Genomic DNA, 576,716 nt, shown 5'->3' on the forward strand with positions numbered 1-576,716 from the left:
TTAATATCTCACACTAACACACATCCAACCTAGAATCTGCCATCTTCGTGCATCCCCTTTCAGTAATACATGTACTGGGCCTTAGACGCCCTTGTTTATCTGCATGTCTTGCAGCCTTGTCGGGGTCCAGCTTCCATCTCTTCAGTCTTCCCTCTGCCTTCCATTGTTCATCCTCTTCATCCACCTCGTTGCCCTGCCTGCCATCGTGAGCCCTTGCCCTTCCTGCACCCCACTCCTTGCATAGCCCTCCTTGCACATTGTTCCCCTTGTCCTTGTCGGCCCACCCCCAGCCTCATCTACCAACCCACCCCCGATCAAACTTTGACCTTTGCTGCGGTGGCTGCATGAGACCCGGAGTACAGTGCTGTCCGGATGGGCCCTGGTGTGTGGAACCGGGAGGAAGAAGACCCCTGTACTCCCCAGCCCCAGGCGCAGTACTGATCTAAGATGGTGACACAGAACAGCCCGTGGGTCCCGCAGCAAGGTGCTGTCCATGAAGACTGACTCGGCATGGAGATGGAGGGCAGGAATTGGTGTGCCTTGGTAGGCTGGAATACAGCACATCAGGAGCAGCACAGCACAATGACAGGTAACCTTTGCATGTTGCATTCACCTTGACGTCTCTGGTGAACTGAGAGCTGCTTTGAGCAGCCTTTATCAATTACTAATAATACTGATAATAATCATTACTAGTGTCACAAGTAGACTTACAGTAACACTGCAACAACATTACTGTGAATTTGACAGTGACGTGATTTGAAAAATGAAATGAAAATCGCTTATTGTCACAAGTAGGCTTCAAATGAAGTTACCGTGAAAAGCCCCTAGTCGCCACATTCCGGCGCCTGTTCGGGGAGGCTGGTACGGGCTGATTTCTCGCTGGCATGACGCAAGATTGGAAAGCCTGATGGAATTCCGGTGGCCAGTTGTTTTAATGATCATTCATGAGATGCAAATGAATGCAAAAGGTATTTGCCCCACCTGCCAGTGGGAAGAGCGACCCACCATTAACCCGCCACTGGGAGAATTGCAATGGGATTTTACCATGTGGGTTTCCAACCTTTCTTTATGCCAGATTCACTGTCCTCAACTACCCACCACCAAACCCACCATCGGTGGCTTATGAGAATTCCACCCTATGATTCTAAATCACCTGCCTAACACAGGAGAAGGGGCAGGAGTTTCTCCCACAGGCCCACAGGTTGCAATTGGCCAGAGTTGGGCTCCACACCAGAGAAGTTTGTTCCTATCAACCATGAGTTTCCTGCTTTGGAATTATTATTTCGCCTATATACCATAAGGGGCGCGATCTACCCGAATGGGAACAGAGTTGCATAGCACAGGCCGAGAACAACCACGCTATCGAACGGCCATTCGGGTAGATCGGGGACCTCAGCGGGGAACGCGCGGCCGAGGCTGTACTTAGTCCCGTTTTCTGCACTGAGAAGCTTCGCTCTCTTTGCACCTTGAAGAGAGTCCTTAAAATCTACCTCTCTGACAAAGCTGCTGGACATCTGTCCTAATGTCACCTTTTGTAACTCGGCACCATGTTTTTCCTTTACCGTTCCTGTGAAGTGCGCAGGAACATCGATTATAGTAAAGATACTATATAAATACAAGTTGTTGTTATTGTTCCCCAGTCTCTTTCTATGTCCCCGTCTCTCTCGGCACACTGTTATAAATACATTTTTTTTTGGAGTACCCAATTTTTTTTTTTACAATTTGAGCAATCATTTTGTGGTGCAGTCTGCTTGTCTGCAATTTTAACACTCATGTTCAGCTTCTTATTCTAAAGATGGATGATTAATATCTACTGCCTAGTACTTTCCAGCTGACTGCATCTGTTCAGATTAAAATGGACTGATGCATTGACTGAAGTCCATTTTCCAGTATTTCAGGTCTCTTGAGGAGAGCTCAGTGCATTAATAAAATTAAACAACACAAGGTGAATGAAATCGCCCATAAATCTTTTTCTTTTACACCCCCCTGCCAATATTCTTTAAATAATCTATTTTTTATTTCAGGACGATCTCCTTGGCATTCTTTTGTTAAACGATCCATGAATGGGCTTGTTAGTCTAGATAGCTGCGGTTGATTTTGGTAATGTGGTCCATGGGTAACCAGTAACTGGGGGCAGTAGTGTGGAGGCCTGGCTGATTAAAAGGCTGGGCTTCATGTCACTCATTGAATCTCACCCAAAATGGAGACCCATTTTCACAAAAAGGATGTTGGGGATCTGGAACTTGCTCCCCATAAAAGTCTGTGAATGCTGGGCGTCAATTTGTTTGATAGATTTATTTTGTGTAAGACATCAAAATATATGAAAAAAAGGCAGGTAAATGAAGATGGGAACGGTAGCACAGTGGTTAGCACAGTTGCTTCACACCTCCAGGGTCCCAGGTTCAATTCCTGCTTGGGTCACTGTCTGTGCGGAGTCTGCACGTTCTCCCCGTGTCTGCGTGGCTTTCCTCCGGGTGCTCCGGTTTCCTCCCACAAGTTCCGAAAAACATGCTGTCAGCTGAATTTGACATTCTGAATTCTCCTTCTGTGTACCTGAACAGGCGCCGGAATGTGGCGACTAGGAGCTTTTCACAGTAACTTCATTGCAGTGTTAATGTAAGCCTACTTATGATAATAAAGATTATTATTGTTAAAGATCGGTTATGATCTGAGTGAACGATGGAAAAGGCTTGATAGGAGGTGAGGAGGGTGTTGCTGTCAGTGAAAGGGGCAGGGGAGCAATGTGGCCTGCTGGTATGGAATTGTCCTGGGTGATGGCCACCTGATTGTTGTGACGTTTCGGTGTTTCCTTCCTCACAGCCTTGCAGGGGCACTTTAAAAGACCGATCATGTGATGTCACAGCATTTGCGCGAGCAAACGGGCAGTCTAACATCGTGCCTATAGTGTCAACATCTTCAAATAAAGCTCTTTGTTTGTTTGAAACTCTGGGCCTGCAGACTTAATTTTAAAACAACTACATAAAAAACTGGCGATGAGGTGGGTGAACAGCATTTGTAGGCACCTGAAAAAAAAAGTCGAACAACGTTTGTAAGCACCCAAAAAGAAAAATAAATCATTAAAATTGTTGTTACATGAAAGCTGGTCAAGGGGGAGCCAAGCAACTTTGGAAAGAAGCTTGCCATGTGCTCTGCCCAAAATGAACCATAACAGTATTGGAAGCATCGTGATGAGCAAGTAACCTGCAACAACAAATTTAGAGCTGGCGGTCTTGTAAAGCACAAAAGGAACAGGCTGGGCTCAGATTTGCCTTGTTTTGGGGAAGATGGAAGCAAGGCAGTGCTGAAGATTCATGGCACATCATGCAGACACAGGTAATTCCATTGTGAAAAAAGGCACCATTGGACTGTTTGACGAGAATACAGAGCAACAGGGTTCATATACAGAGGGATTTGACTATTTTGTTCAACCGAACAAGATAGCTGCAGATAAAAATGTCTCAACTTTCCTGCGCATAATAGGAGGGAAAACATTTAACCTCCAGAGAAGTCTGGTATAGCCGGAAAAGTCAGGCATGAAAATCTACGATGAAATAGGGGAAATATTGCAGGGCCACTATTCACCAAAACCGTTAGTCATCGCAGAAAGGTTTAGGTTTCTTAAGCATGACCAAGAAGAAGGTGAATCAATCCACAGTTTGTAGCTTCTCTGAAAAGATTGGCTGAACACTGCAAGTTTGGGATGTGTTGAAAGACACCATCAGTGATCAATTAGTCTGTGGTTTAAGGAGAAAAGCTATTCAAAAGCAGTTCTTAACCAAAGGCAACCTGATCTTAAAGAAAGCTTTTGAAGTTGCTTTATTCATGGAATTAGCAGCCAAAGAATATCAACAATTGAGTCGGAGCACAAAATTCACAAGATGTTGGCTGAAACTTGCACTTGCCATCAATGTGCAAAAACTGGGCACTCAGCAGCAAAGACATCATGTCCAGGAAGTGTAGAAGAAGGGACCACATTGAGCGTGCTTGTTGGAAAAAGAAACTAGCTTCAGGCAGAAGTTGCAAAATGCAAGAGTCAAATAAATCAAATGGGAAACTGAAAAAAGGAAAAAGTGTCCAAGTAGTACAAAAAGGACGTGAGAAGAAACTCAATTCACACTCCGAAGATTAACAGTACTAGCTATTGCTGGTGAAACAAACAGTTACTGGGTCACTCCATTACTGGACGGTCAGCTGGTGAAGATGGAGATGGACACTGAGGCAGCCATCTCGTTGGTGCCAGAAACTGTTTATCAAGAAAAGCTCTGACATATTTCTCCAAAACCCTCAAGGCTAGTGTTAAAAATCTATACTGGGAGAAGTAGTTCCGTTGAGGGGCCATTGATGTATCAGTGTAATTAAATGGACAGATGGCAGATTTGTCTTTGCACATGGTCAAAGGAAATTATCAGGCACTAATGGGAAGAACTTGGCTGGAAAAGATTAGGTTAAACTGGGTTGGGCCCCTCTCAATGCCCACCATGGAGATTGGACTCGACGTTGTTGACAGACTAAGGATTTTGCAAGCGCATATCCTCTGCCATTGGGGAGTACATTAACAAGAATGAGTCTATCACACCTTCTATGCTGTGGGAGCCCCTTAAGGCAGTCATTAAAAAGGAGATAATTTGCTACAAGTCCACAAGGAAAGGATTGGGAGGGTGGAGCGGCAGAGGCTGGTGGATTCCATCCTTGAAGTGGACCACCAGAACCTGCCCGCCCATGCACCAGAGTTGCTGGCAAGTAGGCAAAAGGTATTGACGCAATTTGAGCTACTCTCAATGGGTAAGGTGGTAAGCCCATGTGACTCTCCAGGGGGACAGTCTATGAACAGTGGGAGAAAGCCTTTTAGTGCACTAGCTGAGGCAGCAGGCTGTCTCCCGGGCGATTGTGCAGATAAGGGACTTAGTGGCAGGTTGATTTCCACCCCATCGAAGGTTAGATTAGAATTAGATTTATTGTCATGTGTACCGAGGTACACTGGAAAGTATTGTTCTGCGTACAGTCCAGAAGCATTGTTCCATACATGAAAAACATAGGACATATGATAAATACACAATGTTAATACATAGACATCGACATCAATGAAGTGTTTGAAGCTTTTTTTCGAAGTCTTTATTGATCAGAGTCCCCAGAGGAGAGTTCTCCCATGATGCATTTTTGGGGAGTTGACCTTCCTGGTGGGAGAGGGAGAGAGGGGAGGAGTTGGAACGCACTTTGGACCCCGAGGAGATTATGAAATGTATTGGTTTAATGCAGTTGGGGAAAGCTCCAGGCCAGGATGGATTCCCCATCGAGTTCTATAAGAAATTTGTGGGGCAGTTGATCCCATTGATATTGGACATGTTTAATGATTCCTTGTCTAGGGGGGTATTGCCAGTTCCATTGACACAGGCCACTATTTAACTGATTTTGAAGAAGGGTAAGGCCCTACAGAATGTGGGTTGTATCGGCCTATTGCATTGTTGAACGCTGATGCTAAATTGCTGGCTCAAATGCTTACCTCTCTCCGTCGCCTGAGCAGAGGTGATTATCTCAATGGACGCCAAAAAAGCGTTTGATAGGGTCAAGTGGGGTTATCTATTTGAGATTCTTGGGAGGTTTGGTTTCAGGCCAAAGTTTCTTGGATTCATATTTTGTACACGGCTCCCAACGTAAGTGTTCGTACAAACGCCTTGCACTCGGGTTGTTTTCAGTTGAATAGGGATACGATGCAGGGTTGTCCATTGTCTCCGCTTGGATGAGGAAGTAGGAGGGTGAGCTGGGTCCGTATTTTAATGCGGAGGTGTGAAGTGAGGCTCTTCACAGGGTCAACTCAAACTCCTCCTGTGCTAGGCTCAGTTTGATTCAGATCAAGGTGATGCACTGGGTGCATCTGTCCAAGGCGAGGATGAGTGTTTTTTCTCGGGGGTGGAGGATGGGTGCTCGGCGGCTGGTGAATCAGACCCATATGTTAGGGTCGTGTCCCAAACTTGCATGCCAGGGAATCTTGATATCGAGCTGGAGCCTTGTCCAGTGTTGGCCATTTTCAACGTTTTGGACTCACCGGTGCTGCAGAGAGGGGAGAAGGAAGATGAGCTCACTTTTTTTTATTTTAAAGCACCCATATTGATTTTCTTTAAAAATTAAGGGGCAATTTAGCGTGGCCAATCCACTTACTCTGCACATCTTTGGGTTGTGGGGGGCGAAACCAACAAGGGGAGAATGTGCAAACTCCACACGGACAGTGACTCGGAGTCGGAATCTAACCCAGGTCGGCGGCGGCGTGAGGCAGCAGTGCTAAGCAGTGTAGCACTGTGCCGCCCCTGATGTCCTCACCTTTGCCTCGGAGGCGAGTTCTGCAGGGGTGGCAATCTTCTACTCCAGGCATTGTCAAACTTGGGCGCGCGACCCGTGGGTGGGTCGCGGGCGGGTGTCGAGAGGGTCGCGGAGCCGTCCGTCGTGGCGCTCCCGATCACGCAAATCTGCCGCAACAGCCACAGCAGCCGGCTGTTAATAACGGCGGCTGCAAGCGGCCTTCAAAATGGCTGCGAACATGTAAAAAAGTGCGGCCGCGCTGCGTATGCGTGCCAGATCATCGGCGCGCATGTGCAGTGCTGCCGCTTATTTTTTAAATGGTCGTAGCTTTTTGTTTTACAAGTTCGGGGGGGTTTTATTCATTTATTTTATTCATTTAACTTTTATTTTTTTCATTTATTTTATTCATTTTATTTTTATTTGTTTTTACAAGTTTGGGGGGGTTTATTTGATAAAACTTTACAGGAAAAAAATGCAGAACTTTGGACAGATGGAGACTCCGTACTTTCCGACACCGGATGGCTTCACCTTCATCCAACAGGTTCCATTGGAGGAGCGTGTACGAGGGCCAAAGGGATCCAAAACCATTTCCTCCATTTTTGTCAGCAGCAAACAAGGTAAGAGAAAATGGTGGGTTGCGCAGGTCGGCCGGCGTGGGTCGCGAAACTCGACCGGGTTGGGTCCCGAAGTTTGGCCGGTTTGTAAAAATGGGTCCCCGGAAAAAAAGTTTGAGGAACACTGTTCTACTCTGCCCATTGCTTATGCCTGGTTGGGTGACCTCATGGACTTCCTATATCTTGAGAAGGTCACGTACACCATTAGAAGGTCGGTAGAAGGGTTCTACTGGACATGGCAGCCATTCATTTCCTTTTTCAGAGAGTTAGTCACCGTTAGCAGTTTGGGGGGTTTATTTTTTTAGTTTCATGTTGAAGGGTTGGATTTAGTGGGATTGTTAATTATTGTTTGTGCTATTCATGCATTGTACCTTTAGGTATTTATTGTTTAGTGTGGATGTACGTTGTTACAATAAAGTATTTCTTCAATAAAAATGTTTTAAATTAGATTAAATTGGGCCATGGTAAATCTCGTGACAGATTCCAAATTAGGCCTTCCCAAAGTCTAGAAGAAACATGCAATTGTCCTTAATGGTGAGCTGGGAAGCATGAAGGATATCTGTACACGTTTGTGGCGATTTTAAAGTGGCCATTAATGCTGTATTGTGTGTAGAGCCGTACCCTCTGCCCTTGATTGATGACTTATTTGCTGGGTTTGCTGGAGGCCAACACTTCAGTACAATTGATCTCAATCAAGCATATCTTCAAATGAATGTGGCTCCAGATTCACAGCAGCTCTTGACAATTGTGACACACACAGGGCTATTTCAATATAAAAGACTACCATTTGGCATCAAATCCGCAGCAGCGGTGTTTCCACGAGCTATGGACCACGTTTTAAGCAGATTAGACAGAGTCCTATGCTACATAGATGACGGGTGAGATCCAATGGCCTCATTGTTTCATAGAATTTCATAGAATTTCCAGTGCAGAAGGAGGCCATTCGGCCCATCAAGTCTGCACCGGCGTTGGAAAGAGCACCTACCTAAGCCTCCACCCTATCCCCGTAGCCCAGTAACCCCCACTAATCTTTTTGGACACTAAGGGCAATTTACCATGGCCAATCCACCTAACCTGCCCATCTTTGGCCTGTGGGAGGAAACCGGAGCACCCGGAGGAAACCCGCGCAGACACAGGGAGAATGTGCAAACTCCACACAGATAGTGATCCAAGCCGGGAATCGAACCTGGGACCCTGGAGCTGTGAAGCAGCAGTGCTAACCACTGTGTTACCGTACCGCCGAACTTGGTGTCGGGACGAGACCGTCATTTTCACGACGCTCGAAACGTCTCGCGGGATTTAGCAGAGTCTCACGAGACTTTGCGAGCTGGACCATTCACTCACTGGGTGAGATCCAGATATGCCTATTTAAATTAGACATTAAGCTCATTTAAATATGCATTCGCCGGATTCACCGGATTCTCCCAGGGCCCAGGATTCACCGGCAGCGCCTGAGAGACCTTGCCAGCGTTCCGTTTAATACTGGTCCACACAAAAGTGGGCCAGCCGTACTGGCACCTGGATGGGTCACCCAGGCCTTCGAAGCCCCCCAGCTGATGAGGCATTGGGCAGGATGCTACCCTGCACTCTCACTGGCACCTGTGCACCTTTGCACTACGATGGTTTTAAAGTTAAATCGCCAGGACTCAGAGGTTCAAGCAAACCATAAGCTTTATTAGAAGATGTTAACACTGCCCAGGCTGGCAGTGCCAAGGTGCCCGGGTGCCAGGTTGCCCATGCCAGGGGTCAGGACTGGGGGTGCCTTGCTCATAAGAGATGTGGGTAAGGAGAGCCTTGAGGACCCTGGAAGAGGTAAGCTGGGTGCAGTAGGGGCTCCAGAGGCCGGGGTGGGGTAACTGAGGGGGGGGGGGGTTGAATTATCCACACCGATCCACAAATAGTCTTGATGTAATGGCACAGAGCATTCCTCACTGAGGCCAAAAAAAACAGCAGAGTGCAGTTGGATAACGTCTCTGGGGGGGGGGGGGGGCGTTGGTGTTGATTCACTCATGCTGCCCAGTGTAGAGGCCCGAATAAGGGAAAAAAGAACCTTCTTTTGTTCTTTAGTTTTAGCTGAAAGCTACAGCAGTTTGTAGATAAGAGGGCCAGAGAGGGAGCCGCTCCCACAGCTCTGCTAAAATCAGTGGTTTTAGTAAACTTTACTATAAGAAATAACATATAATGGAGTAATGGTTATCTAAAGAGTAGCTAGTTAAGGAAACTAGAAAAATGAAAAGAAGTTTCCAGGTGATCTGAGGTTAAAAGTACGAGATCAGAGGATCTTTTTCCGTCACTGGAGGCCAGTCCTCCTGGTCACACTCTTGGTGCTCGTAGCCGTCGCCACCTCTCCCTGGGCAGCACTGGCTGCCCTATGACTGACCCTCTGGGATCTTGGGGGGAACAGGTCATCCCTCCTGCCCTTACTGTGTCTTGAACCTGGCCAGATCTGCATCCCTGAATCTTGGGGCTGGTTTCCTGGGCACCATTGCTGCGAGCTGGCTGGAGTTGTCTGTGCAGGAGCTATTAAATGCGGCTCAACCTTGTTAGCGGGGGGCTGGCGAGCGAGGTGCCAGCGAATCGGCTGGCGAGCCTTTATTTGCGGCGAGAAGCCCATGGAGCTCATTAAGTGGACCAATTAACGTTGAGTAGCATTGCCGGCCTCGCTGGGCTGAGTGTCAGCAAGCTCGCAGCAGTTCCCATTCTCTGACCACACTTAGAAGCCTTTCCAGAGAATCCTGCCCCAAGTTACTGTCTCTGGAGTTCTTCCTCAGATTCCGCCCAGATGGTTGTCACATGAGGGTTTCCAAACTCCACTCGCAACAAAACATGCTTTAAAACCTTCTCTCGTAATAAGGCTTTCCATCAGCAAGTTGCATTCCAAAATCCACTCCATGTTTTCCAAATGACTCTTTTGAACAAGACTGCTCCACTTCCACAGTGAATCCACTCCCAGTTTTACACCAACCCCTTTTAGAATTTATTTGTCTTGACTGCTTTTACACATCTGGGGCGGGATTCTCCGTCGGCGCGATGCTCCGTGCTGCTGGCGCCCGGAGGGTTCCCGACAGCGTGGGTCTGCCCCACAGTGGGAAACCCCATTGACCGGCCGGGGTAGCGGAGAATCCCGCCGGCGGGTCGAGGCAGAAATGGCGGGGCAGAGGTCTAGCCATCAATTCCCACAGATATTTCAATTCACGTTCCACAGGCTGTAGTAAGATCTCACAAACCTGAAAATCACTTCAGATGTCTTTCTGGCATCTCATCCTTCCTCTGAGCTTGGTCTGTCTTTACTGAACAGTCCTCTGATCTCGTACTTTTAACCTCAGATCACCTGGAAACTTCTTTTCATTTTTTTAGTTTCCTTAACTAGCTACTCTTTAGATAACCATTACTCCATTATATGTTTTTTCTTATAGCAAAGTTTACTAAAACCACTGCTTTTAGCAGAGCTGTGGGAGTGGCTCCCTCTCTGGCCCTCTTATCTACAAACTGCTGTAGCTTTCAGCTAAAACTAAAGAACAAAATAAAGTTATTTTTTCCCTTACTCGGGCCTCTAGTTGCCAAGCAACAATATTTACTCTTCACGCCATTGCTCCCTCTATCACAAAAGAGTTCCAGTTGAAACCCAACCCCACATACACAAACTACCTTTGTCCAGCAGGGATCTAACTATCGGTCTCTTTCAGGCACAGAAACATGAAATTAAATCACCTAACACTATACCTTATTTCTAATGTTTATCAATACAAATATAAATCCCTTAAAACTACCTTTGGTTTCCTGACGCAGAAAAGTGCAGAATCTGTTGCCATTATTCCCATTACACCTGTACACCAGATGAGGCCTGGCGATGGATATATGTTGATTATGCCAGACCGTTTGAAGGGTGTATGTTTCTCATTCTAGTCGATGCTCACTCGAAATGACCTGAAGTTCGCAACATGAAGCTAAGGTCATCGGAGAAAACAGTTGAGAGATTGGGTGAAATCTTCAGCAGATTTGGTTACGCTGAGCAACTCATGAGTGCTAATGGATCGCAGTTCACTGTGCGAGAATTCGAACACCACTTTAAGGAGAACAGAATTCAACCCATCCAATCACTCCTTATCACCCTGCCACAAATAGGCTGGCAGAACTTTTTTTTTTACAGACAATGAAACATTCGTTGAAGGTAACCAGAGAACAGGGTTCATTGTCTAAACGCTTGAGCCAATTCCTGCTCCTATACAGGAATACTGCACACTAAACAATCAACGTTTCTCTAGCTTTGCTAATAGTTATACATCAACAGCATTCAATTTGCTAAAACCACCCAAGACAAAAGAAATTGTTGAGAAAAAGCCGCAGAATCAGGTCATGCAGCAAGAGAACAAAGTGAAACATCATGGAGTTCAGGCAAGGAATAATACCACAAGTGAAAAGTTGATATCTGTCACCATTTTAGTACAGACAGGACAGGTCTCCTACACCAGACAAACAGGAGACAATATCATATTGAGGTGACATGCGGATCAACCTTTGGGGGCAAGAACCAATCTGCCAGAGACAGAACCAGCAGAGAGTCCAAATCAAACTGTGCCAAGAGACAACCAATTAGGGAAAGCAGTACCTCAGTTGAGAACCAGACACTGTGTTTGCTCACTAGCAGCCTTGAAGTGGAACAGGGCACTTTAAGAGATCGATCACGTGACATAATCGGACGGCCAATGGTGGGAGAAGATGGGCAGTGTAACATAGGGCAGCCTGTAGTGTTAACGTCTTCTAATTAAAGCTCTTTGTTTGTTTGAACCTCTGAGTCCTGCAGATTTCATTTGAAAACTATCGCATTGACCTTGATGGTTTACTATCTCCACAAAATAACAAATGACCAAAGTACTCGTTTGGGTTCATAAGATGGAGCAGGAGACTTTGCCTTCCGATACTGATTCTGTTGACTTTAATTTTAAGTCCTTTCCAAGCCCAACACAAAATTGTTGGTCCTTTTCTGCCCAAGTCTTCCCTCCCTCTCTCCCTGGCAAAATAAATCTAATCATCAGTCTTGAAAATCTCCATCAGTCCAGCATCAACGGCATTTTGAGGGAGCTCGTTCCAAATCTCCACTATCCTTCGTAAGAGACTGATTTTCCTTATTTTACCACCAAATGACCTGTTTCTAATTCGAGGATTATGTCCTTTTGCTCTGGATTCACCCGCCAGAGGTAATAACTTCTTTCTATCTACCCCACCAAATCGTTTGACAATTTAAACCACTTCTTAGACCACCCAGATAGCTTCTAAACTCTGGGAGATACAAGCCAGGTTTATGCAACTCGTCCTCATAATTCAACCCTTTCAGCCCCAGTTGGCATGATTTTGATGAATCTGGAGATAGGTCAAATATTTTTGGAGAACATAGGGCTGGATTCTCCGATTGCCGACGCCGAAATCGCATTCGTCGATTGGCTGGAGAATCCGTTATGACGGTGAAATCGGGGGCGGTGCCCCGCCCCCTCTAAAATGACATCATCGGTGAGTACGCCGCACACCGTTGGGAGAGCCTCAGGGCGTCACCTGGAGGTCTCCCCCGATGCTCCACCCCCGATGGGCCGACTTCCCGACGGCGTGCGGCGCGTGTGCTCTGAGGTTTGCTCGACCGCGCGTGGCAGCTGTGGACTGTGTCCAGTGCCACTACAGTGAGGGGGGGGGGGGGCTATTCCACTGGCCGGGGGGACTTCAGCGGGGGCTGGGGGGCTGGTGGGGGGTGTCCCGGGGTGGCGAGGGGGTCTTACAGAGGGGCGCTATCCGGCAGGCCGGGTCCGCACGCGGCCGGTGCCATGTTGCCGCAGACCTGGCAATTCTCCGTCCGTATCTGCAGGCAAAGCTAGGGGCCTTTACGTGGCGCGGCTACTAGCCCCCCACTGGGCGGAGCATTGGTGCGGGGGCGCCACTGACTTTTTGGTCGTAAGACTAGACACATGCTCCGGCCATAGCCTCAAAATCGGAGAATCCAGCCTATAATTTTTTATTTTTGTCGTGGAATCTCAATCCCGCAGGCTTTCCAGGCCAGAATTTGCACTTGTGTTGACAACAGTTTAGAATTTTCCTTTGTGTTTAAGACTGCCTTTACTATTTAAAAACAAAACAAATACAATATTTCCCCAGTTCATTAGGCACACTAGCTCAAGTGTGTCAGGAATGGGCCATCAGGAATACTTAAACATTGACAATGCAGCACTGCACCTATATGTGACAATGTGCTATTTGTTTTTGCGAATTAAAATCTGAATGCATTGAAACTTGAACTTTGGGAGTGCCAGACTAGGAGGAGGAAGGAAGATTCATGTTGGAGGAGTTAGTAAACAGTAATATCTCACATCCAAGATTATGGATGGAAACTTTGGTCTTGGCAATGCTTAGTTTTGGCTATGCCTCTGAGTGGATACAAGTGTACATTCATTTCCTCTGGATTCTGAACTTGTTCGTACTGCTGGGAGATTGGGAAATGGAAATGGAAATAACAATGGAATAGGGAGGAGTTTTCATTTTACTGATGTTGCACTTGAGTTCTCCTATCAAGATAATTTACGGATAGCTCTACATTGTATCTATCCCACGGGTTTGGGTTACCCACTAGTGCTTTCATAGTGTGAAAAATGTTTGATTATTTCCATATTGGACATTCCTCACCTTGATGAATAAAATACTGTGCACAAAGATACACTGATGTGCATACCCACAAATAGGCCGCACTGATATACATTCCCACAAATACAACGATATTGACGTACATATCCATAAACACATCCGTGCTGATATTCACACCCTACCAGCACTGTGGGAGTACCTACACCACAAGGACCACAGTGGGTCAAGAAGATGACTCACCACCACCTCCTCAAGGGCAATTAAGGATTAGCAATAAATGTCAGCATTTCTAGGGCTGCCTACATCGCGTGGATGAATAAAAGAAAAACAAAGGTTTCCACACTGATTTAGGTGGCAGAAAATACACCAAGTTGATATATATGCCCAGGAATACATTCAAACCGATTCCCGCTGACCTCCTGGCCTTTTTAGTCAGGACACCAGCAAGAGGGCAGGGTGGTGATGTCCAACAATTAAAATCTGCCAAGCTTCATTTCTGCTCCCACGGCAGGCCGACTGTCCACTGTCCTGTTGTCCATCAGATATAAACAACCTCGATGTTTGGAATGGGACTCTTCATTTAACTTTTTCAGTTGTTATGTTGTTGTATCTGATAAATATTTCAATTGAAAAGGAAAATTCTGGGACTTCCGGGTGCGGCGATGACCAGCTGAGTCGCACGTTTCGGCAGCTCCCGGTGTAACGGACCTTTGGGCTCTTAATAAGAGCCCCAACGGCAATTTTAACGGCTAAAAGTACTGTGCGGTGAACCAGAAGGGAATCCCCCCTGGATACGGATGGAAAAAGGAGAGGAAGGTGGCCGGATTGCGGTGGATCCTTTAGAACAGCGGCAAGGAAGGCAAGCACAAACCAAGATGGCGTCGGAAGGTGGCAGTTTAATATGGGGCCCTGAACAACACGAGTTTTTGAAACACTGCATGGAAGAACTCGAAAAGGAAATGAAGAAGGAGCTGTTGGCCCCGATATTACAGGCGATCGAAGGGCTAAAGGAGGAGCAAAAGACCCAGGAGCGGGAGCTTCGGGTCGTGAAGGCAAAGACTGCCGAGAATGAGGACGACATACAGGGCCTGGTGGTGAAGACGGAGATGCATGAGGCACACCATAAACGATGTGTGGAAAGGCTGGAGGCGCTGGAGAACAACGCGAGGAGGGACAACCTAAGGATTCTTGGCCTTCCTGAAGGTGCGGAGGGAGCGGACGTCGGGGCATGTGTGAGCACGATGCTGCACTCGTTAATGGGAGCGGAGGCCCCGGCGGGTCCGCTGGAGGTGGAGGGAGCATACCGAGTGATGGCGCGAGGACCGAGAGCAGGAGAAATTCCTAGAGCCATAGTGGTGAGATTCCTCCGTTTTAAGGACAGAGAGATGGTCCTTAGATGGGCAAAGAAAACTCAGAGCAGTAAGTGGGAGAACGCGGTGATCCGCGTATACCAAGACTGGAGTGCGGAGGTGGCGAGAAGGAGGGCGAGCTTTAATCGGGCCAAGGCGGTGCTTCACAAAAAGAAGATAAAATTCGGAATGCTGCAACCGGCAAGACTGTGGGTCACATATCAAGGGAGGCACCACTACTTTGCTGACTTCTGGGAGCAACATGGGGGGTGTAACTACGCTAGTGGGGGATCTAGCGGGGGGGGTGAAAGGGAGGAATTATTGGGCTGCTGCTGCTGGGGAGAGGGGGGAGCTGGTATGGGGTGGGATGGGCGGGGGGGCACCGCATGGGGGGGACACAGCTGCGTGGGAACCGGGTGAGGAGCTGGAAAAAGGGGATGGCTAATCGACAAGGGGGGGCTGTAAAAAGCCCCCCAACCCGGCTGATCACGTGGAACGTGAGAGGGCTGAACGGGCCGATAAAGAGGGCACGGGTACTCGCACACCTTAAGAAACTTAAGGCAGACGTGGTTATGTTACAGGAAACGCACTTGAAACTGATAGACCAGGTGAGACTATGCAAAGGTTGGGTGGGGCAGGTGTTCCATTCGGGGCTAGATGCGAAAAACAGGGGGGTGGCTATATTAGTGGGGAAGCGGGTAATGTTTGAGGCAAAGACTATAGTGGCGGATAGCGGGGGCAGATACGTGATGGTGAGTGGCAAACTACAGGGGGAGACGGTGGTTTTGGTAAACGTATATGCCCCGAACTGGGATGGTGCCAATTTTATGAGGCGTATGCTAGGACGCATCCCGGACCTAGAGGTGGGAAAGTTGGTAATGGGGGAGATTTCAATACGGTGTTGGAACAAGGGCTGGACAGGTCGAGGTCCAGGACTGGAAGGAGGCCGGCAGCAGCCAAGGTGCTTAAAGATTTTATGGAGCAGATGGGAGGAGTAGACCCGTGGAGATTTAGCAGACCTAGGAGTAAGGAGTTTTCGTTTTTCTCCTATGTCCACAAAGTCTATTCGCGAATAGACTTTTTTGTTTTGGGAAGGGCGTTGATCCCGAAGGTGAGGGGAACGGAGTATACGGCTATAGCCATTTCGGATCACGCTCCACATTGGGTGGACTTAGAGATAGGGGAGGAAACAGAAGGGCGCCCACCCTGGAGAATGGACATGGGACTAATGGCAGATGAGGGGGGGTGTCTAAGGGTGAGGGGGTGCATTGAAAAGTACTTGGAACTCAATGACAATGGGGAGCTCCAGGTGGGAGTGGTCTGGGAGGCGCTGAAGGCAGTGGTTAGAGGGGAGCTGATATCAATAAGGGCACATAAAGGAAAGCAGGAGAGTAGGGAACGGGAGCGGTTGCTGCAAGAACTTCTGAGGGTGGACAGGCAATATGCGGAGGCACCGGAGGAAGGACTGTACAGGGAAAGGCAAAGGCTACACGGAGAATTTGACTTGCTGACAACGGGTACTGCAGAGGCACAGTGGAGGAAGGCACAGGGTGTACAGTACGAATATGGGGAGAAGGCGAGCAGGTTGCTGGCCCACCAATTGAGGAAAAGGGGAGCAGCGAGGGAAATAGGGGGAGTGAGGGATGAGGAAGGAGAGATGGAGCGGGGAGCGGAGAGAGTGAATGGAGTGTTCAAGGCATTTTATAAAAAATTATACGAAGCTCAACCCCCGGATGGGAGGGAGAGAATGATGGGCTTTCTGGAACGGCTGGAATTTCCCAAGGTGGAGGAGCAGGAAAGGGTGGGACTGGGAGCACAGATTGAAATAGAGGAAGTAGTGAAAGGAATTAGGAGCATGCAGGCGGGGAAGGCTCCGGGACCGGATGGATTCCCAGTTGAATTTTACAGGAAATATGTGGACTTGCTCGCCCCGCTACTGATGAGGACCTTTAATGAGGCAAAGGAAAGGGGACAGCTGCCCCCGACTATGTCTGAGGCAACGATATCGCTTCTCCTAAAGAAGGAAAAGGACCCGCTGCAATGCGGGTCCTATAGACCTATTTCCCTCCTAAATGTAGACGCTAAGATTCTGGCCAAGGTAATGGCAATGAGGATAGAGGAATGTGTCCCGGGGGTGGTCCATGAGGACCAAACTGGGTTTGTGAAGGGGAGACAGCTGAATACGAATATACGGAGGCTGCTAGGGGTAATGATGATGCCCCCACCAGAGGGGGAAGCGGAGATAGTGGTGGCGATGGATGCCGAGAAAGCATTTGATAGAGTGGAGTGGGATTATCTGTGGGAGGTGTTGAGGAGATTTGGTTTTGGAGAGGGGTATGTTAGATGGGTGCAGCTATTGTATAGGGCCCCAGTGGCGAGTGTGGTCACGAATGGACGGGGATCTGCATACTTTCGGCTCCATAGAGGGACATGGCAGGGATGCCCTCTGTCCCCATTACTGTTTGCACTGGCGATTGAGCCCCTGGCAATAGCATTGAGGGGTGCCAAGAAGTGGAGGGGAGTACTTAGAGGAGGAGCAGAACACCGGGTATCTCTGTATGCGGATGATTTGTTGTTATATGTAGCGGACCCGGCGGAGGGGATGCCAGAGATAATGCGGACACTTCGGGAGTTTGGCGAATTCTCAGGATATAAACTGAACATGGGGGAAAAGTGAGTTGTTTGTGGTGCATCCAGGGGAGCAGAGCAGAGAAATAGAGGACTTTCCACTGAGGAAGGTAACAAGGGACTTTCGTTCCTTGGGGATCCAGATAGCCAAGAATTGGGGTACATTGCATAGGTTAAATTTAACGCGATTGGTGGAACAAATGGAGGAGGACTTCAAGAGATGGGACATGGTATCCCTGTCACTGGCAGGGAGGGTGCAGGCAGTTAAAATGGTAGTGCTCCCGAGATTCCTCTTTGTGTTTCAGTGCCTCCCGGTGGTGATCACAAAGGCTTTTTTCAAAAGGATCGAAAAGAGTATCATGAGTTTTGTGTGGGCCGGGAAGACCCCGAGAGTGAGGAAGGGATTCTTACAGCGTAGTAGGGATAGGGGGGGCTGGCACTACCGAGCCTAAGTGAGTACTACTGGGCCGCCAATATCTCAATGGTGAGTAAGTGGATGGGGGAAGAGGAGGGAGCGGCGTGGAAGAGATTGGAGAGGGCGTCCTGTAGGGGGACTAGCCTACAAGCTATGGTGACGGCCCCATTGCCGTTCTCACCGAAGAAATACACCACAAGCCCGGTGGTGGTGGCGACTTTGAAAATTTGGGGACAGTGGAGACGGCATAGGGGAAAGACGGGAGCCTTGGTGGGGTCCCCGATAAGAAACAACCATAGGTTTGCCCCGGGGAGAATGGATGGGGGATTTGGAATATGGCAAAGAGCAGGAGTAACGCAACTGAAAGATCTGTTTGTGGATGGGAAGTTCGCAAGTCTGGGAGCGCTGACCGAGAAATATGGGTTGCCCCAAGGGAATACATTCCGGTATATGCAACTGAGGGCTTTTGCGAGGCAGCAGGTGAGGGAATTCCCGCAGCTCCCGACGCATGAGGTGCAGGACAGAGTAATCTCAAAGACATGGGTGGGGGACGGTAAGGTGTCAGATATATATAGGGAAATGAGGGACGAGGGGGAGATTATGGTCGATGAGCTGAAAGGGAAATGGGAAGAAGAGCTGGGGGAGGAGATTGAGGAGGGGCTGTGGGCGGATGCCCTAAGTAGGGTAAACTCATCGTCCTCGTGTGCCAGGCTAAGCCTGATTCAATTTAAGGTGTTACACAGGGCGCATATGACTGGAGCACGGCTCAGTAAATTTTTTGGGGTAGAGGATAGGTGTGCGAGATGCTCGAGAAGCCCAGCGAATCACACCCACATGTTCTGGTCATGTCCGGCACTACAGGGGTTCTGGGTGGGGGTGACAAAGGTGCTTTCGAAAGTAGTGGGGGTCCAGGTCGAACCAAGCTGGGGGTTGGCTATATTTGGGGTTGCACAAGAGCCGGGAGTGCAGGAGGCGAGAGAGGCCGATGTTTTGGCCTTTGCGTCCCTCGTAGCCCGGCGCAGGATACTGTTGATGTGGAAGGAAGCCAAGCCCCCGGGGGTGGAGACCTGGATAAATGACATGGCAGGGTTTATAAAGCTGGAACGGATTAAGTTCGTCCTAAGGGGATCGGCTCAAGGGTTCACCAGGCGGTGGCAACCGTTCGTCGAATACCTCACAGAAAGATAGAGGGAATGGAAAAGAAGAAGGCAGCAGCAGCAGCCCAGGGGGGAGGGGGGGGGAGGAACCAGAAGGAGTCTCAGGGTTATTAATATATATGTATAATATGTATAGGTCGTTGCTATAAATAATTGTATATTGGATTGTTAAACCATATTTTTGGAGAGTGTTTATCTGAGACAAGGCAGTTGCCATTTAGTTTTAGTTATCGTTTTTGTTATATATTATTTATTCTTTGTTTATAAAACAGGTCATTGTTATTTATACTGTTATATTATTGTGTAAAGGATACACAATGTACTGTGATGGTTGACCAAAAATTTTCAATAAAATATTCTTAAAAAAAAAGAAAAGGAAAATACTGTAAGCTAAGGAAACAGATTGAAAGGCTGACTGCAATGTTCCACCTGAGGCACCGCATAAAATACTTTCTGAACAGCTTGCTTTGCAGACACTTGAGTTCACATCATTGAAGTAGCTGGAAATATATGGCCCAGAGGGTCGATCAGCTGTCATTCTCTTAGATCTTGGTTCTGCTTGTTCTCTCGCTCCCTTTAACTCTTTCCCTTTATTCTCTGTCATTCTCACTCTGCCCGACTCTTCTGTTTATCAGTCCTCTCTCCCTTTGGCCCACGCCCTCTTCGTTCTCCCCTTCTTTTTCTCTCTCATTTGCCCTGTCCTCTCTCTCTCTCACACCCTTTATTTGCCATTCATTTTTTTCCATTAGCATTCTCTTTCTTCTTTCTACCTTTCCGTCTGCGTATTCATTTCCTTTTCCCTCTCGTTCCTTCCATTCGTCTGTTTATTTCTCTCCTAGCCAAGCTACTACTTCTGAGTGTGGATATGGGTAAGTGAGTGTGTCTTGGATATTTATTCATTATCTTTCTCCCTCTGACACTTTACCCCATTTACGCAATTGAATGTAATAGACAAAATGGAAAAGGTAGGCCCAAAGAAAATTACATGAGGCCAGATTATGAGATTATGAAAAAGGGGTGCAAGTTCAAACAAGTAAAATATAAATTTAGAACTGATGCTGGGAAGGTTTTTTTCAGAAAGACTGCTTGGACATTCAATGGTGGTGCAAAATAGTAACAACAGCTTGCATTTATATAGCATCTTTATCATCATGAAACATTCTTAAGTGCTTAACAGGAGTGTTATCGGGCAGGATTTGATATTGAACCACACAATCATGTTTTAGGACAGGTGACCAAACGTTTGTTTAAAGAGGTATGTTTAAAGGTGCTCCTTGAATGTGGAAAAAGAGATGAAGAGCTTTAGGGAGGAAATGCCAGAGTTTAGGTCTTCTGCACCCATATAAAGTGATGGGGTACATTTCCTAAAGGGGTGCAGCAGCAGAGGGACCTGGGTGCATAGATCACCAAAGTTGGAAGAACAGGTGGAGAGAGCAGTTAATAAAGCCTATAGTATTCTGGACTTTATTAATAGGGGCATAGAGCCCAAGAGCAAAGAGGTTATGCTGAACTTACACAAGACCCAGATCTCAGCTGGAATATTGTGAACAGTTTTGGCAGCCACACTTTAGGAAGGATGTGAACACATTGGAGAGAGGGCAGAAGAGGTTTACAAGAATGAGAAACTTCAGTTCTGAGGATAGATTGGAGAGGTTGGGGCTGTTCTCCTTGGAGAGAAGAAGGCTGAGAGGAGATTTGGTAGTGATGTTCAAAATCATGGAGGGGCTGGACAGAGTAGATGGGGAGAAACTGTTCCCGCTCGTAAAAGGATCGAGAATGAGAGGGCACAGATTTGCAAAAGAAGCAAATGTGATGTGAGAAAAAAAACTTTTTCACATAATGAATGGTTCGGGGTCTGGAATGCACTGCCTTAAAGTGTGGTGGGGGCAGGTTCAATCGAGGCATTCAAGAGGGCATCAGGTGATTATTGGAATAGAAACAATGTGCAGGGGTACGGGGAATAGGCAGGAGAATGGCACTAAGTCATGATGCTCGTCTAGAGAGCCAGTACAGCCACAACGGGCCAAATGGCCTCCTGCACCGTAACAATTCTGTCATTCGGTGGACTCAAAACACTGCCAAGAGGCAATGGTAATTAGGGATGCACAAGAATGGTAATTAGCAATAGACAATGGAGGAATACAAATATCTCAGAGTGTTAGGCTGGAGAAGATTACAGAGATGGGCAAGGGCAAGGCCATGCTAGGATTTGAACACAATGATCAGAACTTTCAATCTGAAACATTGCTGGACTGGGAGCTATTGTCGGTCAGTGAGTACAGGGGTGATGGCTGAATACGACTATGTATGAGTCAGGTTACAGGGCAACAGAAGTTTGGTTGAGCTCAAGTTTATGGTGGGCGAAAGGTAGGAGACCAATAGAAGGGTTTCAGCAGCAGCAAGACGGAGATGGTATGGGGGGTTGCTGTTGCGTGCAAACAACTGAAAGCTCAGGGTCATGCTTGAAAATTCTCCAGTGTAGTAAAGACCACAGGGGCGATTCTCCGAGCCCCGCGCCGGGCCGGAGAATCGTCGCTACTGCACCACGACGCCCCAACGAAGGCACGCGATTCTCTGAGGTGCGGAGAATCGGCGCCATTTGCGCCGGCGCGTTTGGCGTGGCGGCCGCCGCTGGAATCGGCGGGGCCGCCAATTCTCCGGCCCGAATGGGCCAAGCGGCCCGAATGGGCCGAGCGGCCGCGTCGACACGACAGAGCCCCGCCGGCGCCGTTTACCCCTGGTCGCTGCCAGCGGGAACTCTGCGGGAATGATCGGGGGGCCTGTGGAGGGGAGGGAGGGGGTCTCCTTCACCGGGGGTACTTCCGATGGGGTCTTGCCCGCGATTGGGGCCCACCGATCGGCGAGCTGGCCTCTCCCCCCCCCGGGCCTACTTTCTGGCACGCCGGCCCAGGCATGACTCCTTAATATGTCTCCCTTGTCCATTTATTCAGCAAAGCTGAGTTCATGTGCATGGGTGGAAAATTACTAGTGCACAATGGATTGACTAGAGACAGGAAACCCGCACAAAATCCCTGCGAGGTTGCATTCAATTCAGGTCATCCTTATACACAATGAATGCAATCTCTTCAGGGCATCTAGAATGAATGGAAATATTTGTTCCTCTTTTAGTCTCTTTTCCTGTCTCTTTGTTTCATTTTAAACTCTGAGTACTAAAGCAGCATTTTTATTACCAGCAGCACATCTTACACTTAAAATATGTTCATCTCATCTCCTTTGTCTCGAAGGAGCAGGAAAAAAGCACAATGGGAACCCTTTGACAATGACAGTTTTTTGTGCTTAAGGGTCTTAGATCATAAAACTTCCTTAACACAAAAGCTTCACTGCTGGAGCAGAAATTAATACTTAGAAATTGGACATTCCAGATGAACATCTACTGAGTTTATCAATATGAAATGACAGACTAAACTGTGGCAAGTTTTCCATCATGGGACCAGTTTCTTTAAATTAGAGAATGCAGGCTCAAATGTGCTTGGGCATGGATGCCACTGGTGACCGTTGGATAATGTGCAATCCCTAACCTCCGGACAGTCTATACCTGAAGCCATAAGACCATAAGATATGGGAATAGAATTAGGCCATTCAGCCCATCGAGTCTGCTCCGCCATTCAATCATGGCTGATATGTTTCTCATCCCCATTCTCCTGCCTTCTCCACTAACACCTGATCCCCTTATTAATCAAGAACCTATCTATCTCTGTGTTAAAGACACTCAGTGACTTGGCCTCCACAGCCTCAGCTCAGTCCTAATTGTACTCATTTGTGGTTTGTACAGTTCATGGCCATCTCCCGTAGAGTGATTAAACTCGAAGATGTGCAAGAGGCCAGAATTGGAGGGTCGCAGAGATCTTTAAGCGTTGTAGGGCTGGAGAAGGTTACAGGTATAGGGAGGGCCAAATCCATATGGAGGGATTTGAAAACAAAGATGAGAATTTTGTCAGACCAGTAGCCAGGAGAGATGGGTGAATGATATTGGTGACCAATTTGGACAAATCCTGGTGGGTGTACTAAGAAGATGTCTACTTTTCCTTTTTAGACTGGGAAACTAAAGTTGTGCTACAGCATGGCAATTGTTTCATGGGAAAGCCCCTTAAACTTAAATATTAAATATTGAACCTTATGAACGTGCTCTAGTACCCTCCACGTTGGCCACTCTCACTGGAATGTGTTGGCACCTGAGGCACCTGGCAGGAATCAGTTTTTCCTGCAGGGTTGTTCAGGGGATGGGTGCCAATCCCACTCAATGATTTGGGAAAACTCCCTCCAACAGTCCCTTGTTGTCGCAGTTCAAATGTACAGAGCAATTTTGAACAAGGTATCGGTGGGCTGCTGGTTCCTATGAAATGAATCCTGAGCACAACAAAGCAAGAAGGAAGGAAATAGGCGGAAATTTGCAATAGAGTTTATCCTGGCATGGCTGACCATTTCGCTACCCGCAGGATTAGTTTTTCCAATTGTTATGGTTTGTCTGAGGCCCAAATATTTTCGGTTGTTTCATCAATGACCTCCCCCTCCATGAGCATGGGGACAAGGCCCGCCCCTTCTGGCATCCAGTTGAGGAAACAGGTGGCCGCACGAGAGGTAGCGCAATGTGGTTGACCCTTAAATGCCCTCATGACCAGCAGCTGGGAGAAGGGGGTAGATGGGGGAGGGGGGAAGCCTGGGGAGGGGGAGAGAGACTGGGGTAGGTGCTGGGGGCAGCAGTCACACTACCAAAAGATAATAGTGTTTCACTACAACTGTTGCACCGATGCTCATGAGCTGTTTCACTGTTATGTTGTTCTGCAACTTGTTCAATATAAATATATATATATTTTTTTAAATCAATGACCTCCCTTCCATCAAGATCAGAAATGGGATGCTCATTGATGACTGCACAATGTTCAGCACCATCTGTGACTCCACAGGTAATGAAGAAGCCCATGCCCAAATGCAGCAAGACCTGGACAACATCTAGACTTGTGCTTACAAGTTGCAAGTAACATTTAAACTACACAAGTGCCAAGCAATGACCATCTCCAATAAGGGAGGATCTAATCATTGCCCCTTGACATTCAGTGGCATTACCATCGCAGATTCACTACTACAAAATCCTAGGGGTTATCATTGTCCAGAAACTTAACTGGACTAGCCGTACAACTACTGTGGCTACCAGAGGAGGTCAGAGGCTGGGAATTCTGCGGTGAGTAACTCACCTCCTGACTCGCCAAAGCCTGACCTACACCTACAAGGCACAAATCAGGAGTGTGATGGAATACTCTTCACTTGCCTAGGTCAGTGCAGCTCCAACAGCACTCAAGAAGCTTGACACGACCCAGGATAAAGCAGCCTATTGATTGGTACCCCATCCACAAGCATTCACTCCCTCCACCACCGACGAACAGTATCAGCCGTGTGTACCATCTACAAGATGCACTGCAGGAACTCACCAAGGCTCCTTAGACGGCACCTTCCAAACCCATCACCACTGCCATCAAGAAGGACAAGAGCAGCAGATACCTGGGAATACCATCACCTGGAGGTTCCCCTCCAAGTCACTCACCATCCTAACTTGCAAATATATCACCATTCTTTCACTGTGGCTCGGGAAAAATCCTGGAACTCCCTCCCTAACAACACTGTGGATTCACCTACCCCTCAGGGACTGCAGCGGTTCAAGAAGGCAGCTCACCATCACTTTCTCAAGGGCAACTAGGGATGGCAATAAATGCTGGACTAGCCAGCGACACCACATCCCGTAAATGAATTGTTAAAAAACCATTCAGGTCTGATCACTAAGTTTGCACAGTCCCAATGACCTGCCTCCGCTTCCTCTTGTCACCTCATCACAAGACCAGCTCATTCAGCAAAGACTATGGGTGGGATTTTCCTCCACCCGGGCGTGATTTCAGGCAGCAGCAGCAGCTCGCTATTGGCTGCTGATGGAACCTTCTGGTCCTGCCGATGTAATAATAATAATAATGTATACGGCATTTTGAGTGGCTCACCCATCGTATCACCAGTGAGCTTGCCACAGGGAGTCGCCTTTGGAGGAATTGGTAGATCCCATCAGTGGGAAGGGTGGGAAAATCCCACCCTATGGATTGTAATTGAAACCATCCTGGTTATGAAATACATTGCACAGATGAGATACATGTTACATTCAGGGAGTTCTAGCTTCTTCCTCCCTCAGGCACCAAGCCCCAAGGTGGCATTGGTGATCATAGACTTCCATTGGATTGGCCCAAGATTATGTATGGCAAAGTACTGCAGTGTGGCTGAACAGGAAATTCTTCCACACCTACCATCAGGCATTATGTAATGATTTACAGGCTGATAACCAAACTGTTTGGTCACATTATGCACACACCTTCATGGCCATCAGGGGCTTGAACCCAGAGATTCTGGCCCAGAGGAACGGACGCTGCCACAAGATATCCCTTTCAATCCTAGCTTAGATTTTATTTTATGGATCGAGGGTGAGAAGAGCTAAATCAGCTGGGATTGTTCACACCATGATTGTACCATGTTTGACCTTTCAGCTAACTCAAATTGATTGGATCAATAGCTGCAGTAACGAGAATGTCATTCGCAGAAGGTGCACCTCTGTGCAACATTTGAACAAATAAGTAAAAGAACATTGCTGAAGAATACAAAATCATTCCAGTAGGAGGGTCGGTGACCAGATTTTTTTTATATGCCAGGAGTTGTATGATCTGACTGTCCTGTCTGTCAGTGTGGTGGAGGCAGTTTCCACTGTAACATTCATGCCAGATCATCGACATGGGTACCACCATTACACGTGAGAACACCACCCACCAGGTACTTGGTACATACTCGGCCAACATTGTCTACCTCATACGCTGCAGGAAAGGATGTCCCGAAGCGTGGTACATTGGCGAGACCACGCAGACGCTGCGACAACGGATGAACGGACATCACACGACAACCGCCAGGCAGGAATGTTCCCTTCCAGTCGAGGAACACTTCAGCAGTCATGGGAATTCAGCCTCTGATCTTCGGGTAAGCGTTCTCCAAGGTGGCCTTCAGGACGCGCGACAACACAAAATTGCCAAGCAGAAACTTATAGCTAAGTTCCGCACACATGAGTACGGCCTCAACCAGGACCTTGGATTCAAGTCGCATTACATTCACCCCCCACCATCTGACCTGGGCTTGCGAAATCCTATCAACTGTCCTGGCTTGAGATAATTCACACCTCTTTAACCTGTGATTATCCCTCTCTCCAGTCGCACTGTCTGGACCCGGAAAGACTTAATTACCTACAAAGATTTGCATTCAAAGTATGTCTTGCATCATTGACTTTGTCTATAGATATGTTTCTGGAACCCACCCCTTCATTCACCTGTGGAAGGAGCTGTGCTCCGAAAGCTAGTGACTCAAAACAAACCTATTGGACTTTAACCTGGTGTTGTAAGACTTCTTACTGTGCTCACCCCAGTCCAACGCCGGCATCTCCACATCCTGGGCGTGATTCTCCCAGCCCCGCATCGGGCTGGAGAATCGCCGCAATCGCACCACGCGCCCCAACGCCGGCGTGAACCGCTCCAGCACCGTGCTGACCCCCACAATTGGTATTCCCCACGCCCGTTTCGCGCCGTCGTGAAACGCAACCGAGGTACAGTGAAAAGTATTTTTCTGCGAGCAGCTCAACAGATCATCAAGTACATGAGAAGAAAAGGGAATAAAAGAAAATACATAATAGGGCAACACAACATATACATAAGCACTGGCATCGGATGGAGCATACAGGGTGTAGTGTTAATGAAATCAGTCCATAAGAGGGTCATTTAGGAGTCTGGTGACAGTGGGGAAGAAGCTGTTTTTGAGTCTGTTCGTGCGTGTTCTCAGACTTCTGTATCTCCTGCCCGATGGAAGAAGTTGGAAGAGTGAGTAAGCCGGGTGGGAGGGATCTTTGATTATACTGCCCGCTTTCCCCAGGCAGCGGGAGGTGTAGATGGAGTCAATGGATGGGAGGCAGGTTCGTGTGATGGACTGGGCGGTGTTCACGACTCTCTGAAGTTTCTTGTGGTCCTGGGCCGAGCAGTTGCCATACCAGGCTGTGATGCAGCCTGATAGGATGCTTTCTATGGTGATTAAGAAAGGGAAAATACAATATGAAAGTAAGCTAGAGATGAACATAAAAATTGATTGTAAAAGCTTCTATAGGATTTAATAAACTTACTCAATACACTCTCTACTGGGCAGCACAGTGCCACAGTGGTTAGCACTGGGACTACGGCGTTGAGGACCGCAAATTCAGTCAGACTCGGAATAACATCTGAAAAATCGAGACTGTTTGGTTCAGTTACATATTCCTTTACCAGCTGATCTATTGTAGAAGCTTAAGCAACAAAAAGCTGTCAAGGAATTTTTCCGTACTGTCCCTTTAAATATTTCATAGTCTTAGGCTTGGGTTCTGTTTTACAATCTCCTGATGTACCAGTCAACTGCTAATATGATCCAGGGGAATAGTCATTTAAAAGAGATTTTATAGGTTATTAGCTTTGGAAGCTTTATGCTGCGGATTGTAACTTTTATGAACCACAGACAAATTGAGACTCTGCGTGGTCTGAAAGAAAATAGCACAATTATAATTTTAATAATTTCTGTCAGTATTTTGCCAAAAGCAGCATAAGACTTAATATAACTCACTGTCTTGAATATTGTTTCCAACACATTCAACATTGCATGTGCAAGATAATGGGGGCGATTCTCCGAGCCCCGCGCCGGGCCGGAGAATCGGCACAACTGCGCCCCGACGCCGGCACGCGGTTCTCTGAGGTGCGGAGAATTGGCGCCATTTGCACTGGCGTGTTTGGCGCGGTGCCGGCCATGGGCCGCTGGAATCGGCGGGGCCGCCGATTCTTCGGCCCAGATGGGCCGAGCGGCCGCGCAGATACGACAGAGTCCCGCCGGCACCGTTCACCCCTGGTCGCTGGCGGCAGGAACTCTGCGCGAACGGTGGGGGAGGGGGGGGGGGCCTGTGGGGGGGGGGGCCTCCATCCCGGGGGGGGGGGGGCCTCCAATGGGGTCTGGCCCGTAATCGGGGCATACCTATCGGCGCGCCGGCCTCTATCCCCCCAGGTCTACTTTCTGACACGGCTGGCCCCTGAACACTGACGCCATGTTGAGTCGGGGCCGGCGCGCTAAAGAAGTCACCCGCGCATGCGCAGGTTGGCGCGGTGTCCATATGGCGCTGGGAAAGGCGGCTGGAGCGGCGTGAACCGCTCCAGCGCTGTGCTGGCCTCCTGTGGGGGCCAGAATCGGTCGTACCCGGGCCCGGTTTGCGCCGTCGTGAACACTTGGGTTTCATATTGGAGAATCACCCCCAATATGTATTAAAACCCAGATGGTTTTCAAAGAGAGAGAATATTTCGAACAACCACTCCCCCCACACTCCACGCCTCTCCCCCCTCCGCTTCAGCACCCATTATTGTCTGACCTCGCCTCAAGTGAAGCACATTTTGACACTTTTATATGTGAAAGGTGCCACATGTATGCAAGTTGATTGTTGCTTGTTTTCTCATATCTTCTGATCCCCGCAAAATATGCCATTGCTTAGTCAAGAAAGTAGACAAGTAATTGCTCCCAGAGCCTCCTGATCTGAAAAGCACAGTCATATATTGGGTAGTGTACTGGAGATAACCTCACCAGTATGAATCTTGATGAAGCCTCTAAGTGATATGTAACAGAGATTTGTGGTAGCTTGTCCAGTGATATTTTTACTTCGGGGTGAAGTATTGCTCTAAGTCACATTTGATGGGATAGCTGAGGTTCAATTGTACCCTGTGAACTATGTGTCCTTTCTTTCCCCTACTCTACTGCCCTGGAAAAGCATTTTACCCTTAAACTCTGGAACTCTCCTCAAGTTCTTCTGCTTCACTACATCCTCACCATGTTCAAGTGCTGCCTTATAAATGCTTCTTCGATTGTGCCTTCAGACACCTTCCCTCATTCCCCTCTTAGTCCTTATCAGATCTGACTCCTGATGATGAAGCTGCTGAGGATGGTTTGCAATATTAAAAGTGCTATTTAAATAATGTTTATAAAATAATGAGAAGCATAGATAAGGTAGATAGTCGGCAGCTTTTCCCAAAGGTAGAGGAGTCTAGAACTAGAGGGTATAGGTTTAAGGTGAGAGGAGAGAGATACAAAAGAGACCAGAGGGGAAATTTCTTCACACAGAGGGTGGTGAGCATCTGGAACGGGCTGCCAGAGGCAGTGGTAGAGGCGAGTATGATTTTGTCTTTTAAAAAGCAGTTAGACAGTTCCATGGGCAGGGTGGGTATAGAGGGATATGGGCCAAATGCAGGCAAATGGGACTAGCTTAGTGATAGAAACTGGGCGGCATGGACGAGCTGGGACGAAGGGCCTGTTTCCATGCTGTAAACATCTCGGACTCTAAATGTAAGTTGTTATGAGCAGAATGTCAGGTGAAGAGCTTGGGGGCGATTCTCCGAGCCCTGCGATGGGCTGGAGAATCGCCGCAACCGCGCCACAACGCCCCGACACCGGCACGCGATTCTCCGAGGTGCGGAGTATCGGTGGCATTTGTGCCGGCGCGGCGGCAGCCGCTGGCCGCCGATTCTCCAGCCCGGATGAGTCGAGTGGCCGCGCCGATACGACAGAGTCCCGCCGGCGCCGTTCACCCCTGGTCGCTGCCGGCTGGAACTCTGCGTGAACGGTCGGGGGGGCGGCCTGAGGGGGGCTCCTTCACCGGGGGGGGGGGGGGCCTCCGATGGGGTCTGGCCCACGATCGGGGCCCACCGATTGGCGGGCCGGCCTCTCCCCCCCCCCCCCCCCCCCCCCCCGGGCCTACTTTCTGGCGTGGCCGGCCCCTGAACACCGACTCCATCTTGAGTCGGGGCCGTCGCGCTAAAGAAGTCCCCCACGCATGCGCAGGATGGCACGGCCCAACTGCGCATGCGCAGGATTGAGCTGGCCCAACTGCGCATGCGCGGGTTGGCGCCGCGCCCATTTGGCGCCGCGAAAGTAGGCTGGAGCGGTGTGAACCGCTCCAGCACCGTGTTGGCCCCCTGTGGGGGCCAGAATCGTACGTAACCGGGCCCGGTTCGCGCCATCGTGAAACGCGACGGCGCAAACTCTTGGGCCCAATATTGGAGAATCGCCCCCCTTGTGTCCTAGCTACAATGTAGTTAACAGCCTTGAGTGACAAATACGCCACAGCACCATTTCACCCAGCTTTATGATATTTTAATAGACAGAAGTTTCTGAAAGAATCTTTTCCTGTGACAGTTATGACAGGAAGGACTTGATACTTGGGAGAAATGTAACCACATATACAGAATCATTCTGTATAATGCACAGCTCTTGATCTATTTCATTTGCCTCGTTACTTCTCTCTCCGCTGTAAGGTGTTCCTTAAACCGTTCATATCATAGAATCATAGAATCCCAACAGTGCAGATGGAGGCCATTCGGCCCATCAAATCTGAAAGAGCACCCTATCCAGCCCCATTCGTCCGCTCCATCTCAGTAACCCCCTTTAACCTTTGGACAGCGCAATTTAGCATGGCCAATCCACCTAACCTGCACATCTTGGACTGTGGGAGGAAACCGGAGTACCCGTAGGAAACCCACGCGGACACGGGGAGAATGTGCAGATTACACGGGGACAATGTGATAATATATATAATATATGCGTTTGTGTATAATTATATATATACACACACATATATTTAATATACATATATATAATTTATTACATATATATTATATATATATGTGTGTGTGTATATATTATATATATATATATACTTGGTTTAGTTGGCAGGATTCACGTGTCTTGAATCAGTAGGTTATGAGTTCCACTTCTACTACAGAATTTTATCATAAAATCTAGAATGGAACCCAGTGTAGTACTGGGAATGCTATACATTGTTGGATGAAATGTTAAACAAAGGCCCTGCCTACCTATCCTGATAATTCTTCTTTTTTCAATAATATTTTATTAAGGTATTTGAAACATTTTATAACACTAACATAAACAATGACATCAACATGGTAAAATAAACATTTCCCCCCCCCCCCCATCTCAATCTTCACCCACCCCAACCATATAACAACAAACCCCCCCCCCCCAACTTTGGAATACTGTATCTGCTGACATTTTAATTTTCCCCGACAAAGTTGACACCTCCGGGTGAACCCGACCATTGACTCTCTCCAGGCGAACTTTATTTTCGAGACTGAGAAACCCAGCCATGTCACTAACCCAGGTCTCTACACTCGAGGGCTTCGAGTCCCTCCACATTAACAAGATCCGTCTCCGGGCTACCAGGGAGGCAAAGGCCAAGACGCCAGACTCTTTCGCCCCCTGAACTCCCGGCTCTTCCGACACTCCAAAGATCGCTACCTCGACACCACCCGTGTTTTTAGTACCGTGGACATTGCCTTAGCAAAACCCTACCAAAACCCTCTAAGCTTTGGGCATGCCCAAAACATCTGGACATGATTTGCTGGGCTTCCCGTGCACCTCGCACACCTATCCTCAACCCCGAAGAACTTACTCATCCTAGTCGCTGTCATGTGTGCCAGGTGGACTACCTTAAATCAGGCTAAGCCTGGCGCACGATGAGGAGGTATGAACCCTGCTTAGGGCATCCGCCCATTGCCCCGCCTCTGTCTCTCCTCCGAGGCCGTCCTCCCACTTGCCCTTAAGCTCCTCCACCGGAGTTTTCTCCGCCTCCGAAAGCTCCTGGTAAATATCCGATACCTTCCCCTCTCCCACCCAGGTACTGGAAACTACTGTACCCTGTATCCCCCGTGGCGGCAGCAGCAGAAAGGACGGTTTTCTCAGGAAGTATCGCACCTGCAAATACCTAAAACCATTCCCTGCTGGCAATTTAAATTTATCCTCCAAAGCTTTCAAGCTGGGAAAGCTCCCATCTATAAATAGTTCCCCTATCCTTCCAATTCCTGCCCTCTGCCAACTCCGGAACCCGCCACCTAGCCTACCCGGTACAAACCTGTGGTTATTATAAATCGGGGTCCAAATCGATGCTCCCTCCACTCTCTTATATCTCCTCCATTGCCCCCAGATCCTCAGAACCGCCACTACCAGTGGACTTGTGGAGTATCTGACCAGCGAAAATGGCAGAGGTGCCGTTATCAATGCTCCCAGACTGGTGTCTTTACATGACGCCGCCTCCATCCACTCCTATGCCGACCCCTCCCCCACTACCCACTTCCTGATCATGGCTATATTAGCCGACTAGTAGTAATTGCAGAAGTTCGGCAGCGCCAACCCACCCTCCCCCCGACTGCGCTCCAGCAACACTTTCTTCACTCGCGGGGTTTTACCCGCCCACACAAAGCCCAAAATAATCTTATTCACCCGCTTGAAAAAGGCCTTAGGGATGAAGATGGGGAGGCACTGAAAGACAAACAGAAATGTGGGGAGGGCCGTCATTTTCATGGTCTGTACCCTCCCCGGCAGTGATAGCGGGAGCATGTCCCATCTCTTAAAGTCCCCTTCCATTTGTTCTACCAATCGGGATAGGTTTAACTTGTGTAGTACCTCCCATTTCCGGGCCACCTGGATTCCCTGAAATCGAAAGCTCTTCCCTACCATTCTAAGCGGCAGCTCTCCCAGTCTCTTCTCCTGTCCTCTTGCCTGGATCGCAACCATCTCGCTTTTCCCCATGTTCAACTTATACCCTGAAAAATTGCCAAATTCCCCCAAGTTTCGCATTACTTTCCCCATCCCCTCCAATGGGTCCGAAATGTGCAAGAGCAGGTCATCTGCTTAGAGCGAGACCTGGTGCCCCCCCCCCAACCTCCACACCGCCCCCCCCCCCCACCCCCACCCCCCCTCGAACCAGCCCTTTCCAGTTCCTAGAGGCTCTTAACGCCATGGCCAATGGCTCTATGGCCAGAGCAAACAGTAACGGGGAGAGGGGGCACCCTTGCCTCATCCCTCGGTGTAGTTCAAAATACCCCAACCTCAGCCGGTTTGTACGCACACTCGCTACTGGTGCCTGATAGAGCAACCGTACCCAGTCAATAAACCCTCACCAAACCCAAACCTTCCCAGCGCCTCCCACAGGTAATTCCACTCCACCCGATCAAAAGCCTTCTCCGCATCCATCGCTACCACCACCTCTGCCTCCTCTCCTTCTGAGGGCATCATAATAACATTTAGAAGCCTTTGAACATTGGCCTTGAGTTGCCTGCCCTTAACAAATCCCGTCTGGTCTTCCCCCATCACCCCCGGGACACAGTCCTCTCTCCTTGTGGCCAGTATCTTAGCCAGCAGTTTGGCATCCACATTTAGTAGAGAAGTCGGCCTGTATGACCCGCATTGCTCCGGATCCTTCTCCTGTTTCAGGATCAATGAAATCGAGGCCTGCGACATTGTTGGGGGGAGGACTCCCTTCTCTCTAGCTTCGTTAAATGTCCTCACCAGCAGTGGGGTCAATATCTCGGAAAACTTCTTATAGGATTCCACCGGGTAGCCGTCAGGCCCCGGAGCCTTGCCAGACTGCATGCCCTCCAGCCCCTTGATTATTTCCTCAATCTCAATTGGGGCTCCCAGCCCCTCCACCAGGTCCTCCTCCACCCTCGGAAACCTCAACTGATCCAGAAGTTGCCTCATCCCCTCCACCCCAGCCAGGGGTTCCGACTCATATGATCAGGTTATGTGACTCTAAGTCTGGGATCGTACCGAACGCCCGCCTCATAAATTCCACGTCGTCCCAATTCGGAGCATATATGTTCACAAGTACCACTCGCACTCCCTCCAGCTTCCCACTCACCATTATGTACCTACCCCCCTTGTCTGACACTATTCTCCCTGCCTCGAATGCCACTCGTTTGCTGATCAGGATCGCTACCCCCCTGGTCTTTGAGTCCAGTCCTGAGTGGAACACTTGGCTAACCCACCCCTTCCTCAATCTCGTCTGGTCTGTAACCCTTAGGTGTGTCTCTTGTAGCATTGCCATGTCCGCCTTCAGTTCCCTCAAATGCGCGAACACGCGAACCCTCTTGACCGGCCGATTCAGTCCTCTTACGTTCCATGTGATCAGCCTGGACAGGGGGCTTCCAAACCCCCCACCCTGCTGATTAGCCATCACCCTTTTTAGGCCAGCCTCGAGCACGCGCCCTCCGCTTCCTCGAGTCCCCACTCGGGCTGCCGCCGTTCCCGACCTCCTATTTGTCCCCTGGTAACAGTTCCTCCCCTGTCAGCAAAGCAGCTCTCCCCTCCCTCTCCCCCTAGCAACAGCACTAGAAACCCAATCCCCCAAGTCAAGCTCCAGCTTAACACCTGCTCACCCCCCACAGCGCTTCCAAGAGTCAGCTGACCCATGTTGACTCGATAGCTCCCGCCCCTGGCACCAAGCAGTCTGTCTCCCTATTATACTCTCCTCTCTCCCTCCCCACATGAATAAACATTTTAAAAGCATCACATTCCCTAGTAAACAAACAACAGAAAAAGCAGTGAAGAAACAGTCGCTTTAGAAAAATAGTCACCCAAAAAGCAGAACTAAATTCAAAGCCCATCCTCCCTCTAACAAGGTCTCTGCAAGACAGATCAACCTTTAACCATCCACACAGCCCGTTATTTCACCTAGAGCTACTTAGATTTATACAATCGAGCACCACAAATCGCTGCCACAGTACTTCTCCAAGGCTTAATTCTTTAGTCTTTTAATTCGCTTCCAGTTTCATTTCTTTAATAAAGGGCCATACTTTGTCTGGCGTTTCAAAGTAGAAGTCCCGTTCCTCATGTGTGGCCCACAGACGGGCTGGGTACAGCATCCCGAACTTCACCCCCTTCTTAAAGAGGGTCGTTTTTGCCCGATTGAACCCAGCTCGCCTCTTGGTCAAATCCGCTCCCAGGCCCTGATAGATGAGCAACTCACCGTTCTCCCACTTGCTGCTCTGTTCTTTCTTGGCCCACCGCAAAACGTGTTCCTTGTCCATGAAACGGTGAAAACGTACCACCATGGCCCTCGGCGGCTTGTTCACTCTGGGCTTCCTAGCGAGGGCTCTTTGCGCTCTGTCCAATTCCAGGGGTCGAGGGAGCGCCCCAGCTCCCATCAACTTCTCCAACATGTCCGTCACATAGGCCCTCGCATCCGATCCCCCACTGCCTTCAAGGAGGCCAACAATTCTGAGATTCTGCCTCCTGGACCTATTCTCCAGGTCCTCCAGCTTCTCCTGCATTCTTTTCTGGCCGTCGTTCATCATCCCCATCTTGCTTTCCAGCACGTTTATATACTCCTTGTGCTCGGACAACTTTTGTTCGACCTCCTGGATCGCTCTCTCGTGGGTTTCCTCATTCTGAACCACTTGATCAATCGAAGCCTTAATCGGGTCCAGCATGTCCTCCTTCAGCTTGGCAAAGCAATCCTCGAAAAACTTCACCAGCTGCTCCGTCGACCACTGCACCGTCTCTCCGCGGCCCTTGCTCTCCGCCATGCTTTCCCGCGTTACCGGCTCTGCTCGCGTCTCCCTTATAGGACTTTGTCTTCTCACACGGCCACTTCTGGTCCAATTCTCCATACACCGGAGGGGGATTTCTCCTTACTGTCTCACTCTTCACTGATTTATCCCATAAAATCCAAAAAAAATGGGGGAGAAAGGTCCAAAAGTCCGTTATAGGAGGGAGCTATCAAATGTGCGACCTACTCCTCCATGGCCGCCACCGGAAGTCCTATCCTGATAATTCAACAGGGTGTTAAAGATCCAACAGCAGTGCCTGAAATGCAAGGAATTTTTTCAGTTTCTGCCTTTCCTCCTTTAATAAAAACCATCAAAAAAGTTTAACTAAACAGCTGCAATATTTGTCCACGTAAAGCATTGCGACCTCACCAGGATTGTAGACACATAGGAACAGGAGTACATCATTCAGGCTCTTGGGCCTGCTCTGCCATTCAGTTAGATGAAGGCTGACCTGGGCCTCTTCCTTTTACCCACCATAGCTCTTTTGTTCCCCTTACCAAACAAAAATATATCATTCTCAGTCTTGAAAAGCCCAATTGTCACAGCACCATGGCCTTTTGGGGAGGTTGGCGGTCGTATGACTAACCCTCCAGGAATACATCCATGCAGAGTTGGCAACCCTGCCTATGTAACAACAGTCAAGTTTATTTATTGTGGGGCGCTTTCATGTTTCTGAGACAGGGGCAGCATGGTGGCACAGTGGTTAGCACTGTGGCCTCACGGCGCCGAGGTCCCAGGTTCTGGGTCACTGTCCGTGTTGAGTTTGCACATTCTCCCCGTGTTTGCATGGGTTTCACCCCCACAACCTAAAGATGTGCAGGCTAGGTGGATTGGGCACGCTAAATTGCCCCTTAATTGGAAAAATTGAATTGGGTACTCTAAATTTAAAAGACAGGAGATATGAGATGTTATATAAATGCAAGTTTCTCTTTTATCGCAGCAGACAATCAAATGGGCTTGAGTATCATGTAATGGCACCAGAAACTTGAGAGATCAGAATAACATCATCAATTACAGAAATTAAATTTGAGTAGTTTTTCAACATTGTCTGAAAATCCTTCATGTCGCTGAAACACTGCAGCCTATAGAGCGTACCCACAAATGGAACCTGTGAGCAAGAATTTAACACAGCATCTGTTTCTTTTTTAGTGCAGGGCATTGTGACAGAGAAGATGAAGCAGCAGTTGTCAAAAACTAAATTATGTTGTTTGATCTAAAGTGTTATTGTCCATAAGGTTAGGGCTGATGAGATTTGAAATGAACTATGGCAACATTGGGTTTTAATAGCACCAGCGTTTGCTTATTGATACCACACATGTTTCTGAGTCAGAAGGTTGTGGCTTCAGAAGGCTGTGTGTTCAAACTCCACACCAGGAGTTCAGCACATTATCTAAAATGAGGGGTGGCATGGTGGCACAGTGGTTAGCACTGCTGCCTCACAGCACCAGCGATCTGGTTTCTATTCCGGCCTTTGATGACTGGGAGGAGTTCTCCCCGTGTCTGCATGGGTTTCCTCTGGGTGCTCCGATCTCTCCCCACATTCCAAAGATGTGCAGGTTAGGTGGATTGGCCATGCTAAATTGCTCCTTAGAGTGCAGAGATGTGCAGGTTAGGTGGGGCGGTTGGGTTAGGCAGAGGGGGCTGGGCCTAGTTAGGGTTGTTGCTGCTAACTTTAGCCTTAGTTTAATTGCTCTGTTTTATCACCTTTGCTCTTGAGTCGCCAGGTATCTTTCTGATACCGCCACGTGGTTCAAGTCCGAGTAATGATCAATAATCCAACACATCGCTTAGTAAGAGTTAAATCAACGCACATTTATTATATACAGTAATCAATACTTACGCATAAATTCTACTTCTAAGCTACTTCCTACAACTAACAGGGCAATACTTAACTTTGGAAATGGCCCACCAGGTCAGGGAAACAAATGGCCTTTCATTTGGGTTCTGAGCCTGCGGGATTCGAAGCTGGTATAGTTCGATAGCTAGGAGCGCCTGTCTCGTAGCGAGCGTTGAAGTAAGACTTACGATTTGAGTGGTTGTTGCAGAAGGTCAGCAGAAGGCAGCAGGGGTTGCAGCAGGGTGAAGAAGGGGAAGGGTCGATTTGAACTTGGACTCTATACTTATAGTCCCCAGGGGCTTCCCGCCTTTCGGGGAGGACCCTGTACCTGGTTCCAAGTGATTGGACTTTGTCCCAATCACTTGGTTCAATATTCTCCAATGCTGGAGTGATTCCTTGATCGATGGGCGGTCTTGGGGTGATCGTTCACCTCCCTTTGTGTAGGCTCCTGTTGGCGCTGAAAAGTCTGGGTTGGCTTTGTGTCTAAAATGTTGCACATTGTTCCCGGGGATTGCTCATTAATATTCAGATGGCTGGTGTTTTGTTGTGCTGATGGCTGCAGGTATCGATCTTGTCTGGCCTTCCCAGAGGCAAATACACAGTTTTACCTGCAGCTGCTTGTTTTAGTCCTGTTGGTTGATTTTCCCATCAGCCTTTTCCGTTCGCCATTTTAAATCGGGGTTGGCCATTCTAAATCGGGAGTTAGCCATTTTAACTGGCTACAGGGTGCTCTTTCAGAAGGTTGGTGGAGACTTGCTGGGCCAAATGACCTCATTCTGCACTGCAGGGATTCTACAATTGTATGACATTTAAGTGAGCATTGCATCTCAGACGTACTGTGTTTCAAATGAAATGTTGAATCAAGAGCTTAGCCCAGATTTATGTCCCTGGTTCAGATGCACACAGATGGGAGATATCCCAGCTCTGTGAAGCAACCTTTAAAAATTTACGCCCACAGATTGGATTTTTGTTGTGTGTGTGTGCGGAGGGGAGGGGAGGAGGGTGCTGAAATAGGAATAGGAATGGATGACCCCAAAAGGAGTATGGCAGAGTGGGTGGAAGGCCTGCACCTGTGCTCTTGGGCTGTGTTTAAATAAATACAAAATAATAATAAAACAAAAAACTTCCCTCCAGCCCACACACTCTCTATGTCCCAATCATGCCAACCTATGCCCCCACCCACTCCTTATGAACTCTCATATCCCTTTTGCCAGCCCATGCCTCTCTACCCACATCCACGGCCCTGCACATCCATACCAAACTCGTGCCAATTTACACCAACCCTTTGTCACCACCTCCACGCCAACTCGCTAAAATCTTGGACATTGCTTGACAACTTTGATAGTTCCTTGATAGCTTTGATAAAAGGACAAATCTTTAACAGTTCCATGACAGCTAAACAGTTCTCTAACAGTTCTTTGACAACTGAGGAATTGTTTGACAGCTGGACAGTTCTTTGACAGTTTGACTCCAATGAGTTTGTACTTAATAAGTGCATAATCATGTTCAATTTTAACAATCATAGAGTGGGCATTATGTCTCCTAAAGAGTGCCTTACTGCTCCCAAAAGTGTCCATGGACCCTACCCAAAGAGGTACCCTATCTCTCCAAAGGGTCACTTTGGCTATCAAAATGAATGGACCAAATTCAGATCTCCTGTTACCTGGTGTAATCTCCACACTCTGGGTGTCACACCCATGGCCTTCCAAACCCCACTTCAGCGAAGGCAGCTGGTGATTTAAATGGCCAGTTGCATCTGTGAATCACACACGCATGAACCTGGCCTGATTCCAGTCCTGTCCCGTGAAAATGGAATGTACCGTGTTCAGAACGGAACATAGAATTTTCAGCCATTTTGGGGATTTTCGCCATGATAGAGTGCCTCTTCACCATCGTGAAAATATGTCCCCTGTCTGCCCTTTCACATGTGTGTAAAAGATTCCATGGCACTAGTTGGAGAACAGCAGGGGAGTTTCACTTGTGTCCTGACCAACATTTATCCTTCAATCAACATCACTCAACAAATGGTCTTGTCATTTATCTCATTGTTATTTGTGAGATGTTACTGCTAATTAGCTGCTGTGTTTGTTCTCACTGGAACGAAGGAGGTTGAGGGGCGACCTGATAGAGGTATACAAAATTATGAGGGGCATAGACAGAGTGGATAGTCAGAGGCTTTTCCCCAGGGTAGAGGGGTCAATTACTAGGGGGCATAGGTTTAAGGTGAGAGGGGCAAGGTTTAGAGTAGATGTACGAGGCAAGTTTTTTACGCAGAGGGTAGTGGGTGCCTGGAACTCACTACCGGAGGAGGTAGTGGAAGCAGGGACGATAGGGACATTTAAGGGGCATCTTGACAAATATATGAATAGGATGGGAATAGAAGGATACGGACCCAGGAAGTGTAGAAGATTGTAGTTTAGTCGGGCAGTATGGTCGGCAATGGCTTGGAGGGCCGAAGGGCCTGTTCCTGTGCTGTACATTTCTTTGTTCTTTTGTTCTTTGTTCCCGACATTACTCAGTGACTACACTTAAGAAGTACTTAATTGGCTGTGAAGTGCTTTTGGGAGTCTTGAGGTCATGATAGGTGTTATATAAATGCAATGATGTGGAGATGCCGGTGTTGGACTGGGGTGAGCACAGTAAGAAGTTTTACAACACCAGGTTAAAGTCCAACAGGTTTGTTTTGAATCGCTAGCTTTCGGAGCACAGCTCCTTCCTCAGGTGAATCACTTTAACCTGGTGTTGTAAGACGTCTTAATATAAATGCAAGTTCTTGCTTTCTTAGCATCTATCTATTTGCTAATGGTGTTTATACCAATCTCTTTACCAATGGTTTGCAAAACACGTTTAAAGGACATCCAGGTGACCTCTGTACAATATTCTGCCTCGGAAGCAAGTATAGTACAGAGGGACATTGGGGAAGGTGTAATAAATGACCCAAGGATGGCCAGAAATGCAAGGTTTTTCTTATCAAAAAGGATCACTGTTCTCTTGAAAAGAGAAGGCTGAAGGGTGGCCTAATAGAGGTCTTTAAAGTGTGAAAGGTTTTGATAGTGTGGACACTAAAAATGTGTTCCCAAACAGGAACATAAGAATTAGGAGCAGGAGTAGACTATTCAACCCTTTGAGCCTGCTCCGCCATTCAATTACACCATGGCAAATCCGTGTCTACGCTATCAAAATCTTTCATACGTTAAACACCTCTATTAGGTGACATCAGCCACTTCAATCTTCACCCTAGTTTCTTCTAATGTATCCCTTCTAGCTACCACTCTTTTTGACTTTTTGTGTTCATACTCTAGCCATATTCCAAACTTCCAATTCGGCACTTTACAGCCTCATGGACTTAAATTGGGCGGCGTGTTAGCATAGTAGTTAGCACTGTTGCTTCACAGCACCAGGGTCCCAGGTTCGATTCCCGGCTTGGGTCACTGTCTGAGTGGAGTCTGCACATTCTCCCCGTGACTGCGTGGGTTTCCTCCGGGTGCTCTGGTTTCTTCCCACAAGTCACAAAAGCCGTGCTTGTTCGGTGAATTGGACATTCTGAATTCTCCCTCAGTGTACCCGAACAGGCACCGGAATATGGCGACTAGGGGTTTTTCACAGTAACTTCATTGCAGTGTTAATGGAAGCCTACTTGTGACTCTAATAAAGATTATTATAAATTATATCCTGGATTCTCAAACTAACATTGAGTTCAACAACTTCAGGCCATGTTGGTCCTCCACGTTGATCCCCTTTTAAAATCCCACGTCTTGTCCCAATAACCCCCCCTACACACACACATAGTGCCATCTGTCACTTTTCCTTATGTTTTGCTTTTAAAGAGCACTGCTGATGTTAACATTCTGCTGTCTTACCTTTGTGCCGTTATTAGCACCTTCTTTAGTCTTTAACACTACCATTAACCCCCCCTTTGTCTTGTGCCCATGACATCTTTGTGAAATCTCTCCTACTTTGCTCCCCCTTTGTTAAACAGCATAAAATAAACAGCATGAAACAGAATAGCACATTTCTGCCTCTCTTTAGCTCTGAAGAACTTGAAATGTTAACTCTGTTTCTGCTATGCTACCCGATCTGCTGAGATTTACCAGCATGTTCTGTTTTTATTTCAGAATTCCAGCATCTGCTATATTTTGCTGTTATTCTCAACTTCTGAATTTTACTTGATATTTTGTAGTGGCTGTTCTCATCCTGCAAGTTTATTATGTTCTTGTCTCCAATCTTTTACTCCTCGAAATATAACAAATCTCTCTGATGTCTATTGGGGAAAGCAGAAACACACATTCCCTCCAAGTTGTGTAGCCCTTACAATGTTATCATAATCATGAAGAAATCTGCTTGAAGGCTCCGAACGCATGCGCCAGAGAAATAATTGAAGTCCCGCCTCACCCCTGCTTTGATTTGTCCCTTCGTCACACAGGCAACCGCACGGCCCGAACCTGGATTGGCTAACGCCCGTGTCAATCAATCGGCAGAGGGGGGTGGGGGGGAATCTCTGGGGTCGGTTAGCCCGTGACGTCACGGCCTATGACTCAGCCGAACCCTGAGCCCCGCCTTCCGGCCGCCCGGCGATTGGCCACCGCGCGGTTTGCGATTGGCGGGCCCGCACGTCCATCAGGGCGGGAGGGCGTTGGAAGATTGGCTGATTTTGACTCTTGGTTGGGTCTCGTGCGGGCCTTTAAACCCAAGGGGTAAGTGCACGCGGGGGAAGTGGCGGTTGGCGAGGCGCGAAGAGGGGAAATCGCTGGGGGCCGTTATCGGGCGCGAAGAGCTGCTGTGAAGCGAGGTTTCAGTGACAGGGAGAAAAAAAAAAGGTGGCCATTGACCGAGACGGAGGAGGGGGGTGTGGCACGAAGGACACCCTGGGGGGTTAGTTATTTTTCAATTGGATTATTCCCCTCTTGTGAGAAATGAGGTGTGAAATGGCGGGTGGTGGGCGAAGGAGAGAGGCGCCATTTACAGAGTGGGGAGGGGGTTGGTGGTTTATAATGGCTGCTGGGGTCGTCGCAATTTCGTGACTTGTCATAGCCCAGGCGCTGCTTTCCCCCCGATCCGACTTCAGTGCACTTGTGTGAAGGCAGAGACGGGGCCGAGCTAGGAAGAAATCCGCAGGGCTGCCTTAATGTTTTTTTTTAAGAAAGTGTTATTTGATGCGTTTCTGCAAGGTCCTACATTAATTTAGCTGTAATATCTCAAAACACTTCAATTGGCGCTTATCATCAAAGTGCACTGCAAAGCAGAGGGAGGCACGCACGAAACATGCTTCAACCATGTATTATTAATAGTGGCGTTAAAGCTAGGTGTTAATCAGATAGCGCGGTAAGAAGATTGAACTGTGTGTGTATTTTATTTTTAAAAAATATAATGTATTGGGAACTTGACTGCAGCTAGGAGCTGCTGACAGGAGTAGAAACTTGGTGTTGGTTGAAATTAAGCCTATAAATTAAGTTGAGTTGTAACTCTAACCTGCGTAATTGTGTGATTCAGTTGCAGGTTCCCACTGACTGTATCCTGTCTGCATGATGCTTGCTTAATTCAAAAAAAGGTAAATCACTGACATTTCAATATATTGTGCTTTTAAGGGACACGTCACTAAATGTGTTATGAACTTGACCCACCGCAGATGTTATCTTGTGTGCAATCAGTAAGGAGTTTCCTCTGTCATCTGCAGCAAATTACTTTCTGATAATTTGCCAGATTGAAACGATGGAAGAGTATAATGAACTTCTGTGAACATCCAGGGGCTTTCCACTGAGACTGGGAAAACTGAGCACTGTAATTTAACAAAAAATTGTAAAGCTGCAGAGTTCCCTTGGATGATCATCAATGACTTCCATTTATGTAGCACCTTCTCAATGTAGTAAGTATGATGTCCAAATGTGCTTCCTAGAGTAGCAGTAAAACAGGTTTAATTCTTGATCTGTACTGAATTAGCTTCTTAGTTGGATTCGGTTATTAGCCTCAAGTGATGTGGGCGCTAGGAGAAGGAATAATCAACCACTTTCCTGTTCTGGATTGCAGTGTGTGAATCTTTGTTGGGCATGGGTGTAGCCATTGTGTGTGATGGAAAACTTGCCAACATTGGAACAACAATAATTTGGGTTAGGTACTAATGAGACTGGAGTCTACCTTGATGACTGAGGATAAACAGATATATAAAATTATGACTAAGCTAATCTTGGAGCTCAAATGCTTTTTGGAAACCACAAGAGGTCCATGTAACTGTTTGCTCGATAATATTCAACATCAAACTTCAGCCTTTAATTTGCTCCCTGGTCTGAACATTCTACATTAAAGACACATTTTCCTGTGTACTGGACAGTATGAATGTGCTTGTCGTGGGCCTGTTGTCATTAGCATTTAAAATTTAAAAAAAAAAAAAAAAAAAATTTAGAGTACTCAATTATTTTTTTCCAATTAAGGGGCAATTTAGCATGGCCAATCCACCTAACCTGCACATCTTTGGGGGTGAAACCCACGCAGACATGGGGAGAATGTGCAAACTCCACATGGACTGTGACCCAGGGCCAGAATTCGAACCCGGGTCCTTAGCGCTGTAGGCAGCAATGCTAACCATGGTGCCATGTGTCGCCCTTTTGTTGCCATCAGCATTAATATGCTAGCTAGACATTGATGTCTTTTACTAGAGTGTAGCAGATCTAATTTCTCAATTGAAGTGACTTGAACTGGGGCCTTTGACGTGACGACCTCTCTGCCTGCCGATTCGCCCCGTGTGGTGCATGATCAGACATCACATTCATCGAGTATTCTGCCCCAGCCATTCGTCATCAATGTCTTGTCCATAACAAAAAAAATTAACATAGAATAGCCCTTATGAACATGTGAGAAAAAGAATTCCCTTGCTCCAGGGGTCTCAAAGTGCCATGGATCCACTCCACCCATAAGCTGCATAAACCCCGCCAGCTCCCTAGCCATTGCCGACAACTTTCCAGCTCTAGAGCATGAGTACCTACTCCATGCCTTTTTGAGATTATCTTCACTGGTCTTAACATCAGGATCAGCTTTGATTGCAAGTTCAAAATAACAAACAAAATTACCTTTCTTGTTAAATGCTTGAAGCAACTGAAATTATTTTATAGAGCATATTTTATATAGGCTATAGAGCATTACAATGTTTGATTTTTATTTGTTAAATCATTTTTTAAAAAATTAACAAAGTAGTGCCTACAGCAGAACTTGCTTAAAATCCAATTATGCATTTTAATCATGGTAAATCAGTGTACCTGATATGTTGTCAATTACATCGCTTAGACCTGTTGTACAACATTATGACTTGCTGTGAAAAACACCATGTGTCCGTTTCTTCTGAGTTTTGAAGCATAGTTAGAGTATTCTCTGATTCTGCAACTGATTCTCTCAATTTGTTCAGCTGTGCTCTTTTTTATTTATTTATATATATATATAATTTTTTTTAAAAATAGCTATGACATTCAAAAGTAAATAATATAAACAGAAAATGTTGGAAGTACACGGGTCTGGCGGCATCTGAGGAGAGAAACAATTAATGTTTTGGGTTGTTGACCTTTTCTTCTAGAATTGTCGCGATGAATGAAAGGTCACAGACTTGAAACATTAACTCTCTCCAAAGGTGCTGCCAGTCTTTCAGCATATTTCCAGCATTTTCTGTTTTTATTCCAGATTTCCAGCATCTGCAGTGTATTTCATATCAGTGTTCAAAAATACGTTTCTGTCACTAATATTGCTGAAAGCTTGGCTCCTTGTTCAGCTTTATGGACTGCTAAATTTAAAATATTTATATTAAGCTGAATTTTATACCATTATAGCTAAAGTTTCTTTCAAAAGCTCTATTGTGATTAGCTTTAAAGGCACTAGCCAAGGGAAAACTAGTCATATAAAAATATTTCCATCATTGAGTGCCCTGACTTAGTGACTTTTCTTGTGAATTTAGACTGAATGTTGGTATAGAACATAGAACGATTCAGCGCAGTACAGGCCCTTCGGCCCACGATGTTGCACTGACATGGGAAGTCAAAAAACAAAAGCCATCTAACCTGCACTATGCCATTATCATCCATATGCTTATCCAATAAACTTTTAAATGCCCTCAATGTTGGCGAGTTCACTACTGTTGCAGGTAGGGCATTTCACGGCCTCACCACTCTTTGCGTAAAGAACCTACCTCTGACCTCTGTCCTATATCTATTACCCCTCAGTTTAAGGCTATGTCCCCTCGTGCTAGCCATTTCCATCCGCGTTCCATCCGTATACTATTCAGCTATGGGTAAAATCATTATCTGAATTGCTCATTCTGTTCTCAAATGATGCCCATGTACACTTTCCCAGCAGGAATTGCAAATTACATTTATTCCCCTCTGTCCTTTCATGTAGTGGTAAAAGTGCAATATTTTTAAATTGTGAATTGACTTGGGATGAAGTAGTTTGATGTCTTTCTGTTTTATTTTGCCTTTGTGCAATTAAAGTAGGTAGCCAGTGCAGACTGTCTTTCAATTCCAGTCTTACAGTTCCGAAAGACGTGCTGTTAGGTGAATTGGACATTCTGAATTCTCCCTCTGTGTACCCGAACAGGCGCCGGAGTGTGGCGACTAGGGGCTTTTCACAGTAACTTCATTGTAGTGTTGATGTAAGCCTACTTAAAGATTATTATTATTACATTATTTGAGTGTAAAATTCTTGTATGTAGATGAATTTCAGTAGTTCCTGAGTGAGAATATTAGATGTTGCCTCGTAAGGGAAGAAAAAGCCTAAATCCGACTGAGTCTGATGCTTAAAGTATTGACCAAACTTCACAGCATATAGGCAACAGCCATGATGACTCTGGATCAAGGCCATATAAATTAGGAGTAAATGTTTCATATGGCAATGAATCATACTGACCGCAAACTCTTAAGGGCAGGTGAGTGGGCAGCAGACAACTTGGTTATTTCTTCTTTCTTATCACACCGGCTTGGCTAAGAGTCTCCAACCTTATTGTGGAGTGAAACTGTCTGTTTCTAGTCTTGTCGAGAGACCCCAGGTTTAATGAATTCCATGAATGGCAGGACCTTAGGAATCTGAAGAACAGAGGGATCTTGAGGTGCTTGTCCACAGATCCCTGAAGGCAGCAGGACGGGTTAATTGGGTAGTTAAGGCATACAAGACAATTGCTGTTATCAGTTATGTCATAGATTTATAAAAGTAGGGAGGTTATGTTGGAGCTGTACAAAACCTTGGTTAGGCCGCAGCTGGAGTACTGTGTGCAGTTCTGGCCGCCTTACTGTAGGAAGGATGTGATTGCACTGGAGAGGTTGCAAAGGAGATTCACAAGGAGCATTTCCGTTATGAAGAGAGACTGGATGTGCGCTGCTTGTTTTCTTTTGACCAGAGAAGATTGAGGGGGGACCTGATTTGAGATGCACAAGATTGATGGGTATGGAAAGGGTGGTTAGGAAGCAGCTGTACTCTAAATTGAAGTCCCAATAAGGTGAGGACATAAATCTTAAGGTGGGGGTAGTTGGTTTAGAGGGGATTTGAGGAAAAGCTTTTAAAAAAAATAAATTTAAGAGTACCCAATTCTTTTTTTTTTCCAATTAAGGGGCAATTTAGTGTGACCAATTCACCTACGCTGCACATTTCTTTGGGTTGTGGGGGTGAGACCCATGCAGGCACAGGGAGAATGTGCAAACTCCACACTGACAGTGAACCAGGACCGGGATCGAACCCAGATCGTCAGCACTGTAAGGCAGCAGTGTTAGCCACTGTGCCACCGTGCCACCCAAGGAAAAGCTTTTTAACCCAGAGGGTGGTGGAAGTCTGGAATGCACTGCCTGGTACGGGAGTAGAGGTGGGAAACCTCACCATCTTTTTAAAACAAATACATGGATGAGCACTTGAAATGTCATAACATTCAAGGCTATGGGATTAGTGTCGTTTTGATGGTGCAGGGCCTCATCTGTAACTGACTGACCTCATTTTACTCCTTTTTAAAATGTTCCCTAAAACCTACCTCTTTGACCAGCTTGTGGCACCTGCCGTCTCTTTTTTTTAATCATTTGATTGCAAGATATTGGTTTCACTGACAAGACCAGTGCTTATTGCCCGTTTTTAATTAAGATGGTGATGAACTGACTTGAATCGCTACAGTCCATGTGGTGAGTGCTCCCACAGTGATGATGAAATAGCGGTAATATATTTACAGTACAGGATGGTGTGTGAATTGGGCATGGTGGTGTTTCTGTACGCCTGCAGCCCTTGTCCTTTCAGCTCGTAGAGGTGGGAGGTGCTCCCTAAGAAGGATTGGTAATCTGCTGCAGTAAAGCTCTGCACACCTGCCGCTGCACACCCCAAGCCTGAATGTTGTGTCAGAAGTGGTGCCCTCTACTGTGGCTTAATTTTTAAAAATTTGTTCATGAGATGTGAGAATCCTTGGCTAGGTCAGCATTTTATTGCCCACCCAAAATTGCCCAAGAAGGTGGTGGGGCGCTGCAGTGAACCATTACAGTCCATATGCTGTAGGAACATCCACAGTGCTGTTAGGGAGAATTTTCCAGGTTTTTTAACCAGTGGTAGTGAACTGCCAGCGATACATTGTTCAAAGTCAGGATGCCGGGTAGTCTGTGACAAGGAGGGTAACTTGCAGGTGGCGGCCTCGTGCATTTACTGTTCTTGTTCTTTTAGAGTTGTCAGTGTATTAGCAACTGTGTCCTTTAACAGCTACATTGTTACAACAATATTAAAGACCAGTGATGAGCATTGACTGGACTATAAATGGATACAACCGGAACAGTTTGGTGTGATGAACAGAAAGAGGCTATCGGGTGACAGAATAAATTTACTTAAAGTAAAATGCAAGTTCAGATTTACTCCTTCACCATATACTATTAATGGAGTTAAGAGGTAACAGCTTTGGAAGGTACTGTAAAAGAGACTTGGTGAGCTGCTGCAGTGCATTTTAGAATAGAATAGAATTTACAGTGCAGAAGGAGGCCATTCGGCCCATCGAGTCTGCACCGGCTCTTGGAAAGAGCACCCTACCCAAGGTCAACGCCTACACCGTATCCCCATAACCCAGTAACCCCACCCAACACTAAGGGCAATTTATCATGGCCAATCCACCTAACCCGCACATCTTTGGACTGTAGGAGGAAACCGGAGCACCCGGAGGAAACCCACGCACACACTGGGAGGATGTGCAGACTCCGCACAGACAGTGACCCAAGCCGGAATCGAACCTGGGACCCTGGAGCTGTGAAGCAATTGTGCTATCCACAATGCTACCGTGCTGCCCCTTTTTGTCAATGGTACACACTGCTGGCACTGTGTTAGTGGTAGAGGGAGGGAATGTTTAAGGTGATGGATGGGGTGCCAATCAAGTGGGTTGCTTTGTCCTGGATCGTGTCAAACTTCTTGAGTATTGTTATGTACTCCAGTGGAGAGTATTCCATCACACCCTGACTTGTGCCTAGATAGTGGACAGGCTTTGGAGAGTCTGAGGGGAGTTGCTTGCTGTGTAATTCCCCAAAATGTTCGATCGCAACCAATTCTCGAAAGTGCATAATAAACAATCCCCATGAATTGTAGAACCCTTCCTTCGTCCTCCTCAGCTCAAACTTCACGTTCCCGAGAGTCAGAAATTCAGGTAGATCCCCCCAACAAGCTGAGGCAAAGGGCGGAGAAGCTGATCTCCACCTCAACAGGTCCCGCCTCCGGGCAATCAGCGAGGCGAAGGCTAAAACGTCTGCCCCTGCATCTTCCTGCAGCTTGGCCCGGTCTGACACTCATCTCGGTGTCCAGGTTCCAATTTCATGAGTACTGCTCCCAAGATGACACTGCAAACCTCGTTCCAATACTTCTCAAGCTTTGGACAGGACCAAAACATATGTACAAGTTTTGTGGGGCTCCTCCCACAATGCTCACAAAAGTCCTCCACTCCCTCAGAGTCTGCCCATCCTTACCCTCATGAGATGTGCCCTACACACAACTTTCTGCTATATCAGCCCCAACCTCGCACATGAGGTTGAAGCGTTCACCCTCCTGAGCACCTCACACCAAAGCCATCTTCCATAGCCTCCCCCATCTCTACTTTCCACTTGGCTTTGATCCCCTCCATGTACACCCCATCCTCCCCCCAAAATCCTCCCATAGACCACTGACACCACCCCATCATTCCAGGATGTTGTGACAGCGAAGGAACGGCGATATATTTCCAAGTTAGGGTGGTGAGTGACTTGGTGGGGCACCTCCAGGTGTTGGGTTTCTCAGGCATCTGCTGCTCTTGTCCTTCTAGATGGTAGTGGGTTTGGAAGTGCTGTCTAAGGAACTTTGGTGAGTTACTGCAGTGCATCTTGTTGATGGTACACATGACTGCCACTGTTCATCGGTGGTGGAGGGTTTGAATGTTTGTGGAAGGGGGAGCAATCAAGTGGGCTGCTTTGTCCTGAATGGTGTCGAGCTTGGAGTGTTGTTGGAACTACACTCATCCAGGCAAGTGGTGAATTTTCCACTACAATCCTGACTTGTGCCTTGTTGGACAGGTGTGCGTGCGTGCGTGCGTGCGTGCGTGCGTGCGTGCGTGCGTGCGTGCGTGCGTGCGTGCGTGCGTGCGTGCGTGCGTGCGTGCGTGCGTGCGTGCGTGCGTGCGTGCGTGCGCGGCCTTTGACCTTCCCTGTTAGCCACAGTGTTAATCTGGCTAGTCCAGTTCGGTTTCTAACTCCCAGGACGTTGATTGTGGGGGATTCAACGATGGTAATGCCATTGGATGTGAAGGGACAGTCCTCTCTTGTAGGAGATGCCTCACACTTGTAACTTGCCACTTGTCAGCCCAAGCTTGGGTATTGTCCAGGTCTTCATGCATTTGGACATGGACTGCTTCATTATCTGAGGCGTCACAAATGGTGCTGAACATTGCGCAGTTATCCGCAAACATTTTGACTTCTGATCTTATGATGGAAGGGAGGTCATTGATGAAGCAGCTGAAGATGGTTTGGCCTAGGACATTATCCTAAGGAACTCCTGCAGTCCTGGAGCTGAGATGATTGACATCCAACCACCACAACAATCTTCCTTTGTGCCAAGATGTGATTGGGGGGGGGGGGGGGGGGGCCTGGTCCATCATGTGCATATGTTTTGGTTGTGCTCAAAGCTGGTGGACTGCTGGTAGTCCTACTCGTGCTCAAAGCTGGCAGACTTCGGGAGGTCCTTTTTTGAGACTATAATGGCAATCCGGAACTTTGGGTTGGAGCCTTGCCCGTTGGAGATTTTTGGGGTTTTGGTTGTGCTGGAACTCGGGGCAGATGTCCTGGCCTTTGTCTCACTGGTGGTAAGGAGATGGATCCTCCTGGGCTAGAAGTCGACTACACCGCCAAGCGCCTCAGCGTGGCTGGGTGACATGATGGAGTTTTTACACTTCTAAAGTTAAGATTACCCTGAGAGGGTCAATGGAATGATTTTATATGGTGGCCGTTTATAATGTACTTTAAAGAGTTGTTTGGAAGGGGGGGGGGGGGGGAGAGATGGGGTGGGTGGGGGAGAACGTGGTAACTTAAGCTTTACTGTTGTAAGGGGGAGGGGGTTCTTACTGTTTGTATGTTTTGTATTAAAATTGTAATGAAAATATTACCCAAAAATATATACATTCAGGTGCCAATCTGTCATCCTTTAGCCATGTCTCTGTAATGGCTATCAAATTGTACTTATTTATTTCTACTTGCACTATTAGTTCATCTGTTTTGTTTCAAATGCTACATGCATTAGTTTTGTCCTTTTATTATTTTCGTCCTTTTATTATTTTCGTAACTTCTACACTTATCTGCTGATTTACTCTTGATTTCTACTCTGTCACGGTCTGGTTATCATTTCCCCTATTAGTCCATTTATCTCTATTCTGGTTGGATACATAATTTATAAATGAAGAAAAACTTTGAAATAAATGGATCCTGCTCAGTTGTACACATGTGATTTGGACATCTCCCAATCTGCGCTTGACGCTCTCTTACAGTTTCCTTCATACATGACTTCAGTGAATAACCATCCTAACGTGAGCTTGTAAAGGCCATAGATCACTTGGCAAGCAGAAGTACATCTGGTGAGGATGGAATTCCAACTGAACTGCTCAAACATGGAAAGTTTCATGTGTTGCCACACCTTTTATGACCACCAGCTTCTCTGCTGGAAAGTAGGATCCATTCCACAGCAGATGCGTGATGCAAAAATCATCACACTATACAAAAAAACAAGGTGACGGAGGAGATTGCATCTCATTCAGTGTCACAAGGCAGCTGTTTGCCTGTAATCACTCTGCAGATTTGGTGTCAGCAGATGTACTGAGGACATGGATCTTCTTCATATGCCAGTTACAAGAAGCACCTTATTTTGAGAAGTCTCACTAAGATCAACACCAGAACAGGGTTCTGCAGGTTTTGGAGAAAATTGGTTGTCCTTCAAAGCTACTCTGGTCTCGTCTTTCCATGACCGCATACATTACACTGTAGTTTCATGGCCCCACTTCCAATAGTTTCAGTGAAGAATGGAGTGAAATAGGGCTGTGTCCCAGCCCTCTCGGTTTGGCTTTTTTTTCTCCATGTTGTTTACCTTCCTGCCTATGGAAGGAACTTGCAGTCGGTCAGACAACAAGCTCTATAATCTATCAAGACTGAAAGGGGAGACAAGCACCTTGTACCCTGACCATAGAATTCCTTTACACTGAGTCACCCATATAGAAACTAAGCAACGGATTTGGGAATCTCACCCGTACCTGTCCCTGATTCTCCATGACCATTCGCATCAAGAAAACCATAGGCATTGCATCTCCACCTCTGATCACACAAAACACCCCATTGGAAATGGTTAGCAAATTCTGCTATCTCTAGTCCAATGGATGCCAATCCATCCATTGATGCAGAACTTGATACAAAGGGATCTTTGAATCTCTCAAAAAGCACATGAAAGTGATGGTTCCGAAGACACGTGTTATCAGTATCTTGTTGCATGGCTGTGAAGGTGGATGATTTACAACTACAAGAAAACATGTTCAAAATGTTCATCTTTGCTATATGTGGTGCATTATGGTATTTCCTGTTGAGGCCACACCACAAATGCAGCAGTCCTCTAATAGGCAGAGCTCTTCAAGATTTTTAGCACTCAAACAGAGGTGGCTTTGTTGACTTGGCACATCTGCAGTATGAAAGACAGCCCAATTCCCAAGGATTTTCTGGATGGGGTGGATCTGGAGTGAGATGAATAACTGGACACCCAATGCTCTGCTTCAAGGATGCTTGACAGGAAGGCAGTTACGAGCAATTATCACACCTTGGAGTCACTGCCCGATGGCAGGAAAATGTCAACACCTCCTGTGGGCTATCATGCATCACCACCATGTCTGGCTATAACAGCTTGGCAGCAGATGCCAATGCTGAAAACAGCTTGGAAGCTTCATGGCCTGCCTTTGTGCCAGAATGTACCTGAGGAATGACTTCTTCAGCGATCATCAAAGCAATGCCAGGTGAAGTCACTTCATCTAAAATGGATTGGTTTTCCTGCATGTCCATCTTTTGCTGATGGACGGATGCTGATGATAGAAAACTTGTCATGCCCAATAAATTACTGATACAACTGGTATTTGAGATAGTGGTATGTTGCTAGGCTATAATTAGTTGATGAGCAAACTTCGTGAATATGATTTTTAAAATTAGATGTGTCTTGTGTGTGGTTTTAATGGTTTTAATATGTTATGGTGGAGGGGCTCACGAGATGTTATCACATCTAACTAATACTATCTTGACCTGAGAAATATAGCAGTACTCCTGCAATATCTTGGATGGAATGAGTGCCCATTCTTTAAAAATAAAATTTCTAAAGGGGTGAGGTGGAAACAAAGTGTACACCAAGGAGACTGAGATCCAGAATGGATTTCAGATCGGCCCCTCTGCTTACCAAAGTATGAAATGATCTTCAACTACAAAGCATTTATGTAAAAACTGCATCTTTTGGTACTTGAGCAACCATGTAAAGAGATGGAAATAAAATTCAGGTGGTGCAGCATTTAGAATACATAGAGTGCTAAAGGAGGCCATTTGGCCCATCGAGTCTACACCCACCCTCTGAAAGAGCACCTCGCCTAGGCTCACTTCCCCGACCCATCCCTGTAACCCCATAATCCTACCTAACCTTCTAAGGGACAATTTAGCATGGACAATCCACCTAACCTGCACATATTTGGACTGTCGGAGGAAACTGGAGCATCCGCAGAAAGCCATGCAGACATGGCGAATGTGCAAACCCCACACAGACAGTCATCCAAGGTTGGAACTGAACCCAGGTCCCTGGCGCTGTGGGGCAGCAATGCTAACCACTGTCACAGTGCTGCCCTTATTTCTAACAACTGACCACCAAAAAGCTGCAAAGGGTTTTCTCATTAAAATAGCCTTGCTTTCCTTTAAGAACTACTGAATGAACGCCCTATTCAGATTTCTGTTTATTGTATTAATCCTGTTGATACATCATAATTTTATTTCTGTTTTGACCTGTATATCGATATATCAGTATCTCCCTCTAGTGGTGGAAACCAAGTACTGCATCTCATAATGTGGAGCTGAAAGTCATACTAAAATTCATGTTTGTACCAATGGGATCACGCTTCCTTTATTTCACCTTTTTCTTTGTTTAAAAAGTTGGGTTTCTCCTGTGATTGGGATACATGAACAATGCAGTCTAGAATAAAGCCTGTGCCTCTGACTACCGTCCGGTGGCCCTCGCATCAATCGTAATGAAGTGCTTTGAGAGCTTGATCATGAAGCGCATCAACTCCATACTCCCAGAATGCCTAGATCAATGCAATTCGCGTACCGCCACAACTGGTCCACAGCAGGCGGCATCTCCCTGGCCCTACACTCATCCCTAGAGCATCTCTGCAACAAGGACTCCAAAATCAGGCTTTTATTTATTGACTCCAGCTCCGCCTTCAATACCGGGGCCCCGCAAGGTTGCGTACTTAGCCCCCTACTATACTCCCTGTACACACGACTGCGTGGCAAAATATGGTTCCAACTCCATCTACAAACTTGCTGACCACACGACCATAGTGGGTCGGATCTCGAATAACGACGTGTCAGAATACAGAAGGGCGATAGAGAACCTAATGGAGTGGTGTAACGACAACAATCTATCCCTCAATGCCAGCAAAACTAAAGAGCTGGTCATTGACTTAGGGAAGCAAAGTACTGTACACACCCTTGTCTGCATCAACGGAGACGAGGTTGGAGATGGTTAATAGCTTCAAATTCCTAGGGAGTGCACAACACAAAATCTGTCCTGATCCACCCACGTCGACGCTACCACCAAGAAAGCAGAACAGTGCCTATACTTGCTCAGGAAACTTAAGTAAATTTGGCATGTCCACACTGACTCTTACCAACTTTTACAGATGCACCATAGAAAGCATCCTATCTGGCTGCATCACAGCCTGGTATGGCAACTGCTTGCCCCAAGATCGCAAGAAACTTCGGAGTCGTGAACACAGCCCAGTCCGTCTCACAAACCTGTCTCCCATCCATTGACTCTATCTACACCTCCTGCTGCCTGGGGAAAGCAGGCAGCATAATCAAAGACCCCTCCCGCCCAGCTTACTCACTCTTCAACTTCTTCCATTGGGCAGGAGATACAAAAGTCTGAGAAAACGCACTAACAGATTAAAAAAACAGCTTCTTCCCTGCTGTTACCAGACTCCTAAACGACCCTCTTATGGGCTAACCTGATTAATACTACACTCCTGTATGCTTCACCCGATGCCGGTGACTATGTATTTACATTGTTGCCCGTTTATGTCCTTTTATGTATTTTCTTTTCATTTTCTTTTCTTGTACTAAATGATCTGTTTGAGCTGCTCGCAGAAAAATACTTTTCACTGTACTTCGGTATACGTGACAATAAACAAACAAATCCAATCTGGTGTGACAGCACCATCTGTTGGAAGAAATAGCTTCTTGTTGAAGATTTGACATTTTTTAAAGCAGTAGTTAAGTATATTCTTGAACTATTTTCTCTGCTCCACATTTTGATGATTCACCTATGTTTTTCTTGACAGTAGGATTGTTTGCACAAGAAATTTATATTAATTCTCAATCTGAAGGCAAGGTGTGAATGTTGGACTGCTGAACAGGAAATTGAAGCAACTTGTTCGCTTAAAGTTGTTCTCTTGTACTCCGAATCCTAATTGCTCTTTTCTATTCTTGCAGTCACTGTTGAATCCCCAATTTTATTTCCTATATGGAACAGCTTGCCTTATTTTTGTCCATCCCATTTACGATTCATTATTTTGAAGTGTCAGCAAATGCAACTGCATTAATAAGATCTAAAATAGTAGGTTAGATAAAAGATCAGTCAACTGTTTTGGTGTTGTGAAAGAGCGGGCAATTCCCCATTCTAATAATGCTGCAAGATCTACGTCTGTCAATAAGATATCTTGTTTTTGTTTAATCGACCTACAACCGACTCTTATTCTGTGTTCCAAGTGATGAAGTAATTTTTACTGGGTAAAACAACTAAGTTTAAATCTTCTTTTTTAAAATTCCTGCTTTGAGATTTTATACCAGTAATTATGCATGTTGTCAATGTTGCTCCTTGGTCAATAAAGGAGTTGGGCCATTGCAACTATTGGGCAAAATAGGTAGTCACCGAGTGGCAAAATCTGGGGATATGCCAAAAAACTGAAACTGCTTAGGTAATCAAACGGGCTTCAGCAGTGGGAATGAAAGATCTAGATCTACTGACAAACATATGCTGACATGCATATAGATTTTCATGTATCTACACTGCAGGTTTTCATAATTTCACATTGTATTCCTAATTCTGTAGCTAATTTCTAATAACAAATTTGTACATCTACATGACTATTTCAACATTTATTATCAAATAATTTAATCTAGCCCACTGTATTGTAGTAATTATTGTGTAAATTGCACATAAAATAATTTAGCTGCAGGAACAGTTACATATAAGCTATATTATAGATTATGTATTCCGCATATACAGTACATTCTCATTGCTCTACACTTTTCGCAATCTGTGGCATCCTCTTTCATTTAAATTAAATTTTTAATGCAGAACTTTTATTCCTACTAATAAACAATATTTTTGAGGTAAGGGGGTCGGGTGCAAGAATGAGCTTCCCCAATGAGGGGCACGGAGAAATCATTAGCAGAGTCACCTGCATAAATAGAGCTGGCCAGTGTGGAACCAGCTAGAGAGAGGAGTGTGGAGTACTGCTGCTGTTGTATATATGTAATTGTAAATAAAGTTATTTCTTTGATTCTACAAACTCTTGCTGGATTCTTCGTGGCCCTTGCAAAACTGGCAACGAGGGTTAAAGTGGATAGCTGTCTGTGCTGCTAAAGCCACCTCTCTCGATTTTTGTGGATACAGGTTGGAAATTCTTTTCTTTTGCACCATGCCTCTTTACGGACGTTTGGATGTCTTTGATGCTGTGCTGGAAAGTTGGAACCAGCAGGCGCACTGGATGCGTTACTATTTCCGGGCGAATAACATCACCGAAAACCAGCGCTGGGTGGTCATTTTGCTCACTGCCTGTGGCCCGCATAAGTTTTGGGGTGAATAGAAGCCTTGCGTACCCAGCTGCGACGGACACCAAGACGTTTGATGAACTTGTGACCTTGGTGAGGCAACATTTTAACCCAACCCTGTCCACGATAGTCCAGCATTATCTGTTTAATACCGCAGAGAGGACTCCAGGAGAATCCCTTGCTGAGTTTCTATCCAATCTACGCAGCATTGCAGAGTACTATGACTAACGTGAGACTGTACAAAATGCTGCGCGACCGTTTGGTTTGCGGTATTAATAACGCGGCCACCCAGAGAAAGTTGTTAGCCGAGCCGACATTGACTTTCCAACAGGCCATTCAGATAGCATTGTCCCGAGAGAGTGCAGAACGGGCGGGGAGTGCAGGAGCTACAGGGAGTGGAGGTGCATTCCTTGGGGCACAACCCCTTCATCCAAAAGCGTTTCCCTGCATCCCTGCCGTACCTTGGGCGGGGTGGCGTCTGGATTGGCACCAGTGGCCACCGGATGTTCCTCCCCCATAGGGAGCCTTCTCCAGAACCGATAGGTGAGGAGCCATGTCAGTGTTGGACCTTGTGGGCACCGACCCTGTCGCGGATGCCGGTCCTGGGAGCGTTAGAGGCGCCGTCGTTCCGGCAGAAACTGGGGCCAGCCCAGAGGCCGTACTTAACATTTGGATGAACCTGCGGCGACTGCTCCCGAGGATGTGGAGACGGAGGACGACTGCCTGCAGCTGCATTGTGACAGCTCCCCGTGTGGCCCGCATTAAGGTGACGGTACGGGTCAATGGTCACCTACTTGAGATGGAGTTGGATACTGGAGCAGCGGTCTCTGTGATTGCCCAGAGGACATTCGACCACATCAAGCAGGGTGTACAGGCCCTTACATAAACCGATACATGGGCGAGGTTGGCCACCTGTAGGGGGGAAACCATTGGACATTGCTGGAACTATGATGATCTCTGTTGCTTATGGACGCCAGGAGGGGCATTTCCCGTTTATCGTGGTGCACGGCCACGGGCCCAGCCTGTTGGGTCGGGAATGTTTGCGCCATTTGCGGCTGCAGTGGTAGCACATTCTTCAAACAGGTTCTGGAGGGTTGACAGAGGTACTAGGATGGTACCCAGATGTATTTCAGCCCGGTCCAGGGAAGATAAAAGGGGTCGAAGTCCGTATCCAGGTTGAACCAGGAGCCATGCGCGTTACTTTACGGGCGCGCCCGGTACCTTGCGCCTTGCTGGAGAAGGCATAAACGGAGTTCACTCGTTTGGAATACTTGGGTATTATTGGGCGCGTTTGTTTCGCCGACTGGGCAGCGGCAATTATACCGGTAATGAAGCCAGGTGCCACAGTTTGCTTGTGTGGTGACTTATAAACATAACAGTGAATACGGCTTCCCGGCTCGACTGATATCCAAAGCCCCGCATAGAAGATCTCCACGCGAAGCTTGCAAGCAGACTCGTTCGCAAGATTATATATGAGTCATGCCTACCTGCAGTTGGAGCTGGACCCTGCCTCCCGGCCATGTGTAACTATTAATACACACGGGTCTGTATGAATATGCATGGTTGCCCTTTGGAATATCCTCTGCCTGCGCTATCTTCCAACGCATCATGGAGGGCATCTCGAGAGGTTTACCACGTGTCGTTATTTACTTAGACAACATTTTGATTTACGGGGACATCGGAGCAGGAACATTTGGAAAATTTGGAGGCTGTCCTTGGACGCTTTCCTTTTACGTTGTACAAAGTGTGTCTTTCAGGCGAAGGAGGTGGTCTACCTGTCGGGTGGACCGCGAAGGTTTACACCCCGTCGCAGTGAAGGTTCGCGCAATTCAACAGGCCTCCGCCCCGAATGACACTTCGCATCTTCGTTCTTTTCTCGGCCTTGTAAATTATTACGGGAAGTTCCTCCCCAATCTGGCGACTACGCTGGCCCCGTTGCACCTTCTGTTGAAGGAGAATCACACTTGGGTTTGGGGGTCAGTCGCAAGAAACAGCTTTCCGGCGGGTGAAACAGCAATTGTCGTTGTCTGGGTTACTAACCCACTACGATCCTGAAAAGCCTTTGCTCATCACGTGTGATGCATCCCCATATGGTATTGGAGCCATCCTATCCCACAAGGTGGAGAACGGATCTGAGCAGCCGATAGCTTTCGCCTCCTGCACATTGACTGCAGTGGAAAAAAAGTACGCGCAGATCGAGAAGGAGGGCTTGGCGGTGGTCTTTGCGATGAAACGATTTCACCGTTATATTTAAGGCCGCCACTTAACTATTGTGACTGATCATAAGCCTCTGCTTGGACTTTTCCGAGAGGATAAGCCAATTCCACCCATTGCTTCCACACTGATCCGGTGCTGGGCTTTGTTGCTTGAGAGCAAAAACCAGGGACCCAGATAGTGAAGGCTGATGCACTGAGCTGATTGCCTTTGTTGATTGGACCCATGTCGACCTCCACGACCGGTGAGGTGGTTGCAACCCTAAATTTTATGGATCCTTGCCTGTCATGGCATCGCAGATCCATGAGTGGACCTAGATGGATCCAGTCCTGTCAAAGGTTCGGCACATAATCCTGTATGATGGTAGCATTGATAGCTCCCAGGCGAGTTGTGGGCATTTTCCTCCAAGCTGTCAGAATTTAGCGTTGGAGACGGTATCCTCTTGTGGGGGATGCGTGTGGTCGTCCCGGAAAAAAGACGGGAGCTGATGCGAAAGGACTTGTCTGGTGGCCAGGCCTTGACACCGACATTGAGAAGGTGGCCCAAGGCTGCACCATTTGCCAGGAGCATCAGAAGTTTCCGACTGCCGTGCCCCTACATCACTGGGAATGGCCAGTGTGGCCTTGGGCGCACTTACATGTGGATTTCGCTGGCTCTTTTCAAGGATCCATGTTCCTTTTTATTAATCGTTGCCCAATCTAAATGGCATAAGATGGCAGGCACAACGTCTTGCGCAACGATCAAGAAGATGCGTTTGTCTTTCAGTACGCATGGCCTCCCGAGGTGCTTGTCACGGACAATGGCACTCAAGTGAGGAGTTTGCGAGGCATGAAGATGAACGGCATAAGCCATATCCCCACCGCTCCATACCCACCCGGCTTCTAATGGGTTGGCGGAGCGCACAGTGCAGGCGTTCAAACGGGGCCTAAAGAAACTGCCTTCTGGGTCTATGGACACTGGACTGGCTCATTTTTTGTTTTTGGGACCACTCCACATGCAGTGACTGGGGTAGCTCCCGCGGAACTCCTAATGGGCCGGAGACTTCGAACCCGCCTTAGCATGGTTTTCCCAGACAGTGGCGCAAAAGTATGCTGAACTTAAGAAGGGCAGAGGCATGGCCTTTCTCAGCATCGGCCGATTCGGCAGTTTGCGCATGGTGACCCAGCGTTTGTTTGAAATTTTGCCGGTGGTGCCCAGTGGGTCCCTGGCATTAACTTCCGCCGAACGGGCCCGATCTCTTAACCAGGGTGGTCTCCAGCGCAAGCATTCGGTCCAGAAGGCCGCCTCTTCCAAAGATTCCCCATCCCCGGAGCTCACTTCTACAGCCGCAGAGACCAGACACCGTGGAGGATCATCCCCACGATCTTCCTCCGGCGCCGCATTCCAAGCCTGCACAGGTTGTTGCAGAACCGCGTGGAGATGGGGTTGCCGAGATGACGGAGGCTTTGGACTCCAACTCCGAGATGGAGACACGGGACGCCTCTGAGGGGGGGGGAAGTCCTCGGTCCCAAGGCCCGTGGATGTACAACCGTTAAGCCGTTCATCGCAGAAGCCCCGTTCTCCTTGTCAAACGCTGTCCGATCCAGCGCCTCGTGCAAATGGTGTATCCGGCCTGCAGCAAAACGAGTCCGACGCCCTCCTTCGCCAGGGTCTTCGGTGGATTCCTCTGACTTTGGGGTGGGGGGGGTAGGAATGTTATAACCTTCTGATTACTACTGGCTCGGGACTAATGGAAATCCCACAATCCTTAGTGAGTATGAGCTTCCCCAATGAGGGGGGCGAAGAACCCATTAGCAGAGTGCATACATAGAACATTCAGTGCAGAAGGAGGCCATTCGGCCCATCGAGTCTGCACCGATCCACTTAAACCCATCTCCATATGTGGAGATGGGTTTGATGGTGGCGGTGATATTATGGACTAAATCTAAATTTTCAGCTCTGCCATCAAATGGATCACTGAGGTTGTAAGTAAACTGGTTCAAAGCTGGCCAGTGTGGAACCAGCTAGAGAGCAGTGAGCAGTGGTGGAGTACTGATGCTGTTGTTTTTTTGTAATTGTAAATAAAAGTATTTCCTTTTTTTAATAAACATTTTATTGAGGTATTTTTGGTTTTACAACAACGATAAAATAAACACCATACATAAGTCTATAAACATAGTGCAAAAAGCCTGCTTCCTCCTTCACAGGTCCCAATTTTATTAACCCCTTACTCTAATCTAAACTATGCCACTGTCATGTGAGCCTGGTGAACAACCTTAAACTGTATCAGGCTGAGCCTGGCGCATGTTGTGGATGCGTTGACTCTACTCAACGCCTCCGCCCAGAGACCATCCTCTATCTCTCGTCCTAACCCCTCCTCCCACTTGTGCTTCAGCTCCTCAGTCTGCATGTCCTCTGACCCCATGAGCTCCTTATAGATGTCTGAGACCTTCCCTTCTCCCACCCACACTCTGGAAACTACCCTATCTTGAATCTCCCTAGGTGATAGGAGCGGGAAGGTTGAGTCCTGTCTACGTCGGAAGTCCCGCACCTGCAGGTACCTGAATTTGTTTCCCCTCGCCAATCCAAATTTCTCCTCCAGCTCCCTCAAGCCTGGAAACATATCCCCCATCTTCTCAATTTCTGCCATCTCCGAAACCCCCGTCCATCCTTCCCGGGGGGCAAACTGATGGTTGTTACAGATTGGAGACCAGACCGATGCTCCCTCCGCTCCCACGTGCTTCCTCCATTGCCCCCCAGACTCTCAGGGCTGCCACCACCACGGGGCTGGTGGAGTACCGTGCCGGTGGGAATGGCAGAGGTACCGTTATCAACGCCCCCAAACTGGTGCCCTTACATGATGCCGCCTCCATACGCTCCCATGCCGACCCTCCCCACCACCCACTTGCTGATCATTGCTATATTCGCCACCCAATAATAGTTACTGAAGTTTGGCAGTGCCAGCCTGCCCTCTCCCCGGCTCAGCTCAATCATCCCCTTTTTTACTCGCGGGGTCTTGCCCGCCCATACAAAGCCCGCAATAACTTTGTTAACCCGTTTAAAAAAGGACCGTGGAATAAAGATGGGGAGACACTGGAACACGTGAACAGGAATCTCTGAAGGCCCGTCATCTTCACTGTCTGGACCCTCCCAGCTAGTGACAAGGGGAGCGCGTCCCACCTCTGAAAATCATCCTTCATTTGGTTCACCAGATGGGCCAGATTAAGTTTGTGCAACCGTTCCCACTTCCGCACCACTTGGATGCCGAGATACCTAAAACTTCCCCCTACCACTCTAAACGGCAGTTCCCCCAATCGTCTCTCCTGTCCCCTTGCCTGGATCGCAAACATCTCGCTTTTCCCGGCTCTATAGCCAGCGCGAACAGTGGGGAGAGGGGGCACACCTGTCTCGTCCGCCGGTGTAGCCTAAAATAGTCCAATGTCGTCCTACTCGTCCATACTCTTGCCACAGGAGCCTGATACAGCAACCTGACCCAGTCAATAAAGCCCCTCCCAATACCTCCCACAGATATTCACATTCTACTCGTTCAAAAGTCTTCTCTGCGTCCATTGCGACCACTACCTCCACCTCACTACCTTCTGGGGGCATCATGATCGCATTTAACAACCTTCTTACATTGGACACCAACTGCCTTCCCTTAACGAAGCCTGTCTGGTCCTCCCCAAACACGTCCGGAACACAGTCTTCAATCCTAGAGGACAAAGTTTTGGCCAAAGTTTAGTGTCCACATTGATATCAGCCTGGAGGACCCACACAGCTCCGGATCCTTATCCTGCTTGAGAATCAGCGAGATCGCGACCTGTGACATCGTCGGGGGAAGCACCCCTTTCTCCCTTGCCTTATTGAATGTCCTCATCAACACTATTTGCCCTAGCTATAGAACCGCTAGCTATGGCGCTGAGAGCCTCGAGGAACTGGTGGGGACTGGTTCGGGGGGGGGGGGGGGGGTGGAACATTGGGTGGTTATACGCGGATGATTTGCTGCTGTATATTTCGGATCTTGTGGAGAGGATGGGGGAGGTTCTGTGGGATTTTGGTCGTTTTTTAGGGTACAGACTGAACATGGGAAAGAGCGAGTTGTTGTGATCCAGGCCAAGGGGCAGGAGGAGAGACTGAAAGAGCTGCCGCTCAAGATGGTAGAGAAAAGCTTTCGTTACCTGGGTATACAGGTGCCAGGAAATGGGATGCCCTGCACAGGTTCAACCTGACCCGGTTGGTAGAGCAAATGGAAGGGTGCTTTAAAAGGTGGGACATGCTCCCGCAGTCACTGGCAGGGAGGGTGCAGACCGTGAAAATGACTGTCCTCCCCAGATTTTTGTTTGTCTTTCAGTGCCTCCCCATCTTCACCCCTAAGGCCTTTTTTAAGCGAGTGAGTAGGATCATTTCGGGCTTTGTGTGGGCGAATAAGACCCCGCGAGTAAGGAGATCGCTGTTGGAGCGCAGTCGGGGGGTGGGGTGGGTTGATGCTGCCGAACTTTTGCAATTACTACTGGGAGGCCAATATAGCTGTGATTAGGAAGTGGCCGATTTGGTGGGGGGGGGGGAGCAGCTGGGGGCGGTGTCATGTAAAGGTACTAGTCTGGGAGCTTTGATAACGACTTTGCCGTTCTCGCCGACCCGTTACTCCACAAGTCTGGTGGTGGTGGCGACACTGCAGATCTGGGGACAGTGGAGGAGGTACAAGAAGGTGCAGGGAGCGTCTGTCTGGACCCCGATATGTAACAACCACAGGTTTGTCCCAGGTAGGATGGATGGTGGGTTCCAGAGCTGGCAGAGGGCAGGCATCAGAAGGATGGGAGATTTGTTCATAGACGAAAGCTTTCCCAGTTTGAAGGCGCTAGAGGACAAATTTAATCTGCCGCCAGGAAACGCCTTTAAATATCTGCAAGTACGAGCCTTCCTGAAAAAACAGGTAGTGGCCTTTCTGACACTGCCATCACTGAGGATACAGGACCAGGTGGTCTCCGGCACCTGGGTGGGGGAGGGGAAGGTGTTGGATATCTACCAGGAACTACAGGAGGCAGAGGAAGCCCTGGTGGAGGAGCTTGAGGGCAAGTGGGAGGAGGAGCTAGGTGAGGAGTTGGAAGCGGGTCTGTGGGCAGAGGTCCTTGGCAGGGTTAATTCCTCCTCATGTGCCAGGCTCAGTCTAATTCAATTTAAGGTGGTCCACCGGGCACACATGACGGCAGCGTTTTCTGGGGTAGAAGACAGTTGTATGAGGTGCAAGGGCACCCCTGCAAACCATATCCATATGTTTTGGGCATGCCCGGAGCTTAGAGTTCTGGCAAGGGTTCGCGAGGGCAATGTCCAAGGTGCTTAATACACGGGTGGTGCCGGGTCCAGAGGTAGCGATGTTATAGAACAGTACAGCATAGAACAGGCCCTTCGGCCCTCGATGTTGTGCCGAGCATTGTTCGAAACCAAGATCAAGCTATCCCACTCCCTGTCATTCTGGTGTGCTCCATGTGCCTATCCAATAATGTTGCCTATTAATGAGTGACAACTAACCCTCCAATCAAACTCATTTGATGTTAATCCAAACCAATTAGAATTACATTGGGGTGCAGATAGATGGCTAAAGTCTGATGAGTTGGTATAACCGTGATGGATTTTCGGCCATCTCTCTCTCTTTTTCATGAATCATCTATACTTTGACTCAACTATTCGCTGTCTTTTTGTCTTTCATATTTCATTTTCTGACTTTGACTTTTGAAATTATTGCAAGCTGTTTGCCGTAAGCAAGAAAATTATTTCTATATTGCTTGAAAGTTAAATTGTCTACAAAATTGCTTCTCTAAGTCCTTATGCTAGCTGGACTTAGGGAATAAGATTTAAAATGATTCTCAATTGTAATCAATAGAGACAAATCAAACAGATTCTTATTTGCACCTGCGAAGTTTTAACTCCAATTTCTACTGAGTTTTAGTGATCTCAAAGTGCCGCTAAAACCGCATGGTAGTTCTAACGCGAACCCTGTAGTTTTCCTCTCGTGTATTTACCCAAATTCCTGTCGAATGGTACGATTGAATCTGCTTCCATTGCCCTTTGAGACAGCGCATTCAGATCACATTTCTTTGTGCCAATCTCTATCCATTAAATGCGCAATGATTCGGTTATGTGCCGTTTTATCGAATCCAACTCTACTGCTCCGAATCCCTAAACTCAACCAAATTAGTAAAGCATAACGTGCCCTCTCCGATCCCCCTGACTACTCCTAATCAGATTGATGCGCCCCAAATGTCAGCTCATATTTTGAGGGTTTACAAGCAATGGGAGCAGATCCGGTTTGTAATTTAAATTACAATAAAATCAAAATGCTGAAGATCAGAAAAACAGAAATCTTTGGAGTGTCAGAAGACCCGGGAGTTCAGGGGGCGAAAGAGGCTGACGTTTTGGCCTTTGCCTCCCTAGTAGCCCGGAGACGGATTTTATTAATGTGGAGGGACTCGAAGCCCCCCAGTGTAGAGACTTGGGTTAACGACATGGCTGGGTTTCTCAGCCTCGAGAAAATAAAGTTTGCCTTAAGCGGGTCTACGCTGGGGTTCTCTCTGAGGTGGCAGCCGTTCGTCGACTTTCTCGGGGGAAAATTAAAATGTCGGCAGCAGCAGCAATCCGTGGGGGGTGGGGGGGTGGGGCTGCTTCATTGGGATGGTGTGGGAAGACGGAGTTGCGTGGGGTAATGCCTATTTAAATGTTATTGTATATTCTCTTTTTGCACTACGTTAATGTTCACTCTAAGTTTGTTTTGTTATTATTGTTACTACTGTTTTATTATGAAAAATTCTGCAAAACCTTAATAAAAATACTTTTTATTTTAAAAAAAGAATGTCCTCATCACCAGGGGCCCCACCAATATCCCAGAGAACTTTTTATATAACTCCGCTGGGTACCCATCCGGCCCCGGGGCGTTACCCGACTGCATGGCCTTCAGACCCTCCGCTATCTCTTCCATCCTGATCGGGGCCCCCAGCTCTTCTAACAGCTCCCCGTCCACCTTCGGGAAATTCAGCCTCCCGAGGAAGTACCTCATCCCCTCTGGCCCCGGTGGGGCTTCCGACCCATACAGCCTACTATAAAACTCCTTAAATGCCTTATTCACCCCTGCTGAGTCTCCCACCAGGTTCCCGTCTCCATCCTTTACTTTCCCTAACTCCCTGGCTGCCTCCCTCTTTCTAAGCTGCTGTGCAAGCATTCTGCTGGCCTTCTCTCCATGTTCATAAATCGTCCCCCTCGCCTTTCTCAGCTACTCTACCGTCCTCCCTGTGGTTAACAAGCTGAGCTCCATCTGTAGCCTCCGCCGTTCCCTTAAAAGCCCTGCCTCTGGGGTCTCCGCATACCTCTCATCAATCTGTAATATCTCCTTTACCAGTCAGTCCGTCTCTGCCCTGTCCACCTTCTCCCTATGGGCCCGTATTGACATCAGCTCTCCTCTAACCACCGCCTTCAGTGTTTCCCAGACCACCACTGCCGGAATTTCCCCCGTGTCGTTGACTTCCAGGTAATTCTGAATACGTTTCCCCAACCACCCGCACACCTCGTCCGCTAAAAGCCCCACGTCTAACCTCCAGTGCGACGCTGATTACTGTCTTTACTAACCCATAGGTCAACCCAGTGCGGGACATGGTCTGAGATTGTGATCGCTAAGCACCCCGTGTCCACCACCACCGTCAGTAGAGCCCTCCTCGGCTAAATCGCTGGCTTTGAAAGCAGACAAGGCAGGCGAGCAGCACGGTTCAATTCCTGTAACAGCCTCCCCGAACAGGTGCCGGAATGTGGCGACTAGGGGCTTTTCACAGTAACTTAATTTGAAGCCTACTTGTGACAATAAGCGATTTTCTTTTCATTTAATTTCATAAAGAAATCGATCCGGGAGTACACTTTATGGGGGGGGGCACACTCATGTATCCCCCCCCCCCATCTGCTCCATGAACCCTTTTCGCTCCTCAGCCATTGCTGGCACCCTGCCCCTTTTTGAGCTTGACCGGTCTAAACCAGGGTCAATAACTGTGTTGAAGTCCCCTCCCATGACCAGTTTACGCAAATCCAGGTCCGGTATCTTCCACAGCATCCTCTTTATAAACTCTACATCATCCCAATTTGACGGATACACATTTACTAGTACCACCTGCACTCCCTCCAATTTCCCACTGACCATAATGTACCGGCCTCCCACATCCGAGACTATTCTTCCCGTCTCAAACACCACTCGCTTATTGATCAGGATCGCGACCCCCCCCCCCCCCGGTCTTCGAATCCAGTCCCAAGTGGAAAACCTGTCCGACCCAACCTTTCCTTAACCTAATCTGGTCAGCTACTCTAAGGTGTGTCTCCTGCAGCATTACCATGTCCGCCTTCAGTCCTCTCAAATGCGCGAACACGCGTGCCCTCTTGAATGGCCCATTGAGCCCTCTTCCATTTCAGGTGATCAGTCTAGTTGGGGGGTGGGGGCACCCCCCCCCCCCAAGCCGATCAGCCATCGCCTCTCTTGGGCCAGTCGCCAGCCCGCACCCCATGCCTCCACTGGCCCGCCCCCAGGCAGCCTCTGCCCCCTACCTCCTCACTGTCCCTCAGCAAAAGTCCCTCCCTCGTCAGCAGAACACTCTTTTTCATCCCCCTCGTAACAGCACAAAATAAATCAGCCCCTTTGATAAACCTAACATCTGCTCACCCCCCCACTACGCTTCCATAAGCTAGCCCGCCCAGCTAGCATGGTGGCCCTCGCCCCTGGCTCCAGTCAATCTCCCACCTATTGTTCCCTCCCCACCCTCTTTTTCCCCCCTCCGCTCATACAAACATATTCAAATGAAAACTAATCCCAACACCCGACAGAGATTTAAAAAAAACAAGTTGAACACATAATTTTTTAAAAGGATCAAGTGAAAGATCCAGCATCTGAACAAACACACCTCCATCCCCCAACAGTGCAAATGCAAACTTTACCTTACTCAGCACTGCAGCTGGCCCCAGATCCATGCAGCAGGCATGACAAATAACGTCCGAAGAAACAAGAAACTTTTTATAAAAACGAAACAAAACCCATAAACACGACAGCAAAGTTCTCAGTCCAACACCAGTCCTTTCCTTTTTGCGAAGTCCAGCGGTTCCTCAGGCGACTCAAAATAGAAATGTTACTTCTTGTGTGTGACCCAGAGGCGGGCCGGATACAACAGTCCGAACGTCACCTTTTTCTTGAAAAGGGTCGACCTGATCTGGTTAAACCCCGCTCTTCTCCTGGCCACCTCCGCACTCTGGTCTTGATAGATCCGCAGGATACTGTTGTCCCATTTGCAGCTCTGTGTCTGCTTGGCCCACTGTAAAACGCACTCCTTATCCTGGTATCTGTGAAATCTCACCACCATTGCCCTCGTTGGGGGGGGGGGCATCCTCAAGCTCTGCCGACGGGACCTATTCTTTAGGTCCTCCACCTTTTCCAGGAGCCTTTTCTGCTGGTCTCTTAGCATCTCCACCTCCACCGCTGTTTGATGTTCCTCCTGGTCAGCCAACGCCTTCTCTACTTTCTGGATCGCCCGATCTTGGGCATCCAATCTAAGTTCCAGTCGCGAAATTGCCACTTTAATCGGGTCCAAGCAGTCCTGCTTCTGCTTGGCGAAGCCCTCCTGGATCACTTGCACCAACTGCTCTGTTGACCCCTGGGTCGATAAGCCAGTGGTCCAGTCCTCCACCATGCTTCCTCCCGGTGCTGCTTCAGCCCAAGCCTTCTCTGTCCTTCTGTTTCTGCCTTTGCGAGCACTTGTCGTCCTCCTCTCCATGCACCGGTATGTGGGAATTTAGTTCACAGTTGCCTCTGTCATCAATTTTCCAACTCTAGTCTGGAAACAAATTGGGGGAAAAGGTCCAAAAGTCCGACCCGAGCGGGAGCCACCAAATGTGCGACTTGCTCCTTCATAGCCACCACTGGAAGTCAATAAAAGTTATTTCTTTCGATTCTACAAACTTGTGCTGGATTCTTCGTGGCCCTCACAAAAGTGTCTGAATGATGCATATTGTTGTACAGATCAGCCAGTAGGAAGAAATAAGTGACTTGCGAATCGCCACAAGTTATTGGCCAATATGTGCCACTGTACCATTTAACTTTACCTAAACTGCATCCATGTTTTTTTTTTTTAACGTCCCATTTTTTGACATGTTCTGTTGTTGAATTGCACAGACAAGTAGAGCTCCAGCCAGTGTGACCAACTAGTGCTTTGCCCAATTGTCTCGGAATATGCATTGGTGTGCCCTACCCCCTCGGCAGTTGCAGGGCTGCCGCAGCCCCAGTTGTAAGGTGTGCATGGCTATGCGGAACAGGGTGCATGAGGTGCTGGCAAGCCAGGCAGTGTGGCAGTTCTTCCAGGGCATATGGGGTGTTATAGAAATGCTACTTTACAAGGCTCCAGTAAGATGAGAAATAAATATAATGTGGTCCTGGGCTCATGGTGTCACTTTCAAAATTTTCCTCATTAGTGTAAAGTTGCCATGGATCTCTTTCAAAAACCACTACAAATCCAGCCCTGTGAGTTGCCACTCTTTTAGTCTGCTCAATCATCAGCAACATAATGGAAGGTGTTGTCTACAGTACTATTAAGCTGCGTTACTCACCAATAACTTGCTCAGTTTGGGTTCTACCCAACTAGGGCAAGAGTGGGCTTTAAATTAAATAGTAGGATAGAGGAATCAAGTAATGGGAAATTACAGTAAATTAAAGGGCAAGGACCGGGCAGAAATATGAGGTAGAAATTTGGATAACTCCATCTACAAGTTTGCTGTGACCCTACCGTAGTGGGTCAGATCTCAAACAATGAGTCAGAGTACAGGAGGGAGATAAAGAAGCTCTCCCTCAATGTCAGCAAAGGACTTTGTGGACTTCAGGAAGCAAAATGTCGTACACACCCTTGTCTGCATCAGTGATGCTGTGGTGGAGATGGTTGACAACTTCAGATTCCTAGGTGTAAGCATCACCAACAACTAACAATCTGACATGGTCCACTCACGTCGACGCTACGACTAAGAAAGCACAACAGTACCTATACTTCCTCGGGAAATTAAAATTCAGCAGAAAGCATCCTATTTGATATGGCAGCTGCTTGGTTCAAGACCGTAAGAAATTACTGAGTCGTGAACACAGCCCAGTCCATCATGTAAAACCGCCTCCCATCCATTGACCCTGTCTACACCTTCCGCTGCCTTGGGAAAGTAAGTAGCATTATCAAAGACTCCTTCCACCCATGCTATTTCTCTCTTCCAACCTCTTCCATTGGGCCGAAGATATAAAAGTTTGAGAACTCTGACCAACAGACTCGAAAACAGCTTCTTCCCTGCTGTTACCAGACTCCTGAAAGGCCCTCTTGTATGATCTCTCTATGCATCTTCTCTACAGTTGCAGCACTACATTTTCTGTATGCTTCATCTGATGTCTGTGTATTTATCGTATGTCCTAGGTTTTTCATGTGTGGAACGATCTGCCTGGATTGCACACCGAGACTAAGTAGTTTTAATGATCAATATGCAAAATCAATGTGTAGAGGTAAGAAATAGCAAACATAAAGCTATACTGTAGGATAGCATATACAGGAAGAAATAAAACTGAACCAGTGGCTGTACTGTACTTGGATTTCCAAAGGCATTTGATAAGGTGCCACATCAAAGTTTATTGCGGAAAGAGAAATCTCATGGTTGGGGGGAACATTGGCATGGATAGAAGATTGGCTAGCTCACAGGAAAGAGTAGGCAGAAATTAGTACTTTTGTGATTGGAAGGATGCAAAAGTGGTGTGCCATAACACCTTGCCACCATCTTCAAGAAAGGAGACAAAGCGGATTGTGGAGACTACAGAGGAATCTCTCTACTCTGTCGCCCAAATTCTCCCCAGCTGCCTTCTCCTAGTCTCTGAAGAAATCCTTCCAGAAAGCCAGTGTGGCATCCGACCATAGAGCGGACATGGTTTTCACTGCTCAGCAACTTCAGGAGATGTCAGAAGCAACATCAACCATTCTACATGGCCGTAATCTATCTGACCAAGGCTCTTGACTCCGTCAATCAGGAAGTGCTATGAAAGGCCCTGCCGAAAGCTGGCTGTCCAGAGAAATTCATCAACATCCTCCGACTGCTCCATGACAGGATGCTGGTGACAGTCCTCACGGAGACAGAAACCTTTTGAGGTAAAGACTGTAGTCAAGTAAGGATGTGAAGAAAACTACACTGACATGGCACATGGAGCCTCGATATGTGGATGATATTGCTATCTCCACTCTCGCCGAAGACAATCTCCAAGTCATGCTTGGCATCTTTGCGGAAGGATATCAAAGAATTGGTCTCCGTCTCCACCTTGAAGACTCTAGTCCTTTACCAACCTGCCCTAGGGCAAAGATCCAGTCTCTCCCTCCATCAAGATCAATGAAGAAACTCTCCCAAATGTGGAACATCTCCTATACCAGAGACGCCATCGCTCCTCAATTGACATCGATGCAGAAACCCAACATCATATCCAATCTGTGAGTGCCTCCTTCAGACACCCAAGGGAGAGAGTCTTTGATGAGCAGGTCATCTGTGCTGACACCAAGATCCTAGTGTACAACGCAATCATCCTCCCAACTTGTATGCGATTCCGAAACTTGTACTATGTACAGACATCAACTCAAGACCCTGGAGAGGTACCATCAATGCTGTCTGAGACTGATTCTCCACATCAGCTAAGAGGTCAGGCTTACTAACATTTTCCTTGAAGGAGCCAATCATACCAGCATAGAGGTCATGATCATCCAAAACCAACTCCACTGGGCTGACCATGTGCTTAGGATGCTGTAGTCCAGGCTGCCAAAGTAAATTCTCCTCGCCCAGCTCAAGGAAGGCTCCCGAACAAGAGGAGGACAAAGGAAGCACTTCAAAGACATCCTGACTCTCAACACCTGGGAGACCCTTGCTTACAAGAGACCTACTTGAAGGAATCTCCTGATTGAAGGGGCACAATTCTTCGAGGACACCTGACAAGAGGAGGCCCGGAAAATAATCCTGAGAAAGAGATACCAGTGGCCAGAGTCAAAGGCTCGATTCCCACCCCACAGAACCCATGACCAGTAACATTGAGTTTCTTAGCTGGACAATCATACTCGTTAGCGAAGAAGCCAATAACTCTGTAGAATGGTGTATACAAGCAAGAGGAGGCCCAGAAAATAATCCTGAGAAAGGAATACCAGTGACCTAGAGTCAAAGGCTCGATTCCCACCCCACAGAACCCATGACCAGTAACATTGAGTTTCTTAGACAGGACCTCTAGGGTTGTAATCTCCCTGTGCCAGTGAGGCTAGAAACAGGAAGATAGAGCAGCTAAACACGTGGCTAAACAACTGGTGTAGGAGGAAGGGTTTCCGTTATCTGGACCACTGGGAGCTCTTCCGGGGCAGGTGTGACCTATATAAGAAGGACGGGTTGCATCTAAACCGGAGAGGCATAAATATCCTGGCCGTGAGGTTTGCTAGTGTCACACGGGAGGGTTTAAACTAGAATGGCAGGGGGGTGGGGAGCAATCGGTCAGAAGGTGAAATCATTGAGGGAGAACTAGGGAATAGGGCCAGTATAGCTCTGAGGAAGAGCAGACCAAGAGATGTTGCTGAAAACAGCGGGTCTGGTGGCCTGAAGTGCATATGTTTTAATGCAAGAAGTATTACGGGTAAGACAGATGAACGTAGAGCTTGGATTAGTACTTGGAACTATGATTTGTTGCCATTACAGAGACCTGGTTGAGGGAAGGACAGGATTGGCAGCTAAACGTTCCAGGCTTTAGATGTTTCAGGAGGGATAGAGGGGGATGTAAAAGGGGTGGCGGAGTTGCGCTACTGGTTAGGGAAAATATCACAGCTGTACTACGGGAGAACACCTCCGGGGTCAGCGAGGCTATATGAGTAGAGATCAGGAATAAGAAGGGTGCAGTCACAGTGTTGGGGGTTTACCACAGGCCTCCCAACAGCCAGCGGGAGATAGAGGAGCAGATAGGTAGACAGATTTTGGAAACTAGTAAAAACAACAGGGTTGTTGTGATGGGAGACTTCAACTTCCCCAATATTGACTGGGACTCACTTAGTGCTAGGAGCTTAGGCGGGGCAGAGTTTGTAAGGAGCATCCAGGAGGGCTTCTTAAAACAATATGTAGACAGTCCAACTAGGGAAGGGGCTGTACTAGACCTGGTATTGGGACATGAGCCCAGCCAGGTGGTAGAAGTTTCAGTAGGGGAGCATTTCGGGAACAGTGACCACAATTCAGTAAGTTTTAAAGTGCTGGTGGACAAGGATAAGAGTGGTCCTAGGGTGAATGTGCTAAATTAGGGGAAGGCTAATTATAACAATATTACGCAGGAACTGAAGAACCTGGACTGGGGGAGGATGTTTGAGGGTAAATCAACATCTGACATGTGGGAGGTTTTCAAATGTCAGTTAAAAGGAATTCAGGACCGGCATGTTCCTGTGCGGAAGAAGGATAAATACGGAAAATTTCAGGAACCTTGGATAACGAGAGATATTGTAGGCCTCGTCAAAAAGAAAAAGGAGGCATTTGTCAGGGCTAGAATGCTGGGAACAGACGAAGCCTGTGTGAAATATAAGGAAAGTAGGAAGGAACTTAAGCAAGGAGTCAGGAGGGCTAGAAGAGGTCATGAAAAGTCATTGGCAAATAGGGTTAAGGAAAATCCCAAGGCTTTTTACACGTACATAAAGAGCAGGGAAAGGGTTGGCCCACTGAAGGAGAGGCAAGGGAATCTGTGTGGAGCCAGAGGAAATGGGCGAGGTCCTAAATGAATACTTTGCATCAGTATTTACCAAAGAGAAGGAATTGGTGTATGTTGAGTCTTGAGATCCAAAAAGACGAGGTGTTGGGCGTCTTGAAAAATATTAAGGTAGATAAGTCCCCTGGGCCGGATGGGATCTATCCCAGAATACTGAAGGAGGCTAGAGAGGAAATTGCTGAGGCCTTGACAGATATCTTTGGATCCTCATTGTCTTCAGGGGATGTCCCGGAGGACTGGAGAATAGCCAATGTTGTTCCTCTGTTTAAGAAGGGTAGCAAGGATAATCCAGGAAGCTACAGGCCGGTGAGCCTTACGTCAGTGGTAGGGAAATTACTGGAGAGAATTCTTCGAGACCGGATCTACTCCCGTTTGGAAGCAAATGGACGTATTAGTGAGAGGTAGCGTGGTTTTGTGAAGGGGAGGTTGTGTCTCACTAACTTGATAGAGTTTTTCGAAAGGTCACAAAGATGATTGATTGCAGTTAGGGCAGTGGATGTTGTCTATCTGGACTTCAGTAAGGCCTTTGACAAGGTCCCTCATGGTAGACTGGTACAAAAGGTGAAGTCACATGGGATCAGGGGTGGGCTGGCAACGTGGATACAGAAATGGCTAGGTCATAGAAGGCAGAGAATAGCAATGGAAGGGTGCTTTTCTAATTGGAGGGCTGTGACTCCAGGTGTTCTGCAGGGATCAGTGCTGGGACCTTTGCTGTTCGTAGTATATATAAATGATTTGGAGGAAAATGTAACTGGTCTGGTTAGTAAGTTTGTAGACGACACAAAGGTGGGTGGAATTGCGGATACTGATGAGGACTGTCAGAGGATACAGCAGGATTTAGATCGTTTGGAGACTTGGGCGGAGAGAAGGCAGATGGAGTTTAATCCGGACACATGTGAGGCAATGCATTTTGGAAGTTCTAATGCAGGTAGGGAATATACAGTGAATGGTAGAACCCTCAAGAGTATTGACAGTCAGAGAGATCTAGGTATACAGGTCACAGAAAGGGGCAACACAGGTGGAGAAGGTAGTCAAGAAGGCATACGGCATGCTTGCCTTCATTGGCCGGGGCATTGAGTATAAAAATTGGCAAGTCATGTTGCAGCTGTATAGAACCTTAGTTAGGCAACACTTGGAGTATAGTGTTCAATTCTGGTCGCCACACTACCGGAAGGATGTGGAGGCTTTAGAGAGGGTGCAGAAGAGATTTACCAGGATGTTGCCTGGTATGGAGGGCATTAGCTATGAGGAGCGGTTGAATAAACTCGGTTTGTTCTCACTGGAACGACTAAGTATGAGGGGCGACCTGTTGGGGGTCTACAAAATTATGAGGGGCATAGACCGAGTGGATAGTCAGAGGCTTTTCCCCAGGGTAGAGGGGTCAATTACTAGGAGGCATAGGTTTAAGGGGCAAGGTTTAGATGAGATTTACGAGGCAAGTTTTTTTTTTTTTACACTGAGGGTAGTGGGTGCTTGGAGGAGGAGGTGGTGGAAGCAGAGACGATAGTGACATTTAAGGGGCATCTTGACAAATACATGAATAGGATGGGAATAGAGGGATACGGACCCAGGAAGTGTAGAAGATTTTAGTTTAGACGGGCAGCATGGACGGCACGGGCTTGGAGGGCCGAAGGGCCTGTTCCTGTGCTGTACTTTTCTTTGTTCTTTGTTTAATCATACTCGTTAGCGAAGAAGACAATAACTCTGTAGGATGGCATATACAAGAAGAAATAAAAGGGAGCCAGTGGATGTCTGTACTAAGATTTCCAGAAGGCATTTGATTAGGTGCCACAGCAAAGGTTATTGCAGAAAATAAAGATGAAGAGACTGATGTTTGTTAAATTTGCTGATTACTCAAATATAGGTAGGAAAGTAAGTTGCAGTTACAAAGTGACATAGGTTAAATGAGTGGGCAAAGATGTGGCATATGGAGCATAATGTGGGCAAATGTGAAACTGCCCATTATGGCAGGAAGAATTTTTAAAAAGCAGCATATTATCTAAGTGGTGAGAGATTGCAGAGGGATCTGGGTGTCCTAGTGCAGAAATTGGGGCAGCACGGCAGCATTGTGGATAGCACAATTGCTTCACAGCTCCAGGGTCCCAGGTTCGATTCCGGCTTGGGTCACTGTCTGTGCGGAGTCTACACATCCTCCCTGTGTGTGCGTGGGTTTCCTCCGGGTGCTCCGGTTTCCTCCCACAGTCCAAAGATGTGCAGGTTAGGTGGATTGGCCATGATAAATTGCCCTTAGTGTCCAAAATTGCCCTTAATGTTGGTTGGGGTTACTGGGTTATGGGGATAGGGTGGAGGTGTTGACCTTGGGTAGGGTGCTCTTTCCGGGAGCCGGTGCAGACTCGATGGGCCGAATGGCCTCCTTCTGCACTGTAAATTCTAAATAACAAAAGGCTAGTCTACCTGTACAGCAAGTAATTAGGAAAACTAATAGTATCTTGATCGTGAAGGGTATAGAATACAAAAGTAGGAAGGTTATGTTTCAGCGCAGTGGTGAGACCACACCTGGAGTACTGTGTACAGCATTGGTCTCCTTTTAAGAATGGGTGTAAATGCATTAGCAGTTCAGGGAAGGTTTACCAGACTAATACCTGGAATGGGTGTAGATTTGTGTTAGCTTGGGCCAGCATGTATTGCTCACCCCTACTCCCCTTGGAAAGGTGGTGAGCTCCCTTCTTGAACTTCTGCAGTCCCGACAGTGTAGGTGCACCCACATTGCTGAGAGGGTGTTACATGATTTTGACTCGGCAACAGTGACGGAACAGCAATATGTTTCCAAATCAGGATATGAGCGACTTTGAAGGGAACCTCCGTCGTGGTGTTCCCAGGCATCTTCTGCTCCTGTCCTTCTGGATGGTAGTGGTTGAGGATTTGGAAGGTGTCTAAAGAACCTTGGTGAGTTACTGCAGTGCATCTTGTAAATTGGGCACACGGCTGCCACTGTTTGTTGGTGTGAAGGGATTGAATGTTTGTGGAAGGGATGCTAATCAAGCGAGCTACTTTGTCCTGGATGATACCAAGCTTCTTGAGTGTTGTTGGCACTGCACTCGTCCAGGAAGTGGAGAATATTTCATTACAAGCTGACTTGTGCGAGATAGATAGTGGATAGAGTTTGGGGAATTAGGAAGTGTGTTGCTCGCCATAGGATTTCTAGCCTGTTTTTGCAGCAAACTTATTTATATGGCTAATCCAGTTCAGTTTCTGGCCAATGATAACCCACAGGATGTTGATAGTGGAGGATTCAGTGATGGTAATGCCATATCAAGGAGCGAAGGTTGGATTATCTCTTGTTGGAGAGGTTGTCGATCTCTGGAGTTCAGCTTCCCAGTGCTTTAAAAAAAAACTAAAGTGTGGGCTAAACCAGTGAGAAACTCCCTAAGGTCCAAAAAAGTGACTTCAGTGCCATTGAATAGCGGTGGGAAACCACCTGAAAAACCCGCCACAAATGAACATAGAATTTTGGGGCGAGATTTGTGCCTATTGCATTTTGTTCCCTCATCTAAATAATTTGTGAATAGCTGGGGTCTTAGTGCCAATCCCTGCGGTACCACTCTAGTCACTGCCTGCCAATTTGTTGAGTGTGATTTTGGATCCTGCCACTATTTTCTAAGTGCTCTGCTGTAAAATCTTTGGATTCTATGGATTGTAGGATTCTGCCCACCACCGACATCAGACTTACTGGTCTATAATTCCCAGTTTTCCCTCTACCTCCCTTTTTAAATAGTGGAGTTACGTTAGCTACCCTCTAATCTGCAGGAACTGTTCTAGAGGCTATAGAATCCTGGAAAATGACCACCAATGCATCCACAATTTCAAGAGCCACTTCCTTAAGAACCCTGGGATGTAGATTATCAGGTCTTGGGATTTATCAACCTTCAATCCCATCAATTTCCCCAACATCATTTCTCACGGCGCTGAGGTCCCAGGTTCAATCCCAGCTCTGGGTCACTGTCTGTGTGGAGTCTGCACATTCTCCCCATGTTGCGTGGGTTTCGCCTCCACAACCCAAAGATGTGCAGGCTAGGTGAATTGGCCATGCTAAATTGCTCATGTGAAACCCACGCAGACATGGGGAGAATGTGCAAACTCCACACGGACAGTGACGCAGGACTGGGATTCGAACTCTGGTCCGGGTCCTCGGCGCCGCAGTCCCAGTGCTAACCACTGCACCACATGCCACCCTCTACTTTACTCCATCTTGATGAAAAATGCTTACATATTATGGTCGCTCATCCCCAAGAGGTCTCGCACAACTAGATTGCCAATGATTATTGTCTAGGATGGCCTGTTCTCTAGTTGGGTCCTCAACGTATTGGTCCAGAAATCCATCCCGTGTACCCTCCAGGAATTCCATCTCCACGGTATTGTTAATTTAATTTGCCCAATCTATATGCAGTTCAAAATTACCCGTAATTACAAATACTCCTTTACTGCACGCATCTCTAATTTCCTGTTTAATGCGATTATCAACATCACCACTGCAGTTTGGGGGTCTATATACTCATGTTTTTGCCCCTTGATGTTTCCCAGCTCTTCCCATACAGATTCATCATTGTCAGTGACTGGCACTTCTGTGACCATAAGACTTGGGAGCAAAAGTAGGCAATTAGGCTCATCGAGTCTGCTCCACCATTCAATGAGATCATGACTGATCTTGTATGATAACCCTTAACTCCACTTTCCTGCCTTATTCCCATAACGCTTGATTCTCTTGATTTAATAATATGTCTATCTTGGCCTTGAACATACTTAACCCAGCCCTTTACAGTAAAGAATTCCACAGATTCACTACACATCTGGTGCAAATATTACTTGCCAAGGGTATGAAGACAGAGCTGGTTGGATTGAACTGAGAATTAAAGGGTGTGGTAGTCCAAAGATGTGCAGGTTAGGTGGTTTAGCCATGATTAATGCGTGGTGATAGGGCAGGGAAGCAGACCTAGGTAGTGTGTTCTTTCGGAGGGCCGGTGCAGACCCGGTGAGCCAAATGGCCACCTCCATTGTATGGATTCTATAAAAAAGAGATTTGTTGGAATATTCAGCAAAGATACATTCCAGTGAAAACTCCAGGGAAAGGAGACACCATCCGTGGCTTACTAATGAAGTTAAAGGTGGCATTAAATTGCAAGAAAGTGTACAATTTTGCCAAGATTAGTGGTAGATCAAAGATTGGATGGAATTTAGGGCAGCATGGTGGCGCAGTGGATAGCACTGCTGGCTCACGGCACCGAGGTCCCAGGTTCGATCCCGGCTCTGGGTCACTGTCCGTGTGGAAGTTTGCACATTCTCCCGTGTTGCGTGGGGTTTCGCCCCCACAACCAACCCAAAGATGTGCAGGTTAGGTGGATTGGCCACGCTAAATTGCCCCTTAATTGGAAAAAATGAATTGGGTACTCTAAATTTAAAAAAGAAAAGAGATTGGATGGAATTTAAAAACCAGCAAGGAATAATTACATTTGAGGGAGGAAGTAGTGTACTGTATGAGAGAAAGCGAGTTCAAACTATAAAATAAGATAGCAAGTTTTTACAAGTATTGAGAAAAAGAAAAACTGAAGTGAATGTTGGTCCTCTACAAAGTGATGATGGGGAAAACTCTCCACTGGTTGGAGTTGTATTTAAGGAAGGAAGTTGGTTATAGTTATTGGTAGCCCCAAGATACCACTAGATGTGTTCTTCAGGATAGTGTCCTATGCCCAAGCATCTTCAGCTGCATTAGTGTTGGACCTTGCTGTAATCATAAGATCATAAGTAGGAATGTTTACTGATTAGTATTCTGTTTAATTTGCAGTTGTTTAGATGATGGTCTGTCGCATTTGCATTTCCGGCGTGGGCTGCTAAATGGCAAGTATTAATGTTACACAATTACTGTTACCCAGTTACTATTCCATTAAGAGGGAGTCGAACTACCTCCCATTGACGTTCAACAGCATTATCATTGCTGAATCCTCCAGCAATCCGAATCCCAGGAGTCACTGTTGACCAGAAACTGAACTGGACCAGTCACAAATATTGGTACCCAAGAACCCATCTGCCAACCTCTCAACCCGAGGTCTGCCAAGCTCCTTTTTAGATATCCTCCCTCAGCTTCCACAGTCAAACATCCTCCATCTCATTTCCCCCTTTTTTCCACCTCTCTCAATTCTCCATTTTTGTCAGAGGTTGGATATTCTGCAACAAATCACTCCTGACTTGTGCTTTGTAGGAAGTGAGAGAGGTTTTGGGGAAATCGGGGTGTTGGAATATTGTCTGGATGAGATCCAACCATACTCGAAGTTCATCACCATCCAGGATGAAGCAGCTTGATTGGCACGCCACGGGCCACTGTAAGCATTTACTCTCTCCACCAGTAAGAACTGGCATCTGACGATGGGGGAGAGATCATAAGGCAGAGTTGTTTCAGAGGATTGAGTGAAAGACTGTGCAGGGCTAAGGATGTAGCAGTTAGTAGTGAACAGACAGTAAACTAGAGGTTGTGAAATTAAATTTGTGTGCTGGGGCGTATGGGTGGTTATGGCTAGGAAAGATGGAGGGGATTGAAAATTATTGTACTGTCGTTCAGGGAGATGATTGGGACGTGGAATAGAATAAGTGCTGGATGTCTGGAGTAAACTATCTATTTTGTATAGGTAGGGCTTAGGATGCCAATGGCGTATTAGGGATTATAGCATGAGTGGAAGTGTTGGCAGCAATGAAGCAATGGTTACAGTGCTCTGAAGATAAATAATAGTGTTGGTAACAGATTAGACATGGGGTTAAAAGTACTTTGTCATGGTTTCAAGAAAAGCAGCGTACAGCTATTTACCAGAAATGGGGGTAGAATTAACACTTTTGGAAACATGTTTCTAGTCTAGACAGAATCAGATAGCCTCCATCTTGCTGGTGTTCTAGAGAAAGTTTGGGCTTGTGCAAAAATTGATCTGATAGCTTGAGGTCAAGAATTTTGAGAGAGAAAAGGGCTGTGTTTTATTTCATGGAAGCTGACTGTGTGGTGTCATTGAATGATGTAATGGCAATGAGCATTTTCAACTAGGGATTTAATGGGAATATAGCTGGAAATAAGAGTTGAATTACACTTTGTGAGTGTTCATGGTTTCTTGGAATGTATAGTAATAAAATTTACTGTGCTCATTGATGCCCAAGATATTCTGATCCACTAAATGTTAGGTTCCATTTATACATACCTTGACATTACTACTTCCAATAATCAAACATGCGGAGCAGATATAGCTGATTTTTGTTCTTTTAGTTTGTGTGCACAATGTCCTTGTAATTCATTGCCAAAAAGAAAATTGTTTGCTATCCAACAATGAATGGATCCAAAGGATGAAGCATGTTGGGATTAAATTCTGCAAGAGTTTTATTCTCCAGTTATATACATAGTACTGCAAAACAGCAAATGAATCTGAAGTTAGATGATTCTATATATAAACTACTTTACTTTCATTGCTGCTATGATGCCTCCTGAATTGCTAATTTATTTTGTACCTCCAACCACGGTGTGTTAGATGCTGAATCGTTTTAAGAACTCAATTTATGTAGCTACTGGAAGCTTTATATGTCCTCATAATGAATTGGCAATTTTTGGCAGATTCATAGAAGCTAGTTACAATAATGCAGAATATTCTGTTGTGGTAAATTTAGCTGATAATCCCAGAACTGGGGCTTGTATTTGGACCTTTACTTTACCCAGAAGTACCAGCTATATGAAATTGCAATTTATTGATTAGCCTTGACATTTCCGAGAAGCTGTGGTGCTCAAGTTATTTTTCCTTCACTTCTTACTTTCATTAACTTTGGTTGTAATTGGGTTGTTGCACAAAAGAAGGGGAAGCTTGGTGAATATTTAATTAAAAGAAACATTGTGACCAGAGTTTCTTTAAAATGTATCAAATGCTATTAGAATATTACTGGGTGCAAATTACATTTTTTTAAGCACTGAAGCTTTGCATTCTCCCTTGATTATATACATAGATTTCATACTTTATGCATTTTTCTCTCTCTTAATAGAATACGGTGAAATTGGGGCTTTAAATTTGAAGCTTCCATTTAGCACTTTCCTTTGGGCGGTTCATACGCCAAGAATTACTTTGAATGCAGACTTTTGGGGTAAATAGTGAGAAACTGTTCCCTCTCGAATGCATCAAGAACTAGAGGGCATAGATCCAAAATAATGGGCAAAGGGAGTAAGTGATGAGGAAAACATTTTGCCGCCAAGGAGGTAGTTGGAGTCTGGAACGAATTTCCAGAAAGAATGGTGGAGGCATCTTCAATCGAGGTATACAAAAGAGAATTAGATCGCTATCTAAAAAGAGAATGCAAGATTCTGGGGATAACGTAGGGGAGTGGGACAAGGTAGAATACCCTTTTCCAGAGAACCAGTGCTGAATGGATGGGCTGAATGGCCTCAGTAAAGATTGTGATTCTGTGCTCTGTAGATGCAAATTTGCACACATGATCGACAAACAGCAAGCAAGTTTAATTTTGAGATGCTGCATCCAGGACTATTTAGGGAGAATTTAAGGTTATGGCTCCTTCACTCAAAGAAATAGTTTTCCTGCAATTTAATTTGAAAATGTTTTTATTGGCGGTTTCTATTTTACAGTGTGGTATTTTAAAAACAAATTTAGAGTACCCAATTATTTCTCTCTTTCCAATTAAGGGGCAATTTAGCATGGCCAATCCACCTAACCTGCACATCTTTGGGTTGTGGGGGTGAAACTCACGCAGACACAGGGAAAATGTGTATACTCCACATGGATAATGACTCGGTGCCAGGATTCGAACCCGGGTCCTCAGCGCTGTAGGCAGCAATGTTAACCACTGTGCCACGTGCTGTCCCTACAGTGTGATACTTTTAACAGATTATGTATGTGGTACAATTTCTTGTTACATACATATTTCTTAATATACATTCTTATAGAGTCATAGATGTTTACAGCATGGAAATGGGCCCTTTGGCCCAGCTTGTCCATGCTGCCCAGTTTCTATCACTAATCTCATCCCACTTGCCGATTCTCCTTGCCCCCTCTTTCGTCCTATGTGTCCATCTGCTGAGCTCCTCTCTTTTTTTCTGTGGCTTTTGCTGTTGACCTTGTGTTTGGGGGTGGGGGGCTTCCTGCCTCCTCCCATCCCCCATGTTTCTCTCTGTGGCTCCCTTGGGTTCTCTCCTCATCTACCCCCCCCCCCCCCCCCCCCCCACCCCCTTCCCCTTTGTACCTTCTCATTGCATGTGTTCTTGTCTGCTCTCCCCCTCTTTCCCTAGTCGCTGTTGGCCTTGAACCGGTCGACGAATGCTCCCACACTTTGTGGAAGCCCTCTTCGGACCCTCGGATGGTGTACTTAATCTTCTCCCGGTGGAGACATTTCACCAGGTCTGATAGCCAGTATGCAGCTGTGGGTGGTGCTGCTGATCGCCAGCCGAGCAGGATTCTCCACAGTGCGATTAAAGAAGCAAAATCAAGGGTATCGGTCCTCCTCCCCAGATGTAGATCTGGCTGTTCCGATACCCCGAAGACTGCCACTCTCGAGCAGTCTTCCCTTGCCCCCCACAACCTTGGGCATCACCACAAAGAAGGCTGTCCAGAACCCTCTGAGGCAAGCCCAGAACATGTGGATGTGGTTGGCCGGGCTCCCTGGCACTGTTCACATTTATCCTCCACCTCCAGGACAAATCTGTTCATTCGGATTCTGGTTAGGTGCACTTTGTGCACCACTTTAAACTGCATGAGGCTGAGCCTTGTGCAGGAGGAGGTGCAGTTTGCCCTGTTCAGTGCTTCACTCCAGAGTCTCCAACCCACTCTGTCCCCAGTTCGTCCTCCAATGTTTGTCTGGCTTTGTCCAGTGGTAGTCTTGCCCTTCCCAGTGACTATCCATAGATGTTCCCACAGTTCTCCCCTATCCTGCCGTCTCCTTGCGGAGAAAGTGATTGATTTGGAGGTGTCCGAATTCCTGTCCTGTCGGTAGTTCGCCGAAGGTTGCTAGTCTGTCCCCTATGTAGAAGTCCTTGACTGTTAGCACCCCCCCTGTCATGTCTCCATTTTTAAAGATGGTGGGAATTTGTGGTTTCTGCAGTTAGGGGCCATGGAGTACATCTTGGTTAGACCGAAATGTTGCCCCATCTAGTTCCATGTCTTTAGTGTGGCTACCACCACTGGGCAGGATGTGTATTTTGTCAGGAGGGGATGGAAGCGTTGCTGTGGAGAGGGCCCAGAGGTTTGTTCTCTTATAGGAAGACTCCCCTATCCTTAACCACTCCATATTGGGTTCACGTATCCATCCGCTCACTCTCTCTGCCTCAGCTGCCCAGTCGTAGTATTGTAGATTTGGCAGGGTCAGACCACTCCTATTTTGCCCCCCCCCCCCCCCCCCCCCCCCCAACCCCCACACGCACACACAAAAGCCATGATCATTTTGTCTATGTTGTGGAAGAAGGCCTTGGGGATGAAGATCGGTATGGATTTGAACAGGAAAAGGAATCTCAGCAGTGCATTCATTTTGATCGTCTGCACTCCCTCCGCCAGGGAGAGCGGGAGTTCATCCCATCTCTGTAGGTCCTTTTTGACTTCCTCAGCCAGACTGATCCAGTACATCAAGGAACCGTTTAATCCCTGCGCCCCCGTTGGGGAGCTCGAAGGTGTACAGCCTTTGGTAGAAGGTCTCAAAAAGGTTGACCTCTTCTGGCTCAGCTCCAGTCTGCCTCTGCTTTTAGAAGGTCCCATGTGTCTGGCAGAGTTGGTGTACTGCTTTTCTGGTGGATAGCAGGTTAAAGTCCATTTACAGCTTATTCCTCTCCACCAGAAGCTCTAAGGTTGGGGCCTCTGAGTACTTGCTGTCAATCTCCAGGATGGAATCACAGGATGGAATCAATCAGTTGTTGCCTGGCCACCCTCTCTTCCCTGTCTCTTCAAGCCTTTAGGCTATAATTTCTCTCCTGATCACAGCCTTCAGTGCCTCCCAGAACGTGGAAGGTGAGACTTCCCATTCTGGTTATTAATAATGTACTTGCCTATGACCCGTGATATTTTCTGGCAGAATAGGTCTGTGTACAGCCTCCATGTGGAGTACTCAGCACACCCGTGTCCAACCTCTCATCCATGTGAGCGTGGTCAGAGATGACTCTTGCTAAATATTCCGTGTTTGCTATTCCTGGAAGCACCGATTTCCCCACTGCAACAAAGTTGATCTGGGTGTGCACCGGCTCAAAGAACGAGAATTCCCTCTCGCCCGGGTGTAGAAACCGCCATGGGATCCACCGCCCCCATCTGCTCCATGAATGCTCCCAGTTCCCTAGCCATGGTTGTCTTTTTCCCCATTCTGAGGATTGATCTGTCCGTCAGAGGTTCCTGTACGCAATTGAAGTCCCCTCCCCCCTGCCCATGATCAGTTGGTGTGTGTCAATTTTGAGGATATCCGCCATGGTCTTCTTTATAAAATCTGTGTCGTCCCAGTTGGGCGCATACACATTTACCAGCACCACCGGTGCCCTGTCCAGGACACTTCTGATGATGACGTACCGTCCGCTGGGTTCATAACTGCCCTTGTCTCAGTGAACCTCGTCCTCTTGCGAATCAATATGGCTTCTCCCCTAGCCTTCGTCCCGTAGAATCATTTACACGATCACATCCCTGGCCTTCCGCGATCGCATACCTGGCCTTCTGCAATCACTTCTGGCAAGCAACTCACCAGTCATTTTACCAGAAATTTCGCTAGGACTTTTTACGTCAAGTGTTGGGAGTGCGATAGGTTTGTATGACCCACACTCTGGGTCTTTGTCTTTCTTCGGGATCAGTGAGATCAAGACCTGTGCCAGTGTGGGCGGCAGGGCCCCCTCGACAGCGAATTGTTGAACTTCTCCCACAGGTGCGGGGTCAATACTGATGCAAACCTTTTGTAGAAGTCGCCCGGGAACCCATTAGGCCCTAGGCCTTCCTGGATTGCATGGTGTTTATGCACTCCATGGTCCCCTTGAGGCCCCCTCAACAGTGATTCTAGTCCCTGCCCCTTTTTCTCCACAGTTGGGAAAACCAGCCCGTCTATGTGTTGATTCTCCACTAGACAATCGCGGAAAGAGACATTGAGGTTTACCTGCCAACTGGGGCAAAGACAGCAAAGACAGCAAAGAAGAACAAGAAAAAACGGACCAAAGGATTAAAAATAGCATCCGCAGACGATGTATATACCCCCCAATCATTCATAGAGGTCCATGATTTTGCGCTATCCCGCTCCGTTCTTACCCAGTCCGTTCCTTTGCACAAAAGCATTTGCCTCCTCCGGCGTGTTGAAGAAGTGGTCCTGGTCCTTGTCCTTGTATGTGAATCAGAGTCTCGCCGGGTATAGCATGCCTTGTTTTTGAAAAGTGCTACTTTGGCCCAATTGAACTGCGCTTGACCAAGTCAGCCCCAGTGTCCTGTTGGACACTGACCTGTCCTTCCCGTTTGCAAGACCGCATGTTCCTCGCCCAGCTCTGAATATGTTCTTTTGTAGTCTGACGATTACTGCCTGCGTTCGTTCCCCCAGCCGCGGCTTCTGGCAGAGCAACCTGTGGGCCCGATCTACCTCTGGGGGTTTGGTGAAGCCCTCCTCCCTGACCAGCTTCCCGAGCATCCTTGACATGAACTCATTTGGGCCCTCTGGTCCTCTTGAACCTTCTGTGCCCTCTGGTAGCCCTGGCGATCTGGAGCTTTTGGTGTTGCGATCTGTTCTTCTGGTCATCTATCTTGGTCTTCAGTGTCTTTTGGATCACTGCCAACCTTGTTTTATCGGCCTCAAGCGAGGCGACTATTCATTCATCTTGCTCGGTGACCACCGTCTCCACTTCCAGATCGACGCTGTTGCTCCACTCTGTCCATTGATCCATGTATGGGGGCAGCATGGCCTCTATTGCAGTCTTCATTGCTGCCATTAGGTCCTCCTCTTACTGCCTCCATGTGCTTTTAGAGTTCTATTGAGGTGAACTCCATCAGCCTCTCTTGTCGACGACTGGGATGGTGTTGGCGACTCTACTGGGTCCGCCATGTTCGGATTTGCGTTGCCAAGTGGGAAGGCTCCAATATTTGTTCCCCTTCCGACCTGTTTGGTGGTTTGCCGATATCCCAAACCGGTCGAGTTGTTGATGGGTGTCCGATTAATTTTGGCTTTTTACAATTTTGGTGCCCGTTCCTCAGGTCAAAAAGGTCTAAGAAGTGCGACTGCTCAGCTCATGACCACCACCAGAAGTCGTAGGTTACAGTTGTATGGAGAGGATTCCAAGGTTGGAAGCTCAATTATGGGGCAAAGAATGTGAGTGTTCAGCCCTTGGTCCGGGAAAACAAGACAAATTTAAGTTTGTGACTGAGATAATAATGGCTTGGTATTTCCAATATGCTAACTACATTCTTAGAATAAACCTTGTTTGGATTATGGTGTCCAGGAAGTCTTGATGAATCACACCTGAAGTAAAGGCTTTTGTGCTCATCGTAGCCAAATTCAGCATAAAGGCCATAGGTCAAGTGAACTGGAGTTTCTAAGCCCTGGCCCATAACAAGGGCCATCTGTTCCCTATTCCAAGTTCCAAGCACTTTGAGACACTGCTTGCCTCTGTTCTGCCTTTTCCTTTTATTATAATAATCTTTATTATTGTCACAAGTAGGCTTGCATTATCACTACAATGAAGTTACTGTGAAAATCCCCTAGTCGCCACACTCCGGGTCACGGAGGGAAAATTCAGAATGTCCAATTCACCTAACGGCACGTCTTTCCAGACTTGTGGGAGGAAATCGGAGCACCCAGAGGAAACCCACGCAGACACGGAGAGAATGTGCTGACTCCACACAGACAGTGACCCAAGCCGGGAATCGAATCTGGGACCCTGGCAGTGCTAACCCCACTCTGATCTCTTAATATCAGCACCCTTCTTGGTCACTGTCACCACCATTTACATTCCCTTTGTCTTTTTGCCCATGACGTCTTTGTCAATCTCCACCTATCGCTGGCCCTCTATCCAGACCCACTGCTCCAACAATGTGTATCTCATCCCATTTCCGGTTCTCTATCTTTGACAAAGTTATCCTATAAATAAATAGCTCTGTTCTCTCTCCGCAGATGCTGTCAGACCAGCTGCAGTTGTCCAGCATTTTCTGTTTTTGTTTAAGAAATTATGCATGTGCTTGAACAGAGATATGTGGGAGAGAGAAAATTGTAAGAAAGTGCAAAAGTTGTGTCAGTGAGTGCAATGCATATTCTTGTCTCATGGTGGCGATAAATCTCTTTGCACTACATACCAGATGCAAGTTACAAATGGTTACCTTTGTAAACCCTTCTGACAAAACTGGCAAATTCTACAGTTGCTTGTAAGTCGATTTGTTGATCTAATAAAAAAATAATCTTTTGAAGTTAGATTGGTTAGTGGGTAAAAACAGTCACTTAAGACAGCCTTAGTTTAATTCATTCACTGCTGAATTAGCTGGCCTTTCCGAGGGGAGCATTTTCAGAGATTGCAATTGAATTTGATACTGTTAAATTAGAAATGGAAGTTCCGTGTAATCACTATAGTGCAGAAGGAGGCCATTCAACCCATCATGCACCCTTTCCATGTAACCCCATCTAACCTTTGGACACAAAGCATGGTCAATCCACCTAATTTTGGACTGGGAGGAAATTGGAGGAAACCTACAGACACTGGGAGAATGTGAAAACTATGCAGCCAGCCACCTGGGTCGCTGGCGCTAACCACTGTGCTGCCCCAGGTTATTTGGCTTGGTGTCAATTTTGAATGATTACTTTCTGTGAAGCACTTTGGGATGATTACATAGCATTCATTAAAAAGTATAAATAAATAGAAGTTGTATGATTGCAATTCTGAGAGTCCTGTTGCAAAATTTGTGTATACGGTTGTGAGTTTGACTTAATTATGTGGCATTATTCAATATTACAACTCACAATTGGTGAGTTTATCCCCAAGCGTGTACAATCTCACCTGAGGCAGTAAGGAAGTAGATGATCTGGTATGAATTGCTCATTGGCATTCGGCTTGAGTTCCTGCTCCTGATGACTATATAGTGACTCCTTCACATGGACACCATGCGATCTATGTTTGTGTAAATATGGTGATACAATGAAATGCAACATAATAGCTTTTTATACGTGCACTTAATATGCTTTAAATGTTTTTAAAATAACTATACAGAAATGTTTTATTTTTAATTGTTTTTGCCGTTTCCAGGAAGTGAACGTTTCTGTTGGAAATAGTGTAGAATCACAGTTCCAGTTGGATCAGCTAATAAGGTCAGCATTTTAAGTTATTCGAGCAACAATCTTTTGAAGTGTCTTAAAATTATATTCTTAGTTGTAAGAGAAATTACTAACTGTTGTAGCTGTTGTTCCATTGGGCATGACTAGCAATTCCTATGCTTATTTTACCAGTGATGCCAGCACAGACCAAGGTGGAGCCAGTCCACTTTTCTAGCTACCATTATGTCAATGGAAAACATCCTTCAATAAACATAACTAGAAGATGGTTCACTACATCTGTGAAATTCAGAAATCTTGAATACCGTTGTCTTTCAGATTCTGTTTGAAGGCTGCCTTTTGCATCATATATGAAGTCACCTTGATATCTGAGAGTTGCTGAGCTATTTAGATAAAGGAAGATCCTGGATTCGATCACTTGAGCTGGTTGCTGTATTTATTCGGAATACCACTGCTTAGGGAGAAAATTAACTGGACTTCTGGTTTGATCTTTGTCTAGCAATCCTTAATTATGCATATGTGCAGTGTCAACAGGCTTTGTTGTAATGCATGAAGCATGTGACTGCAAGGGAGGCAGGTAGGGGGATCCTGAGTTGAGGAGTCTCAGCCCTTGACCTTGTCCAACAGGTATGAGGTACTTGCTCCCTGTGTGGATGAGGAAGAGGGCTGTAGGGAGGATGCGTTGACTGACCACTGCACCGTGGTACAGGAAGCCATTCAAGAGGGGGGAGCAAAAAGACAAGTGGTAGTTGTAGGGGATTCTATAATTAGGGGAATTGATGGCATCCTTTGTAAGCCAGATCGAGAGTCCCGCATGGTATGTTGCCTGCCCGGTGCCAGGGTGAGGGACATCTCTGATCGGCTTGAAAGGATTTTGGAGAGGGAGGGGGAGGATCCAGTTGTTGTGGTCCACGTTGGGACTAACAACATAGGTAAGACTAGGAAAGAGGACCTGTTTGGGGATTATCAAACACTAGGGACTAAATTAAAGAACAGGTCCTCCAGGGTTATAATCTCTGGATTACTACCCGAGCCACGTGCCAATTGGCACAGGGTTGAGAAAATTAGGGAAGTTAACACGTGGCTAAAGGAGTGGTGCGGGAAAGAGGGATTCCATTTCATGGGGCATTGGCATCAGTACTGGGGCAGGAGGGACCTGTACCGTTGGGACGGTCTTCACCTGAACCATTCTGGGACCAGTGTTCTAGTGAATAGGATAAATAGGTTGGTCACAAGGACTTTAAACTAGCAAGTTGGGGGGAAGGGAAGGGTAAAGCTATGGACAGTATAATGGTTAATGGAGAGCAAGGCAGCAGGTTACGTGACAGGTTATTATGTAGAGATATGGGTTCAAAAACAAGGAAAATTAGGAGAATGGGTAAGAGGAAAAATAAATTGCGAAAAGTTACTGATCAAGGTGATAGGATTCATTACAAAGACATAAAAAACAGCATAAGTGTACTTTACCTGAATGCTCGTAGTATACGAAATAAGGTAAATGAGTTGATGGCGCAAATCATCGTGAATGACTATGATTTAGTGGCCATTACTGAAACATGGTTAAAAGATGGTCACGACTGGGAGTTAAATATCCAAGGGTATCAGACTATACGAAAGGATAGAATGGACGGTAAGGGCGGTGGTGTAGCTTTGTTGTTTAAGGATGGCATCCGGGTAATAGTAAGGGATGATATTGGTGCTATGGAGGACAAGGTTGAATCAATTTGGGTGGAAATCAGGAATAGTAAGGCGAAAAGGTCACTGATAGGAGTAGTCTATAGGCCACCAAATTCCTCTATTTGGTGGCCTATAGACCATTATTTGGTGGTCTATAGGCCACCAAATAGTAACAAGGTAGGGCAGCACGGTAGCCTTGTGGATAGCACAATTGCTTCACAGCTCCAGGGTCCCAGGTTCAATTCCAGCTTGGGTCACTGTCTGTGCGGAGTCTGCACATCCTCCCCGTGTGTGCGTGGGTTTCCTCCGGGTGCTCCGGTTTCCTCCCACAGTCCAAAGATGTGCAGGTTAGGTGGATTGGCCATGATAAATTGCCCTTAATGTCCAAAATTACCCTTCGTGTTGGGTGGGGCTACTGGGTTCTGGGGATAGGGTGCCGGTGTTGACCTTTGGTAGGGTGCTCTTTCCAAGAGCCGGTGCAGACTCGATGGGCCGAATGGCCTCCTTCTGCACTGTAAATTCTATGATAAAAATCTATGAAGGATGGTAGGGCAGGCAATAAGCAAAGAAATAACGATGCATGTAGAAATGGTACAGCGGTTATCATGGGAGATTTTAATCTGCATATCGATTGGTTTAACCAGGTTGGTAAAGGCAGCCTTGCGGAGGAGTTTATAGAATGTGCCCGGGATAATTTCCTGGAACAGTATGTAATGGAACCTACAAGGAAACAAGCGGTCCTAGATCTGGTCCTGTGTAATGAGGCAGGATTGATTAATGATCTCATAGTTCGGGATCCTCTTGGAAGGAGCGACCACCATATGGTGGAATTTAAAATACAGTTGGAAGATGACAAGGTAAAATCAAACACTAGTGTTTTGTGCTTAAACAAAGGCGATTACAATGGGATGAGAGACGAGCTAGCTAAGGTAGACTGGGAGCAAAGACTTCATGGTGAAGCAGTTGAGGAACAGTGGAGAACCTTCCGAGCGATCTTTCACAGTGTTCAGAAAAGGTTCATACCGACAAAAAAGAAAGACGGTAGAAAGGGGAAAAATCGACCGTGGATATCTAAGGAGGTGAGGGAGAGTATCAAATTGAAGGAAAAAACATACAAAGTGGGAAAAATTAGTGGGAGACTAAAGGACTGGGCAGTCTTTAGGGGACAACAGAAAGCTACTAAAAAAGCCATAAAGAAGAGTAAGGTAGACTATGAAAGTAAACTGGCTCAGAACATAAAAGCAGATAGTAAAAGCTTCTACAAATATATAAGAGAAAAAAGAGTGGCTAAGGTAAATATTGGTCCTTTGGAAGATGAGAAGGGAGATTTAATAATAGGAGACGGGGAAATGGCTGAGGAGCTGAACAGGTTTTTTGGGTCAGTCTTCACAGTGGAGGACACAAATAACATGCCAGTGACTGCTGGAAATAAGGATATGATAGGTGAGGACCTTGAGATGATGATTGTAATCACTAAGGAGGCAGTATTGGGCAAGCTAATGGGGCTAAAGGTAGACAAGTCTCCTGGCCCTGATGCGATGCATCCCAGAGTGTTAAAAGAGATGGCTAGGGAAATTGTAAACGCACTAATGATAATTTATCAAAATTCACTAGATTCTGGGTTGGTCCCAGAGGATTGGAAAGTAGCAAACGTGACACCACTGTTTAAAAAAGGAGGCCGGCAGAAAGCGGGTAATTATAGGCCGGTAAGCTTAACTTCGGTTGTAGGGAAAATGCTGGAATCTATCATTAAGGAGGAAATAGCGGGGCACCTGGAGTGAAATTGTCCCATTGGGCAGACGCAACATGGGTTCACAAAGGGTAGGTCGTGTCTGACTAATTTGGTAGAATTTGTTGAGGCCGTTACCAGTGCAGTAGATAATGGGGAGCCAATGGATGTGGTATATCTGGATTTCCAGAAAGCTTTTGACAAGGTGCCACACAAAAGGTTGCTGCATAAACTAAAGATGCATGGCATTGAGGGTAAAGTGGTAGCATGGGTAGAGGATTGGTTAACTAACAGAAAGCAGAGAGTGGGGATAAATGGGTGTTTCTCTGGTTGGCAACCTGTAACTAGTGGGGTCCCTCAAGATCAGTGTTGGGCCCGCAGTTGTTCACAATTTACATAGACGATTTGGAGTTGGGGACCAAGTGCAATGTGTCAAAGTTTGTAGACAACACTAAGATGAGTGGTAAAGCAAAAAGGGCAGAGGATATTGGAAGTCTGCAGAAGGAATTGGATAGGTTAGGTGAATGGGCTAGGGTCTGGCAGGTGGAATTCAATGTTGCCAAGTGTGAGGCTATCCATTTTGGGAGGAATAACAGCAGAATGGATTATTATTTAAATGGTAAGATGTTAAAACATGCTGCTGTGCAGGGGGACCTGGGTCTGCTGGTGCACGAGTCGCAAAAAGTTGGTGTACAGGTGCAACAGGTGATTAAGAAGGCTAATCGAGTTTTGTCTTTGCTAGAGGGATGGAGTTCAAGACTAGGGAGGATATGCTGCAATTGTATAAGGTGTTGGTGAGGCCACATCTGGAGTATTGTGTTCAGTTTTGGTCTCCTTACCTGAGAAAGGACATATTGGCACTGGAGGGAGTGCAGAGGAGATTCACAAGGTTGATCCCAGAGTTGAGGGGATTAGATTATGACGAGAGGTTGAGTAGACTGGGACTGTACTCATTGGAGTTTAGAAGGATGTGGGGGGATCTTATTGAGACATATAAAATTATGAAGGGAATAGATAGGATAGATGTGGGCAGGTTGTTTCCACTGGTTGGGGAAAGCAGAACTAGGGGGCATAGCCTCAAAATAAGGGGAGGTAAGATTTAGGACGGAGTGTAGGAGGAACTACTTCACCCAAAGGGTTGTGAATCTCTGGAATTCCTTGCCCAGTGAAGCGGTTGAGGCTCCTTCTTTAAACATTTTTAAGAAAAAGATGGATGCCTTTCTAAAGAATAAAGGGATTCGGGGATATGGTGTACGGGCCGGAGAGTGGAGCTGAGTCCACAAAGATCAGCCATGATCTCATTAAATGGCGGAGCAGGCTCGAGGGGCCAGATGGCCTACTCCTGTTCCTAGTTCTTATGTTCTTATAAACTGCTGAAACCTATTATTAAGGTCATGTATGAAGTCCAGCTTCTTGGGCAAAGCACCAAATTATGTAGAACTGTGTTGAGCAAGGAGTTGGTTCTTTCTGAGAGTAGGGAAAAGATAAAATTGACAGGGGCAGGAAAGAAATTACCTTTGTTGCTTCAGATTACTGCCTGCTGAAGAGGAAATCATGAGGACTAATTTGCATCTTTGGCTGTTGTATACTTTCAATCTTGAGGCACTATGCCAAAAGAGGGACACCATTAACTCTTGCTGCCCAAACTACCTGCTTGAAAATGTAAGGCAGGCAATTGAAGCCTGGATTGGATTCAATTGCTCTACCTTGCAGAAGCAAATACTGTCTCACTATCACAACCTATGGACAAATAATAGCCATATGGAAGGGGACTGTACGGAAGCTGGTGTCATGTATTCTAGCCAGAGTTAGTGCCTTAGTGTGAGGAAGAAGTTATTTTAGTTTCACTAAGTTTGTTTATTTTCAATATTTCCGACAACAATGTACGCTTAGATGATGTTGAAATAATTAAATAATTTTGAAACCGTGATCTGCAATCTAGGCACAAGCCAACCAAGAGGTTTCAAACCTCAATAGTCAAGAGCTACTCATGTAACTAGCATATCCAAGTTTCTTATTTTTATGTCTACCTCACCGAACTCACCAAGTCTCCATATTTAAGTCTGGGTATATTCTAATGAGATTGGGAAGTGTGGTGATTGGAAGATTTTAAGAAAGTTGTATTATAAATATTGGGATAAATTTTGAGTTAAAAGCCTGAGGGTACAGTGTGTGGCTGCAGTGATCATGGCTTTAAAAAGGATTTTGTTTTGCTTCTCGGGAATAGCAGGTGAAATTGACAAAGGAATGTGTTTTTCAGTCTAGCCCAGTGGACTGGTTTGACTGGGGAGGTCCCAAGGAAGTTAATGTGCTTTTGCAGCCTGCAGAGATGATTTGTGTTTCTTCTAGCCTGTCCAACACTACCTGGCCCTCTACATGTCTTTATATCATTTGCAAACTTAGCAACAATGCCCTCAGTTCCTCCAGATCGTGAATAGTTGTGACCCCAACACTGATTCCTGCGTACACCAGCTGCCATCCTGAAAAAGACGCCTTTATCCCCGCTCTCTGCCGTCAGCCAATCCTCTATCCATGCTAGTACGTTGCCCATAACACCATGGGCTCTAAATCTTATTTAGCTGCCTGCTGTACGGCAACTTGTCAAAGACCTTCTGTATTGCGGGTTGTGTTCTTATGTTCTTGTTTCTTTTTTCTGTAGGGGGGGGGAGGGTTTGTTGAAAATTTGAATAAAGATATTTAAAAAAAATACCTTCTGTAAATCCAAACAGATCACGTCCACTGGTTCTCTCGTTACGTCCTCAAATAATTCAAACAGATATGCAAGGCATGACCTCCCCTTGACAAAGCTGTGTTGACGTAACCGTATTTTGCAGTGCACTTCTTAGTACTCTGCAATCTCACCCTTGATAATGGACTCATCTTAACAACGACTGAAGCCAAGCTAACTGGCCTATAATTTCCTGTCTGTTGCCTCCCTCCCTCCCTCCTTGAACAGGTGTTACATTTGCCATTTTCCAATCCTCTGGGACCCTCCCTGATACCAGTGATCAACACCTGCCATATCCTTGTTTCCCCATTACTACTTCTCCAATCTCATTTTCCAGTAATAATCTTTATTAGTGTCACAATTAGTCTTACATTAACACTGCAACAAAGTTACTGTGAAAATCCCCTAGTCACCACACTCTGCCACCTGTTCGGGTACACTGAGGGAGAATTCAGAATGTCCAATTCACCTATCAAGCACATCTTTCAGGACTTTTGGGAGGAAACCGGAGCACCCGGAGGAAACCAAGGCAGACACGAGAAGAACGTGCAACCTTCGCACAGACAGTGACCCAAGCCCTGGTCACTGGTGCTGTGAAGCAACAGTGCTAACCACAATTGGTGGTCCAACGTCCATAAACTGACCACAGCACCATGGTACATGGCGTCATTCAAGTTGGGGAGGAGAGAAAAGTAATGTTGTCGTAATTGGGGTAGTATCGTTAGGGGCATATAGACACACTGTGACTGGGGTCGAGGATTCCGAAGGTAGTTTTGCCTACCTGGTGCTCAGGTTCTGGATATCTCATCTGGGCTGCAGAGGAACTTAGTGGGAGCCGAGCAGGGAAGCTGGTGGAACAGCAATGCAAGGAGGGGTTTTGAGGGGGTTATTCGGGAGGCACAACAGAAATTCATCCCGAGGAGGAGAAAACATGCTAAGGTATCCATGGCAGACAAGGGAAGTCGGGGACAGCATAATAGCAAAGGAAAAAGCAGACAATGTAGCGAGGTTTAGGGGGAAGCTAGAGGATTGCATAGCCTTTTAAAAGCAATCAGAGGACAGCTTTTTAATATATTTTAAAAAAAACTCTTGCAATCTTTTATATTACTAGCCAGCTTACACTATTTCATCTTCTCTCCCCTTATGGCTTTTTAGTTGTCCTCTGATTGCTTGTCCCCCCCTGCGCATCTGCCTGTTCTTTTGATAAGACACATCCTTGAATATTTAGTTCCCAGCCCTGATGCCCTTGCAGCCACGCCTGTGATGCCCACAACATCGTACCGCCAATTTCCATGTTTGCTACAAGCTCATTTACCTTGTTTTGTATACTGTGTACATTTAGGTACAACACCCTCAGTCCTGCGTTGACCGCCCCCCCTTCTTATAGTTGTCCCCTTATCTGCTGTGCCTGAGGTTGGATTCCTGCTGCTTTCCATACTCTCTGTTCTGTTACTTATTCTGGAAACTTTACTAACCTCTTTTGAACCATTCACCCCTTTAACTAGTTTAAAGTTCTCATCGTTAATCTGCACTTCTACCTTCTCCTTTAACTTGATTGAGGTGAAGACAGTCCCATTGGGACAGCTCCCTCCTTCTCCAGTACTGTCAATGTCCCACCAATTGAACCTATTTCTCCCACACCAACCTTTTGAACCACATATTTACATCTTTAGCCTTATTGGCCCTGTGCCAATTAGCTCATGGCTCAGGTAGTAATCTGGAATTTCTAACCTTTTTGGTTTTGCCCCTAGTTGCTCCTATTCCTTCAGCAGAACCTCTATCCTTGCTCTACTGATGTAGTTGGTACCTACGTGAATCACAACCCCCCCCACTCGAGTCCCTCTGCAGCCCAGATGAGATATCCCGAACACTCATACACACCTCACCTCACACTCTTACACGCCTCACACACCACATCTCTCTCACACACTCATCTAAATATCACTCGCACTACTCACACTCGTCACACCCTCCTGTCCCTAACCACTGGTCAAATTCAAGGTAGTTAATCTAAGAGGTGTAACTACCTCTTGAAACACGGCGTTCAGATAACTCTTTCCCCCTCCCTCCCTGGTGTGTCACAGCATCTGAAGCTCCGACTTCAGCTCATCATCTCTAAGCCGACGTTCTTCAAGCAATCTATAGGTTGTTTTACTAAAAACCACAGTGGTGTCCACCAGCTCTCATCTCTTGCAGGTACAACACATCACCTGGCCCTGCATCTCTATTTTATTTATTTCATTTTTAATTTGTTTTTTAAAAATTCCAGCTGGTTTTTAGATTTTCTAATCTGTAAAATATTTCTCTTTTTACCTTTAATCTGAAGCAATTTAGAATATAGGTAATGCAAATAATCAATTTCGTACCAGCCAATGAACTTGCAGTTTTCCTATGACGTCTCTCCTAGATTGTTTTTCAAACTTAGCCCATTGTCAAGAGGTGTCCCTCTCGGCTTGAATGTTCTTTTTTTTTTTAGAAAATATTTTATTAAGGGCATTTAGAATTTTAACCATCAGATATCAAAAGGAACAAAACAAAACAACACACAACCCCATAACAAACAGGACCTCCTTTCTCAGGCCCCCTTTCCACTGGTCTTCCTAACCGTACTCAGCCCCCCATACCTCCCCCTTACTGACAGCTTAATTTTTCTCTAAGAAGTCAATGAACAGTTGCCACCCCTGCAGCGATCCCCTCAAGGCGAACTTGATTTTCCCGAGTCTGAGAAACCCTGCCATGTCGTTAACCCATACCCCCGACCTGGGGGGCTCCGAGTCTCTCCGTCCTGGTAGGATCCATCTCCGAGCCACCAGGGAGGCAAAGGCCAGAACATGGGCCTCTCTCACCCCCTGGGCTCCCAGATCTTCCGACATGCCAAAGATCGTTACCTCTGGACCACGCTCACCGTTAATACTTCTGACATGACGTCGGCAAACCCCTGCCAGAAACCCCTCTGCTTCAGACATGCCAAAACATATGGACGTGGTTCGCAGGTCCGCCCACACACCGCCAACACCTATCCTCCACCCCCTATCCTCCATCCCCTCAAAGAACCTGCTCATCCGGGCCACTGTCATATGCGCCCTGTGGACCACCTTGAATTGCATCAGGCTGAGCCTGGCACACGCCGAGGATGCATTGACTCGCCTCAGGCCTCTTCCCAAAATCCGGCCTCCAACTCCCCACCCAGCTCTTCTTCCCACTTTCTTTTCACCTCCCCTATCGATGCTCCCTCCCACTCCATTAGTTCTTTGTAGATCTCTGAAACCTTCCCCATCCCTATTCTTACTCTCTACACCACCTTATCCTGTAGTCCCTGGGGCGGCAGATGCGGGAAGGTCGAACCCTGCTTCTGCACAAAGCCCCTCACCTGCAGATACCAAACCCAATCCCACTTGACAGCTGAAACTCCTCCTCCTAACTCCTCCAAGCTCTGGAAGCCCTCATCAATAAAGAGTTCACCAAATCTTTCGATCCCTGCCCATTGCCACCAAGGAACCTCCCAGCCCCCTCCCCCCGGAGCGAACTGGTGATTATCACATCGGTGCCCACACCGATGCCCCCTCCAGCCCCATGTGCTGCTGCCACTGTCCCCACACCCTCAGGGCTGCCACGACTACTGGGCTTGTGGAATACCTGGCCAGCGAGAATGGCAGAGGTGCTGTAACAGTGCCCCTAAACTTGTACCCCTATATGAGACTGCCCCCACCCGCTCCCATACCGACCCCTCCCCCACTACCCACTTCCTGACCATCACTATATTTGCCACCCAATAATAATTTATAAAGTTCGGAAGGGCCAGCCCCCCCCCCCCCCCCCCCTCCAGCAACAACACAAAGAACAAAGAAATGTACAGCACAGGTTTTGCCCGACTAAACTACAATCTTCTACACTTCCTGGGTCCATATCCTTCTATTCCCATCCTATTCATATATTTGTCAAGATGCCCCTTAAATGTCCCTATCGTCCCTGCTTCCACTACCTCCTCCGGTAGTGAGTTCCAGGCACCCACTACCCTCTGCGTAAAAAACTTGCCTCGTACATCTACTCTAAACCTTGCCCCTCTCACCTTAAACCTATGCCCCCTAGTAATTGACCCCTCTACCCTGGGGAAAAGCCTCTGACTATCCAAGAAAAGCCTCTGACTATCCAGGAAAAGCCTCTGACTATCCAACCTATCTGACACCTTCACCCGCGGGGTTTTACCTGCCCACACAAACCCCGAGATCACCGCATTCACTTTTTTAAAGAACGCCTTGGGGATAGAAATTGGGAGGCTCTGAAAGACGAACAGGAACCTCGGGAGCATCGTCATCTTCACTGTGTGCATCCTCCCCGCCAATGCCAATGAAAGTCCCTCCCTCATCTTTTCTACCAACCAACCCAGATTTAGCTTGTGCAGCTGCACCCACTCCCGCACCACATGGATGCCCAAATACAGAAAGCTTCCCCCGCCCCCCCCCCCCCCCCAATCACCACCACCACCTTGAATGGCATCTCCCCCAATCTCTTCTGCTCCCTCGCCTGAATCGCGAAGACCTTGCTCTTGCCCATATTCAATTATACCTCGAAAACCGACCAAATTCCTCTAATATCCCCATAATCCCTCCAATCACCCCCAGCAGGTCTGAAATATACAGAAGTAGATCATCTGCGTATAGTGAGACCCTGTGCTCCACCCCCTTGCACTATCCCCTGCCGTACCCCTGACGTTCTCAAGTGCCATTGCCAACGGCTCGAGAGCCAGGGCAAACAGCAGTGGGGAAAGTGGGCACCCCAGTCTTGACCCCTGGTGCAGCCTGAAATAGTCTGAACTCGCCCGGTTTGTCCGCACACTCGCCACCGTTGCCTGATATAGTAACCGGACCCAGTCCACAAAGCCCAACCCAAACTGCCCCAGGACCTCGCACAGATACTCCCACTCCACCCAATCAAAGGCCTTCTCTGCATCCATGGCGACCACCACCTGTACCTCTCGTCCCTCTGGAGGCATCATGATCACATTAAGTAACCTCCTGATGTTGGCTGCCAGTGGCTTTAATGTTCTTAAAATAGTCATGTGTTGTCACTGTTGCAGCTAACCAGTAGTCATTATAAAAATAGGTTTATCTGACTTCAATTGTTCATTTCAATAGGCATAAATCAGTTTTTAAATAAGGTGCTGCACTTGGCTGTACGTACTGGTTACTTAGTGAATTTTTTTTACTGAGCTGATGTTTAAAATTGTACTGTAGAGGGCTGCTGTGAATTTAGTGGCATGGCAGCCTTATGAAATATTGTTAATTGATTGGGACATTTTGTAAAGATTTAGTTGATCTTTTGGGCATGTTCCATAATTAGCACAGTATAATATGTCCTGTAATATGTAAACAATGGAATAACCCACTGACACACATTGTCGAACTGCTGCTTTGGAAAGTAGTTTATTTTGTTTGCTATATAGATGAACTTCTACTTGTCCATTGCATTAGTCTTCACTGAGCTTCAAAAACATTTCGAGAAGAGTTGCACCTTCTATACACCTCTGCTGCTCATGGCAGTAGTGGCAGCGGTGTGGAAGAGAGAAAGAGGTTGTAACGGGAGGGGGGATAAATGTTGCTTTCTTGAACCATGTGTTATATTGTATATGAGAATTATTTCACCATTCAAATGGGGCAGCAGGTGCTTGAATGTAATTTTGAAAGTCAATTAGATATCCCTCGGGTATTCATTGCATGAGTGTAGTGTCTTAAAATATTGTCAGTTTGTATGTAGTGTTATGACTACTATCATGATTGCTTTGTGCATCTAACTAATCACTCAGATTTATTGAAATTTGTTGCACTGATGATCAGTTCACACAGTATATTGTATGTTTATGCTGCTTTGATATTATACACAGATTCATGCTAAAGTTGAAAGCGCCTGAGGTTTCTACGCATGCAACAATGAGCGATTCAAAAGTAAACTTTCTTGTCACCATCAGACTATTCTTTAGTTCCTCTAAATTATCCTTGCAGTTACCTTTCATTCATCATAAACTCCAACTTCTCCCAAAACGCTGCTGCTCATATCTTCGGGAATGTGTAAACAGTGAACATCACCTGTCCCTCTTTTCCCAACAAGCCTTGTTCATCTATATTTGGCTCTCCCATTCCATGCCTCTTTGTCTTCTGTTTTCATTCCCCAACGCTTTCAAGTAAAGATGAATTCACTGAGTTAAGGAGGCCAAATACATGAATAGATAGATACCTTGAATGCTGCTGCAAACATTATGGGGTTAATAAAGTGGTTACAGATAATTGTTCCGTATTGAATATAGGTTCTAGTACAGTAACAATGATCTGCCCGAGAGCTGGAAGCACTTATGGGAACCTCTAATCTTCAATTCCAAAGTCAAAATTTGCTGCATCAGTGTCAAATGGTATTGGTCATGTGGCAGGAGGGAAGCTATTGCATCACCAGCGGATCATGCGTTTCTTCCTGGAAATAGAACCTAGAGTGGTTAGACATGCTGGCTGAAATTACAGTAAACCCTGGTCATGAGATTTTGGGTGTTTAAAACATGCCCATTAGTAATTTATTAATTGATAAAAAATATTTTACAATGACTTTAATGGTAGTTAAGAATGCATATTTACACTGGGCATTCACTATGGGAGGGGCTGTTAGAGGAGAAAAAAAGGTGAATTAATTGAATTCCATATGAATAGAACAAAACTCCATGAATACAGAACATATCTATAATGAGCATGTTCTTTACCCTGAATGTGAATACAATAAGATGGTTATGGATATTGTGCATGTTTTAAAAGCTTAAAAATAATTCTACCAGTTGCCAGTTTACTTGGCTGAAATAAAATCTAATTACTTCCTAAGAATAACTGTCATTTTACATTGGAACATTTTAAGCTTGGGTGAAGAGAACCAAGGTCATGATTGCTGACTCATCAAAGTTCTGATGTGTTTTGGGGCATATTAATAATGCGAGTTGACTTTTCTGGATACTTGCTGGAATCTGTGATTTTCATTTTCTAGTGAGCATAAGGAAACCAAAGGCAAGACAAATTGACTTGGACTGTATCATGGTCATACTTTCTCAGTTCCAGTATGCTTGTCTGTTCACTTCAAGATGTTTCCACATAAGTAGCAGCAGCCTGTATGCTCATTTGTTTAAAATTATCCTGTGGTGTCCTCAATTTATTTTCTCAATTGGTGTCTCTGGCTCTAGCATGGCAAACTGAAAGGCTGCTCTTTCCTTTACATTTGGAAACTTCTTAAGAGGGATTGAAGCTTATATCATTCCATTGGTGTAGTACATTTTTCTGTTCTTTGTATGACCAGGCCTTCAATCTTCTATAAATATATTTTGGATTTCCATTCTCTATCTGCTGTAATGGCAAGTGTTCTCCCCATCCAGACGGAATAATTCTTTAAAAATTCTGGTTGCAAAATGGAGGGCAGATGGATTTTGTTGTGATGAACAATTGCATATTTGCATTGGGGTTTTGTCATTTGGTAAATCAAGTATAGATTCAATAATTTATGCAGTTGTGTTCAAGTTGAATTTGAGATAAACAGATTGTGATTGGATGTCTTCTGAGGGGGCCTTTCAATCTTGGCTCTTGGTTTAAAAGATATTTCAATATGGCATTCTCTATCTGATAACTTGTCATAAATGTGTAAAAAAGGGACTTTCGGTAGCGGCCATGTCCGAATAGGTCGCATACATGGCAGCTCCCGCCGGGATTGGGGTTTTGGGCCTTTAAACGGGGTGGCAATGGCACTTGGAAGGTGAATACTGGCGTGGGAAAGGACGCTGGAGAGGTTCCCCCCACAGCTGTATGGAGGGAACCAGGAGCGGGGCCGTTAAACGAGCGATTGCGGGGAAGAGAGCGGAGCAGGTCCGGGAGGACAAAATGGCGGCCGGCGAGGACCAAGAAGCGTGGGCCCAGTGGTCGAGAGAGCAGCAAGACTTTGAGGAGCTGCTTCGCAGAGCTGAAGACTGAGATGCTGGCCCCTATGAAGGCCTCCATGGAAAAGATGGTGGAGGTTCAGAAGGTACAGGAGAAGGCGATCAAAGAGGTGGAGAGGAAGGTATCTGAGAATGAGGACAAGATCCTGGCCTGGCGATCAGGGTGGAGGCGCACGAGGCCCTACACGAGATGGCAGGAGAAACTGACTGACCTCGAATTTAGGTCTCTGAGTCACAACCTGCGGATCCTGGGCCTCCCTGAAGGTGCGGAGGGGGCGGACGCGAGCACGTATGTGACTACAATGCTGGGGATGCTGGTGGGCGCGGGGGCCTTCCCGTTGCCCTTGGAACTGGACGGGGCACATAGAGTCCTCGCCGGGGGGTGGGGGGTCAACCCCCCCATCCAGGCTGATCACGTGGAATGTGAGGGGCCTGAACGGGCCAGTCAAGAGGTCCCGCGTGTTCTCGCATTTAAAGGGGTTGAAGGCGGACGAGGCCATGCTGCAGGAGAAGCACTTGAAACACGCTGACCTAAGGAGGGGATGGGTGGGCCAGATGTTCCACTCGGGGCTAGACTCAAAGACCAGAGGGGTGGCAATTCTGGTTAGTAAACGGTTGGCATTTGAGGCAGGGAGCATCGTGGCAGGTAAGGGGGGGCAGGTACATAATGGTGAGTGGCAAGCACCAACTTCGCAGGAAAGAGGCGGTCGGGGGAGTGAGGGATAAGGAAGGTAATACGATGTTGCGTCCAGAAAGGATCAATGAAGTCTTCAAGGAGTTTTATGGGAAGATGTACGAGTCAGAACCCCCGAGGGGTGGGGAAGTGATGAAGCAATTTATGGATCGATTGAGATTCCCAAGGGTGGATGAGGATCGGGTGGAGGGACTGGGGGCCCCGATGGAGTTGTAGGAGATAGTTAAAGGACTGGCAAGTATGCAGTCGGGCCCGGACGGCTTTCCTGTAGAATTTTATAAGAAGTTCTTGGAGCTACTAAGCCCGCTCCTGCTAAGAACCTTTAACGAAGCAAAGGAGAGAGGGACCCCCCCCCCCCCGCTCATTTTGAAGAGGGAGAAGGATCCGCTTCAATGTGGGTCCTACAGGCCGATTTCCCTCCTGAATGTAGATGCCAAATTGCTGGGAAAATTCTGGCTACCAGAATAGAGGACTGTGTCCTGGGAGTGATCGAGGAGGACCACCAAGGGCAGGCAACTGAACACATGTGAGGAGGCTCCTGAATATTATTATGATGCCCTCGGAGGGAGGGGATGCAGAAGTAGTGGCTGCAATGGATGCAGAGAAGGCCTTTGACAGGGTGGAGTGGGGGTACCTGTGGGAAGTGTTAGGTAGGTTTGGATTTGGGGAGGGATTTATAGAGTGGGTCAAGCTACTGTATCAGGCCCCCGTATACGGCGAGTGTGTTCACGAACCGGCTGAGGTCGGAGTATTTCAGGCTGCACCGAGGGGCGAGGCAGGGGTGCCCCCTATCCCGTTACTATTTGCCCTGGCAATTGAGCCGTTGGCCATAGCGCTGAGGACTTTGAGGAACTGGAGGGGGCTGGTCCGGGGGTGGGAGGAGCACCGGGTTTCCCTCTATGCGGATGACCTGCTATTGTATATTTCGGACCTGCTAGAAGGGATGGGGGAGGTCATGCGGATCCTGGGGGACTTTGGGAGCTTCTCTGGGTACAAGTTGAACGTGGGGAAAAGTGAGCTGTTTGTAATCCACGCGAGGGGTCAGGAGAAGAAACTGGGGGAGCTCCCGCTCAAGATGGTGGAGAGGAGCTTTCGTTATTTAGGTATACAGGTGGCTAGGAACTAGGATGCCCTACACAGGCTCAATTTATCTCTGCTTGTAGAGCAGATGGAGGGAGACTTTAAAAGGTGGGACATGCTCCCGCTTTCCCTGGAGGGAAGCGTGCAGACTGTGAAGATGACGGTTCTTCCCAGATTCCTGTTTGTTTTTCTCTGCCTCCCCATTTTCATCCCCAAATCCTCCTTCAAGCGGGTGAACAGGATTATCACTGGATTTGTGTGGGCAAACAAGACACCGCGAGTCAAAAGACTGCTCTTGGAGCGTAGCCGGGGGGGGGGGGGGGGGGGGGGGGTTGGCACTGCCGAACGTCTGTAGCTACTATTGGGTGGCTAATGTGGCCATGATTAGGAAATGGATAATGGAGGAGGGGTCGGCGTGGAGGCGGCGTCATGCAGAGGCACCAGCCTAGGGGCACTAGTAATGGCACTGCTGCCGTTCTCGCCGGCACGATATACCACAAGCCTGGTGGTGATGGCGGCACTGATGGTCTGGGGTCAGTGGAGGAGGCACAGGAAGGAGGAGGGGGCATCGGTTTTGACCCGGATACGGAACAACCATAGATTTGCTCCGGGCAAGATAGACGGGGGTTTCAAGGCTGGTATAGGGCAGCATTAGAAGGATGGGAGACCTGTTTATAGAGGGGACTTTCCCTAGCTTGAAGGCGCTGGAGAAGTTCGGCCTGCCCTGGGAAATGCTATCAGTTACCTTCAGGTCCGGAACTTTCTCAAAAAACAGGTGGGGACTGTTACCCTCCGCTGCTACCCTCTTGAAGGATACAGGACAGGGTAGTGTCTGGCATCTGGGTAGGAGAGGGGAAGGTGTCGGACATATATCAGGAGCTGCAGGAGGCGGAGGAAGCCTCAATGGAGGAGCTGAAGGAGCTGCAGGGGCGGAGAAAACCTCAGTGGAGGAGCTGAAGGGCAAGTGGGAGGAGGAGCTAGGTGAGGTGTTAGATGAGGGCCTGTGGGCTGATGCCCTGGGCAGGGTGAATTTGTCCGCATCATGTGCCAGGTTCAGTTTAATTCATGATGTGGAGATGCTGGCGTTGGACTGGGGTGAGCACAGTACGAAGTCTTACAACACCAGGTTAAAGTCCAACAGGTTTGTTTCGATGTCACTAGCTTTCGGAGCGCTGCTCCTTCCTCAGGTGAATGAAGAGGCATGTTCCAGAAACACATATATAGACAAATTCAAAGATGCCAGACAATGCTTGGAATGCGAGCATTAGGTGATTAAATCTTTACAGATCCAGAGATTGGGTAACCCCAGGTTAAAGAGGTGTGAATTGTGTCGAGTTTAATTCCGTTTAAGGTGGTGCACCGGGCTCACATGACGACGGCGAGAATGAGCAAGTTCTTTGGGGTGGAGGACAGGTGCGCGAGATGTGCAGGGAGTCCGGCAAACCATGTCCATATGTTTTGGGCATGCCCGGCGCTTAAAGAATTCTGGCAGGGCTTTGCGAGGGCTATGTCCAGGATTTTGGACACGTGGGTGAAGTCGAGTCCAACAATAGTGATATCTGGCGTGTCGGAGGATCCGGGAGTGCAGGAAGCGAAAGAGGCCGAGGTGTTGGCCTTTGCCTCCCTGGTAGCCCGGAGACGGATCTTGTTAATGTGGAGGGACTTGAAACCCCTGAGTGTGGAGACCTGGGTTAGTGATATGGCTGGGTTTCCCAGCCTGGAGCGAATAAAGCTTGCCTTGAGAGGGTCCTTGCTGGGGTTCTCCAGGCGGTGGCAACCTTTCCTTGACTTTCTAAGGGAGCGGGAAAATGTCAGCAGCAGCAACTGGGGTGGGGGGGGGGGGGGGGGGGTTGTCTATTTAATGTATATTTGCGTTTTGTATAATAACAGCCACCTAGTTTTGTTAAATATTTTTCGTTTATTTTTCTGTTAGCTAAAAATTCTGGTTGAAAAAAGCTTTAATTAAAAACAATTTGAAAAATAAATAAAATAAATGTGTAGAAAATGATCGGTATAAAAATGTTCTTCTCTGAATCTTTTTTTAAATCAAATACTAGAAATTGAAACTCTCAATACTGGAAATGCACCAGTGAAATGTCTGAGCTTAAACCACCCCTTTTTTCAGCCTCCATGTCTTTTTGGTTTCCATATTTGTTTAAGATAATCTGGTTTATCTCCATGTTGTGAAATAATAATAATCTTTATTAGTGTCACAAGTAGGCTTACATTTGAAGTTACTCTGAAAATCCTCTAGTCGCCACACTCCAGCGCCTGTTTGGGTACACCAGAGGGAGAATTCAGAATGTCCAATTCACCTAACAAGTGCGTCTTTCGGGACTTGTGGGAGGAAACTGGAGCATACGGAGGAAACCCACGCACACATGGGGAAAACATGCATACTCTGCACAGACAGTAACCAAAGCCAGGAATCGAACCTGGGACCCTGGCGCTGTGAAGCTACCGTGCCGCCCATACCCAATGCATGTGATAACTTAAGCTAAAGGGAGTCTTCTGTACTTGATTAAAATATTTTTTTAATGCATTTTTGAGTATTTGTTCTAAATTCAATAAACTTCCCTTGTGTGTTAATCAATTGCCTGTTAATATCAAGGTGTCAGCTTTGATCCTCCTGATTTTCAAAGCATGCTTCAGTTGGCCTGGGTCCATCTTCGGTTAAATCTACCAAGGTTGCTATTCCTGATTGCTACTTATGATCCTTACTGGGGAAAATGCAAATGTAACTATGTGGTGAAAACAATGAGAAATGGGCTGTTATTCCTTCTGTAGTTCAACAATTTGTCAATGTTATATGGATACAGAATCAAGAACTTGAGGTCAACCGGTGTGTGGCATCTTGCCATGAATGTTTGCATTTTGAGAGGAAGGGGAAAAAACTAACTGGAAAAGATCTGCAGCTGAGGAGTGCTTACTCAGTCTGCATGATTTAAATTTTGCGAGTGTGCCATGTGATTTAGGAAATGGCACTCCAAATATAACATGGCTTTTTCAGGAAATCAAACGAAACAAATTACTTGGCACTAGATGTACATGGCTTGCCAGTTTCAATTTTAATTGAAAGACTGACATTTGAGCAAAACAGCATTAAATGAGGACTTCCACCAAGTGAATTTTCTAATTAAAAATGATGAGTAGAACACTGGAAACGAGGAATAAAAAGTGTAAGAAAATGGGCACTGGTTTTATTTCAGGAGTGGTTAAAAATATACACCCCCTTCCAAAACCACACATCAGATTCTCCTTCAGCAGGGATGACAGAGGTACCATAGGAAATGACTAGGCCGCTCGCACAAAATTACGAATCTGGAGGTATCTGAACAAATCTGTTCCAGAGAGTCTCAACTTTTTCAGCAGATCCTCCAGACTTGCAAATGATCCCTCCACTGATAAATCCCCAAATTTCTCCAGACCCTTCGCCTCCCACAAACTAAAAGTCAAGTCTAAGCTTGACAGCACAAATAGGTGGTTAGCACAGATAGGGGTCAATGACGACATGCTGCCTAAATTGCTTCTGCAACTACTGGGTTCGAAGAATACTTTGCTGGAGAAAATGGCAGGGAGGCTATTACCAGTGAACCTAGCTCCTCAGTAGCTTCATTATTTCATCAAGTAGAGTCTGGATCTGTAATATAAAGCAGCAGATCGTCGGCATATAAAGACACCATATGTGGGTCAGTGACTTGAGTCCATCCGCCCTCCATCATCATGCCAAACATCTGTGAAAAATGGCAGTGGGAGTCGGGCCTACCATAAACCCTCCAGCAACCCCCATGACTGAGGTTCTGCTTCCTGCAGTCCTCAAGATCATTGACTTTGCCCTCAGCAACAGAGCTGGTTTAGCTCAGTGGGCTAGACAGTTGGTTTGCGATACAGAACAAGGCCAGCAGGGGGTTCAATTCCTGTACCAGCTGAGAATTCTGACTTCTCTTTCTGTGTACCGGAACAGGCGCCGGAATGTGGCGACTAGGGCTTTTCACACTAACTTCATTGCAGTGTTAATGTAAGCCTACTTGTGCCAATAAAAAGATTATTATTATTGCCAGCTTCAATGTGACCTCAACCTCCAATGAGTCAATTTAGTCACTGCCTCGTCAAAGTCATCTCCACCCCCTCTGACACCTCGCTGTGCTCCTTCACCGTCTTGAGGTCTTTTCCAATTTCTATCTTTCTGACGCAGGGCCCCTCGATCAACTCCGGGGCCCTCGGACATTGCACTCCACTACTTTTCAGACTGCTTATTGAACTCCGTTGATAGCACACCAGCAAGCATGTCCGCTGTATTGGAGCAACCACAGACACTGGAGCAGCCTCCACAATTTTTTCCACAGAGGAGCCACACAAAGCCTTCTGTCTGCCGGTTTCTTACCCCCCAGCCTTTCTTGGTATCTTTCTGATGCAGGCACCATGTGTCTTCAAGTGGATAGGATTTTTCACCAAAATTATTCCCGAATCTGAGCAGAAAGGGCCAAGTTTCCTAATGGGAGCGACTTTGTGCACAACTACTCCTTGCATGCCGCCACTGGAAGTCCCCTTGGAGTGGTATTGTATTCTACATGAACATTTCTGCCAAGAGGGGATGAGAGAATTTAAACCTCTCCCCATGACATTCAATGGCATTACCATCACTGAATCCCCCAGTATCAACATTCTGGGGGTTGCCAGAATGGGAAGATTGCCCAACACCACCACCTCAAGAATAATTGGGGATGGGCAACAAATGTTAGCCTCGCCACATCGCGTGAACGAATAAAGAGGGTAAATTGCAGATTCATTCCGCTGTAAGATAATTTACTGGTAGGGTGAGATTCCTCGTCGTGGAGATACCTGAACTCAATTCTGCTAAGATTCTGAAACGTCTGCCAAATTAAATATAAATTTAAATTTATACTTCAATAGACATAGCTGTCACCACTGGCAAAGACCATTCCTGCTGAGAACTTCCATTCTGTCTCTTCTGAATAATGTGCCGGAATAGTAAAAGAGCTGACACCTTCCCGACAGCATGCTCATTATCACAGTGCTGATAAATAACCTCCCCCTCTTATGCTCTTCAAGCTGTTTATTACTCTGGATTCCATTGAATTGCTGAGAGCAGTTTTTGAGCTGAATCTCAGCAACAATCTTCTAATGATGTCAGTTAAAGTAATGTGTGCAAACTCCAGCACACTAATTTTGAAGGCACAAACTTGCATAGGGGATGAGATCTATTAGCCTCCCATCCTATTAATGGTGGCTTGCTTGTATATTATGAATAACATTTTTCATTCAATTATTGTTAAGCTCCCTTTAGTTGTAATTCTCAATTTAAATTGATGTTCGCATGTTTACCCTATCTTGTTCATCAGTTCATAAGATAAGTTCATAAGATATAGGAGCAGAATTAGGCCATTCAGTCTGCTCCACCATTCTATCATGGTTGATATGTTCCTCATCTTTTAACTACAATGTTACAGACCAAGAGCTGGATTGGGAAATCAACCAGAGCATCGCCTCCCTAGAACACATGACCTAGGAGCGGGAGTAGTCAATTTAGCCTCCAGAGCCTAACACCCTCCATGTGATAATAGCCTCGACTCTACCGTCCTGCCTGTTCTTCATAACCCTTCAACTCATTACCAATTAAAAATCTGTCTAACTCCTCCTTAAGTTTACTCACTGACCCTGCATCCACAGCAGTCTGGGGTAGTGAATTCCACAGATTCACAAACCTTTGGGAGAAGTGGATTTTCCTCTAATCTGTTTTAAATTTGCTACCTCTTATTCTAAAATTATCCCGTTTCGTTTTTTCCAATTAAGGGGCAATTTAGTGTGTTCAATCCACCTACCCTGCACATCTTTGGGTTGTGGGGGCGCAACCCACGCAAACACTGGGAGAATGTGCAAACTCCACACAGACAGTGACCCAGAGCCGGGATCGACCCTGGGACCTCGGCGCCGTGAGGCAGCAGGGCTAACCCACTGTGCCTCATACGACAAACCCCATATCTCAATAAATCTAGTGAACCTCCTCTGAACTGCCTCCAATGTCACTACATCTTTCCTCAAATAAGGGGACCAAAAGACCAAAACTGCACAATACTCCAGGTGCAGTCATACCAATGCATTGTACAGTTGCAACAACACTTCCGTACCTTTATACTCAATTCATTATGCTAGAAATGCCAACATTCCATTTGCTTTCCTTATTATCTGCTGCACCTGCATGCTCATTTTCTGTGACTCATGCATGAGGGCACCCAAATACCTCTGCATTGGAGCACCCCAAAGTGTCTCCCCATTTAGATAATAAGTTACCTTTCAATTTTTTTCACCAAAATGCATGATCTCACACTTTTATTGCTTTTTAAAAAATTTAGAGCACCCAATTATTTTCTTTTTCAATTAAGGGGCAATTTTAGCATGGCCAATCCACCTAACCTGCACATCTTTGGGTTGTGGGGGTGAAACCCACGCAGACATGGGGAGAATGCAAACTCCACACAGACAGTGACCCAGGGCCGGGATTCGAACCCGGGTCATAAGAACATAAGAAGTAGGAACAGGAGTAGGCCATCTGGCCCCTCGAGCCTGCTCCGCCATTCAATGAGATCATGGCTGATCTTTGTGGACTCAGCTCCACTCTCCGGCCCGTACACCATATCCCCGAATCCCTTTATTCTTTAGAAAGGTATCTATTTTTTTCTTTAAAACGTTTGAAGAAGGAGCCTCAACTGCTTCACTGGGCAAGGAATTCCAGAGATTCACAACCCTTTGGGTGAAGAGGTTCCTCCTAAACTCGGTCCTAAATCTACTTTTTGCGACTCGTGCACCAGCACACCCAGGTCCCTCTGCACAGCAGCATGTTTTAACATCTTACCGTTAAAATAATAATCCATTCTGCTGTTATTCCTCCCAAAATGGATAGCCTCACACTTGACAACATTGAATTCCATCTGCCAGACCCTAGCCCATTCACCTAACCTATCCAAATCCTTCTGCAGACTTCCGGTATCCTCTGCACTTTTTGCTTTACCACTCATCTTAGTGTCGCCTGCAAACTTTGCCACACTGCACTTGGTCCCCAACTCCAAATCATCTATGTAAATTGTGAACAACTGCGGGCCCAACACTGATCCTTGAGGGACCCCACTAGTTACAGGTTGCCAACCAGAGAAACACCCATTTATCCCCACTCTCTGCATTCTGTTAATTAACCAATCCTCTACCCATGCTACCACTTTACCCTCAATGCCATGCATCTTTAGTTTATGCAGCAACCTTTTGTGTGGCACCTTGTCAAAAGCTTTCTGGAAATCCAGATATACCACATTCATTGGCTCCCCGTTATCTACTGCACTGGTAACGTCCTCAACAAATTCTACCAAATTAGTCAGACACGACCTACCCTTTATGGACCCATGCTGCGTCTGCCCAATGGGACAATTTCCCTCCAGGTGCCACGCTATTTCCTCCTTAATGATAGATTCCAGCATTTTCCCTACAACCGAAGTTAAGCTTACCGGCCTATAATTACCCGCTTTCTGCCGACCTCCTTTTTTAAACAGTGGTGCCACGTTTGCTACTTTCCAATCCTCTGGGACCACCCCAGAGTCTAGTGAATTTTGATAAATTATCACTAGTGCGTTTACAATTTCCCTAGCCATCTCTTTTAACACTCTGGAATGCATCGCATCAGTGCCAGGAGACTTGTCTACCTTTAGCCCCATTAGCTTGCCCAATACTGCCTCCTTAGTGAGTACAATCATCTCAAGGTCCTCACCTATCATATCTTTATTTCCATCAGTCACTGGCATGTTATTTGTGTCTTCCACTGTGAAGACTGACCCAAAAAACCTGTTCAGCTCCTCAGCCATTTCCCCGTCTCCTATTATTAAATCTCCCTTCTCATCTTCCAAAGGACCAATATTTACCTTAGCCACTCTTTTTTGTCTTGTATATTTGTAGAAGCTTTTATTGTCTGCTTTTATGTTCTGAGCAAGTTTACTTTCATAGTCTACCTTATTCTTCTTTAGTAGCTTTCTGTTGTCCCCTAAAGACTTCCCAGTCCTCTAGTCTTCCACTAATTTTTGCCACTTTGTATGTTTTTTCCTTCAATTTGATACTCTCCCTCACCTCCTTAGATATCCATGGTCAATTTTTCCCCTTTCTACCGTCTTTTTTGTCGGTATGAACATTTCCTGAACACTGTGAAAGATCGCTCGGAAGGTTCTCCACTGTTCCTCAACTGCTTCACCATGAAATCTTTGCTCCCAGTCTACCTTAGCTAGTTCTTCTCTCATCCCATTGTAATCGCCTTTGTTTAAGCACAAAACACTAGAGTTTGATTTTACCTTGTCATCTTCCAACTGTATTTTAAATTCCACCATATTGTGGTCGCTCCTTCCAAGAGGATCCCGAACTATGAGATCATTAATCAATCCTGCCTCATTACACAGGACCAGATCTAGGACCGCTTGTTCCATAGATTTCATAGAATTTACAGTGCAGAAGGAGGCCATTCGGCCCATCGAGTCTGCACCGGCTCTTGGAAAGAGCACCCTACCCAAGGTCAACACCACCACCCTAGCCCCATAACCCAGTAACCCCACCCAACACTAAGGGCAATTTTGGACACTAAGGGCAATTTATCATGGCCAATCCACCTAACCTTGTAGGTTCCATTAGATACTGTTCCAGGAAATTATCCCAGACACATTCTATAAACTCCTCCTCAAGGCTGCCTTTACCAACCTGGTTAAACCAATCGACATGCAGATTAAAATCTCCCATGATAACCGCTGTACCATTTCTACATGCATCCGTTATTTCTTTGCTTATTGCCTGCCCTACCATCCTGTTACTATTTGGTGGCCTATAGACTACTCCTATCAGTGACCTTTTCGCCTTACTATTCCTGATTTCCACCCAAATTGATTCAACCTTGTCCTCCATAGCACCAATATCATCCCTGACTATTGCCCGGATGCCATCCTTAAACAACAAAGCTACACCACCCCCCTTACCGTCCATTCTATCTTTTCGTATAGTCTGATACCCTTGGATATTTAACTCCCAGTTGTGACCATCTTTTAACCATGTTTCAGTAATGGCCACTAAAACATAGTCATTCACGATGATTTGCTCCGTCAACTCATTCCCCTTATTCCGTATACTACGAGCATTCAGGTAAAGTACACTTATGCTGTTTTTTATGTCTTTGTTATGAATCCTAACACCTTGATCAGTAACTTTTCGCAATTTATTTTTCCTCTTACCCTTTCTCCTAATTTTCCTTGTCTTTGAACCCATATCTTTACATAATAACCTGTCACGTAACCTGCTGCCTTGCTCTCCATTAACCATTATACTGTCCATAGCTTTACCCTTCCCTTCCCCCCCAACTTGCTAGTTTAAAGTCCTTGTGACCAACCTATTTATCCTATTCGCTAGAACACTGGTGCCATAATGGTTCAGGTGAAGACCGTCCCAACGGTACAGGTCCCTCCTGCCCCAGTACTGATGCCAATGCCCCATGAAATGAAATCCCTCTTTCCCGCACCACTCCTTTAGCCACGTGTTAACTTCCCTAATTTTCTCAACCCTATGCCAATTGGCACGTGGCTCGGGTAGTAATCCAGAGATTATAACCCTGAAGGACCTGTTCTTTAATTTAGTCCCTAGTGTTTGATAATCCCCCAACAGGTCCTTTTTCCCAGTCTTACCTATGTTGTTAGTCCCAACGTGGACCACAACAACTGGATCCTCCCCCTCCCTCTCCAAAATCCTTTCAAGCTGATCAGAGATGTCCCTCACCCTGGCACCGGGCAGGCAACATACCATGCGGGACTCTCGATCTGGCTTACAAAGGATGCCATCAATTCCCCTAATTATAGAATCCCCTACAACTACCACTTGTCTTTTTGCTCCCCCCTCTTGAATGGCTTCCTGTACCACGGTGCAGTGGTCAGTCAACGCATCCTCCCTACAGCCCTCTTCCTCATCCACACAGGGAGCAAGTACCTCATACCTGTTGGACAAGGTCAAGGGCTGCGGCTCCTCAACTCCTAAACTCTCCCAGCAACTCCTAAACTCAGGATCCCCTACCTGCCTCCCTTGCAGTCACACCACTCTGTCCCTGACCACTGACCGAATTAACAGTACTTATTCTACCGGGTGTGACTGCCTCCTGAAACAAAGCGTCCAGGTAATTTTCCCCTTCCCTGCGCAGTGTGTGCAGCTCGGTCTCCAGCTCATCAATTCTGAGCCAAAGTTCCTCGAGCAGCCAACACTTGCTGCAGATGTGGTCACTGACGGTCTCAATGGGATCCACCAGTTCCATCATCATACAGCAACAGCACACCACCTGTCCAGCCATATTCAACTAGTTAATTAATTTAAATAATTAAAAAAAAATTTTTTTTTAAATAGAACCTCAAGGATAAACCCGAACACCAACAAAAACACAGCCCTCTCTCGCCATTCACCTAAACTCAGATGCACTCTGTTCCAATCAGCACTTCGTGACTAAGGGCACTCCTGCCACACCTTTTGTACCCTGCCTGATTTCCAATGAGACAATAGGCCTGCCCCAGGAAGTGAAGTCTCCAACTGCCACTCGACCTGCAAACAATCACTTTTAAATATGCACTCACCTCTCCCAGCAACCCTGCAGCCTGTGGCCTGCTCCAGGAACTGAAGTCTCTTTTAAATATGCACTCACCTCTCCCAGCAACCCTGCAGCCTGCGGCCTGTGGCCTGCTCCAGGAACTGAAGTCTCTTTTAAATATGCACTCACCTCTCCCAGCAACCCTGCAGCCTGCGGCCTGTGGCCTGCTCCAGGAACTGAAGTCTCTTTTAAATATGCAATCACCTCTCCCAGCAACCCTGCAGTCCTCAGCGCCGCAGTCCCAGTGCTAACCACTGCACCACATGCCACCCCCTGCATGACCTCACACGTATACATGTTAAACTCCATCTCCTGACCAATCTGTATCCATTTTTTAAGGTTCTTATTTCCTCATTGCAACTTACTGTCCCACCTATTTCTGTGCCATCTGCAAATTTGGCTACAGAACCTTCTCGAACGTCCTCGAACAACCTTTTCACAGTAACTTCATTGTAGTGTTAATGTAAGCCTATGTGTGACGATTATAAAGATTATTATTATTCTATCCCTGTATCCAACTCATTAACATAGATTTAAATTGCTGGGGTCCAAGGACCGAACCCTGTGGTACCCCACTTGTTTCATCTTGCCATCCAGAAAAAGGCCCATTTATCCCAATTCTGTCTCCAGTCCGCCAGCCAGTCTTCTATCCAAGATAATAAGTTACACCTAATCCCATGTGAGCTCACCTTGTGAATCAACCTTCTGTGCAGCACTTTTAAAAAAAATATATATATATTTATTCAAATTTTTCAACAGATTTTCAACAACCCCCCCCCCCCAAACAAAAGGAAAGAAACAAGAACCCAACAATCAAAAATTATACATTGGATTTCCCCCATATACAATAACCCCCCATATGACATTTAAAAACACCAATCGGGAACCCCCCCCGCCCCTGGGCTGCTGCTGACCTCCTAACGCTCCGCGAGATAGCCTAGGAACGGTTGCCACTGCCTGAGGAACCCCTGCACAGACCCTCGCAAGGCAAACTTTATCCTCTCCAGCTTGATGAACCCTGCCATGTCATTAATCCAAGCTTCCACACTAGGGGGCTTTGCATCTTTCCATAATAGCAAAATCCTCCGCTGGGCTACCAGGGACGCAAAGGCCAGAATACCGGCCTCTTTCGCCTCCTGCACTCCCATCTCGTCCGTTACCCCAAATAATGCCAACCCCCAGCTCTGCTTGACCCGGGCTTTCACCACCTTGGACATAGTCCTCGCAATACCCCTCCAAAACCCATCCAGTGGCGGGCACGACCAGAACATATGGACGTGATTTGCCGGGCTTCCCAAGCACCTCACACATCTGTCCTCCACCCCAAAGAACCTACACAAACTCGCCCCAGTCATATATGCTCTGTGAGTAACTTTGAGCTGTATTAGGCTCACCCTGTCGCAAGAGGAGGAATAATTAACCCTACTCAGGGCATCAGCTCACAGACCCTCATCTATCTCCTCCCCCCTCCCCCCCCTTGCCATTTAACTCCTCCACCGAGGCCTCCTCCTCTTCCTTCAGCTCCTGGTAAATCGCCGAAACTTTGCCTTCTCCAACCCATACACCCGAAATCACCCTGTCCTGAATCCCCTGTGCCGAGAGCAGCGGGAATTGCCCTCACTTGCATGTACCTGAAAGCGTTTCCCAGGGTAGCCCAAACTTCTCCTCCAGCGCCCCCAGGCTCGCAAATGTCCCATCAATGAACAGGTCCCCCATTCTTCTAATCCCTGCCCGATGCCAGCTCCGAAACCCCCCATCCATCCTTCCCGGGACGAACCGATGATTCTCCCGAATCGGGGACCAAACCGAGACTCCCACCTCGCCCATGTGTCGTCTCCACTGCCCCCAGATCTTCAGCGTCGCCGCCACCACCGGACTCGTGGTGTACCTTGTCGGCGGGAGCGGCAGCGGTGCCGTCACCAGCGCCCTCAGGCTCGTGCCCACACAGGACGCCATCTCTAGCCTCTTCCACGCCACCCCCTCTCCCTCCATTACCCACTTACGGATCATCGCCACATTGGCTGCCCAATAATAGCCGCACAAATTCGGCAGCGCCAGCCCCCCCCGTCCCTGCTACGCTCCAGAAACACACTCTTCACCCTCGGGGTCTTATTCGCCCACACAAAACCCACGATGCTCCTACTTACCTGTTTGTAAAAGGCCTTGGGGATCATAATGGGAAGGCACTGGAACACAAAGAGAAACCTCGGGAGGACTGTCATTTTGACCAACTGCACCCTACCCGCTAGCGAGAGTGGCAGCATATCCCATCTTTTAAAATCCTCCTCCATCTGCTCCACCAACTGTGTCAAATTGAGTCTGTGCAGAGCCCCCCAACTCCTAGCTACTTGTATCCCTAGATACCGAAAGCTCCTTTCCGCTCTCTTCAGCGGTAGCTCGTCTATCCCCCTTCCCTGGTCTCCTGAATGCACCACAAAGAGCTCACTCTTCCCTACGTTGTGTTTATACCCCGAAAAGTCTCCAAATTCCCTTAGGATCCACATGACCTCCGCCATCCCTCCACTGGGTCTGCCACATACAGCAACAGGTCGTCAGCATACAACAACATCCGGTGTTCCTCTACCCCCCCCCCCCCCCCCCCCCCCCGACCAGTCCCCTCCATTTCCTGGACTCCCTCAGTGCCATGGCCAGAGACTCCATTGCCAGTGCAAACAACAAGGGGGATAGGGGGCACCCCTGCCTCGTCCCCCGGTACAGCCGAAAGTACTCCGACCTCCGCCGATTCGTAGCCACACTCACCACCGGGGCTCTATATAGCAGCCTGACCCAACTGATGAACCCCTCCCCGAACCCAAACCTCCGCAACACTTACCAAAGATACTCCCACTCCACCCGGTCAAAGGCCTTCTCCGTGTCCATAGCTGCCACTACCTCTGCTTCCCCCTCCACCGGGGGCATCATAATCACATTGAGGAGCCTCCGCACATTTGTATTTAATTGCCTACCCTTCACAAATCACATCTGGTCCTCATGAATCACCCCCGGGACACAGTCATCAATTCTCGTAGCCAGCACCTTCGCCAGCAACTGGCATCAACATTGAGGAGCGAGATCGGTCTATACGACCCACATTGCAGTGGATCCTTGTCCCGTTTCAGGATCAAAGAAATTAGCGCCCTAGACATTGTCGGGGGCAAGATCCCCCCCCCCCTCCCTCGCCTTGTTGAAAGTCCTCACTAGCAATGGGCCCAGCAGGTCCACGTATTTCCTGCAGAGTTCAACCGGGAACCCATCTGGCCCCGGGGCCTTCCCCGCCTGCATGCTCCCCAATCCTTTAACCAGCTCCTCCAGCCCAATCGGCCCCCCCAAACCAGCCACCTCCTCCTCCTCCACCCTCTGGAACCTCAGCCGATCGTTGCATCCCCTCCTCCCCCGCTGGGGGCTCAGACCTGTACAGATCCCCATAGAAGTCCCTAAATACCTCGTTTATTCTCACCGCACTCCGCACCGTATTCCCCCCTCTATCCTTAACTCCACCAATCTCCCTCGCTTCCTCCCTCTTACGAAGCTGATGTGCCAGCATCCGACTCGCCTTCTCCCCTTACTCCTACGTCGCCCCCTGCGCTTTCCTCCACTGTGCCTCTGCTTTCCCCGTGGTCAACAGGTCGAACTCCGTCTGGAGGTTCCGTCGCTCCCTGAGTAGCCCCTCCTCGGGGGCCTCTGCATACCTCCTGTCCACCCTTGAAATCTTCCCCACCAACCTCTCCCTCCCCTCTCTCTTCTCCCTGTTGGCCCTAATGGAGATTAGCTCTCCCCTGACCACCGCCTTCAGCGCCTCCCAGGTTACCCCCACCTGCACCTCCCCGTTGTCGTTGGCCTCCAAATATCTTTCAATGCACCCCAGCACACCCCCTCCTTCGCCAATAGTCCTACATCAAGGCGCCACAGCGGGCGCTGGTCCCTCTCCTTCCCCAACTCCAGCTCCACCCAATGCGGGCGTGGTCCGAGATGGCTATGGCCAAATATTCTGTTTCCTCCACTTTAGGGATTAGAGCCCTACTCAAAATGAAAAAATCTATCCGGGAGTAGGCTCCATGGACGTGGGAAAAGAAGGAAAATTCCCTTGCCAGCGGCCTGACAAACCTCCATGGATCCACTCCCCCCATCTGGTCCATAAACCCCCTGAGCACATTGGCCGCAGTCCCCCCCCCCCCATTATACCACCCGCACCCCCTGCAACCTACCACTCACCATCACATATCGACCTCCATTATCCACTACAATATTCAGTGCCTCAAACGACACCCGCTTCCCCACCAGTATTGCAACCCCTCTGTTCTTCGCATTCAGCCCTGAATGAAAGACCTGCCCTACCCATCCCTTTCTCAGCCTAACCTGATCTGCCACCTTCAGATGTGTCTCCTGGAGCATAACCACGTCTGCCTTCAGTCCCTTTAAGTGCGCGAACACCCAGGCCCTCTTGGCCGGCCCGTTCAGGCCCCTCACATTCCAAGTTATCAGCCGGATTGGGGGGGCTACTTCCCCCCCCCCCGGCCGACTAGCCATCCCCCCACCCCACCCCTTGGCAGTCAATGTACGCTCCTCTCCAGCACCCACCCCCCCTGCCCCACCCCCATCCTTCCCTAACGCGGGAAAAAGCCTGCGCTTTCCTGAGCCGGCCCCGACCCTCTGGCGCAGCTCCTTTTTGCGACCTTACCCCAACTCCCCATCCCCGGGCCTCCACTCCCCCTCTTCCTCCGTGGGGCCCTGCCCCTCCAACACCGACGCCCACACTCTCCCACAGCCCCCACATCAAATCCATTCACCCATCCCCACCCAGCACTCAAACCAAGAAAACATTCCCCAAACACAGTAAACATCCCCCCACGACAAACCCTCAATTTGAGTCCAACTTTTCAGTCTGTATAAAGTTCCATATCATCGGGCATTTCAAAATAGTGGTGCCGATCTTGGAGCGTGACCCACAATCGTGCTGGCTGCAGCATCCCGAACTTCACCCCCTTCCGATGGAGCACCGCCTTAGCCCGGTTGAAACCAGCCCTCTTCTTAGCCACCTCCGCACTCCAGTCCTGGTAAATTCCGCTCTCCGTGTTCTCCCACCTGCTGCTCCGCCCTTTTTTGGCCCATCTCAGGACACACTCTATGCCCATAAAGCGGTGGAACCTCACCACTACAGCCCTTGGCGGCTCGTTTGCTTTCGGTCTCCTTGCCAGGACCCGATGAGCCCCATCCAGCTCCAGGGGCCTCGGGAAAGCTCCCTCGCCCATCAGCGAATTGAGCACCGTGCTCATATATGCCCCGGCATCGGGCCCCTCCACTCCTTCAGGGAGACCCAGAATCCGAAGATTCTTCCTCCTTGACCTATTCTCCAGGTCCTCGAATTTATCCGCCCACCTCTTGTGCAGCGCCTCGTGCGCCTCCACCTTCACCGCCAGGCCCAAGATCTCATCCTCGTTCTCCGAGGCTTTTTGCTGCACCTCCCGGATCGCCGCCCCCTTGGGCCTTCTGGGTCTCCACAAGCTTCTCAATCGCCGCCTTCATTGGCGCCAGCATTTCTGTCTTCAGCTCCTCAAAGCAGCGTTTAAGAAACTCCTGCTGCTCCTGCGCCCTCTGCGCCCACGCTGCTTGGTCTCCACCCGCCGCCATCTTGCTTTTCCTCCCTCGCAGTTTTTGCTGCCCCAGGATCACTTTTAACCGCTCCACTCCTGGTCCAATCCATATAATGTCGGGGGGACCTTGCTGTCACCTTCCCACACTGGAAGCTGTCGAACAATTGCCGTTGGGGCCCCTCTGGAGAGCCCAAAAGTCCGTTCCCGGCGGGAGCTGCCGAACGTGCGACCTACCTAGGCATAGCCGCAACCGGAAGTTGTGCAGCACCTTCTCAAACGCCTTCCGGAAGTCCAGATATACTACCATCTATAGGAAATTTGGGTAGAGTTTGATGCCAAAGTTCATTTTTAGCCCCCACCCCTGCATCTTTCTCCCGTCTGTTCTCAAGAGAATGACTGATTGTTGTTGGGGGAAGGTTTTGTAGATGCAGATGGCCTCCTTGCAAGCTGTTGCTCTTCCTGTTTAAACCTAGATGATGCACTTAATGCACAGTTTGTGGGGATGCTAGCCCCATAACTGGTCTCTAATAAAATTACCACAAAAGTGGTTGTACCCTTTTTTTTTCCTTTTCCATCCTCCCAGCATTTCCGAGCATTTCTGCCAATTATCTTCAGTTGCTGATCTGATTCTGGTCAGCTAATTAAGTACCTGCTCACTGGTGCTCAGTTTGGGCTCTGCCCGGCCACTCGGCTCCTGACCCTCATTTTAATCCTGATCCAAACAGGGACAGAAGAGCTGAACTTTAAAAAATATATATATTTTTATTCTCTTTTTTCATATTTTCTCCCAAATTTTCACACACCAACAATAAACAGTAAGCAGTAACGAATATAATGTCAATCCCCATGTCAACAACAATCCCATCCCATCCTCCCACCAACCTGCAAACAACTGCCCGCATGTTAACATAAACAAATAACAAAAAGAAATCAGGAATCACCCATAATCACCATTAACACACACAGTCTCCACCCCCCCCTCCCAATGTTTGATGTTATCCAATTCTTGAAAGTGCATAATGAAAAAATGAAAATGAAAAATGAAAATCGCTTATTGTCACAAGTAGGCTTTAAAATGAAGTTACTGTGAAAAGCCCCTAGTTGCCACATTCCGGCGCCTGTTCGGGGAGGCTGGTACGGGAATTGAACTGCTGCTGGCCTGCCTTGGTCTGCTTTCAAAGCCAGCGATTTAGCCCAGTGCTAAACCATCCCCTGAATAATGAATAACGCCGATAAATTGTAGAACCCCTCCATCCTTCCACTCAGTTCAAACTTTTTTTTTTGAAAATAATTTTTATTAAAGGTTTTCATAAAATATCAATAACAAAATGAGAAAGAAAAAAGAACCCAACAGGGTTAAGTACAAAACACAATCTAAAAAAGCAACCCCCCAAACCCCTCCCCCCCTGTACCTAAATAATAAATTAACATTAACACCCGGACTTAAGACAACAGGTGTATACACCCCCTCAGACCCTTCCAGTGTAAATAACATAAACAAAAATAAAGTAAAACCCCCCCACCCCACCCCCTGAGCTGCTGCTGCCATTGACCAATGTCTATCGTTCTGCCAGAAAGTCTAAGAACGGTTGCCACTGCCTAAAGAACCCTTGTACCGACCCTCTCAAGGCGAATTTCACCCTCTCCAATTTAATGAACCCTGCCATATCGCTGATCCAGGATTCCACGCTTGGGGGGCCTCGTATCTTTCCACTGAAGGAGAATCCTTCACCGGGCTACCAGGGACGCAAAGGCACTCAGTTCAAACTTAACCCTCTCAAGAGTCACGAATTCCAACAGGTCCCCCTGCCATGCCAGGGCACAGGGTGGAGAGGCTGCTCTCCATCCCAACAGTATCCGCCTTCGAGCGATCAACGAGGCGAAGGCTACAACATCTGCCTCCACACCCTTTTCCAACTGCTGGTCTGACACCCCGAATATGGCCTCCCGATGGCCCGGATCCAGTTTCACGTGCACCGCTTTAGAGATTACCCTAAAAACCTCTTCCCAGTAATTCTCCAGCTTTGGACAGGACGAAAACATATGAACGTGATTTGCGGGTCCCCCCCCAAAGTTCACACACATCTTCTGCCCCCTCAAAGAGCTGGCGGAACCACGCCTTTATGAGGTGTGCTCTATATACCACCTACAGCTGTATCAGCCCCAACCTTGCGCACGAGGTGGAGTGAGTGGTTCACTCTCCGGAGCACCTCACACGAGAACCCCTTCTCCATACCCTCTCCCAACTCTTCCTCCCGCTTTGCTTTGATCCCTTCCAGTTGTGCCTTCTCCTCTTCCAAAATAGCCCCGTAAACCGCCGACACTACCCCCAGTCCCCCTGTCATCAGCACCTCCAGCAATGTGGAGGTCGACTCTACCGGGAAGCTCTGTATCTCCTTTCTGGCAAAATCTCAAATCTGCATGTATCTAAACATTTCCCCTTGCTCCAGCCCATACGTCACTCCCAGTTCCTTCAATCTTGCAACCCGATCCCCAAGAAACAAATCTTTTAGTGTCTTAATCCCCATCTCCTCCCATTTCCGAAAATTTCCGTCCCACTTCCCTGGCTCAAATCTGTGGTTCCCCCGAATTCGGCATTTCCCTTCAACCTGCCTCCAACCCGAAGTGTTGGCGAAACTGCCTCCAAATTCTCAATGAAGCTATTATTACCGGACACCCTGAGTATTTCCCCGGGGCCATCGAGAGCGGTGCTGTTGCTGGCGCCTTCAATCTCGGCCCTCTACACAAACTCTCCTCCATTCTGACTCACTGGGAATCAACTTCTCTGACCCAGCTCTGCACCTTCTCCACATTCGCCGCCCAGTAATAATACATCAGGTTCGGAAGACCAGAACCCCCTGCCTGCCTTCCCCTCTGTAGCAGCACCTTTCTAACTCTGACCGTCTTCCCTCCCCATATGGACGAGGTAATCATTCCTTCAATCTCTCTAAAAAATGCCGTTGGCAGGAAAATCAGCAGGCATTGGAAAATAAAGAGAAATCGCGGCAACACGTTCATTTTAACCACCTGTACCCGACCCATCAGTAAACGAGCTGAATTTGAAGGGGAGATGAGTGTTTGCCCTGACATTAAGGTACCATTTAACTGAGTGGACCATCATGGAGCCCTGGCAAAAGTAAGTTGATGGGAATTGAGGGGAAACTCTCCACTGGTTGGAATCATACCTAGCTCAAAGTGGTTGTTTGAGGACAATCATCTGTGTCTCGGGACATCCCTACAGAAGTTCCTCTGGCTTATCTTGGTCAAGTCATCTCATCTGCTTAATCACTAACCTTCCTTTCATCATGTCAGAAGTGGGGATGTTTGCTAATGTTCAGCACCATTTGCGGCGACTCGGGAACTGCAGCAGTCCATGTGCGAATGCAGCAAGACCTGAACAATATCCAGGCCCGGGCTGACAAGTGGCAAGTAATATTTGTGCCACACATATGCCAGGCAATGTCTATCTCCAGCAAGAGAGAATCTAGCCAACCCTGATATTTAATGATACTGATACTGATGGGGGGATAGCCTATCAGGGGGAAACAACAGCAGCCAGAACAGTGACACCATAACTGGCTCTTGCTCAGCAGGGGAGGGCAAAGTGTAGGAGAGCGATAGTGATAGGGGACTCTATAGGAAGGGGCACAGATAGGTGCTTCAGTGGACATGAAAGAGACTCCAGGATGGTATGTTGCCTCCCTGATGCCAGGGTCAAGGATGTCTCTGAACGAACACAGGACATCCTGAAGGGGGAGGTTGAACAGCCGGAGGTCGTAGCGCACATAGGTACTAACGACATAGGCAGGAAGAGCTATGAGGTCCTGCAGAAGGAGTTCAGGGAGTCGGGCAATAAGCTAAAGAGCAGGACCTCTAGGGTTCTAATCTCAGGATTACTCCCTGTACCACATGCCAGTGAGGCTAGACATTGGGAGGATAGTGCAACTAAATATGTGGCTAATCTGGTGGTGTAGGAGGGAGGATTTCAGATTTCTGGACCATCAGGCAGGTGGGATCTGTACAAGAAGGATGGGTAGCTTCGAAACTGGAGGGGCACCAATATCCTGGCTGGGAGGTTTGCCAGAGTCAGTAGGAAGGATTTAAGCTAGTATGGCAGGGGGGTGGAAACCAGAGCATTAGCTTAGAAGGTGTAATAACTGAAGGGGAAATAGAGAACAAAAGTAAGAGAACAACAACATCACCCTGTCTGCTCAAACGCAGTGGTCTGAAGTGCATTTATTTCAACGCCACAAGTATGACAGGTAAGGGAAATGAACTTAAGAGCACTGATTAGTACTTGGAACTATGATGCTGTGGCTACCACAGAAACGTGGTTAAAGGAAGGACAGGATTAGCAGTTGAACGTTAGAGGATATAGATGCTTCAGGACAGATAGAGGGGGATGTAAAGGGGTGGGGGAGTAGCATTACTGGTGAAGGAAAATATTATAGCCGTGCGGGAGGACACCTCGGAGGGCTCATGCAATGAGTTAATCTGGGTAGAGCTCAGGAAGCGGGCAATCATAATGTTGGGCATTTATTCCAGGCCCCCCAATGCTATTGAGAGATAGAGGAGCAGATAGGTAGAGAGATTTTGGATAGGTGCAAAAGTAACAGGGTTGTTGTGGTATGGGATTTTAACTTTCCCTATATTGACTGGGACTCACTTAGTGCTAGGGGCTTGGATGGGGCAGAGTTTGTAAGGTGTATCCAGGAAGGCTTCTTGAGGGACGGGGCAGTACTGGACCTGGTATTGGGGAATGATCCTGGACAGGTGGTTGAGGTTTCAGTAGGGGAACATTTGGGGAGAAGTGACCACAATTCCGTAGGTTTTAAGGTACTTTTGGATAAGGTTAAGGTGCTAAACTGGGGGAAGGCAAATTACGACTACGTTAGACAGGAATTGAAGAATTTGGATTGGGTGCGGCTGTTGGAGGGTAAATCAACATTGGACATGTGGGAGTCTTTCAAGTGACAGTTGATTAGGATTTAGGAAAGTCAGGTTCCTGAGAGAATGAGGGATAAAAATGGGAAGTTTAGGGAGCCTTTGATAACGAGGGATATTGTGAACCTCGTCAAAAAGAAAAAAGAGGCTTTTGTATGGTATAGAAAGGTGGGGACAGTCAAAACTCTTGAGGAGTATAAAGAAAGTACAAAAGTACTTAAGCGGGAAATTAGGAGGGGTCATGAAACGTCCTTGGCAAATAGGATTAAGGTGAATCCCAAAGCTTTTTATTTGTATGTAAAAAACAAGCCAGTGGCCAGGGAAAGGATTGGACCACTTAAGGACAGTGTGGGGAGGGGAAGGTGTTGAGCCAGAGGAAATGGGCAAGGCACTAAATGAGTACTTTGCATCAGTGTTCACCAAAGAAAAAGACTTTGTGGAAGATGATTCTTGGTTAGAGTGTGTGGATAGTCTGGGCATGTTGACATCAAAAAGGAGGAGGTATTGAATGTTTTAAAAGACATTAAGGTAGTTAAGTCTCCTGTACCAGATGGGATTTACCCCAGAATACTGAGGGAAGCAAGAGAGTAAATTGATGGGGCCTGGACTGACATCTTTGTATCCTCACTGGCTACAGGTGATTTCCCAGAGGACTGCAGAATAGCTGATGTGGTACCACTGTTTAAGAAAGGTAGCAGGGATAACCCTGGAAACTATAGGCCAGTGAGCCTCACGCCGGTAGTAGGTAAATTATTGGAGAGAATTGTCAGGGACAGGATTTTTACCCATTTGGAAACAAATGGACTCATCAGTGATGGTTTTGTGAAGAAGAGGTCGTGCCTCACTAACTTGATCAAGTTTTTTGAGGAGGTGAAAAAATGATGAGGGGAGGCGGTGGATGTTGTTTACATGAACTTCAGTAAAACCTTTGACAAGATGTCTCATGGCAGACTGGTACAAAAGGTGAAGTCACACAGGATCAGCGGTGAGGTGGCAAGATGGATACAGAACTGCCTCGGTAACAGTAGAAGGGTGTTTTTCTGAATGGAAGGTTGTGACTAGTGGTGTTCCATAGGGATTGGTGCTAGGGCCTCTGTTGTTTGTAGTATACATAAACCATTTGGAGGAAAATATAGCTGGTCTGATTAGTTCATAGATGGCACTAAGGTTGGTGGAGTGACGGATAGTGTTGAGGATTGTCTGAGGATACAGCAGGACATAGGTTGGAGACTTGGGCAGAAAAATGGCAAATGGAGTTCAATCTGGACAATTGAGGTAATGCATTTTGGTAGGTCTAACATGGAGAGTAAATATACGGTAAATAGCAAAACTCTTAGGAATATAGAAAGTCAGAGATCGGGGCGCACTGGTCCATGATCTTTGAAAGTGGCAACACAAGTGGATAAGGTAGTCAAGAAAGCATATGGAATGCTTGCCTTCATTGGATGGGCATCGAATATAAAAACTGGCAATTCGTGTTACAGTTGTGTAGAACCTTGGTAAGGCCGCACTTGGAATACTGAGTACAATTCTAGTCTCCACATTACCGGAAGGATGTCATGGCTTTAGAGAGGGTGCAGAGGAGGTTTACCAGGATGTTGCCTGGTCTGGAGGGTGTTAGCTATGCGGAGAGGCTGAATACACTCTTGACTGCTTTCATTAGAATGACAGAGGTTATGGGGCGACCTGATAGAGGTCCACAAGATTATGAGGGGCATGGATAGAGTGGATGGGCAGGCACTCTTTCCCAGGATGGAGGGGTCAGTCACTAGGGGGCATAGGGAGCAAAGTTTAGAGGAGAAGTGCGAGGCAGGTTTTTTAGGCAGAGGGTGATGAGAGCTGCCAGGGGAGGTTGTGGAAGGAGATACATTAACGGCGTTCAAAAGGCATCTTGACAAATTCATGGATAGGATGGGTATAGAGGGATACGGTACTAGAAAGTGCTGAGGGTTTTGGCCAAGGGTGGTATCATGACCGGTACAGGTTTGGAGGGCCGAAGGGCCTGTTCCTGTGCTGTATTGTTCTTTGTTCTATTAACATTGCTGGATTCCCCCATTAACAACATATTTGGTGTTGCTGTTGACCAGAAACTGAACTGGACTAGCCATATAGGTGTTTACAAAAGCAGGTCAGAGGCTGGTAATTCTGCAGCGAGTAATCTCCCCCTGACTCCCCAATGCCTTTCCACCATCTACAAGGCGTAAGTCAGGAGTGTGATGAAATATTCTCCACTGGCCTGGATGAGTGCAGCTCCAGCAACACCGGAAACTTGACACCATGCAGGACAAAGTAGCCCACTTGACTAGCACCCCTTATAATTCACACACTCCAACACCGATGCATAGTGGCTGCAATGTGTGCCATCTACAAGATGCACTGCAGCAACTCACCAAAGCTCCTTTGACAGCACCTTCCAAACGTGTGATCTTTACCACCTACAAGGACAAGTGCAGCAAATACATGAGAACATCAGCACCACTGCAAATTCCAAATCCAAGCCACGCACTCTGCTGACTTGGAACTATATTGCTATTCCTTCCCTATGGGAATAAAATCCTGGAGCTCTTTCCAGAAGCATTGTGGCTGTATATCTGTACCAGGTGTACTGCAGAAGGTGGCTGTGGTAGAGGGTAATCTGAGATTGGTGATAAAAATGCTGGCCTTTCCAGTGATGGCACATCCCATGGAAGAATAATATTGAATATGGGCCATCCTGTCTACATATAAAGTTCATTGCTTTCTCATGGTGCACTTCATTACTGAGCTATTGAGTGAACCCCAAGTTGGTACGAAAGTGTTGATTTCTTTAAAACAATATACCATATAAAGTTGTCACTCTTGTTGGTTTATTTTGGCTAGACCTCATTTTAGCCAACTTGCTGAGCTTGAAGTCTTTGATATGTGCTAAACCCAACTATTTCACTCTGGGCAGAGAGTTCTGCTCCAGACAAACTCTGCGTTGTCCCAGTTTGGGGCGTATTATTTACCAGAACAAGAGGGCCGCTTTCAGGGTCCCACTGACAGTCACAAACCGTTCCCTAGGGTTTGTCACCGTTCTTGTTGCTGTGAGCACTACATTTTTGTGAACCAGTTTTGCCACCCCCCTTGACCTGTATCGTAACACGCCTGGTACGTTTGTCCCACGCAGCTTTTCCTTGCCCTCAGTTGGTCCCTCTCTCTCAGGTGCTTCTCTTGTCGGAAGACCACGTTCACCCTCGGTTTTTGAGATGGGCAAATGTGCTGTATCTTTTCACCGGCTCGTTGAGGCCACTCGTGTTCAAGGTGCCGATCCTGACTTGGGGGTCTGTGTGTTCCCTCCCGCCCTTTCCTGTGGGGTCAGCTGTACTCACACTGTGGGCACGGCCCTGCTTGTTCTTGGGTCATTTAAAGTGGCCGCTGTCTCCATACTCTTCCACCGTCTCCACGTGCGACCTGTTGTAACCAGCACTCTACCCATGTGTTTTCCTCCTCCCTTTCCCTCATTCCTCCTTTTCCTCCTTTCCCCTACGCCTATCGCCCCTTGTGCGCCCCCCCCCCCCCCCCCCCCACCCCGGGCCTATCACTCCCTCCCGGGAGGTGCACCGCAGCCTCCCCCTTCATTTTACTTCTCTACACCAGAGCGCAGTGATCCGGTCTCCCTAGTCCATGGCGGATTTTTCTTATTATGGACTCTTGGGCCTCTAGCCTCTGCTCCATTTTGCCCATTTCTTCCTTTATGGGGGCCATCACGGTCTCTACTGCTGACCTCACTGCCGCCAAGCGGTCCTCCTTCGTCGCTACCCTGTGCTTCTGGAGCTCGGTAGTAATTAACTCATCTTTTGCATCGTTACCTGGGTCTGCGCTGGTGATTCTGAGGTCGGCCATGGCCGGTTCCGTGCCACCACGCGGGTTTCCCTGCCTCGAGGTTGTTTCTCAGCCCTTGCTTTTCCTGCCTTTACTCTTGGATTACTGGGTTTATGGCATTTTAGCTGGCACTGCAGTGGGTAGGTGGTTAGCTTGGGAACTTTTCACCCTTTTGATGCCTGTTGTGGGGTTGAAAGGCCTTAATTGAAGTTCCTCGACGAGAGACATGTTTTTGCGACTGCTCAGAACACGGCCGCCGTAAAAAAACTAGTTGCCACTTATAAACCCAAGACTGAGTGCCGTCCATGTCTTGCTGCACATGGACATGGACAGCTTCAGTATCTAAGGAGTTGCGAATGTTGTGTAACATTACAACCAATTAGGGAACATCCCCAGTTTTGACCTTATGATGGAGGGAAGGCCATTGAAGCATTGATGAAGACGATGAGACCTAATAACTCCTCCTCCAGGGATGTCCTAGAACTGAGATGGTTGACCTCCAACAACCGCAACCATCTTCTATTGTGCTAGGCATTTCTCCAACCAGTGGAGAATTTCCCCCTGATTCTCATTGCCTCCAGTTTTGCTTGGGCTCCTTTAAGCCAGACTTCCAAATGCTGCCTTGATGTCAGGGACAGTCACTGTCGGCTTACCTAGAGTTCAGTTCTTTTGTCCATGTTTGGAGCAAGGCTATCAGGAAGTCTGGGGCTATGTGCTTACAGACAAATAACCACTTATGGGCAGCACGGTGGCACAGTGATTAGCACTGCTGCCTCATGGCGCCGATCCTGACCCTGGGTCACTGTCCGTGTGGAATTTGCACATTCTCCCTGTGTCTGCATGGGTCTCACCCCCACAACCCAAAAGATGTGCAGGGTAGGTATTTTTATTAAAACAGTAAAAAATATATACACGGCCAAACGGTACAAACACTAATTTTGTGTTGGAGAAACAGGGTACCCTCCCCTCAGTACCAACGTACGGGGAGGGGGGGGTAGGATACTCTGATTATTAAAACAGTTCACAACACAGTTGTACTAAAAAAAAAAGGTACACACATTAAACTTTGCACTAGATACCCTCACCTCTGTACCAACAGAAGGGAAAGGAAGGGATGGTGGTGGGGAGAAAGGGGAAAGGAGGGTGGTGGGGGGGAGGGATTTGGGGTGTTGGTGGAGGAGTGGGGGGCAACAGGACACTGCCTGAAACATCTACGGAGGCAGAAAAACAAAAAAACCTTCAATTAAAATGTGCCAGATTAAAATTGCCCCTTGGGGAAAAAATAATTGGATACTCTAAATTTTTTAAAAAAGACAAATAACCACTTAACCATTTGTGTTGGGAAGAAATATATCCATCAAGCCACTGAAACACGAGTAGAAGAATTTGTTTTAATCAAATAGTGCCATGGGATCTATTGTGTATTCAGATTATCACTTTACACATCCTGTCCAATACTCGTTTCTTCAGGAAGAGCCAATGGCTTGAAGTGTTGACTGCTGTTTTTCCATAGATTTTGTCTGGCCCAATTTTTGTGTTTCCAGTTTTTTTCCTATACCAATTATCTGCCTTTTTTGTTTCCATTACTTTCTAAATTTTTTGTTTATAAATTTGGAGTACCCAATTCATTTTTTCCAATTTAGTGTGGCCAATCCACCTACCCTGCACATCTTTTGGGTTGTGGGGGTGAAACCCACGCAAACACGGGGAGAATGTGCAAACTCCAGACGGACAGTGATTCAGAGCTGGGGTGGAACCTGGGACCTCAGTGGCATGAGGCAACAGTGCTAACCACTGCGCCAAGTGCTGCCCCAACTTTCTAAATTTTAATGTACTGCGATCCCTCATTTAATTTTCCTAATATGCTCCTAAAAATCAGATACTAAACGAAAATAATTTTCCCATATGAAACAATGTAGATTGCATTCCTGACCTCTAATTTTATTTTTATGTATTAATGTATTTTACAGAGAGCACTTGCACACCATTGCTAGAGGTACGATTTTCACCAAGTAAGTGGAAGCACAATCTTCCACAAAACAATGTTTAGTTGTGTTGTTACAGAATGCCTTTGATCATGCGCAGTGATAACTTACCCTCAACTTTTTTCTTGATGTATGCATGTGCAGTGATCGGGCTAAAGTGAAACTGGAGGTCATGGCTGGCGGTGCTACTTGGGTAATTTCAAAGCTGCTTTAAAATAAAAATGGGTTATTACAACTGAGCAGGGAATATCTGTAACTAAATTAATTATATTTTTTTCCTTTATAACCATTAGAGGGTGCTATTGCTTCATGTTGCAGAGAAAAAAAATTAGAATGTTTAAATCTGAATGAAATTTTGTAAATACTTTCATTTCCATATGCAAAATTAAAACTCTAAAATATATTGGGGTAGATAAATTTAACAGGTCTTGAAAACAACTTAAGGTGCCTACTTATTGTAAGTTTTATTTCAATTGTGGTATCTTTAATGCATTTTGCCAGTTTAGTGTCTCCTACCATGTTCATCGTTTTGTAACTGAGATGCTTGGGGATGCAAGTTTCTCCAATGACTTTTGGCTTCTGTGATTTTGTGTATGCCATCTAGTCCAGCAGCTCTAACTTGGGGCAGAGTGGGGTGGAAATCTAAGCAGCAATCCACTTTTCTACTCCTTCGTGTGCAAACTTAAATAAATTGTGCTAACATTGCCATAACTGGGTTTCACACAATAACTATTAACTAATGGTTTTCAAGCACTTAAGCTAGAACATAGATTATTGCAGTCATTTGTGGTGATTTAAAATTTTTCCTGTTTCGGTAATGTTTTTGGCATGAAATGCACATGAATTTGACACAGTTTTAGCGTAAGATTTTTGAATTTGATGCAATTTTAATATAAAGCTTATTTGAAATTGTAAAGCCAACTAAGCGTAAGTAGGTAAGATCATCAGCCAACCACAACCAATCTCAAAACTATTTTATCAAATGCTTTTCCGATATTGCAATCTTAACACTTTTCTAAAGTGCTACTTTATAAATCAAGAGGATCTTGATGACAGATAAATGCGGGGGTGACCATTGCTGATTCAGTGCGCCCTTTCTCTCCCCCAAGCATATGTACACCCTGGCATAACCTAACCTTTTAACTATGGTTTTATTTGAGTTATTACATGTTTTTTAATAGCGAAGCTGCTAGCAGTGATGTTTTAACATTACATTGGTCCAGTTTTGCCTGAACTGGGGAATTACATATATTTAAATATAACTATTTAATATTAATGTAAAGCGATACTCTTCATTCCCTTTTTGGGCTTTTGAAAATTAACTTGAGCTGATGGGTCAACAGATAAGAGGCTGTGAATTAATTCTCACTCCAGAACTTGAGCATTAAAGTGTAGGCTGTTCACTGCCATGGGGTTGCTGCAATGTCAGAGTGGCCATCTTTTGGATGAGTTGTTAAACCAGTTGTCTGCTCTCAACGAATGTAAAAGATCCCATGGTACTATTTTAAAAAGTAGGAAAGTTATCCCCAATCAAATCACAAAAACAAATGATCTTGTCATTATCATATTGCTGTTTGTGCAAATTGGTGACTGCATTTCCTATCACACTTCAAAAGTACTTCAGTGATTGTAAAGCATTTTTGGATGTCCAGAGGTCATGAAAGACATGTGGCTGGATTCTCCGTTCATGAGATGCCAGAGCAGGATTCCATAACAGCAAAACTGGCGCCGCACCTGAATCCATTCAGCAACTGTCAAGGGGCTAGCACCGACCCAAGTGGAATATAATTAATTCCAATGAGAAACTGTGCCGGATTTGCGATTGACACGCAGGATGCTGACAAACTGCAGCCACATATACACACTTCACTCCCCATACACACTTCACACACACCATCCCAGTCAACATGATGGTAGCAAGATGCGCGGCCCTATGTTTCACGGATGCCGAGCTGGAGACCCTCCTGGATGCAGTGGAAGAGAGGCGGGCCATCCTGTACCCTGGCCTGGAAAGGAGGCCACCGTTTGCCATGCCTGGGTGCAGCTGGCAGAGGCGGCGATTGCTGCCAGTAACACCATCCAAACCGGCCTCCTGGAAAAGTACAGGAAAAAGCTGCATGACCACCTCAGGGCAGCCAGGGTGAGTAGGCAGCCTGTGCTCCTGGCCCCAACTCCCATCTCATATACACCCGTAGACAGCCCCCCCCCCAACCCAACCCACCTACCACCAGAAGAAAGGCTGAATCCCCACTTTGTACCACATACCGGGTAGAGGTAGGCCGCGAGTGAGCAAGTCAGCACCCGCTTAGTTGCGGTTCCCTGTAGCACGTGTCAACCCCCCCCCCACCGCCAACACCGCCCATGCACTTTGTCTTGTGTCTTGCAGGACCTGCTGGTGATGGGGTGGGTACATCTGGTGTCCCCTGCCCACAACCTGAGCCCCCCCCCCCCCAGCTGTGTGCTGACCAGCGACGAGGACACCGTCTCGGAGGGGAGCAATATGCCTGTGACCGAAGGCACCCAGACCTCGAGTCCAGGGATGACACTGGTTTTCTGTCACAGCTGTCTCCAACACCCTCCACAATCCCAGAGACACTCAACTCGGTTGGGCACTTTAGTGAAGAGGCTCCTGGGACATCCTCTGGTGCGCACCATAGAACTGCTCCGGCACATCAGATGGAGGTAGGAACTCCTGAGGGGCGGACAGTTGGAGGATGGGCCAACCCCAGGGACTAGCTGCCATCCAGATTGAGTGCGGCCTCTGTAACGGACAGTCCCATCTATAGTGGAGATGCAGTCACAGAGCTATGGTTTACATGAAGGGTTGTCGACGAGCATCCAGCATCTGCAGGTACAGTTGGAGGAGTCCAACTGCATGCAGGAGCAGGAGGTGGTGCTGACCATGCATGCCACCCAGGCCAACATCCCAGGGGTGACATCCGAGGTGGAGGCCTTGGGGGCATGTCCAAGGCCTGGGGCACTCTGTGCAAGCATTGGCTGAGGCCCAGGATAGGGCTGCCCCCTCACAGGCAGCCATGTTCCAGAGCCACTTGGACATTGCAGCGGGGCTGCTGAACGTGGCCCAGTCACAACGGACCATGGCTGAGAACATCGGCGGCATTGCCCAGGCACTGGCTGACATGGCACAGACACAGAGGGAGGTGGCCCAGTCCCAGACGAAGATGATGCTGTCACTGTCTGATGTGGCACAGACCCAGAAGGTGGTGGAAAAGTCGCAGCGTGATGTGGCGCTGTCCCAGACAGGGATGGTCCATTCCCTGTGCTCCTGGACCGTGAGCTTGAGACCCTGGTCGATACGAAAGCGGGCCTCCAGGACTGGAAGCGGCAAGTGGCGGGGTGCCTCAGGGGATAGTACAGCTTCACCTCCGTCCAATGGAGCATTCCGGGGGCCATCGGGCACCCCAAGGGAGGAGGTGGTGATGGGGCCCGTACCGGTGACTCCATCTGGTGGACAGTGGCTGCAGGACACAGTTTAGCGATAGGGGCTAGGACACGTATATGTATATATTTGTTCACATTAAACACTTGTTCACACTGTTGCAACCTGCCTCGGTGCTCTGTCAGATGGGTGTGAGGGGTGGGCTGGTCTTGGCTGGCCAGACGGTGGGAGAAGGGAAGAGAAAAGGTGGACATTGTGGCTGATCTGCACTCCCCCAAAGGAATCCGACGTTGTTAAATGATGCGGCGCACCAGAGCTCAGACAAGAGTGGATTGTCATCATCCTCCATCCCATGGACCAGACCTGCTGTTCCTGCCAACCCAGGGCCCGCACCCACTTACAGGGTGGGGAGGGGAAATGTAGTGGTCCTGCCCCTCCCCTCTGCTGTGCGATGTTGTGGAGGATGCAGCAGGCCACCACAGTGCGGGCGACTCTCTCAGCCTCATACTGGAGGGCCCCTCCAGTGCGGTCCAGGCACCTGAACCACATCTTCACAGATGATGGCCATCATCTGTTTGCAGGTCTTTGAGTCGGTCTGTGGCCATCGGATAGGCATCACCAGCCACGACCACAGCAGATCGAAAACCCTTGTCACCCAGGAGCCAACCCCCCCCCCCAGCTGGATGCGCAGCTGATAGTCACATATTAACTGTACGTTCATCGAGTGGAACCCTTTTCGATTTATTTAGAGGGGTCTATCATCTGCAGGTGCTCATAATGCGACATGCATCACGTCGATCAGCCCCTGGACCTGGGGCATGGCGGTGAACCCTGCTGCCTAGGCATTCTGATGGCCTCGGTCCACGTTGAAATGGGTGTATTGTGCCAACTGGACATGTAGGGCCTCCGTGAAGGCGTGGGTGCACCTGTGCACCAATCTCTGAGATCCTGGACAGGTCCCCACTCAGCGCCTGGAAGCAACCCATGGCGTAAAAGTTCAGTGCGACCGTCACCTTGACGGACACCTGGAGCCGGGAACCCTCCCCCATTCCCCCGTGGTGCGCCATGATCTGACAGATATGTCACACTGTCCCCTTTCGCAGCTGGTGTCTTTGGTATGCCCGATCTGACAGTCCTTGAATGATGGGTGCTGCCGGTACATGTGAGGCCTCATGCGGCGCCTCCTTTGCATATGGACATGGCAGAATCGTCCCCAAAGATTGGCCTCTTTAGCTGTCAGCAGCTGAGCACCATATGAAGAAACCCCATCTGAAATGGATTATTTGCTGCATTTCCATCTTTTGTGGCTGGATGATTCTATGCTATGGTTGCACAAATGCTGGATGCAGTTTAATATCTCAACCACCCAATTGTGCCTTGTTCCAGCTTGGATGGTGAATCTTGGCAAGCTAATCCATTCCCAAGCTCAATTTAGTCTTCACCTAAATTGAAGACTAGGTGAAGTCTTCAATTTCACCTAGGAGCATCTCTCGCATGGTGAGGGCATCACTAAATAGCCAACAGCAACGGAAATGCATTCTGACTCTTAATCAGATGAAAGTTCACCGACCTAAAACGTTAACACTATTTCTTTCAGATACTCTATTGCCACAGATGCTGTATTTCTAGCATTTGTTTATAGTTCTGATTTCCAACATCTGCAGTATTTTGCTTTTGTCCCAGAAACAGTGCCTCTTTGGTAGTATACCAGGTAGGACGATAGAAAATTGCATGCATACCTTAAAAGCTTTGGATAATTGTTACACAACGTTTCATCACAGGCTGCCTTTACCGTGATTGTTAACATACATCTCAAGATTTATGTAAAGCACAACTTTATTCCATTGTTAATCACTAATCAACAATACACATTATTGCCTAATTAATTGAAAATATTCTTCTAGCTGCAATGGAACAGCCACTGAACATCAGTAAAGCTTGCAATGGTCTGTGAAAAATTTGTAAGTGATCTTGAGCCCCTTTTGAATGTAATAAGCAGTTGTGCTTGCCTGTTAATTTCCTCCTAATTAACAATTTTTGTACAGGTGACCAAGCAGGAAAAAGTTCTTGTGTTGGAGATAACAAGCAACCTAGAATAGCTTTGAACCTGTTGTCTTTAGAAATAAAAATGACAGGGCGGCATGTGGCGCAATGGTTAGCACTGGGACTGCGGCTCTGAGGACCCGGGTTTGAATCCCGGCCCTGGGTCACTGTCCGTGTGGAGTTTGCACATTCTCCCCATGTCTGCATGGGTTTCACCCCCACGACCCAAAGATGTGCAGGTTAGGTGGATTGGCCATGCTCAATTTCCCCTTAGTTATTAATGAGTGATTGCACTCCTCAAAGGAAGATGTAGGTTGTAAAAGTAGAGGAGGCTGGACGACACTGCAGTACTTGCTAACATGTATTTACCTAATTTGTATTTGCTAAAAAGCTGATATTTATCAGAATGAGTGAGTAAGTTGCTGACATTTGCAAGAAGCTTGCTGGAAATGGTGGAGAGTGTGAGGAATGAGTGGATAGGATATTCCAGGTTCTCACTGTTGATGTACGATGATTTTTGAATTGGGGTATTTATCACAGGGCAGAGAAGGAAGGTGGCACATGTGACTCATGGGCTGATTCTTGTAATAAAGGCAGAAACTGGCAAGGCTAGACAAGTTCTGTTTTTACACTTTTTCATGGTTTTGAGATTGTGATCAATTGGGTCCAGTGACCCAAAATTATTTCCATTCTCCGAGATTTGTTCAGACAGGTAGCCCAGACTGTTTGCCAAGTTGCACTAAATTATCAGCTCGTTGCTAAGAGTTAAAAGATTGTACAAAAGCAAAACACTGTGGATGTTGTTCAGTTCAGATGAGAGCGCATCAATCAAAAACATAATTCTGTTTCCCTCTCCACAGATGCTGGCAGATTTGCTGAGTTTTTCTTGCATTTTGTTTTTATTTCATAAGATTGTACTTGATCAGTTTGCAAAAGCAAAACACTCTATGCTGTGAATTCCGATTATTTTTTTGCACAGCTTTGAGTAGTATTGTAGCATTCTATGATTTAAAATCTTTGCATTTATGCAACTCCTTTCACAAATGCGTTCGTTCCAAATTGCTTAATAACCAATGGTTTTGGGATGGGTCATGGTGATGTCACTGGGCGGCACAGTAGCACAATGGTTAGCACAGTTGCTTCACAGCTCCAGGGTCCCAGGTTCGATTCCCGGCTTTGGTCACTGTCTGCACATTCTCCTTGTGTCTGTGTGGGTTTCGTCCAGGTGCTCAGGTTTCCTCCCACAGTCCAAAGTGCAGGTTAGGTGGATTGGCCAGGCGAAATAGCCCATAGTGTCCAAAAAAGGTTAGATGGGGTTACTGGGTTATGGGGATAGGGTTGAGGTGTGAGCTTAATTAGGATGCCCTCTCCAAGGGCCAGTGCAGACTCGATGGGCTGAATGGCCTCCTTCTGCACTGTAAGTTCTATGATTCTATAATTAGAAGTTAATGTTCTAGGATCAAGAGTTCAAATTCCAGTGCAGCTGGTGGAATTTGTAATGTGGGAAACTCAGAAAACCACTTTATACACAAGCTCCTGCAAAGAGCAATATGAGAATGACCAGAATATTTGTTTTGACGCTGATTGAGAGATGAACATTGCCCAGGCAGTGGCATTGAATTCCCTTACTTTCCTTCAAAATTATATCTTTATCATCCACTTGAGAGGACCAATGGAGCTTTGGATAACATCTCCATACAAAGGTAACATTTCTGACAGTGCAGCACTCCCTGCATTAGGAGTGTCAGTCCAGATTTTTGCGCTGAAGTCTCTAGAATGGGTCTTGAACCCACACCTTCTGATTAAGGTGAGTGCTCTACCAATTGAACCATGACTGTCATTTCTCTGTACGATGTCTTACAACACCAGGTTAAAGTCCAACAGGTTTGTTTCGATGTCACTAGCTTTCGGAGCGCTGCTCCTTCCTCAGGTGAATGAAGAGGTATGTTCCAGAAACAAATATATAGACAAATTCAAAGCTGCCAGACAATGCTTGGAATGCGAGCATTAGCAGGTGATTAAATCATGAGCTGGGATCGAACCTGGGACCTCGGTGCCATGAGGCAGCAGTGCTAACCACAGCGCCACTGTGCTGCCCATCGCCATCTTGCAGACTAAATGTTAGCAATACTCACATCCCTAAAATTAATCTTTTAATTTTCAAAATGTAGTCAGTGGTTAAGGGACAGTTACACAGTCAGGCTAGGGAGAAGTGAAAATTGATCCTAATTTCTAATAATCACAATCTAATAGCTTCGGGAAATAACAGGTGCATGTGTAGGCATTGAATGAAGTCAGAAATTGGCTTGGTGGTTTTTATTCACACCACCGTCTATTTTCCCACAGTCCCTGTCTGGGAGCACCTATGAAAATTAGCCCTTGTGTGCCATGCTAAAATGTACCAACCTGATGCCTGTTTTGTGTGGAACAATACTTCAGGAGAAATCAATGTCTTCAAAGGAGGAGTAGGGGAGATGAACAGTTGGAGAAATGCAAATTTTCAACATGTCAAAATATAAGGGATACTTCGTGGCAAGGACTCTGGGAAGTAATTTCTGTTCAAAAAAAATAAGAATTTGCAATTATACAGGGATTTTCACAGCACAAGGGCTTTCCAAAGCATTTTATAAGTATCACCAGTAGGCTTAACACTGCAATGAAGTTACTGTGAAAATCCCCTAGTCACCACACTACGGCGAATTGTTAGATCAATTCGACATTCTGAATTCTCCCTCCATGTACCCGAACAGGCGCCGTGGTGTGGCGACTGGGGGATTTTCACACAATTTAATTGCAGTGTTAATGTAAACCTACTTGTGACACTAATAAAGATTATTATTATATATTGAAGATAAATAAAATCCCATAACTGATGGAACTAGGCTATAAGAGTTGGGAGTAAAACCAGTTAGCTGAGCTTTGGAAATAAATTTGTATTTGTGGTTTGTAGTAACGAGGTCTGTTGTATGCAACATTAAACTAGATTCTTATCTGAGGAAAGCCGGCTGAGCCAGTTGTAACCTTTCTACACAATAAAGCAACTTGGGTAGGCTGCAGTATAGCAGAGTATCTGATGTTTTTGATCTGTGGTTTGTAGGAGGCAGCTTGAGCCAGCTCTCTACAGAATTAAAAACTTTCTCTGACCTTGACCCAGTAACCCAAGAGAGACTCCTCAAAGCAGCATGTGACCTGCTGCAGGTGATATGGAGCCAGGCGATAGAGAAACTGCCACACTGCAGGAAGTGAGTACGGTTATACATTTCCCAACAATAACGCATGGTTATTATTTTGAGCTGTCTGGACTTTAGTGCCCTTTTAATCATATCTACTCCACCTCCTTCCCGCCCTCTACTGCCGCCAACATAACTGCTGAAGTTCTTTTGTCTGCATAAGGTGTATGCACAATTAATTGGAAGAAAACTGTTTTCTACTTTTAATGAAGATTAATGAAACTTGTAACATTTCACTGATTTTTCTTGACTCCATTAAATGGTTGTTATTCATTCGTGGAGGGGCAGGTAGTATGGAGGAGGTGGGGAGGCTGCAGAAAGATTTAGACAGTTTAGGAGAGTGGTCTAAGAAATGGCTGATGAAATTCAACGTGGGCAAGTGCGAGGTCTTGCACTTTGGAAAAAAGAAGAGAGGCGTGGACTATTTTCTAAATGGTGACAAAATTCATAATGCTGAAGTGCAAAGGGACTTGGGAGTCCTAGTCCAGGATTCCCGAAAGGTAAACTTGCAGGTTGATTCCGTAATTAAGAAAGCAAATGCAATGTTGTCATTCATCTCAAGAGACTTGGAATATAAAAGCAGGGATGTACTTCTGAAGCTTTTTAACGCATTAGTTAGGCCCCATTTAGAATACTGTGAGCAATTTTGGGCCCCACACCTCAGGAAGGACATACTGGCACTGGAGCGGGTCCAGCGGAGATTCAGGAATGGTAGGCCTAACATACGATGAACGTCTGAGGATCCTGGGATTATATTCATTGGAGTTTAGGAGGTTGAGGGGAGATCTAATAGAAACTTACAAGATAATGAATGGCTTAGATAGGGTGGATGTAGGGAAGTTGTTTCCATTAGCAGGGGAGACTAGGACCCGGGGGCACAGCCTTAGAATAAAAGGTAGTCACTTTAGAACAGAGATGAGGAGAAATTTCTTCAGCCAGAGCGTGGTGGGTCTGTGGAATTCATTGCCACAGAGGGCGGTGGAGGCCGGGACGTTGAGTGTCTTTAAGACAGAAGTTGATAAATTCTTGATTTCTCAAGGAATTAAGGGCTATGGAGAGAGAGCGGGTAAATGGAGTTGAAATCAGCCATGATTGAATGGTGGAGTGGACTCGATGGGCCGAATAGCCTTACTTCCGCTCCTATGTCTTATGGTCTTATGGTAAACCTTGTAGGCTACTGGATCACAGCTGAACCCAGTCTCGCCCTTTGCAAGTAGCACTACTATTGAAAGCGCCAGAGCAGGACTCCTGAGCAGTTTCCTTCCTAATCCAGAATGTAGAGGTCAATTTAGTGGTTATATTTTATTACAAACTAAGATCAGTTAAAGTAGAGCAGCGTTTGAATCAGAGATCTTGAAAGTCTACTGTATATGATGCCATGCTCTCAAGACATGACAATTTAACCATTGGGTAGTCATGACAATATATTTTGCCAATTTGAATGCCTGCCACAAGCATACGGTTTGAGTTTTTTAGACCAAATTTTCAGGCAAAAAAGTAGGTGCTCGACTTGGACGGCAATACTATTTTGAAGGGGTCATTTTGTTTTAGCATCACAGAAATAAGACCATATGTACTTAACGTTGGGACTTAGTCCATAAGACCAGAAGACATAGGATCAGAATTAGGTCACTCGGCCCATTAAGTCTGCTCCGCCATTCAATCATGGCTGATAATTTTCTCATCTATGTTCTCCTGCCATCTCCCCATAATCGCTGATCCCCTTATTAATCAAGAACCTATCTTTCTCTGTCTAAAAGGCACTAGTGATTTGGCCTCCACAACCTTCTGCGGCAAAGAGTTCCACGGATTCACCTCCCTCTGGCTGAAGAAATTCCTCCTCATCTCTGTTTTAATGAATCGTCCCTTCAGTCTCAGGCTTTGCTCTCTGGTTCTAGTTTTACTTACCTAGTGGAAACATCCTCTCCACGTCCATTCTATCCAGACCTCTCAGTATCCTGTAAGTTTCAATAAGATCCACCCCCCCTCATTCTTCTAACAAGTACAGACCCAGAGTCCTCAGCCGCTCTTCATATGACAAGCTCCGGGATCATTCTTGGGAACCTCCACTGGACATTCTCCAAGGCCAGCACATCCATCCTCAGATATGGGCCCGAAAACTGCTCACAATATTCCAGAATGGGGTCTGACCAGAGCTGTACACAGCCTCAGAAATACATCCCTGCTCTTGTATTCTAGCCCTCTCAAAATGAATGCTGACATTGCATTTGCCTTCCTAACTGCCAACTGAGCCTGCATATTAACCTTGAGAATCTTGAACTAGGACTCCTAGGTCCCTTTGTGCTCTTGATTTCTGAAGCCTTTCCCATTTAGAAAATAGTCTATGCCACCATTTTTTCTTCTAATCTGCATAACGTTGCACTCTTCCACATTGTATTCCATCTGCCACTTCTTTGTCCACTCTGCTAGCATATCCAAGTCCTTCTGCAGCACCCCCCTGCTTCCTTAATATTACCTGTCCCTCTGCATAGCTTTGTATCATCTGCAAACTTAGCGACAGTGCCCTCAGTTCCTTCTTCACTTCCGGTGATGTCATGTGAAAGCAAGTGCATGAAAGGTGACTCGTGGCAGGGTCTTTGTTTTTGATCCCTTTACCTGTTTTTTTCAGGGGAGTTTGGTGTCCAAACCCAGTTAATTGATTTAGAGACCTTTTTCCTGACGGAGGCATGTTGCAAATGTCGACAAAGAAGCTCAATGTGAAGAAAGCCCAGGAGGGTAGCCCGTCGAAAGAACCTGAATGAGGGAGGATGGCTGCTGTGACCATTACATTAGACTTGCCGGCTGTGGTGATGACGCAGGAGTTGGAAAAATTCAGCAAGCAGATGGGCAGACAATTCGAGCATCAGGGCAAGGAGGTAAAGGAATCATTCAAAGCCACCGTCGAGGAGGCACTGGGCCCGATTCTCAAACAGCTAGGAAAGACCTCTAATGTGGTGAAAGTGCAAGATGAGACGTTGAAGGGTGTATCAGGTGCTCCGGCAGAAGCCACGGTTGAATGAACCACCGCGGGCAGTGATTAATCAACAAGATGAAGGCGATGTTTTATAGTAAAGGAGTGCAATTTGGAATGGTGTATCCTGCGTGACTGCGGGTCACAATGGAGTCAAAAGATTATTTCTTCGCCACACCGGAGCTTGCAAAAGCCTTCATCTGAGAGAATAAGCTAGGACCAATATGAGGAGGACTGTTGGGGACTCTGTGTATGAAGGAGGGTGTTTGTTCAGTATATTTATGCTCTTTGTTATGTTTTTGTGTTCTTGGAGGTTGGGGCTGTAAGGACGGTGGGATTGACATGTTGCGTGGAGGAGAGAGAAACTTGCTAACTATGTTGGGGTTTGGGCAGTTTGCTGGGGGGGAGCGGATCAGGAGAAATTGGGTGGTTGTTGTGTTTAGGGGTACAGTAAGAAGTCTTACAACACTAGGTTAAAGTACAACAGATTTGTTTGGAATCACTAGCTTTTGGAGCACAGCTCCTTCATCAGATGATTCATTCATTTAAAAAAATATATTTTTAATTCTCCTTTTTCACATTTTCTCCCAAATTTACACCCACCAACAATAAACAATAATCAGTAACAAATATGTCAATCCCCATCAATAACAACGATCCCATCCTCCCACCAAACCCCAAACATTAGCCCGCATGTTTACATAAACAAATGACAAAAAGGAATCAGGAATCACCCATAGTCACTATCAACACACACAGCCTCCCCCCCCAACCCTCCCACCCACCCCCCCCAATTAATGTTTGATGTTATCCAGTTCTTGAAAGTGTATGGGTCAGGATTTAGAGACCCCAAAGTGTATCATGGAGTTCACCTGACCCACAGCTTTTAATAGATTGTGGTATGGGGAGCACACGGCTCACTCTACAGGTATGGTACAGCAGAAAATGGACCAGTGGTTTTTAAAACAAAACAATGTTTATTCTATAAACTCAAGTTAACCTTTTTAAAACAAACAGTGAATATCTTAGCAACCAGTAAATCAAATACACCCCCCCCCCAAAGACTACAACACTAAGTAATCTGTATACTGACCTTTTAACGTCCAAAAGGCTTTACAAACCTTCAAACAGGAGCACATTAGGGTTTACATTCAAGACTGAAAACATTTGTAATTCTTCTGAATTCACCAAATGATTAAGAGATAGTCCTTCATGGCAGAGATCAACAGTAGTGCAGCTCACTGACACACCCAAGCTTTCTCAAACTGAAACTAAAAAACAGAAGTAGAGCTCAGCTCCACCCACACTCTGACATCACTCCAGTAACATGAGCAGCTCCATTTCTTAAAGGTACATTTCTTAAAGACCCATTTCTTAAAGGGTACTCTCACATGACAAAAGTGCATAATGAATAATGCCCATGAATTGTAGAACCCCTCCATCCTTCCCCTCAGTTCAAATTTAACCTTCTCAAGAGTCGAGAATTCCAACAGGTCCCCCCGCCACGCCAGGGAACCAGGGTGGAGAGGCTGTTCTCCATCCCAAAAGGATTTCCCTTCGGACGATCAACGAGGTGAAGGCTACCATATCTGCCTCCGCACCCGTTTCCAGCCCTGGCTGGTCCGACGCCCCGAATATGGCCTCCCTGGGGCCCAGGTCCAGTTTCACGTGCACCACCTTGGAAATTACCCTAAAAACCTCCTTCCAGTAATCCTCTAGCTTTGGACAGGACCAAAACATATGAACGTGATTAGTGGGTCCCCCCCGACAACGTTCACACACATCTTCTACTCCTTCAAAGAATCGGCTCATCCTCACCCTCGTGAGGTGTGCCCTATACACCACCTTCAGCTGTATCAGCCCCAACCTCGCGAACGAGGTGGAGGCATTTACTCTCCGGAGCACCTCACACCAGAACCCCTCCTCCATAACCTCTCCCAACTCTTCCTCCCACTTTGCTTTGATCCCTTCCAGTGGTGCCTTCTCCTCTTCCAAAATAGCTCCTTAAACCGCTGTCACTACCCCCTTTTCCAGTTCTCCTGTCGTCAGCACCTCCTCCAGCAATGGGGAGGCCAGTTCCACCGGGAAGCTCTGTATCTCCTTTCTGGCAAAATCTCGAACCTGCATGTATCTAAACACTTCCCCCCCGTTCCAGCCCATACTTTGCTTCCAGCTCCTTCAGTCCTGCAAACCGACCCCTAAGAAACAAATCTTTTAGCGTCTTAATCACCTTCTCCTCCCATTTCCTAAAATTTCCATCCCACCTCCCTGGCTCAAAATCAGTGGTTCCCCCGAATCGGCATTTCCCTTGACCCTGCCCCCAACCCGAAGTGTGGTGATTCATTCATGATGAAGGAGCTACGCTCCGAAAGCTAGTGATTCCAACATACCTGTTGGACTTTAACCTGGTGTTGTAAGACTTCTTACTGTGCCCACCCCAGTCCAACACCGTCATCTCCACATCATGGATTTTAGCAGGGGTATTGGAGGGGGACCCTTGGTGGGGGCCACCTCACAAGCAGGAAGGAGAAGGCATGGTCACTGAAAGAAGTGAAGTGGGGGGGAGGCTGCGACTTGTTGCGTCAGGCACAATCTCTCTAGTTCGTTTGGTGGGGGAATGGGGTTGGTTGAGGCAGCAGGTAATCGGTGAGTCTGGAGTGGGAGGGAGGAGACATAGGTGGGGGAATGGACGAAGGAAGAACTAAGTGACATGGGGATTCTCTTTGTCTCAGACTCGAGATGGGGCTGGAAGCCATCTATAGGTAGGCCTGGTACTAAGAAATTTGTGTAGGAGTATTGCACCATGGTGCGGATGGCTGACTCGAGGACCAGGGAGATGAGACCCTCCCGACCAGGTTGGTCACCTGGAACGTGCGGCGCCTGAGGAGGGCGAGAGTTTTCTCCTACTTAAAGGATTTGGAGGCCGATGTGGTGTTCCTACAAGAAACTCCCAACGGGTGCAGGACCACACCAGACTGCAGAAAGCCAGGGTGAGCCAAGTTTTCCATTCAGGGTTTGATGGGGCCTGGGGGTGGCTATTCTGGTCAGCAAAAGGGTCTGTTTTCAGGAGAAGACAGTTCTGATTGATCAGGAGGCTGTTACGTGATAGTTACAGATGCGCTGGAGGGAAAGGCTGTGGTGTTGGTGAACGTATATGCCCCAAATTGGGACGATGTCAAGCTTATGGGACTATTGCTGGCTGGAATACCAGTTAGACACAGTTTTGCGGGAAGATCTTGAAAGCCATAAAAGAATGGATTTGAATGAGAATGAGATGGTCTCGCCCTCTACTTTGTGGAAGGTATTAAAGACGGTGGTGATTTGGAGGGAGATCATCTCCTATTGTCAGGCATACATGGATAGGAAGGCCAGGAAGGAGTGTCAGGAGCGAGTGGACTGGGAGTATGTGAGTGCCCCAACGCTGGAGTTATGGGCATGCAGGAAGAAACTGCAAATGCAGTTCACCACACACCCACACACACACATGTGCGGGAGGAACTGGAAGCACCACTGGGGCTGGAGGAGGTTCGACTAACTTTAGGAAAGATACAGATAGGGAAGGCGCCGGGGCCTGATGTGCTCCCGGTAGAACTTTATAAGAAGTTTGTGGATCAGTTGCCCATTGGTGTTGGGATGTTTAATGATACACTGACGCGGGGTTCTCTCCCAAAGATTTTGGAGCAAGCGCCCATCTCTCTCCTCCTGAAGAAGGATAAGGACCCCATTATTCCGGGTCATACAGCCAATTTTGCTGCTCAATGTAAATGCAAAGCTTTTGGTTAAGGTCTTAGCATTGACTTTTGAGCCCTGCCCCCTGGAGATAGTGGGAGAAGATCAGACAGATTTTGTGAAGGCAGAAAACTTGTTGTTCAACGTGAGGTGGCTACTCAATGTAGTTCTCACCCTAGCGGCAGGGCCAGAGCCGGAGATCATTGTGTCAGTGGATGCAGAACAAGCGTTTGATCGGTTAAGTGGAGCTATCTTTTTGTGGCTCTGGAGTGGTTTGGGCTGGGCCCTGGATTTGTGTCATGGGTGTGGCTGTTGTATGAAGCTCCAAATGCCAGTGTGCATTCTAACACCACAAGCTTGGGGTTGATTTGGCTGCAGAGGGGGACAAGGCAAGGGTGTCTATTGTCTCCTCTCTTGTTTGCATTGGCGATCGAGCCATTGGCTATTGCTCCAAGAACCAAGGGCTTCGAGCAAGTGGAGAGGAATTGTGAAGAGGAGGGTAGAACACTGGGTGTCCTTCTGTCCCTGTATGCGGATGGTGTTTTGCTCGACTTAAGGAATCCGGGGCCAGTTATGCGGGATATCATGGGCATATTGAAGAGGTTTGGCCTCTTCTCGGGATACAAGTTAAATTTTGGGAAGAGCGAGCATTTTGTAGCTAGGGGTAGAGGTCCTACTCCATGAATGTTCAGGTGGTCTGTGATCACCAGATAGAAATCCTGCACATCTGCGCCTGGTACCCGGGCAGTGTACATGACTCGTTTATCCTGGCGCAATCATTCATCCCCGGCATGTTCGAAGGACACCCCCTCCCGGCTGCGGGGCCGGTTGCTGGGCGACAGGGGTTACCCATTGCGGTCTTAGCTGATGACGCCTATACGGAGGCGACAGACCGACGCGGAAAACCGCTACAATGAGGCCAATTTTGTGATCAGGGGTGTGGTCGAGAGGTGCTTTGGGGTGCTGAAGATGCACTTCAGGTGCCTGGACCTCCCTGGAGGAATCCTCCAGTACGACTCAAGGAGGGTCGGCCCCATCATTGTGCTCTCCTGCGTCCTCCACAATATAGCCCAGCAGAGGGGCAATATGCTGGAGGAGGGGGAGGGAGAGGATCATGAGGAAGAGCATCTCTCTCCAGATGTGATAGGGGGGGCAATGTACGGGACATGGGGGCTGGACATGGACGGGAGGCTGCACTACGCCACCGGCAGGGCCAGCGAGCACGGGACAGGTTAATTGCCGGACGTTTCACCAACCTGGGGGAGGTTTGCTCAGCAGGGTCACGGACACCACAGTACGTCACCACCTCACCACCCACAACCCTCACCTCCCACAACACCAATGAGACTCATCACCCCCACCACCGACCAACCTTAGCTCCCACACCACCGCATCAACCGCATGCACACCACCCCTCCATTACACATCCACCTGCGGCACAATGGGCTGGGCTCACACGGTTGCTAGTGAAAGCTGGTCTGGTCCATGCCATGGGTGATGATGACAGCCCGCTCTGCTCTGAGCTCTGAGCTCCACATTGTTAGACAATGTCTGACTCATGGCCACAGTAACACCCTCCACCTGGGTAGACCCTGTATGCGGGCTGGACACTCCATCACATGGCCCTGTCATTTCGCTGGGGGTGGGATGGCGTGGAGGACCGGTGGGGGGAGGGGGGGGGGCACACGTCACACCCACCGGGGCTCAACGTTCCCTCACCCACAGTGGCACTCAGTTCCCACTCCACCCCCGCACGCATCGGACAGATCACAGAGGCAGATTTCATCGGTGGTACAGTGTGTTTAATTACAAACGTTATATATGTGTGCCCCAGCCCCTATAACTAAGCTGTGCCCTGCACCCGTGCCAACTTACTAGATGTCTAACTTTCTGGCCTTCCGGGCCCTATCACAACGTCTCGGTGGTTCCCCAGACGGTACCGCAGAAATGGAGGACTGCTGAGACTCCTGCCCTGTGACTAGCTGCTCCTCGGGCATCCCGGCTGGTGTGGTGCCACTCTGTTCTGCCCGCTGCCCGCCAGATGCACCAGGGACGGTTGTGGGGGAAGTCCGAGGTGCGCAGTGTTCCGTGACTTCCCCTGCAGGAGTCACTGGCAAGGACCCCAGCACCTCCTCCTCCCTCGGGGTGCCCGATGGCCCCGGGGTTCTCCGTGGGACTGGGGTGCGAGCGGAGCCATTCCCCAAGGCACCCCCGACACCTGGCGCTTCCAGTCCTGGAGGCCCGCTCTGGTATCGACCAGGGTCTGTACGTTAGCAGCCATGGAGCTCAGGGATTGGGCCATCCCTGTCTGGGACTGCGCCATCTCCCTCTGGATCTGGGCAATGCCGCCGATTCTAGTTTAGCACAGGGCTAAAGAGCTGGCTTTTAAAGCAGACCAAGGCAGGCCAACAGCACGGTTCAATTCCCGTACCAGCCTCCCCGGACAGGCGCCGGAATGTGGCGACGGGACTTTTCACAGTAACTTCATTTGAAGCCTACTTGTGACAATACGCGATTTTCATTTCATTTCATTTTATTTTTCATTTTATTTCATTTCATTTCTCAGTGATGTCCTGTGAGACTGGGCCACAATGAGGAGCGCCGCTGCGATCAGCAACTGGCTCTGGCTCATGGCTGCCTGTGAGTGGGCAGCCCTGTCCTGAGCAGCAGACGCCGCCTGCGCACAAAGCCCCAGGCCTTGCATAACCTGACCCATGTCCGACACAGTCGCCCCCATTGTCTCCTTAGCGGACGCCACCCGTGCGGTTTCGGCCTGGGTGGCAAGCATGACCGGCACCACTCCCTGCTCCTGCAGGCGGATGCACTCCTCCACCTGCGTCTGCAGGCGCTGGAAGCCGGCCGTCCCGTCATCCTCTTCTCTCGTCCCTGGGTCACTGACTGCATCGGGTCTATGTAGGTGTGGTCATTACAGGAACCCGGGACCTATCTGGGCGGCAGCAGGTTGCTGGGGCCGGGCTGCCCTCTGATCGCCCGCCCCCCTCGGCTTCTCCTACCTCCACCCGCTGTACCGGAACGACTGTGTGGTGCTCACCAGTAGGTGTCCCAGAAGTCTCTGTGATGGTGGAGGGTGTAGGAGATAGCAGTGACGGAAAGTCTATGTCCTCATCAGAGCCAAAGTCCAGGGTCTCCTGTGTCGTTTCGTGTTGTGTTCCTGATCCCTGTGTTCCTGTCCTCTGTGTGTCCGTCCCCTGTGTGTCCGTCCCGTGTGTCCACCCCCTGGCTCGTGTCGGGCTCAGGGTTGCTGAGACGCTGCCCACCCCGTCGGTACTTGCGTCCCTGGGGGCCACCGGCTTTGGTCCTGGCACTGGCTGGGGTCGGACATCGCCGGCTGGTCCTGTAAGACACAAGACAGCATGTATGGTTAGACGGCGGACGGGGGTGAGGGGGTGGGGTGGGGGTTGGGTGAGGGGACCCAGCCAGGCAGGGGGGTCTCACTTGGTGGCGCGCCTCCGATCTGGGCATCGGCAACCTCCCGGTCCTCGGGTCCGCCAGCGAGGTACAGTGCCATCTGCTCGTGCACGGTGAGGGGGTGTAATTCAGGTGCACCCCCTCCGGTGTTCTCCCTCTCCCTGTGGTTATGGCCGTTCTTCGACTGGGGGTGGGCACACAGACATCAACAGTGTTAGGCGGTCTGATGCATGCAGCCCCGCGGTCGGGTCTATGATGGCATAGGTGCACAGGGCACCTGGCCAATGCGGCTGGCATGGGTGGGTGCAGCCATATGGGTCATGGCAAAGGTTGAACCGTCCCCCTGGGTGGGGGTGGTGTCACATGTGTGTGGGGGAGGGGGGGTTGGTGCCAGGGGCACAATGCTGGGTACTCACCCTGGCTGCCCTGAGTAGGTTGTGGAACTTTTTTCGGCACTGCACTCCTGTCCTGGCAACCGGCCCAACGGCGCTGATGGCCTTGCCCACCTCCCTCCACAGACGCCGAACGGTGGTGCCTTGGGTCTTGCAGCCGGGTCTGGACCACCCCTCCTCTGCTCCACGGCGCCAGGAACTTGTCCAAATCGCCATCTCGGAACCTTGGCGCTGCAAGGTGGGCGGCCATCTTCCCTGTGACGGCTGTGTGTGGGGATGCCGATCGCAGGCCACTCCCCCGGGTACATCTCGTGGCGCCCGTGCTGGCATCTTGTGGGCCGCTGAATCGGTGGACGATGGGGCCCGTTGACGCCTTCATAAGCGGTATTTACGACAGTATCAACACTTAGCCCCATTATTGGAGAATCCCACCAGGATGATTTAATCAGTGTCGGAAATAGATAGTTGGAGTCTCGGACAACCATAAAATAAGTTCCTTCTATATAGCTATAGCCTTGTCAGGGGATTGGTGTTTTACAAGCCTCTGTAAGCTGATCTCCCTATTTACACATTTGTGCTTTCCATAAACTGACCAGAAGCGGAGTTCCTGATTCTGGTGGGAATTGACAAGACCCAACAAAAAGGTTATCTGCGCTGTCAATGAACAGCATAAGTCAGATCTATGTTTCCAAACGTGGTCTAGTGTGAGAGGATTTTGTCAGTTGCACTTGTGCTTTGTTAAAATACCTATAGGGACGTTGGAAGCAGATTTGTTGCATTAGGCATGAACCATAGACTCCAGAAAGAAAGAAAAAATGAATCCGCTTTTAGCAATTAAAGTTGATTGAGTTCTGTTATATACTTTCTGCAAGTGCAAAACTCAACTTCATGGTTGCACTATTTCTAACACACTTTTCTATTGAGTTACAGTTATCTCTTCATTTACCTGTCTCCTAGTTTGAAGATTGCTCTCAGGACCATAGCTGCCTGTTGCATCTCCAATGGCAGCAATTTTCCCTTCCCTCAACTAACTCACTGCTAAGGAAATAATGTATACAATCCAAGAACATCTCTGGGACCCAGTTGGGGAAAATAATTTTCTGGAACGTAAAGGGAATTTCATTCTCCATCACTCTAATTGCAAATGCCATCTACCTTTCCCACAGAAAATTCTTGAGCCTTTTTTTGTCAGTATCTCCTTTCAGTTGTTTCTACCATCAAGTCCACCCCTTAGTTCTTGCAACCCTTTTTTTGGCTCTCTCAGAACGCAATCACTATCCTAACATGGTATGCTAGATTCCCTGCCATCGCTGCACACAATTCTTATATCAGTGGCCCTTGTGCATCAACTGACTTACTGTAACCAATCCAGTGCTTCTAATGCAAGATAATACAAAAACAAATGTTGGAATTATTTGGCATGTCTGGCAGCATCTATGAAGAGAGAAATAGTTGATTTCAGACCTAGGCTGACCTTTCATCAGAACTGGGAAAAGTTAGAAATAGGTTTTTAACAAGTGAAAGGGTTGAATGTGAGAAGGATGAAAGGTTTAGGTCTGTGATGGGTTTGAGGGCAGTAGAACACGAGCAGGCCAAGGACAGAATAGCAGAGAATCCAAATGTCAGATTATTGGAAGCTCAGGGTCATTTTCCAGACAAGAGAGATGTTGCACAAAGCGGTCAGTCTTTCCTTCAACCTATCACTGACCTTCCCTTTTTTTGTTCTTCTCACCCTCCATCTTTCACTTGCTTAAAACATATTATATTTATTTTTCTAGTTCGATGAAAGGTCATTGACCTGAAATGTTATCTCTCTTTTTCTCCACTGATGCTGCCCGATCTGAGTGTTTCCAGCATTTTCTGTTTTTATTTCAGATTTCTAGCAAAGCAGTATTTTGCTTGAGTATAGAAAACCAATTTATGCTGGTGGGGGAGGGGGGGTGTCGGCATGGGTGCATATGGAGGTGGCTTCTTGCAAGGGCACAAGTTTGGGGGCACTGGTAACTGCGCCTCTGCCGTTCCTGCCAGCGCGGGACTCCACCAGCCCCGGCCTTGAGAGTCTGGGGGCAATGGAGGAGATATGTGGGAGCAGTGGGAGCATCGGTCTGGTCCCCAATCTGCGATAATCACCGGTTTGCCCTGGGGAGGATGGACGGGGGGTTCCGGATATGGCGGAGAGCGGGGATTGAGAGGATGGGGGACTTGTTTATAGAGGGGAGTTTTCCGAGCTGGAGGAGAAGTTTGCATTGGCGGGGGGAAACAAATTTTGATATCTGCAGGTGTGGGACTTTCTGCGTAGACAGGTATCAACCTTCCCACTCCTGCAGCTAAGGGGGATTCAGGACAGGGTAGTTTCCAGAGGATGGATAGGAGAGGGGAGCATTTCTGACATTTATAAGGAACTTATGGGATCAGAGGAGACGCAGACCGAGGAGCTGAAGCTCAAGTGGGAGGAGGAGCTGGGGGGAGAGATAGACGAGGGCCTTTGGGCGGACACGTTGAGTAGAGTCAACGCGACCGCAACTTGTGCCAGACTTAGCCTGATTCAATTCAAGGTTGTTCACCGGGCCCACATGACAGTGGCCCGGATGAGCAGATTCTTTGGGGTGGAAGACAGGTGTGCAAAGTGTGCGGGAGGGCCAGCGAACCATGTCCACATGTTCTGGACATGTCCAAAGCTGAGGGGATTTTGGCAGGGGTTTGCTGACATCGTGTCCAAGGTATTAAAAACAAGGGTGGCATTGAGTCCAGAGGTGGCAATTTTCGGGGTGTCGCAGGATCCGGGAATGCAGGAGGAGAAAGAGGCAGACGTTCTGGCATTTGCTTCCCTGGTAGCTCGGAGGCGGATATTACTAGCATGGAGGGACTCAAAGCCCCCAAAGTCGGAGACCTGGCTATCGGACATGGCTAGCTTCCTCTGTCTGGAGAAAATTAAGTTTGCCTTGAGAGGGTCACTGTTAGAGTTCGCCCGGAGGTGGCACCCATTCATCGACTTCTTCGCGGAGAATTAATCGTCAGCAGAGGGGGAGGGGTTAGGTTAGCGTAGATTAGGAGGTGAATTAATGGTGGGACCTGTTGGGGAGAGAGGTGGTATTTGCACTATGTTTACATTTTCATGTACATTGTTTATATTGCTGTTGTTACAATGCCCCCAAAAAACCCTCAATAAAACGTTTATTAAAAAAAAAGAAAACCAATTTATTTGCCATCCACTTGAGCTGAATGGTACAATTGTCCATGGAATTTCATAAATCCAATATTTCTCTCAAATGTTTCTGCAGTTTTCAGAGGTACAACAGTCTCCAAATTGCAGACTTTTGCAATGGGCAGTTTGGAGTAAGAAATAGTGTATAACTCGCAAAATGTTTTGGACATTGACTGTTGTAGCACAATACTAGAATTAAATTTTAGATGTTGGAATAACTAAAAAGAACAAGCTGGCATTTGTATATCTGCAGAACACCGAGACGTCAGTGAATTACTTACAAGTATTGACCATTTTGTCTACAAACATAGCAACAAATTACCAACAGCAAATGTGTTGATTAGCTAGATAATTTTTTGCTGTTTGCTGATAAATGTTGTTCATGGCACAGAACATTTTCACCTTTTTTGAATACACAACTATTTTTTTTTTTGCCCTCCTACTCAAACAGATGAATCAGACCTTTTGTTCTATTTATCATCACAAAATATCATTCTCCAAGGGCTGCTGGATTATGTGCTCATACTGGAATCTGATCTTAAATTCAGCCTAATTCAGAGGTCAGAGTGATCCAGGATTGATATGGATATTCATACTGATATTCATTTATTTTCTATATTTTCATGTACTTATTTATCATTGTTTCCTGTTGGGTCACTTTGTGACTTTGTTTCATTCAGCATAGAGAAGGTGCAGGAAGTTTAGTGTGAGATTGTCAGAGTATTACTACTTCTCCCTTCCCTGGTTTTGAATAGCATTCTATTCCACAGTGTTCTATTAGTGGCCCATTTAGTATCCAATAAGAATATACTTTGGTTTCCATATCAGGTTTTTTGTACACTTTCAATATCTGAAATTTTTCAGCGGAAGTTTATCCACGCAGCAGTTTTCAATTATTCGCTGTAGAGGATGGGTCAATATTAGACAATACATCTCAACACAATTAAGATTTGTTATAACTAAACATTCTCCTTAACCCCTCCCATTTTCCACTGTTTCTCCCTTATGTGCATGTGGAGTGATTGTGGTATTGGCCATTTATCACGGCATCGGGACCCGGGTTTGATCCCGGCCCGGGATCGCTGTTCTTGTGGAGTTTGCACATTCTTCCCATGTCTGCATGGGTCTCACCCCCCAACCCAAAAAAATGTGCGGGGTAGGTGGATTGGCCAGCCCCTTAATTGGGTGCTCTAAATTTTAAAAAAAGGTATTGGCCATTTATGAGAAAATTGAATATTTGAAGTTGAGGAAGATACTTGTGTCACTAATAAAGATTGTTATTATTACAGGGCTATGAGTGCAAGACAATGGGAATCATTTTTTGTTGCTTTAGTCACTATTGATGCAGTGGGTTGAATGGCCTCCTTTTTTAACTGTAAATTGCTTGGGTTTATGCCTTTTACAACCAAATTCTAGTTGGATAAATTACTCTTCAAACAATTTATCATTATCCTTTTTTGATTTTTCTCATTTTTGGGGTGAATTAATACTTGGGTTTAACTCGTAAGTTTGAGATCATCTTGCATGTGTTTTATTTTCTCCATTTCTGTTGGTGACTTGTGAAAACCATTTGGATTGGATTGTATTTTGTTTATTGTCACGTGTACCAAGCTACAGTGAAAAGTATTTTTCTGCGAGCAGCGCAACAGATCATTAAGTACGTGAAGAGAAAAGGAAATAAAAGAAAATACATAAAAGGGCAACACAAGGTACACAATGTAACTATATAAGAGGGCCGTTTAGAAGTCTGGTAACAGCGGGAAAGAAGCTGTTTTTGAGTCTGTTCATGTGTGTTCTCAGACCTTTGTACCTCCTGTTTGAGAGAAATGTACGCAGTTACAGAGGGTAACCATAATGTCAGAACCCTTGAAATTACAGTACAATAAATGGTGTGTGCTTCTCCTGGTGGATGCATGAATCATTCACCAACTATTTTTTTATTTAGATAATTTATAGTTTTGAAATGATCAGGTTATAATGGACTGGTGAGGTTTTGACCTCCTGTAAAATAGTTCATAGGAGAGTTGAGGCATATTTTACACAAACAGAAACTCTCAATGTTGCCTTTTCCAAGAAAGGATTCAGAATTAGTTTAACTTGACCATCGAATGCCAGTTGATTGTGAGAGAATAGGAGGGGAAACTAAGACAGTTGGTTTTGAATTAACTCACTGAAGTGATTTCCGTAAGCATTTTTGAATATGTTTGTATAGATGGGAACACGTGAATGTATCAAATCACCCCTCTATGGCACCACACTCCCAGAATGCATGTTTAACCTGATCTGTTCTCATGCCTCTTAAGATTTTCACTAACTTAATAGGAGCTGGTAGGTGGATTGGCCACACTAAATTGCCCCTTAATTGGAAATAAAATTGGGTACTATAAATTATTTTTAAAAACTTAATAGGAGCTATGGGAGCATAAATGCAGACCAGACTTGATTTCCTAAAATTACATCTCAGCTTGTCATTTAGTTTTCCTACTTTAGATTCCCACAGTGGTATTAGGAAATAAATCTTGTAGATTTTGGTTGGCACTTTTATTTTAAAAAAAAGCTTTAGCCTCCTTTTTTGCTCTTCAGTGGATTCCTGAAATTTAGTTAGTGTTTAGTGGCTATGATCCTTTTTCCCTCTTGAGAGGAACTGGTGGTGTTTGAGGCCTCCTGCAAAATTGTCCTCGTGCTTTTCTGTGCTATAAGCAAATTACTGCCCATGCTGGAATTTGAAACAAAAACTGAAAATACTGGACAATCTCAGCAGGTCTGACAGCATCTGTGGAGAAAGAAGGAAGAAGGAACCTAACATTTCAAGTCTGGATGTCCTCTACTGATGCTGCCAGGTTGAGATTGTCCAGTATTTTCTGTCTTTGCTTCTCTATGCTAACTGCGGAGGACGTTTGCTTCTGCATGCTATCTTTTCCTCCCTGTAAACTGAATTATATTCTAACATTACATCAATCAAACCAGATTTCGCAAAACTTTGTTTTTTTAAAAAATCTGTTAACTAGTGCGGGAGTGACCAAGCTTTTTAGTTTCACAGACCACTTGGATTTGATTTGTCATGTGTACCGAGGTACAGTGAAAAGTATTGTTCTGCATACAGTCCAGACAGATTGTTCCATACATGAAAAAAAATAGGACATAAATAAACACACAATGTAAATACTCAGACGCAGGCATCGGGTGAAGCATATGAGTGTAGTACTACTCAATAGAGAGGATGCCTGGAGAGGTCAGTTCAGTCCATACGAGGGTCATTCAGGAGTCTGGTAACAGTGGGGAAGACGCTGTTTTTGAATCTGTTGGTACGTGTTCTCAGATTTTTGTATCTCCTGCCCGATAGAAGAGGTTGGAAGAGAGATAACCCGGGTGGGAGGGGTCTTGGATATGCTGCCTGCTTTTCCAAGTCAGAGGGAGGTGTAGACAGATTCAATGGATGAGAGGCGGTATCGTATGATGGACTGGGCTGTATTCACGACTGGCATGGAGCCTTTTGGCTCGCATTTAATTGTAACTCGATTAAACTCATTTGTAATCTCAAACTGCAGATCTAAACGCATTTAGGTGTTCTAATTTATAATTGAACTATCAATCATTCAATGCTGAGAACTTTCTAAACTTCGAAGCCTACAAAATTTAAAAAGGACAAAATAAGAAATATTACAAAATGAACAGAATTGGCTTGGTTTCTTCGGCTAAATTCTCGGAGTTTGTCTGCTGTGGTATCCATACTTCCTGCAATGATGCAATCTGCATGTGTGCGTGCTTGTTTGCTTTCTACTTTAGCCTTGGTGCTCAAACCTTAACCACTACTCAGAGTTCTCTGCTTTAAAAAATATATATCTTACAGAATCGGCTGTTCTGTCTACTATTCTTCAGCCTTACTTTTTGTGTTGATGCTATCTGCCGTTTTGTGGATGGTCATATTATCAGCATACAGGTGGTGAAATATATATTCTCCTTGACTATGGGAGTGGTGACAGAGAATTTGCAGGATTGCAAATGATATACACCATTAATCAAAAAAAATAAGGAACAGGGATAAATCACATATTAACTGACTTTTAATGACAACTGTTAAGGATAAAATTAATTCTCACTGGGAGAAATAGAAACCATTGTTTTTTTTATTTAAAAATATTTCCAATTGAGGGGCAATTTAGCGTGGCTAATCCACCTAGCCTGCACATCTTTGGGTTGTGGGGATGAGACCCACGCAGACACGGGGAGAATGTCCAAACTCCATGGAGAAAATGACCCGGGGCCGGGATCGAACCGGAAATAAAAACCATTGTTTTTTTTAATAAACATTTTCTTGAGGTATTTTTTGGTATTATAACAACACAATAAACAATGTACATGAAACTATAGACATAGTGCAAAAGCCGTCTCCCTCCCTTACAGGTCCCAACTTTATTAACCCCCTACTCTAAGTTAAACTACCCCCCCCCCCTTCTGCTGATGATTAAAGTTCCGCGAAGAAGTCGACGAACGGTTGCCACCTCCGGGCGAACCCTAACAGTGACCCTTTCAAGTCAAACTTGATTTTCTACAAACAGAGAAAGCTAGCCATGTCCGATAGCCAGGTCTCCGACTTCGGGGGCTTTGAGTTCCTCCAAGCTAATAAAATCTGTCTCCGGACTACCAGGGAACCCAAGGCCAGAACGTCTGCCTCTTTCTCCTCCTAGATTCCCGGGTCTTCCGACACCCCGTAAATCGCCACCTCTGGACTCAGCGCCACCCTTGTTTTTAACACCGTGGACATGACATCTGCAAACCCCTGCCAAAAAACCCTAAGCTTCGGACATGCCCAGAAAATGTGGACATGGTTCACTGGTCCTCCCGCACATTTTGCACACCTGTCTTCTACCCCAAAGAACCTGCTCATCCGGGCCAGTGTCATGTGAGCCCGGTGAACGACCTTAAATTGTATCCGGTTGAGCCTGGCACATATTGCGGACGCGTTGACTCTACTCAACGCGTCCGCCCATAGACCATCCTCTATCTCTCCTCCCAGCTCCTCCTCCCACTTGCGCTTCAGCTCCTCGATCTGCGTCTCCTCTGACCTCATAAGTTACTTGTAAATGTCTGAGACGCTCCCTTCTCCTACCCACCCTCTGGAAACTACCCTGTCCTGAATCCCCCTTAGCGGTAGGAGCGGGAAGGTTGACACCTGTTTACATAGGAAGTCCCGCACCTGAAAATAGCTGAATTTGTTTCCCCTCGCCAACCCAAACTTCTCCTCCAGCGCCCTCATACCCAGAAAGCTCCCCGCTATAAACATATCCCCCATCCTCTCAATCCCTGCTCTCCACCATATCCGGAACCCCCCATCCATACTTCCCGGGGCAAACCGGTGATTATTACAGATTGGGGACCAAACCGATGCTCCCTTTGCTCCCACATGTCTCCTCCATTACCCCCAGACTCTCAGGGCCGCCACCACCACAGGGAACGGCAGAGGCGCAGTTACCAACGCCCCAAACTGGTGCCCTTGCATGAAGCCGCCTCCATACGTTCCCATGCCGACCCCTCCCCCACCACCCACTTCCTGATCATGGCTATATTCGCCGTCCAATAATAGTTACTAAAAGTTGGCAGCGCCAACCCGCCCTCTCCCCGACTCCGCTCAAGCATTATCTTCCTTACCTGCGGGGTCTTGCCTGCCCAAACAAAGCCAGAGATCACTTTGTTGACCCGTTTAAAAAAGGACCGTGGAATAAAGATGGGGAGACATTGAAACACGAACAGGAATCTCGGGAGGACCGTCATCTTTACCGTCTGCACCCCCGGACCAGCCCCTTGACGCTCTCAGAGCAATTGCCAACGGTTCTATAGCTAGCGCGAACAACAGTGGGGAGAGGGGGTATCCCGGTCTCGTCCCCCAGTGCAGTCTAAAATAGTCCGATGTTGTCCTATTCGTCCGTACACTTGCCACAGGAGCCTGATACAGCAACCTGACCCAGTCAATAAAGCCCCGCCCAAATCCGAACCGTGCCAGTACCTCCCACAGATAATCCCATTCTACCCGATCAAAAGCCTTGTCTGCATCCATTGCGATCACTACCTCCCTACCTTCCGGGGGCATCATGATCACATTTAACAACCTTCTTACATTGGCCACCAACTGCCTATCCTTAACAAACCCCGTCTGGTCCGCCCCAATATCGTCCGGAACACAATCCTCAATCCTGGAGGACAAAAGTTTGGCCAGCAGTTTGGCATCCACATTCAACAGGGATATTGGCCTGTAGGACCCACACAGCTCTGGATTCTTGTCCCTCCTCAGAATCAGCGAAATCGTGGCCTAGGACATCGTCGGGGGCAGCACCCCTCTTTCCCTTGCCTCATTGAACATCCTCATCAACACCAGCCCCAATATCCCAGAGAACATTTTTATAAAACTCCACTGGGTACCCGTCCGGCCCCGGGGCTTTACCTGCCTGCATGGCGTTCAGACCCTCCACTATCTCTTCTAACCCGAGCGGGGCCCCCAGCCCTTCTACCAGCTCCCCGTCCACCTTTGGGAAATTCAGCCCACCCAAGAAGTGCCTCATCCCCTCCGGCCCCGTAGGGGGTTCCGACCTATACAGCCTGCTGTAGAAATCCCTAAATGCCTTATTCACCCCTGCTGAATCTGCAACCAGGTTCCCATCTCCGTCATTTACTTTCCCTATCTCACTGGCTGCCTCCCTCTTTCTAAGTTGCTGTGAAGCATTCTGCTGGCCTTCTCTCCATACTCATACATCGCCCCCCCCTCGCATTTCTCAGCTGCTCCACTGCCCTCCCTGTGGTTAACAAGCCGAACTCCGCCTGGAGCCTCCGCCGTTCCCTTAAAAGCCCTGCCTCTGGGGTCTCCACATACCTCCTGTCAACCTGCACTATCTCCTTAACCAGTCGGTCCGTCTCTTTCCTGTCCACCTTCTCCCTATGGATCCGTATCGAGATCAGCTCTCCTCTGACCACTGCCGTCAGTGCTTCCCAGACCATCGCTGCTGAAATTTCCCCTTTGTCGTTGACCTACAGGTAGTTCTGAATACATTTCCTCAGCCGCTCGCACACCCCTTCGTCAGCCAAAAGTCCCACATCTAACCTCCAGTGCGGGCGTTGGTTACTGTCTTTACTAACCTGCAGGTCAACCCAGTGCGGAGCATGGTATGAGATTGTGATCGCCGAGTACCCCGTGTCCACCACCACTGCCAATAAGGCCCTGCTCAAAATGAAGATATCGATCCGTGAGTACACTTTATGCACGTGTGAGTAAAAGGAGAACTCCTTCACCCTCGGCTGCCCAAATCTCCATGGATCCACGCCCCCCATCTGCTCCATGAACCCTTTTAGTTCCTTTGCTATTGCTGGAATCCTGCCCGTTTTTGAGCTTGACCGGTCCAAGCCTGGGTCAATACCTGTGTTGAAGTCCTCTCCCATGACCAACCTGTGCGAGTCCGGGGACGGTATCTTCCCCAGCGTCCTCTTTATAAACTCCACATCATCCCAATTTGGCGCATACACATTTACTAATACCACCTGCACCACCTCCAGTTTCCCACTGACCATAATGTACCGACCTCCCACATCCGAAACTATTCTACCCGCCTCAAACACCACCCGCTTATTGATCAGGATTACAACCCCTCTAGTCTTTGAATCCAGTCCTGAGTGAAAGGCCTGACTGACCCAGCCTTTCCACAATCTAATCTGGTCAGTTCTCTAAGGTGCGTCTCCTGCAACATTACCACGTCCGCCTTCAGTCCCCTGTGATGCGCGAACACACGTGCCCTCTTGACCGGCCCATTTAACCCTCGAACATTCCAGGTGATCAGCCTAGTTGGGGGGCTCGTTGCCCACCCCACCTTTGCCGATCAGCCATCCCCTTTTTGGGCCCGCCTCCAGCCCATGCTCCGCGCCTCCACCGGCCCGCTCCCAGGCAGACTCCGCCCCCAACCTCCTCTCTGTCCCTTGGCCCAAGTTTCTCCCTTGTCAGCAGAACATTTCCCCCCCAGTAACAACTCTCTGTAACCCAACCCCTTTGATAAACCGAACATATGCACCCCCCCCCACTGCGCTTCTGTGAGCTAGCCCGCCCAGCTAGCTTGGTGGCCCCCATCCCTGGTGCCGTATAGTCTCCCACCTATTGTCCCCCCCCCCACCCCACCCCTGCTCATACAAGCATACTCCAACATCAAACAATCCCCACACAACTGCCCGACAGAAAAACACCAAAATCTATACAAACACACCTCCATCCCCCAACAGTGCAAATGAAAACTTTAACTCACTCAGCTCTGCCACTGGTCCCAAATCAATACAGAAGGCATTACAAACCGCTTCCACAAAACGCAAAACAATAAACTTTTTTTAAAAAAAGAACAGAGAAACAAAAAGAAAAAAAAAAAAACGTTACAGCAAAGTTCAAAAGTTCTCAGTCCACCACCAGTCCTTTGCTTTTCACGAAGTCCAGCGCATCCTCAGGCGACTCGAAAAAAAAGTGCTGTTCCTCGTACGTGACCCAGAGATGGGCTCGGATACAACAGTCCGAACTTCACCTTTTTCTTAAAAAGGATCGACCTAATCTGGTTGAAGCCTGCTCTTCTCCTGACCACTTCTACACCCAGGTCTTGGTAGACCTGCAGGATACTATTGTCCCACTTACAGCTCCGTGTCTGCTTGGCCCACTGTAGAATGCGCTCCTTATCTCACCACCATTGCCCTTGGGGGTCTCCCGTTCGTGGCTTCCTCACGAGTGCTCTGTGAGCCCTGTCCACCTCCAAGGGTTGGGAGAATGCCCCATCCCCCAGCAGCTTCTCAAACATGTCTACGATGCATGCCCCAGCGTCCGCTCTTTCGGACCCCTCCGGGAGCCCAACAATCCTCAAGTTCTGCCGGCGGGACCTATTCTCTAGGTCCTCCATCTTCTCCAGGAACTTCTTCTGCTGGTCTCTCAGCATCCCCACCTCCAACTCCACCGCAGTTTGATGTTCCTCCTGCTCAGCCAGCGCCTTCTCCACCTTCTGGATCGCCTGGTCTTGGGCATCCAATCTAAGCTCCAGCCGCTCAATCGACTCTTTTATCGGGTCCAAGCAGTCCCTTTTCTGCTTAGCAAAACGTTCCTGAATAACTTGCATCAACTGCTCCGTTGACCGCTGCGTCGACAAACCAGAGGTCCGGTCCTCCGCCATGCTGTCTCCCGCGGCAGCTTCAGCCCAAACCTTCTCTGTCTTTCTGTTTCTGCCTTTACGAGCACTTCTAGTCCTTCTCTCCATGCACCGATGTGGGAATTCAGTACACAGTTGCCTCTGTCTTCAGTTTCACAGTTCAAGTATGGTAGGAAATCGGGGGAAATGGTCCAAAAGTCCGACCCGAGCGGGAGCCACCAAATGTGCAACTTACTCCTTCATAGCCGCCACCGGAAGTCAATAGAAACCATTGTTGAGCGTAAAATTAATTCTCACTAGGAGAATGCAAATTTATAATGGACGACTTGCACACATTTAATAAAGACAAAAGCAAAATACTGCAGATAAGTGGAAATCTGAAATTATAAGCAGAACGGATGAAAAGTAATTGACCTAAATTGTTAACTGTTTCCATTTCTACAGATATTCCCTGGCCTGCTAGTATCTCCACCATTTTCTGTTCGTAATAAATAAAGACAAATTGACTGATTTAACCTTAACTTTTTTGATGAAATGAATGAAAATCGCTTATTGTCACAAGTAGGCTTCAAATGAAGTTACTGTGAAAAGCCCCTAGTCGCCACATTCTGGCTTCTGTTCGGGGAGGCTGGTACGGGAATTGAACCGTGCTGCTGGCCTGCCTTGGTCTGCTTTAAAAGCCAGCTATTTAGCCCAGTGTACTAAACCAGCCCCTGAAATGGAGAAGTTGATGAGGATAGTGCAGGAAGTGATGCATATATGGACTTGCAATATATATAATATATAAAAATATCTCACAATGGACCTATTCGGAAAATAGAAGCAAATGAGACAGGAGCAGAATTTGGCCATTCAGCCCAATGTGCCTGCTCTGCCATTCAATCATGGCTGATTAGTTTCCCATCCCCATTCTCCTGCCTTCTCCCCATAACCCCTGATCCTCTTATTAAACAAGAACCTATCTATCTCTGTCTTAAAGACACTGTGACTTGCTCTCCACAGCTTTCTGTGGCAATGGGTTCCACAGATTCACCACCGTCTGGCTGAAAAAATTCCTCCTCATCACTGTTTTAAAGGATTTTCCCTTCAGTCTGGTTCTAGTTTCTCCTTCTAGTGGAAACATCCTCTTGACGTTCACTCTTCCTCGGCCTCTCAGTATTCTGTAAGATTCCCCTATGGGATCCCCCCCATATCCTTCAAAACTCCAATGAGTACAGACCCAGAGTCCTCAACTGCTCCTCATAAGTCCTTCATTCTGTGGATCGTTCTTGTGAACCTCTTCTAGACCCTCTCCAAGGCCAGCACATCCTTCCTTAGATATGGGGCCCAAAACTGCTCACAATATTCTTCTCCTGTGCGGCACCTTGTCAAAGGCCTCCTGGAAATCCAAGTAGATCACATCCACTGGTTCTCCTTTGTCTAACTTCCTTGTTGCCTCCTCAAAGAATTCTAACAGATTTTTAAAATAAATTTAAAGTACCCAATTCATTTTTTCCAATTAAGGGGCAATTTAATGTGGCCAATCCACCTACCCTGCACATCTTGTTGGTGAGGGCAAAACCCACGCAAGCACAGGGAGATTGTGCAAACAAGTATTTTTAATTTAAAAAAATAAATTTAGAGTACCCGATACTTTTTCCCAATTAAGGGACAACTTAGCATGGCCAATTCACCTACCCTGCACATCTTTTTTGGTTGTGGGGGTAAGACCCACGTAGACACGGGGAAATGGGATCTTCATTATTTAAGGATATTTATTTACATCTTTTTGAGTAGATTTCAGTCTTTTTCCAGCATTTCAACACCATCTTCCAGCATTTCAACACCAATATTGCATTGTCTGAAGTGCCTTTTACCAGATGTTATTAAACTAAAGTCCATCTGACTAAAGTCCATCTAACTGTCCAAGATTTTCCTCTAACCGACATTAGCAAAAGCTAACCAGCTGATTGTTCATCTTATTTGCTGCTTGTGAGACCATGCTATGCAAAATAGCTCCCATGTTTGCTTAAATGTGTGACTACTACCAAGGTAACATTTAATTCCTGAACCACTTTGAACTCCCAAAAAAATTTAAATCCCTGAAATTATTTCAGTATTTACAGATCCAAGAATAGGACCCAGAGAGATTCCTGCGTGATCACATAGAATCCCTACATTGTAGAAGGCGGGAGGCCATTTGGCCCGTCAAGTCTGCACTGACCCTCTGAAAGAGCACCCTACTCCCCTGCTCTATCTCCATAATCTTTTGGACACTAAGGGAAAATTTAGCATGGTCACTCCGCCTAACCTGCACATATTTGGAAACTTTGAGGACAATCAAGGACTATATAAACAATCACTTTCTGTTTATCTTTTACATATCCATCTCTCTGCACATGCAGTTTGTACTTGCGTCAGATGCCAAAATACTGTTGTCTGTGAAACTGAACTAAAAAAGACCACATCTCAAGTGAGATGTGGAGAAAATTGGGGAAAAGCACGTAACATTTAGAAGCTGCATCTGATCAATTGTCTTTCTCAATGTTGTGGGCGCTTGCACAATGCAGAGGTGTGAAATATGTAGGGGGAGACTGTTGGACATTCTGTTCGGATGAAGTCTGTATGTAAGGCAGTAAGAGTGTAGGTGGTGGAAAGTCCATCACGTAAGCATTTTCAACTGTAACTAAGTGGCTGTTACAACCCTGCTTACTATCAAGAAGGATAGAAACCCTGTAGTTTTTTAAAAAATCACATGATGTTATTTGTGCTGGGATGCCCATCATAACCAAAACCTGCATATGGTTTGCTCTCGGCTTAATGTACCAGATTTTTCTTTCAGAAAGCACAAATGTCAGGTTGATGAAATTGGTTGCATCTCACCACTGAGTCAGAAGGTTGTGAGCTAAAACTTATTTACAATTTGAATCCATATGATCTCGGCTGATAGCCGGTGTAATACTGAAAATGTGTTGGAGCTGATTAGGCATATTCAGCGGAGGCCCCAAATGCTAGTTCAGACAAACTAAATATTCCATAGCTCTGTTTCAGTGGCCTGGCTAGCATTTCTCCATTATTTCTGCATAGCTTTGGACTTCCAGTGGCGGCCGTGAAGTGCGAGGTCTCGCATAAGGTGGCTCTTGCCTGAGGACTTGATATTTGACCCTTTTTGCCTGTTTACTGGGTGTTGTGCAGGTGAAAAAGTGAGATAGTGGAAGAGTTAGGATTCCTCCTCCGGAGTGGGATGTCTAAAGATTATCAAATGAGGGGTGTGTCGAGTAAAGGGCTCTCTTCGGACTCGGAAGATGCCCGAGGGAAAAATATGGTGGAGGGATCTGTGGCACCATTGCTGTAAAGTAGACTACTGAGAAGCTGGTGGAGTTTCTGAGAGAAGAATTTAAGAAGCAGAGGCAGGTGGTCACGGAGGTTCTACCAAAAGTGACAGCCAATCCGGGCAGCTCTGGAGTGGGTGGAACAGCGGCTGTTGATCCAGAAAGTGGAGGACACGGTTGCAGATAATGAGAATCGGATTGCCTCCTTGGAGGCAGCGGTCATGATGGCGGAGGGGCAAAAAAATAAATGTCAAGATCGATGACGTGGAGAATTGCTCCAGATGACATAATCTGAGTACTGTTGCCCAAAGGAATAGAAGGAACGAGGGCCGGAGAGCATGTGGCGAAGATGTTTGGGCAGCTGGTGGGGGAAGGGAGGCTTTTCACCTCCTGCTGAAGTAGACCGGGCCCATTGGTCACTGAGGAAGAAACCCATATCCGGGGAGCCAGCACAGGCGATCATAGTCCGACTCTACAGGTGCCTGGACAAAGAAATGATCCTGAGGTGGGCGAAGGAGATGCATGAGTGCAGATGGGAATTCCACACTGTGAAAATTTACCAGGACTTGGGAGAAGAACTGGTGAAAAGGAGGGCCAGGTTTAATAAGGCCAATCGGCTCTTTCTAGGAGCCAGGTGAAATTTGGCATGGTGTATCCGGCCCACCTGTGGGTCACACATGGGGGTAAAAACATTATCTCAACACGGCGGAGGAGACAACTTTATCAAGGAGCATGGATTGGAGGGCATTTGAATGGACTGGGTGGTTTTACACGTGAAGTTGTGGATGTATATTGTGTTTTTGTTTTACTGGTCTTTCCTGTTATACTTTGTATATTTTTGTAATATATGTTGCCCCTGCTTTGGAGTTTCTGATATTGTTGGGAACGGTCGGGAATGTGGGGTGGGGGTGGGTGGTGGTGTTTTCTTGGTTGGTTGGGACAAAGAGCCTCGAGGGGTTAGGTTTTCTTTGTTTAGGATGGGGGAGGGTTCGGGTGGTGGATTTAGGGGAGGGGTGGGTTGCTGATGGTGAAGGTATCTTTGTTGTGCTACTGGGTGGAGGGAGGTGGCCATCTTGGCTAGGCCTGGAATCTGGGCGAGGCAGGGCCCTGTTGAATTCCCTTACGAGCAGGGTATGGCGATCAGGGTGGGGGAGGGCCTGGAGGCCCCGACCAGACTGGTCATATGGAACGTGAGGGAATTGAGTGGGCCGGTTAAAATATCTCAGGTGTTCGCCCATTTAAAGAGCTTAATGGCGGATGTGGTTTTCTTACGGGTGCACCTGAGGATTAGGGTTCAAATGAAGTTGAGGAAGGGTGGGTTGGGCAAGTGTTCCATTCGCGTTTTGACATGAAGATGAGGGGAACTGTGGTGTTTATCAATAAGAGCGTGGCCTTCTAGGTGGGCACCATATTGGTAGACCCGAAGGGGAAGATACGTGATGGTGAGTGGGAGGTTGGAGGGGACTCCTGTGGTTTTGGTGAATGTGTATGCACCGAATTGGGAGGATACAGAGTTTATCAAGAGAGTGCTGGTGATTGTCCTAGATTTTGTTTCTCATCGGCTGATTGTTTGGGTGGGGGTGGGGGTGAGGATTTTAATTGTGTGGTTGATTCCAGACTGGACAGGACATACCCCAAATCCCTTAAAACACCGGGGTGGGTAAGGGGCTGCTTGGGTTCATGGAGCAGGTGGAATTTAGAACCCAGGGCTGGGATTCGAACCCGGGTCCTCAGCGCCATAGGCAGCAGTGCTAACCACTGTGCCACGTGCCGTCCCATTTGAGATTTTATTTAATAAAGTCTTAGCACGTGGAGAAAAAATGTCAGCTGCCCACAGGTCCAAATTTGAAGAATGGGATGAATACTCGGGGTTCAAAGCTCAACATTTGTGTCCATTCCATCCATTCCCGTACCGGCCTCCCCGAAGAGGTGCCGGAATGTGGCGACTAGGGGCTTTTCACAGTAACTTCATTGAAGCCTACTTGTGACAATAAGCGATTATTAATATTATTATTAATATTATTATGGGATCTACAGGTGCTGGGCTTGCTGAAATGCTGAACCCCCAAAGCCTGAGGATCCAATAGCCCCCAAGGTGGACATCACCGTCCAATTGATCCTGCCCATTAGGGATGTGTGCGAGCATATAGGCCTCAGGGGCCCTCTTGGCCTTGGCGCCCCTCTCTTCCTCAGGCCTGTCTCCCCTCTCTGGCCATGCAGGAGACCAGAGATGTGCAGTGCAGGTACAGAGGCCAGTGGCTGCACCAGTCGTGCAGGAGCAGAAGGGGACAGAGGGTGTACAAGAACGAAGTGTCCTTCATTGAGTTGTCGGTAGGAGACTCCTCCTTACGTGGTCCCTTTGCCACATCCATTTTAAAATAAATTTAGAGTACCCAATTCATTTTTTCCAATTAAAGGGCAATCTAGCATGGCCAATTCACCTACCCTGCACATCTTTTGGGTTGTGGGGGCGAAACCCATGCAAACACGGGGAAAATGTGCAAATTCCACACGGACAGTGACCCAGAGCCGGTATCGAACCTGGGACCTTGCTGCCGTGAGGCAGCAGCACTAACCACTGCACCACCGTGCTACCCTCCTGTGCCACATCCTTGCAGACTTGGCGCCATGTGGCAGCAGAGAACACTCGCTCCCTGTGTCCATGAAGGTCACGACAACCCTCAGTTTGTGCACAAGTGGGTCGTTCCAGTGCTCCACAGGTGGCCTGTGCAGCATCTTTCGGGTATCTGCTGCCAAGTGCATCCATGAGGTAACGGATACACTCTATGCAAGGGCTTTGGACTTTCATTCATTTCGACATGGACCAGGCCCGGCAAGATGTGAGGGCTTACGGGATTCAGCACAATTGCTGGTATGCGACAGGTGCAGTGGATTGTCGACTGCACCCATGTTGCTTTACGCGTCCAGTGGCATCTGGGAGTGCTCTTCATAAACAGGAAGGGGTTCCACTTGTTGCTAACTTTCTCCATGGTTCAATTGCTCTGTTTTATTACCTTTGCTCTCGAGTCGCCAGGTATCTTTATGATACTGCCACGAGGTTCAAGTCCGAGTAATGATCAATAACCCAATACACCGATTAGTAAGATTTAAATCAAAGCACATTTATTATACACCGTAATCGCTACTCATGCACAAATTCTACGTCTAAGCTACTTCTACAACTAACAGGCCTATACTTAACTTCGGACTGGCCCACCAGGTCAGGGGAACAAATGGCCTTTCGTTCGGGTTCTGAGTCTGCGGGATTCGAAGTTGGTACGGATTGGTAGCTAGGAGCGCCTATTTCGTAGCGAGCGTTGAATTAAGACTTACGGGCTTTCGGCGATCACTGCACCGGTCACGGTCAATGTTGGTTCGTGTTGCTGGGTGACCCGGGCAGGAAGAAGAGGTGAAGAGAGAGCGATTTGAACATGGGGCTCAACTCTTAAAGTCCCCAGGGGCTTCCCGCCTTTCGGGGCGGACCCTGTAGCTAGTCCCAAGTGATTGGACTTTGTCCCAATCGCTTGATTCGATTTTCTCCAATACTGGAGTGGTTCCCTGATCGATGGGCGGTCTTGAGGTGCTCGTTCACCTCCTTTGTGTTGGCTCCTGCTGGCGCCGAGGAGTCTGGCTTTGCTTTGTGTGTCCAAAATGTTACTTTTTGTTCCCAGGGATTGCTCATCAGAATGCAGATGGCTGCTACTTTGTTATGCTGATGGCCGCTGGTATCGATGTTCTCTGGCCTTTGCAGAGGTAAATACACAGCAAACCTGCAGCTACTGGTTTCTGTCTATGTTGGCTGACTTTCCCATCAGCCTTTGCCGTTCGCTATTTTAAATCGGGAGTTGGCCAATTTAGGTGGCTACACACTCCATCAACATACAGCTGTTGGATGACCACCATATGTGTATCATCACGTGTGTGCGCATTTTCCAGGGTGTGTGAACAGCAGTTACATCCTTGGACAGTCGCAGATCCCTGACATTTTTGTGATGAGAAGTGCTGGGGGTGGGGTTTTTTTGAGGATACTGGTGCGGTTAGGTACTGGGGCCCTACGAGGTGGCAGCATTTCAGATCGAAGTGACATTTTGGGGGGATGATTGAGGGTGGAGTGCAGAGAGGAGGAAGGAAGCACTTACCCTGGCTGATTGGAACAGGCCGTTCATTTTATTTTCTACATTGCACACCCACACCCATCCTCTTGGTCAGGTTTCTGGCACTAACCAGTGCTGCGACCGTCTCCCAGATGGGATTTGTCACCCTGCTGAAAGGCCTCTTGCCAGATTGTCCTTCGCCTGCCTCTCCTCCAGCAAACAGCTGAGGGTCCTCTCTGGGAATAGATGTGCGGATTTCCTCACTGCCATCCTCCTGGCTTGAATGAGAGCAAGAGCTGATGAACCGTTTGAATGAAGCTCTCCCTTTATTTAATTGCTCAGATGACTTGTGGGGTGGGCGAATCAGATGCTTTGTACCTTAGCGCAATGTTTTTCATGTAGGGGAAGACATTTTTAAAAAAATAAGTGCCTGAAAATTGCAGAGAAGTGCGAATCGCGCTGGCAGGAAACTCACCGAGTATCTCGTCATAAATGGCACTTTGACATTTTTTCGGGACTATTATGGCCATTGCTTTTAAGCCACTTCAAATTGTTCTTGCATAATTCAAACATTATAATCTAATTGTGAGAATATGGGTGGGTGCGCATGTGTGTTATGGAACGGTTGGGAGGAAGGGGATGGCATATGGGTGACATAGGAGGAGTGGGAGCAGATGGCATCGGAGGGGAAGATGAGGTCATTAAATTGGTTAAATATACACATTTGACCACATTTTGCGAGTCTCTGCTAGTTTTTGTAGTTTTATTCTTAACGTGCCAAACAATTCTAATTAAAAAACTAAAACGATCACGCTATGAAACTTTCTATCGAAATTTGTATCAAAAGTTAGTTGTGATGATGGCACCTGGTTTATAGTAGCTGTGTATCAGTTTAAGGTGAATAGGGCCCAGTTTCTGCAGTTAAAAACTGTGCTCTCCCTTGCTAACATTGAATAAATCTATGTATGAGCTTCTGCAATCTCCATGGCTAGAATTTTGATTGTCTTGAGAGAATTCCCTCCCAGGCCCAGAAGCGTGGTGCCACACAAGTGAAAAAAGGCAATTGTGGGCATGGCTTACTATCACAAACAATATAAAGGATGCACCTACTGTTTGAGAAAAAAGGCTGTAAGAAATCTGATTTGGTAGACCTTGATTTTTACAAAAGTAAACGCTCGTATCAGATAAATCGTCCTGTAAGACTTTTAAGTTTCATGTTTGGGGGAAAAAACAATCAATTTTTACTTTCAAAATATCCTTTCTGGGTTGGGCCTCTTCATTAAGTATTCCTCATTAAGTATTCACAAATTGAGAGGAGTCTTGTTATGTCCAGAAACTCAGATCTCAAATTTCAAAGTGTAATTAATTCATAATTAGTTGGCAGCTAGCCCAAATTCATGCTGGCTCCATTGTTTTCTCTCGCTGCAGTGTGAATGTGCATATTGCAGAAGTTGTGCACCCTCTCTGGCATCCTGTTGCACTGAATTCATAATTAGTGGACAATTCGGTCAAATTCATGCTGCTTCCATTGGTTTTGCTCGCTACAGTGTGAATGTGCATACCCCAGAAATTGTGCACTCTCTCTAGCATCCTGTTGCATTGAACGCATTGCCATTACTGACATTGCAAAATCTGGGCTCCTGATTTAGTATCAGGACTGTTTAATCGTGACGCACGTTCACTGTCAATGAACTCAAAAGCAGCTCAGTTAGTACAATGAATGTTTGAAAGCAGTATCATGCACAGTGTTAAACACAGTGATAATGTCAAACTGATGGTTTCCCCCAACGAGCAAGCTTCGGCAATACTCTACCGTGGTTGTTTTCGACCTTTAGCATCTAAAATATCACCAATCTGTGAAAAGTAAAGTTGTTTATGCTTAGTGAAGTAGTAAACTGTGTAGTTCACAACTTTACTTATTTTTGCAACTTAAAAAAAAATGTATTTTGTTGCCAATTTTGCTCCTGTTTCTGTGAATGCCACAGTCCATAACAGAATGTTCAAGAGCTATAGTTCCAGTGAATTCTTCAACAGGGACACTGTTTCAGAAGAGATCAGTTGTAATGAGTACCACGCTTTTTTGATTTCTTTTGCACAAAACAAAGTTGCTCATTTGAAGTCCTGTTGAATATATTTGTGCAATAATTCATCTTGGGAGCGAACTTAAATTAAAATCAAACTTTGCAGATATGCTGTTCTCAGTAGTAGGTAAAAAATAATTGACTAATTGCATCAGTTCCGAGTATCCTGGAAGCTGATAATGTACTCTGTTCATAATTGCACGTGACAATTCAAGGTGCATTGTTTTTAGCACGTGATGGGTGTGTGTGTCTTACAGGCAAACAACTCTATCAGGAATTTCTATTTGCTTTATAATTTTAAAGCCAAATTCCAGAAACTCGATTTTATAGTTGCTTTTTTATTAGCTTTGTTTCCAATTCAAATTCCAGCAGACTTAGTCAGCACCTAGTTTGCACTGCAACATCTGACTCCTCCCAGTGTTAAACGTGTACACCCAGTTTTTGGTCTCGTTACATCAAATTAAAATAGTGCCACTATACATGCAACATATAAGTAAGGCAGAACCTCTTGGGACACAGAATTTCCCCAGTTCACAGTTTGTTGTGTATTGTATATGGTTGCTCACTTCCCACTTAGCCCTCCTGTATTATTATGCACAATACTGATAGTCTATTGTTTCCTGGAGTGTCTCAGCATTTTCACTATTAACCGAGTGCTTTCTGAAATTACTTTTTTCTTTTTTTAAAATAAATTTAGAGTACCCAATTATTTTTTCCCAATTAAGGGGCAATTTAGCGTGGCCAATCTACCTACCCTGCACATCTTTGGGTTGTGGGGGCAAAACCCACACAAACACGGGGAGAATGTGCAAACTCCACACGGACATTTACCCAGAGCCGGGATCGAACCAGGGACCTCGGCACCGTGAGACAGCAATGCTAACCACTGCGCCACTGTGCTGCCCTGCTTTCTGAAATTACAACAAACCTGAAAATAAATGTGTTCACTAACATTCCTGTTTTTAACAAGTTATGAAACAACTGCTGTGGACAGATCAGAAGATAATGAAAGTTTATTCCTCAAAATCCCATCCCCACCATCCAACCCTGAATTTTGTTCTTTTGGAATTGATGCAGTGTTTGGGTGAGGGCATTGCAGATAACCCCAGTCATATTCTTACCCGACAACCTTGCATGCACTTTCCAAATTAAACCCCTAGATATTGTTCCTGCTCCAATTACTTTGTTTCCTCTCCCTAATCCACCAATACTGTGGCAGTTGGAGAACTCTGCTGCTATATCGGCAGAGATAAACCAACTCAATGTGGCAATCAAGCCACGGGACATTATTGCACAATAGCATAAGGTAGCTTTCTGAGTTGGGGTTGGAGAAAGGAATGTAAGTTGTTTATAACTTTTTTGAAATTTTAATATTTTGGCTTAGTGGTTAAATGCATTAATGTCTACTAAACTATAGCACAAAATATCATGTGATACCATTTCCTAAACAAGGAACGAAAACACTACATTAAAGGAACAGCCCTTCGGCCCACCAAGCCTGCGACGATCCAGATTCCTTATTTAGGCATACTACTTATTGCCCAAACAGTCTGTAACCCTCCATTCCCTGCCCGTTGATGTGTCTATCACCATCTTAAACGTTGCTATCGTGCCTGCCTCCACCACCTCAACTGGCAATGTGTTCCAGGCACCCACTACCCTTTGTGAAAAACATTCCCCACACATCTCCGCTAAACCTTTCCCCTCTCACCTTGAACCTGTGCCTCCTTGTAATTTGAGTGTTCCACCTTGGGAAAAAGCTTCTGACTATTCACCCTATCTATACCTCTCATAATTTTGTAGACTTCACACTCTGCAGTTGAATGTGGCGACAGTTAGGGCACTAGTACAAAAATACGAATTAGGAACAGGAGTAGACCACTCGGCCTGTTTGAGCCTGCCCTACCATTTAATAAGATCATGACTGATCTGCTTGGAACCTCAACTCCACGCTCCCAACTACCCTGAGACCTTTCACCCCTTGTTAATCAAGTATTACCTCTGCCTTAAAAATATTCATAGTTTGTTCCCACCACCTTTTGAGGAAGAGAGTTCCAAAGACACTCAAACCATCGAGAAAGGAAATGATCCTCTTCCCTGGCCCTATTTTTCAAGTTATTTTTTCCACTCCTGGGGCGAGATTCTCCGACCCCCCGCCGGGTCGGAGAATCGCCGGGGGCTGGCGTGAATCCCGCCCCCGCTGGTTGCCGAAGTCTCCGGCACCGGAGATTCGGCGGGGGCGGAAATCGCGCCGCGCCGGTTGGCGGGCCCCCCCGCGCGATTCTCCGGCCCGAATGGGCCGACGTCCCGCCGCTAAAATGCCTGTCCCGCCGGCGTAAATTAAACCACCTATCTTACCGGCGGGACAAGGCGGCGCGGGCGGGGTCCTGGGGGGGGGGGGCGCGGGCCGATCTGGCCAGGGGGGGTGCCCCCTCGGTGGCCTGGCCCGCGATCGGGGCCCACCGATCCGCGGGCGGGCCTGTGCCGTGGGGGCACTCTTTCCCTTCCGCCTCCGCCATGGTGGAGACCGTGGTGGAGGTAGAAGAGACTCCCTCCACTGCGCATGCGTGGGAAGCTGTCAGCGGCCGCTAACGCTCCCGCGCATGCGCCGCCCGGAGATGTCATTTCCGCGCCAGCTGGCGGGGAGCCAAAGGCCTTTTCCGCCAGCTGGCAGGGCGGAAATACGTCCGGCGCCGACCTAGCCCCTTAACGTTGGGGCTCGGCCCCCAAAGATGCAGAGCATTCCGCACCTTTGGGGCGGCGCGATGCCCGTCAAATTTGCGCCGTTTTGGGCGCCAGTCGGCGGACATCGCGCCGTTTCTGGAGAATTCCGCCCCTGATACTGACCAGTGATTCTTGCTGGAAAGTGCATATGTTTAGATGGAGATTAAGAATAGAGTTTGGCATACACTTGTGTAAAATAGCTTAGAAACATGCTCCACCAGGTGAAGAAACACTACAGAACTATCATAGATCATAGAAGATCAAAGATCATAGAATTTACAGTGCAGAAGAAGGGCATTTGGCCCATTGGGTCTGCATCGGCTCTTGAAAAGAGCACCCCACTTAAGCCCACAGCTCCACCCTATCTCCGTAAACTAGCAACCCCATCTAACCTAAGGGCAGTTTAACAATCCACCTAACCTGCACATCTGTGGGAGGAAACCGGAGCACCCGGAGGAAACCCACGCAGACACGGGGAGAACAATGTCACACTAGAAACCCGTTCCTTCAAGTGAAGAGAAGAAAGTGAAGAAGGATAGAAAAGGCATTCTGCCACAAGGGCCACTTCTCTTTCTAGCCAGTTGGTTGCAAATAGCAGAAGAATACCGTGAAGTCTTGTTGCCAGTTTTGCTAAGCATGTAAAATAATATTGTCACTTGAAAATATTATTTTATGCTAATGTCATCTCATGCATTGCACTCTGCCTTTTCACAGTTTTTCACATTTCTCTCCCATTTGAAAGCTGTAATCCTTGCTTGTAATGGTCCCAAAGGTGTTGTTGGCTTGCTTTGCCCAAGTGCCAATAATTTATGTAAATGCATGACATTGACTGTTGAGAGAGTTGTATCCATATCCTTGCACATAAGGTTGTAAAATTAGGATTAGATCTCCATTTGATCAAAGCTTTGACTAGTGAGCTTTATATGCTCAATGTAAACAATGTTCCCTCTAACCTCTTTACTGTGTGCAGTTAGCTTGTTGTACCCTTAAGATTGATGCATGACAGCACATGCATGTATCTTAAAGGGAATGTTGGGCAAAATTCTCCCCCAACGGCGCGATGTCCGCCGACTGGCGCCAAATCGGCGCCAATCAGACGGGCATCGCGCCGCCCCAAAGGTGCGGAATGCTCCGCATCTTTGGGGGCCGAGCCCCAACATTGAGGGGCTAGGCCGACGCCGGAGGGATTTCCGCCCCGCCAGCTGGCGGAAATGGCGTTTGTTGCCCCGCCAGCTGGCGCGGGAATGCGGCGCATGCGCGGGAGCGTCAGCGGCTGCTGACAGTTTCCCGGCGCATGCGCGGGAGCGTCAGCGGCCGCTGACAGTTTCCCGCGCATGCGCAGTGGGGAGAGTCACTTCCGCCTCCGCCATGGTGGAGGCCGTGGCGGAGGCGGAAGGGAAAGAGTGCCCCCACGGCACAGGCCCGCCCGCGGATCGGTGGGCCCTGATCGCGGGCCAGGCCACCGTGGGAGCACCCCCCCGGGGTCAGATCGCCCCGCGCCCCCCCCAGGACCCCGGAGCCCGCCCGCGCCGCCTGGTTCCGCCGGTAAATACCAGGTTTAATTTACGCTGGCGGGACAGGCAATTTCTGGGCGGGACTTCGGCCCATCCGGGCCGGAGAATTGAGCGGGGGGTCCCGCCAACCGGCGCGGCCCGATTCCCGCCCCCGCCCAATCTCCGGTACCGGAGACTTCGGCGGGGGCGGGATTCACGGCGGCCAACGGCCATTCTCCGACCCGGCGGGGGGGTCGGAGAATGACGCCCGTTGTCTCTGTGCTGCATGTTGGTTCCCTGTGTGACACGATCTTGACTTTACAAACATCCTCGCAGCTTAGAGACAACATTGGTAAACATCAGTCAAGGACTTTGCCTTGACAGCATCACAGTTCCGTATTGCTAAAAAAGTTGAAAAGTGGAGAATTAACTCACATTTTTGAAACCTCCTCAGTATTTTGCTTTTGCATTAGTGAAATGCAAATAAACAAAATGATTTAACAGAACAGACCATCTGGTGTTCAGTAGCCCATACAATTTTTTTTTAGAAGCTTAGTAATAACATATGTTAGTAATAGTATTGGATAGCCTAACTCTTGTTGGAAAACACATTTACCTGGATGTCGGCTCAATGTCCAGCTTAGATGTGATGCTGTCTATGACGGACGATGTTCACTGTTGAGGCTACAACTTGAAAAATAGCTGCTCGGATAACATACTGGAGGCAGCTGATGACCGTAGAACTGTGGATTTAGTCAGCACTTATGAAACAGGAGGGAAAGTTGAGTGGAAAATTGTGCTCACAAAATTGAAATCTTTTTTTTTAAATGACTACTGGCATAGCAACTTATATTTTATTTCCAGCATTTAAATTGTCAATGGACACATGATGTTTAATTTCAGTTGTTGTAATTCTCCAGTGACTGACTGATCATCAGGCTAAATGTGCAATGGAACTGAAACTATGTGGTTGGAACATGCTGACGTAACCTTGTGGGGATTACCTTGTGGGCAGTGGAGGCGTGGAGTGGGAACCTCTTTGTTTGGGCATGCGTAGTTCATGTTGTGCGTAGTGCATGTTGTGTATGTGTGTGTATTTCCTTTGGTTGAGCTTCGTGTCATAACTTTTCCTCCTTCCACTAAGCTATCAGATATCAATTATAGAACTTGAGTAGAAGGCCAAGTACTGTAATATTCATTTCCCTTTAATGTGTGCACTTTGCTGCTATCACTCGTTAATATGATAGATGGCATTTAATGAGGGATAGTTTAAGATGTGAGCTTTTGTTTTTATAAATTTAAAGTACCCAATTCATTTTTCCAATTAAGGGACAATTTAGCGTGGCCAATCCACCTAGCCTGCACATCTTTGGGTTTTTGGGGCGAAACCCACGCAAACACAGGGAGAATGTGCAAACTCCACACGGACAGTAACCCAGAGCCGGAATCGAACCTGGGACCTCGGCACCGTGAGGCAGCAGGGCTAACCCACTGCGCACCGTGCTCGATGTGAGCTTTTTTAATATTGTCCTTGAGTTGAACGTTAGGATTTCTGCTAAAGTGATACTTTTTTAACGTTTAATTTCCTTGCTTGGGGCACCATTAACAGGGTCTTATTTGGGGTTAATTACTTTCAGTGAACCATATCCTTCTGCTTCCTGCCTCATTTTGATTACCTTTTAATTTGGCTTCTAACCAATTTGTTCTTTTTAAGTTTCGAATAAAGATTGGATTTTGAGTTGAATAATTTATCCTGGTGTTTGGTCAGATCATTACTGACCACAGCAAAATGTGCTTTTAAGGGAAATTGTAGGCAAGTGTCTAATTATGAGGCAGACAAAAGTGAATGCATCCTCAATTGAATTTTTCTTGATGATTTCAGTAAGATTGACGTGTATTAACAAAAGCTGCACTGTACCGTTAGACCTACATTTAGAGGAGCTGACACACATTACATGGACAAAGAGATCCTCCTTGACCCGCCTACTTTTAGTGCTTTATTAGAATGAGTAAATTTGGGCTAAGAAGTGGTTAAAATGCCAATTTGTGATTCATGACATCAGTTTTGATTTTTTTGTTACAATGGAAGGCACATGAACAGCCAGTACTGAGCTGACATTTAGCCAGCAGAGTACAATGTCACTAACCAATTTCAAAAATCAATAGTTTCCTAAATTTTATTTGCAGGTAGTTCAGAATCTAATTTAAATGGTTGGTCTTTGTCTAGTTGCTGAGATAGAAAATGAATGTTTCCAACCCGTTCAAACTTCAAGGTTATTGCTAGATAACGTTTTTACCTGGTGCCAGACTTTCAGAATTTACAGAATGGATCAGGAGTTGAATTACCTGATTTCAGGTCACATGGTTGGGTAGAGACAAAATATCTACTCAGGTATTTTTGATAAATTTACTGTCAATTTAAATCAAATTAACAGCACAGAATATCTTTGCTACTTTGCTACTCCCAGTTTCATATGTAAAATAAAACAACCATGCTTTCCCGTTTTCCAGGAACTGTCGACTGTTCATCTGGAGATCCGCCAAATGAGGTACTGTTTACCTGGTCAAATAGTGTCCATAGAAGAGTGACTCTTGTGTGGTCAAACCACATGTTGTACAGTATTGCCACTATATTACATGTTGTACGATTTTGACTCTGCCCGTGGCTCCTCCCCCTAGGGCCTGGGTATATAAGCTGCCGACCTCTCACACTGCCTCATTCTGGGGCATGGTGCCAGCTCTGTTGTAAGTCAATTAAAGCCATAGTTAATTCACTCTGCGTTTTCCGTCTTAATTGATGGCATATCAATTTAATTGACTTACATTAAATTAAAGAGCTGTTTAACATGGATCAGGATCTCAAACCGGACCTCCTGCAGATAGACCCCCAATCAGCCGATGCCGATGTCATCTTCGCACACTGGCTACGCTGTCGAGAATCTTTCCTCAATTCTGCTGCCGTCGCCGTCACCGAGGAGCACAAACTGCAAGTCTTCATCTCCTGGGTGAGCCCGCAAATTTTTCTCATCTTCCGGGACGCGGCCTCGTTTGATGAAACCATTAATCTCTTGAAAGGACGGTATGTGAAACGGGTTAACGGACTGTTCGCCAGGCACCTCCTTGTCACGCGGCGTCAGCTCCCTGGAGAGTCGCTGGCAGAATTTCTGCCTGTTTTGCGGGTGCTCGGCGGGGTCTGCAACTGCGAGGCGGTGTCGGCTACTAAGCACACCGAACTTCTGATCCGGGACGCCTATGTTGCTGACATTGACTCTCACTGCGTTCGCCAGCACCTGCTAGAGAGGGAGACACTCGACCTCCGGGAAACGGTGCAGCTTGCTGAATCGCTGGAGGTGGCCTTCCATAACATGGGTGCCTATGCCTCTGACCACGCGGCACCCTCGTGGACGTCGGGGACACCGCCATCTTCGGCGCCATTTTTGAAGTCAGCTGCCGCATCTCCAACGCCATTTTTGAAGTCCACCGCCACATCTCCGACTTCATTTTTGAAGTCCACCGCCGCATCTCCGACGCTATTTTTGAAGTCCACCGCCACCTCCCGGAACCCCGGCTCGCCCGTTCGTCAGCTGGCCTCTGCTACTCTCGACCGGCCCGGCAGCATGGTAGCATTGTGGATAGCACAATTGCTTCACAGCTCCAGGGTCCCAGGTTCAATTCCAGCTTGGGTCACTGTCTGTGCGGAGTCTGCACATCCTCCCCGTGTGTGCGTGGGTTTCCTCCGGGTGCTCCGGTTTCCTCCCACAGTCCAAAGATGTGCAGGTTAGGTGGATTGGCCATGATAAATTGCCCTGAGTGTCCAAAATTGCCCTTAGTGTTGGGTGGGGTTACTGGGTTATGGGTATAGGGTGGAGGTGTTGACCTTGGGTAGGGTGCTCTTTCCAAGAGCCGGTGCAGACTCGATGGGCCGAATGGCCTCCTTCTGCTCTGTAAATTCTATATCAAGGCCCGCAACCTGCCTTACTCCATCGACGAGATCAGGACCATGACCAGGGACTGCCAGGTCTGCACGGAGTGCAAACCACACTTCTGTCAGCCAGACAGAGCACGCCTGGTAAAGGCCTCACGCCCCTTTGAACACCTCAGCATTGATTTCAAAGTGCCTCTCCCCGCCATTGACCGTAACGTGTACTTCCTCAACATCCTTGACGAGTTACTCACGTTTCCCTTTTGCCATCCCATGCCGAGACATTACCTCTGCCACAGTCATCAAGGCCCTGAGAAGTGTTTCCACCTTATTCGGTTTCCCCACTTAAGTCCATAGTGATCGGGGTTCCTCCTTCGTGAGTGATGAGCTGCGTCAGTTCCTGCTTAGCAAGGGCATCGCCTCAAGCAGGACTACCAGCTACAATCCCCGGGTGAATGGACAGGTGGAGAGGGAGAATGCGACGGTCTGGAAGGCCGTCCTTCTTGCCCTACGGTCTAAAGGTCTCCCAGTCTCCCGCTGGCAGGAGGTCCTTCCCAATGCGCTCCAATCCATCCGGTCACTTCTCTGCACCGCTACTAATGTGACCCCCCACGAGAGGATGTTTGCCTTCCCCAGAAGGTCCACCTCAGGGGTCTCGCTCCCAACCTTGCTGACAGTTCCAGGGCCCGTCCTCCTCCGACGACATGTGAGGACTCATAAGTCGGATCCTCTGGTAGAGAGGGTCCTTCTCCTCCATGCGAATCCCCAGTACGCCTACGTGGCTCACCATGACGGGCGGGAGGACACTGTCTCCCTTCGGGATTTGGCACCCGCAGGTTCCCCAGCGACTGTCCCCCTAGGGCCTGTGTATATAAGCTGCCGACCTCTCACACTGCCTCCTTCTGGGGCACGCTGCTAGCTCTGTTGTAAGTCAATTAAAGCCATAGTTCATTCACTCCGCATTTTCAGTCTTAATTGATGGCATATCATCTTGTTGCAAGTCTTAGCTTTTATTTCTCCTGTTGGGGTACATAAGTAAAACACAGCACAGAGTATTTAGTGTCAATGTCTAAGAAGCAAATACATTAGAGAGAAATGTCCAGAATGTTGTTATTGGCTAGTGTAGTTGGTACTGGAAGTCCTTGCTTAACATTGTTTAATTGGTTCCTGGAAAATGTGACATTATGAGAAACAATGTAGTACAATACAGCCTGTTGGGGCTCTTAACCCCTCCCAAGATTGCCTGCTCCTTAACTTAACCCGAGACCCAGCTCTGAGGTACACAGCCCAAGCAGGCTGTGACATTGTAAAATAGTTGCAATACCAAGCAAATACATGATTCTATTTGGAGGGAACATTTATTTATTTTTAAAAATAAATTTAGAGTACCCAATTCATTTTTTCCAATTAAGGGGTAATTTAGCGTAGCCAATTCACCTACCTTGCACATCTTTGGGTTGTGGGGGTGAAACCCACGCAAACATGGGGAGAACGTGGAGGGCAACATTTATGTGAAACATTTTGCAGGATGCTGTTAAGCAAGGCGACCACTATTGCAGTTGCCATAGCTGCGATGCTGAGTGAAATTGCAATCAAATTGTTGCTTTATCAACCCGCTTCAAAATTATTTTCCATTTTTAAGAACAACTGGAAGAATTGCATCCTGTATTATGTCCAATGTGGCAGTCAATATATTCCATTTTGAATGGAGGCACAAATCAATCAAAGAACATAAAATGTACCACTAAACAAAAATTATAGCTAGTTCTGTTGTCTTTTGTTTTAATTCTCTTGCAAAGTTGTGCCAACACAGGCTATGCCATATAGACAGTGATTATTGAAAACAATCCTGTCTGACCAGTGCTATTTATTATTTACGAACTGTCTGAATCTACTTCAACAGTGAGACATCAAATCCATGGTAATGTATACATTTGGTTTGCATTTGTGTATATATATCAACAAAATACAGGCTGCTTAAATTTGCCTCGTTATATTGTATGGGAATATTTTCTGCCTGGCTACTTTGTGTGTCCCTGCGTTTGATTTGGAAAGTTTTGTCACTCTTAACATTAAAATCTGTAATAAAACAAATATTTTTGTGTCCAAAATATTTATTGCAACCATCTGAGGGTTAATAATACAGTGCAGTTCCGTGCTTCCTCTATATCATTTGACGTGTATGTGAATCTGCTCTTCTGTAAAGACGTTGTGAAGAATCCCCAGACCTTAACCTTTCTTGTGCAAAGGCTTGATTTTTTTTTTCATTGTGTGATTCACTGCAGTCTTTTCACTTGGGCTGCATTCAAGCCAGCTACTATACACCATGTGCCAGTACAACTAGCGCTTAGATGTACGTTGATTAGCATCTCATTGTGTAGGTGGTGTGAAACTGTGTGGGAGGGATTCCTCTGCTTAAAGGCCGGATCTCTGATGCAGCGACTGCGTCATTTCATTTACATAACGTGCTCGTCATGGGAGGTGGAGTGACGGTGCCTTCACTAATGTCTTGGAAACCTTTTTTTTTTAGAAAGAAGCACCACCCACAGCCACATTTGAAAATACAACATCAATCAGAAAAATGGAGAGTGACAAATGATACGGACATTTTCATTACTGTAGTAAACGTAGCTCAGGCCAAATAGAAGCTAACTGTTGCTGTGATTTCAATATTGTGCACATCAAGAATGTTAGTCTGGTAGCTAGGTAGTATAAATGACAAATATAAATATTGTTTTCCAGTGTTTATCGTTTAATTCTGAACCTATGTTTTTATAACAATTGTTGTAAAAAAATTTTACCGAAGTGGTGAGAAGGCCTGAGAGGGAATAGTGCTATAGCAGGAAGAATTTAAAGAGGCAGGGGGTGAATCTGGGTTCAGAGCACACTGCCTGCATTTTGAAGAAAATGAAAATGTGATGCAACAGGAAGGAAGGTAATTGATTGGTGGCTATATCTTCTCTTTTCCTCTCTCTAAAGAATGATTTTCAGTCAAATTAGAAGCTGGAAGATTAAAAGCATTTGAAACCTAATTAATAAAATGAAACATTAAGAATGGCAGAGTAGGTGATGTGTTGCTGCTGTCGCACATGCGAACATAATATACAAGGAGCAGGAGTAGGGCACTTGGCCTATCTAGCCTGCTCTGCCATTCTTTTTTTTGTTTAATTTCGAGTACCCAATTTATTTTTTCCAATTAAGGGGCGATTTAGCATGGCCAATCCACCTACCCTACACATCTTTGGGGGCGAAAACCACGCAAACACAGGGAGAATGTGCAAACTCTACACGGACAGTGACCCAGAGCCGGGATCGAACCTGGGACCTCGGTGCTGTGAGGCAGCAGTGCTAACCACTGTGCCATCGTGCTATCCTTCTGCTCTGCCATTCAATAAGATAATGGCTGATCTGATTTGTAATCTCAACTCCACATCCCGCCGACCCTGATAACCTTTCTCTGCCTTGCTCATCGATCTCTATCTCTACCTTAAAAATATTTGAAAGACTCTACTTCCAATGCCTCTTAAGGCAGAGTGTTCCAATGACTCATATCCCTCTGAAAATATTTCTTCTTAACTCTGTCTTAAATGGGTATGTGAGCTGGTGACTACTAGTGAGATCTGTGCAACGACATTTGGAATAAGTTTCTTCAACTTGAAGAGCTTAAGCAAGTTGAGCTGGAGTCTGAGCTCAGGGTACTGCAATGCATCAGGGACGGGGAAAGGTATCTGGACGCTTGGCAATCACACCCTTAGACTGTGTTCTTTGGATTTGGTATGTAGTCAGGGACAGATTAGTGTGACTGAGTGAGGCGGTATGGGGGCCGAGAAGGTAGAAGTGGAGGAGTCTCAGCCCTTGCAGTTGTCTAACAGGTTTGAGGTTCTTGGAGCATGTGTGGATGAGAGCAGTGAATGCAAGCAGGGTGAGCGAACTAATTGTGGCACTGTGGTGCAGGGAACTATTCAAGTGGGTGAGGTAAAATGAATGTATTAATAGTTATATAGGACAGTTTGGCTAAAAATATTTTTTAAATTTCGAGTACCCAATTATTTTTTTCCAATTGAGCAATTTAGCATGGCCAATCCACCTAAACTGCACATCTTTGGGTTGTGGGGGTGAAACCCACGCAGACACAGGGAGAATGTGCAAACTCCACACAGACAGTGACCCAGGGCTGAGATCAAACCCTGGTCCTCAGCGCTGTGAGGCAACAGTGCTAACCACTGCGCCACCACGCTGCACACAGTTCGGCTAATATTATAGGTCATTTTTCTGAAGGATCACAGGACAGGCACCAGTACTCGGGGGGGGGGGGGGGGGGGGGGGGCTGTACCATTGGAACAGTCTTCAACAGTCTTGAAACCCCACTGGGACCAGTGTCCTGGCGAATCATGCACTAATTAGAAAGGAAGGTGGACTTCCGGTTGCGGCGATGCACTGCTAAGCCGCACGTTTTGGCAGCTCCCGTTCTAACGGACTTTTGGGCTCTTTTCGGGAACCCCAACGGAAATTTTTTTCAGACCAAACCCAGTGTGGGGTGACGAAGGAAGGTGCCCCCCCAGGTGTGTATGGAAAAGACCAGTGGCAGTGGCCAGATTGCGAAGGATCCTTTGGAGCAGCGGCAGAGAAGAGAAGGAATAAGCAAGATGGCGGCGGGTGGAACCCAGATGACATGGGGCCCGGACCAGCAGGAATTCCTCCGACGGTTTGTGGAGGAACTAAAAATGGAGGTGCTGGCGCCGATGTTATTGGCAATCGATGGGCTGAAGGAAACACAAACGGTCCAGGCGATAGAGCTCCGTGGAGTGAAGGCAAAGGCAGCTGAAAATGAGGATGAGATACAGGGCCTGGTGGTAAAAACGGAGACGCATGAGGCGCTCCATAAGAGATGTATCGAAAGGCTGGAAGCCCTGGAGAACAACTCGAGGAGGAAGAACCTCCGGATTCTAGGTCTTCCCGAAGGAACGGAGGGAGCTGACTTTGGGGCTTATGTGAGCACTATGCTCCATACGCTAATGGGAGCTGAGGCCCCATCGGGCCCCCTGGAGGTGGAAGGGGCTCACCGGTCCTTGTGAGAAGACCAAAGGCGGGAGAACTACCAAGGGCGATAGTGGTGAGATTTCACCGCTTCACGGACAGAGAGGCTGTTTTGAGCTGGGCCAAGAAGGTACGGAGTAGCAGGTGGGAGAATGCGGTGATACGAGTGTATCAGGACTGGAGCGCGGAGGAGGCGAGAAGGAGGGCGAGCTTCAACCGTGCCAAGGCGGTGCTTCACAGGAAGAAAATAAAATTTGGGGTGCTGCAGCCGGCGCAATTGTGGGTCACGCATCAGGGCAAGCACCACTACTTTGAAATGGCGGATGAGGCATGGACCTTCATCCAAGAAGAGAAACTGGACTAGAACTGAGAGACTGATGTTGGGGGGGGAAACAACGAGGTTGTGGTACAGAAGTGTAAATTGGGGAATGGGAGGTTTATAATATTGAAACAATAGATGGGGAATTTCTCTCCTCTAGATGGGGGGGCACGGAGAAATGTGGGCGTCGGTGGAAAAAGGGACTGAGAGGGGGGATGGGGAATGAGGGAGCTGCGCCATAGGGGTGGGGCCGATAGGAAAGCACGGGGTTTTTCCCGCGCTATGGAGATGATGGCGGGAAGATAGGCGCAGGAAGGAAGAGAGTTCCACACGCAGGGGGGTCAAAGAGAACGGGGGAAGCCGGGGTCAGTTAGAGTTAGCTGACTTTCGGAAGCATCATGGGGGGAGTAACCATGCTAGATGGGGATCTAGCGGGGGGGGGGGGGGGCGGGACTAACTGGGTTGCTGCTGCTGAGTGCAAGGGGGAGCTGGCAAGAGAAGAGGTGGTCGGGACGGGAAGGCGCCGCCGGGGGGATGGATGGGTGCGCGGGACCCGGACTGGGGGGCTGGACCAGAATAGGGGATAGCTAGTCGGCGGGGGGGGGGGGGGGGGGCGGGGGGCGGCGGCGGCGGCCCCCCAATCCGGCTGATCACGTGGAATGTGAGAGGCCTGAATGGGCCGATTAAGAGGGCCCGGGTGTTCGCGCACTTAAAAAGACTGAAGGCGGACGTAGTCATGCTTCAGGAGACGCATCTGAAGGTGGCGGATCAGGTTAGGTTAAGGAAAGGATGGGTGGGACAGGTGTTCCACTCAGGGTTGGACGCGAAAAATAGGGCGGTGGCGATACTGGTGGGGAAACGGGTGCCGTTCGAGGCTAAGAATATAGTGGTGGATAACGGGAGTAGATATGTGATGGTGAGTGGTAGATTGCAGGGAAAAGAGGTTGTGCTGGTAAATTGGGTGGGGGGGGGGGGGGGGGGGGGGGAGGAGACGACTTCAATACTGTACTGGATCCAGGGCTAGACCGGTCTAGATTCAGGACCGGAAGAAGGCCGGCAGCGGCCAAGGTGCTTAGGGGGTTTATGGAACAAATGGGGAGAGTGGATCCGTGGAGATTTGCTAGGCCGTTGGCCAAAGAGTTCTCCTTTTTCTCCCATGTCCACAAGGTATACTCCCGAATAGATTTCTTTGTTCTGAGTAGGGCACTGATCTCGAAGGTGGCAGGAACGGAGTACTCGGCCATAGCCGTTTCAGACCATGCCCCGCACTGGGTGGACCTGGAATTAGGAGAGGAGAGGGAGCAGCGCCCACTCTGGCGACTGGATGTGGGACTATTGGCGGATGAGGGGGTCTGTGGAAGGGTGCGGGGATGTATTGAGAGATACCTGGAGGTCAATGACGATGGCGAGGTTCAGGTGGGGGTAGTATGGGAAGCGCTGAAGGCGGTGGTTAGGGGAGACTTGATCTCCATTAGAGCTCACAAGGAGAAACAAGAGGGCAAAGAAAGGGAGTGATTAGTGGGGGAGATTTTGAGGGTAGATAAAAGATACGCGGAGGCCCCGGACGAAGGACTATGTAGAAAGAGGCGAAGACTTCAGACGGAGTTTGACCTGCTGACCACAGGAAAGGCAGAGGAACAGTGGAGGAAGGCACAGGGGATGAGATATGAGTATGGGGAAAAGGCAAGCCGGCTGCTGGCCCACCAACTTCGCAAGAGGATAGCGGCGAGAGAGATTGGGGGAGTTAGGGATGAAACGGGAACTACGGAGCAGAGAGCAGGGAAGGTAAATGAGGTGTTTAAGACCTTCTATGAGAGGCTATATAAGTCCCAACCCCCGGAGGGAATAGAGGGAATGCAACAGTTTCTGGACCAATTAAGGTTCCCGAGGGTGGAGGAGCAGGAGGTGGCAGGACTGGGGGTGCCAATTGAGGTGGATGAGGTGACTAAAGGACTGGGGAACATGCAAGCAGGAAAGGCCCCAGGACCAGACAGGTTCCCAGTGGAATTCTACAGGAAATATGTGGACCTGTTGGCCCCGCTGCAGTCGAGAACCTTTAACGAGGCCAGAGAAGGGGGGATACTACCCCCGACAATGTCGGAGGCGACGATATCACTAATCCTGAAGCGGGATAAAGATCCGCTGCAATGCGGGTCATATAGGCCTATCTCACTCCTAAATGTAGACGCCAAGCTGCTGGCAAAAGTGCTGGCGACGAGGATAAAGGATTGTGTCCCGGGGGTGGCGCATGAAGGCCAGACAGGGTTTGTAAAGGGGAGACAACTGAATGTCAACGTTCGACGGCTGTTGGGGGTGATAATGATGCCCCCAGCGGAGGGTGAGGCAGAGATAGTGGTGGCGATGGATGCGGAGAAGGCATTCGATAGGGTAGAGTGGGAGTATTTATGGGAGGTGTTGAGGAGGTTCGGGGAGGGGTTTGTCAGATGGGTCAGACTCCTATATGGGGCCCCAGTGGCAAGTGTAGTCACAAACCGGCAAAGGTCGGAGTATTTTCGGCTACACGGGAACAAGGCAGGGGTGTCCCCTGTCCCCATTACTGTTCGCGTTGGCAATTGAACCACTGGCCATAGCGTTGAGAGACTCTAAGAAATGGAGGGGGGTGGTCAGAGGGGGAGAGGAACATCGAGTGTCACTCTATGCAGATGACTTACTGCTATATCTTGCGGACCCTGTAGAGGGGATGACAGAGGTTATGCAGATATTGAGGGAGTTTGGAGATTTTTCGGGATACAGGCTAAATATGGGGAAGAGCGAGCTTTTTGTAATACACCCCGGGGACCAGGGAAGAGGAATAGACGCCCTGCTGTTAAGGAGAGTGGAAAGGAGCTTCCGATATTTGGGGATCCAGGTAGCTAGGAGCTGGGGAACTCTACACAGACTTAATCTGATGCGACTGGTGGAACAGATGGAGGAGAATTTCAAGAGATGGGATATGCTGCCGCTCTCATTGGCGGGCAGAGTGCAGGCGGTAAAAATTATGGTTCTCCCAATGTTTCTTTTCGTGTTTCAATGTCTCCCCATTCTGATCACGAAGGCCTTTTTCAAGAAAATAGACAGGAGCGTTATGAGTTGTGTGGGCAGGGAAGACCCCGAGGGGAAGGAGGGTGTTCCTGCAGCGTAGCAGGGACAGAGGGGGACTGGCGTTGCCGAGCCTGGACGACTACTACTGGGCCGCCAATGTGGCAATGGCTTGTAAGTGGATGAGGGAGGGAGAGGGGGCGGCGTGGAAGAGGCTAGAGATGGCGTCCTGTAAAGGAACAAGCCTAAAGGCGCTGGTGACGGCGCCGCTGCCGCTCTCCCCGAAAAGGTATACCACAAACCCAGTGGTGGTGGCAACCTTAAGGATCTGGGGGCAGTGGAGGCGACACAGGGGGGTGACGGGTGCCTCGGTGTGGTCCCCGATCAGGAATAACCACAGGTTTGTCCCAGGAAGGATGGACGGAGGGTTCCAGAGCTGGCAACGAGCAGGAATTAGGAAACTGAGAGATTTGTTTATAGATTGGACGTTTGCGAGCCTGGGAGCGCTGGAGGAAAAGTATGAGTTGTCTCCGGGGAATATCTTTAGATGTATGCAAGTGAGGGCGTTTACGAAGCAACAGGTGAGGGAATTTCCGCTGCTCCCGACACAGGGGATCCAGGATAAAGTGATTTCGGGGGTATGGGTCGGGGCGGGCAAAGTGTCCAAAATATATCAGGAGATGAGAGACGAAGGGAGAGGAGCTGAAGGGAAAATGGGAAGAAGAGCTGGGGGAGGAGATTGAGGAGGGGTTGTGGGCTGATGCCCTAAGTAGGGTAAATTCCTCGTCCTCGTGTGCCAGACTTAGCCTGATACAATTTAAGGTTCTACACAGAGCACATATGACGGGAGCAAGACTGAGCAGGTTCTTCGGAGTGGAGGACAGGTGCGGGAGGTGCTTGGGAAGCCTGGCGAACCACACACACATGTTTTGGTCATGTCCGGCACTGGATGAGTACTGGAGGGGAGTGGCAAAGGTGATCTCAAAGGTCGTGAAGGTCCGGGTCAAGCCAGGCTGGGGGTTAGCGATATTTGGGGTAGCGGAAGAGCCGGGAGTGCAGGAGGCGAAAGAGGCCGATATTCTGGCCTTTGCGTCCCTGATAGCCCGGCGAAGGATCCTACTTATGTGGAAGGAAGCGAAACCCCCCCGGCGTGGAGGCCTGGATAAACGACATGGCAGGTTTCATAAAACTGGAACGAATGAAATTTGCGCTGAGAGGATCGGCTCAGGGGTTCTCCAGGCGGTGGCAACCGTTCCTTGACTATCTCGCGGAACGTTAAGGAAAATAGATCGTCAGCAGCAGCAGCCCGGAGGGGCGGGGGGGGGGGGGGGGGGAGGTGGGGGAGCACTATTTTTTGTTACTCTGTTAGTTCACCATACTATTTAAATAATGTTATTTATCAGTTACTGTACTATTTTTATGTTGATTTGTAAAATGGAAAAATTCTGTTTGAAAACTTTAATAAAATATATTTTTTTTTTAAAAAGAAAGAAAGGTGGGTTGAGAGTGAAGGAGAGATATCACGTGGGCATAAATTTGCTAAGATGAAGAGAAAGAACAAGGAAATAGAGCAGGGTACCAATACAAGCAATGATAACCACAATGTGGCAGGAAGGGACAGAGCGTACGTAGTTAAGAGTGCACCAGCAGATAATGTCAGAATGTGGAAGAACCGTAAAAAGGCATAATTATAAGGCTCTGCAACTGAATGCGTGCTGCTTCCATAACAAAAATGGATGAATTGGTAGCACAAGTAGAAATAAATAAGTATGATCTAATAACCATTGCAGAGATGTGGTTGCAAGACCAAGGTTGGGCCCTGAATATTCAAGGATATTGACATTTCGGAAGGCCAGAAGAAAGGAAAAGGTGATTGAGTTATTAAAGGATAAGATTAGTACAGTTGTGTTAAATAACCTTGGTCCAAAAGAACAAGGGGCACGATCTAATGGCTGGCCACGCTGCGCTGGAAAGCAGCTCGCAGTGGCTCAGCATGGCCGATGAAAGCCGGGACACCCCGCTCCCAGGATCTATCTCGCGAGATGGTGCGACATAAATCCCGCCCACAATGGGCGGGATCACCTTTTGGCAAATCTGCATATTAGAGCGAGACAGTTTGTCTCACTCTAATGTGCAGTTTCCAGAGGCTTTGGAATTCTTTTTTTAATAAATTTAAAATACCCAATTTTTTTTTTTAAATTAAGGGGCAATTTAGTGTGGCCAATCCACCTAACCACGGGCGGGATTCTCCACTCCCGCGCCGAAGTGCCCACGCCGTCGTGAACGCCGTCGAGGTTCACGACGGAGCAAAACGGCCCCTATCCCTACCGATTCAGGCCCCGACAATGGGCTAGGATCGGGGCCGTGTCATCTACACGTGCCAGGCCTTGTCGCCGCGTAAAGGCGGCGCCACATAGATGACGCGGCCGGCACCGCATAACTGGCGTCACCCGCGCATGCGAGGTTGCCTTCCTCTCTGACTCCGCCCCGCAAGAAGATGGCGGACTGATCTTGTGGGGCCGCGGAAGGAAGGAGGTCAGAGATGCACCGATCGCGGGCCATGCCACATTTGAGGTACCCCCCGGTGCAGGATCGACCCCCCCGCAGGCCGCCCCCCCCTCCCCCAGCGTTCCCGCGCTGTTCCCGACGGCAGCGACCAGGTGTGGACGGCACCGGGGGTAGCCCGCCGTTTTGGCCTGGCCGCTCGGCCCCTCCGCGCCTGAGAATAGCGGGCGTGCCGGAGAATCCCCATTTTGGGTGTCTCCGGCGATTCTCCGGGCTGAGACGCGGAACTCGACGGGGCCGTTCCTGCCGCTTGGGAGAATCGCGGGAGGGCGTCGGACCGGGGTCCCGGGAAATTTTGGCGGCCCAGGCGATTCTCCCAACCGGCGCGGGAGTGGAGAATCTCGCCCCACATCTTTGGGTTGTGGGGGTGAAACTCACAAAGGCACGGGGGGAATGTGCAAACTCCACAAAGGCAGTGGGCTGTAACCCGGGTCCTCAGCAGTGCTAACCACTGCACCACCGTGTCGCCCCAAGGCTTTGGGATTCCATCCCATCGCCTCAGAGACCTCGGGTGAGCGCCGTTCAGCACTGGTCCTCACAGGGGCTCCCTGGCTTGGGTGTTTGTGGAGGGTGGTGCTTAGGGAGCTCGGGACCTTCCCATAGTGCTTTCGGACTGGGGGCCTTGGATATGGGGCGCCATTTTTAAATGGCGTCCCAACCTCTAGCTACACTGCGGAGTTCCGGCTAGCGGAGCTCCCCGCTGTACAAAACGGGGCTATGTGCGCCCTCGGACACACGGTCCCCGTTCAAGCCCCTTATACAATGCGAGTCGCGTTGAATTGCCATGTGTTTCTCAACACTGCTCGCCAGGGGACTTTGTTCCCTTTTGGAAGAACTGCAGCCAAGATATAGATTCAGTTTGTGCGGGGATAAGAAAGCGCAAAAGGAAAAAAGGCACTTTAGGAGAGGTTTATAGGTCCCAAACAGTAGCTACACTGTAGGACAGTGTATGCATGAAGAAATTACCGGGGACTTGAGAAAGGTACTGTAATAATCGTGGGTGATTTTAATCTTCACAGATTGGACAAATCGAAAGATAAAATTCAACATCAGAGGATCGGAGGAACATAGAAACAATTTGCCAAACTGTTTCAAGGACCAGTTTGTGACCAATAACCAATAATGGAGGGGGGGGGGAAACGAAACAGACAAAAGATGAAGACAAGGGAGAGGGCGGAAAGGGGGGGGGGGGGTGGGAATCACCACCCTGAGCACATAGGAAGCAGGGTAGTGGAATTGAAGGGGAGGGTGCAATCACAGCAACAACAAGAGGCCGCACCTGGGTGACCTCGAACGAACACCTGCTATGTTTTAATACCATGGGGCTGCATGTAAATCGTGAAACAGCACAGTTGGGATAACTGATTACTGAAGGCCTAATGCCAATAGGCCTAAAATCTGTATATGGCTTTCCTGTATACTTATACCGGATCACTTCATTTCCCAGTTTTATACTGTGTGTTGCTGTTGTATCATTTTTTCTCTTTTTTTTACATTTGAATCTTTACTCAGCAATGTAGTTACAAGTTAAATGCAAAACCCAGAAAAACATACTTAAACAAAAAAAGATTGGACGAATCAAATTGGCAAAGGTAGCCTGGAGGTTCATGGAATGTATTCGGGACAATTTCTCAGAGCAATGTGTTCCAGAAGCAGGCTATTTTAGACCTGGTAACGTGCAATAATGATTCCCTAGTAAAAGAGCCTCGAGGCAACATGGATCATAACATGATACAATTTCACATTCCGTTTGAAGGTGAGAACCGCAGGTCAAAGACTAGTGTCTTAAGCTTAAATAAAGGCAAGACAAGTTGACTAGAAAAATAGGTTAAAAGAAAAATAGGTTAATAGGTAAGATGGTGGAGAAGCAGTGGTAGACATTTTAGCAGATGGTTCCTAACTCTCAGCAAAGATAGATACCATCGAGAAAGACAGTGGCTAACCAAGGAAGTTAAGGATAGTATCTTTTTTTAAAAATTCAGAGTACCCAATTATTTTTTCCAATTAAGGGGCAATTTAGCATGGCCAATCCACCTAACCACATCTTTGGGTTGTGGGGGTGAAACCCACACAGAAATGGGAAGAAAGAAGAGTATCAAATTGAATGAAAACATGTACAATATTGCAAAGATTAATGGTAATTAATTAGGTTCGGCACAACATCGTGGGCCGAAGGGCCTGTTCTGTGCTGTATTTTCTATGTTCTATATGTTCTATGTAAGTCAGAAGATTGGGCAAATTTTGTAAACCAGCAAAGAATTACTTCAAAATTGAGTGAGAAATCAGAGTAAGATGGAAAACTAGCTATTAATATAAAAACCAACATGAGTTTTTACATGTATATAAAAACAGAAGCTCAAGGGAGTCCTGATCCCTTAGCGGGTGGGATTGGGGATTTGATGGGGAAACGAGAAAATGTTGGAAGCATTGGCCAACGAGAGGCGAGGCCATTTTGGATTTGGTACTGGGTAATGAACCAGGACAGGTGTTAGATTTGGAGGTAGGTGAGCACTTTGGTGATAGTGACCACAATTCGATTACGTTTACTTTAGTGATGGAAAGGGATAGGTATATACCGCAGGGCAAGAGTTATATCTGGGGGAAAGGCAATTATGATGCGATGAGGCAAGACTTAGGATGCATCGGATGGAGAGGAAAACTGCAGGGGATGGGCACAATGGAAATGTGGAGCTTTTCAAGGAACAGCTACTGCGTGTCCTTGATAAGTATGTACCTGTCAGGCAGGGAGGAAGTGGTCGAGCAAGGGAACCGTGGTTTACTAAAGCAGTCGAAACACTTGACAAGAGGAAGAAGGAGGCTTATGTAAAGATGAGACATGAAGGTTCAGTTAGGGTGCACAAGAGTTACAAGTTAGCTAGGAAGGACCTAAAGAGAGAGCTAAGAAGAGCCAGGAGGGGACATGAGAAGACTTTGGCAGGTAGGATCAAGGATAACCCTAAAGCTTTCTCTAGAAATGTCAGGAATGAAAGAATGACTAGGGTAAGAGTAGGGCCAGTCAAGGACAGTAGCGGGAAGTTGTGCGTGGAGTCCGAGGAGATAGGAGAGGTGCTAAATGAATATTTTTCGTCAGTATTCACACAGGAAAAAGATAGTGTTGTCGAGGAGAATACTGAGATTCAGGCTACTAGACTAGAAGGGCTTGAGGTTCATAAGGAGGAGGTGTTAGCAATTCTGGAAAGTGTGAAAATAGATAAGTCCCCTGGGCCGGATGGGATTTATCCTAGGATTCTCTGGGAAGCTAGGGAGGAGATTGCTGAGCCTTTGCTTTGATCTTTAAGTCATCTTTGACTACAGGAATAGTGCCAGAAATGTTGCCCCTTGTTCAAGAAGGGAAGTAGAGACAACCCCGGTAACTATAGACCAGTAAGCCTTACTTCTGTTGTGGGCAAAATCTTGGAAAGGTTTATAAGAGATACGATGTATAATCATCTGGAAAGGAATAATTTGATTAGAGATAGTCAACAACGGTTTTGTGAAGGGTAGGTCGTCCCTCACAAACCTTATTGAGTTCTTTGAGAAGGTGACCAAACTGGTGGATGAGGGTAAAGCAGTTGATGTGGTGTATATGGATTTCAGTAAAGCGTTTGATAAGGTTCCCCACTGTAGGCTATTGCAGAAAATACGGAGGCATGGGATTCAGGGTGATTTAGCAGTTTGGATCAGAAATTGGCTAGCTGGAAGAAGACAAAGGGTGGTGGTTGATGGGAAATGTTCAGACTGGAGTCCAGTTACCAGTGGTGCACCACAAGGATCTGTTTTGGGGCCACTGCTGTTTGTCATTTTTATAAATGACCTGGAGGAGGGCGTAGAAGGATGGGTCAGTAAATTTGCAGATTACACTAAAGTCGGTGGAGTTGTGGACAGTGCAGAAGGATGTTACAAATTACAGAGGGACATAGATAAGCTGCAGCGCTGGGCTGAGAGGTGGCAAATGGAGTTTAATGCAGAAAAGTGTGAGGTTTACCAGAATGTTGCCTTGTATGGAGGGAAGATCTTATGAGGAAAGGCTGAGGGACTTGAGGCTGTTTTTGTTAGAGAGAAGAAGGTTAAGAGGTGACTTAATTGAGCCATACAAGATGATCAGAGGATTGGATAGGGTGGACAGTGAGAGCCTTTTTCCTCGGATGGTGATGTCTGGCACGAGGGGACATAGCTTTAAATTGAGGGGAGATAGATATAAGACAGACGTCAGAGGTAGGTTCTTTACTCAGAGAGTAGTAAGGGCGTGGAATGCCCTGCCTGCAACAGTAGTGGACTCGCCAACACTGAGGGCATTCAAATGGTCATTGGATACACATATGGATGATAAGGGAATAGTGTAGATGGGCTTTAGAGTGGTTTCACAGGTCAGCGCAACATCGAGGGCCGAAGGGCCTGTACTGCGCTGTAATGTTCTATGTTCATTACAAGTATTTAGTACCAGACTTCATAATAGAAGATACAGCAGCCCAAGCTGAGTAAAAATTTATGGAAAAGAAAGGGAGAAACCTAAAACAATCGCTGTCACTAGAGAAACAGCAATAGGAAATCTAGTCGGACTAAAGGTTGACTAGCCACTGGACCTGATGGCCTGCATCCTCAGGACTTAAGAAATGGCTGCAGAAATAGTGGGTGCACTGTTTGGAATGGCTGCAGAAAAAGTGGGTGCACTGTTTGGAATTTTAAAAAATTCCTTGGAATCTGGAAAGGTCCCAGCGGATTGCAAAACTGCAAAACGTTACACGACATCTGTCATTGGAAAATGATTGAATCCATTATCATGAGGTAAAGCAGGACATTGAGAAAATGATAGTAGAATAAGGCAGAGTCAACACACTTTTGTGAAAGAGAAATTACGTTTGATGTAATTTATTCAAATTCTTTAAGGAAGTAACATGCAGGGTGGATAATGGGAACCAGTAGATGTAGTGGGTGGGATTCTACTGTCGCTGGCGCCAAAATTGCTTTCGGCGATGGGCCGGAGTAAGCCCGCTTCCGACCAAATCATAACTTTCGCGATGCTCCGGCCCCTCCAAAGCGGCGCCCCCGACCGGCCAAGTTCCTGACGGCGTCAGTCGCGTGTGCGGGAACTCGGCATGCAGCTGTGGACTCAGTCCAACGCCGTCACAGTCGGGGGAGGGCCAATCCACGGGCAGGGGGGACTTTATCAGGGGCTGGGGGCATTGTTGGGGGTGGTCCGGGGCCGGCCAAAGGGGAGGCACTATTTTGCATGCCGGGTCCGTGAGTGGCCGGTGCCATGTTGCACAGCGCCACCGCCATGCACATGCGCAGCCATGGACCCGGCAATTCTCCGGGCCATATCGGCAGAGCCGGGTGCTCTACACTGCTCGGCTACTAGCTACCAGCCAAACGGAAGATCGGTGGCCGTTTTGCGCCGAATATTCGGTCGTAAAATGCCACTTTACCCATGCCTGCGTGGGGACATAGCCTCAGAACTGGAGAATCCAGCCCAATGTTTTTGGATTTCCAAAAGGCATTTGATAAGATGCCACATAAAAGATTACTACACAAGATATAACTCATGGCATTGGGAAATGAACTAGTGATGTGCCACAAGGATGAATGCTGGGGCATCGGCTTAGATGAAAGGATGAAGTGAATGCTAGCTAACTTTGCCTATGGCCCTGGTACACCCACAAGTAGGTGGGGCAGCACTAACGGGACTGCCGTTTAAACAAGCTGGACACAAATTCCACTACCTTGGGATCCGAATAGCCCATGACTGGAAAGGGATCCACAAATGGAACCTCACCAGTCTGACATAGGAAATAAAAAAGGACCTGCAAAGCTGGAACACACTCCCACTCTCCCTCGCTGGGAGAGTCCAGACGATCAAAATGAACGTGCTGCCCAGGTATCTCTTCCTATTCAGATCCACCCCGATCTACATCCCCAAGGCCTTTTTCAAAGCACTGGACAAACTAATCATGGCGTTCGTATGGGGGGGGAGGAATGCTAGGATCCCAAAGAAGGTCTAACAAAAACAAAATCCAGGGGGGGGACTAGCCCTCCCAAACCTACAACTCTATCACTTGCCGAGCGAATAAGGGGATGGATCAAGGAGCCAAAAGCCGAATGGGTGTGCGCGGAGGAGGCCTCCTGCAGGGGGACCTCCCTTCGGGCCCTCGCCACGGCGGCACTCCCATCCCCACCCAAAAAACACTCCAGCAGCCCAGTGGTGATAGCCACCCTCCAGTCCTGGAACCAACTACTGCAGCAATTTGGCCTGACCAAAATGTCGGACAAAGCTCCCATCTGCAACAACCATAGGTTCACACCAGCGCTGACTGACGCCACCTTCAAAAGATTGGAACAGGACGGAGGGACACTGACAGTCAGGGACCTATACACGGACGGCAGGGTCGCAACAGTGGACGAACTGACAGAAGTTCCAGCTAGCCAGGGGGAACGAGCTAAGGTACCTGCAACTCAAAAACTTCCTACGAAAGGAGACAAGGACATACCCACAACCGCCACGACAGACATTACTGGAAGAGTTACTGGACGCAACAAGAATGAAATGGGAGGAGGACCTAGGGATCGAAATAGGGTGGGGACTCTGGAGCGAAGCACTGCATAGGGTCAACTCCACCTCCACGTGCGCAAGGCATAGCCTGACGCAACTGAAAGTGGTACATAGAGCCCACTTAACAAGAATCCGTATGAGTAGGTTCTTCCCGGACGTGGAGGATAGATGTGAACGGTGCCAAGGAGGCCCGGCCACCCATGCCCACATGTTCTGGTCGTGCCCCAGACTTGTGGAGTACTGGACAGCCTTCTTCGAGGCAATGTCCAAAGTGGTAGGTGTTAGGGTGGAGCCATGCCCGAAAGTGGCGGTCTTCGGTGTTTCAGACCAGCCAGATCTATTCCTGGGAAGGAGGGCGGACGCCCTTTCCTTTGCCTCCCTGATCGCCCGCTGTAGAATCCTGTTTGGCTGGCGGTCAGCTGCACCACCCAAAGCTGCAGACTGGCTGTCCGACCTCTCAGAATCTCTCCAAATGGAGAAAATCAAATTCGCCATCCAAGGGTCAGACGATGGCTTTCACAGAACGTGGGAGCCATTCACCCAATTGTTCCGCGACCTGTTTGTGGCCAACAAACAAGCAGAAGACTAGCCAGGTAGCCAAGAACCAGGGGAAAGTAGCCAAAGCATGAAAGGGAGAGATAGACCGGGGGTGGGGGGGGGGGGGGGGGGGTGGAGAGATACTGCTAAATCTAAGAGGAAGGAGACCGGGAGAGGGGGAGGGACTGCGAAATCTAAGAGGAAGGAAAGGCGAACCACAGAGTTGTGGGGGGGGGGAGGAGAGAGGGAAGAGACAGGGAACAATAGAGGAGAGCCAGGGAGACGGGGGGGGGAGGCAGAGAAACTTGGCATCCACATGAACAGAGATAAAGGAGAATCCAGGCGGAAGACGGGAGGGCCGGCTGAAGCGGAAGTGAGCACGAGACGGCAACGGCAGCGAAATCCGTCCGGGAGAAGCAAGGGACAACACCAGCACCAGACTCAGTCGAGTCTTGCCCTCCGTGATTGTCTCTCCGGCACCCAAATGCATATCTGCCCCCCCCCCAACACACAAACAGATGCCTACTTATGTGTGTAAATAATTGATTTTGTATTTCTCTCGTGTTGTTACGTTTTTTTTCTTTTTCTTTTTTTTTCCCTTTGGGATTTGTGTGTGTGTGCCCTTCTCTTCTTCTAAATATATATATACATATATATCATATCCTGTGTACATAACGGCAAATATACTTTGTTCAAAAACCCAATAAAAAACATTTATTTTTAAAAGACTTTGCCTCTGGCACAATGCCCACATCCTGCAAAATCATTCAATATATTCAAGGCTGAGTTTAGACTGATTTTTGATTGAAAAGGGAATCTAGGGTTATGGTTGGCAGGCAGAAAAATGGAATTAAAGCCATAATGAAATCAGCATGATCTCATTGAATGACGGAGTAGGGTTGAGGGCCTGAATGGCCTACACTTGATTCTATTTTGTCTGATCTTAAGGGAGGGAGAAAGTATGCCTTCCTGCATAACATTTGTGATTGTTTTCCTCAAATGTCTTTACTGCTTTCAAAGGTGAGGAATCATGGGATAGGCACTGTCTTAATAGTTCATTAAAATATAAATTGTTCAAGTGTTATTGAGCTCATCAATTATTGGTGCTATCATAGCCCACCCCAATCTTGACCTTGGCTGATGAGCACTTTTCAACAGATATAGGGAATTTGGTCAATTAATTTTTCCTGCTAAATTTGGTACATTACAAGTAGATGCAATGATCCAGTGGCCTCTTCTGAGCTTGTGGTGTGCTGTGATACAGTAGCTAAACATAGTGTTTCAATGGAATGTAAATTTGGTGCAATTTCTCACAATTGGGGGAACTCTCATTATCCATCCCTATTTAATACTTGTGTGTGGCAGCAAACTTGTCGGAATGTGAGGTGTAGAGTAGATCTGATTTGGTACCGCAAAGAGCCCGTCAAATTTTAATCTTATCAGAACTCCAGAGGTGAAAGATTTTATTGAGCTTTCAGGTATCACAGCTGGTGGATTAGGACAGTGTTTGTTTTTCAAACTCTTTTTTCCCCAGATACACATTTGCCAACCGGATAACCTTCGCGACACACGCCATGTTTGCTTACCTTTAATGCGAAATGGGAACCTACTTGGTCTTCATAATCTCAGTCCGACCAGGTTCTCAGGAGAAGACAGCAATGCGCAAATCGGGTGCAGAATTCAGCCAGTTGCTTTGTGCATTATCAGCTTCGTGAGAATGGAAAATACAGTCTCTCATGTAGGTCGTTGTGAAGGGCAAAGCTACAGAAAGAATGCTTGTCTCACTCAGCACTGGATATTCCTGGGAGATGCTACTCTAGAATGCCAACAGCCTAATGGACTTTTGACTTGTTTTTAAGGTTCTGTCACAAGTCAGGTGCAGCAGCGTCATCTTTTAATTTGGAGTCAGATGTAAATGAATAATTGACTCTTGGGTCTCAACCTCAAAAGGAGTTTTTCACCCACTATTTCTCTTTCAAAATTTGAAACTTCTTGCATTTTGCCAGTATTTCCTTTCAGTTAACACACATGGGGCTGGATTCTCCGCCGGCGGGATGCTCCGTTTTGCCAGCAGCCTAGGGGGTTCCCAACGGCGTGGGGCTGTCCCACAATGGGAAACCCCATTGACTAGCTGGCAGGACGGAAAATCCAACCCATGGGCTTTGCATTCTTATTTGCATTGGCACAATTAACAAAATCATATCTAAAGAACTCATGTTTATATTGTTTTGTTCCGGAGTTAAGTTTCTTCTGTGTAGGCTGTTCACCAAAGGCCCTGGAGCACTGCTCTGTCCTGCAAAGGATTCTCCTGATCACTGGCCAGTAGGTACACTGCCTACTAATCTCTCTGGCCGTTTCTTCCTCGTATTATGGGCCAGGGTTTAGAGAACACCAAAGTATATCATGGAGTTCACCTGACCCACAACTTTTAATAGATTTTGGTTATGGGGAGCACAAGAGCCCACTTTACAGATCTGATGCAACAGAGATCTAAAGTATTTTTAAACAAAACAATATTTATTCTATGAATCCAGTTAAAATGTTATAAACACACAGTAAACATCTTATCAACTACTAACACTGATGCCCCCCCACCCCAAATGATACAGTACTCTATAGGTAACCCGTAGTAACTTTCCTAACAACATCCATAAGCCAAAGACCCTTTTTAATAAAGACAGTGGGCGCTATTCTCCCCCCCTCCCCCCACGCCGGGTGGGAGAATCACCGGGGCACCGCGCGAATCGCGCCATGCCGCCCCAACCCCCGCACGCGATTCTCCCACACCCCCGGAAACCAGCGGCGCGCAATTCGCACTGGGCCGCTCGGAGAACCGGCGAGCGGCGATTCTCCGGCCGGATGGGCCGAGCAGCCGCTACAACATGAAAGGTTCCGGCCGCGCCGTCCACCCCGGTCGCTGCCAGCGAGAACTCTGCGGGAAGGTCTGTGGGGGGGCTCCTTCACCGGGATGGGGTATGACCCGCGATCGGGGCCCACCGATCGGTGGCCCGGCCTCTCCCCCCCCGGGCCTACCACCTTCCGCGCGCGGCCCCAGAACACCGGCTCCATGTTGGTGAGGGGCCGGCATGCATAAGACGTTCGCCGCGCATGCGCAGGATGGCGCGGTTCAATTGCGCATGCACAGGATTGGGCTGCCCCAACTGCGCATGCGCGGGTTGCGAGGCGCCCATTTGACGCCGCGTAAGGACGCTGGAGCGGCATGAACCGTGTGGGGGCCAGAATAGGTCGTGTCTGGGCCCTGTTTGCACCGTTGAAACGCTACGGCGTTCACGACGGCCCGAACACTTGGCCTCAATATCGGAGAATCGCCCCCAGTAGGTTTGCATTCCTTACAGAAACAGGTATTACTTTGAAATCATCAAGTGATCTGGAAACATTCTTTAGCATGCAGAGAGAGAGACCAAAATACACCTCCTTGGTTTGAATGCAGCTCTCCAACTGAAAACAAAACTAAAACTCAGCCAAAAACGAAAGTAAAAAGCAGAGCCAGAGCCCAGCTCCACCCACACAATGACATCACTGCAGCAATTTGAGAAGACATTTCTTAAAGTGACATTGCCATGACATTTGTAACAAAATTATCTATCTTATCGGTTCTCTTGCTGTGCTTGCTAGCAGCTAGGGCGGCATGGTAGCACAGTGGTTAGCACTGTTGCTTCACAGCGCCAGGGACCCGTGTTCGATTCCAGACTTAGATCACTGTCTGCGCGGAGTCTGCACGTTCTCCCGTGTCTGCGTGGGTTTCCTTTGGTTGCTCCGGTTTCCTCCCACGAGTCCCGAAGACATGCTTGTTAGGTCAATTGGATATTCTGAACCGGAGCAGAGGCCGGAATGTGGCGACTGGGGGATTTTCACAGTAACTTCATTTCAGTGCTAATGTAAGCCGACTTGTGACGGGCAGCACGGTGACACAGTGGTTAGTACAGCTGCCTCACGGCGCTGGGCAGCACAATGGCACAGTGGTTAGCACAGCTGCCTCATGGCACTGGGGTCCCAGTTTCGATCCCGGCTCTGGGTCACTGTCCGTGTGGAGTTTGCACATTAACCCCGTGTTTGCGTAAGATCTGCAGAGTAGGTGGATTGGCCACGCTAAATTGCCCCTTGGAAAAAATTAATTGGGTACTCTACTTGGGACACTAATATACTCTCCTCTGCGATTTGCCGCCAAAAGCACGTACAGGGCACTTGATGTCATGTATTCGTGCTGGGTGCATGACCCGCTCACTGTTGCTACTTTTGGCTGGAAGACTCTACACAGCTTTGTTTCGTTCTCACTTAAATGCAGCCGTTGGGTACTTCTCCTATGATCAGGACCACCGTGGGAGCGCCTTGACTCTCCCGACACCAGGAAAAACACTGGATATAGGGTACCTTGGGGAAATGTATTCCACAAGTTTGCATTCACAGCCTGTAATCAATCGTCTCATCCCCTCTTCCCCCGTTGGGGGCTGGGATCTGTACAGCTCTTCATAGAAGGCCTTAAATACCTCAGCACGGATTTGTGAGGGGTAGGTCTTGCCTTACAAATCTTATTGAATTCTTTGAGGAGGTGACCAAGCATGTGGATGAAGGTAAAGCAGTGGATGTAGTGTACATGGATTTTAGTAAGGCATTTGATAAAGTTCCCCATGGTAGGCTTATGCAGAAAGTAAGGAGGCATGGGATAGTGGGAAATTTGGCCAGTTGGATAACGAACTGGCTAACCGATAGAAGTCAGAGAGTGGTGGTGGATGGCAAATATTCAGCCTGGATCCCAGTTACCAGTGGCGTACCGCAGGGATCAGTTCTGGGTCCTCTGCTGTTTGTGATTTTCATTAATTACTTGGATGAGGGAGTTGAAGGGTGGGTCAGTAAATTTGCAGACGATACGAAGATTGGTGGAGTGGTGGATAGTAAGGAGGGCTGTTGTCGGCTGCAAAGAGACATAGATTGGATGCAGAGCTGGGCTGAGAAGTGGCAGATGGAGTTTAACCCTGAAAAGTGTGAGGTTGTCCATTTTGGAAGGACAAATATGAATGCGGAATACAGGGTTAACGGTAGAGTTCTTGGCAATGTGGAGGAGCAGAGAGATCTTGGGGTCTATGTTCATACATCTTTGAAAGTTGCCACTCAAGTGGATAGAGCTGTGAAGAAGGCCTATGGTGTGCTCGCGTTCATTAACAGAGGGATTGAATTTAAGAGCGTGAGGTGATGATGCAGCTGTACAAAACTTTGGTAAGGCCACATTTGGAGTACTGTGTACAGTTCTGGTCGCCTCATTTTAGGTAGGATGTGGAAGCTTTGGAAAAGGTGCAAAGAAGATTTACCAGGATGTTGCCTGGAATGGAGAGTAGGTCTTACGAGGAAAGGTTGAGGGTGCTAGGCCTTTTCTCATTAGAACGGAGAAGGATGAGGGGCGACTTGATAGAGGTTTCTCAGATGATCAGGGGAATAGATAGAGTAGACAGTCAGAGACTTTTTCCCCGGGTGGAACAAACCATTACAAGGGGACATAAATTTAAGGTGAAAGGTGGAATATATAGGAGGGATATCAGAGGTAGGTTCTTTACCCAGAGAGTAGTGGGGGCATGGAATGCACTGCCTGTGGAAGTAGTTGAGTCGGAAACATTAGGGACCTTCAAGCAGCTATTGGATCGGTACATGGATTACGGTTAAATGATATAGTGTAGATTTATTTGTTCTCAAGGGCAGCACGGTAGCATTGTGGATAGCACAATTGCTTCACAGCTCCAGGGTCCCAGGTTCGATTCCGGCTTGGGTCACTGACTGTGCGAAGTCTGCACGTCCTCCCCGTGTCTGCGTGGGTTTCCTCCGGGTGCTCCGGTTTCCTCCCACAATCCAAAGATGTGCGGGTTAGGTGAATTGGCCAATGATAAATTGCCCTTAATGTCCAAATTGCCCTTGGTGTTGGGTGAAGGTGTTGAGTTTGGGTAGGGTGCTCTTTCCAAGAGCCGGTGCAGACTCAAAGGGCCGAATGGCCTCCTTCTGCACTGTAAATTCAATGATAATCTATGATTAATCTAGGACAAAGGTTCGGCACAACATCGTGGGCCGAAGGGCCTGTTCTGTGCTGTATTTTCTATGTTCTATGTTCTATATACCTTGTTTATTTTCATCGCACTCCGAACCGTGGCTCCCCTTCCATCTTTGACTCCCCCTATTTCCCTCGCTGCAATCCTCTTACGGAGCTGGTGTGCCAGCATCCGACTAGCCTTTTCCCCATACTCTTAGGTCGCCCTCTGCATCGTCCTCCACTGTGCCTCCGCCTTCCCTGTGGTCAACAGGTCAAACTCCGTCTGGAGCCGTCGTCTTTCCCCAAGTAATCTCTCCTCCGGGGCCTCTACGTATCTCCTGTCCACTCTCAAAATCTCCCCCACTAACGTCTCCCTTTCCATGCCCTCTGTCTTCTCCCTATGAGCCCTGATGGAGATTAACTCTCCCCTGATCACCGCCTTCAACGCCTCCCATACCACCCCCACCCGCACCTCCCCGTTGTCGTTGGCCTCCAAGTACCTTTCGATGCACCCCCTCACCTTCCCTCACACCACCTCATCTGCCAGCAGTCCCACATCCAGCCGCCACAGCGGGCATTGGTCCCTCTCCTCTCCCAGCTCCAGTTCCACCCAGTGCGGGGCGTGATCCGAAATGGCTATGGCTGAATACTCCGTCCCCTCCACCTTCGAGATGAGCGCCCTGCCCAGAACAAAAAAATCTATCCGGGAGTAGGCTTTGTGCACATGGGAGAAAAAAGAAAATTCCCTGGCCTGCGGCCTTGCAAACCTCCATGGGTCCACTCCCCCCATCTGATCCATAAACCCTCTAAGCACCTTGGCCGCCGCCGGCCTCTTTCCAGTCCTTGATGAAATGAAATGAAATGAAATGAAAATCGCTTATTGTCACAAGTAGGCTTCAATGAAGTTACTGTGAAAAGCCCCTAGTCGCCACATCCCGGCGCCTGTTCGGGGAGGCTGTTACGGGAATTGAACCGTGTTGCTGGCCTGCCTTGGTTTGCTTTCAAAGCCAGCGATTTAGCCCTGTGCTAAAGAGCCCCTTGGATCTGGAGCAGTCCAGTGCTGGGTCCAACACTGAATTGAAGTCCCCTCCCATTATCAGGCCTCCTACCTCCAGGTCCGGAATGCGCCCCAACATGCGCTTCATGAATCCAGCATCATCCCAGTTCGGGGCGTATACATTTACCAACACCACCCACGTCCCTTGCAACCTACCGCTCACCATCACATATCGCCCTCCATTATCCACTACGATAGTCTTGGCCTCAAATGACACCCGATTCCCCACCAATATTGCCACCCCTCTATTCTTTGCGTCCAGTCCCGAGTGGAATACTTGTCCTACCCATCCCTTTCTTAACCTGTCCTGGTCCGCCACCTTCAGATGTGTCTCTTGGAGCATGACCATGTCTGCCTTCAGTCCCTTTAAGTGCGCGAACACTCGGGCACTCTTCACCGGCCCATTCAGGCCCCTCACGTTCCACGTTATCAGCCGGATTGGAGGGGCTTTCACCCCCGCCCACCCCTGCCAACTAGCCATCGCCTTTTCTAGGCCAGTCCCGTGTCCGTGCTTCCCTCACCCTCCAGTCCCCCTGGGGGACTCCCGCCCCGACCACCTCTTCTGTGTCCCATTCCCTTTCGGCCAGTGCAGCAGCAACCCTTTTTCCCCCCCTCCCCTCTAGCTTTTTTGCTCCCCCCATATCACTCCCGTAAGTCAGCTGACACCTGCTGACCCCGGCTTCCCCCGCCGTCCCATTGACCTCCCCGTGTGGGAGTGTCCCAATCAGTATGCATTCCTTTGTTCCCCTTCCCGCCTTTCTTCCCGCGTGCGGGAAAAACCCCGCACTTTCCAAAGCCTGCCCTGCCCCCTCTGGCGCAGCTCCTGTCGCGGCCTTGTCTCTCTCCCCCCCAGCCCATGTAACATTTCCTGCGCGTGATTGACCCCCTATATACAGCAACCATCACACATCAAACCTCAAACATCCCCCCCCCCCCCCCCCCCCCCCCCCCTACCCTCACAAACCCTCAGTTAGAGTCCAACTTTTCGGTTTGTATGAAGGTCCACGCCTCTTCAGGCGTTTCAAAATAATAGTGTTGGTCCTTGTATGTGACCCACAGTCGGGCTGGCTGCAGCATTCAGAATTTCACTCCTTTCCGGTGCAACGCCGCTTTGGCCCGGTTGAAACCCGCTCTCCGCTTTGCAACCTCCGTACTCCAGTCCGGGTATATTCGGATCTCTGCATTGTCCCACTTACTGCTCCACTCCTTCTTGGCCCTTTTCAGGACCTCTCTCTGTCCGTGAACCGGTGAAATCTCACCACCATCGCCCTTGGCGGCTCATTTGCCTTGGGCCTCCTCGCCAGCACCCAGTGTGCCTCGTCCAGCTCCAGCGACCTCGAAGGGGCCTCCGCACCCATCATCGCCCCGAGCATCGGGCTCGCGTATGCCCCGGCATCGGCCCCCTCCACTCCTTCAGGGAGACCCAGGATCCGCAGATTCTTTCTCCTCGACCTGTTCTCCAGGTCTTCGAGTCTTCCCGCCCACCTCTTGTGTAGCGCCTCGTGCTGCTCCACTCTCACCGCCAGGCCCAAGAGCTTGTCCTCATTCTCACTGACTCTTTTCTGTACCTCCTGGATCTTTACCTCGTGGGCCTTCTGGGTCATCCCTAGTCCTTCAATTGCCTACAGCATAGGCGCCAGCATCTCCTTCCGCAGCTCCTCGAAGCAGCGCTTGATGAACTCCTGCAGCTCCGGCCCGCACTCCGCTTTGTCCCCGGCCGCCGCCATTTTGTTTTTTCCCTCGCTTCTCCCGCTGCTCCAATGCCGCTTTTTGGCCATTTCACTTCTGGTCCGGTCCATGAAAGTTGGAGTGGGACCTCTCTCTTCCCTTCCCCATGGGTTGTCTGCAAAATAAATTCCGTTGGGCCTCCTCTAACGAGCCCGTAAGTCCGTAATAGCGGGAGCTGCTGAATCGTGCGGCTTAGCTCCGCATAGCCGCAACCGGAAGTCACAGCCTGTAATCAATAACCAGTCTCTGACTTCCAACATTTCTGTTGAAGAATAAAGTTCCTCATTGCCTGATTTATCCTGAACTTTCAGTAGTTTTTTATAATAATCTTTATTATTGTCACAAGTAGGCTTACATTAACACTATAATTAAGTTACTGTGAAAATCTCCTAGTCCACACACTCCGGCTCCTGCTTGGGTACAGAGGGAGAATTCAGAATGTCCAAATTACCTAACATCACGTCTTTCAGGACTTGTGATAAGAAACCGGAGCACCTGGAGGAAACCCACGCAGACACGGCCAGAATGTGCAGACTCCACACAGACAGTGACCCAAGCCAGGAATAGAACCTGGGACCCTGGCCCTGTGAATCAACAGTTTTTTGTGTTGAGCTTTTCTTTAGTACATCGGCCTAGATCTTTTGTTTGATCATATTAACACAAGGAAATTCTAACAATCTAGGTCAAATTGCATATAGACGTTTTTGAGTAAACCACAAATACAATGATGTGGAGATGCCGGCGTTGGACTGGGGTGAACACGATGACGTGTTGAAGGCTGCGAAGAAAATGTAGTTTCTCCGCTCCGGGGAAGTACTGGACGACGAAGGGTACTCTGTCGGGTACTCCCGGAGCGGAGAAACTACAACATCTTCTTTGCAGCCTTCAACACGTCATCGATGAAGAGGAACATCTTGCCAAGGTCATCCCCACACCCCCACTACTGGCCTTCAAACAACCGCGCAACCTCAAACAAACCAGTGTTTGCAGAAAACTACCCAGCCTTCAGAACAGCGACCACAACACCACACAACCCTGCCATGGCAATCTCTGCAAGACGTGTCAGATCATCAACATGGGTACCACCATTACTCATGAAAACACCACCCACCAGGTACGTGGTACATACTCGTACGACTCGGCCAATGTTGTCTACCTCATACGCTGCAAGAAAGGATGTCCTGAAGCGCGGTACATTGGCGAGACCACGCAGACGCTGTGACAACGGATGAACGGACATCCCGTGACAATCGCCAGGCAGGAATGTTCCCTTCCAGTCGGGGAACACTTCAGCAGACAAGGACATTCAGCCTCTGATCTTCGGGTAAGGCGGCCTTCAGGACGCGCGACAACGCAGAATCGCCGAGCAGAAACTTATTGCCAAGTTCTGCACACATGAGTACGGCCTCAACCGGGACCTTGGATTCATGTCGCCTTACATTCACCCCCCACCATCTGGCCTGAGCTTGCGAAATCCTATCAACTGTCCTGGCTTGAGACAATTCACACCTCTTTAACCTGTGATTATCCCCCTCTCCAGTTACACTGTCTGGACCTGGAGATTTAATTACCTGCAAAGATTTGCATTCAAAGTATCGTATTGCATCTTTGACTCTGTCTATATACATATGTTTCTGGAATCCACCTCTTCATTCACCTGAGGAATGAGCAGTGCTCCGGAAGCTAGTGATTCAAAACAAACCTGTTGGACTTAAACCTGGTGTTGTAAGACTTCTAACTGCTCGAATACAATGACATGCAAATTTCTAGATTTATCTATTTGTATTATGTTGCAGCTACAAGGAGAGGCGTAAAACTACCACCTCAAAAGGTACACCAAAAGAGGGCAACAGTGTTTGCGGCAAATGGAGTTTCCACAAGTGGCATACTACCACTTTCTCCTCGTTGGTTTTCCAAAATCGCAGCTTTTCTATTTACGGATCTTCCCTGGTCATTGGGAAGATTTAGAGTCAAGAATGAAGATTGCAGGTAGTTTTAGTCTGCTGTGGAAACCAACAAGCTTTGGGATGCTGCAAAAAAAAAAAAAAATGTTTGGTCCAATTAAGGGGCAGTTTAACATGGCCAATCTACCTAACCTGCACATCTTTGGGTTGTGGGGGTGAAACCCACGCAGACATGGGGAGAATGTGCAAACTCCACATGGACAGTGACCCAGGGCCGGGATTCGAACCCGGGTCCTCAGCGCCACAATCCCAGTGCTAACCACTGCGCCACATGCCGTCCTGGGATGCTGCAAAATTAGAGTTGCTTTTCTTTATTCATTCATGGGAAATGGGCGTCGCTGGCTAAGCCAGCATTTATTACTCATCCCTAATTGCCCTTGAGGAGGCAGTTAAGAGTCAACCACATTGCTGTGGGTCTGGAGTCACATGTAGGCCAGACCAGGTAAAGATGGCAGATTTCCTTCCCTAAAGGACATTAGTGAACCAGATGGGTTTTATATCAGTGTTTTTCCAACTTTTTTCCCCAGGATCCACTTTTGCCCGCCGGCCTGCTTTGTCATTCGATGTTACGTTTCTGCTAAGGACTTCAGCTGACGATTTAAGTTATCACTGCATCCTTTGAACAAAAATCAAGAGGTTCGTCCTCGAACTTGCCATGCTTAGTCTTCAAATGCCTTCAACGTTTTGAGAGTTTTAAACTTTCATTTGCCTGTACTTTCCTGCATATACCACACATGGACTTTGCATCCTGATTTGCATTGGCACAATTAAAGCCAGACCACAAGAAATCATCTTTACACTGCTTTGTTCCAGATTTCAGTTTCTTACTAGGTTGTTCACTAGAGGCCCTGGAGCTCTCTATACAGTCCACACCAGCATTGCTTTGTCCTGCCGTGGACTCTCCTGAGAAGCTCTCCAGCAGATTCAGTTGTGAGATTCTGGCCTTTTTGTGTCTCTGGCCCTCTCTTCCTTATTACAAAATAATCCATCTTCAGTTCTTCACACCATCCTGTTTCTTGCTTGCTGGCAGACACAATATGGAGGAATCTACTCTGTACTTTCTCTCTGATGCCTCTTTCGGCAGGAAGATTGTCATTTATATATATATATTTTTTTTTAAAATAATTTTTATTCAAATTTTCACAATATATCAGCAACAAAATACAGAAAGAAAAGAACAAAACCCCCCCATATACACAAATAATAAATTAACAGCCTTCATCAACACAAAGGCAAAAATACACGCCCAATTTCACCCTCTCCAATTTAATAAACCCCGCCATATCGGTGATCCAGGATTCCACGCTTGGGGGCCTCGCATCCTTCCACTGAAGTATCCTTCGCCGGGCTACCAGGGACGCAAAGGCCAGAATACCAGCCTCTTTCGCCTCCTGCACTCCCGGCTCCTCTGCCACCCCAAATATTGCGAGCCCCCAGCCCGGCTTGATACTGGAACCTACCACCCTCGACACCGTCCTCGCTACACCCTTCCAAAAGTCGTTAATATATTAAAGGCTGGTCGCGGCCGGCATTCTCACTTTAAAAAACGGTCACGGCTGGCATTCTTTTTTTTGTTAATTTGAAACTTTATTTCCAATACCTGAGTCGGGATACTCTGAAAATGTGGCGTTTCCGCCGGCGTCAACGGGCCTCTTGGCTCAGCGATTCTGTTCCCACAGGGGACTAGCATGGCGCTGGAGTGCTCTGCGCTGCTCCAGCTGCCATACGCAGCCATGCACTGCTCACCGCGGGTCCACGCCAGCGCCGCACAACATGGCGGAGCCACACAGCGAGTTGGCGCGGAAGAAGGTATGCCCCCCCAGATCCCGCGCACGCTAATCAGTGGCCCCCGATCGCGGGCCTGGCCGTCGTGGAAACCCCGTGGAGTCTGATCCACCCGCACCCGCACCCGCCCCCCGGCAGGATGTCAATCGCGGCCGTGGATCCAAGCTCCCACCGGGTGGAACCATACGGGAACCGCGGCGGGAACTCGGCTTGTCGACCGCGGGGGCCTCTTTCAACGGCCCCTGACCGGCACCACATTGACCTCGCGCGCGCGGCTGGCGGTGATTCTCCTGTCGCCGGAGAATTGCTTCCCGGCGTCGCAGGCGGTCTCGGTGTCTATGCTGATTCTCTGAGCCGGCGTGGTGTCTATGCTGATTTTTCCAAGTTTATGACTTTTTACTCATGAAAATTAAAGCAATTTTATTTGAACATGCGCATCCTTACATTCACACTTTGTTTTTAATATATTCCCATTTCTTTGGAAATTTAAACAAGTATAGAAAAAAGTAAAATCTTGATTTTACTTTCCAAACTGACTTTAAGCGAGATGAAGTAACTTGTCAAACACACACAATGGGCGGAATTCTCCGGAAAAGGCGCGATGTCCGCCGATGGCGCCCAAAACGGCGCAAATCAGATGGGCATCGCGCCGCCCCAAAGGTGCGGAATGCTCCGCATCTTTGGGGGCCGAGCCCCAACATTGAGGGGCTAGGTCGGCGCCGGAGGAATTTCCGCCCCGCCAGCTGGCGGAAAAGGCCTTTGGTGCCCCGCCAGCTGGCGCGGAAATGACATCACCGGGCGGCGCATGCGCGGTAGCGGCCGCTGAAGGCATTCCCGCGCATGCGCATTGGATGGAGTCTCTTCTGCCTCAGCCATGGTGGAGACCGAGACGGAGGCGGAAGGGAAAGAGTGCCCCCACGGCACAGGCCCGCCCGCGGATCGGTGGTCCCCGATCGCGGGCCAGACCACCGTGGGGGCACCCTCCCGGGGCCAGATCGCCCCGCGCCCCCCCCAGGTCCCCAGAGCCTGCCCGCACCGCCTTGTCCCGCCGGTAAGGTAGGTGGTTCAATTTACGCTGGTGGGACAGGCAATTTATCGGCGGGACTTCGGGCCATCCGGGCCGGAGAATCGAACGGGGGGGCCCGCCAACCGGCGGGGCGCGATTCCCGCCCCCGCCGAATCTCAGGTGCTGGAGACTTCGGCAACCGGCGGGGGCAGGATTCACGCCAGCCCCCAGTGATTCTCCGACCCGGCGGGGGGTCGGAGAATGTCGCCCAATATCGCTTTCTTACTGGTCCTACTGCATTGCACTATCCAAACATTCCAAGGCATCTCCTTCCCCATTCTCACCAAAAGCACTTACTTCCTGGTTTCCAGACTGGTGACACAAAGTGATGACTGTGTTGGTTTCTTCCAGAGTTGTCATGTGTCTGCCGTATTGACTGTCCTCATTTGATCAGTATTCCTCGTTGACAAACCTGGCCTGGCTTACTTCTCTCTGTCCAATAGCTGTTACTGTCTTCAGATGTATCCACCCGAGTCTCTGACTGCTGACCACTTCCCGACCCGTACTTCATGACATGGGAGTGCAAGCGACCATTGTGCAGCTTGACCACGGTGCCACACACCACATATTGCCAATGGCTGGTGGGAGACCAGCCGAGCATCGCGCAGAGGGCGAGCACCACTGGGGCCACCACCGTTAGCATCGCGCACCCACCTGGCCACCCGTTGGTCCGTCTCCCCGCCCCATGCTGGGTGATCAGCACACAGCCTAGCCTACCGCCGCCCCACCCCTCGAACACCGTAGCCAATCAGGGACCGGCCACGGCAGTTGGGCACTTCCCGCAATCATGAATGCTGTGACCAATCGCTCCGCGTACCTCCCAAACACCCGCCAGTGACACATCCCTGAGTTTTAAAAACCCTGGGTTATACCATGTAAAAAGTACTACACTAGCACATTTTTCTCTCGTGCGCTATGCACTTATTTTACATAACATTAATTTTATGAATGTGAAATTAGGCGAAGATTTGATTAAGTGTGGTTTTAAAAAAATGTTTCTGTCAAGTTCATGGGCGAAATTCTCCCCAAACGGCGCGATGTCCGCCGACTGGCACCCAAAACGGCACCAATCAGACGGGCATCATGCCGCCCCAAAGGTGCGGAATGCTCCGCATCTTTGGGGGCCGAGCCCCAACATTGAGGGGCTAGGCCGACGCCGGAGGGATTTCCGTCCCACCAGCTGGCGGAAACGGCCTTTGGTGCCCTGCCAGCTGGCGCGGAAATTACATATCGGGGCGGCGCATGCGCGGGAGCATCAGCGGCCGCTGACAGTTTCCCGCGCATGCGCAGTGGAGGGAGTCTCTTCCGCCTCCGCCATGGTGGAGACCGTGGCGCAGGCGGAAGGGAAAGAGTGCCCCCACGGCACAGGCCCGCCCGCGGATCGGTGGGCGTCGATCGCGGGCCAGGCCACCGTGGGGGCACCCCCCGGGGCCAGATCGCCCCACGCCCCCCCCAGGACCCCGGAGCCCGCCCACGCCGCCTTGTCCCGCCGTTCAAAAGGTGGTTTAATCCACGCCGGCGGGACAGGCAATTTATCGGCGGGACTTCGGCCCATCCGGGCCGGAGAATCCAGCGGGGGGGGGCCCGCCAACCGGCGTGGCCCGATTCCCACCCCCCGCCGAATATCCGGTACCGGAGACTTCGGCAACCAACGGGGGCGAGAATCACGGCAGCCCCCAGCGATTCTCCAACCCGGCGGGGCGTCGGAGAATGACGCCCCATGTTCCAATGTATGATGTAACAGCATAACAACATGGGTCTGTAAAATTTTGAATCTCGTTTTTCATTCTCATTTCCAAGTCTTTTATTTCTAGCATATTGTAAGATGGAAACAATGTGACTTGAAGTTTGGAGGAAGAACTATCTGGAGTTATCAAAAGCTGTAAGAACTGAAAGAAGAGCTCTTGAAGGAAAATATGCATGCAAAAATAGAACAATTGTCTTGGAAGGGTGGGGATGGCAGCAAGGAGGAGTGGGAGAATTGAACAGCTAAACATTGAGTGAGTCACTTAATGGATTTGTTTAAAGAGAATATTCTTGCAAAGTTCCTGCAAGATCCATTTTTAAAATAAAAGTACAGCAAATATGCAAGATGTAGGTAGCATGTTAATTACTGTTTCCACCAATGTGCTAATTTCAATTATGGATCAGCATTGTGAAACAAATTTCTTTCCTTCGTTTTATTCAAGTTATTTTATTGTGATGATTATATGGTTTTATTTTTCCTCATTTGTACTATTTTTAGAAACTTGTGTAAGGATTTCAAAATTAATTATCAGGAGCATTACTTGTGGAATGAACCAAGCTTATTGTAAAGGTTTACAATTTGGTATATCACTAAACAATACAGAAGAAAAGGTTTGAATTGAAATCGCTGCTGAATTTGCGAACAGCAGCTGTGGCAGCAGTTGAGTGCTACAATTTGTCAGGAGAAAAATAAATGTGGGCTTGTTGTTTAATGAGCTATACTGAAAGTATGTGCATGCTTTCTTGATGAAGACATGATGGGGATTAACAGTGATGCCCTCTATTGTCTAGTTGAAACAATGACTTTGAGCAAGGACCCACACTAAGGAACCATACCCAGCGACAATCCATATCACCAAAACCAGAGTGGAGAAATAAAAACTGATTTATTGATGGACAATTTTATACCAATTTACAAACTGATATCAATTAATCAGTTCTACAAATTTGGGGAATTTTAAATTTTAAATTATAAATTATAAATTATAAATTTTATGGCCAACAGTCGTTAAGCAAGGCTCAGTTTCCAGGTGCTGAGTGACAAAATCTCTTGAACTTTCCAACTCCTATATGTGAACAGATTTATCTCTTGATTTCTGTGCAAAAGGCTGGCTATATTAGAAGCAAATTAGCCCAGAAAATGCTATTTCCTAGTATTCAAAAGAGCTACAACAGCAGAAAGTCATTGCACTATAATTGTGTTTGTTTATCGTACGTTGATTTAATTGCAATGATCTATGCACACTGTTCCAAGTTGTGCTTTTAACCTTGCATGGCATTTAAATGAAGAACTATTCCGAAAACACGGACTCAGTTTAAATGTTATGTATCCACTGGACTTGTCAGGTTCCATTTATGGATCCTTGTCCAGTCATGAGATATTTAGACCCTCAGGTAGTGGAATTTGGTCTGAGCCAGTTTAAACGGCCCTCCAGCTCTGCCCCTCGCTCCTCTGGGTTCACCGAGAAGATCTTGTTCTTACTCAGGTTAAGCTCGCAGCTTGAGAAGGCTCCAAACTCCTTTTGGAGTTTAATTATCTCTTCCGTGTTGGTCTTGGGGTTCGAGATGTAGAGAAGCAGATCATCTGCATAGTGAGCCTGTGTGCTCTCTGTCTCCCCTTTGGATACCTCTCCACCCCTTCGCCACTCTGAGGGCGATCACCAGTGGCCCAATTGCCAGAGCAAACAAAAACAGGGACAGTGGGCATCCCTGCCTCTTGCCTCTGTGCAGCCGGCGGTATCTAGATCTGGTGGTGTTTGTTCGTACACTCACCATGGGAGCACGTACATCAGTTTCACCTAGGAGGTAAATCCTGGCCCAAACCCAAACTGTTTCAGTACCCCTAGGTACTTCCATTCGACCCTGTTGAATGCCTTTTCTGCACCCAGGGAGATGATCACTTCTGGCGTTCTTTCCCTGAATGGCATCATTATCATGTTCAGCAGGCGCCTGATGTTAGATACTATCTGCCTGCCCTCGACAAAGCCCGTCTGGTCCTCTGTGACTACCTCTGGCATGCAGCTCTCTAGCCGCCTCACCAGGGCCTTCGCCAGGATCTTTGCATCTGCGTTAAAGAGTGAGTTGGGCCTGTGGGACCCACATTCTGGCGGGTCTTTGATCTTTTTGAGTTCTAGTGGTGCTCCCAGGCCCTGTCTCTTATCTCCTTCTCTCCCCCCCCCCCCCCCCCCCCCCCCCCGGGTTTGGAGGTGTACAGCCCTCTGTAGAAGGTAGTGAAGGGTTTGTTGATCTTTTCTGATGCAGTGACTAGCCTGCAGCTTCTGTCTGGGAACTGAGCTATTTCCCTTGTGGCTGCCTGCTTTCTCAGCTGGTGAGCCATCAGGCGACCGGCTTTGTCTCCATACTCATAAAAGGTCCCCCGTGCCTGGCAGAGCTCGTTGACTGCTTTCCTGGTGGATAGCACGTCAAAGTCCATTTGCAACTTTTTCCACTCCGCCAGCAGTTCCACTGTTGAGGCCATGGAATACTGCCGGTCCACCTCCAGTATGGAGTCGATCACCTGTTGTCTGGTTGCCCTCTCCACCCTGTCTTTACATGCCTTGAATGCGATAATTTCCCCCCCCCCTTATCACTGCCTTCAGCCCCTCCCAGAATGTGGTGGATGAGACCTCCCCATTCTGGTTGTTGGTTACATACCCATCTATGGCCTGTGATATCATTGCAAAAAGGTTTATCGGCAAGGAGGGCCATGTCCAGCTTCCATTCGAGAGGGGGGGGGGGGAGGGGGTGGAACCTGGCCTGTCTCAAATCTCACGTCGCCCATGGTCAGAGATTACGAATGTGGAGTATTCTGCTCCCACTACTACTAATAATAATAATCGCTTATTGTCACAAGAAGGCTTCAATGAAGTTACTGTGAAAAGCCCCTAGTCGCCACATTCCTGCGCCTGTTCGGTGAGGCTGGAACGGGAATTGAACTCTCGCTGCTGGTCTTGTTCTGCATTACAAGCCAGCTGTCTTAGCCCATTGTGCTAAACCAGTCCCTGGAAGCATCGATTTCCCCGCCAAAAAGAAGTCGATCCACGAGTAGACCCTGTGGACCTGGGAGATGAAGAAAAATTCCGTTCTCCTGGGTGCATGAACCTCCATGGTCCACTGTCCCCATCTGCTGCTTGGAGGTGTTCAGCTCCTTTGCCATGTTCATTAATTTCCCCGATTTGGGGCTGGATCGACATGTCATTGGGACCAGTACTCAGTAAAATTGCCCCCCCCCCCCCGGGTCCGTTACCGTTTTTGTCGCCGTGAATGGTGTCCTCCTGTTCAGTAGCATGGCTACCCACCTAGCCCTCATCCCATTACACGATTAGTACGTCTGATCTGACCCATCCAGCTCTTCCTTACCCGCAGTCGGACTTTCTCCTTCAGGTATGTCACCTGGAGGAAAATAACATCAGATCGGTAAAGATTCTGGATTTTCTCACCGGGCTGCTAACTCCCCTGATGTTCCAGGTGACTATTCTGATGGGGGGGGGGTTTGTTCTCTTGCCCCCCCCCCCCCGCGGGATCAATCATACTTACCTTTTGGATGTGCCCCTGCACTTCAGGGGCCATCCAAGATGGCTGTCCTTGCTCGCCCCCTCTCTCGCTTGCTCGCCCCCTCTCTCTTGCTCGTCCGCTCTCTCTCTTGCTCACCACCTCTCTCTCTTGCTCGCACCCTCTCTCTCTTGCTCGCACCCTCTCTCACTTGCTCGCCCCCTCTCTCTCTTGCTTGCCTCCTCTTTCTCTTGCTCGCCTCCTCTCTCTCTTGCTCGTCTCCCCTCTCTTGCTCGTCCATCCCCCCTCTATCTCTCGCCCCTCTCTCTCTCACCCCTCTCTTTCGCCCCCCTCTCTTGCTCACCCCCCTCTCTCTCTCTAACCCCCTCTCTCTCTCGCCCTCTCTCTCTCTCTCTCTTATCTCTCTCTCGCCCCTCTCTCTTTCTTACCTCTTTATATCTCTCTCTCGCTTTCCCCCCCCCCCCCTTGCCAGGAACTACCTTCCTGTAGGGAGCTGTGCTAGTGTGGTGCTACTCCCCCCGGGAGCAATCCCGGTCTTCCCCCACCTGTTGTGTTCTCCGCACACTCTTCCCCCTCTACCTGTTTCTGCATCTCTCCACTTTCACCCCCTCCTTCCTGGTACTTTCAGCGCGACCGGTCGAAAGTGAGGCAGTTCTGCTTCAGGTTTCGGCTGAAGTGAGCTGTGAGCTCTGTTTATCTCCAGGGGTTTGGGGAGTCTCTCCCTTCCAACCAGGTTACCTAGCATCTAGCCCACATATTCTGTGGGGTTTCTGCCCTTGATGTCCTCTAGTAGGCCCACGATATGGAGATTCCGGAAGCGCGACCGGTTCTCCTCGTCCTCTACCTTCCCCTTTAGTCCCCTTGCATTGCCACCGACCTTGCCACTTCTGTTTCCAGGGAAGCGGTTTGTTCACTCTTCAGTTGCCGCTTTTTCTAGGTCGCTGATTGTTGTTTCCTGTGCTTCCAGTCGGCGCACTGTTTGCTCCAACGCCACCTTGAAGGGGGCCAGGGCATCCACGACTGTCGCCATAATTTCCAGCTTGATGGCATATGTGTTCTGGAGCTCCTGAGTAGGGAAGTCCATCCATTCGCTCGGGTGTGGCCGGCTTCGACTCGCTCCTCATGCCTGCCATCGTCCCATTTCTCCTCTCCAGGCTTTGGCTGACTCTGCCAACCCTTCGGGTCCTGGACTTGGGTGGTTGCGGCTGTTTTGTTCAGGGGGGGTGGGGGGGCTTGTCTACATGTTTGATGGGCTATTTTCACGTTAAAAATGCTGTTTTTCTTTAGTCCTGGAGGAAAGCCACCTTCCCCGTGTCCACTCAGCACATCCCCTTCACCGGAAGTCCAGCTCTGTTGTTTCTAAGCCACAGACGATTATCTAACAGCCTCTCTCTTTTGGTTTGAGGAGGAGGGAGGGAGGGAAACACTACAGAAGGACAAGAGCAGCAGATGCCTGGGAACCCCAACACCTGGAGGTGCCCCTCCAAGTCACTCACCACCCTGATTTGGAACTATATCGCCGTTCCTTCACTGTCGTTGGGGCAACATCCTGGAACTCCCTAACAGCACAGTGAGTGTACCTCGAGGACTACCACAGCTCAAGAAGGCGACTCACCACCAACCTCTGAAGGGCAACTAGGAAGGAGCAATGAATGCTGGCCTAACCAGCAACACCCTCATCCTGTAAATGAATTGAAAAAAATCTATCGAACTTGAATGACCCAGCCTGCACTACTTGCTGTGTGAGAGAATTCCAAACATTAAACAATCCTCAGAAATTCCTCCCCATCAACGTCTTGAATGCGAACTCTGAAAATTGGTTTATTTATCTGTACAATATGGAGAGGTGGTGGCATAGTGGTATTGTCACTGGACGAGTGTGGTAATACCAGGTATTGCAGTACACGATAGGTGGATGACCATTGGCTAGACCCAGGAGTCTACCATTGGCTAATGTATATAGCTCCGCCCTGAGAGGTGGAGTATAAGAACCAATGCCGTCCCAGCAGCCTTCACTTTCTGTATCGAAGCTGCTGGGAACAGTTCTAGCTGATTAAAGCCTATTAGTTATGACTCACCTTGTCTCGAGAGTAATTGATTGCGCATCAGCGAGTAACCCAGAGATCCAGGATAATGTTCTGGTGACCCCAGTTCAAATCTCACCATAGCAGATGGGTGAAATTTGAATTCAATAAAAATCTGGAATTAAAAGCCTAATAATGATCACAAAACTATTGTCGATTTATTGTAAAAACCCATGTGGTTATTAATGCCCTTTAGGGAAGAGAACCTGTTGACTTCCGGTTGCGGCGATGCACTGCTAAGCCGCACGTTTCGGCAGCTCCCGTTCTAACGGACTATTGGGCTCTTTTCGGGAGCCCCAACGGAAATTTTTTCAGACCAAACCCAGTGTGGGGTGACGAAGGAAGGTGTCCCCCCGGGTGTGTCTGGAAAGGACCAGTGGCAGTTTCCAGATTGCGAAGGATCCTCTGGAGCAGCAGCAGAGAAGAGAAGGAAGAAGCAAGATGGCGGCGGATGGAGCCCAGACGACATGGGGCCCGGACCAGCAGGAATTCCTCCCGACGGTGTGTGGAGTTAAAAGCCTAATAATGATCACAAAACTATTGTCGATTTATTGTAAAAACCCATGTGGTTACTAATGTCCTTTAGGGAAGAGAACCTGTTGATTTCCGGTTGCGGCGATGCACTGCTAAGCCGCACGTTTCGGCAGCTCCCGTTCTAACGGACTTTTGGGCTCTTTTCGGGAGCCCCAACGGAAATTTTTTCAGACCAAACCCAGTGTGGGGTGACGAAGGAAGGTGTCCCCCCGGGTGTGTATGGAAAAGACCAGTGGCAGTGGCCAGATTGCGAAGGATCCTCTGGAGCAGCGGCAGAGAAGAGAAGGAAGAAGCAAGATGGCGGCGGATGGAGCCCAGACGACATGGGGCCCGGACCAGCAGGAATTCCTCCGACGGTGTGTGGAGGAACTAAAGAAGGAGGTGCTGGCGCCGATGTTATTGGCAATCGATGGGCTGAAAGAAACACAAAAGGCCCAGGCGATAGAGCTCCATGGGGTGAAGGCAAAGGCAGCCGAAAACGAGGATGAGATACAGGGCCTTGTGGTAAAAATGGAGACGCATGAGGCGCTACATAAGAGGTGTATCGAAAGGCTCGAAGCCCTGGAGAACAGCTCGAGGAGGAAGAACCTGCGGATTCTAGGTCTCCCCGAAGGAATGGAGGGAGCTGACGTTGGGGCTTATGTGAGCACGATGCTCCATACGCTAATGGGAGCTGAGGCCCCCTCGGGCCCCCTGGAGGTGGAAGGGGCTCACCGGGTCCTTGTGAGAAGACCAAAGGCTGGAGAACTACCAAGGGCGATAGTGGTGAGATTTCACCGCTTCACGGACAGAGAGGCTGTCTTTCATAGAATTTACAGTGCAGAAGGAGGCCATTCAGCCCATCGAGTCTGCACCGGCTCTTGGAAAGAGCACCCTACCCAAGCCCACACCTCCACCCTATCTCCATAACCCAGTAACCCCACCTAACATTAAGGGCAATTTTGGACACTAAGGGGCAATTTAGCATGGCCAATCCACCTAACCTGCACATCTTTGAACTGTGGGAGGAAACCGGAGCACCCAGAGGAAACCCACGCACACACGGGGAGAACGTGCAGACTCCGCACAGACAGTGACCCAAGCCGGGAATCGAACCTGGGACCCTGGAGCTGTGAAGCAATTGCGCTAACCACTATGCTACCGTGCTGCCCTAAGCTGTCTTGAGCTGGGCCAAGAAGGTACGGAGTAACAGGTGGGAGAATGCGGTGATACGAGTGTATCAGGACTGGAGCGCGGAGGTGGCGAGAAGGAGGGCGAGCTTTAATCGGGCCAAGGCAGTGCTTCACAGGAAGAAAATAAAATTTGGGATGCTGCAGCCGGCGCGATTGTGGGTCACGCACCAGGGCAAGCACTACTACTTCGAAACGGCGGATGAGGCATGGACCTTCACCCAAGAAGAGAAACTGGACTAGAACTGAGAGACTGATGTTGGGGGGGAGACAACGAGGTTGTTGTACAGAAGTGTAAAGTGGGGAATGGGAGGTTCTGCGCCATAGGGGGCGAGGCCGATAGGAAAGCGAGAGGTTTTTCCCGCGCTATGGAGATGATGACGAGAAGATAGGCGCAGGAAGGAAGAGAGTTCCACGCACAGGGGGGTCAAGGAGAGAACGGGGGAAGCCGGGGTCAGTTAGAATTAACTGACTTTCGGAAGCATCATGGGGGGAGTAACCATGCTAGGTGGGGATCTAGCGGGGGGGGGGGGGGATCAACTGGGTTGCTGCTGCTGAGAGCGAGGGGGAGCTGGCAAGAGAAGAGGTGGTCGGGACGGGAAGGCGCTGCCTGGGGGATGGGTGGGTGCGCGGGACCCGGATGGGGGGGGGCTGGCCTAGAACAGGGGATGGCTAGTCGGGGGGGGGGGGGGGGGGGTGGCGGCCCCCCAATCCGGCTGATCACGTGGAATGTGAGAGGCCTGAATGGACGCATCTGAAGGTGGCGGATCAGGTTAGGTTACGGAAAGGATGGGTGGGACAGGTGTTCCACTCAGGGTTGGACGCGAAAAATAGGGGGGTGGCGATATTGGTGGGGAAACGGGTGTCGTCCAAGGCTAGGAATATAGTGGTGGATAACGGGGGTAGATACGTGATGGTGAGTGGTAGATTGCAGGGAAAGGAGGTCATGCTGGTAAATGTATATGCCCCGAACTGGAATGACGCGGGATTTATGAAGCGGATGCTGGGACGTATCCCGGACCTGGAGGTGGGAAGCCTGGTAATGGGGGGGGGGGATTTCAATACTGTGCTGGATCCAGGGCTAGTCCGGTCTAGATCCAGGACCGGAAGAAGGCCGGCAGCGGCCAAGGTGCTTAGGGGGTTCATGGAGCAAATGGGGGGAGTGGATCCGTGGAGATTTGCTAGGCCGTTGGCTAAAGATTTCTCCTTTTTCTCCCATGTCCACAAGGTATACTCCCGGATAGATTTCTTTGTTTTGAGCAGGGCACTGATCTCAAAGGTGGCAGGAACAGAGTACTCGTCCATAGCCGTTTCAGACCATGCCCCGCACTGGGTGGATCTGGAATTAGGAGAGGAGAGGGAGCAGCGCCCACTCTGGCGACTGGATGTGGGACTATTGGCGGATGAGAGGGTCTGTGGAAGGGTGCGGGGATGTATTGAGAGGTACCTGGAGGCCAATGATGATGGTGCGGTCCAGGTGGGGGTAGTATGGGAAGCGCTGAAGGCGGTGGTTAGGGGAGAGTTGATCTCCATTAGAGCTCACAAGGAGAAACAAGAGGGCAAAGAAAGGGAGAGATTAGTGGGGGAGATTTTGAGGGTGGATAAAAGATATGCGGAGGCCCCGGACGAAGGAATATATAGAGAGAGGCGAAGACTTCAGACGGAGTTTGACCTGCTGACCACAGGAAAGGCAGAGGCACAGTGGAGGAAGGCACAGGGGATGAGATACGAATATGGGGAAAAGGCGAGCCGGCTGCTGGCCCACCAACTTCGCAAGAGGATAGCGGCGAGGGAGATTGGGGGAGTTAGGGATGAAACGGGAACTACGGAGCGGAGAGCAGGGAAGGTAAATGAGGTGTTTAAGACCTTTTATGAGAGGCTATATAAGTCCCAACCCCCGGAGGGAAAAGAGGGAATGCAACAGTTTCTGGACCAACTAAGGTTCCCGAGGGTGGAGGAGCAGGAGGTGGCAGGTCTGGGCGCGCCAATTGAGGTGGATGAGGTGACTAAAGGGCTGGGGAATATGCAGGCAGGGAAGGCCCCGGGACCAGACGGGTTCCCGGTGGAATTTTACAGGAAATATGTGGACTTGTTGGCCCCGCTGCTGGAGAGAACCTTTAACGAGTCCAGAGAAGGGGGGACTCTACCCCCGACAATGTCGGAGGTGACAATATCACTAATCCTGAAGCGGGATAAAGATCCGCTGCAATGCGGGTCATATAGGCCTATCTCACTCCTAAATGTAGACGCCAAGCTGCTGGCGACGAGGATTGAGGATTGTGTCCTGGGGGTGGTGCATGAAGACCAGACAGGGTTTGTAAAGGGGAGACAACTGAATGCAACGTTCGACGGCTGTTGGGGGGTGATAATGATGCCCCCAGCGGAGGGGGAGGCAGAGATTGTTGTGGCGATGGATGCAGAGAATGCATTCGATAGGGTAGAGTGGGAGTATTTATGGGAGGTGTTGAGGAGGTTTAGGTTCGGGGAGGGGTTTGTCAGTTGGGTCAGAATCCTATATGGGGCCCCAGTGGAAAGTGTAGTCACAAACCGGCAAAGATCGGAGTATTTTTGATTACATAGGGGAACAAGGCAGGGGTGTCCCCTGTCCCCATTACTGTTCACGTTGGCAATTGAACCACTGGCCATAGCGTTGAGAGACTCTTAAGAAATGGAGGGGGGTGGTTAGAGGGGGAGAGGAACATCGAGTGTCACTCTACGCAGATGACCTACTGCTATATGTGGCGGATCCTGTAGAGGGGATGACAGAGGTTATGCAGATATTGAGGGAGTTTGGAGATTTTTCGGGATACAGGCTAAATATGGGGAAGAGTGAGCTTTTTGTAATACACCCTGGGGACCAGGGATGAGGAATAGACGCCCTGCCGTTAAGGAGAGTGGAAAGGAGCTTCCGATATTTGGGGATTCAGGTAGCTAGGAGCTGGGGAACTCTACACAGACTTAATCTGACGCGGCTGGTGGAGCAGATGGAGGAGGATTTTAAGAGGTGGGATATGCTGCCGCTCTCATTGGCAGGCAGAGTGCAAGCGGTAAAAATGATGGTTCTCCTAAGGTTTCTTTTCGTGTTTCAATGTCTCCCCATTCTGATCACAAAGGCCTTTTTCAAGAAAATAGACAGGAGCGTTATGAGTTTTGTGTGGGCAGGGAAGACCCCGAGGGTAAGGAGGGGATTCCTGCAGCGTAGTAGGGACAGAGGGGGACTGGCGTTGGCGAACCTGGACGACTACTACTGGGCCGCCAATGTGGCGATGGTTTGTAAGTGGATGAGGGAGGGAGAGGGGGCGGCGTGGAAGAGGCTGGAGATGGCGTCATGTAAGGGAACGAGCCTAAAGGCGCTGGTGACGGCACCGCTGCCGCTCTCCCCGAAAAGGTATACCACAAACCCAGTGGTGGTGGCAAACCTAAGGATTTGGGGGCAGTGGAGGCGACACAGGGGGGTGACGGGTGCCTCGGTGTGGTCCCCGATCAGGAACAACCATCGGTTTGTCCCAGGAAAGATGGACAGAGGGTTCCAGAGCTGGCACCGGGCAGGAATTAGGAGATTGAGAGATTTATTTAGTGACGGGTCGTTTGCGAGCCTGGGAGCGCTGGAGGAAAAGTATGAGTTGCCCCCGGGGAATAATTTTAGATACATGCAAGTGAGGGCGTTTACGAGGCAACAAGTGAGGGAATTTCCGCTGCTCCCAACACAGGGGATCCAAGATAGAGTGATTTCCGGGGTATGGGTCGGGGAGGGCAAAGTGTCCGAAATATATCAGGAGATGAGAGACGAGGGGGAGGCGCTGGTAGAGGAGCTGAAGGGAAAATGGGAAGAAGAGCTGGGAGAGGAGATTGAGGAGGGTCTGTGGGCTGATGCCCTAAGTAGGGTAAATTCCTCGTCCTCGTGTGCCAGGCTTAGCCTGATACAATTTAAGGTTCTACACAGAGCACATATGACGGGAGCAAGACTGAGCAGGTTCTTCGGAGTGGAGGACAGGTGCAGGAGGTGCTTGGGAAGCCTGGCGAACCACACACACATGTTCTGGTCGTGTCCGGCACTGGATGGGTACTGGAGGGGAGTGGCAACGGCGATCTCAAAGGTGGTGAAGGTCCGGGTCAAGCCAGGCTGGGGGTTAGCTATATTTGGGGTAGTGGAAGAGCCGGGAGTGCAGGAGGCGAAAGAGGCCGATATTCTGGCCTTTGCGTCCCTGATAGCCCGGCGAAGGATCTTACTCATGTGGAAGGAAGCGAAACCCCCCGGCATGGAGGCCTGGATAAACAATATGGCAGGGTTCATAAAACTAGAACGAATGAAATTTGCGCTGAGAGGATCGGCTCAGGGGTTCTCCAGGCGGTGGCAACCGTTCCTTGACTATCTCGCGGAACGTTAAGGGAAAATGGATCGTCAGCAGCAGCAGCCCAGTGGGGGGGGGCGGGGGGGGGGGGGGGGGGTGGGGGGGGGGTGGCGGGGGGAACGGGGCGGGGGGGGGGGAGCACTATTTTTTGTGACTTTGTTAGTTCACTATTTTATTTAAATAATGTTATTTATCAGTTGTGCTATTTTTATGTTGATTTGTAAATTGGATAAATTCTGTTTGGAAACTTTAATAAAATATATTTTTTTTAAAAGGGAAGAGAACCTGCCTTCCTGGCCTACATAGTCACTGGTTGCAATTTGTTAAATGTGTCTTCAATACAATGGCCTTTCCATATTATGTTTCTTTAGGTAGAACTTACATGGAACGTTCATTGAAACAATGTTAGTATCATGCAGACATGGGGCGAAATTCTCCAGTATCAGCGCGATGTCCGCCGACCGGTGCCAAAAACAGCGCAAATCAGTCGGGCATCGCGTCGCCCCAAAGGTGTGGAATCCTCTGCATCTTGGGGGGCTGAGCCCTAACCTTGAGGGGCTAGGCCCATGCTGGACTGATTTCCGCCCCGCCAGCTGGCGGAAGTGCCCCGTCAGCTGGCACGGAAATGACATTGCCAGGCGGCGCATGCGCGGGAGCGTTAGCGGCCGCTCACGGCATCCCCGCGCATGCGCTGTGGAGGGAGTCTCTTCCGCCTCCGCCATGGTGGAGACTGGCGAAGGCGGAAGGAAAAGAGTGCCCCAATGGCACAGGCCCACCCGCGGATCGGTGGGCCCCGATCGCGGGCCAGGCCACCGTGGGGGCACCCCCTGGGGCCAGATCACCCCCCCCCCAGGACCCCGGAGCCCGCCCGCGCCGCCTTGTCCCGCCGGTAAGGTAGTTGGTTTAATCCACGCCGGCGGGACAGGCATTCTAGCAGCGGGACTTCGGCCCATGCTGGCCGGAGAATCACGGGGCGGGGGGGGGGGCGCCAACCGGCGCGGCGCGATTCCCGCCCCCGCCGAATATCCGGTGCCGGAGAATTCGGCAACCACCGGGGGCGGGATTCACGCCAGCCCCCAGCGATTCTCCGACCCGGCGGAGGGGGGTCGGAGAATCTCGCCCCTGACCTTAAAGTCCGAGAGTTCACGCATTATCTAGAACAGTGATTGTATTTTGTAGACTAGGTAATTTCTCTAAAAATCATTCTATTTCCCATCATATACTCAGTTGATTTCTTGAAGACCCCAACCAATTAATGAATCTACCATTTCCCCCCTTTTTATTATTCTAAACTCAATAGAATAAATCAATTAAAATTAGTAATGATAAAATAATAAAAAAAGAGAAAGAGATATAAGCCTAGAATAAAATGAATTACGATTTAACAAAAATGAGTTAATAGTGGAAAATGCCAAGCTTTAACTTGAAGGAGCAGAACTTCTGAATCAGAATCGGGAGTTAAAAAATAGAATACCAGTGGAACATCTAACCTGGGGGGGGAACGTATTTTTAATAGAACATCTATTTCCATAGTAACAGTAAAGCAAAGAAATGCAACCTGTCTAAAATTTCCACTAAACTGCCAAATGCCTCGCAAACAATGCAGCATTCTTTACATTCCTGAAGTGTTACTTACTGTGAACAATTGTTATCCAGACGGAGTTCAAAGGGCAGCAACAGTTAAACATTATAATGCACCACGCTGTTTGACATTTGAATAGGATAGGAGGTGCAGAGAATTCTTATGCTGCATGTATATTATATGTAGCCCTCGACACAACTGCAAACTAAATAACATTCCAATCCAGATGAAGCAACTGAGGGCAAAGTTTGGCTTAATGAAACTGAATATGTTTCATATTTCAAATATTCAAGTCAATGCCAGCATAACCCCACCACTGCCCCAACAGATGTAAAGAGCTGCTTTAACATCTGATTGTCAGTGCAGTGATTAATTTTTTAAAATAGGCTTTCTGCAATGAGCTGATTATTTATTATAATTGTGAATTATTTTATACAGGCTTCAGGCATGAGTATTAAGTTATGCAGAGTGAAAAATCTCAGTTTTGTAGAATTTTTTTGCTCCAATTTTCCTCAAGGTGTTAACTCATGCAAACTTGATACCAGCTCCCTTTTGGTACCTTGCCTCGTGTTTATTCTTTTGAGGCTAAATTTTGTGTTGGCATGCTGTCTCATGGAGGGTATTCCAGCAGTGGATACTGAGTGAGAACCTAGCTACTTTTTAACTTCTCTGTCTAAAGACGTGCAGGTTATGTGGATTGTCCATGCTAAATTGCCCTTCGTGTCCAAAGGGGTTGGGTGGGGTTGCTGTGTTATGGGTATGGGCCGGAGGTTTGGGCTTAAGTGGGGTGCTCTTTCCAAGGGCCGGTGGAAACTCAATGGGCCGAATGGTCTCCTGTACTGTAAATTCTATGTCTATACCTCGCACTGAGACCAATTGTTCCCCAACTGCAGTTTTGAATTAAATAAAATTATGATGCTGAGCAATAATCAAACCCAGGACATCATGGGCTGTCATGGTTACATACTGTACACTGGACAATGACTAAACTTGTGCAGCCATTGCACATAAACTATGGCTTATGACAAAATGCCTTAATGTGTTGCATTCATGTTACACAATCCCAAATAAGTAACATTAAATATGAGCTACAGTATATTTAAAACTGCTGTTGACAGCTAATTTCACTTGTTTGTCTAGGATTTCCAGAATGTACTGTGTACAGCAAAATTAATCTTTTTTAAAAATACAGCTGTTAGTATTTTTCGTAGAGCTCTTACTTCCATTATATCAAAGGAAATGCAAGGCCCCACTGTCTTATAACCACTTTATTGTGCTGAGTTCATTCGATTTTACACAGCTGTAGCAAACATAAATCAATTCCCGTGCCAGCTGAGAATTCTGAATTCTCCCTCTGTGTACCCGAACAGGCGCGGAATGTGGTGACTAGGGGCTTTTCACAGTAACTTCATTGCAGTGTTAATGTAAGTCTACTTGTGACAAGAAAAAGATTACTATTATAACTTTCTAGTCTATACGATATATAATTTTACATTTTTAAATAGGCAAATATCAACATGAATATAGTCCATTTTAGTCTTCTCACATGTTACAGTCATGATAAAGCATCAGTAATCAGTTTCTCAGGGCACCACGGTGGCGCAGTGGTTAGCACTGCTGCCTCATGGTGCCGAGGACCCGGGTTCGATCCCAGCCCCGGGTCACTATCGATGTGGAGTTTGAGGATTCTCCCTGTGTATACGTGGGTCTCGCCTCACAGCCCAAAAAGATGTGCAGGGTAGGTCAATTGGCCACACTAAATTGTTCCTTATTTTTGAAAAGCAATCACGTTCTCCTTTTTTAAAATTTAGAGTACCCAATTTTTTTTTACCAACCTTGGCGATGGACGGACGGACGGAATGTTATAAATGCATGAAACAGAGCCCTTTAAAGTCATATTTGAAATAGTTATCATCAATTCACATGCTTCAGAAATCGAGATATTCTGGGAAATCAAAAAGTGACGTACTATAAATTGTTGAGGAAGGGGTAGCAGTAATAATGAGAATCTTATTGTTCAAGAAGGAAATTGGCATTGATCGCTAATCCTGAGCCTTTATGTATCTGCTTTGAAGCAGAGGGTGGTTCCGCAGCATTACTGTACGGAGGAGTCACTTGTGTCCTTGTTGTACAGGTTGAAAATCCCTTTTCCAAACTGCTTTGGTGGGGCTGAGTGTATATCAGATTTCGGAAATTTTCAGATTTTGGAATATACTGGGCATGAGTGGCATGTGTTGGGAACTGTGCAAAGCCCGGGAGCCTTGTGGGATTGATTTCCCACTCATGACGTTACGTTGGTGCTTCAAAATAAAGTGCAGATTTTCGAATTGTTCGGTGTTGGAATTTCAGATAACGGATGCTCAACCTGTATATGATTGCAACATAGTCTTAATGTGGAGAAATCCAATATCTGTATACATGTTATCTTCGTTCAACAATTGTGGAACAATAGTCTGAATTTCAATCTGCCAGTGAACACATGCATCATCTGCAGGATTGGAGAGATTTCAGTAAGCGAGCAAATAGGCACAGCAATAGCATCTCATGAATACTCCACTGCTTCTTTGAGATCCAAATTCAAAGATGCAGCTATAGTGACACTTCACTCACAAATGATAATGACAACTGTAAGGGTGAGCCCTCTAATCTCCTGGTGCTCAAGTAGAATGCATTTCGAGGGCAGCACAGTGGTGCAGTGGTTAGCACGGCTGCCTCACTGCGCCGAGGACCCAGGTTCGATCCCGGCCCCGGGTCACTGTCCATGTGAAGTTTGCACATTCTCCCCATGCCTGCGTGGATCTCACCCAACATCCTAAAGATGTACAGGGTAGGTGGATTGATCACACTAAATTGCCCCTTGATTGGAAAAAAAGAATTGGGTACTTAAATTATTTTTTTAAAGTAGAATCCAACAGTGGTGGCATAGAACAGCTGATTATCATTCATATCCACTGTAGATGTAGTTCAGCTTAATGCTTTTCTAGGCACCCACTTTTACCAACCGGCCGACCTTTGCGACACACCATTTTTGCTTATCTTTAATGCAACAGGTGAGCCTGCTTGGTTCTCACGATCTCACTTGCTTTGTCATTCAATGTTACATTTCTGCCGAGGACTTCAGCTGGTTTTAAGATCTTGCTCCATGCATCCTCTGATAACCTTGAACTCGCCATGCTTAATCTTCAAATACCTTTGAAGTTTTGAGGGTTTTGAACTCTCATTTGCCAGTACCTCCCTACATTTAACACATATAATCCTGATTTGCATTGGCACAATTAACAAAGGCATACCTCAATGAAACATCTTTATACTGCATTGTTCCCGATTTCAGTTTTTTCTTTGGCTGTTCACCAGAGACCCTGGAACTCTGTAAAGAGCTCACACTAGCACTGCTCTGCCCACCGTGGGCTGTCCTGAGCAGCTCTCTCCAGATTCAATTGGGAGTTCCAGGCCAGAAGCTGTTTGTGTCTGTTTGTGTCTCTGGTCCTCGCTTCCTTATAACATCTTCAGTTCTTCACAATTCCTTGCCTTGCTCCCTTGCAACTAGAAAATGGAAGAATCTCTCCTCTGTGATTTTGCAGCAAAAGTAAGGACGTACTTCTGGCTGGAAGACTGTATTGTTCCATTTAAAAGCCGGTCTCGGCCGGCATTCTTAATTTAAAAGCCGGTCACGGCCGTTGGATGCTTCTCCCGTGATCAGGAACGGTGCAACCGATTGCTCTGACCCACCTGCAACCTGCACTTTGAAAAACCCTGCTCTACACAAGTGTGTAGTTATTAAAGCAAAGGAAATCAAACCTATTATTAAGGTCATGTATGAAGTCCAGCTTCTTGGGCAAAGCACCAAATTATGTAGAACTGTGTCAAGCAAGGAGTTGGTTCTTTCTGAGAGTAGGGAAAAGATAAAATTAACAGGGGCAGGAAAGAAATTACCTTTGTTGCTTCAGCAATGCTACTGCCTGCTGAAGAGGAAATCATGAGTGACTATATTGCATCTTTGGCTGTTGTATACTTTCAATCTTGAGGCACTATGCCAAAAGAGGGACACCATTAACTCTTGCTGCCCAAACTACCTGCTTGAAAATGTAAGGCAGGCAATTGAAGCCTGGATTGGATTCAATTGCTATACCTTGCAGAAGCAAATACTGTCTCACTATCTCAACCTATGGACAAATAATAGCCATATGGAAGGGGACTGTACGGAAGCTGGTGTCATGTATTCTAGCCACAGTTGGTGCCTTAGTGTGAGGAAGAAGTTATTTTAGTTTCACTAAGTTTGTTTATTTTCAATATTTCCGACAACCTGCTTGAAGGTTCTTTACCCAGAGAGTAGTGGGGGCATGGAATGCACTGCCTGTGGAAGCGAGGACCTTCAAGCAGCTATTGGATAGGTAAATGGATTACGGTAGAATGATATAGTGTAAATTAATTTGTTCATAAGGGCAGCACGGTAACCTTGTGGATAGCACAATTGCTTCACAGCTCCAGGGTCCCTGGTTCGATTCCGGCTTGGGTCACTGTCTGTGCAGAGTCTGCACGTCCTCCCCGTGTGTGCGTGGGTTTCCTCCGGGTGCTCCTGTTTCCTCCCACAGTCCAAAGATGTGCAGATTAGGTGGATTGGCCATGCTAAATTGCCCTTAGTGTCCAAAATTGCCCTTAGTGTTGGGTTGGGTTGTGGGGATAGGGTGGAGGTGTTGACCTTGGGTAGGGTGCTCTTTCCAAGAGCTGGTGCAAACTCAATGGGCCGGGTGGCCTCCTTCTACACTGTAAATTCTATGATAATCTATGATTAATCTAGGACAAAGGTTCGGCACAACATCATGGGCCGAAGGGCCTGTTCTGTGCTGTATTTTTCTATGTTCTAGTGATGCACAAATGGCAGGCCTTCTGGTTCCCCTAAAGGCAGCCATGACCTTCCACTGATACTGATAATATAGTGTAAATAGCTAACTGTAATGGCAAGTTTATATGGGCCAGTTACCATTCCCCACTGATTGCCAGCTCACGTGAACTGTTCCTCCAAGATGTCCAGGAAGCTGATTCTTGCAGTGTGCCACTGCTTACGAGAATATCTTGTTTGTGTCGAAAACCGATGCTGAAGCAGCCCTCCCGTCTCTCCCACCACTTGTGCTGTGAGTTTCTGTCAATAGCTGCAACATAGATAACACAAAGTGCTTCAGCATACTGTTTCCTTTATTACTGCCGTGCTGCTTTCAAATATTCCTGTTCATCAAACTCATTGACTCCAACTGGAAAAAAGCTGCATGTGGTTTTAACAAAGGCTCATGTTAGCCAGCAAGTCGGCTTTTTTTCCCTCTTGCGTTTTGCTGATGTGTGTTAACTTATTTTGGGATAGGTAAGAATATTAAGAGCAATAATATACCCAGATGGATAGATCAGTGTTTTTTTTAAATTTCCTATCTGTCACCTTTTCCTTGCATCTACTTTTTGGTTAAAATACTGGAATGCTGTCCGTCTCATGTCTAAACGCTGAAGAAAGAGTTACTACAACACAAATGATATACATTTCCTTTCCTAATGTCAGAAAATACTGCACGTGATGTGTGGCACAACATGTTTCTATTTATGGGAATGACGTTCAAACAATAATGTCTGTCACTGGTCTTAAGAGTGTTGTAAAGAGTAACTTCAATACAAAGCTTTGAATTACTGTACAGCTGGATTCCAAAAGAATACTTAATTGGCAGAGGCAGACAATGAGGTGAAATCATGTCTATGGTGTGTTTTCTTTCCTTAGATCAGATACTGAAGGGAAGTGTAGGAGTTTTGTGGGACACGGGGACTCACATGCTGATTAGTCATGCCTTTCACAGACAGCAGAGCAATGCTGAGAAACAAATATGAGTTGAGTCACATGAGTTGTAGTGAATTTGCAATGTATTTGCAAATTGAGTTTTGTGGAACAGAGAGAATTTTTTTACCTTTTCAAGTTGGGGAAGGTCAACTTTTTCTCCATGTACAGTAGTATCATCACTGGTTGAAAAGTTACTAACCATGACACTCTACTCTTTTCTCTCTCTTTCTCACTCTCTCTAGCAGTCCTTCCATGATATCTCATTGGGACAAATAGAAGAGGCAGATCCCAAGAACTACCTCAGCCGGTTCAGGGACTGAACCTGTGCCATTGGTATTATTAAGCGCCACACTTTAACCGTTTGAGCTAATCCGCCCTGAAGCTGAACGTTACTGGAAGGTATTAAGATGAAAAGTTACTTTTATTATTGATCATGAGATGTGGGCATCGCAGGCAAGACCTGCCTTTATTGCCCGTTCCTAACTATCTTTAAGATGGTGCTGGTGAGCTGCCACCTTAAACTTGCAGTCCGTGTGGTGAGACTACTCCCCCATTGCTGTTAGAGAGGGAGTAATAGAATTTTGACCCAGCATTGCAAAAGGAATGGCAAAACATTTCCAGGACAGGATGGGGAGCTTGGAGGTGATAGTATTCCCAAACTGACACCTGTTCTTCTATGTGGTAGAGATTGTGGGTTTGGGAACTGTTGTCAAAGAAACTTTGGCAAGTTGCTGCAATGTATCTTGCAGATGGTATTCTGATGGTGGAGGGAGTGAACTCTTAAGGATAGGGTGACAGTCAAGCGGGCTGCTTTGTTTTGGGTAGTATTCAGCTTCGAGTGCAGGGGCTGCACGTATCCAGGCAAATGACGAGTAATCCATCATGCTCCTGATAAATATTGAAAGAAAATTCAGAGGCGGTTACAATCCTTTCTTGTTAGAGATGGTCATTGCCCGACACTCAAGTGGCACAAATGTTACTTACCGATTATCAGCCCAAGCTTGAATGTTGTCCAGGCCTTGCTGCAGAAATGCAACATGCACTACTTCAGTATCTCATTCATCAGCATACATACCCACTTCTGACTTTATGATAACGGGTGAAACAGGAGAAGTTGGTTGTGCCTTGGACACTGCCCTGGGAACTCATTCAGCCATGTTCTGGGCTGACATAATTGACCTCCATTTCCTTTATGCTTGGTATGTCTCCAACCAGTGGAGTTTTCCTCATAATAATCTTTATTAGTGTCACAAGTAGGTTTACATTAATACTGCAACAAAGTTACTATGAAAATCCCAGAGTCGCCACACTCCTGCACCTGTTCGGGTACACAGGGAAAATTCAGAATGTCCAATTCACCTAACAAGCATAGAATCTACCACTGAAGATAGAGCCACCTTGATATGAGTGAGAACCAGTGTCACAGGAGACTGTGACTGACCAGATTACAATAAGGCCATATTCTGGACATTTCGCCACAAAGAGGACCCATTGGAGTTTGCTTTCCCTGCTCTTTCCTTGACTGTCACACCCTTCAAGGGATTTGTGTCCTTCCTGACCCTAGCCCGGTTAAAACTAGCCCTGTTCTTAGCCACCTCCGCACTCCAGTCCTGGTAAATTCAAATCTCCGTGTTCTCCCACCTGCTGCTCCGTTCTTTTTTGGCCCATCTCAGGACACACACTCTGTCCATAAAGCGGTGGAACCTCACCACTACAGCCCTTGGCGGCTCGTTGGCTTTGGGTCTCCTTGCCAGGACCCGATGAGCCGCTTCCAGCTCCAGGGGCCTCGGGAAAGCTCCCGCGTCCATCAGCGAATTGAGCATCGTGCTCATATATGCCCCAGCATCGGGCCCCTCCACTCCTTCAGGGAGACCCAAAATCCGAAGATTCTTCCTCCTCGACCTATTCTCCAGGTCCTCAAATTTTTCCTGCCACCTCTTGTGCAGTGCCTCGTGCGCCTCCACCTTCACCGCCAGGCCTAAGATCTCGTCCTCGTTCTCCGAGGCTTTTTGCCGCACCTCCCGGATCGCCGCCCCTTGGGCCTTCTGGGTCTCCACAAGCTTCTCAGTCGCCGCCTCCATTGGCGCCAGCATTTCTGTCTTCAGCTCCGCAGAGCAGCGTTTAAGGAACTCCTGCTGCTCCTGCGACCACTGCACCCACGTTGCTTGGTCTCCACCCGCCGCCATCTTGCTTTTCCTCCCTAGCACTTTCCGCTGCACTAGGATCACTTTTGAACCGCTCCACACCTGGTCCAGTCCATATAGTGTCAGGGAAACCTTGCTGTCACCTCCCCACACTGGGAGCCGTCGAACAATTACCGTTGGGGCCCCTCTGAAGAGCCCAAAAGTCCGTTCCCGGCGGGAGCTGCCGAACGTGCGACCTACCTAGGCATAGCCGCAACCGGAAGTCGGACATCAGCACTGATGACAGTGACGAGATGATTCCTTGTTAGAGTGAGCTGGGCAGTCATGAGGTGCTCGCTTATCCTGTAGAGGGGAGTGGCTGAGGCGCCATATAAGCTCATTTTTGATAGCAAAGCCAACCCTGTGGAAATATTGTTTTTCTTCTGGAAGGGCTTCAGGGTGTCTGGATTCCTGAGCTATGGTGATAGTGCTACACTCTGTTCTGTCTTCTTGGGATTGTCCATGAGGCTCCTGATATTCCAGGTCCCCAACTTCAATTTGACAAGCGAAGATGCTTGTGTATGATTGCAATGCCACAAGAAAATTTACATCAATGGCCTCAAATATCCCACCCAGGCAACCCTCTGGGTCATTACCTCACTGCCAACGTCTCAATTTCCAGCCACCAGGAGCTACAGTGTGCCTAGGCAACCTAGCACCTGCTAAGAGGGCTTTGGAAATCCAACTACCCGCAAACACCAATGACGTGTGGTTTCTTCAGCACTGTCAAGACAGTCCGTGTCCCAAGCAATCCGCTGAGAGTCGCGCATGAAGGAGAGCTAATCAAGGACAGGGAGATAGTCATTGTTCATTGGAGAGAACATTTTGAAGAATTCCTTAATCAAGACACTGTGCCCGACTTGAATACCCAAGACTTCATTCCTCAATATATTTTCTCAATCCCTTTGATGCCACTCTGGTTCAGAGTGAAGAAAAAAAGGCCATTTGGCAGCTGAAAAGGAACAAAGCCTCAGGACCAGGTAGAATTCCTGTCGAATCTCAGAAACATGGTGAAGATTCACTCTACATTTGTTTGACCTCTGGAAAGCCTCTGTCAAATAAGAAGGCTTATGGAGTATCCTCATTAAATTTGTCTGTCCTTGGAAATTTGTCATCATCCTCACACTACTCCATGATGACACACACAACATGATTACCCCAGTGGGACCACAACAGACCCTATCACAGTGAAGACTTCAGGTCAAGCAAGGCTATGTCATTGCACAAGCCCTTTTCTCCAACTTCCTGGTTGCAGTAGTGCATCTCACCGCCAGGAAACTAATCAGGCATGCAGAAAATTTCCTGAACAGAGGCGAAAGGAATTTCCGTGACCCAAGTTTCCTTAACTCTGTTTCGCTCTCAAGGTGTTGCCAAGCCAACGGGTAGCACGGTAGCGCAGTTGGTTAACCATGCTGCCTTACGGTGCCGAGGTCCCAGGTTCGATCCCGGCTCTGGGTCACTGTCCATGTGGAGTTTGCACATTCTCCCCTTGTTTGCGTGGGTTTCGCCCCCACAACCCAAAGATGTGCAAGGTAGGTGGATTGGCCACACTAAATTGCTCCTTAATTGGAAAAAATAATTGGGCACTCTAAATTTATAAAACAAACCATGTTGCCACACTTGCTGAATATTCCACATGTTTTATACAATCCCTACAGTGCAGAAGGGGGCCATTCAGCCCATCAAGTCTGCACATGCCCTTGGAAAGAGCACCCTATTTAAGTCAATGTCTCCACAACCCAGAAACCATACCTAACCTTTTGGATACTAAGGGGCAATTTAGCATGACCAGTCCACCGAACCTGCACATCTTTGGACTGTGGGAGGAAACCGGAGCACCCGGAGGAAACCCACGCACACACGGGGAGGATGTGCAGACTCCGCAGTGACCCAAGCCGGAATCGAACCTGGGACCCTGGAGCTGTGAAGCAATTGTGCTATCCACAATGCTACCGTGCTGCCCCCATTGACATTTAAGTCAATGTCTCCTCAACCCAGAAACCCTACCTAACCTTTTGAATACTAAGGGGCAATTTATCATGACCAGTCCACCGAACCTGCACATCTTTGGACTGTGGGTGGAAACCGAAGCACCCGGAGAAACCCACGCAGACACTGCGAGAAAGTGCAAACTCCACACAGACGGTCGCCCGAGACTGGAATTGAACCCGGGTCCCCAGAGCTGTGAGGCAGCGGTGCTAACCACAGTGCCGTCCCTAACATGTTCTGTTTTTAATTTTTTTCAGTCTATGCTGCCTTCAATCATGGAAAGTCACTCCTCTCTGCCATTGGGCTTCAGTGTACAAATGATGCTTGTGTGCACTCACTCGGAAACAAGCTCCAGGTTATTGTTGACAGCTCCTCCCAAGCATATGAGAAAATGGGTCTTTCACCAAACACCCAGAAAACTAAGATCCTTTTTCAACCAAGTCCCACAACTCAGCATCTCCCCCATCAATTACGATCAACACTAGATCCTGAAAAATGTGGACCATTGCTATATCTTGGGAGCTTCCTCTCGATGATGGCAGACAAAATTTATAGTTTCCTTCAGCTATCTGCGGAAAAGAGTATTTGAAGACCAGGATCTCAAACCCAAGGTCATGGTGTACTGGGAGCAGTGATGCCTGCAGTCCTACATGCTTCAGAGACTTGGACACTCTACAACAGACCCCTCAAATAACTGGAGAAATACCACCAGCGATGGCTTCACAAGGTCTTTCGAATCCAGTGACAAGAAAGGCAGTCCAGCAGCAGCATTCTCTCTCAAGTCCACATGCCCAACATTGAGCCGGTAATCACGCAATCAGCGCCATTGGATTATCATAGAATTTACAGTGCAGAAGGAGGCCATTCGGCCCATCGAGTCTGCACAGGCTCTTGGAAAGAGCACCCTACCCAAGGTCAACACCGCCACCCTATCCTCATAACCCAGTAACCCCACCCAACACTAAGGGACATTTTGGACACTAAGGGCAATTTATCATGGCCAATCCACCTAACCCGCACACCTTTGGACTGTGGGAGGAAACCGGAGCACCCGGAGGAAACCCACGCACACACGGGGATGATGTGCAGACTCCGCACAGACAGTGATCCAAACCGGAATCGAACCTGGGACCCTGGAGCTGTGAAGCAATTGTGCTATCCACAAGGCATATGCCTGACATGGATAGGACATGTCAGTCATATGCCTGACACCAGAATCTCAAAGCAACTACTCTACCCTGAACTCCCTCACAACAGTAGACTCTTGGGAGGATGGTGGAAATGCTTTTTGTGATGTCCTCAAAAGCAACCTTGAAGTAACCAAATATCCCTGATGATTCATTGTCATCCCTGGCCTATGAATGACCAAAACAGAGAAGGTTCATTTGGAACACGTTGATTGCAACTAGACTTCCAGTAGCGGTCATGAGGTGTGCAGTCGTGCACGGGAATCCCATTTGGAGACTTGGGGCGGGATTCTCCCGAATCCCCCGATGGCCCGACGCCGGCGTATAAAAATGGCGCGAACCACTCCGGCGTCGGGCCAACCGGAAGTTGCGGAATCCTCCGCACTTCCGGGGGCTAGGCCGGTGCGGGAGGGGTTGGCGCCGCACCAACTGGCGCGGAAGGGCCAGCGCGAGTTAGCGCATGCGCAGAACCAACGGCATCCCCGCGCATGCACTGTGGAGGGAGTCTCTTCCGCCTCCGCCATGGTGAGGCCGTGGCGAAGGCGGAAGGAAAAGAGTGCCCCCACGGCACAGGCCCGCCCGCAGATCGATGGGCCCCGATTGCATGCCAGGCCACCGTGGGGGCACCCCCCGGGGCCGGATCCCCCTGCGCCCCACCCGAGGACCGCACCAGCTAGGTCCCGCCGTATGGGACCATGTCCATTTCACGCCGGCGGGACTGGCCAGAAACCGAAACCGCTCGGCATCAGGGCCCGGGGAATTGCTGGGAGGCGCTGCCAACGGCCCCCGACTGGCGTGGCTTGATCCCCGCCCCCGCCTGAAAACCGGCGCCGGAGAATACGGAAGCTGGTGTCGGAGCGGGATTCAGGATTTATGTTTTTGGCCCTATTTACTCTCCCCCCCGCCCCAAATCTTTTATCGTTCGGGTGGACAAGTTAACAAGTTAATTTTGGCCTTTGTGTGGGCGGGTAAAATTCCCAGGATTCAAAGAGCATTCCTGCAGAGGGGACACCGTTTGGGAGGGCTGGCTTTGCCAAATCTAATGTTCTATTACTGGGCGGCAAACATTGAGACAGTGCACGGGTGGTTTGGGGAGCTGGGGTCAGGGTGGGTGCAGTTGGAGGAGGCCTCCTGCGTAGGGTCGTGTCTACGGGCGCTGGTTACTGCCTCTCTTCCGTTTTCTCCAGCCAGTTTCACAATGAGCCCGGTAGTGGTGGCGTCACAATGAGCCCGGTACTGGTGGAAGCAATTCAGGCAGCATTTTAGATTGGGGGGCAAGTCATTATTGCCGCCAGTTTGTGGGAACCATAGGTTTGCACCGTTGGGGATGGATGCAACGTCGGAGAGTGTCGAGAGGTTCTTCGATCTGTGGAAGGTAGATTTGCAGGACTGGAGGAGATGATGGAGGAGCGCGTTTAGGTATCTGCAAGTGCGGGACTTTGTTCGCAAAGAACTCTCTTCGTTCCCTCACTTACTGAGACCTATACTGATAGACAGGATGCTACCTCGTGATGAGTTGGGAGAAAGGAAGATATCTGGAGCGGGATTCTGCAGTCCGCAAGCCGCGTTTTCTGGCATGGCGTGCCCCCACCAGCAGCAAGATTCTCAGTTTCCACAGCCGGCTAATGGGGTTTCCCATTGTGGCCACCTCACGACATTGGGAAACAGGTGGGAGTGGATGTGCTGCCCACGGACCGGAGGATCCCGCTGACGGAGACTTCCGCTGCTGATATATAGGTGGTTGCTGGAGACCGGGAAAGCTCAGTGGGAAGAGGAATTGGGCCTGAGGTTGGAAGGGAGTGGTCTGGAGTGAGATTTTGTATAGGGTGAACTCCACCACCTCTTGTGCCAGACTGAGCCTGATACAATTTAAAGTAGTCCATTGGGTGCACCTGACTAGAGTGCAAGAGTGGGCTTTTCCGCAGTGTAGAGGACAGGTGTGAATGGTATCTAAGGGGGCTGGCGAACCATTCGCACATGTTCTGATCCTGTCCAAAATTGGTCTAGTTCTGGGTCTTATTCTTTGAGACCATGTCGGATTTCATGTGGGGTTAGGCTGGAGCCGTGTCCACTGGGGGCGATTTTCGGGATGTTGGACTTGCCAGAGCTTCTTGAGGGGGAAGAGAGCTGATTCCTTGCCCTTTGCCTCTCTTAGCCCGGTGACTAGTCCTGCTTGGGTGGAGGTCGGCGGTGCCACCTAGGGCCTCAGCATGGTTGGAAGACTTAGCAGATTTTCAAAAATTTGAAAAGATTAAGTATGCCCTCACTGTGTTGGAGGAAGAGTTTCATTCCAGATGGAAATCGTTCATTGCCTTTTTCGAGGACCTTTTTGTGGCCTGCAGCGAGGAGGGGTGGGGAACTAGTTAATTGAAACACTCCAGGACAGAATGGAGTGCAGACATGATGCCTTCCATTATAATGAGCAGGGAATGCATTTGTGGTGTTAAAATGTTTCTCTTTTGATGTGAGATGGAATTTCATTGAGAGGCAGAGTTGAATGTAAATTATTTCTGCTGATCGTGCCCTTAGTGGGAAGGTGAATACTATCTATCTTCTGCACATATGTCAATGTTAGTAAGGGGACTGACTGTAAGCTTTCAAGTCCTGTTTGCATAGTAATATATGGTTACTTTACCCATTTATGTTTCTTCCATTATTGGTAATAATCTGTGTTCTGTGTAATCAGTCTTACAGCACAGAAAGAGGCCCTTTGGCCCATCGTGTCTGTGCCTCTGCATAGTGAGTAAATACACATAGGTTGTTATATATTTTGTGTATATCTATCTCTTTACCTATAAGTAGTTAAAATAAATATTAGGTCATTTGTCACTAGTTGTCAATCATAATTGAACCTATTAATGTCCTTGTGTGACATCCGTACAAGCTCAAAATCAGCACGGTTGCTGTATTATCAGCAACCTTGCCTGCCACCTTCCACCCCTATAACTCCGTCCCGTTCCCTTTAGGACCTGCAGAGTTAGGAGGCAAATTGAACAAAATCTGAAGTGAAAACTGAGAACACAGACAATACATGAAACGTCTATCAGCAACAAGAAAAACAAAGCTCATCCATTGTTTGGGTGGAGATCTGGTGAATGACCTTCAATCTTAACTAATTATTTTCCAAATGCCGATGGCCCTGTTGTATGTTTCCAGCATTTTGTTCCCATTTCTTTCCATATATCCAGTTTCCACAGGTCAGAGCATAACCTGTATTTCTCTAAATAGGATTCTGAATTATCAATGTGAACTGACTAGAGCCTTTCTATCCTCCAAACTGGTCTCAGCACAACATACTTTAAAAGTAGTTTTTATGCTGAGACCAATTTCTTTGATGATCAAATTTAAGATCTGCTGAAATCAGCATGTTTATATGAGAGGATTAACATTTGCTCACTCAAATTAGACAATTTATCGACTTTAATGCTCCAAGTTTAATGCTGTGCCTTGATTGCAACAGCAGGCTTTTGTATAAGGTTTCCTGATCAAGCAGGATCACCCTTTTGGATCACCTTGCCTCTAGTTACTGGAAGTATGTAGGAGCCAGCATTCTAATTTGCCTTTGTTTGGCTCTAATGTAATGCATGCTTAGCAGCATACATGAGAATGCTGCCTGTGTGGGGCAACAGGAAGAATTTTCAAACGCTTTGTGCTGACGTTATTCTTGTGGCATTCTGAATGATGTAATTGCTGTTCACTCAGATTTTAAATGGTACAGTGAGATTAATTGTAAAACAGCAGCTGTTACTCTGTGGCTGGCAATGTCAGTCACACGTTGGCAGTAATCTTCAGATCATTATTGCATTGGTGGGGTGTGGAGGTTCTACATTTTTATAATCGGCAGGATTTATTCACAAGGCTTTTAAACAACACATTTTAACTTGGATTTAGCAGTGTGATATTTTTGAGAGTGTTGGTAGATTGTCAACCAACATAAGAGGAAAAAACATGAAGTAGCTGGCAACACGGTTGCAATGGCTTTTGTGTATTACAGCATTTTAAAGGTTGCTAAGGATTGCACATACTTAGATCATCCCATCACACATCCAAACACTTGACTCCTTTTTTAACTGTTAACATGGAAATTAATAATTACATTTCTGTTGTATAGCTGACTAAAGGAACTGCTATCAAGGTTGCAGGAAAAAAAATTGTACTTTGATAAATTTGTGCACGTTCTGTTCTATATCAACTAATGAAAGCACCTTCCAGCACTTTTTGCCTACCATGCATGTAAAGTCTGTTATTTACACCATGACCATTGTTTATTAGCTTAATTCAGTGGTAACATTTTAACTCTTGGGCCAGCAAGCTTTTTAAAAAAAAATCCGTTCTTAAAGTTACAACGCCAATGCACAGAATGGACAGGGCTTAATCCATCACTTTGCTTGCTCCAAAAAACAATTCAAATTGAATCCAATTCAATTTCCACAAGTCTTCACAAGAGAGACATACAAGATCCAAGCTGACAATAAAAGGCATTGCACCTCATCTTGGGCTTGATCTAACACTTGATCTGAGCCAAAAGGGCAAGTTGTAGGTTCAGAAGACTTAAGAAATACATTGCAGTTCTAATGAAGTGCTGTATTTTTGGATGAGATGCCCGATTCAGGTAAATGTAAATGTCCCCATGGCACGTTTTTTGAAGATATGCAGGGAGTTTTCCAGTGTTTGCCAACATTTATCTTTCAACCAACACTATAAAAATAGATTAATTTGTGCGAAAGCAAACTCCTGCTGTAAATCTGAAGTAAAAATGGAAAATGATAGAAATATTCAACAGGCCTGGCAGCGTTTGTGGAATTGATCATTTAGCCCTTTGCAGTTTGCAGCCTCTTGCTGTGCGAAAATTGGTAGCTAGATTTGCTACATAACGGGGGCCATGCTCAATTCATTGGCCATAAATCATTTGAGTTATTCTGAGAATATGAAAGGAATATTGAAATGCAACTTTTTTTAAAAAATCAAACTTTTTTCTGTTTCTACACTGGTTATTTTCATAGTTTGTAATTCAGCAGTCATATCACAGAATTGTTACTGTGCAGAAGGAGGCCCATCGTGCCTGCACCGGCTGCCGAATGAGCAACTCACCTTGTACCATTCCCTCGCTTTCTCTCTATAAACCTGCACATTCTTCCTTTTTCGATAAAAGTCGAATTCCCTTTTGAATGCTTCAATTGAACCTGATACTCAGGCGGTGCATTCCAAACCCTAACCACACAATGTGTAAAAAGGTTTCTCCTACCACTTTTACTTCTTTTACTGATTGCTTTAAATCTGCGCCCTCGCCTTCTTGATCCTTTCATGAATGGGGAATAGTTTCTCAATATCCTCTCAACCTTCTTTTCTCTAAGGAAAGCAGCCCAAATTTCCCGATCCATTGTCATAACAATTCCTCGTCCCTGGAACCATTCTCATGAATCTTTTCTGCATTCTCTACAATGCCATCACATCCTTCCAAATGTACAATTCCAGATTGAGACGCAATACTCTAGCTGAGGCTGAACTAGTGACTTATACAAATTCAACATAACCTTCATGCTTTTGTACTCTGTGCCCCTATTAATAAAGTCAGGATACTGTATGCTTTATGAACTGCTTCCTCAACCTGTCCTTCCACCTTCAATGATTTATGCACATACACATCCTCTGATCCTGCTCCCCCTTTAAAGTTGTACCCTTTATTTTATATTGTCTCTCCATGTTCTGCCATCTTGTCTGCCCATTCCACCAACTTGTCTATGTCCGTTTTGAAGTTCTACACTATCCTCCCCACAACTCGCAGTGCTTCCAAGTTTTGTTGAAATTATGCCCTATATACCAGGGTATTAATGTATATCAGGAGAAGCAAGGGTCCCAATACTGACCCCTGTGTAACTCCACTACAAACCTTCCTCCACCATGAAAAACGGCCATTACTGTCTGTTTCCTGTTGCTCAGCCAATTCCGTATCCATGTTGCTACTATCCCTTTTATTCCATGAACTATAAGTTTGCTCACAAGTCTGTTGCGTGGCGCTGTAACAAATGCCTTTTGGAAGTCCATGTACACCAACTATATCTGCAACATTGCCCTCATCAACACTCTCAGTTATCTCATTAAAACATTCTAGTTAGTTAATCATGATAGTTCCTTCAGATGCTGGCTTTCCTTAATGAATCTGCATTTCTCCATGTGACTATTAATTTTGTCCCACATTATTGTTTCTAAAAAATTCCCCACCACCAAAATTAAACTGAGTGGCCTATAGTTGCTGGACTTACAACTTGAACAAAGGTGTAAATGTTTGCAATTCTCCTGTCCTCCAGGACCAGCCCAAGTCTAAGGAAGATTTATGTGGCCAGTATCTCTGTAATTTCCACTCTCCCTTCCCTTGGATGCATCTCATCCAGTCCTGGTGCCTCATCATCTTTAAGTATAGATAACCTATCCAATACCACCACCTTGTCAATTTTAAACCATCTAGTGTCTGAATTACCTCCTCTTTACCATGGCCTGATTTGCATGTACTCCCTTTGTGAAAACAGATGCAAGGTATTCATTTAGTACCTCAGCTATACCCTCTACCCCCATTTATAAATCCCCTTTTTGGTCCCAAATTGGCCTTGCTCCTCCTCCTTTTACCACCCCTTTACCTATTTATATGCCTATGGAACAAGCTGAGATTCCCTCTTATGCTAGCTGCCAATCTCTTTAAGTTTTTTAATTAATTTTTTTGGAATGTGGGCTTCACTGGCTAGGTCAACATTTGTTGTCCATCTCTAATTGCCCTTGAGAAGGTGGTGGAGATGCCTTCTTGAACTTCTGCAGTCCTTGAGGTGTAGATATACCCACTGTGCTATTAGGGAGGCAGTTCCAGGATTTTGACCTAGCGACAGTGAAGGAACGGTAAGATATTTCCAAGTCAGGATGGTAAGTGACTTGGAGGGGAATTTCCATGTGGTGGCATTCCCATGTACCTGCTGCTCTTGTCCTTTAGATAGCGGGTTTGAAAGGTGTTGCCCAAGGAGCTGGTGAGTTCCTGCAGTGCATCTTGTACATACAGCTGCTACTGTGCATTTGTGATGGAGGGAGTGAATGTTTGTGGAATGGGTGCCAATCAAGCCGGTTGCTTTGTCCTGGATGGTATCAAGCTTCTTGAGCATTGTTGGATCTGCACTCATCCAGGCATGTAGAAACAATTCCATCACACTCATGACTTGTGCTTTGTAGATGGTGAACAGACTATGGGGAGTCGGGGGTGAATTACTGACTGTAGGATTCCTAGCCCCTGACCTCTTGTAGCCGCAGTATCAGTTCAATTTATGATCAATGGTACCCCCTCTTGACTTCTCTTATTTTGCTTATTCACCTTTCCTATTTTATACCTGATACCTGTCACTAGTACACATTTTCTCCTTTATCTTAATTTTTAACTCCTTTTGTCATCCAGGGAGCTCTGGATTTGTTTGCCCAACCCACTTTCTTTTGAGGAAATATACCTTTACTGTTCCCAAATCACCCATTCTTTGAAGATAGCCCATTGTTCATCTATCATTTTTCATGCCAACCTTTGACTCCAATTTATTCTGCCCAGATCCATTCTTGCCTCATTGAAGTTGGCTATCCCTCAGTTAATTCTTCTTGCTCTGAATTGTTCTTTGTCCATTCGGATTTGATTTAAAATTTTTTTTAGAGTACCCAATTTAAAGGGGCAATTTTAGCGGGGCCAATCCACCTAGCCTGCACATCTTTGGGTTGTGGCGGCAAAACCCACGCAAACACAGGGAGAATGTGCAAACTCCACATGGACAGTGACCCAGAGCCAGGATCGAACCTGGCACCTCAGCGCAGTAAGACAGCAATGCTAACGGGCAGCATGTGGCGCAGTGGTTAGCACTGCTGCCTATGATGCTGAGGACCCGGGTTCGAATCCCGTCCCTGGTCACTGTCCGTATGGAGTTTGCACATTTTCCCCGTGTCTGCGTGGGTTTCTCCCCCACAACTTAAAAGATGTGCAGGTTAGATGGATTGGTCATGCTAAATTGCCCCTTAATTGGGAAAAAAAAATAATTGGGTACTGTAAAAAAATTTTTAAAGCAATGCTAACCACTGCGCCACTGTGTTGCCCACAAGATTTGGATTTGATTTATTGTGATGTGCAGCGAGATACAGTGAAAAGTATTGTTCTCCGTACAGTCTTTTTAAAAAAATATGTTTTTATTAAGACTTTTTCAATAACAATATTTTCTACCTTACAAACAAACCCCCCCCCCACCCCCCGTAACAAAAAAAAAGAAAAAAGAACTCAAGTGGCAAGACATGAACATGGCAAGTCAATAAGTTACAAAACTTTGTACAGTGGATTCTTCCCGTACATATCAGTTTCCGGATCCTACCATGTGTTTTCTTGCTCAAATGCCCCCCAGAACCCCCCCCCCCCACCCCCACCCCCGCCCTCAACCGATTTCCCCCCCCCCCTCCCCCCCCGGGTTGCTGTTGCTGCTGTCCGACCTTCCTCTAACGCTCCGCGAGATGGTCTAGGAACGGTTGCCACCGCCTGTAGAACCCCTGCGCAGACCCTCTCAAGGCAAACTTTATCCTTTCCAACTTGATAAACCCTGCCATATCATTTATCCAGGCCTCCACGCTGGGGGGCTTCGCCCCTTCCACATTAGCAAGATCCTTCGGCGGGCTACTAGGGACGCAAAGGCCAGAATGCCGGCCTCTTTTGCCTCCTGCACTCACGGCTCGTCCACTACTTCAAATAGTGCTAGCCCCCAGCTTGGCTTGACCCGGACTTTCACCACCTTAGATACTGTTCCCGCCACTCCCCTCCAGAACCCCTCCAGTGCCGGGCAAGACCAAAACATATGGACATGGTTCGCCAGACATCCTGAGCACCTCCCACATCTGTCCTCCATCCCAAAGAACCTACTTAGCCTCGCCCCCGTCATATGCGCTCTATGAACCACCTTAAATTGTATCAGGCTAAGCCTGGCACATGAGGAAGAGGAATTAACCCTACTTAGGGCATCAGCCCATAGCCCCTCCTCAATCTCCTCCCCCAACTCCTCCTCCCATTTACCCTTCAGCTCCTCTACCAAAGCCTCCCCCTCTTCTTTCATCTCCTGGTATATCGCTGACACCTTGCCCTCCCCGACCAATACGCCCAAAATCACCCTATCTTGAATCCCCTGTGCCGGGAGTAGCGGAAATTCCCTCTCCTGCCGCCTCACAAACGCCCTCACTTGCATGTACCTGAAATTGTTTCCCGGGTGTAGCCCAAACTTCTCCTCCAGCGCCCCTAAGCTCGCAAACGTCCCGTCAATGAATAGGTTCCCCATTCGTCTAATCCCTACCCGATGCCAGCTCTGAAATCCCCCGTCCATCCTTCCTGGGACAAACCGATGGTTGTCTCTAATCGGGGACCACACCGAGGCCCCCTTCGCACCCCTAGCCGTCTCCACTGACCCCAGATCTTTAGCGTTGCCGCCGCCACCGGGCTCGTGGTATACCTTGTCGGCGAGAGCGGCAGCAGTGCCGTCACCAGCGCCCCCAGGCTTCTTCCTTTGCAGGACGCCATCTCCAACCTCTTCCACGCCGCCACCTCTCCCTCCATCACCCACTTACAGATCATTGCCACGTTGGCTGCCCAATAGTAACCAGCCAAATTCGGCAACGCCAACCCTCCTCTATCTCTGCTACGCTCCAAGAACCCTCCCCCTTACCCTCGGGGTCTTGCTTGCCCAGACAAATCCCGTAATGCTCCTGCTTACCCTCTTAAAAAAGGCCTTAGTGATCACAATTGGGAGGCATTGGAATACAAAAAGAAATCTTGGGAGGACCACCATTTTTACCGACTGTACCCTACCCACCAGCGAGAGTGGCAACACGACCCACCTTTTAAAATCCTCCTCCATCTGTTCCACCAACCGCGACAAATTAAGTTTGTGCAGTGCCCCCCAGCTCCTAGCTACCTGAATCCCCAAGTATCGAAAGCTCCTTTCCGCCCTCCTCAACGGTAGGTCGTCTATCCCTCTTTCCTGGTCCCCCGGATGGATCACAAAGAGCTCACTCTTTCCCACATTGAGCTTATAGCCCAAAAAGTCTCCAAACTCCTGTAGGATCTGCATAACCTCAACCATCCCCTCCACTGGATCCGTCACATACAGCAACAGGTCGTCTGCGTACAGCGACACTCGATGTTCCTCTCCCCCTCGAACCACCCCCTTCCATTTCCCCGACTCCCTTAACGCCATGACCAAAGGTTCAATTGCTAATGCGAACAGCAGAGGGGACAGGGGGCACCCCTGCCTCGTCCCTCGATACAGCCGGAAATACTCCGACCTCCACCGGTTCGTGACCACACTCGCCACCGGGGCTTTATACAGGAGCTTAACCCAACTGATAAACCCTTCCCCGAACCCAAATCTCCTCAACACTTCCCAGAGATACTCCCACTCTACCCGATCGAAGGCCTTCTCCGCGTCCATGGCTGTCACTATCTCCGCTGCTCCCTCCACCGATGGCATCATTATCACATTTAGGAGGCTTCACACATTAGTATTTAACTGCCTACCCTTTACGAATCCCGTCTGGTTCTCATGAATCACCCCCGGGACACAGGCCTCAATCCTCATGGCCAATATTTTTGCCTGCAACTTAGCGTCTACATTAAGGAGCGAGATCGGTCTATACGACCCACATTGAAGTGGGTCCTTATCCCGCTTCAAGATCAAAGAGATCATCGCCTCCGACATTGTCGGGGGCAGGGTCCCCCCCTCCCTTGATTCATTGAAGGTCCTTACCAGCAACGGGGCTAACAGGTCTACATATTTCCTGTAGAACTCCACCGGGAACCCATCTGGCCCCGGGGCCTTCCCTGCCTGCATGCTCCCCAGTCCTTTAACCAGCTCCTCCACCCCAATTGGCGCCCCCAAACCAACCACCTCCTGCACCTCCACCCTTGGGAACCTCAACTGATCCAAGAATCGCCGCATCCCCTCTTTTCCCCCTGGGGGCTGGGACCTATACAGTTCCTCATAAAAGGGCTTAAAAGCCTCATTCACTTTCCCTGCCCTACGCACCGTAGTTCCCCTGTCATCTTGGACTCCACCTATTTCCCTCGCTGCCATCCTCTTACGGAGCTGATGTGCCAGCATCCGGCTCGCCTTCTCCCCATATTCGTATATCACCCCCTGTGCCTTCCTCCACTGTGCCTCTGCCTTCCCTGTGGTCAACAGGTCGAACTCCGTCTGGAGACTTCGTCTCTCCCTGAGTAGTCCCTCATCCGGGGCCTCTGCATAGCTCCTGTCCACCCGTAAAATCTCCCCCACTAACCTCTCCCTTTCCCTGCCCTCTCTCTTCACCCTGTGAGCCCTGATGGAGATAAACTCTCCCCTGACCACCGCCTTCAGCGCCTCCCATACTACTCCCACCTGCACCTCCCCGTTGTCGTTAGCCTCCAGATACCTTTCGATACACCCCCGTACCCTCCCGCACACTTCCTCGTCTGCCAGCAGTCCCACATCCAACCTCCACAACGGGCGTTGGTCCCTCTCCTCCCCCAACTCCAGCTCCACCCCGTGCGGGGCATGGTCTGAAATGGCTATGGCCGAATACTCTGTTCCCCCCACTTTCGGGATCAATGCCCTGCCCAGAACAAAAAAATCTATCCGAGAGTAGGCCTTATGAACGTGGGAGAAAAAAGAAAATTCTCTGGCCAAAGGCCTGGCAAATCTCCACGGATCTACTCCCCCCATCTGATCCATAAACCCCCTAAGCACCTTGGCCGCAGCCGGCCTCTTCCCTGTCCTAGACCTGGAACGATCTAATGCTGGGTCCAGCACCGTGTTAAAATCCCCACCCATTATCAAACTCCCTACTTCCAGGTCCGGAATACGCCCCAACATCCATTTCATGAATCCAGCATCGTCCCAGTTTGGGGCATATACATTCACCAGTACCACCTCCGTCCCCTGCAACCTACCACTCACCATCACGCGTTGACCTCCCTTGTCCGCTACTATGTTCTTGGCCACAAACGACACCCCGTTTCCCACCAGTATTGCCACCCCTCTATTCTTCGCATCCAGCCCCGAATGGAACACCTGTCCCACCCATCCCTTCCTTAACCTGACCTGATCTGCCACCTTCAGATGTGTCTCCTGAAGCATGACCACGTCTGCCTTCAGTCCCTTTAGGTGCGCGAACACTCAGGCCCTCTTAACCGGCCCATTTAGGCCTCTCACATTCCACGTGATCAGTCGGATTGGGGGGTTACCTACCCCCACCCAACCCCCCGGCCGACTAGCCATCTCCTATCTTAGGCCAGTCCCGTGCTCACGCCTCCCGCACCCTCCAGTCCCCCAGGCGGGGGACCCCCGCCCCGACCACCTCTTCCATTTTCAGTTCCCCCTCGGACAGTGCAGCAGCAACCCTAAACTCCCCCCCCCCCCCACCCCCCCCGCTAGATCCACATCTAGCTCTTTTGCTCCCCCCATATTACTTCCGTGAGTCAGCTGACTTCTGCTGACCCCGGCTTCCCCCGCCTTCCCATTGATCTCCCCCGTGTGGGAGTCTCTCCTCCTCCTTACCTTCCTCCATCCCCCCCCCCCTTTTGGCGCGGGAAAAAGCCCGCGCTTTCCTGAGCCAGCCCCGCCCCCTATGGCGCAGCTCCTATTGTGGCCATTATCCCAGTTCCCTCATCCCCGAGTCTCACCTCCCTCCAGCACCGACGCCCACATTCCCCATCATCATCATCTTGTCTACAGAAATGAAAAAAGGAAATTTTAGGAATTTTAACCAGGTCTCTACCCACATCCCCATCCATCATCCCACCCATGCAATATTCTTTACCCATATTTACAACCCCCTGTACAACCACATCTCCTCAGTTCGAGTCCAGTTTTTCCATCTGAATAAAGGTCCAAGCCTCTTCTGGCGTTTCAAAATAATGGTGTCGGTCCTGATAAGTAACCCACAGTCACTCAGGCTACAACATGCCGAACCTGACTCTTTTTTTATGCAGCACCACCTTGGCCCGGTTGAAGCCAGCTCTCCTCTTTGCCACCTCCGTGCTCCAATCCTGGTATGCTCGGATCACCGCGTTCTCCCGTCTACTGCTCCGCACCTTCTTGGCCCATCTCAGCACACCTTCTTTGTCTGCGAAGCGGTGGAACCTTGCCACTATCGCCCTTGGCGGCTCATCTGCCTTGGGTCTCCTCGCCAGGACCCGATGAGCTCCTTCCAGCTCCAGGGGGGTCGGAGAGGCCTCCGCACCCATCAGCGAATGGAGCATCGTACTCACGTACGCCCCGGCATCAGCTCCCTCCACTCCTTCGGGAAGACCCAGAATCCGGAGGTTATTCCTTCTCGACCTGTTCTCCAGGACCTCAATTCTCTCGGTCCACCTCCTGTGCACCGCCTCGTGCGCCTCCATTTTTACCGCCAGGCCCAGGATCTCGTCCTCGTTGGTATTCACTTTCTCATTCACCACACAAAGCTCCACCGCCTGAGTCTTCTGGGTCTCCTTCAGCCCCTCGATCGCCAACAGCATCGGCGCCAGCACCTCCTTTTTCAGCTCCTCCACACATCGCTTGAGGAACTCCTGCTGGTCTGGCCCCCACGCTGCTCGCTCTCCGCCCTCCGCCATCTTGTCTTTTTCCCCTCGTTTTGGTCTCTGCTCCAGGGCCTCTTTCCTCATCGCTCCACCGCTGATCTCTCAAATATATTGTGAGGAGGGACCTCACTGCACCTTCCCACACGGGATTAAATCAAAACAGCTCCGTTGGGGCTCCTGGAGAGCCCGAAAGCCCGTAGTCACGGGAGCTGCCGAAACGCGCGGCTTAGCTCCGCATCGCCGCAACCGGAAGTCTTCTCCGTACAGTTTTTTTTTGAAAATATATTTATTAAAAAATTTTTAACACAATTTTTCTCCCTTACAAACAATAACGCCCCCCCCCCTCGTAACAAAAAAAAACGAGAAATCGCGCAGAGCAAGATATATACATGGCAAAATGATATATTTACACAGCTTTGTACACTGGCCCTCACCCGTACGTGTCAGTTTCCCCAACCCTTCATGTTATCTCTTGCTCATCCACCCTCCCAGGCAGTCCCCCCTTCCCCCCCCCCCCTTCCCAGGACGTTCCCCCCCCCCCTCCTAGGACGTCCCCCCCCCCCCCCCCCAAGGTTGCTGCTGACCGACCTTCCTCTAACGCTCTGTGAGATAGTCTAGGAACGGTTTCCACTGCCTGTAGAACCCCTGCGCAGACCCTCTCAAGGCAAACTTAATCCTCTCCAACTTTAGAACATAGAACATAGAACAATACAGCGCAGTACAGGCCCTTCGGCCCACGATGTTGCACCGAAACAAAAGCCATCTAACCTACACTATGCCATTATCATCCATATGTTTATCCAATAAACTTTTAAATGCCCTCAATGTTGGCGAGTTCACTACTGTAGCAGGTAGGGCATTCCACGGCCTCACTACTCTTTGCGTAAAGAACCTACCTCTGACCTCTGTCCTATATCTATTACCCCTCAGTTTAAAGTTATGTCCCCTCGTGCCAGCCATACCCATCCGCGGGAGAAGGCTCTCACTGTCCACCCTATCCAACCCCCTGATTTAGGAACCCAGCTATATCATTTATCCAGGCCTCCAGGCTGGGGGGCTTCGCTTCCTTGCACATTAGCAAGATCCTTCGCCGGGCTACTAGGGACGCAAAGGCCAGAATGCCGGCCTCTTTCGCCTCCTGCACTCCCGGTTCGTCCACTACTCCAAATATTGCTAGCCCCCAGCTTGGCTTGACCCGGACTTTCACCACCTGAGATATTGCTCCCGCCACTCCTCTCCACAACCCCTCCAGTGCCGGGCATGACCAAAACATATGAACATGGTTTGCCGGGCTCCCTGAGCACCTTCCACATCTGTCCTCTACCCCAAAGAATCTACTCAACCTCGCCCCCATCAAGTGCGCTCTGTGGACCACCTTAAATTGTATCAGGCTGAGCCTGGTACACGAGGAGGAGGAATTAACCCTACCTAGTGCATCAGCCCACAGACCTTCCTCGATCTCCTCCCCCAGCTCCTCCTCCCATTTACCCTTCAACTCTTCTACCAGCGCTTCCCCCTCTTCTTTCAACTCCTGGTGTATTTCCGACACCTTGCCCTCCCCGGCCCATACACCCGAGATCACCCTATCTTGAACTTCTTGTGCCGGGAGCAATGGGAATTCCCTCACCTGTCGCCTCACAAAAGCCCTCACCTGCATATATCTAAAGGCATTTCCCGGGGGTAACTCAAACTTCTCCTCCTGTGCCCCTAGGCTCGCAAACGTCCCGTCAATGAACAGGTCCCCCATTCTTCCAATCCCCGCCCGATGCCAGCTCTGGAACCCCCCCCGCCGTCCATCTTCCACGGGACAAACCGGTGGTTACCCCTGATCGGGGACCACACCGATGCTCCCATTGCACCCCAGTGCGTCTCCACTGGCCCCAGATCCTTAGCGTTGCTGCCACCACCGGGCTCGTGGTATACTTTGTCGGCGAGAGCGGCAGCGGTGCCATCACCAACGCCCCCAGGCTCGTTCCTTTACAGGACGGCATCTCCATCCTCTTCCATGCTGCCCCCTCTCCCTCCATAACCCACTTGCGGATCATCGCCACATTTGCTGCCCAGTAGTAGCTCCCCAGGTTTGGCAGTGCCAACCCTCCTCGGTCCCTACTGCGTTCCAGGAACCCTCTCCTTACTCTCGGGGTCTTATTCGCCCACACAAACCCCATAATACTCCTGCCTACTCTCTTAAGAAAGGCTTTAGTGATCACGATGGGAAGGCACTGAAACACAAACAGAAACCTCGGAAGGACCACCATTTTGACCGACTGCACTCTACCCGCCAGCGAGAGTGGTAACATGTCCCATCTTTTGAAATCCTCCTCCATTTGCTCCACCAACCTCGTCAGATTCAGTTTATGTAGGGTCCCCCAACTCCTGGCTATCTGGATCCCCAGATACCGAAAGCTCCCCTCCACCCTCCTCAGCGGTAGATCCCCTATCCCTCTTTCTTGGTCACCCGCCTGTAATACAAAGAGCTCACTCTTCCCTACATTGAGCTTATAGCCCGAAAACTCCCCTAGAGTCTGCATGACCTCCACCATCCCCTCCATTGGATCCGCCACGTACAGCAACAGGTCATCCGCATATAGCGACACCCGATGCTCTTCTCCCCCTCGGACCACCCCCCTCCATTTATTAGACTCCCTCAATGACATGGCCAATGGTTCGATCGCCAATGCGAACAACAGGGAGGACAGGGGGCACCCCTGCCTCGTCCCTCGGTACAGTTGAAAGTACTCCGACCTCCGCCGGTTCGTCACTACACTCGCCATCGGGGCTCTGTAAAGGAGCTTAACCCAATTGATAAACCCTACCCCGAACCCAAACCTACGCAGCACCTCCCACAGGTACTCCCACTCTACTCGGTCAAAGGCCTTCTCCGCGTCCATAGCTGCCACTATCTCCGCCTCTCCCTCCTCCGATGGCATCATTATCACATTTACGAGCCGCCGCACATTGGTGTTTAGTTGCCTGCCCTTTACAAATCCCGTCTGGTCCTCATGGATTATCCCCGGGACACAGTCCTCGATCCTCGTGGCCAGCACTTTTGCCAGCAACTTTGCATCCACATTGAGGAGTGAGATCGGCCTGTACGATCCACATTGCAGTGGGTCCTTGTCCCGCTTTAGGATCAAAGAAATTGTCGCTTCCGACATTGTCGGGGGCAGGGTCCCCTCCTCTCTTGCCTCATTAAAGGTCCTCACCAGTAGCGGGGCCAACAGGTCTGCGTACTTCCTGTAGAACTCCACCGGGAATCCGTCCGGTCCCGGGGCCTTCCCCGCCTGCATGCTCCCCAAACCCTTGCTCAGCTCCTCCAACCCAATTGGTGCCCCCAAACCAGCCACCTCTTGCTCCTCCACCCTCGGGAATCTCAGCTGATCTAGGAATCGTCTCATCCCCTCTTCCCCCGCTGGGGGCTGGGATCTGTACAGCTCTTCATAAAAGGCCTTGAATACCTTGTTTATTTTCGTCGCACTCCGAACCGTGGCTCCCCTTCCATCTTTGACTCCCCCTATTTCCCTCGCTGCTATCCTCTTACGGAGCTGGTGTGCCAGCATCCGACTAGCCTTTTCCCCATACTCGTAGGTCGCCCCCTGCGCTTTCCTCCACTGTGCCTCCGCCTTCCCTGTGGTCAACAGGTCAAACTCCGTCTGGAGCCGTCGTCTTTCCCCAAGTAATCTTTCCTCCGGGGCCTCTGCATATCTCCTGTCCACTCTCAAAATCTCCCCCACTAACCTCTCCCTTTCCATACCCTCTGTCTTCTCCCTATGAGCCCTAATGGAAATGAGCTCTCCCCTGATCACTGCCTTCAGCGCCTCCCATACCACCCCCACCCGCACCTCCCCGTTGTCGTTGGCCTCCAAGTGCCTTTCGATACACCCCCTCACCTTCCCACACACCACCTCGTCCGCCAGCTGTCCCAGATCCAGCCGCCACAATGGGCGTTGGTCCCTCTCCTCTCCCAGCTCCAGTTCCACCCAGTACGGGGCATGGTCCGAAACGGCTATAGCCGAATACTCCGCCCCCTCGACCCTCGGGATGAGTGCCCTACCCAGAACAAATAAATCTATCCGGGAGTAGGCTTTGTGTACATGGGAGAAGAAAGAAAATTCCCTGGCCTGCGGCCTTGCAAACCGCCATGTGTCCACTCCCCCCATCTGATCCATAAACCCCCTAAGTACCTTGGCCGCCGCCGGCCTCTTTCCAGTCCTTGATTTGGAGCGGTCCAGTGCTGGATCCAACACTGTATTGAAGTCCCCTCCCATTATCAGGCCTCCTATCTCCAGGTCCGGAATGCGCCCCAACATGCGCTTCATGAATCCTGCATCATCCCAGTTCGGGGCGTATACGTTTACCAACACCACCCACGTCCCTTGCAGCCTACCGCTCACCATTACATATCGCCCTCCATTGTCCGCTACAATAGTCTTGGCCTCAAATAACACCCCCTTTCTACCAATATTGCCAACCCTCTATTCTTTACGTCCAGTCCCGAGTGGAATACCTGTCCTACCCATCCCTTTCTTAGCCTGACCAGGTCCGCCACCTTCAGGTGTGTCTCTTGGAGCATGGCCACGTCCGCCTTCAGTCCCTGTAAGTGCGCGAACACTCGAGCCCTCTTCACCGGCCCATTCAGGCCCCTCACATTCCACGTTATCAGCCGGATTGGAGGGGCTCTCACCCCCCCCCCCCCCCCCCCCCGCCCCGCCGACTAGCCACCTCCTTTTCTGAACCAGTCTCGTGTCCACGCCTCCCTCACCCTCCAGTCCCCCAGAGGGGGGACCCCCGTCCCGACCACCTCTTCTGTGTCCCATTCCCTTTCGGCCAGTGCAGCAGCAACCCTCCCCCCCCCCCCCCCCCCCCCCCCCCCCGCTAGACCCCTGTCTAGCTTTTTTGCTCCCCCCATGTCACTCCCGTAAGTCAGCTGACGCCTGCTGACCCCGGCTTCCCCCGCCGTCCCATTGACCTCCCCACGTGGGAGTCTCCCAATCCATATGCATTCCTTCGTTCCCCTTCCCGCCTTTCCAAAGCCCGCTCCGCCCCCTCTGGCGCAGCTCCTGTCGCGGCCTTGTCTCTCTCCACCAGCCCATGTAACATTTCCTGCGCGTGATTGACCCCCTATATACAACAACCATCACACATCAACCCTCAAACATCCCCCCCCCCCCCCCCCCCCCCCCCCCCCCCACCCTCACAAACCCTCAGTTAGAGTCCAACTTTCCGGCTTGTACAAAGGTCCACGCCTCGTCAGGCGTTTCGAAGTAATAGTGTTGGCCCTTGTATGTGACCCACAGTCGCGCTGGCTGCAGCATTCCGAATTTCACTTCTTTCCGGTACAACGCCGCTTTGGCCCGGTTGAAGCCCGCTCTCCGCTTTGCAACCACCGTGCTCCAGTCCGGGTATATTCGGATCTCTGCATTGTCCCACTTACTGCTCCGCTCCTTCTTGGCCCATCTCAGGACCCACTCTCTGTCCGTGAACCGGTGGAACCTCACCACCATCGCCCTTGGCGGCTCATTTGCTTGGGGCTTTCTTCGCCAGCACCCGATGTGCCCCGTCCAACTCCAGCGGCCTCGAAGGGGCCTTCATGCCCATCATCGCCTCGAGCATCGTGCTCGCGTATGCCCCGGCATCAGCCCCCTCCACTCCCTCAGGAAGACCCAGGATTCGCAGATTCTTTCTCCTCGACCTGTTCTCCAGGTCTTCGAGTCTTCCCGCCCACCTCTTGTGTAGCGCCTCGTTCTGCTCCACTCTCACCGCCAGGCCCACGAGCTCGTCCTCGTTCTGACTGACTCTTTTCTGTACCTCCTGGATCTTAGCTTCGTGGGCCTTCTGGCTGATCCCGAGTCCTTCAATTGCCGAAAGCATAGGCCCCAACATCTCCTTGCGCATCTCCTCGCGCTGCTCCTCGAAGCAGCGCTTGTGAACTCCTGAAACTCCCCTTTGTCCCTGGCCGTCGCCATTTTGTTTTCTTCGCCTCGCTTCTCCCGTTGCTCCAGTGCCGCTCCTTTGGCTGTTACACTTCTGGTCCGTTTCATAGATGTTGGAGGGGGACCTCTCTCTTCCCTTCCCCACGGGCTGCGTCAAATAAAAAAAATAATTGAAAAAAGTTCAGTTGGGGCTCCTCTAACGAGCCCAAAAGTCCGTGGCAGTGGGAGCTGCCGAATCGTGCGGCTTAGCTCCGCATAGCCGCAATCGGAAGTCGAGAACGAATCCTTTTGGCAGTGTTCGCTTCACCAGTCTGCCCCAAAAAGTCTATGGAAACTCCTGAAAAAGGTCTGGGAGTCCATTCCAGACGGGAGTTGCCGAATGCGCGACCTACTCCTCCATGGCCGCCACCAGAAGCCCCGTCCCTGCTTCTTCAATGGCCTTGGTAGATCTTTTCACAGTTGTTCCCTCTGCTGCTAGAATTCACCTTTGATAGAGTCAAGTCAGATTGCAGCTTTAAGCTTGCCCTTCCCTCGCCTGCATGCTGGAAGAGGCCCTGTTTATCCTGTTGGAGCCAAATCTTTTACTGTTTCTGCCGGGTCTGGTAGCCAAAAGACATAACATTCCTGGGGGACACTGTCAGGGGGATGCTGCAGTCTTCTTCCCACACCGTGAAATGTCAAACAAATGCCGTGGGGGCCCTGTAAAAGAGCCCAAAAGTCTGTTCCAAGCGGGAGCTACCGAATATGCGACCTAGCTCTGCATAGCCGCACCCGGAAGTCTTCTCCATACAGTCTTGACAAATCGTTCCATACGTGAAAAAACGTAGGACATACGATAAATCCATAATGTCAATACACACAATCGACACAGAGATCGAGTGAAGCATACGGAGTGTAGTACTATTCAGTAGAGAAGATGTGTGGAGAGATCAGTTCAGTCCATAAGGGGGTCATTCAGGAGTCTGGTAATAGCGGGGAGGAAGCTGTTTTTGAACCTGTTAGTGCGTGTTCTCAGACTTTTATATCTCCTGCCCGATGGAACAGGTTGGAAGAGAGAATAACCCGGGTGGGAGGGGGTCTTTGATTATGCTGCCCACTTTCCCAAGGCAATAGGAGGTGTAAACAGAGTCAATGGATGGGAGGTGGTTTCACATGATGGACTGGGCTGTGTTCACGACTTTCTGAAGTTCCTTATGGTCTTGGGCCGAGCAGTTGCCCTACACCAGGCTGTGATGCAGTCAGATAGGATGCTTTCAATGGTGCATCTGTAAAAATTGATCAGAGGCAATGTGGACATGCTGAATTTCCTTAGTTTCCTGAGGAAGTATAGGTGCTGTTGTACTTTTTTAAAATTTAGAGTGTGGTGATATGCCTGGTGATATGCCTATGAGCCACATCATAGTTGGATGGTATGCAACCTCCAACCAGCAGGTGTCGGTACACACACCCCATGTGATCTCAAGACCAAGGTCATGTGACCTGGAACCAGTATATAAAGAGAGGCTCTTCTGGAAATTTGCAGAACATGAGATAGAGGGTGATAAGACGTACATGTAACAGGTCAGCAGAAGTTGTAAATTCCAGAGGAGTAGCAAGACTCAATGATAATGTGCTCTGTATTAGTTTGCCATCCTACCGCACGAGACACAATAAAAGGATCTTGGTTTGGACAGATCTAAGCATTTGGTGAGTTTGTCATAAAATACAAGGGACCAAACACAACATAGAGTACCCAATTACTTTTATTACAGTTAAGAGGTAATTTAGTGTGGCCATTCCACCGACCTGCACATCTTTGGGTTTTGGGGGGCGGGGGAGACCCACGTAGACACTGGGAGAAAACACCACACAGGCAATGACCTGGGGCGGGGATCGAACCTGGGTCCTCAGTGACATGAGGCAGCAATGCTAACCACTGCGCCACCATGCTGCCCTGCTGTTGTGCTTTCTTGGTCGTCGCGTCAACGTGGGTGGACGAGGACAGATTGTTGATGTGCACACCTAGAAATTTGAAGCTGTCAACTATCTTCACCTCGACACCATAATAATAATAATCTTTATTGTCACAAGTAGGCTTACAATTAACACTACAATGAAGTTACTGTGAAAAGCCCCTAGTCGCCACATTCCGGCGCCTGTTCGGATACACAGAGGGAGAATTCAGAATGTCCAAATTACCTAACAGCACATCTTTCGGGACTTGTGGGAGGAAACCGGGGCACCCAGAGGAACCCATGCAGACACTGGGAGAACGTGCAGACTGCACAGACAGTGACCCAAGCCGGGAATCGAACCTGGGACCCTGGTGCTGTGAAACCATAGTGCTAACCATTATGCTATCGTGCTGCCCCATTGATGTAGACGGGTGTGTCCGATACTTCGCTTTCTGAATCGATAACCATCTTAGTTTTGAGGTTCACGATGGCGCGAAACGGCCCCGATCCCGAACGATTCAGGCCCTGACACTGGGCTAGGATCGGGGCCGCGTCATCTACACGCGCCAGGCCTTGTTGCCCGCGAAAAGGCGGCGCCGCATAGATGACGCGGCCGGCGCCGCATTACTGGCATCATCCGCGCATGCGTGGTTGCCGTCCTCTCTAAGTCCGCCCCGCAAGAAGATGGCGGACGGATCTTGCGGGGCCGCGGAAGGAAGGAGGTCCTCCTTCAGAGAGGACGGGCCGACGATCAGTGGGCACCGATCGCGGGCCACCCCACATTTCAGGTACCCCCCGGTGCAGGATCCCCCCTCGCCCCCCCGCAGGCTGCCCCCCCAGCGGTCACGCACCGTTCACGACGGCAGCGACCAGGTGTGGACGGCGCCGGGGAAGGAACCGTTTTGGCCTGACCGCTCAGCCTATCCGGGCCTGAGAATAGCGGGGGTACCGGAGAATCGCCGTTTTGGGTGTCTCCGGCGATTCTCCGGCCTGCAGCCCGCGGAACTCGACCGGGCCGTTCCCACCGCTTGGGAGAATCGTGGGGAGGGCGTTGGACCGGCGTCCCGGGAAATTGTGGCGGCCCAGGCGATTCTCCCAACCGGCGCAGGAGTGGAGAATCTCGCCCCATATAGATGAAAACCTACCTAATCACACACCCTATTTTATTGAACTATGTTAATTTGTTCAAGTAACACATTCATTAATGAAAAACGAACAGAAGTCAGTGAGGTACACAAAAGGACTAAAACCTCAAAAGTCTACTGTTATGGCATGTAGATTTAATTTTACAAATCTAACGGTTAGTTTCAGTAATATGTATTATTTACTCCTTTGCCGTTCTCGCCGACCCATGACTCCACAAGTCCGGTGGTGGTGGCGACACTGCGGATCTGGGGACAGTGGAGGAGGTACAAGAAGGTGGAGGGAGCGTCGGTCTGGATCCCGATATGTAACAACCACAGGTTTGTCCCGGGTAGGATGGATGGTGGGTCCCAGAGCTGGCAGAGGGCAGGCATCAGAAGGATGGGAGATCTGTTCAGAGACAGAAACTTTCCCAGTTTGAAGGCGCTAGAGGACAAATTTAATCTGCCGCCAGGAAGCGCCTTTAAATATCTGCAAGTACGAGCCTTCCTGACAAAACAGGTAGTGGCCTTTCCGACGCTGCCGCCACTGAGGATACAGGACAGGATGGTCTCCGGCAGTTGGGTGGGGGAGGGGAAGGTGTTGGATATCTACCGGGAACTACAGGAGGCGGAGGAAACCCCGGTGGAGGAGCTCAAGGGCAAGTGGGGGGAGGAGCTAGGTGAGGGGTTGGAAGAGGGTCTGTGGGCAGAGGTCCTGGGCAGGGTTAATTCCTCCTCATCATGTGCCAGGCTCAGTCTATTTCAATTTAAGGTGGTCCACCGGGCACACATGACGGCAGCGAGAATGAGCAAGTTTTTTGGGGTAGAAGAAAGTTGTATGAGGTACAAGGACAGCCCTGCAAACCATGTCCACATGTTTTGGGGATGCCTGGAGCTTAGAGAGGTCTGGCAAGGATTTGCGAGGGCAATGTCCAAGGTGCTTAACACACGGGTGGTGCCGAGTCCAGAGATAATGATCTTTGGAGTGTCAGAAGACCCGGGAGTTCAGGGGGCGAAAGAGGCCGACGTCTTGGCCTTTGCCTCCCTAGTAGCCCGGAGATGGATTTTATTAATGTGGAGGGACTCGAAGCCCCCGAGTGTAGAGACTTGGGTTAACGACATGCTGGGTTTCTCAGTCTCGAGAAAATAAAGTTTGCCTTAAGAGGGTCTACGCTGGGGTTCTCTCGGAGGTGGCAGCCGTTCGTCGACTTTCTCGGGGAAAATTAAAATGTCAGCAGCAGCAATCCATGGGGGGCAGGTGGGGGCGGGGGGGTGAGTGCTTCATTGGGATGGTGTGGGAAGACTGAGTCGCGTGGGGTAATGTCTATTTAATTGTTATTGTATATTCTCTTTTTTCACTATGTTAATATTCACTCTAGTTTGTTTTGTTATTGTTACTACTGTTTTATTATGAAATATTCTGCACAACCTTAATAAAAATACTTTTATTTTTTTAAAATATGTATTATTTAGCTTGTGGCATTACCTTAGCAAATTTAGTTTGTGTTAATCATTAGTCAATTAACTTAATATTAGCTATGTAGTTATCAGGATCGTTCCAATAGTTCTGCCTCACTGTTCTGGGTCCTTGGTTTCTTTGCTCTTCTTGGGGACAGAATTAGAAACAATATTTAGAAGGGTGACAAGAAGGAGAACTAAAAGGAGAGATAGAAGTCAAAGACATACAGGGAAGGAGCTGAAAATTATGACGTGGTACACAATTAGAGTGGAGATAATCGTAAGAGGGATACAACATCTTGGTTGAGGTATCATTAGTAATCAAACACTTTGAGAATTTACAGCTTGCAAATTTTATTATGTCCTTACACTTTCTCTCAACATGGTATTTGTTTACATACCAAAAGGATAGATAGGCCTCTGCCAATGACATTCCATGGCTATATAAGACCCTCCTGATTTCCCCTCTATGATGACATTGACCTGTTACTTCATTCTTTGAACACGCCTTCATTGGAAACTCCAACCCAGTTTCTGCCACATCAGGGGCGTCATTCTCCGACCCCCCAGAGGGTCAGAGAATGGCCGTTGGCCGCCGTGAATCCCGCCCCCGCCGGTTGCCGAAGTCTCCGAAGGGAGAAAAGTCGGCGGGGCGTTAATGTCGCCGCTGCCGTCGGAGAATGTCACGGGTCTGCGCAAGGCAGCTGATTTTCGGCCTGCCGATATTCTCCCTTCCGGATGGGCCGAAGTCCCGTCGACGTGATGACCGTTCACGTCGACGTAAATTAAACCTCCTTTTCATCAGCGTGACCCTGTGCTCCAGGTTCACGCCGACCAGTGTGGAGGTGAGTGACGGCCTGGGGGGTTGGCTCTGGGCAGGCGATGGCGTGGCCGCAGTCTGAATGTGTGAGGAGAGGTGTGTCTCGGGTTGTGTGTGTGTGCGGCTGGGGGGGGGGGGGGGGGGTGGTTAGAGTAGGCTGGGCTCCGGGGGAGTGCCGGGAGGGGGTCCGTGCCGGGGTGGAGGTTGGGGGGGGTCCGTGCCGGGGAGGGGGATGGGGGGTCCGTGCCGGGGTGGAGGTTGGGGGGGGTCTGTGCCGGGGTGAAGGTTGGGGGGGGTCCGTGCCGGGGTGGAGGTTGGGGGAGGGTCCGTGCCGGGGTGGAGGTTGGGGGGGGGGTCCGTGCCGGGGTGGAGGTTGGGGGGGGTCCGTGCCGGGTTGGGGGGGGGTCCATGCTGGGGTGGAGGTTGGGGGGGGGTCCGTGCCGGGGAGGGGGATGGGGGGTCCGTGCCGGGGTGGAGGTTGGGGGGGGGTCCGTGCCGGGGTGGAGGTTGGGGGGGGGTCCGTGCCGGGGTGGAGGTTGGGGTGGGGTCCGTGCCGGGGAGGGGGATGCGAGGGCAAGTGAGTTGGTCCACCTGGCCAGGTGCCAGCCTCCAACAGTTGGACCCATGCGGTCCATGCCACCTGGCTGGGGGGAGGAGGGGATATGGGCAATGATGACATGTCGTCGTTCCCCTCCCCCCCCACCAGGCCGTCATGTTTTCCGATCATCCAGCGATGTTGGCCGCCGTGGCGGCAGCCGCTCATGTTGCCCTGGATGAGGAGGAGGAGGAGCGTGCCAGAGAGGCGGCGCAGGCTGCCGCAGAGGGACAGGCGGCAGCCGCCCAGGCTGGAGGGACACCTGACCGACAGGACGAGGAGGGGGAGGAGGACGTCGCGGCCCCACGGCAATGGAGGCACCCGAGGGCGCCCCGTGTGTACCGGCCCCGGCAGTCATACCAGGACCTCACGGACCGGGAATGCAGGAGGAGACACCGGATGAGGCGGGAAACCGTGGCACACATCTGCCACCTGCTGGCACACCTGTCACCGCGTGGCACTGGCGGGGGACACCCTCTCCCCGTGTCCATCAAGGTTACGGTGGCCCTGAACTTTTATGTAACGGGGTCATTCCAGGCACCGAGTGGGGACCTGTCCGGCATATCGCAGACATCGGTGCATCCGGGCAGTGACAGATGCCCTATATGCCATGGCGCACCGCTACATCCGCTTCCCCGTGGACCGGGCCAGCCAAGATGCCCGGGCCGTGGGCTTCTCTGCCGTGGCCGGGTTCCCCATGGTCCAGGGCGCGATCGATGGGATGCACGTCGCCGTGCGGCCACCTGCAGATAACAGGGCCGTGTTCACCAATAGGAAGGGGACCTATTCGATGAACATACAGGTGGTCTGCGACCACCGCATGATGATCCTGCACGTCTGCGCCCGTTACCCAGGCAGTGTACACGACTCATACGTGTTGTCGCGGGCATCCATCCCCGGCATGTACGAGGGACGCCATCCCCGGCTGAGGGGCTGGTTGCTGGGCGACAGGGGCTACCCATTGCGATCGTGGCTGATGACGCCTATACGGAGGCCACGCAATGAGGCGGAGAACCGCTACAATGATGCCCATGTAGCGACAAGGGGAGTGATAGAGAGGAGCTTTGGCGTGCTGAAGATGCGTTTCAGGTGCCTGGACCTCTCTGGGGGCGCCCTCCAGTATCGGTCAGATAGGGTCGGCCGCATCATTGTGGTGTGCTGCGTCCTGCACAACATAGCCCAGCAGAGGGGCGATGTGCCGCAGGCAGAGGAGGGCGGACTGGAGGAGCAGCAGGAAGAGGCGCAGTCCTCCCCAGATGAGGGGGATGGGGGTAATGGTCAGGGCAGACGGGGTAGACACAGGCGGGTGGCTGTCCACCGTTACCGGCTGGCCCAGCGGGCACGGGACAGACTGATAGCCGCCCGCTTCACTGACTAGATGGGCGTGGGAATCGGGTAGTATGGCCACAGACCGCACACCATGGCAACAGCCGACCACCCACCCCCCCCACCCATCCACCCACCCAGCACCCTCACCCCCCTCCCCAACCCCACCCGCATGCACACCACCCCCCCCCCCATTGCCGATCCACCTGCGGCACAACAGGCCGGGCTCACACAGTTGCGGGTGGACGCGTGTCTATTGCAGGCCATGGAGGATGATGACAACCCGCCCTGCGGTGAGCTCCTGGCTCTACATCGTTGGACTATGTCTGACCCATGGCCACAGTACCACCATCCACCCGGACCATCCCTGCATGCGGCTGTGACACTGCAGCGCACGGTCCCGTCCTCTGCCCGGGGGGATGTTGATGGCGGCCCAGGGGGAACGGGGCAGACTCACTTGGGGCTGAGGTAAGACCACCCCTCACACACACACTTGCGCTCAACGTACATGACACCCCCGCACGCTTTGGACAGAGCACAAAGGCAGCTTCTGTAGGTGTAACATTGACTTTAATAACCAAAGGAGTTCATGCACGTGCCCTAGCCCCTAAAACTCATCTGTGCCCTGCACCCGTGCCAACTTACTCAGTGTCTAATTGTTTGGCCTTACGGGCCCTTTGACTACGTCTACGTGGTTCCCCAGACAGTACAGCAGAACTGGAGGTGGACTCCTGTGATTCCTGCCCTCTGACACTGGATCCCTTTGGCGGCCGTTTCCTGGGGCGTCCTGGCCTAGATGGGCCAGGCTGCGGCCCGGGCGACTGGGATGGCGAGCTGCCAGCCTGTCCTGCCCGTTGCCCACCCGATGCACCTGGGACAGAAGGGGGGGAGTCCGAGGTGTCGCGGTGTACCGGGACCTCCCCTACAGGGGGAGCCGGGACGGACCACACCACCTCCTCCTCCCTCGGGGTGCCCGATGGCCCCCAGGCCTCTACATGGGTGGGGGATGCGAACGGACTGGCCATCCGACACCCCCCCGACATCTGGCGCTGCCAGTCCTGGAGGCCCATGCTGGTATCGACAGGGGTCTGCAGGTTTGCAGCCATGGAGCCCAGGGGGTTGGCAAACCCTGTCTGTGACAGTGCGACGCCGGCTCGCACATGGCCACTGGCGCCGATGCCCTCAGCGATGACCTGCAGAGACTGGGCCATGGCCTGCTGAGACTGGGCCATGGCCTGCTGAGACTGGGCCATGGCCTGCAGAGACTGGGCTATGGCGTTGAGCGCCTCTGCCATCTGGCGCTGGCACTGGCTCATGGCCTCCTGTGAGAGGGCAGCCATTTCCTGGGCCACAGACGCCGCCTGCACGGAAAGCCCCAGGCCTCGCAAACCGTTCCCCATGTCTGACACCGTTGCACCCATTGCCTCCACCGCGGACGCCACCCGTGCGGTGTCAGCTTGGGTGGCACGCATGACCGGCACCACTCACAGCTCCTGATGCGGGTGGACTCCTCCACCTGCGACTGCAGCCGCCGCAAGCCGCCCGTCACCCTCTTCGCTCGTCTCCGGGTCGGTGGTTGCATCGGATCTATGTGTGGGTGTGGTAACTCCAGGAACCCGGGATCCATCTGGGCAGCAGATGTTCGCTTGGGCTGGGCTGCCCTCCGACCGCCCGGCCCCTCTGCTGCTCCTACCTCCACCTGCTGTAACGGGACGGCTGTGTTGTGCGCACCAGTGAGTGTACCAGACGCCTCATCACTGATGTGCCCAACCGAGGTGAGTGTTTCTGCGATGGTGGAGGGTGTTGGTGACAGCAGTGGCGTTGTGTCGTGCTCTTCGTCCCACTCTGAGTCCATGGCACTTTGGGGTGGGGTTCGTCTCCACCCATCCACTCTGAGTCACTGTCCGGTATTTCGTCTTCCTGGGTAGTGCTGTCCCGGGTAGGGGTGTCCTGGGCAGTGCTGTCCCGGGTAGTGGTGTCCTGGGTAGTGGTGTCCTGGGTAGTGGTGTCCTGGGTAGTGGTGTCCTGGCTCGGATGTGACGGGGGCCTGTGGCTGCCCCCCTCGTCGCTGGGTGGTCGCTCCCGCACGTGACGGGGGTGTCGTCTCCCTGTTGCTCCAGGTCTCTCCGTCTCCCGTGGCTTCCGAGGGGCATCCTGCGGGCGTCGCATGCTGGAGGGTGCAGGTCTCTCCGTCTCCCGTGGTGTGCAAGGGGCATCCTGCGGGCGTCGCATGCTGGAGGATGCGGGTCTCTCCGTCTCCCGTGGTGTGCGAGGGGCATCCTGCGGGCGTCGCATGCTGGAGGGTGCGGGTCCCTCCGTCTCCCGTGGTGTGCGAGGGGCATCCTGCGGGCGTCGCATGCTGGAGGGTGCGTGTCTCTCCGTCTCCCGGGGTGTGCGAGGGGCATCCTGCGGGCGTCGTATGCTGGAGGGTGCGGGTCCCTCCGTCTCCCGTGGTGTGCGAGGGGCATCCTGCGGGCGTCGCATGCTGGAGGGTGCGTGTCTCTCCGTCTCCCGGGGTGTGCGAGGGGCATCCTGCGGGCGTCGTATGCTGGAGGGTGCGGGTCTCTCTGTCTCCCGTGGCCTCCGAGGGGCATCCTGCGGGCGGTCTGCATCTGCGGGGATGGGTGCCTGGACGTTTGGTCCTGCGATACACAATGAAGCATGCATGGTTAGACATCAGGCAGTGATCAGGTGATATGGGGGAGGGGGGGTATGGGGGAGGGGGGGTATGGGGGAGGGGGGTATGGGGGAGGGGGGATATGGGGGAGGGGGGGATATGGGGGAGGGGGGATATGGGGAGGGGGGGGATATGGGGGAGGGGGGATATGGGGGAAGGGGGGATATGGGGGAGGGGGGATATGGGGAGGCTCACCCTGCCTGCTCTGACGAGGTCGTTCACCTTCTTGTGGCACTGGGTGCCTGTCCGTGGTGTCAAGGCCGCAGCGGTAACGGCCTCTGCCACTTCCCTCCACAGGCGCCGGCTGTGGCGTGGGGCAACTCTGCGGCCGTGCCCGGGATACAGGGCATCCCTCCTCTGCTCCACCGCGTCCAGGAGCGCCTCCACATCCCGTGACTCGAACCTCGGGGCTGAGCGGCGGCCAGCCATCCAGTCGGGTGTTGCGGTCGGGTGTTCCGGTCGGGTGGGGGGAGCAGCGCGGCCTTATGTGCCGTCACGCCGTGCGGCGCGTATGACGCTGCACGGCGTGAACCACTGCGCAAGCGCGGATCCCGTTACGTCGCTGCTAGCCCATTTCGGGCCGGAGACTTTCGACCCATTTTTCCGACGTGACGCAAGTCGGATTTCCGCCGTTTTTTGCGCCGATCGGCGGACTTCCCGCCGATAACGGAGAATTTCGCCCCATATCGCTGAACCGCCAGAAGCCGGTTTATCATTTTTTTATTTACCTGGAGAATTCAACAATTTTGTTTGGTTGCATGCAATCCTCCAGTTCTTCTGTACAATAATCAGTGCTGTAAGCTTGTAGGTTTCTTTTGAAGTTTTGTTCTTAAACTGTTAATGGTTGCCTTTGTGAGCTGCTATTAATGTGGGTATTTGATAGATGTGGTGTGTTGTGGAATCTATTTTTAGCTTTTAAAACCCTTTTCAATCAGGATTATGATTCTATTTCTTCAGTGAATTAGTCACTATTTTTACATGTTGTCAACAAAAAAATGTTTTGCATTTAATGATTCAATATCAACTGTTAAACAGTAAGTAAACTTTTCTTGACATGAATGCAAACATTCTTAGTTCACCAAATATAGATATATACAAAAAAACTGAGTGACCAATGCTGTCATCCTTTACTCGTTCCTGTACAATTCAGTTCAAACTGCTGTGGATGCCAAATTGAATAGTTATCCAGCTATTCAGTAACTTGGGTAGATCTAAAAATGGAGCAAGCTCTTTGCCCTAGGACAGTAAAAAAGCAAGGAAATGGAAGCCATTTATACTCCACATATCTGCAGTAGTTTCGCTCAGCAACTCTTGCCAACAGTTCCCGGGTATAATTGCTGACTGATCAAATGGAATCATGGTAAATGTGGAGAAAAAAAATTGTTTATATGTTTAGGATTTTCAAGAACAATACTTTGGCTGAATACACAATGCTGTGCTTGTGACGTTCTGCTTATAAGAGGTATTTTCTCATCTCTATTGCCGGATCTGACTCTCATTGGTGCCTGCAGCATCTCAACACCACCTCCAGCAGCTTTTTTTCATGTTTGAATCCCAAACATTAAATATTGATAGTCTATTAAATTGTGTACCACACCACTGCTGAGTTTGGTCCTATTTTCACTTAACATCAGCATGCAAACTTCTTTTTAAATCTCGTGTCTCTGTGTAGTATTCAAGAGTGAAAACCTGGCTGATGTTCCTGTGCCCCACAGGACTGTTGAGTCCAATTGCAGTCCAACTGCTGACCTGGCTGACAACTTGGGATCACATTTTGGACTTTCTGGTCCAGATGATTTGATATAAGACCATAATAAGAGTAGATCATTCATCCCCTCAAGCATGTTCCTCCATTCAATTAGACCATGGTTGATTTGTACCTCAACTCCTTTTGCCTTAATTCCCTTACTTATTATAAATCTGTTGCTCTGTCTTGAAAATTTCAATTGATCCATCCGATGCAGCCTTTTGGACAGGCAGAATACCAGGTTTCCACTATCCTTTTTGTGAAAAGTACTTCCTGATGCTGTTCCTGAATGACCCAACTCTAATTTTGAGCTCATGCTCCCCTATCACACCTTTCCTATCCTGGGTTCCAATACCAGAGAAAAATCTTCTCTTGATAGGTACGCTGTGAAATCCTTTTTATTGTTTTAAATACCTCAATTAGATCACTCATCAAATTTCTAACCTTAAGGGAGTTCAAGCCAAATTTATGCAACCTGCCATAATTTAACCTTTTAAATTCACTGTCCATACACCAACTAAACATGGAACATTTTCTTGTGAATTGCACTGCAGTGTGCCAGTAAACCAGTGCCGAAGAATTTTAGTATTGTCCCTTCTTCCTCACTGCACATTTTGCATCCCAGTTGTGCCATCCATGCAGACACAGAGCAGAGAGGCCAGGTGCTTCCTTCCTCACACAAAAAAGAGAACATTCAGGGTTGCTTTAGAGAATGCCCAGCAGCACAATTTGAGCCTGCATTCTCATGGAAATATCAATGACTTTGAAGAAATGTGAAGAAAAAGAAAATTATGTTTTGAATTTCAATAAACATGGGCGGCACAGTGGTGCTGTGGTTAGCACTGCTGCCTCACGGCTCCGAGGACCTGGGTTCGATCCCGGCTCCGGGTCACTGGCCGTGTGGAATTTGCACATACTCCGTGTCTGTATGGGTCTCCCCTCCACAACCCAAAAGATGTGCAGATGGATTGGCCACGCTAAATAGGAAAAAAAAAATTGAGTACTTTAAATTTTAAAATAATTTCAATAAACTGAACATTTTTAATTTGATATAAATTACGACTTCATTGTTGATAATTAAAGCTGTGCTTGACATGCATTTATAACTCTGAAGAATTCTTGAAAATTAGTTGCTCTGCTTTTCTTCCTGTTAATTTTGAACTTTGCTATATTATCTTAAATTGCATTACAATGCAGTAATTTGGCAAAATATCAAAAATTAAGCTTTAAATTAGATGTGAAAAGGCAAGTGCGAACCTTTTGCAGATTTTGCTTCCTATTTTCTGGTTATATACCACTAAGAATGTTAAGATTGTTGCAATGGAATGCAAGAGTGAATAGATTATTGATGTAGCTACTGTATTAAAGAATAGAGAGCTGTCTCTGAAGCTTGCAACAGGAATAAATGGAGTATCGATGGATCTTGTCACACTCCTGCAATTGGCAGTGCAGTCCTGATTATTCAGAACTAGGTTAAAACAGTGCTTAAAAATAAACTATGGGGTGGCATGTGGCACAGTGGCTAGCACTGGGACTGCGGCACTGAGGACCTGGGTTCGAATCCCGGCCCTGGGTCACTGTCTGTGTGGAGTTTGCACATTCTCCCCATGTCTGCGTGGGTTTCACTCCCACAACCCAAAGATGTGCAGGGTAGGTGGATTGGCCACGCTAAATTGCCCCTTAATTGGAAAAAATAATTGGGTACTCTTAAGGTTTTTAAGGTGGTGCAGTAGCCCCAACACAAATAAATATTTTTATAACATTTTTCACCTCTGGATATCCCAAAGTGCTTTAATTCCAGGGCAGTACTCTGTATTCTTGAAGTGCAGTCATTGTCGTAATGTAGAGAAATGCGGCAGAAAATTTGCAAAGACCAATGTTCTCGGTGCAATACTAAGATAACTGACCATGTAATCTGTTTGAGTGATGTTTGTTGAGGGCTGAATGGTGGCCATAACATCAGGACAACTCCCCTGTCACACTTTGAATACTTTTGAGACTCTTTTGGGTTCCACAAAGGGAGAATTTCTTCTGAAATGTCACATAGTTTATGAGCCCCAAGTTTCTAGTAAAACTCAAGGGTGGAATATACCAAGAAATCCACCACGTGTTTTCGGCAATGGAGGCGGCCTGCCAACCGGCTTTTCTGATCCTGCCGTTGTCTTTTTTAATTTTTCCAATTAAGGGATAATTTAACGTGGCCAATCCACCTAACCTGCACATCTTTGGGTTGTGGGGGTGAGACCCATGTAGAAACTGGGAGAATGTGCAAACTCCACACAGACAGCGGGCCAGGGTTGAACCTGGGTCCTCGGCACCATGAGGCAGCAGCGCTCACCACTACACCACCGTGCCACCCCAGTCCTGCCGCTGTCAATGGGATTTCCCGCTGAATGCACCCCTCGTTGCCAGGAAACTTGAGGTGGAGGTGCACCGTCAGTGGAACCGGAATACCCTGCTGGTGTGAACAGCCGGTAAATTCCACAACCTTCTGAATGAACAAAGCCACTTTCACATCATGTTATGTGTTGCTAACATACAGTAAATGTGAACTTTCTGTTCCAAAACTGGTGACTTTATTAGAGTGCAGTTGTCATGCCTGTGTGGCCAATATTCCAAATAAAATGTGGTGGAATATTTGATTATAGAATAATCCATCAATCTCCTCAAACCCTAAGGCTATCCCTCCTTTGATTTTCCACATGTATGTATCTTCCAGCCAGGGTCTTTTGACATAGAAACTTTAACTACTTTACAAACAAGCCTACAAATATAATAGTTGAGGTCAGATAGCTCAACATAGAGTAGGACTAAATTGGCATTTCTCATAATATCCAGTAACACATTGTTAAGTACGGAGCCACATAGCCAGTTCCATGTATATGCCAGATTTACAAAAGATTGATTTCTCTGGAGTCGTAATTGGTTGAGAGGGTCTCCATACTGGACAAGAGGACATAGTTTGCAAAGTGTGAGCAACGTGTACATTTAAACTTATTGGGAAATCAATCAGTGGCATTTAATAGTATAAATGCAAAATCAGATCAACTGAGCCAGGATAGTTCAGGTTTATTCAACTGGTGTTCCTGCTCCTAATCCCTATTTGTTCAACTGCTCCATTTAAATGTATAGATATCTCAGACAACACAGCTGTAATGCTTTCTATTGTTGAATACATGACAGTTTGGCTTAGTTGTTGCACTCTATCTTTTGAGTTGAAGTTGTGGATTCATGCTACACTCCCAACAATTAAGCTATGAATTATAATTTTGTAGTCCTAGTTTTAAAAATTGGTGTTGAGATCATGGCTCGTACAAGGGATAGGGCCATGATTTTAAAATAGCTTTTGGCTGGATTTCACACAAATCGATGGACAGCAGTCGTTCATGAGTGGCTTACTATAGGGCAGCCCGGTGGGGCAGTGGATTAGCCCTGCAGCCTCACGGCGCCGAGGTCCCAGGTTCGATCCCGGCTCTGGCTCACTGTCCGTGTGGAGTTTGCACATTCACCCCGTGTTTGCGTGGGTTTTGCCCCCAAAACCCAAAGATGTGTAGGCTAGGTGGATTGTCACACTAAATTGCCCTAAATTGGAAAAAATTAATTGGGTACACTAAATTTAAATAAAAATGTTTTTAAAAATGAGTGGCTTACTATGCACATTGACCACAGTGTATATATTATCTACACGTTCCCGTGCCAGCCTCACCGAACAGGCGCCGGAATGTGGCGACTAGGGGCTTTTCACAATAACTTCATTTGAAGCCTACTTGTGACAATAAGCGATTTTCATTTTATTTTCATTTTTCTGTAGCAACTCATCAGTCTCCTTCGACAGCACCTTCCAAATTCGTGACCTTTCCCACCTAGAAGGGCAAGGACAGCAGATACATGGGAAAACCACAACCTGCAAGTTCCCTTCCAAGCCACACATCATTCTGACTTGAACATGTTCCTTCACTGTTGCTGGGTTGCAATTCTGGAACTCCTTTTCATTGTGGGTGTTCCTACGACACATGGACTGCAATGGTTCAAGAAGGCAGCTTGCCACCCCCTTGGATATATTTTTCTGCAATAAATGCACCCTATAACCCCCTCGTATATCTCTTTCTTGTAGGAAAAGATGCCCTCTTTTCATCAGTCAGATTATTGATAACTGCTATCAACCACTTGATCTTGTGAATTTCCCTGTTCTCGAGCATCTATTTTAGGCTCGCTATGTCAATCGTAGTCTCTTTTTAATTGACGCATTTTGTAGTGTGGACATCCCAAAGGGACCTGTTGTGTATGTGACACTCTATGGGCGTCATTCTCCGACCCCCCGCCGGGTTGGAGAATCGCCGGGGGCTGCCGTGAATCCCGCCCCCGCCGGTTGCCGAAGTCTCCGGTACCGGATATTCGGCGGGGGCGGGAATCGGGCCGCGCCGGTTGGCGCCCCCCCCCCCCCCCGCTGGAATCTCCGGCCCGAATGGGCCGAAGTCCCGCCGATAAATTGCCTGTCCCGCCGGCGTGGATTAAACCACCTTTTGAACGGCGGGACAAGGCGGCGTGGGCGGGGTCCTGGGGGGGGGGGGGCGCGGGGCGATCTGGCCCCGGGGGGTGCCCCCACGGTGGCCTGGCCCGCGATCGGGGCCCACCGATCCGCGGGCGGGCCTGTGCCATGGGGGGCACTCTTTCCCTTCCGCCTCCGCCACGGTCTCCACCATAGCGGAGGCGGAAGAGACTCCCTCCACTGCGCATGCGCGGGAAACTGTCAGCGGCCGCTGACGCTCCCGCGCATGCGCCACCCCGATATGTCATTTCCGCGCCAGCTGGCGGGGCAACAAAGGCCGTTTCCGTCAGCTGGTGGGGCGGAAATCCCTCCGGCGTCGGCCTAGCCCCTCAATGTTGGGGCTCGGCCCCCACAGATGCGGAGCATTCCGCACCTTTGGGGCGGCGCGATGCCCGTCTGATTGGCGCCGTTTTGGGCGCCAGTCGGCGGACATCGCGCCGTTTGGGGAGAATTTCGCCCATTCCTGTTCCCGAATACCTTGTTTCATTTAATATTTTGGTGAGGATCCTGGATTTTTAAAATGCCAGATTGCCTCCAATGTCTCGAGGGCAAGTGTCTCCGCTACCAATGTTCTTTTTACCACTCTTGTCTTTAAATTCCCATGCCAAAGGACAACATTTATCTTTCTGCCCCAGGAGAAAAATTCTAAATTCTCTCGCACCTGAGCAGGGTGATTAATAAGGGGATATGGAGTTATTGGGATGAGGAACATATCAGCCATGATCGAATGGCGGAGCAGACTCTAAGACCCAAGTGGCCTGCTTATATCTTATGGTCTTATGGATACAATAATGTCCAGACTGTGTAAATTGCAAGTCTACAGTTTTTCCAAATATGATAGCCCTATTGTTCCATGTGTACTTTCTTCATCGATGGTCTGCTAAATAATAAAGGTATTTCCCTGGATATATGGGTCCTAGTAAAATGATTCCTTCTGGCGATTTTATAAGGAATCACTACTCTTTTCATCCCCAAATCTGAGCATTTTCATCCCCAAATCTGAAATTCGCGGAACTTCCAAATACCCCTTTTTTAATATAAATTTAGAGTACCCAATTCTTTTTCCCCCAATTAAGGGGCCATTCACCTACCCTGCACATTTTTTTGGATTGCGGGAGTGACACCCTCGCAGAAACGGGGAGAATATGCAAACTCCACACGGACAGTGACCCGGGGCCAGGATCGAAATCGGGTCTTCAGCCCCGTGAGGCAGCAGTGCTAACCACTGCACCACCAAGCTGCCCTTGGAACTTCTAAATTGCTTAACCTTGTTCCGATCTTTGTCACTTAATCTAAGTAACATGTCTATTCCACATTCTGTAGATGTACATCTGCTGTCTTATATGGCACATTTGAAGGACCCTGTAGCCAGCACCTTCACCACCGCATTGAAACGTCTCGTTACTAAGACAATGGGCGATATCCAATGGCCACGCTGCACCAGAAAAGCAGCTCGCCACGTTGCAGAGTGACCGAAAAAGGGATCTCCCTGCCCGTAACCACTCGCGTGATCACTTTTTGGCAAATCTGCATATTAGAGTGAGACAGTACGGGGAGAAAGTGCAAATTCCACACAGACAGTGACCTAAGTCGGGAATCAAACCCGGTTCCCTGGCGCTGTGAAGCAACAGTGCTAACCACTGCTACTGTGCTGTCCATGATACTGCTGCCACCTGGGCACACTGGCACTCATGCAGTGCCAGCATGGCCCTGCCAAACTGGCATTTTTTGCACGCAATCGGGCTGGGGTGCCTTGCATAGGGGGACCCTCCCTTAGTGGGTTCAGGCTGGGGGAGGGCCTCGGAGATCGGGACGCCATTTAAAAATGGAGTTCTGGGGCAAAATTCTCCCCCAACGGCGCGATGTCCGCCGACTGGCGCCAAACAGGGCGCCAATCAGACGGGCATCGCGCCGGCCCAAAGGTGCGGAATGCTCCGCATCTTTGGCGGCCTAGCCCCAACATTGAGGGGCTAGGCCGACGCCGGAGGGATTTCCGCCCCGCCAGCTGGCGGAAATGGCGTTTGTTGCCCCGCCAGCTGGCGCGGAAATGCGGCGCATGCACGGGAGCGTCAGTGGCCGCTGACAGTTTCCCCGCGCATGCGCGGGAGCGTCAGCGGCTGCTGTCAGTTTCCCACGCATGTGCAGGGGGGAGAGTCTCTTCCGCCTCCGCCATGGTGGAGGCCGTAGCGGAGGCGGAAGGGAAAGAGTGCCCCCACGGCACAGGCCCGCCCGCGGATCGGTGGGCCCCGATCGCGGGCCAGGCCACCGTGGGGGCACCCCCCAGAGTCAGATCGCCCCGCGCCCCCCCCCCAAGGACCCCGGAGCCCGCCCACGCCGCCTGGTCCCGCCGGTAAATACCAGCTTTGATTTACGTCGGCGGGACAGGCAATTCCTCGGCGGGACTTCGGCCCATCCGGGCCGGAGAATCCAGCGGGGGGTCCTGCCAACCGGCGCGGCCCGATTCCCGCCCCCGCCCAATCTCCGGTACCGGAGACTTCGGCGGGGGCGGGATTCACGGCGGCCAACGGCCATTCTCCGACCCGGCGGGGGGTCGGAGAATGACGCCCATGATCTCTCACTGCACTGGAGAGTTCCGGTGAGCGGAGCTCCCCATTGTACAAAACGGGGCATTCCCCAATGAGGCCCCTTGCATAACACGAGTCGCATTGAATAGCCATGTGTTTCTCGGTGCTGCGAGCGCTGGGAGACACACAACTAAATAAGTTTGCTATGGGACTTTGGTCTCGATTTGTCTTCTCTTTGGTTAAAATCTTCTGCTTCGGTGTCTTCTGTCTCGTGTGCGGTTTCAAGCACCCTATTATATCTCTTAGGATAGTTTTTTGCATAATGGAATTTTGAATCAACACCAATTGACCACACCCTGGGTATTGCTGGGGTTCATTTTTCTGTTGAAACCTCCCAATTCATTCCTCCTGCTATATTTGTCCTTGTTATTTTTAGTTCTAAACCTTCTTTCCTGTTGATGCTTGCAGTCTGTTTCTGGATCATATTGCCATCTTATTAACATTGTGTCTTCCATTAGCCTGTCTTATTGCCAATTGGCTCATTTGTGTCATGAATACTGCCGGGAAGGAATGTCTGCCCAGGAATTCTTTTTCAGAGCCTCTGACATTTGTTCTAGCAGGGTGTGTCTTTCTACAAATTTAATTCCCGTCAAAACCAAAAGGCTATCCATATTTGTAACTTTAGCGCAGTCCAATAGTTTGAACACCAGTCTGATTGAGGAATTTCTAGGCCACACGTTTGCGGCTTGTATACAATCATTAAATTCCGTTATGTACTCTCCAATGGAAGTATTCTCTGACTTTCTAAATTTGTCAATCTGACCAAGCCTCAGAAGCACTTAATAAATCGACCTTTTGGTAAATCTTATGCATGAAAGTTAATAATGTATCCAAACCCTCATAAAGTCCAATTGCTCTGGCTCCAATTACGAAAATGCCACGGCCACCTTGGGCAAGGATGTAATCACTGTCCACATCATGGGCGTCATTCTCCGACCCCCCGCCGGGTTGGAGAATCGCCGGGGGCTGCCGTGAATCCCGCCCCCGCTGGTTGCCGAAGTCTCCGGCACCGGATATTCGGCGGGGGCGGGAATCGGGCCGCGCCGGTTGGCGGGCCTCCCCCCCGCTGGATTCTCCGGCCTGGATGGGCCGAAGTCCCGCCGCTAAATTGCCTGTCCCGCCGGCGTGGATTAAACCACCTTTTGAACGGCGGGACAAGGCGGCGTGGGCGGGCTCCTGGGTCCTGGGGGGGGGGGGGGGCGATCTGACCCCGGGGGGTGCCCCCACGGTGGCCTGGCCCGCGGGCGGGCCTGTGCCGTGGGGGCACTCTTTCCCTTCCACCTCCGCCACGGTCTCCACCATGGCGGAGGCAGAAGAGACTCCCTCCACTGCGCATGTGTGGGAAACTGTCAGCGGCCGCTGACGCTCCCGCGCATGCGCCGCTCCGAGATGTCATTTCCGCGCCAGCTGGCGGGGCAACAAAGGCCGTTTCCGCCAGCTGGCGGGGCGGAAATTCCTCCGGCGTCGGCCTAGCCCCTCAATGTTGGGCTCGGCCCCCAAAGATGCGGAGCATTCCGCACCTTTGGGGCGGCGCGATGCCCGTCTGATTGGCGCCGTTTTGGGCACCAGTCGGCGGACATCGCGCCGTTTTGGGAGAATTTCGCCCCATAACTTCATTCTTCCATTTGTCATAGGGTTAATGCTCAAAAAAACACCAGTGACACACTACACTTGGATTTAGCCACTTGTTTTCCAAGTTACTCTAAATCACTCTTCAAGGTTAGAATTCAAAATACAGGGCGCAAACTACCGACTGCACCGATGCCGGGGCAAGCCTCCCGCTGGCTTCCCAGTAGCCAGTACACCTCGCGAGATCTGGATCCCGCTCACAATAGGTGTGACCAAACGGTGCTCGCTTAAGTGTGTTTTAAACCTACTAAGGCCTACTCACCCGGGATCTACCAGCTTCACGGCATCGGGGAGGCCCCATTACTGGTCATCACAAACGTGGACCAGGTGGAAGGGCACGCAGAAGGGTCTCTCAAGCCATCGGAGGCCCCTGGGCGGTCAGGGATAGAACAGGGTGGCCATTTGATTCTCCCTGCAACATGGGCACCTTGGCACTCCCAGGCTGGCACCTTTGTACTGCCACCCTGGCACTGCCATGATGCCTGGATGGTACTGCCAAGCTGGCAGAAGCACTGCCAGGGTGACAGCGCCAAGGGTCATGGCCTGAGGGGGGGGTCACGCCTATGAAAGGAGGGTGGTATGAGGGGAGGCAGGTCATGTAAGAACTGGCCTCTAGGAGGTTATGGGGTGATGGATGGGGGTTCTGGAAGGGGGGAGCCTGTAAGGGAGCATGGGGGGGCTGAAGAGGGGGAGCCCCAGGGACCACATAGTGGGGTGTCCTCACTTTGAAGGGCGGGGGTGCGATCTGAGGAACCAGTTTGGCCAGAAAACCCAGCTCCCTGAAAATAATTCTAAGTGTGGGCTAAACTGGTGTGAAACTGTCTAGGGACCAAAAAAGTGACTTAAGTGTGGTTAGATAGCAGTGGGGAACTCAGCTGGAAACTCATTGCAAAACCCGCCACAAATTAGACTTATAAACCTTTCCATTAGATCGTGCCCACAGTCTTTCGGTCGAAGAAATCTTAGTTTTCAATCCTTTTTACTGACAAGAGCTAACCATCCTCTGTTACCGTTGTTAAGCTCCAATGGTAACTCTATAATAAGAACTTGAAAGCAGGTCTTGATTCTTTGACTCCAAGTTTGTGTTCACCAATCACTTCTCCAACAACACCACAGTACCACCTGTATCCCCTTTATATTTGGTGCAGTCTATTAAACAATACGTGTAGTTTATTGAACAATTAAAACCCAATTCCGAATTGAGCACTAGGGAACATTAACAACATAAATGTTGGTCAGAGAGAAGGGCAACTCTATTGAGGTAGCAGTTGTTAAAAGGCTGCTGCATGCCAGTAAAGGGCATTGATGTTTTGCTGTGTGTTAGCATTTTCCAGAAAATAGTTGGCTGTAGCAAATGTCCCAAGAAGTTCATTTATTAGGAGGAGTGCAATGGTGCACGTTTCTTTTCAGAATTCGTAACCTGATGCACCCTCTAGAAGGTTAGCACCTTGTATGAGCACCTTGTTTGGCTTTCTTTCTGTTCTTCCTGTTCTGCTGAAGTCTGATTAAATACTTTAACTATAACTGGTTTTCTGGTGAGCAAATAGACAATAGTTGACCATTTTAGATTGAGTTGTTTGAAAGTGCAGAACTTGAGTATTTGCTGAAGAAAAGAGGCATGCTGTCAAAGATTTTCATCTTGCACTCATCAGGAAAGAAGAATGCCAATTGTAAAGGGAACAATTGCTGATTAGTTGGCAAGTGGATTGGTAGAGGTGTTGCATTTTAGATTTTAGCAAACCGTGTACTGTGAAGAGAACTTTTTTGTTGGGATTTTGTTTTTTTAAAGAAAGTCTTGTATCACAGATGTGCTACAACATAAAATAAAAGGAAAACTTCAGATGGGCACAGGGAATATCCATCTCAATTCTCCCCTAAGCAATTGGAAAGTTATGTTAAACATAATTAAATACATTATAATTAAATAAGCTATGGCTGGTCTTATTTTTGGGGCAAGCACTGGGCTTGTCTGAAACAGCTGCCAGAAACGTATGCTTCATTGCAAAGTGACCAGACCCATCCACATGTATTCAGCATAGTTTTCCAGCCCATCTTCCATGTCTTCCATAAGAGTAAATTTTATCCCAGCATATATTGTGCACCCTTAGGGTTGAAGGAAAATATATATATATTTTTTTTAAATAAACTTAGAGCACCCAATTCATTTTTTCCAATTAAGGGGCAATTTAACATGGCCAATCCACCTATCCTACACATCTTTGGGTTGTGGGGGTGAAACTCACGCAAGCACGGGGGGGAATGTGCGATCTCCACACGGACAGTGACCCGGGATTGAACCTAAAACCTCGGTGCCGTGTGACAGCAATGCTAACCACTGCGCCACCGTGCTGCCCGAAGGAAAATATTTGAATGAGAAATGAGAAAAACAAGCAAATGGCGACCGCACTCTTATCTACCTTCCCAATCTCCCTTACCAGGTAGAAGCAAATTCAAAAGAAAAACTAAATTATATATTCAGTGTTATTCATTTACATTGTAATTAATTTCAATGTTGCACCCACTGCAAAAAAATCCTGTTCTCCCTTAAACTTGTAAGATGTTCGGATGGTGACTCATGAAAGTTGGTAAGTATTAGTTGCAGAAACCTCATTGAGGTGAAAGCTGGAATGTGAACAGAAAGACAATCGCGTGCCTGAGAGAGATTTTAGATAGGCAGTGACTAGCTTTATTTTCATTCCACAATCATCTCTGCCCTCCAGGTACTTTGACTGTATAATAATATGCCTATTTATTGAATTTGTAGATAAGTCCCAACTTATTTCCAGGTAAAATGAATCTTCAGTTATTTTTGATGAGGAACTAAACAATGCAACACGAAACATAAATACTTTGAAGTTTTGGACAGTAAGTAGGACTGTGCTTATTCTGTACAATAATGTCTGTGATGGCTAAAATATTGTGGTTTTGCATTTGCATTCACCATGCATTCTGCTGAAAGCTGTGTTTCCTACTAAGTAAAAGCACCATCTTGGTGGGAATAAACCTTACAGGCTCTGTTCCACTTTACATGACCTGAGCAGTTGGACTGGCACAAATGGCCAAAATATCCCTGTATTAGACAGGAAAAAGACCTTCCAGTGTCCTGTCCCTATTCAGTTTCCACTGACCCCCTACTCGGAAATCTGATGTCTCATGATTATATTCAGTTAATGTTTACTTTTGAAGATTTTCCAGAGGGTAACTGGCATATTTTTTTGGATGATGACTGTTTTCAACACTGTGAAGAAATCGATGCTTTACAAAGGTCATCAAACATTTGGCAATTGCGAATGCAAAGCCAAAACTACTACGTGTTCCCCACAATGCTACAATACATCGAAGAAAACCGTGTTAGTAAGGGAACTGTTAATGGACTGGCAAGCCTTATTCAATCGCATCTGGTTGCGTTGATCAACAGTTTTTGTTGCTACTTTCCAGAGGAGATGTTTCAAATTTTGGGAGAAGAGGTGGGTGAAAAATCCCTTTGAGCTTGAGACCCCAGAATCAATTATTACCATGCAGATTACTCCCAAGTGAAGAAACTGAACTTCTGCGGCTGTCAGCGTTGGGAGCAGCATCTCCAAGGAGTATCTGGAGGTGAGTAAAACAAGCATTTTGTTGCATTTGCCCTTCACAACAACCTACATGTGCAAGGTTGGATTTTCCGACCTCACAAAGATGAAGACAGCACAAAGGAACTGGCTGAACTCTGCATCCAATATGTGCATTCCCCTCTCCTCCTGTGAACCCGATTGGAGTGAGATCATGAGGACTGAGCTGGCTAACCTGCCGCATTAAAGGTAACAGAAAATGGTGGGTCCCGAAGGTCGGCCGGCGTGGGTCGTGAAGGTCGGCAGCGTGGGTCCCGAAGGATGGCCGGTTGATAAAAATCGGTCCTGGGCAAAAAATGAAATCACATGAGCCTAGATGATGAGTGTTGGCTGAGGGATAGTGGAGAGTTGTCACCTGTGGAGTCATATTCTGGAAAATGTTACTACTTTCAGAGGAAATAGGTTCCTATATTTCTAGGTCAAATATCAGTTGCTTTACGTGTTTCTGAGCCATCAAAATTGTACAGTGTTTCATCTAATATAGCATAATATTCTGTGACCATCTCTCAATGGGAAACTGCAAAGCTTCCCTACAAATCATAGCAATCAGCTAAGATGAACATCACAAAAACTAGAAAGCAAAAATAAAAGTAGAAAACTTTAGAAACACAATGTTGATCAGAATTTGAAAGAGAGTACTTAATGTTCAGAACCTGCTGCATGCCATTTAAAAGATACTAATTATCCTGCTATTGATTTCCAACATTCTTGTTCTATGTTATATTCATAAAAGTTACATTGATAGGATTTTGTGGCGATGCCGGCGTTGGACTGGGGTGAGCACAGTAAGAAGTCTTACAACACCAGGTTAAAGTCCAACAGGTTTGTTTCAAACACTAGCTTTCGGAGCACTGCTCCTTCCTCAGGTGAATGAAGAGGTTTGTTCCAGAAACATATATAGAGACAAATTCAAAGATGCAAGACAATGCTTAGAATGTGATAGGATTTTGACACAGGTTCTTGCCCTTCCTCTTTGTTGAGGCAAATATACTCCCTTTTCCCGTCCCTTACCAAGACATTTGACTCCCTGTTCCTTGCAACAGTGTTTTCCAATTCCTTGCCCAAATAACTGTCCTTCATGTTACTGTTTCAACTGGCTTTTACTCCGGCATCAATAAAATGTGCAGTGTGATTGTGTTTATAGTCATAGTCTGGAGTTAACATACAAATGTGTGCATCTATATTGAGTCTGATATTATGGAATAAATGTTTAGTTTTTGCATTCTTGGTGCGGAGCATCATCCTTCAGAAGCTGTGTTAGGAAATGTTTGCTGTCTGTGATTTGCCACCCATTAGTAAAAATAATGGGCGAGATTCTCTGGCCTCCCCGCAGCATGTTTCCCAGGGGCGGGAGGCGACCTGCCATTGGTCGGCATCGTGATCTTCTCGTCTCGCCGCTGTCAAAGGGATTTCCCATTGAATCCACCCCATGCTGCCACAAAACCTACGTGGGGGTGCACCGCCGGCGGGACCGGAAAGACCCTGCCTGTGTGAATAGCCAGAAGATCTTGCCCAAAGTTTCGATCTGACTACGTTTCAAACCACCACAGAATCAGTGAAGTACTTTTGGAGTGCAGTTACTGTTGTAATGCAGGAAAATATTGAAATAAATAAAAACATTTACAGTGCATGCAATTTCCCTTGTATGCTCTGGCTGGCAAGGCTATGCAATGGAAGTGTACAAGTAGAACATTAATTTTTGTTAAAATTCTAACATTTTATTGGAACTTTTTCCCATCCCTTCTGAAGTCTTTGACGGCCAAATGGATTATACAGCCATTATCTGTCCTTCACCACCTCTCCAAGCGGTCATAATCCATTTGTGTGTAATGGTGGTGAATGTTGGTGTTATGGCTGACCCCAGTTTGGTTTTCATGCAATGTCCAGCCATGCACACATCCAACAGATAATACTGAACAGACGCTGAGAACAGAAGCACCATTAGTTTTCCTCTGCATAAGCAAGATGCACTAATGCAATTATTGTGCCAAATTAGCAAGAACTGCTGTTTGAAATTTGGAACTTAATGATTTATATAACTCAAACTGTTTTCCTTTTGTTCAGTTGACAAAACTGCAGACCCCACATCGCAAACAGCCGTATCATGATGCAACATCATGGGCGAGATTCTCCGACCCCCCGCTGGGTCGGAGAATCGCCGGGGGCTGGCGTGAATCCCGCCCCCGCTGGTTGCCGAAGTCTCCGGCACCAGAGATTCGGCGTTCGGCGGGGGCAGGAATCGCGCCGCGCCGGTTGGCGAGCCCCCCCCCCCCCCCCCCCCCCCCCGCTCGATTCTCCGGGCCGAATGGGCCGAAGTCCCGCCGCTAAAATGCCTGTCCCGCCGGCGTAAATTAAACCACCTACCTTACTGGCGGGACAAGGCGGCGTGGGCAGGCTCCGGGGTCCTGGGGGGGCGCGGGGCGATCTGGCCCCGGGGGGTGCCCCCACGGGGCCTGGCCCGCGATTGGGGCCCACCGATCCGCGGGCAGGCCTGTGCCGTGGGGGCACTCTTTCCCTTCCGCCTCCGCCACGGTCTCCACCATGGCGGAGGCAGAAGAGACTCCCTCCACTGCGCATGCGTGGGAAGCTGTCAGCGGCCGCTAACACTCCCGTACATGCGCCGCCCGGAGATGTCATTTCCGCGCCAGCTGGCGGGGCACCAAAGGCCTTTTCCGCCAGCAGGCGGGGCGGAAATTCGTCCAGCGCCGACCTAGCCCCTCAAGGTTGGGGCTCGGCCCCCAAAGATGCGGAGCATTCCGCACCTTTGGGGCGGCGCGATGCCCGTCTGATTTGCGCCGTTTTGGGCGCCAGTCGGCGGACATCGCGCCGTTTCCGGAGAATTTCGCCCCATGAGTCTATTGATGTGTGCTAACTGGCATTTATTTCACATGTATTCTATGCATGTCAGAAGCAGCCCTTTGCAATGCAGCAAAGGCTAGCTGCACATTAGAAAGCAACCTGTTTGCTTTAAGGTCACAATACAAATGAGGCTTCAGTGAATCACTTGATCAGCTCATTGAGCCACTGGAGATGTCTTCTTCTTAATCATGTTATTACTGCAACAACGAAGGATATCAAATTGTTTCTAGATGATATTCATTTTCAGGTGACTTTAGTTGTAGTTCACATACTAAATTGTATTTAATTCTCATGTTATTTTGTAAAGCCAAGGGGCACTGCATGTAATCCAGGTGGAGACTGGTGATATAGCTGTGCCATTGAGATATTTTGACTTCAATTTAAATATTAGAATGCAAGTTAGTCGACCTATAATTTGGGTTTGCCATTCCTTACTTTGAGGGAATTGTATCATCAGAGTGCAAGCTCTAAATTCATTTATAACGACGTACCTGCTCTGTAAAATACCACAAGAACTTATTGTTTCACTGACCCCATTAAAGAAAAATTGAACCATATTTTCAGCTAAGGTCTGCACTTCAAAAATCTCCACCCATGTGAAACTCAATTGATTCATTATGTCCTAGTAAATTTCTTTTTATTATTTTCAAATTTCTTCCTGTCTTTGTATCAACCTGTGTAAAGGATTTTCTCCATTTGCACACTCTTAACATTCTCCAATTCTCTGGCACCACCTTATTCCCTGCTGTCTTCTGTCTGTCATTGTTGACTGCTCTTTTAATTGTGATACTCTGTCTAATCTCTGGAACACACTGCACATTTACTTCCACTTTCCCATGCACTGCTTTCGATCTTGCTTTCACTCACTGCCCTGCCAGCCCAGTCATTCTGTCTCCCTTTAAGCTTGATGTTCAATTTTTCTTCTGTTTTGGAAAAGATTCTATGAAAGAAAGACTTGCATTTATATCATGCTTTTTAATACAACCGAAAGTCTCAAAGTGCTTTAAAGCCATTGAAGTATTTTTTGCAATGTAGTCACTGTAATTAATATTGGTACTAATTGTAATTAGTAATGTAATTTCTAGCTTGTACTCTGCACACTCCCAGAAAACACTAATGATCAGAAAATTTATTTGTGATGTTGATTGAGGGATAAATATTAGCCAGGACACCAGAATTAACTCCACTGCTCTTCAACATAATACCATGGAACCTTTCACAACCTCAGATGGGTCCGTGGTTAAACATCTCATCACAGTGCACCTCCAAGGGTGCAGCACTCCCTCAATCTTACAGTTGAATGTCAGCCTTGATTCTTGAACTTAAGCCCCGGAGTGAAACTTCAACCTGGAACATTGTGATTCCGGGGAAGAGTGTGCTGACAACTAAGGTCTCTTTGTGTAAATGAAGGCCAATACAAAATGTCAGTGCTGTTTGCATAGTAATTTGCCACATTGAACAGTTTTTTGTTTGATAAATTACTGAGGATAATGAAGACTAGAATTAATCTGCTTTGACACTAGAGCTACCTCTTATTTGGCAAATGATTCTACAAGGTATGCTCTTCAGATTTCTGACCATAAACACCCCAATGACTCATTTGGTAAAGTGTGTAATTGAAGCATGCAGACCAGAAGCTTTCAGGTCCAAATCTTGATTTAAGTTTTAGTTAACTGTTCATAACCATGAACAGCAGTGGGGGTTCCAGCACTGTTGTCTTGAGGAAGGGAAAGTGGTAAGGATGCCCGGCTGGAAGTAAATTGTGTGGGCAGCATGGTGGTGCAGTGGTTAGCACTGTTGCCTCACGGCACCGAGGACCCAGGTTTGATCCCAGCCCCGCATCACAGTCTGTGTGGAGTTTGCACATTCTCCCCGTGTCTGTGTGGGTCTCAACCCGATAACCCAAAAAGATGTGCAAGATCATAGATCATAGAATTTACAGTGCAGAAGGAGGCAATTCGGCCCATAGAGTCTGCACCAGCTCTTGGAAAGAGCACCCTACACAAGTCCACATCTCCACCCTATCCCCATAACCCAGTAACCCCACCCGACACAAAGGGCAATTTAGCACGGCCAATCCACCTAACCTGCACATCTTTGAACTGTGGGAGGAAACCAGAGCACCCGGAGGAAACCCACGCACACACGGGGAGAGCGTGCAGACTCCGCACAGACAGTGACCCAAGCCGGGAATCGAACCTGGGGCCCTGGAGCTGTTAAGCAATTGTGCTAACCACTATGTGAATTGCCCATGCTAAATTGCCCCTTAATGTCTATTCTAATTACTCAAGTTTGTTTTCCACTTGATAAACAGTATCTCTTACCCCCAAAAGTTCCTTGGTACCTGTGAGAGGTGCAGCTGGATCCAAAACCGCTATTGTGGGACCATCCTTGTGCAGAGTTAGTATCATTCTTCTTCACTTGTGGGAAAACTTTAGTTAATGTAACTTTGTGCTTTTTCACACAAGTCTCCCTGCACTCCTTTCCCCAGCTAATTTTCCAGTATTTCTACAAAGTGTATTCGCAGAAGTTTTGAAGACTGCAGAAATTGTGCAGCAAATGTCTTGTTTACTGCTGCGTGCATGCAGTCTGCTGTCTACATCTGGAACCACTAACTACTAGTCTTTTGGAGATGGAGTTTGTGGTTTGGTCCCCAACAGTTAACCCTTGCAATGCTCAAAAGTCCTTCAAACTTCCATTTGCTATCTTGTATTGTTTTATGTTTTTTAAAAACAAATTTTCAAAGCTGAGGGTCAAGTCAGGGGTACAACGTTAGCACTTCACATTACCGAATTGACCTTTGAGGGAAAGGATGGAGAGAACAAAATGTTTATGTAAACTGTTCGGGTGAAGTTCTTTTGGAGCCAAAGTGTTCATAATTGTTCTAGATACAAAGCTAGTTAACTATATATAGGGGACTGGTTCATGCATCATGGTTTCTATTCCCTCATCTTATTTTGAAGATTTTTTAATCGTTGTTCTCTTTCCGCACAGTTCTTTTCTTTGTTTTTTCTAGTGTACACTAGTTATCATCCCTGTTTCAACAGCTCCAAACCACATTAGCATTGAAACCAGGGGCGAGATTCTCCGACCCCCCGCCGGGTCGGAGAATCGCCGGGGGCTGCCGTGAATCCCGCCCCCGCAGGTTGCCGAATTCTCCGGCACCGGATATTTGGTGGGGGCGGGAATCTCGCCGCGCCGGTTGGCCCCCCCCCCCCGCGATTCTCCGGCCCGGATGGGCCGAAGTCCCGCTGCTAAAAAGCCTGTCCCGCCGGCGTAGATTAAACCACCTACCATACCGGCGGGACAAGGCGGCGCGGGCGGGCTCCGGGGTCCTGGGGGGGGGGCACGGGGCGATCTGGCCCCGGGGGGTGCCCCCACGGTGGCCTGGCCCGCGATTGGGGCCCACCGATCCGCGGGCGGGCCTGTGCCGTGGGGGCACTCTTTTCCTTCCGCCTTCGCCACGGTCTCCACCATGGCGGAGGCGGAAGAGACTCCCTCCACTGCGCATGCGCGGGAATGCTGTCAGCGACCGCTAAAGCTCCCGCGCATGCGCCGCCCGGAGATGTCATTTTCGCGCCAGCTGGCGGGGCAGCAAAGGCCTTTTCCGCCAGCTGGCGGGGCGGAAATTAGTCCAGCGCGGACTTAGCCCCTTAAGGTTGGAGCTCGGCCCCCCAAGATGTGGAGCATTCCGCACCTTTGGGGCGGCGCGATGCCCGACTGATTTGCGCCGTTTTTGGGCGCCAGTCGACGGACATCACGCCGATACCGGAGAATTTCGCCCCTGATCTGTATTATTTACACACACATAATTTAGAGGAGTTTATTATTATTTTTTAAAAATAAATTTACAGTACCCAATTCTTTTTCTTCCCAATTAAGGGGCAATTTAGCATGGCCAATCCACCTACCCTGCACATCTTTCGGTTGTAGGGGTGAGACCCACGCAGACACAGGGAGAATCTGGAAACTCCACACAGACTGAAATCCGGGGCCAGGATCAAACCCGGGTCCTCAGCACCATGAGGCAGTAGTGCTAACCTTTGCGCCATCGTGTCGCCAATTTAGACGAGTTTATAATTATTTTTAATGTTATTTTTCTTTTTGCTTTGTTTCGTTCTATCTGCTTTATTGCTATATGCGGAAGTATAATGTAGGAAATGTCAGGTTTGACTTTGATTTTTGGCACTTTTGGTGATTGGCAGTTGACATTTGTAAAATTATCAATGCTGAGAATGGAGCATAGGTAATACCTTCTAGAAGGAGACCACTCCCCAGTACCAAGAACCCTTTGTTAGTTTGTTTGGATTAAATACAATTTGCTTTTTCTTTCTATTAATTTATGGATGTGAGCATCGCTGGCTCTTTGCCCTTGAACTGAGTGGCTTGCTAGGCCATTTAAGCGGATATTCAGAGTCAACCACATTGCTGTGGGTCTGTAGTCAAGGACGGCAGGTTCCTAAATTATTTCAATCATCATTAGATTTTTTATTCCAGATTTTTATTGTATTTAACTTCACTATCTTGTGTGGTGGGATTCATACCCTGGGGCCAGAATTCTCTGAAATCCCACCAAGGGTTGACGCCGGCATCAAAACCGGCGCGAGCGACGCTGGCGTCAATGGGCCTCCAGGCCCAGGCATTCACCCCTTCCTATGGGGCTAGAACGGCGCCGGAGTGCTGTCCGCTGCTCCGGCGCCAAAAGCCGGCGCGCCACGGCCGTCTCCGCGCCGGCCCCCGGGCAATATAGCGGAACCGTACAGGGACCCGGCACGGAAGACCATAGGCCCCCCCCCCGGAATGAGCCTGCCCGCCGATCTGTTGCCCTTGATCGCGGGCCTGGCCACTGTGGAGGCCCCCCCCCCCCGGAGTCGGCTCCCCCCGCCCCCCCGCCCACCACCAGGATGGCCCCCGCAGCCAGAACGGCGAGGTCCCGCTGCGTAGCACCATACGCAAATGATGTCAGCGGGCACTCGGCCCGTCGAGCGTGGAGAATCACTGGGGGCCGCTTACAACGGCCCCCGACAGCACCGCGGTGTCCGCGCCGACGCGATTTCGCTGAGTTTCCGGTTGCCGGAGAATCGGCGGCCTGGCATCGGAGAGGCGTGACGCGCCCCCCCCACCCCCCGCCGATTCTCCTACCCAGCGTGGGATCGGAGAATTCTGGCCTGGGTCTCTGGAGTACTAGTCCAATGACAATACCACTATGTTACTGCGTCCCCTTGTTTCCTACACGTTTCAGGAATCTTTACTGTTAATTTTCTTTTGCCTTCTGAATTCCTTGAAGACAGCAATAAAGAACCATTTCCAGCAATCATATGTACCTTGAAGACAATTGGGCTCTTTGTCATGTCTGTGGTGTGCTTAATGAAACATTGAATGCACCATAACTGCTCTTTAGGAAAAAAAATACTTGCACTTGTTTTAACTTGATGTACAATCCCCAGAAAAAGAAAAACACATTCCAGCATGGTGATTGTATACTGTCCATGTCTCAAAAGTGTACGAAAAAGAGAATCATTCTTTATTTTGGTGCAAAATCTATTCGCACTCTACATGAAATCTATTTTTGTGATTGAATGTTTCTAAATGTATTTTTCCTCTCGTCAATTTTCTTTTCTATTGTCTTCTGAAAGAGTTGGCTAATGGTAGGTGACCTTCCAGTACCTTGACCAAGTTGGCTTTCTTTGTCAGTGAGACCAATAAATGATAATTTAATTCCACCATAGAGGATGTCACCGAGCCTTGATTTGGCATCATTTTCCACATTTCAGCGCTTTGAACAAGCGTCGTTAGATAATGAGTAAGCACCATAGCTGATTTTTTTTTTCAAATCCTTTGCACCCAAAGCATTTCCAAGCTGAGACCAGCTGGTCCAGCACAGACTAGGAGTCGAACTGAGATCTTCTGGTACTTGATGGCACAGTTGACACTGGAGTACGGGATTACGAACTGCATCATTGAGACAACTAACTGCAATTTATTTTTAAGGTTGGTAGATCTGCCTGGAAATATTTTGTCCAGTACAACTGTCCTCTAATGTGCAGCGTTTGTCAAATGTGGTTCTCACCCCACCTGCTGGGCCCCATCTAGATGTGACTGTATCCTTAGACTCTGAAAATGCATTCAACAGAGTAGAATGGAGGTTCCTCTTTACGGTTTTGGAGAGGTTCGGGTTGGGGCTAAGGTTCGGGTTATGGGTGCGTTTGTTGTATAAGGCTCCCTCGGCTTGTGTTCACACCAACACCATGAGCTCAGGGTACTTTCAGTTAAACGGGAACGAGTCAAGGGTGTCTGATGTCTCTCCCCCACCCTCCTATTCGTATTGCCGATTGAGCCTTTGGCAATCGCTTAGAAGCTCCAGGTGAATGGAAGGGGATAATTGGGTAGGAGTGGAGCATAGGGTGTGCCTGTATGCTGACAACCTTTTGCTTTACGTGACGGACCTATTCCCCACTATGGGTGTTATAATGGAGCTACTGAAGAGCTTTGGCTCTATTTCAGGATATAAATTAAAACTGGAAAAGAGTGAGTATTTTCCAGTAAACCCCCCGTAGAGGGGAGTTAACCTGGGGTGCTTCCTTTTCATCCAGCCAGATTTAGCTTTGGGTATTTGGGGGTCCGGGTGGCTCGGGATTGGGCCCGACTTCATAAGCCGAATTATACTAGTCTGGTGAGTAAGGTGAAGACTGACCTGCAAAGGTGGGATAACCTTCCCCTATCCTTGGCAGACAGGGTCCAGTCAATTAAGATGGACATTCTTCCAGGGTTTTTGTTCCTTTTCCAATGTCTTCCTGTTTTCCTCGCTTAGTCTTTCTTTGGGAATGTCGATAAGATAATATCATCCTTTATATTGGCGGGCAAGACTCCAAGGATTCATGGGGTAGTCCTTCAAAGAGACAGACACTCGGGGAGGCTGGCATTGCTTAACTTTCTGTTTTATTATTGGGCAGGTAATGCAGAGAAGGTGTAGGTTGGTGTAGTGACCCAGGGTCCACTTGGGTGCAGATAGAGGTGAGATCTTGTAGGGGATCTGGTTTGAGGGCACGAGTGACAGCTTTGCTCCCGTTCTCGCCGACAAAATACTCTTCAAGTCCAGTGGTTGTTTTCCCTCTAAAAATACGGAGAAAGCATTTTAAAGATGGCTCCCATTTGTGCTAACCATGTGTTCGAGCCAGCGAGATTGATGCCACATCTGAGGTGTGGGGATGGGGAGGCTGAAGAGATTGGGAGACCTGTTTCTGGAGGGGTGGTTTGCCAGGCTAGATGAATTGGTGGTGAAGTTTGGGCTCTCTGTCTCGGACATGTTCAGCTGTCTCCAGGTTCAGAATTTTATATGACAGACCTTCCCGACATACCCCGTGTAACCGCAAGTATCTCTGATGGAGAGGGTCCTTTCGCTTGCTGGGTCCGAGGTGGGCACAGCATTTATGCGCAGATTTTGATAGAAGATTTGGTTTCAGTAGAAAGGATAAAGGGTAGGTGGAAGAGGAATTGGTAATAATAGATGATGAGCAGCGAAAAGTGAGAGGGAGAAAAAGCAAGATGGCGGCGGGTGGAGACCAAGCAGCGTGGGCGCAGTGGTCGCAGGAGCAGCAGGAGTTTCTTAAATGCTGCTTTGAGGAGCTGAAGACAGAAATGCTGGCGCCAATGAAGGCGGCGATTGAGAAGCTAGTGGAGACCCAGAGGGCCCGGGGGCGGCGATCCGGGAGGTGCGGCAGAAAGCCTCAGAGAATGAGGATGAGATCGTGGACCTGGCGGTGAAGGTGGAGGCACACGAGGCGCTGCATAAGAGGTGGGCGGAAAGATTCGATGATCTGGAGAATAGGTTGAGGCGCAAGAATCTTCGGATTCTGGGTCTCCCTGAAGGAGTTGAGGGGCCCGATACCGGGGCATATGTGAGCACGATGCTCAATTCGCTGATGGGCGCGGGAGCCTTCCCGAGCCACCTGGAGCTAGATGGGGCTCATCGGGTCCTGGCAAAGAGACCCAAGGCCAACGAGCCGCCAAGGGCTGTAGTGGTGAGGTTTCACCGCTTTATGGATAGCGAGTGTGTCTTGAGATGGGCCAAGAAAGAGCGGAGCAGCAGGTGGGAGAACACGGAGATCCGAATCTACCAGGACTGGAGTGCAGAGGTGGCCAAGAAGGGAGCTGGCTTTAATCGGGCCAAGGCGGTACTCCATCGGAATGGGGTGAAGTTCGGTATGCTGCAGCCAGCGCGATTGTGGGTCACATTCCAAGATCGGCACCATTATTTCGAAACGCCTGAGGAGGCTTGGAGCTTTATACAGACTGAAAAGTTGGACTCAAATTGAGGGTCTGTGGTTGTGGGGGGGGATGTCTGCTGTATAGGTTTATAAGATGATCAGGGGAGTGGATAGAGTAGACAGTCAGAGACTTTTTCCCCGGGTGGAACAAACCATTACAAGGGGACATAAATTTAAGGTGAATAGTGGAAGATATAGGGGGGATGTCAGAGGTAGGTTCTTTACCCAGAGAGTAGTGGGGGCATGGAATGCACTGCCTGTGGAAGTAGTTGAGTCGGAAACATTAGGGACCTTCAAGCAGCTATTGGATAGGTACATGGATTACGGTAAAATGATGTAGTGTAGATTTATTTGTTCTTAAGGGCAGCACGGTAGCATTGTGGATAGCACAATTGCTTCACAGCTCCAGGGTCCCAGGTTCGATTCCGGCTTGGGTCAGTGTGTGGAGTCTGCACATCCTCCCCGTGTCTGTGTGGGTTTCCTCCGGGTGCTCCGGTTTCCTCCCACAGTCCAAAGATGTGCAGGTTAGGTGGATTGGCCATGATAAATTGCCCTTAGTGTCCAAAATTGCCATTAGTGTTGGGTGGAGGTGTTGACTATGGGTGGGGTGCTCTTTCCAAGAGCCGGTGCGGACTCGGTGGGCCGAATGGCCTCCTTCTGCACTGTAAATTCAATGATAATCTATGATTAATCTAGGACAAAGGTTCGGCACAACATTGTGGGCCAAAGGGCCTGTTCTGTGCTGTATTTTTCTGTGTTCTATGTGTGGCGTGAGGCCCTTCGCAGGGTGAACTCCATGCCTTCATGTGGGAGGCTGCGTTTGATCCAGCTTAAGTGGTGTTTAGCGCCGTCCTGAATGAGTCGTTTCTTCTCGGAGGTGGATGACAGGTGCAAGCGCTGTTCTGGGGGACCGGCCAACCACGTGCACATGTTCTAGTCTTGTCTCAAGCTTGTGAGCTTTTGGCTCTCTTTCTTTAGCACCATGTTGGCGATTTTGAATATATTTTCTTTAATTTAGAGTACCCAATTCATTTTTTCCAATTAATGGTAAATTTAGAGTGCCCAATCCACCCAGCCTGCACATCTTTGGGTTGTGGGGGCGAATCCCACGCAAACACGGGGAGAGTGTGCAAACTCCACACAGACGGTGACCCAGAGCCAGGATCGAACCTGGGACCTCGGCGCCATGAGGCAGCAGTGCTAACCACTGTACCACCATGCTGCCCTGCGATTTTGAATATTGAACTGGAGCCCCGCCTGTTTGTTGCCACATTTGGGGAGTCGGACTTGCTGAGGCTGCAGGCGAGTGCTGGGGCAGATGTTCTTGCCTTCACCTCATTGATTACCCAGAGGTGGGTCCTGCTGGGTTGGAGGTCTGTATCTCCACCCAGCGCCTCAAGAGTTTTTGTACCTAGAGAAGGTCAGCGAGGCAAGGGCAGGGGGTTTTAGTTCAAACGGGCAGCATGGTCGGTACAGGCTTGGAGGGCCCAAAGGCCTTTTCCTGTGCTGTAATCTTCTTTGTTCTTTAAGTACATCGTGAGGGGTTCGGTCGAGGGATTCTACTGGAGGTGGCAACCTTTCATAGTTTATTTTAAGGAACTGATCACCATCAGTTGGGTTGGGGGTTGTGTTAATGTTACTTTTAATGTCTTTTTTCTGTAAATTGTATTTGGTTTGAATAGATTTGTTTATTTTGTAACTTATAAAATGAAAAACTTTTTTAAAAATGTTTTGAAAAAAGATTTTGTACAGAACAAGTTATGCAAAAAATAAGTTCTTGTAACTGCACTTTTGCAGTCAAAAAAATTGCACCTAAAAACAAAACTTGTTATGAGGTGACTAAACAATAAGAATGTAATGGCTCTCAACCACTGGTATGTATGAGTTTTCTTAACAAGGTATGCCAGACACGTGGGTGAGCTCCAATTAACTACCCTAATATAAAGTTTGGAAAATATATGCTGAGCGAACCAAATGTTGTTCGGGCTCCACCACATCGGTGCCTTCAGTTTGTCTTGGCCCCAAGCTCTGGAATGCCACCTCTCCTCTTCTTCGATCAAGCTTTTTGTCATCTGACCTCCTATCTCCTTTGTGACTCAAGTGTCATACTTCAGTTTATGTGCTCCGATGAGGCACCTTGGGATGTTTGATTAAATTAAAGGCACCCAATAAATATAAGCTCTGTTATAAGTATGCACACATTTCATCAGCTTTTTTCTCAGTAGGTACCGCACTTCCCAGGCCTAAATATGCAACTTTCAGCATTCTTTTGGCACACACTTTCTGGTCTGTGGGAATGAAAGCAATGTGGTTTCTTCAACCTCAGCGTATTGGTAGCACTCTTATCTTTGAGTCAGAGGACTGGGGATGAAACTAAGGCCCAGCGCGTGATCTTTAATCAAAATAGTTCTCAATGTAGTAGCGAACGGGAAACGCAGGGAGTTTCCCCAACAACCAACCCAGCGATGCCGCCCCATTAATCTAATGTTAATTGGTCCAGTAATGAGGCCCCACGGGCTTCACGCCGCAAATTGCTGATTTGCCGGTACCGCGTCCAGCAGCTCCCTGCTAATGTGGGGGAACCGATCCCGCAGAGCAAACGCTGGACAGCACGCATGCGTGCCACCAAGGAGACCGGCTCCAAGATTCGGGAGATGCTGACCTGGCCAGACTGTTGACGCAGTGGAGTCCAGACGGGATGCCTTGTTCCCCCGAGGGGCTCGGAGGGTCAGCCACAGTACTGCCAATGCTACCTAGGAAGAAGTGGCAATAGCAGTGACAGTGTCCGTCAGCGAGGGGGAGTGTGACCAGGAGGACCGCCACCCACTGCCACGAGAAGGCTCAACTACTTCCACTTGGCTGCACAGGCGAGTTGGCATTGGCCCCCTGGTCGTCGACCCCCCCCCCCCCCAATAACCATGTACCTGACACTGCCCCCGCCCAGTACCATACTGTGCCCTAGCCCACCCATGGCCAGTGGTGCCCACACCTGACGCCCCCTCTCCCCCACCCAAGCGATGCATGAAGCTTGCAGCTCACGATGCCCTCGGTTTCCCCGCAGGAGAAGTTGACCAACAACAAACTGGAGAGGATCCAGACGGTCGGCAGGGTGCCAGACATCAGAGTCCTCGCCCCCTACGAGGAACAAGCCCTGTAGGTCGCAGGGGTTGCCGAGGACAGATCGGTCACCGATGTCAAAATTGGCCTGCGGCGCAGAGGTGAGTATCCACTAGCTCCCACCCAGATGACCTATCATGTGAATTGTTCATGCCAGAATAATGATCCTTCTCACTGACCACATGTCCATTCTCCTGCAGGATCACCATTGTACGGTCCCAGCCCATCTGGCTAGGACCGTACAATGCCTCCGATGAGAACACCTCAGAGGAGATCTCAGAGGATGGTACCATAAGGCTGTCATCCCCACCCTCCAACAGCATAAAGACTCACCTCGGTCGGCGAAAGTAGGGAGGGTTTAAACTAGTATGGCAGGGGGGTGGGCACGGGAGCAATAGGTCAGAAGGTGAGAGCATTGAGGGAGAACTAGGGAATAGGGACAGTGTGGCTCTGAGGCAGAGCAGACAGGGAGAAGTTGCTGAACACAGCGGGTCTGGTGGCCTGAAGTGCATATGTTTTAATGCAAGGAGCATTACGGGTAAGGCAGATGAACTTAGAGCTTGGATTACTACTTGGAACTATGATGTTGTTGCCATTACAGAGACCTGGTTGAGGGAAGGGCAGGATTGGCAGCTAAACGTTCCAGGATTTAGATGTTTCAGGCGGGATAGAGGGGGATGTAAAAGGGGAGGCGGAGTTGCGCTACTTGTTCGGGAGAATATCACAGCTGTACTGCGAGAGGACACCTCAGAGGGCAGTGAGGCTATATGGGTAGAGATCAGGAATAAGAAGGGTGCAGTCACAATGTTGGGGGTATACTACAGGCCTCCCAACAGCCAGCGGGAGATAGAGGAGCAGATAGGTAGACAGATTTTGGAAAAGAGTAAAAGCAACAGGGTTGTGGTGATGGGAGACTTCAACTTCCCCAATATTGACTGGGACTCACTTAGTGCCAGGGGCTTAGACGGGGCGGAGTTTGTAAGGAGCATCCAGGAGGGCTTCTTAAAACAATATGTAGACAGTCCAACTAGGGAAGGGGCGGTACTGGACCTGGTATTGGGGAATGAGCCCGGCCAGGTGGTAGATGTTTCAGTAGGGGAGCATTTCGGTAACAGTGACCACAATTCAGTAAGTTTTAAAGTACTGGTGGACAAGGATAAGAGTGGTCCGAGGATGAATGTGCTAAATTGGGGGAAGGCTAATTATAACAATATTAGGAGGGAACTGAAGAACATAGATTGGGGGCGGATGTTTGAGGGCAAATCAACATCTGACATGTGGGAGGCTTTCAAGTGACAGTTGAAAGGAATTCAGGACTGGCATGTTCCTGTGAGGAAGAAAGATAAATACGGCAATTTTCGGGAACCTTGGATGACGAGTGATATTGTAGGCCTTGTCAAAAAGAAAAAGGAGGCATTTGTCAGGGCTAAAAGGCTGGGAACAGACGAAGCCTGTGTGGAATATAAGGAAAGTAGGAAGGAACTTAAGCAAGGAGTCAGGAGGGCTAGAAGGGGTCACGAAAAGTCATTCGCAAATAGGGTTAAGGAAAATCCCAAGGCTTTTTACACGTACTTAAAAGCAAGAGGGTAGCCAGGGAAAGGGTTGGCCCACTGAAGGATAGGCAAGGGAATCTATGTGTGGAGCCAGAGGAAATGGGCGAGATACTAAATGAATACTTTGCATCAGTATTCACCAAAGAGAAGGAATTGGTAGATGTTGAGTCTGGAGAAGGGGGTGTAGAGAGCCTGGGTCACATTGTGATCCAAAAAGACGAGGTGTTGGGTGTCTTAAAAACTATTAAGGTAGATAAGCCCCCAGGGCCTGATGGGATCTACCCCAGAATACTGAACGAGGCTGGAGAGGAAATTGCTGAGGCCTTGACAGAAATCTTTGGATCCTCGCTGTCTTCAGGGGATGTCCCGGAGGACTGGAGAATAGCCAATGTTGTTCCTCTGTTTAAGAAGGGTAGCAAGGATAATCCCGGGAACTACAGGCCGGTGAGCCTTACTTCAGTGGTAGGGAAATTACTGGAGAGAATTCTTCGAGACAGGATCTACTCCCATTTGGAAGCAAATGGACGTATTAGTGAGAGGCAGCACGGTTTTGTGAAGGGGAGGTCGTGTCTCACTAACTTGATAGAGTTTTTCGAGGAGGTCACTAAGATGATTGATGCAGGTAGGGCAGTAGATGTTGTCTATATGGACTTCAGTAAGGCCTTTGACAAGGTCCCTCATGGTAGACTAGTACAAAAGGTGAAGTCACACGGGATCAGGGGTGAGCTGGCAAGGTGGATACAGAACTGGCTAGGCCATAGAAGGCAGAGAGTAGCAATGGAGGGATGCTTTTCTAATTGGAGGGCTGTGACCAGTGGTGTTCCACAGGGATCAGTGCTGGGACCTTTGCTCTTTGTAGTATATATAAATGATTTGGAGGAAAATGTAACTGGTCTGATTAGTAAGTTTGCAGACGACACAAAGGTTGGTGGAATTGCGGATAGCGATGAGGACTGTCGGTGGATACAGCAGGATTTAGATTGTCTGGAGACTTGGGCGGAGAGATGGCAGATGGAGTTTAATCCGGACAAATGTGAGGTAATGCATTTTGGAAGGTCTAATGCAGGTAGGGAATATACAGTGAATGGTAGAACCCTCAAGAGTATTGAAAGTCAAAGAGATCTAGGAGTACAGGTCCACAGGTCATTGAAAGGGGCAACACAGGTGGAGAAGGTAGTCAAGAAGGCTTACGGCATGCTTGCCTTCATTGGCCGGGGCATTGAGTATAAGAATTGGCAAGTCATGTTGCAGCTGTATAGAACCTTAGTTAGGCCACACTTGGAGTATAGTGTTCAATTCTGGTCGCCACACTACCAGAAGGATGTGGAGGCTTTAGAGAGGGTGCAGAAGAGATTTACCAGAATGTTGCCTGGTATGGAGGGCATTAGCTATGAGGAGCGATTGAATAAACTCGGTTTGTTCTCACTGGAACGAAGGAAGTTGAGGGGAGACCTGATAGAGGTATACAAAATTATGAGGGGCATAGACAGAGTGGATAGTCAGAGGCTTTTCCCCAGGGTAGAGGGGTCAATTACTAGGGGGCATAGGTTTAAGGTGAGAGGGGCAAGGTTTAGAGTAGATGTACGAGGCAAGTTTTTTACGCAGAGGGTAGTGGGTGCCTGGAACTCGCTACCGGAGGAGGTAGTGGAAGCAGGGACGATAGGGACATTTAAGGGGCATCTTGACAAATATATGAATAGGATGGGAATAGAAGGATACGGACCCAGGAAGTGTAGAAGATTGTAGTTTAGTCGGGCAGCATGGTCGGCACGGGCTTGGAGGGCCGAAGGGCCTGTTCCTGTGCTGTACATTTCTTTGTTCTTTGTTCTTTGAATTGGACACTCTAAATTTGAAAAGAAAACTGAGATGATGGAGAGGAACATCTGACTTCAGCTTGATTTTGATATAATCTGATGTCCATGCAAGCACACTTTCTGGGATCACTCATTATGAGGAATGGGGCCATCGCTCATTTTCCTCCCAGAACTACGCAAAGTAGATTTGTTGTCAAAGGAGAGATTAGTGTGTCTTATAACTGCCTCTGGTAGAGGTTAGCTAATACCTGTTCTCTTTCAAACAAAAGTGTAAAGTGGGGTGGCACAGTGGTTAGCACTGCTGCCTCATGGCACTGCGGACCCGGGTTTCATCCCGGCCCCGGGTCACTGTCCATGTGGAATTTGCAATCTCCTTGTGTCTGTGTGGGTCTCACCCCCACAACCCAAAAAGATGTGCAGGGTAGGTGAATTGGCCACATTAATTTCCCCTTATTCATAAAAAAAAAGAATTGGCTTCTCTAAATTTAAAAAAAATGAAAATGTAATAAAATCACCTTTGGGACTTTGTGAAAAAACCATGTTTACAGAAATACTAAAATATCACTAAACACCTTTATGTACAGACCTGGATTGGTGTGTTACATTTTGCTAAGTTGCATGAATTTGTTTTTTTTTTGCCATGAGTTATTCCATAACACTCTTGGACATTGATATCTATCCATAGAATTAATAAATGTGGAGATGAAAGTATTAACAAGCAGCTGCAGCTTCTGTTCTCAGAAAAACAAGTAACTTCCAAAATCTGACATGTTATCACATTAGTTCACAAATAAATTGTTAAACATTATAGTTAACATTAAATAACATTAGTGTTAGTTGAACTAACATTTACTTGAACTAAAAACACCTTTCACACACTTAATCTGAGCAAAGGTTGAGACAAAGAAGCTGTATCTATGGCAGGTGATAATTTAATTTAACTGATCTCAAATGGGGTAGAGTACATGTGGGGCAGAACTTTCCACTCTTCCAGCAGCAGGAATCCTGGCAAGCAGCGGCACTTAATTTGACAGGAAGCAAAAAATCTGTTTCCTGATGGTGGGATAAACTGTTAAAATTCTGTTCTCTTGACTTTCAAGACAGATGAAAGGCATCATCCTGACGAAAAATGTTGGGAACTTTCATTTGCATGTATTAGCATCTCATGCATTCTCATTAAGAGATCACCTCGCTCCGAGTTTGTTCTCCAAATTAAGTTGACGGCCAGCGGGAAATTAGGAAGTTCAATTTTATGACTCTATAAACGTGGCGTACACCTGGCGAACTTCATCTTTTCCACAACTGTGAGGAACATAGGTGTTACATTTTCCTTCTTGGGGACCTTGTATAACTTCACTTTAAGTGCTGTTAACAACCGCCGCTCCAAGGCTGGACAAGGGAGATTGACAAAGGCTGAAAAGACACTGGGTGCGTAGGGTGGAGCTAAGGTTAGACAGGGCTTACAGGAGAATGCTGGGATTTGTGTCTGCGGAAGGGGAGTTAATGATAGGAGTTAGGAAGAAGAGAATGAGGGTATGTCTGGGAAGGGGGAGGGAAGAGTGCTCGAGGGTGAGTGAGGAAGTGTGCTAGAAGGTGGGACCAGTGGTGTGAGAACACGTGTGGAGATGAAAGTATTAACAGGTGGGGACGGCATGTGGCGCAGTGGTTAGCACTGGGACTGCGGCACTGAGGACCCGGGTTCGAATCCCGGCCCTGGGTCACTGTCCATGTGGAGTTTGCATATTCACCCCATGTCTGCGTGGGTTTCACCCCCACAACCCAAAGATGTGCAGGTTAGGTGGATTGGCCATGCTAAATTGCCCCTTAATTGAAGAAAAAATAATTGGGTACTCTAAATTTATTTTAAAAAAGAAAGTATTAATAGGTAATTGAATCTTTTTTTTTTCTTATGGCGAGCTCCTAGGGGGACAACTCTGGGTACTGTTGATAGGAGGGAACAGTCAGTCAGAGGGGGGAATGGAATGCAAAAGGGTAGTTGATCCAGGGTGAGAGGCTGGTAGGTGAAGGTCTCATTGGAGGAGTCATGGAGGGCGACAAGACAAGTGGCTCAGATAACAACAGGCAGGTTCAGGACGAGCATGGGTATAATAAAAGGTCTCAGCTCGGAGGGGAGGAAAGGCTTGTGGAGGTGGATTGTGATAGTGTCCAGCATAACAGGGAGGGCCACGGGTGCCTCGCTAAGTGGGGAGATTCAAGGGTGGCAGGGGTAGAAGAATAGAACAAGAACAAAGAACAAAGAAAAGTACAGCACAGGAACAGGCCCTTCGACCCTCCAAGCCCGTGCCGACCATGCTGCCCGACTATACTACAGTCTTCTACACTTCCTGGGTCTGTATCCCTCTATTCCCATCCGATTCATGTATTTTGTCAAGATGCCCCTTAAATGTCACAATGGTGATATTGAATCTGTCTTTGTTGATGGAAGGGGGAAGTTGGTGCGCGGCAGAGGAAGGGTAGAATGTGGTGGTAAGTTTGATAGGTGACGCACACCATTTTCCCAAGCTGACCCTTTACCACACAGTTAGTCGGTGAGATCCCTCATTTTTTTGACTTCTAAGCCAGGAAACCTGTGTAAAATGCCAAACTTATTTGAACAGGGAACACATTAAAGTAGATCAAGTGCTACACTGCACCCAATTTAATTGCATACATTTAATTTCTTTGTATACGAAGCCTCGTGAAGCGATGTCCCATTACAATCTGAAGTCTTGAATTGATTCCCCAACCCATTTTGGCTTCCTCAGGCTTCACACTGACCACTGACTGTTGTCAAGCAAGCTGATAATCGTCTACGCCTCTATAATGCTGCTGTAAATTTACTTCCAGGAAGGCACAGGAGCCCAAGGATAATCAAGCCTCTTTATTTCCCCCTTTTGCACAACGGTGCCCCTAGATTATGGGTTCAGCAGAGTTGGAGAATTGCCACTGCATGGCACTCCATTGTCAACACATTGTGATACCACACCAACCCTTGAAAATCACTATTACTTTATCTCACTGCCCAAGGACCCCTTTGTAGGTGAGTTGGGCCAGGAGAGGGTTCGGAGATTGCATCAGGGGTCGAGAGATCAGGACGACATTTTAAAATGGTCTCGATCTCTCCCTGCACTGATGAATTCCAGCGAGCAGTGCTCCTGTCATGTGAGAGTACCTTTAAGAAATGGGTGTTTATAAAATAGCTGTGGTGGATGTACCTTTAAGAAATGGGTGTTTATCAGTGATGTCAGAGTGTGGGTGGAGCTGGGCTGTCTGTCTACTTTTACTTTCGCTTTGGGCAGTCTGCTACAGGGTGCGTTTTAGTTTCGTTTTGAGAGCTGGATAGCTGCAATCGCTGCAAGAAGGTGTATTAGTCTCCCTCTCTGCAATCTAAAGACTGTCTCCAGATCCTTTGGTGATTTAAAAATAATACCTGTTTCTGTAGTGAAGTTAAACCTGATGTCTTTCTGTAAAAAGGTTTTTTTTGTCTTATAGATGTTGCAAGGAAAGATTAAGAGTTACTTATAGAGTACTGTATTCTTTGGGGGATTTATTGGTGTTGATAGTTGTTAAGATGTTTGCTGTGGGTTTATAAAGTGTTAACTGATTTCATAAATAAACATTGTTTTAATTTAAAAGTACTTTAACTCTCTGTTGCACTACATCTGTAAGGTAGGCCCATGTGCTCCCCATAACTGCAATCTATTAAAAGTTGTGGGTCAGATGAACTCCATGATACACTTTGGGGTTCTCTAAACCCTGGCCCATAACACCCTCAAAGCAGAAAATGGAACAAAGTGCAGCCTCGGCTGTGCGTCCTCCATTGAGGCTCCCAATCTACCCAAATGGCCGTTCGATAGCGTGGTCTTTGTCGGCGCTCTGAGCGCCGGGAAACACCCAGCTAACACGCGCACTATGGGACTCTGTTCCCATTCGGGGTCATCGCTCCCAGGGTGTTCATTAAATGCTTTCAACATTGGCATTACTTTATTTGGCTCACTTATTTATTAAAGTGGGAGACAAGTTGACCCATGAAAACTGACTCTACCAGGTTGCTGCAGGGAAGAGGGAACTCGATTTATCAGTGCAAACATCAAGCGCTGGCTCACAATTAACCATTCCATGGAATCTGTATTAAAATAGAACCAGTATAAAGGCAGGTACTTTGTCAGCATTTTGCATCAAAAACCATGCAAGTAAATATTGGTTTATTTACAAGCATTTTGATTACTCTATAGTTGCAAGTTATCAAGATTTTGGGTGAGATCTTCCAGCTGGTCATACCAGCGGGATCGTCCATTCCTGTTGACGAGGCACCCCCCTGCGGGTTTCCCGGCGACATGGGTTGGATTCAATGGGGAAATCCCATTGACAGCGGCAGGATCAGAAGAAGATCCTGCCAATCGCGGGCTGCCTCCCACTGTAGAGAAACACGGCGTGGGGAGACCAGAGAATCTCTCACTTTATGACTGCTTTTTGATAATTTCTAATTAGAAAGTGGAATGAAAAGTATTCAAATACTGTTGTTGGTTCATGGAATATTCCAAATAAAGTAAAAAAAAAACGGATTCTTTAACACCATCTTTAGGTACAGAAATGTTTGGCTGGCCCAATAGATTAGATTTTGCGATGAGGTGATCGTGAGCTGCTACATTTAAATCCAATGTTAACAGAGACCTCGCAAGTTCTTTTGTTCAGTTGGCCCTTGACCTGGCAAAAGCATTGTCTCGTGTTTTTATCATTACAGGCATTTGGATTTATTGTCACATGTACCGAGGTACAGTGAAAAGTATTTTTCTGCGTACAGTCCAGATAGATCTTTCCATACATGAAAAACATAGCACATATGATAAATACACAATGTAAATACATAGACATAGGGGAGGCCAAGGGTGATATAAAATGGGATAAACAAATACTTTATCATGGGTCAAAAAGAAGGATGGGATTTGTTTGCCTTTCTGAACATCTTGAGCTGTTTTGGCTGTATCTGAGGCCTTGTCCAGCATGGCTTCCTGGAAACATAAGGGGCGGGATTCTCCGCAATCGGCGCTATGTCCGCCGACCGGCGCCAAAAATGTCGCGAATCAGTCCGGCATCGCGCCGCCCCAAAGGTGCGGAATTCTCCGCATCTTGAGGGGCCGAGCCCTCACCTTGAGGGGCTAGGCCCGCGCCGGACTGATTTCCGCCCCGCCAGCTGGCGGGAAAGGCCTTTGGTGCCCCGCCAGCTGGTGCGGAAATGACTTTGCCATGCGGCGCATGCGCGGGAGCGTCAGCGGGCGCTCACGGCATCCCCGCGCATGCGCAGTGGAGGGGGTCTCTTCCGCCTCCGCCATAGTGGAGACCATGGCGAAGGTGGAAGGAAAAGAGTGCCCCCACGGCACAGGCCCGCCCGCGGATCGGTGGGCCCCGATCACAGGCCAGGCCACCGTGGGGGCACCCCCCGGGGCCAGATCGCCCCGCGCCCCTCCCAGGACCCCGGAGCCCGCCCGCGCCGCCTTGTCCCGCCGGTAAGAGAGGTGGTTTGATTCTCGCCAGTGGGACAGGCATTCCAGCAGCAGGACTTTCGGCCCATTGCGGGCCGGAGAACCGCCGGGGGGGCCCGCCAACCGGCGCGGTGCGATTCCCACCCCCGCCGAATATTCGGTGCCGGAGAATTCGGCGCCGGCCGGGGCGGGATTCACGCCAGCCTCCGGCGATTCTCCGACCCGGCGGGGGGTCAGAGAATCCTGCCCAAGATGTCGGCTGGAATTTTACCAGTCGTTTGGCAATGGGCTGAGAAGCAGGAAGGTTGGAAGAATAGCGGTTCAAATGGGGGCCACCTCAGTGTCTTCCCCTCCATTTTGCCAATGGTGGGAAAATTGGCAAATTGGTTGCTTGCCCAGCGACCCACTGAAATGGAGAGACTGTTCAATGAAACCTGACAGACCCTTATTAGGCTCTGGGACAGGACAGAGTCCTCCTTTGTGGGCATCTCCAGTCTGTACACCCACCTCCCATTCCCCTCAAGTAGGATGCTCTTTCCAAGGGCCGGTGCAGACTTCATGGACTGAATGGCCTCCTGTCTGTAGATTCTATGGTTCACAAAGGCAAAGACCACCCATGTGACAATGGTGCCGCTATGTACCATGATTCCTCCACCCCGATCACCAGGGTTATCCTCTTCCAGCCATTGAGTTGCCCTCTCACTGGTGTTTCAACCACATGACTGCTGAACTGCCGGCCCTCTGGACACTTGGTGGCAAGCCATCATCCTTAATTTGATGCAGTAACTTAATTGGCCACCACCACGAATATGCCTCCCTGGAGGTCTCCGCCAACCAAAGTGAAATCACCTCCTGCTTTCCACTCCAGCGGTAGAACGTCTGCCTGCGCTAAATTCAGCCTGTTTTGTGTTGATTGAAGTAAACCTTTATACAGGACTTCACAGCAGCTTGAATGTAGCACTGCACAGAAAGATTTTTAATAAACATGATCAGCCATAAAGAACTAAAGAGGAATTAGTCAGGATCATAATGCCCTCTGTTGAATCAAAATAATTATTAAACTACTGCAACTCTGATATTTTGACAATTTTTCGATATGCGTAATTCTTTCAAAAAAAGGGCAATGGGACTGAAAATGGAAATTACAAACATTGGAAATTGTGGTGGTTTATGTCTGCTAGGAAAATCTGACTTTTGCTTTTGTTTCTCTCCAACAGCATCCTTGGTGTGGCCTTGGCCTAGAATAGATGGCAAACAATGTCAACAACTAACAATATAGCACAAGCACGGAAACTGGTGGAACAGCTGAGGATTGAAGCTGGCATTGAAAGAATTAAGGTGAGATGTTTTAAGGAGAGCAGGAAGGATCTGTTGAATGGATCAGGTCATGTTAAAAGAATCAAGATGCAATTAATTTGAGCAAGATAAGTAAAAGAAAATAGAGGGCAGCACGGTGGCGCAGTGGTTAGAACTGGGACTATGATGCTGAGGACCCAGGGTTCAAATCCCGGCCGTGAGTCACTGCCCGTGTGGAGTTTGCACATTCTCCCTGTGTCTGCGTGGGTTTCAACCCCACAACCCAAAGATGTACAGATTAGGTGGATTGGCCACACTAAATTGCCTCTTAATTGGAAGAAAATAATAATTGGGTATTCTAAATTTATTTTTAAAAAAAGAAAAGAAAATTAATCTCAGGAAATACTCAACAGGTTAAGCAGCATCTGTGGAAAGAGAAAAACAGTGTTAGCTTTTCAAGTTGATTACCCTTCACCAGATCTATGACCCTTTCTCAGGTCATAAGCCTGAAACATGGGGCAGGATTCTGCGGGAATCGGTGGGGCGGGCAACGCCGGCGCGAAGGAGTGGCGTGAACCACTCCGGCGTCGGGCCGCCCCGAAGGTGCGGAGTCCTGCGCACATTCAGGGGCTATGCCGGCGCCGGAGTATTTTGCGCCTTGCCGGCAGGCGCGGAAGGGGCTTGGCGCCACGGCAACCGGCGCCGAAGGGCCTCCGCCGGCCGGCGCGAGTTGGCGCATGCGCGGGTGCCCTAGCGCAGGGGGGTTCATCTCCGCGTTGGCTGTTACAGCGGCCAACGCGGAGGAATAGAGTGCCCCCACGGCACAGGCCTGCTTGTGGGCCACGGGCCAGGCCATCTTGGGGGCGCCCCCAAGGGCCAGATCCCCCCACGCCCCCGAGGACCCCGGAGGCTGCCCGCAGAGCCAGGTCCCGCCGGTAAGCACCTACTCTAACTTACGCCGGCGGGACCGTCCGTAAACAGGCGGCCACTCGGCCCATCACGGGCCGGAGAATCGCGGGGCGGGGGGGGGGGGGGGGCGCTGCTAGCGGCCGCCGACCGGCGCGGCGCGATTCCCACCCATGCCAAATGTTGCTCTTATTAGCCTTAGTTTTATTAGCTCTAATTCTGTCACCTTTGCTCACGAGTCGCCAGGCATCTTTCTGATACCGCCACGTGGTTCAAGCTCAAGTAATGATTAATAATGCAGCACACCGCTTAGTAAAAGTTAAATCAACGATCATTTATTATATACAGCAATAAATACTTATACAATAATCCTACTTCCAGACTATTACCACCACTAAAGGCCAATACTTAACTTTGGTGATGGCCCACCAGGTCAGGGAAACGAATGGTCTATCGAATTGGGGCTGGCCTGCGGGATTCAAAAAGTCGAGTCGATAGTCTATATGTAGTACTCTTCATTCTTTTCTCCCTAAAATCCTTGCTTCCTACTTTAATGGCACCAACTTGAGCTGATGAATGGTTCATGAGTGGAATTTGGTTAGAGGATGGAACATGGAACTTCCCTTGTCTGTTTAGCTCAATTCTTCAGTTTCCATTGCACCATCAGCTAAATCACTGGGGAAACTCATTGGGCCAAATCTTCTGGGAAGTGGCAATGACTGTCAGATTGCCACTCTGCTCCTGCTTAGGGTGGCACGGTAGCACAGTGGTTAGCACTGTTGCTTCACAGCGCCAGGGCCCGCGGTTCGATTCCCGGCTTGGATCACTGTCAGTGGAGAGTCTGCACGTTCTCCCCGTGTCTGCGTGGGTTTCCTCCAGGCGCTCCGGTTTCCTCCCACAAATCCCGAAAGATGTGCTGTTAGGTGAATTGGACATGTGAATCGGACATGTGAATTCTCCCTCAAATGTACCCGAACAGGCGCCATAGTGTGGCGATTAGGGGATTGTCACAGTAACTTCAATGCAGTGTTAATGTAAGCCTAGTTGTGACACTAATAAAGATTATTATTACTTTGCACCGGAGCTCCACATTCTGCAGACTTCTGAATCAGGCCTTTTTTTTTTTTATAAATATTTTATTGAAAATTTTTGGTCAACCAACACAGTACATTGTGCATCCTTTACACAATATTATAACAACACAAATAACAATGACCTATTTTATAAACAAAAAATGAATAAATAATAAATAACAAAAATGAAAACTAACCCTAATTGGCAACTGCCTTATCACAAGTAACACTCTCCAAAAATATAATTTAACAGTCCAATATATAATTATCTGTCGCAACGACCTATACATATTATACAGTATATATTAACAACCCTGAGAGTCCTTCTGGTTCCTCCTCCCCCCCCCCCCCTCCCCCCGATCCTGGGCTGCTGCTGCTGCCTTCTTTTTCCCATTCCATCTATCTTTCTGCGAGGTATTCGACGAACGGCTGCCACCGCCTGGTGAACCCTTGAGCCGACCCCCTTAGAACAAACTTAATCCGCTCTAGCTTTATAAACCCTGCCATGTCATTTATCCAGGTCTCCACCCCCGGGGGCTTGGCTTCTTTCCACATTAACAATATCCTGCGCCGGGCTACTAGGGACGCAAAGGCCAAAACATCGGCCTCTCTCCTGCACTCCCGGCTCTTGTGCAACCCCAAATATAGCCAACCCCCAGCTTGGTTCGACCCGGACCCCCACTACTTTTGAAAGCACCTTTGTCACCCCCATCCAAAACCCCTGTAGTGCCGGGCATGACCAAAACATATGGGTATGATTCGCTGGGCTTCTCGAGCACCTCGCACACCTATCCTCCACCCCAAAAAATGTACTGAGCCGTGCTCCAGTCATATGCGCCCTGTGTAGTACCTTAAACTGAATCAGGCTTAGCCTGGCACACGAGGACGACGAGTTTACCCTGCTTAGGGCATCTGCCCACAGCCCCTCCTCGATCTCCTCCCCCAGCTCTTCTTCCCATTTCCCCTTTAGTTCATCTACCATAGTCTCCCCCTCGTCCCTCATTTCCCTATATATATCTGACACCTTACCATCCCCCACCCATGTCTTTGAGATCACTCTGTCCTGCACCTCTTGTGTCGGGAGCTGCGGGAATTCCCTCACCTGTTGCCTCGCAAAAGCCCTCAGTTGCATATACCTGAATGCATTCCCTTAGGGCAACCCATATTTCTCGGTCAGCGCTCCATGACTCGCGAACTTCCCATCCACAAACAGATCTTTCAGTTGCGTTATTCCTGCTCTTTGCCACATTCCATATCCCCCATCCATTCCCCCCGGGGCAAACCTATGGTTGTTTCTTATCGGGGACCCCCCCAAGGCTCCAGTCTTTCCCCTATGCCGTCTCCACTGTCCCCAAATCTTCAGTGTAGCCACCACCACCGGGCTTGTGGTGTAGTTCCTCGGTGAGAACGGCAATGGGGCTGTCACCATAGCCTGTAATCTAGTCCCCCTACAGGACGCCCTCTCTAATCTCTTCCACGCCACTCCCTCCTCCTCTCCCATCTACTTACTCACCATTGAAATATTAGCGGCCCAATAATACTCACCTAGGCTCGGCAGTGCCACCCCCCCTATCCCTGCTACGCTGTAAGAATCCCTTCCTCACTCTCGGGGTCTTCCCGGCCCACACAAAACCCATGATGCTCTTTTCAATCCTTTTAAAAAAAGCCTTCGTGATCACCACCGGGAGGCACTGAAACACAAAGAGGAATCTCGGGAGGACCACCATCTTAACCGCCTGCACCCTCCCTGCCAGTGACAGGGATACCATATCCCATCTCTTGAAATCCTCCTCCATTTGTTCCACCAACCGCGTTAAATTTAACCTATGCAATGTGCCCCAATTCTTGGCTATCTGGATCCCCAGGTAACGAAAGTCCCTTGTTACCTTTCTCAACGGTAGGTCCTCTATTTCTCTACTCTGCTCCCCTGGATGCACCACAAACAACTCACTTTTCCCCATGTTCAATTTATACCCTGAAAAATCCCCAAACTCCCCAAGTATCCGCATTATTTCTGGCATCCCCTCCGCCGGGTCTGCCACGTATAGTAGCAAATCGTCCGCATACAAAGATACCCGGCGTTCTTCTCCTCCCCTAAGTACTCCCCTCCACTTCTTGGAACCCCTCAACGCTATCGCCAGGGGCTCAATCGCCAGTGCAAACAATAATGGGGACAGAGGGCATCCCTGCCTTGTCCCTCTATGGAGCCGAAAATATGCAGATCCCCGTCCATTCGTGACCACGCTCGCCATCGGGGCCCTATACAACAACTGCACCCATCTAACATACCCCTCTCCAAAACCAAATCTCCTCAACACCTCGCACAAATAATCCCACTCCACTCTATCAAATGCTTTCTCGGCATCCATCGCCACTACTATCTCCGTTTCCCCCTCTGGTGGGGCCATCATCATTACCCCTAACAGCCTCCGTATATTCGTGTTCAGCTGTCTCCCCTTCACAACCCCAGTTTGGTCCTCGTGGACCACCCCCGGGACACATTCCTCTATTCTCATTGGCATTACCTTGGCCAGGATCTTGGCATCTACATTTAGGAGGGAAATAGGTCTATAGGACCCGCATTGAAGTGGGTCCTTTTCCTTCTTTAAGAGAAGCGATATCGTTGCTTCAGACATAGTCGGGGGCAGTTGTCCCCTTTCCTTTGCCTCATTAAAGGTCCTCGTCAATACCGGGGCGAGCAAGTCCACATATTTTCTATAGAATTCGACTGGGAATCCATCCGGTCCCGGGGCCTTTCCCGCCTGCATGCTCCTAATTCCTTTCACCACTTCTTCTACCTCGATCTGTGCTCCCAGTCCCACCCTTTCCTGCTCTTCCACCTTGGGAAATTCCAGCCGATCCAAGAAGCCCATCATTTTCTCCCTCCCATCCGGGGGTTGAGCTTCATATAATTTTTTATAAAATGTCTTGAACACTCCATTCACTCTCTCCGCTCCCCGCTCCATCTCTCCTTCCTCATCCCTCACTCCCCCTATTTCCCTCGCTGCTCCCCTTTTCCTCAATTGGTGTGCCAGCAACCTGCTCGCCTTCTCCCCATATTCGTACTGTACACCCTGTGCCTTCCTCCATTGTGCCTCTGCAGTGCCCGTAGTCAGCAAGTCAAATTCTACATGTAGCCTTTGCCTTTCCCTGTACAGTCCCTCCTCCGGTGCTTCCGCATATTGTCTGTCCACCCTCAAAAGTTCTTGCAGCAACCGCTCCCGTTCCTTACTCTCCTGCTTCCCTTTATGTGCCCTTATTGATATCAGCTCCCCTCTAAACACCGCCTTCAGCGCCTCCCAGACCACTCCCACATGGACCTCCCCATTATCATTGACTTCCAAGTACTTTTCAATGCACCCCCTCACCCTTAGACACACACCCTCATCTGCCATTAGTCCCATGTCCATTCTCCAGGGTGGGCACCCTCCTGTTTCCTCCCCTATCTCCAAGTCCACCCAGTGTGGAGCGTGATCCGAAATGGCTATAGCCGTATACTCCGTTCCCCTCACCTTCGGGATCAATGCCCTTCCCAGCACAAAAAAGTCTATTCGCGAGTAGACTTTATGGACATAGGAGAAAAACGAGAACTCCTTACTCCTAGGTCTGCTAAATCTCCACGGGTCTACACCTCCCATCTGCTCCATAAAATCTTTAAGGACCTTGGCTGCTGCCGGCCTCCTTCCAGTCCTGGACTTCGACCTATCCAGCCCTGGTTCCAACACCGTATTAAAATCTCCCCCCATTATCAGCTTTCCCATCTCTAGGTCCGGAATGCGTCCTAGCATCCGCCTCATAAAATTGGCATCATCCCAGTTCGGGGCATATACGTTTACCAAAACCACCGTCTCCCCCTGTAGTTTGCCACTCACCATCACGTATCTGCCCCCGTTATCCGCCACTATAGTCTTTGCCTCGAACATTACCCGCTTCCCCACTAATATAGCCACCCCCCTGTTTTTCGCATCTAGCCCCGAATGGAACACCTGCCCCACCCATCCTTTGCGTAGCCTAACCTGGTCTATCAGTTTCAGGTGCGTTTCCTGTAACATAACCACATCTGCCTTAAGTTTCTTAAGGTGTGCGAGTACCCGTGCCCTCTTTATCGGCCCGTTCAGCCCTCTCACGTTCCACGTGATCAGCCGGGTTGGGGGGCTTCCTACCCCCGCCCCTTGTCGATTAGCCATCCCCTTTTTCCAGCTCCTCACCCGGTTCCCACGCAGCTGTATCTCCCCCAGGCGGTGCCCCCCCGCCCATCCCCTCCCATACCAGCTCCCCCCTCTCCCCAGCAGCAGCAACCCAGTAATTCCCCCCTCCCACCCCCCCCTCTAGATCCCCCGCTAGCGTAATTACTCCCCCCATGTTGCTCCCAGAAGTCAGCAAACTCTGGCCGACCTCGGCTTCCCCCCGTGACCTCGGCTTGCACCGTGCGACGCCCCCTCCTTCCTGCTTCTCTATTCCCGCCATGATTATCATAGCGCGGGAACCCAGCCTGCGCTTCTCCCTTGGCCCCGCCCCCAATGGCCAACGCTCCATCTCCTCCACCTCCCCTCCTCCCCCCATCACCACCTGTGGAAGAGAGAAAAGTTACCACATCGCAGGATTAGTACATAAAACTCCTCTTTCCCCCCTTTTTAACCCCCCTCTTCGCCCCCCCACATTCGCCCCACCACTTTGTTCAAACGTTCTTTTTAATAACCCGCTCATTCCAGTTTTTCTTCCACAATAAAAGTCCACGCTTCATCCGCCGTCTCAAAGTAGTGGTGCCTCCCTCGATATGTGACCCACAGTCTTGCCGGTTGCAGCATTCCAAATTTTATCTTCTTTTTATGAAGCACCGCCTTGGCCCGATTAAAGCTCGCCCTCCTTCTCGCCACCTCCGCACTCCAGTCTTGATAAACGCGGATCACCGCGTTCTCCCATTTACTGCTCCGAGTTTTCTTTGCCCATCTAAGGACCATTTCTCTATCCTTAAAACGGAGGAATCTCACCACTATGGCTCTGGGAATTTCTCCTGCTCTCGGTCCTCGCGCCATCACTCGGTATGCTCCCTCCACCTCCAACGGACCCGCCGGGGCCTCCGCTCCCATTGACGAGTGCAGCATCGTGCTCACATATGCCCCGACGTCCGCTCCCTCCGCACCTTCAGGAAGACCAAGAATCCTCAGGTTGTTCCTCCTTGCGTTGTTCTCCAGTGCCTCCAACCTTTCCACACAACATTTCTGATGTGCCTCATGCGTCTCCGTCTTCACCACCAGGCCCTGTATGTCGTCCTCATACTCGGCTGCCTTTGCCTTCACGACCCGAAGCTCCCGCTCCTGGGTCTTTTGTTCCTCCTTTAGCCCTTCGATCGCCTGTAGTATCGGGGCCAACAGCTCTTTCTTCATTTCCTTTTTGAGCTCTTCCACACAGCATTTCAAGAACTCTTGTTGTTCAGGGCCCCATGTTAAACTGCCACCTTCCGACGCCATCTTGGTTTTTGCTTGCCTTCCTTGCCGCTGTTCTAAAGGATCCACTGCAATCCGGCCACTTTCTCCTCCTTTTTTCATCCGTATCCAGGGGGGATTCCCTTCTGGTTTACCGCACAGTGTTTTTAGCCGTCAAAATTGCCGTTGGGGCTCCTATCAAGAGCCCAAAAGTCCGTTTCACCGGGAGCTGCCGAAACGTGCGACTCAGCTGGTCATCGCCGCACCCGGAAGTCCCTGAATCAGGCCTTCTGAGAAATGTGCATAAATATCAGAGAAGCCAAGCCATGCCCCTTTTTAAGGTACTAAATGCTGTATGCCATGGACAGGATTCTCCGTTTGGGGGACTATGTTCAATTCAGTCTCCCCATTCCCCGAACTTCCCCCCCCCCCCTGCCGATATAGGGGTGACCTGTCCCTATACCCCCCACTGCCCCAGAGAGATCACCTAGATAAACAGCCCCCCCCCCCACAAGCCCCCTAAATTAAGCAACATCCCACTTTAGGGGTCTGCGGGGGGGTTCCTTTAATTGAGGCATATCAGGTGGGGGTGAGGTGGGCAGGTCTTGCATTGTGGGGGGGAGGGTGGCCCTCTGATGGACTTTGGAGGCATGTCCCTTGGAGTTACCCCCTTGGCCGACCGCGAGGTCCACAGTGTCAAATACACTTCAGGACCAGCTCCAATTCTCACCCACGCGATTTCGATTTCCAGCCCAGAGGACCGGAGAATCACGAGGGGCCGGAGAATATGTGACCGGCCCGTTAATAGGATGCAAATGGGTCTTAATGCCCTGCTGGCGTGGGGCCCGAACCTTGATCCCAACGTCAGCAGGGTGCCAGAGCATCAGAAACGGATTGGTGCCTGGGCACCGACCCAGTTTTCTCCCAAATGCTGGATTCTCTGCCGCATCGGGAACGATGCTACTGGCAACACAAGGTGGATAATCCAGCCCCATATGTTTAAATGTCCCAAAGCCATCTTGAGAAACTACATAGAGGAGGTAAGTGTGTAAGGTGGGTCAGCTGGGGGTGATGATGGACTGGCTGGTGAGGGCATTTGGGGTGGATGGGAGGATGATGCGGGGTACTCGATGGAGGGGAGGGGATAGTCAGAGACAGGCGGGGTGGGGATATTCAAGTGGTTAGCCAGGGGGTTGAATGGGATAATAGGGGGTTGGGTATTGAGGGTGTAGCTAGTAGAAGGTGGGGCACGTTAGTGGTTGGGTGGGGTCGTGGGAAGATTGGGGTGGTAGTCAGGGGGTATTGGTAGCCATGGAGATCGGGTAGTTGGAAGCATCGAGTGGGTGGTCAGGATTAGTCGGGGCGGGTGGGGTGGTGGGGGGCAAGCTTACTCACGTGGTCAGGTGGGTGTAGTCAGCAGGCCCAGTGGGGAGTCAGGAGTCACTGGTATAGTTAAACCTTCTAACCTTTCCTGGGTAATTATTTTACTTATGTGAGTCCGAACCATCCAAAGTTTCCAACACTAACTCGGTGTTTCTGTGGGTTCCAAATACAGGATAATTTCCCAAGGTGATTCGTGCGGAGCTTATGGGTTGGAAGTTCTGAGCAATCTTCCAACGCATCTTCTAGGGCCCTCTAGGGTACGACCATCTGGAAACCGAAGATCTGAGCTATAGGTTTTTTTTGTATGCAGACTGAATTTCAGTTTTGATGCAGACCTTTTTGTTCACCCACTGAATATCAGTTTCTGCAATATTCTGCTTCTTCACATAGATTGAGTTCCACACTAATGCATACTTAATTTCTTCATGGACTCAATATCTACTCATGCTTGCAATAAGAGCATCCAGATGCATGGGCACAAATTGAATCCTGACTTGGAATCATGAAAACATAGAGCACTGGAAGGGCCACTTGGCCCATCATGCCTGTGCAGGCTCTTTAAAAGGGCTATCCAATTAGTTTTACTTCCCTGCTCTTTTTCCCCGTGGCCTTGCAACATATTTCATTTTCAACTGTACAGTGCTTTTTGAAAGTTACTATTAATCACCTTTTAGGCAGTGTACTTTGATTGCCAGCTGTATTTTTGCACAATCAAGTATTGCATTTCTGCTTCAGCTTAAGCCCAGCTTTCATGTACACTGCATTTCTTCAAATGCAATCTTATATTTTCTGCAGCTTTTATATGAAGGAATCTTTGTTTCTTTGCTTGGGTCAGTGCCAATCACGAGATTAATGTTTACCCCAGTCATCAGAAATGCTCTTCTGAGTAATATTTTTAGCTATCATCGGGAATGTTTTTTTTTATTTTAGCTTCTGTCTTTTTACATTTATTCAAACACTATTGCCTGGCTCCTGAGGTTCTGTGCTTTAATTTGCCTATTTAAATCAAAGCCCTGCAGGCGTAGCACATAACAGTCTGGAGTCTGGAGCCAGTTAATGACTTGTCGCTCTCAAACTCTGAGCAGTGTGTGTTCTGAACTAGACAGTAGATCCCACCCATTGAATCATGCAAATTATTTCAAATTCAACTTCTTCCGTCTCTGCAAAAGATTATTCTTATAAATGTGCTTCTTTAAATCTTAATTATGGGTATTTTCCAAGAAGGGAAAAAAGGAGACTGGATTCTGGCAATCCTTTAGTTTTACTGTCATTTTAACTGCAGAATTTTGCAAGTTTTAACTCTTTAGGTTTTCTTTTGGTGTGGACCAAACATTTAGACTGAACAGCATGCAGCGAGAGCCCCAGTGACATAAGGAAGTCATTGCACATTCAATCACATTCCTTAACATTAATCTGTTTAAATTGAAATAGAAAGTTCATACTTTGCTGAGGACTTAGTTGATCAAATGGATGTAAAAATCCCACAGCATTTTTCGCAGAGCAGGGCAGTTCTCCCAATTGCTCATCAACCAAGACCACGAAAAACCAAATCAGTTATTTCATTGCTTTTTGTGGGAGTTTGCTATGTGCAAATTGGTGCTACAGTTTCCTACATTACAACAGACTGAATTGCCGTAATTGGCTGAAAAATACTTCAGAACATCTTGAAGCCAGGAAAGGTGCTTTATAATTGACAATCCGTCTGCCTTTCAAGTACTTATGCAATGCTAACCAGGTTCACTCATTGCTCTCTGCTATTAGCTGATCTCAACTGGGGAATCAATAGGGATGGTTTAATTGGAATAGGGAGTGTACAATGAAGTTACTGCTCATGGTTATCTAATGTCCCCTGCTTGAAATTTATATATGGAGACATTCAATAGCCAGCTACGTTCACTGTCTTGGCTCACATAAATGAGAGTGACCTCTTGGACAAGGAATCAGAATTCTACTAGTGACCATGGAGGTAACCTAGCATTGGCTAACACCTTCAAGGAAAAAAACATTTCACAATAAACACAGCAGGCGACTTTCACAAGCGAAGCACAATTGGCATCCAAGACCCGGAAGAATTATGATTACTACTGAAATGCTAGTTGGAGATGGACTTAGCAAATATTACATTTGAATTGTACTGGGTTATGCCACTCAGAGGAGTAAAATTAAGCTAAGGCATTCCATTCTGCTACCCCAAAAACAGCACCAAACTGCTGTTGCCAATTTAATGGAATACTATCCCACCAGCGTCACCAATAATGTTGCCAATCGGAATACTATAATAATGTTCCTCTTTAGAGTCGCCAATATGATACTGAGACTCTTGATGTTATGTCCCAACAGCATCGCCAATACTGTGGGTGTTTCTATTTCTCCTACTGAACCACAAGGCTTTCCCGTATATCGGTCAAATGACCACACAACCAGTTAGTCAGTTAAAGTTCAAAGATGGTATTTACACACAAGGGTTACTTCGACATGCAAGCACAATATACTACAAGTTAAACTAACCTATCAAGTACAATAACCTATATTTAACTTCAGGCAACCGGCACTGTGCAAGTGGATAAGGCCTTTATCTTGAGCACGTGGCTGGTTTGAAGAAGTGGCTCTGTCTCTGCCGGGCTCATCTGTCAGGTAGTGATCGTTGGTCTTGAACTTGGCTGTCTGGTCGTTATGCTGCAGCTGGGCTGGCACAGGCCGGATTCAAAGGAGGCTAGCACAAGCCAGGTCCAAAAGAGACAGAACACATGGCTGCGTCTCTTTTTATCCCTTTGGGATTTCGCGCTCTTTGAGGTGGTCCTTAACTTTGGACCCAATAGTTCGACAGGGCTCTGATCGCTCCTTCGATTTCGGCCAATAAAGGGGCGGGTGCGTTGGTGGCTGGGCGGGTCCTTAGCGGTCATTGACCTTGGCGGTTGGGCTCTCTGAGTAAAGGGAGTGGCGCCAATCAGTCTGGGACTGTATCGGTTTCTTGAGTGCAGTCCTATTGTCCTGGGGAAATGGGCCATTAGAATGCAAACGAGCGGGGGTTTCGATCAGGTCTACCTATCTGGGTTGCAAATACACACAAGCTCTGTATCTGTCTGAGTCCTGGGTTGGCCATAATTACCATGGTCCTTTGCAGGTGGCCATCTCAGATGGCTCCACTGCATGCCTCCTATTCATCTTGATTTTTCAAGACTGGCTGTGAGAGATAGCAGAAAGTGTGCAGTTCTTACGTTTGGAATGCTAACTGGGCCAGGCACATACTACTATAACGAAATGTGGTGTGATGTTTTAATGCCATGGAATTAATGGGCGGGATTTTCCAGCTCCTATGGCTAGTGGGATCTCCCGGTTGCGCCAAAGTCGATGTGGCAGGGCAGGCAAGCCATGCAAAACCCATAGACTTTGGCGGATCAGGATGATTCTGCCAGCGGCCAATGGCTCGCTGCATTGATGATGGGAAAACCCGCCGGGGGGGGGGGGGGGGGGGGGGGGAATGCTGCATCATCAATACAAAAGTTGTTTGAAGTGATAACTGTCAACTGTTTCCCAGAAGGAAAAAACAGTTCAAAATTCTCAAACCCCAGTTTACAAGTAATAGTGACACCAGTAATACTGGAGTTTCATTTTAAGGTGTACAAGACCAGTGTTCAGACAAGTTTTACTGGTACCCGTCATTTCCAAGTTTTACTGGGTTTTTTTCCTTTTAGGTTGTTTTCGGTTGCATGTGAGCATGGAGTGTGGGAGGCAGTTTGGTGCAGTGTTTGTTGTGAAGTGGCTCTCAGCTATTACAGAGGTTACAGTGAGCTAATATTTTCACTTCAGACAATATTAAATATGATTTACAGGACTGAAAATATCACCACCACAAAACACCACTAGCATGTACAGGATGTTATTGATTTATTGTGACTGCTTGTTTCAAGTGGGTCAGAGGATTTAAATGGGTGTACTAGCAGCTGTGGTTATAATCGACAACAAGCAGCTGATCTTGTTTGCAACATAGTACTCTTCCTGTTATGCACTGAATCCAGTCTTAGTTTCATGGTTTGTTTTTATGTTAGAAAATGTTTTTTCAGGATTGATTTTGGAAATTTCAATGCCAATGAAAAACTGGGAAGAAGCAAGTTTAAAATTTCAGATCAAACCTTAAAAATAATTATACTCGCTGACTGTAATCTTTGTAATTATTAGTATGTAAGAGCACAGGGCGCAATCGAACGGCCCTGAAAAGCAGAATGCCGTGGCACAACGTGGCCAATAGCCAGGAGACCCCGCTCCGGGATTTACCCGGCTTGCAATGCCTCACAAGATCTAACGCGATTTTGCGAGACGTTGCGATGTGAATTCTGCCCTTAGTGGGCGGGATCACATGTTCACAAATCTGCACAGTAGACTGACACTACTCTAATATGCAGTTTCCCGAGGCACCCAAGGCATTGGGATCTATCCCGTTCACCTCAAAAACCTTGGGTGAGTGCCGTTCAGTATTTGTCTCCACAAAGGGGACCAGATGAGGCTGGAGTCTAAACCCAGCACCAGCCATTTTCATGGGGTTAGGGGATCAGGGACTGGTTGTTGTTTACATATCTGTGGTTTACAGAGGCAGCTGCCTTCAAGTGCATCCAGTTTTCATTCGTCAAATTTTGGGCTTTACACTTTCGAAGCGAAGTTCTAAATTTACTGGAGTTCTTTGAAGACATAGGGTACCCTTTTGGGAGAGATCAAGTATCCTTTCAAAGAACAATACAGCTCAGGAACAGGCCCTTCGGCCCTCCAAGCCTGTATTGGTTATGATACCACCTTTGGCCAAAACCTCCAGCATTTCCGAGTGTCATGTCCCTCTATCCCCATCCTACCCATGTATTTGTCGAGATGCCTTTTGAACGCCATTAATGTATGTGGTTCCACAATCTCCCCTGGCAACACGTTCCAGGCACTCACCACCCTCTGTGTAAAAAAACCTGCCTCGCACATCTCCTCTAAACTTTGCCCCACAGACCTTAAACCTATGCCCCCTGATGACTGACCCCTCCAGCCTGCGAAAGAGTGCCTGCCCATCCACCCTATCCATGCCCCTCATAATCTTGTAGACCTCTGTCAGGTCACCCCTCAAACTCCGTCTTTCTAATGAAAACAGTCCGAGTCTATTCAGCCTCTCTGCATAGCTAACACCCTCAGACCAGGCAACATCCAGGTAAACCTCTTTTGCACCCTCCCCAAAGCCTCCGCATCCTTCTTGTAGTGTGGCGACCAGAATTGTACGCAATATTCCAAGTGTCGCCTTCCAAGGTTCTATACAACCTTGACTGGCATGACTTGCCAGTTTTTATATTTTACGTCCAATGAAGGCAAGCATTCTGTATGCTTCCTTGACTACCTTGTCCACTTGTGTTGCCACTTTCATAGATCTGTGGACCTGCACACCCAGATCTCTCTGACTTTCTATATTCCGAAGTGTTTTGCCATTTACTGTATATTTCCCCTCTGTTAGACCTACCAAAATGCATCACTTCACATTTGTATGGATTAAACTCCATTTGCCATTTCTCTGCCCAGGTCTCCAACCTATCTATGTACGCTGTATCCTCTGACAATCCTCAACACTATCTGTCACTCCACCAACCTTGGTGTCATCTGTGAACTTATTAATCAGACCAGCTACATTTTCCTCCAAATCGTTTATGTATACTACAAAAGGGCAGCACGGTGGCGCAGTGGGTTAGCCCTGCTGCCTCACGGCGCCGAGGTCCTGGGTTTGATCCCGGCTCTGGGTCACTGTCTGTGTAGAGTTTGCACATTCTCCCCGTGTTTGCGTGGGTTTCGCCCCCACAACCCAAGAATATGCAGGCTAGGTGGATTGGCCACACTAAATTGCCCCTTAATTGGAAAAAAAATGAATTGGGTACTCTAAATTTTTTTTTTTTTAAAGATGTATACTACAAACAACAGAGGCCCCAGCACTGATCCCTGTGGAACACCACTAGTCACAACCTTCCATTCAGAAAACACCCTTCTACTGCAAACCTTTGCCTTCTGTGATCGAGCCAGTTCTGTATCCATCTTGCCACCTCACCTCTGATCCCGTGTGACTTCACCTTTTGTACCAGTCTGCCATGAGGCACCTTGTCAAAGACTTTACTGAAGTCCATGTAAACAACATCCACTCATCTTTGCCATCTTCTCAAAAAACTCGATGAGGTTAGTGATGCGCGACCTTCCCTTCACAAAACCATGCTATCGCTAATAAGTCCATTTGTGGGGCAGCACGGTGGTGCAGTGGTTCGCATTGTTGCCTCACGGCGCTGAGGTCCCAGGTTCGATCCCGGCTCTGGGTCACTGACCGTGTGGAGTTTGCACATTCTCCCCGTGTTTACGTGGGTTTTGCCCCCACAACCCAAAGATGTGCAGGCTAGGTGGATTGGCCACACTAAATTGCCCCTTAATTGGAAAAACTGAATTGGGTACTCTAAATGTATTTATTTTTTAAAATGAGTCCATTTGTTTCCAAATGGGTATATTTCCTGTCCCTGAGAATTCTCTCCAATAATTTACCTACTACCGACATGAGGCTCACCGGCCTATAGTTTCCTGGATTACCCCTGCTACCTTCCTTAAACAACACTAGCTATCCTCCAGTCCTCTGGGATCTCACCTGTAGTCAGTGTCAGTCAAGGCCTCAGCAATTTCCTCCCTTGCTTCCCTCAGTATTCTGGGGTAAATCCCATCTGGCCTACGAGACTTGTCTACCTAAACGACTTTTAAAACACCCAATACCACCTTTTTGATGTCAACATGACCCAGACTGTCCACACACCCGACACAAGAATCATCTTCCCCAAAGTCCTTTTGTTTTGTGAACACTGATCCAAAGTACTCATTTAGTATCTCGCCCATTTCCTCTGGCTCAACACCCCCCCCCCCCCCCCCCCCCCCACTGCCCTTAAGTGGTCCAATCCTTTCCCAGACCACCCTCTTGCTTTTTACATATGAAGATATGCTTTGGGATTCATCTTAATCCTACTTGCCCAGGACTTTTCATGACCCCTTCCTACTTTCCTTATACTCCTTAAGGGTTTAGACTGTCCCTACCCTTCTAGACCGTAACAAAAGCCTCCTTTTTCTTCTTGATGAGGTTAACAATATCCCTCGTTATCCAAGGCTTCCTAAACTTCCCATAAATATCCTTCGTTCTGTCAGGAACATGACTTTCCTGAGTCCTAATTACCTGTCGCTTGAAAGACTCCCACATAACCGATGTTGATTTCCCCTCCAACAGCTGCACCCAATCCAAATTCTTCAATTCTTATCTAATGTTACCATAATTTGCCTTTCCCCAGTTTAGCACCTCTATCCAAAAGTACTGTAAAACTTTGGAATTGTGGTCACTGCTCCCAAAATGTTCCCCTACTGAAACCTCAACCACCTGTCCAGGCTCATTCCCCAATACCAGGTCCAGTACTGCCCCTTCCCTAGATGGGCTCTCTACACATTGCATCAAGAAGCCTTCCTGGATACACCTTACAAACTCTGCCCCATCCAAGCCCCAAGCACTAAGTGAGTCCCAGTCAATATAGGGGAAGTTAAAATCGCCTACCACAACAACCCTGTTACTTTTGTACTATCCAAAATCTCTACCTATCTGCTCCTCTATCTCTCGCTCGCAGTTGGGGGGGGGGGCCTGTAATAAACCCCCAACATTGTGATTGCCCCATTCCTGTTCCTGAGCTTTACCCAGATTGCCTCATTGTATGAGCACTCCGAGGTGTCCTCCCGCACTACGGCTATAATATTTGCCTTAACCAGCAACGCTACTCCCCCACTTCTTTTACATCCCCCTCTATCTCTCCTGAAGCATCTCTATTCTCCAACGTTCATCTGCCAATCCTGCCCTTCCTTTAACCATGTTTCTGTGATAGCCACAACACCATAGTTCCAAGTACTAATAAATGCTCTAAGTTCATCTGCCTTACCTGCATGATGGATATTGGGTAAGTTGGCATGGAGGTGTAAGGGAAAAGGGTGCTGCATGGGTTGGCATTAAGTTGGCATAGGGACTATAAAAGGTAATGGGATGGGGAGGTGCTGCATAGGTAGGCACCGAGGGTAATAGGAGCCATGAGGGGTTTGATGGAGGGCATGAAGTGGCATGGGCTGGCATGGATGAGGAATGGGAGTGTGAGACATGATGGGGTGCGAGGGCTTAAGGCCTATTTTTTGTTTTTCAGACCAGGAGAGCAAGGTGAAGCACCTGCCTTTGCATTAAGTTAATGGCCCTTCCCTGTTAACCATTTTAGTTGCTGTGATATGAAGAGTCTAAAGTTCTTGTTCCTTTTAACTAAACACCATTTATTTCACTTCCACAGCCTCTGCACAAAACTCTTAACAACACACCACCTGACAGAGGCCACCTGAAGCCCCGTTACATATCAGTGTCAATTAATGGATACTTAACATAAATGAGACAACTAATTGCAATGTCTCTTAACCCATTACTTAACAGTCTCCCCTTCCTTGGAGAAAAAACAATAATTAGGCGAAAACAAAATTTCAAGAAACTCAAAAACACACACATGTCCCCCCCTTTTTTTTTTGTTTGGACGAGAAAGAAAAAAAAAAACTGACAGAAACAAGCGCCCTTCATTAACGATATCCAAAAATTTCTGTGAACTCGCCCCTCTTTTCGTAAAACAGTCTGACAGTTGATAGCTCCTGTTGACCCATTTAATTTTTGTTATTTCCCCTCTGTCCAACATCTGTTTCAAACTTGCGATGTCTATCCGTAACCTCTTTTCATTGACACTTTTTGTAGAGTGCACATTTTCCCACAGGGATTTATTGTCAATGTGAAAGTCAATAGGTATATTACCCAAATCCCCTAATCCCATAATTTCTGTCAATATCATACTTATATAAAAGGCCAGATCCATCACCTCTACAAGGCTTAACGTTTCAGCAGCCAAAGTGCTTTTTACCACGCTCCTTATTTTCTTTGTTTCCCAAACAAGCGGGCAACATTTACCATTGTTCCCCAAAAGGAAAATTATAAAACCTCCTGCGCTTGAAACCCCATCACATAAATTTGCGTAGGACGCATCACTATAAACTATGAGTTTCAAGTGCTTACGGTCACCTAAAACCGGGAACTTCAAAACACACTCCTGCATTTTTAGTTTGGCCAACGCTTTATTTGCTCTTATTATGTCTTCCATTTTGGGATCATTCATTTTTGTACTCAACTCTAAGACATCAAAACTCACGTCCGGTCTAGTCTATCTACCTAACCAGTTCAGTTGCCCAATTAAACTTTGCAGTTGTTCTCTTTCTATCTTTGAAACCATTGCGTCTTTTTGTGAAACTCGGCCACGACTAATTGCTATTGGGGTGATGCTTTCCAAATAAGTTTGCTGACGTAAAGTTGCCCCTAACTTAGTCTGTCCAATTTCCAGTCCAATGTATTTAAATGCACCAGAAGCCTGACTTCCAACCCTGAATTCTTTCCTCAAACCAGAGATTACAATAGCTTCAAAATCACTAGTCCCACCCCACAAAAAATCATCAACATGCATCATAAAAATGCCAGAAAGATTTCCTTTATAGTGCCAGTAAAACATTGCAGGATCTGCTTTCAACTGGCAACAGCCTAACTTTAACAAAACTGACCTTACTGAAAAATACCAGACTCTAGATGCATCATTTAATCCATATACACATTTGTTCAACTTCTAGAGTACCCCTTCTGTGTTAACTGCTTCTTTAGGAGGACGGAGAAAAATGTCTCTCTGGAGCTGATGCCCCTGCAAAAAGGCAGCTTTTCTATCTATAGATTTGCATTCCCATGCCTTTGTGGCTAATAGAGCCAAGAAGATCTTTAAAATAACCTTTAATGCTGTAGGTGAATCTACCCTTAAATCCTGATTTTCTAAATTTTCTTCAAATCCCCTTGCCACAAGCCTGGCCTTTGCCTTATAAGTTCCATCCAGAAGAACCTTTTCCATGCAAATCCATCTGTGGGATAGAGCTCTTTGTCCTCTATCCGATACTTCTGTGTATACCCCAAATTCACTCTAACTATGCAATTCTTGCTGTTTAGCTTCTTTAATAACTTTTTCACCTAATTTATTTGAAGCCACCAAAATCTCACGTGCATGTGGGCTTCTACTCCTATTAGTATTCGTAGTCTTACTCATGTTCCGAGATCTTGACGAACTACGTCCCCTCTCCCGCCTGTTCTCTCTTTCTGTACTGCTACTGCTTGATCTTTCCCTTCTGCTGTGGGATGTCCTTTCAATAGTTCTCGACCTTTTCCTGCGGACCTGCTCACTATCCGTTGTACTATCTGAACTGGCACTGTGTTTCTGTGCCCTCCATTTTTTAACTTCATTTTCCCAATCCATTGTCTTGACTCCTTCCCCTGAATGCTGTACATTCAACCAATGTTTATACTTTCTAGTGGCCTTCCCTGCTCTACTAATAACAGTTGCATCCTTCCATTGACTAGACCCTTCAGGCAAGTATGTCACTTTTGTACCAACTTTTGGCAGTTGCCCTTTCGCAAAAATGGCCTGTTTTAATTCACCAGAAGTGTTGTGTTCCTCCACAGAAACCCTGTCTATATCAGTTAATTGGTCCTCATAGTTGTGTAACACATGCGTACCAGATGACTCTGGTTCCTTGTCATGTCTGTCTGCTCTGTCTAAACTTGGAAATTTGTAATCTGTACCCATTAACCTGGATGAATGGACCCTAACAGTTTGATTACCATGTTGCAAAATAATTGTTTTGCCATCTATGCCTATGATCTTCCCTGGGCCTTTCCATTCATTAGAATTGTCTCTCTTATAGTATACCATGCCTCCTTGCTGAAAAACGGCATCTGATGGCCGTATGTTATGTCTTAAAGCTCTGTGAATTCTTTCAGAGACTTCTGCTTCCAAAAAAGCTTTTCTACTGCTATGTAATGCATTTAAATGTTCAGCAAAACCAGAGCTAATTGTAGTCCCCTCCCAAGCTGGAGGCTGGTCATCCAAAATGGACGGAATTTTAGGATTTCTACCAAACACTAATTGATAAGGACTATAGCCCCCAACCATCTGCAATGAATTCTTTGCATGTACTGCCCATGCTAAAGCTGAATTTAGCCTGCAATCGATGACAGCATGATTTCTTTCACAGACACCATTACTAAATGGGCTTTCTGCAGCCGTATTCATAACTCTGATATTCATGTTTTCACACATATCCCTGAACTCATCATTAGCAAATTCTCCCCCATTGTCCGTAAGGCATTTTGTCGGTGGACCCATTCCTGTCCTATCCATTTTTCCACGATTTGATCCAGAATTACCCTCTTTTCTTTACTTCGTACAATCGTTGATTGACTAAATCTACAAAATGCAAAATAAATATATTATTTGCTTTATCCCAGATCTTAAGGTCCATGGCCACAATGTCGTTAAAATCCCTGGCCAAAGGTAGGGTTATTATCGGTCGTGCTGGTCACTATCTTTTTCCTCTTCTGACTCTTCCGTGTCATGTGTTGCTTCAAACACTATTATAACAAGTTGGACAGTTGAAAGCATAATGGTATTGAGAGTCACATCGAAAACATCGATTTTTCATGCCCCGTGCATTTCTGGGGTTCATCTTCATATTGTAGGTTCTAACTGGGTTTCTATCCCCATAATTTACTTGTCTCGGTCTCCGTCTATAGTCTTGAGCCCTGTTCGTGGCCATACGATTTCGCCGTCCTGATACTAGTGTATCTTCCATATTCTGCCTTATTGCAGGCTGACCTATTTGGGTCATCAGAGCCATCGGAATCGAATGTTTCCCCAGAAACTTTTGTAAAGTTTTTGTCCTCTGTTCGAATAAGGTATCCTTATCAGTAAACTGAACTCCTGTCAAAACCAGGAGCCTATCCATGTTGCTCACAGTCAAGTAATTTAAAGGCCAACACAGACTGTGGAAATTCCAGATTGTGTTTCTGCAGCCTTTTATATAGTCTGCCAAATTCCATTATATAGTCTTCCATGGAGATATCCTCCATTTTCCGGAACTTATCAAAATCCGACCATGCTTCATACGCACTTAACAAGTCATCTTTCTTATAAATCTTATCCATATAATGTAATAAAGTCTCCAGACTTTCTTCTGTGTCTAACTCTTCCAAATCCAGCTCAGAAAGCACTTTGTTTAGGATTTTACTGCCATATGGTAGAGAAAGAGCCAATGCCATACCTTGTTTTCTCTTTCCCAAAGCAGTTACTTTAGTCCACATAACTACTGCACTTCTCCATTGGTCGTACGATTCCCTTTCAGAAAATAAGGGAGGATAGTAATATCCAGCCATCTTTATCCTCGGTTCAGCCATATAGCCCTTTCTTTTTCCTTTTCTCACTCATTCCTTGGTTTGATCTGGAAAAGTTGTATCTTTCAACCTTTCACATTTACACAGCAACCATCCTCTGCTACCAATTGTTAACCATTTTAGTTGCTGTGATATGAAGAGTCTAAAGTTTTTGTTCCTTTTCACTGAACACCATTTATTTCACTTCCACAGCCTCTGCACAAAACTCTTAACAACACACCACCTGACAGAGGCCACCTGAAGCCCCTTTACATATCAGTGTCAATTAATGGATACTTAACATAAATGAGACAACTAATTGCAATGTCTCTTAACCCATTACTTAACATTCCTGACCACCAACTGCTCAGCGGCAATTCTTCCCAACCCACCACCTGGTCAGCTCTGGGCCTCCCTGACTACGGGCTGCTCAGCAGCGGCCCTTCCTGACCACCTCCTGCATGTCAGCAGTCTTTGCCGACCACCGCCTGCTCAACAGCGGCCCTTCCTGATCCACCCCCCTTGAAGGACAAGGCCTCTTGACCTCCTTCCACTTGACGTCTCCATCCAAAGCCCTTGAGAGAGGGGAACCGAGCAGGAGGATGTTGTAAAGCTTGGTCATTAAACATGGGACCAGCAAGGGCTTCAATTCTAGAATCTCACTGACTGCCAAATCTGATTAGGATGTTTACAATCATAGAATCTCTACAGTGTAGAAGGAAGCCATCCGGCCCATTGAGCCTGCACTAACTTTCCAAAAGAGCACCCTACCTATGCCCACTCCCAACCTTGTCCCTGTTACCCAGTTACCCCACCTAACTTTAGACACTAAGAGGCAATTTATTATTTTTTTTAGATTTGGAGTACCCAATTATTTTTTTTCCAATTAAGGGGCAATTTAGCATGGCCAATCCACCTAACCTGCACATCTTTGGACTGTGTGAGGAAACCAGGGCACCCGGAGGAAACCCACGCAGATATGGGACAAAATACACAGTCACCTAAGGTCGGAATTGAACCCGGGTCCCTGGCGCTGTGAGGCAACAGTGATAGCCACTGTGCCACCATGCTGCCTGGCACGTGCAAAAGATCACATTGGGAGTATGGGCCATTGGTTATCTTTCACAGGCCAGCTTGACATATATTGAGAGGAAAACCATGCTGCAAATATTGCAGAGGTTTTCATGTGCAAAAATATTTCTGGTTAGGACAAAAAATTTGCATTTGAGACAAGAACCGATGATATAGTAATTTTCAGAATATACTGATTATAATATGAAGTGATATTTTGTTTTTGTGATAGCACCCAGTGGCCACAAAATGGTTCCCCCACAGCCAGGGGCATTTTTCTTTAAGCTGCTCAAGTCAGGAAACCTTTTTTGACTTAAGTCATTCCAGTTCGCTTCAGTTGGTACAGTTTCCAGTTCAGGAATTGGAACAGCTACATTTCAATTGGCTGCACTTAATTGAGGGGGGGAGAGTTAAGGGTGGGGGTGGAAGATGGCAGGGAAATAGAAGGCAGAGGGGGTGGGGGTGGGGGTGGGGGGGCATGATTACTCTCCCTGGCCCTGGTTGTAAAATGGATGTATAAATGTAAGGTGGAGATGAGATTGCATTTGACTGCAGGATCATCCACAGTTGAATCACCTATTGATGCTCATTGTCTATTGCAACATTTAAAAATGTTATCAGCCATAGCTCAGTTGGTTGCACACTCCATCTAGATTAAAAGGTTGTGGATTCAAGTCCCACACTGCTGTGCAGTACTTAGATAGTGTTGTGCTGTTGGAGGTGTGCTATCTTTTCGATGAGACATCAAATCACAGCCCTGTCTAAACACAAGGGACGAAATTCTCCGGAAACGGCGCGATGCCCGCCGACTGGCGCCTAAAACGGCGCAAATCAGACGGGCATCGCGCTGCCCCAAAGGTGCGGTATGCTCCGCATCTTTGGGGGCTGTGCTCCAACCTTGAGGGGCTAGGTCGGCGCCGGACGAATTTCCGCCTCGCCAGCTGGCGGAAAAGCCTTTGGTGCCCCGCCAGCTGGCGCGGAAATTACATCTCCGGGCGGCGCATGCGCGGGAGCGTCAGCGGCTGCTGACAGCTTCCCACGCATGCGCAGTGGAGGGAGTCTCTTCTGCCTCTGCCATGGTGGAGACCGTGGCGGAGGCGGAAGGGAAAGAGTGCCCCCACGGCACAGGCCCGCCCGCGGATCGGTGGGCCCCGATCGCGGGCCAGGCCACCGTGGGGGCACCCCCCGGGGTCAGATAACCCCAGGACCCCGGAGCCCGCCCGTGCCGCCTTGTCCCGCCTGTAAGGTAGGTGGTTTAATTTACGCCGGCGGGACAGGCATTGTAGCGGCGGGACTTCGGCCCATCCGGGCCGGAGAATCGCGCGGGAGGGCTCGCCAACCGGCGCGGCCCGATTCCCGCCCCCTCCGAATCTCCGGTGCCGGAGACTTCGGCAACCGGCGGGGGCGGGATTCACGCCAGCCCCCGGCGATTCTCCGACCCGGCGGGGGATCGGAGAATTTTGCCCCAGATCAGTATTTTTAAAATCCCATGGTACACTTTTGAAGAAGTGCAGGGATGTACTCTCCAGTGTCCTGGTCAATATTTATCCCTCAATCATCATCACTTTTAGAAAAATTATCTGTTCATTATCACGTTGCTGTTTACGAGACCTTGCTGTGCACAAAAGTAGCTGCTGCATTTCCTATATTACATCAGTATTTCAAAAATATTAAGTGCTTTGAGACACCCTAAAATCATGAAAGGTGCTCGGGGCTTTTCACAGTAACTTCATTTGAAGCCTACTTGTGACAATAAGCGATTTTCATATACGTGCACGTCTGTTTTTCTGCACCCTAGCAAGATTGGGAGCGGCTGAATAGGAAGGCAAAAAGTAAGTAGACATGACAAACTAAAAAAGTTGAAGTAGATTGTATGTTTTACAGCGCTGTTCCTATTTCCAGCAATCTTGGAGGACAGTATTAATTAATGTCATCTTGTTGCCATTATTCATTATTTCAAATATAACCCCTCTATCACTTTGCCTTTTTAAAAATCGATACTTGAGGTTTGATTTGAGACGGATAAGGTATTTTTAAGGGGTTTTCCAGTCTGAATCGTATCAGTGTAGCCAGCCTGGTTGGTAGACAAATCAATATTTCCTTTTCATTTGCAACTTGTTACAGACACTATGACCACCCACTCCAGTACATTCCATACATTCATGAGTTCCTACATCAAGCAAAAATTACTTGGACCATCATATCGGCAAATTCATCGTACAAGTGAATCATCATTGCCAGAGACGGAGAAATTTAGAGTCTGGCAGATATGTTTACTACTAAGATTCTTTTCTGTCTGGTTGAAGAACAATTCAGAACACCCTGTGGTGATATGTTCTGTCTTGTGCCTGCAGATACTGTTCAAACCTGTGAAGACAAAAAGCACTTTGAGAAACTATTCTAATCTGCAGATTTACAAAGGCAGAAAAAGCAAAATGCAACTAAAGAATAGATTTATATAGTCTTTCACCTCCTCAGGAGGTTTCGAAGTGCTTCACAGCCAATGAGTACTTTTGTAGCGTAGTCATTTTTATGATACAGAAAAACATAGCTGTCAATATTTGCACAGGTTCACACAAGCATCCATGAGATAAATTACCAAAATTTATAAACCTTGACCGAAACACTGGGAGAGTCCACCCATTCTATACGATGGAATCTAAGGGGGCAGACCAGAATTCACCTTAACATCTCGATTGAAAGATACCACCTCTGGCAATGCAGCACACCCTCAGTGCTCTGCTGAATTATCAACCTGAATTATGTTATGAATTCAGAGTCAGTCTTGACCCCATTACCTTCTGACTCAGAAATGTAATTGCTACCACTGAGCTACGGCTGAACCTTTTCTCTGCTCAATAGCGATGTTCTACTTTTCAAATGCGACAATTGCAATCGAGCCTATCCTCACCTGAGGCCCACACCTGTCCTACCAGCAAGGGATACTGCATAATAGTCAACAAGAGAAACACTGGCTGATTTTTACACCAACACCTCCAACCACCCTCAAACAGGGCATTGTAAATGTTATCATGTCTTTTACAGTTTTATCTGCATATACTGGGTGCCAAAACTAAGACCTTCTCCTTTGTATGGATCAAGTTTACTAATATTTGATAAGTATTTACAGCCTACTGTAAAAATATTTTAATTGTTAATACTAATAATTTGTACAAAACTATTTTATGCAAAAACTTTTCAAATCTTTTTCTCGTGAATTCCTCCTTCCCCTCCTGTGAAGCCATTCCGTTCCTTCTCAGCTCCTCAGGTATGGTTACCTCTGTGCCAATCACCATCCACCACCAAGTGACCATTATTCATGTATGATCAGGGCAGCACGGTGGCGCAGTGGACAGCACTGCTGCCTCACGGCGCCGAGGTCCCAGGTTCGATCCCGGCTCTGGGTCACTGTCTGTGTGGAGTTTGCACATTCTCCCCGTGTTTGCGTGGGTTTCGCCCCCACAACCCAAAGATGTGCAGGGTACATGGATTGGCCACGCTAAATTGCTCCTTAATTGGAAAAAATTAATTGGACACTTTAAAAAAAAAAATTAAAAATTCATGTATGATCATTGACTGAAAGTTTCAGAAGATTGTCAACTGTTAGGGAATCTCAGGCAACTCAAGGTCATTGAAGTTAATGGGAACATCACTACTACCACTCAAATCAGATCAGCTAACTCGTACCTGGGACCAACCTTTTTTAAAAAATGCCTCCGCTAATCACTAGCTTAACCCACATATCTACAGACGAGCATTTTATAAACTTCTTATATCTCAGCCCTTCATTGCAAAATTGGTACTATTATCAGGTGAGATCTAACAGCCGGGAGATTTACCTGGCTCGCCATGCCTTGCGAGATCTAACAAGATCTCGTGAGATGTCGCAATCTGGATATCGCCCACAGCGGGAGTTGCATATTTAAAGCACGCTTAAATATGTCTCTGCCAGAGCGAACCAGCACCCGGCATCTTATGACATGCCGAGGAGACCCCAGCCGGGCGCCGTTTAGCACTGGTCTCCACAAACTGGGACCAAGTGTAACAGCGCTTTGGGGTGCGGAGGGGGAGTTCCAGGCAATCAGAGGCCTCCCAGTGGTCAGCCTCTGGGCAGGATGGCACCCTGGTACTGCTGATGTCACCTGGGCACCTTGGAACTGCCAGCCTGGCAGGGGCACTGCCATGCTGCCAGGTAGGCTGGCAGTGCCAAGGTGGCATTTTGCTTGCGCCGGGGATCGGGTCCAGGGGTGCTCTTATGAGATAAGGTGTGGGGGGCTTGAGGACTCCTCGACAGGTAAGTTGGGGGCGGGGGGTCCAGGGTCACATTGTGGTATCAAGAGATCGGGTGCCATTTTTAAATGGCGTTCCAATCTCTTCCTGTACTGATGGGCGGAGCTCTTCAGTGTAGGAAATTACGGTAAATGCGGCCTCGGCAGGGCCTTCCCGGCCAAACCCGAAAAAATAAGAGTCCCGTTCGATAGCCTGGTCATTCTTGCTAAACCCGCCCACAACAGGACTTTGTTTAAATCGTGCCCATCAAGTGCAACCACAGTGAAATATTTGCACTGTACATATTAAGACATTGCAAATGCAACCATGAGTGCACATGACCACATTTCCCACATGATTTGATAACAATATATTGATGAACTCTGTATGCCTACGAATACATGTGAAGAAAGGATGGTCACTTTGATCACACATTGTTTTCCTTCTGCGGTTCTGGATAAATTGTCAATATGCAAATCTGGGTTAATCCATGTCTATTTGTTTAAATTGAGGCAGTCAAATAATTAATATATGAAGCAGGAATATCATTACTCAATACTTAGTGCTGAGTTAGGTGGCACAGATAGGGACGCTATATTTGATTCTTGAGCCCCTGGATTAACAGGGCAAGTCATCTGGCGTACCACTCTCTTTCTTAATACTCCTGCAGAAAGCGACCAGTATGTTGAGCAAGAACATTGTGCTCCTTCATGATGTCACTGAGAAGGAATAGCCACTTGCCATTTTCTGTTCTTGGTTTACACAGAAGTGAAGGTGACTGATGCCTATTGAACAGCATAGCTCGCTGACTTTCTTGCCTCTCCTATGAACAAGGGTGGGTTCTCCGGTCCCCCAGCCGCATGTTTCACAGCAGCACACTGTTCACTGGTGATAGGATTCTCTCATCTTGCCATTTGTCGATGGGATTTCCCATTGGAATTACCCCACACCGTTCCCATTGGAATTACTCCACACCGCCGAGAAACCTGCCACGGGGATACACTGTCAGCGGGAAAAGAGAATCCCAATAGCTGGAAAATTCTGACCCAAATCACCAAATGATATCTGGTGTTTGTGACGTTGTTCCCAGCATGAGGCAAGGAAGGCCCGAAATTGGAAAGGGGAGAAGAATATGCAATCAATTACAATTTCTTATACCCAGAATAATTTGTTGAATGGTTTTTTAAAAAATTATTCTTTTATAACAGGTATCCAAAGCTGCTGTAGACCTTATGAATTACTGCGAGCAGCATGCCCGGAGCGACCCGCTGATTCTTGGAGTACCGACGTCTGAGAATCCTTTCAAGGAAAAGAAACCCTGCATCATCCTATAGCTTTGCCCACAGATGGATGAAGCACAGTGCATTATACGCAATTAATGCTTATCAACAACAATACTCAAATCAATGAATACAGGTGTCTAAATAGGGATTGTATTTGTTTTTTTTAAACTACAGTTGAGCCAATTGTTGCAAATCTAGCAAAGGGGAATTAGAAATTTCAGCCAATGGGAATTAACTTCAGATCAAGCAAGGGAGGGCTTTTAACGGGGTATGTTTTGTTATTGGTGTGCTTTCTAATTAGTCTAAGGTTTGACTGAATTATCAGTTGTTAAATTTGTTGTCCTTTTTGGTGGGATGTGGTGGAAGAGGAGGATCTATCAAATTATCGTAACCAGAAAACCCAATTGAATGAAATTATACAGTGTGAATGCCATTTGGTATTAAGAAATTTTGGAATACTTAACGCAAAATAGAAAACCTAATTTAAATGTCTTAAGTATTTCAAGTATGAAAGAAGGAAGAAACTGTTTCTATCCATTACTAATATCTAACGGGGTGTTGTAAATAAGGGCACTTTTAAGTTACTCTGCTTATTCAATTTGATCAATAATAGGTGCTTTAGTTTTGTTAGTACTTCGATTAATTTTGGTTCATTGAGAGTTTTTAGTGAAATCATATTGCCCCCAGCAACGGCATCTGTTTCAATCAAGTATATGTCAGAAAATGTGTTTTAGAACATTGAACATTGTTAAATTAGTACTGTGTGTGCAGCAAGGTTTCCCAGAAGATAACTTCGTGCACGTGGTAGATCAGAAACCGTTTAACCCGAAGTGGTTTAACCATTTTTGGTTTAGGTTTTGTGGTATAAAATTTGTTGCAGTGTATCCTAACCTACGTGGACAACTGTTAATTTACATTGAACACTGCATAAATTGACATCAGTATCAGTTAACAAAATTATATTCGCACAATACTATAGTGCATTTGGCAGTTTTGCAGAGGTGGAGAAAAGTATAATAAATAATTACTGATGGCTAAGACTGGGTGGTGAATAATGAATTTTGCAGTTAACTTATTTTCGGCTTTCCTCTTGTGACCCTCAAATTGCTGAAATAGTGAAAATCATAAATGTAAACCTTTAAGTAGCATCGCTGTTTCGTGCTTATCTTTGGACATAGTAGGTGTTCTGCTTTTCAATTGGCTAAGATTTCACTGAATTATTGATTGGGAGAAATTATTAAATCCATCATTTTTATGGACTATGGAGCAAGCTGTTAAAATTTGAAAAGATACAATCTTCAAATGAAAGCCGCAAATATAACAATTGTATTTCAAAATATTTTTTTTATATACAGTAAAATTTTCAGATCCCTATTTCTAGTGGAAATCAGTTGGCCAACACAACAGTGCTTTCTTCCAGGTTGTTATGTGAGTTTGCAGAAAACTACAGGAGTATAATCCTAATACATTTGCTTTGAGCGAGAATGCATGTAGGTAAAGTGATTTATAACCTACACAGTAGAATATGAGAAGCTTGATCCTGCACACAATACCAAGTGAGGTAGGAAAGTACTAGGGCCAACTGGGATTTTGCTCTGTACTTTCCTCATTAACAGTCTATAAACGTTTTCTTCAATTTCTAATTTGAAAGTGTAATGTTTATGCAGTGGTAGTAGTTACATACATTTGTAAGTTCTCTTGGATTTTTATGGAGAGTTTTCCTTCTAATCACAACTGCCAAATGTGAATCTATCCAGATAGTGAATTTTCCAATGGGATAAAAATAACTACCTGGCGAAGCTGCATGATCTTAATATACCTTCAGGTCCTACCTCACACAACTGGGAACAGCCTTTGCCCGATCAATATTGGAAGGTTTCCACATCAAAGGGATGGACTGCAGTAGTAAGGGAAAATTGAAATGGAAATTCACTGTCGTGTGTGTGTATATAATATAAATAATAACCAACATCTTTGTGTACAGTACATGAATTTATAACAGTTAGTTCAGTTTCAGGGTTAAACTCATACTCGAGTTTAAGGTTTGCAACGTCTTCTGACCATCCAGTCTGCATTACGCACAGGGTTTAATTAACTTCTTAATTAAGTGTCCATATTAGATTCACAACAAAATCAAACTTTCTCAACGGTGAACATGTTGGAAGTTATAATTCCATCAACATGTTCAGATGGTGAATATGGCTCAGAAACACTAAGCTGAAATTATTGCATTATTTTAGCTCACAGCACTATTTATATTTTGCAGAATACATATGTGTACATATCTGATGGTTCTATACTAACCAACAGGCCATGCAGTCTGAGGGAATTTATTTTTACAGCTTCATTATTGTGCCCATTCCTGCCTGTAGGAAGCACACAGCATCAACTCAGTGCAATCTTCAATCATTGCGGTTGTTTATGGTTTTGTGGTTTTTTAAATGTCATCACCTCTCTACTGTCTAACATCAGTCAGCAAATCCTTCTTCCCTGAAAAGAAAGAGACTTGCATTTATATAACGCCTTAAAAATTCCTTGGTATGTCACAGGAACAGAGGACTTAAAGGAGGAGTAGGCCATTCTGCCTTTTCAGCCTGTTCACCCTTCGACAATATCATGGCTGACCTGATTGAGGTCTCAACTCCGCTTTCCTCCCTGTATCCCCATCTCCCCACCCACCAACCCTTGACTCCCTTGCCTATCAAAAATCCATCCATCTCAATCTTGAATAAATTCAATGACCTAGGTTCCAACACTTTACGAGAAAGAGAATTCCACAGATTAACAACCATCTGAGAGAAAAAAATTCTCCTCATCGTCTTTATTTTTAAACCGCGTCCCTTGGTTGTAGTCTCCCACACAATAGAAAATATCTCCTGGGGCCCAGTCTAATCAAATCCTGTCATGAACATGTATGTTTCAATCAGATCACCTCTCATTCTGCTAAACCCCAGTGCTTATAGGCCCAACCTGTTCAACTTTGCTTCATAAGAAAAACCCTTCATCACAGGAATCAGTGAGTAAACCTTTTATGAAATGTTTCTAACGCAATTATATCCGTCTTCAAATAAGGAGACCAAAACTGTACATAGTACTCCAAATGTAGTCTATACAACTACAGTAAAACTTCCCAACTTTTATATTCCATTCTCTTTGCAATAAACTTCAACATTCCATTTGCCTTCCTAATCAGTTGCTAACTATTTGTGATTCATGAATCAGGACAGTATTTTTCTAACTAATGAATCCCTTTGGGTGTGCAGTCATCTTTGACAATAGTGCTGTATCTTGTACTGCAAAGATAAAGCAGAGTGGCTAACAATGACTCCACTTCCAATGATCTGTTTCTTGGAAGTAGTCACCTACACATTACCAAATTCTCTTTATAATGCCGGATAGCAACACACAAACAGTAGATTTTAGAAAGAAGCAATTTCTTTATTCGTCTTCACTGCATCCTGAACAGAGTATGAAGAAAAATATTGGGCAAGAAAGATTATACACTAGTAACATAAGTTGCATGAGTTTCCTTCCATTTAAATTAATGGTAGGAAAATTATGTGGTTTCTGTATCAAGCATGCAATCCTTCCCACTCTGTTTTTCCTTTGCTTGCCTCTCAGTCAATGATTATACTGCCCAGTTGATAAAGGATGAAAATGCCCTGCAAAACAATATGAGAAATTTCTTTCTATATTACAAAAACGTATATCTAAATTTATGACAGAGACATCTTCCCACTGAGTCTCCAGTAATTTCTAAGAATGAATAGTAATTTTAATATACCTCTTTGTTCATTCTCTTATATTCATCTTTCTTCAGGCTTTGTTTGAGACCTCTTGTTCACCGCAAGCAACTGCTTTCAAAATATTAAGTCCTATTGCTGTTACAAATCTCTTCCTTTGGCCCAATTGCAACACCTCTATTAATATTTTCCAGAGGTTTCCAGGCAAGTTAAACAGTATTTTGTACATATATAAACAAAGGATTGAAAATCCTGAAACATTTGAATTTTTCACAATGGAGTAGACAAAATTGAATCAAAGGATTATGGGTGGCACAGTGGTTAGCACTACTGCCTCACAGCGCCAGGGACCCAGGTTCAATTCCGGCCCTGAGTTACTGTCTGTGTGGAGTTTCCACATTCCCCCCTAGGCCGGCATCCACCAGTTTCCTCCCACAGTCCAAAGATGTGCAGGTTTGGAGGATTGGCTATGCTAAATTGCCCCTTAGTGTACAAAGGTTACAAAGATGTGATTAAGGGGATAGGGCGGGGGAGTGAGCATAGACCAGAGCGTTCTTTTAGTGCAGACTTGATGGGCTATATGGCCTCCTGCACTGTAATTCAGTGTCTACATCAGAGATTAAGGGTGTGATTTAACGGAAATGAAATGTCCTGTGTCGAATGTATTTGGCTGGGTTTTTCACGGCGCTGGCAGTGCCAAGGTCAACCCTGCTATTAAACGGGACTCTACTTTATGGTGGTCCCGATCTCTAGACTCTCCTACTGCGGCGTCCAGAACCCCCCCCCCCCCCCCATGCCCAACTCATCAATAAGGGGGTAATTGAGGCACCTGCACCCCACCTCATAAGGGCAAGGCACGCCCGGGCTGAACCCTGGTATGGGCATGATGCCACATGGGCACTGCCAGCCTGGCACCCTGGCAGTGCACTTGCACCCTTGGGGTGCCAGGGTACCACCCTGCCCAGAGTCCAAATACCCAAGGGCCCCTGATCGCCACCTGGGAGAACCCCAAATGTTGGTATGCCCGGTCCACTATCGTGAATACAAGTGCTAAACAGTGACAATTCTGGATCTCCGAGGCAAAGCGTTTCGATCCCAGGCACTGGTAGATCTGCGGAAGACATATTTAAGTGAGACTAACTACTCACTTGAATTTGCAAAGCTGGGCCCCAACCTCAATGGGTGGGATCCAGATCGCAATGCCTCATAAAATCTCATTAGATCCCTCGAGATATAACAAGGCCATTCAATTTTGCGATATTTACTGCCGTCGTCGTGTCCCAAGTCCAATACACAAGTTGGGCGCAACGAGGCTGATAGATTGCCCCCTAGATTTTATGTAAATGTTCCAAACAATTCTAATTTAACTAAAGTGGTTAGGATTGAGACTTCAGCCTGTGGCAGTTGCATGTGTGAACTTGTATATTGGAACTGTAATGCAATTCATCATATTTTGTTTCCTTGCATTTAATGTTTACAACTTGAAGGTCGGTTACTTGCTGATGATTATGTAGTGTTAGCAGATATATGCTGGACTATAATTTATTTATAAACAGTAATGAAATGCATTTATTTCAAGTTACTGTTAAAAGAACTCGTTAAATTGAAGTGTCAGCTGTGGTTCAGTTAGTATCTCACACCACTGAGTCAGAAGATTGCAGGTTCAAATCCCATTCAAGGATTTTCTAATCCAAAGCATTTGGGTATAAAAATCAAGGCTGATATTCCCAATGCAGTACTGTGGAAGTGCTGCACTGTTGGAAGTGCCTTCTGGATGAGCTATTAATCTGAGGCTGTTTCAAGAAGACCAGGAGAGTTATCTCTCATGCCCTGGTCAATATTTACTTCTCAGTCAGCATCGCAAAAATAGATTATCTCTTCTTTATCATATTTCTGTTTGGGGAGCTTGCTGTACACAGATTAATGATTGCGTTTCCTATATTACAACAGGGACTACATTGTAAAAGTACTTCATTGCTGTCATCATGAGAGGCACCATATCAATGCAAGTCTTTTTTTTTTAAACCTTGAATATTAATTTCTTTACAAAATATTACTTGAGTATGAATTTTTAAAAACTGAGTTGACATAGACTTGTTTCTCAATAAAATTATTTTTTAAATATATATATATATATAGTCAAAATCATATTTTAAAATCTGACCTTTAATGTTATTAATTAGCAACCGTAGAGGTAATACAACTTTAGTCCCAATAGAAACACAAATGCTTAGATACTGCAAAGAATAACAAACAGCACAACAGTTATTTCGGTCCACTAACAACTATTGTTCCTGCGTCTGGAGCTTTCCTAAACAGTAAGCATAATTTTACCTTTCAGATCTTTAAGGATTTTACACTGTTATGCTTTGAAACCACTAAATACAAATGACGAATTGGAAATATTTAGTTTTCTAAAAAGAGGTGTTAAATTTCTTTCCCTTAATCCCCCAGTTGATTGGGAGTTTATCCAGTGAGTAGCTGGACCAGGAAGCTCTTGGGTTCCATCCAAATTCTGTGCTGAATTAGCTGTCAGCAACCAGGATATTGAGTGGCAAAATCATCCAGGGTCCCTACTTCTCATTGAAATCCAAGACCCCTAATGGAAGTGCATTTTAGCTGAGGACATAGTTAGACATTGCCGTGGTGCCCATTGCTTAAATCACCTGTTGACATTGTGGGACACAATACTATTAAATGGTCACCTAAGGGCAGCTGGTGCCTATGAAACCATATCCCAGATATTTACTTCCTCCATTTAGCCATGAACAGCTGTTCAACTGATATGTTCCTGCCCTCTGGATTTCTCTGCCCTGATCTCTCACTCTTGCTACCCACTCATTGTTCTCAAAATCTCTTACTCGTCAATTGTTTCTTCAATTTTTTTTCATCCTATCCACTCCAATTCACTCCCCTTGCTCGGAGTCTACCACATCCTTTTCCTCCTTGCCATAAAGCATATTCAAACATAATAATAATAATCGCTTATTGGCACAAGTAGGCTTCAATGAAGTTACTGTGAAAAGCCCCTAGTCGCCACATTCCAGCACCTGTTCAGGGAGGCCGGTACGGGAATTGAACCCGCACTGCTGCCTTGTTCTGCATTACAAGCCAGCTATTTAGCCCAGTGTGCTAAAACCAGCCCCTAATCATCTTGCACATGAGTGCTAAATAACTAAAATTTGCTGAATCAGTGCCTTTCAGCGAAAATGAAGTTGGAGGGATGGTATGGACACAGAAAAGATGCAAAAAAACTGAGAAAAATGGTAGTGCAGTTTCTTTTTTTTATATTCATATGTAAGACGGTTATTTAATTTGCATCTTTCTGTACAACAGCCATGTCTAATATTTGTCTTCAGGAGCTTCTGGGGCCACTTATCAAGTTTAAATCCATGTTTCCATTAAATTGTACACATCTCAAGATGTGTGCACAACTTGATTTGGGATCACTGAGATCGAATACCACTTTCAGAACCCAAGAATGTAAACGGGACAAATGTTACAACTTTAAAAGCAACCCAATTGTGAATAGATTTTGTTGGACTTCGTGGGCCACGTTTTTTTAAAATTTAAGTATCCAATTTTTTTTTCCAATTGAGGGACAATTTAGCGTGGCCAATTCCAGTGCTAACCACTGTGCCACCATGCCCATGGGCCACTTGGATAGGGCTCGGAGACCACATATGGTTCACAGACCAATTTTGAATCCTTGTTCCAAAAAGGCACTATTGGAGCAACCTGGTATGTTCCCATTAGAATTAAAGATAGATAAGTCTAGGGCGGCATGTGGCACAGTGGTTATCACTGGGACTGCGGCGCTGAGGACCCGGGTTCGAATCCCAGCCCTGGGTCATTGTCCGTGTGGAGTTTGCAGATTCTCCCGATGTCTGCGTGGGTTTCAGCCCCACAACCCAAAAGATGTGCAGGTTAGGTGGATTGGCCACACTAAATTGCCCCTTTATTGGAAAAAAAACTAATTGGGTACTATAAATTTATTTAAACAGAGATAGATAAGTCTTAGTGACCCAAGTGTTTTTATTAAAATTTCTAATTTGAGAAGGAAACTTTCTCATTCTTCCCATCAGATTTGGCAGCTCAAACTTGTTTGTCTAGCTTATTTTACAACTATAGACAGTTTTGACACAATTATAACTAACTGGTTAAGGTGCCAGTTAGAAAATGTTACTGGTTTATGTGTGTTTCAAAATAAAAGGAGACTAGTAGATAAAATGTGAGTTTACACAGAAAGCATTCACTTATCCAGAGATTACCACCTATACAGTCAGGACAAGAAATCTTTATATTAAAATGTATTCTGCATTGTTAATATTGTATTCAATTCTATTTGCTCAGCAAAAGTTTCATATGTTTACAAAAATATTAATTTATCATTAAGGCTTAAATTCTTGACAAATTCTCAAAAGATCCAAATCTGGGCGAAAATAGTGATAATTTCAGCAAGGGACAACTTCATTTGTGTTTTCAAAAAAAAATATGGATTCAATCATTAATGCTAAAAATGATGTACCTCTTGAAGCAAGATATTCCAATTCCTACAATACGTGTTGAATAATGTAATAGTGAACTTAATCACCATCATTTATGGAGTAAAAAATCGAGTTCAAAAACTCAGGCAGCTGTACTATAGGCAAAAAAGACCCAAATAGGAGTTAACTCCAAAATGATGAGTTTAAGAATAGTACAAAGTTGCTACAATACTCTTGTACTTTTCTAAAGCAAAGATAGTAATATATGGGTATTAAGTAGCTTCTGTGCCCCTAGGTGTACTATTCCTAAATGAAAATGGGTACCCTTCTCCCAAATCTCTAAAAATGCTACCATTCAACCAGAATCTGCAGGAGTCAGCTAGCTGGAATTTCGGGTTCTTTCCATCTGAGCAGACTTTGTGTCCACCTTCACTCTCTCGTGCCATAGCCAACAATCAGTAAATCGTAAGATGGGGAAATACAGTAAAAATTGTATTGTATCTTGTTTCCTCCTGGTCTTCCCATTTTGCTTTTATCCCATTGAACATTATTGGCATTGATGAAAGAGGCTTTTTCATTTATTCAGTTCTCTATTCTAAATCAAAGTCCGTTCTAAGAATATTCCTATCAGTTATTCCCAGCATTCTGACCCAAGAAAATAATTCTGACGTACTGAGAATGAACTGCAGTAAAGATACTACAGCGCTTCTGGACCAACCAGTATCAATAAATCTTTAATCTCGCCGATTCCTAAAAGTTTTGAAGTTCATTTGAATTCATAGAATAGAATCCCGACAGTGCAGAAGGAGGCCATTCAGCCCATCGTGTTTGCACTAACCCTCTGAAATAGCACCCTACCCAGGCCCACTCCCCCTTGCTAACCTAACCTACACATCCTTGGACACTAAGGGGCAATTTAGCGAGGCCAATCCACCTAATTAGCACAATCGGACTGTATTGGACTGTATCGGATATTAAGTGCAAAATGTCAATAAATATATATATTTTTTTAATCTTTGGACTATGGGGGGGAACCGGAGCACTCAAAGAAAACCCATACAGACACGGGGAGAATGTGCAAACTCCACTCAGACCCATGGCCGGAATCAAACCCAGGTACCTGGTGTTTTGCAATGGCAGTGCTAACCACTGTGCCACCCTAGATTTTGTGATTCTTTGTGATGATGAATTACAAAATTTGAGATTCACGAATTTTATAATTAATAGAAATCAATTGTTGCTACCTAACAGCAGTGATTATAATATAATTTAGTGGGTTTGCCAAAAGCACACCACCTTGATTAACTGTTTAAGCACTCAGTAAATGTGTTTTCCCTCCAGAGGACGACATGTCTCCTATTATGAAACCATCCAACCTAAGCAAGATTTTGGGGGTACAGACCTCACCAGCTGTTCAAAGCATAAGCTGTAACCAAATTGGCCGGGGATTTAAGAATTGTTTTATGCTCCCTTATATTTTGGATATTTAAATACACTTGATTTGTTCTGTTTGCTGCAACACATATTGCAAAACTAATTGAGGAAAATGAAGTATAGGAAAGCAAGTAATTTTTCAGAAATCAATATGTTACTCATGAGATACAGATAATGGGAAAAGTTTGTTCTCAATTACTTTTCTAAAACAAACTATCGATCCCAGCATGTGCAATTTGAAGTAAGTATAATTATATGATCTGCAGCAATGCCTGTTCTGTTTAAAATTTGTATTCTTTTACAGAGTAAATAAATGAATTTTTTACTGAGAAACTAAGATCATAGGGCAGGACACCCTAAGACTGAAAAGAGTAGGAAATAAATACTACGGTAAGCTTGATTGTTGACCTTTAGATTATTGGGGAGGGTAGTTTTTAGAGGACTCTACGGCATTCAGATCCTTGCAAAGAGACATTTAAAAGAATTAGGGTTTAGATCGAGGAAACGGCTTCCAATGGCTAAAGGGTTGATGATGAGAAGACACAGATTTAGGGCGATTGGTAAAAGAACCAGAGGTGACATAAGGAAAAACGTTTTAATGCAACGAGTGATTAGGATTTTGAATGCATTAGGGCAGCATGGTGGCCTAGTGGTTAGCACTGCTGCCTCACGGTGCCCAGGACCTGGGTTAGATCACAGCCCTGGGTCACTGTTCATGTGGAGTTTGCCCATTTTCCCTGTGTTTACGTGGATATCACCCCCACAAGCCAAAGATGTGCAGGCTAGATGGTTTGGTCATGCTAAATTGGGAACTCTTTTTTTTAATGTTTACGCATTTTGAATGCATTGCCTGATTGGATGGTTGAAACAGATTCAGCAGTGTCCTTTCAAGGAAATTTGACAAATACTGACTTCAATCACTTAGAAGAACAAAGGCAGCAGGTCCATGAGAACATCATCACCTGCCAGTTCCCCTCCAAGTTACACGTCATTCCAACTTGAAAATATGTTGAGCTGTGACTTCCAGCCTCCCCGGCATCAGATTTGGGAGGGTACCCCTAAGTGCTGGGGAATCCCTCTAGAAATTTCCCAGGTAAGCATTTGCAGGGCAATTGCCCGGAAGTGCTAACCTCCTCTGGGGAATTGCGCTGCATTGTGAACAGTGAGCTAAATCACTCATAATAATAATAATAAAACTTCAGATATATCTGCCAGGATTACACTAATGGGGCAGAATTTTCTCATTTTGTGCAGAGTGGCAAAACAGGCGGGGAGAATCCCCCACAGAGAAAGTTAGAAGAATTAAAACCTCTTCTAACTTTTGGGTAACTATTTTAAACACCTAACCAATCTCCCCAGGCATGGTATTCTCTCTCCCACAAACCCCCTGCACAGACAGTGCCATGAAAACGGGAGCGTGTCTTCTTTCGCTCTGACTATCTTAGACTTTGACGCTGGGCTTCGGATCTCGCTCGACCTAAGTCGAAAGGTCAAGTGAGATGGGCACAGAACAAATTTGGCATAGGTAAGTGGGTACGGAGTGGCAATCCAACACTAATTGCTACTGAGAGGCTGTTACGGCTCATCGTCATTCCTTTGTCATTGCTGGCTGAAAATCCTGGAACACACTATCTACCTGTGCATGTATCTGCACTACATGAACTGCAATGACTCAAGAAGGCGGTTCACCATCACCTTCTCAAGAACAACTGGAGAAGGGCAATAAATGCAAGCTTTGTCAGAGATGTCCATATGCCAAAATATCCATGGCAATAAATCAATCTCTCAATAAAAACATAATTTGTACATAGCTGCACCAGGCTCTGCTCCTGCCTTAAATTTTAATGGAAACTATCCTGGTGTGCGTCTGTGTTCCTGCCCATTTGTATCGACATCTTGGGTGGTATTCTAGTTTTGTCCACAAGTGGTTTGCCAAAATAAGAAGGCATATATAAATATAAAAGTAAAATCACTGCCAAATTTCTTAATTTAAAATTTCTGTACATTTACATAAATTTTCCTGAAATTATTTTTTCTAAAAATGAGTGAGCACACTAACTCATAATACTTCTTCTTTTCAGATTAGCATTTGTAGTTTATCCAAAAACTTAACGACTGTGAACCCCTCATTTAGTAAACCAAGAACTTCAGAAAGAACCTGGTCAACATATTTTTTCAGAACTATTTGCTTTAAATCCACAAAAGTCACATGGGCACTAAATACCCAATGGCATCCTTCTGTCCTTTAACCATTCTATTATTTTGTAATAAATCATCTGGATTGTAAAAAAGCACATGTATGAAACAATTTTGCATTGTTTCTTTACTAATACCCTGTCCTTTTTCAAATTATTGCAAATTTCCCAAGCAGGTTTTTGTAATGAGGGTAGACAGCACAGTTGGGATTATTGAAATTATTTTCTGACCACGCCTCATTTTCCAATAGAATTGTTGAAACCACCTTGTGATATCACATCATCCAGGCTTAGTTGGTCTCATAATCAACTGAAAGATATTTCATCTTTTTAAAGCACTGTACTTCGATTTGGAGGAGCTGTAGCTGTTGCAGTAACATTTATGATGATGAGAATTGAAACACAGCTTTTATGTTCTTTATACTCTCGATGTTGTACATTTTGACCAGGGTTCACATAAAGAACTGTTTCATCCACCTTATAAATATAGCCTGAATCATAGTTCTGCAGAATTTTGTGGAGAAGTCTATCATTCATCAAGGTGAGACAAGTTAATACATTTGCCCTCACCATATTTTTATTGAACTCAATGCCATGCTAAACCTTAAAGCCATTAAACTACCCTTTACAGCCTGGGTCCAAACCAAGAGCTGAACTCGAGGTGGGGTGAGAGCCCTTGACAGCAAAGCCTTTTTAACAAGAGTGGCATGCGAGAAATTCTAGCAAAACTAAAATCAATGGGAATGGGGGGGAACTCTCCACTGGTTCAAGTTACACCTAGCACAAAATAAGATGGTTGTGGTTGTTGCAAGTCAATCATCTCAATCCCAGACATCACTCCAGACGTTCTTCAGGAGAGTGCCTGAGGCCCAACCACCTTCATATGCTTCATCAATTACCTTCTCTCCATCATAAGATCAGAAGTGGGATGTTTACTGAGTATTGCACTATGTTTAGCACCGCTTGTGACTTCTCAGATATTGAACAGTCTGTGTCCATATGCATCAAGACCTTGACAGCATTCAGTCTTGGACTGATATGTGAATTGAATGTTACTTGCCACTTAAGTGTCAGGCAATGATCATCTCCAACAAATGAGAACCTAACCATCTCCTTTTGACATTGAATGGCATTACCATCATTGAATACCCACTATCAACATGGACCTGAAACTGAACTAGACCAGTCATATAAATACTGTGGCTACAAGAGCATGTCAGAAGCCGGGATTCTGCGGTGAGTAACTCATCTCCAACTTCCCAATGCCTGCCCATCATCTACAGGGTACAAGTCAGGAGTTTGATGGAATACTTTGCACTTACCTAGATCAGTGCAGCTCCATCAAGATGCTCAACACCATCTCGGACAAAGCTGCATGCTTGATTGGCATCCCTCCCACCACCTTTAATATTGCCCCTCTCCACCACCCACCACAGTGCAGTGGCAGCAGTGTGCACCATCTATAAGATGCACTGCAAAAACTCATCAAGGCTTCTTCAACAACACCTTCCAAACTTGTAACCTCTGCCACCTAGAAGGGCAACAGATGCATGGGAACACCACCATCTGCAAGTTACCCTCCAAGCCACATACCATTGTGATTTGAAACTAGCCATTCCTTCCCTGTCACTGGGTCAAAATCTTGGAACTCCCTCCCTAATAGCAGATGGACTGCGGTTGTTCAAGATGGCAGCTCACCACCTTCTCAAGGGAAATTATGGATAGGCAATTAATACTGGCTTACGCTTAGCCAGTGACATCCAAATCCCATGAGCAACTAAATAAAAAGAAATATAATAAAATAGCAAAATCTTTACTGGTATTGGATTTCCATGCCTAACTGTCCCCCAAACGTTTGCACTTAATGGGCGAAATTCTCCGGAAACGGCGCGATGTCCGCCGACTGGCACCCAAACGGCGCAAATCAGTCGGGCATCGCGCCGCCCCAAAGGTGGGGAATGCTCCGCATCTTTGGGGGCCGAGCCCCAACCTTAAGGGGCTAGGCCGGTGCCGGACGAATTTCCGCCCCGCCAGCTGGCGGAAAAGGCCTTTGGTGCCCCGCCAGCTGGCGCGGAAATGACATCTCCAGGCAGCGCATGCGCGGGAGCGTTAGCGGCCGCTGCGGCATTCCCACGCATGCGCATTGGAGGGAGTCTCTTCTGCCTCCGCCATGGTGGAGACCGTGGCGAAGGCGGAAGGAAAAGAGTGCCCCCACGGCACAGGCCTGCCCGCGGATCGGTGGGCCCCGATCTCGGGCCAGGCCACCGTGGGGGCACCCCCCCGGGGCCAGATCGCCCCGCGCCCCCCCCAGGACCCCGGAGCCCGCCCGCGCCGCCTTGTCCCGCCGGTAAGGTAGGTGGTTTAATCTACGCCGGCGGGACAGGCATTTTAGCGGCAGGACTTCGGCACATCCGGGCTGGAGAATCGCGCGGGGGGGGGCCGCCAATCGGCGCGGCGCGATTCCCGCCCCCGCCGAATATCCGGTGCCGGAGACTTCGGAAACCAGCGGGGGCGGGATTCACGCCAGCCCCCGGCGATTCTCCGACCCGGCGGGGGGTCGGCGAATCTTGCCCAATAAATGCCATAGTCCATTAAGTTTTTTAATTTGTTTTTATTCAAACAATGTAACAAGTACCATTTCCAACACCTTTATATATGGCAGTTATTTTTTTAATCTGCAAGAGGAATCAGTGCCGAGTCTTATCCTGTCTTCACCTAATATCAAAGCATGTACAATTTTCCTGGAGTTGGAGCTCAATGGCAAGAATGCTGCTTGACTTTTGCTGTCTCTAGCTTTTCCACCTTGAGATCAGTTGTAGTGTACACTTGATGCCAGGATTGCAGATTAGCTTCCCCAGCACAATTTGCAGAATCATTCTGAACTTTACTGGCATCTACACATCAAAGGATTACTATCTAAACAGTATTTAGACTTTTTGATGCTCCTGTAATGGCCTCCCCGAACAGGCGCCGGAATGTGGCGACTAGGGTCTTTTCACAGTAACTTCATTGAAGCCTACTTGTGATAATAAGCCATTATTATTATTATTAGTGCAGGAAAGAGCAAGGAGGCTGAGAAACCCAACTTGTAGGCATCTGATTTTAAAATGTATTTCAAACTAAATGGTTACTGTGATGATTTTGGGATGGTGTGTGGAATTAATTAGCGATAAATCAGAATTACCTGTACATCAAAGCCATTGCTTTAATTGTTACCTGGCATAGTGTGATGAGAGAAGGTAGTCTTACTTCCCATTCACAATATTAACAAAGGTATATTTTGTTTTGCTTTGCGGCATTGGTACACACTGCTCAATCAGCAGATTTCTTCCTTTATCTCTCCTAACGACTATTGATACGTTGTTAGGTTGCAGTCTCAATTTCTGGGTTCTCATAATAATAATCTTTTATTGTCAAGTATGAAGTTACTGTGACAAGCCCCCTAGTCGCCACATTCTGGCACCTTTTCGGGTAAGCTGGTACGGGAATTGAACCCGCGCTGCTGGCTTTGTTCTGCATTACAAACCAGCTGTCTAGCCACTGATCTAAAGCAGCCCTATAATCCAATGATCATTAGAAGTGAAAGCAAACTATTCAGCAATTGAACTGTCCTGATCCTCTTAAATTTACCAAACATGTGTTTCTAGCAGAGGGAGCAAGTGAAGATACTGTACCTCCACAGGTAGCATTGCAATATACATGGTAGCACATTTGCATAGTCACTGGGCGAATGCCATGCGCCCGAACAGATACACTAAACTGATTATTTCTTTCAGAAGAGGTTTTGACAAGAGTCTAGTAATAATCCCAATTAATGTATGATCAGGAAATGTTCCTGAATTGTTCTGGCAGAGGTGTGAGTTAATCTGACAGTATGAACATTAGCTGTATGCAGTTTTCTTATCTCACTACTCTGAAAATTCTCTTTGGGACCATCTTCCTCAGGCAAATTATTTAGACCTTCCTGAGAATTCAGATAAACTCTGTATTTGACATAAATTGATGACATATTGCCTATGGCTGGTTTAAATTGATTTATTTAGTGATTCTTAGTGTCTGTGGGGAAACTGAAATAAATTTTCATTAGTAACTCCTGAAATTAGACATATTTACTTGTCAACATTTTTTAAAGAAATTTTACAAATTGTGCATTCTTCACCTGATCACCCCATGCTTTGTTCACATATAGTTAATCCTATTTCAATGTGTTCTAATTATCAACACCTTGCTCCATTCTCTTCAGTTATGCATGTGTTTTCAAATCCGATTGTTGGGGTAGGTTCTACCTATTCATAATCAATAGACAAAAAATCTACTTGCTACATGTAACAGACTAGTTACACAGGCAGCACAGTAACATAGTGGTTAGCAGAGTTGCTTCACAGCTCCAGGGTCCCAGGTTCGATTCCCGGCTTGGGTCACTGTCTGTGTGGGTTTCCTCCGAGTGCTCCTGTTTCCTACCACAATCCAAAGATGTGCAGGTTAGGTGGATTGGCCATTCTAAATTGCCCTTAGTGTCCAAAGAGATTAGGGGGGATAAAGGGGTTAGGTGTGGGGCTTGACTGCTGTGCTCTTTCCAAGGGCCGGTGCAGACTCAATGGGCTGAATGGCCTCCTTCTGCACTGGAAATTCTATGAAACAGACTAGTTTTTGAAAAATTGTTTGCTTTGATCTATTTTCTCCCCTCCTGTTTGGACAATAGAAACTCCTGCTCATACACAATTCCGCTGTTCATTATCTCCATCAAAGATCATTCTTCTTGTGTGAACTGAAATAAAGATTGTAAGCAAGCAATTCAAACTCTCACTCACTTAGACCATTTACTATCTGGAGTTGAGGAGGACAGATGTGAGCTGTGCCCTTTGCTAGGGAGCAATATGGGTCTATTGTAACACCGTAATCTTTTTCTGTCCAATCAAAATTGAAAGTTAATGTTTTAAAATTGATATCCAAATTTGCTTGCTAATAAGATCACATGTTGTATGAATGATGATTGCCAGACTGTGGGGTTTATATTAATGGAGGAAATACAAATCATTTTATTTTATACAGGAATGTACATGTCTCACCTCAGTCACACTTTTGCAGATAATCTAAAGCTTTAACAATTAATGTTAACCAGTTTCGCGAAGTGCGTTTAAATAAAACATTAACATCATTTAAGAATGTTTTTGTAGCAAAATAGTTTGCCAAATCCTGATCTTGTTGCCAAACCTGTCTGAATTTCTTACTGCTGTATTAAGTGTATGAAGCATTCTTTCTGTCTCTAATTTAGCTTTAATCTTTATTTTTTCCAAATGTGCCATAGCCTACTTTGTTACAGTGTTTAATTTTTTTGTGGAAATGTTACAAAATGGATTGATAACACAATAAAATATTCACATTTTCAATCTTCTATTCAAGTTTGGTATTCTTTACATGACAATGGGATTGCTGCACAGCGGGTTATGCCAATGGAAAAGTTGTGGACTGCTACAATTGCCATTTTCTCCACTGTTGCTTGACTCTGCAAGTTTTAAATGTTGGTTAATGGAGAAGGAGGAACCAGCTGTAAACTCACTGCACCTTTTCACACACCAGCTGCTCATATTGAGCTTCCGGTAAGAGGTTAAAAAACGGCACAGTGCTACGCTGTGGTGGAATTCTCATTTTAAATCTGTCAGTAAGGAGAAGCTCAAACTAGAAATCATGTGGGTAAAATTGATCTTCAACAAAAGTACAAAACAGGCAATAGCAAATCGGCAGCCTGCTTTACATTGCAATCTATATTTTCCTTGTCCAGGCCTTCTGTTTAATATTGGCGTGGAGAGGGAGGAATTGGAATGGATTATTCAACAGATGGTCATGATTGACCTGATGGATCGAATGGTCGAATATACTGTGATTACTCAATGACCTCTGTTTCATCTGAAAGATGGCACTTCCAGCAATGCAACACTCCTCCTGGGGTGTCAGCCTATATGTGCTCAAGTCTCAGTAATGATGCTTAAGCCTTCTGACTCTGAAGCAAGAGTGCTACCTACCATTGAACCATGGCTGATGAATATTTAAATAATCAGTATGAACAATTGTCAGTAAATGGCGAGATGTATTGCTTATTTGATCACTTTATTTATGTCGAAAATAATGGGGGCAATTTTTAGCTGCGTTGCTGTCAGCAAAAAAGTCAACGAAAGTTCAAAATATGGTGAGAATCTAGAAACGGGATTCTCGCCAATTAGATTGTAGTTAGCGAACCCTCCCATCGGGACTTCCCGGGCGGGATTCTCCACTCCCGCGCCGAAGTGCCCACGCCGTTGTGAACGGCGTCGAGGTTCACGACGGCGCGAAACGGCCCCTATCCTGGCCGATTCAGGGCCCGATAATGGGCTAGGAGCGGGGCCGCGTCATTTACACGCGCCAGGCCTTGTCGCCGCGTAAAGGCAGCGCCGCATAACTGCCGTCACCCGCGCATGCGTGGTTGCCGTCCTCTCCGAGTCCGCCCCGCAAGTAGATGGCAGACGGATATTGTGGGGCTGCGGAAGAAAGGAGGTCCTCCTTCAGAGAGGACGGCCCGACGATCGGTGGGCAGTGTTGCCAGCGCCCGCATTGGAGATTGGATGTCGGACTGTTAGCGGATGAGGAAGTGTACGGGTGTGTGAGGAAATGCATCCAGAACTATCTGGAAGTTAATGACATGGGGGAAGTCTCGGCAGCAATGGTCTGGGAGGCGCTGAAGGTTGTGGTCAGAGGGGAGCTGATTTTGATACGGGCCCACAGGGAGAAGGTAGAGCCGAGACAGATCGACTGATATTGGAAATACTTCAGGGCGACAGGAGATATGCGGAGACCCCAGAGGCAGGGCTTTAAGGGAACAAAAGAGGCAACAGGCAGAGTTTGGCTTGCTATCTACAGGGAAGGTGGTGGAATAGCTGAGGAAGGTGAGGGGGGGTGATGTATGAGTATGGAGAGAAGGCCAGCTGAATGCTTGCGCAGCAGCTCAGAAAGAGGCAGATTGGGAAAGTGAAGGACAGGGGTGGGAAACTGGTCGGAGATTCAGCAGGGGTTAACAGAGCGTTCAAGGAGTTTTATAGCAGGCTATATGAGTCGGACCCCCAGCTGGGCTGGAAGGGATGAGGCAATTCTTACGGGGGCTGAGGTTCCCGAAGGTTGAGGAAGGGCTGGTAGAAGGGCTGGGGCCCTGATAGGGATTGAAGAAATAGCAGAAGGGCTGAAAGCCATGCAGTTGGGTAAAGCCCTGGGACCAGACGGGTACCCAGTGGAGTTTTACAAATAGTTCTCTGGGATTGCTGCTGATGAGGACATTTAATGAGGCAAGGGAGCAAGGGGCGCTTCCCCCGGCGATGTCACAAGCCACAATCTCACTGATCTTGAAGCGGGAGAAGGACCTGGAGCTATGCGGGTCCTACAGACCGATCTTATTAAATGTTGACGCCAAACTGTTGGCCAAATTCTTGTCCTCAAGGATCGAAGACTGAGTTCCAGACGTGATTGGGGAGGACCAGACAGGATTTGTTAAGGGGAGGCAGTTGGCGGCCAACGTTCGAAGACTGTTGAATGTGATCATGATGCCCCCAGAGGGTAGGGACGTAGAGGTAGTGGTCGCAATGGACGCAGAGAAGTCCTTTGATTGGGTGGAATTGACCTATCTGTGGGAAGTCCTGGGGCGGTTTGGGTTTCGACGGGGCTTCATCGACTGGGTTAGGCTGCTGTATCAGGCGCCTGTGGCGAGTGTACGGACAAACAGGTTGACATCGGGCTATTTTAGGCTGCACCGGGGACGAGGGAGGGATGCCCCCTCTCCCCACTGCTGTTTGTGCTGGCCATAGCGCAATTGCTGGCAATTGCGCTGAGAGCCTCAAGGGGCTGGTTCGGGGAAGGGTGGAACACAGAATCTTGCTATACGCCGATGACCTGCTCCTATATGTTTCTGACCCACTAGAGGGGATGGGAGAAATTATGAAGATTTGGGGGGAATTTGGCCGGTTTTCGGGTTATAAATTGAACATGGGGAAAAGCGAGATGTTCACGACCAAGGCAAGGGGGCAGGAGAAGTGACTGCGGGAGTTGCCGTTTAGAGTGGTAGGGGGAAGCTTTTGGTATCTAGGCATCCAGGTGGCACGGAAATGGTAACGGCTACATAAGCTAATTTTGACCTGACTGGTGGACCAGATGAAGGAAGACGTCCGAAGGTGCGACATGCTCCCGCTATCCTTGGTTGGGAGGGTACAGACTGAAAATGACGGTTCTCCCGAGATTCCTGTTTGGTTTACAGTGTCTCCCCATCTTTATTCCACGGACCTTTTTTAAACAGGTAAACAAGGTGATCGCTTGCTTTGTATGGGCGGGCAAGACCCCACGAGTAAAAAAGGGGATGCTGGAGCGTAGCCGGGGGGGAGGGCAGGTTGGCGCTGCCGAACTTTAGCAATTACTATTGGGCGGCAAATATAGCCATGATTAGGAAGTGGGTGGTGAGGGGAGGGGGTCGGTGTGGGAGCGAGTAGGGGCGGCAGCATGTAAGGGCATAAGTTTGGGCGCCTCTGCCGTTCCCACCGGCATGGTTCTCCACCAGCTCCATGGTGGTGGCAGCCCTGAGAGTCTGGGGGCAATGGAGGAAACATGTGGGAGCAGAGGGAGCATCGGTTTGGTCTCCAATCTACAATAATCATCGGTTTGCCCCAGGGAGGCTGAATGGAGGGTTTCGGAGATGGCTAAGAGCAGGGATCGAGAGGATGGGAGATCTGTTCATAGAGGGGAGCTTTCCCAGCCTGAGGGAGTTGGAGGAGAAATTTGAATTGACGGGAGGGAACCTGCAGGCGCGGCACTTCCTACGCAGGCAGGTCTCAACCTTCCCGCTCGTACAACCAAGGTGGCTACAGGACAGGGTAGTTTCCAGAGTATGGGTGGGAGAGGGGAAGGTTTCGGATATCTATAAAGAACTCATTGTGTCAGAGGAAATGCAGATCGAGGAGCTGAAAGGAGTTAGGAGGAGATATAGAGGATGGTCTCTGGGCGGATGCGTTGAGTAGAGTCAACGCGTCCACATCATGTACCAGGCTCAGCCTGATACAGTTTAAGGTCGTTCACCGGACACACATGACAGTGGCCCGGATGAGCAGGGATAGAAGACAGGTGTGCAAGGTGTGCGGAAGGACCAGCAAACCATGTTCATATGTTTTGGGCATGCCCAAAGCTTAGGGGATTCTGGCAGGGGTTTGCAGATGTCATGTCCAAGGTGTTAAAAACAAGGGTGGCAGGGCAGCACGGTGGCGCAGTGGGTTAGCCCTGATGCCTCACGGCGGCGAGGTCCCAGGTTCGATCCCGCCTCTGAGTCACTGTCCGTGTAGAGTTTGCACATTCTCCCCGTGTTTGCGTGGGTTTCGCCCCCACAACCCAAAGATGTGCAGGGTAGGTGGATTGGCCACGCTAAATTGCCCCTTAATTGGAAGAAATGATTTGGGTACTCTAAATTTTTTTTTTTTAAAGAACAAGGGTGGCACCGAGTCCAGAGGTGGCGACTTTCAGAGTGTCGGAGGATCCGGGAATCCAGGAGGAGAAAGAGGCAGACGTCCTGGCCTTTGCCTCCCTGGTAGCCCGGAAACGGATACTATTAGCTTGGAGGGACTCAAAGCCCCCAAAGTCAGAGACCTGGCTCACTGACATGGCTAGCTTTCTCTGTTCGTCCGGAGGTGGCAGCCATTCATCGACTTCTTTAGAGAAAATTAACCGTCAACAGAGAACGGGGGGGTTAGCTTAGATTAGTGTGTAGAAAAGTTGGGACCTGTGAGGGAGGAAGACAGCCTTTGCACTATGTTTATAGTTGTATGTGCACTGTTTCTTCTGTTATTGTTACAAAATCCCAAATACCTCAATAAAATGTTTTATAAAAAAAAAAAGGCCCTCACATTGGTGAATGTCCAAGATCCTGAGAGGGCTATGGGTCAGGGCATTGTCTGGATTCCTCATCGCTCACTTTGATCTCTTCCTTTCAAGTTTTGATTCAGGAGAATAATGGAGCCAGTACAGTGGCAACTGTTTTGATTGCTATCGAGCAGAGACATCGGCATGCTGCAGCACGCAGCCAGGACCAGTGTCCTGCGGGGCAGGGGGTGGGGGGGGCACCAGTTGATCTTCCGGGAGCAGGGCCACAAACGATGGAGCCTCGCAGGAGACGGTACTGGCCGCCTAGTACTTTTTACCTCCAGATGTCCGAGGTCCAGTACCGGCCAAGGCGAGACAACGTCTGTCCCCTGAAAGGAGGGAGGGTGGGGAGAACACTTTGAAGGTATGATGGGTGCAACGGGAGACCTGAGGAGGCAGAGTCATCTTCTTTCAGCACTGCAGCCCCATCCTCTTATGGAGAGAGCTGATACTATCACGGCCACAACCTTTCAGTCTGGGTTGATGACCTTGCTTGCTGGACATCAGGCCAATCGCTGGTGGAGGATGTCATGTCCCTGCTCCACACCATCCAGATATTTGATGAGGACTCCCATTTGGCACTGTAGCCCCATCCTCTTATGGAGTGAGCTGGCACTCACTATCATGGCCACAGCCTCCAAGGCTGGGTTGGTGACCTTGCTTAATGAACATCTGGCCGATCACGTGTATAGGATGCCATGCCTCTGCTCCACACCATCAAGAGGTTTGGTGAGGGTCCCCTCTGTAAAACATGGTGCTGTTTTCCTGGCAAGTACTGGGGGGAGGCATTTAAAAGGAGTGCCCCAGATCAGAGATTGATCGAGCGAATCAGAGGCAAGCCAACATGAGCGCTGCGTGAAACTGGGTGGAAATTATTTGTTTAAGGTTTGAATATAGGGCGGCACGGTGGTGCAGTGGTTAGCACAGCACCAAGAACCCAGGTTTGATCCTGACCCCGGGTCACTGTCCATGTGGGGTTTACACGTTCTCCCCATGTCTGCGTGGGTCTCACCACCGCAACCAAAAAGATTTGCAGGGCAGCACGGTGGCGCAGTGGTTAGCACTGCAGTCTCACGGTGCCGAGGTCCCAAGTTTTGGCTATGCTAAATGCTAACAGTGGTTAGCACTGTTGCTTCGCAGCGCGAAGGTCCCAGGTTCGATTCCCGGCTTGGGTCACTGGCTGTGCGGAGTCTGTACGTTCTCCCTGTGTCTGCGTGGGTTTCCTCCAGTTGCTCCAGTTTCCTCCCACAAGTCCCGAAAGACGTGCTTGTTAGGTGAATTGGACATTCTGAATTCTCCCTCAGTGTATCCGAACCGGCGCTGGAGTGTGACAACTGGTGGATTTCCACAGTAACCTCATAGCAGTGTTAATGTAAGCCCACTTGTGACAATAATAATGATTATTATTATTAAATTGCCCCTGAATTGGAAAAAGCAATTAGGTACTATTTTTTAAAAATGAAGAGGCTGAATATACGGCAACTTTTCTGTTTTTAAAAAATAAATTCAGAGTACTCAATTCTTTTTTTCCAAATAAAGGCCAATTTAGCGTGGCCAATCCACCTACCCTGCTCATCTTTGGGTTGTGGGGGTGAGACCTATGCAGACACCGGGAGAATGTGCAAACTTCATACGGACAGTGAAACCTTTCCGCATTCGACGGCAACTCTGGTTTTCTCACCAGGACCGACTCTGAAAAAATATCAGAAAATTCCACCCGATGATTTGTGTTCTTGGAGTACAATTTTCACAGCTGCCGGCCCCTTCTGGGGTTTATTATGCTTTGGGATACAAATACTAAGAATTATTCAAGATACACAAACTTGGTTTATTCAATATTAAACGCCCAACTAGAAATTTTTATTTCCTATATATGTTGCTATCTCTTTGGACAATTCTTAAACTGAGAAACTGAGCCAAGAGGTTGTGAGGTCCAGTTCTGTGAATATGCTTGCTTTAATAGTTCTCAGTTAATGGGATTCCATAGTGTTCTGTACTTTAGGAAAGCCTGCCATTTTCTCACTCCACCTCCTCTCTGCCCTAGAGAGGTATACACAGTATTCACTTACCCTGCACAAGGAACAGTTTTGGTGGGATTTTTCTCCTTAAATTAGTGCTTTATAATTTTGCAAGTGCCATTCAACTTACCAGCATTGCTTGCAAGTAAACAATTTTTCATATGTGACTGAAGGCATTCCGTATCTAACCTTCATTAAATTGAATTCTGCAACAAATGGCATTTACAATCCTGGTGGGTAATACATTTAATCTTCTGTGCTGTTAGCTACTCTCAGTAAGAATACTGAGTTCAGGAAAGTAAAGTCAGCCAGAATTATTACTCCTGATCCTCCCTCAGTAATGCTTGCTAACTGTTTGCATGCCAGCATATATACCTTCAGGAAGAACACCGTTGAGATTGGCTAGAATTTGTTCCATAGCTGAATAACCTGCTATTCAGTCTTGCCTTCCCCATGAAGAATAATCACGAGGGTCAGTGTCATTCATCAGTTCCCAGTGACTCTATTGGATGAGAATGAGACACAATACTTAGTGGGCAGCACGGTAGCATTGTGGATAGCACAATTGCTTCACAGCTCCAGGGTCCTAGGTTCGATTCCAGCTTGGGTCACTGTCTGTGCGGAGTCTGCACATCCTCCCCGTGTGTGCGTGGGTTTCCTCCGGGTGCACCGGTTTCCTCCCACAGTCCAAAGATGTGCAGGTTAGGTGGATTGGCCATTGTAAATTGCCCTTAAGTGTCCAAATTGCCCTTCGTGTTGGGTGGGGTTACTGGGTTATGGGGATAGGGTGGAGGTGTTGACCTTGGGTAGGGTGCTCTTTCCAAGAGCCGGTGCAGACTCGATGGGCCGAATGGCCTCCTTCTGCACTGTAATTTCTATGAAAAACTTCTTGAGCCGTAACATGTACGCACCGTACTAACATCATTATCCTGACTGCCAGGATGGTTAGCACTGCTGCCTCACAGTGCCAGGGATCTGGGTTCAATTCCCATCTTAGGTGACTGTGTGGATTTTGCACTTTCTCCCCACGTCTGCGTGAGTTTCCTCTGGGTGCTTCGGTTTCCTCCCACAGCCCAAAGGTGTGCAGATTAGTTGGATTGGACATGCTAAACTGCCCCTTAGGGTGAGGTTACAGGCTGGGGATAGGGCCTAGGTTGGGTGGTGTTTCAAAGGGTCGGTGCAAACCCGATGGGCCAAATGGCCTATCTCTGTACTGTAGGGATTCTACAAATGGTGTTACGGCAAAAACTTTGAGCATCAAGGGGAGAAGGGGAGAAAATATGGGCTGGATTCTCCGATCCCCCATCCCCGTGTTTTTTGGCGGCACACCGCTCCCTGGCGGTGCGATTCACTACTCTTGCCGCTTGTCAATGGGATTTCCCATTGAAGCCACCCCACCCTGCTGGGAAACCCCGGCGGAGACAGTGAATCGCACAACCGGAGAATTCTGGCCATGTTTATGCAATGAAAAGCTAGAAAATAACCTGAAGTAATGGAAGTATGTATGTTTGCACTATTTTGGTTAAAAGCAGCAATACTGATGAAAAATAATACACTTTTTTGTTATTGTTTTTGCACAACCAGTGTAAAACTGCCGCCCATGACTTGTCCCGTGTATTCTAAACAGGTAATGACTCATTCCTAACAGGCTGCCAGTAAGATGTCATCATTATTCCCCATGGGGCCTTTGTATTCATCAGTTCCCAGTAACTCTATTGGATGAGAATGAGACACAAAACTTCTTGAGCCGTAACATGTACGCACCGTACTAACATCATTATCTTGACTGCCAGATTCTGAAGTGCCCTGTAGGTCACATTACTTCAGAGAGGAGATTCTTTTACCCCAACACACACTCCTCCCCCACCTTAGAGCAATTCACATGTAATTGCTGTTATGTAATGAGCTAACTGCAGTAAAATAAGTAATCTCACTCATTATGCATAGTTGTTCAGAATATAGGTCACCCAGTGGCATTCACAAGGATTATAGATTCATTTTATTTTTTCATGGGATATGACTGCCACTCACAAGGCCAGTGTGTGTTGCTAATCCCTGATTGCCCTTGCGATGATGGCGGGCCTTCTTGTACTGCTGCAGTCCATCTGATGTTGTAACACCCACAGTGCTGTTCAGAAGGAAGTTTCATGTTTTTCTTTATAAATTTTAGAGTACCCAATTTAGTTTTCCAATTAAGGGGCAATTTAGCATGGCCAATCAACCTAGCCTGCACATCTTTGGGTTGTGGGGGCCAAAACCACACAAACACGGGGAGAATGTGCAAACTCCACATGGACAGTGACCCAGAGCCAGGATTGAACCTGGGACCCCGGCACCGTGAGGCAGCAGGGCTAACCCACTGCGCCACCGTGCTGCCCCAAGTTTCACGTTTTTGACTCCACAACCATGAAGGACCAGTGATATAGGGCTGGATTCTCCATTTTGGAACTGTTCTCCCACCGGAGCTGAATTGCACCAGTTTTACAATCCCCTTGCGATTGTAAAGCAGGATGCAATTCAGTGTTTCACACCATGCAAATTTATCCATGGTGTGAAATACAAGGAATTCCCAGGGAATCCTGCTATCAGGCTGCCATCACTTCTAAATAAAGTTAACAAACACAGGATTGCTTGCTATTCTCTGGATGGAAAGTTCTTTGAAAGACTGCTTGGAGAGAGAGAGAAATCCTTTCAGTAAACAGCCTGCAGATACCTGTCTATCAGATTAATGCTGAGTACAAAAACTGTTGTTCAGCTCACAAATTCCAGAAAATAACTAAAACTGCCTGCTAAATACCTGGCTCATCCCATTACTTACATTATCTTTATTCCACCAAAATCCCATGATCTGCTTCCTTATGTTTAAACACAATAGACACGATCCATCAGCCTTGCCATGCCCACGTCGGGACACAACGAGGCTGATAAAGCACCAGCCTCGTCATGCCTCATGAGATCTAATTGTTGCGATCTGGATTCCGCCCCTTGAGGTCTTGGCCCAGATTTGCATATTCAAGTGAGTAGTTAGGTGGCATGTGGGAGGCGGCATGTGGGAGCAGTGGGAGCATAGGTCTGGGCCCCAATTTGTGATAATCACCGGTTTGCCCCGGGGAGTATGGATGGGGGGTTCCGGTTATGGCGGAGGGCGGGGATTGAGAGGATGGAGGATGTGTTCATAGAGGGGAGCTTTCCGAGTATGAGGGCATTGGAGGAAAAGTTTGGGCTGGCGAGGGGAAACAAATTCATGTATCTGCAGGTGCGGGACTTCCTTCGTAAACAGGTGTCAACCTTCCCGCTCCTACCGCTAAGGGGGATTCAGGACAGGGTAATTTCCAGAGGGTGGGTAGGGGAGGGAAGCGTCTCGCACATCTATAAAGGAGCTTATGGGGTCGGAGGAAACGCAGACCGAGGAGCTGAAGCACAAGTGGGAGGAGGAGCTGGGAGGAGAGATAGAGGATGGTCTGTGGGCGGCGCGTCCGCAACATGTGCCAGGCTCAGCCTGATACAATTTAAGGTTGTTCACCAGGCTCACATGACAGTGGCCCGGATGAGCAGATTCTTTGGGGTGGAGGACAGGTGCACGAAATGCATGGGAGGACCAGCGAACCATGTCCACATGTTTTGGACATTCCAAAGCTTAGGGGATTTTGGCAGGGGTTTGCGGACGCCATGTCCACGGTGTTAAAATCAAGGGTGGTGCTGAATCCAGAGGTGCCGATTTTTGGGGTGTCGGAAGATCCGGGAATCCAGGAGGAGAAAGAGGCAGATGTTCTGGCCTTTGCCTTCCTGGTAGCCGGGAGATGGAAACTATTGGCATAGAGCGACTCAAAGCGCCCAAAGTCGGAGACCTGGCTATCCGACATGGCTAGCTTTCTCTGTATGGAGAAAATTAAGTTTGCCTTGAGAGGTTCACTGTTAGGGTTCACCCGGAGGTGGCAACCGCTCGTCGACTTCTTTGCGGAAAATTAATCGTCAGCAGATGGGGGTGGGGGGGGTGGGGAGGGGGGAGTAGTTTAGGTTAGAGTAGGGGGGTAATAAGAGTGGGACCTGCACAAAAGGTAAACGACTTTTGCACTATGTTTATAGTTTCATGTATATTGTTTATTTTGTTGTTGTTACTATACCAAAAATACCTCAATAAAATGTTTATTAAAAAAAAAGAATATGTCTATGCCGGATCTACCCAACGCCCGAGATTGAACAGCCTCGACTCAGAGACCCCAAGCGGGACCCTTTTTGCACTGGGATTCACAAACGTGGACTAGGTGCCACTTGGAGGATCTCCCAGACGATCGAGGGTCCCTGGGTAGTCAGGCTCTGGACAGGTAGGTCCCCCGGCATCCCTGATGCCACCCAGCACCTTGACCCTGGCAATGCCAAGGTGCCTCGGTAGCATCATGCCCGTACCATGGATCAGACCTGGGGGTGCACTGTCCTTATGAGGTATGAGGTGGGGTGCGGGGGGGTTTGATGACCCCCTTATTGGTGAGTTGGGGCATTGGGAGGGGTCTGAAGGCTGCGGTAAGAGGTCCTGAGAGTGGAAATGGTGCCCTGATCTCTCCTTGCACTGGGGAGTGGAGCTCGTTAGTGCAGGAAATGGGACTAAATGTGGCCTGAGCGGGATGTTCCTCCCCTGGGCCCAGAAATGAAGCAGAGTCCCATTTAAAAGCACCCGGCTAAATGCGTTCGACATGGGACACTTTCATTTTCTTCAAATTGCGCCCAATGTCTCTAATTATCTACTCCCCAGAAATCATAACAAAATCCCACTAGGCCTGACTCTGAGTGGGTGGAGGATGTGTGTGAGCATTTTGGGAGGAGCCCCACAAACCATTTTCACATGTTTTGGTCCTGTCCGAAACTGGAGGGGTATTGGAGGGAGGTCTTTAAGGTCATCTCGGGGGTGGTACATGTGAGTTTCGAACTAGGGCCCCGAGAAGCCATATTCGGGGTGTCGGACCAGCCTGGGCTGGAGGCAGGTGCGAGGGCAGATGTCTTAGCCTTCGCCTTGCCGATTGCCCGAAGGCGGGTCCTGTTGGGTGGAGGTCAGCTTCTCCGCCCAGTGCCTCGGCTTGGCAGGGGGACCTGCTGGAATTTTTAACACTCGAGGAGGTGAAGTTCGAGCTGAGGGGAAGGATGGAAGCGTTCTACAATTCAAGGGCAATGTTTATCATGCACATTCTAGAATTGGGTGCCATCGAACATTTGGGGGGGGGGGTTATTGTTTAGCATGTATGGGCTGACCGTGGATTCCCTCTTTCTTTCTTGGTTTGTATTAGGGATACAGTGGGGAGGTTTGGGTTTGTATGATGACTGGGGTTGTTGGTTGGGGGTTGCTATTGCATTTGTTATTGTTGGTTATCTTTTTTGGGTGTATATTTGATAAAAATGTGGAAAATGAGAATAAAAAATATATATATTTTTAAAATCCCATTAGGCCTCTCCTTGTAAACATAAGCATGGCTTGAAAGAATGATGATCTCACTTTTATGACATCTTAATTGTGCCTTTTGCAGCTACAAAGTCTGGCTTCCTTTTAAACGAGGATTGTAAAGAAATATTGCTGCAGCAGATATATACACACCTTGACCAAGGCTTTTAAAACATTACTGCAACAAATACATATAATACAGTAAGTATACTGTAGAATCCACTAAAGCAGCACACTTGGATCAGCCAGGTAGAAAACAAAGATTCTATTTACTCACAATCTTACATTCTCCACACCCCGAAGGGCCTCCTCCCCGACCTGCTTCCAGGCCGGGATTTTTATTTTTTTTTAATTTAGAGTACCCAATTCATTTTTTCCATTTAATGCGCAATTAAGCGTGCCCAATCCACCTACACTGCACATCTTTGGGTTGTGGGGATGAAACCCAGGCAAACACGGGGAAAGTGTGCAATCTCCACACGGACAGTGACCCAGAGATGGGATCGAACCTGGGACCTCGGCGCCATGAGGCTACAGGTCTAACCCACTGTGCCACCGTGCTGCTTTGCCCGGGGTTTTTACACCAGAGAACTGACCTCGGGGCAGCACGGTAGCACAAGTGGATATCACTGTGGCTTCACAGCGCCAGGGTCCCAGGTTCAATTCCCCGCTGGGTCACTGTCTGTGCGGAGTCTGCACGTTCTCCCCGTGTCTGCGTGGGTTTCCTCTGGGTGCTCCGGTTTCCTCCCACAGTCCAAAGATGTGCAGGTTAGGTGGATTGTCCATGATAAACTGCCCTTAGTGACCAAAAAAGATATGAAGGGCTATTGGGTTACGGGGATAGGGTGGAAGTGAGGGCATAAGTGGGTCGGTGCAGACTCGATGGGCCGAATGGCCTCCTTCTGCACTGTATGTTCTGTGTACTATTTATGTACTCTCGGTTAAGGGGGAAACCCTGCCCCTTCATTACCGGGGGAGGTCATCTGGAACCTAATTGTACTGGTCTTGTGACCTCTCCAAGGATTATAACATCTCTCCCCCCCCCCCCCCCCAAAAGTCTTGAGACATATCCATGTCTGCGGCTGGGAACACTGGCTCATTAGGTGTTTTAGCCCGGGAATGATCGTCGAGCGGCGAACGTATAGCAGCCGGTGGCATGTACCGGACTGGGGATCATCGTCTTTGCGTGGAGGGTCTCAGCGGGGTTGTAGACGTTGCGGCGGCCAGGGTCGTGGACACTGCTGGTTCAGGCGGTGCCGATATATCCATGTCGACCTCAGAATCAGTGTCCAGGGAACCTCGTCCGCCATTTTGGTCTCCTACTTCCGAGACCGGTTTCTCTGGTAGGTGTGCCCGTGATCAACGGCGGCGACTTGGGCAGAGGTGTCAGTTCGGGCTGGGGGCAGTTTTGGTCTGAAACCTCCGGAATCTGATCCGGCATCTCAATGATGCGTCCTCGGACGTGATCCACATGCCCATTCGATTTGCGTCCTTGTGCCCGTACTCAATATGAGACTGGTCCCGTCTGGGCCTGGTGTCCACGTGGCTCCTTCTCCAAAATTCTAGACGTACACTGACTCTCCCATCGTGAATGTGCATAAGGGCAAACATCGTCCAGCATCTGCTTAAGCTCGATCCTGGCCCTGGCAATTTTCCCACCAATGTCCGGGAGGACTAAACTTAAACTTGTTCGCAGGTGACAGACCATCAATAATTCAGCCGGAGCGACTCCTGTCGTGATGTGTGGCGTCGTCCTGTAACACAAAAGGAACTGTGCAAGCCACGTCTCCCAAGACACAGGTCAGTTTCTTCACCTGTTTAAAAAAATTTGCATGGCGCATTCTGCCAGTTTATTCGACGCGGGGTGGTATGGAGCATTGTGTACATGTCTTATCCCATTGGCGATCATGGACGCCCCAAATTCCACACTTGTAGATGCTGTCCCATTATCCGAGACCGGTATCTCGTGCGTGCTGAATGATTGCAGTCTGTCTATGGTGGCTTGAGCTGTTGTGCTCTGTATTTTGTAGACCTCCATCCACTTGGAATGGGTGTCTAAGATAATAAGGAACATCACTCCTCGAATGGTCCGACAAAATCGACGTGGAGACGGGACCAAGGACGGCCCGGCCAATCCCATCCTTGTTGGCAGTGTAGAATTTGTTAAAGCAGCACACATGGATCAACCTGGTAGAAAACAAAGGTTTTATTTATTCACAATATTACACTCTCCACTCCCCGAATGGCCTCCTCCCCGATCTGCTCCCAGGCCGGGGTTTTATACTGGAGAGCTGAGCTCTCAGTTAAGGGGTAACCCCGCCCCTCGTTACCGGGGGAACTCATATTCGGAGGAGGTCACCTGGAACCTAATTGTCCTGATCTTGTGACCATCCTGAGGGTTAGAACATATACCAATTTCTTACATTCATCACACCTGGACTAGCCATTTAATTACTGTGGCTACAAGAATAGGTCAGTGGCTAGGAATTATCTACAAGGCACAAGTCATGAGTGGGATGGAATCCGCTTGCATGGATGAGTGGAGCTCCACCAACGCTTAAGAAGCTTGATACCATCCAGGACAAAGTAGCCACTTAATTGCCCACAAATATTTACTCCCTCCACCACCTACACAGTATCAGCAGTATGTAGCATTTACAAGACGCACTGCAGGAACTCACCAAAGTACCACCTTACAAACCCACGACCACATCCATCGAGAAGGGCAAGATCAGCAGTTACCTCACCATCCTGACTTAGAAATATATCGGCCGTTCCTTCACTGTCACTGGATCAAAACTCTGGAACTCCCTCCCTAACAGCATTATGGGACTTCCATTGCTCCAGCAAAATCTCATGCAATGTCCCTAACCAATAATTGAGCTTAAAAGTATTTCCATTGTTCTGGGCCAGGGTTTAGAAAACTCCGAAGTATATCTTGGAGTTCACCTGACCTACAACTGTTTATTGATTTTGGTTGCGATGAACACCAGGGCCTGCCTTTCAGCTGTTATTCAACACAGGCCTTAAGCATTTTTATTCAAAACAAAGTTTATTCTACGAATTTAGTTAACATTTTTCTAAACATACACACAAAGCATTTTTATCAACTACCCACATAGATGCCCCACACAGTACTCTATGTTTAACCCTTAATAATTCCCCTTTTAGCTGTTCCAATTTAATAACAAGATCCCATAAACCAAAAAAACTCTTTTCAAAGGTGTGGCCCAGCATATGCACTCTTAGTGTCTTTAAGACCAGTATATGGGTACTCTTGTTTCCTTGCCAAAACAGCAGGTTTGATATGCTTCCAGAAAACAGTTATCTCTTTTAAGTTATCAAGTAATCTGGAAACAACTTTTAAAATGCAGATAGACACTCCAAGGTACTTGTCTGCCTGAGTATAGCAGCCAAATGTGAAAATGAAAGCAACAAACTCAGAGCCACCAAAACAGCCCCAAACCAAAGCGAAAGTAAAACCAACTCCCAGAGCCACAGCCCAGCTCCACCCACACAATGACATCACTAATGCCATGTAATAAGACAAAAACATTTCTTAAAGGGACACTCCCATGACACCGTGCTTAAGGTCCTTTGAATCTTTCCTTTGTAAAGCATTTTACTTTACCTCCTGCTTTGAAGGCAATCTCTAATACTGTGGTAGAACTAAATAGATTAAGGATATTGTCACAACCCAGTACAATCTGAACTTCAAACTATTTTTAAAGCTGATTGAAAAAGGCTGCAAAAGATGGCCACCCGAGGATCATCTGACTTTTTGTGGATAGGAAACCACTCTATACCCCAAATGGAATTAAAGAAACCTTCCAGAATGTCGCAGCCCCATTGCACCCATCCCCCTTGACCACGCCTTCATGGTGAGATTGGATGTTTCCTCTTGCAGTTTCATGGTAGCAATGTCACTGACAGTATTTATTCATATCCCCAAGCAGAGATCAAAGAAGTGGGAGACCATTTCCACGCCTTTCGCCATAGCTTCCAGCTCCTGGAGGGCATTGTAATATTACGGGCACACTTCCCTCCTCACTTTTGGTCTTCAGTTTAAACATATTTTAAAGTTGTATAATACTGTTTCCCACAGCTCTTCCTCAGGTACATGCCTTCATTTATCTATTTTTTAATTCCTTGCCCACAGCTAACCAGATTCAGTTGCCCTCCCTCTTCTCCCCCCCACCACCACCCCCCTCCCCCCCCCACCGCCCCGCCCAAGCAATACTGGACCTTGCTCTCTGCACGTTTTGTGCTGGCCAGCTCTTAGTTGGCAAGTCAGTGCATGATTGCCCTCGGGTGCCGATTATGAGTGGGAGGAGATTTCACATCTGTCTCCAGTCTGCCTATCGTACTCGCATATCGAGCTGAAAATTCCAGCCATCATTTTTATTGCCTTTGGGGCAGCATGGTGGCACAGTGGTTAGCACTGCAGTCTCGGGCAGCATGGTGGCGCAGTGGTTAGCACTGCTGCCTCACGGCGCCGAGGTCCCAGGTTCGATCCCGGCTCTGGGTCACTGTCAGTGTGGAGTTTGCACATTCTCCCCGTGTTTGCGTGGGTTTTGCCCCCACAACCCAAAGATGTGCAGGTTAGGTGGATTGGCCACGCTAAATTGCCCCTTAATTGGAAAAAATTAATTGGGTACACTAAATTTTTTTTTTTTAAATATTGAAAACAAAAGCACTGCAGTCTCACAACGCCGAGGTCCCAGGTTCAATCCCGGCTCTGGGTCACTGGCCATGTGGAATTTGCACATTCTCCCCGTGTTTGCGTGGGTTTCGCCCCCACAACCCAAAGATTTGCAAGGTAGGTGGATTGAACACGCTAAATTGCCTCTTAATTGGAAAAAATGATTTGGGTACTCTAAATTTATATAAGAAAAACTAATTTCTTTATTGCCTTTGAACATTTATACATAGAACATAACAGCGCAGTACAGGCGCTTCGGCCCTCGATGTTGCGCCGACCTGTGAAACCACTCTAAAGCCCATCTACACTATTCCCTTATCGTCCATATGCCTATCCAATGACCATTTGAATGCCCTTAATGTTGGCGAGTCCACTACTGTTGCAGGCAGGGCATTCCACACCCTTACTACTCTCTGAATAAAGAACCTACCTCTGACATCTGTCTTATATCTATCTCCCCTCAATTTAAAGCTATGTCCCCTCGTGCTGGACATCACCATCCGAGGAAAAAGGCTCTCACTGTCCACCCTATCCAATCCTCTGATCATCTTGTATGCCTCAATTAAGTCACCTCTTAACCTTCTCTCTAACGAAAACAGCCTCAAGTCCCTCAGCCTTTCCTCATAAGATCTTCCCTCCATACCAGGCAACATTCTGGTAAATCTCCTCTGCACCCTTTCCAATGCTTCCATATCCTTCCTATAATGCGGCAACCGGAATTGCACGCAATACTCCAAATGTGGCCGCACCAGAGTTTTGTACAGCTGCAACATGACCTCATGGCTCCGAAACCCAATCCCTCTACCAATAAAAGCTAACACACCATACACCTTCTTAACAACCCTCTCAACCTGGGTGGCAACTTTCAGAGATCTATGTACATGGACACCAAGATCTCTCTGCTCATCCACACTGCCAAGAATCTTACCATTAGCCCAGTACTCTGTCTTCCTGTTATTCCTTCCAAAATGAATCACCTCACACTTTTCTGCATTAAACTCCTTTTGTCACCTCTCAGCCCAGTGCTGCAGCTTATCTATGTCCCTCTGTAACTTGTAACATCCTTCCGCACTGTCCACAACTCCACCGACTTTAGTGTCATCTGCAAATTTACTCACCCATCCTTCTACGCCCTCCTCCAGGTCATTTATAAAAATGACAAACAGCAGTGGCCGCAAAACAGATCCTTGTGGTACATCAACTAGTAACTGGACTCCAGTCTGAACATTTCCCATCAACCACCACCCTTTGTCTTCTTCCAGCTAGCCAAACTTTAAGGCTGGCTGGGGCCTTTCAAATAGACTCTCATTGTAAAGAATGTTTGGCTTTTGTGATTTTGCTGTTGTGAGTATTTGCGGGTACGTAAGCCCCGCAAACAGCAGGATTTTACTCTATTCAAATTCCTGCCTCCAGTCAACAGGCAGTCAAGCTGCTGTTATTCACACCACTAGAAAACGTTCCGAATGGTGGACAGAGGCAGACTTGGAATGAAACATACCATGCCTGGGCACAGGGCCCTGATCAATGTGGGGGACCCCGTGCTGCCATGGTGTCTGTGGGCACCAATCAGAGCCTGATAGCTCTGCAGTATTTGTTGAGCCTATCAACAAGCAATGCAGAGTGAAATCCGACTCTAGTCGAATCCCCTTAGTGCAGGAAAACATTGAAGTGACTAGGAGGGAGAGAGGCAGCAGTCAAGGCAAAGATCTCCCATGTTTACTGATGCACGATCAATGACCACTAAAGCGAGGTTGTAGTCCAACTGAAGGCTTTAATAAGCTAGATGTTTTCCCCAGCAGCTGAGGTACAGAAAGAAGGCTGCTGGGGCAGCACGGGCTCTTATACCCCACCGTGCAGGGCGGAGCTACCATACAGCTTGACCAATAGGAAACATACAATATCTACCAATGGTGTTCCAGCATTACCAGGTACCGTAATACCTCTACACAGACTACCACATTTACTTAATTAACTTTTTTGTAAGGGAGATCGTGAATCAGCCAGTTGGTCGGGAGTGGGAAGCAAGCCGTTGTCGAGGGAAGCAGGGGCACCTTGTCCCCAGGCCAGGACTTGGCAGGCCATAGGCAGGTAACCGAGCCAGAAGCGAGGCAAAGTTGTCAAGATGAAGTGCGAGGCACCGCCAGGGCTGGACGAATTGACTAAAAAAGCCAGGAGGGAGGGAAGTGGTGAGCCAGCCAGCCAGTAAGGACTTGGAAGCAAGACATCGTTGGGAGGAACAAGGGCGACTCAACCCTCAGGCCAAGGCTGAGGAGAACTGGGCAGGCCATAGCCAGGCAGGCCATAGCCAGGCAGCCAGTAGCAAGGCGAGGTCGCCAAATGAGGTGCAAGGCAGTGCCAGGCAAATTGGCAAAAAAAGCCACAAGCGAGGTGGTGAGTGAGCCAGCCAGCTGGCTGAGACTCTGGGTAGCAGTCTCGAGCATAGGGAGGGGAGGGGGCGAATCAACCCCCAGGACAGAGAAGGGCAAAAAAAGGCTGGATTCTCCGATTTGCAGACTAAGTGCTGACGCCAGCGTGGGCACAGTGCCACAAAAAATGGCGCAATAGCTGCACCAGTTCCGGGACCGTGGGGGTGGGCTTGCAGCCACGCTGGGTATAGCTCCCGGTTCCCACTCCCACAACGGCTGGAAAATGGCCGGGTCCATGGCTGCGCGTACGCATGGCGGCGACCTACGGCGGCCGCGCCTGACAACATGGCGCCGGCCATGCATGGACTCGGCCTGCCAAATAATGTCCCACAGTGACCCCCCCTCGCCACCCCTGGACCACCCCCCACCAGTCCCCCCAGCCCTCGCCAAAGTCCCCCCTGCCAGCGGCACAGCTCCCCCCCGAACACGGGAAAGTATCCAGTGGATTGGAAAAATGCTAACGTAATGCCCTTATTCAAAAAGGGAGGGGGGCAGAATGTGGGAAATTACAGACCAGTTAGTTTAACATCGATTGTTGGGAAGTTGTTAGAATCAATTATCAGGGCCTGAGGGATTCCATGCCCATGAAAGGAGTGTGGAAGGGGGTATTAAAGGTGGGAGGGTGTAGAACCTCTGGAAAGTTGGGGGGTGGTGAAGGGGAGAGACCTGTAAGGGGGTGTGGGGGGGGGGGGGGGGGGCAAAATCGAGAACCGCGCCAGGCGCCGATTGGTTTGCGATCTAACTGGCCCGCTCCCCTTTGGCGGAATCAGGATCCCACCCTGGCCTGGCGAGAAACCAATAATCACCACTTCAGGCCACTCTCCATGCAATTAACGGAACAACCCCCTAATCTAACACCCTCCCGTGATCTAACCACCTGCCCAGCAAGTGGTCACATGGGTGCCGATTAGTACACCTTTTTAAAAATGTGAAGCTGGCGGCATGGCTGCTGGGGGTCCGAGGAGGTGAGTGGTCACCTTCTTTCCCAAGCAATGAGCCAGGGCTGCCCCGGTGCTCGGGGGTGGTGGTGGGGGAGCTCCGTGGGGAGCAGCCTCGGGAGGTGGAGAATGAAAAGGCGCCGGACTAGGAGGTGCTGGAGGACTAGCCCGGGGAGGATCCGCAGGAGCAGCAGGAGGATAGAGGATAGTGGACGGGCAGCAGCAGCGAGGGTCCGGCAAGCCCAGAGGGCTGGGGAGGCCCTCATCCTCACCCACTTCACATAGGATGTAAGTTCGTCCGTCATCTCACTGCATCCCCTCCTCTGCCCCCTCACACCACCACCACCACCACCACCACCCTGTTCTGCCCTCCCAGGGTCTGTGTGACATCATTCCAGGGTGACGGGACTGTGCCAGCGCTGTGGGTGGGTGGGTCAATGTCGAAGGGAGGGGGTGGAGGTGATTATAACCCACTGTGAGCTGAGTGCTGGCGTTCCTCAATCTATGCCAGAGTCTGTCTACTGACTGCTGAGTGCACTCTCACACCCATCACCTACACGTGGTATGCTGGGGGAGGGAGAGGGGGGAATCCAAGGCCACCATGTCCGGGGGTCTGGGGCGGGAGTTTCGTGGTCGGCCCTCAAAGCGGCCAAAAATGCCTGAGGCATCATATTTCTTGGGTGCAAGTTTTTGAATGCTGTACATATGTGTACCCAACTGGTCCAAACCCCCAATGTTGCCACCCCACTTTCCCCACTCCTCCCAACTCCTCCCCCCCCCCCCCCACCCCACCCCCTTGGTGACCTCTCAGTGATCTTCAACCTGCTTCACCCTCCGTGCTCTACCACTGCGTCTAGGTGTGTCCTTAGGATGCACATCAGTGAGGAGGCAGGCTGCTGCTTACTGCGTTGTGTGGTCTTCGGCGCTCCTCTTGGGGCAGGAGGGCTCCGGCCTATTTGCTGGCAGCACATGCTGTGCCACCCTGTTGAGGGTACTGACCCCAAGACTTGCCATTGTCAGGGGGATGGAACCCGGGGGAGCTGGTGGCTGCTGTCGCCACTCGGTAGGGTAGCTCTGTGTTGGCACCCAATGCCCTTTACTCCCGGTCGGTGCCCATAGGGCCCTGGGGGTCACCTCGGGATGGAGGGGCAGCCTCTGCATCATCTGGCTTTGCCAGCCCTGGCAACTCCCTAATGTCTGCAGCATGATGTCGATGCCCTCAGCTATGCTTCTCAGTGACTGGGTCATTCTCTGGATGTAGGTTCACATAGGATGTAGGTTCGTCCGTCATCTCACTGCATCCCCTCCTCTGCCCCCTCACACCAGCTCCGGCTGCAACTGGGTCATGCTCTGGAGTGCCTCCAGCGAATGTAACACAAGGGACAACATAGCCGAGCTGGTTCATGTCTTCATCGTCCAGACTCCATAAACATGCACTTATATTCTTTTTACTGTGAGAAGGTAGCTTTCTTTCCCAGTTCCCCCTTTTGTTCCCCTCTCTTTACTTATGATGATGTCTTTTATTGGACTGCAATTAATTGTGGGGAGGTGGTGGGGTTGTGGTATTCTCACTGGACTAGTAAACCAGAGACCTAGAGTTCAAATCCTGCCACAGGATTTGCATAAAAATCTGGAGTTAAAAGTCTAATGACCATGAAACCATTGTCGATTGTTGTAACAACCCATTTAATATATAATAATCTTTATTGTCACAAGTAGGCTTACATTAACACTGCAATGAAGTTACTGAAAATCCCCTAGTCGCCACATTCTGGTGCCTGTTCGGGTACACGGAGGGAGAATTCAGAATTCTCAGCTGGTACAGAAATTGAACACACGCTGCTGCATCACAAACCAGCTGTCTAGCCTGAAATCTGCTGTCCTTACCTGGCCTACATTGCAGTGTTAATGTAAGCCTACTTGTGACAATAAAGATTATTATATTATTATGTGACTTCAGACAAACAACAATGTGGTTGAGGACAGCACGGTGGCACTGCAGCCTCACGGCGCGAAGGTCCCAGGTTCGATCCCAGCTCTGGGTCACTGTCCGTGTGGAGTTTGCACATTCTCCCCGTGTTTGCGTGGGTTTCGCCCCCACAACCTAACGATGTGCAGGGTAGGTGGATTGACCACACTCAATTGCCCCTTAATTGGAAAAATGAATTGGGTGCTCTAAATTCTTTTTTAAAAACAATGTGGTTGAATAGGGCAATTAGGGATGGGCAATAAATGCTGGTCCCATGAATGAAAAAAAAAGTCGCTGGCAGCCTTCATGTGCGAATCTAGGCAACAACTTATATTTATATAGCACCTTAAACATAGGAAAAAAAACATCTCAAGGCATTTTATGGAATATTAATCAACCAAAACTTGACAATGAGCCCAAGAAGGGGCTATGAGGAATGGAGTCTAAAAGGTAAGCAACCGTGTCTGCGTGGGTCTCAACCCCACAATCTCAAAGATGTGCAGGGTGGGTGGATTGGCCACGCTACCTTGCCCCTTAATTGGGAAAAAATACTTGGGTACTCTAAATTTATTTTTTAAAACTTAAGCAGAAAGGTTTTGGGCTCTGTGCGGCAGGTTTTGTGGGAAGTTCAGTGTCAGAAAGGTTTAGGAACAGTAGACAGCCAGAGTTAGATGGCTGGAAGCATAACTGCAAAGGAAGCTAGAATTGAAGGAACAGCGTGCTCTAGGAGAGCCTGGAGGAGGTTGCAGAGGTCGGGAGGGGTGCGACCCTGAAGAGTTCGAGAAGGTGCACTGGTGGTGGATGGCAGATTGGAATATGGCTAAGAGATTTTTGCATGATCAGAAGTGGGAACGCCGGCAGATCTCTCTTTCTCCCGACCGCCGGCAAAGCCTAATTGTTCTGACTTTTCAGTGAAGTTGGGATCTTTGGCTTTCTATGACTTGGCACCAGATGTGTCTCTACCTACAAGAACCTTCAGGAAAGTGAGGAAAAATCGGAAGGAAAATGTTGAGATGGATTTATTGCTGCTACAGAGAGGGATTTATATATAATTATTGCATTATGTTATTGTCAAGAGTGGCATTAACTGACTGTTGGAGATTTCCAGGTCTTCCTTGCAGGTGGTCTGACTATATCCTGATGGATTATAAAAGTTGGGACAAACTCAGCTTGTCGGGTGTTTTAAAACTTCAAGTTTCAGAGAAAACAAAATGTAGGAAATTCTCTGCCATTTCCCCACCCCCCTCACCCTATCATGATTTTTCTTTGGTTTGTTTATTGCCCATGAAAGAGTTTGTTCAGGAATGTAAGAAAATCATTTTGGAACTGAAAGTACTGATGCCAAAAATAATACATGGCTGAAAAAAAGTTGAATTTTTTTTGTCTGTTCCAGAAATCCTGGAATTTTATCAGGATTGGTCGGAAATCTGGGTTTGAGTAGGAAGACAGCAGATGAGAACCCCTTGTGTAGGAAAGAAAGGTAATTTCCTAAAACCTTTCATACAAACAAGATTCCGAAAGCTCTCCAAGCTCGATTAAATTGGAATGAGCAAGAGGCTAGCAATGAATAAAATGCTAGGAATTTCTACTCAGCTGGGCATCCTGGGCCAAGGGGGAAAGGGCCAGAACGTCTTGCTTTCCACACGCTGATGCAGTTGCATACATGAGCAGGCAGTCCACTAACTCAAAGTCATGAACAGATGAAACTGCTCATAAAACCCACCTCGTGGGTCTGCAGTATTAAAAAAATGACAACACAGAACGATATTGTTTGTTGAACAAATGTTGTTATCCTTTTCGGTCCGGGAAATGTCTCTCTCCTTTTCTCTCTCCTTTACTTAGGCAGGAAGGCAATTTGCATTAAAATGAGAGACTGTGCGTGATTTGCAGTTCCAGCTGCCCAGACTGGGAATTTGTTCCAAGAAAGCAGTCCAAGTTGTGCGGGTATTTTAGAGTATGTGAGACTGAGGAAATTCTGTATCGCATTTGGCCAGACAGGAACTATTTTGCAGCAGTAATAGACTGTAGGAACATTTTATCACACAGTAGAGACTGAATGTTACCTGTTCAGTGCACTAGACTAGTGGTGGAGGGGGAGGGAAGGAGAACAGACAGGATAACATGGATGTTTAGTCTAATTGTTTTATCCGACTAGGAATTTAAAAAGTCTACAAGAATCCCAAGTATTAGACATGACTGAAATGTCTGCACTGTTTGGTCTCTGCACTATTGCATTACATATGCCAGATGTTTTCTCACTGACATTTTCAGATCTTAAGAGAAAGTTACTTAAAGCATTAAAAAATTATAATTTTTAGCATTTTTATCTCAAGAGAATCCCTCTTAATATATTTATCACCCTTAAAATAAGTTTTGTTTTCTTCTGTCCCCAATTTCCTGCCACCTCTCCTAATAGCACTGACTCATGCTGGAATGTAGTCTCACATGCACAACATCACTGCCGTAGTCATTGTTCATCTGTGACCATAGATGGTGATTGTCAACAGGAAGCACAACCATCATGGCCACATCCAGCTTGTCTTCACCTGACATTCGGACACAGATTGCTGGTTAATGATTAGGAACAGGCAGCCCTGGGCAAATTTATTTCTCCCTTTCGTCTGAACCCAATAATGCTACAACCAATTATGGTGCTAAATTTTCAGGTGAGCTAACTCAACACAAAACTTGTGGCCAATATGATCCAGTTTCGCACCAGGCAGAATAAATCAAGTGGGGAACCCTGAGTATCTGTTAAAATAATTAATTGAGTTTTGAAAAGTTTTAAATATAATTTCATTGTATTTTTAGTGACAAGGTCAGCAGTATGTGCATTGTAGCATTAGATTATTCCTTAGATGAGTCCAGTGCCCTCGGCCTTCCTTGGCAGACTATTCCAGCTGTTCATCAGGCTCTCCACAGCAAAACACTTTCTGACATTTTTTCTATATGTGCCATCTTACCCTGCTTCTATCAAAGTATTGTTTTTCTGTCCCGTTTAGGTGCTTCAGGATTTCAAATGGTCAATCTCATCCCCCAAATAAAATATCATTTTAAAACAAATTGTGCACAAAGATGTCAAACAGTTTAGTGACAAACCAGTTTAGTCCTATTCTGAAATAAAATCTCATTGGGAAGGTGGGATGCTATGCACAGAGTGGTATTTAGTAGAAACTTGGAAACTAATCAACTATCTTGACTGTAATTGGCATCAGCCAAGTAAGACAAAAAAAACCCGAAGCAAGTTAACTTGGAATAAAAACCTGGACACCCATTTATCAATAGGCAGCCAGGGTTCCCACGCCTTTTTTTTTAAATTTAGAGTGCCCAATTATTTTTTTCCAATTAAGGGGCAATTTACCGTGGCCAATCCACCTAACCTGTACATCTTTGGGTTGTGGGGCGAAACCCACACAGACACGGGGAGAATGTGCAAACTCCACACAGGCAGTGACCCAGGGCCGCAATTCGAACCCCGGTCTTCAGCGCTGCAGTCCCAGTGCTAACCACTGCACCACATGCCGCCCAGGGTTCCCACTCCTGATCACAGTTCAGTGATGTCTGCTGTAAGGTTACCATGCATGGATCTCAAGCAAGGAGAAATTGAGGTTGATTTTGAAAACTCCTGGTTATAATGACCAGCTAATACACACCATGTGGACTCACTTGGCCCTTCTCACAGACTGAAGAGAGACAGGTTCCTGTGGAACGACACTGCATTGTGAGTTGGCAAGTTGATGACTGAAGGATTAGAAAAAGAGATTCACACATTTACAGCAATTAAATTTAATATACTTGAGAAAGTAAAATCAAATTATTTATGGATACGTCACAACTATGTGTATCCTGATCTAATTGGTATCAGACTCCCTCCTCGTGCTACCAGTGTGTATGTGCCAGGCAGCTGAATAAGTTGGTGCAAGTTGGAAAGAGAAAAATAGAGTGAGGTGTTTGTAACCTTCTACCAAGGGGAGGCAGTGGCGTAGTGGTATTGTCGCAGGGCTAGCAATCCAGAAACCCAAGGAAATGTTCTTGGGACTGGGGTTCGTATCTCACCACGGCAAATTTGAATTCAATAAAAATTTTGAAATTCAAAGTCTAATGGTAGCCATTGTCATTAAAAACCTATCTGGTTAGGCGGCACGGTGGCACAGTGGTTACCATTGCTGCCTCATGGCACCGAGGTCCCAGGTTCGAATCCCGGCCCTGGGTCACTGTCCATGTGGAGTTTGCACATTCTCCCCGTGCCTGCATGGGTTTCACCCCCACAACCCAAAGATGTGCAGGTTGGTGGATTAGCCACACTAAATTGCCCTTTAATTGGAAAAAAAAAATTGGATATCCTACATTTTTTTTTAAATACTACCGAAAAAAGATTTGGGCAGAAAGATTGGAAGACTCTGAAATACAAACAAGAACGTTTGAAGGCCATTCATTTTCACCATCTGGACCTTCCCTGCCAACGATAACGGGAGAGCATCCCATTTTTTCAAATCTACCTTCACCCCTTCTACCAGACTGGCCAGATTCAACTTGTGTAGCAAGGCCCAATCATGGGCCACCCGTATTCCCAAGTACCGAAAACTAGATCTGGCCAGCCGTAACAGCAATTTCTCCAGATCAGCTCCCTTCCCCAGAGAGTTCACCGGAAACACTCTTGCTAACGTTCAGTTTATAACCTGAAAATAACCCAAACTTGCGTACTACGTCCATTATTCTTCCTACATTAGATACAGAGTTTGTGACATATAACAGTAAGTCGTCTGCATAACGGGACATCTGATGCTCCCTACCACCCCTCTCTATACCCTTCTCCCTGGCCAACGCCCTCAGTGCGATAGCCAACGGCTCAATTGGCAGAACAAAACATCGGGGAAAGTGGACATCCCTGCCTTGCATCCCTATGCAGCCAAAAGTACCCCATGCGTAGCACATTGGTGCTCACAGTGGGGGCTGTGTACAAAAATCTAATCCAGTTGTTTTCAAACTCAGGGTCGCGACCTTCATAGAACATAGAACATTACAGCACAGTACAGACCCTTCGGCCCTCGATGTTGCTCCGACCTGTGAAACCACTCTGAAGCCCATCTACACTATTCCCTTATCGTCCATATGTCTATCCAATGACCATTTGAATGCCCTTAGTGTTGGCGAGTCCACTACTGTTGCAGGCAGGGCATTCCACGCCCTTACTACTCTCTGAGTAAAGAACCTACCTCTGACATCTGTCTTATATCTATCTCCCCTTAATTTAAAGCTATGTCCCCTCGTGCTAGACATCACCATCCGAGGAAAAAGGCTCTCACTGTCCACCCTATCCAATCCTCTGATCATCTTGTATGCCTCAATTAAGTCACCTCTTAACCTTCCCCACTGTCACCAGACTCCTAAATGACCCTCTTATGGGCTGATTTCATTAACACTACACCCTGTATGCTTCATCCGATGCCAGTGCTTATGTAGTTACATTGTATATGTTGCGTTGCCCTATTATGTATTTTCTTTTACTCCCTTTTCTTCTCGTACTTAATGATCTGTTGAGCTGCTCGCAGAAAAATACTTTTCACTGTACCTCGGTACACGTGACAATAAACAAATCCAATCCAATCCAATCCAATCTAACGAAAACAGCCTCAAGTCCCTCAGCCTTTCCTCATAAGATCTTCCCTCCATACCAGGCAACATTCTGGTAAATCTCCTCTGCACCCTTTCCAATGCTTCCACATCACCCATAATGCGACGACCAGAATTGCACGCAATACTCCAAATTCGGCCGCACCAGAGTTTTGTACAGCTGCAACATGACCACATGGCTCCGAAATTCAATCCCTCTACCAATAAAAGCTAACACACCGTACGCCTTCTTAACAACCCTCTCAACCTGGGTGGCAACTTTCAGGGATCTATGTACATGGACACCAAGATCTCTCTGCTCATCCACACTGCCAAGAATCTTACCATTAGCCCAGTACTCTGTCTTCCTGTTATTCCTTCCAAAATGAATCTCCTCACACTTTTCTGCATTAAACTCCATTTGCCACCACTCAGCCTATCGCTGCAGCTTATCTATGTCCCTCTGTAACTTGTAACATCCTTCCACACTGTCCACAACTCCACCGACTTTAGTGTCATCTGCAAATTCACTCACCCATCCTTCTATGCCCTCCTCCAGGTCATTTATAAAAATGACAAACAGCAGTGGCCCCAAAACAGATCCTTGTGGTACACCACTAGTAACTGGACTCCAGTCTGAACATTTCCCATCAACCACCACCCTTTGTCTTCTTCCAGCTAGCCAATTTCTGATCCAAACTGCTAAATCACCCTGAATCCCATGCCTCCGTATTTTCTGCAGTAGCCTACCGTGGGGACCCTTATCAAACGCTTTACTGAAACCCATATACACCACATCAACTGCTTTACCCTCATCCACCTGTTTGGTCACCTTCTCAAAGAACTCAATAAGGTTTGTGAGGCACGACCTACCCTTCACAAAACCGTTGTTGACTATCTCTAATCAAATTATTCCTTTCCAGATGATTATACATCCTGTCTTTTATAAACTTTTCCAAGATTTTGCCCACAACAGAAGTAAGGCTGTCGTGGACAGGTTTTGGGAGGGTTGTGGAGAGGTTTCAGGAGGGTCGCCGGTCGTGGCGTTCCCGATCATAGGAGGTCACACTGACGTCACATGTTCTGGGCGCGAGAGAGATTCCTTCATTTTGTAGCTGCCAGCAGTGCTGGGGTGAACTCCAGAGCCTCTGGTGAACAACCTATGAGGAAGAAGCTGAAAAAAGGAACAAATCAGCATAAAGTTGATTACATGAGGTGTGGGTTATTAATTGTGCCACTGCAAATCAGGGTTCAAAGATCATGTGTGATATATGCAGGGATGCACTGATAAATGAAAGTTTAAAACCCTCAAAATTCAAAGACATTTGAAGACTAAACATGGCGAGTTCGAGGAGAAACCTCTTGATTTATTTCAACGGATGCAGTGAGACCTTACATCATCAGCTGAAGTCATTATCAGAAATGTAACATTGAATAACAAAGAAAAGGGCAGCACGGTGATTAGCACTGCAGTCTCACGGCGCCAAGGTCCCAGGTTTGATCCCGGCTCTGGGTCACTGTCCATGTGGAGTTTACACATTCTCCCCATGGTTGCGTGGGTTTCGTCCCCACAACACAAAGATGTGTAGGGTAGGTGGATTGAACACGATAAATTTCCCCTAAATTGGAAAAATTGAATTGGGTACTCTAAATTTAGTTTAAAAAAGAATAACAAAGCAAGTGAGATCGTGAAGACCAAGCAGGCTCGTCTGTCACATTAAAGTTAAGTGAAAATGGTGGGTTGGGAAGGTAGCAGGCGTGGGTCCCGAAGGATGGCCGGTTGGTAAAAATGGGTCCCGGGCAAAAAAAGTTTGAGAAACACTGATCTAATCCATGAGATGAATCTGAGTCCACAGTCAAACCGCACCAGTATCTCAAAATGATACTCGCATTCCACCTGGCTTAACGCCTGCATCCATGGAGATTATTACTTCCGGCTCGGCCTCCAACGAGGACAACATTACCACATTCAGGAGTCTCCTTATGTTGGCTGACAATTGTTTGCCCTTAACAAACTCCATCTGAACTTCAGAAATAACCCCCGACAGGCACCCCTCCAAACGAGTCGGCAGCCACCTTTGCCAACAGCTTTGCATCTGCATTCAACAAAGATATGGGCTTATATATCATAGAATTTACGGTGCAGAAGAAGGCCATTCGGCCCATCGAGTCTGCACAGACTCTTGGAAAGAGCACCCTACCCAAGCCCACACCCCAATCTATCCCCATAACCCAGTCACACCACCCAACACTAAGGGCAATTTTGGACACCAAGGACAATTTATCATGGCCAATCCAACTAACCTGCACATCTTTGGACTGTGGGAGGAAACCGGAGCACCCGGAGGAAACCCACGCACACACGGGGAGAACGTGCAAACTCCGCACAGACAGTGACCCAAGCCGGGAATCGAACCTGGACCCTGGAGCTATGAAGCAATTGTGCTAACCACTATGCTACCGTGTGCCCACACACCTTGGGATCTTTATCTTTCTTCAGGTTTAAAGAAATGGAAGCCAGTGTGGACAGCAGTACCCTCCCGGGACAGTGAATCGTTAAACATGTCCAGGGGATGCCGCCCCAGTTTCGTCGCAAACCTTTTGTCAAATTCCACTGAGAATCGGTCCAGGCCTGGTGCCTTCCCTGACTGCATAAAACAAATGCACTTCATAACTTCCTCCAGCTGGAGCAGAGCCTCCAGCCCCTGTACGCTTTCCCTCTCCACTACTAGGAAATCCAATCATTCAAGAACTGTGCCATGTTCGAGCCTTCTTCCGGAGGCTCTGACCGGTAAAAGGTCTTAAATATCCCGTTAACCCTTTCCAGATCAGAGACCACTCCTTCCCGGGTCCTAAACCAGAACTATATCCCGAGAGGCTGTCTGCTCCTCAGCTGGTGAGCCAATAACTGGCTGGCCTTTTCCCCATGTTTGTAAAACGTCCCTCATGCACGACAAAATTGGCTAAACCATCGATACCTACTCAAACTCCATCTGGAGCTTATTCTTCTCCGCAAACATCTCTACCATTGGGGTAAAGAGTATTGCCGGTCCACCACTAGAATAGACTCCACCAATATTTGCCTCTCCGCCCTCCCCGACTTGTCCCTGTGAGCTTTCATCAAAATCAACACCCCTGTAATGACCACCTTTAACGCCTTCCAGAAAGTGCAAGGTGAGACCTCCTCATTCTTACTATACTCCACCTGTGTCCTGATAGCAGAAGCTAGCCTCTCACACACCACCTGTCTGCAAGCAGCACCATATCCAGCCTTCACAGGGGTCACTGAGCACAGCTCCTCTCCAAACACAAATCACAAATTGTCAAATATAAAAATTGCCGATTACTCCTCCCCCGCCATGCCAGGGTGCAACGCCTTACCCATTACAAAGAAGTCAGTATGGGAGTAGACCAGGTGCACATGTGAAAATAAGGAGAACTAGGACTTCCGGTGGCAGCCATGGAGTGAGTGGTCGCACATTTGGTGAGTTCCGCTCAAGGTGGATTTTGTTGGTCCTTTCCCACCTGTATGGGGGTCTTTTTGAAGGTGAGAGGTGTGCGAACCCGGGAAGATAATACTCCTCTGGTGAGTCTGATGCATGGATCAGCGGATGAGAAATGCTACGAGAATGGGAGAGCAGCTGGAGCAGGACAGTTTTCGTGGTGCGCCACAGGCCAAGACGGCGGAGGGCATGGGGGCAGCACTGCCTGCCCAGTAGTCGACGGAGCAAATGGTGGAGTTTTTAAACAAATTCCAGCAGCAGAGGAAGGAGACCTCGGAGGACCTGGCTAAGGTGGTGGAACTGCGGGCAGCACGTGGCATAGTGGTTAGCACTGCTGCCTCAGCCGAGGTCCCAGGTTCGATCCCGGCTCGGGGTCACTATCCGTGTGGAGTTTGCACATTCTCCCCGTGTTTGCGTGGGTTTCACCCCCACAACCCAAAGATGTGCAGGGTAGGTGGATTGGCCACGCTAAATTGCCCCTTAATTGGAAAATATTAATTGGGTTCACTAAATTTATTTTTTCTAAAAAGGTGGTGGAGCCGCTTAGAGCTTGAGAAAGTGGATCAGAAGTTGGAGGCTCAGGGTCCGGTGATACAGAAGGTGGTAGGGGAGCAAGAGGAGCAGATGGCCTCACTGGCAGCAGAGTTGGGGGTGGTAGTGGACAGCCAGAAGAGGCCGAGAAAGACGTTGAAGGACCTGGAGAATCGCTCCAGGCGACAGAATTTGAGGATAGCCAGGATGCCCAAGGGTATCGAGGGAGCAGATGCCGGCAAGTATGTGGCAACAATATTTGAGCAGCTGATGGGGGAGGGGGCCTTTGATCAGCCCCTCGAGGTGGATCGTGCACACAGGGCACTGAGGAGGAGGCCGCAGGTGGGGGAGCCGCCGAAGGCAATAGTGGTGCAGTTGGACCGTGTCTTTGACAAGGAGAAGAGTTTGCAGTGGGTGAGGTAGACCAGGTGGTGCACCTGGGAAGGGAGTGAACTGCGGGTCTATCAAGACCTGAGTGTGGAGCTGGCAAGAGCCAGGTTCAACCGTGTAAAGGTTGCCCTCTGCAAGAAGGGAGTGAAGTTTGGGATTTTGTATCCTGTTCGCTTGTGGGTGACTCAACAGAAGCAAGAGTATTATTTTGACTCGCTGGAGGAGGCGATGGACTTTATGAGAGACCATGGGCTGGTAGGTGTGTGAGGACATTGAGCTTTGGAAAGCTTTGTGTTTATGGTAAAATTTCTGGATATTTTGAGGTGGGTTTCGACAGTGATCGGCGATGGTGACTTGTGTTTTTGTTTTGTTTGTTAGTGGTCGGGGAGGTGGATCGGAGGAGGGTGGGGAGGTTACAGGCCTTGGGCAGGGGCCAGCATGCTAGCTGGGTGGGCTATTTAATGGAAGTGAAGTGGGGGGTTGCCAGGAGGAAGGTGTGGGGGGGGGGTTAGTTCTTTGCTTGCGGGTGGGGGGGTTGCGATTGCTGACATGGGTATGGTTGGTGTGGCGCAGTTGGGAAGGGAGGGATAGCAGTGGACATCCATGGGTAGGCCTGGAAGAGCGCATGACACAGGCCCGGGCTAGCGCAGGGGGGGATACGGCTGATCGGCTGGGGAGGGGTGCGTGGAGCCCCCGACCAGACTGGTGACATGGAATATGCAAGAGTTGAATGGGTGAGTTAAACGGTCGCATGTGTTCAGGCACCTGAGGAGTGTGCAGGCGGGTGTGGTGTTTCTGCAGGAGACGCACCTGAAGTTGGGGGATCAGACGAGGCTGAGGAAGGGATGGGTGGGGCAGGTGTTCCACTCGGGGCTGGATATGAAGACAAGAGGAGTGGCGGTGTTGGTCCTTAAGAGGGTGGCATTTGAGGTCGGTAGCATGGTGGTCGATCCAGGGGTAGGTATTTGGTGATTTGGAAGCTGGAGGGGATGCTGGTTAATGTTTATGCCCCAAATTGGGATGATGTGGATTTCATTAGTTGGGTGTTGGGGATGTTTCCGGATTTAGATACGCACCAGTTGATTATGGGAAGAGATTTTAATACGGTCCTGGATCTGAACCTGGATCGTTCGAGCACGAAGATGCCTAGGGGATCGCCTGTGGGTAGGGAGCTGAAGGGATTCATGGAGCGCATGGGGGGGGGCGGTGAGGGGGGTGGACCTGTGGAAATTTGGGAGGCCGAGGGTGAAGGAGTTTTCATGCTTCGCCCATGTGCACCAGGTGTATTCCCAGATCAATTTTTCGTAATGGACAAGACGCTTCCGGCAGGCGTGGCCAACTCAGGGTGTTCGGAGATCGTGGTCTCCGACCATGCACTGCATTAGGCGGATTTGCGGGTGGTTCAGGGAGACGGCGAATAGTCGCTGTGGAGGTTAGATGTAGGGCTGTTGGTGGATGAGGGCTTCCATTCGAGGTTATGTGGAGGTGAATGATATGGGCGTGGTCACAGCCGCCACATTATGGGAGGCACTCAAGGCTGTAGTTATGGCGCACAGGGAGAAGGTGGAGCGGGGAGAGAGGGCAAGGCTGGTTGAGGAGATCTTGAGGATGGATAGATGGTACTCGGTGACGCTGGAGGAGGGTTGTTGAAGGAGAGGGAGAGGCTCCAAATGGATTTGTGTTAGTGTCGGCGGGGAAGGTGGTGGGACAGTTACAGAGGGGCAGTGTATGAATACGAGGAGAAGGCAAGTAGGATGCTGGCCCGTCAGTTGAGGAAGCAGGCAGCGGCTAGGGAGATTGGTAGAATGAAGGTCACGGGAGGTGTATGGTGGTGATGGAGCCAGAGGTGATGAATGCGGTATTTGAGGCCTTCTGTAGGAGACTTTATGAGTCGGAGTCCACAAGGGGGAAAGAGGGGATGAGGTGGTTTCTGGAAGGGTTGGAGTTTTCCAAGGTGGAGGAAGGGTGGGTGCAGGGCCTGGAGGCCCCGATTGGGTTGCGGGAGGTGATGGATGGCATGGGGACGATGCAGGCAGGGAAGACCCTGGGTCTGGACTGGTTCCCAGTGGAGTATTATCAAAAGTTTGGGGTGGGGCTGGGCCACTTGATGAGGGCGTATAATGAGGCGAAGGAGAGGGGGGAATTCCCTCCTACTTTGTTGCAGGTTTCTATCTCCCTGAGAAAGGATAAGGACTGGGGCAGTGTGAGCCATACCGCCTAATACCGTAGTTGAATGTTGATGCCAAGTTATTGGCAAAGGTGCTTGCATCATGCATTGAGGACTGTGTGCTGGAGTTGATGGGAGAGGATCAGATGGATAAGGAAGGCAGTTGGTGGCAAATGTCCGGAGATTATTGAATGTGATTATGATCACCTCGGGGGGTGGGCGATGCAGGAGGTTGTGGTGGTGGCGATGGACACGGAGAAGGCTTTTGATCAGGTGGTGTGGGCGTATTTGTTTGAGGTGTTGGGGAGGTTTGGATTCGGGCAGGGGTTTGTGGATTGGGTCCGGCTGCGTATAAGGTAGTGGTGGCGAGTATGCAGACGATCGAAGTGTGTTTGGGGCACTTTGTCTTACACCGTGGGACGAGTCAGAGGTGTCCACTCTCCCTGCTGCTTTTTGCCTTGGCGATAGAGCCTCTGGCAATGGCTTAGGGCATCGAGAGATTGAGCAATGTGGGGAGGTCGGGGTTCCAGCATAGGGTTTTGTTTTACACAGATGATCTGTTACTATATATATTGGACCTGTTGGGCTGCATTGGGGGGATTATGGGGATTTTGGGCGAATTAAGCCAGTTTGGGGGGTTAAATTGAATATGGGAAAGAGTGAGGTGGTCCCGAACAATGTTAGGGGGCAGGAAAGGAGGTTGGGGAGTTGCTGTTTAGGGTGGGAGGGACAAGCTTTAAATATCTCAGTATCCATGTGGTGCGGAGATGGACCCAGCTGCCTTGGTTGAATTTGGCTCATTTTGGAGGGGGTGAAGGCGGTTTTTAGGAGGTGGGATATTTTGCCGTTGTCTTTGACAGGGCAGTTGCAGACAGTGAAAATGACGGTGCTGCCTAGGTTTCTCTTTGTTTTTCAGAACCTCCCTATCTTTGTCCCTAAGTGGTTTTCCAGAAAATTAATGGGTTGATCTCAGTATTTGTGTGGGTGTGGAAAGCCCGCAGGTGCGACGGGCTTTTCTAGAAGGGGGGGGAGGAGAACTGGTGTTGCCGAATTTGATAAATTATTATTGGGTTGCAAACATTGCGATGGTAAGGAAATGAGCCATGGAAGAGAGGTCGTTTGGGGACGGTGGAGGCGGCATCATGTAGGGGGACGTGCTTGAGGGCTTTGTTGTTAGCAACTCTGCCGTTCACGTCGGCCAGGTATTCTGTTAATCCAATGGTGGTGTTGTCTCTGAGGGTGTGTAGTGTAGGCAGCATTTGGGGTTGGAGGGCGCCTATTTGCGATAACCATAGGTTTGTGTGGGTGAGACTGGATTCAAGGTTCTGGGGTAGAGGCAGGCAGGGATTGGGTACTTCAGGGACTTGTTTATAGGGGGCAAGATTGCGGGGCTAGAGGAGTTGTAGGAATTGTTTGAGTTGCCTGAGGAGAATGGGTTTAGGTACCTGCAGCTTTAGGATTTTGAGAGGAGCAAGGTGCCGGGGTTGCTGTCTCTGGTGCTGCAGGATAAGCTTCTGTTGGAGGATGAATTAAGGAAGGGGAAAGTGTTGGATATTTACAAGGAACTGATGGAGTGGGAGGGCGCCTGGGTGGAGGATGTTTTTTTTAAATAAATTTAGAGTACCCAATTATTTTTTCCAATTAAGGGGCAATTTAGCGTGGCCAATTCACATAATCTGCACATCTTTGGGTTGTGGGAGTGGAACCCACGCAGACACAGGGAGAATGTGCAAATTCCACACGGACAGTGACCCGGGGCCAGGATCTAACCCAGGTCCTTGGCGCTGTGAGGCAGCAGTGCGAACCACTGCACACCGTGCTGCCCTTCGGGTGGAGGATGTTAAGCACAAATGGGAGGAGGAGCTGGGAAAACAGCTGGGGCTGAGACATGGGCTGAGCTTTGTGGAGGATGAATGTGTCCTCATCCAGTTTAAAGTGCTCTTTTATCCTGTGTCTCTGCCACTCTCTTTGTGTTCTTTTATCCTGTGTCTCTGCCACTCTCCTTGTGTTCTTTTATCCTGTGTCTCTGCCACTCTTTGTGTTCTTTTATCCTGTGCCTCCTCCGTTCTCCATGCACCCTTTTATTCTGGGCCACCATTTAAAATGGTGCAGCACTGAAGTGTCAACCTAGGTTATTTTGCTTATGTCTGTGGTGAGATGCATCCGGGTTAATGTAAATACACTATGACTAAGTAAACACTAGAGGCTGCACCAGAGACGTCCAGGTTAGGTGGATTAGCCATGATAAATTGCCCTTAGTGTCCAAAATTTCCCTTGGTGTTGGGTGGAGGTGTTGAGTTTGGGTAGGGTGCTCTTTCCAAGAGCCGGTGCAGACTCAAAGGGCCGAATGGCCTCCTTCTGCACTGTAAATTCAATGATAATCTATGATTAATCTAGGACAAAGGTTCAGCACAACATCGTGGGCCGAAGGGCCTGTTCTGTGCTGTATTTTCTATGTTCTATGACATCAGACATACATAGAACATAGAACATTACAGCGCAGTACAGGCCCTTCGTCCCTCTATGTTGCGCTGACCTGTGAAACCACTCTAAAGCCCACAGAATAGGACATGACCAATGGGTAGTTAAGACACACAGAGGTGACACTGCCACAAGGGGGCATTACACAACCCATATATAAGGACAGGGCACACATACTCTGTCTCTTTCCACAGGCGACACTTAGAGAGTAGGACAGGGGCAGATCAGAAGCTCCACACCCACCACGTGGCTTAGTGCAGACTGGTTAGTTAGACTGAGTAACTATAGAAAGATTAGCAGGAGAGTCGAACTCATTGAGAACTGTGCTAATGGTTCAATAAATCACATTGAACTTACTTCAAAGTCTGGAGTATCTTTTGGTCAAATCTGCATCGAGTTGCAGCCTGTGTTATCCCAGAGTACGTAACACAACAATGTCCTGGTGGCCGATTAAAACCTTCTGCCTCAGATTAAGAGTGCTATCTTGGGCCTTGTGGAAGTGGAGGAGAGGGGTTAATTAATTCTTCCTTGGGGTGCTTCCATCATCTTCGTAACAATGTAGACAGTATAACAAGAACACTGATGAGATGAAGAGCTGAAACGAGGATCAGTGTTTACTTTATGTGAGTAATTTTGTTATTCAGTAATAGCATAAACCAGGTGATAGTGTAATGGGCAAATGAATCAATATTGTTTTACACTATCCCCCAGGTCAAAATTACCCCATCTAGCTCGGTGTAGCTATAATTATGATTTTTAAATTAGATATTTGACAAGAAAGGGCCATAAATCATTTCTATTCTCCTTTGAAAAGAAAATAACATTTATTTACAATTTGTTAATTGTTTTCTTCTTCTAAGTGACTACCAATCATTTTGATGTATGTCTTGCATTATTATTGATGCTAATTATGGTAACCTTATACTATAATGTGGCACCAGAGCAAAGCAAAGTTGGTTAGAAGAAAATACTCTGTTTTAAGACTGATATGTTTAAATTTCTCTCCTCATCCCTCTGAAAGTGGTAATTCAGCCTGGAGTCATAGCCCCACAGGGGATGTCAGCCCTCCAGTACTTGATCCAAGTAGCACTTTTTTATGTTGGGAGCCTAAATATTGAATCTATTCAACCATGCAAGGATCGTGGGGAGATTATTAGAAATGCACTACTAGCTGCGCAATGCTCATTCATTTTCAGCCAAAAATTATCAGATAGTAATCAGTCGCAGCATCCCTGACTGATTTGCTCTCTATCTAAACCAGACACCTAGTGATCTAGTGATTAATTGTAATGACCCTCTTCCTTTAGTGCGTCTTAGCTAACCTAACACAAGACACAACCTTCCGAGTCTGTGTAACTCAGTTCTGTGCTGGGCACTGCACTTACCTGCTAATAATTATATACAGGCAGTCCTCAGACCTCCGACACAACGTGAAAACCACATTGTAATACTAACAATAGCTTATTGCCACAAGTAGGCTTCAATGAAGTTACTGTTAAAAGTCCCTAGTCGCCACATTCCGTCGCCTGTTCGGGGAGGCCGGTATGGGAATTGAACCCGCGCTGCTGGCATTGTTCTGCATTGTTCTGCATTACAAGCCAGCTGTTTAGCCCACTGTGCTATAAGTCAAAACGCTGAAAGTCCAAACCAGTTTTCCCACATACCAATGGGGATTGGTTCCTGAACCAAGGCTAGAAATCACTCATGGGGGCCTGGCATAGTTAAATGCTCTCAACTCTTGCCCTGTCAAGGCGTTAGTGCGACTCTTGACTGTTGCTGCCTGCACAATTTAGCATATGTTTGTCGGTTAGTTTGGGGATATAAAAGGCGGGGGGGGAGAAGACGGAAAGAAGGTGGGGAAACCACAAAAGAAGAGAAGAGGAGGGAGCTTTCTCTGAAAATAAAAGCAAAACACAGCTGAAGCCAAAATGTGTGTGGGGGGGCAGGGGGAACTATAGACCGATCCAAAGGGCGGCAAAATGGATATAAGGTCAATTAAATGAAAGACAAAATAAATCTCTCTGTACAATATAGTAAATTAACGCGGGTAAGAAAAATGTGATGTATATATACATATTATTTATAAATATGAGAAACGCCAATAAAAAGATTTTTTTAAAAAGGTTTGTGGATATAATGAAGCCATCAATCACTGTCGGTTACCTGTTTAACCTTGAACTTTTGTGAGTCTGAGTGCTTATTAAATGCAACATAAGCGTATAAATGAATTAAAAACATGGCAGTTGTGCCAAAAAAATTTAACAGAATAAAACACTTGTTTCCGAACTAATAAAGACGGTTCACACTGTCCAGTTAAACAGATCAGCAGCACAGAATGCCAATGCACATGTACGAACGTGCTGGAGTGGCGTTGCAAAGTCAAAGCCGACGTTGCAAAGTTGAAATGGGCTGTCAATTTATGAACATTGTAACTGCTGGTTGTCGTAACTCGAATGTCATAAAGTCAAGGACTGCCTGTAGATTATCATAGAATTTACAGAGCAGAAGGAGGGCATTCGGCCCATCGAATCTGCACCGGCTCTTGGAAAGAGCACCCTACCCAAGGTCAACACCGCCACCCTATCCCCATAACCCAGTAACCCCACCCAACACTAAGGGCAATTTTGGACACTAAGGGCAATTTATCATGGCCAATCCCCCTAACCCGCATATCTTTGGACTGTGGGAGGAAACCGGAGCACCCGGAGGAAACCCACGCACACACGGGGAGGATGTGCAGACTCCGCACAGACAGTGACCCAAGCCAGAATCGAACCTGGGACCCTGGAGCTGTGAAGCAATTGTGCTATCCACAAGGCTACCGTGCTGCCCACGGTAAGGTCTTCTGTCCTAGAGGTGAAATACAGCTTTATTGCAATGTTCCTTTAATATTTGCACATATGTAAAGAAAGTATAATCTTTAAGAAGTTGGAGCGTGAGTATAAATGCAACCAGATCAATAAATCAGGTAGGCAGACTTTAAACGACTACTATTTACAGAAAGTGTTTTTTATTTCGAAGTCACAACCTTTTTAGTGTCTAAAGTTATGATCAAATGTCTGGTAATTACTATTCAATGAGACAGATGCTAAATTTGAATTTACCTACGCACATACCACACAAATTGGAGGTAAGCCCAGTGACGACTCACTAATCATTCGTAAAGAATTATTGCACCAAAACACCCAGTCAATTAAAATAGTTTCAGCAATAGTTTCTCAGGATGCTGATGCTAAGAAAGGGCCTGTTTTTATTATGGGTTGACAGCATAACACCGGAAGAATAGAAAAACAACAGCACACGTACAAGTGAGCACATGGCCCACTGTTTATGCAACTCTGTGCTTCCCCGATGACTGGCAGAAGGTCCTCCAGGTCAATGAGTTATTATCTACATTTCCACCTGAGTCAGGGGGAAGCAGGCAATATTCTGTGGGGGTGGCAATGCCTGCACAAATAGTAGCAATAAGCTCTTCTCTTTAGTTGTTTCATGGAACTACAATAGAGAGAGCAACCCTGCCTTATTTACACAGTAAGAAGTCTTACAACACCAGGTTAAAATCTAACAGGTTTATTTGTAATCACTAGCTTTCGGAGCGTAACTCCTTCATCAGGTGAGCAAAGAGATGGGCTACACAAACAATCTATAGACAAAGTCAATGATGTAAGATGCTACTTTGAATGCAAGTCTTTGCAGGTAATGAAATCTTTACAGGTCCAGACGGTGCGATTGAAGAGAGGGATAATCAGAGGTTAAAGAGGTGTGAATTGTCTCAAGCCAGGACAATTGGTACACATTATTATTTACATAGGGGATGAGACTGGCGTTGGCAAAAATGAAAGAAAGACAAGCATTTATATGACGAGGTGAAAGTGCCAAATCTGCATCATTGATAAGTGAGATGTGCAAAACGACAATTATGCAAGGATGTCTCATGGTTGAGTCAGTTTACCTAGTTAGTAGCTGACCGATCAAAATCAATTGAATGGACGAGTTAAGATCAGCCATATTGCGTTCCTCATTTGCAATGACCTAGTGAGAGCCGGACATGGAAGGTACAATTTATATTTACATGAACAGTAGTCCCTTTGCTGAAGGGTCACCAGGTGCTTGTGGACCTACAACTGAGCAATGAGCCAACACATTCAAGAAAGGAAAGGAGGGACAAAAACTAGCAAAGTTAGAAATAGCAGCTGGACATGAGCAGTTAATTGTTTTTGTGACTAACAATCTGCAGAACATTCCCCAGTGTTAGTTCAACAATGTCACAAGCATGTTACTGCTCTAAACAAATAGGCAAATAAGTGAAATTTGTAGTATACGTTCAGAGGAGATTTGCCATATATGGCAATTTCAAAGATCTTATTTACACAAAGCATGGGTGAAACTATTTAAGGAAGTTGTATCATATGGGGTGCAAAAGGCCCAAAACTAGATGTCATAAATATGAGATAGTCACTGACAAATCCAATAGGGAATTCAGGAGACACGTCTTCACTGAGAGAGTGGATAGAATGTGGAACATGCTATAGAAAGTGAGGGCAACACGGTGGCGCACTGGTTAGCACTGCTGCCTCATGGTGCGGAGGTCCCATCTTCGATCCCGGCCCCGGGTCACTCTCCGTGTGGAGTTTGCACATTCTCCCCGTGTTTGCGTGAGTTTCGGCCCTACATCCCAAAGATGTGCAGGGTAGATGGATTGGCCACGCTAAATTGCCCCTTAATTGGAAAAAATAAATTGGGTACTCTAAATTGTTTTTTATAATGCTATAGAAAGTGGGTTCAGAGTCCAACTTCGGAACTGGAGACAACAATCAAGATCAGGGATCAGCAATCTTTTTACCCCAAGCACAAAGAACAAAGAACAAAGAAATGTACAGCACAGGAACAGGCCCTTCGGCCCTCCAAGCCCGTGCCGACCATGCTGCCCGACTAAACTACAATCTTCTACACTTCCTGGGTCCGTATCCCTCTATTCCCATCCTATTAATGCATTTGTCAAGATGCCCCTTAATTGTCACTATCGTCTCTGCTTGCACCACCTCCTCCGGTAGCGAGTTCCAGGCACCCACTACCCTCTGTGTAAAAAACTTGCCTCGTACATCTACTCTAAACCTTGCCCCTCTCACCTTAAACCTATGCCCCCTAGTAATTGACCCCTCTACCCCGGGGAAAAGCCTCTGACTATCCACTCAGTCAATGCCCATCATAATTTTGTAGACCTCTATCAGGTCGCCCCTCAACCTCCTTCGTTCCAGTGAGAACAAACCGAGTTTATTCAACCGCTCCTCATAGCTAATGCCCTCCATACCAGGCAACATTCTGGTAAATCTCTTCTGCACCCTCTCTAAAGCCTCCACATCCTTCCGGTAATGTGGCGACCAGAATTGAACACTATACTCCAAGTGTGGCCTAACTAAGGTTCTATATAGCTGCAACATGACTTGCCAATTCTTATACTCAATGCCCCGGCCAATGAAGGCAAGCATGCCGTATGCCTTCTTGACTACCTTCTCCACCTGAGTTGCCCCTTTCAGTGACCTGTGGACCTGTACTCCTAGATCTCTCTGACTTTCAATACTCTTGAGGGTTCTACCATTCACTGTATATTCCCTACCTGCATTAGACCTTCCAAAATGCATTACTTCACATGTGTCCGGATTAAACTCCATCTGCCATCTCTCCGCCCAAGTCTCCAAACAATCTAAATCCTGCTGTATCCTCTGACAGTCCTCATCGCTATCCGCAATTCCACCAACCTTTGTGTCGTCTGCAAACTTACTAATCAGACCAGTTATATTTTCCTCCAAATCATTTATATATACTACAAACCGCAAAGGTCCCAGCACTGATCCCTGTGGAACACCACTGGCCACAGCCCTCCAATTAGAAAAGCATCCTTCCATTGCTACTCTCTGCCTTCTATGACCTAGCCAGTTCTGTATCCACTTTGCCAGCTCACCCCTGATCCCGTGTGACTTCACCTTTTGTACTAGTCTACCATGAGGGACCTTGTCAAAGGCCTTACTGAAGTCCATATAGACAACATCCACTGCCCTACCTGCATCAGTCATCTTTGTGACCTCCTCGAAAAACTCAATCAAGTTAGTGAGACACGACCTCCCCTTCACAAAACCATTCTGCCTCTTTAATACGTCCATTTGCTTCCAAATGGGAGTAGATCCTGTCTCGAAGAATTCTCTCCAGTAATTTCCCTACCACTGAAGTAAGGCTCACCGGCCTGTAGTTCCCTGGATTATCCTTGCTACCCTTCTTAAACAGAGGAACAACATTGGCTATTCTCCAGTCCTCCGGGACATCACCTGATGACAGTGAGAATCCAAAGATTTCTGTCAAGGCCTCAGCAATTTCCTCTGCAGCCTCCTTCAGTATTCTGGGGTAGATCCCATCAGGCCCTGGGGACTTATCTACCTTAATATATTTTAAGACACCCAACACCTCGTCTTTTTGGATCTCAATGTGACCCAGGCTATCTACACACCCTTCTCCAGACTCAACAACTACCAATTCCTTCTCTTTGGTGAATACTGATGCAAAGTATTCATTTAGTACCTCACCCATTTCCTCTGGCTCCACACATAGATTCCCTTGCCTATCCTTCAGTGGGTCAACCCTTTGCCTGGCTACCCTCTTGCTTTTTATGTACGTGTAAGCCTTGGGATTTTCCTTAACCCTATTTGCCAATGACTTTTCGTGACCCCTTCTAGCCCTCCTGACTCCTTGCTTAAGTTCCTTCCTACTTTCCTTTTATTCCACACAGGCTTCGTCTGTTCCCAGCCTTCTAGCCCTGACAAATGCTTCCTTTTTCTTTTTGACGAGGCCTACAATATCTCTCGTTATCCAAGGTTCCCGAAAATTGCCGTATTTATCCTTCTTCCTCACAGGAACATGCCGGTCCTGAATTCCTTTCAACTGACACTTGAAAGCCTCCCACATGTCAGATGTCGATTTGCCCTCAAACATCCGCCCCCAATCTATGTTCTTCAGTTCCCGCCTAATATTATTATAATTAGCCTTCCCCCAATTTAGCACATTCATCCTAGGACCACTCTTATCCTTGTCCACCAGCACTTTAAAACTTACTGAATTGTGGTCACTGTTCCCGAAATGCTCCCCTATTGAAACTTCTACCACCTGGCCGGGCTCATTCCCCAATACCAGGTCCCGTACCGCCCCTTCCCTAGTTGGGAAAAATACCTGGGAGGGAGCATCTTCCACTCCTGGGGCGGAATTCTCCCCCCCCCCTCCCCACACCGGGTGGGAGAATCGCCGGGCACCTCGCGAGTCCCGCCACGCCGCCCTAGCACCTGCACGCGATTCTCCCACCCCCCTCAAACCGGCACGGCGAGAATCACGGCTGGCCGCTGGGAGAATCGTTGTTTGTAACGGGCGAGCGGCGATTCTCTGGCCCGGAGGGCCCGAGCGGCCTGCCCAACACGACGGCTTCCCGCCGGTGCCGTCCACACCTGGTCGCTGCTGGCGGGAACTGCGCGGGAACGCTGGGGGGAGGTGGCCTGTGGGGGGGAGGGGGGGTTCCTGCACCGAGAGCGGCCTCAAAAGCGGTCTGGCCCGCGATCGGTGCCCACCGTTCAGCGGGCCGGCCTCTCTGAAGGAGGACCTCCTTTTCGCGCGGTTGCCGTCATTTACACAGCGCTGCTTTCATGCGGCGCCAAGGCCCGGCGCGCGTAAATGACACAACGCCGCTCCTAGCCCCCGGGGGCGGGTGAATAGGGGGCTGGGAGCGGCCTCCGACGCCGGAGTGAAACATTCCGGTTTTCACTCCGGCGTCAGGACTTAATCTCCCGATGGGAGAATTGCGCCACTGTTTTGGAGGAACAGCGGACGGGGCGGAGAATCAAGTGGGAGACCCAAAATGGCTTTTATACCAGCGGGATTTCCCCGATTGATTGTCCTCGCTGCCGCCAACCCCCCGCCTCCCGCCAACGACCTATTGGGAATCGCAAATTTAAAAGCTGGGATCACCATTTGCATCCACTTAAAAATGAATATCAGAGCTTAATGCCTAACAGTCCCCCCACGTTAAACTGCTCATTCACATCAATGTACCAATCAAGTACCCCACGGCATTCACCTGGCGAACAGAACCCACCGGAAGCTCACAGGTGAGTACAGCCCCAGGGGAAGAGGAGCATGCCTGGACACTGTCAATGCAAGGGAACATTGCCCGGGGAGTGCCAGGGTGGTGTTGCCATGGGGGAGGCTCCATGGTGGTGGGGGCGCAGTTCTGTGAGGAGAAGTCTGTTGCCGGGGGTTGAGAGTTCCGTTGTGTGGGGTGGCGTTTCTTGGTGGGGGTTGGAATTCCATTGTGGGGGGAGTTCCTGAGTGCAGAGGTTGCGCGGCCGAAGGTGCGGTGAAGTTAGAATTTTTATTCATTTACATTAAGGCGCCATTTTTAAAAACACAAGTTTCTAGTGGGGCAGGCTCAATCAGAGCCCACCCCACAGGCATGACATTGTGGGACCTGCCCTTTTCATTTTTATTGCCAAACTATTTGAAAATACTGGGGCAAAGCCAAATAATGTAGATGCATTTAAGGCAAAATTAGATTTATACAGGGCAGCACGGTGGCGCAGTGGGTTAGCTCTGTGGTCTCACAGCACCAAGGTCCCAGGTGCAATCCCGGCTCTGGATCACTGTCCGTGTGGAGTTTGCACATTCTCCCCGTGTTTGCGTGGGTTTCGCCCCCACAATCCAAAGATGGATTGGCCACGCTAAATTACCCCTTAATTTGAAAAAAGGAATTGGGGACTCTAAATTTTTATTTTTTTTAAATAAATTAGATTTATACATTTATAAATTTATTCGTCAGAGAGCAAGGAATAGAAGGATGAGAGGAGGTTCGTGTGGAACACAAACACTATCATGGTCCAGTTGGGCGGAATTGTCTGTTTCTGTGCTCTAAATGCAATGTATGTAAGAGGCAACATTCAATTTTTGTTTCCACAAAATGCAACAGATCCAGAATTGAAATCAACCCGTGAATGTTCTCAGTTATCCCAAGTGCCTTTCAACACATCACATCAAAGATGAACTGATTGCTGTATACTGGAGCCAGTTTCTGCAACACTTGTGTTTGAATGCTGCAGTTGGCCAGTGGTATGCATGAATAATTCGCCAAATATCAAGGCAAAGGATTTACAAATTCCACTGCGGTTTGTAGATCTCGTTTTCACTCCTATATTTAGCTGTTTGCCGAGTAAAACACATGCTACAGTTGTTGCTGTGAGTGCAGAAAGTATGGAATCTATGTTATTATGGTCTGACCATGTGCTGTTTTAGTTGGAAAGAAACTGATACCATTTAGTAAGGAATAATTGTGAATATCTGAATTCTTTATCTTTTAACAACTGTTGAATTGTTCTTGTGCCTCACTCATATCTGCTGTCAGGATGTCGCTGGTAATATTGCTTCCTTGATGGCCCAGCAGATAAATGGACCTCCTATTGAACCACAAAGACCAAGAAATCTTGGGATTGACCCGTGGTCTGTGCTGAATTCACTGATTTGGGTTCAGTTGATAAACTTTGGAGTGTCAGGCGGGGCTGCGTTGGCAGCTCTCTTGACCTGAATCAGAAGATTATGGATTCAGATTTCCACCTCAGGACTTGAACACAACAATCTAGAGCAGGAATTGGCAACTTTTGTCACCTGAAGAGTTTTGTTTTTAAAATTGCCGAAAATAAAAACTGTAGAGATCACGTGATGTGAGCGAGGCCGTGGTTGCTTTTTCGCGATCTCCTGCTCTGCTCATTTTTAACCCTTCATTTCATCCTGGTGCACGTTCCATATTTACTTTTTATTGGGCTACATGGCTTGTGCTTTGACCTTGCAAGTTTCTAATTGGTGTTTTTGTGAGGAAGCCGAAATAAAATACTAAAATCCTCACTTTGAGGGGAGGCATTGGCATAGTGGTATTGTCGCTGGAGTAATAATCCAGAGACCCAGAGTCATGCTCTGGGGCCTCGGGCTCGAATCCCATCATGGCGGATGCCAAAATTTGAATTCAATAAAAATCTTGAATTAAAAGTCTAAAGGTGGGCAGCATGGTGGCGTAGTGGTTAGCACTGCTGCCTACGGCACTGAGGACCCGGGTTTGAATCCCGGCTCTGGGTCACTGTCCGTGTGGAGTTTGCACATTTTCCCCGTGTTTGGGTGGGTTTCACCCCCACAACCCAAAGATGTGCAGGTTTGGTGGAATGGTCACGCTAAATTGCCCCTTAATTGAAAAAAAAAAACTGGCTACTCTAAATTTAAAATAAATAAATAAAAGTCTAAAGGTGACAATGAAACCATTGTCGATTGTCGTAATAACCCATTTGGTTCATTAATGCCCTTTCGGGAAGGAAATCTGTCATCTTTACCTGGTGTGGCCTACATGTGACTCCAGATCCATTGCAATTTGGTTGATTCTTAAATGGCCTCCAGGGTGGGGAATGAATGGTAGCCCAGCCAGCAATGCCCATGTCCCATGAACGAATAAAGAAAAAAAAAGTTTTTTTCTTGACGATTGGAGTGGGCTGGGGTGGGGCCCAGCTTGCAGTGGTAATCTTCCTGCTGAGTGGGCTCTCGCCTTGGCGGGGCTGTGTTGCATCTGAATAATGGCTGCCATAAAAGATGTTATCATGGCTGAGGATCTCAACTCTGCGGCGCAGACTTCCAGTGGTGGCCATGGAATGAGTGGTCGCACACAGGGCAGCTCTGGCTCAAAGGCGTTGGTTTGGGCACTTTATACGCATTAGTGGGGTAGTTCCGGCAGAAATGAGGTGCAGAAGAGGTAGAAGGAAGGTTTCTCCCCAAGATTGACATAGCTACCAGACTCGGCAAAAAGCAGTTAAAGATCTGCCTAAGGAGTTGGAGGGGACCTGTAGCGCAGCAACAATTTAGGGAATGGCGGAGGGGGAAGGGTTGTCGTCAGAGGGAAAGCTCCAGGTGGAGCAGGAGATGCATGCCGACTGGTCGAAGATGATTGAGGAAGCAGTGGTACTTCTGCGAGGATCGCTGGACGTGGTGGAGAAATGCCTCGCGGTGCAAAGGGCGACGATACGCGACGTGAAGAAGGTGATGTTTGATCAGAGTGATCGGATTGCGTCTTTGGAGGTGAAGGTGGAGATCCTGGAGATCTATGCAAGTCGCTGTGAGTGGAGATGGAGGAGCAGGAGAACAGTTTCAGGCGGCAGAACTTGAGCCTTGCAGGTCTGCGAGAGGGCACGGAAGGAACGAGCGCCACAAAGTATGTGTCGAGGATGCTGGCCGGGCTGGTGGAGGAGAAGATGCTGGACAAGGCCCCAGAGGTGGACTGGGCCCACAGGCCCTTGAGGCAGAAGTCGAGAGCGGGGGAGCCGCCCCAGGCAGTGATTGTGCGGTTCAACAGGTTCGTGGAGAAGAAGATTCTGAGGTGGGCCAGGGAGACGCGGGACTGTGAATGGGAGGGGAACTGTGTCCGAATATACCAAGACATTGGCACAGAGTTGCTGAAGAGGCATGTGGGATTCAACAGGGCCAAAACTGTGATGTCTGGAAGGATGATTCGGTTTGAGGTGTTGTACCCTTCGAAACTTTGGGTTACGTTCGACGGCGGGAGTATCACTTGGAGACGCAAGAAGATGCTAACAACTTTATAATGGACCGCAAACTGGGGGAGAACTGAAGAGTTGGTATCAGATGGAGGAGTTAAATCCACAAAGGGTGGATGTTATGACTGTTTTGTGTTGCCGGAGGGTGGGAATTTTCGCGGGGAGTTGTAAGTCTGTAAGGGGGTGAGCCCCCTCCCCCCTGCCGTTTGTGGTGTTTTTCTTTTTGGGAGGAGGTGATTTGTGATTTTCAGTGCTTTTCTTTCTGGGTAAGGTGTGTGTATGGGTGGGGCCGATGGGTGGGGTTGCTGGCTGGGTGGGTATTCAGGTGGGTAAGGGGCCGATTGTACAGGGAAGGGAGGGATCAGTGGGGGATGGAGTGGAGTGGTGTACAGGGGGGCCTTCGAGCAGGAGTTGCCATGCTCACGAGTACTGCTGGTGAACGGAGGTGAGGTGGGGGAGAAAGTACCGGGAGGGGGGGATTGCGATACGGCAGAGTTGGCGGCTGAGCGTGGTCGAGGGCGGAGAGGGGGGCCATCTTGAATGGGCCCGGTTTAGGGAGGTATAAAGTGAGGTAGAACCAGTGGGGTAGATGGCAGTTGGTAGTGGGAAATGGAGGCGTAAGCCTCCGCTAAGAGTTGGGATGTGGAATGTCCAGGGACTAAAAGGGTCGATAAAGAGGTCCTGTTTTTTTGCGCACCTGAGGAGTTTGAAAGCGAAGGTGATTTTTCTGCAGGAGACGCACCTCTGGGTCAAGGATCTGGTTAGGTTGAGGACGCGGTGGATGGGACAAGTATTTCACTCGGGGTTTGATTTGAAGTAGAGGGGAGTCGCCATTTTGTTCAACAAAAGGACGGAGTTTGTGGGGGCCAGGGAAGTGCGCGACCCCGGACCAACCTCCTGTGCGAGGATGAGCTTGATTCAGTTCAAGGTGGTGCACAGGGTATATATGACTCGGGCGAGGATGAGTGGATTCTTTCAGGGGGTGACCAATGGGTGTGAGAAGTGTGTGTGGTGACCGGCGCAACATGCGCCTATTTTCTGGGGTTGCGAGAAGCTGGAGCGAAACTAGGAGACGGTGTTTGGGGCATTATCGAAGATAGTGGGGGTTGAGGTCAAGCTGGACCCAACATTGCCGTTTTTTGCGGTATCAGAAGTTACTGGAGGGAAGGGGGCTGATGTTGTGGCCTTCGCCTCTCTAATTCCCCCACGAAGGACCCTGTTAAATTGAAGGTTGGATATGCTGCCCGGGCTGGCAGCCTGGCTGGCGGACTTGTATGACTTTCTCCGGTTGGAGAAGATTAAGTTTGAATTGAGGGGATCAGTGGAGGGCTTCTAGATGTGGTGGGGGTTGTTCATGACGCTGTTTGAGGAATTGTTCTTCGTGGGGTGGGTGGGGCGGGGGGGCTGGCGGTGGAGGGAAGGGGGGGGTAAAAGGGGAAACATTGTACAAACTGTGGGCTCTGATTTTGTGCAATGTGTATTTTTTCTTTGCTGCTGTTTTATACATGTTTGGAATAAAGTACATTTTTAAAAACAGCTCTGCAGGGCCGGTCGTTAGAGCTTCCTTTGAAGAATCGCGGGTGTTATAACCCGACCGGAGGCCACGGAGTCTGCCATCAGAGTCCCAGTGGCCTCACCTGAATATGATCTCCCCAGATTAGGGGGCAGAGCTACACCCTTAATCAAGGGTCCATGGGACATAAACACCCTGGCCCAAGTGTGGGCCTGGAGTGAGAGACCATTTGGGGAGTAGGAATTTCCTCTAGTAGGTTAAATAAATATTGAATTTTTTAACAGTCATGCCTTCCGTGTGATCGCTCGCCTGGAACTTTACACTGGCGATGAGGATGGAATTGGCCAGGCCGACCGTGGTCTCAACTCCAGGTGGAAGTTGCGGGACCTTTCCAAGGAGCCATGTACTTTAAAAAATATTTGAAAATAAATTTAGAGTACCCAATTCATTTTTTCCAATTAAGAGGCAATTTAGCGTGGCCAATCCACCTACCCTGCACATCTTTGGGTTGTGGGGGTGAAACCCACGCAGACATGGGGAGAATGGGCAAACTCCACACGGACAGTGACCCTGAGCTGGGATCGAACCTGGGACCTCGACGCCGTGAGACAGCAGTGCTAACCACTGTGCTGCCCGAGGAGCCATGTACTTAATAATAATTTTTATTGTCACAAGTAAACTCACATTAACTCTGCAATGAAGTTACTGTGAAAAGCCCCTGGTCGCCACATTCCGGCGTCTGTTCGGATACACTGAGGGAGAATTCAGAATGCTCAAATTACCTAACAGCACGTCTTTTGGGACTTGTGGGAGGAAACTGGAGAACCTTGTGGAAACAGACACAGGGAGAATGTGCAGACTCCACACAGACAGTGACATCATTGATGTTCATACAAAATGGATGGACGCCCACCGCATGCCCACGACGACATCGCGGGCAACGATTGAGATGCTCTGACAAAATTTCAGCACCCGCAGGCTTCCTGAGGTGTTAATGTCAGACAGCGGCACAGCTTTCACGAGCGTGGAATTCGGCATTTTTATGAAGGTGAACAGGGTCTGCACCTTATCACCCGTCCGCCAATGGATTGGCCGAAGTGGCGGTACAGACTTTTTAAGTTAGGAATGCAGAAGCGAGGGCAGCATGGTGGCGCAGTGAGTAGCACTGCTGCCTCACGGCGCCGAGGTCCCAGGTTCGATCCGGCTCTGGGTCATTGTCCGTGTGGAGTTTGCACATTCTCCCCATGTCTGCGTGGATTTCACCCCCACAACCCAAAAATGTGCAGGTTAGGTGGATTGGCCACACTAAATTGCCCCTTAATTGGAAGAAAAATAATTGGGTACTCTAAATTTATGGAAAAAAATACTGGGTGGATATGATGAATCCGTTCTTTGTTCCACATGGGTGCAGATGAGACTGATATCCAGATAAAGGGAATGTGATGGGTCATTGGTGCCATTGGCACTGTTGGGGTTGAGGTAAATGTACGTTGGTGCACCCCCGATCGTGGCATGGGAAGGTTATCCTGATTTCTCGTGATGATTGCAGACTTGTACGGCGTTGGAGGGTTTGCACAGTTTTGTCATGTTTTCATGATCTTATCCTGTTTCTCCCTCAGCCTCTGGTGGGGCTATATGAGTATCTAGTTTTGTCTAATGATTGTATTGAGCTGGACGGCACGGTGGTGCACTGTTTAGCGCTGCTGCCTCACGCCGCCAAGGACCTGGGTTCGATCCCAGCCCCAGGACACTGTCCGTGTGGAGTTTGCACATTCTCCCCATGCCTGTGTGGATCTCACCCCGACAACCCAAAGATGTGCAGGGTAGGTGGATTGGCCACGCTAAATTGCCCTTTAATTGGGAAAAAAAGAATTGGGCACTTTAAATTATAAAAAGAAATAAATGATAAATGAGCTGGTTGTAATGTTCTCCTATTCCATTCTGTACTCGCGTGTATTGAGCCATTTGTTCTCCTTGCTTATGGAAATGTATTATTTTGTAACTTTGTTGTGTTATTTTCTAACGTGTGACCTCAATAAATACTTATGTAAAAAATAGAAACTATTGGCAGCCACTAGATGGAAAAAAGTAAAGAATGAAATAAAGATATATGCATAACAAAAGAGGAAATAATAATTTATTGAGAATTTAAAGAATATTTTGTACTTATTTAATGCTGTAAAAGGTTATTTGCTTTAACTTGTCTGATGCTTGTAAGAATGACTACAGTTACCATTGAATTCCATGTAATTTAAATCTAGGTTGGGCAAAAATCCAGTTTCTGCGTCCCAGGAATAGGTAAGACTGTTATTTTTGTTTTCAAAGTTGAATGTTGATGCTCGCTTCTTCTTTGTGTGCCCCCAAAGGCAGGTCTAACCCACAGAACCACGATCTCCACCACAGGTCAGGCAAACAAGCAGGTTCTGAATCCACCCTAGCCAGAATGACTTTGCTGGGTATATTTTGGGCAGCATGGTAGAATAGTGGTTAGCACAATTGCTTCACAGCTCCAGGGTCCCAGGTTCGATTCCCAGCTGGGTCACTGTCTGTGCGGAGTCTGTACGTTCTCCCTGTGTCTGGGTGGGTTTCCTCCGGGTGCTCCGGTTTCCTCCCACAGTCCAAAGATGTGCAGGTTAGGTGGATTGGCCATGCTAAATCGCCCTTCGTGTCCAAAATTGCCCCTAGCGTTGGTTGAGTGGGGTTACTGGGTTATGGGGATAGAGTGGTGTGGGTTTGGATAGGGTGCTCTTTCTAAGAGCCGGTGCAGACTTGATGGGCCGAATGCCCTCCTTCTGCTCTGTAAATTCTATGATAATTCTATGATTTGAGCATGTTGAATTTTAAAATTAATTAATATATTCAGTTAGTGAAAGATGTTATGGGCTGGAATTTATGCTCTGCTGGGAGGTTTGAATGCGGGGCATGTAAAATCCAGCGTGAGGTGGAGCCCAAAGAAACCACTGGTGATCCGCCCATCCTTGGGCCAATTGAGGCCGTTAAAGATGAGACCACACTATGAGGGACTGATATCAGTCAAGGGGAGACCTCCTTTGTGGCTCCACTGCGCCCACCGGAGGAAACCTCCTCAAGCATCAGCCCCCTTTAACCCTCCCCCACCTGTCTCTTAAGCCTGCCGCCAGGGCACTCGCGGAGACCTCCAGACCCCAGATTTACCAGAGTTTCTCAGTGTGTTGGGGCTGCTAATAATAGAGCCCAGCATTGGACCCTAACTAAAACTATGGGAGAGATGGCCTTATCCTCCCTAAATAGCCTAACACGGATCAGTAGCTACTATGAAACATATTAATGGAACGTCTTCACTCCAAAGAGTAAGGCTGGATCATTTTCGATTTGAGAGGGTTAGCACAAAGTCTGTACGTTCTCCCCGTGACTGCGTGGGTTTCCTCCGGGTGCTCTGGTTTCCTCCGAAACACGTGCTTATTAGGTGGATTGGACATTCTGAATTCTCCCTCAGTGTACCCGAACAGGTGCCGGAGTGTGGCGACTGGGGGATTTTCACAGTAACTTCATTGCAGTGTTAATGTAAGCCTACATATGACCCTAATAAAGATTATTGTTATTGTTTTCATTTACAGTACCCAATTCTTTTTTTTTCAAGTAAGGGGCAATTTATTGTGACCAATTCATCTACCCTGCACATATTTGGGTTGTGGGATGAAATCCACGCAGACATGGGGAGAATATGCAAACTCCACAAGTCCAGTGACCCGAGGCCGGGTTTGAACCCGGGTCCTCGGCGCTATGATAATTAATATTATTATTGAGTTAGCTTGTTCAGCATCAGCCAGAGTCCTCAAGGCATAAGTGATAGGTCTTCCATCTAATGCGATAAAACCCTCTGATTCCGTTAGTAGATGCGTCGCAGGTAAGTATGATCTCTTTTGGAGGTCAAAATGAACAAAGAGACTGGATGACTGCAAAACTAGTTTAACCTATTGAAAAGCTTCTTTCTGTTCTTCTCTCCAATAGCACCTCTGGCACTTTTTGAACGGTGTGTGTTGGGTTCCAACATCATATTGTAGAAAGATTAGGAATAAATCTTCTGTAATAATTTACCATTCCTAAAAAGGATTTCAATTCTGATACAATTTTGGGGGCCGTGCTTCCTTAATTTTTTTTATCTTCTCCTCGTAGGGTGCAACCCCAACTAAGTCACTTCATGAGCCTGGAACGTACTTTTCCCTTTTTAGCCTTAGTCTGGCCTTCTTAAATCTTTTTAAAACTTAGATTTGCTAGGTACTCCTCTTTGGACATTCTATAATCTGTACATCATCCAGATAGGCAACCACCTTAGGTAGGTCCTGTAGTAAGCTTTCCATCGTGGGCTGGAAAATCGCACATGCCGATGAGACTGCGAAAGACAGCCGGGTATACTGGTACCAGTACCTGTGTGTATTTATCGTGACAAGCACTCTTTATGCCTTGGTTAATTCTAATTGCTGGTATGCATGACTCATATTAAGTTTAGTGTAAGGTAAACCTCTTGTTAATTTAGCATATAAATCTTCAATTCTTAGTATTGGCTGTCGGTCCAATTTTGCTGCCTTATTCTCGGTTCATTTATAATCCTCATATGTCCTAATGGCACTAACTGGCTTAACCACAGGCACAAAGGGAGACGCCCACTCCAAAAACAGTACAGGTTTGATGATGCATAATTCTTCTAGCCACTTCAGTTCAGCCTCAACCTTCTTACGTCAGGCAGAGGAGACGAAGTGCAGCACGGTGGCGCAGTGGTTAGCATCGCTGCCTTACGGCGCCGAGGTCCCAGGTTCGATCCTGGCTCTGGGTCACTGTCCATGTGGAGTTTGCACAATCTCCCCGTGTTTGCGTGGGTTTTGCCCCCACAACCCAAAAGATGTGCAGGTTAGGTGGATTGGCCATGCTAAATTGCCCCTTAATTGGAAAAAAATTATTGGGTCCACTAAATTTATTTTTTAAAAAGGCATAGGAGACGAGTCGGGCTCTGTAAAACTTGGGCATGATCTGAGGATCCATGTAAATCTTTGCATTTAGGCCCTCTATCTTGCCTAATTCATCTTGGAAAGCCTCCTGTTTTTTTTGTAAGATGTCATAAAAATTTCCTTCTTTAAGTTTGAAGATTTCTCGCCAATATAATCTAATTTGGCAAAGCTAATCTCGACTCATCAGACTTGGCCCTTAGCCGCCCACTACTCTTCGAGCTATTTGAGCTGACTGGTGCCGACAGCTTCCGGAAGTTATGGTTGTTCCTAAGATCCTCAAAGTTTCCCCAGTATACGTGGCGAGCCTGGCCGTCTTGCTTCTTAACTTGAGTGCCTGGACCCCACCTTGTACTTTCACCTACAACTGTAGCGGAGGCACTCCAATCTGAGTGGCTGACTGTTTACCATCAACACAATCGTAATTGGGGCCGTCTTGTCCACCTTAATGTTGTTTAACCTGCATACTTCAGATCCGTTTTCAGCATTATTCTCAACAGAATACTGAAGTCGGAATTTTTTTTATCGACCCCGGTTGGTTCTGCTTAACCTTGTACTTTCTCCTAATGTGCCCCCTCCTACTGTGGGCATAAGTACAGCCTCCCTGAATTTATTCCTCTCCTGGGGGTGATCTCCCCCACACCGGGAGCATTCTTCATTAATCCTGGTCTGTGGACCAAATTCCTTATAACTCTGCACTCTCTTTTGCTCCGAGTTCCTCTGCTGATTACTTTGCTGCACCTTCATCCCTGGCGCCATAGCTACCAGCGGCTTCCTGCCAAACGTAGTGGACCTCGCCCTGTTGCACACTTTGCAGTTCCATTTCCCCCCTTTCGGCACTTTCCATAACCTGAGCGAATCTAATGAGACTTTTACGGTAACCTCTGCCTCAGCTAGTAATTTCGTTTGTATAGTCATATCATTATCACCACAGACTAGCCTGTCTCTCTTCTCTCTTCATGTCATTGAGTGCAGGCCCAATCTCACATTGTTCAGCCATTTGTTTTAGGCGAGCCACGAACCCCGCTGGGGCTGCTGTTGTTGAATTAAATTTGTATCACTGTGTTATTACTAAGTGCTTTGGATGAAAATATTCCTTGACTAATTCCACAAGCTCCTCTAAAGGTTTGGAGTCGAGGGCTTCTGGAGAAGTCAGATTCTTCATCAGATTATAAGTCGGAGCTAGCAGGCTGTTAATAGAATTATCTGCTGCTTCTATTCCCAACACCACCCCCCCCCCCCCCAATTTCATTGGCCTTAAAGATGTAGCAAGTGCATTTGACATATGCACCCACTGCTCCTTGTTAATAATAATATAATAATCGCTTACTATCACAAGTAGCCTTCAATGAAGTTACTGTGAAAGGCCCCTCGTCGCCACATTCCAACGCCTGTTCAGGGAGGCCGGTACTGGAATTGAACCCGCGCCAGCTGTTTAGCTCGCTGTGCTAAACCAGCCCCTTAGGATCGAATGGCTCAAGTTCCCTAAAAAGGGACACTTACAGACTGCAGAACAACTTTTCTTCAAAGATAAAAGGTTTCCACATGAGGTTTGTGTAACAGTAGGAAAGGCACTCCGATTGATCCTCGTCACCAAATGTAACATCTTGAATGACTAGCAAGTAGATTAACGAATAAATGGTTTATCAGTGTAAATAACTATTTACAGAGAGTGAGATAACTGTATTCCACGACTCCAAACCTCAAATCTGCCAGGGGAAACGCAGGCTAAGTCCCAGGATTTGCATGCTCCTGCTCGATGGGCTGAATGGGTCTCATGATCCTCTGCGAACACGGCCCTTAAAGGGCCACGTTACCACATTTACCTTCAAGGGTTTAGATAATTGGATAATACAAAAATGGGGTGGATAATCACTAGCTTCCTTTCATAGAGCTTTCATAGAATTTACAGTGCAGAAGGAGGCCATTCGGCCCATCGAGTCTGCACCAGCTCTTGGAAAGAGCACCCTACCCAAGGTCAACACCTCCACCCTATCCCCATAACCCAGTAACCCCACCCAACACTAAGGGCAATTTTGGACACTAAGGACAATTTATCATGGCCAATCCACCTAACCTGCACATCTTTGGGCTGTGGGAGGAAACCGGAGCACCCGGAGGAAACCCACGCACACACGGGGAGGACGTGCAGACTCCGCACAGACAGTGACCCGAGCCGGAATCGAACCTGGGACCCTGGAGCTGTGAAGCAATTGTGCTACCCACAATACTACCGTGCTGTCCATTCTTGTTCCAGTTCTACAGTGCCGGCTTCGTCCTTCTGGTCACAGGGGCTGAATGTCTTTGGGGCAACCAAAACAAAACAGAATACAGACAAATAAATGCTCAAATCTATGGTTGCTGGAGACTGAAATCAGCAAAGAACATGCTGGAGAAACTCAGCAGGTCTGTGGAGAGAGTTAACTATTTGAATCGAATACTCTTCTTTGGAACAGAAGCAGATTCATATTGGACTGGAAACGTTAACTCTTTCCCTCCCTACAGATGCTGCCAGACCTGCTGAGATTTTCCAGCACTTCCTGTTTTTATTTCGGAATCCAGCCAAACTGGGAGGATAATTAAAAAACAGGAAAAATTTCTTAGGGCGGGATTTTGCTATTTTTTGGCAAATTGTCACCTTGGGCGGAGAAAGCCAAAGGGTAGCCCGCTTGCTGCGGAGCTGGGTTCTCCCGTCGCATTTTTAAACACTTTGCCAAAATAAATGAAAGGGCGGGTCCCACGTAGTCAGAGCCTGCCCCACCAGCAACTTTGGTTTTTAGGGTCTCCTGGGGTAACTAACTAAAAATTGAAACAACCCCCGCACCATGCAACCATCCCCACACCTCGGAAATGTATGAATTTTGTCTGATTAGATAATTAGCCATGGTCCACGGGGGTCACTGTTTAAAGATAATTTAAAGCTGATTTTAGGAGAATTATTTCTCTCAGAGATTTTGGGACTCTCTTCCTCAGAAGGCGATGGAAGCAGAACCTTTGAATATTTTTAAGGCAGAGCAAGATAGATTCTTGATTAACAAGAAAAGTTATTGGGGAAAGGCAGGAATTTTTTTTGAAAAGATAATTTATTGAAGGTATATCCAGAAAATACAAAAACAGGAACAGTCAAAAAAAACCCGAATAATCCAGATGGAGATGGTCGATAGCTTTAAGTTCCTGATGGTCACCATCACCAACAGACTGTCCTGGTCCACTCAACAGTCAAGAAAACCCAACAACATCTCTCCTTCTTACGGAAGCTAAAGAAATTCGGCATGGCTGCATCAACTCTCGCAAACATCTGCAGATGTGTCATAGAGAGCATCCTATCTGGCTGCATCACAGCCTGGTAGGGCAACTGCTCGGCCTAAGATCGCAAGAAACTGCAGTGTGGTGAACTCAGCCCAACACATCACAAGCTTGCCACCCTTCCTTCATTCTGTCTACACCTCCAACTGCCTCAGGAAAGCAGACAGCATTGTCAGAGACCCCTCACACCCAGGCTTTGCCTTCTTCCAGACCCTTCCATCAGGCAGAAGATACAGAAGTTTGAAGACCCGCACATCCAGCCATAGGAACAGCTTCTTCCCCACAGCTACTAGACGCCTCAACGACTCACCCTCAGACTGATCTGTTCCCTGTAAGAACACTATTCACGACGCCCTGTGCTGTTCTTGCTATTGTATTTGCTTTGTTTGGCCCTTGTTCCGCACTGTAACCAATCACTATTTGTCGATGTACCATTTGTCAATGTACTCTGTTGATTACTGTGTCCGTTCCCTTGGCTGTAGAAAAATACTTTTCACTGTACTTCGGTACATGCGACAATAAATCTATCAATCAATCACAGGCGACACCAGAGTATAATGGACACATTTGAAGGCACCTGGCGTGTGATGCACTAACATTTTTAGGCAAGACTTTAGGCAAAGAATCAGGGGTTCTTCGCATTTCTCACGAGATAGAGAGGAGGAGGAGTCGAGGAACTATTTGGTGTGGAGGGGCACGCTTCTAATTTCATGCCTGGCCAATCGAGTCTGCTTGAACTACTATAATTAATCCATTGTTGTTGTCACTTACCTTTCAAAATCTAGGATTTTTTATTCTTGAAAACATTGCTAGCTGCCTGAATGTGGCTTACCTATATAGTTGCTTCCTGCAGCCAGCAACATTTATCAGAAGCCCATGTGTTTCCTGTAGTCAACGAAGGAAAATAAAGGTGCAGACGAGCAGTCTGATAAATGTGTGTTCAATTGGGACAAAAAGCCTGCCAGAGTCTATTCTGGTTCTCTGTTTGAAACAGGGTGACATTTTCCAATAGTTCTTGAGTGTACTTATTTAAAGCACAAGTTGGACACAGAAAGAGTTCTTATGATGGCTCAGTTGGTAAATCTAAGAATAGCCAGTGGGCATGGTACAGGAAGATCGCCGTGACCCTGCATGAGTCATCCTTCAGGAGCAGAAGGTAAAGGAAAAGGATGTATAATACTAATAAATCTCTAGTGATGTTGTTTGTGATATGTTGGAAGAGGTTGTTGCAAGAAGGGTTTTGGGTTTAGAGGAGGATATATGGCAGCAGAATGTAATTGGAAAGAAAATTGTGAGATCTGTGGTGAAATACAGTAAAGGACATACTTTCTGATTGGTTCCTGGAAAGTTTCACACCAGTAGGATATTTTTGTGTGTAGGCTTTTTGCACATGTGAAATATTAATATCAGGAAGCTCTTTTTCCACATAAATGGTGATGGAAATCTGCCCCCAAAATATGGACACTGAGGGTGGGATGGGTGGTGGACCAATTGCAATGTTTGAATCTGAGACATATCGATTTTTGTGAGGTAACTGTATCAAGGGATGAGGAAAAAGGGTAGGTTCAAGTGGGTGAATTGGTCAGCCCCTGTGATGGACGATCAATGACCACTAAAGCGAGGTTGTAGTCCAACTGAAGGCTTTAATAAGCTAGATGTTTCCCCCAGCAGCTCAGGTACAGAATGAGGGCTGCTGGGGCGGCACGGGTTCTTATACCCCGCCTATCAGGGCGGAGCTATCATACATTCTACCAATAGAAAGCATACAGTTTCCACCAATGGTGCTTTAGCCTGTCAGGTACCGTAATACCTATAATACCACACCCTGATATTCCTACAATATGTTGTGATACTGGAGCTCACAGAGCATTGTTCGAAGATGAAAGAATAATCGTCGGAATTCTTCGATCGTTGCAATTCTGTTTACCTGCTGGCAGCACACCCCGCCTGCGGGTTTCCTGGCAGAGCGGGGTGGTTTCAACAGGAAATCCCATTGACGCTGACTTCCGGTGGTGGCCATGGTGTGAGTGGTCGCACATTTGTCATCTCCCACTCAAGGTGTCTTTTTTGGTCCTTTTCCCTGGTTGCCGGGTGGATGTTTTGAAGGGAAAAGGTGCAGAGGTGATGGAGGAAAGCTATGCCCCACTGGTGAGGTCGGTAGATGGATCCGCGGACCAAAAGTGGGTCGAGAAGAAAGGAGCTGCAGGAGCTAGAAACTCTTCGTGCGACACAGGAGAAGATGGCAGAGGGTAGAGGGTCAGCCCTACCAACCCAATGGTCAACGGAGCAGTTGGTTGACTTTCCTAACGAAAAGTTCTGCCAACAGACGAGGGAGGCTCAGGAGTACCTGGTGATGGTGGTAGACCTGCTGAAAGCCGGGATTGACCATGTGGCGCTGAGGCTGGAGACCCAGAATCAGGCGATCCAAAAGGCGGTAAGGGTGCATGAGGAGCAGCTTACCTCATTGGTGACCGAAGTTGGGAGGCTGAGGGAGGCTCAGAAGTGGCTCAAGGAGAAAGTGGAGCATTTGGAGAACCGCTCCTGGAGGCAGAATCTGGGGATAGTGGGGATGCCGGAGGGCATCGGGGGAGCGGATGCAGGCTCTTATGTGGTCAAGCTGTTGGAGAAGCTAATGGGGGACTGGGCCTTCGACCAGCCACTGGAGGTCAATCGGGCGTATAGGGCACTTACGAGGAAACCGCAGACGAATGAGTCACCGAGGGCGATGGTGGTGAGGCTGCATTGGTTTCTGGAGAAAGAGAAGATCTTGCGGTGGGCCAGGCAGACAAGGAGAAGTACCTGGGAAGGCAACGAGCTTCAGGTATATCAGGAACTGGGCATGGTACTGGCAAAGAGGAGAGCCGGATTCAACTGGGTCAAGGCTGCCTTCTTTAAGAAGGGAGTGAAGTTTGGGATGCTGGAGGACATTGAGGAGGGAATGTAAGGCTGTGTTGGTTCTTCCTGCCCCTCTTTTGCTGTATTGTGCTAGGTTCTTTTGTCTTGACCAATGGCCAGGGGAGAACCTTTCTTAGGGGCTGTTTAGCTATTTCATGGGGTGTTTTGGTGGGAGGCCGGAGGATGGTGGTGGGTGAATGCACCTTTTTCCTTCTTTATAGTGTTATTGTTTGTTGTTTGCACCAGGTGGAGTGCGACCGGGGTGGGGGGTGGCAGGGGGAATCAGTGGGGGGGGTAGGATGTTTGGCGCCATGGGTGGCGGCTGCCAGGCCAGCTGGGCTAGCTGGGAGCGCAGTGGGGGTGAACAGGTGGTTCGAGTTTTAGAGCGGGAGTGGGATTGTTGTTTTGTTCAGGGGAGGGGGCGACTGCTGATGGGGGTGGGGCAGTTGAAGTGCAATAAGGAGGAAGTTGGTGATGGTGGACACCCAAGGGTGGGCCTGACGGGTTGCGAGACGCAGGCCGGGGACTGGTCCAAGAAGGGTTATGGTTGATTGGCAGGGGAGGGGGGCGGGGTTCCCCCCCATGACCAAGCTGGTCACATGGAACGTGAGGGGGCTGAATGGGCCAGTCAAACGGTCGCACATCTGAGGAGTTTAAAGGCGGATGTGGCATTCCTACAGGAAACTGGTTTAGCACAGGACTAAATCGCTGGTTTTGAAAGCAGACCAAGGCAGGCCAGCAGCACGGTTCAATTCCCGTACCAGCCTCCCTGAACAGGCGCCGGAATGTGGCGACTAGGGGCTTTTCACAGTAACTTCATTTGAAGCCTACTTGTGACAATAAACGATTTTCATTTAATTTCATTTCATCAAAAATCGATTCTGATAATTGCACTTCAACTTCATCTTCACTCTTTGATTTCTCTTCTTGTCTTAACCTGTGACTTTGCGACCTTGTTACTGCACAATCCGGAAATATCCCAGAATATTCGCCCTTCAACACTTCAGTTGTCTGATTTTCCACTGCCTTATCAACCACAGTAGGCATCACTCCCACCTGCGATCCAGCTATATCATTACCCAAGATAAACTGTAATCCTGGACAAGGTAGTTTGTCTATTACTCCTACTACCACTTCACCACTCTTCACTGGACTTTCCAACCTTACCTTATATAATGGAACACTACTCCTCTCACCCTGAATTCCACATATTACCACCTTTTCTGGCAACATTCTTCCCAGACTACTTAACTCCTCATCTCTTACCATCAAAGATTGACTAGCTCCCATATCTCTTAAAATTGTGACTTCTTTACCTGCTCCTCCTGATACACATGAGTAAACTTTACCCACACAAGTAAATTCTTTAAAGAGATCTGGCACCTTCTTATCAATCACCTCTTGATCAAGCTGTACAATCTTTTGCCCCTCCTTTGCTTCACTTGGGCTTTCCTTTACCACTTTAACAAACCCCACTGCCTTATCCTGTTTTACCACATCAGCCTTCCCAGTGCTTTTCTTCAACCACCAACACTGTGACTTTACATGGCCTAGTTTATTACAGTGAAAACATTTGAAACTTTTCTTTTCTTTTCCACCCTCCTGGATTTCTTTTTTAATCTGAGGTACACTCTCCTTATTATCTCCCATCAGTTCACCTTTACCTTTACCACTTGAGTATTTCTCATGTCCCTAGTTTCTATCCCTCACCGGCTGAAACTGATGTCGGAAACCAAGCTTTGATTTATGAACTAATTCATAATCATCTGCCATTTCTGCTGCTAATCTTGCAGTTTTAGCCCTCTGCTCTTCCACATGAGTTCTCACTACATCAGGAATTGAACTTTTAACTCCTCCAAAAGTACAATTTCTCTGAGAGCTTCATACGTTTGGTCTATTTTCAAAGCCCTTATCCACCTATCAAAATTACTCTGTTTGATCCTTTCAAACTCCATGTATGTTTGACCAAATTCTTTCCTTAAATTTCTAAACCTTTATCTGTACGCTTCAGGCACTAGCTCATATGCATCTAAGATGGATTTTTTCACCTCCTCATACGACTCAGATACCTCCTCTGATAGGTCACCGTTGACACATATAGGGCGAAATTCTCCGTTATCGGCGGAAACTCCGACGATCGGCGCAAAAAACGGCACAAATCCCACTTGCGTCACATCATAAAAATGGGCCGATAGTCTGCGGCCCGAAATGGGCTAGCAGCGACGTAACGGGATCCGCGCTTGCGCAGTGGTTCACGCCGTGCAGCGTCATACGCGCTGCACGGCGTGACGGCTCATAAGGCCGCGCAGCTCCCCCCCACCCGACCGGAACAGCCGACCGCAACACCCGACTTGATGGCTGGCCGTCGCTCAGCCCCGAGGTTCGAGTCACGCGATGTGGAGGCGCTCCTGGATGCGGTGGAGCAGAGGAGGGACGCCCTGTATCCCGGGCACGGCCGCAGAGTTGCCCCACGCCACAGCCGGCGTCTGTGGAGGGAGGTGGCAGAGGCCGTCACCGCTGTGGCCCTAACACCACGGACAGGCACCCAGTGCCACAAGAAGGTGAACGACCTCGTCAGAGCAGGCAGGGTGAGCGTCCCCCATATCCCCCATATCCCCTCTCCCCCAAATCCCCCCTCCCCCATATCCCCCCTCCCCCATATCCCCCCCTCCCCCATATCCCCCATATCCCCATATCCCCCCTCCCCCATATCCCCCATATCCCCCCTCCCCCATATCCCCCATATTCCCCCCTCCCCCATATCCCCCCTCCCGCATATCCCCCCTCCCCCATATCCCCCCCTCCCCCATATCCCCCATATCCCCCCTCCCCCATATTCCCCATATCCCCCCTCCCCCATATCCCCCCCTCCCCCATATCCCCCATATCCCCCCTCCCCCATATTCCCCATATCCCCCCTCCCCCATATCCCCCCTCCCACATATCCCCCCTCCCCCATATCCCCCATATCCCCCCCTCCCCCATATCCCCCATATCCCCCCTCCCCCATATCCCCCCTCCACCATATCCCCCATATTCCCCCCTCCCCCATATCCCCCCATATCCCCCCTCCCCCATATCCCCCATATCCCCCCTCCCCCATATCCCCCCTCCCCCATATCCCCCCTCCCCCATATCCCCCCTCCCCCATATCCCCCATATCCCCCCTCCCCCATATCCCCCCTCCCCCATATCCCCCATATCCCCAAGTGAATCCAGCCCTAACCTTAACCTCTGCAATGCACGCGCAACCGATGGCGTGCATTCATATACCTGCCTAACACTGTTGCCTTTTACCCCTGCCACCACCCCCCCCCCCCCCCCCCAGGAGAAGCGCGCACACAACAATAGGGAGCATGTGAGGACTGGAGGAGGGCCCGCTGATGAGAGGCCACTGACCGTACACGAGGAAAGGGCCCTGGAACTGGCTGGCGGACCTGAGGACCGGGAGGTTGCTGATGCAGAGGTCGGGGCCCCACGAGCAAGTGAGCCACCAACAGCCCGTCCCCATATCCCCCCTCCCCTATATCCCCCTCTCCCGTATCACCTGATCACTGCCTGATGTCTAACCATGCATGCTTCATTGTGTATCGCAGGACCAAACGTCCAGGCACCCATCCCCGCAGATGCAGACCGCCCGCAGGATGCCCCTCGGAGACCACGGGAGACAGAGAGACCCGCACCCTCCAGCATGCGACGCCCGCAGGATGCCCCTCGGAGACCACGGGAGACGGAGAGACCTGGAGCAACAGGGAGACGACACCCCCGTCACGTGCGGGAGCGACCAACCAGCGATGAGGGGGGCAGCCACAGGCCCCCGTCACATCCGAGCCAGGACACCACTACCCAGGACACCACTATCCAGGACACCCCTACCCGGGACACCACTACCCAGGACACCCCTACCCGGACACCACTACCCGGGACAGCACTACCCGGGACACCCCTACCCGGGACAGCACTACCCGGGACAGCACTACCCAGGACACCCCTACCCGGGAAGACAAAATACCGGACAGTGACTCAGAGTGGATGGGTGGAGACGAACCCCCACCCCAAAGTGCCATGGACTCAGAGTGGGACGAAGAGCACCACACAACGCCACTGCTGTCACCAACACCCTCCACCATCGCAGAAACACTCACCACGGTTGGGCACTTTAGTGATGAGGCGTCTGGTACACTCACTGGTGCGCACAACACAGCCGTCCCGGTACAGCAGGTGGAGGTAGGAGCAGCAGAGGGACCGGGCGGTCGGAGGGCAGCCCAGGCCAAGCGAACATCTGCCGCCCAGATGGATCCCGGGTTCCTGCAGTTACCACACCCACACATAGATCCGATGCAACCACCGACACGGAGACGAGCGAATAGGGTGACGGGTGGCTTGCGGCGGCTGCGGTCGCAGGTGGAGGAGTCCACCCGCGTCCAGGAGCTGGGAGTGGTCCCGGTCATGCGTGCCACCCAGGCTGACACCGCACGGGTGGCGTCCGCGGTGGAGGCAATGGGTGCGACGGTGTCAGACATGGGGAACGGTTTGCGAGGCCTGGGGCCTTCCGTGCAGGCGGCGTCTGTGGCCCAGGAAATGGCTGCCCTCTCACAGGAGGCCATGAGCCAGTGCCAGCGCCAGATGGCAGAGGCGCTCAATGCCATAGCCCAGTCTCAGCAGGCCATGGCCCAGTCTCAGCAGGCCATAGCCCAGTCTCTGCAGGCCATGGCCCAGTCTCTGCAGGCCATGGCCCAGTCTCTGCAGGCCATGGCCCAGTCTCAGCAGGCCATCGCTGAGGGCATCGGCGCCAGTGGCCATGTGCGAGCTGGCGTCGCACTGTCGCAGACAGGGTTCGACAACCCCCTGGGCTCCATGGCTGCAAACCTGCAGACCCCTGTCGATACCAGCACGGGCCTCCAGGACTGGCAGCGCCAGATGTCGGGGGCGCGTCGGATGGCCAGTCCGTTCGCATCCCCCACCCATGTAGAGGCCTGGGGGCCATCGGGCACCCCGAGGGAGGAGGAGGTGGTGTGGTCCGTCCCGGCTCCCTCTGTAGGGGAGGTCCCGGTACACCGCGACACCTCGGACTCCCCCCCTTCCGTCCCAGGTGCATCGGGTGGGCAACGGGCAGGACAGGCTGGCAGCTCGCCATCCCAGTCGCCCGGGCCGCAGCCTGGCCCATCTAGGCCAGGACGCCCCAGGAAACGGCCGCCAAAGGGATCCAGTGTCAGAGGGCAGGAATCACAGGAGTCCACCTCCAGTTCTGCTGTACCGTCTGGGGAACCACGTAGACGTAGTCAAAGGGCCCGTAAGGCCAAACAATTAGACACTGAGTAAGTTGGCACGGGTGCAGGGCACAGATGAGTTTTAGGCGCTAGGGCACGTGCATGATCTCCTTTGGTTATTAAAGTCAATGTTACACCTACCGAAGCTGCCTTTGTGCTCTGTCCAAAGTGTGCATGGGTGTCATGTACGTTGAGCGCAAGTGTGTGTGTGAGGGGTGGTCTTACCTCAGCCCCAGGTGAGTCTGCCCCCTTCCCCCTGGGCCGCCATCAACATCCCCCGGGTAGAGGACGGGACCGTGCGCTGCAGTGTCACAGCCGCATGCAGGGATGGTCCGGGTGGATGGTGGTACTGTGGCCATGGGTCAGACATAGTCCAACGATGTAGAGCCAGGAGCTCATCGGAGGCGGGTTGTCATCATTCTCCATGGCCTGCGGTAGACACGCGTCCACCCGCAACTGGGTGAGCCCGGCCCGTTGTGCCGCCGGTGGATCGGCAATTGGGAGTGGGGGGGTGGTGTGCATGCGGGTGGGGTGTGTGGGGTTGGGGAGGGGGGTGAGGGTGCTGGGTGGGTTGATGGGTGGGGGGTGTGGGTGGTCGGCTGTTGTCATGGTGTGCGGTCTGTGGCCATACTACCCGATTCCCACGCCCATCTAGTCAGTGAAGCGGGCGTCTATCAGTCTGTCCCGTGCCCGCATGGCCAGCCGGTAACGGTGGACAGCCACCCGTCTGTGTCTACCCCGTCTGCCCTGACCATTGCCCCCATCCCCCTCATCTGGGGAGGACTGGGCCTCTTCCTGCTGCTCCTCCACTCCGCCCTCCTCTGCCTGCGGCACATCGCCCCTCTGCTGGGCTATGTTGTGCAGGACGCAGCACACCACAATGATGCGGCCGACCCTATCTGACCGATACTGGAGGGCGCCCCCAGAGAGGTCCAGGCACCTGAAACGCATCTTCAGCACGCCAAAGCACCTCTCGATCACTCCCCTTGTCGCTACATGGGCATCATTGTAGCGGTTCTCCGCCTCATTGCGTGGCCTCCGTATAGGCGTCATCAGCCACGATCGCAATGGGTAGCCCCTGTCGCCCAGCAACCAGCCCCTCAGCCGGGGATGGCGTCCCTCGTACATGCCGGGGATGGATGACCGCGACAACACGAATGAGTCGTGTACACTGCCTGGGTAACGGGCGCAGACGTGCAGGATCATCATGCGGTGGTCGCAGACCACCTGTACGTTCATCGAATTTGTCCCCTTCCTATTAGTGAACACGGCCCTGTTATCTGCAGGTGGCCGCACGGCGACGTGCATCCCATCGATCGCGCCCTGGACCATGGGGAACCCGGCAATGGCAGAGAAGCCCACGGCCCGGGCATCTTGGCTGGCCCGGTCCACGGGGAAGCGGATGTAGCGGTGCGCCATGGCATAAAGGGCATCTGTCACTGCCCGGATGCACCGATGCACCGATGTCTGCGATATGCCGGACAGGTCCCCACTCGGTGCCTGGAATGACCCCGTTGCATAAAAGTTCAGGGCCACCGTAACCTTGACGGACACGGGGAGAGGGTGTCCCCCGCCAGTGCCACGCGGTGACAGGTGTGCCAGCAGGTGGCAGATGTGTGCCACGGTTTCCCGGCCCATCCGGAGTCTCCTCCTGCATTCCCGGTCGTGAGGTCCTGGTATGACTGCCGGGGCCGGTACACACGGGGCGCCCTCGGGTGCCTCCGTTGCCGTGGGGCCGCGACGTCCTCCTCCCCCTCCTCGTCCTGTCGGTCAGGTGTCCCTCCAGCCTGGGCGGCTGCCGCCTGCCCCTCTGCGGCAGCCTGCGCCGCCTCTCTGGCACGCTCCTCCTCCTCCTCCTCCTCATCCAGGGCAACATAGACATGAGCGGCTGCCACCACGGCGGCCAACATCGCTGGATGATCTGAAAACATGACGACCTGGTGGGGGGGAGGGGAACGACGACATGTCATCATTGCCCATATCCCCTCCTCCCCCCAGCCAGGTGGCATGGACCGCATGGGTCCAACTGTTGGAGGCTGGCACCTGGCCAGGTGGACCAACTCATTTGCCCTCCCATCACCCACCCCGGCACGGACCCCCCCCCCCCCAACCTCCACCCCGGCACGGACCCCCTCCCCAACCCCCAACCTCCACCCCAGCACGGACCCCCCCCCCCAACCTCCACCCCGGCACGGACCCCCTCCACAACCCCCAACCTCCACCCCGGCACGGACCCCCTCCCCAACCTCCACCCCGGCACGGACCCCCTCCCCAACCTCCACCCCGGCACGGACCCCCTCCACAACCCCCAACCTCCACCCCGGCACGGACCCCCTCCCGGCACTCCCCCGGAGCCCAGCCTACTCTAACCACCCCCCCCCCCCACCCGCCGCACACACACACAAGCCGAGACACACCTCTCCTCAGGCAATCAGTCTGCGGCCACGCCATTTCCTGCCCAGAGCCAACCCCCCAGGCCGTCACTCACCTCCTCGCTGGTCGGCGTGAGCCTGGAGCACCGGGTCACGCCGATGAAAAGGAGGTTTGATTGACGTCGACGTGAACGGTCATCACGTCGACGGGACTTCGGCCCATCCGGAAGGGAGAATATCGGCAGGCCGAAAATCGGCTGCCTTGCGCAGACCCGTGACATTCTCCGCGGCAGCGGCGCCATTAACGCCCCGCCGACTTTTCTCCCTTCGGAGACTTCGGCGGGGGCGGGATTCACGGCGGCCAACGGCCATTCTCCGACCCGGCGGGGGCTCGGAGAATGACGCCCATGAACTGTATTATAAGTCCATTCTAATGGGTTTGCGACGAATTCGGGTTGACCGCCTCAAGGGTGGATCAAGAACCACCGGCTGCTGTGCAGGCATGGCCATGGGTGGCGATGGAAAGGGCGTCATGTGCGGCAGCTCCACAAAGTCATCCTCGGAAGCCTGTTGAGGATCTGGCGTGCTGTGTGGCTGTGAGCGTGGAAGTCGGCGAAGGGCGCGCCGATTGCGGCGACGCACGGAACCATCCGGCATGCGAACCAGGAACGAGCGGGGAGCCACTTGTCGGAGGACTTCGGCCGGTGCTGACCAGCCACCATACGGTTGATGGACGCGTACTTTGTCTCCGGAGGACAGGGGGGGCAGGTCCGTCGCTCGTGTGTCGTACCGACCTTTCTGGCGATCACGCTGCAGTTGCATGTTCCGAAGAACCGCCTCATGGTCTGTTGTCGGTGCCAGGACGGAAGGTACCGTCGTCCTGAGGGAGCGACCCATTAGTAGCTGCGCTGGCGAGAGGCCCGTGGATAACGGGGCCGATCGATAGGCCAGCAAGGCAAGGTTAAAGTCCGATCCGGCATCAGCCGCCTTGCACAGGAGCCGCTTTGCGATGTGGACACCCTTTTCAGCCTTCCCGTTCGATTGTGGATGCAGAGGGCTGGATGTCACATGAGTGAAACCATATGCTGCGGCAAAGGACGACCATTCACGGCTGGCAAAACAAGGTCCATTGTCTGACATGACAGTCCTTGGAATGCCATGGCGAGCAAACGTTTCCTTGCAGGCCCCAATGACTGCGGACGACGTCAGATCATGGAGAGGCATGACTTCCGGGTAGTTTGAGAAGTAGTCTATAATAACAATGTAATCTCTGCCGAGCGCGTGAAATAGGTCAACACCCACCTTCGCCCAGGGGGACGTCATCATCTCGTGTGGTAGAAGTGTTTCCGGAGGTTGCGCCGGCTGAAACCTCTGACAGGTTGTGCAGTTGAGCACCATGTTGGCTATGTCTTCATTAATACCCGGCCAATATACCGCCTCCCGGGCCCTTCGTCTGCATTTTTCGACGCCCAAGTGGCCTTTGTGTAGTTGACGAAGAATCATCTGGCGCACACTGTGTGGAATAACGATCCTATGCGATTTCATAAGGACCCCGTCTATATTGGTGAGATCATCTCGCACATTATAAAACTGGGGGCACTGCCCTTTTAGCCACCCTTCCGTCATGTGGCGCATCACTCGCTGCAGCAGAGGGTCAGTCGCCGTCTCTGCGCGTATGTGGGCCAGACTAGGATCATCAGCTGGCAGATTTGCTGCTGTCAGAGTCACGTGTGCCTCAATTTGATGCGCGAACCCCTCTGCATCTGGTGGTGTGCTCACTGCTCGGGAAAGAGTGTCCGCCACGATGAGTTCCTTCCCCGGAGTGTAGATCAGTTCAAAATCGTACCTCCTGAGTTTAAGTAAGATGCGCTGGAGGCGAGGAGTCATGTCGTTCAGGTCTTTGTTAATGATGTTGACCAGGGGGCGGTGGTCAGTTTCGACCGTGAATCGTGGCAGGCCATACACATAGTCGTGGAACTTGTCCAGTCCAGTTAACAAGCCCAGGCATTCTTTTTCGATTTGCGCGTAGCGCTGTTCGGTAGGGGTCATGGCTCGTGAGGCATACGCAACCGGGGCCCATGATGACGTGCTGTCTTTTTGCAGGAGTACCGCTCCAATACCAGATTGGCTGGCGTCTGTTGAGATCTTTGTAGGGCGAGTCGTGTCAAAAAGGGTTGAAAAAGCTCCTCCTTACCTTGCAGGCGTTGCTGAAAGATGTATCTTTCAAAACTTTCGTTTACTTCAACTTGAAAGTGCTAGTCCAGTTTGAGGATGACCGTGTCATATTTGGCCTGGTTTTCGCCTTCTTCAAACACCAGTGAGTTAAAGACATCGGTTGGGTGCGGGCCTGCGTAGAAGAGGAGCATTGCAATCTTCGAATCATCCGAGACATTCTGTTTTTCGGTGGCACGGATGTACAGGTCAAATCGCTGCCTGTAGAGCTTCCAGTTGGTGCCTAGGTTCCCCGTGACTTGCATCGGCTGCGGTTTGCCGGTGTGGTCCATGTCCAGAATGGCAGGTTAGTAGGCAGGTATCGATCCACTCCTGTACCATGTGGTGTTGGGTGTTCTGACACACAGATGAGCCAACACAGTTGCATATGGTACAACGCTTCTTTATTTAAACTCACTATTTACAGTTTGGTCTTTGCACTCTGCACGTGGGGGCCTCCCTGCTTGTGGTGTTTCAACAGCTCTTTCTTGTTCCCTTCTCCCCAGACCTACTGACCACCAGGTGTCGTGCTCGTGTTTTTTATGTGGTTGGTGTTCTTGTCTGTGATTGGTTGTGGTGTTGTGTACTCTGATTTGCCTGTTAGTGTGTCCATCATGATGTGTGTGTTTGAATATCATGACATCCCCCCTTTTTACAAAGATATGTGCCTACGTGGTATTAAATATGATCGTGACGTGAGTGCATCTAAGAGTGTGTGCGTGCCGTGTGCAGCATGTGTCTATGACGGAACTATGTACATGGGGCGATGTCGAGTGCGTCACATGAATCCAGTTGTACCATAACATAACAGAAATACGAACGAGAGAAGAAGAAAAAAAAACTTGAACAGTTGTCCAGTCAGACGACATCTGGAACGATAAACAACAACAGGTTATCATGTAAAATTGTGCAACTTATTAAACATATGGGGCGAAATTCTCCGTTATCGGCGGAAACTCCGCCGATCGGCGCAAAAAACGGCGCAAATCCCACTTGCGTCACGTCATAAAAATGGGCCGATAGTCTGCGGCCCGAAATGGGCTAGCAGCGACGTAACGGGATCCGCGCTTGCGCAGTGGTTCACGCCGTGCAGCGTCATACGCGCTGCACGGCGTGACGGCTCATAAGGCCGCGCAGCTCCCCCCCACCCGACCGGAACAGCCGACCGCAACACCCGACTTGATGGCTGGCCGTCGCTCAGCCCCGAGGTTCGAGTCACGCGATGTGGAGGCGCTCCTGGATGCGGTGGAGCAGAGGAGGGACGCCCTGTATCCCGGGCACGGCCGCAGAGTTGCCCCACGCCACAGCCGGCGTCTGTGGAGGGAGGTGGCAGAGGCCGTCACCGCTGTGGCCCTAACACCACGGACAGGCACCCAGTGCCACAAGAAGGTGAAAGACCTCGTCAGAGCAGGCAGGGTGAGCGTCCCCCATATCCCCCATATCCCCTCTCCCCCAAATCCCCCCCTCCCCCATATCCCCCCTCCCCCATATCCCCCCCTCCCCCATATCCCCCATATCCCCCATATCCCCCCTCCCCCATATCCCCCCCTCCCCCCATATCCCCCCTCCCCCATATCCCCCATATTCCCCCCTCCCCCATATCCCCCCTCCCGCATATCCCCCCTCCCCCATATCCCCCCCTCCCCCATATCCCCCCTCCCCCATATTCCCCATATCCCCCCTCCCCCATATCCCCCCTCCCACATATCCCCCCTCCCCCATATCCCCCATATCCCCCCCTCCCCCATATCCCCCATATCCCCCCTCCCCCATATCCCCCCTCCACCATATCCCCCATATTCCCCCCTCCCCCATATCCCCCATATCCCCCCTCCCCCATATCCCCCCTCCCCCATATCCCCCCTCCCCCATATCCCCCCTCCCCCATATCCCCCATATCCCCCCTCCCCCATATCCCCCCTCCCCCATATCCCCCATATCCCCAAGTGAATCCAGCCCTAACCTTAACCTCTGCAATGCACGTGCAACCGATGGCGTGCATTCATATACCTGCCTAACACTGTTGCCTTTTACCCCTGCCACCACCCCCCCCCCCCCCCCAGGAGAAGCGCGCACACAACAATAGGGAGCATGTGAGGACTGGAGGAGGGCCCGCTGATGAGAGGCCACTGACCGTACACGAGGAAAGGGCCCTGGAACTGGCTGGCGGACCTGAGGACCGGGAGGTTGCTGATGCAGAGGTCGGGGCCCCACGAGCAAGTGAGCCACCAACAGCCCGTCCCCATATCCCCCCTCCCCTATATCCCCCTCTCCCGTATCACCTGATCACTGCCTGATGTCTAACCATGCATGCTTCATTGTGTATCGCAGGACCAAACGTCCAGGCACCCATCCCCGCAGATGCAGACCGCCCGCAGGATGCCCCTCGGAGACCACGGGAGACAGAGAGACCCGCACCCTCCAGCATGCGACGCCCGCAGGATGCCCCTCGGAGACCACGGGAGACGGAGAGACCTGGAGCAACAGGGAGACGACACCCCCGTCACGTGCGGGAGCGACCAACCAGCGATGAGGGGGGCAGCCACAGGCCCCCGTCACATCCGAGCCAGGACACCACTACCCAGGACACCACTATCCAGGACACCCCTACCCGGGACACCACTACCCAGGACACCCCTACCCGGACACCACTACCCGGGACAGCACTACCCGGGACACCCCTACCCGGGACAGCACTACCCGGGACAGCACTACCCAGGACACCCCTACCCGGGAAGACGAAATACCGGACAGTGACTCAGAGTGGATGGGTGGAGACGAACCCCCACCCCAAAGTGCCATGGACTCAGAGTGGGACGAAGAGCACCACACAACGCCACTGCTGTCACCAACACCCTCCACCATCGCAGAAACACTCACCACGGTTGGGCACTTTAGTGATGAGGCGTCTGGTACACTCACTGGTGCGCACAACACAGCCGTCTCGGTACAGCAGGTGGAGGTAGGAGCAGCAGAGGGACCGGGCGGTCGGAGGGCAGCCCAGGCCAAGCGAACATCTGCCGCCCAGATGGATCCCGGGTTCCTGCAGTTACCACACCCACACATAGATCCGATGCAACCACCGACACGGAGACGAGCGAATAGGGTGACGGGTGGCTTGCGGCGGCTGCGGTCGCAGGTGGAGGAGTCCACCCGCGTCCAGGAGCTGGGAGTGGTCCCGGTCATGCGTGCCACCCAGGCTGACACCGCACGGGTGGCGTCCGCGGTGGAGGCAATGGGTGCGACGGTGTCAGACATGGGGAACGGTTTGCGAGGCCTGGGGCCTTCCGTGCAGGCGGCGTCTGTGGCCCAGGAAATGGCTGCCCTCTCACAGGAGGCCATGAGCCAGTGCCAGCGCCAGATGGCAGAGGCGCTCAACGCCATAGCCCAGTCTCAGCAGGCCATGGCCCAGTCTCAGCAGGCCATAGCCCAGTCTCTGCAGGCCATGGCCCAGTCTCTGCAGGCCATGGCCCAGTCTCTGCAGGCCATGGCCCAGTCTCAGCAGGCCATCGCTGAGGGCATCGGCGCTAGTGGCCATGTGCGAGCTGGCGTCGCACTGTCGCAGACAGGGTTCGACAACCCCCTGGGCTCCATGGCTGCAAACCTGCAGACCCCTGTCGATACCAGCACGGGCCTCCAGGACTGGCAGCGCCAGATGTCGGGGGCGCGTCGGATGGCCAGTCCGTTCGCATCCCCCACCCATGTAGAGGCCTGGGGGCCATCGGGCACCCCGAGGGAGGAGGAGGTGGTGTGGTCCGTCCCGGCTCCCTCTGTAGGGGAGGTCCCGGTACACCGCGACACCTCGGACTCCCCCCCTTCCGTCCCAGGTGCATCGGGTGGGCAACGGGCAGGACAGGCTGGCAGCTCGCCATCCCAGTCGCCCGGGCCGCAGCCTGGCCCATCTAGGCCAGGACGCCCCAGGAAACGGCCGCCAAAGGGATCCAGTGTCAGAGGGCAGGAATCACAGGAGTCCACCTCCAGTTCTGCTGTACCGTCTGGGGAACCACGTAGACGTAGTCAAAGGGCCCGTAAGGCCAAACAATTAGACACTGAGTAAGTTGGCACGGGTGCAGGGCACAGATGAGTTTTAGGCGCTAGGGCACGTGCATGATCTCCTTTGGTTATTAAAGTCAATGTTACACCTACCGAAGCTGCCTTTGTGCTCTGTCCAAAGTGTGCGTGGGTGTCATGTACGTTGAGCGCAAGTGTGTGTGTGAGGGGTGGTCTTACCTCAGCCCCAGGTGAGTCTGCCCCCTTCCCCCTGGGCCGCCATCAACATCCCCCGGGCAGAGGACGGGACCGTGCGCTGCAGTGTCACAGCCGCATGCAGGGATGGTCCGGGTGGATGGTGGTACTGTGGCCATGGGTCAGACATAGTCCAACGATGTAGAGCCAGGAGCTCATCGGAGGCGGGTTGTCATCATTCTCCATGGCCTGCGGTAGACACGCGTCCACCCGCAACTGGGTGAGCCCGGCCCGTTGTGCCGCCGGTGGATCGGCAATTGGGAGTGGGGGGGTGGTGTGCATGCGGGTGGGGTGTGTGGGGTTGGGGAGGGGGGTGAGGGTGCTGGGTGGGTTGATGGGTGGGGGTGTGGGTGGTCGGCTGTTGTCATGGTGTGCGGTCTGTGGCCATACTACCCGATTCCCACGCCCATCTAGTCAGTGAAGCGGGCGTCTATCAGTCTGTCCCGTGCCCGCATGGCCAGCCGGTAACGGTGGACAGCCACCCGTCTGTGTCTACCCCGTCTGCCCTGACCATTGCCCCCATCCCCCTCATCTGGGGAGGACTGGGCCTCTTCCTGCTGCTCCTCCACTCCGCCCTCCTCTGCCTGCGGCACATCGCCCCTCTGCTGGGCTATGTTGTGCAGGACGCAGCACACCACAATGATGCGGCCGACCCTATCTGACCGATACTGGAGGGCGCCCCCAGAGAGGTCCAGGCACCTGAAACGCATCTTCAGCACGCCAAAGCACCTCTCGATCACTCCCCTTGTCGCTACATGGGCATCATTGTAGCGGTTCTCCGCCTCATTGCGTGGCCTCCGTATAGGCGTCATCAGCCACGATCGCAATGGGTAGCCCCTGTCGCCCAGCAACCAGCCCCTCAGCCGGGGATGGCGTCCCTCGTACATGCCGGGGATGGATGACCGCGACAACACGAATGAGTCGTGTACACTGCCTGGGTAACGGGCGCAGACGTGCAGGATCATCATGCGGTGGTCGCAGACCACCTGTACGTTCATCGAATTTGTCCCCTTCCTATTAGTGAACACGGCCCTGTTATCTGCAGGTGGCCGCACGGCGACGTGCATCCCATCGATCGCGCCCTGGACCATGGGGAACCCGGCAATGGCAGAGAAGCCCACGGCCCGGGCATCTTGGCTGGCCCGGTCCACGGGGAAGCGGATGTAGCGGTGCGCCATGGCACAAAGGGCATCTGTCACTGCCCGGATGCACTGATGCACCGATGTCTGCGATATGCCGGACAGGTCCCCACTCGGTGCCTGGAATGACCCCGTTGCATAAAAGTTCAGGGCCACCGTAACCTTGACGGACACGGGGAGAGGGTGTCCCCCGCCAGTGCCACGCGGTGACAGGTGTGCCAGCAGGTGGCAGATGTGTGCCACGGTTTCCCGGCTCATCCGGAGTCTCCTCCTGCATTCCCGGTCCGTGAGGTCCTGGTATGACTGCCGGGGCCGGTACACACGGGGCGCCCTCGGGTGCCTCCGTTGCCGTGGGGCCGCGACGTCCTCCTCCCCCTCCTCGTCCTGTCGGTCAGGTGTCCCTCCAGCCTGGGCGGCTGCCGCCTGCCCCTCTGCGGCAGCCTGCGCCGCCTCTCTGGCACGCTCCTCCTCCTCCTCCTCCTCCTCCTCCTCCTCATCCAGTGCAACATAGACATGAGCAGCTGCCACCACGGCGGCCAACATCGCTGGATGATCTGAAAACATGACGACCTGGTGGGGGGGAGGGGAACGACGACATGTCATCATTGCCCATATCCCCTCCTCCCCCCAGCCAGGTGGCATGGACCGCATGGGTCCAACTGTTGGAGGCTGGCACCTGGCCAGGTGGACCAACTCATTTGCCCTCCCATCACCCACCCCGGCACGGACCCCCCCCCCCCCCCAACCTCCACCCCGGCACGGACCCCCTCCCCAACCCCCAACCTCCACCCCAGCACGGACCCCCCCCCCCCAACCTCCACCCCGGCACGGACCCCCTCCACAACCCCCAACCTCCACCCCGGCACGGACCCCCTCCCCAACCTCCACCCCGGCACGGACCCCCTCCCCAACCTCCACCCCGGCACGGACCCCCTCCACAACCCCCAACCTCCACCCCGGCACGGACCCCCTCCCGGCACTCCCCCGGAGCCCAGCCTACTCTAACCACCCCCCCCCCCCACCCGCCGCACACACACACAAGCCGAGACACACCTCTCCTCAGGCAATCAGTCTTCGGCCACGCCATTTCCTGCCCAGAGCCAACCCCCCAGGCCGTCACTCACCTCCTCGCTGGTCGGCGTGAGCCTGGAGCACCGGGTCACGCCGATGAAAAGGAGGTTTGATTGACGTCGACGTGAACGGTCATCACGTCGACGGGACTTCGGCCCATCCGGAAGGGAGAATATCGGCAGGCCGAAAATCGGCTGCCTTGCGCAGACCCGTGACATTCTCCGCGGCAGCGGCGCCATTAACGCCCCGCCGACTTTTCTCCCTTCGGAGACTTCGGCGGGGGCGGGGGCGGGATTCACGGCGGCCAACGGCCATTCTCCGACCCGGCGGGGGGTCGGAGAATGACGCCCATAGTCCCCAAATCCCCCCTAATACTCAATGCCATCCAATCCCCGAAAGAGTACCGTGAACGACAACCATGAATTGTAGATACCCCTCCACACCCCCCTCCCAGACTCCTCCCCTTCACTTCCTCTTGTAAACTCCTCCCCCAACCTCGGTTCCTTCCCCCAACTTTTCACCCCGGCTAGACTCACCAAAACCTGTTCTACCAGGCTCCGATGGCCGCAGCCGCTCCCCCCACCTCACTCCCGTTCACTGGCCGGCTTAAACCGGACAGCGTGGAGGCCCCCGCCCGGGTCTCCTTCCCCCTTGCCCGGTCCCAGGAAAACCAAGAAATCCCCTTTAACACACAACCCCACATACACACCCAAGCCCCAAAGAACCATCATTGCAAATGAAAGTCCCAACTCTTCCCTTGTCTAAATATACAGCGTCGACTCATTTAGTGCATACACCAACACGCAGTGAAAAAATAAAGTTACATGAGGCTACATCGGTACACGACCATTTCTCAATTCTGCCACAATCCTGCTACCTTCGCAAACTCCCCCGCTGCTTCCGCCGTCCCAAAATAAAAGTCCTTGGATTTGTAGGTCACCCTCACCTTAGCTGGATATACTATACCGCACTGCACCTTGCTGATGTACAGTGCCTTCTTCACCCGGCTGAAGGCAGCCCGCCTCCTCGCCAGCTCCACCGTAAAGTCCTGGTGTACGTAGACCAGCTCCAGCCCACTGCACCACCCGCTTCTGCTTTGCCCAGCACAGGACCTTCTCCTTCACGCTGTACCTACGGAAACAAACAGTTATTACTCTTGGCGGCTCACTTGCCTTTGGTATAGGCCTCCACGACCGATGAGCCCAATCCAGTTGGTATCGAGAGGGATCGTTACCCCTTCCTCCAAGAGCTCCGCCAACATCGTGGCAAAATACTCCGTCGGCCTCGGGCCTTCCACACCTTTGGGCAGACCCACAATCCTCAGATTCTGCCGCCAGGATCTGTTTTCCAGGTCTTCCATTTTGGCTCGCAGACCCTTGTTGGTCTCTATCACCCTCTGCAGCTCCATCCCCATTGAGGTGAGTTGATCATGGTGCTGCGATAATACCTCTTCCTCTTCCTTCAGTGTCTCACCTTGCTCCCGCACCTCCGCCGCTGAGCTTGATACCGCCGTCCTCACCGGGGCAATCGCCTCCTCCACCAGCACTTTCAATACCTCCCCCATCTCCTTCTTCATCGCTTCCATGTGCTTTGTGAACTGCCTTTCAAGTTTCACAGCCATCACCTTAGTCATCTCTCCAGCCGTGGGCAATGCGGCCTCCCCCGGTGCCCCAGCCTCTGCTTTCCTTACAGTTCCTGCGCTGACTTTTTCACTCCCCGGCGGACTTCCGTTAACCCCCTTTTTCACGGCCATTTTCTCCCAAAACGTGGACATTTTTCCTCACTGTGCCTTCTTACAACTTTTTCAGCCTCCGTTGCAACTGGCACCAGGCGTTAAAAAACAGAAAATTCTATTCCCGAGCGGGAGCCCTCCAGTGTGCGGCTGCCTCCCGCCCGCCGTCACCGGAAGTCTCCATGTGCGGGGTTTGAGGGTTGGGCCCGCGGCCGATCGGGAGGTCTCTTTCTTCGGTCTGGGTCCGCAGTCCGAGTCTGCCATGGAGCACGTGCAGCCGCTGGAGGACGCCGCCGTGCGCATGCCCAGCCTCTGACCCTGAAGTGCGGAGGCCCGTATCTGCAGCTAAAGCGGCGAGATTCACTCCGGGTCCCTGCTAGACCCCGCCAGGGCTAGGAATTCGTTTCACTTTTTTGCAGGAATCTCAGGAGTACAACTCCACCATTTTTATGCCGGCGTGTCCCAATAATGGAGAATCCAGACCAGTGTTGCTCAGCAGACACCAGCTATTAAACCTAAGGCCTTCCTGCTGAATAAGGTTCAATGCAGTCTGAGCAACATAATTAGCTTCGAAGTTATTGGAGGATATGGAAAAGGGAGATTAAAGACAAGGTGTTGCTGCCTGAAAGTAAATGTCAGTCTTCCGAGAGTTAATGGTTTAAGGACAGACAGCCTGCCAGAGCTCTACATGGAATCCTAAAACTCACTTTCTGCCTCAAACGATTGAGAAGTCAGAATAATTACAATAAGCCATAGCGGCACAGTGGTTAGCACTGCTGCCTCATGGCCCCAAGGACCCGGTTTCAATCCCGGCCTGTCATGTGGAGTTTGCACATTCTCTGCGTGGGTCTCACCCCAACAACCCAAAGATGTGCAGGGTAGGTGGATTGGCCACGCTAAATTTTCCCCTTAATTGGAATTTTTTTTTAAAATAGTAATAATTACAATAAGTCTCAGTGCAGCTCGTGTTTCATCTTTCAGTGATGACGCAATCCTTTTGTCATCCTCACTGAATTGCCCCTTAATTGGAAAAAAATGAATTGGATACACTAAATTTAGAAAAAACAAAATTAGTTTGCAATATACTCGCTGAACATTCAGAGGCACCAATGCGTTGCAGTTCTTCCCTTGTATTCTCGTTTTTTCAGTCAACCTAGTGAATGTTTTCTGTTGTTAAACACAATGCAGGATCATAGACTCACACTAGCTAATTCAGTGAGGGTGACAAAAGGATTGCGTCATCACTGAAAGATCGAGCTGCACTGAGACTTATTGTAATTATTTACTATTTTTTACAAAAAAATTCCAATTAAGGGGCAATTTAGCGTGGCCAATCCACCTAGCCTGCACATCTTTGGGTTGTGGGGGCGAAACACACGCAAACACGTGGAGAATGTGCAAACTCCACATGGACAGTGACCCAGAACCGGGATCGAACCTGGGACCTCGGCGCCGTGAGGCAGCAGGGCTAACCCACTATTGCAAACTAATTTTGCCCAGAATGATTCTGCACATGGCAATTTCCTGATCGTGGTCGCAATAATGAATGAAGTCTACAAAAAAGAATTTGCATTTACATAGCGCATTTCACTTCCTCAGAAGGTCTCAAACTATATTACAGCCAATTAAATACCTTTTGAAGTGCGATATAAGGGGGGCAGCCGTTTTGTGTACTGTAAGCTCCCACAAATGGCAATGTGATAATGAGTAGGTCAACATTTTGGTTACACAGATTGAGTTTGGAAATATTTGTGGCGCAGTGGTTAGCACAGCTGCTTCACGGCGCTGAGGTACCAAGTTCGATCCCAGCCCCGGGGTGTAGAGTTTCTACATTCTCCCCGTGTCTGCGTGGGTCTCACCCTCACACCCCAAAAAGATGTGCAGGGTAGGTAGATTGGCCACGCTAAATTGTCCCTTAATTGGAAAAAAAAAGAATTGGGTACTCTAAATTTATAAAAATATATAAATATTTTTATTGAAAACTTTTTAATTAGAACAAAATTGTACATAATATAATACAAAACAGATGCTTCCAGAAACAATGTAAAAAGAAGACAGTCAACAATCAAGAACATATTCAATTTTACCTTCCCTCCACATTCAACATTGGTGACTTAATTTGGCCTCTCGTGAAATTCAACAGCCTTGTCGCGTCACCAAGTCGGGCACGACAAGGCTATTAAATCACGCCCATTAACTCTCTTTTTCTGCAGATGCTGGCAGACCTGCTGAGTTCATCCAGCATTTTCTGTTTTTATAAAAGTAACTGGAGGATTGGGTTCCAAAGGTGAGAGATATAAGAATGATATGCAACCCACTTTTGGAGGAGCACTCTGGGGCATATCAACTGATCAGTTGGCATCATCTTTAATGTTAAATTAACCTAAGCTATGAAACATTCTTTCATGGTACTGAGGAAAACAGGAGCCTTTCTGTGAAGTAATATGGAGCTGACGTTTTCACATCAAGTTGCACAGTCAGTCACAAAGGCCTATTTTTTCTCTTCCCCTTGTTCCAGCTGTGCGAGATAATAAGTGAGAGGCTTCTCCTTATCAGTGGGAGAAAGTACTTACTGCCTTATACTGCAGGTGCTGTTATTGTGTATCCCACAGTCCATGTGCGTCAAATAGTAAATAAAGGTGTTCCCTCACTCAACCAGTGCCAAATTTTTAAAAGAAGGCTTTGTTTTCACGAAACTGCACAGGGAGTGACATCGAAAGTGGATTCAACTAAAAATACCTGATTTGGCTTGTATTTCAGGATTAGGAATGCAGAAAGGGATCAACGTATAGAGCACTGGCATGCCCATTTCTTATTAATTTAAACTTTGCCTGCTTTGCTGAAGTATAATCATGCAACCACCTTCTTCTATGACAGGCAGTCAACTAAAATGCCTGAGTATCTTTCCTCTTGACCATCCAACTCAATGCTGGTGTTTGCTAAGCTTCACATAGAAACCCTGACACTTGGTATCAGCACACACTCCAGCTCTTGGATGCATGACAACTTATTCAAAAGCTCTTCTTATTTGAAGTCTGCATATGCCATTGGATTCTGATTAGGAGTAGCAATTCTGATGTTTCTCACCTCCTCCTACTTTTAAGGGTGCTGAGGCAAATTACATAGAATGGATGAAACAGAATCAGGCCATTCCGCCCCAAGTGGTGCTTGTAGCGCACAAAGACTCACGAGAGACGAATAGAGATGAAGTCGATGAGGCTTTATTAAGCGTGACTTGTTCCCCGCAGTTCAGCAACAGACTGGCCTGCGGGGGAGAACTCCTGGTTCTTATACTCCGCCTTCAGGGCGGAGCTAGAGATCAACAGCCAACCAGGACCCGGGATCTGTCAACCAATGACATCATGGCTTCACAGTCCCACATGACCCCTAATGCATACTACCACAATTCACCCCTTGTTAAAAATGAACCCGGCGGGGTGGTGCTTCGCATGGTGGTAGGGGTTTACAAGGCTGGTCCTGGGAGGAAAAAACTTTTGCATGTCATCACAGTGCCCTACACTGGGCTATGTACAGGGTTTTTTGTTTTGAACTATTTACAGTATTCGTAAGAGGGGAAAAAGGAAAAAAAATTCTCGTTAAAGTCCACAACATTCTAGTGTTACACCGATGCCACGAGTCGGTCGGGCGGTCTGGTCGTCCTTGTCGATCGCCTCAGCCCCGGTGGTGGTGGTGCTTGTTCCAGTGTTGTCTTCTCCGGGAGCTTTACGGTTTCTGCTTCAGCTTCACTTCTGGTCGGACCTGGGAGGAGGACCGATCCTCCCGGGAAGGGGGCGGTCGCGGGGTGCGCCGGTGGCAGGGAGGGGGTGATTGGTGTCGAGGGGGTGTGCGTGTTGCCGGCGGGCGCCAGATCTCGCAGGGAGACCGTGTCCTGTCGGCCGTCGGGGTACTCCACGTAGGCGTACTGCGGGTTCGCGTGGAGGAGGTGAACCCTCTCGACCAACGGGTCCGACTTGTGCGCCCGCACATGTTTCCGGAGCAAGATGAGTCCTGGGGCCGCCAGCCAGGTCGGCAGCGACGTTCCAGAGGAGGACTTCCTGTGGAAGACAAGGAGCCGCTCATGAGGCGTTTGGTTAGTGGTGGTACACAGCAGCGACCGGATGGAGTGGAGAGCGTCCGGGAGGACCTCCTGCCACCGTGAAACTGGGAGATCCCTGGACCGTAGGGCCAGTAGGACGGTCTTCCAGACCGTGCCGTTCTCCCTCTCTACTTGCCCGTTACCCCGGGGGTTGTAGCTATACCCTTGCTGAGCAGGAACTGGCGCAGCTCGTCTCTCATGAAGGAGGACCCCCTGTCGCTCTGGACGTATGCGGGGCAACCGAACAGTGTGAATATGGTGTTAAGGGCTTTAATGACTGTGGCCGCTGTCATGTCAGGGCAGGGGATGGCGAAGGGGAAACGGGAGTACTCGTCCACCACGTTCAGGAAGTATGTGTTGCGGTCGGTGGAGGGGAGGGGCCCTTTGAAATCCAGACTGAGGCGTTCAAAGGGACGGGAGGCCTTGACCAGGTGCGCACTATCCGGCCTGAAAAAATGCGGTTTGCACTCTGCGCAGATGTGGCAGTTCCTTGTGACTGTACGGACCTCCTCCACGGAGTAGGGGAGGTTGCGGGACTTTATAACTTGATGAAGTGGAAAAACCGAGTGACCCCCGGGTGGCAGAGGTCCTCGTGGAGGGTTTGGAGACGGTTAATTTGTGCGTTGGCACATGTGCCGCGGGACAGGGCATCGGACGGCTCGTTCAGCTTTCCGGAACGGTACAAGATCTCATCGTTGAAGGTGGAGAGCTCGATCCTCCACCTTAAGATCTTGTCATTTTTAATTTTGCCCCGCTGTGCATTATCGAACATGAAGGCTACTGACCGCTGGTCAGAGAGGAGAGTGAATCTCCTGCCAGCCAGGTAATGCCTCCAATGTCGCACAGCTTCCACTATGGCTTGGGCTTCCTATTCCACTGAGGAGTGGCGGATTTCTGAGGCGTGGAGGGTTCGGGAGAAAAATGCCACGGTCTGCCCGCTTGGTTAAGGGTGGCCGCTAGAGCTACATCGGAGGCGTCGCTCTCGACCTGGAAGGGGAGGGACTCGTCGATGGCGCGCATCGTGGCCTTTGCGATATCCGCTTTGATGCGGCTGAAGGCCTGGCAAGCCTCTGTCGACAGAGGGAAGGTCGTGGTCTGTATTAGGGGGCGGGCCTTGTCTGCGTACTGGGGGACCCACTGGGCGTAATATGAAAAGAACCCCAGGCAGCGTTTTAGGGCTTTGGAGCAGTGAGGGAGGGGAAATTCCATGAGGGGGCGCATGCGTTCGGGGTCGGGGCCTATTATCCCATTGCGCACTACATATCCCAAGATGGCTAGCCGGTTTGTGCTGAAAACGCACTTGTCCTCGTTGTATGTGAGGTTCAAGGCTTTAGCGGTCTGGAGGAATTTTTGGAGGTTGGCGTCGTGGTCCTGCTGATCGTGGCCGCAGATGGTTACGTTGTCGAGATACGGGAACGTGGCCTGCAACCCGTGTTGATCAACCATTCGGTCCATCTCTCGTTGGAAGACCGAGACCCCGTTTGTGACGCCAAATGGGACCCTTAGGAAGTGGTATAATCGCCCGTCTGCCTCGAAGGCTGTGTACTTGCGGTCACTTGGGCGGATGGGGAGCTGATGGTAGGCCGACTTGAGGTCGACGGTGGAGAAGACCTTATATTGGGCAATCCGATTGACCATGTCGGATATGCGGGGGAGAGGGTACGCATCTAGCTGTGTGTACCTGTTGATGGTCTGGCTATAGTCTATGACCATCCTTTGCTTCTCCCCTGTCTTTACTACTACCACCTGTGCTCTCCAGGGACTATTGCTGGCCTGGATTATGCCTTCCTTCAGTAGCCGCTGGACTTCGGACCGAATGAATGTCCGGTCCTGGGCGCTGTACCGTCTGCTCCTAGCGGCGACGGGTTTGCAATCCGGGGTGAGGTTTGCAAACAAGGATGGGGGCTCAACCTTGAGGGTTGCGAGGCCGCAGATAGTGAGTGGGGGTATTGGGCCGCCGAATTGGAAAGTTAGGCTCTGCAGATTGCACTGGAAGTCTAATCCCAGTAATGTGGGCGCGCAGAGTTGGGGAAGGACGTAGAGCCTGTAGTTTTTAAACTCCCTCCCTTGCACCGTTAGGGTCACTATGCAGAAGCCTTTGATCTGTACGGCGTGGGATCCTGCAGCTAGGGAAATCTTTTGCGCACTGGGACGGATGGTCAAAAAACAGCGTCTTACCGTGTCGGGGTGGATGAAGCTTTCTGTGCTCCCGGAGTCAACCAGGCATGGTGTCTCGTGCCCGTTGATCAGCACCGTTGTTGTCGTCGTCTGGAGCGTCCGGGGCCGTGCTTGGTCCAGCGTCATTGAGGCCAGACGTGGTCGCAGTGCTTCAGCGTCTTCCTCGAACCCCGTGGAGCCGTCGATGCTGGGGTCCATTGTTGCCGTCCAAGATGGCGGTGGGGGTGAACAAAATGGCCGCCCCCATGCATCGCACATGGCTGGGGGGTCCCAAGATGGCGGCGGGGGTGGACAAAATGGCCGCCCCATGCGTCGCACAGGGCTAGGGGGTCCCAAGATGGCGGCGCCCCTCCTCCCCTCGTGGTGGCCGGGACCCAAAATGGCTGCGCCTGCGGGTCGCACATGGGGCGCTGGGGGGGTTGAGGAGCGTTTGAAACGCGCAGGACTCCTTCTTCTCCGGGGACAGCGGTGGCCGGGACCCAAAATGGCTGTGCCTGCGGGTCGCACATGGGGCGCTGGGGGGGGTTGGGGAGCGTTTGAAACGCGCAGGACTACTTCTTCTCCGGGGACAGCGGCGACCCCCCCGGGACCGGAACACAACCGCAAAATGGCCCTTTTTCCCGCAGCTCTTGCAAATCGCTGCGCGGGCCAGGCAGCGCTGCCGGGGGTGTTTCACCTGGCCACAGAAATAGCAGCGGGCCCCCCCGGGACGACCTGGCGTCTGAACCGCGCAAGCCTGTGGGGGGGGGTTTGTCGCGGCGGGGTCCACGGAGCCCAAGGGGCTGCCGCGCGGTCGGGGCCGTAGGCGCGGGCGTTTCGCGCGGCCACATCTAGGGAGGCTGCAAGGGCCCGTGCCTCTGAGAGTCCTAGCAACTCTTTTTCTAAAAGTCTTTGGCAGATTTGGGGAGAGTTCATACCTGCCACAAAAGCATCGCGAATTAACATGTCCGTGTGTTCAATCGCGTTTACCGGCGGGCAGCTGCAGGCCCGTCCCAAAATTAGCAGCGCGGCGTAGAATTCGTCTAGCGATTCTCCGGGACTTTGCCATCTCATTGCGAGTTGGTAGCGTGCGTAGATCTGGTTCACTGGGCGAACATAGTCTTCTATGAGAGGGTAAATTTCCGGGCTTACCCTCGAGTGCAGGACCTGTAGTTTCTGGTCTTCTGTGACCCGGCCGGGGGCCGTTCTGAGGTAGGCTTCGAAACAAGTCTGCCAGTGTTTAAAAACTGCTGCTGAGTTCACTGCGTGGGGGCTGATCCTCAGGCATTCCGGGACGATCCTGAGCTCCATAGTCCTTTAAGCACGCTTAATAAATTGTAGCGCACAAAGACTCACGAGAGACGAATAGAGATGAAGTCGATGAGGCTTTATTAAGCGTGACTTGTTCCCCACAGTTCAGCAACAGACTGGCCTGCGGGGGAGAACTCCTGGTTCTTATACTCCGCCTTCAGGGCGGAGCTAGAGATCAACAGCCAACCAGGACCCGGGATCTGTCAGCCAATGACATCACGGCTTCACAGTCCCACGTGACCCCTAATGCATACTACCACAGTGCTTGATGGTGCTTATGCTTAAAACAACCTCTTCCCATCTATTTTCATCTCACCCCATCAGCATATCCTTCTATTTCATTTATTTATCAACAATATTCAACAACAAATACATCTATGTTATTCATCTCAACCAATCACTCTGATAGCAAGTTCCACATTCTAATTGTAACATCACCACTGCCACTACCCTAGATGAGACATGTTGACAACACAGACCAATGGTCAAATTAACATACCCTGTGGACTTCCGGTGGCGGTATGTAAGGGGAAGATGTGCACTAGGTACCTTACCCTTTTAGCCCTTTTCACCCAGTTTCTGGGAGCATTTCTGTTCAACAACCCACTTGTTTAAGGAAATAAGGTGCCTACATTGGGAATATGCCCAGAGGTCTATACCAGATAATAACACTGTAAAAAATAGTAGGGACGGGACAAGATACGTTAAAAGGACTAGCCTTAAGGTTTTGTACCTGAACGCGCGGAGCATTCAAAATAAAATGGATGAATTAGTTGCGCAGATAGAGGTAAAGGAATATGGGGGCGGGAGCGGGGAGGTTGTTGTGAAGTGGTAGGGGTTGAAAGATGACATGGTTCGGGCGGAGAAGGGGGCCATCTGGAATGGGCTAGGTAGGGTGGAATTAAGGGGGCAGGGGTTAAGTGGGAATGATGACGGATGGTAGAAGGGATCCGGTAAGGCTGGTAACATAGAACGTCCGGGGACTGAATGGGCCGGTTAAAAGGTCGCCAGTGTTCGTGTACCTCACGAGCTTGAAAGCGAGGGTGGTCTTTCTGCAGGACAAAACAAAGAACAAAGAAATGTACAGCACAGGAACAGGCCCTTCGGCCCTCCAAGCCCGTGCCGACCATACTGCCCGACTAAACTACAATCTTCTACACTTCCTGGGTCCGTATCCTTCTATTCCCATCCTATTCATATATTTGTCAAGATGCCCCTTAAATGTCCCTATCGTCCCTGCCTCCACTACCTCCTCCGGTAGTGAGTTCCAGGCACCCACTACCCTCTGCGTAAAAAACTTGCCTCGTACATCTACTCTAAACTTTGCCCCTCTCACCTTAAACCTATGCCCCCTAGTAATTGACCCCTCTACCCTGGGGAAAAGCCTCTGACTATCCACTCTGTCTATGCCCCTCATAATTTTGTGTACCTCTATCAGGTCGCCCCTCAACCTCCTTCGTTCCAGTGAGAACAAACCGAGTTTATTCAATCGCTCCTCATAGCTTATGCCCTCCATACCAGGCAACATTCTGGTAAATCTCTTCTGCACCCTCTCTAAAGCCTCCACATCCTTCTGGTAGTGTGGCGACCAGAATTGAACACTATACTCCAAGTGTGGCCTAACTAAGGTTCTATACAGCTGCAACATGACTTGCCAATTCTTATACTCAATGCCCCGGCCAATGAAGGCAAGCATGCCGTATGCCTTCTTGACTACCTTCTCCACCTGTGTAGCCCCTTTCAGTGATCTGTGGACCTGTACTCCTAGATCTCTTTGACTTTCAATACTCTTGAGGGTTCTACCATTCACTGTATATTCCCTACCTGCATTAGCCCTTCCAAAATGCATTACCTCACATTTGTCCAGGTTAAACTCCATCTGCCATCTCTCCGCCCAAGTCTCCAGACAATCTAAATCTTGCTGTATCCTCAGACAGTCCTCATCGCTATCCGCAATTCCACCAACCTTTGTGTCGTCTGCAAACTTACTAATCAGACCAGTTACATTTTCCTCCAAATCATTTATATATACTACAAAGAGCAAAGGTCCCAGCACTGATCCCTGTGGAACACCACTGGTCACAGCCCTCCAATTAGAAAAGCATCCCTCCATTGCTACCCTCTGCCTTCTATGGCCTAGCCAGTTCTGTATCCACCTTGCCAGTTCACCCCTGATCCCGTGTGACTTCACCTTTTGTACTAGTCTACCATGAGGGACCTTGTCAAAGGCCTTACTGAAGTCCATATAGACAACATCTACTGCCCTACCTGCATCAATCATCTTAGTGACCTCCTCGAAAAACTCTATCAAGTTAGTGAGACACGACCTCCCCTTCACAAAACCGTGCTGCCTCTCACTAATACGTCCATTTGCTTCCAAATGGGAGTAGATCCTGTCTCGAAGAATTCTCTCCAGTAATTTCCCTACCACTGAAGTAAGGCTCACCGGCCTGTAGTTCCCGGGATTATCCCTGCCACCCTTCTTAAACAGAGGAACAACATTGGCTATCCTCCAGTCCTCCGGGACATCCCCTGAAGACAGCGAGGATCCAAAGATTTCTGTCAAGGCCTCAGCAATTTCCTCTCCAGCCTCCTTCAGTATTCTGGGGTAGATCCCATCCGGCCCTGGGGACTTATCTACCTTAATATTTTTTAAGACACCCAACACCTCGTCTTTTTGGATCACAATGTGACCCAGGCTATCTACACCCCCTTCTCCAGACTCAACATCTACCAATTCCTTCTCTTTGGTGAATACTGATGCAAAGTATTCATTTAGTACCTCGCCCATTTCCTCTGGCTCCACACATAGATTCCCTTGCCTATCCTTCAGTGGGCCAACCCTTTCCCTGGCTACCCTCTTGCTTTTTATGTAAGTGTAAAAAGCCTTGGGATTTTCCTTAACCCTATTTGCCAATGACTTTTCATGACCCCTTCTAGCCCTCCTGACTCCTTGCTTAAGTTCCTTCCTACTTTCCTTATATGCCACACAGGCTTCGTCTGTTCCCAGCCTTTTAGCCCTGACAAATGCCTCCTTTTTCTTTTTGACGAGGCCTACAATATCACTCGTCATCCAAGGTTCCCGAAAATTGCCGTATTTATCTTTCTTCCTCACAGGAACATGCCTGTCCTGTATTCCTTTCAACTGACACTTGAAAGCCTCCCACATGTCAGATGTTGATTTGCCCTCAAACATCCGCCCCCAATCTATGTTCTTCAGTTCCCGCCTAATATTGTTATAATTAGCCTTCCCCCAATTTAGCACATTCATCCTCGGACCACTCTTATCCTTGTCCACCAGTACTTTAAAACTTACTGAATTGTGGTCACTGTTACCGAAATGCTCCCCTACTGAAACATCTACCACCTGGCCGGGCTCATTCCCCAATACCAGGTCCAGTACCGCCCCTTCCCTAGTTGGACTGTTTACATATTGTTTTAAGAAGCCCTCCTGGATGCTCCTTACAAACTCTGCCCCGTCTAAGCCCCTGGCACTAAGTGAGTCCCAGTCAATATTGGGGAAGTTGAAGTCTCCCATCACCACAACCCTGTTGTTTTTACTCTTTTCCAAAATCTGTCTACCTATCTGCTCCTCTATCTCCCGCTGGCTGTTGGGAGGCCTGTAGTATACCCCCAACATTGTGACTGCACCCTTCTTATTCCTGATCTCTACCCATATAGCCTCACTGCCCTCTGAGGTGTCCTCTCGCTGTATAGCTGTGATACTCTCCTGAACAAGTAGCGCAACTCCGCCTCCCCTTTTACATCCCCCTCTATCCCGCCTGAAACATCTAAATCCTGGAACGTTTAGCTGCCAATCCTGCCCTTCCCTCAACCAGGTCTCTGTAATGGCAACAACATCATAGTTCCAAGTAGTAATCCAAGCTCTAAGTTCATCTGCCTTACCCGTAATGCTCCTTGCATTAAAACATATGCACTTCAGGCCACCAGACCCGCTGTGTTCAGCAACTTCTCCCCGTCTGCGCTGCCTCAGAGCCACACTGTCCCTATTCCCTAGTTCTCCCTCAATGCTCTCACCTTCTGACCTATTGCTCCCATGCCCACCCCCCTGCCATACTAGTTTAAACCCTCCCGTGTGACACTAGCAAACCTCGCGGCCAGGATATTTATGCCTCTCCGGTTTAGATGCAACCCGTCCATCTTATACAGGTCACACCTGCCCCGGAAGAGCTCCCAGTGGTCCAGATAACAGAAACCCTCCCTCCTACACCAGCTGTTTAGCCACGTGTTTGTCTGCTCTATCTTCCTATTTCTAGCCTCACTGGCACGTGGCACAGGGAGTAATCCCGAGATTACAACCCTCGAGGTCCTGTCTTTTAACTTTCTGCCTAGCTCCCTGAACTCCTGCTGCAGGACCTCATGCCCCTTCCTGCCTATGTCGTTAGTACCAATATGTACAACGACCTCTGCCTGTTTGCCCTCCCCCTTCAGGATTCCCTCTACCCGTTCGGAGACATCCTGGACCCTGGCACCAGGGAGGCAACATACCATCCTGGAGTCTCTTTCACGTCCACAGAAGCGCCTATCTGTGCCCCTGACTATAGAGTCCCCTATAACTATTACTCTTCTGCGCTTTGACCCTCCCTTCTGAACATCAGAGCCAGCCGTGGTGCCACTGCTCTGGCTGCTGCTGTTTTCCCCTGATAGGCTATCCCCCCCGACAGTATCCAAAGGGGTATATCTGTTCGAGAGGGGGACAACCACAGGGGATTCCTGCACTGACTGCCTGCCCTTTCTGGTGGTCACCCATTTCTCTGCCTGCACCTTGGGTGTGACCACACTTACATAACTGCGATCTATGACGCTTTCCGCCACCTGCATGCTCCTAAGTGCATCCAATTGCTGCTCCAACCGAACCATGCGGTCTGTGAGGAGCTGCAGTTGGGTGCACTTTCTGCAGATGAAGCCATCCGGGACGCTGGAAGCCTCCCGGACCTGCCACATCTCACAGTCAGAGCACAGCACCCCTCTAACTGACATTGCGTCAATTAATTAAAATTAAAATTTGTCTTTTTTTTTTTATAAATACTTTTTTTAAATTTCAAAGTTACTGTCAACTATCTGTTTCCTAGCACTTAGATATCCTCTAAATTATAATTAAGTTATTATGTTTAATTAGTTCCCAAATACTCAAAAAAATTTAGGTTAGAATCCCAACCAGCCACTCAGGTCACAGCTTTTCTGTGATGTCACTTCAGTTTCCCCCCGACACACACAATTTGAAAAACAGGTATAAAAGTAAAAATCACTTGCTTACCTTCTGAGATGTTCTCAGGTTCTCTCGCTGACAGAGACTGCTCCTCCACCTCCAATCCTTGACCTGCACAATGCTAATAATATAATAATATAATATGGCACTTACCTTACACCAATGGGTCTTATTATTAGGTTAGAGGAGGAGGGCGGGTGGGAGACACTACACGTGTAGTGTCTCGGGTTTCCTCTCCACCAGAATTTATTGGTTGGGGGGGGGCACCTCCGTGAGCAGGACCATGTTAGATTAAGGAAGGGGTGGGTCAGGCAGGTTTTCCACTCGGGGTTTGATTTGAAATCGAGGTGTGTGGCGATTTTAATGAGCAAAAAAATGGGATTTGGGAGTGCGAAGGAGGTGAGGGATCCGGGTGGGAGATATGTGATTGTGAGTGGGCATTGGAAGGAGAGCTGGTAATGTTGGTAAATGTATATGCCCCAAATTGGGATGATGTGGGTTTTATGAGGGTGCTACTGGCAGTGATCCTGGATTTCGCCACGTACCAGTTGATCATGGGAGGAAATTCTGTGTCCTAGAGCTGAGGATGGATATGTCAAGCCCCAGGTCGATGGGTGGGGTACGAATGGCAAGGGAGCGGGAGGGTTTATAGAGAGGATGGGTGTGGTGGATCCATGGCGCTTTCAGAACCCAGGGGGAAGGGAGTATTCCTTCTTTTCGCACGTCTATAAGGTGTATTCGAGGATCGATTACTTTTTGGTGAGTCGGGAGAATTTGGTTGGGGTGGAGGGGGCAGAGTATGCGGGGATAATTATCTCGGACCATGCGCACCACTGGCTGGCGATTCGGTTCAGTACGGGACGAGAGCAGAGGCCGGGGTGGAGGTTTGATTCGGGGTTGTTGGCTAATGGAGGTTTTTGTGATAAGGTACAGGCGGCGATTAAGGAGTATGTAGAGTTGAATCAGAATGGGGAGGTGTTGGTGGCCATTGTTTGGGAAGCACTGAATGCAGTAGTCCGGGGGAAAATTATTTTGTTTAAGACTCATGTGGCTAGGGAAAGGAGCGAGGAACATGGCGTCTAGGGAGCGAGATAGTGGAGGTCGACAGGGAGTATTTGAGGGTGCCCACCGTGGAAGGATTGACGAGGAGGAAAAGGTTTCAGGGGAGGTTTGACAGGTTGACAACAAGGAGGGTGGTAGGGCAACTGCTTAGGGCAAGGGGGATGCAATATGAGTATGGGAAGAAGTACGGACTGGGGCTGGGGATGCGGTGTCGGAGCCGGGGAAAATAAACAAGGTGTTTAGGGAATACTACCGGGGACTGTAGGAGGCGGACCTGGTGGGAGAGGAGGGGGACATGGGGCGGTTTCTGGATGAGTTGGAATTTCCCCAGGTGGAGGAAGCAAAGAGGCAGGCGATGGAGGAGCCCCTGGGCCTGAGGGAGGTGCTGGATAGTATCAGGGGTATGAAGTCAGGGAAGGCCCCAGGGCCAGATGGGCAGCACAGGAGCACAGTGATTAGCATTGTTGCTTCACAGCTCCATGGTCCTAGGTTCGATTCCCAGCTTGGGTGACTGTCTGTGCGGAGTCTGCACGTTCTCCCCGTGTCTGGGTGGGTTTCCTCCAGGTGCTCCGGTTTCCTCCCACAAGTCCCGAAAGATGTGCTGTTAGGTAATTTGGACATTCTGAATTCTCCCTCTGTGTACCCGAACAGGTGCCGGAATGTGGCGACTTGGGGCTTTTCACAGTAACTTCATTGCAGTGTAAATGTAAGCCTACTTGTGACAATAAAGATTATTAAATTATTAAACAGATTAGACAGCAGTTTAAACTTAGCACCATGTCTTTGCTGGCCCCTATCTGCAGTAATCATCTCTTTGTGCCCACGAGTTTAGATTCAAGGTTTGGGTCATTGGAGGGGAAGGATTTGGAGAGATTTGGGGATCTGTTTGTGGAAGGAAGGTTTGCCAGCTTTAGGGAGCTGTCAGAGAAATTTCAACTCCCTGGTTCCAATCTGTGTTTCAGATTCATGATTTTTCAGGTGAGGCTTTTCCCGCCTTTCCCTTTAGCACCATCTCTCTCCCTGTTGAATGGAATCGTTCTTTGGCCTTGTCTGGTGGAGGGAGCATCTCGGATTTTACAGCCAGATCCTGTCCGCGGAGTCCGCTCTATTAGATAAGATAAAGGTGAAATGGGAGTGTAAACTGGGTCCTATTCTGGATGATGAGGTGTGGAGCCGGGTTATTGCAGGGTCAATTCCACGTCCTCTTGTGCTCGGCTTGTCAGATCCAAGGTGGTGCTCAGGGCTCACCTGACGAAGGGGAAGATGAGCGTTTTTTTCTCTGGGGTGGAGGACAGGTGTGAGCGTTGCTTTCGGGGGCCGGCTAACCACACGCATCAGTTCTGGTCTTGTTCACGCTGGTGAGCTTCTGGGTCTCTTTCTTTAACATCATGTTAAAGTTCTTAATGTTGATCTGAGCCATTTTCAGGGTATCAGCCTAGCCGGTGCAGCGGACATGGGGTGAAGACGGATGTCCTCACCTTTACCTCATTAATAGCCCAGAGACGAGTTGTGCTTGGGTGGCGATCGTTCGCTCTGTCCAGTCCTCGGCTTGGCTGGGTGGCCTCCTCTTATTCTTGTATTTGGAGAAGATCAAGTACACCATTAGGGGGTCAGTAGAAGGGTTCCACCTAAGATGGCAGCCATTCATTTCCCTTTTTAATGAGTTAGTCACTGTCAGGTGTTACGGGATTTGGTTTTATGTTAGGAGGTTAAGTTGGTGTGGGCTCTTGATTGTTTATTCTGTCCTTTTTGAATTGTAACTTGTATTAGCGGTTTCATCTTATTGTGTTTATAATGAAAAATCTTTCATAAAAATATATATTTTTTAAAAACACACCCTATGGTACAGTTGTCTGCGAAATTCTAAGGAGCAAACCAAAGACCTGTTGTACCATAACCCCTCACCACTTACTCCAAACCACATAAACCAGATAACTCATCAAATGAGAACAGAATAACCACTCTCAGCTTCTCCTGATCTACATCCTAATCTATCTTTGATTATTCCTTCTTGGGATGTGAGCTTCACTGCCAAGGCCAGCATTTGTGGCCATCTCTAATCACTCTTGAGAAAGCCACCGTACCAATGCCCGCTGTGGCGTTTGGATGTGGGATTACTGGCGGATGAGGTGGTGTGCGGGAGGGTGCGGAGGTGCATTGAAAGGTATTTGGAGGCCAACGACAACGGGGAGGTGCAGGTGGGGGTAGTATGGGAGGCGCTGAATGCGGTGGTCAGGGGAGAGTTAATCTCCATCAGGGCTCACAGGGAGAAGAGAGAGGGCAGGGAAAGGGAGAGGTTAGTGGGGGAGATCCTAAGGGTGGACAGGAGATATGCAGAGGCCCCGAGGAGGGACTACTTAGGGAGCGGCGAAGTCTCCAGACGGAATTCGACCTGTTGACCACAGGGAAGGCAGAGGCACAGTGGAGGAAAGCACAGGGGGCGACGTACGGGTATGGGGAGAAGGAGAGCCGGATGCTGGCACATCAGCTCCGTAAGAGGATGGCAGCGAGGGAGATAGGTGGAGTCAAGGATGGCAGTGGAACTACGGTGCGGAGTGCGGTGAAAGTAAATGAGGCATTTAAGGCCTTTTATGAGGAGCTGTACAGATCTCAGCCCCCAGCGGGGGAAGAGGGGATGCGACGATTTCTGGACCAACTGAGGTTCCCGAGGGTGGAGGAGCAGGAGGTGGCTGGTTTGGGGGCGCCAATTGGGTTGGAGGAGCTGATTAAAGGACTGGGGAGCATGCAGGCGGGGAAGGCCCCGGGGCCAGATGGGTTCCCGGTTGAGTTTTACAGGACGTATGCGGACCTGTTAGCCCCGTTGCTGGTGAGGACTTTCAATGAGGCAAGGGAGGGGGGGACCCTGCCCCCGACAATGTCCAGGGCGATGACCTCTTTGATCCTGAAGCGGGATCAGGACCCACTGCAAGGCAGGTCGTATAGACCGATTTCGCTCCTTAATGTGGATGCTAAGTTGCTGGCAAAAGTGCTGGCTACGAGGATTGAGGACTGTGTCCTGGGGGTGATTCACGAGGACCAGACGGGATTTGTAAAGGGCAGACAGCTAAACACCAATGTGCGGAGGCTCCTAAACGTGATTATGATGCCATCGGTGGAGGGAGAGGCAGAGATAGTGGCAGCTATGGACGCGGAGAAGGCCTTTGACCGGGTGGAGTGGGAGTATCTCTGGGAAGTGCTGCGGAGGTTTGGGTTTGGGGAGGGGTTTATCAGTTGGGTTAAGCTCCTATATAGAGCCCCCGTGGCGAGTGTGGTTACGAATCGGCGGTGGTCGGAGTATTTTCGGCTGTATCGAGGGACGAGGCAGGTGTGCCCCCTGTCCCCCCTGTTGTTTGCATTAGCAATTGAACCTTTGGCCATGGCATTAAGAGAGTCCAGGAAATGGAGGGGGGTGGTCCGAGGGGGAGAGGAGCATCGAGTGTCGCTGTATGCAGATGACCTGTTGCTGTATGTGGCGGATCCAGTGGAGGGGATGGTGGAGGTCATGCAGATCCGAAGGGAGTTTGGGGACTTCTCGGGCTATAAGCTCAAAGTAGGGAAAGTGAGCTCTTCGTGGTGCATCCAGGGGACCAGGGAAGAGGGATAGACGACCTACCGTTGAGGAGGGCGGAAAGGAGGTTTCGGTACTTGGGGATCCAAGTAGCTAGGAGTTGGGGGGCCCTGCATAAACTTAATTTGACGCGGCTGGTGGAGCAGATGGAGGAGGACTTCAAACGATGGGATATGTTGCCACTCTCGCTAGCGGGCAGGGTACAGTCGATTAAAATGATGGTCCTCCCGAGGTTTCGTTTTGTGTTCAAGTGCCTTCCTATTATGATCACCAAGGCCTTTTTTAAGAGGGTAGGCAGGAGCATATTGGGTTTTGTGTTGGCAAACAAGACCCCAAGGGTAAGGAGTGGGTTTCTGGAGCGTAGTAGGGACAGAGGAGGGCTGGCGTTGCCGAATCTGGGTGGCTACTATTGGGCAGCCAATGTGGCGATGATCCGTAAGTGGATGATGGAGGGAGAGGGGGCGGCATGGAAGAGGTTGGAGATGGCGTCCTGCAAAGGAACGAGCCTGGGGGCACTGGTGACGACACCGCTGCCGCTCTCGCCGACAAGGTACACCACGAGTACGGTGGTGGCGGCAACGCTAAAGATCTGGGGGCAGTGGAGACGACACAGGGGTGCGATGGGAGGCTCGGTGTGGTCCCCGATCAGAGATAACCATCGGTTTGTCCCAGGAAGGATGGACGGGGGGATTCAGAGCTGGCATCGGGCAGGGATTAGAAGAATGAGGGACCTGTTCATCGATGGGACGTTTGCGAGCCTAGGGGCGCTGGAGGAGAAGTTTGGGTTACCCCCGGGAAACGCTTCCAGGTATATGCAAGTGAGGGCGTTTGTGAGGCGACAGGCGAGGGAATTCCCGTTGCTCCCGGCACAGGGGATTCAGGACAGGGTGATTTCGGGTGTATGGGTCGGAGAAGGCAAGGTGTCGGCGATATATCAGGAGATGAAAGAAGAGTAGGAGGCTCTGGTAGAGGAACTGAAGGGCAAATGGGAGGAGGAGTTGGGGGAGGAGATTGTAGAGGGTCTGTGGGCTGATGCCCTAAGTAGGGTTAATTCCTCTTCCTCGCTTAGCCTGATACAGTTTAAGGTGATTCACAGTGCGCATATGACAGGGGCGAGGCCGAGTAGGTTCTTTGGGGTGGAGGACAGATGTGGGAGGTGCTCTGGAAGCCCGGCGAATCACGGCCATAGGTTCTGGTCGTGCCCGGCACTGGATGGGTTCTGGGGGGGTCTTGCCAGGACTATGTCTAAGGTGGTGAAAGTCCAGGTCAAGCCGAGTTGGGGATTGGCACTATTTGGAGTGACGGACGAGCTGGGAGTGCAGGAGGCGAAAGAGGCCGGTATCCTGGCCTTTGCGTCCCTGGTAGCTCGACGGAGGATCTTGCTATTGTGGAAAGGCGCGAAGCCCCCCAGTGTGGAAGCCTGGATAAATGACATGACAGGGTTCATCAAGCTGGAGAGGATAAAGTTTGCCTTGAGAGGGTCTGCGCAGGGGTTCTACAGGCGGTGGCAACCGTTCCTAGACTATCTCGAGGAGCGTTAGAGGAAGGTCGGTCAGCAGCAGCAGCAACCCGGGGGGGGACGGATGGAAAAATGCACAAGATATCTTCAAAGAAAAACACTTGAGCTCACCCTCAACCTCAGGCCAACAACTATCCCACAGCCAAAATCAGTTAAAAAAAGAGGTTATCTGGTCATTTCTGTTTGTGGGCGGTTACAGTGGAATAATTGCACCATTTCCATGGGATATCCTGAGGTTGAGAAAGTTGCTATATAATTGCAGGTTCCTTTTTATTTTAACCCTTTTTTTAAAATCAGAGAACAGAACTATGTTCATATTCTTAGCTGGAGACAGATGAAAATTGATTGATTTAAGCTATAGATAAACCTGTAAAGCTGCATGGCATGATCCCAACAGCTCATCACGTCTAAAAGCTGTAGACACTCTGCATTAAACTGTTTGATTTTGCAGCATTACCTCTTGATTTCTGTACTCCCTGGAAGAAAAGCTCTTGGAATTAATCAGTTCAGATATGAATATGATGAAGTGACAGACTGTAAGTGAAACTGACAGACAAAATTGACATTCACGCTGGAAAACAAAGCTGTGGTTTTTCCCGTGGAATAAGGGAATCATGTGACTAAATAGTCTAACCTCTGAGGTTATTTTGCTGACAGTTGTCAGCAGATCAAGCCTTGTGTCAATGATATCACATTATCAGTCTGCTGCACTACCGTTTAGTTGCCACATTTTGGCACCTCTGGATTGGATAGGGGCAGGGCAAAGTGGTGGAAACATCAGTTCAGTTCTGATTTTGGTTTTCAGTTGATGGAAATTCATTGAAGATTATAATAACTAATGTTGCCAACATCTTGAAGTACAGAAATTTTTTTTTAAATTATTTTTAAAATAAATTTAGAGTACCCAATTCATTTTTTCCAATTAAGGGGCAATTTAGTCTGGCCAATCCACCTACCTTGCACATTTTTCATAGAATTTACAGTGCAGAAGGAGGCCATTCGGCCCATCGAGTCTGCACTGGCTCCTGGAAAGAGCACCATACTCTTGATAGGTCAACACCTCCACCCTATCCCCATAACCCAGTAACCCCACCCAACACTAAGGGCAATTTTGAACACTAAGGGCAATTTAACATGGCCAATCCACCTAACCTGCACATCTTTGGACTGTGGGAGGAAACCGGAGCACCCGGAGGAAACCCACGCACACACGGGGAGGATGTGCAGACTCCGCACAGACAGTGACCCAAGCCGGAATCGAACCAGGGACCCTGGAGCTGTGAAGCAATTGTGCTATCCACAAGGCTACCGTGCTGCCCATCTTTGGGTTGTGGGGGCGAAACCCACGCAAACACGGGGAGAATGTGCAAACTCCACACGGACAGTGACCCAGAGCCAGGATCGAACCTGGGACCTCGACGCCGTGAGACAGCAGTGCTAACCCACTGCGCCACCGTGCTGCCCGTTGAAGTACAGAAATGAGAGAAGGGTTTTCACTCAACTTATTAGAGGTCCTCCAAATGGCCTGAATATTTAGGCAAAGGCAGAACAAAAACAGATAGGATTCCGTCTACAGAACTATCCATAGAGCCCTGCGTACCTGGCCGGGATTATTTTCTTTAGAAAAAAGACTGACCTGATTGAGGTCTTTTTCTTAATATAAATTTAGAGTACCCAATTCATTTTTTCCAATTAAGGGCAATTTAGCGCGGCCAATCCACCTGCCCTGCACATCTTTAGACTGTGGGGGTGAAACCCATTCAAACATGGGGAGAATGTGCAAACTCCACACAGACAGTGGCCCGGGGCCGGGATCAAACCTGGGACTTCAATGCCGTGAGGCAGCAGTGCTAACCACTGCCTTTTGATTGAGGTCTTTAAGACTGTCGAAGGGTTCAATGGATTAGACATAGAGAAGATGTTTTCACTTGCAGACCATAAGTATAAGATAGAATGTATAGAATCCCTACAGTGCTGAAGGAGGCCATTCAGCCCATCGAGTATGCACCGACCATCTGAAGAGCACTCTACCTAGGCCTACTCCCCGCCCTATCCCTGCAACCCCACGCATTGATCATGGCCAATCCACCTGACCTGTACATTTTAGGACACAAAGGGGAAATTTAGCATGGCTAATGCACCTGACCTGCGCAACCTTGGACTGTGGGAGGAAAGCTGAGCACCCAGAGGAAAACCATGCAAACATGGGGGGAATGTGCAAACTCCACACAGACACCCGAGTCTGGAATCAAGCCCGGATCCCTGGTGCCGTGATAACCACTGTGCCACAATGCCAAGATAGTCACTAATAACATTCAGGAGCAACCTCTTTACCCAAACAGTGATTTGAATGTATAATCCTGTTATCACAGGGAGCATTTGAGATGAAATGCACAGCAATTAAGAGGAAGTTAGACAAACACAAACACAAGAGGGAGAAACAAATAGAAGGAAAAGTTTTTAAAATAAATGTTAAATAGCCAATTCATTTTTCCAATTAAGGGGCTAATCGATGAGATGCATGTCGTCCTACAAGTACCTGCAGATGACAGGCCACTCTTCACAAACCAAAAGGGTTTCCACTCGATGAACGTGGAGCTGTTGTGTGACCATCAGAAGCGCATCATGCACGTCTGCGCTGATAACCTGGCAGTGTGCATGACGCCTTTATCCTAGCACACTCGAATGTTTCTGGCCTCTTCAAGACACCCCCCCCCCCCCCCTCCCCAGCTGCGGGGTTGGTTCCTCGGCAACAGGGGTTATCCGCTCAGGCCGTGGCTGATGATGCCTACCCGAAGGCCACAGTCCGAGGCAGCAAATCGCTTCAACAATGCCCATACATGGGCAGCATGGTGGTGCACTGGTTGGCACTGCTGCCTCACGGTGCTGAGGTCCCATGTTCGATGGGGTTGCAGGCAGAGTTAACCCCTGAGGCACCCCTCGCCATCTGGCTCTGCCAGTCCTGGAGGCCCGCTGCTGTCCCCGACCACCGCAGATGCAACCCATGCAGTGTTGGCCTGGGTGGCATGCATGGCCGTAACCACCTCTGACTACATCAGCTTGACCAGGGGAGGCACAGCGGCGCAGTGGTTAGCACTGCTGCCTCACAGCGCTGAGGACCCGGGTTCAATCCCGGCTCTGGGTCACTGTCCGTGTGGAGTTTGCACGTTCTCCCCATGTCTGCGTGGGTCTCACCCCCACAACCCAAAGATGTGCAGGGTAGGTGGATTGGCCACACTTAATTGGAAAGAGATTATTGGGTACTCTAAATTTATTGTAAAAAACGACACCCCAATCAAAAACAGAACTGTCTGGGTCAGAACCGGACAGGTGCCAATGTTAGAATCTTCACATCCCGTTTGTCCTGTTACGTTTACAGACAGCAGTGCTGCTTTGATCCGTTCTTCCTCTGTATCGTTTGGATCTCAGGACGAGTAGACAAACTTAACCCATCACGATGAATTTATAGTGCAATTGTTTAGCGACGTATTCCCTCAATATAAAGCAATGGTTGAGTTGTTGTCATTTTTTCCCTGAAATGGAGGCAATACTCAGTAGAAGGTGATCCCCTGTGGTCCCATGGTGCAGGGGAAATCAGGCAAGACAGTGGAGCAATGGTTCTTTTACTCAAACAGCTTAGGAGTAACTTTTATGTGAGCTTCCTGTTCTGGGTGGCGGTTTCCTGTTCCATGGTACAGTTTCTAAAAGCAGTTCTAATTTCCAGCGCCTGTGGTCTGGACAGTTTTGAAATGACATATTTCAGCATGAACTGTCCACTGGATTATTGGAAAAAAGAACAATGTAATTAGCTATCTTGTGACATTCTGTGGAAAATTGTAAAATGCAGTACAGCGCTGAAGAGACAGTCGTTTTGACTGACTGAGCAGGTGCGTTGTCAGCTGTGATACCAAGGGCACGATTTAACAGAAACATTTCAAAGTGTGATTTTGGATGCGTTTTGCGGGGTGTTTCTCAATGGCCGCGTTAGCGAGATCGCGACCCGTGTTTAACGGCAGTTAGTGCCGGAAATTAGCCCAACGAGCTTCTCGCCATTACTGGCTTACTCGCTGTCTGATTCGCCAGACACACACGCCTCTAACAAGACGGAGATACTTTTACACGCTCCAACACCACTCACTCCCAGTCAACGCACCAGCATGGCAGCGCGCAGACCTGCCCCTCGCTTTGGGCATGCCAACCTGGCCAGGCTTCTCAGAGCCGTCAGTGCGAGACGAGACATCCTGGGCGGGATTCTCTGATCCTGAGGCTAAATGACGACGGCGTCAGAATCACCGTCACGAAATCGCCGTCAACACGGCCTCAGGATCAGCAATTCTGGCCCCTACAGAGGGCCAGCACGGCACTGGAGCGGCCCACGTCACTCCAGCTGCTGATGCTGGCGTGAACTGGGTGCCACGGGGTCCGCGCATGTGCAGTGGGGCCAGCGCCAAACCGTGCAGGCACAGTGGCACCGGCGCCAACGCACACATGCTTCTCCGCGCTGGCACCGATGCAACATGGCACAGGGCTACAGGGGCCGGCGCGAAGAAAGGAGGCCCCCAGCCAGAGACGCCGCCTAACTGATCGGTGGGCCCTGATCGCAGGCCAGGCCACATCGGAGGCCCCCCCTGGGCTCGGGTCGGATCCCCCCCCAGGTCGCCCCCGGACCCTTCCACGCTGAGTTCATGCGGCTGAGAGTGCTGTGAACGGCGCCAGCGGGACTCGGGTTTTTTGACACGGCCGATCGGCCCATCCCGGGCCGCGAATCGGCAGGGGGGCCCTATAGAGCAGCCCCCGGCCAGTACCGCGCCGACCACGCCGGCGCCAATGACGCCGAGAATCGTGCCCCGCCTGCTTCTCGACCCACTTCTGGTCTGCGGATCCATCCACCAGACCCACCAATGGAGTCGAACATTTCTCCAGCCAGTCCTACACCTCTTTTCTGCAAAACACCCACTCTACAAATGGGAAAAGGTTCAAAAATACAGCCTCTTGCGGGAGCTGCCAAATGTGCGACCACTCACACCATGGCCACCACCGGAACTCCACCAATTCTCAAACGCAGCCGGAATTCACCTTTCACCTCCCATCTCTTGCCAGGGATTGAGCTCCGGGGGGCATCCCGCAAGGTCCCCATCTCCCGAACCCGTAAGGAGAAACGACACACCAAGCAACAGGATTTCGACAACATAAAGGTGGGCCCTTAATCAGGGAAAATGCTCTTTTGAGTGCAAGAATCTTCTCATGCTCCTGTACCTGTCTTCTAAAGGTACCCTGCAGTCCCTGTAAGTGAGCTCTAATGACTTGCACTGCAAAGCCGGAATTCTCAGTCAAGGCAACATCTTCAATACTGGCCATCATCCAATGCATGCAGCACTGCCAAGGAAAGAGCCTTCTCAGCAGCAACTACACCACTGCAAGTTGGGCCCCACCCCAGCCCACTCCAGCGGCCACGAGCAAACGAGGATTTTAGTATTTAATCTCGGCTCTCTCTCGCAAAAAGACTAATCAGGAGCTTCCAGGGACATGACGCAAGCCATGTCACCCAAGAAAAAACAAGTATGAAATGCGCATCAGGATGAAACAATGAGTTGGCAGCACGGTAGCACAGTGGTTAGCACTGCTGCCTCACGGCCCCGAGGTCCCAGGTTCGATCCCGGCTTTGGGTCACTGTCCACGTGGAGTTTGCACATTCTCCCCGTGTCTGCGTGGGTTTCGCCCCCACAACTCAAAAATGTGCAGGGTAGGTGGATTGGCCACGCTAAATTTCTCCTTAATTGGATAGAAAAGAATTGGGCACTCTGAATATACTTTTAAAAAAAGGATGAAATAAGGAATTAAGAGATGAACAGACTGGAGCTCTCGAAAATGCAACTGCTCCGTCAGAGTGCTCTGTCAGAGGGTACGCAATTTCATCGGCTAGGTTTCCTACACCAAGCGTGAAGAACTGCTCTGTGCATAATTTGGAGTGAGATGAGAAACCAGCAGATTTATGAAAATGTATTTACATTCTTGGTGGAGAGGAGAGTTTCCAGCACTATTTTAATTCAGCAACCTCTGGTGGAAAATGTTGACGTGGGGAAGGGATCTTGGGATCAGCAAACAGTCCACAGTTAAATAAGCTGGCTGACGCTGACTGCCTGGCTAATTTGGGTGAGATACTGGGTATGTTTTCCGTGGAAGTGCACTTCAGTCTGAGTCACTAACACAAAAAAGAGAAAGTTTGAGGGGCGAGTAGGAAAATCTTTTTTTAAATTATGATTGTACTAAAATTATCTGACTGAGCGGTCTAAACTTACAGCAATAGGGATGACTGACTCATTACTTATTGATTTTAACCAGAGAGAACCAAACACTCCTTTAAAAATGAGTAACAGACAAAAGTAAAGAAACTCTTAACAAGCCCCATGGTTTAGCAACTCCCATGTTCAGCTCTGTTTCCATTGACAGAATTGAAGGACCTGCGTTAGCAAATATGAGCCGGGCCATTAGAAAGATTTACGACACTCCATTTAGACATAATGGGTCCAGAGAGGAACCTAGCTTTGTTATAGAGATTTAGTGAAGGCTCAAGAAACATGCCATACTCGCTAGCAGATGTCTTTGAGTGTAGGGTCATTTGAGCGCACATAATTCCAGATAAAGAGTGAAAAGAGTGACCCATTTGTTTGGAACTTGAGACAAAAGAAAACCTGGTGGTGCAATTAAAAAGAATGGGTGAAAATAATTAACTCCTTATGAGAAGATAGAATAAGGGAGCAGATCACCAGTTGATATTGGGGCAGCACTGTGGCACAGTGGTTGGCAGGGACCCGGGTTCAATTCCAGCCTTGGGTGACTGTGCAGAGTTTGCACGTTGTCCCTGTGTCTGTGTGGGTTTCTTCCCCTGAGATAGGATGTGGGAGTGGAACTAGTAGGGTGCTCTTTCACAGGATCAGTGTAGCCACGATGGGCCAAATGGCCTCCTTCTGCACTGTAGCAATTTTATGGTTCTATGTATATAGGATGAATTTGGACTCAACTAGGGAGGGAATTATCAAACAGGGTTCCAATTCCAGATCGATCTTATTCCAGTGACCACCTAGCTTGCCACCATCCACCTCTTGGAACTGTTTATCTGTGGACACCCACTATGATGAACATTTCCTCAGGTACTCCCAATCAGCCACTGTAACTTTCGCAGAACATCAGGAGATTCCTGCCAATCTTCTGCCAAAGTTACAGCAGCTGATCATGGGAACCCTCAGAGAATGCAACACTGTCAGAGATGTTGCGTTTCAGATTAGACCAAGGCCCAATCTGTATTCTTCTATACGAAAGATTGAGCTTTGAAGAAGTGCAGAGGAGTTCTCCCCGGTGGCCTCATTTCAACCATTACCATGAAATATATTGGGTGTGATTTCACCACCGGGAATTAACTGCCTCCCTAGGGGGAAATCACGCGGGTGTCGTTCCGTGCTCCGTTTTAAAAACGTGAAATGCAATGGCTACTGAGGAGGGCACGAGAGCTGCTGCCCCACTGCTCGGCGGAAGGCTGAAGAGTTCCAAGTCGAGTTTGTCCCTGGGCCAGAGGCGGGTGGGGTGATGGGCATTTCGGCACTCTGAGAAAATGTGGGAATGTAAGGGTGGGGGAGGTCTGGTGAATTCAAGGGTCCCGCGGTGGAAACCCAAACTGATGGTCAGTCTCTCTCCTCTCCAATTTCTTACCAAATACCAAAATGGATGGTGGTGTCATCCCACAAAGGATGCCGTTGTGATGTTGGCGACAGTCCAGGTGACCAGCTGCTGGAGAAGGCAGCAGCGCGGCACAGGCTGGAAGTGGCACCCCATGTGCAGGGAGCCGCTGCACACCCTGAAGACCCAGCCATCATCAGGCCGAGGAGGAACCCAGAGGGAGACGCCATTGACAGCCCAATATGTACAGGCATCGTTGGTCTTTTGAGGAAATTACGGACAGCATCTGCTGCAGGAGACTCCATCTCAACAAAGAAACAGTTCGGCACCTGTGGCACCTCCTTGCGGCTTTGCACCAGGTGGCCGCGAAGATCACCACAGCCCTGAATCTTTATGCAACCGGTTCATTTCAGAGCTCATGCAGGAACTTGTGTGGCATATCACAAACCACAGCCCACAAGTCCATCCATATGGTCATGGATGCCCTGTATGCCCGGGCATCAGAATTTATCAATTTTGAGCTGGACTAAGCCCATCAAGATGCCAGGGATGTTCGAAGCAAACAGCGACCAGGAAGGGGGGCGGTTAGAGGAAAACAAATAAGAACACACACAATGGAGAGGAGCAGAGGGGGAAGGGGAGCGGAGGTGAGGAGGGAACCCATGGGGCGTCACAGATGCCCCCTCTCTCATTCACAGCGTCAAGAAGCCCGTCCAGGAGGACTTCCGGGTGCGGCGATGACCAGCTGAGTCACACGTTTCGGCAGCTCCCGGTGAAACGGACTTTTGGGCTCTTGACAGGAGCCCCAACGGCAATTTTGACGGCTAAAAACACTGTGCGGTAAACCAGAAGGGAATCCCCCCTGGATACGGATGAAAAAAGGAGGAGAAAGTGGCCGGATTGCAGTGGATCCTTTAGAACAGCGGCAAGGAAGGCAAGCAAAAACCAAGATGGCGTCGGAAGGTGGCAGTTTAACATGGGGCCCTGAACAACAAGAGTTCTTGAAATGCTGTGTGGAAGAGCTCAAAAAGGAAATGAAGAAAGAGCTGTTGGCCCCGATACCACAGGCGATCGAAGGGCTAAAGGAGGAACAAAAGACCCAGGAGCGGGAGCTTCGGGTCGTGAAGGCAAAGGCAGCCGAGAATGAGGACGACATGCAGGGCCTGGTGGTGAAGACGGAGATGCATGAGGCACATCAGAAACGATGTGTGGAAAGGTTGGATGCACTGGAGAACAATGCACGGAGGAACAACCTGAGGATTCTTGGTCTTCCTGAAGGTGTGGAGGGAGCGGACGTCGGGGCATATGTGAGCATGATGCTGCACTCGTTAATGGGAGCGGAGGCCCCGGCGGGTCCGTTGGAGGTGGAGGGAGCATACCGAGTGATGGCACGAGGACCGAGAGCAGGAGAAATTCCCAGAGCCATAGTGGTGAGATTCCTCCGTTTTAAGGATAAAGAAATGGTCCTTAGATGGGCAAAGAAAACTCGGAGCAGTAAATGGGAGAACGCGGTGATCCGCGTTTATCAAGACTGGAGTGCGGAGGTGGCGAGAAGGAGGACGAGCTTTAATCGGGCCAAGGCGGTGCTTCACAAAAAGAGGATAAAATTTGGAATGCTGCAACCGGCAAGACTGTGGGTCACATATTGAGGAAGGCACCACTACTTTGAGACGGCGGATGAAGCGTGGACTTTTATTGTGGAAGAAAAACTGGAATGAGCGGGTTATTAAAAAGAACGTTTGAACAAAGTGGTGAGGCGAATGTGGGGGGCGAAGAGGGGGGTTAAAAAGGGGGGAAAGAGGAGTTTTATGTACTAATCCTGCGATGTGGTAACTTTTCTCTTTTCCACAGTTGGTGATGGGGGGAGGAGGGGAGGTGGAGGAGATGGGGCGTTGCCCATTGAGGGGCGGGGCCAAGGGAGAAGCACGGGCTTGGTTCCCGCGCTATGATAATCATGGCGGGAATAGAGAAGCAGGAAGGAGGGGGCGTCGCACGGTGCGAGCCGAGGTCACGGGGGGAAGCCGAGGTCGGCCAGAGTTTGCTGACTTCTGGGAGCAACATGGGGGGAGTAATTACGCTAGCGGGGGATCTAGCGGGGGGGGTGGGAGGGGGGAATTACTGGGTTGCTGCTGCTGGGGAGAGGGGGGAGCTGGTATGGGAGGGGATGGGGGGGGGGCACCGCCTGGGGGAGATACAGCTGCGTGGGAACCGGGTGAGGAGCTGGAAAAAGGGGATGGCTAATCGACAAGGGGGGGGCGGGGTAGGAAGCCCCCCAACCCGGCTGATCACGTGGAAAGTGAGAGGGCTGAACGGGCCGATAAAGAGGGCACGGGTACTCGCACACCTTAAGAAACTTAAGGCAGATGTGGTTATGTTACAGGAAACGCACCTGAAACTGATAGACCAGGTTAGGCTACGCAAAGGATGGGTGAGGCAGGTGTTCCATTCGGGGCTAGATGCGTAAAACAGGGGGGTGGCTATATTAGTGGGGAAGCGGGTAATTTTCGAGGCAAAGACTATAGTGGCGGATAACGGGGGTAGATACGTGATGGTGAGTGGCAAACGACAGGGGGAGACGGTGGTTTTGGTAAACGTATATGCCCCGAACTGGGATGATGCCAATTTTATGAGGCGGATGCTAGGACGCATTCCGGACCTAGAGATGGGAAAGCTGATAATGGGGGGAGATTTTAATACGGTGTTGGAACCAGGGCTGGATAGGTCGAAGTCCAGGACTGGAAGGAGGCCGGCAGCAGCCAAGGTACTTAAAGATTTTTTGGAGCAGATGGGAGGTGTAGACCCGTGGAGATTTAGCAGACCTAGGAGTAAGGAGTTCTCGTTTTTCTCCTATGTCCATAAAGTCTACTCGCGAATAGACTTTTTTGTGCTGGGAAGGGCGTTGATCCCGAAGGTGAGCGGAACGGAGTATACGGCTATAGCCATTTCGGGTCACGCTCCACACTGGGTAGACTTGGAGATAGGGGAGGAAACAGGAGGGCGCCCACCCTGGAGAATGGACATGGGACTAATGGCAGATGAGGGGATGTGTCTAAGGGTGAGGGGGTGCATTGAAAAGTACTTGGAACTCAATGATAATGGGGAGGTCCAGGTGGGAGTGGTCTGGGAGGCGCTGAAGGCGGTGGTTAGAGGGGAGCTGATATCAATAAGGGTACATAAAGGGAAGCAGGAGAGTAAGGAACGGGAGCGGTTGCTGCAAGAACTTTTGAGGGTGGACAGACAATATGCGGAAGCACCGGAGGAGGGACTGTACAGGGAAAGGCAAAGGCTGCATGTAGAATTTGACTTGCTGACTACGTGCACTGCAGAGGCACAATGGAGGAAGGCACAGGGTGTACAGTACGAATATGGGGAGAAGGCGAGCAGGTTGCTGGCACACCAATTGAGGAAAAGGGGAGCAGCGAGGGAAATAGGGGGAGTGAGGGATGAAGAAGGAGAGATGGAGCGGGGAGCGGAGAGAGTGAATGGAGTGTTCAAGACATTTTATAAAAAACTATATGAAGCTCAACCCCCGGATGGGAGGGAGAGAACGATGGGCTTTTTGGATCGGCTGGAATTTCCCAAGGTGGAAGAGCAGGAAAGGGTGGGACTGGGAGCACAGATCGAGGTAGAAGAAGTGGTGAAAGGAATTAGGAGCATGCAGGCGGGAAAGGCCCCGGGACCGGATGGATTCCCAGTCGAATTCTATAGAAAATATGTGGACTTGCTCGCCCCGGTATTGACGAGGACCTTTAATGAGGCAAAGGAAAGGGGACAACTGCCCCCGACTATGTCTGAAGCAACGATATCGCTTCTCTTAAAGAAGGAAAAGGACCCGCTACAATGCGGGTCCTATAGACCTATTTCCCTCCTAAATGTAGATGCCAAGATCCTGGCCAAGGTAATGGCAATGAGAATAGAGGAATGTGTCCCGGGGGTGGTCCACGAGGACCAAACTGGGTTTGTGAAGGGGAGACAGCTGAACACGAATATACGGAGGCTGTTAGGGGTAATGATGATGCCCCCACCAGAGGGGGAAACGGAGATAGTAGTGGCGATGGATGCCGAGAAAGCATTTGATAGAGTGGAGTGGGATTATTTGTGGGAGGTGTTGAGGAGATTTGGTTTTGGAGAGGGGTATGTTAGATGGGTGCAGCTGTTGTATAGGGCCCCGATGGCGAGCGTGGTCACGAATGGACGGGGATCTGCATATTTTCGGCTCCATAGAGGGACAAGGCAGGGATGCCCTCTGTCCCCATTATTGTTTGCACTGGCGATTGAGCCCCTGGCGATAGCGTTGAGGGGTTCCAAGAAGTGGAGGGGAGTACTTAGAGGAGGAGAAGAACACCGGGTATCTTTGTATGCGGACGATTTGCTACTATACGTGGCAGACCCGGCGGAGGGGATGCCAGAAATAATGCGGATACTTGGGGAGTTTGGGGATTTTTCAGGGTATAAATTGAACATGGGGAAAAGTGAGTTGTTTGTGGTGCATCCAGGGGAGCAGAGTAGAGAAATAGAGGACCTACCGTTGAGGAAGGTAACAAGGGACTTTCGTTACCTGGGGATCCAGATAGCCAAGAATTGGGGCACATTGCATAGGTTAAATTTAATGTGGTTGGTGGAACAAATGGAGGAGGATTTCAAGAGATGGGATATGGTATCCCTGTCACTGGCAGGGAGGGTGCAGGCGGTTAAGATGGTGGTCCTCCCGAGATTCCTCTTTGTGTTTCAGTGCCTCCCGGTGGTGATCACGAAGGCTTTTTTTAAAAGGATCGAAAAGAGCATCATGGGTTTTGTGTGGGCCGGGAAGACCCCGAGAGTGAGGAAGGGATTCTTACAGCGTAGCAGGGATAGGGGGGCGCTGGCACTACCGAGCCTAAGTGAGTATTATTGGGCCGCTAATATTTCAATGGTGAGTAAGTGGATGGGAGAGGAGCAGGGAGCGGCGTGGAAGAGATTAGAGAGGGCGTCCTGTAGGGGGACTAGCCTACAGGCTATGGTGACAGCCCCATTGCCGTTCTCACCGAGGAACTACACCACAAGCCCGGTGGTGGTGGCTACACTGAAGATTTGGGGACAGTGGAGACGGCATAGGGGAAAGACTGGAGCCTTGGGGGGGGTCCCCGATAAGAAACAACCATAGGTTTGCCCCGGGGGGAATGGATGGGGGATATGGAATGTGGCAAAGAGCAGGAATAACGCAACTGAAAGATCTGTTTGTGGATGGGAAGTTCGCGAGTCTGGGAGCGCTGACCGAGAAATATGGGTTGCCCTAAGGGAATGCATTCAGGTATATGCAACTGAGGGCTTTTGCGAGGCAACAGGTGAGGGAATTCCCGCAGCTCCCGACACAAGAGGTGCAGGACAGAGTGATCTCAAAGACATGGGTGGGGGATGGTAAGGTGTCAGATATATATAGGGAAATGAGGGACGAGGGGGAGACTATGGTAGATGAACTAAAAGGGAAATGGGAAGAAGAGCTGGGGGAGGAGATCGAGGAGGGGCTGTGGGCAGATGCCCTAAGCAGGGTAAACTCGTCGTCCTCGTGTGCCAGGCTAAGCCTGATTCAGTTTAAGGTATTACACAGGGCACATATGACTGGAGCACGGCTCAGTACATTTTTTGGGGTGGAGGATAGGTGTGCGAGGTGCTCTAGAAGCCCAGCGAATCATACCCATACGTTTTGGTCATGCCCGGCACTACAGGGGTTTTGGATGGGGGTGACAAAGGTGCTTTCAAAGGTAGTAGGGGTCCGGGTCGAACCAAGCTGGGGGTTGGCTATATTTGGGGTTGCACAAGAGCCGGGAGTGCAGGAGGCGAGAGAGGCCGATGTTTTGGCCTTTGCGTCCCTAGTAGCCCGGCGTAGGATATTGCTAATGTGGAAAGAAGCCAAGCCCCCGGGGGTGGAGACCTGGATAAATGACATGGCAGGGTTTATAAAGCTAGAGCGGATTAAGTTCGTCCTAAGGGGGTCGGCTCAAGGGTTCACAAGGTGGCAACCGTTCGTCGAATACCTCGCAGAAAGATAGATGGAATGGAAAAAAGAAGGCAGCAGCAGCAGCCCAGGATCGGGGGGGGGGGGGGGGGGGGGACCAGAAGGACTCTCAGGGTTGTTAATATATACTGTATAGTATGTATAGGTCGTTGCTACAGATAATTATATATTGGACTGTTAAATTTGGAGAGTGTTACTTGTGACAAGGCAGTTGCCAATTAGGGTTAGTTTTCATTTTTATTATTTATTATTTATTCATTTTCTGTTTATAAAATAGGTCATTGTTATTTGTGTTGTTAAAATATTGTGTAAAGGATGCACAATGTACTGTGTTGGTTGACCAAAAATTTTCAATAAAATATTTTTAAAAAAAGAAGCCCGTCCAGGTTGGCATCCCCAAAGTGAGGAGCAGGTCTGCGCGTTGCTGGTGTGTTTAAAAGCAGCTCCCCTTGTTAGCGGCAGGACGTTAAGGCACGAGTCTGGCAAAATCAGACAGCGAGACAGCCAGTAACGGCGACACACTCACGGGGGGCTCACTTTCAGCACCATGTGCCGTTAAATACAGGCCCTGATCGCGCCAAAGCGGCTGTCGAGAAACACCCTGCCAATTGCGCCCAAAATTACACTTAGAAATGTTTCCGTTAAATCGCGCCCATATTATCTCGCCATTTATCACATTGCTGTTTGTGAGACCTTGATGTGATAAAATTGGCTGCTGTGCTTCCTACAGTACAGTAATAGACATACTTCAGAAGTGGTTGCTTGACAGTAAAGAGTTTGGGGCCATTGTGAGGTCAAAAGGCACTATATTAATATAGTTTCTCTTACCATCATTACAAAAGTACCCCAGGAGACGACAACACAATTTTAAATTATTTTCAGGATAGCATTGTTCTTTCGGTGCAATTTGAAGCCTTTAAAGTAAAAAGCTGGATGTGTCACTCTTCCACTTTTGCTACTGGCATGTTGTGTTGGTCTCCCCTGTGCCTGCTGGGCTTTGCTGTGTACTGTAAATGTACAAGCTGCTTTTGTGTACTGTAAATGTACAGACTGCTTTTGCACTGCAGCCTCGATCTGGAGACAGTGAGAGAACTGTGTCCCTTTTCCACACTTGGCTAGAGATGGTACAGTCCATCTTCCTATAAACCAGCTGCCTTGGGGGCAGTGGGGAGAGCAGAGAGAAAGGGAAGGGGGTGGTTGTCACTATTTTGGTATACATAAATTACGCCAAGGCAGCTTGGCAGTGCACATGTGAGAAGTTCCAATGTTGTATCACAACATTATTCGACAGAGCTGCAGACTTACTGGCTCCACTAAGTTGAATGCCAGTGAGGAAAGCTCAGGTCTGGTTTATCTTGCTGTTACCACCAGGCCCATGCAATGGGAGCCTGTGGCTGAAGGCCAATATTCCACATCACAGCAGTGACAATGTTTCAAAGGTACTATGTTATTCTCTAAGTCGGAATAAAGATTGTAGACTTCCAGTTAACACAAATACTTTATTCAATGGGTTCGTTCTGTTTCCAGAGCTTAACTAAATATAATACAGTCAAGAGGTATGACCAGTGAAGCTAAGGTAAGATGCCTATGCTGAGCTGTCTCTGTCTGCTGCTGCTCACTAGCCCTGTGCTTCTGAAAGAGGCGGATCCTCCCTTGGGCTGGACCCTTTATACCCGTCTCTGATGCTGCCCTCTAGTGATGCTGTGGCTGTTACATCTGTCTGTAGTCCCTGGTGTATGTGCAGATGTATGTACAGATGTACAGATCACTACAGGTACTTTGTTGACTGTAAAGCACTTTAGAATGCCTGGAGGTTGTGAAAGATGCTACATAAATGCAAGTCTTTCTTTTCTTTATATAAAAGTAGTTACCAAGATCCGAGTGCACAGATTTGGTCTGCATGGGTGTAATGTCAGTTCCCTGTGGCTGTTTCAAAGGTGGCAGTGAATGATGTATCTGTAGATCTGTAGTCGGCTGCAATCCTGAGTCTACCTGTGAGTCCTGACAGTCGATACTGCCTTGAATGTTGGAAATTACATTCCAGGGCACTTCACAGGCGTGCTATGAAACAAATTTATTTTCACTGAGCCACATAAGGAGATATTAAGGCAGATGAATCACAGTTTGATGAAAGAGGTAGGATCTTAAGGGGAATTCCAGAACTTAGGGTCCAGCTGTCTTAAGACGCAGCCGCCTAGAGGTGCACCGGGATCTGTGAGTGTTGTGGTGTCAGAGGAGATGTACAAAGGATGGTCGGGGCGGTGGTCGTGAACTAGGGCACGGAATGTCCAAAAATGAAAAAAAAAAAATCTTTCCTTTTGCTGAGCAGAAAGGGAAAATAACGCACTTTCATGGCCCTATCGGAGGCACAGTCTGTACAAAACCCAAACAGACTGCTGCAGCAGTTAAGAAATTCCACTCGTTTGGCAATGGGACACTTGGGTTTATTCTTTTCTCTTAAATTTACCCAGATGAATGGTTAAGTTTCCAGAAACTGTGACTGGAAACCGGACTGGAAAGAAGCGTACACTGAATTGAATTGCAGGGAGTTTCTTAGAAGCAAACACCACAAAGAACAGATTGAGAAGTGGGAAAGTAGGAGAGCCAGTGGAGGAGACAGAGGGGCTCCGTGCTGGAGACAATCTCATGCTTCGAAGTCGACTACTTGGTTTGTTTTACAGTTCACCACACCTGGAAAATATCAGCCTCCTTGCAAAGTTGGCCAAGAAAACTTTCCATTTCTGAAAAGATGTTTTAATATAATACCCAGCCACTAAATGTCCCTCTTTATGTGCCTGAACCGCCCCACCACCCTGTATCCCCCCCCCCACCCCTTTTAATGTATTCCTCATGCAATGCTGCATTTATACTAAAGTACTTCCATGAATCATAGATGCAAATAAATGAGGTGACATAGATTTCAGCTCAAGGGGTTTGTTTCTCCAAAACTGACAAAGCAAACCACAACCAATGGCTTATCATGATTCAGCGTTCAAGGTTGCAGCAACCATTCTATGCCAGCTACAGACACTGAGCTAAGACTGTCAATCTTGCATTTCTACCCCTTACAGGCTTTTCCCCAGAATCCAGTCATTTCCAAGAATAAGGGATTGGATTGGATTGGATTTGTTTATTGTCACGTGTACCGAGGTGCAGTGAAAAGTATTTTTCTGCGAGCAGCTCAACAGATCATTAAGTACATGGGAAGAAAAGGGAATAAAAGAAAATACATAATAGGGCAACACAACATAATACACAACACAAAATACACAATAGGACATAGAAATTGTAATTGTGGGGTCATGCGATCTGAGCAGCTGCGTTCTGCTAATCCTGTAATCCTTTATTTTATCCCAGTGCACATTTCATATTTATCATTTCTTCGGATATATGTCCCTGGGGGTTCCTGATTGGTGCTTTGCAAAAAGGAGACGAGATAAATTGCAAATAGTCCTCGTTTGACTGTGGTGGTTGGAGTGGGCTGGGTGAGGGGCTGGGTGAGGGGCTGGGTGAGGGGCTGGGTGAGGGGCTGGGTGAGGGGCTGGGTGAGGGGCTGGGTGAGGGGCTGGATGAGGGGCTGGGTGAGGGGCTGGGTGAGGGGCTGGGTGGGGGGCTGGGTGAGGGGCTGGGTGAGGGGCTGGGTGAGGGGCTGGATGAGGGGCTGGGTGAGGGGCTGGGTGAGGGGCTGGGTGGGGGGCTGGGTGGGGGGCTGGGTGGGGCCCAGCTTGCAGTGGCGTTGTTGCTGGTGAACGTGCCTTTGCCTCGGCAGTACAACGTGCATCTGGATGATGGCCGCCATTGAGAATGTTGTTCTCAATGAAGATCTCGCCTCTAGGTCTTTATAGTTTACTTTGAAGAAGATTTGCAAAGTATCCTTTGGAGAATGGTGGAGGCGCATTAGAGAGTTCTTGCATTGAGAACAGCAATTTCCCTGGTAAGGACCCGCCTTTGAGCCTGAGGCCCTAGCTGCATGGTGTGTTGTTTATCCTAAGGGTTTGGGGAAGGTAGGAGCCGGGCAAGGTGTGTCTGAGAGTCCGGTCCCTGGCGAGAGGTGGGAGGCGTGTTCCCAATTGATTTGAAGATTGGCTGCCATGCCTTAATAATCATGATTTGAAGGCTGGGTGCATCAGGTTCGACGGAGCACGGAGTATCCGATCTTCGAGGCCTGGGGTCGGTTGGGCCCCCGACCACTGGTCCTATATTATCCTATCCTTGGTGCTCGTCGCAAGGCGTTGGAGGTGGCCGACGAGTCATTCCCCAGGCTGGGGCCTAGGCTGTGGGTTGCCTGGGCACGGGAGCGGCAGCATAGTCGAAGTGCAGGTGTATGGTCCATTGAAATCCCTGAGAGAACCTGAGGAGGTGGCAGGGTGGCGCAGTGGCTATCACTGCTGTCTGACGGCACTGAGGACTTGGGTTCGATCCCTGCCCCGGGTCACTGTCTGTGTGGAGTTTGCACATTCTCCCCGTGTCTGCATGGGTCACACCCCCACAACCCAAAAAAATGTGCATGGTAGGTGAATTGGCCACGCTAAATTGCCCCTCAATTGGAAAAAAAAGGACTTGGATACTCTAAATTAAAAGAAGGAGTGTGCTTTGTCCAACACGTGAAACATCTTTTTGCACAACCATTATGATGCCTCTGCCACTTTCTTCTGCAATGCTGGCTGACCGCCGGACCCTTTGCCCATCTCTCCAGACACCCACCCCTCTTCCCCGTGACGTTCACCCAACCTTCGCCCGTGGACACGTCCCTGCAGCTGTGTCCCATCCCCTGGGTGTTCGCATATTGGCTTGCGCGTGTGTGGTGCTGCCTCCCGCAGTGTTCAAGCACAGTGTCCAGGCATCAAGGTGTGATTGGGATGCTCGGCAATGACTCCCACATGCTACATGGTCCACCCACCCTCGGGAATCCATTTGAAGTGAAGTGCTCACTTACTCATGATTGCCAATTCCTATCAGCAATAGCCTTCAGCCGTGGAGCCAGAGGCCTCAGCAGTTGGTGGGGGTTCTGGATGGTCATTGAGGCACACGGGCGGGGAAAAAAGTTTCCTCCGGAATGAGTACACACGGTCTAGGGGTTGTCATGGTGGTTCCGCGAACGGTTGCCCCCTGGTTGGCCCCCCAGCGCATCCCCCCACCTACTCATAGTGACACACCTCTGTGGAGAGTCCTCCACTCCCAGCCGAGGGTCCTTACCCCCCACTGAGCACTGGGGTGGCAAGCCCAGCGCCCCTGGGCTCTTTGCCTGTGATGGCTACTCAAAGATGGCTACTCACCTCCTCGGCTCCCCACAGAAGCCCTTCCACCAGGTTCACAAGCTCAGATTGCCAGTGCAGCATCTCTGGATCCCCCCACCGCAGCCTCCGAAACACCCCAACTTACCAATCAGGGAATCCTTGAGCCCTCCGCATCCCACCTCATAAGGACAGTGCATCTCGGGCCCGATACCCGGCATGGGCAAGGTGCCATCTGAGCAGTTTGGCACTGCCAGCCTGGGACCCTGGTGGCCCTGCCAGGGTACCTGGCTGCAGTGCCACGGTGCTCAGGTGGCATCAGGAGTGCCAGGGTACCACCCTTCCCAGAACCTAACCTCTTAAGGGCCCCCAATCACCTGAGCCATTAGGCTGATTTAAATATGTCTGCAGCACATTATCTCGGGGCCTCGGAACCATCAGCCTCCGCAACGAGGCCTCGATCGGGCGTCATTTAGCACTGGACTGCGCAAACATGGACCAGTCATAACGGCACCTTGGGGTCCAGAGGCCAAGGTGGGGGTGCTGAGGAAGGTCGAAAGATTGGGGCTGCCTTCCAAAATGGCGTCCCGATCCACGTGTACTCTTCCTGTACTGGCGAGCTGAGCGTGCAGGAAATTACGTCAGTGCGGCCTTGGCGGGCCATTTCCTGCCAAGGCCAAAAAATCAAAATGGCAAAGTACCATTGAAAGCGAATTGTGATTTTCTTCCCATTAAATCACTCCCATTGGGGCCGCACGGTGACGCAGTGGGTTAGCCCTGCTGCCTCACGGCGCTGAGGTCCCAGGTTCGATCCCGGCTCTGGGCCACTGTCCGTGTGGAGTTTGCACATTCTCCCCGTGTTTGCGTGGGTTTCGCCCCCACAACCCAAAGATGTGCAGGCTAGGTGGATTGGCCGCGTTAAATTGCCCCTTAATTGGAAAAATGAATTGGGTACTCTAAATTTATAAGAAAAAAAAATCACTCCCATTGTTGCCGGTCTTCTCATACAAATGTATGGAATGATTTTAGGTCTGTACTGGGCTTGAGATTGGGATTAAGTTGCGTTGTGTGGTATATCTGTAACTCCTCTTTAGAATTGGGGTTTTCATGTATTTTCTTTGTTTTCTTTTGTAAGGTTGAGTATAAAGAGTCCGTGATTGGTTCCTGCATGGGTGCAGACATGGTTGGTACTGAGGGGAGGGGACTGTGGTGTGTCATTAGAGCTTTGGTGCAGCTAGAGTTGAGGGAGATGTATATTTTTTAAAATAAATTTAGTGTATCCAATTATTTTTTTCCAATTAAGGGGCAATTTAGCGTGGCCAATCCACCCAGCCTGCACATCTTTGGGTTGTGGGGGTGAAACCCATGCAGGCACGGGGAGAAATTTTTCTTGGCATCAGCCTTGGCTCAGTCAATAGCCATCCCATCTTTGGGACAAAGTCTCGGGTTAGAGACTCACTCCAGGGACCTGAGTGGATAATCAAGGCTGACACTTCAGGACACAACTGACGGAGTGCTGCACTGTCAGCTGTGCTGTCTTTCGGGACTTGTTCAATTGAGGCTCCGTCTGCCCTCTCAAATGTATGTAAGACCCCCCCACAGCATTCTACAAGAAACGTAGGGGAGCGCAACTCTCTCTTTTGGCCTCTCGCTATCAGCTGATTCCCTGCTCCTCAGAATATGTTCCTTAAAAAACGTCCTCCGATCCACTCAACAGCTGTACAATAGTTTACGTTTCTCTCCAGTTACATCTTGTGGCCTCGTTGCTAGCCTGTATCTGATTTCTGGTTTGCATTCTTTAATCGTTTTACTGAGAATTTACCAGGCCTGATTGTGTAACATCTACTACCAGATCCTCAAATGTGAGGTTAGCTCAAGTTAAAAGAATGTTATTGGAAGCTGTTTTAGGCCTTCCCAGATATTGGTCATGTGCACCGTAAATAACTAGAAATTGTGAAATGACACCTAGCACTTGCTGCCAAGTATGCAAACTTATTTAAATCGTTCAGAAATCTAGAAGAACTCTTTTAAAAAAAAATTTGAGTTCAGACCCTTTCTGCATGCAGTTTCAGGAACCCGCATTTTACTCCCTGACTTGTGTTTGAGTATATAGGCTAACACCGGAACTTACCATGAGCAATTCGTAGAATATCATAGAATTTACAGTGCAGAAGGAGGCCATTCGGCCCATCGAGTCTGCACCGGCTCTTGGAAAGAGCACCCTACCCAAGGTCAACACCTCCACCCTATCCCCATAACCCAGTAACCCCACCCAACACTAAGGGCAATTTTGGACACTAAGGGCAATTTATCATGGCCAATTCACCTAACCTGCACATCTTTGGACTGTGGGAGGAAACCGGAGCACCCGGAGGAAACCCACGCACACACGGGGAGGATGTGCAGACTCCGCACAGACAGTGACCCAAGCCGGAATCGAACCTGGGACCCTGGAGCTGTGAAGCAATTGTGCTATCCACAATGCTACCGTGCTGCCGTGATTCACAATCCTTGCTGGACTGTTCCCCTATTGTTATTTTCCTCCCTGCCTCAAAGAGAAACACCACTGACTGCTCACCCAACCAAGATTTAAAACCAGACTTTATTTGGAATCTGGGTCAGCAGCACAGTTTCGAACAAGGCTAAGGGCTACTGGACCAACGAGGAAAATAAAAGTTTGGGAAACAAAATATATTAATTAATGGCTCCTCGATGCATAAAGCTGAGTATGATAGGCGAGAAGATCCCTGGCCAATTTATAGTCTATGCTGAATTAGCTGATCTCAGTCTCTTTTGTGTTTACAATCATCTCAGTTCCAGGACATCGCTGCAGGTGCCCCCTTTACAGTAAGCACACCTCCACTTTAGGAAGACCCCGCACCCCCATGATCGGAAGACCCACATCCCCACTTTAACACTTTGACTTGGAGACCAGTACTGAACGGCGCCTCGCCTGAGGTCTCCAAGGCAAAGGGATAAAATCCCACGCCTTGGGTAGATCACAGGAACGCATATTAGAGTGAGACGAGCTGTCTGTAGATTTGCCAGAAAGTGACCCTCCCCCCCCCGAAAATGGGTGTGATTCACATCGCGACATCTCATGAGATTGTGTTAGATCTCGCGAGGTGTGGCGAGACAGGTAGATCCCGGAAGTGGGATTCCCGGCATCCACCAGTCCCGTTTCACCGCACTGTTTTTCAGGCGCAACGCGATCGGTAGATCCCGCCCAAGATTTTGTTTATTCAGAGTATTGTTATTTTGTGGAATGCACTGCCTGAAAGAATGGTGGAAGCAGATTCAATAAAACTTTTCAAATGGGTCTTGGATATATACTTGTAAAGGAAATGTTTGCAGGGCCAGGGGGAAAGAGCAAAGGATTTGGAATAATTTGATTGCTCTTTCAAAGAGACAGTACAAGCATGATAAGCTGAATTAACAAGGGGGTGAAAGGTGATCAGGGGTGGACAGGAATGTGGGGTTGAGGTTACAATCAGATCCGCCACGATCTTATTGAATGGCGGAACAGGATCGAGGGGCCGAGTGGCCCACTCCTGCTCCTAATTCATATGTTTGAATGTTTAGATGATTGTGCAGCCATATAGGAATCTGTTGGGAGACATAACTAGGCAGGGCAGTAATGTATAGAATGCAGAGTCAGCTAGGAATGTATATGGAATCTGATGATGTAGATCATGGACAGTAGGACAATCTGTCAGAATTCTGACTGGTTAAAGCAACAAAGGTTGATGTAGTTGTGATGCTGGTTCGAACACTGGCCTTGGGGGTGGGATGGGAGAATACAAAGCAGGTTGATTCAGATTCAAGCTTATTTTGCGGTGCTTTAAAACTTTGTAAGTTATTTATAGATTATTCTGTTCTGTATGAAAAGTCTGTGGGGATTCACTTTGCTAGGGTATAAGGTGTGTCCTCAAACAGTCCAATAAAACAATTCAAACTGTGTCTTTACTCTGTTCTGCCCAGTAAAAATATTGTTGACTATACTGTTGGAGAGAAAGGGTGTATACTTATTTTCTTAAAGAGCAGATTTGGTGAGCTGGGTGTTGCCACCTCCCAGATCTGCAGAAAGGAATTTGAGTTCCTCCCAAAGTTTGTTTTGGAGAGCCCTGAACTATGATGGGGTTCGAGGCCTCCATTTCCTGTTGCCAGTGAGCTGTGGGCCACCCACAGAAGCTCACAGTGAAGGGGACAGGTGATACTAGGATGGGGGTGATCCTCAAACTGGCCAGCTGCAGCTAGAGTCGTTTGGTGGATTTAGCAGGAGCCCTTTATGAACTGCTGGTTATACTGGAAATATGACACCAGTGTAGGATCCTGATTTCCCTATTTAAGCTGCCTTGCGTGCTCACACACTTATTTATGCATATTTGGGTGTCATTGGGGTGGCTGAGATACACCGATACGCCCACCAACCCCAATTCTCAACTGCACACCAACTGTTCTGCAGGGTAGAAACATATCGCCAGCCATTGAGAAGGTCCACTATCCACCAGGTTCAAATTCAGCTGCCCAGATGAAAATCACTGTTGCCTGTCTATAACAATCTGCGTGACCAGTTTGAATCATTTCCAATAATAAACATAGAGTATGCTGGATTATTCAGCAGGTCTGGCAGCGTCTGTGGAGAGAGGCACAGAATTCATGTTTCAGGACTGCGTCCTTTCATCAGTATTGGGAGGAGTTGAAAATAAATGTTGAGAAAATGGAAGGGGAAGGGTTAGGAAAAAGAACCGATGGGAAGTCTGTGACGGGGGGATGGCAGTGGAGATTTGTTTTCCGGCCAGGTTGTGCCCGGCGCACCTCCTGCTATCCCTGGAGAATAATGAGACATCTCCTAAACGGAGTTCCCACCGGACGGCGAACGAATCGCGATGCTCCTGACCTGCGGTGCCCGGCACGATCTGGATCACACCCTCGCTGGCGTAAACCGGACTCGCATATTTAAAAGAGTCGTCAATCTCATTTATATAAACTCAGCCCATTTGAGGCCCGAGGATCCGGGTTTCTGGGATTCACTGGCCCCACCGGCAAAGCGTGAAGCCAGCGTGAATCACTACTGTTTTCCAAAACAGAAACCAGACATGATGACCGCACTGGGGAGGGGGGGGAGGGGGGGGCTCAGAGGCCTTTGGTCGATGATCGGAGACAGGGCAGTGCCCTAACACTGCCTTGGCACCCAGGCAGTGCCAGCCAGGGGCAAGGGGCACTGCCGAGGGGTGGGGCCTGAGGGGGGGGGGCCTTGGCAGGGGGGGTGAAGGGTGGGGCCTGAACTGGGTGAGGCCTGAAGAGTGGGCATGAAGGGGGGTATGACGGGTGGAGGGGGGTGTAGGGGAGTGTGAAGGGGCCGCAGGAAGAGGGGGGGTCTTGAAGCGGGTACATGGAGGGGTGTCCTAAGGGACTTGAAAGTAGGGGGGCCTCAGAGACCCCATTGCGGGGGGTATGCTCACTTGCGGGGGGGGGGGGGGGGGGGGGGGGTTATGTCCCGATGCTGCCAAAAATGGATGCGGGTGGGGAAAGGTCACCCTCATGCCTGCGTGATGTCGGGGGGGGGGCATGGCATGGATATTTAGTGATAGGGGGAGGTTACCCCTCTGGGGTCCATGGTTCAGGGTTTTGCCATGTCAGTGGGGGTTCACAATGTCCATGGGTGGGTGGGGGAGGTAGGGGGGATCTTCAACACAACTTTGAGGTCTGAACACCTTTTAAAGAGACCGCCCCGATCTCTGAGCAGCCTGTCGTGCCGGCATCTTTGGTTCCCCACTCCCACTTCTCTGTGGGAGAATTCAGTGAGAATCTCCCCGTGCTCCATAAAAAATGACAGGGGGCTGGATTCTCCAAAATGGGACTGTCCCACGCCGGCTTAAAACCGGTGGAGGTTTACTCCCGAAATTCCGATCAAAAAGTTGACCTAATTCAATGCCCTTCAGGGGGCTGGAGGGACCTGGATTAAATCTTGCAGCTTTAGCTGTGGATACGGGGCCCTGCACTTCCAGTTCGGAGTCCGCACGTGCGCACAGTGGCGGCCTCCAGCGGTCGCGCCGAGCTCCATGGCGGACTCAGACCCGCGGAGCCACACCGAGAAATGAGACCCCTCCCCGATCGGCCACGCGCCCGAGTATGTACCCCACGGATCTAACCCCCGCCGCCTACAAGGGGCCTCCCTAGTCTCCGATTCCCCGCCCCCGGTTAGGGGCCCCCGCCACGGACATTGTGGGCGGAATCACCTTTTGGCAAATCTGCATATTAAATCAAAACAGCGAGTCTCACTCTAATGTGCAGATTCCCGAGGTTCCTGCGGCTTTGGGATCCATCTCTTTTGCTTCAGAGACCTGGGGCAAGTCCTGTTCAGTACCGGTCTCCACAAATGGGGACCAAAAACAGAACGGCACTCCTGGGGGTCTCCCAGGGGATTGGAGGCTCCCAGCTGCATGCCCTATGGGCAGGGTGGTACCCTGGCATGGCTGATGATGACACCTGGGCACCCTGTCAATGCCACACCTGGGTGCCAGCTTGGGTTATTTGTGGCCTCGGCCATGTGTTCTCTACTGAGGCCCCTTATACAATGCGAGAGTCGGGAAACATGTGGCTAAATGCACTCACTATGGGACTTTGTTCCAAATCAGTTCAATTGCATACTTCATTTATGAACATAAAATGTATTTTTTAATAAGAATTGTGCAGCAGCCTTATGGCTGCAGTTAGCTGCCAGAATGTCTCTTTGCCTTGGAGCCTCTCTAACCATGGGGGTGATTCCACATTCTGAGTCCTGATTGGTTGCACAGGCCATATGATCCTTACTCAGCTGTGTTGCTTTCAAAAGGACAATCACCACATTTTTCAAGGTGTACATACATGGCTTTCTTATTTCTCCTGTTAAAAAGCACCACCACAGACATTTTAAAAAAAATTTAGAGTACCCAAATCATTTTTTCCAATTAAGGGGCAATTTAGCGTGACCAATCCACCTACCCTGCACATCTTTGGGTTGTGGGGGTGAAACCCACGCAAACACGGGGGAGAATGTGCAAACTCCACACGGTCAGTGACCCAGAGCCGTGATCGAACCTGGGACCTCGGCGCTGTGAGACTGCAGTGCTAACCGCTGCGCCACCGTGCTGCCCTCTGGCCACCACAGGCTTAGCTGGAAATGAACGTGCCGTTTCCACACCCATTCTTCAAGTTTATTAATGCCTTGTATTTTGTCACCTGGGGGACCATTAGTCCATCAGAGGAGAGTTAATAAATTAACCTTTCTAACACTGCTGATTTGGGTCAAAGGAAACTTATTTGAATTAAAACAAAAAATGCTCGAGAAACTCAGTGTGTCAGGCAGCACCTTTGGGCAGAGAAATGTTTCAATTGGAGAGTATTTGAATGCTGAGCAGTCCCTGCTTAGCTAGCTGTTGTCAGTGTTGCTCTGGACTATTTAGACAGCCAGCATGTGCTTGATCTACATAACAATAAAGTCAAGCTTTGAACATTGTGAAACAGCAAGAAATCAGTTGGCGCACTTTTACCCTGTGACAGTCGCTCTCTGGAAATAACAGGACATTCTCAATTGATTCAAAACATTCCCAAATCATTTGAAGTGAACAGTTGTTTTTGTAGATGTGGTGATTTAAAAAATGATGCCTATTCTTCGTATGTTCCCCCTTCTAGTATCATCGCTCCTCTCCCAAAGGCACAAACTCTGGAGCATGGTTTCTGCAGGCACAGCTGCCCTCTGGAACTGAGTCAAATGGTTGGTCTCCGTCCTTGTGCCAGGACAAAGCAATTCAACCGCAGGAGATATCACAGCAATGCCTGATCCGTACATTATCCTGATTTATGAATTCCCATCCTTGTTTTTAGAGCTTCCCATAACCTCAATCCTCCCTATCTCTGTAACCTCCTACAAATCTCCAAGGTTATCTGCACCCCTCCAAATCTGGACTTGTGCTCATCTCTGATTTTCATCGCTCCATCTTTGGCAGCCGTCCTTCAGCCATTTATACCCAAGTTCTGGAATTTCCTCCCTAAACCTCTCCATATCTTTCTGCTCCTTTGAGACGTTCCTTAAAAATGACCTCTTTCGGGGCGGCATGTGGCGCAGTGGTTAGCACTGGGACTGCGGCATTCAGGACCCGGGTTCGAATCCCGGCCCTTGGTCACTGTCCATGTGGAGTTTGCACATTCTCCCCGTGTCTGCGTGGGTTTTGTCATGATATGCAAACATGTAGATAATGATATACAGTCAGGCACAGACAGGCAGCTAATGAACACAGAGAACAGGACATGACCAATGAGCAGGCAGGACACTCAGGGGTGGGATCTCACTATAAAAGGCACGAGACACTCACACTCCGCCTCTTTCCACTGATGAACATCTACAGAGTGAGTCAGGGTGTATGTACAGTACCACACCTCCAGCACGTGGCTAAGAGCTAGTCTGATTCAGTCAGACAGAGTAACCACACTTAGGTTAGCAGAGAGTCGAACTCATAGAGAACTGTGCTAACTGTGCTACTGGTTCAATAAATCAGATTGAACTAACTTCAAGGTCTGGAGTATCTTTTGGTTAAAGCTGCATCCAGTTGCAGCCTGGGTTATCCAAGAGTACATAACACAACAGGTTTCACCCCCACAACCCAAAGATGTGCAGGGTAGGCGGATTGGACATGCTAAATTGCCCCTTAATTGGAAAAAAAATAATTGGGTACTCTGAATTTTTTTTATTTAAATGACCTTTTTCACCTGTTGCACCATCTCCCAGGGTAGAAGTTTAAGATGGGGAGCGATCAGCTCTTGGCATCCCGAGAGTCAGCAACTAACGCGAAGCCACCGACTCTCTAAGTCCCACTGTCATTTAATGCTGGGTTGAGCAGTGATTGACAGTGGCGCGACTTCCGTCCGCCATTGGAAGGAATTCCCGACCATGAAAGCTGCCTGCGAATCAGATTGGCAGACAGATCTTCAACCTGGTCAGCCACAGCACAGCAGTGGCCAGAAGCAGTACCACAGCGCTCTGTCTGGAACTAAGTCCTTGAACCTTTAAAAAAGTAAGTTCCGGGGGTCCTGGGGCTGGACTCACGGGGGGGAGGGGGTTCAGAAAGGGGGCAATTGCGGTGTTGGGAGTAGACCATGGGAGGGAGAGGAAGTCACAGAGTTCCAATGTCCCAGGCACGTGGGGGGGGGGGGGGGGGGGGGGGGGGGTTGGCATCCCAACTCTGAAGGTGCCTTCAAAGTGAGGTGACACTCCCCCTTCCAAAGATAGCGAAAAGTACAAATGCCAACTTTACAGCACCCATTCCCACCAGCCTAAAATTGAAGTTGGGCCCTGAGTCAACATTAAAAAAAAAAAGTTTTTAATATATTTATGCAAAGTTTTTCCAACAACAATTTTCAACCAATTATACCCCCCCCCCGCCCCCCCTCCCCCCCGTAACAGAAAAGAGAAAGAGAAAAGAACAGAACAGAACATAAACATATCAATCAAACATACTACAGAACTTATACAATGGGTTTCTCCCGCACATAATAATCCTCCCATATGCTTTTTTACAGGTACCCCGAGGGAAAAACCCCTCCCCTGCCCGCCCAAATACCCCCCCCCCCCGAAAGAGACACCCCCCTCCCCTCCCTTCCCCCCCCCTCCCTCCCCGGGTTGCTGCTGCTGTTGACCAACCTCATTCTAACGCTCCGCGAGATAGTCTAGGAACGGTTGCCACCGCCTGAAGAACCCCTGCGCAGACCCTCTCAAGGCAAACTTTATCCTCTCCAGCATAATGAACCCTGCCATGTCATTAATCCAGGCTTCCACACTGGGGGGCTTCACGTCCTTCCACATGAGCAAGATCCTCCGCCAGGCTACCAGGGACGCACAGGTCAGAATACCGGCCTCTTTCGCCTCCTGCACTCCCGGCTCGTCCGCCGCCCCAAATAATGCCAGCCCCCAACTTGGCTTGACCTGGACTTTCACCACCCTGGACATAGTCTTCGCGAAACGCCTCCAGAACCCATCTAGTGCCTGGCACGACCAGAACATGTGGGCATGATTCGCCGGGCTTCCCGAGCACCTCCCGCATCTGTCCTCCATCCCAAAGAACCTACTCAGCCTCGCCCCTGTCATATGTGCTCTGTGAATGACCTTAAACTGTATCAGGCTGAGCCTGGCACATGAGGAAGAGGAATTAACCCTACTCAGGGCATTAGCCCACATAACCTCTTCAATCTCCTCCCTCAACTCCTCCTCCCATTTGCCCTTCAACTCCTCTACCGAAGCCTCCCCCTCTTCTTTCATCTCCTGATATATCGCCGAAACCTTGCCTTCTCCGACCCATACACCCAAAATCACCCTGTCCTGAATCCCGTGTGTCGGGAGCAACGGGAATCCCCTCACCTGCCGCCTCACAAACGCCCTCACTTGCATATACCTGAACGCATTTCCCGGGGGTAACCCAAACTTCTCCTCCAGCGCACCTAGGCTCGCCAACGTCCCGTCTATAAACAGGTCGCCCATCCTTCTGATCCCTGCCTGCTGCCAGCTCCGAAACCCCCCGTCCATCCTTCCTGGCACAAACCGATGGTTACCCCTGATCGGGGACCACACCGAGGCTCCCATCGCACCCCTGTGTCGTCTCCACTGCCCCCAGATCTTTAGCGTTGCCGCCACCACCAGACTCGTGGTGTACCTTGTCGGCGAGAGCGGCAGCGGTGCCGTCACCAGCGCCCACAGGCTCGTTCCTTTGCAGGACGCCACCTCCAACCTATTCCATGCCGCCCCTCTCCCTCTATTACCCACTTACGGATCATCGCCACGTTGGCTGTCCAATAATAGTCACCCAGATTCGGCAACGCCAGCCCTCCCCTGTCCCTACTGCGCTCCAGAAACCCCCTCCTTACCCTTGGGGTCTTGTTTGCCCACACAAAACCCATGATGCTCCTACCTACCCGCTTAAAAAAGGCCTTGGTAATCATAATAGGAAGGCACTGGAACACAAAAAGAAACCTTGGGAGGACCATTATTTTAATCGACTGTACCCTGCCCGCTAGCGAGAGTGGCAACATATCCCATCTTTTGAAGTCCTCCTCCATCTGCTCCACCAGCCGCGCCAAATTAAGTTTGTGCAGCGCCCCCAGCTCCTAGCTACCTGGATCCCCAAGTACCGAAAGCTCCTTTCCGCCCTCCCCAACGGTAGGATGTCTATCCCGATTCCCTGGTCCCCTGGATGCACCACAAAGAGCTCACTTTTCCTTACATTGAGCTTATAGCCCGAGAAGTCCCCAAACTCCCTTAGGATCCGCATGACCTCCACCATCCCCTCAACTGGATCTGCCACATACAGCAACAGGTCGTCCGCATACAGCGACACCCGATGCTCCTCTCCCCCTTGGACCACCCCCCTCCATTTCCTGGACTCCCTTAATACCATGGTCAAAGGCTCAATTGCTAATGCAAACAACAGGGGGGACAGGGGGCACCCTTGCCTCGTCCCTCGATACAGCCGAAAATACTCCGACCTCCGCCGATTCGTAGCCACACTCGCCATCGGGGCTCTATATCGGAGCTTAACCCACCTGATAAACCCCTCCCCAAACCCAAACCTCCGCAACACTTCCCAGAGATACTCCCACTCTACTCGGTCAAAGGCCTTCTCCGCGTCCATAGCTGCCACTATCTCCGCCTCTCCCTCCACCGAGGGCATCATAATCACATTGAGGAGCCTCCGCTGTTTGGTGTTTAGCTGCCTGCCCTTCACAAATCCCGTCTGGTCCTCATGAATCACCCCTGGGACACAGTCCTCAATTCTCGTAGCCAGCACTTTTGCCAGCAACTTAGCATCCACATTGAGGAGCGAGATCGGTCTATACGACCCATATTGCAGTAAGTCCTTGTCCCGCTTCAGGATCAGAGAGATCAGCGCCCCGGACATTGTCGGGGGCAGGGTCCCCTCCTCCCTTGCCTCATTGAAAGTCCTCACTAGCAACGGGGCTAACAGGTCCGCATACTTCCTGTAAAACTCAACCGGGAACCCATCTGACCCGGGGCCTTCCCCGCCTGCATGCTCCCCAGTCCTTTAACCAGCTCCTCCAACCCAATTGGCGCCCCCAAACCAGCCACCTCCTGCTCCTCCACCCTCGGGAACCTCAGTTGATCTAGAAATCGTTGCATCCCCTCTTCCCCCGCTGGGGGCTGAGATCTGTACAGCTCCTCATAAAAGTCCTTAAATGTCTCATTTACTTTCACCGCACTCCGTACCGTAGTTCCCCTTCCATCCTTGACTCCACCTATCTCCCTCGCTGCCATCCTCTTACAGAGCTGATGTGCCAGCATTCGTGTCGACTTCTCCCCATACTCATACATCGCCCCCTGTGCTTTCCTCCACTGTGCCTCTGCCTTCCCTGTGGTCGACAGGTCGAATTCCGTCTGGAGACTTCGCCGCTCCCTAAGTAGTCCCTCCTCGGGGGCCTCTGCATATCTCCTGTCTACCCTTAGGATCTCCCCCACTAACCTCTCCCTTTCCCTGCCCTCCCTCTTCTCCCTGTGAGCCCTGATGGAGATTAACTCTCCCCGACCACCGCCTTCAGCACCTCCCATACTACCCCCACCTACACCTCCCCGTTACCGTTGGCCTCCAAATACCTTTCAATGCACCCCCGCACCCTCCCGCACACCTCCTCATCCGCCAGTAATCCCACATCCAGACGCCACAGCGGGCGCTGGTCCCTCTCCTCTCCTAAGTCCACCACCCAGTACGGGGCGTGGTGTGAGATAGCTATGGCCGAGTACTCCGTTCCCTCCACTTTCGGGATCAGCGCCCTACTCAAAACAAAAAAATCTATCCGGGAGTAGGCTCTGTGTACGTGAGAAAAAAAAGAAAATTCCCTGGCCAGGGGCCTAGCAAATCTCCACGGATCTACTCCCCCCATCTGGTCCATAAACCCCCTAAGCACCTTGGCCGCAGCTGGCCCCTTCCCCGTCCTAGATCTGGAGCGATCTAATGCTGGGTCCAACACCGTGTTGAAATCCCCCCCCATTATCAAGCTTCCTGCCTCTAGATCCGGAATCCGCCCCAACATGCGCTTCATAAATCCAGCATCACCCCAGTTCGGGGCGTATATGTTTACCAATACCACCCACGCCCCCTGCAACCTACCGCTCACCATCACGTATCGACCTCCATTGTCCACTACAATATTCTTGGCCTCAAACGACACCCGCTTCCCCACCAGTATTGCCACCCCTCTGTTCTTCGCATCCAGCCCCGAATGGAATACCTGTCCTACCCATCCCTTTCTTAACCTGACCTGGTCTGCCACCTTCAAATGTGCCTCCTGAAGCATGACCACGTCTGCCTTCAATCCCTTTAAGTGCGCGAACACTCGGGCCCTCTTAACCGGCCCGTTCAGGCCCCTCACATTCCAAGTTATCAGCCGGATTGGGGGGCTTCCCCCCCACCCACCCATCCCCGGGCCTACCCTCCCTCCAGCACCGGCGCCCACACTCTCTCACAGTCTCCCCATCAGATCTCTTCCCCCATCCCCATCCATCACCCAACCCGTGGAACATTCCCTACGCATAGTTAAAACCCTGTATACAACCGACATCCCCCCCACAACCACAAACCCACAGTTTGAGTCCAACTTTTCAGTTTGTATAAAGGTCCAAACCTCCTCAGGCGTTTCGAAGTAGTGGTGTCGATCCTGAAACGTGACCCACAATCGCGCTGGCTGCAGCATTCCGAACCTCACCCCATTCCGATGGAGCACCGCCTCGGCCCGATTAAAACCAGCTCTCTTCTTTGCCACCACTGCACTCCAGCCCTGATAGATTCGGACCTCCGTGTTCTCCCACCTGCTGCTCCGCTCTTTCTTGGCCCATCTCAAGAAACACTCTCTATCCACGAAACGGTGAAACCTCACCACTACCGCCCTTGGCGGCTCGTTGGCCTTGGGTCTCCTCGCCAGGACTCGATGAGCCCCTTCTAGCTCCAGGGGACTCGGAGGGGCCCCCGCACCCATCAGCGAGTTGAGCATCGTGCTCACATATGTCCCGGCATCGGCCCCATCCACCCCTTCAGGGAGACCCAGAATCCGAAGATTCTTCCTCCTCGACCTGTTCTCCAGGTCCTCGAATCTTTCCGCCCACCTCTTGTGCAGCGCCTCGTGTGCCTCCACCTTCACCGCCAGGCCCAAGATCTCATCCTCGTTCTCCGTGGCTTTTTCCCGCACCTCCCGGATCGCCGCCCCTTGGGCCTTGTGGGTCTCCACTAACCCCTCGATCGCTGTCAGCATTGGCGCCAGCACCTCTTTCTTCAGCTCCTCAAAGCAGCGCCTGAGAAACTCCTGCTGCTCCGGGCCCCATGCCGCTTGATCTACGCCCTCCGCCATCTTGGTTTTTCTCCCTCGCTCTTTTCGCTGCTCCAAAAACGCTTTTTTGACCGCTCCGCTCCTGGTTCAATCCATATACTATGGGGGATGGACCTTGCTATCACCTTCCCACACTGGAAGTGGTCGAAAAATTGCTGTTGGGGCTCCTCTGGAGAGCCCAAAAGTCCATTTTAGCGGGAGCCGCCGAATGTGCGGCTTAGCTCCGCATAGCCGCAACCGGAAGTCCTTAGTGACCATTAACTAGCCACTTGAGGGCCTTAATCGGTGAATAGGCGGCTTTCCCGCCTGAGGCTCTGCCTGCTCAAGGGCGAAATTGCGTCTGGACTTTGGCGATTGGTTCCCGAGGGGATTTCCATTTGTTCAATTTTACACTCCCCACCCCCGCCTCAGAACACACCTTGGGGGGAATATGAAATGCTGCTCCAAGTGTGATTTGATGTCATATTTTAACTGATAATGCTCCTGTGAAGTAAGTTTTGGACCATTCACTACATTAAAAGTGCTATATAAATACAAGTGATTGTTGCTAGTGTCCACAAGAGGTACATTCCAGCAAGCTCCCTTACTACTAATTACAAGTGGAAACCCCAATTGATGTTTCCCCCACTTCTTTAAAAAAAATTTTTTTATTTTTTTAAGAGTACCCAATTCATTTTTTCCAATTAAGGGGCAATTTAGCGTGGTCAATCCACCTACCCTGCACATCTTTGGGTTGTGGGGGCGAAACCCACGCAAACACGGGGAGAATGTGCAAACTCCACACGGACAGTGGGCGGGATTCTCCGAAATGGAGGCAGAATGTTCGCGCCGTCGTGAACGCCGTTGAGGTTCACAACGGCGCGAAACGGCTCCTATCCCGACCGATTCAGGGCCCGATAATGGGCTAGGAGCGGCGCCGCGTCATTTACACGCGCCAGGCCTTGGCGCCGTGTAAAGGCGGCGCCGCATACATGACGCGGCCGGCGCCACATAACTGGCGTCGCCCACGAATGGTGCCAACCCGCGCATGCATGGTTGCCGTCCTCTCCGAGTCCGCCCCGCAAGAAGATGTCAGACAGATCTTGCGGGGCTGCAGAAGAAAGGAGGTCCTCCTTCAGAGAGGCCGGCCTGACGATCGCGGGCCAGACCCCATTTGAGGCCCCCCCCCCGGTGCGGGATCCCCCCCGCAGGCCGTCCCCCTAGCGTTCCCGCCGGCAACGACAAGGCGTGGACGGCGCCGTGGGGAACCCGCCGTTTTGGCCTGGCCGCTCGGCCCATCCGGGCCTGAAAATAGCAGGGGTGCCGGAGAATCGCCATTTTGGGTGTCTCGGGCGATTCTCCGGCCTGCGCCGCGCGGAACTCGACGGGGCCGTTCTCGCCACTTGGGAGAATCCGCGGGAGGGCGTCGGACCGGCGTCGCGGGAAAGTTTGGCGACCGAGGCGATTCTCCCAACCGGCGCGGGAGCGGAGAATCTCGCCCAGTGACCCAGAGCCGGGATTGAACCTGGCACGTCGGCGGCATGAGGCAGCAGGGCTATCCCACTGCACCACCGTGCTGCCTTTTCCCCACTTCTAACCACCGACCATGAGCAAGTTATATCTGCTCCAACTGAGAACCATCAACACAGCAACTTAAAAAGTGTAGAAATAAAGATAAACTCCCGCTGGTCGTGAGGTTAGCTTCTCGCAAAACCTCACAAACAGCAAAGTCGCGAACGACAAACATACTTTACAATGGGAGTCGATTAGATAGGTTGCAGACATCCTAAAATTTTACATTTAAAATAGGTCAAAAGCAATAAAAAACATGTTTTTAATAAATTTAAAAAGTAATTTGCTGACGAAATTGTTGAATGCAACAAGAAGCAACAAAGATGTACGGTGGAAATCTCCGTTCCTGAGACTAACACTGAGACTGGCAGGATTCGTGGACTTCTACAACAGCAAAACTGGCGGCGCACCTGGGACCGATTCAACGACTAGGGCTCGCACCAGCACCACATGGAACACAATCGATTCCAATGAGAAACGGTGCTGGATTCGCTGGATTCGTGATTGACACTCAGGAGGCTGACAAACTGCAGCTGCAGATACACACTGCACTCCCCACACACACCATCCCAGCCAACAAGATGGCAGCGATGAGAGCAGCACCCGGTTTACAGACGCCAAGCTCGAGACCCTGCTCGGTGCCATGGAGGAGAGGCAGGCGACCTTGTACTCTGGCATGGAAAGGAGGCTGCCGGCCACCGCCGTTCGCCATGCCTGGGCACAGGTGGCAGAGGCAGTAAGTGCCATCAGGAACACTGTCGGCCAGCAATGCAGAAAAATCTGCACAACCTCCTCAAGGCAGCCAGGGTGAGTAGGCAGCACGGTGCCCCTGGCACTAACCCCTGTCCCACACCTGTACCCTATCTCCCTGAATGTTCCTTACTTTAAGATCTTTAATCAAGTCTGGCTCATTACATAACACTAAGTCCAGAATAGCCTGTTCCCTCGTGGGCTCCATCACAAGCTGTTCCAAAAAGCCCTCCTGTAAACATTCAATGAATTCCCTTTCCTTGGGTCCACTGGCAGCATTATATATCCAGTCCACCTGCATATTGAAGTCCCCCATGATCACTGTGACCTTGCCTTTCTGACATGCACTTTCTATTTTGTGGTGCATTTTGTGCCCCTGGTCCTGACCACTGTTAGGAGGCCTGTACATAACTCCCATTATGGTTTATTTGCCTTTGTGGTTCCTCAACTCTACCCACACAGACTCCACATCATCTGACCCTATGTCGTTTAGTGCTATTGATTGAATTTAATTTCTAATTAACAAGGCAACCCCTCCCCCTCTGCCCACCTCTCTGTCTTTTCGATAGGTTGTGAATCCCTGGATGTTTAAATGCCAGTCCAGAACCCCCTGCAACCACGTCTCTGTGATGCCTACCACATCATACCTGCCAGTCACAATCTGGGCCACAAGCTCATCTACCTTGTTCCGTACACTGCGCACATTTAAATATAGCACCTTTAATTCTCTATTGACCGTCCCTTTTTGTTTTCTTAGTGTGGTGGACCTTGGTTTACTGAGCCTTTCCATACACTGTGTCATATTTTGTGGGATTGGGACTATCGTAACCTCTCCTGAGTTTTGTCTTTTCGTGCTTTTTTGTATTCCTAAGCAGCTAATCTTCCCACTGATTACTTCACCTCTTGGTTCCCTGACTTTCCCTTCCCCCCAATCTCTAGTTTAAAGTCCTATTGACCACCCTATTTACTCTTTTCGCCAGAACACTGGTCCCAGTTCGGTTCAGGTGGAGACCATCCCAACGGTATAGGTCCCCCCTGTCCCAGAACTGATGCCAGTGTCCCATGAAAAGGAACCCCTCTTTCCCACACCACTCTTTCAGCCACGTGTTAACTTCCCTTATTCTTGCCTCCCTATGCCAATTTGCACTTGGCTCGGGCAGTAATCCAGAGATTATGACCCTTGAGGACCTGTTTTTTAATTTGAATCCTAGCTCTTTATAATCTCTAAACAGGTCCTCTTTCCTAGACTTGCCTATGTTGTTGGTACCGACATGGACCACAACAACTGGATCCTCCCCCTCCCTCTCCAGTATCCTTTCAAGCCGGTCAGAGATGTCCCGCACCCTAGCACCGGGCAGGCAACATACCATGCGGGACTCTTTATCCTGCTCACAAAGGATACTATCTATCCCCCTGATAATAGAATCCCCTACAACTACAACTTGCCTATTTACTCCCTCCCCTTGAATGGCCTGCTGAACCATGGTGCCTTGGTCAGCTGACTCATCCTTTCTGCAGCCCTGTTCGCCATCGACACAGGGAGCAAGTGCCTCATACCTGTTGGACAGGGTCAAGGGCTGAGGCTCCTGAGTTCCTGACTGCTGGTTCCCTTTACCTGCCTGACTTGCAGTCACACCCTGCTGTCCCTGGCCACTGGCAGGATTTAAACTACTTACTCTGACAGGTGTGACTGCCTCCTGAAACACAGTGTCCAGGTAAGTCTCTCCCTCCCGGATGTGCCTCAGTGTTTGAAGCTCAGACTCCAGCTCATCAACTCTGAGCCGGAGCTCTTCGAGCAGCCAACACTGACTGCAGACGTGGTCGCTGCAGCTCGCAATGGGATCTGCCAGCTCCCACATCAAGCAGCTCAAGCACATCACCTGACCAGCCATCACTAATTAATTAATTAGTTTAATTTAAGTTTACGAGTTTAGCTGTGTTTTTTTTTTAAATTTGGGGCAGATTTGCTATCAACCAATCAGATCACAGCTTCCCTTTGACGTCACCTTTGGGGGAAAAAAACTGGAAAACAAAGTTACCGTTAGGTTTTTATACTCACAGAGACTGCTCCTCCTCCTCCGAACGGCTCCCGAAATTAGGCCCGGAGAAAGAAAGAGAACAAAACAGTCGGGGAAAATCACCTTCTCCCCCACTTCACCGAATTACCTCACTGCACCAAATTACCAAATTCCCACTCAGGCTGTGTCTCCTTGACCTGCGCAGTTCCAGCAATCGTGGAGATGCAGCCGCAGGGCCAGGGACAACAGGAGGGATTGTCGGCGAGCATCCAGCACCTGCAGGCGAAGGTGGAGAGGTGCAGCCGTGTGCAGTAGTGCCAGGCATGTGCGCCCCCCCCCCCCCCCAGGCCAACACCGCAGGGGTGGCAACCGTGCTGGAGGCCTTGGGAGCAAGGGTATCAGCAGTTCCAAGGCCTGGGGCATTCTGTGCAGGTGCAGGGCAAGGCCCAGATCAGCGCTGCCCTTTCACATGCAGCCATGTGCCAGAGCCACCTGGACAGTGCAGCGACCCTCCCGAGCGTGGCCCAGTCACAGCGGGCCATGGTTGAGAGCATTGGCGGCATTGCCCAGTCGCTGGTCGACATATCGCAGACACAGGGAGGTGGCCCGGACCCAGTGGGAGTTGGCACAGTCACTGGCTGATCGTCAGGTGGCAGGGCAGCCTCAGGGGATAGCTCCGCTCGCACCCCCGTCCCATGGAGTAGCCCAGGGAGAGGGGGAGGTGATGGCGCCTGTGCCAGTGGCTCCCGAACGGGAGGTGCCGGAACACCGCAACACCTCGGACTACTCCACTCCTGTCCCTGGCGCATCTGGTGGGCAGCGGGCAGAACAGGGCGGCGTCAGCACGGTGGCTCAGTGGTTAGCACTGCTGCCTCACGGCGCCGAGGTCCCAGATTCGATCCCGGCTCTGGGTCACTGTCCGTGTGGAGTTTGCCCATTCTCCCCGTGTCTGCGTGGGTTTCACCCCCACAACACAAAGATGTGCAGAGTGGGTGGATTGGCCACGCTAAATTGCCCCTTTATTGGAACAAATGAATTGGGCACTCTAAGTTTACAAAAAAAAGGAAAAGAAAAAGAACAGGGTGGCACTACGCCACCTGCGACACCCAAGCAGCTGCCTGGCCCATCCAAGCCTAATTGCCCCAGAAGCCGCCAGTCAAAGGGGACCCAGGTTACAGGGCGGGAATCACAGCAGGGAATCTCCACTCCTGAAATACCATCTGGGAATCCACCTTGATGTAGCGATAGAGCCCGTAAGGCTAGTTAAGCAGGGCAGAGTTTAGTGATAGGGGCTAAGGCACGTATCTGTATATAGGTTTTCACATTAAATACCTGTGCACCATGTTACAACCTGCCTCAGTGCTCTGTCAGATGGGTGTGAGGGGTGGGATGGGCTGGGCTGGCGGCAGAGGGGGCACGCGGGGAGGTGGGGGGAAGGATGTTGGGGGTGGGCTTGTCAAACGGTGCAGAGCACCAGAGCTCATCCCAGAATGGGTTGTCATCATCCTCCATCCCATGGACCCAGACCTGCTGTTATGGCCAACCTAGGGCCTGCACCGCGTGGAGGGTGTGTGTGGGGGGGGGGGGGGGGGGGGGGGGGGGGGGGAGTGGTCCGTATGCCTGGCCAATCCCTCCCCTAAGTCGGTGAACCTGGAGGCAATCAGAGCATCCGTGCACATTGGCCCTGGTGCACACGTTGTGTGACCTCAGGTGCCTACCCAGGCCCCATGTCCTATCCATCATGGCCCTCATTCTCCTCTTCAGCATGGCCTGACATTCATCCTCCTCCCCCAACAGGTCGCCCCTCTGCTGCGCGATGTTGTGGAGGATGTAGCCCTATGTGGGCGACCTTCCCAGGCCTTACTGGAGGACATCTCCAGCCAGAGCGGCCCAGGATTCTGAATCGCATCTTCAAGATGCTGAAGCACCACTCGGTCACGCTCCTGGTCGCTGCATGGAGTGTCGTTGTATTAATAATAATCTTTAGTAGTGTCACAAGTAGGCTTACATTAACACTGCAATGAAGTTACTGTGAAAAGCCCCTAGTCGACACATTCCGGCGCCTGTTCAGGTACACGGAGGGAGAATTCAGAATGTCCAATTCACCTAACAGCACGTATTTTGGGACTTGTGGGAGGAAAACGGAGCACCCAGAGGAAACCCACGCAGACACGGGGAGAACGTGCAGACTCCGCACAGGCAGTGACCCAAGCCGGGAATCAAACCTGGGACCCCGTCACTGTATTCCCCAAAGGGGAAAAAAATTGTTCATGAAGATACCAAACAGACTTGTTATTGAAGTTTCTTTAAACATCTCTTCCAGCAATACAGTTCCTGGCAAGATTATTGATTCATTCATCAAAGTCACTGACCCATGCTAGTGGAACACACAGAGTGACTTAGAGTAGTACAGCTCAGTAATGGTCAAGGCCCACTGAATTGGAAGGTGACTTTTGTCATAGCTCCACACCGTGCCCATGCACACAGCGTAAGCTCCAAGCAGACATCTGCTGCATGTGTCTCTGTATCTGCATGACAATGAACTCTACAGCCTTGTACTCCGACATGTGCCAATATCCACATAGCAACGGCCATGGTCTCACTCTCCCTTTGTCCTGCCACATGTGCCGGAATCTACATAACAATGTCTGTGACCCTGTGCCCCTCCCGCGTGTGCCCATATCTGCATCACAATAATACAAGCTCGACAGCTGAAACAGCCAGTAATCAGCTTGAAGAACCTGCTGAGCTGCAGAAGGCAGTCAAATGGACGAATTGGACTCTTCTTTGTTTGAGAGCTGTAGGTATTTTCCTGCGAGGAGCACATCCGCACACACACACACACACACCTGGCACCATCTCATCTTTATGTGATTCTTCATCTCCATCCCCACTGCCCTCAACCCAATTTTTTCCTGATGGCACTAATCTAAGTGGGGGTGCATTTCCAGAAATGTTGCCAGCCCTTTGCTAATCTCATGCATTCATCAAGTAGCGAAAGATCTCAGCAGGTTTATCCAGCTGTGGGTGATGGTGGGTGGACCCAACTGAACTCTGTCCTTAACTGCACATTTGTCAAACAGCGGCCACGGAACGATGACTAAAGAGAGCATAGACTGATTTACTCCTTCCTGGCTTCAGTAACTGGGGTTTTACTAACCAAGTTGAAATCAGCCCACAGAAGAGATTAAACTTAATATTGAGAGGCAGCAGTGATTAGCTCACCCGTGTCTGCGTGGGTCTCACCTCCACAACCCGAAAACATGTGCAGGCTAGGTGAATTGGCCATGCTAAATTGCCCCTTAATTGGGAAAAAAAGAACTGGGTACTCTAAATTTATTTTAAAAAACATTATTACAACCTTTTCATCTTCAGAGCCAATTTGTACACAGCAAGGTCCCCCAATCAGTGTGTTAATGACCAGGGGCGAGATTCTCCGACCCCCCGCCGGGTCGGAGAATTGCCGGGGGCTGACGTGAATCCCGCCCCCGCCGGTTGCCAAATTCTCCGGCACCGGATATTCGGCGGGGGCGGGAATCGCGCCGCACAGGTTGGCGGACCCCCCCCCCCCCCACCCCCGCGATTCTCCGGGCCGGATGGGCCAAAGTCCCCCTGCTAAAATGCCTGTCCCGCTGGCGTAGATTAAACCACCTACCTTACCGGCGGGATAAGGCGGCGCGGGCGGGCTCCGGGGTCCTGGGGGGGGCACGGGGCAATCTGGCCCCAGGGGGTGCCCCCACGGTGGCCTGGCCCGCGATCAGGGCCCACCGATCTGCGGGCGGGCCTGTGCCGTGGGGGCACTCTTTTCCTTCCGCCTTCGCCACGGTCTCCACCATGGCGGAGGCGGAAGAGACTCCCTCCACTGCGCATGCGTGGGGATGCCGTGAGCGGCCGCTGACGCTCCCGCGCAAGCGCTGCCCGGAGATGTCATTTCCGCGCCAGCTAGCGGGGCACCAAAGGCCTTTCCCGCCAGCTGGCGGGGCGGAACTTAGTCCGGCGCGGTCCTAGTCCCTTAAGGTTGGGGCTTGGCCCCCCAAGATGCGGAGGATTCCGCACCCTTGGGGCGGCGCGATGCCCGACTGATTTGCGCCGTTTTGGGCGCCGGTCGGCGGACATCGCGCCGATACCGGAGAATTTCGCCCCAGATCATCTCTTTTAGTGACATTGGTTGAAGGATAAATACTGGTCAGGACCAAGGGGCAACCTGACATGCTCTTCCTCAAATAACTGCATGGGATCTTTTATGACCACCTGAGAGGGCAGAAAGGGGGCCTCCCTTTAATGCCTCATCCAAAAAACACCATCTCCAAAAGTGCAGCACTGTTGGATCATTCTCATTCTTTATAACACCAGTTTCTCTGGAGAACCCACAACCCTTTATATTTATAACAGTGAGTACACTTCAAAAGTACACCACTTGGCTGTAAAGTACTTTTGGGGCATCCAGTGATTGTGAAAGGTGCTACATAAATGTAAGTTTGTCTTCTGACTTGGAACTGAAATGCAACTAATTAAGCCACAACTGACAGTGTTCAGTTGTATCTTTGCATTAAAAGTGAGTAGGATGCCCACAAACTAAACAAGGCGGATAAAAGTTGAAATGTAGCAAACCATCTCCTGTCTCACTGCTCCTATTTAATCTTACGACTGGCTGCACATGGGTTAGGCTGACGGCTTTGTGGAGGAAATTGCTTCTGAACAACAGGGTGTTAAATGGAGTAACCTGTGATTATAAAACTCTGAGCAGTAGACAGTGTGTAGTCTGTGGTAGTGGAACGTGTCCTTGTTTGGTGCACACCCTTTGAGAATTCTTCAAAAGCCAAAATATCCGCCCCTCCGCCCACCATATCCACAGAAGCATTGCACAAGAACAAGGATTGATTTGTTTTGGGTGTACAAGTTTTGAACAACTCAAACTCCAGGCCCACCTCCATTAAAAGAAATTGCTTGTGCACTAACTTACTAGTAATGGTGCATATTTGCGCAAGAGCCAAGTGGAGCGGATTGGCTCAACTGTGATGCTCACTGTGGTCAAATAGCTTGTCAACACTTCACTAGCTTGGGTTCACACAAAATAAATGGCTACTCGGGCAAGTTACTGGAGGTGGCCTCGTACCCTGGAAAGAAGTCTTCAAAAGAAGAAGTGGAGGGAAAAGAGTGGGCAGAAAATAGGTTTTGTATCGACTTTTCCTCTGTTTTTATAACTCTCACCTCTGAGTCAGAAAGTTGTGGGTTCAAATCCTCCCCCGTAAAGTTCAGCATATTTGTGCAAGTACCAAAGGTTTGCTGCACAATGGCGTGTGCAGTCCTTTGGATCCTACGTTAATCCAAAGCCCCATCTGCCATCCTTAACTTACATAAATGAACCCTGGGGACAGTATTTTAAAAAAAGGAGGAGGAACTCTCCCAGTGTCCTGATCAACCAAACAATCAAAAGGCAGATTGTGTGGCCATTTATCTCTTTTATTATCTGTAGCACCATTTTGTGGGCCTTAATTGTTTTCCTACATAACAGCAGGGACTGTATTTCAAAAGTTTTCCAATATCTGTAAAGCATTTGAGGTGCCCTGAAATGCTGAATGAATAAAAAATTGAACTAAAAACTGGGAGAAATGGGTTGCCGATTCACTTCACCCATTTTACGCCATTTCATATAATGGTGTGCATTTGCCAATAAATCACTAGATATAGTTACATATTTTAGGAGAGATCTTTGAACAATTAGAGCTCACCATAGCAATAAATACCATTTTTATTGCAGTTGTATTACAGCACATTTGATAGGCATCCCTCCCCCAATCACAGTCGGCCCTTTCGGAGTGTGTCAATCTTGCAGAAAATCAATTATGTACTTAACAGGGCCGCCATGTGCAGTTATTATCTCAGTGTCTTCCAGACGCAAAGCACACAAAGAAAGGAAATATAGAAAGATCACATTTGTAAACAGCTGTAGCTGTCAGTCATTGACCCAGGCTGTAAGTATGGTCAAAGACACAGGGATAGAGCACATTCGGAGAGTCGGGGGATTGATGTGCTGTTTAAGGCAATCACATGTCAAATTATAAAGTAAAAAGCATTTTGATTAGTCACAGACTGCTATCTCTTTACCCAGCTACAGGCATGTGCAAGGATCTGGGCAATAGCTTGAACAGGAGGCCAACACAATGAGTCTAATTACAACTGGGACCCGCTGGCCACAGGAAAGGTCACATGCCGACCCCAACGCGACACTGAATTTCCATTTCAGCTTCAGAGTTGGAGAAAGTGTAACATCAGAGGATAACATTCTGACTAATTTTGCAGACGTTTGTCAGCAGCGATAATGCAGTGGCGAGGATAGGAAGGGAGTCATGATATCAATATCAGGATATGTATCAGAGTAATGAAGGAGTCATGGCATTCGGATGCAGTTGTCTCCTTTTTTTTAATAGCCCTCTGGCACCTCATCCTGATGTCTGTTCATTAGGTGTCAGGACGTTATTTGACCGTGGGGACAGCACAACGAATCTTGCCTAATTCGATGCCCACGCAAGCATTCTTGCCAGAAGGAGTCACCGGATCACAAGTCATGAGCAGGAATTTTGGCTGCTTTTACCCTCGCCTAAGTCAGGAGCCAGTTTTGAGCTAGCCAGGATCAGCTCATCCAGCACAGACTAATCAATCTTAGTATTTTCCTCCTCTGTATATCTCAGGCCTTCACCAGACAGTCCACTTATGAAGACCAAGTCACCGTGAAGAGGGGAAACTCAGGGCTAACAGTAGAGGGCTGTCAATGTGTGTTACACACAGATAATCCAAAACTAAAGAAAGAAAATAATTGTATTTAGGCTGTTTCTTTTACCTCCTCAGGATGCCCTGAAGTGCTTTACATCTAATAAATTGCCTTTTGAGGTGTCATCACTGCTGTAGGAAATACTCCCATGTCTATGTCTTATGGAGGGGGTGTAGATAGCCTGGGTCACATTGTGATCCAAAAAGACGAGGTGTTGGGTGTCTGAAAAAATATTAAGGTAGATAAGTCCCCAGGGCCTGATGGGATCTACCCCAGAATACTGAAGGAGGCTGGAGAGGAAATTGCTGAGGCCTTGACAGAAATCTTTGGATCCTCGCTGTCTTCAGGGGATGTCCCGGAGGACTGGAGAATAGCCAATGTTGTTCCTCTGTTTAAGAAGGGTAGCAAGGATAATCCCGGGAACTACAGGCCGGTGAGCCTTACTTCAGTGGTAGGGAAATTACTGGAGAGAATTCTTAGAGACAGGATCTACTCCCATTTGGAAGCAAATGGACGTATTAGTGAGAGGCAGCACGGTTTTGTGAAGAGGAGGTCGTGTCTCACTAACTTGATAGAGTTTTTCGAGGAGGTCACTAAGATGATTGATGCAGGTAGGGCAGTAGATGTTGTCTATATGGACTTCAGTAAGGCCTTTGACAAGGTCTCTCATGGTAGACAAGTACAAAAGGTGAAGTCACACGGGATCAGGGGTGAACTGGCAAGGTGGATACAGAACTGGCTAGGCCATAGAAGGCAGAGGGTAGCAATGGAGGGATGCTTTTCTAATTGGAGGGCTGTGACCAGTGGTGTTCCACAGGGATCAGTGCTGGGACCTTTGCTCTTTGTAGTATATATAAATGATTTGGAGGAAAATGTAACTGGTCTGATTAGTAAGTTTGCAGATGACACAAAGGTTGGTGGAATTGCGGATAGCGATGAGGACTGTCTGAGGATACAGCAGGATTTAGATTGTCTGGAGACTTGGGCGGAGAGATGGCAGATGGAGTTTAATCCGGACAAATGTGAGGTAATGCATTTTGGAAGGTCTAATGCAGGTAGGGAATATACAGTGAATGGTAGAACCCTCAAGAGTATTGAAAGTCAAAGAGATCTAGGAGTACAGGTCCACAGGTCATTGAAAGGGGCAACACAGGTGGAGAAGGTAGTCAAGAAGGCATACGGCATGCTTGCCTTCATTGGCCGGGGCATTGAGTATAAGAATTGGCAAGTCATGTTGCAGCTGTATAGAACCTTAGTTAGGCCACACTTGGGAGTATAGTGTTCAATTCTGGTCGCCACACTACCAGAAGGATGTGGAGGCTTTAGAGAGGGTGCAGAAGAGATTTACCAGAATGTTGCCTGGTATGGAGGGCATAAGCTATGAGGAGCGATTGAATAAACTCGGTTTGTTTTCACTGGAACGAAGGAGGTTGAGGGGCGACCTGATAGAGGTATACAAATTTATGAGGGGCATAGACAGAGTGGATAGTCAGAGGCTTTTCCCCAGGGTAGAGGGGTCAATTACTAGGGGGCATAGGTTTAAGGTGAGAGGGGCAAGGTTTAGAGTAGATGTATGAGGCAAGTTTTTTACGCAGAGGGTAGTGGGTGCCTGGAACTCGCTACCGGAGGAGGTAGTGGAAGCAGGGACGATAGGGACATTTAAGGGGCATCTTGACAAATATATGAATAGGATGGGAATAGAAGGATACGGACCCAGGAAGTGTAGAAGATTGTAGTTTAGTCGGGCAGTATGGTCGGCACGGGCTTGGAGGGCCGAAGGGCCTGTTCCTGTGCTGTACATTTCTTTGTTCTTTGTTCTTTGGTCTCAGAACTCCCCTGGTTTTCTTCAGAATAGTGCTGTGGGATATATAATGACCGTCTGAAGGAACTGAAAGGGTCTAGATCTGTCTCATTCCAAAAGATAGCGCATGTCCAAATATCCTCCCACCAATCACTGTTTATACTCACACTGGAGCAGTCGTTATTACCAGGGGACGCGGAGTCCACGATACACATACCTTGAAGTAATGTCAGCAGGAGAGGACGGGAAGAAGACTCAATTTATTTTTCAATTAATATTTGCGATGGACCCCAGTTTGGAAGAATGAAGTTCTGCTGCAGATTGCTGTTGCAATCTATGGAGTGATAAACAACTTTTACCCTCTCCTTTGTGCTTCCCACCCCTTCGACATGCACATGCAAGCTCTCCATCAGCTAGCTTTTCACTGCCAGTGAGAGCTGCAAAAGTCTGCAGATGAATTTTATAAGCAGTGTAACTCTCGTTCCATTGGAAGTAGAAAGATATTTGTCAATAATTACACACACTCTCTCGCTTCCATTCTCCCTGTCGGAGCAAGGGCAGGCTTCATGTGCCTGCTGCCGTATGCCATTCAATCAATGATTTCAATAGCAGATAAAGGAGTGAGCAGCTGTGACTGAGTCAAACAGATGAGGCACACGCCAGCTGATCCTGACACAAGCTCTGCACTTCAACAATTGGCATTTTGTCTGCAGCCTGTGACACACATTCCAAGGGTTCACTGCCCTCACAATAAAAGCAATCTTCCTCAAATAATCTGCTCCAGTGCAGACTGCTATGTTAGACCAGGGATTTTGCCTGGGTTCATGGAGTCTTCCAAAAAAATCAACACACCTTCAGTGAGGATAGAAATTGATGTAAAAACATGTATTAAAACTGCACAATCAGACCTGAGGAACAGAATAAATTGATTACTGTCTCATGAGCTTTGTGTAAATTAAACACAAGATAATTGATACCTTTTTGATACAATTTTACTGAACACTTTTCCCCCCCTAAGTTCTATTCCCTCCTCCCCTGCCTAGTTGCACTGTGCCAGGGAACTCTGCAAAATTTCATGGTGAAGGGTTTTCTACTTCAATGGGTTTAGTGGTTAAGTCCAGTTGCTCAAAGGGTGGAGACTGTGGCCGAGAGCTGTAGCCGAGATCACCTAACTCAGTGCTAACCAGGAGTTAAACCTCATTTGGAGTTAAAGATCACACCCTATCATTGGGTCCCTGTGAGCAAGGTTCTTGTCAGTAATTTGCGATTTTGGAGCAGCACAGCATTGTGACCTGCAGAAAGAGAAAAATACATAAAAGATTATTACTTTGTTTTTATTGAAATAAGGTCAGCTAGGGGAATAACTTGAGGAATACAAGATGCCAGGGAGTGCGGCAGTGTTGGTGATGCCATCTTTCACGTGCGACGTCAAACTGAGGCACTTTTCTCAGATGAACGTAATAGGTCCATGAACCAACTCAAAGACAAACTGTGAAGCTTTCCCCAGTGTCCTGGGCCAATATTTCTACTTCAGCCAACACCGCTAAAACAGATTACTGCTATTTGTGGGAGTTTGTGTGTGCAGATTCCTGCCATGTTTCCTACTTTACAACGGCCACTGCACTTTTAAAAGTATAGCTGTGACCGTGCTTTAGGGTTTCCTGAGATCCTAAAAGAAGTCATAGAAATGCAAGTCTGTCCTTTCTTTCACACAACCAAACTGTGTGCGTTTGACAGAAATAAACATAAATATGTTGTAGACTTGATCTTACTATCTGGCAGTAATCCTGAGCTCTCAGGTCAACACAAGGCTGTTTGTCTTAATATTCTAAGTGTGTAGGGTGCAGGCCGGTGTTGGGGGGGGGGGGGTCACTGCATTTTTCTTCCCTTGTTGCAGAATGCTGGCGCGTGCTTTGTGATGGTCCAGAGTGTAGCAATTGTCATTGTAATTGTGAAAGAGGACAGACGCGTGCCTTGGGACAGACTGCCTGGGTTTCTATTCTGTCAGTATTCTCATTGTTATGGTGCGAGTGCTGTAGTGGTTTGCACCTGTCCTCCCCTGGCCTTCCATTCACGCCGGTGTCAGTACCAGCGCCATCTGCTACCCCATGTTAAAGGGTCTGTCCATCAAACTGGGGGTGGGGGAGGGGGGGGGGTGGAAAGAGCACACACATACAGACGCACGCTGTACTGAAGCCACAACAGCTTAGCATTTGTTCCTGAAGGTCAAAGGGCAACTCCATCAAAACCAACACAATGAGCAAAGACCACTGCCAACATAAGTCACAGTCCTGAGCTGTTAGCATGTGACCTCATACCTCCCCTGTCCCCCCACTAAGTGGCGTTAGGATTCCTTATGATTCAGGAAAACACGGTGACACCGTGGTTAGCACAGCTGCCTCACAGCGCCAGGGGCCTGGGTTCAATTCTGACCTTGGATGACTGTGTGGAGTTTGCACTTTCTTTTGTTTAAATAAATTTAGAGTACCCAATTAATTTTTTCCAATTAAGAGGCAATTTAGCGTGGCCAATCCACTTAGCCTGCACATCTTTGGGGATATGGGGGCGAAACACACGCAGACACGGGGAGAATGTGCACACTCCACACAGACAGTGACCCAGAGCCCGGATCGAACCTGGGACCTTGGCGACGTGAGGCAGCAGTGCTAACCACTGCGCCACCGTGCTGCCGGAGTTTGCACTTTCACCCCGTGTCTGCGTGGAATTCCTCCGGGTACTCCAGTTTCCTCCCACATTCTAAAGATGTGCAGGTTTGGTGGATTGGCCATGGTAAATTGCCCCTTAGTGTCCAGAAGGCTAGGTGGGGTTACTATGGGGATAGGATGGGGCCTGACCCTTTCAGAGGGTCGATGCAGACTCAAGACTCAATGGGCCAAGTGGCCTTCTTCTGCACTCTAGGAATTCTATGAAATATCTATGTCAAGGTCAGCCCCACAATTTGCGTCACTCAATCCTCAACATTACTTTTTAATACAAATGTTACATGTTGCTTTATAAATTATTTATTTTATACATTATTTTAATTAAAATGATTTTCTGCCCTCATCCCCTGAAGGTGGTATCTTTAGTTGGCTTGTAGTTTTCACTGGCCAACAGCATTATGTCCAGTTGCCCATGTGCCATGCATGGAGCCCAGGCAGTGAATGCCAGTCATGCGAAGGCTGAACATAATCCATCCTCACCCAACATCCAAACTCCTGCCCGTGCCTGCAGTGGGAACCTTGGCTAATTTTCTTCTCTTTAATTATCCCATGGTAAGGATGTAAATGCATTGGAAGCAGTTCGGTGAAGGTTTACTGAACTAAAGCTGCATTGGGGGAAGTCTTATGAGGAAAGACTGGACAGGCTCAACTTATATCCGCTGGAGTTTAGAAGAGTAAGTGGCAACTTGATTAAAGCATATGAGATCCTAAGCGAACTTGACAGGATCGATATGGAGAAGATGGGCGTGATCCAACGGCCATGCTGCAGATGAAATGCAGCTCGCTGCGACGCAGTGTGACTGATAAAAGCAAGGGACCCCGCTCCCGGGATCTACTCAGCTCACAACGCCGCGTGAGATCTAACGCAATCTCGCAAGACGTTGCGATGTAAATCCTGCCAATTTGGATGGGATCACTTTTGAGCAAATCTGCATATTAGAGCGAGACAGCTAGTCTCACTTTAATAGTTTTCTGATGTGCCCGCAGCATTGGGATCTATCCCCTTCGCCTCGGAGATCTCGGGCAAGCGCCGCTCAGCACTGGTTCCCACAAACAGGGACCGGGCGGAACGGCACTCATGGGCACTTCCCACAGGATTGGAGGCCCCCAGGGGCACGCCATTTGGGCATGGTGGTACCCTAACACTGTTGGTGCCATCTGGGCACCCTGGCACTGCCAGCTTGGCAGTACCACCCAGGTGACAGCCTGGCACTGCGCCGGGGATGCTTGTGCGGGTGGTAGGCGGGGGGGGGGGGGGGGGTGGGGGGTGGGGGGAAGAGGTCAGGGACCCTTCCATTGTGCGTTGAGGCTTGGGGGTGTTGTGTCACGGGCGTCGGGGATTGGGACGCCATTTTAAAATGGCGTCTCAATCTGTAGCTACAGTGAGAAGTTCCGGCAAGCGTGGTTGAGGCCCCTTATTTAATGCCAATGGCGTTGTCTAGCCATATATAGCCACGTGGCTAAATGTACTCACTATGGGACTTTGTTCCCATTCAGTTGAATCACGCCTGATGTTTCCTCATCTGGAAGAATCTAGCACTTGGGGCCACTTAGGACAGAGAGGAAAATAGGGCTGGATTCACCGCCCCGCTGCCCCACATTTCTGGTTCACCCCACCGGCGGGATGCTCTGTTACGCCGGCTGGTCAATAGGGTTTCCCATTGTGGGGCAGCCGCACGCCGCCAGGAAACCCCCCGGGCTGCCAGCAAAATGGAGCATCCCCCGGCAGAGAATCCAACCCATAATCTTTTTCTCTCAGAAGGCTGTGAGCCTTTGGAATTCTTTTCATGTATTCTTTTCTTTTGGGGCATAGGTTTAAGGTGAGAGGGGCAAGGTTTAGAGTAGATGTACGAGGCAAGTTTTTTACGCAGAGGGGTAGTGGGTGCCTGGAACTCACTACCGGAGGAGGTAGTGGAAGCAGGGACGATAGGGACATTTAAGGGGCATCTTGACAAATATATGAATAGGATGGGAATAGAAGGATACGGACCCAGGAAGTGTAGAAGATTGTAGTTTAGTCGGGCAGTATGGTCGGCACGGGCTTGGAGGGCCGAAGGGCCTGTTCCTGTGCTGTACATTTCTTTGTTCTTTGTTGTTCTTTGTAAAGCAGGGACTTCAATCGGGTAGAGAATCGCGCCAAATGGAAGAAGTCCGTTTTACGGTCAGGGCGACATCTTCACCATGTCCCCCCCGCCCCCCCCCCCCCCCCCCCCCCGCCCCCCATCCCCCCGTCCCCCCGTCCCCCGTCCCCCCGGCGGCACTTATCACCCCCGCACCAGTGATCCATTCAAAACTATCATTTATGTGGATTTATAATCTCATTAGTGGGTAGGACACTTAATGCTCCATCCCTCCGTGATGCTCCACCCACCTTAGGCGGAAGTCACAAAACACAAATTGGTGCAAATAATAACAAGGGGTGCCTGGGCTCAGTGATGTTGAGGGGGAGCATGAGGCTGAGAAAACTCTGAAAAAGCCTCAAACGTTGTTGGGCTTGCTGGGGGGTAGCAGCCTGGGCCTGGGGCAGTAGCAGGAAACAACTTGTTGCCAAGTCCTTGGGCTGGGGCTGCCCCCTCGGAACGGGGTGGCCTGGTTCAGACGGTCATTGCTGCAGTATGTTTATTAAACACCCCGCTCTGGCGCTACTTACGGGTGCCTGGCTGCTGAAACTGCTGAGAGCTGCCTGGGCCCTTTGAATGCTCAGAAGGTCTCTGGTCCTCTGGGAACCCACCAAGGCCTCCCCTCTGGGTACCCTCGTACCCCAGCTGTGCCATCAAGCGGATGGGTGTGGCATCCAGGGGCCCACCATGTGTTGGCACGCCTCAGGAACGCTGCCCCATTGCAGAGGAAGCAGGGGATCAGCAGAGCTCACCCCTACAGAGGACACCTGCACCATGGCCTTTTGAACCGTCCTGGTACTCAGCCCTCTCAGGGCAGAGGCCTCACCAGTGACTCTACCCCTTTGAATTACCAGCTGTCTCCTCCTGGTGAAGCTGGCAGCACCAAACTGCCTCTGCCACCACCTCCCAGGTGGTGTTCAAGAGGGCAGGCTTGAGGCTGCGGCCCACCCTGGGGAAGAGTGTGTTCCCCCTCTCATCGTTGCCATCGAGCCGTGGGTCCACCTCGGACTCCCGAACTCTGTGAGTTATTTTGGTGGCTGCAGTGAGTGTGTGGTAAGTGGAGTGCTTAAAAACAGCTCCAGATATCGCCTCTTGGCCTTTTGGCTAAGATGAGCGTGAGGTCAGGTGTAATGCCTGGATCTGGTATGTCTCTCTTGTGGGATCATGAATTGGATTCAATTTGAATTGGTTTTTGGAACAGGTGAGGAGCTGGATTAGGGGTTTGCCCCCGTCCACAGTCTGCGCTCTGGCTTTGTTACTCTGATAAAGGAATTTTAAAAAACAGCTCCAGCTGTCAGGCTCTTTGGCGCTAACTCCAGCCCGAGCGATTACAATACCCGCGGGCTGGGAATACTCTCAATTCGCACCAGCGGAGTGCTGGTCCATTTGCACGTCATGGCTCACTTACTGAATAGTGCCCCAATGGAAAGGCAAATCGCACACTATCCATTCCCAGCAGCAACATGTAGGGTGTGATTCCCGTAACAGCCTCCCCGAACGGAATGTGGCGACTAGGGGCTTTTCACAGTAACTTCATTTGAAGCCTACTTGTGACAATAAGCGATTTTCATTTCATTTCATTTAACGGAAAAAGTTAGAAATGTAATTTCGGAGGGCGGCATGTGACGCAGTGGTTAGCACTGGGCCTGCGTCGTGGAGGTCCCAGGTTCGAATCCCGGCCCTGGGTCACTGTCCGTGTGGAGTTTGCACATTCTCCCCGTGTCTGCGTGGGTTTCACCCCCACAACCCAAAGATGTGCAGGTTAGGTGGGTTGGCCACGCTAAATTGCTCCTTAATTGGAAAAGAAAAATAATTGGCTTATTCTAAATTTATTAAAAAAAGGAAATGTAATTTCGGGTGCAATTGGCTGTGTGTTTCTCAACAGCGCGTTGGCGAGATCACGGCCTGTATTTAAAGCCGAAAATGAGGCCCGTGAGCTTCACGCCAATACTGGCTCCCTCGTTGTCTGATTCGCCAGACACGCTGGACAGTGGCCCAGGGCCGGGATTCGAACCCGGGTCCTCAGCGCCGCAGTCCCAGAGCTAACCACTGCGCCACATGCCGCATTTCCCAACCCCCCTTCCTGACAGCGGCGTGTCACAAGGTCAGCAGGCAGAACAGGGTGGCACGGCTCCAGGGCCATCAGAGGACATCCGCCAAGAGCATCAAAGGCCACAGGGCCTCCACCTCTGACGTGCATCCTGGGGACACATCTAGACGTAGCAGTAAAGCACAAACGATTAAGAAGATTGAGGATCAGTGAGTGGGCACTGGGGGGTGGATCACTATCTGTAGCGAGGGACAATGGCAATATCAAATCGTCACAATTTCATGGTCAGTACTGTTGCTTCACAGCGCGAGGGGCCCAGGTTCGATTCCTGGTTTGGGTCACTGTCCGTGCGGAGTCTGCACGTTCTCCCCGTGTCTGCGTGGGTTTCCTCCGGGTGCTCCGGTTTCCTCCCACAAGTCCCGAAAGATGTGCTTGTTCGGTGAATTGGACAATCTGAATTCTCCCTCAGTGTACCCGAACAGGCGGCGGAATGTGGCGACTAGGGGATTTTCACAGTAACTTCATTGCAATGTTAATGTAAGCCTACTTGTGACACTAATAAAGATTATTATAATAAAAAAATCATGTAACATCTTACACATGTGCAGCCTCTGTCACATTATTCCCCACAGCACGCCTGCCTGCACCCCCACTCCCTGTTGCCCTCTGCTCCCGCCACCCACCAGGACACTGTGGTCTTCAAAGGTGCCTGGCATCTCCAGTGTGCCAGGATGTAGCTGTCATGCATGCTTCCTGAGAAGCATGCACACATGTGCATGATCCAGAGATGGCGGTTACACAAGTTGAACATTCAAGGAGTGGCACCCCTTCCTGTTAATGAAGGGCACTCCCTGATGCCCCGGTGCACGCAAAGCAACATGCATGCCAGCAATTACCTCCTGGACCTGAGGCATCCAGGTAATGGCGGAACATCTTGCTGTCCAGGCATCTTGCTGGGCTTGGTCCAGCCAAAGTTAATCTAGTCAGCTGCCCGGGCACACAGGGCATGCATGAGGTCATCCATGAGAGATGCCGCTCAAGTCCCCTCTTGAGCCCTGGAATGAACTGGTGGCATAAACGTTCAGGGCTGCGGTCATCTTCATGACCATCAGGAGCGGGCGTCTTCCTCCTTCACAGGGGTCTACATCTGCGAGGATATGGCACAGGTGCTGCACTGTCTCTTTGTTCAGATGGGGTCTCCTGCAGCATATGCTGTCTGTCATCTCCTCGAATGGCCAACAACACCTGTACATCTTGGCCTCTTGCCGGCGTCCTCCTCTGGGTCCCTCCTCAGCCTGATGGACTGCTAGGTCTGCAGGTTGTCCGTGACCCCTTGTACATGGAGTGCCACCTCTAACCTGCCCTGACACTACTGCCTTCGCAGGCGTCTGTCTGCCTCTTCTGCAGACGTATAATAGTCAGAAGAGTATTATTCCTCGCATTCCAGTCAAACTGTGAGGCCTGGACACTTTGCCTGAACGCTGGAGGCGTCGGCACCACAGAGGCAGCGGCCAACAATCAGACACTCAGGATATCCCCGCGACCAAAGGGTGAGTGTGTGGACCAGGGAGGGCACACGAGCACCATTTCCCTAATGTTCCCAGCAAGGGTCTGGGGTCTAGGGGCTCCTATTGTCGCCAGGGCTGAGTGTGCAGAGCAAGATTTGCCAACTAATATTCACAAACAAAAAGCAAAGACACGGTATCGCCCCTCGCCGGACCCTCAACAGAAACAGAGGACAAGCCTGAGAATGTGTTATGTACAGAACTTTGACGTAGAAATTATCTGTCCATCAATGTGTGACTTATTCCACGTATCAGTGCCATTCTCCATCCAGGAGCCGCTGCTGTGCAGGCCCCTCCCACACGGCCCAATCTCACTGGAACCAAATCCTGGCATCCACATATTCCACTGGCGCTCAAGGTGGAGTTGAACATCATTCACTTCCAGCGTGTTTAACCCGTGGTGACGTGTTAGTTACACACAGCACTCACCACACCAGCAACAAAAGCACCAGCAATCTGCGAAAGCATTTCTTCAACGGTGTTAGCGGGTGGCCCATTTGGATCAATGTCGCGCACGAGGTCCCACAGCTTGCTTCAAACTGGATTGTTTCTGTACTCATACGTCCCCCTGAGCCCAGTGTTCAGGAGGCAGGTATCTTAGAATATATTGTCCTTCTTTCCGGCTACAGAAAAGGAAGGATACAGCAGCAGCAGCCTCCAGGTATCTGCAGCCACCAGCAGGAGTAAGCAGCAAACACAACCTGCAGCTGTGAAGCGCTCACACAACTAACAAGGCCAGTTCCTTATTAGCAATAGCCTTCACCTGTGAAGCTAGAGGCTGCTCACAGTCAAGGGGAGTTAAAATGATCTACAGCATATAACCAAGAGCAGGGTTCCATCCTGCAAGTGTTTGGTAAGACAGGCAGGCAGCAGCTTAGTAGCCCTTGATAGGCAAACATAATATTGGAGGCCCACAGACTCTAAGCCCCTCACCCCCCCCCCCATCAACCCAGGGACGACCCCCGATCTATGATGCTTGCCCCCCCCCGACGAGGCCCATATCCTTGGGTGGGTTCCCCAGACCACCCTCCACCCCCCACCCGAGCAGGGGGGGGGGGGGGGGGGCAGCTCCAGTGCCCATGAGCTGCATGCTGGAAAATGAAAATGGTTCCCCCATCTCCTCAGTTCCCCCTCAGCAGCCATTCGGCCAGCTTCACGTTTTAAAAAAGGAGTGCTAAACGACGCCACGTGATATCTTGCTGGGAGGTTGGTTAATTCCTTGGGGGCCGTTACATTGGACTTCAATTTTGCTAATGAGATGGAGATTAGTGCAAAGTGGGGTCAATAATCTTCTCGCCATGCTAGGGATGGATCCGGAACCCCCCGCCAGGCGCGGGCCGGTGAGATGGTGAACTGATTCACGCCTGCCATGGATCCTGATTTTGGCCTCTCCTGCTATTTAACCGGGTGCCCAGATCCGCACCAGGCGCAACGTGGTGGCTAAACCGTGCCCATAGTCTCCCAAACGGAGCATTCCATCCAGAGGTTTTAAATATTTGTAAGGCAGATGTATAAAGATTCTTGATAAACAAGAGGATAAAAGGTTATCGGGGTAGGTAGGAATGTGGAGTGGAGGTTACAATCAGATCAACCATGATTGCATTGAATGGCAGAATAGACTCGAAGGGCCGAGTGGCCTACGCCTGCTCCTAATTCATATGCACGTTTGTATGACCGTACTGAAGTCGATTGTATCACCTGTACTCAACTCTGACTTAAAGCAGCTAACGTAGCACAGGTTCGGAATCATACCTGCTGATTTCTGGGGCTGTATGGCTCAGTTACGTGCTGGTATTACTGAGGCACCAGGGAATCCAGACAATATTCATCTGTTAAATTTGTGGCTTCTTGTCAGTAATGTGAAACATTATAGACCCTTCTCCTTAGTGTTAGGAATATATGAACAGGAAGTTAAGAACTTTTTTTTAATTAAAAAAATAAATTTAGAGTACCCAATTCTTTTTTTTTCCAATTAAGGGGCAATTTAGCGCGGCCAATCCACCCAGCCTCCACATCTTTTGGGTTGTGGGGGCGAAACCCACGCAAACACGGGGAGAATGTGCAAACTCCACACGGACAGTGACCCGGGACTGGTGCATCACCGTCCCTTCCGGGAATAAAAGAACAAGAACAGGAATAAATATTTCAGCCCCTTAAACCACCATTCAATGGTCTGATTCCACAAGTTAACTGTATCAATTTAAGTTAAGTGCATATGGGTGGAGGACATTGATTTGTTACTTGAGCACAGAGAGACACTTACATGAGAGCAGTGGAGTCAGCAGATATGTACCTGTAGGGCGGGACTTTCTAGCCACCCCGCAGCGTATTTTCTGGCAGTGCAGGTGGTTTGCTCATTGGGCTCTTCCACCAATGACAATGGCGATTTGTGGGGATCACACCCTCTGCTGCCGAGGAACCCGTCACGGGGATGGCCATCAACCAGAAGATCTCACTGATGGGAACGGCCAGGAAATTCACTCCGTAATGTTTTAATCTATGAATAAATCTAACCCAAGTAAAAACTTTGGATTCTTCCTCACCAACCAAACATACATACTTCTGACCCACATCTCCTCAGAGCTTTGCTTAACAACAATCTATAAATCTCAGTTTAAAAATGAACAAATATCAAGTCTTGGTTTTGTTCTTTGAATGTCATATATATCATGTTGTTAGAGATCCTGTTTATACGACTGTCTCAAACTATCAGTTGTCATGGATTTGCAGCAAGAAGCCTGGCAATAAGCCACGGTGAGTTATTTACTCTGATTCAATGTCACTCCACATCATCCTCTGTTTATTCAGATCCCAGATCTAAGCCATATAGTCAAGTCTTAGCGTCAGCCTGATATAAATAGTCAAAGATGAATCACCAACTGTTTACAACCAAGCTAAAATGCCAGGCCCTTTATCAGGCAGAGCATTTAACACCTCTTTGCTCATGAACTTGATTGTGGGGCAGCCAACAGCATAAGGTCACTGAGAGTTGTCACTCAACTAAGGTCACCCTGCCCTAAACAGAAGGTGATCTCCAGTTGTAGATTTGAGTGTATGTACAGTGGGGAGCTAGTCTAACAGGTCAGAACAAGTATGTGCTCAATTTAAGCTGGAGTTAATTTTATCTGCAATTATAGATGTGATGAGTATCCTGCCTCTGCACCTCATGGGTTGGTGCCATAATTAAGTGGGAGAAGTACTGGGTGCACACTACAGAAGGGTTGCACATGCACAAGAGAGAGAAACATAGCAATATTTTACATTTATTATAACTCCTTTCATGTCCTCAAGACATGCTAAAGCACTTTACTGCCAAGGAATTATTTTTCAAGTGTAGTTTGTGTTATGACTTAGGATGCAGTTTTAAACACATCAAAATACTGCAAATAGCAAATGGCATAGTGGTCAAATAATCTATTTTTTTGGTGGATTGGGATGAAGGAGGGATTTTGACCAGGAGAACTCCATTGCGTTGTTGCCAACAGTGCCTCAAGATCCTTATGCCAGGCTCACCTGCCCTTGCATAAGGATCTTGCGGCGCTGTTGGCAACAATGCAATGGAGTTGGACAGACAGCACTCCTGACTCTGCACTGAAGTGTCAGCTAGCATTAGGCGCTCAAGTCCCTGTGGTTGGCCTCAAACTCACAACCACTACAGCTTTTAAGGAAGATGGTTACTGTTGAACCACCCAGAAGTGTATAAAACATTAAATGGAGATAATTCTTGAAAATATTCTTAAAATGATGCAGGATAATCATGAATATAAACTGGAAAGATTAAACTGAGATTAGAGACCAGGAGAAATCTCATAAAGGGCGATAAATGTTAGAATGATTTGACAGAGAGGTATTTGGAGACATGCAATACGTAGTTGATTCCGAGTGAGATCTACCGGCCACATTGCACCCAAAAAGCAGCAGGCATGGCCAATAGATGCCGGGAAATCCCTCTTCCTGGATCTACCCTGGCTGGCCACGCCTCGCGCGATCTAACATGATCTTGCGAGACGTCGCGATGTATATCATATAGAACATACAGTGCAGAAGGAGGCCATTCGGCCCATCGAGTCTGCAACGACCCACATTAAGCCCTCACTTCCACCCTATCCCCGTAACCAATAACCCCTCCTAACCTTTTTTGACACTAAGGGCAATTTATCATGGCCAATCCACCTAACCTGCACATCTTTGGACTGTGGGAGGAAATCGGAGCACCCGGAGGAAACCCACGCAGACACGGGGAGAACATGCAGACTCCGCACAGACAGTGACCCAGCGGGGAATCGAACCTGGGACCCTGGCGCTGTGAAGCCACAGTGCTATCCACTTGTGCTACCGTGCTGCCCAAGGGGCCCATTGTGGGCGGGTCACTTTCTGGCAAATCTGCATATTAGAGTGGGACAGCTAATCTCACTCCAAAATGCATTCCTGAGATCTAACCAAGGTATGGGATCTAACCACCTCGCCTTGGAGGCCTTGGGTGAGCGCTGATCTCCACAGCGCCGTTGCACGCTGCCCTCGGAGTGGCTGTGGGGGAAATGAGATGATCACCCACCTCCTTGTGGAATGTGTCTTTGCAAAGAAGGTCTGGAGAGAGATGCAGTGGTATTTGTCAAGGTTCATCCCGAGGAGCTCTGTGACACAGGACTCTGTGCTCTACGGACTGTTTCCAGGGACACTCACCGAGACAAACATCAACTGCTGCTGGAAGGTCATCAACTCGGTGAAAGACGCTCTTTGGTCTGCCCGAAACTTGCTGATCTTCCAGTGCAAAGAGCTGTCCTCGACCGAGTGTTGCAGACTGGCACATTCCAAGGTCCAGGACTACGTGCTGAGGGACGCACTCAAGCTTGGGGCAGCTGCCGCCAAGGCGCAATGGGGAAAGACCACTGTGTAAGGTCTTACCAGCAAATGTACATCGAGGGGCGGGTAACAGTGTAAACCCCCCTCGGTCTGGGTCATTAACACTCCAATGTATAAAAGAAACATGACAATGTAAATGTTTAAGAAGCAATTGTAACGTAAAGAGCGATATGTGTGTAATGTTATCAAAATTGAATGGAAAAAAGTCAAGGGAATGTGTAACTGATGGAAATGTACAGTCAAGACAATTCAAAATGTTCTGTAATGTTTAGTATAGATTTTATGAATAAAGTATATTTTTTGAAGAAAAAAAAACAGGGACCAGATGGAACACCACTCGTGGGGGTCCCCCAGGGGATCAGAGGCCCCCAGGTGTTTGTCCTCTGGGCAGGGTGGCACCCTGCCAAGGTGCCCAGGTGGCATGCTTCATGCAATGAAGGACCTGGGAGTGCCCTGCGGGTGAAGGGCCAAGGACCCCCTTTTTAAAAAAAATATATTTTATTAAAGTTTTTCGATCAAACAAAAATTTCCCATTTTACAACTTTGTAATAATATATACATTGATCGTTTTTGAAATAAATAATATGCTAACTAACTGCAACTGCCAACAACAAAATAAGAAACAACAGAAATAATAACTAAAATAGTAACTTTGTGAAATCAAATATAAATAACTAATATATAAACACACACATCAAACCCCTGAAGACCCAAATGAGTCCTCTCCCCCGCCCCCCCTGGGCTGCTGCTGCTGCCTTTCCCATTTTCCCTTATCGCTCTGCGGGATAGTCGAGGAACGGTTGCCACCGCCCGGTGAACCCCTGAGCCGAACCTCTTAATGCATATTTTATCCGCTCCAATTTTATAAACCCTGCCATGTCATTGATCCAGGCCTCTACACCCGGGGACTTAGCTTCTTTCCACATAAGTAGAATCCTTCGCCGGGCTACTAGGGACGCAAAGGCCAACACGTCGGCCTCTCTCGCCTCCTGCACACCCGGCTCATCTGCAACCCCAAATATAGCCAACCCCCAGCTTGGTTTGACCCGGACCCCCACCACCTTCGAGATCACTTTTGCCACACCCACCCAGAACCCATGCAATACCAGACATGACCAAAACATGTGGGTGTGGTTCGCCGGGCTTCCCGCGCATCTCCCGCACCTATCTTCCACTCCAAAAAACCTACTCAGCCTTGCTCCCGTCATATGCGCCCTGTGTAGAACCTTGAATTGTATGAGGCTGAGCCTGGCACATGAGGACGAAGAGTTTACCCTACTTAGGGCATCTGCCCACAGTCCCTCCTCAATCTCTTCCCCCAGCTCCTCCTCCCATTTTCCCTTCAGCTCCTCTACCATCATCTCCCCCTCGTCTCTCATTTCCCTATATATATCTGACACCCTACCATCACCCACCCATGCCCCCGAAATCACTCTGTCCTGGATCTCTTGCGCCGGGAGCTGCGGAAATTCCCTCACCTGTTGCCTCACAAATGCCCTCACTTGCATGTAACGAAATGCATTCCCAGGTGGCAACCCATATTTTTCTGTCAGTGCGTCCCAGACTCGCGAACGTCCCGTCTAAGAACAAGTCCTGCAATTTCGCAATTACTGCTCGCTGCCAAGATTTAAATCCCCCATCTATCTTTCCTGGGACGAACCTATGGTTGTTCCTTATCGGGGACCACACTGAGGCACCTGTCACTCCCTTATGTCGTCTCCACTGCCCCCAAATTTTCAGAGTTGCCACCACCACTGGGTTTGTGGTGTATTTTTTCGGGGAGAACGGTAACGGCGCCGTCGCCAGTGCTTTTAAGCTAGTTCCCCTACAGGACGCCATCTCCAGTCTTTTCCACGCCACTCCTTCCCCTTCCCTCATCCACTTACATATCATTGACACGTTGGCGACCCAATAATAATCACTTAGACTCGGCAGTGCCAGTCCCCCTCTGTCCCTACTGCACTGCAGGAACCCCCTCTTTACTCTCGGGGTCTTTCCAGCCCACACAAAGCTCATAATACTCTTGTCCACCTTCTTGAAAAAGGCCTTGGTAATCAGTACAGGGAGGCACTGGAACACAAAAAGAAACCTCGGAAGGACCACCATTTTAACCGCCTGCACCCTGCCCGCCAATGACAGGGGCGCCATGTCCCACCTCCTAAAGTCCTCTTCCATCTGCTCTACCAGTCGTGCCAAGTTAAGCTTATGCAAGGTTCCCCAGTTCCTGGCCACCTGGATCCCTAAATACCGGAAATCTCTTCTTACCCTCCTCAACGGTAAATCATCTATTCCCCTGCCCTGTTCCCCGGGGTGCATCACAAACAGTTCACTCTTCCCCATATTCAATTTATATCCTGAAAATTCTCCAAATTCCCTGAGTGTCTGCATTATCTCAAGCATCCCCTCCACTGGGTCCACGACATACAACAACAAATCATCTGCGTATAATGACACCCGATGCTCTTCTCCTCCTCTAAGTACCCCCCTCCATTTCCTAGAGCCCCTCAGCGCTATGGCCAATGGCTCAATTGCCAGGCCAAGGACCCCCTTATATGTGAGTTGGGGTTAGGATCACGTGAGGGGGAGGGTCAACAGATAGAGGAGACACAGGAGCAGCACGGTGGTGCAGTGGTTAGCACTGCTGCCTCACGCCGTCAAGGATCTGTGTTTGATCCCAGCCCCGGGGACACTGTCCGTGTAGAGTTTGCACATTCTTCCTGTGTCTGTGTGGGTCTCACCCCACAACCCAAAATGATGTGCAGAGTAGGTGAATTGGCCATGCTAAATTACCCCTTAATTAGAAAAAAAAGAATTGGGTACTCTAAATTTATTTTTAAAAAAGAGATCGACACACTATTTAAAAAAGGGTCGCGATTCTCTGAAATGGAGGCAGAGTGTTCGTGCCGTCGAGGTTCACGTCGGCGCGAAACGGCCCCTATCCCGACCGATTCAGGGCCCGAAAATGGGCTAGGAGCGGCGCCGCGTCATTTACGTGCGCCAGGCCTTGGCACCGCATACATGACGCGGCCGGCGCCGCATAACTGGCATCACCCGCGCATACGTGGTTGCCGTCCTCCCCGAGTCCGCCCCGCAAGAAAATGTCAGACGGATCTTGCGGGGCTGCGGAAGAAAGGAGGTCCTCCTTCAGAGAGGCCGGCCCGACAATCGGTGGGCACCGATCGCGGGCCAGGCCACATTTGAGGCCCCCCCCGGTGCAGGACTCCCCCCCCCCCCAGCGTTCCCACGCTGTTCCTGCCGCCAGTGACCAGGTGTGGACGGCGCCGGGGGGAACCCGCCGTTTTGGGCAGGCCGCTCGGCCCATCCGGCACTGAGAATCGCGGGGGTGAATCGCCATTTTGGCTGTCTTGGGCGATTCACTGGACCGCACCACACAAAACGCGATTGTGCCGATCTGGCCGCTTCCGTGAATCGCGGGAGGGCGTCGGACCGGCGAACCAGGCGATTCTCCCAACCGGCGCGGGAGCGGAGAATCGCGCCCATGGTTTTGGCGAGCAGAACGCCTCAGTACAGAAAATGAGACAAAGTGCAGCCTTGTCCGCGCGTACCCCGCTGAGGTCCCCGATCTACCCGAATGACCATTCGATAGCATGATGTTTCTCGGCGCTCCGAGCAGGCACCAAAAAACGCCCAGCTAATCGAGCAGTCTGGGACCCTGTTCCCAATCGGGTAGATCGCACTCTAAGAACACATCCAGATGAACGGAACAGCCATGGGGACCAAATTCGCACCCCAATACGCCAACATCCTCATGCACAAGTTTGAACAGGATCTACTCACCGCACAGGACCTTCAACCGATGTTATACACCAGATACATCGATGACATTTTTTTCCTTTGGACCCACGGCGAAGAATCACTGAAACGACTACACGATGACATCAATAAGTTCCATCCAACCATCAGACTCACCATGGACTACTCTCCAAAATCAGTTGCATTCTTGGACACACTCGTCTCCATCAAGGACGGTCATCTCAGCACTTCGCTTTACCGCAAACCCACGGATAACCTCACGATGCTCCACTTCTCCAGCTTCCATCCTAAACACATTAAAGAAGCCATCCCCTATGGACAAGCTCTCCGTATACACAGGATCTGCTCAGACAAGGAGGAGCGTAACAGACATCTACAGATGTTGAAAGATGCCCTCGTACGAACGGGATATTGCGCTCGACTCATCGATCGACAGTTCCAACGCGCCACAGCAAAAAACCGCACCGACCTCCTCAGAAAACAAACATGGGACACAACCGACAGAATACCCTTCATCGTCCAGTACTTTCCCGGAGAGGAGAAACTACGTCATCTTCTTCACAGCCTTCAACATGTCATTGATGACGATGAACATCTTGCCAAGGTCATCTCCACACCCCCACTACTTGCCTTCAAACAACCGCGCAACCTCAAACAAACCATTGTTTGCAGCAAACTACCCAGCCTTCAGAACAGTGACCACGACACCACACAACCCTGCCATGGCAATCTCTGCAAGACGTGCCAGATCATCGACATGGATACCACCATTACACGTGAGAACACCACCTACCAGGTACGCGGTACATACTCATGCGACTCGGCCAATGTTGTATACCTCATACACTGCAGGAAAGGATGTCCCGAAGCGTGGTACATTGGCGAGACCATGCAGACGCTGCGACAACGAATGAACGGACATCACGCGACAATCACCAGGCAGGAATGTTCCCTTCCAGTCGGGGAACACTTCAGCAGTCAAGGGCATTCAGCCTCTGATCTCCGGGTAAGCGTTCTCCAAGGTGGCCTTCAGGTCGCGCAACAACACAGAATCGCCGAGCAGAAGCTTATAGCTAAGTTCCGCACACATGAGTGCGGCCTCAACCGGGACCTGGGATTCATGTCGCATTACGTTCATCCCCCACCATCTGGCCTGCGAAATCCTACCAACTGTCCTGGCTTGACACAATTCACACCTCTTTAACCTGGGGTTACCCCATCTCTGGATCTGTAAAGATTTAATCACCTGCTAATGCTCGCATTCCAAGCATTGTCTTGAATCTTTGAATCTGTCTATATATATATGTTTCTGGAGCATACCTCTTCATTCACCTGAGGAAGGAGCAGCGCTCCGAAAGCTAGTGACATCGAAACAAACCTGTTGGACTTTAACCTGGTGTTGTCAGACTTCTTACTGTGCTCACCCCAGTCCAACGCCGGCATCTCCACATTATGTTTGGAGATAGAGAGCACCGGGAGTATAGGTCGCCCTGCGCTGAACAGCTTTTACCCACCCTTCTGTTAATATGTCAATCCAACAGACAGCTCTTATTATGCTGTTTACAGGACAATTCTCAAGCTGTTTATACATTGTCGCGCAATTAGCTATGATCTCATTGTTCATCTCAAATTAAAGACAAAATAAAAGCAGAAGATTCGGGATGCTGGAAACATGAAACAAAGACAGAAAGTCCTGGAAAAACCCCAATGGGTCAGCGGTATTTCTGAGAGATTGAGGGAGAGAAAAACAATGTTTCAGGTGACAAAATAAAACTATAGTTAAAGGTGTTTTCCTCACAATTTGAAACTTCCAAAACTTTACCGGGGTAATTTGCAAGACTATTATTGCCTCTAAAAATTCCCAACCACACAGTAAACATGCTGCATGTTCAGGTAAGAAGAATTGTATTGACACAGACCCCGAGCAGTATCCCCAGGAGACTCACAAAACACAATGAATTACTTTGATGCACAATCACTTTTGTGAATTAATAAATTAATTCAGACATTTGAGAGATACCCAGATTTGGGAAGGTCCCATTCTATGCAGGGGGAATCTAAATTGTTTTAAAATTACACATTTACTCAATGATGACTAAACCCGAGTACAGTTATAGTGAAAATATCACATTTATGTTTTGTTGCTCAAAGTTAAAACTGTTCAAGCTTTGGGAACATATTTTATTTCAGCAAGAAGTACCCCTTTTGGAGTTTTGTTTTCTGGTAAACAGGTTTTATTTGAAGTCCTGAATTTTATGATGAGGCTGGAAAGTCCCCCGAAGTAACCTTTAAAATTTGGTCTGAGGCAGCCAGCAGTCTCCTCCGTTCTTCCACACCCCGCCAACAAAAACTGGGATGGCCGGTGTGTGAGGAATTCACACTCAGGTTAAAACTACGCTGGGGCACATTTGCTTGGACAGTTGCCCTGACCCTGATTGACGAGACCACAGAGGCAGCGAGCGGATCAGCTGATAGGTTACACGTGCTGCCTCAGCCCTGGCGAGAAGCTGTGAGCTCAGCTCCCACTTCAAGCCTATGATTAACACGCACAGCAGCTGCAGAGCAAGGAGGCGGATAAGGGCCGAGATAAGGGTTCCTGTTTACACAACTTGTGCTTTTCTCTCAGAAGCGGGCCCCAAGTCAATCCCTGTGCCCTTTACTATAACTGCGACTTTCAGTCTAAGAGCATGCTCCTACCACGTGACAGCTGTAACACTCCTTATCCCAAAGCCCATCAAGCACTTCAATTGTTTTTCATTTGGAGTTATTTTTCTGCTGAAGATGCTGACTCACGCCAGGGCTTCCGATTGATCACATGTCGGCTACATCACAAAGCAGTGGGATTCTGCTTTGGCCTGATGTCCACATCACCCAACCTCTGCCAGGAGCCAGAACCCCAACTAATCTTATTCTGTGAACAGGGAATTGTTATGACCCGAAAAGCATCCACTGAAAGGGAGGGGAGGGGGGGGGAGTAGATTCAATAATAACTTTCAGAAAGAGAATTAGATAAATAACTGAAAATGAAACATTTGCAGGGCTATGGAGGAAGAGCTACAAGTAGGTCTAATTGGATAGCTCCTTCAAAGAGCCAGCACAGGTGCCATGGGCCAGATGGCCTCCTTAGGTGTTGTATGATTTTTTTTGATTGGCTGAGCACAACAGGGAGTGGAATTTTACAACCCCTCCCACTCGTGGGAATTTTGGATCCTGCTGAAGTCAATCTCCTGCCTCCCACCGAAACGGAGCTATAAAATTCCACCTGTGGGTTAATAGATTAAAAAGAAATGCAAAGGCAAATCTGAAATAAATGCAGAAAGTTCTGGAAGCACACCGGTCGGTCAAAATCCTTACAAAGGCTGACTGGATCTACTTTCTGGCTGTTTGCAGGTTGCCAACTTTGGTTCACTGTGGCGATTAGGGGATTTTCACAGTAACTTCGTTGCAGTGCTAGTAAGCCAACTTGTGACAATAATAAAAATTAATGGGCGGCACAGTAGCACAGTGGTTAGCACTGTTGCTTCACAGCACCAGGGTCCCAGGTTCGATTCCCGGCTTGGGTCACTGTCTGTGCGGAGTCTGCACGTTCTCCCCGTGTCTGCATGGGTTTCATCCGGGTGCTCCGGTTTCCTCCCACAAGTCCCAAAAGACGTGCTGTTAGGTAATTTGGACATTCTGAATTCCCCCTCAGTGTTGCCGAACAGGTGCCGGAGTGTAACCTCGTTGCAGTGTTAATGTAAGCCTACTTGTGACAATAATAAAGATTAATGTAATTATAAACTATTCCTGGAGATTGCATCACATGACCTCCAACCACCCCACTTGGTCAAATAGTCATTTTGCCCATCGCCAATTCTTTTTTACAACTAATTATTGAAATTTTTCACAAAATATGTAAAACCTTTAGTGCTCTAATGATTTTTCTGTCCAGAATTGTTCGCAGCAGTGTCCAAGAGCATAAACCTCAATTCCTGAAGACACCAGGGCAATTCTGGACGTTTGGCAACTCCCATGTGATTTGGGTGGCACGGTGGAGCAGTGGTTAGCACTGCTACATCACTGCGCCGAGGTCCCAGGTTCGATCACGGCCCTAGGTCACTGTCTGTGTGGAGTTTGCACATTCTCCCCGTGCTTGCGTGGGTTTCACCCACACAACCCAAAAGATGTGTAGGGTAGGTGGTTTGGCCACGCTAAATTGCCCCTTAATTGGGGAAAAAAAGAATTGGGCACGCTAAATTTATAAAGAAAAAACAAACTCCAATGTGTTTGCTGCATTTCCAGTTTTTGTGTTTGGTTTTCCTATGATGTTCTCTCCCTCCACCACAGATTCACAGAGGAAGGGAGATAATAGGAATCAAAAACAGCTCTAAAAAAACGATGCTCAGTGTCATTTGAAATGCTCAGCATTTTGCACAATGGAGCTAGAATAGGTGCTGTATAAATGTAAGTTTTTCTTTCCTGTTACCCAGTAATCCTCACTGGAAAGTGGCAGTAATATGTTCCCATTATCAATCATCCTACGGGCAATCCCTGCAAAGTCTTACTGATGAAAATTGACCATGTGAGTGAAGTATCATGATGCCTGTTGATGTAAAGACAAGCAAGGACCAGTGTGGGGGGTGGGGCTGGGGGTAGGGGTAGAGGCGGGGCCAAATTAAAATATACGAGAGCCAGTCTCCCATGTTTCTTCTAATAAATTTAGAGTACCCAATTATTCTTTTCCAAATAAAGGGCAATTTAGCATGTCCAATCCAACTAACCTACAGATCTTTTGGGTTGTGGGGTGAGACCCACGCAGACACGGGGAGAATGTGCAAACTCCACACGGACAGTGACTCAGGGCCGGGATTCGAACCCGGATCCTCAGCACCAGAGGCATCAATGCTAACCACTGTGCAATGTGCCGCCCCTCTCCCATGGTTTTAAAATCACAGAATTAGTCCTTCTCCAAAGCCCCTTTAATCCAAAGTAATACAAGCCCTCGCCGCGGAGAGTTGGTCTTTCTTTTATCCCTGTTCCAGTTGCAATGGCAAGGACACAAGAGGAGAACTGGTTGCTGCACTGTGTCAGCAGGAAACTGAGAGGGGAGGGGGTGGGTGGGGAGGGGTGGGGCACGGTGAGGAGGAAGCAACTGAAAGAAACGAACAATAAAGTCAGACAGCAAGTGTGTCGGCAAGGTGCTGACTAATCACCTCAGCGCCAGTGCCAGATGCTGTGCAATTGTGCCGAGCTGGGGTCTGGAGCGTGCTAGGGATATAACAAGCTCCACATGTGACAGCATGCACGAACAGAATAATGCACACTCCTACCAGCACATGCTGGGCGTGAAGTTCTAATTGCTTTGCATTATTTTTATGCAGATGACTTTAAGCCCTCTTTTGCAGCAAGGCAAATCCTCTTTAAGGAGAAGCAGGGTGCTGATTAAAAAAGCAACCTCCTCCTAAAATGTAAGAGGACCCTGCCTTATTTCTGAATGAATTTGATCAATGGAATAGCTACAAGGGGGTATAAGTGTTTATGCTCTTTCAGTGTTTCCTCAGTGGATTAGCTGGTAATACCTCCCTGGGACTTCACATCTAATTCCCAACCAGGTCACCTCCAGTCAAAATTGGACTTGCTGGCTGATTTTCACCCTCTCTTGTTTTATTGTGCCAACGTGACTGAGTCAGAACCATTTCCTCCACCGGTGTCTGAGAGTTATGGGTTCAAAACCCCTTCCAGCATTTGAGCACATTATCTAGGCTTCACAAAGCTGCAGAGGGGGTGCTGCACTATCTCATTTTCTGGCTTTCAGATGACAATGTAAACTGAGGTCACATACTGCCGGGCTGGGTAGACACAAAAAAAGACATCACTACCAGAACAAGTCCTGTGAAGTATTTTGGGTTGTTTACATAAAATTGTGATATAATTACAAGTTGTTGTTGCCTAGGCTCATAAATGAAGAACAAATAATGACATTGGGCTGATATACCTGTCTAACTGTACCTCAACATTTTGGAAACAAGGGGAGAAAACGGGGAAAAAAGAAGCATTTGCTCTTGAAATATTTGGAATCTAACAGGTTGCTTGAAGCAGCTGAACTCTCAAAGCTGAGTGATTGATATCAGTGATATGTGGTCTTGCTACACTCACACCACTGACCTCTGCTATTCATTTTGAGGCCTCCTGCGATTGGAACGCAGTCCAATGACTTGGAACCAGATACGGGGTCCGCCTCGAAGGGCGGGAAGCCCCTTGGGACTATAAAGCAAAGCCCCCAAGTTCAAATCGTCCTTCTTGACAGGGTCACTCAGCAAGGCGAACCAACCCTTGACAGTGAACTGTCCAGCTGCCTCCAAAGAACGTAAGTTTCAAGTCAACGCTCGCTACGAGATAGCCGCTCCTAGCTACCAGTCCATACCAGCTTTTGAATCCCGCAGACTCAAAACCCGAATGAAAGGCCATTTGTTCACCTGACCTGGTGGGCCAGTCCGAAGCTAAGTATTGGCCTGTTTGTGATAGAAATAGCCTAGAAAGTAGAGTTTATGCATGAGTAGCGATTTACTGTGTATAATAAATGTGCTTTGATTTGAATCTTACTAATTGGTGTATTGAGTTATTGATCATTACTTGAACTTGAACCTCGTGGCGGTATCATAAAGATACCTGGCGACTCTAGAGCAAAGGTTACAAAACAGAGCCAATTGAACCAACCTAAAGTTAACAACATATTACTGGCGACATCCTGACGGGACCCGTTCTAGAATTGGCTTAACCACTCCGGGAGAACCCAAAATTTGAATTAGAAATCCAATTGGGAACAGAAAAACCACAAGTGTTCAAGCAGTTCTGATCAATCCTCATAATTCGGAAGTGTGTTAATGCATGCGTAACTAACAGGGCAATTCGGAAGTGTGTTAATGCATGCGTAACTAACAGGGCAATAAGGTAAACTGATAGATTTTTTTGTTGCGACAAAACTGTCGGGAGTTTGTATTTCGGAAAATAGCGAAAGCCGTACCCGTAATTACAGCACCGCCTTAATACCCCTTGTTCCAAATTTCAAGAGAAGCATTGAGAGAGGAAAGATGGCAATGCAGGCAATGCAACGCCTCATGAACCCCGAAGAATTTGTGGTCACAGCGACCAGCAGCAGCAGAGTCAGGACAGTGTCCCATTTGGGAAGAGGAAATCAGAAAGTACCTCAAAGGGAAAGGATGGCCCCTTTGGAGCGAGTTCTGTGAAAATGAGGAAACAGGTCCCGGGAGTATAGGACATACTTGGTGGGAGAACCTGAGTGAGATTCACAAGAAGAGCTTGGGAAAAGCTCGCAAGCCGATGGCAATCGTGTCCTGTTTGGCACAATTGCAAGGCATAGAGGAGGTCGTTAGGACGCTCCGAAAAGAGATAGAAGGCATACATCGAATGAGCAAGGTCGATGTCAGTGAGGTAGGGAAAGAGAATGTAGAATTAAGGAGGAAGTTAGCAGCAAAGGACGGAGAGGTGGATGATGCCAAGGGGCACATCAGTCTTGTCTGGCGCACTTAAGCAGCTTCCAATCCCAGTACTAAAAGGCCTATCAGGACACGCAATGTGCAGTCCTGGTACGAGAGGAAACCGAGAAGCAGGTAGAGGCATTGCAGAGGCAGTATAGTGACCTGAAGGCAGCGTTAAGAGTACTCCATGCTACCATCACGGAGCAAAGACAAAGCTCATTAGACCACGCAAAGTGCCGGAAGCAGATTGCAGAGCTGCAATCTCTGCTTTCAGTTCAAAAAGGATTCCAGGAAACCTTTGGATCACAGCTAGTTGAGGAAGACGGCCCTGATTGGGAAGAATTGAGTGAGACAGCGCAGAGATATGTTCAGGGAACATGTGCGCAGGGAAAGCCCCAGAAGAGAAAAGCGCCCCAACCCCCCACAGAGCAGATAGTTCAGGCTCCAATGAACCCAGTCACCACCCACTGCACAGCCACATCGGACGACACGGAATTTCTGTACACCACCGCCTTAACAGTGACCCAATTACGGGACGCGTGCGATAAAATCAAACCGTTCCTACCCACCTCAGACCCCCACCACATCTTTGCCAGAGTAAAACAGCAGGCTACCATGTACGGCCTGGATGAGCGAGAGCAAGTAAAGCTCACAGTTTTGAGTTTAGACCCTTCGGTCGTAGCAGCCCTTCCCGACCCACAGAACGTAGGAGGAGGCACCCTTGCAGAAATGCATGCCGCGATCCTAGACGCGATCGGATATAACCGGGGTGACCCTGTAGATGTCTTCAATAAGTGCAGGCAAAAGAAAACCGAGCGTTTACTGGCCGCTTGTGGATCCATTTTGCAGCAGTTTTCGGAGACTTAGACCGTGCCCATTTCTCCCCAGACAATATGGCCAAATGGACCCGCACCCTTATCTCCCATGCCACAGAAACAGGACAAACAGCCTGTACGAATTATGACCCCTCAGAGAAGGCTCATAATGAGAAATGGGTTGAAAAAAGATTGTCCCGCACCTGGGAGCAGTCTGTACAAAACAAACCCACGAATAAAAATCCCGAAGAACAGCAGGCAGAAGCAGACATACACACAGTTAAGGCACACCAGAACCCCGCATGGGTAAATGAAGGCAGGAACAGCCCCCCACAAAACCCACAGGAGTGTTACAACTGTGGACATTTAGGACACTTTGCAAGAGAATGCAATGCCCCACAAAAGCCACAGAGCCCAGCAGGTAGGCACTCTGAATAAGAATAGGACAGAGCCCATACATAGTGTGAGCACCCATTCAGATCAGACGGATCTGAACGGAACGGACTGACGGTGTTCGGGCTCCCCCAGGTGGGTCTACGACACCTTTTGGGATAGGTCCGGCCGACCAGTAGTTGCAGCAAAGATACGGGGACAGCCCATCGAATTTCTCTGGGACACAGGAGGGTCCTGAACCACAATCAATTCCTCCACCATGTTTCAAAAGGACACGTGGCCCACCACAGCCACCATCACCCTCAGCGGCTTTACAAGCCACTCACAGCAGGGACACAAATTCCCACAACCTATCCTTTGATCCAGTCAGCTAATGTGTCTGGAAAATGGCAAAATCCGCAAGAGCCCCCCCAACGCTCCCCATAGGAGAATATGCAAACAAAATTAGCGCAGTAGGCGAATTTTGCTTTGACCCGACTACGATTAGCACGGACAAGCAAGTTAGGGCAGTGTTACAAATGAACAGGACAGCAGTCGCGACCCACAAACACGACTGTGGCCGGATGACTGGTTCAGTTCAAACCACAGGACCTGACCCGAGACCTCAAAAGCAATATGGATTTCCCCAAGAGGCAGAGGGAGAAATCGCAAAAGTTATCGACAGCTTATTAGAACAGGGCGTACTCAGATCAGTAGCCTCCACTAATAATGCCCCGATTTGGCCAGTGAGAAAGCCCGATGGATCATGGCGACTGACCATCGATTACCGGGAACTCAGCAAAGTCACCCCGCAGCAGCCCCCACGGTAGCCACAAGCCCCGAGACCATGCTCAAGCAAGGACTCAACTCACAATACTTTACGGTTTTGGACGTAAGTAATGGATTCTGGTCCATTCCATTGGCAAAAGCGTGCCAATACAAATTTGCCTTCACCTTTAAAAATCAGCAGTACACGTGGGCATGCCTTCCACAAGGATTCCACAACTCCCCCTCCATTTTCCACCGACAGTTGGCAAATGGATTATCAAAATTTCCTCGCCCCGAATGTCTGGTCCAGTATGTGGATGACCTATTACTGCAGACAGACACCAAGGCAGAGCACATCGAGCTTCTGGCCGAACTCCTGGAACTCCTACAGAAAATTGGTTGTAAAGTCAACCCCCAAAAGGCCCAGATTTTGGAAAACAAGGTGATATATTTGGGTACAATTATCACGCATGGTAAATGCGACATCGAGCATAAAAGGATTGACTCGATTGCCAAATTGCCCCTTCCCCAGAATGTTTCAGCCCTCCGGTCGTTTTTAGGACTACAAGTTCCAGACCCGCTCTCCCCCTATGCGATAGAGGTAGCAAGCACAGACCGCACCCTTTCGGCCGTGCTCCTCCAGGAACGGCACGAACAGTTAAGGCCCGTGGCTTACGCCTCCAGAGTCTTAGATGATGTGCAGCAGGGATTTTCAGCCTGTGAAAGGCACCTGCTCGCAGTTTTTTGGGCAGTACAATATTTTTCATACATACCGGACTAAACCCCATCACAATCCTCACAGAACACACCCCCACACAACTTTTACTTGACGGACGACTTAAGGACGGTACAGTCAGTCAAATAAGAGCAGCCAGGTGGGACATCACTGTTAAAAGGACCAAGACCCACATTTTCTTAGTAGATAACCTACAGTACCCGGGCACCCCTCATGAATGTGAAATCATCTCACCACACCACAACACAGGCCCCTTTATTGCGAAAACACCCCCCAGAAAGATAGGTAGTCCAACCCAGAGCCCCCAGCACACAGACACGTGCAAACCCATAAGAATATATGTGGATGGATCTTCCACAATATTAGAAGGGAAGCGCATAACAGGTTGCTGCATTTATGTCGAGGACGCGCAGGGACGCACCCTTGAAGAAATCGCAATAAAACTTCCAGGACACTTAGGTGCACAGGTGGCAGAACTAGCAGACGTGGCGTACATTGTAGAACACCCAGATTCCTTCCCCAGCCCAGCAGACATATACTCGGACAGCCTCTATGTCTGCAACAGCCTTACAGAATTCCTACCCCTGTGGAAAGCAAGAGGATTTGTTTCCGCAGATGGAAAACCCCTCCCCTCAGCCCCATTGCTCCGTCACATTATAGAAAAAGCCCAGGGCAGGACTTTTGGAATAGTTAAAGTTCGAAGTCACCATAGTTCCTCCCCCCCTGGAAATGTAAAAGCCTACGCACTGGCAAAAGCAGGTTCCAGGCACGGATACTTTTGGACACCCCCCGAGAGCGCACCAATGAATGCAGTTCAGGTCTCGCAGACTAATATCGAGGATTTAGTGCAGGCCCAGAAGCAGGACAGCAATCTCAGGGAGATTTTGAAAGGAAAATTTACAGCACCTTACGATAGATTTAAAAATGCTCTCACCACACATGACGGTGCGGTGTTAAAAGACACCCTTTATGTGGTTCCTGAACAGGACAGGAATCAGCTCATTTGTTTGTTCCATGACGGCCATGGACATCAGGGAATTGATCCCACTACAGCCCACCTCAGGCAGCTCTGTTGGTGGCCAAGTTTAAAAGAAGACGTAATGCACTACGTTGAGAATTGCCTTATCTGTGCCCAGAACAATCTGGACAGATATGCCAAGAAAGCTCAACTTAGTCACACCCGCCCCGTTAACGGCCCCTGGACTAACCTCCAGATTGATTTTATAGGACCATTTCCCCCTTGCAGGATTGGTTATAAGTATGCACTCGTTGTGATCAACACGTTTACAAAATGGGTAGAGGCATTCCCACCCAGAACGAACACGGCAAAGACCACAGCCAAGATCTTAACCCACCATATCTTTACGAGATGAGGACTCCCCCGCAGCATTGAATCCGACCAAGGTTCCCATTTTACGGGACGTGTCATGAAGAACGTCCTCACGATATTTGGCATTACCCAAAAATTCCACATTGCATACCACCCCCAGTCAAGTGGTATCGTGGAGCGCATGAATCGGACCCTAAAATCAACCCTCAGAAAAATGGTCCAGCAAAACAACACCACTTGGGATTCAGTCCTCCCTTTTGCGATGATGTTTTTGCGAAATACAGTTTCAACATCTACAGGTTACACCCCACGCACCCTCATGACCGGACGCCCCATGAAAGGCACAGAATTTTTATCAGGATTAGATTTGACCAGCCCCGAAGTGACGGCCCTCACACACGAGAAAGCAGTAGAACAACTGGTACAGAATGTTAAAACGGCTCAGCTAGCAGCCGCAGTGAAATTGGGCACAAGAAAGAAACAGAGCAAGGCCTGTTTCGATAAGACAGTGCATGCGACTGAGTTCAGTGTAGGACAGCAAGTCATGCTCTCCGTATACAATCCCAGCACATTCCTATCACCTAAATATTCGGGTCCGTACTCCATTGCGGACAAAGTAAGCCCTTCCGTCTACAAAATAAAGTATCCCAACGGAAAGACTGCGTGGTTCCATATCAATCAGCTTAAGGCATATGGAACACAGTCGAACCACACATACCACGTCATGCTCGATGCAGCAGACCACACCCCGCCCACAGCCAACGTAACCCTACCCTCCCCCAACACATCCAGCCCAGCCACGGACTCAACCCCGACTCCACCCCCGAACTTTACACTCCGCCCCGGTACGCCCACAGACTGCAGCAGCAGTGACAGTGACTTGGACAATAGCCACAGCACGCCTCCCTACTATCCCCATGGAACAGGACCCACACCCAGCGAATCTGACCACGATTCGAGTGATCCCTTCATGATCACTTTCCTAAACAAACCCCACCACCGACCTACAATGACGACTCCGATTCCGTCCCCACAGAACTAGACACCACCTTTTGGCACCGAGATAACTCATACAGACTCGTCCGGAATGACGAGAGGGATCCCAAATCACACCATGCAGCCCTATCCGCCCTGATACACTCAAGAGTTTGGCATCCGGGAGAAGATGACGACTTTGAGTCTGACTCCCAAAACGAGAACCCCTTTGCGACCCTGTTCTCAACCGATAACTGAGGTGCCCAGATGATGTTTTAAAAAGGAACCGCTTGGGAGAAAACGGTGTCCTTTCTGATGGAACCTGCAGCATGTTTAATGTTGTTTGTAGTTGTATTGTTAAATGTTGTATGTAAGACCGGAAAAAAAATTTCACAGCCCCACGCCACCACCCTTCTGACGCCCACTGGCAGTCAGAGAAACTAGTTTGTCCCGGATGCTAGTTCAAAGGAACTAGTTTGTCAACAGAGACTTGTTAATGTCCCAGACGCCAGTTCAGAGGAACTCGTCTGTCGACAGAAACACAGACCCCCTTTCGTAACTGCCCTTCTGGTTCGAAGGAAGAACCAATACGGCAATCCCCCACGATGACTACATTTCTTGCCCATTCTGTCGGTTGCTCAGGCAGTGGAGAAACGGCATTGGGACCTGCCCTGCCTGGGAACCCCCCTCTGGTCAGCTATGCTCGGGTAGAGCACACACGGCATTGGTCGCCGTCCTACCTGGGGATTCCATCCAAATCTTACCCGTCACGGCCCATACGCACCTCATTTCGGCAATTTTCGTTCAAAAAGTTTTGTTTTGTTTCAAGTGACCCTTAGGTTGCCAACCCTATGCTATTTACATCCTCAAACATTTGGATGGTAACTCGCACAGCCTGCGAGACGGTTCGCACTGTTTCAGTATTTGTTAAGTGTGTCTTGTCCGGAATATTCGGTTTAAAAAAAAATGAGGGAGTCACACATGGTGACAAATTGTAAAGGGAGAATTGGCACTGAAGGACAGACATACTAACAGACGAGATATTAAACCAAGATAGTAACAGACACTATGCTTGATCCCACAGAACCCCAGAAGCTTCAGGAAAAGAGAAGAAGAGAAGAAATGAGAAGAGAAGAGAAAGAAGAAGAATCATGAGGACATCCTCCGTGTTGCTCATCACCCTAATGAACATTTGGTTGTGCGCGAACGCGAACCCTCTGACCCCAACCGCCCTCCCAGCCATTAATGATTCACTTCCCCATAGTACCCAGAGCCCAGTCACAAGCGACGCCACACCATCTTGGTGTGACAGGTTTATAACCTGGTACTCCCTGTCCTACTTGATAGAATCCCTACTATTATTGGCGATACTCTGCTGCATCGTGCAGACTATTCATCTGAGGAAATGGAGAAGGAGAGCCTACCGCGCTCGCACCCCGGTATATAGGATAAGATCCCCTATTTTCGGTTATGACCAGACCCCCGCGATCTATAATAATGAACATTTGTTTGCGTTCCTTTTTGTGAATAAAGAAATGTGTTTCATGAACGATTGTACAATCCTGAGCTTGACAGCCAAGCCAGGATAAATGTGAATAATGCTGCAATGATTTTGTTTGTATTGTTTGGGAAGTTAGTATGATTGAATGTTTGAGTGAGTGTAGTTTATTAAGGACAGTTAGAGGTACCGTTTTTCTTATTTTGTAATGCATGTCCCTGTTTTGACATAGCGCCACTTAGAATTGTCAGTTACAAATTTCTTGCATAGTTATGGTCAGTGTAGAAGCCATAAAAGAGTGCTTGCCGGGTCAGGGAATGAAGAACAACGCAGTTATGTGATCCTTCACGCTTCGCTTCAGGATCACAAGGAGGGACGGTAGCCACCTGGGTTGGCCACTTCCCAACGTAAAATGGAGAACAGCAAAGCCTGAAGGGAAATTCAGCCAACACAGGCAAAAACTAGCAGGTGTAAGTTTACTGTGTATTAGACTCTGCAAAAGCCCAGACAGCACGATACAAGCAGCCATCTGCATAGTAATGCGCGATCCCCGGGAACAATCAAAACATTTGAGGTAACCAAGGCCAAGCCAGACTCCTCGGCGCCAGCAGGAGCCAACACAAAAGAGGTTAACGGACACCTAAAGACCGCCCAACGATCAGGGAACAGCTCCAGTATTGGAGAAATCGAACCAAGAGATTGGAACAAAGTCCAATCACTTGAAACCAGGTACAGGGTCCGCCCCGAAGGGGGGGAAGCCCCTGGGGACTATAAAGCAAAGACCCCAAGTTCAGATCGTCCTTCTTGACAGGGTCACTCAGCAACACGAACCAACCCTTGACAGTGACCTGTCCAGCTGCCTCCAAAGAACGTAAGTTTCAAGTCACGCTCGCTACGAGATAGGCGCTCCTAGCTACCAGTCCATACCAGCTTTTGAATCCCGCAGACTCAGAACCCGAATGAAAGGCCATTTGTTCCCCTGACCTGGTGGGCCAGTCCGAAGCTAAGTATTGGCCTGTTAGTGATAGAAATAGCTTAGAAAGTAGAGTTTATGCATGAGTAGCGATTTACTGTGTATAATAAATGTGCTTTGATTTGAATCTTACTAATTGGTGTATTGAGTTATTGATCATTACTTGAACTTGAACCTCGTGGTGTTATCATAAAGATACCTGGCGACTCTAGAGCAAAGGTTACAAAATGGAGCAAATTGAACCAACCTAAAGTTAGCAACAGGAGTTACTGGGTTATGGGGATAGGGTGGAGGTGTGGGCTTGGGTATGGGTGCTCTTTCCAGGAGCCGGTGCAGACTCGATGGGCCAAATGGCCTCCTTCTGCACTGCAGATTCTATGATTTTAACGAGCATTAAAAAGGAGGAGAAAGGGGCGGCACGTTGGCGCAGTGGTTACCACTGCTGCCTCACAGCACCGAGGACCCGGGATCGATCCCGGCCCCGGGTCCAATCCCGGCCCCGGGTCACTGTTCGTGTGGAGTTTGCACATTTGCCCCATGTCTGTGCGGGTCTCACACCCACAACCCAAAGATGTTCAGGGTGGGTGGACTGGCCACTCTAAATTGCCCCTAATTGGAAAACAAAAAGAACTGGGTACTCTAAGTGTTTTTTAAAAATAAAGGAAGAGAAAGAAGCGGAGAGGTTGGGGTAGGGAATTTCAGAATATGGGGCTTAGGCAGACGACCATATGATGATCAAAATGGAGAATGCTCAAGAGGCCAGAATTGGAAGAATAACTGGCTAATCGTATCATCTGAATAATAAAGATTCCAAGTTTAATCTCCAGACTGAGCTAAGGCTGTTGAACAGCAGTAAGGGAGCACTACAGCAAGCATTATCAAGAGAAAGAAAATCAACCAGAATGTTAAATTGGCAATGGCTAAAAAGTCCCTCTTGCTGTAAAGTGCTTTTGTGTGGAAGCTGGAGGAGATGGGAATTGGCATTTAACAGGCATAATATGCTTAAACAGTAGTTGTGTAGGTTTAATCGTAAAGAAGCCACTGCTTCGACAAGGAGATGAAAGCCTGCAAGTGTCAGGGCCTGTTTAGCACAGGGCTAAATCGCTGGCTTTGAAAGCAGACCAAGGCAGGCCAGCAGCACGGTTCAATTCCTGTAACAGCCTCCCCGAACAGGCACCAGAATGTGGCGACGAGGGGCTTTTCACAGTAACTTCATTGAAGCCTACTTGTGACAATAAGCGATTTTCATTTCATTTCATTTCAGTACCTTCAAGAGAAGAGGAAAACTGATACCAAGAGTTACCATTGCAAATCCAGGTTGGGGATTAGGGAGAGTGTGGCAGAGTCGGCTCCACGTGATTTATTTACATTTCTGCGGATTATCTCACAGCAACAGTGGGTGGAGGATTGGATATTCACAGACCCAGACCATTTTGTCTCAATGGCCAGGAAGATTTAATTAATCAACCAGCTGAGAACTAAATATAGCTTCTAAGAAGATAAGAACATAAGAAATAGTAACAGAAGTAGGGCATGCGGCCTCTCGAATCTGCTCAGCCAGTCAATACAATCTTAGCTGATCTTAATTAGGGATTTGTTCGAGATTAGGTTAGAGGTGAGCAGAGTAGGTCAAACAGTTGTTTAATGCACTCACTGATTAAACACACCGATAATCTTCACCTGTGTAGACATTTCTTTAACAGTAGGTCAACCTCCAGCCATGGAAGTGAGATTTCCATTTTCGATTTTGACTTTCATCTTCCCAGAGAATTTGCACTGGTGAGGCTTGTTAAGAAAGAAAGGCTCAGCACGGTGTCGCAGTGGTTAGCACTGCAGCCTCACGGCGCCGAGGTCCCAGGTTCAATCCCGTCTCTGGATCACTGTCTGTGTGGAGTTTGCACATTCTCCCCGTGTTTGCGTGGGTTTCACCCGCACAACCCAAAGATGTGCAGGGAGGTGGATTGGCCACGCTAAATTGCCCCTTAATTGGAAAAAATAAATTGGGTACTCTAAATTTATTTAAAAAAAGAAAGGCTCACATTTATACAATGCCTTTGACAACTTCCACAAATCCCAGAGTTCTTCGCTACCAATGAAGTGTAGACACCGCTGTAATATGCGAAATACAGCAAGCAATTTCTGCACAAGGTCCCACGAATAGCAATGTAATAATGACCACACTAAGGGGAACTCACCAGCCCTTTTTAAAAATAGTGTCATTGGATCTTTTACATCTACCTGCGGGGGTTCCGTTTAATATCACACCTGATAAAATGACACCTCCATTGGTGCCCAGTACAGCACTCCCTCAATGCTTGCGTGAGTCCCTGGAATGGACTTGAACCCACACTCTTCTGACTCAGATGCAAGAGTGCTACCCACTGAACCGCGTCTGACATTTAAAAGAAGTCACCAAAAGTCAAATTTGATTCTCTCAACCCCTGATTTTTGCTTTTCTCTACTGCATGAAGCTATTTATCCACATCTTGACAATTAGAGTATTAAAAGCCTGACTGACCCATTGCTCTCTGTCCCTAACCTCTAATGACACCATGATTGCGATGTGGGTTTTAGTCTTTAGCTACTGAGTTATTTATGTCACTATTATGTTCCCTCTGTATTAGTCATTAGGCCCCAATTAGCAATTGTTTGTGAAAGGCACACTGTTTCATTGTGAGGCTGAGACTGGGGCTGTGTTCCAGAACGTCAGCAAGTCTTTCACAGTGGTTAACACTTGCTCTAAGGTCTCGTAAAAGTGGCTTTCACATTGCACTGAGAGCCAGTGTTGCCTGCGCCTGGTGCACAACCTATGTGCTGCTCCAATACACAAGTAAACTTGTTGAGATTCAACGGTACATGCAGTGTGGTAAAAGTGGTTCATCTAACCATCTGGCAATTCTTGCCAAGGTTTGGTTCGGGCTGGAGCCGGCTGCATAAGACTCACATTAGGAACCTTGACTAATACCACAGCAGTTTCCTCTGGGCGTGCTGTTAGGTGAATTGGACATTCTGAATTCTCCCTCAGAACAGGCGCCGGAATGTGGCGACTCGGGGATTTTCACAGTAACTCATTGCGGTTTTAATGTAAGCCTACTTGTGACACTAATAAAGATTATTATTATTAAACGTGCCAGTCAAATCACGCACTGCAAACTCCCAAAAACTATTATCTTGATGACCAGATAATCATGTTGATTAACAGATAAATATTGACCAGCTCACCGGGGAGAACTTCCTTGCTCTACTTTAAAATGTTGCCACGGTACTTTTTATGTCCCCCTGAGAGGGCAGCTGGCCATGGTGGCTGGCACCTCAGACAGTGCAGCACTCCTTCATGTACTGCACTGGAGTGTCAGGCTAGATTTAACATTGCATTCAGCCTCAACCACTTCTAGAATGTAAGTGACACTGGGAGCTGTGCCGAGGCCTGCTATGCTATAGCTTGTCCTCCTTCCATATCTCAAGCCAGAGGCTATTCTTCATGTGTGCACTTCGTCAGTAAGTCCACTATCTTGATCATGAGGTTGGTGAGATGAAGCATCACAATACAGGCGAACCAGTGCTGTCCAAAGTTTCCACAGAAACACTTACCAACAATTCACTGGATAGTGTTCAGAATATGGAATCTTGAGCCAATAGGTCTTCTTCATTATCCCATCCTAGCTGAGATCAGTTAACACAGCCCAGACTGAGAATCATACCTGGGACATTGACTTAGATGGTCCAGAAGTCACGGCAGTGAATTTAGCCACTGTGTGATTAGGGGAAGTTTGCAAAACTGCTAGAACACATTCTGAAGATATCAGTGCGGCAAACAAAGGGTTAATACCTCCAAATAACAACAGGATCTTTGCCTCATTCAAATAAACTCCTGCACATTTGCCAAGGTCAGCTCGCTGCCAATAGTTAAACTTTCTACGAAAAATGTGAGACAGTTTCGGAAAACCACTGAAATGAATATCGCTGGATTTATTTTATTTAATATCAAGACTGAAAAATAAGTAAAACAAAAATTTAGCTGTTAACACAGTGTGTGAGTCCGACTGAATGTACAAGTCTGGTTCTGTGCAGGACCTCAGTCTGCTTCGGATTGAGTCTGGCCATTTCAGACTACCTCAGTCTATTCTGGGAGAGAGACGATCTGACCACAAAGTCCCGTTTTACCTTTGTTCTTTTCCATTTTGCAGACTTACAGACATTCTCCTTCACTCTCAAAAGTAAACACACAGCCCAGGAATAAATAAACTGCTCACCAAGGTGGGTTTTGTAAAAGATAGCAGGCGTTTCAGTACAAATGAAAAATGTGCTTCATTCCCCATTCTGTATGAAATTACCTAATTTTAGTTCGACCATGCACTACTGAGATCTATGGAGGGAAATCGTTGTCCAGTGACCCCTGCTGGAAACCATTGCCGTTCAGTGTTGATTGAAGGTGTGTTTAGGCTTGGCTGTGATGTTGCTCACTGCCGAATAGCTGGCAGCACTCATGGAACATGCATTTAAACAGCGCCTTTGACACAGGTCGCGTGCCCCCAGTGGATTTTCCTTATCCATCGCACTCCATAATCACATTCTGCCACAATTACTGATTATATACATCATATCCCATGGCCTCATCCCGCCCTATCTCTGAAATCTCCACCAGCCCACAGCCCTCAGATGTATCTGCACTGCTCTTATTCTGGCCACTTGAGCATCCCCCCATCGGTGGCCGTGTCTTCGGTTGGCTAGGCCCCAAGCTCTGGAACTTGCTTCCTTTTTAAAAATAAATTTAGAGTACCCAATTAATTTATTCCAATTAAGGGGCAGTTTAGCGTGACCAATCCACCTAGCCTGCACTCTTTGGGTTGTGGGGGCGAAACCCACACAATCACGGGGAGAATGTGCAAACTCCACACGGACAGTGACCCAGGGCCAGGATTGAACCTGGGACCTCAGTGCCGTGAGGCAGTAGTGCTAACCACTGTGCCACCGTGCTGCCCCTGGAATTTCCTTCCTCCACATTTGTGCCTCATTTTCCTCCTTCAGCACTCCTTAAACTCTACCTCTTTGACCAAGCTTTTGGCGAACTGACTTCGTGGGTGGGATTCTCCGATTGCCAACGCCAACATCGCGTTCGGCAATTGGCCGGAGAATCCGTTTTTATGCCGGAATCGGGGGCGGTGCCGTTTTTCGGAGGCTCCAGCTCCTCAGAAACGGCATACTCGTCGCATGCTGTTGGGACGGCCTCAGGACGTCACCTGAGGCCCTCCGCACCAATGGGCTAGCTTCCCAATGACGTCGGTCTCAGGTCCTCTCAGCTTTTGTGAACCTGGCCTGGGGGGGGGGGGGGGCGAGCTGATCCGCTGGCCGGGGGGGCGGAGGTGCGGGCTTCGGTGGGGGCCGCGGGACTGGTGGGAGGTGTCCGGGGGTGATGAGGGGGGTTTCAAGGGGGCACTATCTGGCAGGCCTGGTCCGCGTGTGGCTGGCGCCATGTTGTACGGCAGGGTAGCCGCAGGCCGCCGTCGTGCCGTATCTGCAGGTAAAGCCGGGGCTTTACGTGGCGCGGCTGTAGCCCTCCACCGGGCGGAGCATCGGCGTAGGGGTGGCGCTGACTTTTTGCTCGTAAGACCAGACGCTTCCTCCGGGCATCGCCGCAAAACCGGAGAATGCAGCCCAATATCTCCTATGTGGCTCAGTGCCTTTGGGAGAATCATAAATAGTAAGGAGACCAAATGAACTGCAAATTTCTGCGACAGGAAACATAAATTACAGCTCCATGTCAGAGTTTCTATTTAAATTTTTCCTAAATTAACTTTATATTCGCCAAACACTTACACTTTAATTATGGTACAGTGGGGCAAGAGAGAAATGGAAAGAGGACAAAATAATACAGTTTTGCTTCAAAATAGCTTCTGGTTGCTGAGGTTGGGGAGAATTGGCAAGAGGACACTGAAGGATCATTCAGTCATCGTAATAAAAACAAAAAGCCACACAGAATCAGAGATGGATGATTTGGTTTTACTTTACTAAGAAACTGGGGGTTGTTTTGTTTTGCTGCTCAGGCAAGTCTGAAGATGAAGTTACTGCTGCTTTGTTCGTTCAGTTATCTAACCCGCCACCAGACAACATTGTAAACATATACTCTGAGCTCAACACTGGCCAATTCTCCTCGCACTCACTTTTGCTGTGTAACAGCCCTTCCTCCACACTCATACTCCATCAGTCCCTTTCTCCGCAATTGCCCCCTATCCATAACACTCCATAACCACACTCTGCCACAATTACTTATTATATACATCACATCCCATGCATCTAGCTTCCTGTCTCCTACATGCACACACCAAATCTGTTGATGCTTCCTTATTTATGTACCAAGTACGAACATGAGCCAGTTCGGATGTGACATGAGATGCACTGCCAGACGTCCAACTACATTTACACCCAAAGCTTTGTTTGAGAAATCAGAGGTCTGCTGAATCGATACAAAAAGTGACCAGGGCGGGTGGCACGGTGGCACAGTGGTTAACACTGCTGCCTCACGGCACCGAGGTCCCAGGTTCAATCCCGGCTCTGGGTCACTGTCCGTGTGGAGTTTGCACATTCTCCCCATGTTTGCATGGGTTTCTCCCCCACAACCCAAAGATGTGCAGGGTAGGTGGATTGGCCATGCTAAATTGCCCCTTAATTGGAGAAAAAAGATTTGGGTAATCTAAATGTATTTTTAAAAAGTTGGGGTGGCATTATGGGGGGAAATTAAAAAATGATGACGGAAAAGATTCAGTCACTTTCTCCAATGGCTCAACTCACTCTTTTTTGGGTGGGGGCAATGATTAAGTGAATATACTGTTCAAAATGTATTAATTTGGCTGTAACGGTTCGATCTTGGCTCTGTGTGGGGTAAGTGGATTGGCCACGCTAAATTGCCCCTTAATTGGAAAAAATGAATTGGGTACTCTAAATTTTTTTGTAAAATTTGGCTGTAAACTCTACGGTCTGGAATGCTTCGGACCAAGTTAAATCTGGATTATCGACGGTGGCGCAGTGGTTAGCATTGCTGCCTCTCGGCACTGAGGTCCCAGGTTCGATCCCGGCTCTGGGTCACTGTCCGTGTGGAGTTTGCACATTCTCCCCGTGTTTGCGTGGGTTTCGCCCCCACAACCCAAAGATTGGTAGATGGAGTGGCCATGCTAAATTGCCCCTTACTTGGAAAAAATTAATTGCGTACTCTAAATTTAAAAAAAAAGAAATATCTGGATTATAGAATGATGGTAGAATGTGTTATCATTATAAAGTGTATAAGAGTACTATGTTTTAGGACTGTATCTTTGATTTTATAAGAGTGTTATAGTTTGGGACTATATCTTTAAATGTAGCGTAAGAGGTCATGTGACCTGTACTGGAGTCTGCCTAACAGAGTAATTGGATTGTTAAAAGATTAGGAGAAGACTCAGATTATTTTGTTGAAAGGGACAATTACACACTGGGGACAGTGATAACTTTTTAAAGTTCACATTGAGAAGATCCTTAAGTCTCAAAGATCCAGAAAGATGGTATTGATATCAAGTTGTAATCAGTTGTACTGAAACATGTCCTTTTGTTTTTAAGAAGAAAGATCATTGTGATCAGAGATAGTTGATTAACATTTCCATTTGAATACCAAGTTAATGTGTTTCCTGTTGCCATGGAGAAGGGAATAGAGGAAACCATTTTGAGATCAGGTTACAGGCTTCCTTTACGGGCGGCACTATGGCACAATGGTTAACACTGCTGTCTCACAGTACCAGCAACACGGGTTTCAATTCCAGCCTTGAGTGACTGTCAGTGTGGTGTTTGCACTTTCTCCCCGTGTCTGTGGGGTTTCCTCTGGGTGTTCCAGTTTCCTCCCACAATCCAAAGATGTTCTGGTTAGGTGGATTGACGATTCTTGCCCCTTAGTGAGTAGGGATGTGCAGGTTAGGTTACAGGGTTACGGTGATAGGTCAGGGTGGAAGGGAGAGTGGACCTGTTAGAGTGTTCTTTTGGAGGGTCAGTGCAAACATTTTTTAAAAATATTTTTTTTAAATAAATTTAGAGTACCCAATTCAATTTTTCCCAATTAAGGGCAATTTAGTGTGGCCAATCCAACTACCCTGCACATCTTTGGGTTGTTGGGGTGAGCCCCACACAGACATGGGGAGAATGTGCAAGCTCCACACGGACTGTGACCCGAGCCAGGATCGAACCTGGGACCTCGGCGCCGTGAGGCAGCAGGGCTAACCCTCTGCGCCACCGTGCTGCCCTTGGGTCAGTGCAAACATGATGGACCGAATGGCCTCCTTCTGCACTATAGGGGTTCTGTATAAACGTAGAAATATCACAGCGAGAGGGAGTTTCGATATTTAATCTTGTGTGGAATATAACCAACTGAAAGGATGTGAGAAAAAGATAGATGTTAGCCATGGCTGCTCCTTAATCAGACAAAATGTTGACTCTATTGTTCATCATACGGAATATAGCTAGGAGTTCATGAGGAGTTAAACAAAGCTGGTGGGTTTGCCTATTTGGAAGTAGAGGGAGAGTCCCCAGGAAAACTTTCAGAGTGGAAGTTAGTATTGGAAAAGGAAAATAACAGTGAAGTAAATCCCTTGGCAGCTGCAATCACTTTGGATTGGTTCCATGTGAATTGGGTAGCTACTTAAGAAACTGAGTAATGTAGCAAAATGGAATGAATCTGTTTGTTAGACGCTTACAAAAAAAAAAAAATTTAGTTAATAGTGTTTTTGCATTTGTCACAGTAAGAAAGGAGATGCAGGAGGACTGATTGAAGACCATCGATGGGGCGGTTGCACCTCTGAAGGGCTCGATGGAAAGGGTTAGGAAGTGTTTGGAGGCACAGTAGTCGCAGATCCAGGAGGGTGACATCGGACCACAGTGATTGGATGGTGGCATTGGAGGCGGAGGTGGGGCTCCTGGGAGACCTTTGCAAGACGTTAAGAGCAAAGTTGGAAGAGCAGAAGAGGTCTAGAAGGCAGAACCTGCGTATAGTCGGCCTGCCTGAAGGAGTGGAAGGCACGAGTGCCACGAGATACATTTTGAAGATGCTGGCACAACTGGTGGTGAAGGGGTTGCTGGAGAAGGCCCCAAAGGTGGATAGAGCGCACAGGTCTCTAAGGCAGAAGCAAAGAGCAGGGGAGCCGCTCCGGGGGGTGATCGTAAGACTCCACAGGTTTGTAGAAAAGGAAAAGATCCTGCAGTGGACCAGGGTGAAATGTAACTGTAAATGGGAGGGGAACATTCCCCTCTTCCAGGCTTGGCCACACATCAGTTGATTATGGGAGGAGACTTTAACTGTGTGCTGAAGCTGAGGGTGGACAGGTCGAGCCCCAGGTCAATGGGAAGGCTGCAGATGGCAAAGGAGCTGGAAAGGTTTATGGAAAGGTTGGGTACGGTGGACCCATGGTGATTTATGAATCCGGGGGGGCGAGAGTACTCCTTCTCTTTGTAGAAGGTATACTCCAGAATGGATTTTTTTATGGTGAGCCGCGAGGTGTTGGTGGTGTGGTGGGGGCAGAGTCTGCGGGGATAGTAATCTCACATCACCCGCCGCACTGGCTGGAGGTTCGACTTAGTTCGGGACGGGAGCAGAGGCCAGGGTGGAGGTAGGATTAGGGGTTATTAGCAGACTATGACTATGTGGAGTTTAACCAAAATGGGGGGGTGACGACGGCCACATTCTGGGAGACATTCAAGGCATGGTTCGAGGTGAGATTATCTCCTTCAAGGCGCACAGGGGGGATAGGAAAAGGAGAGAAGAGCACAAACGCTTATTGGGCGAGATAGTCGAGGTGGACAGGACTACTAAAGGGGCCCCACCTAAAATAAGGTACTTTGGGACTATCTGTCATATCTATAAATGCAATTTATTTCACTCCTTCCTTTGCCCACTGGGCCAGCAATGAAATTCAATCATTAGAATGAATGAAACACTCCAAGTTGGAACCTCTTCATCAGAATCTGGGGTGAATAATACTGGGCCCAGGGTGCGGCAGGGGAGGGGAGTACACCAAAAGTAAAGTCAGTATGGGTTGGCTTTCTCTCTTTCGGCCAAAACAAGCTATGGGTGCGTTTGTCGAGGACGGTGTGGGACCCCCGCCCTCCACTGGGGAGGATGCCCTGCCTCCTGGAGCTGCTGGTCAATCCAATTAGCTGACAGCTCCATCAGTCCCAGCAGCACCAAGAGCTTGTTAGTGGCCACTGCTGGGGCTGCAAGAAAAACGTTTTAAAATGTAAATGTCACCACATTCCCAGAGGACCGAAGGTTTCTCTCCCCTTTGAAAGCTGACTGGTGCTGAATTAACCTGAGGGTGACCGTACCTCAGGTGAGGGGCAAGGTTGAGAAGGTGGTGCCTTCCTGAATAAATGCAGTCATAAGATTTTTTTTTTTTTTAATTTAAAGTGCCCAATTAAGGGGCAATTTAGCGTGGCCAATCCACCTACCCTGCACATCTTTGGGTTGTGGGGGCGAAACCCACGCAAACACGGGGAGAATGTGCAAACTCCATACGGACAGTGACCCAGAGCCAGGATCGAACCTGGGACCTCGGCGCCGTGAGGCGACGTACTCAGTCATAAGATGACCATGGCTTCCAAAGCCAGGGGACGGCATGGTGGCACAGTGGTTAGCACTGCTGCCTCACAGCACCGATGACCCAGGTTCAAACCTGACCCCAGGTTACTGTCCTTGTGGGCTTTGCATGTTCTCCCCCTGTCTGTGTGGGTCTCACCCCCACAGCCCAAAGATGTGCAGGGTAGGTGGATTGGCCACGTTAAATTGCCAATGAATTGAAAAAAAGTTGAAAAAAACAATTTTTTTTGGCTTCCATTGTAAGCTGATGAATATTTGTTGCAACAGGCACGTAGTTTGATTTTTGCTGTGCGATAGACAGGCTCCAGTTGTGGAGCAAAATCGTTCTGCTCCACACAACATCAAAAGGATCGAAAACATCAAAACATCTAAGCCAGCCTGAGCTCAGAACTGCTCGTGAGAGTGTGTTGTTATTGCTGCTTCCTTGTTGTTTAATTTAGTTCTGGTTTCCTTGTGTGTCATCATTTACATGAATGTTCGTTTAAATCTTACACTGGGCTGGTGACCTACAGATCTTGCGCAGCGCAGTCGGGTTCAGAGCCAAAGCGTCTGTTAACCAGGAGACGTGGTTTGTTTTTTGTGTTAATTAGTTAGTGACAGGGCTTTCAATGAAACCTAACGCTCAGGATAATCCCACCACTCACCCTCTTTCTCTCCTCCTAACCTGATTGTCTGTGAACACTGGCTTCCCTTCGGGACAAACATGCTAAAGGGATCTGACAAGATCAAGGGCAATTTGCCACAATTTGCCACACTGAACTTAGTTTGAATAGAAGAAAAGTTTGTTTGACAATCTACTGATTACAACTCCCCTAATGTGCAGCCTTTATAATTGCAAAAGTGCCCTTAAACTCTGTCAAATTAAATGTAAGTAATGTCTTCTGGGGTTCAACTCAAGGATTCAAGATGGTTTCTTGAGATATATGCAGGTGAGGGCATTTACTAGACAACAGGTGAGGGAATTTCCATTGCTCCCGACACAGGGGATACAGGACAGGGTGCTTTCAGGGGTGTGGGTCGGAGAGGGCAAGGTGTCAGAGATTTACCGAGAGATGAGGGAAGAGGGGGAGGAGTCGGTGGGCGAACTAAAAGGAAAGTGGGAAGAAGAACTAGGGGAGGAGATAGAGGAGGGTATGTGGGCTGATGCCCTAAGCAGGGTAAATTCCTCTTCCTCATGCGCCAGGCTTAGCCTGATTCAATTTAAGGTGCTACATAGAGCACACATAACGGGAGCAAGATTGAGCAGGTTCTTTGGAGTGGAGGACAAATGTGGGAGGTGTGGCGGGAGCCCGGCAAACTACGCACATATGTTTTGGGCATGCCCGGCACTGGAAGGGTATTGGAAGGGAGTGACGGGAGTGATTTCGCGGGTGGTGAAGGCCCGGGTCAAACCAGGCTGGGGGTTAGCTCTATTTGGAGTTGCGGAAGAGCCGGGAGTGCAGGAGGCGAAAGAGGCCGACGTTGTGGCCTTTGCGTCCCTAGTAGCCCGGCGCAGGATCCTACTCATGTGGAAGGAGGCGAAACCCCCCGGACTGGAGGCCTGGGTAAATGATATGGCGGGGTTCATTAAACTGGAGCAGATAAAGTTTGCCCTGAGAGGATCGGCTCAAGGGTTCACCAGGCGGTGGCAGCCATTTCTCGACTACCTAGGGGAACGTTAGAGGGAAGACAGATGACCAGCAGCAGCAACCCAGGGGGAGGGGGGGGGGGGGGGAGGGGGGGTTTAGTTTAGGTCAAAGATAAAGGGGTTTTGTTACTTGTGTATTGTTTAAAATTTCTGTATTGTTATTGTTGCGTTTGCTTTGTAAGAGGGGAAAAATTGTTGTTTGGGAAAAAATTTTCAATAAAACATTTATAAAAAAAAAAAAAAAAAAAAGGATTCAAGATGGAATTGGATTATTATGTCAAAAGGAAGAGAGTGCAGAGGTTTGGGGACAAAACAGGAGAATAGCACCACATTGCGAATTGTTATTTAGGGAACCGCGCTACTGTGACTTCCTTCTGTGTTGAAATAATTCTGTGATTCTGCATGAAGAAGCAGGTACAAGAAATTAATTCTGCAACAGAAAAAAACAAGTTAAATACTGTGGGTTGGCCCTTATTGTGGCCCCTGTTAAAATGAGTATCAGCAGTGGGGATCACAACACAGACAGGCTTCATACGTTCCGCTCTTTATCCATAGGGGCAAGGCTCAATGGCTAGCAATCAGGAGCCAGAACCCCGGTTGACTTCTTCCATTCTGTTTAAAGGTTCTGGTGCCAAACGTCAGGCTATTCTAATTCAGATTGAATATTGAGTCTGGGCACCTGTACTCTCACAACAAAAGTGGCAGATGAGTTGATGGGCGGGAGGGGAGGGGATTGGCGGCAGTGTTGGGTGGGTTGTTGGAGGAGGTGTTGTGGGCGTGGTGATTGGGGGGAGGGGGGTGAACAGACAGAGTGCGGAAAGCAGGACCAACTGCAGGGAATGAGTGCCATTTTGGCAGAGACTTTAAAGTGCAGCCAGCTCACCTTGCTTGTAAACTGTTACACAGCAGTGCAGTTGAACATGAAAGTAGGAGAGAAGAAAGAAGGTAATAAAGTAGAGAAGAAGGGAAAGCCTTTGTGGGTGGGTGTCATTCTGTCTGCAAGGTAAATATTGCTCAACCTGGCCAGTGATAAAAGATTGTAACTGCATGCCACAGCGTCTGCTTTGTAACCTGAGGGATAATTGAGAACACATTGCACCTGCATTTTCATCAAATCAGTGTTTCTTGCAGTTTTTAGAGTTGTGACTTATTTATGGTATTGTGAGTTTGCAAAGTCACAAACCCCAAATGGATTCTGTGAAGCTGCTCCACTGTGTGCGGTCTTACTCTCCTCACTGAAGGATGATATATACTTGCTTTAGAGTTTGTTTTGTTAGCTGTGTGGTAGGTAACATGTGCTACTCAAACCTTGGTTCGTGATGAGGTCTTCTGAACCTCGATGAAGACTTGAACTCGCCCAGTAGTAACAAAAGGTTTATTGAGTAACTATAACAATAATTGCATGAGTTCTTTACTTTAACTTTGATACTAGTGATAAGGTTAACAAGATCTAACTACAGTAACTATACGTAACTCCACTAGCCATCTGAACTAATCTGCTATTGCCCTGGTCACAGTGCACCCAAAAGAGAGAGTGAGCCCCAGTGTGGTTGCCTTTTATACCCCTGTTGGTCCGGCCCTCTAGTGATCATGTGGTGCTACTGATTACACATTAACCCCTTGTGTACATGCACAGATAGAGATCACTACAGAGGTGGTGCACTGATAGTTAACTTGATCAGGGGTTCTCAATCTGTTTCCTTTTGAACGCCTATGCCACTTTTCTTAGAAATTCCTCGAACCCCTGTAACATAACATAGGCGTTTTGTTCTGCATGAAAATTAGAAATACAGTGAAGCGTATATATTTATTACTTTAGAAGTGTATATATTTATTACTTTAGAAGCATATATATTTATTACTTTAGAAGCAAATATATTTATTACTTTAGTTTTACTTACAACCGCTCTCCACCAGGACCTCCTCTTCTTAGAATCATAAAATGGTTTCAACACAGGAGACCATTCAGCACATAATTTGCTTACCAGCTCTCTGCAAGAACAAGTTCTCTCTTTTTTTCACACTCCAACTGGCCAGGGACATCTCATATAATTGTCTTTTCAGTTTACAATCTCTTTAAAAATAAATACTCTACATACTGTGTAAATATGTGGATACAATTTTAATTCTCTATGATACAGTGCCGACAGTAACTCCTTTAGGAGGGCGGGTATGAAAGCACAGGAACAGGTTGTGCTGAGAGATATCAGGGGCGAAATTCTCCAGAAACGGCGCGATGTCCGCCGACTGGCGCCCAAAGCGGCGCCAATCAGACGGGCATCGCGCCGCCCCAAAGGTGCGGAAAGGTGCATCTTTGGGGGCCGAGCCCCAACCTTAAGGGGCTAGGTCGGCGCCGGAGGAATTTCCGCCCCGCCAGCTGGCGGAAAAGGCCTTTGGTGCCCCGCCAGCTGGCGCGGAAATTACATCTCCGGGCGGCGCATGCGCGGGAGCGTCAGCGGCCGCTGACAGTTTCCCATGCATGCGCAGTGGAGGGGGTCTCTTCCGCCTCCGCCATGGTGGAGACCGTGGCGGAGGCGGAAGGGAAAGAGTGCCCCCATGGCACAGGCCCGCCCGTGGATCGGTGGGCCCCGATCGCGGGCCAGGCCACCGTGGGGGCACCCCCCGTGGCCAGATCGCCCCGCGACCCCCCCAGGACCCCGGAGCCCGCCCGCGCCGCCTTGTCCCGCCGGTAAGGTAGGTGGTTTAATTTACGCCGGCGGGACAGGCATTTTGGCGGCGGGACTTCGGCCCAGCCGGGCCGGAGAATCGAGCGGGGGGGGCCCGCCAACCGGCGTGGCGCGATTCCCGCCCCCACCGAATATCCGGTGCCGGAGACTTCGGCAACCGGCGGGGGCGGGATTCACGCCAGCCCCCGGCGATTCTCCGACCCGGCGGGGGGAGAATGAAGGAAACATGGGCACATGAAGAATTCTACCAACTAATTTGATGCGCATAACTATGTCACTGCTGAAACAGGGGATGGAACTTTAAGCCAGAGCCGGTCTCTCTCTCTCTCTGGTTTAGCACAGAGCTAAATCGCTGGCTTTTAAAGCAGACCAAGGCAGGCCAGCAGCACGGTTCAATTCCCGTACCAGCTTTCCCGAACAGGCGCCGGAATGTGGCGACTAGGGGCTTTTCACAATAACTTCATTTGAAGCCTACTTGTGACAATAAGCGATTTTCATTTCATTTTCATTCTCTACCACTGATTCTCAGAGCTGTTTGCTGGGCAAAGGTTCATCATCTTATCCCCTTGCACTACCCACTGCAAAAAGCAGTGGAAACTGGCCAGCAACAATCATAAGAAGATTAAAAATAAGAGCAGCAGACAGCCATATGACCCTCGAACCTGCTCCACAGTTCAATAAGATCATGTCTGATCTGCGACCTCAACTCCACTGTCTCACCAACATTCCCTCTAATTTTGTTTTGGATAACAGTGCGATTTATTTAAGTGTGTGGCCCCTTTAGATGTTATTACGTGACTATGCATGCGCAGTAATTTCAACTTGTGCGTGAGCTGCACAGGGGCCTTGTCGCATAGCCGCACTATTTAAAGAGAACATTGTGATTCTCTGATCCTGAGGCTAAGTGTTGACGACGTCATAAACGGCATCGCGTTTTACAACGGTGTCAACTTGCCCGTAGAAGCAGCGCCTCACAGGGGGCCAGCACGGCACTGGAGTGACTCATGCAGCTCCAGCTGCCGATACCGGCATCAGGACGGGTGCCGCGGGTCTGCACATGCGCACTATGGCCGACGCGTATTCGCGCATGCGCATGGGTAGCCTTCTCCGCGCCGATCCCGACGCAACATGGCGGAGAGCTACAGGGGCCCGGCATGGAAGAACATAGGCCCCCACCAGGACAAGCCGGCCTGCCGATCGGTAGGCCCCGGTCGCGGGCCAGGCCACCATGGAGGCCCCCCCCCCCCCGGGGTTGGATCCCCCCTCCCACCACCAAACCCCCCCCCCCCGCAGGATGAACGCTGAGGTCCCGCCAGGTAGGACCACACGTGAACGGCGCCGGCGGGACTCGGCCTATCTCGGTGGCCACTCGGCCCATCACACGCGGAGAATCGCCGGTGGGGGGGCCTCATAGAGTGGCCCCCGACCGGCACCACGCCGACGGCGCCGGAGCCAATGGCGACGATTTTCCAGTGAACGGAGAATCAGCGGACCGACGCCGGGGCAACGTCGCGTGAATCGCTCCCCCCACCGATTCTTCGACCCGGCCCGGGGTCGGGGAATCCCGCCCACTGTTTCCCGTTTATCCCCATAATCCTACATTCCCTTGATTGACTAGGCATCTGAGCTGCTGCTTGTGCCAACTCCAATTCTGATTGGCCGATTATCATGTCAATCTTGATCATCAGCCATTCCCTAGAAATAGAGCTGGATACGGGAGCTGCCGTCTCCACCATCGGGAAATACACATTCCGCCATCTCCGGGTGGGCAATTTTCCCCTAGGCCTGCGAGACACCAGGGCCAGGTTGGTCACATATACAGGGGAACCTCTGGAGATTATGGGGACCACTATGACCACGGTTACCGATGGACAGCAGACAACCCAACTTCCATACATAGCTGTACAACGAGCAGGACCCATCCTCTTGGGCAGAGATTGGCTTCAGAGGACCTGTCTGGACTGGCTACAAATTTTAAAACTAGAACCAGTGGACTCTACAAGGTCATTGGGAAATACCCCAAAGTATTGCAAGATAACTTATGTGGACCCCGACTCCCTACCCAAGTTCTTGAGCAGGTGATAGCACTGATGCAAAAGTGCAGGCTTGGGATGATGTAAGAATGGGGAAAGCAGGAGGTGCACAGTTACAACATCTGTAGCCCATACATCATAGTGGATGGTGGGGTAAGAGTGAAGTAGGACTTGTGAAGGTGCATTAGACAGGAACATACCATCACCCTTGATGGTTTCAGCAATGCTACTGGCCTTAGCCTCAGTAACAGTCACTCCAATTATTCCCAGCATTGTATCCTCCACGGGCATGGGAACGTTCCGACTTGCTTACCACCCTCCAGTTAGTTGCTGCAGTTTATTATGGGCCACCTCTTGCAAACAAGATGCAAGTGTGTCAGTGTGTATGATGCCATGGGTTTAGATGATGTGCCTGCCACAGTTAAATAGCTGGCAGTGTATGCAGGCTGTGAGATGTGAATGTGCAGCTTTCAGTAATACTGAGTGTGGGAGGGTGAAGGGAAGTATTGGAAAGTGAGTTTTGAGTCATTAACTGATGGCAGGGAGTGACGGGGGTGTGATAAATCCAGCAATGTGTGATACAATTGATTGGATATGTCATGTCAAGATGCATTCGCTGATCTTGACCATTCACTCATTTGAGGTCAGGGAACTTCTTTTCAAAAAATGTTTCCAATTAAGGAGCAATTTAGCGTGGCCAATCCACCTACCCTGCACATCTTTGGGTTGAGGGGGTGAAACCCACGAAGACACGGGGAGAATGTGCAAACTCCACACGGACAGTGACCTGGGGCTGGGATCGAACCCGGGTCCTCGGCGCTGTGAGGCAGCAGTGCTAACCACTGCGCCACCGTGCCACCTTAGGCCAGGGAACTTCTTGCAGGACTGCATCCAAGTCTTCAACCCTGCACAGGTGGCATTGGACACCTGTTCCCAAAACCTTAAAATACTTCTCTGGCCTCCTTGCCCCCTGAGGGGAGACAGCCTAGTGACCTCTGTGCCAATTACTCCAGAGCGACATCCAAAAGCAAGGAGGGCGAGATGCTGTCTGTCCTGGTGCATCATTTCTGCTCCTTCCTCAAGATGCCTGATTTAACGGAAACGTTTCCCAGTGTCATTTCAGAAGGATTTGGCTGGGAGTTTGCCAGTACTGGGGATCGGGCCCAGGGGTGCCCTTCTGGTGTAAGTGGGGTGGGGGGGCTTGTGAATCCTCAACAGGTGACTTGAGGCATTGAGTGGTCTGGGGGTCGTGCCGTGGGGGGGGGAGAGTCAAGAGATTGGAGCGGCATTTTAAAATGGCTTCCCAATCTCTTCCTGCACTGAGGAGTTCCGATGAGTGTGGCCTCGGGGGAGGTAGGAGGAGGTTCTTGTCTGTGGCCTGAAATAGCAACAGAGAGCTGTTAGATGGCATTGTTGTAGCACCAGGAATGATTCCGCTAATCCTGCCCAGAACGGACTCAGTTTTTGGGGGGTTACATCGCGCCCCATAGCCAGTTCGCATTCCTCTGAGATCATTGTCTTTGATGGGTTTTTGCAGACATGCTGTATCCATCTCACTGGGGTTGGAATGTGGAATGTACAATAATGCAAATAAGGTAACCCATCTTTATTGTGAGTTCAAGTCAGTTTAGCTAGTGTCTTCAAAAGTTTTGTTTTTAAAAATTAATTTCATCTTTCTGTCAGTGAATTAAAAAAAACATTATTTAGCATAAACAATAATAATAATCTTTATTATTATCACAAATAGGCTTACATTAACACTGCAATGAAGTTACTGTGAAAAGCCCCTAGTCGCCACATTCCGGCGCCTGTTCGGGTACACAGAGGGAGATTTCTGAATGTCCAATTCACCTAACTAGCACGTCTTTCGGGACTTGTGGGAGGAAACTGGAGCACCCGGAGGAAACCCACGCAGACACGGGGAGAACGTGCAGACTCCACACAGACAGTGACCCAAGCCGGGAATCGAACCTGGGACTCTGGTGCTGTGAAGCGACAGTGCTCACCACTGTGTTACCATGCTGCATTCTTCTAAAGCACACCTTCATGACATTAGTTTTAAGCGGTGCTTGCCTTCCATGCCATCCTGCTGAAGCATGCATACAGATAGCTGTGCATTCAGAGGGCTGCATGCCGCGATCATGACTATTTGCATGAAGCTTGAATTCATTTTGAATGGGTGCTGGGTAACTTCACATAGCAATCCATGTGCTCATTTTTGGGCTATTCAATATAGCCCCCAAACATCTTTACACTTGAGAAGACATCATGAACTAATGTCTTTGCATATATATATATATATATATATATATATATAATATCAAGGTTTTCAATGCACTGCCAAAGCAATGACTAAATAATTAAGGAGTCAGTTACTAAATTGATCATCAAGCAGACTGGGCCCAGGGAAGGTGTGGTTCAAAGCCAGGAACCTGGTGGTGGTGTCTGCTCTGTGGTTGCAAACCTAAAACGCAATTTTAAGGCATTAAATGGGAACAAACTGCTCTGATGCATAGTTGGACTAAACTCTCATTTTATATTCAACCGGACTTTGCTTTACTAATTTGGGTGTGGGGGGTTAACTTCCTTGTCAAATATGTAAAGTTTCGCATTCATTCAAAACTCAAGCCCATTTATTCCGCACTTTAAATCGCAAGAAACATTTTCGTTATGTGGGTGATGTCGTGGTTTGTATAAAGGGGGGTTTTATGTTCCTTCACTTCAGCCAACACCAGAATGATCCTCGTCTTGAACTCTGTTTGGAACTATAAATGCCATTACTTACCTTCGTCGAGCAGAGCAGAAAGCCACATTTTTGTGGTTTCTTACATGCTGGCACTGTATTCAATGATTCCACTTCACTCTTACAAAGGCACAGAATTTTATAGCACAGCACAGATGGAGACCATTTGGCCCATTGCACCTGTGCTGCCTCTTTGATAGGGCTGTTCGCTTCCACTGGCCTTTATTTGTTTTTTTCAAATATTTATCCACGTCTCCTTTAACAGCTGCTTTGAATTCTGCTTCCCTCATTGTTGCCAGTAGAGTATTGGATGTCCTAATAACTTCCTATAAGGCTACCTAATTCTGATCTTTTAAAATAATTTTAGAGTACCCAATTCATTTTTTCCAATTAAGGGGTAATTTAGCGTGGCCAATCCACCTACCCTTCACATCTTTGGGTTATGGGGGCGAAACCCACACAGACACGGGGAGAATGTGCAAACTCCACACGGACAGTGACCCAGAGCCGGATCGAACCTGGGACCTCGGCACCTTGAGGCAGCAATGCTAACCACTGCACCAACATGCTGCCCTCTGATTATGATCTTTTTCTAAAAAAAATTTTGGACACTAAGAGCAATTTATCATGGCCAATCCACCTAACCTGCATGTATTTGGACTGTGGGAGGAAACTGGAGCACCCGGAGGAAAGCTACGCAGACACGGGGAGAATGTGCAGACTCCGCACAGTGACCCAGCGGGGAATCGAACCTGGGACCCTGCCGCTGTGAAGCCACAGTGCTATCGTGCTGCCCACCTGATTCTGATCTTTAAGATGATTAAAGGAGTTGAGAGGGTAGATAGAGAGAAATTATTGCCTCGGGCTGGAGACAGTCCAAAACAAGGGGACATGACGTGAGATTTTGGGCTGATGGCAGGAAGCACCACTCCATACAAATGACTGGAAATTTGGAACATTCTCCACCAAAAAACTTGAGATGGCTTAACTTTGGCTAGGAGATTGAGGATTATGAAATTGCGCAGATAGATGGAGCTAAGATTCAGATCATCCATGATCAAACTGAATGACTCAAGGACTAAATGGACTTTCCCTGTCCCAAGTTCGATCCTGTGTTCCTGTGTGGAAAAACCTGCTCCCAGCTTTCCCTTCATTATGTCAGTGTTGATCTCATCCTCTAGTGACTGACTCACTCCATCCAATGCATATGAAGTCACAGCAATAGTAAGTGTCATGACGTCAGTGCATCAAAGGTGCAAATGTCCTTTAATGGCATCACCATGCTGCTGAATACAATAAAAAGAACAACCGGTATTTATCTGGTACATTTTAGATTTTCACAGTAACTTCATTGCAGTGTTAATGTAAGTGACACTAATAAAGATTATTATTATGACCTCAGGACATCCCATTGAGCTTCATACCTAATATGTATTATTTAAAAATAGTCTCTGCTGTAATGCAGGAAAGACAAGAACAATTCCCCACAAACATCACTGTGATAATGCCTTGATCAGCTGTTCTTTATGATTTTGATTGAGGGATAAATTTGACCAAATCAAAGGGGAACCCCACAGCTCCTCTTCAAAATAAAGCCAGACGATCTTACACCCCCGCCTCAGGGAGAAGCAAGACTCGGTTTAGTCTTATCCAAAAGACGGCTTCCGATAGTATAACGCTCCCTCAGTGCTGTACTGGAGTACGTGTCAGCCAAACTTTTGTGCTTACATCTCTGACGTGAGACTGTGAATCCATGACCTTCTGACTCGAAGGCGAGAGTGCTACCCACAGAGCCACGGCTGTACCCAGCTGGCAACTTATGGGGACCCTGCGTCAAGCGGGAAAGCATATCCTCAACTCCAGGAAGCTGGCATAGTAGGTGGTCTCTGAAAATGAAACTGCCAAGACATGGATGCTCTGGTTATAATCCAGGCTCCTGGTTTCAAACATGCACCGATTATCATTGTGTGGCTTACTGTATGTAAAGATAAAAGCAGTTCAAAGCCTTGTCATCATCTGCACTGTACCTGCAGTGCAGACCCTGTAATTGATCCAATATATACGGGTTTCAGTACAAAAGCTCCCACGACTTCCTCTGGTATTCAGCCAGCCTCCTATCCTGTAGGCAGTGACTCACACACACACACACTGCTCTGGTGCTGGCAGCCCTCCAATCATGCGGCAGCCTAGACACTGACTGTCAGGAGGCTGCTTGGCTGTGGGGAGTGCTCCACAGACTTGCCTGATCTTGCCCTCATATAGCATCAGCAGACACACGAACAGACACACACTGACACCCAGCTTCCTGCAGCATAATGATTAGAAATAAAGATCCGCAGGCCAGCGTTCCCACCTGCTCGGCTGCTAAAATTGGGGTACCTTTACCTTGAGCAAGAGGTGCAGGGGTCTCCTGCCATTTATGGAACTCCTTAATATCAAGGACTTGCACTCTGGTAGTATTAGATCACCCAGATTTGCATGGGTGTTAAATGATTTACTGCTGGATTAACCATTTCTTGATCTGGCTTTGTAATTAGAGCAATTCCATGTACCTGTCTGTTTCAATCGTGACTCTATTTTTACATCATGATTCAGGCACGGACCAGCTTCTGATTAATCCCAGACCCATCTAATGGCATTGATTGGCAATTAATTTCAAAACTATAATTTTAAAGTAAGGTGAGAATAAATTAATATCCAAAACAATTTCTTTAGGGAGTACCTGAAGTTTTGAAATCGATACATAACATCACAATATTGGGCGTATTTTTCTATTTATTCTTCTGTAATCTTTGTGGTTAAGGTGCTTTCTGCACAGTGCTCTTTAGGTGGGGATTTCAAGGATTCCTACTGGGAGATGGTTAAGGAACAGCTGAAGTTGGGATGTTGTCTGACTTGGAAGGGAAACTTGGGAGGTGATGGTGTTCCCATGCAGTTGGTGTTATTGTCCTTCGAGGTGGTGGAGGTCACAGGTTCTGTCAATAGTAAACACTGCAGCAACGGTCCAGCAGTGTTAGAGGGGATGGCTATTTGGACAAGTGGCTAACGTGTCGATCAAGCCAATTGCTTTGTCACAGAAGGTGTCAAGCTTCTTGGGTGTTGTTGCAGCTGCACCCGTCCAGTGCAGTGAGGTGCATTCCATCACACACTCCTGACTTGTGCCTTGCAATCTGCAGCCATGGCTGATGATACCAGCTTCCCGGGAGATGAGGCTTCTCTTATTCGTGAAAATGAATGCAAAATACGAGAACTTTGATTTCCATGACATGCAGTTAAACCCAGGTGTCGGTGTGCAGCCCATCATCGGAGTGACAATGGGTGTATGAATCAAGCAATTAAAGTTCATATGAACCTTTAGTGAGGTGCAAACATGTAAGAATGTGAGTTGGAGAACATTACCAGGTGAACACTGTAATGTCAAGGGCACCGGGAACATTGATAAAAATTTTTTTTTAGAATATCCAATTCATTTTTTTCAATTAAGGGGCAATTTAGCATGGCCAATCCACCTACCCTGCACATCTTTTAGTTTGTGGGGGCAAAACCCACGCAAACAATGTGCACACTCCACACAGACAGTGACCCAGAGCCAGGATCGAACCTGGCACCTCGGCGCCATGAGGCGACCGTGCTAACCACTTGCGCCATCGTGCTGCCCTCACCGAGATCATTGATGGGCAGCGCTTTAACATACAAAGAAAAACTGACAGTACCTCGGAATATCTCAAATTATGTCTTCATAGCAAATTGCATATTAGTGAAATATAATGAAGATACATTGAATCCCTACAGTGCAAAAGAACATTCAGTCCATCGTGTGCACTGACCCTGTGAAAAAGCATGTGACCTAGACCCACTCCCCCACTCTATCCCCATAACTCCACCTAATCAGCACATCTTTGGACAGTAAGGGGCAATTTATCATGGCCAATCCACCTAACCTGCACATTTTAGGACTGCGAGGAAACCGGAGCACCCGGAGGAAACTCACGCAGACACAGGGAGAACGTGCAAACGCCGCACAGACAGTCATCAAGGCCACTGTGCCACTGCGCCGCTTTTGTTGTGTTGCTGTGATTTCTCTTTGGATCTGCATCGGCTCAGTCTGAGCAGCATTAGATCTTTAGCCTGACCCCTGCAGCAAGATGCTTTTTCCCACAGAATATGTTCCGGAGATTGCCAAGGTTCAACATGTGCCATGTCTGATGGGAATCCCTTCTCACATCAATAACAGGGGATACTTCTGCTCAAAACCGTCATCAGAATAAGTAACCGCACAATGTTTGCATGACGATTGAGAGACAGACGAAGGGACTTACAAACAATAACAAAATCTCACGTTCTGAAGATGCCATAAACATTTCTGCCTCTAAATTAAAATGCTGCAGGTTTAATTCCCACTCTAGGGTCAAAGTTTAGCCTGATCTCCAGTGTAGTTCTGAGATTGCTTTTGTAGCATGTGCAGTAATCACCAAATCAGGCAATATCTTCTGCAGTGGCTTTTAATGGAGCTCTCTGAGCCCTCCGCTGAATTTGTCAGGGTGCAGTCTTTAATGACATCTGCAATTATTGCTATAAATTTAGAGTACCAAAATCTTTTTTTGCCAATTAAGGGGCAATTTAGCGTGGCCAATTCACCTACCCTGCACATCTTTGGGTTGTGGGGTGAGACCCACGCAGACACGGGGAGAATGTGCAAACTCCACATGGACAGTGCTCCAGGGCCGGGATCAAACCCGGGTCCTCAGCGGCGTGAAGTAGCAGTGCTAACCACTGCGCCATCCTCCCACCCCATTGATATCTGTCATTGATTGGGGGGGGGGGTACCACAGCTACAGCTGGGTTCCTTGCAAGGCCCCCCATGCCAGTTTGTGCACAAGGGCCTTGGCTAGTGCAGAAACAGTTGAGGAGTGTCCAATATTGACATGGCAAGTTGATGCCGAGTTGGCAGGCTATGGGATCTGTGATGAGGAACTGTTTTTTAATGGTGGTGTGTTGGTTCCACTCCACAGGGTCTCTGCTGTTTTTCCTTGGCGCGGTGGTAGACATACAGGCTGGTGTGATGGGAGGCAAGCAGCAGGTGGATTGGTAAAGTCCTTGTGTAGCGGCAGGCTTGAGTTGATGTAAACCATCTCAAGGTTCCTTGTTGTAATCTCCCTACTTATGTGATGGGGTGGAATGTTGCTCAGGAGCGGGAGACAGGGGAGTTGAGTTGATTGGACAGTACCTGAGATGATACGCATTGTTGTGTTGTGCTGGGTATCTACAAGCCTGCTGTGGGTAAGTTGTACCAGACAGGTGCACAGTACTCCGCAGTCGAGTAGACAATGGCAAGAGCTGAGGTTTGAACATCTGCACCTTATGAAGAGCCAGCAAGTTTGCTGAGGCGTATTGAGTACCCACTGCACTGACAGAGTGCAATCTTAAGTTGATAACCAATCTGCCCTCGCAGGCTGACAGAAAAGATACCACATTACTATTTTTGAAATAGTTGTCTCTCCCGTGTCCTGGCCAATATTTATCCATCAACCACTATAATTAAAGAAGACTTTTCTTGAACAAATAGCTGTGGTACCTTTCTGTGCGCAAGTAGATTGCTGCATTTTCTATAAGGTTGTGAAACGCAGTATAAAAATGCAAGTACATTTTCCTGAACAATTGTACATAAACCTCTATTGCCTCAGATCCTCTCAAACCTACTCCCGTAATGTAAATTAGGAAATGAGCAAAGAGCAGCAACTGATACATTGTGAAACATGAAATGACATATTACCAAAGCACATGAGGGAATGTAACAGATCCCCAGAAACATTGCGGTTACTTGACTTTAAACTGTGCCTTTGTTGCAAAGGACCCAAAGTGGCGAGTTCTTTTGGACACTTTCTCATATCTGAGGTGTGAGAACTAGATTTATGCAGCTGGGGTCGCTCCCTCCTGCTCACCCCAGGAGAGGGGATGTCCTAATGTCAGAAATGGGAGCCCCCAGGAGAGGGTGTGTGTGCTATCGAGGCACAATTACCCTCCCCTTCCCCCCCACAGTCCACCTTTACCAGCCCCCCGGGAGAAAAGGTGTGAATCGTCCACCCCTTCACGATGGGAAAAACCTCTTTTTTCCCATCGTATCCCTGTGTTGCTCTGCAGGGATTGAAGTCTTTGTTTATTCTGGCTATTTAACAGGCCAAGTCAGAGATTTTGAACGTGCAGCAGAGGATCTCAGCTGATGCTGTATTACAATGGCCCTTAACACAGTGATCAAATGTTGCTGAAGGTTGTAGTACCGCAGTATGAGATAATGTTTCCTGGATGATTAATTCATTTCTTTAAGCTTCTCTGACAAGCTCTGCCGAGAAGACTGGATCTTCCAGGAATCATCATGGAATTAAATTAAAAAGACTTGAAGAAAATACATTTTTTCACACAACAATTCTCTAACAGCTTCATAAGCCGGCTCTCATCCCCAGCTGCTGCACACTAGTCACTACTTCCAAATGTTCCCATTCCACCTCCCACCTCCCCAACCCCGCCGGCCCCCCCCCCCCCTGCTGATTCCCTCAAGGCAGGTGACTGAACAGCAGCAATACCAAGCCAGGATAATTAGGAGCTATTATTTTGAATTCTCTCTGCAAGCAAAGCCATCACGCACTGAGGATTTTTATGCTGTACATTTCTTTGTTCTTTCGGACCGAGTAAGGACAGAAGTTTCTTTTAGTTAGGGCACCATGATCGGCACAGGCTTGGAGGGCCGAAGGGCCTGTCCCTGTGCTGTACCTTTCTTTGTTCTTTGATACGATATTGGAAATCTGAGCCTCCATTCAACATGATTTCCCAACCACATTGATAACAGCCAGTACTGGGACCACTATTTTTGATCGATAACAATGACCTAGACTTGGGTAGAATTTCAAAGTTGAATAGATGATGCTAAATTTGGAAATTTAGCAAATAGTGAAGAGGGTAGATTTCAGAAGAACATTTTTTTTTTTAAATTTAGAGTACCCAATTCATTTTTCCAATGAAGGGGCAATTTAGCGTGGCCAATCCACCTACCCTGCACATCTTTTGGGTTGTGGGGGTGAAACCCTCGCAGACACGGGGAGAATGTGCAAACTCCACACGGACAGTGATCCAGAGCCGGGATCGAACCTGGGACCTCGGTGCCGTGAGGCAGCAGTGCTAACCACTGTCCACCGTGCTGCCCTTTCAGAAGAACATTAACACTGCAATGAAGTTACTGGAAAATAGACCAAGGTGACCCAGTTTTTAATTAAATATCCCAGTGTCTCAACAATTTCCCAAAAATGCTTCAAAGTTCCTGGATTTCCGCTTATACTGCAGGTGTGGAATGAGTTTGAATTGAATTTAGGTTTGCACATACATCCTAAATCTGTTATTTTGCCTGTCCCACAGTCAGTGCAGTTTGTGTGTCCTTGTCCCCACAGTCAGTGCGGTTTGTGTGTCCTTTGCCCCACAGTCAGTCCAGTTTGTGTGTCACTGTCCCCACAGTCAGCGCAGTTTGTGTGTCGTTGTCCCCACAGTCAGTGCAGTTTGTGTGTCCCTGTCCCCACAGTCAGTGCAGTTTGTGTGTCCCTGTCCCCACAGTCAGCGCAGTTTGTGTGTCCTTGTCCCCACAGTCAGTGCGGTTTGTGTGTCCTTTGCCCCACAGTCAGTCCAGTTTGTGTGTCCTTGTCCCCACAGTCAGTGCGGTTTGTGTGTCCTTGTCCCCACAGTCAGTGCAGTTTGTGTGTCCTTGTCCCCACAGTCAGTGCAGTTTGTGTGTCCCTGTCCCCACAGTCAGTGCAGTTTGTGTGTCCCTGTCCCCACAGTCAGTGCAGTTTGTGTGTCCCTGTCCCCGCAGTCAGTGCAGTTTGTGTGTCCCTGTCCCCACAGTCAGTGCAGTTTGTGTGTCCCTGTCCCCACAGTCAGTGCAGTTTGTGTGTCCCTGTCCCCACAGTCAGTACGGTTTGTGTGTCCTTTGTCCCACAGTCAGTCCAGTTTGTGTGTCCTTTGCCCCACAGTCAGTCCAGTTTGTGTGTCCCTGTCCCCACAGTCAGTGCAGTTTGTGTGTCCCGGTCCCCACAGTCAGTGCAGTTTGTGTGTCCTTTGCCCCACAGTCAGTGCAGTTTGTGTGTCCCTGTCCCCACAGTCAGTGCAGTTTGTGTGTCCCTGTCCCCACAGTCAGTGCAGTTTGTGTGTCCCTGTCCCCACAGTCAGTGCAGTTTGTGTGTCCCGGTCCCCACAGTCAGTGCAGTTTATGTGTCCTTTGCCCCACAGTCAGTGCAGTTTGTGTGTTCTTGTCCCCACAGTTAGTGTGGTTTGTGTGTCCTTGTCCCCACGGTCAGTGCAGTTTGTGTGTCCCGGTCCCCACAGTCAGTGCAGTTTATGTGTCCTTTGCCCCACAGTCAGTGCAGTTTGTGTGTCCTTGTCCCCACAGTCAGTGCAGTTTGTGTGTCCTTGTCCCCACAGTCAATGCAGTTTGTGTGTCCTTGTCCCCCACAGTCAGTGCAGGTTGTGTGTCCTTGTCCCCACAGTCAGTGCAGTTTGTGTGTCCCTGTCCCCACAGTCAGTGCTGTTTGTGTGTCCTTGTCCCCACAGTCAGAGCAGTTTGTGTGTCCCTGTCCCCACAGTCAGTGCAGTTTGTGTGTCCTTTGCCCCACAGTCAGTGCAGTTTGTGTGTCCTTGTCCCCACAGTCAGTGCAGTTTGTGTGTCCCTGTCCCCACAGTCAGTGCAGTTTGTGTGTCCCTGTCCCCACAGTCAGTGCAGTTTGTGTGTCCCTGTCCCCACAGTCAGAGCAGTTTGTGTGTCCCTGTCCCCACAGTCAGTGCAGTTTGTGTGTCCTTTGCCCCACAGTCAGTGCAGTTTGTGTGTCCCTGTCCCCACAGTCAGTGCAGTTTGTGTGTCCCTGACCCAGTCAGTGCAGTTTGTGTGTCACTGTCCCCACAGTCAGTGCAGTTTGTGTGTCCCTGTCCCCACAGTCAGTGAAGTTTGTGTGTCCTTGTCCCCACAGTCAGTGCAGTTTGTGTGTCCCTGTCCCCACAGCCAGTGCAGTTTGTGTGTCCCTGTCCCCACAGTCAGTGCAGTTTGTGTGTCCTTGTCCCCACAGTCAGTGCAGTTTGTGTGTCCTTGTCCCCACAGTCACTCCAGTTTGTGTGTCCCTGTCCCCACAGTCAGTGCAGTTTGTGTGTCCCTGTCCCCACAGTCAGTGCAGTTTGTGTGTCCCTGTCCCCACAGTCAGTGCAGTTTGTGTGTCCCTGTCCCCACAGTCAGTGCAATTTGTGTGTCCTTGTCCCCACAGTCACTCCAGTTTGTGTGTCCCTGTCCCCACAGTCAGTGCAGTTTGTGTGTCCCTGTCCCCACAGTCAGTGCAGTTTGTGTGTCCCTGTCCCCACAGTCAGTGCAGTTTGTGTGTCCCTGTCCCCACAGTCAGTGCAGTTTGTGTGTCCCTGTCCCCACAGTCAGTGCAGTTTGTGTGTCCCTGTCCCCACAGTCAGTGCAGTTTGTGTGTCCCTGTCCCCACAGTCAGTGCAGTTTGTGTGTCCTTTGCCCCACAGTCAGTGCAGTTTGTGTGTCCCTGTCCCCACAGTCAGTGCAGTTTGTGTGTCCCTGTCCCCACAGTCAGTGCAGTTTGTGTGTCCCTGTCCCCACAGTCAGTGCAGTTTGTGTGTCCCTGTCCCCACAGTCAGTGCAGTTTGTGTGTCCCTGTCCCCACAGTCAGTGCAGTTTGTGTGTCCTTTGCCCCACAGTCAGTGCAGTTTGTGTGTCCTTTGCCCCACAGTCAGTGCAGTTTGTGTGTCCTTCGTCCCAAAGTCATGGAAAGCACTTTGAGCTGAAGCGTACAGGATCCATGGCAGGTAGGCCCGCCTAAGGTTGAACCCACCCTTCTGTCCTACCCGCTCCGTCTCTTAAACTCACCCCCCATTACTCTGCCTAACCTACGCAAACCCTCCTGGCCTAAGACCCCAGACCTACCTTCTCCAGGTGTTATAACCTGACTGCTTACCATTGGCTGGGGACTAATGACAATCGCACAATCCTGTGGGAGTATGAGCTTCCCCAATGAGGGGGGCGGAGAAATCATTAGCAGAGTCCCTGTAAAAATAAAGCTGGCCAGTTTGGAACCAGCCAGGAAGGAGTGAGCAGCAAGCGAAGTTGCTGCTGCTGTTGTATATATATGTTATTGTAAATAAATGTTATTTCTTTGTATCCTTAAAACTTGTGCTGGATTCTTCATGGCCCTCACAAAACTGGCGATGAGGGCTAAAGTGAATAGTTGTCTACACTGCTGAAGCCACCTCCCTGGATTTTTGTTGGATACAGGTTGGAAGTTGTTTTCTATTACACCATGCCTCTGTACGGACGTTTGGATGTTTTTGATGCTGCGCTGGAAAGCTGGAACCAGTACGCACAACGGATGCGTTACTATTTCCGGGCAAACAACATCACCGAAAACGAGTGCCAGGTGGTCATATTGCTCACCGCCTGCGGCCCGCATATGTTTGGGGTGATTAGGAGCCTTACGTACCCAGCTGCGCCGGACACCAAAACGTTTGATGAACTTGTGAACTTAGTGGGGCAACATTTTTACCCAACCCCGTCCACAATAGTCCAATGTTACCGGTTTAATACCGCTGAGAGGACCCCAGGAGAATCCCTTGCTGACTTTCTATCCAGGCTACGCAGGATTGCGGAATACTGTGACTATGGTGAGACTTTGTCAGAAATGTTACGCGACCGTTTGGTTTGCGGTTTTAACAATGCGGCCACCCAGAGAAAGTTGTTAGCTGAGCCAACATTGACTTTTCAACAGGCTATTCAAATAGTATTGTCCCAAGGGAGCGCAGAACGAGGAGTGCAGGAGCTACAGGGAATGGAGGTACATGCCTTGGGGCGCAACCCCTTCCATCCGAAAACATCCCCCTGCACTCCTGCGGTACCTTGGGCGAGGCGCCGTCCGGATCGACGCCAGTGGCCGTCGGACATTCCTCCCCGAAGGGAGCTTTCTCCAGAACCAATGGACGAGGAGCCATGTCCGTGTCAGACTTGTAGGCGCCGACCCCGTCGCGGGCGCCGGTCCTGGGGGCGCCAGAGGTGCCGTCGTTCCGACCGAAACAAGGACCAGCCCAGGGGCCGTACCTTCCATGTGGATGAACCTGCGGCGACTACTCCTGGAGACGGAGGACGACTGCCTGCAGCTGCATTGTGTGGCAGCTCCCCATGTGGCCCCCATTAAGGTGACATGTACGAGTCAATGGTCACCCGCTTGAGATGGAGTTGGACACTGGCGCAGCGGTCTCCGTGATCGCCCAGAGGACATTCGACCGCATCAAGCAGGGTATACAGACCCTTACATTAACCGACACACAGGCCAGGTTGGCCACCTACACGGGGGAACCATTGGACATTGCAGGAACTATGATGACCCCTGTTGTTTATTGACGCCAGGAGGGGCATTTCCCACTTATCGTGGTGCGCGGCCATGGGCCCAGCCCGTTGGGTCGGGACTGGTTGCGCCATTTGCGGTTGCGTGGCAGCACATCCTCCAAACAGTTTCTGGACGGTTGACTGAGGTGCTAGGATGATACCCAGATGTATTCCAGCCCGGTTTGGGGAAAATAAATGGGGCCGTAGCCCATATCCAAGTCGAACCAGGAGCCACGCCGCGCTATTTCCGGGCTCGCCTGGTGCCTTACGCCTTGCTCGAGAAGGTCGAAGGGGAGCTCACTCGTTTGGAGACTTTGGGTATTATCAGGCCTGTCCGTTTCGCTGACTGGGCACCACCAATTGTACCTGTCATGAAGCTAGATGCCACAGTTCGCTTGTGCGGCAACTATAAACTTACAGTGAATACGGCTTCCTGACTCGACCGAGATCCAATGCCTCGCATAGAGGATCTCTACGCGAAACTTGCAGGCGGACTCTCGTTCACAAAATTAGATATGAGTCACGCCTACCTACAGTTGGAGCTGGACCCTGCCTCCCGACCATATGTAACGATTAATACACACCGGGGCCTGTATGAATATACACGTTTGCCCTTTGGAGTATCCTCTGCCTGCGCTATTTTTCAACGAGTTATGGAAGGCATTTTGAGAGGTTTACCGCGTGTCGCTGTCTACTTAGATGATGTTTTGATCACAGGGACGTCGGAGCAGGAACATTTGGAAAATCTGGAGGCTGTCCTTAGACGCTTTTCGGAGGCTGGAGTCCATTTACGTCGCACAAAGTGCGTCTTTCAGGCGAAGGAAGTAGTCTACCTGGGTTATCGGGTGGATCGCGAAGGTTTGCACCCCGTCGCAGAGAAGGTGCGCGCGATTCAACAGGCCCCCGCCCCGACTGACACTTCGCATCTTTGTTCTTTTCTCGGCTTCGTAAACTATTACGAGAAGTTCCTCCCCAATCTGGCAACTACGCTGGCCCCGTTGCACCTTCTGCTAAAGAAAAATCACACCTGGGTTTGGGGTCAGCCGCAAGACTTTCCGGCGGGTGAAACAACAATTGTCGTCGTCTGGGTTACTAACCCACTATGATCCTGGAAAGCCTTTGCTCGTCACATGTGATGCATCCCCGTATGGTACTGGGGCCGTCCTGTCCCACAAGATGGAGAACGGGGCCGAGCGGCCGATAGCTTTCGCCTCCCGCACATTGACTGCAGCGGAAACATGTACGCGCAGATCGAGAAGGAGGGCCTGGCAGTGGTCTTTGCGGTGAAACGCTTCCACCAGTACGTGTATGGCCGCCATTTCACTATCGTGACTGATCATAAGCCTCTGCTGGGACTTTTCAGAGAGGATAAGCCAATACCGCCCATTGCTTCCGCACGGATCCAGCGCTGGGCTTTGTTGCTCGCTGCATTCGAGTATTCTCTGGAGCACAAACCAGGAACGCAGATAGCAAATGCCGACGCACTGAGCCGATCGGCTGACCCCTTGTCGACCCCCACGATCGATGATGTGGTTACAACCCTAAATTTTATGGACACCTTGCCTGTCACGGCATCACAGATCCGTGAGTGGACCCAGACAGAGCCAGTCCTGTCAACGGTTCGGCACATAGTCCTGTATGGTGGGCAGCATAGACCGCTCCCAAGCGAGTTGCGGGCATTTTCCTCCAAGCTGTCAGAATTCAGTGTGGAAGACGGCATCCTCTTGTGGGGGCCGCGTGTGATTATCCCGGACAAAGGACAGGAGCTGATACTAAGAGACTTGCACAATGGGCATCCAGGTGTGACCAAAATGAAAATGTTGGCCCGGAGTTATGTCTGGTGGCCAGGTCTCGACACCTACATTGAGAAGGTGGCCCAAAACTGTTCATTTGCCAGGAGCATCAGAAGCTTCTGCCTGCCGTGCCCCGACATCACTGGGAATGGCCAGGGCGGCCTTGGGCACGCTTGCATGCAGATTTCGCAGGCCCTTTTCAAGGATGTTCCTTCTATTAATCGATGCCCAGTCTAAATGAATAGAGGTGCATAAGATGGTAGGCACAACGTCCTGCGTAACAATTTGAGAAGATGCGTTTGTCTTTCAGTACGCATGGCCTCCCCGAGGTGCTGGTCATGGATAACGGCACTCCATTCACAAGTGAGGAGTTTGCGAGGTTCATGAAGATGAACGGCATACGCCATATCCGCACTGCCCCTTACCACCCGGCTTCAAATGGGTTGGCGGAGCGCGCAGTGCAGACATTCAAACGAGGCCTAAAGAAGCAGCCTTCCGGGTCAATGGATATGAGAATGGCTCGCTTTTTGTTTATGTACAGGACTACCCCACATGCAGTGACTGGGGTAGCTCCCGCAGAACTCCTAATGGGCCGGAGACTTCGCACCCGCCTTAGCATGGTTTTCCCGGACATTGGCGCAAAAGTATGCTGCACACAATAACGGCAGGGACAGGGTTTTTCTCGGCATCGGCCGATTCGGCAGTTTGCGCCCGGTGACCCAGTGTTCGTTCGGAATTTTGCTGGTGGTGCCCAGTGGGTCCCTGGGGTAATCTTTTGCCAAACGGGCCCTATATCTTACCAGGTGCAAGCCCAGGGTCGCCTCCAGCGCAAACATGTAGACCACGTTCGGTCCAGAAGACTATCCCTTCCAAAGATTCCCCGCACCCGGACTCATTTCTACAGCCACAAAGACCAGACACAATGGAAAGTAGTCCTCACAATCTTCCTCTGGTACCTCACTCAAAGCCTGCGCAGGTCGTTACAGAACCGAATGGAGATAGAGACGCCGAGATGACGGAGGCAGCAGACTCTGACTCCGAGATGGAGACACAGGACGCATCAGACGGGGAATCCTCGGGTCCACGGCCGTGGATGTACAACCGTTACGCCCCGTTCATCACGGAAGCGCCGGTCTCCGTCTCGTTACACGCGGCTCGATCCAGCGCCTCGGGCAAATGGTGTCCGGCCCGTGGCAAAATGAGTCCGGCGTCTTCCTTCGCCAGGGTCTTCGGTTGATTCCTTGGACTGCTTACCATTGGCTGGGGACTAATGACAATCCCACAATTCTGTGGGAGTATGAACATCCCCAATGAGGGGGGCGGAGAAATCATTAGCAGACTCCCTGTATAAATAAAGCTGGCCAGTTTGGAACCAGCCAGGAAGGAGTGAGCAGCAAGCAGAGTTGCTGCTGCTGATGTATTTGTAAATAAATGTTATTTCTTTGTATCCTTAAAACTCGTGCTGGATTCTTCGTGGCCCTCACAAAACCAGGTATCCATCTTCTCCATCTGTTACAGTCCTGGCAGTGCCATATCATGGTGCCGCTGGGACTGTTGGCTGGCAGCTCCAGCGGACAGATTTTCTACCCCATGGCCATTGTTAGAGCGCGGTGGGACAGTCACTGTGAAGCACAGCAGCTCCATGCCAATATGTTTCTCGGGGGGGTGGGGTGGTGGGGGGGCGTTGACATTCACTCCATTAACTCTGTTCCTCTCTCTGCAGACACTCACAGACCAGCTGAGGACTTGAGCCTTTTGCTTTTTTTTCCATTTCACATTGCAACCTGCTCTGTGTGGCTCAGCATCACACAACGTGGTTTATAAAAACAAACAAACAAATAAGTTAAAACTTGTCTGTTGGCTCAGTATTAGCACAGTAATTATAGATTGAAACTCCACTGCAGACGGGAGTGTAGCACTCTCCATGCTGATCCCTTGTTGCAGGCCTCTTTTAGATGAAATACGAAATGTGTTCAAGCGGATGTTTGAAGATGACAAGGGAATCATATAAAGTCATTAAGGCAGAGAAAGAGGCCATTCAGCCCATTGAGTCCATCCCAGGGCTGGGGGTTTCCAGTCCTGTCCGCTGGCAGAATCTTCTGTTCCCGCTGAAGTTAATAGACTTTTCACTGCATCCTCCACAAAATCCCAGCCCAACTCCCTGTAGAGCATTCCAATGAATCCCACTCCTAGAAATCCCCTTGGGTACGTATCTAATTTCCTTTTGAAATCATTAATTGCCTCCACGACAGAGTTATTCAAATGCTATTGGTTGTTTAGCTCTTCAGGGTTTGTTCAGAGGCATATAAATGCCAAATTATTTTCAAACTTAGCGAAGGGTTAATGACTCTTTAGGTTCGCATCTCATTCTCAGTGTCTGCTCACATGCGAATAATTCCAGGTCCTTTCTTGTATTCACTGGCTTTGCCTGTGAAAGGGCAGTGTCTGGAAGCGACAGTGAACGTGAGAACAATCACAGACTTCCTCCGTGGAGAGGGGCAGAATGCTGGGAAGCAAAGGGAGTTTCCTCCACACTCGCACCCTCCATGTCACAGTAAAACCTGTCTAATTGTGTCCTTTGTCAGGCTGTGAGAATTTCAGATATATCAGCTATTCAATTGTATACACATTATCCTTTGTCCTTGGAATGAATTGTTCTTTTTTCAGAACTGCTGTTTAATTATGCTTATTCTAAAATATTTGGTGCCTCGGCAAGTGATCTTCTATTTAACAAAGACCCCCTCAGAAGGATTAGATGTTAATTAGGTATGCTCTAAAATGGGTAGCATGGGCAGCACGGTGGCGCAGTGGTTAGCATCGCTGCCTGACGGCGCCGAGGTCCCAGGTTCGATCCCAGCTCTGGGTCACTGTCCGCGTGGAGTTTGCACATTCTCCCCGTGTTTGCGTGGGTTTCGCCCCCACAACCCAAAGATGGGCAGCACGGTAGCATTGTGGATAGCACAATTGCTTCACAGCTCCAGGGTCCCAGGTTCAATTCCACCTTGGGTCACTGTCTGCACGTTCTCCCCGTGTGTGCGTGGGTTTCCTCCAGGTGCTCCGGTTTCCTCCCACAGTCCAAAGATGTGCAGGTTAGGTGGATTGGCCATGATAAATTGCTCTTAGTGTCCAAAATTGCCTTTAGTGTTGGGTGGGGTTACTGGGATAGGGTGGAGGTGTTGACCTTGGGTAGGGGGCTCTTTCCAAGAGCCGGTGAGGACTCGATGGACCGAATGGCCTCCTTCTGCACTGTAAATTCTATGATAATCTATGACGTGCAGGCTAGGTGGACTGGCCAAGCTAAATTGCCCCTTAATCGGAAAAAATGAATTGGGTACTCTAAATTTATTTTTAAAAATTAAAAGAATGGGTAGCAGGGTGGCGCAGTGGTTAGCACTGCTGCCTCACGGTGCCGAGGACCCGGGTTCGATCCTGGCCCTGGGTCACTGTCCATGTGGAGTTTTCCATTGGGTGTCTGTGTGGGTCTCACCCCCACAACACAAAAAGATGTGCAGAGTAGGGGAATTGGCCATGCTAAATTGCCCCTTAATTGGAAAAAAAAGGTATGCTCCAAAACAACTACGTCAGACAAAACTATTTCACCTGTACAAACTTGGATTTAAAATTATTTTCCATGTTTTTTAAAATAAATTTAGAGTACCCAATTCATTTTTTCCAATTAAGGGGCAATTTAGCATGGCCAATCTACCTATCCTGCACATCTTTGGGTTGTGGGGGCGAAACCCACGCAAACACGGGGAGAATGAGCAAACACCACACAGACAAAAAGAGTGAGTTGAGCCATTGGAGAAAGTGACTGAATCTTTTCCGTCATCATTTTTTAATTTCCCCCCATAATGCCACCCCAACTTTTTAAAAATACATTTAGATTACCCAAATATTTTTTCTCCAATTAAGGGGCAATTTAGCATGGCCAATCCACCTACCCTGCACATCTTTGGGTTGTGGGGGAGAAACCCATGCAAACATGGGGAGAATGTGCAAACTCCACACGGACAGTGACCCAGAGCCGGGATCGAACCTGGGACCTTGGCGCTGTGAGGCAGCAGGGCTAACCCACTGCGACACCGTGCTGCCCATTTTCCATGTTTTTAATTCACCCTCAGCTTTGCCCCTGTGATGTCCTCCTGCCCAACAACCCTCCAGGATCTCTGCGTTCCTTCATTCTGGCCTCTTGACTATCCACCATTTCAATTGCTTTGCCAGTGGTGGCTGTACCTAGACCCTAAGCTCTGAACTAACCATCCTAAACCTCTCTGCCTCTCTACCATTCCCTCCTCCTTGAAGATGCACCTCAAAAACCTATGTCTTTGATTGTTGGTCACCGGTCTAATGTCTCCTTAAGTGTTTCAAAATACAATTACTAATGTTCATGTGAAGGACCTTGGCACATCTTACTACATTAAAGATACTATATAAATGCAAATAGTTGTTGTTGAGGATGGAGTCTGGCAGCGGGATTCTCCATTGCGGGGGCGGCGTGTGGTGAATTGGTTAGCACTGCAACTGCGGCGCTGACGACCCGGGTTCGAATCCCGGCCCTGGATCACTGTCCGTGTGGAGTTTGCACATTCTCCCCATGTCTGCATGAGTTTCACCCCTACAACCCAAAGATGTGCAGGTTAGGTGGATTAGTCACACTAAATTGCCCCTTAATCGGAGAAAAAGAATTGGGTACTCTAAATTTTAAAAAAAGGATTCTCCATTGCGCTGGCAGCTCACCCTTGTCCTCGGGTTTCCCGGCGGTGTGGGGTGTCCACAATGGGAAATCCCATTGGAAAGTGGCGGGAACAGAAAATCCCGTTGCTGGCGAGAGGAACCCAGCTAGCGGACAGGAGAATCCCCCTGGGTCTTTCAGTGTGGAACTTGCTGAGCTAAGCACAGGGCGGGTGGGGGAACCTTTGCAGTAATTCTGCATATTTGAGCTGAGATGATGACCATTTTGCCAACTATTTGACTGCAGGGGCATTGGACCATAACCCACAAGACATCCAGCATGGCTCAGTGTATGGTGATCAAGTGCAGCAATCCTAGCTGAATTGCCTCCGGTGACACAAGCCAGTCCCAAAGAACACTGTTTGGGCTGCAATCAGCCAGGTCAGCACCGAGTAGGAATGGAATCTCAGTCCATTTTCATCCATTTGGCTCATTCCCAAATCAGGCTGTGTATTTGTCAAATGTGGAAGCTTTGATTTATTTCTGAGTTTAGACTTTTGCAGGTTGTTAAACGGATGGAATACGTTACAAATGGCCCTGCGTCCCACAATACTACCTCTTGTATGAGTCGCAATGATTTTGCGACGACATGACCCGCTGTCATTTATTCTTTCAATTCTCCAACGCTAATCTTCGAAAGCGATTGTTTTCAGTGCTGATGTTTGCAAATACCAGCTGAAAGTTATCCTTGAAATTATCTTCTTGACACAGTCGTGTGAAGGTTAATGTTTAGCTGCCAGCTGCCAGTTCTATTGTTTAATGATTACCTGCAAATGGTAGAGTGCTGATATTCATGTGATGACTGTGGGACAAGGGTCACCTCAGAACTCAGCACTGACCTGAACTGGAACAGCTCTAGTGAAGCCAGCACAAAATCTTGTGATCCTTTTAATTAATGGTCTGTCAAAGGGTGGATAAAATAAAAAACAGAAAGTTCTGAAACTCAAATGTCCAATTTTAAGGAATGTCCAAAAGCACAAAACGAGGTAGAAAGGTGGAATGGTAAATGCTGCCAGCAACCTATCAACAAAAGCAACTTGTAATCATTTAGTACCACAGTGGTTAGCACTGCTGCTTAACAGCACCAGGGTCCCAGGTTTGATTCCCCGCTGGGTCACTGTCTGTGCGAAGTCTGCACGTTCTCCCCGTGTCTGCGTGGGTTTCCTCCGGGTGCTCCGGTTTCCTCCCACAACTCCCAAAAGACGTGCTGTTAGGAGAATTGGACATTCTGAATTCTCCCTCAGTGTACCTGAACAGGTGCCGGACCGTGGCGACTAGGGGATTTTCACAGTAACTTTATTGCAGTGTTAATGTGAGCCTATGTGTGACCGTACTAAAGATTATTATTATTAGGTCCACCTAAGATGGCAGACAGGGTTTTGTTTTAATGTTGCATCAAAAAAGCAGCAGTGTACTGGTGGTGTCAGCTTAGATCTGGTGTGGGACTTGAACCCACATCCTTCTGATTCAGAAAAGGAAGTGCTACCCACTCAGCCACAGCTGAGACCAGGAAGATCCTGAGTCTGTACCGAACTGGATGATCTCAGCTGGGGGTGGCAGGAAGAATAGTGTCCTTGGGCCAGGGAAGTAACAAAGACAGCATTTTTGTTTCACTGAAGTGTCTAACGAAGTAAAAGGGCAGAATCATCTTACCGTTCACTCTGACCAAGTCAGAATTCAATCCCAGTTGACAGAATTATATTTGTAAAACTGCAAAAAGTCAGAGCTGGGTATAATTGATCCCAGGAGGAATCCTCTTGTACTTCCATTCCCCATGGGCGAGAACCTTGGACTGTGGGAGGAAACCAGTGCACCCAGAGGAAACCCACGCAGACACGGGGAGAATGTGCAGACTCCGCACAGACAGTGACCCAGGGGGGAATCGAACCTGGGACCCTGGCGCTGTGAAGCTACAGTGCTAACCACTGTGCTACCGTGCTGCCCAAAGACGTGCAAGTTAGGTGGATTGGCCATGAAAAATTGCCCTTAGTGACCAAAAAGGTTAGGAGGGGTTATTAGGTTACGGGGATAGGGTGGAAGTGAGGGCTTAAGTGGGTCGGTGCAGACTCCATGGGCCGAATGGCCTCCTTCTGCACTGTATGTTCTATGTAATTGACTATGTAACTTTATTGGCCCATTAATCTATCTGAAAGACTTTGGGCCAGAGTGGGATCGGGGTTAGAATTGGAAGTCACAGTGCGTTGTTACCGCCTTTTTGGTGAGAAAGATCAACAATAATTAGTTATCTCTCATTAACATAACTAAAATAGATGATCTGCTTATTACATATCTAATTCAATGTGGGCTCTTGCTGAGGGCAAATTGACCTCCGTTTCTCACAAGACTGAAACATTTCAAAAAGTACTTCATTGGCTTTATAAAGTTTCGCAACATCCTGAAGTTGTGAAGAGCACCGAATAAATGCAAGTCCTTCATGCAACCACAGAGGAATGCATGCTTCCCAATGGATCCATATTTCCCTGGTAACTAAGGTTACTATTACTTTGGCAAACACCCAACTCTGTGCTTATTTTATCATCTGGACAATCTATTCCCAAAAAATCATTTTGTGAATCTTGACTAAAGAGTAAATTGACAATTTGAGATATTTTTCTTTCCCACTCCAATGATTTCCCCATCCACCCTGCATCTGGCTTCATGCTAAAATGATGTGTTGCCTGAAGTCCATCAAAACAGCCTGTTCCCAGACTCTCATGACCCAGCTTTCCTGGAAGAGATCTATAGACTTTGCACTTTCTGAAGTTTATTTCATTTCTTTGTTACAGCCATTTTTTTTCCAAATATAGGAAACTATTGGGAAAGTCACATTATTTTTCCTTTCTGTGCAAAATTGTGGGAATGCTGTTGATCTAAGGTGTTCCTCCAAATTACACACAGTCCTGGTTAGAGCAACTGTGCTTTCACTGTTGCTGCATCAGACAGACTCTGGAGATCCCTACTTAACAACACTTTGAGAACACCTTCAGCAGATGAACTGCAATGGCTCAAGAAGGTCCATCATCACCTTCTCAAGGAATGGGCAGCACTGTGGCGCCATGGTTAGCACTGCTGCCTACGGCACTGAGGACCCAGGTTCGATCCTGGCCCCGGGTCACTGTCTGCGTGGAGTTTGCGCATTCGCCCCAATGTCACCCCCACAACCCAAAGATGTGCAGGGTAGGTGGGTTGGCCACGCTAAATTGCCCCTTCATTGGAAAAAAATAATTGGACTCTAAATTTATTTTTTAAAAAGGTACAACACGACCTTTCCTCCAAAAAAATATCACCTTCTCAAGGAAAAAGTATGCATTGGGCAATAAATCCCAGAGGCCTTAATCCCGTGAATTACTTTTTAAATTTCTGTTTGTGCTTAATGGTTGACCATTAGGAGAAAGGTTAGGCTGCTCTGAAGATTCTGTGCTCTGTCCTATGCAAATAAAATTAAGTCAGCTCTCCCCTGGAAACTTGTGAATAGAATAGAAACTGCCTCTACCCTCTCCATTTACAGCAGACTTTCAGATTGGGGGAACCCCCTCCACGCTAACCCTTCCAGTCAAGAACTCCCTCTACACCAGCCCTTGAGTTTGGGAGTGTTGAAACTATGTCCCACAGGCTATATTTGGCTTTCAAACTCTGGCAATGCAGGCTACAAATTGCAAACAAACTATTTTTACTTTGCTGATATTAATTATTTGTTGATTTATGGGCCTGGATATATCCCAAATTAGAACATCAAGATGTGCTCTAATCTGCAACTAGAAATATGCAAAGTAATGGGAGTAGGGATTTCATTGTTCTATATTGCCCTCAAGGCTCCATGTGAGCAATTTATGTTGGACACTACTTTCCCTAAATAGTGCTTTGGTGCAGACAGCTCTTTGGTAGACATTATAGCAGATTGATACCAGTATATCCTACATATAACATTACACTGTAGTTGTATCAACTGTCATGGTGTAACATCGTACCAGAGGTAACCAGTATATCTCTCCATGAGGCATCAGATTGTACAGTGTAGCTATAGCACATTCTCAGTGTAACACTGCACCTGATTTATACCTGTACAATATATCCCTCTGTGAAACATGATGTCTATATCAACACAAAGTGTGTAATGTTATACCGAATTTATACCACTGCATCCTCAGTATTAACTTAACTGAGGTAATATAGTCTGTGGTAAGTGTAACATTATCCTGTACATTCTACAACTTTGCCATAATATACCAAGACATACAGTATAAAATTCAGTCATGCAAACTGGAAGTAACAGATTTGATCCCTGAGCTGAGCTGGCTGATTTTAGCAGCAACAAAGGACTTTTATAATTGGTTTTAGTTCCCACTCGGCTGAGAAGCAAGGAAATGTGTCAGGGCTTGTCCTTCCTGATTGATTTCAGTCCCTACTGGAAAGTGTGCCATTGCTGGGACAAAGCTGGACTTGACTGTGCATACTGTTTAAGGTTAAATAACCTGTTGATACTTAAATGTCTAAATTTCCTGGAAAGCAGAAAAACGCTGGGGCTGCTAGCGGTTGGAATTGGGAGGATGGCTTGGAGAGCTGGTGGTATTGAGTTTAACAACTGAATCTGATTGCCCAGGTAGAAAACAAAGCAAAGTTTAACTAACCTTGAAGGGCTCAAATTACTCATATTAATAATTTTACTGAAAATAATTCATGTGACTAAAGTGGAAAGACACAGGGCTGGATTCTTCGACGCCGAAATCGAGTTTGGCGATCGGCCAGAGAATCCCCGTTTACTCCAGAATTGAGGGCGACGCCATATTTGTGATGCTCCCTCCGCCCCCTCAAAAACAGCATATTCGGGGAGTACGCCACACAACGAATGGACGGCCTCAGGACGTCACCTGAGGCCCTCTCCCGGTGCTCCACCCCAATGGGCCAAGTCCCCGATGGCATCGCTCACGTGTGCTCACACCGTTCGGGGACCTCACATGGTGGCAGCGGACTGAGTCCAGCGCCGCCACAGTCTGGGAGGAGCCATTCCGCTGGCAGGGGGGGGGGGCTTCAACAGGGGCTGGGGGGGACTGGTCGAGGGTGGTGAGGGGCATTAGAGGGGGGAAGTTTTTGGCAGGCCGCCACCGTGCCATGGACCTGGCCATTCTCCGGCCGTATCCGCAGGTAAAGCCGGGGGCTTTATGTGGCGCGGCAGCTAGCCCTCACCGGACGGAGGATCGGTGCAGGGGCGGTGTCGACTTTCTGGTTGTAACACCAGATGGTTCCTGCGGACATAGCCGCAGGATCGGAGAATACAGCCCGCAATGTTTTAACTTAATTCCGTAGAATTACCGAGGATTTTATGGCCCAATCTTTATGCTCCAGCCTCCCCCAATTCTACTTCACCTCACCCTATCAGCAAATCCATCTATTCCTTTCTTCCTGTTTACATAGATTCCTCTTAAATGCATCAAACTATTTACTTGGAATAGTAGCATGTAGTAGTAACTATTCCATGTAGTAGCATGTTCCACCTTCTCACCACAGTCTGGGGAAATAGGTTTCTCCTGAATTCTTTATTGGATTTATTTACTAACTATCTTGGGTGGGATTTTCTGTTTCTGTGACTAAGTGTTGACGCCAGTGCAGAATTCGTGGACTTCCACAACAAAACTGGCGTCGCACCTGGACTGATTCAGCTACAATTAAGGGGCTAGCACCGGTGCCAAGTGGAACACAAACAATTCCGATGAGAAACGGTGCGGGATTTGACAAGCAGCAGCTGCATATACATACTGTACTCCCCAAACACAACATCCCAGCCAACAACATGGCAGCAAGACACGCAGCCCCACGTTTCGTGGTCGCAGAACTTGAGACCCTCCTGGATGTGGTGGAGGAGAAGCAGATGACCCTGTACCCTGGCCCGGGAAGGTGGCTACCACCTGCTGCCATTCGCCATGCCTGGACGCACGTGGCAGAGCAGTGTGGATAACCCCATCCAGACCAGCAAGCAGTGCCAAACAAAACTATACGATCTCCTCAGGGCAGTCAGGAGGAGTAGGCAACATTGTGCCCTTGGCACTAACCCCCGTCCCACATCCGTAACCCGACACCCCCCCACCCACCACCCCCCGCCACCGCAACACATGCTGGCACCCATACCGGCCATGGCTGGGTGCCCTGGCCACTGACGCCACCAGTTAACCACACCCTCAGTTGCATCAATTGGACTGTCTAACACATAGGGGCTACAGTGGGCATTGCCCTTGAGTAGGCCACTTGAGACACTGCTGGCGGGTGGTGGCCGGTTTGGGGGGGATATGGTGGAGGAAGGGGTGCGGGGGTGGGGGCACCCATACAGCCAGTGTCACTCTGCTGAACCAGGGGGCAAGGTGGGTGGTCAGTGCGGTGTGCAGCAAGATGGCTGCCTTGCAGGCCGCGGCAATGGCAGTCCATGTCTGGGCACTGCCCCAGTCCCCTGGGGGGGTCACCCCAGCCACTCTGCCTGATACCCCCATCACCGCAGCCAATCACCAGTTAGAGCACACGCACTATAAAGACAGGGGGCATCAGAGTTCCCGCTCATTCGGGATACAGCCTCCTACAAGGACAGAGCTTACAGCTTACAGCACAGGTCCTCACCATGTGCTGAGTGCATAAACTGGTTCAGACAGGCATAGGTCTTTAGTTTAATCTAACATCGTGTTCACCCACAGTGAAAGTATGTTCAACAGTTTTTAACTTAATAAAATAGTGTTGCACTATTTTAAGTGTTGGTGGCCTGTATGTGTTCCATGGATCCAGAGCACCCAACACATCATGATACCAGGAGTTGAGGGATATTAGAACTTCTTAGACCTACCTGCAAGTGATCTGCCTTCCACCAGCATACAGCCATCCTGCCAAATGGACAGCGTCCACTTGCCGCCGCCGCTCCGCATCACCGGTAACCTGGGGGCCAACTGGAAGATATTCAAACAACGCTTCCAGCTCTACCTGGAAGCCACAGACCGGGAAGATGCCTCGGACACCAAGAAGATCGGTTTCTTCCTATCCACGGCCGGGGTACATGCCATCCACATTTTCAATTCTCTCACCTTTGCTGATGATGAAGATAAATCAAAATTCAAGACGGTCCTCCTCATGTTTGGCACTCACTGCAACATAGAAGTGAATGAAAGTTTCGAGCGCGATGTATTCCAACAGCGTTTGCAGGGTAAGGATGAATCTCTCCAATCCTTTCTCCAAATCGTTTTCGGTATTCAGTCGGACCCCCTACGCCAGCAGCTCCTCAAGGTAAAGCAGCTCACCCTAGCGACCGCCATCGAGACCTGCGTGCTACACGAACACGCCACTAGTCGGTATTCCCACATCCAAGCGGCTGAAACGGCGCGGCAAGGTCCCCACGAGGCAGAACGGGTCCAAGCAATCGAGCAACTCCAGGGCCTCAGCCTGGATGAGGGTGGCCATTTCACGCGCTTTTCACGAACCCTCGCGCTTGTGCGCACCGAACGAGGGGACGGCGACGTCGACGAACGTACTGCGCAGGCGCGCACCACGTACGGCCGCACTGCGCATGCACGGTGGCGCAGTGAACGTACTGACGCTACAACGTGCGGCAACAGTGGCTCCGCCCACTTAAAGCGGAAATGCCCTGCCAAATCCCGACGATGCCTGAGATGTGGCAAACTTGGCCACTATGCTGCTTTATGCAGGTCAGCTCGGCATGCCTATACACATCGCTCCGGCCAGCCTCGCAGGAATGTCCGGGCCATTCAACCCACGGTCACCGAGTCCGATGCGGACCAACTACTCGATATTGACACCGAGGACCCAAAGGCACCTTTTCGAATCGGTATCGTTACAAAAAACAGGGTGTCCCCAAAGCAAAGAATCCAGCCTCTATCGGTATACAGACGATGAGTGGTGTGCCACCCTTACGGTCAACCGGTCCCAAATACGATTCCGCCTGGACACTGGTGCCTCCGCCAATCTCATTGCACGGTCTGACCTCCAAAACCTTTGTGTCAAACCAGCTATCCTCCCATCAGCCTGCCAGCTATTAGATTATAATGGCAATGCCATTGCTGCCAGTGGCTCGTGTCAGCTCGAAGTGACGCACGAGTCACGCAAAGCCATCCTTCCCTTTGAAATCGTGGGCTCCTCGAAAGCCTCCCTGCTTGGTGCGCAGGTATGCAAGCTGTTGAACCTCTCTCTCTCTCCTGCTGACGCGTCTGCCTTTCAGGACACCGACTTCAGAGCGCAGCTCGACGCCATTATCAACCAGTATTGCAAAGTCTTCGAGGGCATGGGCACGCTCCGGTACACCTACAAGATTTTATTAAAACCGAATGCCACGCCTGTGGTGCACGCACCTCGCAGGGTCGCAGCACCCCTTAAGGACCGCCTCAAGCAGCAGCTGCAGGACCTCCAGAACCAAGGAGTGATTTCCAAAGTCACAGAACTGACCGACTGGGTCACTTCCATGGTCTGTGTAAAAAAGCCTTCCGGAGAATTGAGAATTTGCATTGATCCCAAGGATCTAAATCGCAATATCATGAGGGAGCATTATCCAATTCCCAAGCACAAAGAGCTCACATGTGAGATGGCTCGCGCCAAGCTCTTCACCAAACTCGACGCCTCAAAAGGATTCTGGCAAATCCAGCTCGACAAATCCAGCAGGAAACTTTGCACATTTAATACCCCTTTGGCAGATATTGTTACAACAGGATGCCGTTCGGGATCATATCTGCATCAGAAGTGTTCCATAGGATTATGGAACAAATGATGGAAGGCATTGAAGGTGTTCACGTCTATGTCGATGACATCATCATTTGGTCCCCCACCCCGCAGGAGCATGTTAGTCTCCTCCAGCGCGTATTCAGACGTATACATCAACATGGCCTCCACCTCAACAGGGCCAAATGCTCTTTTGGTCAGACGGAACTCAGGTTCCTTGGGGACCACATCTCCCAATTTGGTGTGCAGCCGGATGCGGACAAGGTAGCTGCCATCACAGCTATGAAAACACCAGAGGACAAGAAGGCAGTCCTCCGATTTCTGGGCATGGTCAATTTTTTAGGGAAATTTATCCCTAACCTCGCCTCTCATACCACGGCTCTCAGGAACCTGGTCAGGAAGACGACAGACTTCCAATGGTTCCCTGCCCACGAGCGTGAATGGAGAGAACTCAAAGCAAAACTGACTACGGCTCCGGTCTTAGCTTTCTTTGATCCAGCAAAGGAGACCAAAATTTCGACCGATGCCTGTCAATCCAGCATTGGGGCAGTGCTCCTTCAACGTGATGAGGCCTCATCACGGGCCCCCGTTGCATATGCGTCACGTGCGATTACCCCCACGGAGCAGCGCTACGCACAGATAGAAAAGGAGTGCCTGGGCCTTCTGACCGGTGTGGTTCAGTTTCACGATTATGTCTACAGACTTCCTCAATTCACTGTTGGGACCGACCATCGCACACTGGTCAATATAATACAGAAAGACTTGAACGACATGACGCCTTGCCTCCAGCGTATTCTTCGCAAGCTCCGGCGATATGACTTCCAGCTGGTATACACCCCAGGCAAAGACCTCATCATTGCTGACGCTCTCTCCAGGGCAGTATTGCATACAGTTCTGGTCACCGCATTATAGGAAGGACGTGGAAGCTTTGGAGCAGGTGCAGAGGAGATTTACCAGGATGTTGCCTGGTATGGAGGGAAAATCTTATGAGGAAAGGCTGATGGACTTGAGGTTGTTTTCGTTGGAGAGAAGAAGGTTAAGAGGAGACTTAATAGAGGCATACAAAATGATCAGGGGGTTAGATAGGGTGGACAGTTAGAGCCTTCTCCCGCGGGTGGAAATGGCTAGCACGGTGGAATGCCCTACCTGCAACAGTAGTGAACTCGCCAACATTGAGGGCATTTAAAAGTTTATTGGATAAGCATATGGATGATAATGGCATAGTGTAGGTTAGATGGCTTTTGTTTTTTGACTTCCCATGTCGGTGCAACATTGTGGGCCGAAGGGCCTGTACTGCACTGTATCGTTCTATGTTCTATGTTCTAACACTCCATGTGACCCAGCGGGATTTGTCTGCCAGGTTGACGCCCATGTGGCATTCGCGGCCTCCAATCTACCTGCCACGGATGATGCCTCGTCCAAATTCGCTGCAAGACGGCGGCTGACCCCTTGCTACAGCGTGTCACGCGCCACCTAACGGACGGGTGGCTCAAGGGCCAATGCCCTCAGTTCTATAATATCAGAGATGATCTGGCGGTAGTAGACGGGGTTCTTCTAAAACTGGACCGCATTGTCATCCCGCATAGCATGCGCCAACTTGTCCTGGAACAACTACACGAGAGCCACCTTGGCGTGGAAAAGTGCCGCCGACGGGCCCGAGAGGCAGTGTACTGGCCCAGCATTAATGAGGACATAGTCAACACAGTGCTCAACTGCCCCACTTGTCAGCGCTTCCAGCCGGCCCAACCACGTGAGACCCTGCAGCCCCATGAGGTGGTTACGTCACCATGGACCAAGGTGGGCATCGACCTGTTCCACGCGCTGGGTAGAGACCATGTCCTGATTGTGGACTACTTTTCGAATTACCCAGAGGTGATACGGTTGCACGACATCACCTCGTCTGCCGTCATTCGTGCATGTAAAGAAACATTTGCTCGACACGGCATCCCGCTCACGGTTATGTCGGACAATGGCCCCTGCTTCGCCAGCCAGGAATGGTCCAACTTTGCCAGGTGGTACAAGTTTGCTCATGTGACATCCAGTCCCCTGTACCCCCAATCCAACAGCAAAGCGGAGAAGGGAGTACATATAGTCAAACGGCTCCTATGCAAGGCTGCCGA

At 48.8% G+C, this 576,716-nt stretch overlaps 1 protein-coding gene across 15 annotated transcripts; it reads left to right on the forward strand.

Annotated features, from left to right (window-relative positions):
* Positions 1 to 42,003: 42,003 nt before the first annotated feature.
* gng7 (guanine nucleotide binding protein (G protein), gamma 7) lies at positions 42,004 to 352,058 on the forward strand. 15 transcript variants are annotated; one of them, XM_072482224.1, is made up of 8 exons: positions 42,123 to 42,277; positions 42,896 to 42,953; positions 89,160 to 89,221; positions 179,842 to 179,879; positions 233,968 to 234,124; positions 242,051 to 242,175; positions 306,986 to 307,106; positions 334,735 to 352,058. In XM_072482224.1, the coding sequence occupies exons 7-8, from the start codon at positions 307,026 to 307,028 to the stop codon at positions 334,858 to 334,860; spliced, it is 207 nt and encodes a 68-aa protein (XP_072338325.1). In that variant the 5' UTR covers positions 42,123 to 42,277; positions 42,896 to 42,953; positions 89,160 to 89,221; positions 179,842 to 179,879; positions 233,968 to 234,124; positions 242,051 to 242,175; positions 306,986 to 307,025; the 3' UTR covers positions 334,861 to 352,058. The 15 variants fall into 15 exon arrangements, 10 of the variants coding, with proteins under 10 accessions (XP_072338323.1, XP_072338325.1, XP_072338324.1 ...); XM_072482223.1 differs by lacking the exon at positions 242,051 to 242,175 and adding an exon at positions 291,385 to 291,525; XR_011936083.1 differs by lacking the exons at positions 233,968 to 234,124; positions 242,051 to 242,175 and having other exon boundaries at positions 334,735 to 338,756; positions 340,503 to 352,058.
* Positions 352,059 to 576,716: the final 224,658 nt, after the last annotated feature.

Source organism: Scyliorhinus torazame, chromosome 18, assembly GCF_047496885.1.
Source record: "Scyliorhinus torazame isolate Kashiwa2021f chromosome 18, sScyTor2.1, whole genome shotgun sequence".
Lineage (NCBI taxonomy): Eukaryota > Metazoa > Chordata > Chondrichthyes > Carcharhiniformes > Scyliorhinidae > Scyliorhinus > Scyliorhinus torazame.

Bases quoted from the DNA above. Each gene is read 5' to 3' on its own strand.
- gng7 (XM_072482222.1), top strand. From the start codon at position 307,026: ATGTCAACAACTAACAATATAGCACAAGCACGGAAACTGGTGGAACAG. The intron at 307,107-334,734 runs GTGAGATGTTTT...CTTTTATAACAG, and splicing joins CTGGCATTGAAAGAATTAAG to GTATCCAAAGCTGCTGTAGA.